Source organism: Catharus ustulatus, chromosome 1, assembly GCF_009819885.2.
Source record: "Catharus ustulatus isolate bCatUst1 chromosome 1, bCatUst1.pri.v2, whole genome shotgun sequence".
NCBI classification, from domain to species: domain Eukaryota; kingdom Metazoa; phylum Chordata; class Aves; order Passeriformes; family Turdidae; genus Catharus; species Catharus ustulatus.
This window is the reverse complement of record NC_046221.1, coordinates 126,221,155-126,630,436: the sequence shown is the minus strand read 5'-3', so window position 1 is coordinate 126,630,436 and position 409,282 is coordinate 126,221,155. Positions and strand designations below refer to the sequence as shown.

Below are 409,282 nucleotides of genomic sequence, written 5' to 3'. Positions count from 1 at the left end.
GAACCCTGATATGAATGGTGGGCTCCTCTGCTTCCTCCTGGCTTTATGTTGGATGAGTGTTCTAGTGGCACTCCCTTCCTTTGCTCAAAATATAAGACTTAAAGTGTCAAATAAGTGGTTCAGGACTCTTCTGTGCCTAAAACTCTGCACATGGAATTCCTTCCCCAGCCTACAGAAAAGGCTTTGCTTCGATGGGAGGACTGGAGGTGTCATCCTCCATGTCTCACTGACCAGACAAGCAAGGCAGGAGTGATTTGTGCAGGTTTATGCACTCTCAAAATTGTTAAGAATTCTTAAGAAAGTGGCAATGTGAAATCTTGTCTAGGAGACTTAACAAAAAGCCTGTGCTGAAGGACTACCGAGGATAGGGAGTGCTGTAATTGATACAGAAGTTTTTATTATCACTAAATGACCACCACAACTGGCAGGAGGTTGTGCATATGAGAGGGCTCACTTGTGTCAGTGGGAATGTGTGTTGCATCCAGGAGGAATAATGGAAGTCCTTTCTGGAACACGTTGATAAACATAGGTAGGTAGTTTGGTATTACGGGGTTGATAGAATTCTCTGTGAAGTATCCTAGATCAGCTGGGATTAACAAGAATTTTGTACATAAAATGTAAGAAAGTTTTTATTTTGTGGCAACTTTAACAGTCTCTTTAAATGCAGCATAGAAATAGAAAAAAATGTTACTTGTACATGTAATTATACTGTGCAGTTACTGTATCCTTGAATGTATTGGTTTGCACTAATTTTTAAATTTTTTTTGTATTTTAAGTTGCTCTGTTCTCATTGTTTTAACAGTAAAAATATTTTTTAGATATTTATTGAATCACCTACTGGTAAACAAAATATTGAGGCCCAGCACTAGGCAGTATCTGAAATAAGTAAGTTCATTTGCATTGTATGTTTATCCATGTAGGCTTTAGCGTAGAATGAAAATCATGCTCTGATTATTGTTTTTTGCTTATTTTAATACCCAATATTGTTGTAATAGAGCAGGCAATTTTTTTTACATATTGCCGGCTGAATCCTTGACTCCTAAATAGGTGCAATTCACTCCTGAACAGAAAATTATCACAGTACTTATGTGTACAAACCATGCTGTAGAGCAGATAGTGGAACTGAACCATTCTTCCAGCTGCCTGCTGTTAGCAGGATAGCATACAAAACATTTAAGCATACAAAATCCTGACCCACAGAAACAAAAATTATGTGCGTGAAGTCTTTATTAGTTTGGTCCCTTTAAAAAATCTCAGAATTTGGTGAAGTAAACTACCTACTAATGAAGAAATTGTTATGACTAGGAACAGCTTTGAAGTACTGTGAAATGCCTGGTTAGCTTCCCATGCAGGTAAACTTTTTTGCTCTGAATGAAGGTTGTATATTTGAATGGTGCCTTTGTAGTGCTCTTGTGTGCATTTTATTTTTCTTGAAAAAAATCTCAGATGTCTTGTACTAAATTATTTGCACCTTTCTATAGTATTTGATGTGTTGCCTGTAAAGGAATATGTGAAGGGTTGTACTTGTGATTGAAGGTACTGGCTGTCTTGCACATTAAAACTGTACATGTAAATTTTGATAATTCTTGTGCAGTAAACCACTATGAAAAGTCAGAGTCCATAAAGGAGAAAGGAGTCCTGCAATTTTATTTGAATAAAGGGAGGGGGAGTCCACTGGAAGCTGTAGTCAAACTGTCTGGATTCTAACAAACTTGCAGCTTGAGATTGGTAGAGACATTAAGACACATCTCAAAGACATTAACACCCGTTTTTCCTAAAGACCCTCACCCATCGAGTTGTTTGTAAAGACATTAGCACCCATCTTTCCTATTATTAACACTATTACACTTACATTCATGCAAACAATGAAAATAAATTTTTGGAGGCTACACTAATGGGCTATGCTAAATTGTTTTCTGCCAGATGCACAGAGCTGTGTATCTGTGGTACTAGCAAATGGATGAAGGGTGTTTTCTGTGTCATTTGTAAGCTGTTAGAGAGTCAAACTGTCACTTTTTTGGGAATTCTAGTCCTTGTCCTGCTGGGCAGCAGCTGACTGCTCAAGAAGTCAAAAGCACCCAGTGTCTTGATGGATTTGGTCTTAAGTTCCCCAACAGTTCATGAAAGCTGAGGCCATTCAGTTCTGGACCGAGTTCACTCCCACTGCAAGCAAGATGATGGATCCGGATTGAGCACTAAAAAAGGGAATTAAACTACCTTGTAGTATTTAACTGCCCTATAGAGTCATCCTCTCCCTTTTGAATAGCGAGCCCCAGCTGTGCTGGGGCTGGGGACAGTGAGGATGACACTTGGCTCTACACACTTCACAGCAGGGTGGGGAGAAATGGATAAGGAGGGAGGTCAAGCTGAGCCACCTGCCAGACCACTGCAGATTTTAGTTTCCTGAAACGAAAATGCACTGATTGCCAGAGCAAACAGATTTCTGTTCTTGCCAGATGAGGGTTAGGAGAGATTAGTGAATCCTAATGTAGTGTACCTGTACCTGGGTCTGTCCAGTGAGCTGAGGTTTTCTTCCCTGAGGATATGCACATTTACTTACAATTTTTGTAGCTGTGCTATCAGCAGCTGCGTGAATGTGCAGCTCCAGACAGCTCCACCAGCTCAGCCAGCAGTGGGATTTTGGACATTTATGCACACAGCTGAGAAGGGGGGAGATGGAGGAAGCTTGTGTGCATGCTGCTTTTTTATGTGGTAGGTTCCCAGAACGACTGCATGGCACAGAAGGACAGGTGCATGAAGGAGGCTGCACTGCAAGTTCAGCAAAAAAAAAAAACCACAACAATTTGTGGCTATATGTAAAGGCTCAGTCCTTGTGCTGGGCAACCCTGGCACCGTGGTACTCCATGCTCCTGCAGCTATTTCTGAGCTGAGGCAGCAGAAAGGACATCCCTGCAGTTCTCAGGGGCTGGGCTGTGTCTTTACACACTGTAATAAATCCATCTCTTCCATTTCTTGGCATCTTTAAATATAGGGCAGAAGTGTTATTTTCCATGACAGTAACTACAGTAATACACTGTGTAATAGGTACCCATGTTTCTCACTCAGTTTGGCTCAAACTGGCTGTGGGGTGATGTCCCTGTCTGGGGTCACATTGTCACTGCATTCATCAAGGCAAAGGATGTGTGTGCACGCTGGCGCTTCTTCCCTTAACCAGGATTAAAAATGGCCCTGCCAAGGGGAGCACCAAGACAAGGCCCTGGGACTAATCAGTCCTGTAAGACACTAGCTGATTTTAAGTGCTCTGCATTAACTCTCCCAGAGTTTTTTAAATGTTAATAGGAAGTGATCTAAATAGAAACCAGAGTATGAGGGCAATCAACTGTTTTGTTGGAGCAGAGGGGTGCAGGGAGAGAGTCTGTGAGGCTAACTCCTGAAATGCTCCTCCTGGGTAAATGACAATGGGGAGACAAAGAAAAAGGTGGTCCCAGAGCTCAGGCTTGCAAGTGTGAGAGAACAAAAGGCCTGGCCACCGACATCTGGTGCCTCTAGCATCCCCTGCATATTCCTGTTTTTCAAACACCTGGTCCCCAGCCCCTGCTGTCCCAGTCTCTGTCCTGCTGCTCTCTCTGGAGAACAGGGAGGTGGTTAACCAATGAAAAGCTGAAAGCAGCAAGGAGCTTAGTGAATTGAAGCTAACGCCACAAACATATATTGTTCAGTGCCAAACTGTCCATTAAACAAGAGAGATCATTCATTAAGAAAGCCATTCCTTGGGTCCTCAGTCTCCTACAGACCTTTGCAGCGAGTGCTGGAGTTTGTTCCACCCCTACAGACACAGTCACTGTCACCTTAATTTCCCTTTTTCTCCTGATGCACACACCTTTGCACATTCTCCCTTCTGTCTCCTTAACACACTTAGTGCAGGGCCTTGGGCACGTGAGGGGTGTGAGGCTCTGTCTTTGCTCTCTTCTCTTGTTCTTTTTCAACCGTAGGTGAAACATGTCCAGGCTTTCAGTCTGTGTTTTTATGGTGCTTGACTCAAGCTTTAAAGAGGCTTAATCTCAACTGGTGAACACCTTTTCTGAAAATCCAGTTCCCTCGGAGGTTCCTGAGGTTGGTCGTTGACAACTGGGGCTATGCAGCAGCACCAGAGGAGAGTCACAGCACCTCTGCCTCTCCTGCAGTGGGTCTGAGTGGCTGTCTTCCTTCTCCATCCCCTGCCAGCCTCTCTGCAGCAGCCTTGCTGAAGGGACTGTCCTGAAACCCCAGCTTATCTCCACTGCAGCAGTGGCAAACCAAACTCAAACTCACAGGATTAATCTTCATCACAGGACTAACCTCTGGCTGACCCAGCAATTTAGTAGTGTAGAGAACACTTTTGAATGCCATAGTGTGAGAATGCCACACAGTCCTGCAAGCTGCAGTAATCAGCCTGCAAAGCAGCAGTGAGAAAATGCAATCCTCCCACTTTGACTGCAGGACTTGAGCAGAGCCAGTAGGAGATACCTTAGCCATGAACAGAAATGCAAGAGCAGAGAAAACATCCACTGGGAATGAAGGAAGGAGAAAGGGATGATTACTTGGATTATACTGGCCAAAAAGTGCAATTCATGGATAATCCCTGAAGTGAAATCAAGCGGTGAGGCCTATGCTTCCCGGAGAGTAAGGGTGAGTCTGAGTGGTGTCAGTGGCATTCCCTCTGGAGCTGCAGAGGTCAGTGCAGTGGTGCTGGGGCTGTGTGAAAAGTCACTCCCCAGAGAAGTTTTGCTCTCCCACAAGTGACCCCAGTGCAGTGGCCAGGGCTGCCTCAGCAGCAGCGCTGAGGGCCAGCTGAGGGATTACCTGTATTGATTCTCTGATAGCTGTCAAGGTGGAGGGAAAGACTACTCTGCCACAAGCTTGGAGCTCTTAGCTGAGAGGGAGCATAAACACCCCATTAAAGGTTTCATTCAATAGCAATCTTTACTGAAGTAAATGGACAAGGCAGCCCCCCTGCTTCCAGTCCCTAATGCAAGAGCCATTATGGAGCAGGAAGGCAGCACACAGCAATGTGTATTTCTGTAGTATCAGTTTCACCAATAGACTCTTTTAATGAAAAGTGGATTTGGTTTTCAATTTTATTTTTTTTTTGTCAGAGAAAACACCCATGAAACAACCCAAGGGGAATCTACTCTTTTTGTTGAGCCTCCCCCCAGAGCTTGAAGTATGGCTGTTTCCTACTGATGTACCCATCAGTAAGCAGAGAGTGGGAACGTGGGCTGGCAGCATCCTGCTCCTGCTGCTCCTGGGGATGGGCAAGACAGGAGCAGAAAGTGCTGGAGATGGCAGCTCTGAAGGATGCTGGAGGGATTGGGGCTTTCCCTTCCATGAACCATGTGCTGGAACAGAGACAGTCCAGCCCCTGGAGAGCAGGATTTTACTCTCCTGGTGTGGCTGGAACTGCCTTCTTGAAAGCTTCTTTCCTTCTGCTGGCAGGGAAAGAAGGGTTCACACCACGACTCTGAAGGGAGAAGAACGGCTCAAACAGGTCCCTGCTGGGCATCTTTGCTCCACACATTGTAACAAGGATGATTCAGAAGTTTACTAGACAAAACCAGTTTTTCTCTCTCAACCTTGGTGGGCCAGTCAAGAGTCGTATGAAACCCTGCATGGATATTATGTATTTATCATAGTAGGCTTCTATTTAACCCATGCCTCTTCTTCTACGTCTTCTTTCTCTTAGTTTCAGAGCTGGAGGGATCGCACACACAGTTAATGTAATAGAAACAAAACAAAATTCAGCATGAAAAAAACGTGCCATCAAAAGGGAAAATTCCTGGATAAGAGACATTTGGTTATTTGTTCAAGCATCTGGGTTCTTTACTCATCCCCCTCCCCAGGCCCTTCCCAAGGGTGTCCTTAGCCTTATGTTTTGGGGATTTGAGAAACGAGAAATGGAAAGGGACTGCTTCAGGTAGACTGATTTTTTGATCTGATCTTTCCATCAAAGAGAGAGTTCAAATGCCAGATTTGCAGGCAGGGAAGTAACCTCAGAGAAAATCAGCCTGATCTTACCTACTCCTGGGGAAGGTCCCCGAATTTAGAGCTTTTAAATTCCTTTTCTATTTCTATGCCGATGTAACACTGCTACAGTGTCAACATAGTTTGTTTCTATATACTGGATTTTTTTAACTAGTTGGAGTAATCAAAACAGTTGTCAAATCTATTTAGCTGGTCTGTCTATCCCAGTTTAGTTGTTGATGGTTTTATAAGTGTAAGACATGAGCAGTAGGGCCTGGCATGACAAAAACATTCTTTCTTTATGACTTTCATTGCTTTTGTCTCCTGGGAGCTGTTTTGGCCAGGATGATGTTATGACCAAAAAAAAGTTCTGTGAGAGAGCTAAAGGAGAACAGTTGTCCTGAATAAGAGAAAATAATTTAATTTTGCAGAAATTTGGAAGAGAAGGAAAATTAAAGTAGTTCTTAGCATTTAAAACCTCTCCTCAAAATCTGTGCAGCTTTTTGGTCTGTGATGCTTTTCTATAACTATATCTGTCTGGTAGATGGATCAATTATTTTTCTAGCAGTGATGAGGAAATAAAAACTATTATAAAACCTTTAAAAATTTTATCCTTGCATTTTCTTCAGTCTATGTCTTTAGGAATCATCCTCCCAGCAGCAAACTTTCATTAGGTTAGAACAGTGGCAAGTTCTCTATAATATATTGTAATGGTCAAAGGTGATACATATTCAGTAGTTTGTTTTTTTCAATCGTTGTCATAGGAGAAGGCCCACTTATTTCCATAGTACTTATGACACGAAGTATTAAACTTGTGTGATAATAATAAATTATACTAGGTGGGTTAAAATCAAAATAAAGTATTCTGGATTATGAGGTTCTGTTTTATGTAACTGTGTGGTTGTACTGATAACCCCCCTTCTACACTGTGTAGACATTTTCCAAGTGTATTCACCATTCTTAACGGAATATTACTGACTTTTTGATTTTATTTGTGTGTACATATGCACACACATAGGTGTATTTGTGTACATATAGGTATGCTCATGCTGTCCATAATGTCTATTAAAAGTCAAGCAATACTGAATATTCAAGTACACTGAATATAGAATTAATAACTACCCTCTCTCAGTTTCATTACTACTGTGGATGGCATTTATGTTGCAAAACGTAGAGATTTTGCTTTTCAAGAAGTTCTGTGACATTCAAACTAGGTGCTCAACGCTATCAACTTTTTTCCAGCCCTGAGATATGGATGAGGAGAAAACTTTCCAGCAACAGCAGATGGCAGTCACTCTTGTCCTGCTGCTGCTGACAGCTGCGGTTCCCTTGGGCCCAGTGGGATAATGCCTCATACCCTTTCCAGTCTTTATGTCACGTTAATATTTGGCATCCCTTGCAGATTTGTTTTTTACATTCGCTAAACCCTTTGGTAATAGAAAGAGCTGATGGTGCCCAGCTGAAGTGATAAGTCCTTTGAAGCAGCTTTGCTGGTAATACCTTTTAGCATCTGCTTTTGTGGAAGCTGCTCTACTATGTTACTATATTGGTATTGATCTGTGCTCTGTAGGTCCGTATTTGTCAAGCTTTCAAAGACATATTATCAAAGATTTCTACATGGGAGAGTAATTAAAGGTCAACCTCATAAATAGTTATAGCACCCAAGGCCAAAGGGGAGTTTTTACAGTCACAGAAGCTCCGGAGAAGTTTAACCTGCCGTAGTTTGAGCATCTCGGTGATGTGGTGGCTGGGGGGGGCACTGTGGTGGGCTCAGCAGGGCACTGATGACAACAGGCTACAGCTCTGCCTCTGCTCAGCCCTTCTGCATGTACAGTCCCACATGGCCCCTTGCCATCTCTTCTTGCTTTTGGGCAGATCCTTTTCTCAGCCAGCACTGAGTGCTGTCCCCTGGGGGCTGTGAGGAAGAGCTTTTACCCCTCTGTTATGGCCAGTCCCATGGGAGGGAGGCACTCAGCACCCCCTGCCCACCTCCCCACCTGCCAGCAGACACGTAAAACTTACTTTCCTTCAGCATCACACTCTCTTTTTGTCTCTTTTTTTCTCTCTTTTTTTTTCTCTTCACTGCTTGTCATCGCTCGCAGGGTATGCAGTAGAAGAAAATTAAGCAATTACACGGTTTAGTGGGTTAATGTATGGCCCCAGAAGGAGGACAAATATTTTACAAATGCAACCCATCTTTCCCTTGATAAACATGACATTTAAAGGTGTCAATGCTCTGGGCAGTCAGCTCAGTTAACTACCTTCAGGGTGGTAAGGAGGTCTTTTAGTACTATTCATCACCTTAAAGACTGTGCTCTTCACACACAGTTTCGTGAGTTTGGATTATTTTACATAAATCTGAAAGAAATTAAGAGGTTCCTTTTTTTCCCCCCCTAAAGAGGTAAAATAGTATTGCAGGTTTTTACCCGTTTCTATTCTCTTAGATGGAAGTATATCAAGAAGTTTATTGGGTTTTTTTATACCCATATCTTTAAAAATTCTATCACAATCAAATATTTAATTTCCCAAAAGAAATAGCATGTGTGTGCAGTCTATTTGTTAATTCATTTTGTATTTTATGCAGTTGGTGGTAAAATATTCAATTAACTTAGAATTGCAAATGAGGATCTGTCAGATATTGTCTTTTGTGACCAGTCATCTAAAACAGGGCAAAACATTTCTGAATCAGCTTGAGGAATTAGAATCTCAGCAGGACTTGACTAGCTGAGGTGTGGGATGAAAACTCACGATTTTTCTAACACTTTCTTTTGTATCAGGAAAACACTAGGCTTTGTTGGACACTGATTTCAAACCTCTAGTGTGCATTTGCAATGCAAGCATCTCCAGATAAAGGATTTTTCTAATACTTAAACATCACGTTCTTTGGAAGCATCAGTTGGGGAGAGAGTGGCATTCTTTTTAATAGGAAATACTGATTTCCTGAACTGCAGTTTGAGAGCAGAAAAGCAGATATCACAGACACACTCAGGACAAATTAATGGTGGGCACATGGTTTTCATATAGATACAGAGGCTTGATGCTCAGCTTCCCCCAGGGTCAGTAGATTGTGTGTCTGTGAGGCAAATTATTGTGTGTGACACAACCTCTGTCCTGCTGATTGATGGGAGAGCATGGTAAAATCAAATTTACCAATGAATGTCACTTCAGAATTAACAAAGCTGATAGGAATGTAGCCAGCAGCAACGTTAATTTCTCTAGGAATGAGTTTCCTTCCCTCCTCCTGGGGGCTTATTGCCTGCACTAATAGGGCCTTGGGTCTTTTCCTGATAGATGCCTGAATGTCAGGCAGCAGATTTTCGGATAATAATGACAATGATTCTGATAATGGCCGGCTCTGTAGCCTAAAGCTGGCAATGGGGAGTGTGAAAGCATCTTGGCCCAGGCAGGCACAGCACTTTCCTCCCTTCCTGCTGGGAGATTATCTCCACCCTCAGGAGTTTAACCTGCTATGAGCAACAACCTTCTTTGACTTGCTGTGCTCTGACACTGGAATTGTCATGTAGGGGTATTTTAAAACGTCCCTATTGATTTCACGACAAAGGCTCCTTTGCAATACAATGAGCCCAGCCCTGCAGCCTCTGGCCCAGCTGGGCTGCTCTAGGCTGCAGCAGTTGTGTGGAGCAGGCTCCGGTCCGGGTTGGTCTCCTCCCAGCTGATTTCTGAGTGCCACTTTCCCCAAGGCTCTGTTACAGCAGCCAGGACAAGGTGGAAGCCTGCAGCAGCAGGAAGTATTGGAGCTGTTTTGCTGACCTGTTACTCAGTGGTTTCTCTGCTGAAAGAGGGCTTTCTCAAGACCACTTAAAGTGGGAGCAGGGCTGATTGTCCCTGACAGAAACTTTGGAAAACTAGAGTAGTTCTATTTTAATGTGTGATGCCAATTCATGCTTTTTTTGTCCTTAGATCTTCATAGGCTTGTGTAAAGACAGATGAGTATAGCAGTTCTTATTTTCTGAATGGGGAAAAGAAAATGAGCCACAGATTATTTACATTATTTTCCCTGCACTGCAGAGACCGATGCCCAAAGTAGAGCCCAAATCCATGTTAATGGACCTCAAAAATAATTACTATACAAAAGGGAGATACATACTTCCCACAGCCAGCTTTGCTTCTCCCATCTTGTCATATCCTCCACGGGACCCTGCACAGCCTGCTGGGCACCAGTGCTTTGTGTGCTCCTCAGCACAGCTTCGTGAGCTCTTCACTGCTTTACGTGCTCCTCACAGCGTGCGGAGGGTGTGTGGGGAAAGAGCAATAAAGAACAATGGCACCAGTGCAAGTGAGCTGCTCGAAACCGCAGTTTTAACCAGCAGATTAACACATTTGTAGCCATTGTTTACTCTTTCTTCACTGACTCCGTCCAAAGCATTAAAAGTGTTCCTCTTGAACATTTTGGTGCGTTAGTGTTTCACAGGTCCTCGTCTTTTTCCTGCTGCAAATACCTTCTTAATCCCATTTATTCCACTTCTTTTGATTTTCCTTGGGCAGAGCGGGCACTTACATGGTTGATGATGCTTTTTGCTGGAACATTGCATATATTCCTCTGTAACCGTGTTCAAAACCCCATAATAATAATTGCTTATCTTATATGCCTCCTTCAAATAGAATTCATCAGTGTAGGGCATCTAATCCCATCTAATGCAGTTGGTGCTCTAGTAGATATTCTGAATATCCCAGTCAGATTGCTTTCAGTTGCATGTCTGCATCTCCTTAATGAAGTTATTTTTTATAGGATTTTAGATATACTTGGAATTTCCTTCTCCCGTATTGCGGAATTTTCTTTTGCACAGACTCTCTCTTGGAGATGAAGCCCTTTTGTTATTTTAAATAGTGAACAAGTTGACACAACTTTGTAGCTACTTAAACTTTCACGATCATAATTAGCACATATATGGGAAAGGAACCAAGACAGACACAATCCTCAGAAAAAAGTCAAATGTATGGATCACTTGATTAAAACTCTACTGTCTGCTGTGTCGATTATGATGCTTAGAATTTGCTCCTTTATTAGCAAGTTCTTAAGAAGAAAAAAACTCAAACCAACACCAAGCCCTAATATTTATGTTGAAATTTTTATTGTCTGTTGCACCTCTTATTTTCCCAATAATATTCAGCCGTTGCTCTGCATATGACCTCACTTTCAAGGCCCTGATGGAGAGATAGTTGAATAACTTCCAGTGCAAAACCACTTTCTTGAGTTAAAAGTGTTTTCTCCACCTCAGCCACAGAAAGCAGAAAATATTAGAAAAATATAGAAAATTAGAAAAATAAAGAAAAATATTCTACCATTCTGTAGAATTTAGCTCCACAAGCAGATGTGTGTGCATGTGTATTTAGAAAGGCATGTTGAGGTTAAGACAATCAAAAAGCCATGATGAGAATGTTATGTATTTTCAGGTTTGCAGTTCACCAGAGCTGCACAAAATATGCAAGTTTTGTGTTACTTGATTTAAAAGCCCAAACTTGCAATAACAGGGTAATAAATCACGTGCCTGAAGTCTGAAGTGAAACCCAAAGTGAAATGAGCCATTGCACTTTCCTTCATGTTTTGCAGTATGCAGGATTTTCTTTGTTAAATAGGTACATTGATAGCTTTTAATAAATGGCTGGATTTATGTGAATTGACAGCACTAAAGGTAATGTGAACATATTAATTTTCAGTCATTTTATATATCTAATTAAGAATAAATTCAAGTATAACAAAACTGTGATACCAGTGCCTTTTAAACTGCTGTAGCCAGAGTTCAGAGTTTTATTAATTTTTATTAGTTTAACTGACTGTTTCAGCTCACGATTTTTTTCTATCAGCAAGTCAAAGAAACTGTCTCTTAATGTGCAGTATTTGTCAGACAGTGAAGGTTTCTTTTGGATGGAAGCACAGCTTTGAGGGTTAAATCTTAGAACTGGTTCTCCATGTCAGGACTTCCCAATATCTGTGAAATTTGCCTTGGAATTTTCAGGGATCAGCACAGAACTAAGAGACCATCATCTCCACATCTGAAAAATGTTATTCTGCTTCTTTTGAAGAAGTATAGTGCTTTGGTATGGCACTTAAGCAATTTTGCTTCCTCTGGTCATGACATCTTTTATCTAAGAAACAGTATGAATACTTCCAAGCTGCAGAGGATCAACTGGTTTCTCTCTGATACAGGAAATCTCAACAGAAAAAAACAAGCTACTTTTCAAAGAATTCTCATGGGGGATCCCAGGAGGAGAGAGCTGGAGCTTTTTGTGGTCTTTTTAAAATTCACTTCATGGTTTTGAGGTTGGGGGTTTTGTTTTGCATTGGTAGTGGGTTTTCTAGACCACAGATGTCCTTGGCCACTCCTCATCAATAAACTGTTACAAAGCCCCTGCTGTACTTTGCCACAATGTCTGTAAGCCAGGGAAAGAAAAAAAAAAAAAAAAAAAAAAAAAAAAATAAAAAAATAAAACAAAAGAAAAAAGGAACCCAAAGAGATGGAAAAAAACATTTCCTCATATGAAGGCTTCTTACCAGAAATTGATTTCTTGATTTTTTAAAATGCCTTTTAACATAAATATACTCCCATTACACCTCAGGTTTCAAAAAGTAAGAACATATATGAGTGACATCTGTAAGTATATCTGCATGGAACATATGTGCCCTTTTCAGTGATTTTATTGAACATATCTCATTCTAAGAAGTGTGACCTTGAGATGTTTTTGTTTCAGTAAACTCAGCCTGGTTAGAAATCTTCCATTAATGTCCTAGAATGAAAGCTATAGCTCAGACTCCTGGGATGAATTTCACTGTCCTTTCTACACTGTAATCCATTTGTTAAAATCTATGCTGAATGAGACAGATCCAACTTGAAATATTTGATTTGTTTTTGGGGTGATACCATGCTCATCAGATCTTTCCTTCTTTCCTTCCTGGTGCAATTTTTTATTAAATCTCATTCCTTATATGTATTTTAGAATAACATTTCTACATACTTGGGAGAAAGAATATAGGGGAAAATAATAAAATACTTTTTCCCTCCTTTCTTTTATAAAAAATCAGATATTTTCCTAGTTTTCTTCACTTTGTTGTGTTCATATTTTTTCTCTCCTAGGCACACCTGAAGAATGAAAAAACATTTTACCAAAACATGGAGCTCCCGCAGCTGATGAACAGATTTAGTCCCTTTAAGCCATGAATGCTTTGGCAGGTAACTAACTACCTGATATGAAAATGCATAATTTGAGGAGAAGCTTTAGTATTATATGTGGCAGATTTGAACCAGCCTGTTGTTGCAGTCCCAAAGACCACAAGGAGAGAATATTCAGCAGCTACTATTGAAACAGGGTGACATGAATTGGAATGGCATATTTGGTTTGTGATAGTAGTATTGTGAAAACAAACGTAATTTTACTGAGTGTCTTCTAAGTAATTACTACAGGTATTACTTAGATTATTGTGCAGTCTAGGGGTGAGAGCAGAGTCAGCTCTGGGCTGTGGTTTGTGCCATGCACACAATGGGTTGCCCTTGAAGCCTTCTCCTGGGCTGTTCCTTCCCCAGAACACCAGATGAACTTACTCCACATGACCCAGGACTTTTCTATCAGACCTGGCAGGTCTGGCTACATTGCTGGGAAATGCATACAAGATCAGATATGCTATTCCTGGTGTCAAGAGCATTTGTCCAAACAATGTTTAGAAAGACCCTCACCCTACTGTCCTTGGGGGCATGGATCCCTGAGGGCATGGGTCCTGTAAGACACTACCTGTCCCCATGTCAGAAGTGAAGGTCACCAGGCTGGTGGGAGTATCTGGACAAAATCAGCATCCCTGCAAATTGGTGTGTGCCCAGAAGGGAAGGAAATTATGAAACAGCTTCTCACTGAGTGACTCTGGGGAGGGAAAGTCAGTCTCTGTGTGCCTCACCAAACCTGTGTTTCCTCTTGCTGTAGCCAATTGTGCTCAGCCTCACAGCATTTGGTGATGTGTGTAAGGGCTTGGCAGCAGGAGCTGATTGTTCTTTCAATGCTGTCTGCCATCAGGATTGCTGTCTGTGTCCTGTGATGGTTATCTGGTTTGCATGTTTATGAATGGGGTGAGGGGCAACTTGAACAACGGGAGAAAAGGTAGTGAAAACAAGGACAGGCAGAAGGTGTCGGCTGCTATCTGAATATTTGTAAAAACAAGGCTAGGTTTTTCAGAGATCTTCCTAGAGCAAGGTAAATGTCAAGGCAGTAATGGAGAGTAGGAAACGAGGAGAGGAGAGGAGAGGAGAGGAGAGGAGAGGAGAGGAGAGGAGAAAGTTTCAGGGAACAGAAGGGATCTGGGGTGGTGGGAATAATTGGGTGAGGTGAATTGGAATCTTGACAGGTGTTGAGCCTTACCTGCTTGAATTTCTTGACTGGCCCTGAGAAACACAAGCCAAAAGTGTCTGGAGCCCTGTGCACTTCTCTATAAGCTGTGAGTGTCAAGAGCCCTGCAGTCACACGGCTTCTCAACACCTCTTGGTGACAGGGAACGATGGATGTTCATTCAGCCTGTGTGACCTGTTCCAGCACGGATGCCTGCAGCAGCAGCCAGCCTCGTGCCTCTGTCCCAGGCAGGTTGTCCCTGGTGCCAAGTGCCCGTGCTGGCTTTGTACGATCAGTTTAGGTGCACTTTCCTTTCTTCACGTGTTTGATTTCGTTTTGAAGACCAAGCAAATCTGCTTAGTGTGGTTTAATGAATGAAAGGATTATTGGAAGCTGCTTAAATGCTTATCTTGACCAGTGAAGTATGCCTGCCCCCATCCTGTGCCAGCCCTGAGAGACCAGCCAGGTTGGGTAGTGCATCCAGCCTGGCAGACCCTCGGGATCTTCTGCTGGCAGTGGCTGGGCATGAGATTCCTCTGCAAAGCTCAGTTGCCAGTAACAAAACTGGCTTGAAATTTTCCTGCTTGGACTCACGTGTTCATTAAACTTAGCAGCTTGGAGGAAGTATTCTTAGAATACTTAGAATTCTAATGGAATTCTACTTGCACCTTAATTGTGCCACAGTATGATACCTCACACCTTCTCTAGCTGTGGAGAACCACCTGCTAGTGAAGCCAGGTTATGTTGCTCACTTCTTTCTTTCCATTCCTAAACTCTGATAGGGTTTATCAGCATGCTGTTCCTTTCTGGCTTGCAGGTGGGAAGCTGGGGCACAGTGAGGCTGTACAGCCTCTTTCGGGCAGGTGCATCTTCCTGACTCCTGGTGTTTAGACATCAAGGCTAAGATTTTGAGCTCCTCATAAGTTTCTGCTAGGGCAATGTGACTCCAAACTCTAACAAATGAGCAGTCTCATATCTCACCTACCAGTTGCTGAGCTCGGCTACAGCTGGATTTCTCCTAATATCCCAAGAGAAGCTAGGAATCATGGATTTGTAGGATGGATTTGGAGGGATGTTAATGCAAGGAAAAATACCAATTCTGCTTCTTCAGTAAGGGCCATCATCAGCAAAGATGAAACCTTCATGACTTGCTTGGCACTCCCAGCGTGATGCTGGACTGAAATCTCACCAGCAGAAGGGTGTGATTGGAGAAGTTGTTAAAAATCAGAGATACATGCAGCATACATATTTTTTTCATGGGATAGAAACTCATGTACAGCTTTGCTTCAATATAACCCTTGCATAATTACTACCCTGGCTTAAGTCAGCACAGACAAATGAAAAATGTGATTTCATACCTTTAGGAAACTATGTCATTATATCCAAAAACTAGTGGCTCATATAAACTTAGGAAATGCAGACATGAAGGGATTTTAAAAATTTCTCTTAAATTCTGCTCTAGACCCTGAGGTGCCATGTATTTATATTTAAAAGTTCAGATAAATAGTAACAGTTCAGGAATGCAAGAGCTTTTGTAGTTTCCTACCGAGCAGCCGGAAAAGTGTCTTTAATTCCTTACCAATCACATGGCCAAATGTGATAAACGCTCACTTTTACCCGTGTTTTGTTTTCCAAACGCTCCACAACTGGATTTGCCTGGAAGCAGCCTCTCTAATGGAAAGGATCCCTAAGAAAGAAATGTCACTCCCCATCAGCGATACTGTACACAAAAGGCTCAGGAGACACTCCTGCACTATGGAGCTGAACAATTGATCCTCGACACAGCACTATTAAGAGTCCTTGATACCCACTACCTCCAAGAAAATGTATCGTACTGAGAATTGAGGTTTGTTGTCAGTGGCCTGTGGAAAGCATAATGGAGGTACTTGTTACTATGGATTGTTTAGAAGGGCAGACATTAATGAGAACAAAAGAGCTGCTTATGTGATCGGAAAATGAAAACCCAGCGAAAACAAGAATAACAAAGGCATTAAATGAGAAGCCCTCGGGTCCTCCTACACATCCTACCTGTGCAGCTCCTCCTTGCAGACATTCTTAGCACAATACAGTGATTCCCAGGTTTGTTATTTAGATGTGTTTAGTCTGGAAATAGTGTGTTTCTATTTGGAGAATAAACGGCGGATAGTTAGCATTCACCATCAATCCTAGGCACCGATTCTTATCCTGAAGGCAAACCAGTTGTGCATTGCTGGGAAATGCACTGCTGTGCACTGCAGTGCTGTGAGCTGTACTTTTCACTATCTTTGCTATCGCCAGGATTATCTACTACTGATGAAAGAATATTAGAGAGGCCTTTTTTCGTCATACGTTTTCCCCTATTTTTTCTTGTGCGCCTTTGCTCTCAAATCTGTGTTATTATTATTATTATTATTATTATTATTATTATTAGTCATAGTTTTTTCCCCACTTTTTCTTGTACTTCTTTGCTCTCAAAACTAATGTTTGGGGGTGTTTTGTTTTGCTTTGTTTTGTTTTGTTTTGTTGTTTGTTTGGTTTTTATTGTCCTGTGTAGAGACAGGAATTGGACTCAGTAATCACTGTGAGTCTCTTCCAACTCAGGATATCCTCTGATTCCATAATTTCCCAACTCCCCCATCCCAGTAGTTGAAGAAAGCTAGACCAAGCCAAATATCATAGACAAGAACAGTACTTTTCATAATAATGGGTAGAGCTACTTTAATGTGAAATCTTTGCTGAACGGACTTTAGGAGACTTTTGGATCCCATTTTCACTGTCAATGCTGTTGCAAGAAAAGAATAATAATTTTTTAAAAAGACACAGCAGCAATAGACTGTGCAAGCTAGGTCTAAAATATATTTGTAATAAAAATATGTGGAATAGTGGCAGTGGTCAATCACTGAGTGGGAAAGTGGCAGCCTGAGAAGTGGAGTTTCTTGACAGCTCACAGCTGCCCCAGCCATGCAAAATTCTCTGCCTGCACGTTCAGATCATCCCAGGGAAGAAAAAAAAGCCTGACATCCTTTTGTCAAGCCTTTGTAAGCATTTAGATCTCCAGCACCAGTGTAGTGACAGCGTTCAGCACAGAGGAGCTGGAAGCCACAGAAATGCCATCCCAGCTCTGTTTCAGCCTCCCATAGTTACACTTCACTGGCTTATTTATCTGCTGTTTTGACGGTGCTGGCAGGTGCTGAGATAATCCTGCAGCACTGAAATATATCCACTGGCACCCTTAAAATACAGTGAAAAGCTCTCCTCACTTCTGGACAGGTTCAGGGAAGGCTGTACAGGAGAGAGCTTGGGTCAGCCATCCTTTCTGGTGCCATCAGCATTTTGTGCAGAAGACTGTAACTCCAACACATTTTCCACAAGAAACAGCTAAATATTTGGAAGAAGGCAGCCCAGCACAGAGGTGCCACCAATAAATTTTATTCCTGATGTGCTTCAGGTAAGATGGGTGGTGAAAAAATTCTTCCCTGGGCAAATACATTCTTGATGGGTAGTTTTAATTTTGCAACCATGAAGAAGTAAAAGAACAGACTGTACATGGCTCTGTGTCTTCAGACAAAATTGCTATCCTTAGTTTGCCCTTCCACAGTTCAGCATCAGTGCATTATTGATTGGAATTAGGAAGTTAATAAGGTTTGGGCTAATTAATCAGATGGGTAGGGACTGGAACTGCACTGCAAGGCTTAATCAAGTCATCAAAGCTCTCAGGCCGTGAAGGAGGTAATTAAAGGAAAAGAATGCCTGTTATATAGTAACAGGAATCTAGGAGAGGACAGAGCAAGATAGAGAAGCTCCATTTTCTTTTGCCCACTTTTCTGATATAAATCAGACCAAATGACCCGGGTACAGTGCTCAGCTTCCTATCAGCAAATTAAGTTGGATGAATTTATAAATCATGTCAGAGAGGAATTTAGTCCAGCTAGTCTAATTGCCAAGAAATCTGTTTGCTTGTGGAAGCTGGGGCTTTTTACAGTAATCAAGGCCTACCTCAAAATCTCTTTCTGCCTGGGACTATTATCCCAAGGTTGCTGGAAGTGGAACGAAGCAACATGGCTTATAAACCCATTTTTACAAAAAAACCCCATAGTCTGTTAAGGCAAAATCGATTATTGTAAAAGCATTATTTTGTGGCCTATTGAGTGCTTACTATAGAAGGCCAAATCTCAAACTTTCTTTACTGAATTGCTTTGCTGAAAGTAATCTGAGGACCAGAAAAAACCTCAGTGGTTTCATAATGAAGCAGGTTTTATAGCCTTTTTGGTTGTATTTTGGAGCTCATGTCACATTAACAATAATTCAGACAAGGGTTTGGGTTTTGTTTTTTTTTTTAAAGACCATAAAAGAAATAACAAATGGCCTAAAAATAGCACATTTATAGTCACTGATAGGTCTAATGTTTTGTGAAATGAAGTAGCAGGTCACTAACATCCAGTGACAATTTGTGTTATTTTACTGGAAATGTAAGAAAAAAAAGTCTGTAACTTGTGTTGCATTTCATTCTCTTTTCAAAACTAAAATACTCACATTTTAAACCTTTATTATAAAAATAAATGAAACAACATTTTGGAGGAAAATTCAGATAAGTATTTAAAGAAACTGATGTTAAAGAATTGAGTGTAATAAAGGAATAGATGAATTCTCATGAGCTGACATTCTCATCCTATGTTCTTACCTGAAGAGACTTTGATTTACAAGTGCCTAGCCAAAAACAAAAACAAACAAAAAACCCACAAAAAAACCCCACAAATCAAACCAAACCAATAACCAAAAACCCCCAAAACACTACAGTAAAACATTTATTGCATAGAAAGATAATGAAGATTAGTGAGCTAGAAACTATGTATAGACTAAGTATGCTTCAATAATGAAGTAATGACCTTAAAATATGTATTTTGGAATAGAACAGTTAAACAAATTCAGCTCTGTTTGTGTAGCTCTCTATATATTCATGTTTAATAACTAGGGCTTGACATGTGGGATTCAGATGTTGCTTTTCTTGTCTATTTTGTTTTCAGCTTTGGAGAGAGATGAAATCAGACTGAATCTGCTTCTGTAGTATGGGATTAAATCCATATGTTTAAATGATACTGATTTATAAATTCAGCCTGCAGTGAGTATTTTGTGTATTAAGAAAAATTGTTCAGGTAATTTTCCCTATGCTTTTAGATGGAACTGAAAGGGAAAAATGCTAGAGCTGTGGTGTATGTGTCACGTGTTGGATTGAAGTTTTGTTTTGATGAGCAGTTAACAGTCAGGAGCATAGGCCTTTAAAATAAAATGAACCTGGTAATGCAAAATCACTGATATTAGGAATAAAATGTTACTGAAACAAAAAAAGGGAAATCCAGTTATCTTTAAAGTCTGTCTATAAAGAGGATACTCCCTTTAAAGACCTCCTTCTGTTCTACACATGTACACTTACATGCATTTCTAATCCTGTTTGCCTTGGAAAACCTCAGTAAGAACCACAGAGTAACAGTGATTTTAAAGAGATGCATAGTGGAAAACATGATTAAAAATGAAGACATCTTTATTTACATTGCTGGCTAACAGTTTGGAGAAAAGGCTGTAAGAAATTTATAAAGTCTATTGGCTAGCATTTTGGTAGAAATATAGGAAATATATATTAATATCTCTTTCATGTGAAATGCTACATCTTTCATGTAGCATCCCTGATAAGCTTCAAATGTATAAAGAAAAGGAAGTAATGCCTATATTTTTATAAGTTCAAACAAATGTGATGTCCAGAAATAATTGATGTTCACATATAAGCAGAACAAGGCCATAAGATAATTTTTGTCTTTCTTGGGAACTAATAAATTAATATTAATACTGGTTCATATCTAAGGTAAAAGAAATTATATCTCTGAATGATCATTAGTGCAAAATATGAAAACAAACATAGAAAACTACTACTTCTGATACTTCTTGAAGTTTCCTGCCACCTGCATTTTAAGGATTTCATGAGGTGAGTTTGCATTCAGCTCTTTTGTTAACACAGTCCTTGAAGGAATATTTCTAGTTTATCAAGTCGGTTTTGGAGCAGCTTTCACTACTGCCCCCCAAAACCCCACCATAGCAATAAATGTGGGCAGCGTTCTTCTTTTTATCGCTTTTTAAAGTTGCTCCTTAACAATTTCATTTTAAATTAAACAGAATAATAAACTTCAGACCACACTTGCTGCAGGGTGCTAATCCCAAGATTTACGTGACTGGCTTTAAATTTAACCAAATTTCACTTCATCAAATTTCACATCACCGAGGGACCATATCTATGTCTCCAGAGCAACAAAGTACCTTGTTTATCAGCTGTAAATGAGCGGCTAATTATCAGCACAGGTTTCCACCAGCACTGGGAAATAAAATGTTGCAATTGCAGGCTGGGTAATCCCTTCGCTGTGTGCCAGCATCCTCCTGGCCTTACAAAACAATAGTTTTGGGAGTTCACACTCAGGATTAATCCATCAGGACTCTGGTGGGTTTGGCTGCATAACCACTCACTTTTCCTGCTTGGATGTCAGGTTCTCGAGGATTTGGCATCTACTGGCTCATCTTTCTGAGTCACTGAACAGCTGGCACCTGGTGCCACCGTGAGTTATATTCGAGACTGCAGTGATACAGAACTGAAAACCTCAACAAACATTAGCAGTCCTGAATAATCCAGTTATTTCACCAGTTGGTGGGTAACCCTAATGTACATAATCTTGACCCAAACAATCTCTCAAGTAAGGGTCTAACTCCACTTTCACGTGCTCATTTGAGGGAAATGTCCAACCCATTTAATGAGAATTTCAGTAGTACAAACACTGGAGGCAGAGTGAAGGTGTTTTGAATTTCAACCTGCATATAGAGAGAGTAATGTCTATATGTTCATTCTGCCTGGTGTGAAGGGTATGTGGCCTAATGCAAAACCATTGCTCAGGGACTTGGAGAAAAGAAAACCAGCGTATGAGGAAACATTCAATTCTGAGAACACCAGCAAGATTTGCATTCACCAGGTTTATAGTGAAGATGACCAATAGGTGTTTGCAGTTTGAATTGATCTAAAGGCATAAAAAGCAAATGCATCAATCACGAGCATGATTGCTATTGTTGGAAATGTGCAGGGTCTATAGGCAGCTGACAGATGAACACAAGCGCTGACACCATCGTGCATCATCAATGCTGAGTTTATCACAGTAACACCAATAATTGCTGCAGTCTTCTGTCTCAGGCAGACAGGGCTCAGTGGTGGGAGCTAGGAGAACAGGAAACTTGGAGCAGTGAGAAGCAGACACACTTGACATCAAGCAGACTTTTAATAGAATCACAGAACAATAGAATCACAGAACGGTTTGAGTTGGAAGGGACCTTTAAAGGTCATCTAGTTCCAACTCCCCTGTAATGAGCAGGGATCATGTTTATAACTCACTGCGAAAGTAGTTTGAGAGTTAGTCTTTCCAAATTCTAGTTATTTCTTTCTTTGTTTCTTTGGAAATACCATGCTTATAGCGTGGAGTTAATGTTTTCTTTCCTGTTCATGCCTAGTTTAATGATGGTATTTGCTTCTTCCTCCCAGTTTCCTTCATAGAGAGAGCTATCATCTAAGTGATTTGTGAAAGACTGTACCCAGTTTTAATGGAGCAGTTGCTAATGAAGTAATAATTTATTGTTTTGGAAAGACTTTTATACTTCTATATGTAAGAAAATAGGTCTGTTGTCTTCAGTATTGATTCATATTTTTAGAATCACTGGACTTCTAAAAGAGAGGAAACAGAAATCTTTCACTGAGTCACTGAGAGTTGGGTAAATAATCCTCTTGTTAAAAGAGGACATAATCCATTTAATCTCTTGTCTGAGATAGGTCGATTACCTAAGCTGATACCAGCTGATATTTCTCTGTAGGTGTTAGTAGCCATAAGAGTTTTATGCTGGGTCCTTGACAAGATGATTTTCACTTAAAGACGTGTAATAGCTCCTCCACTGTCTCTTCAACTGCTTCAAACAACAGAAACAATGACTGCAGTAACAGTGGCTGCTTGAACGACCTCCAGGAAAGAAGCTATTTTTAATTTTAATGTAAGTATTAGCATTACTGTTAGTATAATATTCCAGGGCTGATATGGACTTTGCAGTTTCATGAAGAAACTTCATTTTCTTTAATAAAAAAATGTTCCCCTCTTAAATTCTTGAAAGTTGGAGAATATAATTTTGTTTAAGTATCTGATTGTACTCACATATTACTCCTTGTGCTACTTTACCTTAAGGGAACAATGATAAAGGCTCTTATTCAGTCTTTTTATTCTAAATGCTTTAGACAAAGACACCCTGGTGACTAGAGAGCAACTCCCATCCTGGCTATCTGCTAGGTAAAAGAAGATCTGTATTGCTCAAGCAATGCTATTGTCCATCAGTGAAACAAAGTTCTTTGTGCTCCTAGATGCCCCTGTAAATGTTGCAATGTTGTACCTCACGGGTCATTCTTCCCAACACCAATGCTTCACGTTAAAAGTTTGGGTTCCTATCCCCTAGACTCAGAGTGCAGCTTTAAAGGATCACTTCACTGACTTACAGTAAACTAGGGTTGTGGTAATACCATGGAACTGACTTTCTTGGAGTCAGTATAATGAAAACCTGTCCTTGGCTCACATGCTCCAAGTTAGAAGTTAAAGTTCCACTGCTGTAGGCTGGGCAAGGCATAAAGTCGGTCCTAACCAATTAAGGGATTTACATCTTCATCATTATTATAATGTATTAAAGTTCTGTTTCCTACCAGTCATTATTTGTGTTATGTTGATATCATGTAATAAATTTGCACATTGTCATTATCTCATCTCTAAGAACTGTGTTATTTAACAAAGGTTAACAATAAATCACTTAGAGCTGAGACACTTAAAACAGTTTGAAATACTGTGATTTGTCACAGCGCTCAATTTTGTAAAAGATGGGATGAAAGGACAGATAAGCTAATATGCTCAGCAGGAGCCAGACTTATCGGAGGGATGTTTTGCCATTCATTGTAGTTTGATCAAATAAACAGTAAGAATAGAAGAGAGGAAGGGAAACAGGCCAATAAATAAACAAACAAGATTTAATTTAACTCACCATTTTTGCTTTGGAATGCTATTTGCTACAGATTATTTCAACTGTGTTGAGAAGACCAATCAGTCTGTCTGTAACATTTAGTATTTTGTATAAGTCTTATAGTTAACAAATTTTAAAGTGCCACATGAAGGGCATTCCCTTAGGTTTGAGAATGGTGTGCCAATAACATGTAGTGTAAAATGAGTTATGTCTGGAAGATCCCTTCTCTTGCAGGTTAGTATTGTGTGGCAGAGGATGGACATAGATATCTTTTTCCCCTGTGGGAAAGACTGTAAAGCTGTTGCTAAGGCAGTGCAAGGGAAAAAGAAAGGGAGAAAAAGTGTTTGGATTTTCTTGTGTATAACCTTTTTCCTGTTTTGTATTCAACTGTAATACTAAGTCAGTTTATCCATTAAGGAGCAGTAGGACATTTATAATGTGGTGGTCACTTCTAAAGATAAATCCTTTATGTTTTGGAATTGATGCTTATTAATGTTGGCCTAATTGTGATCCTAAGCTGTCACTCATTTATTATTTATCTTCAAACCCTTTAACCTGCTTCTCTATCCATTTGAAAAAAACAAAACAAGGCCACTCTGGAGGATTTGCTTGCTCTAAAACACATGCAACTTTCCAAGTTGCAGATGGCTTTGAGTGTTAATATCCAGCAGTATCTCCTATTTGTAAGAGAGGTCGGCTTGTATTAAGTGGAAGTTTTGCTGAGCCTCTTGAGGATAGGCAAGCACAAGGTTTGTTACACTGACTGCCTTAAACCCCTTTGTCTTTCCTTCTACAGTATTCCTGCTGCTGCTAAGTCACTGTGCTGGCTTATGGGTGCTTTTCTATTAGTTTTTAAAGCAATTTTTAATTTGCTTAATGTTTAAAAAATCAGGTCAGTTCTCCAGTGTCATGCAGACAATGTGCCTCTGCCACATCAGGTCAGCTAAGGGAGCAATGCAACACTGAGTAGGAACAGGAATGAGTGGAGAAGAGGGGGATATCCTGTATGGTCACATCACTTCCCTTTCAGTGATGTGGAGCCATGAGCGCTTGTGCCAGTTGTTACTGGGTCCCAGTTTAACATTGTTGGGGATTTATTTATTTCATCAGACATAGGAACCCAACAAAGCTGGATTTCAAAGCTAGCACAGAGCACGTTCCATTCACATTGCCAACATTCAGCTATAGTTGTTTGTGAAAATGGCAAAAATGACATTTGGAAGCGAGTTACTAAAAGGTTGCATTTAGGGTACCTTGGGAACTTTATGAACATGTTGCTCAATTACCTTGGGAACTTTAAAAACATGTTGTTCAGTTCTTAGTATCATGGGAAGATGTGCTGCTAAAAGACATCTTTCTTGAAACTCAGAGGCTACAGGAACTGAAACTTTAATTTTGTTGGAACATAGTGCAAAGTGCTGTATTTTCCAGTATTTTCTATTTTCAACAAATTCTGAAGGATTTTGTACATAATTGAAATATATATATATACACACTTATGTTCATATTTTTAGTATCATGATGTACTTTGCTTCTCAAGTTTCCTTTAAACGTCATCTAAAATCCACTTTATGGACAATTTAGAAGGTAGGAAATATTGCCTTTCTGTTTAATTGCAGAAGGATGAGACAGACCCTCCTTGAATCTACACACCTTGGATGAAGAGCTGGCTGGCTCACCAGAGCTGAGTCAGAGGGTAAGTCAGGATGTAAATAACAAAAAATGGTTGGACCCAGTATGGGGAATGAAGCAAATTTCTGAAAATTCACCCACATTGGGCAGAAATACACAGTGGAATCAATTGCTTTTACCTCCTTCTTCTAAATTTGTGGTAGCTTTAGACTTCGCAGGGTTACTTGCTCTTTACAGGTTAGAAAATATCTCTGACACCAAACAGAGGTGATCTTCATGGGGATTTGTCACTTGGCTTTCCAGCTCAGGGGTATCTGTAATAAAGGCTTGATAAAATCCCCAAAAATATCTACTATGGAAAATTACTGAGCCATGTTTCTTCCCAGCCTTCTTTTCCTCAGCGAAGTGAAACCAAGTCTTTTTAAAAGAATAAAAGAAATAAAAATCCAATTTCTTTCCTCACCAAAAAAGAAGCAAATATAGTCAAGAGAGATGTCAAGATGATAAATTAATACACATGAAGTCAACTTAAGGGTTACTTGCTACCAGAAAAAACCCAGTTTTGCCCATTCATTCCTGGTTGTGCTCTGCCTTCTTTGTGCTGGTACTGATGATTCTTAGATTCCCTACAAAAAGACAATTTAGAGAGCAGAAATTTTTGTAGACTTAGTGTTCCATAAACATGGAACCAAGAAAATGTCCCTGATGGAGTAGATAAGAGGGAATTTTGTGGAAAAAGTCTGCTCAGAAGCTACATGAATAGCAATCAGATGTTTGACAAATCTATTTGTATTATGAAATAACACAGTTTGTATCACCCAGCAATCGGCGGTTTATTCACTCAAAGGGGAAAGACCTTGGAGGAGATTGAGGAAAATTTCCTTCCTCTTGCAGTAGCCTAGGGCTAGTGCAAAGCTGGGACGGAGGAAGAATAGGTCTTCAACATCCCAGTCAAGTGTCCTAATCACTGATCTATTCCTTAGTCTGGGCTGCAGATGTCTCTCCAAATTTCTGTGCTGAAGAGTCCTTTCCTGGTGAGAATTTCCTGGAGGGGGGTACATTCCCAGGTGATGACTCCAACTCCACAGATTAGCATGGGCTTTAAGAAACAAAGCAAAACAAGAAATCCAAAAGTTTGGTTAGAAAATTCCTCAGCGGTTGCCAGTTGAGATCTGTGGTTTTTGTGAAGATATTTGACAACTTCTTAAAGGTGGCAGTAATGTCGCTGACCATACAACATCAGCTGGAGAAGCCAGGCAAAAGGAGAGTAATTGGTGCTACGCAGAAATAGCTCAGCCTCAAAACACCTTGACTCTCTTCTCCTGCACATATAAATGGCACAGTAGCAAAACTGTACTGGAAGGAGAGAACCTTGCACCAATCAATTAATCCTTGACCCATTTTCTTCTCTAGGTGGTTCTTTGGGGACTGACAAATAATGGATCCAATATTTAGATGCAATCAACACTGACATTATGGGAGTTAGTTAACTCATTATCCTCTGGCTGTTTGCTCCCCATGGCAAGGGAAAGGATGGTAATTTAGCGTTGTTTTAATTAACTAACATTCTAAGTAGCCACAAGCTTGTGCCTCCAGTTAATGTTTTAAAAATGAAAACAAAACTCAAAGTTGTTTGTAAAGCAAAAAAATTCAAAATTATGCTACTAGCCAAGCAACTAAAATGATGTTGTTTCTCTATTTTTGAGAGCTTGCCTTTGGGAGATTATTTTAATTTCACTATTTTTCCCTCTTGTATGTAATAAAATAATGGAACATTATTTATCCTAATGTAGAAACCATATGAAATGTTTATTACCTGTTCTGAGTAAAATGTGTACACAAGCAATGGCTCAGGAATTACACATGGGTGCAGGTAGGTTTGAGTATAACTGCAAGGAAAACTATTTTCTCACTGGATCTGAAAGCAGAGGAAAGGCTTTTTAGTATCTCTAGGTGCAGGATGAGGGATCTGTGTCTGTATCTGACTGTAGCTGACTGTGCTAGACACCCTGTGCAAACATTCACCTAAACTTTAACCACGGCAAGCTAAGTACCTGCAATGAGTTAATTGTGTATGTCCTTGGTGCAGGTAGTCACTGTGGGCATCCTCTTACACACCTGGCTGACACCCCTTCTTGGAGTGGGAGGAATATCTCTGTGAAGGTGCCTATTCTGTCTCCACTGGCTGTGGAGCAAGTCCAGGTGAGTGGATCAAGCTTAAAGGAAGGCTCATCTGTTGGGTGGCAAAACCAAGGTAATTCCCAGCCTTGTGCAGATGGCATTACTGTGGCTATTGAATAAACCTAGGGCTCTGATTAAGAAAGAGAAACCAGAAGCTTTCTCTGCTGTCTGTCATAATGCAAAGTCTGTGAGCAAATCTTCATTTTCTGTAGATTTTGTCCAGAGAAAGGCTCTTGGTCTATACTCACCTCACTGTTTATTCAAACTGGCAGAGGATTATTGCTCCCTTGAGTCATTATTTTGCGCTTGTGAAAGTACACAAATTACATTGCGTGAATTCTGCTGCTAAAGCTCTGTAACCAGCTGTGGATTTCAACATTGCCCCTTCCTCTTAGAGACCAAAAAGTACTGGCTGGGTGCCTGTCATGACAGAATGGTTGTCCCCTCAGCATATCACTGCACAACCCTAATTACAGATATATTGCTACAATATAGGTGGTAATATAGTAATACAGATATTTTCAGAACAAATTAGGTTAGAGGAACATAAGACATCTTATGCACACAAACACTGTATGACTACAAATAATAAAAATATAAAAAAACATATAAAAAATTTGGGTGGCATTAGACATTGAAAAGTTATCAGGACAGAATGTTTTAAAAAGTTGCTGCCTCCTGAAGGTTTGTAACTTTTAAGACACCCAGCTTCTGCACTACAACAACATAGGACCACATGACTATTCTGACTGTGTATTTGAGCTGAAAACATGGCAATTCTTTCCTGGCCAACATAATATAAACTGTTCCGGGTAGATGTTTTGTCTTTCTGGCCATACCGTCTCTCTGGAGAAACGTGACTTTTTAATTTCAAACATGTCTTCTACCAAAGCCACCCTAGTACTCAACATTTGGCAACATCAGTGGGTGCCATGCCTTAGCAAATATTGTCCTAAAGACACTATCACAGAAATCCTGCCCAAGCTCCTAAGACGTGTGTAACTGCTTTAGTGATTCATTAGCCACTTCCACTTAGAGCTATGGGCTAAATCATTGGGAAATTAAAAAAAGCCTCATTTCAGTGACTTCAATATGTCTGCACAGATTTAAACCAGAGTGTTGCATCCACTGCAGATTAAATATCTCAGTGTTATTTATAAGCACGAATACACTACTGCTTGTAAACGAGTCTTTGCAAACTTTAGTTTTGCATTAAAAACACACTTCGCAGTCCATTCTGCCTTTGAATCATCTGTCAGTGTCTGCCTGCCTTCCCCCCCGGCATTCCTGATCCATTCATTGATAAACAACTCATGGACATCGGGGAAGAGAGATTTATCCCTTGACAAGTACGAGCTCTTTATTTACACTGTCTGCTGATAGGGCTGAGTATCACGTGGAGTGTTTTGATATTTCCATGGCAGAGGAAGTCTCAATACCGATGCTTTACAGTATCAATAAAAAGTTCGGTGCCCTTATGTGCATCAACGATAGATACAATTCATTAGACTGAAACTGGCAAGGAAGCTGAAATCCAATTGAGGTCAGTTCTTTTTATATGTTGTTTCTGTTTAAGGGCTTTAAGACACTGCCAATCACCTCTAATTGCTCTAAACAGTCTGCATTAAGTGTGATTACCCTGTTGAATTCCCACTGTTGTTAGGGTCTTTATTTTAGCGAAAAGTCTAAGCACTTACCAGATCTTACTAACAAAACACTTTAGCTGCAGCCCAATACCTTAACCCTGCTGTGCTATTGTCTGTTTTCAACTACATCCTGTGTCTAACTATGCCATCTTTGATGGATCTATGTAAATAAGGACTGAAAAGCCCCAGTGAAACCTTTTGTTAAGTAAATATGGAAATTCAAATAAGGACACAACAGAAATTATTTCGTCATAAAACTTGTGTACAGCCCAGCTTTATCCGGTATTCTTATATAAATATCAGTGAAACAAATTTTTGGTCGCACAGGCTTTTGCAATCTAGTGCTTCAAAGAAATGGAAGATCTAGCAATAATATTCAAGAACAATAATAATAGTCGAACAATAACACAGAGATACAATTATAATTGACAGGACTGTATTTTAAATATAGAGAAAGGGCGAGTGTATACAGAGATCTTGTTTATTTAAAATTTTTCTTATTAATCAAAAGATGCAAAATCCTGGGGTAGAATGCTGCACTTCACAAGATCTTAATTGATTTTTCCTGATACCCTATTCTCTGGTAAATGTTTGCATTACCATCCTAAAATTTGGAAAAATAAGACAAGCAAGCCTGAGCTTGCACACTTGATCAGGACAAGCACATATAAGACTACAGAAGCTTCAAGTTCATCTACAGCAGTGGTCTAATTTAGGGATCAAGGTTTCCTACCCTGGCTCCCACATTAAGAGAAAAGCTGATTTAAAATCCACTCATGTGAATGCAACAATTTTGGTAGGAGAAATTAGACACAGGTTATAGGTACTCTGTTTTCTTTGTATATGTACTTTCCTTTACTTGCTGTCTAAGGCAGTTTGGGAGGCTCCTGCCTCCTGTGATTTTGGAATTACTCCTCCTGGTGATTTTGTTGACAGCATTGCCCCACAGAGTTGCTGTGGTATGCTATGGTGGGCTCTAACCTGCAACACTGGAAGGAAATAGTGGGAAGTCAAGAGAGGTGAAAAAAGGAGAACCAGAAACTTCTCAAGACCTTTTTGCCCCCAGAGAAAACGGCAATATAACTGCATTCACAGATTCATATAAAAATCGTGCAAATCTTGCCATCCTCTGCCTTCAGAGGCAGAAGTTCCAGTAGGGATGAATGTGAAAAATCTCCAGGACAACACCATGGTTTGTCAAACCCCTGAGCTATAGATAACTGCCTTAGCTTAGACCACTTTTGTGACAAATGAATGAGAACTCAGTGTTGTGTTAGCTTAGACCACTGGTGCAATCAACAGATGGTAAACTCAAGGTTGTCCTGGGTGTTTGGTGGCTCCTGCCGGACTCCATGGATATCAGCACCTGCACTGGCTAGTTCAAAGATAAAGGTCTATCCATGCAGCTGAAGCCACAATTCTGACTGAATCACAGACTTAGAAAGGAAGTGTACTTGAGCTCCTATTTTTTAGTTTCACATTTTCAATGAATGGGTTTGCTTCTTTAGTCACTTATCACAGATTGTGTCTCTCTCATCTAATTTATCTACTATTTATCTACTGCTCATCTCTAATTTAATTCTACCTACTTACAGTAGGTTCTTCCTGCTTCCATTGGACATCACTGGGTATTCACCAGCAGGCCACAAGCTACCTCCAAGCTCTGAGGAGTAGGATTCTGACTCGCCTCATAGCCTTTTTTGCATCAAAATAATTAATGTGGGGTTGAAGCCTTTACCTCACTATCAACAAATCATCTGCCTAATTAATTTTTCAAAAAGTGTACATAGACTAGTTACTAATGCTCCTGATCCAAAACAGAGAGGAGTTTCATTTCACAATAGAAATGTTTCCCTTAAAGGACTTCAGTCCTCTATGCTCATTGAAAAATAACCCCAAAACCCCCCCAAAACAAACAAACAAACAAAAACCCAAAAGCCAGAGAGAAGTAGATGTACTGTGTTGTTTTGGTCTCAAACTCAGCAATGAGTGGCTATAATCTATTTTAAATGTACTATCAGTTAAGACACTCTGGGTCTTATAGTGAGTAGATTAGCACCTCATAAATCAGTATACAGGAACCAGAGCTGGCCAAAAGGTATTGGGAAAACACAATGCTTGAGTGTCCCGTGTCCCAGAGACCTTTCAATGCAAATGGATGAGATAAGTGCACAGGGAGAAAAAGGAAATCATGAGACAGCACAGTTAGCTGCGGGATGACAGCAAACATTGTTAGGTACAGGGCTAGGGGGGAGCAAAGCAGAGGGAAAAATAATGAGGGAGTGAAAGAAAGACGATTAGAACAAAGAGCCAATGAGCTGAATGAGGTAAAAATACGCACACAGCTGAAAACATGCACATCCATATGTCTCTGTATGATTAGTGACCCACGCTTTGGCTGCTTTTGTGATTCCGTCTGTTGCCTGAATCATGCAATATAAGATGCATCGTATTTTCTACTGCTTGTAAAATGGGTGTAGGAGTCCATGAATGCTCTTTTTTACCCTCCTTCCCCCATTAGTCCTTCCTTTGACTTTTTATGTTCCCCACAGGAAGTACCTATCTGTTGGCATTAGGCCACAGCCCTTGTTCAGAAAGTCGTGCCTGCTCACACAGCAGCACTTTGGGAAGTCTGTGTCACACCTTTGCTGCTTCTTCTATTAAGCTATACTGTACAAGAAGTTCTTTGTTAAAAACAGTAAAAATGCACTACTTGAAAGCTTTACGAAGCTAAGACATATTCAGTCTTTCAGTTCTTTCAATGATTACGTTTCTGTAATCACATTTCTAGAAGGACTAGCATAGATACAGTTAGTATCTAAATTTACTTTGTGTTCCTTTATTGCCTGGACATTAAATCTTGCATGAACTCAGATGTCATTCATTTATATGGAATCATATAAATTCCTCATTCTCATTCCTAAAGAATCTGCCCTATCTTGTGCTCAGGCAGTTGTTGGCTACAACAACCCAAATTATCCTTCTATAACTTCTTGTGTTTTATGATTGGAGGTGGCATTGACAAATATTTTGGTTCATGGTTTGAGAATGGACTGCACAGCTTCCCACTTGAGCATGCAGTTAGATCACTAGTATTGAAAAAATGCGAGTCTTTCCTGTCCCTTAGGAGGCAAGTAATATTTTCAGAGTAAAAGCTACTACACAAGGCCTTATTCACATGAGCCTCTTGGGTATTTTTAATACCCTAAGGATTTCTGACCATGGGGGGCAAATGCTCCTTTGAGGTTCTCCTTTTGTGTTGGTGCTCATCAAAAAGAGACGTGCAGGAGACACCCTTTAAAAATTATTTCAGGGCCTGCAGTAATTTGGAGATCAGAGATGACTTTAAAAGCTGATTAGTTCTTCTGAGTGCCCTCATTCTCTCTAAAAGATCGTAAGTGTACAGAATTTTCTTTTGGCACCCCTGACACCTCTTGGCACAACTTTGTGATCTATTGTTCTCATTTTACAGAGAATCTCAGCCCTATGTTAGCACCTGCAGTCATGAAAGAGAAAATAACATTATGTGTTATGATGCTTCTTCCCAGTTTTGCTCTGTTGGTTCTTTGTGATATGGCAGGAACTGAAATAGAAGTTGCAAGCTCTGAGTGATCTGCTTAATAAACACTTAATGTGAATTCATAAGTAGTCTCTGGAGCAATGGACCCGTAAGGAGGAGTAAGAGGTGAGTACACAGTTACGATCTCTTCCACCTGAATTGCAACAATAGGGACTAATTCTAGAAATGAAGTGCAGTTAACTTGCTATTCACACAGTCTTTCAAAACACACCCTGAAGTTACCATGGGCTGAAATGATATAATGGACTATAATCTGCCATGTTCTTAGGTTGTAGTTGTTCAATGTGGCCACTAAAGATTTAAAGTAGCTGTCAACTATAAATTATAGGTATTTATATTCATAGATATATATACATATACATATACATATACATATACATATACATATACATATACATATACATATACATATATACATTTATACGAATCACCAGCTCTCTCTTTCCCTTCTCAGTTCACCCTCAATAAAAAATATCCTCCACAATAGTAGCTACTCAAAAATTAAAAATTAAAGATCCACTACAAATTATGACAACTCAGGTGTAAGGACTGTCCACAAAAGCAGTACTATGGAATGTAATTATTCTCATTAAATTTAGAAAGGATAATTATTTAAGCAAACTTATCTAGTGGAAGATGTCCCTGCCCATGGGTGGGAGATTGGAACTAGATGATCTTTAAGGTCTCTTCCAAACCAAACATTTCTATGATTCTATAATTAACCAAAGGTATGATGCTAGACCTGCAGACTTCTTTGAACCACAAAGTCTGGTTTTCCTTGTATTTTCCCTAAAAGCCAAGAAATCTTACAGATTCCAAACATAAAATATCCAACTCGTTGATCTAAGAGGTTTTGTCTTCCTTCCATGTCTGTATGGAAAAGGTTTGTGCAGCTTAACACGTTTCCAAGGTCATACAGGACTGGGTCCCACTTGGCAGTGGCAGAACACCGAGGAGGATGCACATTCCCCTGTCCTTGATATGCAGGACAACAAAATGCCTCAGTAGCCTCAACACATCTTGGGCTGACTGTTTTGGATATTGCCCAATGTTCAGAATAACATCAGTAACTGTAAGAACTGTTTGACTTACCTGATTGACTTTCTGTGACTGTACCATATGGCAATGGGGCTCCTCGTACCACCAGGCCACTACTGGCAGCACTTTGAACTGGATGATTAACAAAGGTCTTTAGCAGAGATTAAACTGGTTTACAAAGCTGACTTGGAGTTGATATGCATAGTATTACTAGATTTTTCTTTGAAAACGTTTATTTTATACCTAGCATAATAAAGCTTTCTCTGAATTCTATGAGAACTAATGGCTAGACCTTTGGGGGATTTTATCCTGTCTTATTAAAAGCAATAGTTAATGTCTCCCTTGCCTTTTCACAATTTTCAATGATGGCATCAAATGACACACCATTTCAACCAAAATCCTATTTCTTCTGCTTAGATTTCAGCACAAAGGTTTACATGTATCAAGAACAGTGGATATCAAAGGTTTACTCACTTGTTGGTGTTGAAACTATAAAAAAAATTCAACCCTGGCTGAAAACATACTGTGTCATGCTGAAAATGCCAAAGGACACTTCAGACTTTGCTGAGAAACATTATCTATTCAATTAACAGGTCATAAAATGATTTAGATAAAAGACAAGCCTGAAATGTCTTTAGAAATCCAAGAGAGGAAAGCTAGTGCTATCTAATTTCTTGAACTTCAAGGATATAAAAGGTTTAGGAAATGTAAAACATCACTCCCACAGGCTTCTGCATAACACTTTAGGAAACCAGAAACTACAAGCTGAATGGAAGGAGAAGTGCAACATCCTATATGCAGTAAAACAACACATTAATGCAGGAATGCACACTGTCGTTTTCCAGGGGCAATGCATTTAACACTCTTTCCAACTGGGATGACTGAGGAAAGAGAAGGTCAAGCTATCTGACCACAGACATTGGTCAATGACTCTGTGTGATCAGAATTAGCACTTTCCTGGCTCCCACAAACCACTCCACCAGTATCTCTCATAAATACATGTTTTCCAATCTGTGAAATAATTTATTAGCTGACATGGCTATTATGCCATGTTAAACCACCAACTGTACACCTGTATTGAGACACGTGCAAAAAATTAAAAAGAATAGAAAAACCAAGGATTTAACATTCATTGAGTGTATCCAATTAGATTTGAATATTTCATCCTATAATTGCCTAAGTTGCAATATTATCTCAGCTTTTTATTCTTGCCTTTTTTTTGGTCCTGTATGTTTTATAGTATAAATGTCTGCTATCAGTTAACCACTTTGGTTAAAACTACATCCCATACGAAGATGCCAATGATATCTTCCCTCTCTCAGGTGCAAAGAAGTTATCATTTAATCTTTAGCAAGTGCCTCAAGTGTTTACTGCACAGTCTTAGGGAACAATAATGATGTACAGACGAAGGAGTCATATGAGCTCCCTACTGCCACACATTTCATGGCAATAAACTGCAGATAAGGAAGGCCCTATGTGCTCCAGTGAGCCTTGGTCAGGATAATGTTTTTTATGTTATTTGGTTTGAGTGACTCAAAATCATTGAACTATTTGAGGAAAACTAATGATTTTCTGCTTCTAAATTTATGGATAGAAAAATGTATGTGTCTCCAGCCTGAAGAAGAGCAATCAGCAGTGGTAAGGAGTCATTTGCACCATATACAAAATGTTAGCTTTGTCCTTCAGAGTCCTGAAAATACCTACTGAATCACACAAGGCCAAGTTAATATAGCTGGCTAGCTCATTATACATATAAAGGCACAAACCAGTCTCTAAGTAGTAAAAAAGATGGAGTTGAGATATTTTAGGCAAAGTTAGCTTTCATTATTTCAGTAAATTTAATAGAGGTTTATTGCACTAGGAGATAAAAAACACAGTTAAGTAGATTTCAGGTGCTGAATGTCAAGATAAGGAAAGCAAAATGCAAGAAACCAATAAAAATGTGTAAATTGCATCAGTCCAAGGGAAAAAAGACAGTGTATCTAAGGATAGTGAATTTTATAAATAACTCTTAGCTTGCTTTCCAGTGGAGGAGTGATATGGGTTTCCAATCTTCCACATCCAGTACTGCCCAGCTCTCATGCTGGTGCTGCACTGAGTCCATGACTGCTGAGTGAGAGCAGGGCCTTACATGGGCAGGAGCTGCTGGGTGCTGCCTTTCTTCCCTGGGAGGATGGTTTGGCCTCTTTTCTCTCCAGCCACAATGCAGTTATAGAGCAAACTCCATCTTTGAGGCCTTTATGTCTCTCAGTCTATGAGTCTATGAGAACAATCGATCAAGAAGTTGGGACATCACTAGAAGTGAGAGGATTGACAGAAGGAAAGACACTGGATTGTCCTGCTCTTACAAGAAATGGAAGTATAAAATAAATAAGAGAACAACTTGCTAGGTTTACCTAGGGATCATGTTTTTCTTCCCACCAACAGATTGAGCCATCTTATATGTCTCTGTAACAACAGCACAAATTCAGAAAACTGCAGCTCTTGGTACATGGAAAATGATGAAACATGTATATGATGTGTAGGGTTGTCTGTCAGAATGACCAGCAGACCCTTCAACCTTCCACAGCTGTCTCCAGCCCAGGACACAGCACTGCTGCTGCTGACAGCACCATTTCCAGGAGCTCTCTCCTTCTAGGACTGATTGCTCCAGATGTGTTGTCATGAGAATGGTGCCAAGTTCCTATAGAGAGATTTCATGCCCTCCTTACATGTAGGTGGTAAGACAGGCTTTGTTGAGATGACTTTGAGTTTTCTGGTAGTGCAGACCTTGCCAAGGATATGCAATGGTTTCTACTAGTGTGGTCCAAAACTAGCTCACACTGGCTGAGTCCTTCATGCAGGTGCAAAGGCACCAATACAGCAACTTTGCTGTTACCTTTGGAGGCATTTCTGTGAACACTGGAGGGACAGGGGGCAGCTGATCATGGTGGGACCTGACTTCACTCACAGTTTAAACTCTGTAGCATGGCTCCCTGATAAGTACCATGGTCAAGGAAGAGTTTGCTGCCATCAACACTCTCCCAAATTCTGAAGAGCAGCTTTATTGCCTGTGCTGTGACCTCGTGAGAGCACTTGGATTAGCCAAGCTGGTCCTAGTTAGACTCTATGTGTTTGCTGAGATGCTGGGGCAGCTGGTGACACAATAGGCAGCTCTCCTCCATGTAAGCTACTATCCCACAATGACTTCTTTGGTCAGTCTGATGGGATGATAGTGAATATGTTCTTGGTTTTACAGCAGTTGAAAAACCAAGGAGCTATTCACAGAAGCATCTAGGTCAAGCTACGTGTATTTGGACTAAGTAAAATCCCTTTTAATTTTTAAAGGAGAGCTGGATTTCTGTGGTATGTCAGCTGAGCCTTCTTTTTCCTTGGTTATATTAGCAAGTAGAGCTGATGTACTTCATTACTTAGTGCTTATAAAACTCTTGTCAGCTCTTTGAAGCACACAAGGTGCAAATCCCTCAACCCACAGCAGTTAATGGTGTACAGTGTTTCTGCAGGAGTAGGTTACTTGGTTTCTTGTTATTCAGAACAATTAAAGGTCACATTAAAAAATAGAAGAATCTAGGCATGGTGTTTTGCTTATAGTTAGTCAGCAAATAACATTTCTGTGGGAAATTGTGCGAGATTTGACTTTTTGATATGAAAAAATATTAGACAGATGGAAACCAGTAACTTGTTCGGATGATGCTGTCTGTCTGCTCTGCCCTGGGGTAATCTTGATAAAGATCATCTGCGCTGAGTGCTAGATCGAAACCCTGGCACAGTCTGCCAGGAAACTTGCCCCAGATTTGGTAAAAACTGTTTGAATATGAGGTGCTTCCAGAGAAACATTTGGGTGTGAGGTGTGTGCTCATCTGTGCCATTTGTCTGCTTTCCTGACCACTGGCTCCAAAAAGCAAACCTCCCTTTGGCCCTCATTGCAGTGAAACTGCACAGAAATTACTTTACTCACTTCTCTAATCCAGTGAATGGAGATTTTCTGAGCTGCCAAAGTTCAAATGGTGCATTAATAATATCTAAAAGGTTTTGCAAAAACCTTAAAGAGAATCTAACCCCTCCTCCTCCAGTGGTTTTATGTCTCAGAGCCTGTTCCTCAGGGTCAGCAAGGGAGAAATTTGCCCTAAATTTTGGTAGCACCTGCCCTATGAAGACAGACTGAGACAGCTGGGGCTGCTCAGCCTGGAGAAGACTCCAGGGAGACTTCATTGCAACTTCTTCACATCTAAAGGGGCTTATGAGCAAGATGGGGACAGACATTTTAGTAGGGCCTGTTGGAATTGAACAATGGGTAAATGTTTTAAACTGAAAAAGGGCAGATTTTTACTAAATAGAAGGAGGATATTCTTTACAATGAGGGTGGTGAAACATAGGCACGGGTTGCCCCGTGTAACAGTTGTGGGCGTTTTGCACCACTTAATTAGTGGGATGTCTGAGTCTCTTCTGCTTTCACTCAGAGCCGGGATTAAAAAATACACAAAGGAAATGGATTTTCTTGTGTTTGGGCTTTGTTGTTTACTAAACCTTATCGAAAGTACAGAACGTTTAGCAGCACTTCCAGCTACCAGCTAGAAGCAAGCAAATGGAGACAGATCCAGCTGCTACAAAGTCTCTTAAAGCTAAACAGTCCAATAGAGAAATAACACCTATATTATTTGTCCTTTTAACCCAATAACTAACTTCCAATGACCCCCAGGGACCCTCAGTGTGGTCCTAACCATTGAACCAGAAACTACTACCTGAAACCCTCTGAAGAAGAGGGAAGATGAGCACTGAGACACCACCCAAAATCCTCCATCTTGTCCCACACAATATTATAAAAACCTCAAATTTAAAACCCTTCACTATGTTAAAGTACACACTTCTGTTTAACTATACACCTGTGTGTTGGATCCCAAAAACCCAAGGATTTTGAGCTTTCTGTGTTTTCAGATGCTGACCCCCTGGAGAGCACTGCTTTTGACTTGAGGCCTTGGAGACGGCTTCTAAATATGAGTGAGAAGTTAAAATCATGAGTGTGTATTGAAATAGAAGTGTGTCTTTTCACATGGTAAAGGGTTTTAAATTTGAGGATTTTATAGTACAGTAATAGGTGTAGGACAATATGAAGTACAGTAAATTCACGAATACAAGCCGCACTGAATATAAGCCGCATCTCTGGGTGTTGGCAAACATTTCGGTTTTTGTCCATAGATAAGCCGCACCCGAATATAAGCCGCTTTGTCGTTCGCAGCGAGGACCTGCGTGCAATTATTAACAGAACCGCGGGAGGGCGGGGTTTACTGGCTGAGCTAAGGCTGTGCAGGCTCGGCCCGCTAGGGGCCGCTGACGGGGCCAGATGGCCCAGCCCGGTGCTGCCGCTCGGGGCCGGCCGCCGCTGCCCCTGGGCTCGGTCACCCCGGGTCGGTGCTGCCCCGCGGTGGCAGGCAGGGACGGAGCTTCCCCCGCTCCTACGGCAGCGGCGGCGGGCGGGGACGGAGCTTTCCCGCGCCCGTGGCGCCGGCGGCGGGCAGGGACGGAGTTTCCCTGCTCCTGCCGCGGCGGCGGCGGGCGGGGACAAAGCACCCCGTCGGCTCCCCGAGCCGCGGCAATGGCTGCGCGGGGCTCCCGTCGGCTCCCCGGGCCGCAGCAATGGCTGCGCACGCTTCCCCCCCCCTCCTTGGGCCGCAGCAATGGCAGCGCGGGGCTCCCGTCGGCTCCCCGGGCCACAGCAATGGCTTCCGCGGGGCTCCCGTCGGCTCCCCGAGCCGCAGCAATGGCGGCGCCGGCTTCCCCCCCCCCCTCCCCGGGCCACGGCAATGGCGGCGCCGGCTTCCCCCCCCCCTCCCCGGGCCGCAGCAATGGCGGCGCCGGCTTCCCCCCTCCTCCCCGGGCCGCAGCAATGGCGGCGCGCTTCCCCCCCCTCCCCGGGCCACAGCAATGGCGGCGCCGGCTTCCCCCCCCCTCCCCGGGCCGCAGCAATGGCGGCGCCGGCTTCCCCCCCCCTCCCCGGGCCGCAGCAATGGCGGCGCGCGCTTCCCCCCCCCTCCCCGGGCCGCAGCAATGGCGGCGCCGGCTTCCCCCCTCCTCCCCGGGCCGCGGTAGGGGCGGCCCGGGTCCCCCCTCTCCTCCCCGGGCCGCGGCAATGGCGGCGCCGGGCCCCCCCCCCGTCTCTCCCCTGGGCTGTGGCAGAGGAGGAAAGAGAGCTCTCCCGCCTCTCTCCCCGCCCCCCGTGCTGCCTACAGGGAGCCAGGCTCCACCCGCAGTGCAACAAAGTAGCGATTTGTAACAATCGCAAAATGCCGACTTTGCAGCTGCTCGGCTCAGCACTCTGGCAGGCACTTCTGAGGTTGTATTAGCCGCTCCTGATTATTAGCCGCATTTCCGGTTTAGGAGCAAAATCTTAGTCAAATTGGTGCGGCTTGTATTCGTGAAATTACTGTATTTTAGGTGTTGTCTCTTTCTTTGTTCATCTTTCTTCTTCTTCCTTCCTCTGCATGGTTTCAGGTAGTAGTTTCTGGTTGGTCAGTCACTGTCACACTGAGGGTCATGGGAATCTAGTTATTGGGTCAAAAGTATAAATAAGAGAGGTCTTAATTCTCTATTGAACTGTTTTGCTTTAAAAGACCTTGTAGCAGCTGCATCTTTCGCCATTTTTCCTCGCTTCTAGCAGGTGGCTGTCCAGCGCTCTGTACTTTTTGATAAGATTAAATAAATAACCAAGCCCAAACACGAGAAAAACAGTTTCTATCATGTTTTTGTTAATCCTGGCTCTGAGTAAAGGCTGACGAGACTAAGACAATTGCAAGAGAGACCCGTGATTTTAATTTCATTACTCAAATTTGGGAGCCTTCTCCAAGGCCTCAGGTCAAAAGCAGTGTTCTCCAGGGGGTCAGTGCCAGAAAGCGCAGAAAACTCAAAAACCTGGGATCCAACAGCCCTGGAGATGCTCTATGTTCTCATCCCTGGAAACATTTGATGTCAGCTTGGACAGGGGGCTCAGACTAGTTAGTCTTTAGAGGTCGTTTCCAACCATGGCCATTCTAGGCTGCTGCCCTCTGTGATGCTGTGGCTCCCCCTCCCTGGGCATGGCAGGAGCTCCTCGCTCCTCTCCTCGCTCCTCTCCCCGCTCCTCTCTCCTCGCTCCCCGCTCCTCGCTCCTCTCTCCGCTCCTCTCTCCCCTCCTCGCTCCTCTCCTCGCTCCTCTCTCCGCTCCTTTCTCCGCTCCCCTCTCCCCTCCTCTCTCCCCTCCTCTCTCCTCTCTCCTCGCTCCTCTCTCCCCACTCCCCGCTCCCCGCTCCGCTCCAGCGCGGCTCTGGCTCATTGGGTGACACCGCCCTCTGCTGGCCAAAGGCAGGGACGGCTTCTTTGAGCTGAGCTTAAGGCGCTCAGCCCAGCCTCGCCCCGGAGACAAAGAGCGGGGATAGCTCGGCGAGGAGCAGGTACCGAGCCTGCCACGGCCACTCAGGCTGGGAACAGCTCTGGCACAGCAGCAGTGCCGGGACCAGCCGCAACTCCGTGTCCCCCTAGGCAGGAATGCAAGCAAGAGTCGCAAATAACCACAAATTAATATTGCTGCATATAAGGCAGCTGCTGGGAAGTTAAGAGCCAAAAAATCAGCACAGTGACACAAACTGAAAAGGTTTCTTCCTTCCTCTCTCTTCTGCTCTCTCAGTGAATTTTTAAAGGTACTATTCCATTAATAAAAGAAAAAAACCCAAAGAAACCCTTTAACTTTCAATGGAAATGATGCCTTTCGTTTTAGCTCTTGTGTTTTTCAAATTCTCTGCTGCTTGGTACTTAACTCTGAAACTTCATATTAGGTGTTAGTAAGTTCTCTTCACAGGGTAGTTAGAGAAAACAATCCGGTCCCACCTAGAAAATCAAGGACACCCTTACCCAAAAAGCATAAACAACCGCAAAGGGAAAGGGGCAAGCCGGGGGTTGAAACTACATAGCCTGGGGTTGTGGTTGGACAATTAATCCCCATATGTAGATGAACCAAAACTTATAAAAGTCTAAAATTTGTGACTGGGATCCATCTTGGATTTTATTTGGGTGTAGCCCCAGCCAGGCTCTTGCACTGACCAAGGTGTATCCTTTCAATAAATACCTATTTTATTCCTTTTGCTCTGTCTAGTCTCTGTTCCAGGTCAGCCTTTCCAGCATCAGTACAGGTCTTGTACTTGCATAAGAAAAAAGGTCAGAATGCTGCATATTTGCTTTTTTCAATAGAAGGGTCTTTATGAATAAAATTAAATCTTCAGACTTGCATTAAACCTGGGAAAATAGACAGGATCATCTACATTATTAAAATTCCCAAGCTAGTAATTTACACTTGAGGTCAGTTTGTCCCTGTCCATTGCCTTGCCTGTCATCTATTCCTGGACTGCTGAATGCTGAATGCACTTTTCTTTTCCAACACCATCATTACATTTGAAAAGCACAACATGAAGGCTTTTCCTGAAATGCAATGGATCCAAATTCCCCCTAATTTCTTTGGGTTTTAAAAGATTTTATGGGGCAATATTCTATGGAAAGTATTTTCCATTGCATGCTGTAGATCATGCCAGTCTGGATGAATGAAGATTAATTTCTGATTTGTGTCTCACTTTTGGAGTGTATAGCTTAATTCAAATATTTGGCGACAAAAAGGCCAGGTTTTATCCCTACAGCATCAGAGGACAGCTTGGAAACAGAACTCAGGTGCAACGGATGTTTGCTTTGGACTGGAGCCATTCTGCAGTGAGCTGAAGAAGGAAGTCCTCTGCTAGTGAGGGACTAAATCTAGGATTTCTTCCAGTACTGCAGTCAGACTGTGCCAGCAAGATGCTGAAGGAGCTGCTGAGGTTCCTGCTCTCAGAAAGGGCTATTTCCCTGCTGTTACCAAGGCATTTCTCAGCACAAGAGAGGCATGGACATACTGTAGAGAGTCCAGTGAAGGACAGCTAAAGTGATTTAAGGACTGGACCATCTCTCCTGTAAGAAAGAGTGAGACAGCTGGGAGAAGAGAAGGCTCAGGGGATCTCATAAATTTATATAAATACCTGAAGGGAAGAAGCAAAGAAGAGAGAGCCAGGCTGTTTTTATTGGTACCCACTGTAAGATCAGAGGCAATGGGCACACACTGAACCATAAGAGACTCTCTGAACTCAAGGAAACACTTCTTCAGTGTGAGGTTGAGAGAGCACTGGTGCAGGCTGCCCGGAGAGCTCGTGGAATCCCCATCCCTGGAGAAACTTGAAGACCATTTGGAGATGATTCTGAGCAACTTGCTGTAGATGGTTCTGTTTGAGCAGGTGGTTTGGACCAGATTGTTTCCAGAGATCCCTTCCCACTTCAGCTATTCTGTTATTATGTGAGCTTTCTCTCAAAGTCAAAAGGCTTCTGTACATGTAATATCTTGATTCTTCAGAAGTTTCATTTTACCCTGACACCACAGCACATTTGTTGTAACCATACCATTTTGGAGATGGTTGTGAGCCTGGCAGCTCTGTTTGTACTGGTTATGTGGCAATTTATTGTAAAGGGTCTACGGCCTCTAAGTAAGGAACTTAACATACCATACTCTTGGAATGTCCATCTTTAAAAAATAATTAGCTGGCCTGTTTAGTCTAATGTAAAATGGTTTACTTGCAGTTTCGACAAAGTCCCAAAATCTGAGAGTTTCCAAATAACTATTGCTGAATGTGGAATTCATTATCCACAGATGGTCTACTTTCTACACAGGGGAAACAGGGTCACTGCATATATCTATACACTCTTTTTCTTTTTTGGTGAACATTAGGGATCTAATCCTCTCTCTTCCCAGAATCAGTTGAAGATTTTTATCTCTCCAGCTGATCAGCATGGTGTGACTCCAAGGATACCTTTGGTGTATGACTTCAGCAGAAACTTGGGTTGATCCACTGACATAGACAACAAAGGTATATAGGACAGCAGATCCAGATTAAAAAAATGTTCATATTCTTCAAACACTAGAGCAAAATGTAGCTATTATGATTTTGAATTGTTGCTCCAAAATCTCCCTTGATGAGATATTTCAGTATCTTTCCTAAAGAAGATGCTCTTTTTTCTTTTTGGTAAGTCAGGGAAATGAACTCGGAAGCAATTTCTCCAGTAATTATTTCTATTTGCTGTTGTTTATGACATCTTCCCTGCAAATACCATGCTCTGGGGGCAATACAGTAATTTCACGACCATAAGGCGCACCAGACTATAAGGCGCACCCCCCGAGAGTTGGCAAATTTCTCAACTTTGTAGATAATATAAGGCGCACCGGACTATAGGGCGCACCTTTTTTTTGCAGCAAGGATCCGCCTCCAGCACCCCCAGCACGGTTGCTGACCGAGGCCCCGCGGGTCCCCAGGCCCCCCTGCACCCGGCAGCCACGGTGCCGCAGGACCACTCCCCCTCATGGCTCGCACTTCCAGGGTGGCAAATTTCCAAACTTTGTACATTATATAAGGTGCACCGGACTATAAGGCGCACTTCCGGATTCGGGCCAAAATTTTAGTCAAAAGGGTGCACCTTATAGTCGTGAAATTACTGTACTTCCAGGTGAGTTGTATTCAACAAACATTGAAGCATTCCAGGTAACAGAGAGGAAATCTGTCTAAATGGTTTGCTGAGAGCACTGTTACTACTGCATGGAAAGCTGTGAAGGTAACACTTAGCAGCTCACACACCCACATTTCACACTTCTGGACCAGATGCCAAACACTCTAGATCTAATAAATGGAAAATATTATAATAGCTAGCATTGTGTCTGGTACATTTTTGAATGGTGTTAGTGAAAGCACCGTGATTTACACATCTTTCAAGGAAGTCAGTAACTGCAAAGAAACAGTCCAAATTAGATCAGCTGCTGGCTATGTCAACATGTCTTTTCATGTCTTCAGTTTCTTAGTCAAAGCAGGACAAATTGTTCAAGCATTTAGCTGCAGGTACAACTGCAGCTGGGGTAGGAAAGGTACATTTAATGCAGTGCAATCAACTTTCCAATCTTTTTAAAGAGGGTCATCATTGCTACTTACCAGTCAACAGGAAGAGGGGATGAAAGGACATCAGCTCTTTCTAAAACGGAGCAGAAAATTAGCATTGTTCTCTTTCTCCTTTTCTGCTCTGCTCAACATTGCACATTCAAACATGAAGAGGTGTTCATGTTTCTGGAGCACAGCAAAGATTTAAAACAAATGAAATAATGGCACAATAATATAACACACTGATAGAAAAGAGCTGTCAAAATAATTAAAACTTGGTTATAGATGAGAATAATGAAAATCACCTACCAATTAAGTACAGGGAGGGGAAAGTTTTATGGTGAATAAAACATTTTTCCAATTCAGCAGTAAACTATGTATAAACAACAATTATACTGAATAATTTGACCAGTCATATGCAATATATGCATAATGAAAACATAGATGGGTTCTGGATATATTTATGAGCAGGCAAAGAATGAGAATTGTGAGACAGATCTATATATTCAGTTCTGAGACCAGATCGAGTATATAAGCAATCAATACACTGTCAAGAGACATGACTCCTTGGGGCATGTTCAAGAGCTCTTTTCTGACTTGCTGTCTCTGGTCATGAACATAAATCTGCTCTGCTGTAAATCTGGATATCAAGTCCTAGGTGTTTCTGTGTCTGTTCTGCCATGTTGGCATTTGACTGAGACCTACTGTAGAATAACTGTAGAGATGGTTCTGCAGGATATAGCCTTGTTACTTGGAGTGGATTTGCTTGTGCATTCAATCTGAAAAATAAATTCAGACAAAAATCTAGGATATGAGTTCAGATATTTCCTTTTCCTTTCATTCTAAAAAACACATGTTTTAATTCACAAAATCAAGTCAAATGATTTACATTTTTGAGACCATTGATCAAAGGTCTCATTAAAAAAAAGAATTGCATGTTTACAGAGCAACATTTCAGATTATTTTTGTTGAGTCAAAATTTCGTTTAGACCTAATGAAATTAACTTTCTGCCTGTTCCACAACAGAACAAACAAAGCTTTAGCAATTATGTAATCATATGGGTGTGTGTATTCATATTTTCCTCAAGCTTCTCTGGATGATTTTGGCCAGGTAGTAATCTAAGATTTTATGAAGACAAGTGTTTTCTAGGGAAGTCTGAATATAAGACTTTACTCACACAAGGAACCCATAAGTGAAACAACCTAGGGACAGTTGAATATGAGAATTCTCAGCACTCATATTTTTGACATAGAAAGTTTTTCACATATATGATCCAAATTCTAAGAAAATCAGTTTACTAAGAAAAATACACCAAAAAATTTTAACATCAAAATAATAATTTAAATTTTGATATAGGCAAGGGAACTAGTAAATCAGTTGTCCTCAGTGCTCTTTGTGCAAGGTACTGTATTTCAGCGTGGGACTGTCAAAACAATTGCCCTGACACAAAGCTCAGAGGTAAGACTAGATGACCAGAACCATAGGAATAACACCACTGGTGACTGACTCAGTTTTTGGGCTTACCCCAGGGCTGGCAGGAGAAACCAGAGCAAGGCAGAAGTCACTGAAGTATGACTTGTCCAGCTGGGCACTGCTGCTATCTGTGCCTGTGATTCCTTCCATTTTGCAGGTTATGAAGGGAAGGTTCTCATCTTAGTTAGTTCACCTCTTCACTTAAAAGTGAGTAGGAGCATCTAGGTCCTACAATCAGCAGCAGGTAAACATCTCCACAGGCTGTGTCATCCTACCTTGAACAGAGTGCCTAGAGTAACATGAGCTGCCTTCTTCAAATGCCTATTTCTTTCCACTGACTGACAAAGAAGCTCACAAAGCCATCTTAGGCTGCAGCCCTGGTTTATAAATTGATTGAATTAGGTGAGCTAGATCCTCTTGTAGATTGTACAAGAAAGCCAGGGAGTGACTGTGAAGCACAGACCCTTCTAGCAGGGATTGCAAAGCTTGCAGAAAATATAGACAAAAGTTTGATCAATTCCTGTGGCAGGAGAACCAGGTTCCTGACTATAATCCAGCAAACAGTTAACTGTACTTTAAGTTCCTTCATCATTAATATTTCCAGAAGTGGCAAGTGTGGTTATAATGCTATTTTTTAATGGTGATTTAAATGATTCATAGCATTTACAAAGACTTCGTTTTGCCATTGCAGTTATTGACCAGGTATGTCTACCACACTACCCTTTAAAAGATCACAGAGGTTTTTATTTTTAATGAAAACAAGCTTAAAAAATATCCTTTGGAAACATTTCATTTTCCTTAATGCAACCATCTGAAAACACCCAGACTTCCTAAATGCATTAATTTCTGATTTTCTTCTCTTGGCCTCCCTGGATCAGGGTGACACTTGTGCTGCACAGAGTGGTCAGGATTCTCTACCTGTGCAGGACATGCTGAGAAGCATTCCAGCAATGAGACAAGAAATGCCAGTCGAGAGAGAGGTGTTTTTCTGGAAATCCTTCCTACATGGCTTTTGCACATTTGATGCACAGTGAAATAATGCAGGTTACAGTGAATAAAGTACTGTGTTGCCATGTTAGCTTTTTGTTTGTTTGTTTGTTGTTTTTTGTCTCCACAAATGCCAACATAGAGTCACTTATAGAGTGATTTATGAGTATATGTATAAGATCATCCTGCTCTCAGCTTCTCAGGACATGATCCAGTCTGAAGGCTATAATTAAGAGCAGACACTCCCTCTTCTTCTTCCTCTTCACCTCTCTAGAGACTGCAAGAGAGGATCACTGTTGCTTTTTCCATCTGACAAATAATCAAATTTCCTTTCTGTCTGTCACCTGTGAGGCAGACATCCAGAAGAGATTCACACTCTGAGGCACACAAAAAAAGGCAGAGTTCCCTCCATCATTGGAAACAGGGGGCGAGACTCCGCGTGCGTCCCGGGTCAGACACCTGTTACAGCAGAGATTTAGGACAAAATCTGCGGTGTCCTTGCAGGGATTGCAGAAGGATTTTCTTTGCCTGTGTGTTCTCCACACCCCAGCTTGCACAGGGTTGCCCCAGCTCTCAGCAGCATGACTGGGAGCTGCTGTGAGGCAGATGGTGTCCAGATGGATGAGCTGCTGGGCTCATCCCAGCCAGCCTGAGCAGCCAGGCAGCTTGTGTGAGCGAGGGCAGGCACCCGTGCTCAGGGAGGTCATCACGGCATTGATCCTGCACAATGAGCTTTGACATTCACGTAGGGACTGCAGTGCCTGACCTTTAGAACACTTTAATTAAGATCAGTCTAATAGACTGATCCAGAGGTTTAGTTACCGTGACACGACACCACGCAATGCTGGCTATATCACTTCTCACCCTGGTTCAGTGGGTGTGAAACCAGCCCTTGGGTATCCACAGCGCTCTCTGCTCTGGGGGACACAGAACCCTGGCTTAGGTTTGCCTGTCCTAGCTGGGGTGGGACAGACCTCTTATTATGTGTTGGGTGGCTTTTAGAGAGGCTCTCAGCTCCCTCTGTGCTGATGTGGCAGAGGATCACTGTCCTGGGTGGGCCATGTCCAAAGTGGGCAGCATATCCAGGGTGTCCCTGGATGGTGGCATGGAGTCTGGTGGCAGGGCGGGACAGTTTTGTTTGATAAGTGCACAGGAAGCATGTTTTGTTTTCCCTTCCACACGCGCACCAGTGTCTAGAGAGAGCTGAGTGCCACTGCTTCTGCTCAGGTTATTTTGCCCTGTGACATGGGAGGGCAACAGGACCATTAACTGCAGTGGCACCATGGCAGCTTGTCTGAACACTTTCTTTTGTTGACAGCAGCACCCAGCACTCATAGCTCTGGAGCTGAATAAATGTCACGAACCAAAGCGTGTTTCAAAGTAGAGCGCTTGGGAGGAGAATCTGACCCCATTTGCCTTCTCTGCCCTTTGTCTTTCAGGCAGAAAGTACAATGCTGTTGTAAGGATGACGGCAATGCTGTGGTGAAACATTTGAGTCAGAGTATATAGCATTACTACTAATTATTATAAAGATACTGGGCCAGATTCCTTTTTCTTGTAGCACTGCTTGAAGAAAATGATGTCTGCTTCTGCTGGTATGGTGCTCCTTAGTCTGATCCACTCCTTCTAGCTACAATTTCTGAAGTGTTAGTGTTTGCAGTAACTGTTCCTGAGCAGAAGTGGAAATCAGAGGACAGACAAATATTACCAGGTATTAAAGTCTGTTTAACACTGTCACGGTCACTTTTAGTTTAGTGAACATAGCAGACTGGCATTTTACAATATAAATCACTTTTCTCAGGAAAATGGAGTTTCCCTACAGACCACCTCAAGGTGGAGTTCATGAGATTTATTCCAAAAATTTTTATTTTCAGTGGATCATACTGGGAAAGAAATCAGAGACACTCTACTGCTCTGCTGTATTTTCAGTTTTTTTCTTTGAATACATGCATCTACATGTGAAATCTTTCATTACCTTAGAAAACATTGTTATGAGGCACAAAGACTAAAACAGTTTTTTTTTTTTAAATACAGACTTCATTTCTCATGTCTCCTTTGCTATTCATCTTGGATCAGCTAGGTTAGCACTAGAATTAATCAATTAGGCACTGCTATTCTCCTCAAGAGTCTGAGAAACAGCAAACTGACTGGCATTTCATACCATATACCAGGATTTAACAGTCATGAAAAAGTAATGAGCAATGACTTAGCTCATTTACATATAGTATTGAAGAAAACCTATGTAACTGTTCTATTGTTGATGCCACTTTTCAAGCAGATTGTTATCCAGCTGCTCTTTAATGGCAATACCTCTAAGGTGGTGTTGGGAACAGCTTGATTCAGTTTGGATGAGCTGACAGCTGAAATCACAGCCGTAGCCTGAGATGCCTGTTAAAACCTGTCCTCGCTGTGCACGGCTCCCTGCAGCCATTCTCCTTCCAGAAGCTTTTTCCTTCTGCTCCACACCCAGAAGGCTTTGACCCCGTGTGCACACAAGCCTGGGAGGAGGTGGCTGCTCTCAGGTGTCTGCCCTGGCTCTGCCCTGATCTCTCTCCAGGAGGCCAGGGACATGCACAGGGCAGCTCACCCCTGAATTATCTGCTGTGGCTATTTACTGCAGCACAGCGTGAGTCAGCCCCACACCTACAGAAGATACAAGAATATCCAGCAAAGTCCCTTGCTGCACGAAAGTATTGGCTTATTGGAGGCAGACTCCTGCAGTCCTGAAATAGCTCTTCTGCTAATATCCTCCCTCAATTCCCCAGAAGCAGCCAGGGTTATGGATGCCCAACATGATAGATGTCAGATACACATGTTTTTTAATAACTGAATGATAAAATATTCAGTAATCCCTGGGACTGCAGTGCTTCGTCTCTAGCCATGACCTAGCATAATTTTCTGAGCAGCTGCCTTTCAGGGCCTGAGGGCTTAATTTAGAATCCATTGAGATGAGTAGGAATTTTCTGTTAGAACTGGTAATGCTGGATCTGGCCCAAAGGCCTGGATCCTTCACCATCTTATTTGTACAGGTGATCCTTAGGGAGTTTGGCTAGGAGCATTAACTGTGTAACTGTTGTACCATGCTGGCCTCTCCAGCCTTGAACTGATACCTTGGGTTTTAGCTTTTAAATTCTTCAGAATCTCTGCTGCTTAGTGTGTAACTCTGAAACTTCATATTAGGTGTTAGTAAGTTCTCTACACGGGGTAAATTCCCTTCCCAGCTAGAATCAAGGACACCCAGTACCCAAAAAGCATAAACAATGACAAGGGAAGGAGACTCGATATTTCATAGCCTGGGGCTGTGGTTGGATAATTGAACCCAATATGCAAATGAACCAAAACTTATAAAAGTGTAAAGACTTGTGACCAGAATCCATCTTGGATTTGATTTGGATGTAGCCCCAGTCAGGCTCATGCATTGCCCAAGCTGTACCCTTTCAATGATTACCTATTTTATTCCTTTTGCTCTGTCTAGTCTCTGTTCTAGGTCAGCCTTTCCAGGCATCAGAACAAATATGTCCTGAACCTGTTTCCTCCTCATGTGTTACTTGGGAAGGAACTTGCGTCATCTGGGAACTAGGATATTTGTCATCTGGGAACTAGGATAGAAAAGCACAGGTAAAAAGTCTTTCTACAGTTCTAAATGACATTTGATGCCAAATCTGATTTGAGAACAACATCATATCACGCAGGACAGACCTATAAATTTTGGGCTTGTAGCAGATCTATTAATATACCACATTTCAGCCTGCTTTATCCACTATGGTTAGACAACCTGTGTTTTGTGGTAGATGAAACAAGACAGAGCACCACAAAAGGCTGCTTCATGACCTGGTGTAAACATTAGCACTGGCTCTGCTCAAGGCTTGAGGAACAACTTTCACATAAGCGGTAGAATCCTATATTAGCAGTGAGTTAACAATGTAGAGCAGTTGTGTTTTTATAGTGGAGGTTTGTGTTATCTGGCCACAGAGATAAAGGGGATAAAAATGAGCACATTGCAGATAAGTCCCCATGTCCCCCACAAATGCATCTGTGAGCCCCTGGGCCCAGGGCTTGTTAGACAGAAGCACTGGCTGAGTATCTGCAGACATGGAATCGGAGTCTGCATGGGGAAAGCTAAATAAGTAACTGGCAGAGCAGAGATACAAAACAGTAAGCAAGGGAGGCAAACATGGGCCTTGCAGTGCATGAGGTATTGTAAAGCCCATTTCTCAGAGTTTAATCACAGACAGAAAAGAGGGCAGATTTAATCAATCAAACCTGTCTCAGAGCTCCAGGCGGTTCAACTTTACCTGTGTAGCTTGTGGCCGGTGGACTTTGGATCTATTATCAGGACAAACAGTTATGGAGAAAATTCCCAATTTGAAACTTCCCAGTTGTATGTCTTACTTTCAGGTGTGAATTCTTTTCTACTTTGTTCCTCCGTGTCTTTAGAGCAGGTTCAGGGTTATGGAGCCACTGGTTTATTTGTGTCCTTTATTATTACAGCTCAAGTAAGTATTTTCTGGAAGGCATCATCCCTGAGGCTATCACCCACAGAATCAGCCTTGTGAGCTCTTGTAATATACCTGCAGCCAAGCACAAAGAGGATTCACAGCTACCACACACTTTCTGGCTGCTGAAGGAACAGTTAATCTGAGAGAACAGCTTATAGCACCAGCTCTGTTGATTTTCTAGCATCTCTGTGGCATTGGTGAAATGCAATGTCAAAAAAACAATGTATGGCTAACATCCTTAATAGTTACATTAGAGGGGATCTCTTCTTAACTCTTTTTCTTTGTTTCTGGAGATGAACCTGTGGGATTAAACAAGTGCAGCAAGAGGCATGGGTTCAACTTTCAGAATTATGTGTGGCAGAACTGAAGAAAGGTTACAGAGGACAAAACTGGCTGCAGCTGGACTCATCCAGGTGTTTCTGAATGTTATTACTGTGTATTAATAGAGTTTCTCTGTTTACTCAATATTTGGGTACAGATAGTTGAAAGGCCAGATTTATAGCTTAATTGATTGACAGAGCTCCTATAATCTCAGTCGAGTTTGTACCACAAGAGAGTCAAACTCTAAGGAATATATTTGAGGTGTAATTTCGATCACCACCTGCAATCAATACACTAAACCTAATGGAGAGATTGGCACTGCTCTGAGCACAGAGTAAATTCTGCTGTGTCTCTCAGTGACACAGTCATCCCCGAGGGGCAGCAGTCTGACTCAGCCCACATTCTGCTGTTCCTGCCTAGTCCCTGAACCTCTGTTTTGTGGGGGAGGAGCAGCCTCAGGCTGCCCTGCACTGACTGCAGCTGTAATAGGTGCTCAGGAGCAAAGCTGTGCCACACTCTTCTGACTTCCCGCCTGTAATATTCATCAAGTTGTCTCCTCTGGGAGGTTAAATTGGTAGGCAGGGTTTGCTGGATATTTTCCAAAGCAGCAATACCATTTTTTGAATCAAATGAACCTATCTTTGAAGTCAAATATCCGAGTTTATCCTTGAGGTAACTTACATATTGTTCCATACACTCAGTCGCTTTTTGAATATTTTCCTGCATCAGGATGTTTTATTGACAATGGATTTTTAAAATTTGTTTAATTTTTTGTTCTGGATGAAGGGGAAAGTCCCGTATGAATATGATTATATATACCCTTTATGTGAATTCATGAATACTTGCACATGAGTCTTGTAACAGAAAATGTTGGTTAGCCTTATACTGAAGGTTTCAATGTTGATGCTGTCAGTAAAAGTGTGTAACATACCCACATATAGAACAGGATTCAGCCTCAGCAGTGACTGTGGAGGTGCTCAGCTGTGGTAGCCTGCCCAGAGCTTTGCATATACCATGCCACACGGTTGTAATAGAAGGGACTACAATGGCTCCTTTCTATCCAGGCTAATTACTTATAAAAATGGTTCAACCTTCATTTTTGTTTGTGAGGTTTTACAATGGACATAGCTTCTACTCTTTGGCTTGTCATATTTCTGAGACTCAAAGTGGAATGCCACTGAGATGTGAAAGCCCAGTGGATGAATCTCAGGAAAACCTTACGTGTCTTTTGGTATTCTACAGCAAAATAAAGAACTCTGGCTAATGAACTAATTTAAGCACAATGAAGTATCAAGAATACATTCCTAGCACTTAAATTAGAAGTTAAGCATTACTCAGACTGGCTGACTAAGGAGAAAAAATTGCTCAATTTCCATTCCTATTAACACAAAACAAGCTCTGTGACCAGAATAGCAAGAACAGAAGACACATATGAAGCTAGGATGCTCTCCTATCCCCAAAGGACCAGGAGAATTTTCATGCTTTTTTGAACTCATTGTCCTAAGTTAGAAGGAATACATAATAAATTACCAAAATCAAGGAAATGCTGGCTAGGGACCTGTTCACTGTTGTGTCTGTGGCTTGTCAAGGGTGAGAGATTAGTTAGAAATTCATAATCCATTTGATCTCTTTATAACTTGGCATTCAGTTTTGCAACCCAGCCCCTAGCCCAGTACTTTAATAGAATAAGTTTGATTTAGTCTGTTTGTAGAACATCCAGCAATAAGAGTGTTCCCAAAGTTATGTGGCAAGCATTGTAGGAACAGCAAATCAACAGCCGAGCTGGCCTGTCCTAAACTTCCTACCACCTAGCTTGGGGCAGAGAGAGGGACAAAGTGAAAACACTCTTTGTCAGGCTTCTAGGATGACTTGGAGACTGGTGAGGTCAGGTACCCACTGCTGGTAAAATGGAGGGGAACCTTCCCCTGGCAGGTGTCAGAGACAAGCTCTGCAGCAAGCCACCAGCAGCTGGAAGGCAGATGGAGCTGGGAGCATCCACTATTGTGACAACCTGCTTCAGAGCAGTCATAGAAAGGTCCTGGGTGAGGATAGCAGGGAGGGAAGCATCCAGAATATGCTTTTACTACTGATAACCACACAGCCACAGACTAAACAGAGTGGATGGTTTTCAGTTCGTGCCACTCCTTGTCTCTGTTTTGCCCTCAGCTGTGTGCTCTGCATAAGGAGCACAGCTGTTGTGGCACTGTGCAGGGACAATCTGTGTCGGTGTTGTTTGAATGGGGCTGCATTCCAGGTGGAGGTTTTTAATTTCTTTGTTTTGATCTGATCTGGCAGCACGTTCTCCAGGAAGAAAGCATGAATTGTAAGAATTAATTAGCCTTGATTTGAGATGCACAGTGAGTGGTGGTGAAGAAAGGAAAAAGATGTTTATTATTTTGCCTTTTTTTTTCCGCCAGCTGTTCAGATTTGTTTGTGCGTATGTAGACCATCTGACTAAGAAAACAAGTCAAAAGTGGAATCACAATTCCTTTCTAATGCCAAAGTGAGCCAAAGGCATTCTCTGTCATTTTAAACAGACTGGACACAGGCAGAATGGATGACTAATGCCCATAACACAGGCTTAATTTCATTTGATCATTTGTAGTTTCAGCACTTTCCCAAGAGAACTTCACTTATTTATATTTAAAGGTATTTTTTTCGAAATAATCATATCTAAGAAGGCAAAGCATTAAGAAGGAGTAATTTCCTTTTGCTGCTATCTATGACCTTTACTTACTGAAAGAGTCATTGCATGGGGTTAGGTGTAGCAATATGTTAGGGAGGACTCCTGAGATCCCTTTCAACCTGTTTTCTGTTATTTTACACACAGATCATTTTCTTCTAGGCTATTTTCAAAGATACAAGATGTCTTGTTCTGGGCTGTGTGAAGGAAAGGAGACACAGCTGTCAGAGACCAGGAGTTGTCTTTTAATTTAATCTTTCTTGCTCTAATTCACTGAAGTATGTTGTTTATGTTTGCATGGATAGGAGAATAATCTTATTTGTGTTCTGACACTAGAGGGGCTGCCTGCTTCTTAGTAGAGGCATCAGGGTCTCTGTAGCAAACAACTACATTTAAATATAGAGCTACTTTACACCAAAAATAATCGACATAGATGTATTCAAAGCAGGCACAACAGAGGCAGGCAACTTAACTACGCTCAGCCAAAATACTACACAGGAACCACAAAATCTTGATGATTGCATGGCTGGATGTTCTGTAATCAGTTCTGTGATTCTCAGTTTCCCAGCTTATATTGCCTGAGCTTTGGATAATTACAGTAGTCCCTTAATGTATTTTACCCTTGAATTATTGACAAGTGCTTTCAACCTTAAATCCACTTAAATGTAGAATAGATTTCTGAACTGATCATCATGCTGTCTTGTGTGTCTTTTCTACTACCCTTCAGAGACAATATAGTATTTATATTTATTGAATATTTACGTTTTTATATGAAGGAAGTGTCTAAAAAAACCCCTTGGCTATGGACACATGGCAAAGTATCTGAATGAGATTGTTGCCTCATCTCCTACTGAATATCTTTTTCTGCTTATTCTTTTAATCACATTTAAACCCATCTTACCCTTTTCCTCCTTCTAAAATCAAAATCTCTCTTGAGATGGAATTTTGCACATATTTAAAACTCAGCAGGCTTGCAATAATAAGAGGCACAAAAATAAACTTGACACTCTTAATTTAGAGAAAGATCTGACAGCGATACAATCATGACATTTTTCTGGCTGACAAGGGCAGGATGATTCCTCCCACAGTCTCAGGACAGTTGATTTTTCCTAACCCTATACCAATTTTATTCTGGTTTTGATCTGACTTGGAAGTGCTGAAAATTATTCTAAGTACCTATGTTAGGGGTCTATCTGAATCACCTATTGGAAAAATCATTCTCTGGCTTTAGACTATTATGAATTTAAGAATATTTTACTGCTAGATATTTTTAGGTTAAAAATGAGAATAATCTCAGTATTTTTGGTACAATGACCTGTACTGCCCTGCCACTGCAAGAACCCCCCAAATAAGCACAGTGTGCTTGCTCCAGGCTCAGATACTGCCTTAGTTCCAGGCCCCACAGAAAGAACTGCTCCCACCCACAAGCTCTGATCCCTGCTCTCACTCACAACCTTGGAAGATGCACCTTGGCTTATCAAGCAGAGTGTTGAAGTTCCACAGCCACATGTGCTCTTGGGGATGATACTACAGTGCCTAAAACACAGTCTAGATGTTCTGGACTTGCTTAAATGTTCTAGACTTGCCTTCAGTCAGAAGAGGGAAGCAGTCAGAGGTGTGAATGAGCTGAAATTCCACAAGCCCAACCGAGATCCATGGGTGCTTTGCCTGTCCAGCTGTGGATCCCCACTCATGAAGGTCTCCCCATGTGCAAAGAGATCACAAGCACACATCTGGCATCTGCACATCTCATCCACCCATATCTGGCATAAACTGCCCAGGAAATACCTTGCATGTCTCGCTGTTTCCTGGTGTTATGTGTGAATGCATTTGTCAAAGCCCTGTTTTTCAACCTGGTGTTGTCTATTTGACGCTTCAGCAGAAGATGTTTATAGAAGGGCAGAAAATGGTCTTCATAAGAATAATGGTGTTCTGTGTTTTAAATCTCAGAGGAACCTGGATTTAGAACTGGGGTCACCAAATGGGTAAGACTCTTCATGCCCAGAAGGGTACAAGGACACTTGTGAAGTGTACTGGTAATTTCCGTGTCAGCTGAGTTGTTTTCTGGGAATCCTTTGACAAAGGCCTGAGGGCCACTGTGTCTCATGTTTATGCTCATCTGTAAATTGCTTTCCTCACTGTAAATGTGAGATTACATAAACCTCTGCCATTGATGACTGATTACACCTACTTTGGGAATGCTTTTAAGAGGACATCAGGTTTTCCAAAGATACCAATGATGAGTGCTACTTGGAAAGGAAAAGAATATTTCGTTACACCAACCACTGCAGATGATTTCTCTGAGATGTTGACTCCAAATTCACTATTCTGTTTCCTCCCTTCCCTCTCTCCCAAAATTTCCCAAATCATTTGAATTGGTGTGCTGGCAGCAGATACTTTTAAAATATCATTCCATCTATTTCTTTCTTCTCCCTTTCCAAGCAGTGTTAGTATCTGGACTTAGGCCTATGTTCCTTAAATGGATGAAACTCTGCACACTCAGCACAGGCAAAAATGCATTTATAAATGGGTTAATCTCTTTGCCAGCTGAGTTTATTTTCAGGGAGTCTCAGCCCTTTTCCCTCTCCTGGATTTCAATATGTACAGACCCATGTAACGCTGGTGATGTAAATCGGGTCAGCTCTGAGATTAGAGGTGTGGAGGCGAGGCAGAGAGAACATAATCAGTGCCTGCACGCTGCTACAATGCTAATGACATGGTTACAAGGAATGACTCTAATCCCAAATGTCCTGTGTGTTCTGCAAAAACGTGTCAAGCTAACCTGCCAGGATTTGAGATAAATCTGCTGTATTGAACTGTGGCCTTTCCTTTTTTTTTTCCCAGTGGCAGATGTGAGTTAAAAAAACCCCCAATAAACCAAACAAACCAAGAAAACCTAATTCAAATGCAGAGATTTAAAAATAGAAGCTAAACCAGTTTCAGATTTCTGGTTAGATGGCAGATCATCTGGCGAAAAAAATAATAAAAATATAATGGGCAGAATATATTTTAGAAAACAGAAGGAGCTTCATTACAGCAGTGAGTAATGAAAGATAGAGGAAACACATTTATTTTGCATAATATTTCTACAGTATGATCATCATCACTCAGGTTCTGGCCTTAATTGTCTGAAACTATTGTAATTCAGCATATGCAAAACTGTGATCTGGCTAGTTGTGCAGTTCCATGCTGTAATTATTACAAGCATAAATAATTAATATTTGGGGATAGTAATTCTGGTAGAAAGGTCTTTTATTGAATTCTTTCCCAAGGTGATTTGTTATGTAAGTGCACGAATCCCAGATTGGTACTTCTAATTAAATCAGAGATTTCTTCCCAGGTGAGCATGTTAGATAACAGAGACAGCAAGCTGCATGGCCAAACACGCAGGTTGGTGAACTTATTTTTAACCTCTTCATCATACTTGGTCCATCTTTCTTCAACAGATCAGCTACTAATAGCAACTGCTTTTGGGACTTGCTAACGTTTCTGTAGGATTAGTTTGGATCAGATTGTCAGCCAGTTTAGCCCAATTTTATAACACTGATGAAGGATTTGTCTTCAAAATTCTAGAGCCACAGCTACAGACCAGGATTTAATGAAACAGAGTAGACCACACATCACAAGTGACAAGGTCCCTGCAGGTATTTGAAGCTTAGTGGGTAGTATCAGTGTTTGAGTCCTTCTTGCTTTGTCTTTCATTAGGTGCTTTTGGACTTCTGCACTTCAACTGATAGTGTATTTTGGGGTTGTATTAACAATGTTTTACTGATTCAACATCACTGTATAGTGTGAAATTGTATGGATAGTTGTTCTCACGGTTATGGAGTTCACAGTTTAAGATAATATGATTTGAGAAACAACCAGATATTTCACCGTAACAGGTAAATTAAAGAAACAATCTTTCAATGAGAGGTAGGGCAAAATCTGTCTGGGGAGCATAGTGACAAGGTGAGCAGATCAGCATCCTCTTGTTATTTCAGTAGAATTATCAGCAAAGCTTCTAGATAGTTTATTAATTGAAACTGCATTTGACAGTTCAGTTCAATGTAGAAAAAACATTGGTAGAGACCAAATAAAGCAAAGCTTGGCTTTGGTTTAAAAAACAAGTTTAAAAACAAATCACATTTTTGGTAAGATGGACATTTTTGTTAAGATATTTTACTGTGGAATGGACTTTTTAAAATAAAATAAAATAAAATAAAATAAAATAAAATAAAATAAAATAAAATAAAATAAAATAAAAATTGCTACTTGACATTTGCCAATGTCATGTGTCCTCCCATGTGTCTCATTCCCCCCTTCTCTATCAATTTTAAGCCAATTACACAGATCCTGAAAAAGTAAATCAGGTCTAAGAGCTCAGACAGGTTCCAACTCTGATAAGGAGCCATACTTAAGTTAGATAATAAGACTAGTTTATTTTTTGAAATTAGGTTAAATTACTAGTATTTTCTTCTTTACCAGGTATTTTATACTAGAAAATGGTTGTTTATGAGAATATGACCTGTTTTTTTGGGTTTTCTTTGTTTGGTTTTTTTTTGGTTTTGTTTTGTTTTGTTTCGTTTTGTTTTTGTAATCTTTCAGTTCAGCCTTGGGAGTGAAGAGATCTGAGTTTTATCTAAGTTCACAGCAGTGAAATCCTGGGTGAACTAAGAATACATGAGCATTTTTATCACCAAATTATAGAAGCAGCCCACAGTCAAATGTTTTTTGTATCCATAGTTTTTTTTGGTTTTTTGGTAGAAACTGATTTCATAGCTTCCAAAACCCACGAGAAACCTCTAGGTAAGAGATGTTTCCTATTTCTTTTGCCAATAATTATGGTCTGCAAGCTTTCTAAAACTGAATTCCATTTCAAATACTCCTTACCCAAAATCATGTTTCTGAGTTGCATGTGTACTGCAGAACTAAGACCATGCAACTGAAGGCAAACCCTTGTGATGCTCAGGCAGAAGCAATTTAATCAGCTGCTGTATGTCAGCAAACTGGCAGCTACCCTGAGTGCTTGAACACCACGAGAATTTGATTTTCTAGCGATCTTATGCCTGTGCTCAGAAAACCACTTATTTGACTTTAATTTTTTCCCCATTTCCACTAAGGTTCTGCACAGTGGGCAGGGTTTGCAAAGCCTTGTGCACAAGCACATGATTTAATGCAGAATATGGGTATGCAGATGGAGCTAGAGTCCTGAACCAGCAGACCTGTTAAGCACTTCCTAAATTCCCAGAGTATGCTGCAATGCTTCATTGAATAAAGACAAAACTTCTTGTATGCTTAATGGTAAATACTTTTCTGGAGAGGAACCTTATCTATCAACTTATTCCAGGTATTGTTTAATTCTGGAAATTACTGTTCCCTAGAACATCAGTATTACCTGATGCACAGCACATTTTACTTGATCTCTCTGCAAATCCCAACAAGTTTGTGTTCTTACTTGCACATTGGTCACAGATTTAGGTACCTAGGTGTAGCTAACTACACGGGAACAAGCTGTCTGAGCTTTGTTTCACTCAATGGAAACCTAACCAAGGCAGCTGTCAGACTGTGTGCTGCTCTGAGCCTGCATGGGGAGCTCCAAACTCTACTGAGCTCACCTCATGCCCTTTGAGTGTCCTGCCTGATGTCCTGCTGCAGCTTGGGAAGTCATGGGTCTCCTCTGCTATGTGTGCAACATCTGCCACCTTTGTGCAGTGCTCCCAGGTGTCCTGTGACATCTCCAGGGGCACTTGGTATCTACGTTTGAGAAATGAGTCAAAAAGTTTATCTTCAGTGACTAGAGAAGGAATTCTAAACTTAGATAATACATAGATGCTGTGGGTTAGAACCTGATGATCTTTTAGGTCCCTTCCAACACAAATCATTCTGTGATTCTATGCTTTAGACACTAAAACGCCTCAACTTTTTAAAAAGTATTCTCGTGTTATTCATGTAAAACTAATTCAAAAATATTTACATTCTTTAATACTAAAAGCAGAAACAGAGTATTGCTTGAGTTTTAGCACAGCTGATTAAAAATCTGTGCTTTCTTATCACTCACTGAATTGGCAGCACAGCACCAACCGTATGGTCTTTTAGGGAATAGTAAGGGCTCTGTATAGCTAAGAGATACTTGAAATTCTTCTCTGTCTACAGTGCTTTGAAGCTTTCCCTATAAATTCTTGACTGAAACTCTTGGATGCACAGATTTTATTTTTCAGACAAGATAGTGTAGGCAAGATAGGCCAAGTGACTGTAGAAAATTTCTTTTTCTCCCAGGGCTGGCAGTTCTGATCAAAAGAACCCAACATGTGCCCTTCTGCAAAACTAGCAAAAGCTATGAAGTTTCAATACTGATGTGCCACTCGTATTCTGGGTTTTAAGAAAGAGCTGAAGGAGGTTTTTTGCAGGTGAAGAAAAAAAAAAAAAGGTGGGAGAAAAAAGAAAAAAGGGAAGAAAGGTTTTCAAAGCACCTTGCCCCAAGTGTAAGCTTGCCTAAGATAGATCAATCTGTGAAACATTCATACTGTTCTCATAGCCTTTACTGGTTGCAACATCTTATGCTTTTATTTGGATGTGCTAGGATGTTTCAGTAATTTCAGTAATTTCTGTTCCTTTAGAGTCCTGTAGAAAGTGTTTTTCACCTGTTAATCTCCTAGGTATTAAAGCTATGAGGGAATTCAAAGTGTCTCAGTGCTGGGAGTACTTTCTAACATGCGCATTTCTCTTGTGTTTTGAGGTATAAGAAAGGATATGACAGATCTTGCATGTTTATTTCTCTGTATTAAAAAAAAAAGTGCTTATTAACATATTTGTTGTAGCAGATGCAATACTTGGTTACATCATGGTGCCTCTTTGATGATCTGACACAAGCTCTGCTTGACCAATTTAGTTTTGCTCCAAAAGCCAGATTTAGGCCAGCTGGTTTGGCTGAACGAGATAAGGAGAGCACAGAGCTATGCCATCATACTGAAGTGAGGCTTACAGGAATAATTAATCCCTCAGTGGTCTGCACCCACTCCCTTGTGGTGCAGAGACCCCACACTCTAGGAGCTGAATGTCCTTCTGCACACCTAGCAGGTGACTTCTGGCACAGCTGGCAGAACAGTGAGACAGACCTTTCTGGAAGGATGTATGAGGAAGGCAATAGGGATGGACAGGAAGAATGGAGGATGCAAGCAAGCTGGACATAATAATTCTAGTTTTTTACAGATTTCTTTAGGATTTCTAATGAAATAAGAGTAGGAAAATATACAAGGTATGCAAAGCTTTTATTTTCTTTTCTTTTCTTCTTCTCTAATAACTAAACATGAGAAATATATCAACCAAGAAATAACACTGAAGGACACACAAATATGTATAAACTCTTTTAATAATAGGTAGCTAAAGTCTTAAGTCCTCACAGATTTTAGTTTTGTATAAAATTTTGTTGACATTAAGCAAAACTGTTCAGAGCTATGTCAATTCAGAGCTATACAGATATTCTAAGCATTTCCCCATTTTCACAAACTATTTGTGAAAATAGTTTGTTTTATGTATATAAAGTAAAGAACAAAAGATATCTAGAGGTCAACCACTGAATTCTCTCTATATTGCTGAATATAGAGTCTAGTCCATGAACTCAGCATGAATGGCCACATCTAAGACAACTACTGTTGGGTGAGTTGGACCCCATTTACTGCTTTTAAAATCTCCTGGCCTGATAAGGGGAAAATGAACAGACTTTCCATAACATAAAACTGGAACTTATTAGAGATAAAATGCCAATTTTCCTCTATGTTCTTAGATTTTCTGTGTGTTCTACAGCTGCAAAAAGAGTAACTAGCAAATGAGAAAAATACCACACACTGATGTCATGTGAATTATGAGAGCTTCAGCTGATGACTGTCTACTAATAGGCTTTAAAAGAAAGAAAGAAAGGAAAGAAGAAAGGAATGTTTTAAATAATGACCTGGTTCCATATTCTGCCTAAAACTGGGCTGTAAAGGTGTCAATTTAATAAGACAATGGACTTCTTTGCTATGCAGTGTCTGCTCCAATACTATCTCTATCAGTGGAGCTACATCACTGTAATGTATTACCCCATTTTGGTGACAAAACACACGGTATGCCAGTAATATTGCAAAGAGGACCATTCTGAAACTGGCAACTCAACAAGAACAGTACTGGAGGACTTAATATGGAAATCTTCTGCCTTTTAGCATACGCAATTTTAATTTTGCATTTTGAGGTTTTAAAATTCATTAAACTATTCCTTGCCTTATTCATCTGAGTAATTCTTCAGTCTCCTTCCAGCATTCTGTTTCTGATTAATACTTACTAAGTAACAGCAATAATAGAAAAATTTCTATCTTGTCATGTAAAATTTGGCATTTCTAATAACTGTTACTATTTCCACAGCTGAATGTCACATACGGAATATAATCTGAAGCAATGCTAAACTTTTAAAATGTCTTTCTAAAGCATATTGTGCTTGTTTTGCATTTTCATTATGACTGTGACCTACTATGTTTTCTCAATAGTTTATTTTAATAAAGCTGGTATTTCCTTATATGAAGTAAACAATAAAGCCAGTCTTTCCACTGCAGAAAAAAAATCTATGCTGTAGAAATAATTAAATTCATTATTGTCCAATATGCCAATAAGAAGGGCAAACTGGATAATCCAAACATCTGGTTTTGTTCACAAATGCAGTGTAAAGATCCATAAACCTATCCAGGATAAATACAGACTGCTTTATATTTAAAAGTCAAATTGACTACCTACAGAAGAGGATCTCTTTTTTCTTATTAGAATGGTCGGGTTTCAAGGTTCTTAACAATGAGGCTCAGTACATATTTCAGGTGAAACCATGGAAACTGTAGGAGCCATTTTACTCAAAATAGAAATACCACAAATGACCTTGACATTTGGAAGCTGATGCTGCACATTGTTACTTAGATTGTGAACAATGGGCATATTATCATGTCGTCTGCTCTAAAATTGTTATTGGTGTTCCAAGAAGGAGCATTTGAAAGCTGAGGACTCCTCTTTCATGGGTGCTGGGGGTCCCCTGTGTTGGGGAAGCCTTGGTGCAGGTATCTCGGTGTGCAGCTGCAGTTGAGCTCTGGGTGATGGAAGCCCAGAAAAGAGCCTGTGAACTGCTGACCTTTGGCATAACAAAGGGCTCCCTGGACCTGTGGCTCAGCCAGCGAGGGACAACACTCAGAGACACAGCAGGAGTGATGACCTCCAGACTCCTGGGCACTTAGCCTGTACTGGTATAAAAGCATATATTCATTCCCTTGCTCTGTGTCCCTTCTTGGAGGCACCCATTTGGAGCTGTTATTTTGTTATTTCACCACAGTTACATTATTTTAAGGATCAAGAAGTCTGAGACTCTGCTGTAGGAAACCTGGGGTCCAGATGGTGAGCAAACCTGGTCTGACTGTGTGAGTGTGGGATGTGTAGCTATGAAGGAGCCCTAGTCCTAGCTTAGGTGGTGCCAGTGTGGTTCCTGGATGGTCAGACAGGGAAGTTTCCTTAACACATCTTGTATCAGCATCTTTTTATGGAGACTAGGTAGAAAAGTTGGAAATATGTAGGAAGACATGACAAATCGTAAATGATGGAGCTTGAGAGAGCTGCACTCTGAGGAAATAATTTGTACCTGTGGACAGTTTCAATTCTCTCTGAAGGCACAACAGGGAAAACTTCTCCCCTGAGGCAGCTGAGTGTAAATAGCTATGTGTAGAGACAGAATTTTTTTACCTTACAAGTCTAAACAATACTAAACATTTCAAAATATTGCTGAATTTACAGATTTAATCTTCTCAAGGATTGCTGGATGATGTGATTTCTTAGTCTACAACTCCTGCATAACATTCAAACTGTTACCATATTTCAACAATTGAAAATTGCAAACATTATTTTTGATTTTTGCTATCAAGTCATCCTTCTAGGAGCCATATTTCTCTTCCTGTTTGAATGAAATGCTTGTTGCTGAAATGTAACTGCTGACCCAAGGCCAAGGAAGGAATGGGGGCATCAAACATCTCAGAAGAGGACCCTTCCTAACAGGATCCTACAGGAACACATAGATAGAGAGTCAAAGACACTACATAAAGAGGTTTCAGATGCACACCAGTTCTTCATTTCTCAGAAGACATGGGTTAAAGGCATCAATAACCTGGAGAATAGGTGCACGGCAAAGGAAATTTTACCACTGAATTTTGTGGGGCCAAGATTTTATCCTTTGACTTTGGACAACATGTCGCCTCTAGGGTGTAGCTAATGCCTAAAAAAGCCCTTGTGGAATTCACCACTGCCCACATCAAATTCACAGAACACAAACCAACACGAGTGGGAATTGCTGCTTGCACAGTGCAAATGCAAGAGCTAGCACTGGGTACCATATGAGGAGAGAGCATCTTGGATTGCCTTCTCCGGTTATTTTATACAGCTCCATAGAACTCACACCCTTTTTTGCAGTTTTTTTCAGTCCAACTCTTTCCTTTTATTTGTTACTAGTATGAGAGTAGTCTGTGCATGAGTATGGAGGTATACATGCATATATGCATGTAAATAATGATAGTTTTTCTAGTATTCTCTTTCATTTTATGGAGTAATATTTCTCAAGATTTTTGATACCTAAAAAAACCTCCCAAAACTGCCTTTGAAGCTTTACTTATTTTGTCTTGTCCTTATGCTGGAGCAACTATTCCTTTAGGTGATGGATAGTAAGCCCATTTTCTGACATTTCAGATCCAGCAATAATAGCTGCAGGGGCAACCATGACAGACTAAAAACATCAGAGTGAAAATCTGGTTTATGAGCTACATTATAGGCAGAATTTTCTTTAAAACCATTTATGATTAATTTGACATAGCCATTTTGTATGCAAAATATTTCAATTTCATTCACAACAGGTGATGCAGCATATTGAAAGTGAACCCACTTCAGCATTTCTTGTACAAACGCAAGCTCTGTCCTTGTGGCACCAAAGGGTTTCTGAGAACTAGTAAAGACAATTCAAAACTCAGTGTTGCTCCTGCTGACTGTGGCAGCAATAATCCCAGAGATGTCCTAGATGACATCAAGCCTAGCATGAGATCCTTGAGATCACACTCTGCAGTGTGTCGTTGAGCACTGCACAACACCCAGGTCTTAATGGTCCCTACAGACATCTCATAATAACGTAAAAAGTAATGCAAAATGTTTTTTTGCAAGTGAAAAAATTAAAGATCGCCATCTAGGTGAAAGCAGAGCTGTAGTGTCTTGACTTGGCCTCCTGTTCAGACGCAAATTTGGGTCAACAGCCTTCATATACTGCTTGGTCCCTAAGGTTTTTGCAAGTTGTATTATTGTCCACAGATATAACAGAGAAAATAAAATGTATTTAGCATCCAGGCCATATTGCCAGCTGGGGTGAGTGGTGAAAGGGAGCAGATAAAACCTCCTTCCTTCACAGCTTCATGGAAACTGTGTTTGCAGAAGTGTTGAGGTCTGGCAATGCCTCACTACTCCAGATGATATTTCTAATGAAAATCACCCACCCTCCTGCTAGGATTTAACCTGCTACCTGAAGCTATAATTAGAATAGATCTTCCCCAAAACGCAACGACAATAAACATTTTACAAGTGTCTGTGACCCTAAGCTGAAGAACTGCACAGGCTGGTGACTTATGTTAGCATTTAAAGGTAATTATCATTTAAAGAAGCACTGGAACAATCACCTTCCTCTTCTTGACAGCAACAAGATAGCTGGATCATGCAGTGGAATGTGCAGTATGATGCTGAGGGCAGGAAATTCACAGGGGAAACAGTGGGGCTAGCTTGCTTTTCCCTCTTTATGAAGGTATCCTTTCAGTCTAATGCAGGTCCACCTGTCCCTTGTGGGGAGCACTAAAATGTCAGTCCCCGTGGTGTGCACGATCCATCAGATCACGTCACCACATCTCTGCTGTGCTCCTCTCACTTCAGCTCCAGTGAAACAAGGTTCCCCAGTCCCTGCCCAAGCAATGAACACTTGGTTATGTCTGTGTTTATGCTCAGTGACAGCTAAGTGGCTGATCTCAGTCCTATGGGTGGAACAAACCCAAAAATATTTTCCTCAACCACAGGGAATCACTTTCTCCTTTAACTCAGAAGACAATTTGGGCCACACAGATCAGGGCTCAGGACAATAGTAGGGTAGTCTTTAACATGGAATGGGAGGCTGCAATAGTTTAAATTTACTGATGGATTTCATAAATAAGCCTCCCTGACTGCCATGCCTAAAAGCTTTCTTGGGCCAGCACTTCAGAGACTACTACTTGTTGCAATGAGCCCTCAGAGTGCCCACATTAAAAACATGTTTTTGAGGATAAAAGGTGAATAATGCTTCAGCATATGGTTCCTCTTAAAGCATTTCCTTCAGTTCTTTTTTCAGCCTTATAATAATAAACACATAACTTCAGAATAATTTTGCATGCATTCCTCTAAGAGATCTGCTTGTTTTATTTGTATAGGGACCCTAAGGCTATAAAATATGCCTTACTGGGCAAATTATTCTTCCTAAAACCCAACAAAACCCTGCTCTCATATCTGGCCTAATTTGTTTTGAACGTTCGTACCTATTTACCAGCTGCTTTCCTGACTAGCTTTTTGTAAGTCCTTTTACAAATAGTTTGCTACATTCCTTTCTGGTTTTCATATTCTAGGTAGCGAATTTGGTTTAAGAGTAGGGGTGCACAGTAGCCTAAGGGCTTTGAAATAGTTTTACCATTCCACATGTAGAGAGCAGAAGTCTAATGGATTTATTTCAGAGTATAATTCTCCTAATTTCAGCAGTTTTCTCCCTTTTCAGGTCTACTGAAACAGAAAACAGGTAGCTTCTGTACTGACAACTGAAGAATGTTTTTAATTTTCTCAGATTTACTGAATTGATTACATTAAATCACATTTTAGGTGCCAGTGCTTCATGAGAGTCTAGTCTCATCATTCCTTCTTGTTTTACTCTTATTTTGTGCTACCTTTCTCTACATTCATCAGTGTTCAGTTACTTTGTTGCTACTCTCTAATTAAACTTGCTCATGATTTTATTTAAAGATATTGATTCTGAATGGCATGTACTTTACCTGGACAAATGGTCTTCCTCCTTGTGCGAAGACAGAAGTGCTGATTCCAAGTGGCACACTGCTGATTCCCATCCGAGGTGACTTGCTGGGTGACACCTTGGAGCACCAATTTGGACACTGACAGGGGCCAGGAAAATGCCTTTGAAGTGTCTACCTCTACACAGTAGATTTACTTAGAAACTGGCATGAAATTGATTTTTTTCTTGTTCGCTGTTTAATGGTGCAATATAGATTTTGTGGGGTTTTTGGTATTTTGTACTAAACCCCTTACATTTTGAAATTACTGACGTTTGTGCTCAGGCCACACTGGGCCCTGCTAAAAGCCTACCATGTCCTGGTGACTGGCCTTGGGGGATGATGACCCAGGAGTTCCCAGATATAGTTATGTTCCTGTGTACTGGCTTTTGGGGAGGATATTTTTACTCATTGGCATTCTTCCATGTTTCTTCTGTTGTGGCACTGCTATTTTGTGATTATGCCAGTGTGTTTCCCCTGAGAGAAACTAATAATCAGGTGGGGGGAAAAAAACACAGAGAAAATGTTCTATTGTAGTATGGAATGTTGAATTTGCACATGAGCAAATAATTCTAGCAATTATTTCCAACTATTTTGACTTTGTCACTTAACACTTAAAACTAGCACATGTAAAAGCATATAAGTTTAGAGAGAAGAATAATGTTTAAGGTTGGTTAATGTCATAATGCATATATTAGGCAAACATAAGTGCACTGGCTTATAAATAAATACAGAACTCTAGCCAAAAGGCCGCTGAAAGGTGACTTTGGAATAAAGCGGCATTTGCTGAGAAATGAGATCTTTGTGAATGAGAGTGAAGTCTGGTTTTGTCTTTAGTTCATGGCTTTGATCCTGGGTTCAAACAATGCTTTCACAGTTTTGGATGAGTATTTATATCATATTAAAAGTAGGATGTAGTAGAGGGACTGGGAATTTCAGGGAAAAATGTGAACACAAAGAGTGAAATCACATCGAAAGGCACAGTACAACTGCTTTCTTCCACTCCCATGTAAATGGTCTGGGTATCTCATGCCTCCTTAATGCCCGATACTGCTGTGACAGTTGGAAAAAAAGGCTTAAAAACAGAGGTACAGGGGTTAGGAAACAATTACAGGCACCAAAAGTGTCTTTGCATATATTATCTCTCATCTTACTGCCGCTAGGCTACCATGGCCCTGTATACATTCCTAACAAAGTATGTGTTCAATAATCTGGTATGTCTTGCTTGTAAATAACTTGGAAAAAAAGATATCTTTGATGATTAGCTGGTGGATTATCTACCTTTAGATTATCTTGCTTGGGGCTTGTGTGCAGCACTGTGCTGCAGAATGAGCAGTGGCTCAAAGCTGCCCAGAGCCTGTGGTGCTTGAGTGAGGGGTTCCAGCCTGGCTGGCTCCAGAGGAGAGGAAAGGGCTGGCTCTTCTCCAATGGAAGAAGCCCTCACTGCTTTCCTCAGACCTGAGATACTGCCCAGATGAAGGTTCTGTGCTGCCTCTGAAGGCTTCCTGCATCACCCCCCTTACCTCTGCCCCACTAGTCAAATTCCTAGCACAGTCTGACATGTTGCAAGACTGGGAATTAGAACTCTTCCTGCCTCTGCCTCCTATTTAGTTACTTAGCATTTACCAATATGATCTCAAGTTAAGCGTAGGTACAAAAAGAAAATATGTTTTAGCTTATATTCGTGTCTTTTGTGTTTTATATTTTTAAAATTTTATTTTATTCTTTACACTCCTTATGTATAAAGCCTGACACTTATTACACTTCAGTTTATTTTTCAAAGTAAGAGGTTTTCTCTGTGTTTGCATAGGAGACAGACATAAATAACTGAGAGTCAGTCCCACTTTTAAGATGCTTGCCTAGCTTTTTTAGACACACACATTGGGCTTTCGCTTGAGAAGGAAAGTCTAATTTTGAACACAACTGTTAAAATTATCTCAAGCAGATTCACTGAAACTTGCTTCCTGAGGCTCAGCATCTTCTAAAATAAAACAGTAAGCCCTATAAAACCATTGCTATGACTAATATAGGTGGCAAGGGCTTTATCTTGCTGCTAGGCCCTCCAAGGAGAGCCCATGTTATTGGCATGATGCCGGATTCAGCCCTGCAATGAGCAAGGTGTGTCAGAGTCTTCCGTTTGCAGAAGTCCTTAACAGCTGCTGATTCTGACTGGGCCCCACCCTGACATAAACCAGTCATCACCTCTCCATGCCTGATGATCTCTGGATCTGGGATCTGAATGGCCAACTGAATCCTTCATTCCCAGTGCCCTGGTCTCACTGTGTATCGTGGGGCTGCTCCTGGATGGGAGTACATGGCAGAGGCACACTATAAGGGAGAAGAACGACTTCAGTGAGAAAACACAGTCCTTTCTTCTGTGACATGTAGTGTTAAAACTGATGGTTGCACCTCTAAGTTCAACCATTATTTCTAAGATTTTCTCTTTTCTTCTATTCCCTTTCCCCTATCGCTTTGTACCTTCCTGACATTCATGGTTTCTTTATTTCATTCATGAGACTGTAGCTAGTTTTTCTCTGGAGACTGACAAACGTTAATGTGGATATCTCCCAACAGTATCTGACTGCGGTTAAGCTCATTTCTTGTACTAAACGAGCTCTTTAGTAAAGGATCTGCTGTTACAAGTGCTCTCTCTGACATCTGAAATAAAAATAATGAGCTGTTCTCTCCCAGCAGTGAGCTGCCCTTGGGAGTTCATTAGGACACTAGTTTGGTGAGGGTCCCTGAGGAGTGACACTTCTTGTCCTTTTGCTTTATGCTTCCCAACGCTCATGCTCCAGGAGAATCTAAAGTCCTTTAACCTCCTAATGCACATGCTGTTTTGCTTATTCTTTTACTAATATTGTACTGGGAATGAAGAAAAGATGTTGCCCAAAAATGGCAGCAGCGTGAGGGGAAATGGGAAGACAAGTGTGTTGATTTACTGCTTTTGTGACATTTATTGAGTAGAAAACCTGAAGGAAAAGCAGAGCCGTCAACTCATGCCACCCTTCAGCTGAGTTTTTTCCTCTCTTTGTGGCCTGAAACAGATTAGGTTGAGGTACCTTTTGGGCATCACTAGCTTCCTGAACCATCAAGGACATGTAAAGTCTCAAAACTGTCAGCAACTAAAGTGTGACCCTAAAAAGATGGTGCCTTGGTAGCTCTGGTACCCTCTCCTCTGGAACTGATCAGCTCATGAGACCAAGCTGTGAGTTAAGGTCCTGTCCCTCACAGAACAGCAGCTGAGAGCGCTGTGTGAGAGCTCACCACTGCAGCAGGGCAGCCCATGACAGGAGGTTGTCAGCTGGGAACTTAGGAACTCTTAGGATGAAGGGCCTGCCTTTCGCTAGTCTTGACTTTATATTTTTCATTAACACAGATAAATCAAAATAGGATGTCAGCCCATGTCCTTAATCTAGCAAATTGGGAACTATGTTCTTTTGCAGTTCTAGCCATAAAGAGGCTGGTCTGCAATACCAGTTGACTGTTTTGTGCTTGAGAGACATTGTGTATTTTAAATTCACTATGGTAAAACTTTAAAAAGAGAGATTCTGCACAGTAAGTTTTATACACTTGTATTTTATTGTGAATTTGGGTACATAGTTGCACTTTCTGTATACAACCTGTTAAGTGAAGAGAGTGAAGAGAGTAATACAGATTTCCCATTCATCACTTGGTGCTGGATGCGCATACCCAACTGCCAACCCATTATTTAAGTATTCAGACCCAAAAGTAAGCAAGGAAGTCAAACATTTTAGAAACTGTAGTCAGGTGGAATAACTTCCCAAAACAAACATCTTTGCATAGTCCTAAGAGCAAGTTTCTCTTGACAGGCTTGCCACTGCAGAAAGAATAGAAATTGTACCTGATTGCAGGCTGTACTATTTGCAAATGCTGTGAAACTGGGAATGCTGTGCCTTATATTTTCCCATGGGATTGAAGAATGCCTTTGTGCATTTATTATTATTCTGCCATCTCACGAAAGTTATTGTTGGTTTTACACAACAATGGCTAGGAATCCTAGCCATAGAACAAGATCCCAAATCTGATTAAAATCGTGGAATTGTTTAGGTTGGAAAAGACCTTTAAGATGATTGAATCCAACTGTTACTCAGCACTGCCAAGTCCACCATGAAACCATGTTCCAAAGTGCCACATCTACGTGTCTTTTAAATACCTCCAGGAATGGTGACTCCACTACTTCCCTGAGCAGTGTTTTTCAATGCCTCACAACCCTTTTGGTGAAGAATTTTTTCACAATATCCAATCTAAACCTTCCCTGGTGGAACTTGAGGCCATTTTCTCTCATCCTAACACTTGCTACTCGGGAGAAGAGACTGACCCCCACCTGGATACAACCTTCTTTCATGTAGTTGTAGAGAGCGATAAGCTCACACCTCAGCCTCCTTTTCTCCAGGCTGAGCAATCACAACTCTGCTGCTCCTCATGAGACTTGCACTGCAGACCCTTCCCCAGTTCTGTTGCCCTTCCCTGGGCAAACTCCAGCACCTCAATGTCATACTTGCAGTGAGGGCCCAAACCTGAACACAGCACTCCAGGTGAGGCCACGCCAATGCCAAGTACAGGAGGACAATCCCTGCCCTGCTCCTGCTGACCACACTATTGCTGATACAGGCAGGATGCCACTGGTCTTCTTGGCCACCTGGGCACACATCGGCTCATGTTCACCTGCCTGTTAACCAGCACCCCCAGATCCTTTTCTGCCAAGCAGCTTTCCAGCCACTCTTCCCAAAGCCTGTGGTGCTGCATGGGGTTGCTGTGAAGCAAGGACAGAACCCAGCACTGAGGTGCCATACATATGATCTGTTAGACTTAGAGACTACAGTTACTGGTTCATGTGCAAAGGAGTGACTGAAGGGGTACTGCCTACCAGGTGAATTACATATATGTCCTCAGGGATGGATGAGTTAGAAGATGGAGTTGAATTAACAGCTTGTTCTTGTTAAAATGGGTTATCCTCTTTCCTCTATCTCCATGGATCTCTTTTTTCTCCTTCATGGTTTTTTTTCAAGTTCTTGAGCTGCCATCCTTGGTGAAGTGATTCAGCTCATAAAACCTGCACAATGCTTTTTTCCTTGGATTGGTTTTCTGCTGCCTCAGTGAGTTTATTCAGCTTACTGTGCACTGAGGTGAGTGCCAGAGGTGCAGTGAGAGAAGCTGTGGCCATGGGAAGCTGACAGTGGAAGAGGTGGGAGAGAGGAGCTGCAGTGACAACAACTAGCTGTGGGATAATGATATAAAAGAAATTGTTGTAAGGACCTTATATAGCAAGGAAGAATAATTAGGATGAGTTTTTCAAGAATCCTTGAAATTCCAACTGAATCAATGGGGATACTAAAACTACCAGGCCTAGACAAGCACTAAACTTGGGACACCTTCTTTACAGGAACAATGTGATTGAAACCAACCAACCAAAACCAAAAGTATATTGTTTTGTCTGTGTTGAGTTTGAGCACTTGAAGTGTTATGAAAATACTTCTTGATAATAGGTTTATAAAACTTGAAGATGGTATCATTTATATTGTAACTATCTTATTGATCCAGACTATAAATAAGCTAAAAAAAAAAAGGTGAGTCAGTCTTAAATATTTTTTTAAAGGAAGGGAAACAGATCAATGGTAAATCTTCCATCCTGCCAGAAAAGCACTAACTATTCAGAAATGTGTAGGATATGATGCTTCTTTGGTGTATCCCTCGGCATTATTTTGTGGAAAAAAAAGGACAAATACCTCAATAGTTCGCACTCTAACAAGTCACAACAAATAAAATAACTTGCAGGACTATTTAGCCTTATCCTGGTAGTAGGGCTTTAAATACAGTGACTTGAAAGCAAAACAAACCAGTGCAATTCAAGATACTACACAGCCTAAAAAAGGAGATTAGGGGGAAACTCTAAGAGGAGATTACTCCAAACTACTTTTCCCATATTTTGCATATGCTTAGCAGTTTTGGAGATGGTTTGCATTGGAGACAAGACTCTGGACAAAAAGGATCATCAAGTGGTCTATTTTCCGTAAAAAAAAAAAAAAGGAAAAAAAAATCATTCTTTGGTTCGTCTTACTTTTCAGCAGACGATGTAACTGAGGTCCTGTCTTCCGAATATTTCCGCCTTCTACACTAGGCAATGCAACCCCATCCTAAGCATCCTAAACGCCGCCCGGGGCTGCCAACCGCAGCGCTCCGCGGACTTTCACAGCCACGCGCGCCGAGCTGCAGCCGTCAGCAGCTGCACGGGTGCGCAAGGGCACGGACCGGGCAGAGCCCAAGGCGTGCCCCGCCGCCGGGCTCACCGTCCCGCGGCCTCTCCGGCGAGGGGGTAGCCGAGGGCAGGTCGGAGGGCACGCGAGTGCCCGGCGACATCGCCCGACCCGGCGGCTGCGGCGGGCGCGCCTGCGCTGCGGCGCCCGGGGAGGCGGAGGCGGCCGAGGGGGACCCGGCGTTGGGTGACAGGCGGGGCGGGGGCGCAGGGCCCGGGCCGGCCGCCCCCGGCGCCGCACTCTCGGTGAGTAGCCCCGTCGCTTTTCTTGGCAGCGGCCGGGAGGAGAGCCCGGTGCCCCCCGCGGGCTCCGCCGCCCTGCCCGCTGGCCACCCTCTGGGGGCGGGGGAGATCCGCCGCCGGGCGCGGTTGCCCGGGTGCCGTTGCCTCCCCCGCCCACCCCTCGGCGGGGCCGCGGCGAGCAGGAGGCGGCGGGGAGACAAAAGCGGACAAAGGAGGCAAAAGGCGTGTTCCGCTGCCGGGGTAGGGATGTCTGGGCACCGCTCTGCACCCGCCGGTCCCGGGGGTACCCGAGCGAGCTGGGGCGGAGAGGTCGGCCCCGGGGTGCCGGGTCCCGGGGTGCCCGCCGCCGCCGCCGCTGCCCGGCTGCTGCTTTGTTCCCCTTCCCTCCGCCTGCCGCCGCTCTCCGGCCCGCCGAGTTGTAGCGGAGTATTTATTTCAGCGCATTTATTTTTAGGCTGGAAAATAAAAGGCTTGGCACGGCGACCTTTGGCTGTCGCATCCGGCGCCAAATAAAAGGGTCGCGCTCTGGCCGAGGCCGCCCCAGCTCTTATGTAAATCCATGTGCCGTCCCCAAGGACGCGCGGTCCCCGGGGCGCTGCCGTGATCCAGCCCCCGCGGGGACGGAGGCGCTCCCCGGAGCTCAGCGCAGACCGCGGGGTCGGGCGGGCAGAGGCCGGGGCGGCAGGGAGGGACGGGGCAGCTGGGGCCGGCGCCGCTGACCTCCTGTGCTTGCTCTCTGCCCGCAGATCGGCAGCAACCCCCCGGAGCTCCGTCACCGGCGTCGGCGGCGAGGAGAGAGGAGGATGCGGGCGGCGGAGCGGCCGGCGCTGCCCCGCGGCGGGCACGCTCTCCGCGGGGCCCCGGCGGGCGGCTGCTGAGCGCGGCGCCGCGGGCATGCGGCGAAGGGGAGCGGGAGCCGCCGGCAGCGCGGGCGCCCCGGCGGGCGGGCGGCCCCTCGAGCGAGACTGAGGGTGGATGGAGCCACAAAGGAGTTTGGCTGACACGTGCGGCGGGGCGGCCGGCGGCCGCGACTAGGGCCACCCCCCTCCCCTCCCTCCTCCCCTCCTCGCTATGCTGCGCTCTCGCCGGGCCCCTCAGCGCGCTCGACGCACGGCGGCGATGGAGCCGGCCGGGCTCCTCTGAGGCCGCCGCCGGACCCAGCATGGCTTCGGCGGGGACCCCGGAGCAGCGGCTCCCCGGGGCGGAGCGGCCGGCGGCGGCGGGGGGCCGGGCGGAGGCGCCGCGGTGCCGCAGTCTGCCCGCGCTCGGCTCCCCCCTGGCGGCCGGGGGGGGCGGCGGCGGCGGCGGCCCCGCCGCGGGACCGGCTCCCGAGGCCGAGCGGGGCCAGGGCGCCGCCGCCGCCGAGGCTGCCCGGCCCCCCGCCGCCGCCAGCGGCAGCGGGAGCTTCCCCTGGAAGACGGAGGGCGGCCAGCCGGCGGCGCCCGGCCGAGGGGTATCCCTGGGCCCCCCGCTGCTGCTGCCGCCGCCGCCGCCGCCGGCGCTGCTGCTGGCGGGCCCCCCGGGCAGAGCGTGCCTGCGGGCTGTGCTGGCGGACTCGCGCTTCTTCCTGGTGTGCATGTGCTTCCTGACCTTCATCCAGTCCCTCATGGTCTCCGGCTACCTGAGCAGCGTCATCACCACCATCGAGCGGAGATACAGCCTCAAGAGCTCGGAGTCGGGGCTGCTGGTCAGCTGCTTCGACATCGGGAGCCTGGTGGTGGTGGTCTTCATCAGCTACTTCGGGGGTCGCGGGCGGAGGCCGCTCTGGCTGGCCGTAGGGGGGCTTTTCATCGCCCTGGGCGCTGCGCTCTTCTCCTTACCTCACTTCATCTCTCCGCCGTACCAGATCCAGGAGCTGAACTCCTCCGTCACTAACGAGGGCTTGTGCGTGGCCGGCAATATCACTGCCAAAGAGCAGTGGGACACGTCGGCCTGCTTCAAGGACACCGGCGGAAATGACCACTCTCTCTATGTAGCTTTATTCATTTGTGCCCAAATCCTCATTGGCATGGGCTCGACACCCATCTATACCTTGGGACCAACCTACTTAGATGACAATGTCAAGAAAGAAAACGCCTCGCTTTACCTAGGTAAGGCAACTTTACCTGGGTACTTTGAGTGCTGAACCCCAGATCTCTCTGAGGGGCCAGTTACAGGTACTTCTGCCTTAGTTCTGCTGAACTTCTGTGCTAAGTTTTCCTTTTCAAATGACCTTTTGAAGTAACATTGCCATGCTTTCCTGTTTAAAATGTTTTGTAGCATGGTGAACAGTAGTAACAGGTGAAGCTAAGGCAGTGTGCCTGAAAGTAGTTGTACTCACACCCTCTTGCACGGGTAATAGAACAGCAGAGAAAGTTGTCTTCTCTAAAGCTTTTCAGCACTTTGTAGTAGCCGGTGGCTTTTTCAGAAAGCAGTGCTAAAATTTGCCATACCCTTTCAAGTTTCTTTTTGCTGACACAGCAGCTTTAGAATTCTAAATTCTGGTTGCTGTGCCTTTAGCCTAAGGTCTCATTTATTAATGTTAACGTTCAATAAGCACTTTGAGAGATTTTTGCTTTGTTTTACTTCTCCAGCATTCGTTTGAACTAGCAATGAATTTTGACTGTCATTGATGCATCATCTGGCATTTCCGAGTTAAAAACCCATTGATAACCCAGCATATAAAACCTTCGGGATTAAGTTTGGTTAGGGCAGCTCAAGGCTGCACAATGAAATGAGAGTCCAATCTGGCAGGCGTTTTTCAGCAGGTACAGACAAGTCTTCATAAATGTGGGAGGAAAGGGTATCTCAGCTGGGAACTGAACTTCGTTGGAGTTTGATCGTGATAGTTCGTGTAATGCGTAAGGAGATGAGCTGCTCCCTGACTTTGCTTTAGTGCCTTACATGCTTCTGCAAGAAATGAACCTCATGTACTCCTTCAAATTCTTTTCAAATACGGAGAGGCACTTAGGGGGCTGAGAGAGCTGTGAAGGGGTTTTGGATACTCAGATTACCATTTGCAGTTTAATCTTCTCTGGCTTTACAGTGGTGTTAGGAAAATAATTGCATGTAAAACACATATTAATGGAAATTACACGCTTGTGGAGTGTATGTGTGTAACTACTTTACTGAACAAAAGTAGTGATCCGGATCAGTGTTTTTATTCCTTTTGACCTGTTCTTTGGCAGTTTGACTGTTCCCTGAACCGTTTTAAGGCCGTGCACGGTCTGTGTGCAGTGTCTTGAAAAAGCCTGGGGCACTGCAGGTTTTTGGAAGGAGGGGGAGGCATTCGCTGCATTGCTAATCTGCATGATGAAGTATTTGACAGAGTGTTTTTTCCCTCTCTTCTCCCATCTGAGAAAGGTTAAGTGGTATGGAAATTAACATTAACCTAGCATCAACTTTATTGGCAGTATGAAAAACCAAAGCATCTTGTTACTGAGGTTACTAAATTGTAGTTTGGAACTTTGGCAAGTAGGTGATCACACACAGTTCCTCAAAAACGAAAAAAGGAAAGGAACTGGAAATGCTGTAGGTGAGGAATGAAGGGTGAAAGGTAAACGGTGAGAGAGGCGGAAATTTTTCTTCCAACAAAGGGAAAGGCAAGGTCAATGAGGGGAAATCCTCACTGTGCAGGAGAAATGCCTACCACTGATGTGCTTCTAGCACAGGAAATAGTAATGAAGTGACTCAGGTAACTTTAATTGCAACAAAGTTAACAAAGGTAAAAGGCACCAGCAGCTGGGTAGACTCCATGTGACCCTGTGCCCGCCAGGCACTGAAGGCAGCTTTGATCTATACTGGGAGCATCTTTGCAGAGTTGAAGTTCATTTTCAGTGATTCAGGAGAACAAAGATGAGTGCACCCAGCTACAGTGCACATGAAAAATTTATGCCTGTGATTTGACTGTTACCACAGGGAGAATTAAAATGAACTCAAAATATGTTTAAACATTGAATAAAATGTACCAGCACCTCCATTCAGTCTTGAAGCTACTCAGAGCTAGAGGCAATGCTGTCTGCTGTTGGAAATCTTGGTATTAGCTTTTTTAAATAGTGTGGAATTCTGAGGAAACTTTTAACTTGTTCACATTTAAATATTTGCCTCGCTTTAGATACAGGCCAGTGACTTTTTGAGGGACAGGAGTAAAATTCGAGTTTTTGCGGAAGAAAGAAAAAGAGCACTGTTTGGCACATTGATGTGAGCAAACATGTTTTTTGTCGGATCTTCTCAATGGTTTGGAATGTTGCACGTCCTTGAGGAGAGGGATTTTTGGGCAGCAGACAGCCCAGCCAGGTGCAGGGAGGGGATAGAAGTGGCCTGGGCATGGCTCTGCAGGCCTGTAGCACATCCTGTGTTACACAATGCCTGGCTCTCCAGGTGGTGTGATTCTGTTACTGGGGAAAACTATGCAAGTGATGTCAAAATGTAAAATGTATGTCTGTGTGTAGGCATGAGCTAACAAAAAGTCCTGGAGTGGGCTATGGCAGTTGAGGTTTTAAAAAGAGAAGAAAGCCCAGGGAAACAGATCCCAGTCACACAGATACCTGTGTTTGAGTGAGGACAGCTAATTCATAAAAAGAGTATCCTCTAACACAAAATGGAAGTAACATGTTTGTTCATAATCATGCTGGTATTGCATCCTATGTTTTTCTTCCAAAGGAAGATAAATATATATGTGTGCACCTGGTAAAAGGTTCACTGAGCTTCAGAACTGATGAGCTTTTTGACCCTGCAAGTGTGCCCACTAATAGTAGGTCAGTAGAGCCCCCCTCGAGTATCACTAATCCTGATTCTGCAAAAACTCACCTTATGTGGCTGTGGAAGCTATCTTATTTATTTTCCAAGTTAATCCAGCTCAGGGCTCGAGTGGCGATAGCATATCCTCTTAAGTGTAGGCATGCAAGCTCAATGTGGACAGCTGTTTTAACATTCCTGGCTGGAAGTCCTTCTCTCAAAAAACATATTTGATGCTTATACATAGTCTCTTGGCTGCCTATGCTTAAGTCCATCTGTCAGAATGGCACAGTGCCAGTTTACAAGGTGCTATGTCATTTTTAGTAGGACAAAGGTGCCAGGCAGGGATGTGTATTTGGGCTGCCCGCATAGCAGTGTGTGAGCTCTTCTGTGGGATGTTTCTTCCTTGTGAAGCAGTGTCACCTCCGGGTCCTCCCGCCCCTTAAACTTGACAATACTTTGATGCCCTGATGCTAACTTTGAGAAATGTGTGACATCAGGCTTGAAAACAAGTCGTGATTGTAACAGGTGCCTAGGAAATGTAAGAACCGGTTCCCTTAATCACAGATAATCCAAAAGGGAAGTTGCACACTGTGTAAAACTGGGCAGTCTCTAAGTGGTCTTTGTCTTCTCCAAAGTCCCTCCCTTCTGTGCTCAGCTGAACCGTGGCATGTCTGTTGTTCAGCTGCCCTGATGTGTGCAGGTTCTTCTAAGTTTTTATCCAATTAAATTAATTGCAGTTCAATTTGAAGTTGGACTTCCTGAGTCTTGTTTTGAACTTTTGATGGTGCTACTGCTACTTTTCAAATGCTAGCACTTAAAACATTGTGATTTTTCTAAACATTGTGGGGTTTTTTTGTAGGTATCCAACAGTTTGTCTTGAATGTGAGTTTGCCTTGTGATTATATCAGGGTTTTTAAAAGCAGTTCTTTAAAGTTAAGTGTGGCACTTAGAAGTTTTAGTAGCGGTGTTATAGTGCGTGAATAACTTCTAAATGTTTTTCTTCTTTTGCAAGTGGATATTGTTATAAAAAATGAATTTACCCTAAAAATTCACACATAGGGAGGCAGTATTAGGTTTTACAGAAATATTGCATTAATGAAAATATTCTAGCATTCAGGAACGGCTTTTACCAGAACCCTCCCAAAATGACTAATGAACAAATCGGTCTTTGTGCTAAGGATGTTTTATTTCAGTTGCTAGAATACTATAGGCTGGTTAGGATATGAAATGAGTAAAGTGTCTCTGTTTAATTTAATGCAGACTGTCCCTAGTTTTTGGAACAAACTGTAATTACAAAATGCAGAGATAAAGGTTTTATGAGATAATGGCTGAAAAATTGGATAAACCTGTGCAAATGGGCTTGGTACAGATAATGACTGAAAGCCAGGGAGGTAAAGTCATTTCATAACCTGGAAAAAAAGAAATATTTAGACAAGTTTCAAAAATATTTTGGACTCCTGCTTTGTTTTCATGAGGATTGTTTGTGGGTTGCTGTTTCTAGCATTAGGTAAACCATTTCACTGTGACTATTCTGTCTGGAAAACACCTCCTTACCAGTCGGATGTTCTATGTACATCTCATGTCTTCATTACAGGCTTCCCCAAAGTCTTTATATATCTATATATATATATATATGTATGTATGATGATCGCATTTATTGTATTTCTAGTTAAATTTACCCCTCTATCTACATCCCCCTTGAAAGGAGAGGGCAGGAGGGGTAGCTTCACATCAGAAGCCCACCAGCTCTGCCTGCTGGGTCCCAGGGCATAGCCGAGCTGCCAAACAAGCTACATCTCTGTAATGTGCCATTGCTTGGTGCTGGCACAGGAAGCACTAGATTTTTGTGCCACTTTGATCCATTTTGGTCTGGCTGCTTCTGGGATTATGGATGTCCCTGAGACACAGGAACTGGCGCCCACTGAGGGCATCAGGTCCTTTATGTGGGTGCTACAAGGTCATTGAGGTTTTCTGAGACAGTATCAACTTTCTTGCTGAGCAGAAGGGACCATCTGGAAGCAGGGAAACAGCTGACCAGCATTTAATTTTCTTCTCACCATTCAGCATATGACCACTTTTGGTTTACTTTTGGAATATGATTCCTGCTTCCTGATATCCAAAAAAACTAGGTTCCTGCAGGGTTTTTTCAGCATTGATCCCTATAGTTGGTAAACCCTACAGAAAGAGTACATTTATTTTTACCGCATGCCTGTGAGGAGACAGATTTTTTGAATCCAAAATTGTGGCAAAAGGGGGTGTTTACCAGTAATTTTTATTGCTTGCTCTGTTTTCCATGTAAAGGGGAAGCGTGCTGAGCTTATTTCTCAAATACATGATTTTACTTTATCTGAGAGAAGGCCACATCTTGTTTTATGCAGAGGCCAGCACTAAGACTTGAGCCATCAGCAGTGTTTTTGTACAGAGCTGGGGTGCATCAGGCACAGCCGGGCAAGGGAGGGGATTGTCCCCTTCTGCTCTGCACTGGGACGGCCTCACCTTGAACACTATGTGCAGGGTTGGGTACCACAGTATAAAAAAAGACATTTAACTATTAGAGAGCATCCAAAGGAGGGCAGTGAAAATGGTGAAGGGCCTTGATGATAAGCCCTGTAAGGAGCAGCTGAGGTCACTGTGTCTGTTAAGCCTGGAGGAGAGGAGGCAGAGGGGAGACATCATTGCAGTGTGCAACTTTTTTGTGAGGGCCAGAGGAGGGGCAGACACTGATCTCTTCTCTGTGGTGGCCTGTGACAGGACCTGAGGGAATGGCCTAATGTCGTGTCAGGGGAGGTTTAGGTTGGATATTAAAAAGAAAGGCTCTTCACCCAGAAGTTGGGCACTGGAACAGGCTCCCCAGGTCACCACCCTAGCCTGACAGAGTTCAGGAAGTGTTTGGACAGTGCTGTCAGGTACATGGTGTGACTCTTGGGGATGGTCCTGTGCAGGGCTACAGGTTAGACTTGGTGACCCTTGTGGGTCCCTTCCAACCCAGCATATCCCGTGATTCCATGAAATGTGTGTGTGAAACACACACTTATTTTGTTTGCACACTCAGCTGGGCAGCACCAGCAGAAGGCTGAGCTTGCTGTGCTCTTGGCTTGGGGTAGGGAGCATCTTGGGATGCAGGTGAAGTGACTGCATCTCTGTTTGTGCTTATGGACTATACTGCTTTCTCCCACAGATGGTTTAACACTCAAAGGGTGCAGTATTGTGCTTCTCTGGCACTCTGTAGAATCCCTTTTTTTTGTTAAAATGCTGATCAGGCAGCTGGCACAGTTCCTGCACAGTTCCCAATAATTACTTACAGTAGCACTATGCAGTTTTATTGTCCTTTGAGGAAATAGAAAGATAGGTTTTACTTTTCTTCTTCATTTTAGTTTCCTACTCTGTAGGTGGACCAATACATTTTTTATAGTGTAATCCTAGATATCATTTACTTAAGCATTTAGTGAAGCTGGTTTTTTTTGTCTGTTTTTAAGCAGTGTGTACATACAGTGAGTTCAGTGAAGAGTGGGGGGCAGCCTTTGCTCTGAAGTTTTCTGCCTGCAGGATTTAATGTCGTGAGTGATACATTGCTTTACTTGCTCTGCCAGTGTTGTGTCTGTTAGGGATGCTTTCTGCATCTCTCAGTTGTGTCCTTGCCATGAGCTATGGCATTGTTCACAAGCAGCTGTATTGACAAAGAAAGCATCACTTCCAGTAACTGGCAAAATGCACTTTGTCCTCCTGAGGAGCAAGAAGAGACTTAGACACATACTTCCCTGATTGTCTCCTTCTCTTTGTATTAAAGGACAAAAACTGAGTTGGATCCAGGGTTCTGAAACTCACTGAATTCCCAGACCCAGTTGTTTTCCTTGCTTAGCATTTGTCAGAATGGTTAGCATTTTGTTTCTGAGGTTGACAGTGCCCTTTTCACCCTCTTGAGCTTGGGAATAGTGTTTTCTTGGAGAGCGGCTCCCTTCTCTGTAAAGCTCTGCTGCAGGGCTGGTTTGTGCAGACGAGTGTCTCCACCTGCCGTGGTCCTGGAGCAGCTTGGAAACCTAGACATGAAAGTAGCCTTTAAGTAACAGCTTGTTTGTAGCTTTTGCCAGGAACTAAAGGCTTGGGATGTAGTGTCTGATTACCTGGGGGCTGGAAACTTTAGCTGCCTGCTGGATACCCCGACTGTGTTCTAAAGGGTCACTGTAACTGCTCCTGTTGCAGGTGGATTAGAGATGCTTTGTGTTTCATCCATTTCCCATTAACTTTCATTCAGTGGCTGCCTCACCTGGGAGGACTTAATTGCTGTGAAAGTGCTTATGCAGTCAAGAGGAGAGGAGACTGGATTTCTCTGTACTGTCATTCAAAGACACATGGGTTTCTGTATTAGTTGTGCAGAAAATACAGGCAATTTTATAAATAGTCTCAGCCTTCTGTTTGGTCCTGAAGGCCAGCATATAAAAATTCCGATTTTTAAAGTAGATGAATGGAATTTATCCATGGTTTTTAAAAGAATAGAAAACTTAGCTCAGTCATATTAAACTTTCATGCTCTTGTTTTAATCCTATGAAATCTTTTTTACTCTGATAGCACTTTTATAACCCTTGTTTCTTGTGAAGAATGAACTCAGTTTTCCTTTTTGTTGTTTTTACATGCCTTTACTAGTTACTTTGAAAACAGTTGAGAAGCCACCATGCACAAATGGCACATATTTCAGCTGGTTTCCTCTGGCAGTTTTTGCCACTCTTGACTGAAAGGTCAGAGTAAGCACTAGTTCTGTTTTACCTGCTGATGTGTGGGGCAGTGCCACATGGACTCTGAGGGCAGGGCAAGCTGGTCACCTGTCTTCCTGTGAATTGTCACCAGAGCTGTCAGAATTTCAGCTCCCAAGTCCAAGGGTGTCTCTGCAACCCCCTGAGCAGCTACAGGGATGCCGGGACTTACTAGGGCTGTAATCAGAAAACTCTGAACTAGTGCAGTTGGATCAGGGAGCAAACTGTTGGTTTTGTGATTCCTGGTGTCCATGCTTTTATTCAAGCACCTTGATCCTTTTACCTCAACTCAGTTGGACAATCTGGGCACATAGGCTGGAGTGAGCAAACTTGTGACAGCAGATAGCTCTGCAGTGGACATCCAGGCTGATTTCACCCGAGTCAGCCAAATCTATACGTCAACTCCTTCCAAGTGCCCAGAAAAAAATAGGACATTTCCTGTGATGGGAACAAATATATCGGTGCTCCGCAGCATGGAGATGTATGGGCTCTGTCCTGCTCTTCTGCTGAACAGTTTGGGCATCTGTTGTGCTGTCACAAGGCCAGAAATTTAGACACTGCCGGTATTAACGAGAGAGCTAAAGAACTTGGGGCTTTTAACTGCTCTTCTTTTCTGCCACAAGGAATTTGTTCTTACCTGAGAAATCAGAAAGTGCAGACAGAAATTCCAGTGTTATTTTATGCTGCCATTAGACCTGATAATCTAATCAGAAAATATTAACTCTCATGTAAGTAAACAGCTCACTTGGCAGCAAAGACAAATTACACCAGTGAAAAACATCATGCTCTGGTATGAATTACATTTTGTGGTGAGTTTGAGGGAGATGAAATCAGAAAAAAACCCCATGTATATTTTGCTTTGTAATTTGAACAAGCAGGTAGATGAATTGTGTCATGTGAAGTGCTTGCTAAGGAGTGCTGCATGTCCACTAAGTGTATGCTCCTGTGCTGTACATCTTTGATTCTCTTTCCCCATTTTCTTTTCAGCAGCTTGCTTCCTTTTCATTAGCTTGCCAGGATATTTTTTTTAGTGCTTCCACTTCTTTCCTTGCTTATATTGACATTAACACTTTACTTACACTGCAGCATGCACAGTAGGACCTCCATCTGGTGGTTGCCCTCTGCACCTTTTATCTTTGATGTTTACTGGATTAGAATGAAATCCTCGAGAGTGTCTCAGCAGTGATTTTCTTAAAATCCAGCTGCTCTGAAATCAACTACCAGCTCTTCAGTTTTTTGAATTTAGCAAGCTTTTGTAAATTAGTGACACCTTTCCATATTTACCTGTTTCCAGTCAACTTCTTTGAAGTGACAAAAATAAAATCCTGGCAGGTTTCCCCTGTGATTGTACCCTTTCCTTTCTGTATTAATTAAGCTGTCCTCTAGAGTCAAGAGTATTTCAGATAATGCATATATTAGCTGAGTGTATCTTCTGATACCTTGTGATTAGCTATTTTATACTTCAGTTGTAGTTTACTCCAATGTTTGTCCTGGATTTCTTCACAACTGTTGACTTCGGGTGTCATGTAGGCACTGAAAGGTGCTGGTGTGCTTCTGAAGTCAAGTGCTTTCAATCACACCTTGGTTCCTGCTTCTCCTTTTTTCATTCTCTGATTAGATTAAAATCTGAATACCCGACCTCCCCAGAAGTCCTTTCAAGTAATGCATTTTTGTGGATAATCCAGAGTAGACAGGAAAATAATTGTGAGCTCTGCTGTGGTGGCTGCTAACCTGTGATTACTTCACCAGAATGAGTCCAGCAAGCCTCATTTGCATCTACAAATATCTAAAGGAAATACTCTGGAAGATGTTATCTCACATTGCTGTGTGTTAAGCTCTCCCTGTACTTGAAGAGATGCTTGCTGTATCAGCTAAGCTGTTAACTCAGTAGATTTTGCTTTGTAAAACATCTGAAAACACTATCTTTTCCATCAGAGTTCTAAAGGAATCAGCTCATAGGCTCAGAGGTCAAACCCATGTGAAATTCATGAGCAGAATAACCTGTGGATGCTGGTTAGGTGGGAACTGTCAGCTGAAAAAGCCCCAGGAAAAGTGAAGAGGAATTTTAAGTGTCAGCAGTACGGGACTGTCAGTGCCACTTCTGTGTGTTCCAAGGCAGTGAGGGGCAAAGCCAGAATGGACTCTGGTCAGGAGGCAGCTGCCAGGGACAGTACCTGGAGCCCATGAGAAGGGCTGAAGATGCTGCTCTAAGAGTCTGTGCAGTACAGGAAAGTCCCTAACAAGGCTAGGGAGTTTTGTCAATGCAGAGAGCAGAGAAGCTTTGCTTCTGCCGTGCTTCCTCACAAAACAGCATTTTCCACTTTTGCCCAAAGTGCTTCTCCATGCCGTTCACTGGTACCTGCCATTTCAGTAGCTGGAGTCTAAAAAACTAGTAGCAAAATAGTTTTTGATCTTGTGATTTTTTAATCTAAATTTATGATTCATCCCAGTGAGGGAGAAAGAGATTTAATGAGGAGGTAAACCTAGAGTGCAAATAGCTTCAGTAATAATCGTCCTTTAAAAAAAGTAAAAAATTCGTTACATAGTAATACAGTCTGTAATTGTTGTATATATGATGGGCAGTGCATATCAACTTGATTTAATACAGCTGTCTAGTGACAGAAATAGTGAAGGTATCTCTAGTCACAGGAGAAAATAGCACATGAGCTTTTTGAGTCTGCAGTATAGTAGTGCTGATGCACATCCATGTAGGCATTTATCTGGTAAGTTATATGATTGGCCTAAAATAAGAGTTTAAAAAACCTGTTTCTTCTGCTAATAGCATGACCTAGGGAAATAATTGGGATTGTTGGGTTATCTGAAACAAATAACTGTTAGTTTCTTACCACACCTGCATTGTGTTACTGGAGGAATATTAGTCCTGTTACACAGTGGGAGTAAAAAGATTCTGAACTCGGCACTACAGTGTTGTAATAAAATGCCATACTGTAAATAATTTTTCAAAGGTGTAGCTGAGGACTGAATTGATGTTTGAAGGAAGAGCTGTACTCTAAATTATAGGTCCTAAGTAGCTATGGATGTATAGAAGGTCTGTATAGTCCTTGACCTCAGTGACCGAAGAGTCTAATGAAATTGTGCTTATAATGTCAAGGATAGAGCTGGCTGGTGTGAACTTCTTTGACTGCAGAAGCAAAGTAGGCATTAGTATCCATGCATTTACTCCTATCCATGGCTTCTCCAGAACCTCTGGGAGGAGGCAGATGAGCACTTCTCAGAGTGCCTTCTGCATTTAGGAGTACCTCTGTGACTCAGCCTATGGAGAAGTATAAAAAAAGACCTTTCCTCATTAGCTTCTGCTTCTTGTCTTGATGTTTGTTAGCAATTGATTTTTTTGCTTAGATGGAGTCATTTATTGTCCTTACTGAGTTTATGGTTAATTGCACTAGCTTTGGACACTCAGAAGCAAGTAGTACACCGTCAACAAATCGGATGCATATGGCCTTGAAAAGTAAAATAAAGAGTGGTTAAGGCTACTGCCCCCATGCATTTGTGATAATTAAAAGATCACCCTTCCATGAGAAGTGAGGTAAAACTGATGGATTAATATTGGCCAGGCCAGCTAATGAGAAAGAACTTGAAAAGAGCTTTTAAGCCTGGTGAGTCAGAAGCCTTGGGTACATATATGCCTTCTCATCTTCACTAAGGATAAGAGATTCAATTAACCAGAGAAAAACGGAGGAATGTATGAACTATCATAATTTTAAGAGTTCCTGCACTGTCATTAGAGCAGCTCTTTTCTTTAACTAATAATAAATGTTAAGGATTTGGATAAGGTGAAAGAGAGCTGTGTATCGTCAGATAGATCTATAATTAACATCCTTTCATGCTTATTCCCCTCTTCATCCTCCCCTGCATCCCCACACTCCAAATTTAAATCCTACAGAAAGAAGAGCTTACCATGGATCTGATGCAGTGCCATGCTTTTGAGAGAACTCCATGTTTTTATTCTCAGATGTATATTGTGTGTTTATAATTACCTTGAGTGTTATGGAGGAAGGGATCTATCACGTTACAGTTTCAGGATATGTAAGGAACAGCATCTCATGGTTTGCCTAAGTTGGCATACTGAAATCTTTTCCTACCTGCTGGTCCCAGGTGACCCTGTTTTCTAGGAAGAGGAGATGTATCTGGTAGACACAGTGAGAGGACTGATGAGTGGTTGTGGTAGAAGAGTTTAGTAGCATAGGGTTTTTATGTTAGCAGGTAGGCATCCTACACTATGAGCCAGATGGTTTTTGTTTGGATTGTACCTGACCAGAAAAAATGGTGCAGTGTATTAGGAATGTAGTACATTTCCCTTGTCTAGTTTAATAGGATACTCAGATCAATTATTTTGTGGTCTGAGCATTAGGATTTTTCCAAAATACTGTGGGGCTCAGCAACTCTTCTAGTGCTGGATTTGTCCCAGTTTTCATGGCCTTTTTGGAGATATTATAAGAATTAGTAGTATAGCTTTAGAAAAGAAGAGTTAATGCAACCTTTGTGACTGTGTCAGAGAGTTGCTGGATGCTCTTAGAACTGCTGTCTGCTGCTTTTCTATTGAATCAGGATAGAGAGTGTGAGGAGCAACATGGGTTATTTTTATGTGCAGGGAGCTGAAGAATGATACAAGAATTCTGCCCTTAATTTAGTCTGTGTTGCACTCCTGTTGAAGACATTGACTTTTTTGCTTTTTCCCCTTAATTTTCTTGAGTAACAAAATGGTATGGAGCTTAGGGAACTGACAGCTGGTGGTTTTCTGATGTGGAAGATTTGACTTGAAGAATATGTGTGGGTGTGATACAACCCCTTGGTGATGTGCTGTATACTCTTGTTATACATCGTGCCAAAATAGACAGTAATCCTCTTATGTGGGATTGTCAAGTAAGTAATAATAGAGCACAAGTCAGTACCATCAGTTCTGAGATTTTTTTAAAATAAACATAATTGTTATTCATATCTCCTAGAGTCTTTAGTACTATTTAATCTTTGTGTTAAGTAAGTCTTTCTTCTAAGTCCTGCAAATGTTATATTTTGCAATAGTGATGTCAGCTGCTACCAAGACTTTCCTATTCATCTTTCTAATTGATACTCTTGCTTAAAAAGGCCACGGAGATTTTGAGTTTTATAATTCAACTAATTTCCTAATATGAACACTTCTAGTGAAGAAAAATCTGAAGATCATTTTGTCTGCATAAAACATTTCAATTGTCTTACAAGGAACTCTGAAAAGATCTGAAGCAATCAGACTTACTGTCTGCAGGGTATTCATCCCATTTAGAAAACATGAAGCTGGCTGCTCTGCATCAGGGCAGACACGATAAGCTGTGCTGGAGGAGAGAAGCAATTAGCTCGACAGCAAGCACAGTCAGAGCAGAAAGGGAGGTTTGGAGGTGTTTAATTAATACTAATGCTTTTGTGCTTACAAGGACCAGTGTTCTGGTAGGTTACTGCTGCCTTGCTCTTGTGGTTCTCAAACCTGGCATCTAATGAGCATTAGATGTAGTAAAACTTTCCAGAAAAATTAAGAAATTAAAACTAATGACGGCATGTTCCCCCTGAAGGTAATGAGGTATACCTGATACTGAGTGGGAGCAGGGTCTGATCTGTAAAGCTTTTTCATTTTTAAGCAGATAACAAGGCCACTTGGGATTTTTGTACTACATTTGTTTAAATAATCTGAAATAATGGAAAGGCATGTAATTTATTAAACATTTTTCAAGTCACCAAACCGATTAGGGAGAAATAACCCTTTTTTTCCATTGTGAAAACAGTTTTGGGCAGTATTTTTATTAATCTGAGTTTGATGGCAAAACAAGTTTTGATGGAAAAGTGTTTAACCATCAATGTATACTTACTTGCATAGCTTGGCATTTTGAGATGCATTTTGCTATTCAGTTCTCAATTTTTATTAATTTCAACTTCCATTCATTCTTGGGTGGAAAATACAAGTAAAATCCCATTTGGTTGAAGGTCACCTCTCTATGTAACTCTTGCTTCTGTTTTTTTCTAGTACATCATTCAAGACATACCTAGACTCTGGTATGTTGGAGAGGATTACTCTTTCCATTTGCTCCTTGTGAGAATACCAGCTCTGTGGCTTCAGGCTTACGTGTTTTTATATTTATAAATGTTTCCTGATGGGTTTCAGCAGTGTGTGTTAATCAAAGGATGATCTCTATGAGGATTTACTCTTTGTGCAGGAACACCAATGTAATCCAGTTTGAGTTGTAATCTACAAACTTTAGTTTTGGTTAGATATTGCCTGTGTTTAAATATCCCTGTGTCACCTCTTCTGTTAATGGTTATCTGTATAAACAGCTTTATTATTCCATTTTGGGAGCAAACTTCCATAGCACATTGCAGTTAATACAGTGTTTTATCACACTAATTGCCTGTTAGTGCACTTTTTGTGCAATTAAAGTATACTTACTGCAAATTACCGTATCGCCCAAGATTTGCATAACAAGGTAATTAATCTATACTATCTCATGGAATAAATGAAAAGTACTGGATGAGGGTCACAGCCTTTGATAGTGATTTATGTTACAAGAAGAAAGCTGGACAGAAAAGCTTGTATTTTCCCATTTTGATGAATTTTTAAGTGCATAACTTTCTGTCTCCTTAGTCTTCTGGGACTCCTCAGCTGAACGTTGTTACTGCTGAGGTACTAGCATACATGGTACGTAGAATCATGGAATCATTTAGATTGGAGAAGAAAGACCTTTAAGATAATCTAGTCCAACCTTAGCTGAGCATTGCAGTGCTAGTTTAGCATCCACTTGAATTGGATCTGGAGGCTATTTTGAGGGCTGTGCCTTAGGTTTTGTCAGCAGCAGTGTGTTTCTGGGGATGTGCTGTTTGGAGGGGGATCTCTGTGTGCACTTCTCCTTTCCCTGTGCTGTGGGTGCGGGCTGCTGCCTTTCCCTGTCTGCCTTCAGGGGTTTTGTGACTGGTACCAAGCACCTCCAGCTGCTCTGACCTGGCTGCCAGGACCAGGTTCTACCAGGTGTGCAGTTTGTGTCTGCCAGCCTCCATGGGTTGGACTGGGACAGCCAGGGCACCAGGGAGTGCGTGGCTCTTAGAGCCCTGCACACAGAGGGGTGAAATCTCACAGTATCTGAGCTACAGGAGAGGCACCTGCCACAAACATCTGGATTTTTAACAGCTGCCTGAAGCTCTCATTCTTTAGTCAGAGACTTTCTTGAAATGAGAGGTGTTTAGCTGAATGCTAATGTATTTTTAGTCTTCTGGAAGAGAGGCTTTTTCTTTAATATCATATTTGGAATGATGGCTTCCTCATTGCATGTTTTTCAGTGGAATATTTTCTCTAGAAGTTTTCACCCCTCTATTATTGCAACTGTTTGAAACTCCCACACCGTAGCTAACAGTTACATTAGCCATTGATAAGCTTCTTACACACTTGTAAATACAAATTTTCAGGGTTATGTTGTAATGAATTGCAATACATTATTCATAGATGTGGTGCTTGTGTAGAATAGAAGCCAAATATAAAAGCCATTTGGTCTTACACAGTATTAAGTATTGAAAATGAATGATAAAGTGATGAATGAAGAAAATGTAACAGGGATTGGTTACCCCTGGTCATAGAAATGCTCCCTTTCTTTCCTTTGCAGTAGGGGTTTATCTCCCTGCATTTTGAACAGATGAACAGACATCTCCCTAGGATTCTGCCAAACTCACCTTGTTCTCCCTTACCTCAAACATTTAATTTTCTTTCCTTAAAACCAGGAGAAATTATATTCATGCTGAAGTGTTTGTAATCTGCTTTTGGATACTGCAATGATGAATCTGATCTAAAAAATAAAAATAGCGTAGAATAACCTTTGAGATTAAGTGCTGTTCTTTCACTGAGTAGCACATAGGGAGATGGATGTTACAATCCAATAAGGTTTTTTATTCTGATTCCAGATACATTATTCTTAAAATGAAAGGTCAAATAATTTTCATTTAGAAATGAATAGAATAGGAAGACAGAATAATGCTATTTTTTAGAAGTGGCAGCAAATGGAAGTAGGGGATCCTGCAGAAATGTTAGCTGAAAAAGCAGTGTGAAGCCACAAGACAGGATAACACCATTCACCAGTGCTAATGGGAACCAGTGTTGAACCCCACCAGTGGGGAAGGGCTTGTTTCCAAGCCTGGCTTTTCTTTCCCCTCATAAATAAAGCTGATGAGTCTCTGCAGAGGTCAGTACTTCCACTGTCACAGGGCTGCCTGTGCATGTGCTTTTAGCTTGGTTTTATTTTATTTATTATAAATGCAGGAGGGGGAATAGCTCCATTCTTTAAGACTTGATGGTTTTACTTTCCTTTACATCTTGCCTGGCCACAGATACCTGAAGTGGTGTTATTTGACTGATGACATCCTTGGCCTGTGGCAGAGGAGGTCCTCTGGGAAGCCGTACAGTGGTGCCATACCAGTGGAAGACTTTGGAAAGGAAATTAAACAATCCAGTCAATAGTAATAGCTAAAATATTTTAAAATTGTTGCACGTGCTTTTTTTTCCTAGAATAAAATCTATAGAAATGAAAACTGCCTATTTTTTTCTTTTCTTTTGTGTGAAATAAAGTAGCAACAGTAAGCATAGCAGATAAAAGGTATGACTCAGGTGAGCTTGCTGAAAAGCTAGGTGCTAAATAGTTCCACTGGTCAGTGCTGGTATTGTCCATCTAAGAGTCTTCAGGATATTCGTGAAATGGGGCAATAAAGGAGGAGAAGGCTATTTTCTAATTTTGTTTCTTCCTGTGACAGTCTGAAGACATTTCATTGATTCCTGTGGGGTTTTTTTCCTGTATCACATCAATGTAAAGGATAACATGGTGTGATCCAAGCTTTTTCTTTTCTTTTTGCAGTAATTTCACGATTATAAGCCGCACCATTTTGACTAAAATTTTGGTCCGAACCCAGAATTGCAGCTTATAATCAGGTGCAGCTTATATATGGACAAAGAACAAAAAGTTGCTGTTTTAGTTTGGAGGACAGGTGTCTGCTGAGAAAGGCAGGAGCTTCTCTTTGAAGTGGAGAATATAAACCCCCTCCCTCCAAATTATTATAATTTTGAAATCAAGGGGCTTTCAAGCAAAGATATGGGAATTAGGAATAACAGTTCTTTACTAGGGAAATTAAAATAGAAATACAGTACTACAAAGAAACAAACTCCAAACCCTGACAAAGTCAGAGTACAACCTGACACCCTGTCAAGGCAGGGTGTTGGTAGCAGTCCCATTAAATGGTGGCTGCATCCTCCTGCAGTGACAGATGTGATTCAGTTGGAGCAGTGCTCCTGTACAAGGTGCAGTTTCCTTCCGGAGGGCCAGTGGTGATGTGGAGAAATCCAGTTTCCCTCTGGAATCCAGTGGAAAAAGGGGCTCCCTTAATGTCCCAAAACCTCTGTTTTTATTTTGGAAAGAAATGTTGGGCTCTTCCCCCTGGCTGGAGCAACTTCCAATGGGATGCAGTAATTTTATCAGTCACACAGTGGGACTCAATGGGCCATTAGCAGAAGTGACTCGCTGGAGGAAGGATGGGTTGTGAAAAGATAAAGAACAATGCCCCGCCTGGTTTCAATGGATGGCCCATTAGCAGAATATCTGCCGTGGAGATCAGGATCACTGCCCCCACCCTCAACAGATGGTGATAGAATAGGTACCTTTTATCACACTCTGTATTGTAACCCAAGACAGTTGCTGACACCCAGACCGTGTGCGGCTTATAATTGTGAAAGTTTTTTTAGTGAATCTTCTGAGTCAATTCTATAATTGAAACATTACATATCTTCTCTGATTTTATGGAAACAAACAGAATTACTGTGTCAAAATACTTTCTCTATGGACATTTGCAAAGGAATGGAAGTATTCACAAAAAATGGCTAGGAAAGGCAGTGCCCATCAGCTGTGTGCTAAATATCCTGAAGAGAAAAGCCTGGGGCAGTGCCTCTGAATTGTTCTTCCACTGGAAAAGGAGATGCATGCTGTTAGAGTTACTGACACAGTTTCACAGGTATGAAACTGAGAACTAACATTTTAGTTTGGTTATTCAGCTGTGTTAGCTAGGAACAAGTGTCTGATTCTGCTGCTGCATCTCTGCTGGTGTTGTCACTGCACTGTTTTGATCTTTCAGTTGCTAATCTTTCCCCAACAGTTTTTAGTGTTTGAAAATCGTAATGCCATGTTACTATCATTTGTCTGTTCTGAATGAAACATTTGCCTGAGTGGTTTATTTTATGAGTTAGCAGATGGTGATTTAAATGCGCTTGAACCAGCAAGAGCCTTGATTCTGTAAGCATGCCTCTGTCTCAGAAGATCTCCACAAAGCACTGATAGAGTGATGAGCAAAGTAGCTACGGTGTTAGGGAGCACAAATGGAGCAGCCATGATATGTTTGAGAAGGGGTTACACAGTTTTGGGGGTTAGAATTGGCCTCTAGGCAAGGACATGTTACTCCAGTGTAACATGCAGTGACCTTAGGCATGCATCAGGTGAGCTGCTTGGTGGAAAAGGAAATTACTGTGAGAGACCTCAAAGCTGAATTTACTGTGCCATGTTTTCAGTGGTTTGAGTCCTGTGTTCTGTGTGCGAGTGTCACCATGATATACTTCATAAAAGCAGCTGAAGAACTTCACCTGTGTAAGAGCTTACAGGAGCTGAAGGTCTGTGTTTCTCAGAAGTGCTGCAAAGACCCTTTTTAAACCTGTTTTGTTTTGTCTGAGCCATTTGTGGTCAGAATATAGTGTCAGCACTGATGCAGAGGTAGACTTGTAACCTTGGAATGTTTTTTAAAATATATTAGAGACTTGCAGATTGGATTAGGGATAATTGTGTCAGACACAATTATCTGTGTAATGATATAAACATATGGATCTAAGCATGTTCTGTTAGCATATATAAATAATTTATACAACAGTTTTAGTTCAAGGGAATGTGATAGAGAGATTTTTTGTTCTTGAGGCAATGTTTTAGTGTAGATTGCTTTTATTTGCAGAGTTTGTTAGAAGCAAGCGTTATTTAAACAGTGATTGAAAATTTAAGAGCCTTCTTGTTAGTGTTGCATTTGATTCTTTTAACATTCAGATTGTGTCTCTTGTACAATGACAACCAGTCATTTTGCAAGAGACAAACAAAAGCTTGCTCTGCACCTTCAGATGTATGTGTTTAATAAATATTTGCGAGTGCTCTGTTGAAATTCTGTATACACTGTCATAAATAAATCTCATGACAATACAGTTTCTTAAAATTATCTCGACAGTAGATAACAGTTGAAGTTAGATGTAACATGCAGTATAGAGATGTAGTACGTGCTCTGTAGGGGAGTACTAGGTGTTGCAGTTTTTAGTGATGGACAGTTTTATTATTTGTCTATGAGCTGTGAGCTTCCACTTGTTATGCTGGCAAATTCATCAGTATGAATTTGAACATGCAGTTAAGGATCCAGCAGTGTGTGAAGACATGTCTCTTCTGTCATATGTTGTAGAAAACTCCCAGCTAATGGAAAGATGCCAGATCAATTTTCATTAGACTTGGAAAAGCTCTGACAGCAGCAGAGACCACTGGTAACACTTGCAACCATGGTTATTCCAAGCAACTCTAGTATTGTTCCTTGAGGACTTCCCTGTCAATCTCTCTCTCTCTCTGTCATAATAATTTAATAACTGAGGTTAAAATTTCCCAAGGAGACTTAAGGAAGTCAAGGGACCTGCCTTTCAGTGAATTTCAGTGGGATTTACGGCTCAAACTAAATTTTCTTTGCAAACATAAGATTAGAGTTTCAACAAATTGCTTTTTTTGTGGTAAATTGATTGAAAGCTGTGATAGTTTGCAGATTGTGTACATAAGTGTAATCTTCCAATTGAGTCTTCCTACTGTAAATAACTGAAAACATGTTCCCTATGAGAATGGATGCAAACAGACAAAGGCACTAGAAAGAAAAGGTCACTGAGTTGCTTGAGTGAGCAAAATCTACACCAGGAAATACATTTGATTTTCATTGGTACTTTATATGTTATTTCCTGAGCTTGCCTTAGCAGTGTTTATGTGTCCAGTACCAGCTCCAGGTCAGTTTTTCTGGGCTGTCCTTGCTCTTTGGTGCTCTCAGAGGCACTGTGGCAGAGAGGGATGCCCAGGGGTGGCTCAGGACAGCCTCGAGGTTCCTTGGCTGCTGCAGCCAGTACCGAGGCCACCACCCGTGCTGGAACTATCTCTGCTGAATGCTCAGCTGGTACATCTGTGAAATGGCAAAGTGCACAGGGCAGCTCTGCCCCTTCCTCAGCAGGGTAAGGCCTTTGGAGATGTCTCCAGGCAGCATAGCCAGGAAGGAAAGGTGAAGAGGCTTCTTGTCTTTTGGCATCCTTCTTTGCAAAGGATGAGGTCTGCAGAATCTACTGTGTTACAGACAAAAAGAGAATTGGTGGGATAATTTCATGCTTTATTGGGCCAGAAAGGACTGTTATGTTCATTTACTCTGACATCTGTGTTCAATCAGATTTCATTACAGTGTTATCCCTATCCAAAGCTCTATTTATATAAAACCATATAGCTTAAAACAAAGTTAGAGAGAATCTGCCATGTCCCTAGGAATATAATAGAGGCAACTATTTTGTTAAAAAAGTTACTGCCATGAAAGTGTGTCTAAAGTTGGTGGAAAGTCAATTTTACATCACCTCTAGCCACCACATTTTTCAGGTCTGTGAAAGCATCTTTTGCTATTGAAGAATAAAAATATTCCTAATAATCTGTTAATCTTAGTAGTAGAGAAACAAAGCTGTCATGTCTAATTCTACTCACAAAAGAAAGAAAAAACCAGAATGAACAATCATTTTTTTTTTTAAATTGCAGACTAAATGAAAGGGTATTGGTGATTTTCTCTTAAAACGTGTCAGCTGAATAATTAAATTACCTAATTAGTGAAAGTAACATTAGCTGATTACAAATTTTTCAGATTTTATAAGTAAGCCTTATATGGTATTTTGAAATAATCTTGGAAAGATTCCTGTAATATAAATAGTTTTCTCTTGGAAATGCCAACACTGCAAGTTAGTAATACTTCTGTATTTTATTAACATTTTAACATATCTTATTGGAACTGGGAATGAGCTGCAAATGGAGCTGTAAATCACAGTGACAATTTATATCTTAAAATGAAAGACATATGTAGCTATAATATTATAATTTGCAATAGGAGAAGCTATTGTTAGGGTGATTTTGAAGTTAAACATGGTGTTTAAACTATGTCTTTTAATAACACTGATAAAAATGTTGTGATGGTCTTGCTCTGACAATTAAATCTTGATTATAGGAATATAGTGGTTTAGGGTTAGTTGTGTAGAGAAAATTATTTGGTTTTGATCATGTTGAAATATTTAACTTTGAATTATTTTGATCTTTATGGTGGACTACAGATTAGCATTTAAAAATAATTTTTTTTGCTTGACACATAGATGATATCAAAGCAAACTATGTAAAATACATTACTTATAATGTCAAACTAAAATATTTTCACAATTTTAATTTTATTATTGGCATTGCGTGTCAATATCTACCACTCTTTAAGAGGCATACGTTTATTTCTTTCAGGAATGACTAAAATGGTCTAAGGAAATATATTTATAGAATCATATTTATTTATAGAATCAGTTTGTTACTAACAAATGGTGTCTGTGGTGATTTTCTGTACTAAACAAAAATCTAAATTAATTTCCTGCCTTTCAGTTTCTTACAAAACTGTATTCACCTCTTTTTTTCCATGATACTCTGTGACGTCAATTTAATTTTTTCTGATTTTTCTGGAATATTTCTAACGATTAGTGTCCCTTTATTAGATTTGGAGGATGTTTTCAGGGATCTGCAGCAGCAGCTCGGTGCTTCTGTATCCTATTTCATGGGGCTGTGTCAGGAGCGTCAGGGTCATTTGAGAACAATTTGTGTCTCCATGGTGGGGCACCCATTAGCTCCTTAACCATGGGGAAGGAAGGATTTGCTGAGGCACTGCTTGATGACATTTTTCCATAGCTGGGATGAAGAGATTCAGTTTGGTGCTACAGCAAGAAACTCTTCTGTCCCCGAGCAGAACATGGAGTTGAATGAGCTTTCATGCCTTTCTTATGATCCCTCTGTGGAAAACAGAACCCAAAGCTCAAGTTTTCTTTCCAGAATCAAACATTTCTCCATAATTTCAGCTTCATGAAAGTGCCCAAACAATGTTGTTCCTATGAAAATAAAGGCCATATTTTGAAGCTTTGGAGGTTTTCGTAAAATAGTGATGTCCTTTAGCTAAAATAAACTCTCTCCTCTGTTTATAACTCTTACACATGGATGGAATTGTTTTTCAGACTCTTTGACCTGCAATAATATTTTCAATATTGTTTCAAATATGACTATACAACTCTTCATTTCACTTTGCCAGTTGTTGTTTAATATATTTTTTAGTTGAAGCTATTGCAGCTTTCAGCCTTTCTGAATGTAGAAAAATAATTTTTTTAGCAATACAATAGATGTTAAAACTCAAAGGTCATCTGCAAATTACTGGAATAATAGGCTTTTGCTTACAGGCAGATTTTCAGTCAGATATGAGTAATGAAGTGTAATTACTGTTGTTTCGGTTGAAAGATGAAAATGTAAGTGCAATTTACAAAGAAAATAAGGAGAAATGCTGTCTGGCTTGCCCTTCTTTGCAGTCTATTAACGAGAGGTAGTGAAGGGAAAAATGATCTCCAACATTTTCAATAATTAACCTATGCCTCCTAGGCAGAAACCAATTTTTGGAAGGAAATTAATTCTGAGGGAATATGATTGAAGTAATTTCCCCCTTCTTTGTTCTGTTGTCTTGCTGGTGGGACAAAGCAAAAATGAATATATATATACATACGTACATATATATGTGCACTTACTATCAGCACCTAGCCTTCCCTTTTAGTAGATATTTAGTCTATTTCCACTCCTTCCTCACATTTTCTTTCGTAGGCACAAAGGACCTGACTTTGAATAATGATGAAGTATAAAAGAATGCATGTCAAACCTTCCTCTGAAAAACAGGTATTTGTGTGCCGTTAGCTGCTTTGTGACAATGAAACTCCACATCCGTAGATTTGGTATTTAGTGTATATAGATTTTGCTAAGGAATTGGTGCTTATTCCTGGTTCTTCTGATGGTTCATGATGGCATACTCTTAACATCTGGTTCAGTGCCTGATAAATTTCACAGGGCTCTTCTGTGCTTTTCCTCTGGGAGTGGATGCATTCTCCCAACTCAGAGAAATGAAAGGACCTGAGTAATATATTCCTGTTGCCTTGTGATCCTAGACTACCTGAAAGTGATGTCAAACAAAAATAAATCGTGATACAAAAATTCTGAAATGGTCTTCTGGGCTGTGTTCTACTGGTCATGTAGCTATGGACCTTTACAGCTGTGATTTAAAAATTGATCTCTTTTTTTAGTTCCATTTTCTTATTTGGGATCTACCTGTTGAGATCTGCTTGAAGGCTAACTTTGAGCTTTCACAGTTTGATATTTCTCTGTTGTGATAGCCTGAAGAAAATGTGAGTGAACAACCCTGCCCACTCTAGTGTATTTAGAAGTAATACTAACGATATGAACAACAGTTTTAAGAAGTTGAGATCAACAGAGTCTATAAGCACATGCCTGGGGATAATTCCCAATGAAAACTAAATGTATATATGTAGCCTCAACTACCAAACCATTAAAAAACCCCAAAACCAAACAATTAAAAGGCAGAGATGAGATATTCCAATTTGACATGACCTTGTGGAAAGAATGCCAAGGATTCAAGAGGCTGCTTCAGTATCTTAAGGACAGCCAACAGCTTCAACGTCCTTTTAGTAGGAACACCACTGAGTATTAGTGCAGAAGTGCCAAATCTTGCCTGCTCCAAGGGAGGAGTCATACTGGCTTCAAGAATACTCTTAATGTGAATGTTAAATTCTCTGCTGTGGATTTAGCTCCCAGTGTTTGAATTAATGGGAAATAATACAGTGAAATTATCTAATCAGTTATTAGTTAAAGGTTTTAAAAAGAATTTGGAGTAGTAACTTGCCTATGTTTTAGTTAATAATAATTATATTGAGTAGATAATTTTCTGTATGGAAATGGACACTACTTCTATGACATTTCATTGTTTTGTTCTTTTGAGTAATCAGAACTTTGGGATGCTGACAGATCAGGAATTCAAGGAGGCACTCAGCAGGTGTTAATACAAATGGTCAACGTCCGTCTAGTTGCCTTACTATTCAGAAAAGAAAACATTTTTAAGAAACAAGTTCTTTTGAAAACTCACAGGTTGGGAATTCATGTCTAGTCAACTACTTGGGATATGTTACCTTGTGTTTATAGTGCAACATATCAACATAAATTTAAAAAACTTGAAGAAGTGAAGCATTTCTGAGAGCTGATTTCCAGAAAGTAACAGCCAAGAGCAGAGCTGCCTTCTGTTGCATCTCCTCGGACATTGGGTCTTTTCAGCATAAGTAGTGTGTACATCTGACTGAGACCTAAATTTCAATAGCAGTACTTTCCATATCAAAATTTCCTATGTATGGAAAAAAAAATTGGGAGTTTTAAGAAAGATCACTGTTATCCCTGCATTTAAGCAGTTGTTGGCACTTCAATTTAAAAAAAAGTCCCGAACATCTGTTTAGGTTACCAGTGCCTTTGACTTAATGGAAATAATATCAGAACATCTTTGTTTTCAGTTTAGGTTCTGATCGTGCAAGTATAGATGTGTTTATCTTTGGTCATGCAAACAATTTACATCAATGGGGACTATCCATATGCTTAAAGTTAGTTGTATGTGCTTTTGGAATACCAACATCTCCAGAAGATTCTTGTGTTACCATTGGTTTAAGAACGTAAAAAACTGATAAAACCCGATTTGCTTAATTATCTGATCTAAGAATTTCTTTGTGCATGGTGTCTAATTCAGTTACCCACACTGATTGGAAATTACACTCAGAAATTGCAGCCATTTTCACGAATCTTTTTCAACAAATGCATCTTTTTCATATTTACTTGCTAACCGCAAGTCGTTCTTGGTAATATTATCGGCAAATGTTTATTTATAGGTGAATATAAAGAGAGAAAAGACAGATTTTGATGAAAACCCCTAAGTAGTATTTGTGTGTTCCAAGCAAAGCAGTTGTCTCTAAAGAATAGGACAGTCTCCAGTTGCACCTGGGTTTTCTACTTCCACAGTTCTCAGGCTTTAGGATTAAAGAAATAAAGATTCTCATTTTAAGCACTGGAAAAGTTTTCCTTGGGGGCAGTAATTTCTTTAGCCAAGTATCTGTAAAGCTGAAGTACCACGGTACAAGTGTAAGCTTTTCTTTGGTTTTTTCAGTGTTTTTATAGTTTGGATTGGTTGCACACACCTGGTAGTGTAACCAAAAGACAAGTACTGAGTCTGTGAAATTTTGAAAGTTGAATTGCTTTTGTAGGCACTGTGACTCTACAGCATAGCAGAGACTTGGAGTAGCATTGCAGTGACAATGTATACAAGAAATACAGTTTGGGACAGACAGCTTATTTTAGCTTGTTTTCTTTGGGCTTGCTTTCCTGGGTTTTTATGGATATAGTAGAATTGGATCAAGTGAAAATGATTATAATGTTACAGCATGACCACAAATGGTGACTGCAAAGCATGAAACAGTGTGGTTGTTTAAATCAGGGAATGATACCTGTTTTAATACAAATTATATCTTAATTATAAAGCTGTAAGAGAAAAGTAAAAATCTGACGCTTTTAATCTGGTGTTGGCAAGTCACTTAAATAAAATTGAAATGTATTTTATTTAATTGAACTTCCAGCGTTTTTTAATGGAGTGGTCAGCTGGGCCATTCATTTTCTTTTCCATAGGCATGTAAAATTATGCTTTAATTATGTTTCTCTATAAATTTGTCTTCTAAGTCTGTGGAATCTGCTTGTTAAAATAGTGACAAACTTATTCTGTACAAAGATCAAGAGAGGCTACTGAGGTAGTTTTGTTGCTCTGTTTATTGTTTTGAGTGGAACACTGGATCTGAGAGACTATTAAAGTCATGTAACGCTAATATGTTTTGAAAGGAAGTGATTTAAAGATGTGAACTGGACATTATTATCTGAACTGCAGTAATGCTCAAAGCATTGTTTGGGAGCAAATAACCACATTAAAGGAAAAATCCTAAAGCATGTATAGGTATGTTTGGTTGTGCGTTTGTGATGAAAAGAAGGAAGTGAACCGATTTCCTGACTTAAAAGCTTTTGAGAAGTCTGCCTGGCTTCTGCTCCCAACTCAGTTCTGTGTCCTCAGGCTCAAAAGAGTGGTTAAACCTTGTGTTTTTTGGGGTAGCTTCTGTGTGGTGAAATTAGACAGAATGAGGTAAATACGCCTTTATGAATGGGAGCAATGTTTCTTTGAAAGCTCCTTTATGCTTGATCCTTGCTATCCCATCACAGTGCTGTGGCTTGAAAGGAACAGGGGAGAGCTGGGACCTGTTCCCCTTTGAAACCTCAGCCAGTCAGCTTTGCTCTGTGTAGAAATCAGAACCTGTTCTATACCCTAGAGAAATAACTCTAGTTATTTATTATGAGTAGTACTGCTCATTCTCCAGTGACAGCACAGTGCAGCTTTCCAAGGAAATGTCTGCTGGTGGCTCTAGAAAGGATGCCATGGTACAAATCCCAGGTGGTAACTCTGCAACTGGTTTTTTTTAACCTATAGCCTTTAAATTTCTTGACACATAAATATTCAAGATTAGGTAAAGTTCATCTTGCATTTCTGTTAAACTCAGTTCTCAGGTTGTAAATAAGTAATCTGTAAACACAGCGCTTTCCTTGCAAAACATGAATGTTTTCTTTCTGGTGTTGTTTTTATTCTTCTTTGTGGTTATTCTTTCATGAGAGTTGTTCAGCCTGTAAAACACTGAATTATTGCTTCAATTAAGTAAATTACACTTCTGGACTTACTACTCTACTTCATGACTATAGGAGATTAATTTTGTATCTCTGTTTTCCAATCAACACCCTCATGCGAATGACATTTAAGATTTTGGAGTAAAAACTAGAAATCTACAGATACAAAAGGATTATAATTCTACAGCACTAAAAAGTACTCTGCAAAATCTATTAAAATTGTTCTACTATTCTGACAAGAGCAAATATTCATATACATACTTGTATACATATATAAAACATACCTTCAGAATGCACCCTGTGGCTTTTGCAGGATTTTGCAAATTCTAAACTTCATTGAAAATAGAATAAAGGTCAAATTCTGCTTGTCTTACACATGTATGAAATGAACAGTTGAACTATGGTGATGTGCTGCCAAGATTTGGACAATGGGGTCTTTCAGAAATGTTCCTCCTCCTCCTGCGATAAATTGTGTGGTGACATGTGTGTGTACACAGAGGAGATGACAGGGACTGAGCAATATATGCCTTTGTTTTTACTTTTTAAACCAAAGAGTGTTTTTAGAGCCCAGAAACCAACCTGTTGTAGCTCACTAATGTGTAGTTTCTGTTCATCTAGGCACAATATGTGACTTGTGATTTTAATTGGTACTAGCATGGCTTATATAAAGAGGCACAGTCAGACATACTCAGTGAGGCAGTGAAGCTCCTCCAGTACAAAGCTTTAAGGAATTAAAATTGCTATGGCTAGATATCTTGGGTGAAAATGGGCACTTAACTAACTCTCTCCGAACCAGGATATTTTTACTTATCTATGTTGTGTGTCAGAGGTAGAGCTATGGTCTGAAAGACCAGGTTTAGGAGGGCTGGGAAAGGCTACCCCTCATCACTGAAGAAAAAAGTACACCAAGAGGAGGAGATATGTTTGGTAATGGAAACTCTTAACCACAACACTAAGATCTTCTGGGAAGAGGGAAGACTTTAAAGAATCCACAAGGTCTTTGGTCTTTGAAATTGCATTGTTTAAAGGCTGTGTAATTTTAGTAAACCAGCTCGTTCTTTCCTCTGAAGACTTGGGATCCTACACGACAGCAGCAGCAGCAAGCTACAACAGACCTCTGGGGAAAAAGCTTTTGTCAAGTCCAGTCTGATCTCGTTGTGTTGACTGTCATGAGTTGTTCTCAGGCGGCTCTTAAGTCACCCTGAGATCAGCTCAGTTGGTTAGAGCATAGTACTGTTAATGCCAAGGTCATGGATTTGATCCCTGTGCAGGCCATTCGCTTTGGAATGTGGGTGGGAATATTCAGAATATTCTGTGGTTCTGTGAAGTTGGGTAGCAGTGGGTGACCTGCAGAAGTGCTTTCCTAGAGAGACCAGTGTTCCCACGGAATTGTAATATGACTTGTCAGCATTGAGTGAATATGTGTGGCTAATACTCAGAGGGGTACAATCCTACAATTCCACTGCAACCCAGTCAGAAGAGATTCAGATTGATGTTGTAGCCCATGTGTCTATGCAGTATAAACAGTAGTTTCCTCCTTTTATCTGTTGAGGATAATTTATGGTTTGGAGTAGAACTTCTAACTCATGGAATGTACGTCACCTCTGTTCTATCATCGGGAAGGACAAATTACTGCTATTTTGCAACACAGCTTTTTGTGACTTAGGAATAGTAAGGCAACTTGTAAATCTAAGCACCAGTCAAGCTTATGGCTATGAGGTTGTAAGACAAATGCTGGATTTCCTTAAGTGCAATTAAAAAAATTATACTGGGTACTGTGTGCCCTGCCTCAGCATCACAGTACTGCAGCATGCCTCCTGGTAGGGGGAGAAATGTTTGTTACTTCCATTGAAAGGTCTTGGCTGTCATATCTGTGCAATTCTCTAGATCAAGATCCCACATCATGGCCTGAAGAGGGAGGACCAGAAAGAGTTAGCTGAAATCCCTGGCAGAAGGCTGAAAGGAAGGTGCTTATACATCACCTACATGTTTTTGAACCTTTTTCATCCAAAAACTGGAGACCTTCTAGTGTTTCAAGTGGAACAGAAACCTGTTCTCTGTAAGATTTTTTTATTTGTGAAGCAGGTACAATTTTGATGACACCCTTATTGAATCTCTTTCCAGTTCAGTTTTCTTTCTATATCATCCAGTAATCCTGGTGGCCTACTTGGGAATCAAAACGTCTTTATTCTTGAATATAGCTGTGAGGGCTGTGACCAGAATTTTAAGGGTCCAGGACTCTTGAGTAGCCTGCCGGGGTGTCTTATGGAGCTGGTTTGCCCTTCACTTCCACAGCAAAGTTTGAAAGTTTGGGGCAGATTCTTTCAGGTACCTAATTTTGAAACACTGAAATGTTATGCTTGCCATGCTCTATGTGTAGTTCCATTTATAAGTCTAAATTAGTTTCTTGCACTAATTGTCCAGTTTCTGATAGTGACCATTATAAGATGCTGAAAAAGATGCTGCAATGTATCTTAAAATGGCTATTTTAAGAACTTACCTGCTGACACTGCCTCCTGCCATTGATCAGGAGCATGGAGGCTTTGTGTTTTCTGAAAGACTCAGAAAGTGACATTTTACCTGTAAGTTATATTAAATGCATCTTGAAACCTGAGCAGCATATAGTAATTTTGAAATACTCCTGAAATTGTTGACAGGATTTGTTCTTCTAAAGGAGAACAGTGTACAGTGTTACTTTTATCTTTATTGTGCAATGTTTCTGCTTGCAAGGAAAACCCTCTGAAGTTTCCAGGTGTACAAAATACACTTTTTGGGTAGTGTTTTGAAACCTAAGCAGTTGCTGCTTTCAGTGGTGGAACTAAAGCTGAATTAATGCAGTATAAGTTTTTTTTCTGAATACTGAAGTGAATGGATTAGGTCAGTCTTTTACTCCCTTTGTGTTTCCTCTCTAAAGATTTTAGAGATCTGGGTTTGCTGTAGTTGTCTGAATCAATTTTCCAAGCAAACATTTGTAGAACAAAACTTATTATTGGTTGTGGAAGTGTGAAAATAGTTTTCTGTTTGTTGTTTTTTATCTTTCTCATGACATGAATTTTGCAAATAACAGTTACTATGGGTTTTATCTAACAACTTGCTGCTAAGGAGCAGAGTTTCAATGTCTGATGGAGCATTTTAGGCATACAGAGAATTGTTTACAATCAATTCAGTAGGGGACATGGCTGGAATAAATTTAAATAGTGAACACAGTTCTGAAAACCATTATATGAAAAGGACTTCAGCAAAATCTATTTATTCCAAATTGCAGTTTCATAAAAACCAAAAATGTATTTACAAAAAAATGACTTAAAAGTGATAAAACTGTGTAATCAATTTGTGGTCTGGCAGCATTTTTTAGTATAGGCAGTTTTACCTTTTGTGGTAGCTTCTGTATTTTTTTTTTTTTTCTGCAGTAAGGCTCTCTTTTTACTTGTGAGAATGCTCTTTTTCTTCATTCTCTTATTTCAAGATGGAAACGTGCAAGTTATTTTGGTTTAATCAGGCAGATTTAATGATTTTGTTTTGCTTATTTTATCTGTGAAGTATAATTTGCAGTAACAGGTAAAATGGAAACCCTAGCTGTAACCACTCAGTTATGCTTCTTCAGTTTCTGCAGTCTAGGATTCAGCAAGTCTGATTGAGGATAGGACCAAAAAGGGTGGAGTCTGCATACTCCTGTTGTGGACAGAGACTAGTCCAGTAACCATCTGGACCTAGAGGGAGAATTACAGAGAATTAGATAATCAGTTCTTTCATGTGCTGCTAGAGGATCTACAGCAGCTGAGCAAGTGTTACTATGCTGGAGCCTGGATTTTAGTGGTACAAACACTGACAGCAGACACCAGCCCTTCCACCCCTTTGCCTTTTATAGTTACAGGCAGACTGTATGAGAAGCAGGGCAAAAACCTCTTAAAAAGAGTGGGTACTGCAGGATATGTCAAGGAAGGAAAGAGATATTGTAGAGGAATGGAAGAGAGTGGAATAAAACAGCATTTCAGTTGGAAGGGATCTACAGTGATCATCTCATCCAACTGCCTGACTGCTTCAGGGCTGATTAGAAACTAAAATCTGTTACTAGGGGCATTGTCCAAATGCCTCTTAAATACACTGATAAGTCTGGCACCTCCCTAGGAAACCTTCACAAGTGTTTGACCTCCCTCTCCATAAAGAAATGCGTCCTAAGATCCAAAGTAAACCTTCCCTGGTAAAGCTTTGAACTATTGCTATGTGTCCTGTCACTGGATACCAGAGAGAAAAGATCCAGTGAGTAAAGATCCTCTCCTCAGGAAGCTGTAGAGCAATGAGGTTACTCCTCAGCCTCCTATTCTCTGAACTAGAGAAGCCTCAAGTTCTTCACTGCTCTTCACAGATAATTTCTTCCAGCCCTCTCACCAGCTTTGTTGCACTTATCTGGACCCATTCAAGGACCTTCATGTCCTTAAACTGTGCCCAGAACTGCACACAGTGCTCCAGGTGAGGCTGCACCAGTTCTGAACGCAGTGGAATAATCACCTTTCTTGAGCAGTTGGTGATTCTGTGTTTGATGCACCCAGGATGGGGTTTGCCCTGTTGGCTTCCAGGACACGCTGCCAGTTCTTGCTGTGCCTGCTGCAAACCAGCACCCCCAGATCTCTTTCTGCAGAGAGGCTCTCCAACCACTCCTCCCCCAGTTTATACTTGTGCCTGATTAGTCCAGCTGCAGAATCTGGTGTTTGGACTTGTTAAACTTCATGCCATTGATCACTGTCCAGTGCTCCAGTTTGTGTAGATCCCTCTGCAAAGCCTCTTGTCCCTCCGAAGAGTCTGCAGCACCTCCCAGTTTGGGATCCTCAGCAAATGTGCTGATGAGGGATTCAACTCCTGCAGGTTGTTGGTAAATGTATTGAACAGAACTGGCCCTAGAACTGACCCCTGGGGAACACCACTGGTGACCAGTTGTCCCCTTTGAGCTCTGCCGTTGAACCAGTCCTTTACCCAGCACAGCCTGCAGCCACTTATCCCACAGCTGGACAAGTTGTCCTGAAGGATGCTGTGAGGGACAGTATCAAAAGCATTACTAAAATGCAGAAAAACCGCATTCATCACCTTTTCTTCATTCGCTGGGTGTGTGACCTTACCATAGAAGGATAACAAGTTAGTTAAATAGGACTTTCCTTTTTGAACCTGTGTTCTGTCAATCTCTGAAATAGGAATATTTGATTTCTTAAAATGCACCATTCTTTTATACATAGTATTAGACTGATGGTAACTAAATTAGAATGTTATATTTTGCTCTTTGATTACAATTTTTATTCTTTGCTTTTCTGCTTTTTTGTTTCCCTACCATTAGTTAGACTTCTAAAAAATTTATATGTTAAATAATTTTGATTTGATTTAAGGGAAGTGTTACTAAATAGGAAAAATTTTATGCAAGTCAAGTATGCTTTCCATCCAGAATACCAAAATAATGTATACTTGCATAATTTGACTGAAAATGTGCAGAAGGCAGTAATCTTCTTACTAATATGTGACTTAGCCAGAAGTCACTGCCTTGGTTACAAAAACGGTCCCTAAATCCCTAAAAGTTTTAGGGTGCAGAACTTCTTTTTTAGAGATGCATCATTTACTTTGTGATTTCACGTGCAAATAATGAAACATTAATTTTATTGATGTATGACTCTGATCTTTTATGTCCTCAGCCATCATGTACGTAATGGGAGCACTTGGACCTGCAGCTGGATACTTATTAGGAGGACTTCTTATTGGTTTCTATGTTGATCCTAGGACAGCTGTGTATATTGACCAGAGTGATCCCCGATTCATTGGAAACTGGTAAGGATCAAGCATTTTTCAAAACTATTCTCTCAGTTGCTGGTAGGGAATTAAGACAGGTTGGAAGATTTTATCCCTTGAGGACTTGTTTAAGGTTGTAGAAGGAGGCCGAGAAAGATGATGTTTCTGTTGATTACTACACTCTAGCCTCTGACAGAGAGGAAAAGTTTGCCCCAGTAGCAGTGCATGGAAAGCCCTGTACGTTTCAGCACTGTCCCTGAGCACACTGGGCACTGACAGGCAGTGCTCATCATAGGAATGGCAGGGCAGTGTTGCAGGAGGCCATGGACAATCTCTGCTGCCCAGAACCGACCCCTTCCTACTGGAAACCAGATTAATCTCTTCTTTGGTTTACCAGAGGCAGCATGAAACACTGAACTCTGCTGCCCAGATGAGAAACATTAAACTTCACTGATCCTATTCCAGGTGAAGGAGATAGGATGGGGTCAGAACATGCCCTTTCCAGTCTTTGTTTCTCAGGGTGGTGGCTTGTGTTTAGGCAGCAGATGCTGTAAACCATCATATTATTCTCCAGTAAGGAGTAGGCTTCCAGCAGCACGGAGATGTAGCAGCTCTAATTGTTAGCTGATGTCTTTAGGCAGCCTTTGAGATGTGGCATCCTTGGAAATGTTTCTTTGAGGAAGCATGTCTTGAGGCTTTAACTGTCTTTTCTCTAATAAATTGTAAATCTGCCTTGAAGTTTTCATGCAATCCCAGAAAAAAACTGAAGTTCATTATCCTGGGAAGAGACCTCTGCTTTGTAGGTGTAAGGTGCAGTGCCAGTTTTCATGCCCAGGGTTAGTTTGTCACTGCAGCATTGCAATCAGTCTGTATCTGTTTTTGTTTATTCTGCAGTGATCTTTCCTGACAGTTTGATATGAAAAATTCTCTCTTTGGAGTCTTCCTAAATCTTTAAAGATTTCGTCCTGCTTTATTGGTCTAACTTAGTCCAAGAGCACTGCTGCAGTGTTTTGTCAGATTTTCTGCAAGAGAAAGGCAAAGCTGAGTGCTGAGTGCAGCCTTAGGGTTAACAACTCCCTGCTCTGATTTATCTACTGACTTACCTCACTGAAAAGTTCTGTGAGTATGCAGCAATGTCAAAACTTGGATGATTTTAGTATAAAGTATTTGGAATCAAAGCAAAATATTATACATTCTTTGTAAAATTCTTACACTTCATGTATTTTTAATAACATGTCAGGACTGGTAATCAGCATCTGATCAGTACTTCTTGACAGAAATTACAAACAGGCCTATAAATATATTTGTTAATTGAAATCCGTGGGGCTGTATGAATGGGGGATAAACTTTTGATTTTATCTATAACACAATCACTGATATAACTGAGTTTTAACTCAATCAACTTCAGCAAAAGTAAAATAGCCAAAGCAACAAAGTCAGTAAAAATCATTCAAAGTTTTCTTTTTTTATCTTGTTGATTAAATCTGTAGGGTCTGGCTTTCCTTTGAAGGGTATTCCAGGTCTTTTTATTTCTCTTTCATTTTTGACTATGTCAGTTCTTTCTCTCAAATTTCTGAGGAGTATCAATTCCTATCAGGTCTCTGACAATTTGTTGCACAAGTTGTGGTGGCCTCATAAGAGTTTAGTGGCCTTCATAGCATTTGTCTCATTCTCTTTTCTCTTTCAAAAGCTATGTTTACCCATTAAAAAAAAGCAAGACTCCCGTGGTGTGAGGGTTAAACCTTTGTCCCCTGCTGCTCCCTAACTGCCTGGTTGCAGAGTTCTGGAAGTGTACATTTCATTCCATTGAAATGTATTTTCTGGGGCTGTGACATTTTCTCCTTGCAGGGAAGTGCTGTGTAGTCAAGTTTATTTTTATTTATGCAATCTAACAATTTGAAATGTAAGAGTAGCCCAACACTTACTTCAGCTGACACACTTTAAAAGTGTGGTTCAATTGAGATAATTTAATGGGAAGTCATATATGAGATTTCTGAGTCTTGTTCCCTTTGAAGTGAATTAGTGTCTTTGATTCCTATCTTTTCTTTATTATAGCTATAAGGTTCCTAATGTAGCTTATTGTGGGACCCAATTTAACAGTTTCCATTGTTAGGGAGGCAGTGCTTACAGACAAGATAGTAAGTATAGCAACTATGATATATGGCTAAAATAAAAGCAGTATAGTCTAGTTTTTTCCTTAAGCTGTTCCTTTCTAGGAGGTATATTGCAGGACATGTAATTTGGTTTATCTCTCATGCAACATGGTAAAGTAAAATGGTTATTTTTCAGTGTTATTTCTGATCTGATTATTCCTTGAGTTTCGGGATTAGGATTTCTACTCCTAGGTTTTGCACACCTGGGGTTTTTATAGGTGCTCTGGGCTAAATTACAAGCCAGCTGTCTATGCCAGCCCATCAAATGTTTGAAACTGTTTTTTATTCAAATGTGGTAACTGTGGGGATATGTGTTGGAAATCATTCATCATGTTGTTGTCTTTGAAAACTGTTAATATGCTGTATAGGGACCTCATTAGTTGTGGAGTAGCCCTTGGCATTCTGTCAGGTGCTTTGAATCAAATTTCTTTTGCTGACACTTTTCTGAGTGTTTTCCTAGTTCAGAGTCTGTTTAATATTTGGGTCTTCCTATATAGTCTTTCATCAACATTCCACACAAGAAGTTTAAAGGAATTCCTTCTGCATTGTCTGGTCCTTCCTTAGCTTTAATTGCTTTATTTGAGGTCCTAGGGCTTGTGCGGATGCCTTTGAGGTATTCTTCTGCATATTTTCTTTGACTTTAGAAGACAGAAAATCAAGGGCTTTTAAAATTAATATAGCTCCTATTCCGACCTCTCAATTTCCCACTGTAGGTGTCCTTATTATTTTTGATACCATCTTTTGTCTGTTTTCCAATTGTTTGATATTTCTCCAGGAAGTTGTGAAGTATAGATGGTAATAATTGCATCCAGTGCTGCATTTGTGACATCTCCAACATTTGGTATGCTGTCATAACGGTCCCTTTGGATTTGAATTTCATCTTGTGCTACATTATAGGCCCTGTCTCCTTTGCTGTTTCCTCCTGAGTGGGTGGTTGCAGATTTCTGTGTATTATTGCCACAGATTGTTTCTTTGATCACTGCCTTTGCAGCTTCTGTCTTTGAGATCCTGAAAGGGATGTTGCTACATTTTTATACAGTCTAGGGATTTATTCTGTCTGACAGTGCTGACTAATCCTCCTAAAAGTCTGCTTTCTAATCCATGTATGTTATCAGCTAAAATGAATGAATAGAGGATTTTCTGTTTACATAATATCAAAATTAGTCAAAACTTTCAGTCACTTATATTTGCCTTGCAAAAGCTTCCTGTAAGCTTCTAATAAAAATAGTGTTACACATGTCTGTTTATTTGTTGTTTGACTGTATATATTTACCATACAAAGTATTGCATATGAATACAAATATGAGGCCAAATGCTTTTTCTTTCTTGTGCAAGTAATCCTGTCTACTCAGAATTTAAAATGTTTTTAAAATTGAACAAATATATAATTAATAGTGTAAAGGTAGTACAAAAATATGTAAAAATTGTTCTTGTGTTGGGTTTGATGGCAGGGTTTTGGTAGCAGGAGGGCTGCAGGGGTGGCTTCTGTGAGAAGCTGCTGAAAGCTTCACCTCTGCCTGAGTGAGTCAATGTCAGCTGGCTCCAAGAGGAGGCTGGCCAAGGTTGAGACCATCAGTGGTGGTGGTAGCACCTTTGGGTTAACATATTTATGAAGCAGGCAACAGAAAGAAATTTTCAACACCAGCAGCAGTCAGAGTGGAATAAGTGTGCAGTAGAAACAGCTTTGCAGACCCCAATGTCATTGAAGGAGGAGGAGGAGGCAGAGGTGCTCCAGGTGCCGAGCAGAGATTCCCCTGCAGCTAGTGGGAACCTTTCATTACATTTTCTCTCCCCTGTCCTGACAGGGGAGAGATGGGAAGTGATAAGAATGGCTTTGGTGGGCACCGGGCATCCAGTCAGGGTCAATGTACCGTGATTCTGGAAATTTGATTTGAAATGAAAAACCTGTCATTGTTGTGCTTGAATATTACAGTAATGTGATTGACTTCACTGGAACTTCCAAATACTGGCATAGATTTGTGTAGTGGGTTGGCTTTGGCTGACTGCTGGGTGCCCACCAAGCTGCTGTCTCACTCCCCTTCCTCAGCAGAACAATGAGAAAATACCATGGAAAGATCATAGATCAAGAGAAGGACAGGGAAGCCCTCTAACTAATTATTATCATAGGCCAAGCAGACTTGACTTAGGGAAATTAATTTATCACCAATTAATAACAGAGTAGGATAAAAATAATTAAAAAGAAACCTACAATCACCTCCTGCTCACTCTTTCCTTCTCTCAAAGCCCAACTTCACTCCTGAATCTTCTTCATCCTGCACTGGAGTGATGCAATGGTCTGTGGAAAGGGGGTTGTGATCAGTTTGTATCACCTTTTCTCTGTTGCTCCTTATCTGCTTCAGACATTCTTTTATTAGCTGGTCCAGCACAGGTCCTTTCCATGGGGTGCAGTCCTCCAGGAACAGAGGGTTCCAGCATGCAGCATCCCCCATGGGTGACATGTCCTGCATCAAAACCTGCTCCTGTGGGAGCTCTTCTCCACAGACCACAATTCCTGCTTGAACCTGCTCCAGCGTGGGTGGGTTCCCCACAGTCTGGAGCGGAATACCATAGTCTTGTCTTGGGACTGGAGGTGAATGTCTGCACTTGGAGCCCCTTCTCCCCTTCTCTCACCTTGGGTCTGCAGGGCTGTTTTTTTTGTATTTTCTCACTCCCTTCACACAGTTGCTGTGCAGTGTTTTTTCCCCTGTCGTAAATAAGTGAACACCAAGGTGCCATAAGCATTCTGATAAGCTTAGCACTGGGTAGTAGTGGATCTGTCTGAAAACTGGCTGGAGCTGTCTCTGTCCAGCAAGGACAGCTCATGATGCCTTCTCACAGAAGCACCCCTGCAGTCCCCACCATGCTACCAAAACCTTGCCATGTAAACCTGGTACAGTGAGATGAGTCTGTAGTGAAAACTGCACTTCCAGTATGTATGAAGAACTTTGTGGGTGGATTCTGAGGTTGTCCTTCTTTATGGAACCAGCTATGTGAGGTTATGTTTCCCTTAGTCTCTCACTGTTAGAACTCAGAGGAGAAATGATGTTATCTGACACTCTGCTATCAGTATTCTGACTACTGATTCGGGTTAACTACAGAACTTTCTAGTGCAACCCTTTTGCCCATCTGTGGTGCTGTAGTGAAGTCCATGAAACTTTTTGGCTGCAGGGAAGACAACTGTATGCAGCTGAAGAGCTCTGTTCTGTATCCCACACATTGTTCCTTCTGTATGTCCCAGGCCATTCCCTTAGAGCCAAGGGATCATTTCAGGGTTGTTTTTACATCTCATATTTAAAAGACAGAGAGAAGAAGAAATTTTTGAGAAGGATATATCAGGTTGCAGTCACAGAACAGAGTTTTAGGCATAAACCTTGATATGAATGTAGCACATTTGTTGTTTACATTCAGGCTTTGGAAACTCTTCAGTTGTGAAGGGAGGAGAATTGGACAGTGAGAGGTAAGCAGAACTGATTTAGCCCTGATGTATCTATCAGGACATTTTTTTTTCTTGTGACATGGAGAGCTTTTTCTGTGCTGTCCAGAGAAATACTATATTGCTTTACTGGGAATTGTCTGTGAAAGGCTAAGTCAAAGTGAATATCTAATTCTCAGCACTTGGTATTGAAAAATTGCCAAAACTGAAAATCTGGGATAACTTTAAGCTGACCATATTTAGTAAAATTTGGTGGGTTCTGGATAAATACCTTTCAGTAAATAAGCCAACAGAAACATCTTCTGATAAAGGAATTTTGTGCAGTGAAGGTTCTCCCCCACTCCAATTCTTTACTCTTAGTCTCTAGTTTTTAGTATTTTCCAAATGTGTCTTTCCAACCAGTGCAGCCTCTAACAGTAACTTAGATTTTTTTGTTTCTTGTAATGTGTTTGGTTTCTTTCCATTCCTGTTTTCCTGACATTAGGTGGAGTGGATTTCTCCTTTGTGCCATTGCTATGCTCCTTGTGATATTTCCCATGTTTACCTTTCCGAAAAAGCTCCCTCCTCGACATAAAAAAAAGAAAAAGAAGATGAATTCTGATGATGTTTCAAGTGATGATGATGTGATGAAAGAGAAAACAAGTAGCAAAACAGAAACAGACAGTTCAGTTTCTGCCTCTATGGGATTTGGAGAGAATGTGAAAGGTAAAGTTTGTTTTTATTTTAGAAATGCTTTAGATTTTGTGTGCAGGGTCATCCAGGATTGTATGAGTGTAATTGAAGGCGGTTTTGACGTCCTATATTGCTATTACATTTTGCTGTTGAGACTTTAATAGATGCTCATGCTCTAAAATGGCTAGGTGCAACAATGATTGAAAGACATTATTTTTCTTGAATGGTCGATGTTTGTGTACCTGTAACAAACATGTAGGCTATTTCCTATAGTTCCAGGACCCCACTACATGTATTTGTGCATCTTAGAGTTTGTAACTGTCACACTTGCTTTGTAGGCTGAACTTACTTCATGGAGTAAAGTGCTTTTCTACAGTGTAAGTGAAACAAGTAGAAGGAATTCTGGTACGTGGGTTCAATTACATTCATGCATTTGGGTAGGTTCATAGGGAAAGATTATTTGTTTCATATTACTTTCCTGTCTGTACTGCAAATTATTTTCTGAAGGCTAAGACAAATAAAACCTGTGCTAATTTCGAAAAGTGAAGAGATCAAAAGATTGACAAGTAGAAGAGATTTTTATTTTTATTCAAGGGGTAACCATTACTGTAAAATCTAACAGTAAGTAATAATCATTGACAAATTGCCTGGGGAAGAAGGCAGTGTTGCTACAAATTGATTAATGTGAAGCATATAGAATTTAAATTGACAAGACAGACTTGACAGAATCGTAAAATTGAGTACTATAGGGCAAGAGTGAATGTGCCTCAATGCCATTGTGTTGTTAGTGCTGTCATGTTGTCCTTGGATTCTAAGATGCAAATGCTGCTTGTGCCATTTCATTGTAACCTGATACATGCAGTGGGACTGGAAGAAACCATAAAATATCTGTTGTACCATCAAACATAAATTGAACTCAAAACTTTTAAGTGTTTGTTGAAATAGGCATTAGTGTTACTTTTTACTTGGGTATCAGGCCAGGCTATAATGATTGGCATACCTTTTAATGAAACATTTATGATCACTCTTTAGCCTAAGTAGACAAGGCTTAGCAAAACCAGCTGTTTTTAGACTAAACCCAGTGCAATTTTAAATTATGTTTGCACACCTACATATTGATTTACATTTACACTGGTTTTCTCAGGGTACCTAAAGTTACTGTTAATTTCTGCAGAAGTAAAGAAAAAAGAGGAAAGCAGAACTTTCTTGGTGTAATTTTTATTAGCTTACAAATCAGCTTCTTAAGGTACAAGGCAAGCAAAGTGAACCTCAAATACCAGTTCTTTCAGCCACGTTCCCACTTTGTTGGCAAAGTGGTTGAAAATGTGATGGAGAAGCAAGAAAAGTGTGTTCCTTCCTCCTTTGAAGACTATTCTCCATATTTGTGAGCCCCAATACATAATATTTTCTCCTCAATACGTACAATTAGTTGTGGGTTTTGTTTGCCTTCAAACCTACTGGCTTCTGATTAGTGGCAGTAGTTCAGGGTTTCTCCTGTCAGTATTTTCTCAGTAACACAGGGGATTGGGAGAGTCTAGTCTTTGCTGGACTCCTTCCCAATGATTGAAGGCAGTGTCACAGCAGTGGGACTGCTTCACCCTTAGGTGTGCCTGGTGAAGATACAGGTATGCAGATGAGCTGTGTTTGGGTGAGTTTGCTGATGCTGGTTCTCTGTTCTGGTGCATAATTTCACCTTCCAGGCCATGTTGTCCCTACAGACACAGCAGAAAAAGACAGGTATTTGCTTGGGAGAATGTTTTCTAGGACTTTCTTTTTTACAGAACTAAAAACTTCTAAATGTCTAATTTTGGCATGCGTTTCTTTGGTATGTATCTGTCTAGATGTATAACATACATTCTATTAAATTCTATATTAATATGTTAATGGAGTTACCAAAGTAGAGCTTTTACTATACAAAACTTTTAATTTTCTCTGGAGGAGAAACTTCACCAGTGAAACAAAATATGCCAAAAAGATAGCAAGCTAGTTGATAAGCAGAAAAAAGTATTTTGCTATAAGCTGATAATAGCTTTCCCATTTGGTGTCAGTTACCCTAGCAAAGAAGGCCTGCAGCAGGAATGCACTATCATTTAATTATTTTTCCAGTTTAAGTGGGCTTTATGGAATAAGCTCATGCCTCAAGCGTCTCAGCTGAGGTAATTTTGTTTATAATGGGGAGGAAAAAAGGATCATATGTGTCTAAGTCATTTAGCATTGCTTCTTCTGAGATGCAGTGAACATTTTATGCTTTCCATTGACTTTGAGAGCTTCATCTTTTTATAGCACTGTGGGCAGGAACTCCACTTAGGCAGTAGCCAGGAGACTGTTGATTTAGTAGGTCATATCTTCTGTTCTATACTGATAAATATCAATGACATCATAGTCTGCCATGACACATGTTAGTGTCATCAAATCTCTGAAATCTATGCAGCTTTGCTAAGGAAAATAGCTGTTTTCTTCTTCCAATATGATGTCATCTTACCTGGAAAGCCTGGCAAAATTATTTTTGTCTTGTTGTAACTTGTCCTGATTTCCTAATTAACTCTCTAAGTGAATGAAAAGTTGTTAAAAAGTCATGAGAGTCTTTTTTTTCTGCACTGACTGCCAGTACAAGCTGAAGAAGTAAAATAAAACTGGCTCCATCCAGAAGTAGCCTCAAACTTCAGTGACCTGAGCCTTATTTTGGCACATGGTAGAGCTGAAATCAGATAAAAAGACAGGTACAATTTTGCTTTTTCACATGTTTCGAGTTGCAAAGGCTTGGAATTCAGTTTTCTCTTACTTCTGTTTCAAGTAGAAAATGTGAGTTGAAGAATGCTTCTGAATCAGGTATCAAAAGCATTTAAATAAAAGAGTAAGTAGGTCACAGGAGGAATAAAATTGGATGGAGTTTATTGGGAAAAATAGAGGTAGTGTAGATTACATGAACTAGAGGAGATTTATAATGAAGAAACCATGGTTCAATCCCATACATGCATATACTACACGAATCTGAGCAGACAAAACTACTGTATTCATTTATTACCTAGATACCCTTAGGGTTTTGTACCATGGAAATTGTATCTGCAGTCCTTTTCACTTACCACTATAATGAAACTTACTGTGCAATTGAATAAAGGAGCAGTGTAAAGAAAGCAAATGTATATATTACTTAAAATAGACTTATCTAACCTGAATTACATAATTAATCTAATTAATGACGTATTTTGTAGCCTTTGGGGTTTTTTTAGTTTTGTCCCTATGTACATCCCTTTCTTAAAGGTAAAATATTCCTGTCTGCCTTTTCACATCTACCAGCTGTCGTATGCCTTTCTCAGTGAGTTCCTGTGAGGGACTGAGACAGGATAATAATGATTGTCAGGGCATCAGCAGAGATGAAAGAAACTCCTGAGGGGCTCGTGGCTGCAGGATAAGCCCGCTGAAGTGCTTTGCCAAGGAGTTTCTGTGCTACCTGAAGATCAGTTGACAGGGATCACAAGAGGAGGAGGAGAGAGGGGCTGTGTGTGGGGCACTTGCTTTGCTCTGTGAATGTCAGAGGGTTCAGCAGACCTTGGGCTGGAGATCCTGCAGTGCCACTGACCTTGAGCACTTCCCTCTTGTCCTTTCTTAGGCTGTCCTGAAGAGCTCAAAATAGAAAAGACTGACATAGCTCCGTGCAGTGAAGAGCAGTCCTAGCTGTGGAGCCTTGAGGACCTGCTCTAAATCAAATTAAAATATGTAATATTCATATTAAACTGGTTCTAAGCCCCTCCTCTCTTGATGGGACGTTAGGGGCTGTTCAGTGATCCAGCCACCAGCTGGGTGTTTAAGGCCTGTCCTGAGAGTTGAATGAGGTTTAAATGATGTGTACTCACATAACAAAATGACAAAATACTATTCTAGAGATTAATAATTAGTTGCAAGCAGGATATTTTTGATGTAGTTGAGTGTTGCTTTGCTAGTTTCCATAAATTCCAAATACTGACAAAGATCATGAAAGGAAGAAAATTGCCAGTAGACTAGCAAACCACTCCAGCAAGGCAGGTTTCAATTTACTCTTAGTTATGTACTAGGTTATTGGGGAAAAAAATTAGAAAGAAAATGAGATGTTAAAATTTGAGTTACTACACAGAAATATAAACATGTTTGTAGCCATGCTAAAAGATGGTTTTAGTTTTAGGAGTGTAATTGATACAGGTTTATTAGTTTAGATGACAGAATGAGGGAAATTGCAAGTTCTGTAGGTTTGTTTCTGATGCACATTTGCAAAAACCTGCAATGACTTTTGAAGATGTCTTTCCTGAAGATCAAACCTAATAGGTTTAATAATGGCCTTGAAATCAAAACAGGCTTATGGCTAGCCGTACAAAAGTAGTATGACATAGAAATGTTTTAAAAGCATGAATGATTATGTGGTGTAAAATATCCTTAAAGTTTTTAGCATTCACTACAGTTACTGTGGTTGAAAGATGAGTTACTTAATAGTACTTTTTTTATTTTAAATTCAAGTGTAGTACAGATACTGTCAGACAGAGTTTGATTGTGACCATGGGAGGAAATCAGGGAAAGTCTAATTCTGAATGTTTATATTTCCAAGTTTCTTACTATATAGCAACTTTCTCTTGTATGCTAGACAATTGCTGTTTATAAACCATGAAGATCAACTCTTAAGTGCTCCAGGTGGTGTGTATTAGTGCTGCATGCAGAAATGAAACTCTATTTCATGCCAGAATTTGCAGTAATCAGCAAAGCTGTTCTCTGAAGAGCCCTTCACATGGGTGTAAGAGAGCTTGTGCTTATTCCAAGATACTAAGTTTTATCTACTTAACAGTAGAAATCCCATTTCAAAATGCTAATTAGTTTTGAAATGAATAATGACCTTTAGCCTTAGTGCTCAGATGAGATGTAAGTAGGAGTCAACAGAAGCACAGCTCTACATACAAACACCAGAGCAAAATGTTCATTAGCTCTGCAGTTTTTTGACAAATTATTTCTTCAGTTGACTGAAAATTCCGAAGCAGACATTTTCCTGTAGCTCAGTTTTACCAGGAAGGGCAAACTTTACCAGGTATTATGATGTCTGGACCAGACTCTTTAAAATAATTGATTTAGCAATATCCTTGAGTTCAGTTCTTGGCCAAGAACTACCAATTCATTTCTACAAAGAACACTCAGTTCATCATCCTAATAAAATTATCTTTCTCTTTGTAATGACACCTTATTTTCTTCAACATTTTCAACCCAGGTGAGCAGCTGCCACTAAAGAGCTCAGTTTCCAGCAGGACCAATCCTTCTTTTTGCTTCCTGACTCCTTTCTCACAGCAGCATCAGCATGGTCATAACTCCTTGCTCCTGTTGCTTCTATTGCAAACAACATCACCTTTTTTAAAAAAAAAGTTGTAGGTGCTAAAAAGCATTAAGATCCAAATATATGAGTGGTTCTTAATATGATTTATTCATTAGTTATTTGCACCAGATTTTGTATTTAGCATTTAACATGTTTTTTTCATAGATGTAGCAGGGGAGCATTTGACTACATTAAAATTATAAACCCAGTACTCATAATGAATTCAGTATAAATTTTGACAACTGGCATAAGCTAAGACTAGATGCAGTCAGACAATTTAAGTGCTAATTTGCAGCTTGACAAGTTTTGACATGACAAGTGAAATTCTGTTTGCTTTTATATAGATAACCTACTGGAGTCAGTGGAGAAAGCGAGACAGATTTTTGTCTTGGCAACTATTAACATCAATATAATTCTTACTCAGTTGTTCTTGCTCAACATATATTTCAAATGGATGCTCTTGTTGAATTCAACTGGCTTTGATTCAAGCACTACTCCATTTCTGTACCAAGTGAAAAGCAAGTGAAAAAATCTAAACTGTAGTAGGTTAGATATAACACTTAAAAAATTGATCTTGGGTAAAAAAAGCCCCAAGGAAAAGAAGCCTTGTTTAAAATCACAGCATCTAATCCGAAAAAATTCAAGTGCTGGATAAATTTGACATCTCTGCAGGACTTAATTAAAAGTATGTAAGTGTTTAATTTAACTATAGTGCTGAATTTAACGGGGGTTTGATATTTGATTTGAGAATAATTGTAACATCTATGAATACTTTCTCAGTTTAAGTTAATGACATACTCTCATTTTTAATTGATTGCTTTATCCCTTCTGAGAATATTGAGTTGTATGTAATGTATGTTGAGATTCCTTGATATCATTGATGTAATCTTGTCATTATGCTTTGTCTGCATCATTGTAAGTGCTTTTAATTCCAGTAGAAAAATGTTTAACTAAAAATATTTTGCTTCCCCTTTCAAGTTAGGTTATTATTACCCCTGCTTTCCAAGCATGGCCCTTGAAGCAGAGTAACAGGGGGAGTATAGGATCTTTTTTCCTCCTATGGAGTGCAAAACTCAGTACTGTCAGTTCAGCAAAGTGATATGTGTTATCTCACAGAAAATCTCAAAATAAGATACCATGATAATTCCAAAATCCCTACATTTTATTGCTGTTTTTCTTTCTGTTAAGGTTTTCCTGTCTGTTCTGTGTTATTTTAACACACACCTCAGTTGTGTTTGTGCCAAGTGAGACCATGGCCCTGAGCGCGGCAGTGAGGTGGGGTCAGAGCAGGGAGCAAGGGCTGCAATCCCAAGTATGCTCTTTCCCTTCTATCTAGCAAATGTACCAGCTGCTAGCAAGCCATTATTGCCAGTCTGTCTCAAAGAAAATCAATTGGTTCTGTTTCAGTTTGCTTTTGTTTCTCACTCATTGTTTATAACATTCGTTTGTCATTTTTGTCATTTTATAGAGCTTCCAAGAGCAGCTGTCAGGATCTTAAGCAACATGACATTCCTTTTTGTGAGTTTGTCATACACAGCTGAGAGTGCCATTGTCACAGCTTTTATTACCTTCATTCCCAAGTTCATCGAGTCACAGTTTGGCATCCCAGCTTCCAATGCCAGCATCTACACTGGTAAGGCATTGCCACGTAGTGTTACCTTGCAAGGTTGGCTTTGGCTAATGAAATGAGTCAATTAGGAATGAACCAAAAATGTGTTTGTTCAAACAGGTGACTGGATCCAGCTCTCTGCATTTGCTTAGATATTCAGACTAATTTTTGATGTTTGTTGTATGTATTTAGTAAAATGTGAACCCATGTATATTGTTAAAGGGCTGGATTTTCTTTTTTTCTGCATAGACCTGGGCAGATGTTTTGCTTATTTGTTGATGGTTTTGCAAGGGGGAAGAAACCAACAAAAGCAAGCTAGAAAAACCATAGATGTGACTGCAATTTATGTGCTTCAAATGGTCTCTTAAAACTGTTCTTATTGTCTGTGAATTATGCTTCCTCTTTGATCTTTTATCTTTTTTTCCCCTCAGTGAATAGTTGATCTGTCCCATCCTTGAGTTATCTCTCTCCTCCAGTGTGGTGGTTTTCTCCTTATTTACTTATTTACATTGAGAACCATCTAGTCTAGTCAGAACTCCCCAAATTCTCTCCTACCTGTCATTTCAGGAGACCCCTATCGTGCATGTGTGGCACCTTCCCTGCTATGCCAATGCACAACCATGTCCAACTTTCAACAGAGCTACAGACCACAAATTTTTAAGCTTCACACTGCTCTGTGATAGAGGGAGATGAGAACTTGGCTACTAAAAGAGGCCAAAATATTGTGCAGAATTGGGGCCTGTGTCACATAGATGAGTTTCCTTCTCTTCTAGCTGCATCGAAGGCATTTCTCTTTATAATAATCTTTTAAAATTCTTTATAGTGCTTCTCATATAGAATAACTGCTAATTGCTAGGCAGGTTAGTTCTTTGTTCCCTCATACTTCCAGACACTGTGCCATAGGAGTAATGGAGTGGAGTGAATTGTGGGGACACAGGTGAAGTATGGAGTAAAGCTGCCCAGGGTCATCTGTCAAAAAAGGATAAAAAGTAGCAGAAGGAAGAAGGAAGGTACACAGAACTCACTTTCTAAGAACTTGTCACTTGCAGTGGCTGGAAGAAATGCAAATTTCTAGAGTGGGGAGGGGAAAAATCAGAGAAGCACCATGTGGTGCTTTCTATTTGAGAGTTTCTGGGATGAGATTTTCTTCAGGGCATGAAATCCCTGTGTAATCTGCATATAAGGAGGAAACATTGACTCAGGGGCTCTGATGCTCTCTGAAGCTTAGGGAAACTACAGACACAGGAGTTTAACTGTAATGAGTCTTGATGGGTTGGCTACACCATAACTTACTTCATTCTCAAGATAAACTAGAAGCATTCTTGCCAGAAAAAGTACTCAACAACCAGTACATTAAAAGAGGTAAAACTAGTGTAACCTTGCCCAAAGTGTGATGCTATTAACATCTGTTGTTTCCCCTGTAATAAATTACTTGATAAAGACTATTATAATTAACCAAACATATCAGGCTGGCTGGATGTGCAACAAATACAAGTGAGTGCTGCTTCTACAATCCCAGCTTTTAAATTCAGCATTGAAATCAACGGTTATTAATTTTATAGATAATTTTTTGTAGGGAGGTTGGGGAAGGGAAACTTGGAAATTCTGTATTAGATTGCTACGGACTAATAAAGTCAAAGACATGCCAAGTTCACAAATTTTCTGGTTAGTAAAAGGAGAATTTACATATTATTTACATTACACATTTATGCTTAATACGCACATTGCCAGCTGAGTACATATGCTTCCCAAATCTCTTCATGTAAAGATTTCACTGGCAATTTTATTGTCTTCTAAGCAGCAATTAATTAAGGCTTAATTTCTTTCAATTTTAAAGCAACACTGGTGTTTATCATCATCGAAAAACACTATGTGACAAATTTCATGTTTTGAATTTGTGCAGCTTCTACATTTAATTTCTGCTCTTGGAAGAAGGACTGGTTTTTATTCTGTGAAGACTTACTGTTTAGAATCTTCCTCATGAAATGACATTTTATTCTATAATGTGGTGGCAGGATAATTAAGGTGCCAGCTGTTTTCCCCTCTATTGTTGCTTTCACAGTCTCAACATTTTGATAAATATAATGTCCCTTTCACCTTTAGACATATTAGCAGAGAATAAGTATGCTTTGCAGTAGTCCTAAAGGTATTTGTAAGTGATAGCCTTACTGGCTTCTTTAAGAGGCAGCATCTCTAACAATTTGGATCATCAAGTGTAGCTTCTCTGTAGATGCAGCTGCCACAAGTAGTTCAAATTCCATGTTTATGTGGAATGCATCTTTATTGGCAAAGCCTTTAATTGAAGACCTCCTCACATGTCAGTGAGAAACAAAAGATGGGAAGAAAAGTACAAGACATTTGCTGACTTTGCTACCACCTCAGGACCTAACAAGTGGGGACAACCTGGTGCTATGTTGCTGAACCTTAAAACTGCAGCAGCAGAGCAACAGAGGTTTCATAGGCACATCTTTCTGTCTTAAACTTACCCTAATTCTATTATCTTAATATTTTAAATTGTGTTTGATTGGTTTACACTCTACTTATCTCTGGAGACATGAAATGCTGAGGTAGGAATTGTGGAATCATAGACTCAAGGTTGGAAAAGACCTCCAAGATCATCAAGTCCTACCTTTGACCAGACACCCCCATGTCAATAAACTGTAGCACCAAGTGCCACTCTTAGTCATTTCTTGAGCACCTCCAGGGATGGTGACTCCATCACCTCCCTGGGCAGCCTGTTCCAGTGGTTAAACACCCTTTCAGTGAAGAAGTTCATTCTAGTGTCCAGTCTGAACCTCCCCTGGCTCAGCCTGAGGCCATTTCCTCTTCTCCTGATGCTAGTTGCCTGGGAAGGTGCTATTCAGCTTGAGTAAGGTATACAGAAGGCAGAATTTTCAGCCAGGCTTGGGTGTGCAGTCCCAGGTGGGCAGGGCTCTGAGGTCCTACTTGATGTTAGTGCTTGTGCTTCACTGGAATTAATCGTGAGAATGGGAGGAGGAAGATTTGTGTCCAAATCTGGATTTCTTCAAATTTTCAGTGGTTAAACTGTAGCCCTTCTCCCCATTCTAAAATAAATACAAAACAATGTTTCTGCTTCTAAGTACAATAGTTCTCTTATAGTGCTTTGGCTGCTGCTAATATGATAAGGAGCCTTTTATAAATTCTTTGACAGCACTCCAGAGGTTTGAAAAGTCTGACTCAGTTTGCTAGCAGAGAATCAGACAATGGAGATCTTATTGCAGCATTTGCAGTCATCTAATTACGGAATTAAACCAATATTTATGTTTGATGCCATTTCTGTAGGTCCTGTTTTAATGTTGTTCAAACTTCTTCCTGGCAGGTGTGATTATTGTCCCAAGTGCTGGTGTTGGTATTGTCCTAGGTGGCTACATTATAAAAAAGCTGAAACTTGGTGCAAGAGAGTCTGCAAAGTTGGCTATGATCTGCAGTGGTGTATCTCTGCTGTGCTTTTCAACACTCTTTATTGTTGGATGTGAAAGCATTAATCTAGGGGGAATAAATATACCTTACACAACTGGGTAAGTATCTTGGATGATTATCTCTGGCAAAAGCAGCTTTTTTCAATAAGCCTGATCTAGAAACGTAAAAAATGTTGATAGTATTGTGATATAAAGACATGCTGTTAGTGTGTGGCCCTTGTTTTTTACGTCTGGTTTATACTGCAGTTTATGCAGTAACTCACCTTTTTGAGGAGTGAGAAAATGCTTTAGAACGGCCTTCAGTGATGCAGAAAAATAAGAATAGTGTCCTCTGTTGATTACTTACAATTTACTTAGTGTTTCAAAATGTTTTCTGCTCATAAAAATTGTGGAAAAAACTAAGTGGATTATGAAGGTTATTTCTGAATGGGTTTCTTAATTATCACCTTAATAGTATTTTAGGTCTACATTCCTTATTTGAGAGGAATCACTTGGGCATGTGCTACTGACATTAGTGATGTGCACTGTTTCTGAACCCCTTTCTAGTTGTGTGAATGCCCTCCAGGGCTTGCTTGATCATCATCAAGACAGGAGCTAGACCATATTCCCTAAAGTTTTATAGAGAGTGAAGAGGACTACAATGAGGAAGAAGGTGTGGATGTAGGAAGGACTTGGGAGTGAGGAATTTAGGCTGTGGCATTAAGAAATTCATGGAAGGGCATAAAAAAAGAAAAAGGGTATTTGGAGGGAAGGCAGTGTGGTAAAGCTTGAGACATTTTCACTGGAAAGGGATTCCATAGAAGCCTGATCACAGGCTTTTATTTTCTTTCTTACTTTGTACATGAGTTTTCCTCAAAATTGCCTTCTTCATGTAGGAACGGAGTAAGTGTTTGGAGAGTGTGAACCTATCTTAAGCAATGTTTTTTCCCTTTGCTTTTACATCTGAGGCGTGTCTACCTTTTAATTATGACCAGGTGCTGGGTATCAGATTCATTTGTATATTTGCTTTTGGGGCTCAGCTCAGAACTCCTAATATTTTGAATAGAATGTAGGGTGTGGAGCAGAAAAAGAGAGGATGAAATGGAGAAGAAATACAGTCGGGCAGAGGGATAGCAAGTGAAAAACAAAGAGGTAAAATGGGAAGCAAGGGAGGAAGAAAATAGGCACTGTTTACCCAGAGAATGTTTTGCATTGCTTGTTGCTGGGTGTTACTACACTGCTGTCAAACCTTAGTGCTAAAGCAAAGAAAAGCAGCAGCTGAAAGCCAAGAGCTGATGTGATGATGTTACTTCTTTGTATTCCTAAGACCTAGAGTTAAAGCTTACTGCTTAGGGGCTGTCAGTAGAAGGACGTAGCATGGTGGTATATCCTTGTTTGAGCTTAGTGTGTGGAAGAAGGAGAGGAGAGGGAATGCTTTGATTGTCCACCTGCTGTTAATGCTTGTGAAAGCCTGTGGGTGTAGATGAAGAAATGAAAATTAATAGGAATGAAAACATAAATTTCAGATAGGAATTAGTTGGTCTGTGTGGCAAGTCAGAATGTCACTGCCTGACTAATGAGAAGCCTGTACCTTTCTGTTTGGAGAAGAAGTCCCATTTGGTTTAAATCTATTTCTAAACTGAAGACAAGGTGTACTATTGTCATGTAACTCATAGACTTCATGCTGGAATTGTAAGAGTATCTGAATTTTTTTTAGTAAGTTGTTAAGTAATAACATTTGCATTAAATACATAGCATCAATTGAAATAGGCATCAATTCACTGCTGTTGTTCAAGTCTGCAGTAGCATTACTTCCTTACCACCTTCATCTAATTGTTCTTATTGAGAAAAGAGGTGAGAAATAGTAATGGCAAAATTTTAGCAACTGTTGATATATATAAACACTTTTAAATCAGTATAAAAGTCATATTAACTGTAATATCATCAGAAATTGAGAATTACCAGCATGGTAAGTTACAAAGCATGGTTCAGCTAGATTTTTTTAACACAGAGATGAAGTCCACATTTATTATCAAAATGACAGTAAAAAGGCAGCACTACGCATAAATTAATCTTGTATATCTGACATGAGAAGCATTCTCTTAATCCTCATGATCAATCATTTGATAGCTTCAAATCGCTTACTTAGTAGGCAACTCTGTAACTCAGCCATCAAAGAATGTTGTTGGCCATGGAATAAAAAAAAGCATGCTTTCATTTTGAGTTTAATAAAACACATACTTCATTCACTTCTTGGACTGTAGCACAGCATAGGGATGTCAAAGCCAGTTCAATGGGCAAGATTGGATAGGGAAAGCAGTAGAGCTGCCTGATTTAGGATAAAAGTATTGCATGATGCTCTACCCTAATATGGCAATGCCAGGTCTGATATCTCACCTACCTGCACTGGCAGCAACCCAGAGAACTCAGATACATTGGCCAGTGTAAACATACCCCACAGGATAATTTCTGGACAAGTATGTTCATTTCTACTGTTTGTTTTTTATACATTTAAACAAAGTTTTTTTTTTTTTTTTTTTTTGGTGGCTGAGCCATAAACCATTACAAAGGAGAGGGATGATCTAGGTTTCATAGAAGTAGAAGTGTGTGCATACCAGTACTCAGAAAAGTAGGTAGTGACATTTCATAATTCAGTATGTTTCATAACTCAGTATTTTTCTAACTGTACCAGCTGCAAGGAATTGGATGGGACCTGGAGGCATGCAGAGATTAGAATATATTAGAAAGGATTTTCTGCTGTTTTATGTTGGGCACGAGCAGTTTTGCTGTTGTTGGCGTGTCATCAGCATTTCTGTTCTCAGGAAGATCAAGGGCACCTCTGTATTACATATCTCAGCATTTTAGAACCTATTGTTCCGTGCCCCAGCCTTGTTCTGAGAGCATGTTTGATATTTGAATTGCAGTGTAAGGAGCCTTACGTCAAACCACAACATGGCATCCCTTCTCTTGCACTATAACAGCATCCAGGTAGGAAGTCCTGAATGAGTGAATGGTCTGGACAAGTCCAGATGGCTTTTAAATATTTCTAAGGAGGGAAGCTCCACAGCCTCTCTGGGCAACCTGTGTCACCACCCAGTCACTTTCACAGTGAAAATGAATACTGTTTCCTGGTGGTTGTAGGGAGCCTCCTGTGTTTCAGTGTGTGCCCATTGCCTCTGTTCCTGGCACTGGGCACCACTGAAAAGAGCCTGGCTCTGTCTTCTTTGCATCATCCCTTCACATATTTATAGGCATTGATGAAATCCCCCTTTTCCAGGCTGAACAGTCTCAGCTCTCTCAGCTTTTCCTCAGAAGAGAGATGCTCCAGTCCTTTCATCATCTTTTTCACTGGTCTCTCTCTGGTATATCCATGTCTCTCTTTTACTGAGGAGCCCAGAACTGAACCCAGCATGGCAGGTGTGGCCTCAGTAGTACTGAACAGAAGGGAAATAGCAGAGATCAGCTGCTTTGATTTTTTTTCAGAGCTATCTCTTGCATATATTGTCATATAAGGCAGCTAAACAGCCCTCCATGGTGAGCTTACTCATAGTGACAGATTCCTGGATTAGTTCAGTTCCACCTCTCACATTTCTGATATGTTATGAATCAACACAGAGTCTTTTTAATTGCTTTGTGTTGTTTTGGTGCAATTAAAGTTTAGTTAAAGCATGCAGTTGACTTACCTGAGGTATTTCACATAAAATATGTTTATATTCTTCCACTTGTATCACCAGTTTGAGTTTCTGTTATTCTTGTATCTATTTCAGTTCAATCAACCAGTAATTTCCCTTAACTTGAAAGCAGTGACTAATTGGATCAGAACAATAACAACAAAGAAGGAATCCAGCTAACACAAAGTGAGAGGGTCCCTTGTTTGACAGCTACACAAAAATTGCATCATTGCTGCAACACCAGCTGCTTGCCAACAAGGAGACTGCAGATCTCTGCCATCCAGAATGTCCTTCAATACCAAACCAAAAACACTGCTATCAAATTGAGATAATCCTTTTTATCATATAGCCCCCTATTAAGATTACAGAAACTATGTGGTGCGGTTGCCTCCCTCCCTTGGTATTTCCTCGGTCCTGTAGGTTACTACAGTGATATCAGTAAAACTATGTGCAAAATCAATTATTTGTTTAGATGTTACCAAAATATAGTTTGGTTTCCTTTTTTTTTAAACTGCATTTCATTAAAATTGTAAACTTGTAGGTTTTCCCCAGTATATGTTCATTGACTGCCAGTACAGTGATGTTTTAGTCCAAGCCCGAGTATGTGAAATAACAGGTCACAGCTCAAAAAATTTCAGGCAATAAATCTCATTTTATATTTTCCTTTTTCTCACTTTACTCTTATACCACAAACCTTCCCTGAAGTAATAGTTGAAGAGAAAAACATAATTTAGAAAAACTGTTAGAAACTAAAGTCCTTTATATTGTTAGTCACATCTAATAAAGGTCTTCTCTTTATCAGCTTTACTAGCATTGTGTCATGGAGACATGGAACAGTCTCCCTGAGAAGTGAACAAATGCAGTCTATCAGATGGGGTTCTGGGTTTTGTCCCAGCACATGTTTAGTGAACTTGCAGTTGAATCTTATTAATGGAAAGAGCAGTATCATTGTTTGTAATTGAAAGAGTAGTTCAGGAAGTGCTGTCATTTGGGGCTGGTTACTGTTTGTGTGCTCATGCCTGACTGGTGTCCTTGGAGCTCAGGTGCAGCAGTGTTGCAAGTTGGCAGTAACTCTGCTGAAACAAGCAGAGCAGCTCTTTCTCAGACATCCCATGTTTCTACGTCAGCTGCTGCATTGAAACTGGACTGCTTTTCCCACAGATCAACTCCTGGGCAGGACGTACTAGCTTTGGTGAAATTTCCCTAAGAACCTGCCCTTGATGGCTGATGCAGGTAAATCTGTGATGTGCTGTGCTGTAATTCAGGGATAAATGTTTTGTTTTCCTTTGTGGAAAGTAGGCACCCTTCCAGTGCCAGAAGGCAGGATTAGTAGAGTCCTTTGGTTCAACTTACTTCCAGAAAAATGCATACCTTCAAGAAAAAATGATTCCTTCCTGAAAGAAGTGTTGAAGAAATCTGTTGTAGTATGTGCTGTACGGTTGATCCCATATGATCAAAATGGGGTTACACAGGCACATGTTAGTAGAGATTTCACATCCCCAGCATCTGAAACTCCTTCATCCTTCGTTTGTTTCCCACCACTGGAAGAGGAGTGAACAGTGAGTGAAGGGTGAAGAGATAATGAAGATGAAAGCATGAGCGTCTTAAAAGTGTCTAACGAACTTTTGGAAATGCAGTTAGTAGATGATTTTGTGTATTACATGTTCTTGAAAGGATGAAAAAACCCAAACCTCTCTGTGTGCAAAGTATTTGCTCTAAGCAGCAAAAAGAAATTCCCCAAATAAGCCTGACAGTGTTATGCTGAGGACAAAAGGTGGTGAAAGCTGGAGAGAAGAGCTTGCAGTAACTTGTTATTAATTTGAGCATATTTGCTTTGTGTATCTGTAAACTTAAGTCATCTTCCAGGACAAACAAAAAAATGCCCCTGAGATTACATTACAGAGTGGTCTCAGTTCAGTTTCCAATTTCATGCTTCTCATTTCTTGCATGCCTGATTTCATTCACTTTTTTTTTAAGCTGATTGCCTAACCTCTGCGTCATGGTAATGTTCAGCAGTGCAGCTGAAGGGAGTTGGCCATGTAAATAGAGCGAGACAGGGAATGGGTTCTCCTGCCTGTGGAACAAGTCTACCCATCTGTTCCTGAGAAGGGTTTTAGGTGGTGGAGAGATAAAAGATCAGAAGAATTTGTGCTGCAGGGTGAGAGAGGTTGGAGAGTGGAACCTGAGCTGTGCCTTTACCGGCAGTCTGGGCTGTCCCTGGACCTGGTCCTGTGCAGTGTGGCAAAGCCCTGTAGTCAACAGGAACACGGTACAAGGGTCTCCCAGACAGGTTGTGGAGTCTCTCCTTACACTGAGTGTTCAGGTATCTGGGACATCCAGCTCAGCAGGCTGACCAGGATTTCGTAAAACTCCAAAAATGCTGCCTCTTCTGTTGGTGTGAAAAGCTTTTGTCACTGTGCTGTGGAGATTTGTACGTTCTGAAGAATGTTTTGATGATTTGGGATTTTTTTTCCACTTGGAGAAAAATTTATGTTGAGAGATTACTAGAAAAGCCTGCCCGTTGCTATATGATGTGTTGCTGCATACTGCTGATTGAAATCCAGCAGGGTATAATATGACAAATTTCAGCTGATAGATGAGAAGGTGACAGAACCACTACCAGTCCTGGATATTTAACTTCCTGCTCAAGCTGAAACTTGTTTCTAAAAGTGCACCTTGTTTGTTTATGGAGCAGAAACAAAACACTCAGATGCTTTGGTTAGCATCCAACTAAACCATAAAGTGTAAAATAGTTCCAAGAGCTAAATTTGTGAATCTGATTTGTGTGATCAGTAGACAGTCAATAAATATTTGAACTACTTAGTAATATTTAATTGTCTTTAAAAGTGCACAGCTGGGAACACAAGCATTTCAGCAAAAGCAAATAGTGGTGTAATAAATACAAGAAAATTGTCAAGTGGAATGCTCTGAGCAGCAGTCATGCTGCTGAGTGTCACTAACGACAGCAGGTGAGGTGACACACAGCATGGGTGACGGTCACTGTGTGCGAAATGGCTCCTGAGCCAAGCCTTTGGTCTAGTCAGGGGTAGAAGATGGGAGCAGAAGAACATTCCTTGTGATCCCTGGGGTAGCTGGGATGCACTAAGTCTGCTGCTAGTTGTTTGTCTTCAGACAGACATGAAACCACCAGCAACCCTTGTGAGGCTCTGCAGCCATGGCAGTCTGTGTGCGTGTGTACAGTATCTTGAGGATGCAGCCACAAACCCAATCCAGATTCCGTTCAGCTCCTGCCTGGCTGAGGAGGTGCTGAAATTCCCTGGATATCTATTGATCGGCTCAGAGCAGAGGTACTTGAGGTAGTTTTAAACAGCAGTGGCCATTGAGCGGTACTGAGAGCAGGACAAACAAGACAGAACACTTAATTCAGCATTACACTGTAGTGCTCGGTGTGGAGTGGTTGTGCATTCCAGTATAATTCTCAGACATTAATCATCCTCAGTATAATCATCAGACAGTTCTCAAGGACTACTGAAGTGAAGTAAGCTTGTTTGCATTTTGGCCAGAGCTCTCAAAGACCGAATATAGATCTGTGTGGTTTTAAAGAGCCGTGTAGGTGCAGGTGTTTAAGCTGCCTTGACTCAAGGATGGGAAAGAAGCATTTGAAATATGTCCAAATCCATAAGGGATTTGGGCTTTGGATACATTTTGGGTAATGGTCTAGGGAATCAGAGTGGTGATTGATTTACAGACATTTAGTAAAAGCACAGCAGTCTTCCAGATCTAGAGAACTTCCTGTAGATACTACATATTTGTATAAGTAATTGTTGAAACAAAGCATTGTTTTCTGAACAGCTGTTGGTATGTGGGAAAAGGTGCCTATTAGTTCACATTAGTTCACAGAATCCTTACATCTTTTCATTGAGTCTTTCATTAGTAATCAACAAGAAATTACTGCATTTTAAAATAGACATATAAAATAGCGGTGTCTTACTTTATAGAGGAAAAAAAAATAACCCAGGGTTAAAATATACCTATTACCTAGCCAAATATTATATAAATTTTAAACTCTGGTATTATTTCTTTTATTGTGTTTTTAGTTGACGGCAAGGATGATGACTTGGGTGTTCATCTTTATTGTTTAAGTCATATACATAACCTAGAGTTAACGCAGTGTTTGTCTAATAATCACCTCTCAGTTCCAGAGTTAATGAGTAGGATGTTTGCTCTGTCTGTACAGGAGAATGTGGATATCTGTGTGTGCTCTACTAGCATGTTCTTTTTCCTTTCTTCAGTCCCACTCTTGCCATGGCCCACAGGAATCTGACTGGAAGCTGTAATGTTAACTGTGGATGTAAGATTCATGAGTACGAGCCTGTCTGTGGATCAGATGGAATAACGTATTTTAACCCTTGCCTAGCTGGCTGCATCAATAGTGGAAACCACAGCACGGGGGTAAGTGCTTCACCCACCATCCACACACAACCCCTGAGTAGCCCCTTGGGACCAGTGCAGATTGAAGACTTCTCTGTTCCTGGCTCAAGCATGCCTACTCTGAGCTTCAGAGAAGTTCTCTGCAGGTGACTCATGCATCTCTGAGCCTTTCCATGATTTAAAAGACTGGCAATGCTGTTACTGCATGGTCCCAACCCACTTCCTTTAGTTATGTACCAATTTGAGGCACAGGTTCATTTGTACTTAGTGAATTCCCCAGCTGAGTGAGTGCAAAGGCCATGGGATTGTGGGGGCTGGTGTTTCCTATACAGACCCCAAAGATCTGCATGCCTGCTGTTCCTGCGGGGCTTGGAGAGGGTACCTTGAGTCAGTGTCATATAACTCAGCTTTCTGCCAACATAGGCAGCCATGTCAAACTGTTTTTTCTTCAAGCTCAGTCTTACATTTTGGAGCAGTTTGGGTTTTTTTGTAACTCTTTGAATTGAAAGAAGAATTTGACTCCTTCAGGTAGCTGGAAGTGTTTTAAACTCGTGTTTAAATTTAATCAGGATTTGTTTCAAGTCACTGGTGTTTGTGTCAGCCTCATAATTTTGGATAAGTAGCTCTTGAACCTGCACTGGTGCACTGATAGGTCTGTGGTTTGCCTGGCTAGGTAAAGACTGCCCATGTATTCTGCTCTTGTAAAACAGTTTGCTGTCCCATGATCTTTTTCTAAACCTCTTCCAGGCTAAATGAAGGTTGTCATCAAGCTCAAGTAACCAGAACTGAAAAGATGTTAATAATCCACTTTCTTTCTTGGAAATACATTACTTTTTACAACCCAGAGTTCTAGTCATGCTGAACTTGAGAAGGACATCCTGCTGGTAAAACCAAACCATGGAAATTTGGCAGTTTCCAGGACTGGGCACAAGAAGACAGTTGAAAAGTAGAATCTGACTTAAGTATCAACAGAGTGTTATGGTCATATTAGTTTCCTTAAAAAATGAACTCTGAAATTCTTCTGTTACAGATCTGTCCTTTAAAAAAAGATAATTAAGAAAGACAAAAAGTAATGTAAACATTGATTTTCTTAGGGCTTGAGTGTGCTTCTTGAAGACTTACTTAGAAAGTATCAGTTGCCTGTGAGCCAGCCTGTGGAGCAGGAGGATATTAGGTCCAACACTGTGTTTTCTTAGGTCACCTGAATGGTCTGAAAAAGCGTGTTCATACATAGATGCCACTGAGAACAGATTCATTTTCCTTAATTTTTTTTTCCCTCTTTAGATTATCTTGCTGGTTTCTAGAGAAAATTGTTTTGACCAATTGGAAAATCCTGCAGTGTGAGCCTGTGGTTAAATTTCAGTGTCTATATAATCTAATTTGTGCTTTGCTGGATTGAGACAGACTTGATCTTTGTTGCATTTCACCTGATACTGAACTGGCACAATTAATTTATTTAGTAGGGAAATACTCTGAGAGTGTGTGCTCTTCACTACGGATTTTGAAACATGCTATTACATCTTATGATTTAAGAAAAGATGCTTCATGGCCTGAAGTTTTAACTCAGTAGCTAATGATGAATAGAATAGGACTGACATTGCTTGGAAAAGGCTTTTTTTAAAATTAAATAATCCTTTTTTATGGTACTTTTAAAAATGACAAATATAAGTTAGTACTGCTGTGTAACACACAAAATGTTGCTAACATATAATATTTGGATTTAAGTTTATAATACAGAGTGTTTTCAAAATTAACCATTTAAAAGTTTGAAGTACGAGGAAAGGATACCAGTATACAGTTCATACCTGTTTTATATATATATATATATATATTTATACATATATCTATTCCTATAGTCTTAAGTATTTCTGACATGCTATGTTTGTCTCATTAAATAAACAGACTTAGCTTTGCTAGTGATGAACCAAGACCGTGTAGTAAAGAGGTCGAATTTCTGTAGGATTCCTATTTGGCATTTGCATTTGGAAGCAATAAGGAATTTAGGTTGAGGTACTGGTAGAAAGAAATCAGGTACTCATGTGATGTTAGAGTGGAGTGCTGCCTTGAGAAACCAGAATCAGTCTTAGGCTTTGTTTCTAAGCAATGTTGGGCAAGTCACTTAAACAGAACTCCCCACTGGTCATCAGTGTTGTATTCTTCATGTTCTGGATGATGAACATGAGCAACAACCAGAAGTACCACTTGTGGATGGACTGCCTAAATCCGTATTTGAAGGCATGAAAAGTTACATTTAGAATATATTTAGTTTGGTATAGTTCTGAAAAAAAGGTTTCCAGTTGTCTCAAATTAATCACCCATGTTTGTGAAATCTTTGATCCATTTCAGTTACTTTACTACAAAATGGAGATAACATCAATACTTGTTAACTGTTTTGAAGATAAATGACTCCTTTTTGAAAGAGTTAAGCTATAATAGTGAGTGTTACAGAAAATCCAAATGAAATATGGGTCCTTCCATCTTTGTAGTGGAATATTCTTAGTCTGAGGGAAAAAATACCTGATGCTCACATTTTGAAAATGGGAGGTAAAATACTAGATAAAGATATACAATATTAAGACGTTCAGCTAAATCCCATGGGGAAAAAAGTGCAAGGCCTCATGATGGCATGAATGCATATAAAGGTATACATTAAAATTGACAAACAGTCATGATTTGGATGTGTCTTGATGTCTAAGTGCTTATATTCACTATCTTAAGATGATTTTATAACTTCTCTGCCTGTGTGGCCAAAGGTTTGATGAATGAAAAAATTGAAACAGAAAGCTCCTTCCTGTAACATCACATATGGCCAGTTTGTTCTGTAGCACTGGAATATTCTGATCTGCTGCACACCTTTGCCATGCATTAAATGAAAACAGAAGTAGCATAATGTGAAAGAAGGCTATTTCTGTTCTAACTCTTCCTCCCCATGTTCAATTTACAGTCCCATTTGCCTGTGAAATGCTACTTCTTAATTCAGTCTGTTTTTCTTAATTTCATTCTCTTTGTCCATTCAGGAAACTCTCAGTGAGTCCTCCAGTCTCACTGTTTTAGTCTCTGCTTTCCCTTTATTCTCTGGTTTTGCTTCTGCCCAGATCTATGCCCACATCCAGGTGGAAGGTGCTGACCTTCAAGGATGAAGTGCAGCTAGTTGCTCTTTGGCCAGATCTGGGTAGCCTTCCATTAACATGGCAGAAGACACTGCCTGAATATGAAAGTCAGCAGCTTGCTGAATTTCAGAATATGGCATTGTCATTGAGGAACGTTTCCTCACATATTTTGTAGTACTATAGAAACAGTCTTTTTATCCAGCCTCCATGTCAGAAGGGATTGAATTATTTTGTCAATATTTCCCAAATATATTTCAGATTTTTTTAAAACTCAGACTAAATAAAGCAATGGAAAGGCAGTGTCATCACAGGGAGTTCTGCCAGTTTTAAAATTACTTTTTACTTGTGCTTGAGGTAATGATGCTCAAGGCACAAGATCCTCAGGAGAGGACTGTCGTACAATGTCTGTTTGCAATGCCTTTCTTACCTGTATTTTTCACATGGAAATGTTCTTTTTTGCTCTGCCAGGTCAGAAATTACACAGAATGTGCCTGTGTGCAGAGTCGCCAGGTGATCACTCCGCCGACAGTGGGCCAGCGCAGCCAGCTGCGACTGGTGATTGTCAAAACCTACCTGAATGAGAACGGCTACGCTGTGTCTGGGAAGTGTGATCGAACCTGCAACACGCTCATCCCATTCCTCATCTTTCTCTTCATTGTAACCCTTATAACAGCATGTGCCCAGCCATCAGCAGTCATAGTGACACTCAGGTGAGAGCTCAGTTATGTTTTCTAAGTACTTTGGCCATGCCTGCTATCACCAGTGCCTGTCAAGCTTGTGTATCCTTGAAAAGTGAACAGAATCCTTGTGTAACCTTAAAAAGTGAAAAGGCTGACAAAGGGTAGGGTGAAATCTGTTTGTATTTAGAATATGTAATATGATAATCCACTTTAGGAAACATGAAGTGTGCAGTAAATTCCAGGTGCCATATAGAGAAAACAAGCAAAACATCATGGAAGAAAATTATTACCTCCTGAAAAAATTTCAACCTTCTTGAAGCAATGGCTTGGATTTTCAAATGTGAATGAAAAAAGATAGTATTGAAAATTATCCTTTTCTCATTCTTTAAACTGCTCATTCCTGCTACATGACTGGTTTTGAGTCTTCCTTTTTTATCTTCACAAGAATTTTGAACTTGTGCTGTAGTAGTGGTGTTATTGCCACTACTTCAAGGAGAGAGAACAACACAGCCTTTGTAGGAAAAAGGCAATGGCATTTATTTGTCAATTTGGAAAAAAAAAAAAAAAATTTTTGGCTTTTCCCATCTCTACCATCTAGTTTGATAAACATAATCATTCCCTGTAACATCTTCGTCCATTTAAAACATAGTTCCTGTAAGTGAAGTTCTGCTGATTTTTAAAGAAAAGTGAGCTGAAAAAATGCAGTATGGTCTACTGCTAAAATACATTTGTGTTTGTTTAATCTATTTTGCTGCTGTTTGAAGAGAAGGAGGAATTAGAGGAAAATTATATAATTATTTACTAGAATTTGCAAAGCATATCGATAAGTGTTGGTTCTACTGGTAATAGGAGGACAAAGAATGGTTTAAGGATGTCTGTTTGGTTTGGGATCTGAAGCTGAAGAACTCAGAGTTGAAGAAGTAAGTTCTTTTCAGATGAAGATGAGTTGGAAGATAAAAAAAGGAACAAAATAGTTCATCTGGAAGGGACCTTCAATGAAGAAAGAGCCATAGAATCTGAAGGAGTTTGAAGGGACATTAAAAGCTACCTAGTTCCAACATGCTGTCACAGACAGGAACACCTTTCTTAGACCAGATTGCCCAGAAATCCATCCAGCCTGACCTTGAACTCTTCCAGGGATGCAGCATCCACCACTTTTCTTGGCAATCTGTTCCAGTGCTTCACTGCACTCACAGTGAAGAATTTTCTCCTAATACCTAATCAAACCTACTGTCTTTCAGTTTGAAGCCATTGCTCCTTGTCATGTCACTGGTAAATAGTCTCTCTAATCATCCAGTCCAACTGCCTGACCACTGCAGGACTGAGCAGAAATGAAAATGTGTTAGTAAGGGCATTGTCCAAACACTGACAGGCATGAGGCATTAATCACCTCTCTAGAAAGCCTCTTTGTAGTGGCTTCCCAGTGTTTGAGGTACTCTTCAGGAGCACACCTAGAATGATCCAGATTGCAAATGGGCATCCTGTCCATGAGACCAGGTTAGAGCTGGTCTGAAGTAAATTCCTGCAAATGCTTGAAATGCTTGTGGTGTTTATGTCAGGTCTCAGCACTAGCTGTTTAGCTGCATTAATTGCTGACATAGTAATTAATGCAGCTTTTTTTACACAAAACCTTTTGTCCTGGTTTTGTGTAAAATCTGTCTTCAAATTGAACTTCTTTTTACACCAGTCTTGTGCCTTTTATTTCAGTGAGAATGGTCTTTCCAATCAAGTAGGACTTCCTTCTGGTAGTGCTGTCTTTAGAGCTTCACTCTGATCTTCTGGGACAAACGTAGGCCCCTCTTTGTAATAGGTCATGGAACTTTGGAAAACATGAGGCAGGTCAGGACTTAGCTTTGGTGTCCTTAGACTCAGTTGTGAGCACAACTGAGAAACCCTCTGGCAGGAATCTTTGTCTCACCTCCTCCAAGGACAAGCACTCTCTTGCTGTCATTTTCTCAGCTTAAGTGCTGAGGTTTATGCAGGAGCCTGCTGCTGACACAGGGAGGACTGTGCTGTGTCACACTGAGGAATTTTGTCTTCCAGTTTGCTTTTCAGAAAATCCACAGAACGCATGTGAGGGTCACTGTTGGAACATCAAATCCAGGCACTCAGGGCTGGGCACATCAGAATTGCAGCTGCTCAGCCTTCCCTCAACTATTGTGTGCACAGCACCATTATAATTTAGAGACTTCTGACTTTATTCCTCCTGTCTCTGGATTTCCCACATGTAAAATAATAGTAATAAAAAAATCCACATTGCCTTTGCATGGCAATTAGCCGAAGCAAATGAAGATCAATACTGCAGTGCACTTCACAATAGTGAGGTGCATAAGGGACATCTCCAACAGGATTTTGAAATGCTCAGTACAAATAATGGGGGCCCACACACATGGACAGTGACACCTGCTGTCCCAAACCACATACTGTGCTTTGTGCATTGATCCAAGTGCATGTGGCCCAAGTTGGTTCTCCAATTTTTAGTTTCTTGCCTTCAAAACTGGATTTCACAGCATGACACCCTTGAATGCAGACTTTTTGTGTGCTTTTATGGTGTATTTCAATGTCATTAGAAGCTGTCTCTCTTAAGACCTTTAGATTAAGAATTATTTTAAAATCAGTAGATAATCTGTGGTTTACTAAAATTGTAGTAAAAATTGCAGTGTGGAATTTTATTACTTTGTATTTAGTCTTTGTAAGCTTGACATTTTTCCTTTGGAACCACTGGAAGGACTCTTGTATTCCTTGAAGAGGTATTTAAAGAGACTGTTTGTAGTGATATTTTTCCTAAAGTAACTCCAAAGTGTTTATACTACACAAAGATTTGTTAAATTCAGAAACTGAGTCCAGCCTTCAACAATTTAGTTACCTATTAATTCTAATTTGCCTCAAAAATATTAAGAAAACTAAATTAAGACCTATGAAATAAAAGAAAGCTATCATGAGAAACCATAAACATTTTGTGTGGATTCTCTAAATTTCCTTCATGTGTTTGGATCAAATTCTTCAGGTCTTACACAGGTAAAGAAAGGTCAAAAGGCAGACTGAGATTTTTGATTAAACACGTCCATGAGGGGCTGGCTGTTTTTCTAGCAGAAGGAGTTAACAATAGGAGAAGCTAAAGAGAAGAATTTTAGACAAAGATTTTCTGTAGCTGAGAAGAAAACCACGAGGTAGAGCCAGAACATACCAGGATGATTGTTGGTTATGGCTGTTTCTTCACTGGAATTTTCTGTTCACCTGCTAGGTCTGTGGAAGATGGGGAGCGGCCCTTTGCACTAGGAATGCAGTTTGTTTTATTAAGAACTCTTGGTAAGTCTCACAGTAGATCAGCATTTCCATAAAGGCCATGTTCAGCTTAAATGCACCATAAAAGTATTAAAATTCCATAAATCTACAAATAATTGCTTGACTAAGGTATCAGGAACCTAAAATTAGTAACTTCTGAAAAGATTGCATCTGAAAATGTGGTTAATTTACTTTTTTTGGTAATGGATGTTCTAGAACAACATTATTTCACAGAAAGATAATTTTTACAGTTTTAAATTGTATTTAAAAATTAATAGTTACTAAATATTATTTTATAAGGATTTTTAAGCTTTCAAAAAGAGAATTGTGTTGCTTTCAGCAATAGCAACAGTTTTTCTAATTTTTAAAATAAGCATTTGTTACTTAATGTCTTAATGTCTTTCTTCAGGTATTATTTAATACTTTCAAGTGTTTCAAAGCAAAAATGGATAGATGTTAAAAGTCTTTATTTTTCAAAGCATTCTCTTTCAAACTCTTGAATTTCTAAAATCCTGCCCATAAAGAACACTCCCCAGGTGTTCAGCTGCTATGTAATAGATGACTAGAGCAAGCAAGGTCTATTCTGAGACGTTAAGAGAAGCCCATAAAACTGCATCTTCAAATTTTATTTGGGGAAGGATGTTTCAATCTCATCTTAAAGATGTTGTACTTCTGGAGAAAGCAGGAGCTTCATTGCACTGGCTGCATTTTTAGCTGCCTTAGAAGTTAAAGTCTGTTTCTTGGGAAGATCTGTTCAAAAGGAAATCGATAATCCTAATGGTCTTACCTCTCACATCTGTCTTCAAACACATTTTGTGATCTTCCATGCTTTTTCACCTTAATCTAAAAACAACACCTTTCCCAGCTCATAGACAAAGGATGTTCCACAGGTAATGCTATGGAGATCATGTGTTTTACCTTCTATCTTCCTGAGAGCAAAATTGGATTTTTTTTTGTGGGGGGTCACATAGCTCAAGAAGAGCTGTCTGGGGACAGCAGATTGAAGTACCTGTTGTAAGGTGCTGCTGCATTGGCTATTTTGATTTCTCTCTCATTTGTGGTAGTTTCATGTGTAAATAGTATTGGTGGGAAGACTGACTGGCCAGTTTTCCATGTTTTACATTTCATATGAGAACAGCAGTGTAGAAATCTCAAAAACGTTCAACCTAAACTCTTTGGCTGGGGCATACAGTTTCTGTAGAAGTTTTCTACAATATACTAACGTGTATTATTTCTCTTGCTATTTTTGTTTCAGCTTACATTCCCACTCCAATTTATTTTGGGGCTGTTATTGACACCACATGCATGCTTTGGCAACAGGATTGTGGTGTACAAGGATCTTGTTGGGAATACGATGTCACCTCGTTTCGTTTTGTCTACTTTGGATTGGCAGCTGCTCTCAAGTTTGTGGGATTCTTTTTTATTTTCCTGGCCTGGTATTCTATAAAGTGTAAAGAAGAACAACTGCAGAGACAGAGTTGGAGGGCTTCGCCGGTGAACACTGTGAGTGAGATGGTTGGACAAGCTGGACCCCAACAAAACTATGCACGGACTAGATCCTGCCCTACCTTCAGTTCCCAAGGAGACATCAGTGTGGCACAAGGAATGAGCTGCTTAGCACAGACCTACCCCGGCCCTTTTTCAGAAGCAATAAATTCCTCAAATGAAAATGCATTGGAAGAAGTTGTTGAGATATAGACCCCTGGCTTGGTAATGTAATATTTAGTTTTGTTGGTTGACTTAGTTACGGCGCCTTGTAAAACACCTGTGCCTTCTATTTTTAATCTAAATGTAACACGTGATAAAACCAACAAAGCTTGATGCGAACAACCATAATATGTTCCTGAGGGCTGGATACCTCAAACCAACCCGAGTTCTTATTTCTCCCCTCCCGACGATGGAGTTTTAAAAATTGTGTTTGTAATTATTTCAGATGTGTCCATTAAATGTCCATGCTCTGATCTAATATCATTGTAAAGTTGAGGTGTTACGAACAGCAGAAGTCAGTGGAAGAGTGACAAAAGCTCATATTGTTGATGTCTCACAAAAATGCTTTACTGTATTGTCAACTTCATATCTGCAAATTGTATTTTTAAGAGATGGGTAATTACTGTGAGTTCTGCTACAAAGCACAACTGAACTTATTTAAACTATGCAACTTATTTGGATAATTGTATGTGCAGCAAATTAAGTTTAAAGCTTGCTTTTAAAGACATTACTGCAACTGAATTTGAAAGGGGCTATTTTCAGGCGTAATCATTAAATTAAAAAATAACATAAGGTTTAAAGTACTGTTAATAACATGTCAAGCCATACAAGACTTATGCATCAGGTAACGTTTGCAAATGTTGAGTTGTAACATTTTTATCCTGTCAAAATGTGCATTAATTTTCACTTGATGGGATGTAGTCTTTCTTCACAAAGTATATAGGATACTGTAATGCTTGAAGTAAAAAACTTCAGTATTGGTTTATAGTAACATTAAGGAATCACACACATGTAGGAATCACACACACATACCAGAGCAGATACGTGCATATTTCTGCAATGTTGTTTGGGTGGCTGTTACTAGAACCAAGTCCATACTTTCCTGAAGAAGAAAACAGCTGGTTATAGCTTGATAGGAAGTTTGGCTGTTCTTCAGAACTGCATACCAGTCTAGTTCAGCTTCAGTGAGAAAGTCCTGAGGGAGAGCTAATGGCCTCTGGTGTCTGGGACCTGGTGGGTCCCTGGCAGCCAGTGGCAGCAGAGTTCAGGCTGCAGGAGAGAGCAGAGCAGCCTGCCCACCGTGGTACCAGCTGCAAGGCTCTCCCTGCACTCCTGGCGCTGCTGAGGCTCTGAGCACCTGGCACCAGGACAGCTGGGAGGGGAGGGCTGGTGACACCCAGCACTGGGCAGCCTGGTGGGACAGGCCTGGAGGTCTTGCTTGTGTGGTTTGTCCCACAGATGTCTGCCTGTCCTTTTCGCAGCTTCGCTGAAAGCTCCTGTGAAGGCAAAGGGTGAGTTTGTCTCTCTATTGGCCCTCTGGGTGAAGAGCTAAGAATAGAAATTATTGGCAAGTGTGGACTCACAGGACGTGACGTGGCCTTTGTTTATTCAAAATTACTGTAGTGTGTTCTCTCCCTGGGAGATGCTGAGACTTTCTAATCAAATGTGCTTGGCATTTCATTTCTTGCTCTGGAGGCTTTGTAGTGCCATGCTCATGAGGTACTAATGATGTCTCAAAGGGCAGAAAATTACGTCAGTTGGACACTGGAAGTCAAGGCTGTATTGTGCCCTGCAGGGGAAGTCTTAGAAGTGTAAGAAATTAAAAAACAGTCTTTTAAGAGGACTCAGTGATAGTCTGATTTGGATTTTGCAGAGTAGAGAACTTGTGTGCAAATAAACAGGAAAGAGCAGAGCTTCTACATATTTTTGAACAGAGTTATTCCTGCTTTGATTTTTCACTTTAGAACATGTATATTGATCAAAAACTCGATGGAACCAAGTCCTTGGAAATAAAGGCAGTACTCTCCTTGGTGTCCATTGAGTTGTCCTGGGAAGAGTAGATTTCACTCTCTGCCTTTGCCAACTGCCTTTTGTCATCACCTGGATCCTCTTGACCAGCACATGGGACTACCCATGGGACTGCTTATTTCAGAGTGTCTCAGTCCATTTATGTAGTTTGTAACAATTCTTACTCTTACTGTCTGAAAACTCCGATTCTGCTACCCCAAACATGGAGGAATATTGTTTTGATCTCTTCCTGCTATTCTGTCCATATTAACAGCTTTTTTTGGGTTAAGGCTGAGAATGTCTTTTCTTTTTATGAAGCCACTAGATACAACATGTCCTCAGTCAGCACACACTTTCTGAGATAACTGGGTTCTACACTTCTTGTCCTGAGAAATAAATTTCCTTGGCTCAAAGGTGTTTTATATATATAGATATATATAAAATAGGAGATCAGAATAGATGGTAAAAATGTTTCCTTTTCCTTTAGTCTCAAATGCTTGTTGCACAAAGAATTTTCTACCATGGCAAAAGTTGGCAAAGTAGTAGGACAAAGTGTAATTGCAGCCCAGCACTCATCCATTTTTATCACTTCCCCATTTTAATCATCACAGGGAGAAGTGAAGAGTGACAATCTTTTCAAATACCTCAGAAACAGAGCATTTAGGGAATTGTAAAAGACTGAAGATTAATCATCTTACCAACCTCTTATATTTCATGCCTTGTGTGCTTCTGTTCCATACAAAAACCAAGGGAGAGAAGATTAGGATTGTCAGGAACTAATGACACCACTGATGCCAAAGAATGAGAGTGATAAAAATGGCACTTCTGCAACTGCTGGTGTTTCTGAGCTTTCAAGGGATTTCAGAGCTTGTTTCAATGGAGACCCATCTATTTTTTAGGATATCCTGACCCTTCGACTCAAAAGAACATTCATATTTCCTAAATGGTTGAAAAAGTGGAATGTAGAAAGACAGATATTAACTTCAGAAATACTGAAAAAGCCTTCTTTATATACTTTCAATTTTAATTTTTAATTAGAAATTAAATTTTAATTTTTCTTTGAGAATTATATGCAAAACAAAATGTAGTTCCTTACTTTTCAAACAGATTTTTTCCTGGTTTAGGGTATAGATAATTTTGGCAATATGAATAAATTTCTATAAAATCAATTAAGTCAGTGTCCTCTGAAAGAAAGAAAACCCAGACTCTGGCTGGGTTTTGGTTGCTTCCTGAAGGAGGGTTTCTCATGAGTAATCTATAATAGTCTAAACTAAGCCAATAAAGGTATGCAGGTGGAATACATTCACCTCCTAGAAATGTCAGTTCCAGCATTGTTACTGACTAGTATATGGGCTGCTGCACAAACACTGTGCTCTGAGGCTGTCATTGCTGGAGGAAGCAGAATCTCCAGACATTGAGTGCACCCCTAGCAGTGGTCATGGTCAACACATGGGGCTAAACCAACTTCACAAGAACTAAAAAAGAACTTTACCTGTCATCTGGAGATGGGGCCCATGCTTTCTTCCTGCTGTGAGACCCTCTCACTATAGAACATAAAATTCCAGTAAGCTGTAATTTTTGCCACCTTCCCTTTCTGTCCCTGAGCACAGAAGGTTTGGTAGCAGTGAATACAAGAAGAGGTGAAGCAGATCCTGCTCATCCACAGGCTGCTGTTGGTAGCAAACCCAATTGCAGCTTACCAGCCAGTGATAACATGGAGCAGCATCTGGTGGTGGTCAAAGTGCCACCATGCCCTCATAGGGACAGACTAACTCCCCCTTCCACCACTTAGTCCTGATTTAGAGTGGTGAACATGAGAAGCAGCCCAAATACCTGGACTTGAGTGAACAGGCGAATTGTCCCTGCTTAGCCTCCCATTCACCCTTGTTTCCTCAGAAAGGAGAAAACTTCAGAATGGATGCAGCCATGGCCTTGGGTTCTTGTGAATGCAGCACCCTCAGGAGATAATTTGTAGATCTTTGCAGGGCTGGAATAATCTGGAGAGTGGGACTCTCCATGTATCCAGTTTTAGTCAAAAGCCCTCTGGTTTTGGTCCCCTTCTTTCCCTTGAACATACTGGATAAAATATGGTATAATTTGAAACCAATGACATTTTACAGCCTGTCAGTACAGTGTGAGAAGCTGCAAAAAAACTTGGAATATTATGGTGCAATTTTTATTTATTTGGAAACTTTCAGTTCTTCGGTCAGCCTGTATATCTTTAAAAGTGCATTTAGTAACATGCAGTTCTTCAGAACTTATTGATATGTAAGTGGAGTCACAAATCTACTAGGTATTAGAAATGTGCGTTTGAAAGGTCCTAAATTACAAACACTTGAATATAGTGCTTTCAAAAAATGGGACTTTTTAATATTGCTTATTTGTAGTATTAGCTATTCATTCAATATGGTTCTCATCCAGCAGAACACTTAAATATGTGGGTAAATTTATGTGTTTAAGTAATGCACTTGAAAATAATGCGCATATGTAAGAATGGCACTAAATCCTGTCTGCATTAAAAAAGAAATTTCTTTATCCAAAGAATATTTCTATGATGAGCTCGTCCCCCATGGATTCAGGGATATTTGTAACCAGAATAGCACAAACTAGCACTTGAGTTCTCTCCTGTGGCATTCAGGTGTGGCTACTTACATATCCAGCAATGGAGGAAGGCTGTAATTTTCAAATAGAATTAAAAATCAAAATATTTTGTGGGAATGATCTTAAATTCATCCTCGCTCTTCCTACCATTCATTTATTTTACTAATTTCTATCTGACAACATGTGTTGTTCTATCTGAAATAAAGGCATCCTTCTGACCTTAGAGCCAATGAAATTACTCAGGTAAAGCTGTAGACTCAAACTGTGCCCTTCCACAGAATAATTCAGATGACAAGTTGTCAGTATCCCGCACAAAAGGAGCAGAACACTGCCTGCTCAGTGGAACTTCAGACAGCATGTCTGGGACAGAGGGAGCACCCTCTGTACTGTTCTTGCAGGTTCTCCCCCAAAATGCCTGAATAATTGCTGCCTTACTGCACTTGCCTGTGCATGTGATACCACAGCTCTTCATGGTGTTATAGTGACATAAAACTGATGATAAATAGGTCCAAAGTGTCTTACTGCTATTTTGGAGCCAGATTCTTGGCCTCACCAGTCCAATGTTGAGGCTGAAGAACCTTGTGTTGGAAGTTAACAAGCTGGTGCTTTGGAAGTGTGTGTGAACTAGGGAATATCAAGCTTGTTTAGCTTTTATACTCTATTCACTATTACTGCTCTTTTTGGAGGTGGAAGACAAAAGACTTCCTAAACAGGTTTATCTTCTGTTTTTTCAATAATGTGTCTTACAATGGCTTAGGAGATGCCATGCTGCATGCTTAAGAATCTGGCTTCCCCCAGCTGAAGTCATCCAGCTGTAGTTGCTTTCCAGGGGCTTAAAACACCTGGTAACAGAGATTTACTAGGACTGCAACCTGCATAGTTATTGCTTTGGACAGAGTGTTTGCTACTTATAGATAAAACCTGCAATCAACACATTTCAGGTTCTTCATGTACTGGGCTTGATTCTTTGAATGTTTTCATCACTTCAGAGTGCTTAGGAAATGGGCAGTCAACATCATGGTGGTAGATTTATTCTTTGGTAGGGAATTAAGGCTTTCTTCTTTTTTCTTTTCTTGTTTCTTCTTTTTCTTTTTTTTACTTCTTTTTTTTCTGTTTTTTCTTCTTTTTTTCCCCTTGTTTGACAAATAGCAATGCAAAAAGATTGGATGTAGACAGTGTCACAGAGTAGAGATGTGGAGCCTTCAGTGTGAGGACAGAGTATGGGCAGTGTTCTCCTTTACACTGAATATCACTAATACATGTTACTTTATGGCCAAAGGTTTGAAAGCCGACCTGATCCTCAGGAAGGAAATTTTTCCTTTATTTTCCTCATAATTTATCGTGTAAATTAAGGAGTAAAGTTAACACTACCCATGTCCCATGGCCATATCTGTTACATTAAACTGCAGTTAATAACTACAGTTAATAATTTTAGCAGTCACCCCTCCAGTCCTTCAGTTCAGCTGTTTTTTTATTAATACAGCCTCTTAAACACAGATGTAGCACTGCGATTTCAAAGTAGCTCCAAAGTTTTCTTGACTTCAAGTGTTACAGAATAGATGCTTATTTATCCAGGTTCCATTCTACTCTTCTGATTATTGCATTATCCATTGTGTGTATTATATTTTTTATTTTTTCAATCTCAAACCAGTTGTCACAATGTTATTCTGTAACAGTGTATGTTCATTATATAGAATAGGTGAAAAGCTGTGGAATTAATGAAGGGCTACAAAAAGCATCCAAGATGTTGTTCACCTTGGGGAAGGGTGAGACAGCTTGATAATCTCTGGACAAAAGATTAAACAACACTGTGGTGCTAATAGGGACTGAAATATTTTATGATGTATTCACTATGACTTAAATGACATATTCAAGGCATGTCAAAGATGCAACTGCATGTGTTTCTGTTCCAAAAGTCTGGACTGCTCTGACAAAGACAGTGTTTGTAGTTCCTGGTGGGCCAATTCCTGCCTAGCTCTTCTGTGGGAAAGTAATTTCAGGAGTCTGTGTAGGATTTGGTCCAGCACTATTAGGTAAAGTAAAAGCTACACAGGCCACAGAAGTCTCGTGTAGAATGTATTCAGCCTGCTGCAGCATGTTATTTAGATGCTTTGCTTAAGCAGGGGCTAAAAATAAATTCTGTAGTAATGATAAGAAACACTGGGCTACATTCTGGAACCACTTAACCAAGCAATATTAGCAAGCATTTGAATTAAAATGAGGATTGAGATCTGAAATATGAATGTTTTTTCATGGAACACTAGAAAGAGGGGGTAGAATAAAAGCAAATTCTATCTCTTGGAAAGGAAAAAGACCAAATCTGGTTGACTTTAAAGTGAGTATGATTTACAAAAGGGGGGTTTTGTTTTAAAATCTGGAAGACAAAATTTCCATTTCGAATTCTGAACCATAATTTTTTTGTGTTATTGTGCCTGGGCTGCTCATGCAGGGCAGATGTCTGTATTCTAAATAGCACTGAAAGCACTAATAGCACTAACCACACTTCTGACTGACAGGCCAGAAGTTCTGCCTCTGTAGCAAACTCCATATTTGAAAACTTGGAGGGAAATTTCCAAACAAAACAAAAAAAAGTACAAAATTATCCAAAGCTGAGTTTCAGCAAAAAAAAGAAGAAAATTTTATGTCAGTGAGATCCACATTGAGTGGAGGCTTTCCTGAAAGAAGACTTGCTCTTTTCACCAGCTGAGCACATGGGAGTTTGGCCCTTGGCTGCAGTGCATACCTCTCTCTACCAAATGATTTGTGCAGAACAGCAACAGTCTGAGTAGTATTGTAGGAGCATGGAGTGGGCACACTGCCTGTAACTTTAGTTTTAAAAAAAACTCATTATTAAGCAAATGTGTAGAGTATTAAGGAAATTTGTAGAGTATGTCTGATGGTATGACTGTGTGGGTGCTGTGCTGTGGTAAAAAGAGAATAATCGGTTTATGCTGGGTATTTTCGCATACTTTAGACTCCTGTATGGTTTTTTTAAAATTTATATTTATTTCTCAGCAGAGCTTAGAGTAATTTTAAAGTTACATAACCCATGATTTAATGAAACCTACTGTCAGCATCTGGTGTAAACACGTGTTTACAAAACAAACTCTTGAATACTTGATACTTGGAAATAAAAAATAGCATATCATGTGTGTCGATTGGGTCCAGATCCTCTCTGATTTCAAAGTAAGACTTACATGTTTTCATTTCCAATGCATTTAACCACACAAAAAAGCATCTTTCAGGTCCCCCTGCACGCCACCAGTGTCCGAGACCAGAGCTGTTAAACCAAGGAAGGTGGCTGAAATTGGATTTGTATCACATCTTGGGTTGAAGACTGAAGAGATGCAGCGCTCGGCAGTGCTGGAAGCCCGGGGAGCGATGCAGGCTCAAGGAGAGGCGCTTGTGGCGTAGCTCTGCACTGACACCTGCTGCCTGAGCGGCTGTGGGCACACTCCTGCACTCCCAGGCAGGTCAGGCTGTGACTGCCTCCCCTCAGCTGTGACACAGCATTTCTGAAATTACTGTCTGGCTTCTACCCTATTTACTGCACATCGCTTCTCACTGAAAAATTACGTCAAAGCGCACAAACAGGACTGGCTTTTGCTGAAACTAAAGGAAGAAGTTTTTTACAACATCACACATACCTAGGCACCCACTGCTGCTCACAACTCAAGTCTAGTCCTGGGCAGACCTTCCTTGGATAAGGTTATTGCACCTCTTGGCTTCTCAGCCCTGACTGTTTTACACAGACCCTCTCTGGCTGCTTGTGTGACTTCAGTGTAGACAGCTGCAGGCATTTCAAGGGATTTTGGCTGGGAGAGTGGTCTATGCTCAGACCTGCACTCTAAAATACCTTCCCTCAACTGTCACCAAAAACTACAGATGGCTGAAATCCAGAACAATGCTCTGATCCAAATGTATGTTTGTTTGTTTGTTTGCTTGTTTGTTTTTGCAAAGCTGCTAGTGTGCATTTACCTCAGTAATAACAGGATTCACCTACTGGTACAGCTCTAAGTCATGTCCCTGCCCATGGTGGGGGTTGGAACCAGATGATTTTTAAGGCCACTTCTGACCCAAGCCATTCTGTGGTTCTATGTTTAGTTCTGGAACTGAAGTATTACATATCTTTGCTCTTCTGCAATGCTCTCAGTTGCTAGGCTGTCTCAGAAGGTGTCTCACACTGTCCAAGGATGTTAGGGCAATAATGGCTGCCTTATCTTAAATTCCAGATGAATCTTTTAACATAACACTTCTACCTCCCAAAGATGTGCAAGTTTTAAAGTTCTTCCTGTGCATCTCCAGGGCCCTTCAGAATAGAACTATGTACTGCCTTTCAGAATAGGCACATCTCTACTGCTCTGTAGTCACACAAAGCCACAAAGGTCATCCTCTTGGCTGCCCCCCATGTGGGGAGCACTTGCCAGATTTAGGCACTTGCTTCATTCCTGAGCTTGCAACTGCCTCTGAAAGCTTCCTGACAGTCACACCATGGACTGCTTATGGCCTTGACTGCCTCAGCTAAGGGACAAGAAGTACTGAGCAGAAAGAAATACAAAACAAATTGGGACAGCAACACACTGCTTAGGCTTGGGGATAAGACAGATTTTGGCCTCTTTAACTTGATTTAGTTTTATATTTGGTGCATGTTTCCAGGAGAGCAAAGACCAGAGCTCATTGCTGTCTCTACCTCTTGCCTACAGAATGAGTGTCCCTTATACTTTCTTTCCTCTACCCTCCTGTAAGAGACCTGTAGAAAAGGCTCCCACCTCGTTTAGAATGTAGGGCACTGTTTAGCTGATAGTTTAGATGACTGAGTACTGTCCTGGAAGAAGGAAGGTAGACAGCTTCCATTTCCTGAATGAGTACTTTAAGCTCTCAGGTTAAGGAGGAAGGACAAGTGGGGTGAATCGATGGACCACACTGTTGCACCATTCCCTTCTCTATCTCTGCCCCAGTATTAAGAGAGAAAGCACCTTGCTTGGTTCTTTCAAAGAACTGCACTTTCAAAGAAAGCAGGGCACATTGTTGGTGCTGGATAATTCCCTGCACAAAGAGACAAGAGGTTTTTGTGGGGGACCTTGCTTTAATTTGCCTTTGTCCTTCAAGTCCTCCCAAACTCGCTGGCTCAGCAGCTCCATGCCCTGCTTTGGGATACATCCCGTGCTTGCTAGAGTGCTTTCAGGGCAGGCTTCTCTCAGGGCTCTATCAGACATTGCAGGGACTGCTTTTTGAACACTTGGATTCATCCACTTTCCTGATGCCCACAAACATCACCTGTAACTTCACGTCTGCAGGAGCATCAGAGTCCCAGGACTATGTAAAAGAAAGAAAAGTTCAAGAAGCACAGGTTGAGAGGTTGAGTTTAGGTATGAAAGTAGTCTTATTCACAGGCCAATGGAACAAACATAGAGGTCATGTAGGAGAGAGTTTACCTCGAAAGCTAAATGCATTGTCATGCTGACTCCTGTACAAGGAGACACAAGCCCTGACTAGGGATCTGGTTCACTCTGGTAAGCACTACATGTCTGGTCTGCAGTGCTTGGCTGTCACAGGGAGAGCTGTGCAGGGAGGAGAGAAAGCAGCAACGCAAGACATGGCTCCATGAAACATTGCATTACTTCTGGGAACTGCTGGCTGTGCATGGAGTTCAAGGAAGAAAGAACCGGATGAATTTGGAATTTAAAAAAATTAAAATCACAGCATGTCTTTAAAAAAATATACATTACTCACATCTCCAGGAATAATTTATCCTAACAGAATGTTGTGTGTTATTTTGTTAACTGTTGCTTTTAATGTGGATGGATTCTTAAAACTGAAACTGTTAACATGTTTTTGAAGTAAGACTTATTCAGGAGGAAAACTAGATCATGTGGACTTCTGTGAAGCAGGTAAAGTAAAACACTTTTTATTTCAAGAAATATTGCTTCTAGACTTTCCCGAAGCCAGAATTGTACTATAAAAGTATCACAGAAATATTATACAAGATTTAAAAACACAGTTTTATATCCTAGTAACTTAAAACCTATGTACAAATAGCATCATTCATGACCATAAATATGTTTTTCTATCAATCAGCCCATGACACATACATCAGATAAAGAACTAGTAATTTTAACATATTTACAGAGTCCATCAAGAAGACTGCTTCTTAAAATTATTAAAATCCTACTAAAAGAATCTCCTTTTTAAAAAGTTTCAACTTAAAATACAATGTAATGAATGTAAGTTTAACCTGCAGTGCTTGCAATAGCCAAAAAAATATTCACTACACTAAATAACATGTGACAGGTAGGAAACATACCCGTGAGTTGGACACTGTGGAATTACATCTGTTTGAGATAATTCTCTTTTGTTGCTGTTGTAATAATTATTTAGAAATTTATACAAAAAGCAAAGGAAAATATTAAGTTTTGAGTAATACAGGTTTTCAAAGTAATTTTTGTATTATACTTAATACAATTTAATGTTTGGTAAAGTTCAAGAAAAAATTTAGAATACAACAACGAAAATTATTACTAAACTACTATTTTTTACCCTCGTGTGCCTTTTGTGTCTGAAATAATGGAAACCTAACATGATTTTATCATTCCCTTTAATGCCTGTTCAAAACAAAAAGAAAGAATTTAAGACTCAAAATGATAATGCTTTCAAGATATTGCTCAGAATAATGAAAATCATGTGGGGTGACAAAAACACTTATGTACTAATGTAAACCTTTCTACCAGTATCAGAAAAAAAAAATGGTCAGAAAAATTAATGCAAATTTAATACTGACAATACCAACATATAGAGAAACCAATTTAAACAAATCCTTCTACAGTTAACAATCATTAGCCATACCTTTCTGAGAGTAAATTTAATAAAGCAATAAAAACATGCAATATTTTTTTGCTAAAATAATATTTGAAGATTTTGTTTCCACAGTCCATGGTGTTTACCTCTTTCAGGTCAGTCTGTTTATTGGTTTCACAATTTCATGAGAGAATGAGCAAAATAAGAACCTCTAAGGTATTAGATGCATAAATGGTATGGCATACAGATTTTAAAAGTGCATTTTACTTGAAAGCATGGCATTAAGAATTGCCAGTGGTTAAAATAATTGATGAAAAAGACATTATGCAGGCATATTGGGTGAACTGAAGCACTCAGTCATGGTGGGATCATTTAGAAATAGAGAAGGTGACTTGGACATCCTTTTCGAAGAAATAACTTTTAGCTTTCAGAGAATGTGCTACTGCATTTGAAAGTTAACACTGTTTCTTTTAATGGAAAACTGGAAATCTTGCTTCCCAGTGTGGAGAATTACAGAGAGAGCATGTTCATGTGTATAAAAAAAAAATGCACAGAGACAAATACTGAACAGGGCTCAATTTAGCTGCAAAACTTATCTACAATAAACATGGAATGTCAGTTGTCTTGATTACCTTTATTAGTTTGCTAATAAGAAAAAGGAGAACTTATTTAATGATTTATAACTTGATCTAATCCAAGGAGAGTGGAGCTGAGGCACTGCCTTCTGCATTTAGGATTTGTGAACTTTCTCCTGCAGGACTCTGTTTGGTTTTTTGAAAGAAAGTTCCTTCTTGCTGGGTACTGACAGGTGAATCCCTAATGGATATATTTACAGTCTGATGAACAAAGGGTTCATCAGACCTCATGGGAAGATACATTTGATCTTCAAATATGTCTTCCACAGTGTCACTATCCTGATGAGTGTCTTTTTGAGGAATGCTGATGGGCTGTAGCATGAAGCTATGCCGGGACTCCAACTCTATCAAACCGTTTCCACTGAAATCCATATCAAAACGGTCCGAGTCTTTTTCCTCCATCCATTTTTCAGCTGGATGACTGTTTCTCCAGTGTGCGTCGTTCAAACTACTTTTCTCAGGAATATCATTGTTTAATTCAAGTTTCCTCTCCTGGCTTAAATTCACCGTGCTCAAAGCAAGGGCTGCAAAGTCTGTTGGCACAATAAGCTGCAACTCTTCCGCAGTCAGGCCGCTGGACTCCTCAGCAGAAGGCATTTCCACCAAGGTGAACGGCGTGGATGATTCGTCCCCGTTACTTCGACCAGTGTTATCCTTGTCTGGTTTATTTTGCTGGTAGTAACTGTTCAGCAGTGCAAACATTCTATCTACATCCTTCAAGTAATTAGTCCAGTCAGCCAGACTAAGTCTAAAGTTGTGTCTGTATTCATATACACTTTCATTCACACTGTACAAGTCTTCCAGTCCTTGCCAGTCAATGTCGCCAGTGAAACTGGGCAGCTTAGCCTTCCCATCCATCCCATAATTGTCCTCTGTTGAAAGAAAGAATAAAACCTACTGGTGAACACGATAAAAGGTGCAAGCAAAGCTTCCATCTGTGTTTCTACTTCAACTGGCATGAAAGCACCACTGTTCATGAAGCAGGTAGCTCCAAGTGTAAGACCCTCCACCTCTTCTGTCACCAGATGGATGTTCTGGCCTTGGATATGTTCTCAGCCCCTGCTAAACACACAGCAAGAGCTCCCTGTCTCCTGCTACATCCCTGGGCTGAGGCAAAAAAGAACAAAGTCTGGTCTAAAGGGGCTTTGTGATGGCATTCAGAGATAAGTCCTTCCTTTGATACTTCAAGGCAGGAAAAATGTTTCAGTGCACAAATAATCCATTTGCTTTTCTTGAGCACTCCAGCAAAGTATGCAATAACCAAACAATGGTTAAGTATAAAAGAGGGGACTACCTCTGAAAGACACTGGTGACCTGAATTTCAATGCCCACATGAATTTTCTGGATAGCTTAAAAAATATGGTCTACAAACTAACCAGACATTTTATTTAGTAAATGGTAGCCAAAGGGGGTTTTAATTTATTTTATAAACATTCATTTTCATTTACATGGAGCAATTAGGGGAAATGAAAGCTGTAAAAAATTTGTATGAATTAATTTATAGGACTGCACCACTTTGTAAAATTGTGTTATAATACGCACAAGAGAATCTTTTAAGATTTTGTTTTTCAAAAAAAGCTTTCAAAGACAATATCTAGCAGCCTTTTCAAATAATAGGTCTGAATAAAGGGCATAGACATGAGTCTATAAGTGACGACAGAGCTGCATTTTTTTATTGATCACAGCTAGAAAATGTAAAGATACAAAAGAAACCCATTTCCAAAATATCTTAAAAATTCACTACAGTTACTGTAGAGACTCAGATTATCACCTGTGATGTGAAGATTTTATACTGAAAAGTAACACTGAACAGCTCTATTTTATTTAATTCACTGGGCAGACTGAATTCACTGGAAAGATTTTATCAACAAGGTGGTGTACAAGGAAAGATGAATCAAGCAATGCAAATATTTGTCAGGGGAAGTGACAATTTTGCCCTTACAAATGGTATTGCGGGCAATCTTTAGTAATTAACTCACTGATAATGATTTATTCTCTTCATGAAAATTGTATAGGCAGGTAGGCTAGTAGCAATTACTTTAGAAGTTCAAGTGGCTACAGTCCAACCATGTGAACTGAGCTCAAATCCACATCTAGGTTGAGCCCTGCATCCCCACAGATGGTTCTTGGCATCTCCATTAATTTGTTTGTATTTTAAGTTACCCATTCTCATTATTCAAGTAGAACAGAAGATACAACTTCCATCTATTATAGATTACATTCTTTGCTTCTTACTAACTTGGGATTTCACAGTAAAAGAATCTCTCCAATATTTAGTCCATCATATGGAAAGTCAGAAAAATACCATTATGGTCAGAAAAAAACCCTTGAGATTTTCTTGCAATATGGGGCCTTATTTTGCTGCTACCAAAAGCAGACCCTTTCATTATTTGAAAACACCCGAATCTTTGCTCCCAATTGGAAATATTTTGCAACATAAAATTTAAGTATTTTATTTTTTTTAATATCAAATTCTAGAATTATATATTTTTTGCAAACATTTGAAAATCTTCCCGATGCAGGAAGAAACAAAAGCTTTTTGGATTTGGTAGAACAGCTATGACAGAGCATCTTCTTTCTTTCCTGAAGCAGACAAGAGAAATGAAATCATGGCATGGCCACATGAGAGCCATCTTTGAAAGTGGATAATCTGTTTCCTGAAACAAAAGATAATTAAATACCACAGAGATTTTGAGAAAGATTTACTTTTCTGGTGCTTAGATGCTTAGAGGCATAAAGGTCCCTAGAAAACATCAGGCAGGGGGCTGCTTTTGCAAGGAATTTAGTCACTAAATCCTCTAAAATATATTTTTCTGTTATTATTTCTGTTGGTAGGGTATTTTTTTGTTTTTTTTTTTTTTTTCCTTTGCCAAGTCAGAGCCTCTATAGGAAAACAAATTATTGTAGGGACAGTCAAGTGGGTTGGTATGTTATGGCTGGAACTGAAACAGAAGTGTTTGACTGGTAACAGGTTTGGGGACAGACCAGGGGTTGGAGGGCAGAGCAGGAGCCATAAAAGAGCCTCTGCTGGCCATCCCCAATAAAGGAGCCTCTGCTGGCCATCCCCAGCAGGGGGACAGAGGTTTGAGCTGGGTGACAGGCTGGGCAGTGGACAAGTCTGGAGACCAGTGAAGAGGAGCAGGGTTTCTGAGGGGGCTCAGCAGCAGGGCAATGGGGCTGTGCTGCACAGGAGTAAGATCAGCAAGGGGTTTGCAGTGTTCCTACAGAACAGCTGAAAGTCTGAGTCAGAGCTACACACTCCTTCACTCTGGATCTATATTTTGCTCTCTAAATGTGGCACTGTTTCTGCAGTCTCAGAGGAGTTTCACAGCTGGGAAGGCACTGGGAATTGTTCCACGGTCTTTGTGTCACACAGAGGAAAATAGCTTGTTTGAAGACAGAGATAACTTGTATCCATTCATGTTAAACAAACAGGAACCAAAAGTCTTAAGGGCCTAGAGCTATTTTGGTTGACTGAGCAAATTACTTCACAGTTTAATACTACAACTTGCAGTAAGCATGAAAAGTTTCCCACTGAAATTAAAGCGAACAGAGGGAAGAGGAGAGGAAAGAAGAGGCTTTTCCCCTGTAAGAAATTTTGTTACAAATAAGTATGAAATGGGAAAGTGCAGATGAGTTGCATTTGAGAAACAGCATGGCAGTGGTTTCCTTGACCAACATTCTGGAATTTCTCAGCTATGACATAGATCCAAAAGAGAAAAAAATTGTTGCTAGGTGTTCAAAGCAAAACTTACTAATGCTTTTTTGTTGTTGTTGTTTGATTGTTTGTTTGTTCATTTTCAGATCAAGCTTTAGGTAAGATTTACTCTCCATTACTCTGCCATCTGTGCCTGCTTTATCTCAAAGCTAATAAGAGATTTGACTATATCTCCTTTTGAGACTAAAGACAGGCGGGTAAAATCATATCCTTGGTGGCTTTGAAAAACTTCAGACAAGTAGGAGAGGAGAGAGCAATGTGCAGTTCACACATCCTGTTATCAACCACCTAGTCAGAGCCACGTCACAGGACAGGAGTCACACCAGTTCTTCTCTGCTGAAGCTCTCTCTCCCTTTGTGCAAAGCAAACAGCATTATACTGGCTATTTCCACATGGACCTGTTGTCCTTCACTGCAATACAGGCAGTGCTTTACTAACTCAGGGAATTTTGAACTGGAAACAGGTCTGAGTGGAGATCTGAAGGAAACCTAAGGAGCAGTTCAGATGGCTTTCCATTTGTTATTCCATTTGTTCTCTGCAGGCAGCAATCCTCTAGTAGATCATTGTAATGATTCCTGATAAATGGGGTTTGGGTTTTTTTTTGGTTGGTTTTGTTTTGTTTAAGAAAAGAAAAACATTCCACCAAGATGGGGCTTGAACCAAAATGTTGAACCCAGGCATCTCTGTAAATCGAGAAACTGGGTGTCTGGAATGTTGGAATGCACAGTACAATATTGTTTGTGTTATATTATACTTGCTATTCATCACAGTAGCAAAATGTTTATTGTATGTTCCTTGGTATCAGAAGTTAAAATGTTTTTGTTGCTAAACAGTGTAGGAAGACATAATTTAAAGATTAATCCTGTGTGCTCTACTATTTCATATAATCCTACAATTCAAAAATGGCATTTCTCTTAGATCTGTAGTTAAAATGAGGAATGCTTATTTACAAGGACTCCTTCTAATGAAAGACTTAAAAGCATAATTACAGGGATTACTTTCTATCATTGTAGCAACCAGTTCCCACCAGGCTGTAATGAGCAATGCAAACAGTGGGATACAAACCAAATGAAAGCTTATAATTTTCCTAGATCCCCAAACTACTCAGTTGACAAAATACAAAATTGGCTGCAAAAGAAAATTTAGCTGATTAAATTGGAGATCTATACATTGACATACCTTAGCTAAATTGTTCTCTGACTGCTGGAAACTAATGACAAGGTTCTTTTCTGAAGACTCTGTGAAAAAGGTTTTATGTAGACTTGTATACCCCTTGGACTCCCTTGTTAAGTTTTCAAGTAAACAATGTATATCAGCAGCTACTCCTCCAAAGTGTATAGAGATGAAAATGTATAAAACTGATAAACTGTGAAAAGGAGTCCAGTCTAAATATGACACTCCACAGATGTTAATCTGTTTTTCACTCTGAGAATAAGGACTGCTCAATGAAAAGCAATGAAGTACTGTTAAGACCTGCAGTTTTTTCAGTCTCTTCAGGTTTTTGCTTTATGTTTGTCTGGTTTCTCCACCAGGAGGGCTCTGCATGATAATGTAGGTACAATAAGGATACTTTTAAACAGAAAAATATACCTTCAAGGAGCTGTCAGTCATGTATTTCTCAGGTTCAAGTCTTAGGTTTAAAAAACCCCACCTGGTACTTTTCCTCAGTTCAAATAATACAACCTTTTTAGGAAATTTAATTTCATGCTTGTCTGATCTGGTCTCAGCCCAAAGGAGCTTCATCTTTTTGCCACATTTAAATTGAACACTCTCCTGCTGGCTTCTGAGCACAGGCCGCTCATATTGAGCACTGCTTTTGCTTAAAGCAGTGTCTGCCAACATTTCCAAAAGCTAGTGGGAAGATTTTGCTTTGCTTCCATAGGTCTGACTAGGTTCTTTGTACCTCAGAAAGCCTTTTAAGCATACCTAGTTTACATTTAAAAAGCAGCTGTGAAGACTTACTAAATAAAACCAGAAAAACACCTCCAACCCATCCAAAATCAACACGATAACATGAGAGCAACCAAAAAGAGGTGATTCTTTCTGTGTAATTTTCCTTGGGCAAACATCTAAGGAGTACAGGCATGAAATATGAGCTGCATGAAGTCTTGCTATGACAATGAGCTACGTTAAATGCAGAATGGTAGATCTAAAGAACAATGGCCAAGTTCAGTGTAGGGTAGTTAGAAAATGCATGCATCAAAAGCTATGGCTGTGTGCAACATGGCAGGATACAGACATTAGTTGAAATGGACTGGAGTCATGCAATTATTTGGAAAGAAGCTGCTGAGGAGAATAAAAAAGTGTGGATACCTGTGTGGATCATAGCTTCCTCCATCTTTATTTCCTGATATAGGAAAATACAAGAGTAACTTTTGTTAGTGTTTAGAACTTGTAAAACCATTCAAAATGTAGTTTTCCATGCACAGCATCTAATTCCTAAAAAGAAATGTACTGTGTTAAATAAAGACAGAGCTGCAGTCCAACAAAGATTTCCTGGAAGTTTTACATAAAAGAACTGAAAACCCACAGGTTTTCAAAAATAATGAAATCCCCAAACAATTAGATATTGTAAAAAAGAGAAACATTTGTAGATGTAGAAAGAGATACAAAGAGGTATCACCACAAATTATGTAGAATGGAGCATTCCTGTGAAAAAATAATAAATCACAATGTTCAATCAACCAAAGTTAAGTGAAAAAAATTCTAGAGACTTGAAGTAAAAATACCAGCTTTATTTTACTCAGAGACTCTTGTAAAGAAATTTTGCTTTCTTCAAAAATGAAGGAGACTACTGGCGATTAGAAGTTTGCGATGTTAAGTCTCAGTTGTGGTAAGGAACCTGAAGTTGTTCACATAGGCAGACAGCATTTGAAATAAACACAGGATTTAATGCCTCACCTGATACTGGGAGGCAAAAACTAATGAGATAAACCCTGCAAGAGAGAAAAGAGTTATGGCTGTGAAGAGCTGCATGTGGCTGTCATTGATTAGCTCCAATAACGAGATCCCTTCTGCAGCATCTCTGTAAATGATGGGTTTTGCCATCAATATCTGTCAAGAATAATCTGTGCAGACTTGCAAAGAAGCCTCCTGGTCATGCAGATGTGCAGGATTGGTGTGTATGGATAATTCCAAATTGTTCAAGGCAACATTTAGGAGAGTGACACTTCATGGATACAACCAGAACTTAAGTAGATGAAAACAATGTTAAAATGGAAATAAACACGACTATTTCTCTAGTACCTGTTTCAAGTCCCTTTGGCCTTGGATTGCACTGCTTGTAACCTTGACAGCTTCGCAGTTCCATAAGCTGGATGTGTAACTGATTCAAAATGCCTCTTTCCACTGTGTGAACTGTGTTGGTCAGCTGAGAAGGAGAGGAACCAAGGGAAATGATACTTGTTAGCAAAAATTAAGGAAACCCTGCAGAAGTCTGGTGAACAACCTTCTGTAACAGGGAAAGGGGTTTACCTGATAGGGATCAGTGTTCATATCAAAATACTCCAAGAAGCCAGTGGCAAACTCACAAAACAGAAAATTGTGGGTGTCATTGACTGTTCGCAAACACCAGTAAGTGTTGTTATTGGAGCTTGTGCAAGCACAGAAAGAGCCCACTGTAATTAAACAAACAAGTTATTAGTTTTCTGTCAAAAGTAATATGCTTGTTTCTTCTACTAGTACTTTTAATCACAGTTACAAAATACTGGCATGGCCTTAGGTTTTTATTTAGGTTTATTTAGATTGGGGTACTGTGACTAGCTGTGAACAGTGTCAATGTTTTGAACAGACTTAATAAAAATTGTAATGGTATTAAAACACATTAACTCTTATTTAAATTGTAAACTGTGTCAAAAGGAAATTTTTTCACCCCATGACTGTTGCTGGAGCATTGCCAGAATGCACAGCAACATGAGAACTCTTTTCACAATTTTTTGTTACTCTGCAGTTAAAAAGAAATTAACCAATTTAATTGTTGTCTTTAAAACAAAAATCGTATGACTATTTTAGGAACATTTAAAAATGTAAAGTACATATTAGAAGAAGCCCTAGTACAATCAGAACAGATTATCACTAGGAGACAATTTCTTTCTCCAAATAAAAAGTTGTTCTTAGCAAATTTTCAGCTTGGAGTCAAGTATGTTGTAACTTAATCATCACCCCATCTTGACATTTCTGAAAATAAAGTTTTCAATCGCTTTTCTTTCTCCACCATCACAACTGAGAAAAATACTGTTTGTTATTGCTGAATACTGAGAAATGTTTAAGTATGTCTCAATAGATGGTAATCTATATACCCTGAAGTTCAAGAGACTTAAAATATCCTTTACTTCTTATGTTTTGTTTGTATACACAAGTGCTACGCAGTTGTGATTTTGAAAATATTTTGGCATATAAAAAGTTGAATAATGGGAAGAATTCACAATGGATACCATCTCCATTTTGTTCACAGTAAGTTGTTTATTATATACTTTGAAATAAAAATGTTAATGTTAAAGTAGACCTTTTATGCGCTGAAGTTTTTGACAGCATTAAAGGTCAGGATAATGCTGTGATTGCATGAAGTGGAAAACCAGCAATACAGCAGAGGATAACCTAGGTCACATCTGCATTTTGACACAGGACTCACAGTTCCAGAACGGCGCTGTTTGCCAGTGGTTGTTGTCGTGGGTGAAACACGTCAGCCCAGGCAGGCTGCACTCATCTCCCTTCTTCTGGCGCCTTTTCCCCTTCCGCTCCTTCTTCCTTCTCCGGTTCTCCTTGAACAGCTGCAGTTTGCCATCCACCTCCTGGGCTGCTTCTCTGCTCAGAGAGGGAGTTGGCTAAGAACAGTCTCTGTTTGGTTAACAACAGCACTAGCAGTTTTTTAAACCTTTCTGGATTTTATAAAGGTGGAAGGATGAGAACAGGACCTCCTAGCTCAGCTTCCCCAGCTGTTAAGATAAAGTGTTCCCTTCAGCAAGCATGAGAAAGGATGGCTGCTATATTTAGGTTTTACTACTTAAAAAAAAATATTGATCAGTTTCTGATAATACTATATTAATCCTTTTTCTATCAATAGGTTGAAGAAATATTATCCATAAACTTTCACAAGTTGGTCCAAAGCTACTGAACGTTTCTTGTGATCACTTGCTACATGTGACCTTTCTTCCCCCCACCTCTCTCCACAAAAAATGGAACAAAACTCAAACCAAAAAAACTCCCCAAGTCCCCAAAACTATATTTTTTTTCACCAAAAAGTCAACTGTGAGAATGAGAGGTTAATAACAGCCTTACTTGAAGGGATGAAGATGGCTCTTCAGTTTGTCTTGGGCCTTTACACCCTTCTCTTTGTTGTAATAGCTGCAGGGAAAATTTTTAGGAATTATTAAGTCATGAAACTATTTTCAACACAACACCAAAACAGAAATATACTATCAATGACATTTTCTTAAGGAACTATACAGACTTAAATTTTGCACATAATTTAAGAAAGTTGTATCTGTGTGATCCTATGCTAGCTTATAGCAGAACTACAGCTGGATACAATTATATTAGTAGAATACAAACATATTTAATCTTAGAATGTTAAAATTTATCTTCTTGTGGTTCACAGTATCTTCTACTCATGTCTAATTAAAATAGGAGTCTACAATGGTTATAAGTATCACTCAAGCTTTGTTTTTTTGTTTTCAATGCCAAAATCCTTGGAAAATGTATAAGCCTTAGAAATCAGAGTAGCATTCAGTATTTAGTGCCACCTCTCTTACCTCTGTTTACTACAATCACATTCATCTGGTTTTCTTCTTTTTAGGTGTCCTCTAACTTCCCTCAAATTCTTAATTTTGTCTTGGAGAGCTTCGATCTGCAGAGAATATTTCTGAGTCAGAATTATTCTTTGAAAAGGTATCAGTGTAAAGATTTCACTGAGAATTTAAAATACCTCTTACCTCCTTATCAATGTAAGCCTTGTGATCCTTCCAGGCTCTGGCAGACTGGTACAGCTCCCTCTCACAGTGAATAGTTTCATTTGGAAGAATGAAACATCTGTAGATGTGAGTTCAAGAAATAGGAAAATGAAGGTCACCCAGTCACCCAGCCATTTTTTCTCTTTCTCCCAACATTCCTAATCAATCATATTTAATATTCTGTTAGTAAATAATAAAAAAAAAACCTCTACAAGGTCTCTCTGTTGACTTGATAGTAACAATTTTATCTGTTTTCTCTGGAAAACTCATCATCCATGACAGATGATCTGTGCCTGCTAAGCAAAAAATGCAATGCATTCTTAATCAGAAATGAAATTGAAACTGAAGTAAAAATCTGTTCAGAATTTAAAGCCTCTTGTTAGCCAAATGTGCCATTGTTTATTTAATCACCAGCTGCTGAGAAATACACTCTTCTTGCCACATGAATGTGGCTCATCTTCTCAGCATGCAAAACACTCAAGAAGAGAGCACAGTCAGAAGGCAATACAATCAATAAAGACCAGGTAGAACCAGTTAGAGGAAGGAGTTCAAACATGTGGTTAAGCAAAAAGCACCTGAGTTACAAACCAGTGCAATGGCAAAACAGTCACAACTGTGTTTGAAAAAACAGCTTTACCAAGAGAAAAAAAAGCACAAGAAAAACTGAGGCAGTGGACTGAGATATAAAATCCAGCAGAGTGCAGGCTGGGCTTTCAAAGTCACCATGCTGACAAACAGAAATTCCTTAATTAGAGAAATCTAATTTTATAGACAGAACTTTCCTTGGGTTCTCCTTCATCAGAACACTTCTTTTAATTTTTGAAAATAACAGAAAAAAGATGTAGATGCTTATCTCTTCCAATGTTATCCTATTCTGTTTTTGTCTTCACTCAAAGAATTCTGAAAGCAATACTGTTCTGTAAAGGTCAAAACACTTTATGGAGAAATAATATTTTTTCTGGAAAACTATTTAAAGATTTAATAATTCCATGGTTGAAAATTATCAGTGTAAGAAAGGATTTCTTTTCCTATTCAAAACTAACCTTTGTGTTTTCCTAAAGGAAAAAAAAAAAGAAAAGAAAAAAAAAAGAAGATATAAACTCTATTTACATTTTACATATAATAAAAGAGATTAAACAAATATATATTTTTGTGCCTACACATTCCTGGATTTTCAAATATATAATATTAACTCTTTAACATTAAAAATTATTCTAAGATGTTTGCCTTTTCGTTCAGATGTATTGTGTCTAATTATTTTAGCTAGTGCTAATGGCTGCAAACAACTAAGCATTAAGAAACATGATGTGTCTGATCTAATCTCATGTAGAGCAGGACTTCAGTCATCTCAGATTTAGGCCTCTATGCTGAACTGGTAATCTAGACTTTAAACAGCAGAAGCATCAGCTTAACAGGGTGATCAATCCATCATAAGATTCATATTTTGATACAAGGGATGAATTTCCCTCTGAAGATGCCTACTCCTTCCTAGAAATAAAACCTAAACTAGAGGCCTCAATTTAAAATACACTAAAATATGTACTAAATATATACTACTAAAGACATACTAAAATACACATACTAAATGTAAATTATTCCACTTTCTAAAAAACACAACTCAGGTTGTACAACTTATGTATCTAAACTCTTGTGATTTCAGTTTCAAGTTCCTAAATATAGTACAGAGGGAGAAAGAGTACAGTTAGAAAATGAAGATTTAATTTTCATTTTTAAAACAAAAATACCATATAGGGAAAGCAATCATACTTGTGTGTCACTCTGACAGAGCTGGGTTGACCTATAGCATCAGTGCCATCAGCGACCATTGTGTCACGAGGAGCACGAGCAGTTTCCTCTCCTTCCTCCTCATTCTCAGCATTGTGGCGTTTGGTGATACTCCTGGTCTTTAGCACCTGCAGCTCTTCTTCTTCCAGATTTATGTCATATATCTCACCTTCAAATTCCACAGACAGGGAACGGGTTTGGCGGGTGTGAACAAATCGAGGCTTGTATTCTGAAGCAGAAGAAACATTCACAGTCAAATGTATACATAACACATACATATATATGTATATATGTATATATGTATGTACATCCATGCCATGAACACAAAACATATTCCAAAGAGAAGAACTCTGTTCAATAAAACCAGTTGATTTTTTCTGTGACTTTACAGAAACTTATTTAATTTTTTTTTATACATTGTGGCCCAAATTACCATAAGTAGCATGAAATTTTGATTTCTTTGAGGTTTGCATTTCATGTTAGTCTGACCTTATGCCACAGTTAGCATGTATATCTTCAAATACAAAACAGTATCTCAGAAATCAGATATCTAGAAAGAGACACCAAAAAAAAGATCAGAGAACACAGGATTAGAAACCACTTTAGAAAATGAAACCATTCAGTACTGTGAAACAAGGTCACCACCTGTAAATTGGCATGTGATATATTCAATGTATACTTTAGAATAAAAAAATAATTTTTATAAGGTTAGCACCTTTTCCTTTTTAAAGGTAAGAATTTAGAGGGTAAGAATTCATCAGATATCAGTCTCTGTATGTATCTTTATGTATATGTGTACATACAGTTTGACATACGTGTCGCTTGTATTTATGTGTGGAAGTCATAGACCACCAAAAAGTTCCTGTATTGCAGAGCTACAGTGAGATTTATTTTGTCACTTCTACCCTTGAAAGCTCTGAGCTTAGTAGGGTTACATCTCTTTTAGTTACTGTGTAGGAGTAAGATTAACTAAGACAATTGACTCTTTTGAGTGGTCTTTAATTTCATGTACAAGAGAACCTCTGTTTGGTCTCAGTCTGAAAGACTTTTCTTACACTTTTTACTTCTTTTGCTAAATGTGCTTGACCAAACCAAGCTGATAAAACTGACAGTCAATACCACACCAAAGGATATTCTGTCTAGCAAAGCCACACACAGAGAGTTCTAGACATACAAAATTAAGCTTGTAAAAAGTCAGTTGTAGAGCATTTCCATTTGTTGCATCTATGCGGAGCACATCCATGTCACCTAACAATAATTTATCCAGCAGAAAACAACAGCTGTAAGAAAGTACTGCCTTTGGCAGGCAGCATCAGTTCTAGTGAAGTTTTTATGCTGGTGTCTTTGAGAGATTCAGGCTGAACCTTTCCTGCAAGAATCTTTTAAAGGAGAGCATAGTGACCCTCATTGAACTGTCCTAAACCTTTTCAGCAATCACCTGCTGTCAGGTGCCTCAGTCAAGTCAGTGAGGACATTCACCTTCATGAACAGAGAAACTGGTTTCAAAGCACCTTTCTGGTCTGTAACCATATTACTCTTTAGTAAAATTACATAGAAAGATTCATAGGGTCAGATGGAACAATTTCTTGCATTTAAAAGCCTCTGATGATACTGCTTAGTTAACAAGTGGCAGAAAGGGTGCAATATATAAGCATCTTGTGCATGTGCCAACTGAAGACAAGCCTGAATTAGTAACTCCCTTAAAAATATTTCATCATTATGAGTCTCTGTCTGCTCTACTCAGAGGAGTGTTAAGGCTGATTTGGAGGAGGCAGAGAAGGGAAGAGGTGTAAGAATGTTGTCAAAAATTAAAGCATAACAAAGCAACTTTTCCTGATGCCTGCTTCAGATGTTTTTCATCCTTTTCCTATTTTCTCTCCCCAAGTAACTTGCTCTAGTCACAATCCTCCTTTAGCCCTTGCTGGTGACTTGGCAGCAGCTCTTTCCAAGGTACACAGAACATATCTCCCTACAAAAATATCACTTGAGGGAACATTCCCCAGTTTGAAAATCACCCTGGCAGTAAGCTTTTCAGCAGAGCTCTGCCTGTACACACTGTGAGGTTCCTCAGATCATGCTAAACAAATGGAAGAAATTAGATCAAGACAGCATTTAGGCCAAACAATGAGACAACTTAAGACAGACAATATTGTGGTTGAATGTACAAAGAATACCAGGGATTCTTGTTCACATCCACAGTGCAGGGGGCTTTAAATCAGGAAATATTTTGAATTATGCTGACATTATTTTCTTAGTTCATAGACATCTGTGCAGCACCTTCTAACTTTTGTGTTTCTCATACAACTTCACTAACATCTTTCTTTGAAGATCCATCTTTATTTCATTCCCTGTCTTGTACTCTAGTTAGAGAGCAGGAGAACACAGCCTACTCCTCAACAAATTCTAAAATCTGCTTCTGTTGCTACAGCTACAGAAATTCAGTTGCATTGCCGGGCAGAAAGCAGAAAAATTGCGCTCCATTAAAAATAATAGCTTCTTCAAATGGGCTTCTTTTGTAGAAGTCATTGGCAGAAACAAACCGGAGTGCTAGAATCCTAAAACCCTCTTGTAGGATCCCTTCAGCCCACGCTCCACTAGAGGACACTGTGATCCCACTCGTGTCCCTGCGGGCACGGAGGCAGGCAGGGAGAAGGGAAGGAGAGCAGTGTTCAGGTCCCCGAGCATCCCCGCAGCACCGCGGGGAGCAGATGTGTGCGGGCATCACCGAACAGCCGCTGAATTCAGCATTAACTTGCAATAAAACACTTGCAAGTGGCCACCTTGGCGAGTACGGGAATCCCCGCGGAGGCCACCGGGCTGCCGTGTCCGAGAGGTGGCACCAGAGCATCACCGCCACAGCACCGCAGCCCAGAGGCTGCTCCGCGCCGCGGTCCAGAGGATAAATATCTCTGTTACGCTGCTGCTAGAATCACAGAAGGGTTTGCGATGGAAAGGACCTGAAGGAATGCCTAGTTCCCTGCCATGGCAAGGAAACACTTGCCACTAGAACAGGTTGCTCAAAGCTCCACCTAACCTGGCCTTGAACTCATCCAGGGTTGGGGCATCCACAACTTCTCTGCACAACCCTCACTGTACTGAATTTCTTCCTAACATCTGACCCAAACCCACTCTGTCTAAGTTTAAAGCAATTTCCCTTTGTCCTATCACGAAATGCCCTTGTAAAAAATCCCTCTCCAGCTTTAGGCCCACTTCAGGTACTTGTTACAGAGGTAGTCATGTAGAGCCTGACTGCCAATTACAGACGTCTTCATTAGACACGAAGGTGAAAGCAAGAACATACTGGTTGGAAAATGCTCTGCTGGCCATTTCCCCCCTGCTCTCTGCCTCAGAGTCCAAGAGATCAAGTGACACTTACTTTGCACATTGGGGTTTCTCAGGAACTGTCTTTGACTTTTCCTTTGGGCCCTGCTGTTGCGGTAATTGGTGTCTCCGCAGCTGCAGTCCTTGTCTTTGCCGCCGTATCCCCGGGAGTGCAGGCTGCGCGCTCTCTTCCTGATGGCCAGGATGTCGCTCGGCACCTTGCACTTGTGAATTCGAAGTTTGCCAGAAGCATCCTCTGTGCACTGCCACTTCTGCGAGAGAGAGACACGATAATGATTTCCCAGCAGCCTTCCAAACCCTGCTGCTTTCAGGTCGACAGTAAAAGGAGACAGGTAAACTTCTTTTAAAATTTAAGCAGTCCCTTGAATAACAAACTGAGAAGGGAAATATTTTAGGGCACAAATTCAGTCACGTTCTTCACAACAGTTTTCTCACTCCAGGGAAACACAAACTTGAATGAAATCACTTCAAATCTGCATTAAAAAAATACAACCAGACAAAAACCACCCCCAAAACCATACACCTATACCTATACCTATACCTATACCTATACCGATACCCATACATACATACATATATATATATATAAAAAAATAAAAAGAGTATCCAGACTACACACATCCCTGAAAAGAGCAAGTAAAAAGTCTTAATTTACTGAGTCAAGGACTACTGTCAGGGCAGTTTTCACCAACTCTTTGTTTTCTTTGAAAAAAAAAAAAAAAATTTTTCTTTATTCTGTGACTTGGGTTTTCTAGAATGATTCAGGGAAAAATGAAAAAAAAAATCCCCAATCCAAGGATGAGGAAGAATTGGTTTAGTTGTAGAGTTTTTTGGAAAGAAAAGGACAAATTGTGGATGGGATTTAGAGAAAAATACATAAAGCATTCCCTGCAGCCAGCAGGTGCAAGCAAGGGGAAGAACCTCAGGGACAGTAAACAAGAAATTATCTTGGATAAACTCCTTTGGATTTGTAAGTCATGAGATTTGTATGAGACTTGGGAGAAAAAGCTCTGGAAGGAGTACCTGTGAAAAGCATTGTATGTGTGCTGAATATCAGAGCAAGTGTGGGAGAATGAAAGGAAACAGATTTTTTTTCCAGTTTGTCTGCACAATATCTGTCTGACTTAATTATCAACATCACTGAACCAGATGGAAGATTCCAGGTGGATTTTTCCAGTGGATCCCATCACCTTCACATTTCAAATTAAAAAGCAACTGGGACTTTAATTTCCTTTCCATATCACACTGTCTTAAAAAACCCCTAAATGTTATTAAAAAAAAAGAGTAGGTGCTGAGAGATCAGAGCTCCTTTGCCCGTACCCAAAGCTTGCCCTACATGGCACTCACAATACACTACATAAAACAAGAAGTCTGTGAAGATTTTAAGTCAGTGGTAGTCTGAATAACAACAGACAGAACTAGAAATAGCTATGTTTATTCATAATTTTAATACAACCATGAACAACTATTACTCAGTGACTTTTGTTCACTTTTGCATCTTAAGTCACAATGATCAGAGTTTATATACAATGCACTACACTTGGCTGGATATTGCAAAGAGCAGAACTCAGTAATGCTATTGGTAACTGGAACCTTTTATCAGGAGTTTCAGTAATTTCTCTGTAATGTGTCCTTTTCTTGGTTCCCACAACTGAATAGCAGAAGTAGCTTTCTCCTGCCTCATTAATAATAACAAGACAGATGGATGCTGGTCCTAATGGAGTTGTCAACTTAATTTTTGAAATGAACACGAATATCAGAGCATACACATTTCGGTAAGTTCCATTAACTAATGGCTGCTCTGGATTGTTTTGGGGATGCTGTCATGCTGACTTGAAGAATGGAGAAAGGAAACTGAGCCTCAGGTAGATTTTCTGGCCTGATAACCTGAAGAATGAGCTGATGTGGGTCTGAACCACAGCACCATGAGTGCACTCTCTGGCCTGACATGTGGGCTGAATTAAAGATGGGTTCCATGCTGAGATACTCCTGTGGATTGGTATGACTCTGGTCTCAGAACAGTGAGCCATGTGTAACAGGACATTAATTTGAGCAAGCCTAACAGCTGGCAGAGAAATTACACTTGTGCCCAGACTTTCAGTGTAAAGGTACATTCACAAGTGACAATGTAACTTTCTGCAAGAAAAGTTGTCCAAGAGCTGTAAAGCTTTGCAGATTTTATTCTGCAGTAGCATGTGCTCTCCTCCTTCCGCAGCAAGCGGTGATTGTTACAGGATAAGAGCTGACTGCACCACTGTATTTCCTGTGTTTATTGGGTACGTGTTACAGTTATAAACATATGGCACTAGTTCTTAGGGAGTCTCAAAAGCAGCATTTTAAAGTAGAATCAGTATTCTCTTTGTCTAGGATTAATCATAGCAAGAAGTTGTAGGAGTGGCTTCAATAACCTTTCAGATCATTTTTAACAGTATTATGACTAACACTGAAACAAGACGCTCTGTGTCTAGTACAAGCCAGTAATAGTTCCCTATTTAAAACAGGGATTAAATGTGATTCATTTCCTCTTTTATTTTTCTTTTTTTAAATTTTACTTTAAAAAGTGTCATTATAAAGATGCTTTAGAGTTCTAAGATGGAATTTTCAGTCTAACTTTCCTGAATCCCTGCCCATGCCAGCATAATCAGGCACTGAGTATGTCTTATGCAGTTAAATTGTAATGCTCCTTCTGCTCATCTTTAGATCTATAAAATACATTAATGTACATAAAAGATTCTGACTGAATGCACTGCCCCTTCCCCTGTTTTCTATTTTCTTTCCCACTTTGAATACCAAACTATTTTTCGAAGTTCAGGACCATAAATTTTGGTTTCTGGATTGCCATTTCTCTATCACTTAAATAACCCCATTAGCATTTACAAAAACTAAATATGTCTTCATTAAATTTTAATTTGTATATGTTTTCTTATTTTCCCCACATTTACCTTCTTTCTTACAGTGATATTTCACAAGACACCTAAGACAATCTAACAATTCACTGTTGCCATAGGAATATCCTTGCTTCTGGCTGCATGCTGATTTAGGGACCTCTCCACTGAGTTATTCTCACCTCAGTAGGAGGAAAGAGTTCTAACTCAGAATTAAAAACTCTAAACTAATAGTAGAGAAAAAACCAAGCCCCTGACATTTGGCTGCAGCAAGCTGTTTTATTGTTTCAGTCATGTTGTGAAACTTCATCTGTGTCAGCCTTTTCCTTGTCATTGACTCATCTTTTCGTTCTTTCATCTCATTTCATCACCTACCCTCCAGCAACTAGTTCTCTCTCACCTCAGCTCTCCACCTTCTGTTCACATTCCTCCTCGATTTAGGTTCAGAGGGAAAGCAAAGGTGAAAAATGATATTTAATGCTTCCAACACCAGTGGAGCCCTGAAACCCCACACCTGAAAGCTGATGGAACTTACTCCACTGGGAGGGGTTTTCTGGTTTACAGCCACCTTGAACCAAGCAGGACTTGTTCTGCACATGCACTTGGAGCCTGGCTGTGCGTGCGCTGGCTGCCAGCTCTTCCCAGTGCCCTTCCCTGCCCCCTTTAGCAAATTGTAAAGGAGTTTAGGAGAGGTAAAAGCGTAAAAGGATTGGCAACTAAGGACTTTGGGTTTGCCTTGTTTTAAAGAAGCAGGCTGAGGGGCAATGTCATTGCTCTTCACAGCTCTCTGAGGAGGGAAAGCAGAGAGGGCAATGTGGATCCAACGATAGGCCATGTAGGAATGGTTCAAAGTTGTGTCAAGGGAGGTTCAGATTGGACATTAGGTTGCATTTCTTTACCAAGAGAGTGGTCAAACACTGTTCAGACTTCCTGGAGATGGGATTGTTGCCCCAAGCCTGTCAGTGTTCAAAAGGCATTTGAATAGTACTGTTAACAACATGCCATGGAAGTGGCCAGTTGGATCTTTGCAGGTCCCTTCCAACAGAAATAGCTCTAGCCTATCCTATTGTGCTGATTTGGGCTGAGGTAGAGTTAATTTTCTTCACAGTGGCTGGTATGGGGCTGTTTTGGGTTTGTGCTGAACACAGGATTGATAATACAGAGACTTTTTTTGTTATTGCTGAGCAGTGCTAACACAGAGTCAAGCCCTCTTCTGCTTTTTCTTCTGCCGTGTTGGTGAGGGACTGGGTGTGGCTGGGGGATTGGGAGGAGACAGAGCTGGAAAAGGCAACTCCAAGTGACCAAAGGGATATTCTAGACCATAGGATATCATAGTCAGTATGTAAAGTGGGAAGAAGAAGGAGGAAGAAGGGAACATTTGGAGTCATGATCTTTGTCTTCCCAAGTCATTGTTTCATGTCGTGGAGCTCTGCTCTCCCAGACATGGCTGAAAAACTGCCTGTCCCTGGGAAGGGATGAATGCATTCCCTCTTGCTTTCCTTTCCCTATCAAACTTTATCTCAACCCATCAGTTTTCCAGTTTCTACCCTTCTGATTCTCTCTTTGATCCCACTGGTGGGGGAGAGAGTGAGTGGCTGTGTGAGCTCAGATGCTGCCTGGGGTTAAACCACTGCTCCTCTCCTCTCCCTCTCCTCTCCTCTCCCTCTCCTCTCCCTCTCCTCTCCCTCTCCTCTCCTCTCCTCTCCTCTCCTCTCCTCTCCTCTCCTCTCCTCTCCTCTCCTCTCCTCTCCTCTCCTCTCCTCTCCTCTCCTCTCCTCTCCTCTCCTCTCCTCTCCTCTCCTCTCCTCTCCTCTCCTCTCCTCTCCTCTCCTCTCCTCTCCTCTCCTCTCCTCTCCTCTCCTCTCCTCTCCTCTCCTCTCCTCTCCTCTCCTCTCCTCTCCTCTCCTCTCCTCTCCTCTCCTCTCCTCTCCTCTCCTCTCCTCTCCTCTCCTCTCCTCTCCTCTCCTCTCCTCTCCTCTCCTCTCCTCTCCTCTCCTCTCCTCTCCTCTCCTCTCCTCTCCTCTCCTCTCCTCTCCTCTCCTCTCCTCTCCTTCAGAAGTCTGTCTGCTTTAATCTCTGCCAAACCCGAAGTTTAAACATGTAACTACCTGTGCCTGTTCCTCAGTGTTGAGGCAAGCACTGCAACGGTGCTGCAGCAGGAGCTTTTCCTTGGATAATGGCATCAGCATGATGCACTTTCTTCTGGGGATAGAAGTTTGTGCTCATAAACACATTTCAAAGATGAAGGATAGAACATGGGCTGGTTAAAAGGAATGGTTTGTACTTGGTGGCTTTGCTTTGCCTTGCTGCTGGCATGGCTCCAGTTGTCACTTGCAGCTACATAAGGAAGGCAACACCAATTGACTTCATAACTAGCTGGGGTCTCAATTTCCTGGTATTAATCAGTTATGCCACAGCCTTAAAATTGAGTCTATTTCATTACTGATTATAATGAAGGCATAAAACTATACATTCAGAAGGAATCACTGTGACATGCTCCACTGTAAATAGCTACTGAGTCAGGACTTCCAAGCAACTTTCTGCAGTTAATAGACTGTGACAGATTTGAGACAGTTGCTGCACCCTTATATAGAGAGGATATGAATTAGACAAGTCAGGAAAAGTGTCCCAACAGTAGGCAAGCTAAAACTTTCTATGAAATGTAAACACCTAGTATTTGCAGTAGACATGTCAGTGTTAAATACCTTGTCAGATTTTATCACAAAGTTACGAAACCCCAAAAAACATGCAACTGGAAATATAACATAGCAGCAATATTTTTACAGGTGCTTTTTCATTTTTGTAATGTATGACTGACTTTGAGTATTATTGCTCAGAATGTTAAGATAAGGCCTGAAAAATGAAGACTTCATGAATTCAAACCTGTCCTCAACATCCCATTTCCCTTTTTTCCTGTTTTGCGAGGTATACTCTAAATTTGAAAACAGTTTAGATGGAAATACCATCACAAGGCTGAATGTGTGTGTACTGTTTTCCTTCATTAGCAGTAACCAGATCTGAGGGAGTGCCAGGGGACTTGATGTGATAATGCTGGAAAAGGAGTCTGGTTCAGGGCTGTGCTACTGCAATCAGAGCTGTCTTGCTTTTGCTTTCTCTGGGCCATTAGAAGAGGCCATGCCACACAACATATTGAAAAGTGCCCTGTAATTAGTTGTCTATGGTAAACAGTACTGAGTAGCAGCAGCTCATTTCTGCTGAACTGGACCTGAATACTGAGAAATGTTTGCTGGCTGAGGTCATGTCCTCTATGCATTCCCATAGAGCTGAACTGGTCCCTGGTCCTGACCAAGGCTCCTAAATGCCCCTGGAAATACTAATCTGTGTTGTTTCATCTCAGCAGTACTTCAACATTGCACATGACTGCAGCTGTTTAACAGGGATGGTTTGCCAGGTGCACTCAGGGAATTTGGAATTGCTGCATTTTTGTGGAAAAAAAAATCTCCTCCTCCATTTTAGAACTGAGTTGATACTGCCTGTAATGGCAGATCCCAAGTTTTGTACCACTCTCATAACTGAACCACTTTCTATTGGATCATACTCCAGAGTCTGACAACATGAATATATTCAAGGGCAGTTATTTATATACAGCCTTAGGCCCTGAGAAGTGTTCCTGAAAAATGCAGTGGTCAGTGGTTCAACAGATAGAGAAGAAGTTTGTCCCATAAGAACTGATGTAATATGGGCAGAAATGTATGACAGGCTTTAGAAATGCTTTCGGATAAATGCACAGGGACAGAACTGGAGGGAAAAAAGAGAAATTAGGGAATTAATCACTGGATAACAGAAATAACAATACAAATCTGGCCATTTTGAGCTACTTCACAAGCTTATGAAAAGAAAGAAAGAGAAAATTGCCTGGGAATTTTACAGACTACAAAATTTGCATTCTTGCTGTATAGACAAGATTGATTTTAAGTGTCATGGTTATAGCAGTTCTCCAGCTATAAAAAATGCATGAACTGCATAGTCAGCTCTAGAAATGCAGGCACCTAGGTCAAGACAGCAAATATTTCACCTGCATAGCATTCTCTACCAAATCTATTAACTTGCCTGTAGTTACAGCTCAACATCAGGAGACTTCTGTTGTTATCCAATAAACATCCACTCTCAGGTGCAAACAAATAGGAGCCAATGAAAAGGATATATTTAATCCTTTAGCTATAACTAGTAATACCAATAATAATATGTTACTATTGTCTCATATACATTTAACTTCAGAGGATTTAGCTTATACTCTATTTCACTGGACACTTTAAAATGGAAACTTTGCAAAAAGAGAACCTCAAAGGAGTACTACAGAAAGCATTAAAAACAATTCTTGCATAAATTATGTTGTCGGTCTAGACATTTTTGGCATATGGAATTACTTTAAAAAAGGTTTAAAAAATATACTTTGTTAAAAAAGGTGCCACTCTAGCAAAAAGGTCTTTCTGTTAGAGAACACCAGTAAGACGTTAGTGAAAATGTTGAACACAGTTGTGCATTGAAAGAGATGAAACCAGTGATCTTCCTGGAATATCTCTGGATTTTATCCAGAATAGACTTCATACGTCCAATTAAGCATTGCTTGAATTTGAAGAATTGTCAAATCTGGGAAGAGCTGCTCTCTGTTTGATAAAAACTTAAATATTTAGGCTGAAATGTGAACTATTTAGGCTGAAATATGAAATACCATCCCTTGAAAGATTATTTTTAGAGATAAAGGAACTTATCTTCATATTTGGTTTCAACTCATAAACAGAGTGGTATTTTAACTAGAGGTATCATAATTTCTGGCAATTCCTAGGAATTCTTGAGCAACTAAGTTGCAGGCATGTTTCTGTCAGCTATGAGCGATGACTCTGTAGGGTCTAAAGTGAGGAATAGCTACAAGGGCTGCTCACAAAAGCACTGAAGTATGCACTTAGTTTTAAGCACATAGCTGGTCCCAAACACCTGCTTCCAGTTAAGCCTGTGCACAGATGCTCCACTGAAATATTACTAAGAGAAGATGGTATCAGTGGGGAGATGGCAAAGAAGAGATAGCTTTGAATCAATGCTCTGGTGAAACAGGTTGATCACCAGGTGATTTTTGACTCTTGCAAATATCAGGAGATTGTTCTGGAATCTGGAGAATCCATGAGTGATGTTAATGTGGCATAACATAATTTTAGTTGGGTTTTAGTGGGTGCTCAGGGTCTGGCTGTCAGTGGCTGGCCAGCCATCTGACACTTCTGGGCAGCTCTTACCAGTGTATGTGTTTTTATTCAAACTCTGCAGCTGGTCATAAAGTTGACCTATACAAATGTATGGTCTGTGATATTTATTTTATGAGAACATAGATACTCGAGCCAAACCAGACTACACCTAATAAGCCCTATTCTAATTTCCTTTACAATATTATCTGTGAGCTGATTGATGGCAAAGATTCTTTCACTATGACAGATAGACGTGCTTTCGACTGAATGCTGATATGATAATTTGATAAATATGAATATCAGTAATAAAATGGAATTCTTATGCTAGGTTTTTAGAGAGTGAAGAATATGTGAGACATAAGAGTACAGGCTACAAAACATGGTTTCTGGATCAGAGCCAGAAGAATCTTGCACATTCACCACAAAGCTGATGTTTGGATTCAGCAACATGTCTCCAGTGACTACCCGTAAAGCCTGAGATCACTGTAAAATGCACTGAGACCTAATCTAACTAAAATCTCACTGCACAGTCTTCAGGCATTTTCTCCGAATGAAACATTATTTCCTCAGGGTAGTGTTGGGATACAGTTCCCCAGGAGGAAACACAATATTATCCATTTCTAAAGCTGAGAGGCATGAAAAGAGAGCACTGGGAAGGTGCAGCTATAGCATTATACCTGTCCAGCACAGTGTGAGTTCATGTGTGTGCATGTCACACCAGCATGGGCAGCACAATGCATTTTTCTGTTCTGCCCACTGCCAGTGCTCAGTGGAGCTGGCAGAAGGCCATGGATCTTTACAAGTTTCAGACCTTTGCTGTTCACAAACTGGCAGGTAGTGTCGAGCAGATGGTAGGAGATGTATGCCCATAAAATAAACAGACCCATGTCTGGGTTTCGCTGCTGAGTCATCCGATCTAAGAGCTGAAATTTTGAACACAGTGCTTCACAGTCCTCATTTTGGGAGGGTGGTTCTTTTTTTTTTTTTTTTACCCTATTGGGAAAATTTAAAAAAAAGATTGGGGTTTTGTAATTTTTCTAAGAGGACAAAAATGCATTTTTGGCTATGGATTTGATACTGATTATAAATAATGGATTGAGCAGTACACTGGAGACATCCAGCCTATCAGTCACCAGACCTCATAAGGTAACTGTGATCTGGGAAAGAGTGTTAGGTCCCAGAAGTCAAAATTATGCCTTAGGAAAATTCCTATGACTCAGACTGGAGAGAAAAAGAATAAATACTTATGAATTAACTCAACTCCTTAATTACAACTCCTTAATTTAGGTAAGGGAAGAGAGAAAGAAAAAGTATAAATGAAAACACAGTTAACAAGGTTTTATTTGATATTTGCTAAGTATCCAGAAGAATTTCATGAGTGAGAAGATGGAATGAGTTCAAGAAAAATAACCTGCTGGAGGATTTAAGAGCAGCTTGCTTCTAAACCTCCTGAACTAACATATATTCTTGTCTCAGGTTATTCCAGTGGAAAGCTGAGAAGAGATTTGTGTCATGATAAGGTTGTATTAATCCAGAGAAACATTTGTTCACATGTTATTTTTTCTGCTCTGTTGGAAAATTAACAAAGCTTTATTACAAGTTGACACCAACTGTTTCTCATTTTAAAACAAAAGCTGGGTTATGCTGCAGATGAATGCTGCAGATGAATGCTGCAGATAAATCAATATTTCTGTACAGTGTAGCTTATTACTGAGAGGGTAAATATATATCAACAAAATATAAAAATACACTGCAAGCCATTTAAGTGTTAAAACCCATCAGCATCCACTGCTAAACCAACTGGGCTCAATCAGGTGACCTCAGTAAGTTACACCATGTAAACTGGTGACAAATTTGGCATATGAACTATGGAAGAAACCTCCTGTTCCCATCATAATTTCTTGAGCATTCTCTCATGTGGAGATGTGGAGGGACTGCAAAGGAAATGTCTACCCTTGTCCAAACCCCAAAGCTGAGCAGGACCCCATCAGCTCCTGCTCCCTTTGCCAGGGGAGTGAGCCTGGCTGTGCTTTGGGTGAGCACAGATCAACAGCTGAGGGAAGGCAAGAGCTGAAATCTGGTCTACATCCAAATATGACATGGGCAGGTGACCCATAACTCACTTACAAGTTCATAAAATTAACAGCACTTCCCAAGTTATGAAGTTGAGGAGGAAGAAGAAAACATGAAATCCTCAAGGCCAGGTACTAAGCAAGCAAAACATTAAGAGCATATACTGGAAGGAACATCTGGAGGTCATTTAGTTCATCCTCCTTTTCAAAGCAGCAACATTGTTAGGTTTGGAAGTATCCTGGGGTGGACTTTCCACAGCCTCTTTGGGCTCCAGTTCTTAATTATATTTATGGTAACATTTTTTTCCATGCATCTATTTAGAATTTCTCGTGCTGCAACTTGTCTCTTACTGATAGTGTTCCCTGGAAAGGCTGACCTGGAACAGAGACTAACCAGAGCAAAAGGAATAAAATAGGTATTTATTGAAAGGATACACCTTGGGCAGTGCAAGAGCCTGGCTGGGGCCATACCCAAATAAAATCCAAGATGGATCCTGGTCACGAGTCTTTACACTTTTATAAGTTTTGGTTCATCTACATATTGGGGCCAATTATCCAACCACAGCCCCAGTCTATGAAGTCTCAGCCCCCTGGTTGCCCCCTTTCCCTTCCATGTTGTTTATGCTTTTTGGGTACTAGTTGTCCTTGATTGTCTAGCTAGAAAGGGATTGTTTTGTCTAACTACCTTGTGGAGAGAACTAACACCTAACATGAAATCTCAGAGTTACACACTAAGCAGCAGAGATTCTGAAAAATATAAAAGGTAAAACCCAAGGCATCAATAGTCCTTTTGGTGTGCACCTCCAAGACATACCTGGGTCTGTCTTTTCTCTAATTAGCCACTAACCAGTGGCTAATTAAAGGAATCAATTAGTTTCTTCCTTTCCTTCTGTTCCCCTGGCTAAACAAACCTCTGCCCCTTCTCAGTACTTCCACCCCATCTCTGGGGTCCTCCCCTGGACTTGCTCCAGCTCACCAAAGCCCCGCTGCTCGTGGAGATCCCAGCTGTGATGCAGCATTCCAGGTGCAGCCCACAGGCCCCAGGGAGAGGTGAGTACTCACTTCCCATGACCTGCTAGCAGCACTCTGGCTGATGCAGCTCAGCAGGAGCGCTCCTCTCCTGGGCATGGGCTGGCTGCTCACCCGTGTCAGTGGTGGCGGGACATAACTCGGGGGTGAGCACACCCAATGCACATCTCAGTTCTGAGATGTTCTCAAGGAGATGGGTGAATGCTTGGGAACTGCCCTGCCATAAAGGGTATTATGAAAAAACAGCAAGGGGACAGTGATCTACAATGTGATCTACAATGAAAATGATGCAGTCTGCAGTCTAAAAAAAAAAAAAACCAGGGAAAGTATTTTATATTTATATTTTACAGATGGTTTAGTATTTTCTCTTCACAGCCCCCCCCCACCATTTTTTAGGTTTATCTGTTTTCAGATACATGTTGGATATTAAAAAAATAAGAAATTTGAAACTTCTAATTTAAAAATTATTATGCTAGGTTCCCTCATTTTCCTTTCTTTTAAAGAGAAAATAAGCTGAAGCAAGCATTATCCTGAGTACCACATCCTGGGAGATTTTGGAACTAGCGGATCTCAGGATCACACCTCATTTTAATACAAGAAAAAAAATAATTTCTTTTTCAGCTTCCTTGTGGTCTCCTTTTCAAATAAACTACATATTGACTAGAGTAAATTTAAATTAAGAGCAAGTTTTTAATGGTGTATTAATTCCCCAAATGCTTATTCTTAGTTTCAGACACTTAGAAGCAGCTTCCCACAGACCAGTAATTTCACTATTTTAGAATCTGTCAGCAATCACTCATTCTGTGAAAGTAATTTTAATTTAACTGATGTTAGCTGTGACTGATTAGAGTAAATGTAGGAAGTATTATAAACCACCATAATTTAAATGAAGATTTTATTTCTATATATGCACCTATGTAATTGAAATCAAATATACAAATCTCAAAAGACAAAACAAAGTTAATTCATGCACAGCAATATTTTCTCTTTTCTAAGAGGTGCATAGGAAAATGACTAGAGCAAGTCTGCTGCAGGAACCTCATATTAAACTATGATGGCTCAGAAGTTCACATTGAAACGAACCACATTTGGACTAAAGTACTTTCATTTGACCTACCAACCTTTTTTTTTTTTTTTTTTTTTTTTTTTACTTCTCAGCATGGAAAAAATCCCGCAGACACTTATTTCGCATTGCAATGCCTCACTAAAGTTCATGTCAATCCAGTGTTGGTCTTTAAATTCACACCTTACCTATTCTATGCTGGCTTTCCTGCGAGCACCCCAGGTAGTCACAGGGAGAGAAACTGGCCTTGTTTCCCAGGGCATGAGGGTGAATGGAGTGGGAGCAATGGGTCTGTGCTCCAAAGGCTGAACAGCCCACAGGATGCTCCATCCCTCATGATGCTCTGCCTAACAGAAATTTTCCATAGGCACATTTAACTTCAGCATCCCTGCAGGAAGCCTCCAGGATGTCAGAATTATCAGGGACAGCCTTGATCTGTTTTTTTTTACAGAAAATAATGTGTACACACCAATGGCTGTGTCTGAAAATTGGTCTTAAAGAGGTCAGTTCAGCCTTGTCCTTCATCCAGTTGTGAGGGAAGGCTGCTGGGCTCTGTGCAGCTAAAATATCTTCAGCATTGAAAGGATCTCGATGAGAGTTTGTAAGTGGGAGACCCTCTACCAAACACTACTGATCTTGTAGTCTCCTTGCTGACTGAAGCCTTCTTCCCTTTGATCAAGCAGGATTCCCCAGTGTGGGATGTCTACTGCCCTGGGCTGAGAACAGGGCTGTGAGCAGGGTTTCCTGTCAGGACGCTTCACCTTTTCTATTCATATGTGGAAAAGTAGTTATTCCAAACCTGGACTTTGGCATAGGAAGTAATAAATATAAGAAATAACTGCAAAGAAAAGGTTTTGTTACTATAAAATGAAACAGCATCTAACAATCTAAATTACTTCACTGATCTGTTTTAGCTTTTATAAAGCATTCAAATTTTCAAATTCAATCTCTCTTTACAACGGCAGTGCTCGAACTCCTGAAAACTTTGCGCTTGGGCGAGACCGCGATATTGCGTACATCCCTAAAAAAGGAGCGTGTGTGAGGCGAGAGCTGTGGCAGGGAGAGGACCCACCAAGGATGTGACAGCCAAGACACGAGTGCAGTGCGAGGTGCGATGCCCAGGAATCCTGTGCCTGCAGTGCCCAGGGGAAGGGGGCACGGAGCGTTTCTGAGCTCAGCGCACACAGAGCGGGCTTTGTGGCCTCCCCAAACACCCTCCGAGACCTCAGCGCCAGCCCCACGCCGCCGGCAGCGCTCTCCGCAAACATCTGAGGGGAAAGCGCCAGCGCCTGCCTGGCAGAAATCACCTCACACTTGACGGGCTACAAGGAGGGCAGGGCAGGCACAAGACACTGCCTGGCCCCCAGCGTGTGCCCCAGCTGGGGGAGTGTCAGTGAGAAGGCACACTGCTCGCTTACACATCTCCCCATCATCATGTTACCATAGGTATAGCGTTAATTCAGCATGGATTGAGGAGAGCCTGGAGTCAGAACCACTTTTCTTAATTTAGCTCTCTTCCTGTGAGTGCACTGCAGAGATGCAGGTGCAAGCATAGTAGTCAGGGGTGCAGTAATTTCTGGTTTTATGAGCAGGCAAATAGAACTTTGTATCAGAGTCAGGCGTTACACTGAAATCGTCAAGAAGAAAAAGTAATGCCTGTGTATGGGTATCACCGCCTGAATCCTTACAGCAACCTGAAACAGGGAGCGTTTCTGGCAAGGGGACCTTTCTATTGAAAGTGTTTCAAAAAATGATAAAGGATGATGATTACTAAGTGCGCTGTTCAGTTGTGCATCCCAGCAAATAAAAACCTGTATAACCTTAGGACTAACCAGGTTGCTTTGGTAATTTTGAACTAGCCCATTTGGTACAAGCTTTCACTGCTCAAAAAGATTGTCTCCCCTATTAACAATTACCACCGAACTATCTTGCATATTTATCAAGGCATGATCAGAGAAAAAGTAGTCATTTCTTGTTATCTTTGAGCACAGGAGTTTTACAATAAACTCTGTACTAAGACAGCAAACAAAGGACCAGGTCTTCAACACCTTAAGTTGGACCACTGCTTAGAGGAATTTGTCTGGTTTTCTTTTGCTCTGAAGATATTAACAACAGTGATCTTTTAGTTACCTTCCAAAAGCCATATTCTTCAAATTCTTTTGACCCAGAGTGTAAAATGCATATTTCCCTGTGACACCTAGAAAACTGCAGTTACTTGTGGCTTACCTGTCCTGGTTGTTCACAGGCTGTCTGGTATCTTGCTTGTTGGCATAATTCTTTTACTCTCTCATACTTGGGTAGTTGATTAGACTGCTGAGTGTTTTTGTTGGGTTCCTCCTTCTTGCGTAGAAATTTGCTTATTAAAAAAATAAAGTGGAATGTTTTAGATACACAGTTCTAAGCCCTAAGGATGATTGTAACTTGAACAATGTAGCTGCTTGAAGATTTAATGTCTTCTCAGGGGAAAAAAATCCCCACATTTCTGTAACTGACTCTTGATGTAGGGCACACACTGAAAAAAAGGCTCAGGTGACCAACTGAAAATTGCCAGAAGATAAGTGCTGCTAAAATATTTCTAACTGGTGCAGTTCAGCATCATTCATACATAAATATAGGTTCTTTCACGAAGCAAAACCCTTTGAAGCAATACTTTCTTGGCTGGAAAACACAGCTGAAGACAAAACAGGACTTTCATACTCAGCACAAGCTTGGCTGTATCTTACATATTATGGTGTGTCTTTTATGCACTGCTCTGTAATAGATCAGACAAGGTTTTCATAATCTCTAAAGTTATAAAGCACCAAAAGGAAATTGCTGTAAAATTTTTACCCAGAGAAAATTTTCAGGGCAACAACTGGCAAGGTAAGAGGACATAAGGAGTTATCAGCAAAGAGAGGAGCGGTTATAGTTGTGAATCTCAATTACACATAAGTCTTAGCTCAAACAAAAATGAAGAATGCTTCTAATACGTGATGGAAAATACAAAATCAGATGATAAGAGGATTCTACACAGCTGGATTTGAAACAGAGATTTTGGAAAAAAAAATTCAGATAATGACAAAACTGGGCAAAAGCACAATGTTAGGGAAAGAGGCTAAGAGAATCACCAGAAATGCATGCTTTCAAATTTCTTCAGAGAAAGGGATTTAGGAGCACAGTAGATTGCAAAGGCAGTGGTGGGAAAATAGGAAAAAAGTCATGCCTGTCAGTTTGCTTGCAAAATTTACTGCTTCTTTGATCATAGAAAGGAAGAGGAGGGAGCAGAAAGGAAAGTGTGTAAAAGGGAGTGCTCCCAGCAGGCAGGCTCTCCCAAAACTCTCTCACCCCTAATAATTACCCTCTTTCCACCAGAAATGTGTCACGCCAAATTTTGGTCTTCTTGTTTGTTCGAAACCTGAAAGTAAAATAATAACATTTACTGCTGGCACTGAAGTATACCACTGAAAGTGTTAACAAATTATTTTTCCAAAAAAACCCTCTCCACTTATATAAATGTGCAATTTTATAGATCTACTACTTAAGAGACTCTTGAAATGGGAAAGCTGTGGTTGTTGCCATGACACAGCTCATTTTCACAGAATCTGTTTTTCCATACAGCTGTTGATTTACTAAGGTGTTTGCTTCTGAACTGGCTAAAAAGGGATCTTGGGACCCACCTGTTTCCTGGTCTCTCCAAGTCCAGAAGCTTTAGGACAGATTTGCCATCCATATCTGGAGGTGTGTCAAGGCCTGCTATATCCAGAATTGTTGGAGCAAGATCAATATTCAGAACTATCTGAGGCACTCTGCAAATCAACAGGAAAGGTCATAGTTGCCATGTGTTCAATGTGTAAGTCTTCACATTCTCTTGGAAATAGAATGATAATTAATGCTTATCAGGGCTTTGAAGATGTAAAGCTCTACAGAAATGCTAAGTTTAGAAAACCCTCTTTGAAGTCTACAGCTCAGGACGATAGGCCAGTACTGCAGACTGACATCACAAAGAAAAAGTTAAGCACAATAAAACAAGGAGGTGCAGCAGCAACACTGCTCTTATCTCATTGACAATGAGGGCATGATGCTAAACGACAGAGTGAGCAGTAAAGATGAGCGCATTGTTTTTACAAGCAAAACCCAAGTCTAACCCTACAGGACTATGCATTACACAGTTTTCTCATCTGCATTATAACTTATTCATAATATGCAAAGTGCAAAAACTGCCTCTTTATGAGACTCATTGCTCTGCAATAATAGGGCATCCTTTATGAAATGAAACTAGACAGAGTGATAATTACATGCTCTTAGAAACATTTTACATTAGGCTCAACAGCTGTGCTAGAGACATAAGGGAACGTACACTGATCCCGGCTCCACACTTGGACCACGAATAAAGAAGGGAACTCGAATATCAAAGTCATATGGCATTGACTTCCCCTTGACCAGTCCGAACTGCCCAATATGGTATCCATGGTCAGCAGTGTAAATAATGTAGGTATTCTCCAGTTCTCCCATCTCTGCAAGCATTTGGTGTAACTGCAACCCAGCACAGAAAGAACTCCGAGTTAAGTGCAGCAAAACATGTTTTGTGCAGAATCATGTGTAACCATCATGTATAACCCTTAAATATGCAGGACCAAACATGGCATCAATGACATTGTTGACACAGATTCTGGGGATTGGCATTTGTACATCTTGCCTTCTCCGTGCTGGGAAAAAATCAACATACCAGTTCAATTTCACACTTGACAGAGGGGACAATTAAACAGCTCCAGAAAATTAGAATAGAAAAAGTATGGTAATGATGGGGTAGTTGCCTTAGTATGTCCAAAATTCTTTGTGTACTCAAAGAGAGCTTGTGAAAAAGGTCTGCTACAGCTTTAGGGGAAAAGGTACTCAGATTTGATTTACTGTGCTAGTCTACAACTTTCTCATTCTTTACAGTTGTGGGCTTGGGAAAAAGCTGTAAATTTTTATTAAAGTTTGAAGAAATCTCTCTAGGGGAAGATCTTTGGTCATGGTGCTTGATTCTGGAACAAAAAGTCATACAAAGTAAACCTAATAGTTCATGTATCATGTTACCTATAATTAGCAGTACACTGCATTGCCTAACTTCTGCAAACACTTGTAGACTGACACCTGAGTTGCTGTGATTTGCCAGTTCCCAGATTTCAACTGAAGGACAAACTGTGAAGAGAGTGAGTGAAATAAATGAACAGAAGTTGTCATGTGCGCACCTGTGTCTATCCATGTGTACACACAGGTGATGCATCTTCTGTTAATACCAGGCTTTATGCTAGGCCCAGTGACTTCACCCTTTAAAAAAGCACACTATTTTTTTGACCCAGCAATTGAAAGAAGAAAGCCAGGAGCTTGGCCTCATGTTGCAGAGAACCAGAATTCAATTCCACTGAGAAAAAGCAGAGTAATTCCTCACAGTGCAATTACTTTCCTCACAATGTGGTCGGTGAAGGTAAAGAAAGAATTAATTAATTTAATTTTTGTTACTGACTGGTATGATTGTATTCAGAGCAGTTTCCTGCACTCACTCTTTCCATAGAGTCGTCAACTGACATCAGGGTCTGAAGTCTTTTGCGCTGCAAGACGTTGGTAAACTCCATGTGGATCGGCAGCATGGGCCCCGTGTACTGCATAATCCAGTGCTTATCCATGTTTGGTGCATAGTTATAGCTGGGAGTGCTGCAGGAAAAGAACAGATCTGAAAAGTTGTGCAGCGTGACGGACATCAGAGAGAGGTGGGAACTCCTCCAATACAGAAAACAGCCAACAAAAAGTTAAATCACAAATTCCATGTGCTATCTGACAAATATCAACAAACATCACTTCATTGGCTTCCAAGATTCATTGGATCATGCATCACCTCCTCAAAATATTTTAACCACTTGCTTTCCAAGCTTTCCTTCAGACTAAAAGACAAGTTCCATGTTAATATTTGGGATTTGCCAAAATCTATTTCTCTAACAAACCTGTAATCATTAAAAGGCTTATCTGAATGATGCATTCCATATAGATAAGAAAAATTAAGGAAGTCAGAGATCAAAATTTACTGCTTACTTAATATTAAGGTATATTGCCATGATAGTTCCAGAAGAGAAATTACCTTTAAATAGAAGCCAAAGAAAGGTATTTTCCAGTGGGATAAAGAAATTTAGTAGTCAGTAAAAGAACACCATCAATGTTATAGTAGGTTCTACACTAAATACTGTTAAGGTGTTATTTTCAATGTGACTGCAAAGCACAGTGCATTGCAAACATAAAATGAACCATGACAACAAAATTTAGCTAACACTGCTATTGATACTAGTACCAAGAAGAAGTATGGCACAGAGTCCTATCTAAAGCAAAGAATGATGCTTTAGGAGTTTGCACAAACATCAGAAGAAATATTTAAGAGCAGTGTTCTATCCACAGCCAATGTATTTTTGAAAGATATCCTGTAAGAAACAAGAATATTTTCCCAGAGATATCACCTTGGGAGAAAATGTGTGGCAAAAAAATGTGTCAAGTAAATTTTTTCTACAGAGAAACATGTTACAAGAGCTCTCCATCAGTCTTGTTTTTATGTCTAGCATACATGACAACTACAAGGTGAAAAGAAACCAAGCAAAATCCACGTCCCATGATGGTTTCACCTACATATGAGCAGTTTCCTTCTCTAAAAAGAAGGAATCTAGGCTTTGTCATTTTCATTAGTTTCTTTGGGTTTTATTTTCCTCCTGTTTCTACTACACTGCAATCCATGGTACATGAATAGCAGCATTATATTTGAAAATGAAACATAGAGAGAAAGTGAAAAAAACACTGTTGGGTGATTAATTTGATTTGTTTTATTCTCTTTTCAGCTTACAATGAAAATGCAATTCAGTATTAATTTACTGTTTAGGTACTGAAAATTATAATGTGTATTAACAAAAGGCACGTTTTTCCTACTGAAATATGTATGTGTAGTTGTTTTTTCTTAAAACGAACAACATCAGAATACTGCATAACTTAGAGTCATATCTTTGACCAGTCCTTCACTTAGGTTTCATTTTTCTTTACGTGGCTGTATGTGATCCCAGAATGGTGGAAGCAGTTGATTTTTATATCAGATACCATATGTATAACCTTTAACTGCATGCTCTGAGGACAAAAATCAGCTGAAAGGATGATGTAGGTAACTGATAGTCAACTTCAATAAATTAGTGGAGTCCACATTTTAACTGGAGAGCATTATTTGAGAATTGAGGCAGAATTTGAGAAGTATGCCTTTAATACACAGAGCAAGTTTTGATTAACCTACTTAATCATTAGTCTCAAGGGAAAAGAGAAGCGGTGCAACAGTATCACAGGACTTTGATAGAGATTAAGAAGTGTGAAGAGGTTAGCTCCCTACTGAGCAAAGACAAGCATAAACTAGAATTCCTTTTCTGTTGAAAAATCTTTTATTTCATGTTGAAAAGCCAAAGTTTTTGTAGTTTCCCATGGCTGAAGTCTGATTTTAAAATGAATACTGTCATAATATTAATAAGATTTGTCCCACAGCACAACCCTCTGTGTCACTGGCTAGCCAGCAGTCCTAGCAGAGGGAGACCCTTGAAGAAGCAAGTCTTAGGAGTTTTGTCACCTACCACTTATCAGACAGAAAAGAAGGATACTTTCAGTGCAAATTTTTCTCTGTTTCCTTGGAAGTTTGTCAGACAAGACGTTTTCCCATGAAGGAGCTCATTTTTGATTAATCAGCATTTCCTAGTAAAACCCTGGGTTTTTTTTGAGAGGGGTCCTGAGTGCCCCAGCCCCAGAGGGATGAGGTGGCTGTGAGCTGTGCTCAGCCAGCAGCGTGGTGACAGCCTGCTGCTGTGCCAGGAAGGAGAGCCAGCTGCTGAGGCAGGATCAGGTCTTATGTTCCCAGGCTATTGTGAGCAGCCTCCTCCACATAATGGATAGTTTTAAAAAGCAGCACTCAAGGGTTTAGCAGGGCAGTTAAAACCTTTCACAGACACTTTCCAAATGCATTTTGAATTTTCTGGGTGAGAAATGCAGCAGGCAGAGAGGGAGCAGAATTTTCCCCCCGGACAGTTCATGGAACAGGAACCTTCTGTGAAATATCCAGTGTCACTGGCTGATGGATAAATGTGAAACACGGGTCCATAATGTCAGAGCAAGAGTACTAAGGAGGAGACAGAAAGGAATTCCAAACCCCTGCAGCATGTATATGTTCTCTGTGTACTCTTGTTTGTCGGGCCTTTCAGAAATCCACTAGAATGTCACTGGTTGCCAGGCACAAGATCTGACACTGCCCTCAAACCTATCCAGCTTTTTTTTTTTTTTTTTTTTTTTTTGGTATAAATACAACCAACCAACCAACCACTGCAGATGTAAATCTTAGGGAGAATATTGCTGACTTCTAAAACGTTTACATGACATTTCCAGACCTCTTCCTGATCAGTGAAAACTTTTTATCATAAAATCTTTTCTTGAAGCTGCTGGAGATATCAATTAAATGTTCAGCTGTTATAAGTCCTTGAAAGTCCATTATGGCATGGTCTGTCACTGTTTCTATTCTCCCATTTTTGGGAACAATTTGCTCTGTATTGACAAGTACTGCTGTGAAGTAACACTGACATCTACATTTCCTTGATTCCTCTTTGCACTGGAAGTTTGAAGTGGAAGATGTGTGCGATGTCTTCCATGGCTCCTCTGAGTCATGGAATCCATCTTGTGTTGAGTACATTTGTTGATCCACCATCAGCAGACAGTGCCAGGCAGCCCATTGTTCTCAGGTTGTCCATGGGCTCCAAGTCTGGCAAGTTGCTACTGTAGTACTCGTCATTCTTGTAAAATATACTAACTTGGGCAAATTAGATTGCTCTGTTGCTCTCTTTTATTTGTCCAACACATGCTGTGATGAACTTAATACACAGAGATCACTTGGCACTCCCTAACAGATCTGTTCTAGCACTAGAAGACACCAGATTAACAAAATTTTGAATTGATACTCTCAGTTAAACTAACAAAAAAATTCCATGTACTTAATAGTAACAAATGCTGAGCATAGTCACTTTCCTATAAACTTGTACTCATAATGAGAACATTTCACCCTGAGATTTTGTAATCAGCCACCTATGTGAATATGTTTACTGAGAAATTTACAGTGATAATCAAATGATCTATAGACTATGGAAGGAATAAATATTTGTAAGCACTAGTGCATTTTAAAAGAAAGATTCACCGCAAAATCTATAATTTATTTATCTGTAAACATCAGTTCATGTAGATACTAATGTTGAGAGAAAAGGAGTAGCATTAGCAGAAACTGCTGTAATCAAAAGGCCACAGTAACTCTTTATGACAACATATTTACTATAATAATATATTTAAATTTGAACTTCAAAATTAAGAATGCATCTTATTTGGCTCTTAAGGTACCACAAATAAATTAGGCAAGAAACAATAAAAATACCCAACAACCCAAAATATGCATGCTTGTGCATGAGGATCTATTAAAATGGGGTCCCCAAACAAACAATTTAGAAATGAATTTCACTGGCTTCTACTAGTAACTGAACAGAATTGTCATATTCAATGAAATAAATGGAATACAACCTTTTTGCAAATCATTATTACAAAAATGTATTTTACAGTTAAGAAAGGATTGGGAGAGTACAGCATGTTTTAAGAGCTTCAGGAATTTAGTACAACTTTAAATTAACATTTGCTTTCTAAAAATTTAATCTAAATATATGCATGTCTCTAACAGATGGGATAATGTGGAGAGAAACAAGTATGTTTCCAAACATTTGTTCAATTGCTCATAGTAAAAATCTGTGTTTGCCCCTATTTACAACCTCCTAATTCTCTCCTGTTTCTACTCAACAAAAGAAATTATGTTCACAGAAATACTGCCTAAAAATATTGGGTTTGAATAATTCCATAAAGTTCTCATGGGGTTTTATCCCAAAAGTATTTGGCTAATCTTCTGTTTGGATTGGGAGTCCTCCAGTTAGTGAAAATAATACAGTACTTAGATGCCCCAAGAACATTTTCATTTCATAAAAATAAAAGTCAACAACATTTAAAAATAATACCTCCGGTAAAACTGATTGAGAAAAATGAATAGTTTCTGTACAGAATTAGCACCTCTATTATTCTTTGAAATATGATTAGCAAACATGGCTTAAGTGGTCATGTTTCTTCAAGTGAAAATAAACAAAGGAAGCAAATTCTTTGTTTCCAGGGAAAGTAGACTTCCAGGTCTAGACACTCTTCTTGGAAAGCAGGAAGCCCAGGTTCTGGGCAAAACTAAAAGTAAAAAAAAAAAGCCCACAACCAGTGGTCACGGTCAGTATTAATGTGAAGTTGTTACCACTCTGGGTCTGCTTTTGCTGCCTTTTAAAAGGGGACTCATTTAAACCCAGTGATATTTATAGATCTGGGTATATAGGGTATAAAAGTTTCACTCCTGAAGTTCAACACAACTGCTATATTTTAGAATAAAGAAGTGAAATGGTTGTTGCCTGTTAATTATTAAACCTTTTTCATTTAGGAAACATTATTTGTTGTTGCTACAGAAGTTAGTTGTGCAATCAGTATATTACTTACATTTCTATTTCACACCATTTCTTCTCATTTAAAATCACGCTCACATTGACAGGTGTGATGATTTTGATCATTTATCTCTAAGTCAGGAGTCCAAGCAGGCTTTGGGCAGTAGAGACACTCCACACTGACCTGTCGAGATTCATTACTGATGCCAATGCATGATCCCGCTCTAATGGCCCCGTGTCCACGTTACAAGAAGCACCATTGTTACTGGCAGATGTTTGAGACTTGGCCTCAGTGATTCCAGAGGCAGCCACCTCACACACCAAACTCACACTGAAGGTTGGTCTGGGGTTCCAGAGCTGCAACCTTTCTTTGAATGCTTTACTACTGCAGGCACTCTGCTACCAACACACCTGGTATATCATCACCTTTCATATCATCTTTAAACTTCTATAATATAAAATGTAACTTCTGCCTTTCATATCACCAACTTTTCTTAGCTTGTGAAGGTTTCTGATCTATTCCAAGATAGATCAGATTCCATTTTTATCTGATCCTCCTAATGTTTCTAGCTTGGCAATGGGACTGCTTCCAGGTAGTCATAAAATCTGGCTGTGAGTCCTCCTGCCAGCCCAAGTATTTTAACTCTGCACAGCCAGCAGTGTTTCAGATTTCCATTTTTTACATTCTTCAGTAAACCTGCCTCCTGCAGATTTTTGCTTCTAATGTTTGTTTACTTCACAGCTTATAAACAGCTTAGGTCTGAATCACAGTTCCCCTAAGACTGGTTCACACTGGAAGGTAAAGTGCCAGAGGCCCTGAGCATAACAGATAATTCAGGCTTTCATCAGAGCATCCTTTGAGTCAGAGTCTTCCTGCTCAGCTGTCTGATGAAACAAGATTGTCCTGTAACATAACTTCATATTTAACAACAACGTTTCCAAAGGTCTAACAACCCTGCTCCCTAACAGATGATGTTCATTACCGCAGCAAAAATCTATGTATTGCTTTCATCTAGCACCTCCTCTCTAGTCCCATTTTCTTCCACAGAAATAATGTCTGGGGATAGTTGGAGCACATGCATTAGTATGATTTATTTTCAGAAAATATATCACGCATTATGGTGATAGTAGCCAGGATAAACCTTCAGAAATTTTTTTAGATGTCAGAAATTGGACATAGTTTATGGAGAGGAGAAGTGGGAGAATGGGAGGATGGGAGAATGGATGCTTAAAAAAATAAAGAGTCTGCTGTTTCCAGTATGATATAGTTTGTGTTTCATTTTAAACTGGAGTTAATAAGAATTAACAGGAATCACTTAAGAAGTAAACATCATTACTGTTCCTGTCTTTGTAAGACTTTCCATGCCACTCCAGAGCCTGTTTGTGCTGAGGAGGGCAGGACTGCAACATAATGATGGTACGTAATTCTTCATTTATTTTTGTCTTTGATGTATTTTTCATAAATCTTAAGGACTCTGCTGCTGCATTAATTTGATTTTATTCTTGCCATGTTGATAAGCAAGGAAATGAGACCAATAGACGCCCACACTTGAGGGCAGAGCTCTCCCTGAACTGGAGTATTTCCTGCCATAGCCACTCCCTTCTTTATATGTGCCAGTGGAAAATTCTTCTAAACAAACTTTTGGGTTGTTTTTCTGATGTTGGCTTTGTTTTGTTTTGTTTTGTTTTAATTTATAGAGGTAGTATTTCAATCTTTAGCAGGCCCTTTACCACCAAACAGACATGTAATTTAAGGGTCTGCTTCAGCTACTGTTCTTTTAAACAAAACTTCTCACATGTGGTTGACAGGCTATCTTAATCCTTGGTTTGTAGGTATAACCTTCCATCTCAGTTTGTTAAGCCAGCAAGCAGCTTTTGACCTGGCTTCCCTTCTTTGTTGGAGGTAGGCGTTACAGTAACATGATACAGCAACTACATTTTTAAAAACAAAATCCAAGGTCAGATGGCTGTCACCCAAGGTCAGAACGAAAGAGATTCAAATGCTGCTTGACCACCAAGGAAGAAAACCTAAGGGTTAAATGTTCAAATTACACAAACCTTGGCAGGAGGGATTTTATTGTTCTTGTTCTGTTTTCATAGGGAGCACCAAATATTTCTGTGAGAACTGAACTTCTCCTATCTTTTAGAGCACGTTGCTTATATTTTTGATAGAGAAATCAGTTGGAATCTTCAGCCACCCAAACCTAAATTAGCAGTTTATCTTCAATTTGTCTCATTTTTGAGTCTGCAGACTGAACTTTAACACATGCAGTCAGTCAGTGCAACAAGAAACACAAAACAAGCCAGCAAGGATCTCTTGAGGTCATTGAAGAAAAAACTCTTTGCAAGAAGCTTGCCAAGAAATCAACACCACCAGAAGAAAAGAAGAAGCACAGCTAAGTGCTGCCACAAATAGCCTAGCAGAGCGACGTATATAGACCCCAGGAGCCCCCATAAATAAAAATTAATTTTAACTAGGATTTTGCTTAATCTTTGCAGGTAACATGTAACCTGTATATAAGGTGGGGAGGCAGTTAAAAATTTGGAGACTAACTAAAGCTTTTTGTTCTACCAGCACAAGCTAGAAAACAAGCAGGCTGGAAACACAGTAGAAAGCAGTAGAAAGTGTCAAGAGCATGATAAACCAAAGCAAGTTTCTACAAGCACTTGCCAGAAGACAGGGAGCAAGGACCCTAAATGAGTTGCTTTGGCCTGGGGAGAGAAAGGGTGAGATAGAATGATTCAGTGCTTTTCTTCCAGACACAGTCCCCACAGCTAAGCGGAAGCAGTTTGGATCCTGCCCTCCTGGATGATGGATGGTCCCCCAGCAGCAGGATGGCTTGCCTGAGGCCAGGCAGTCTGTGCCACTAAATGGGAGGCAATCTGTTGAATGGGGTGAGAACAAATAGATATAACTCTCTTGCAATGAAAAGAGGTAATTGAAAGGAGACATGGGAGAAATCCATTCAGTTTGATATAGTGACTATTCACTATTCTTCACAGAATGGGAAGTAAGGGACACAGGTGGCATAACCAAGCCCCAGGTTTAGAAGGAAAGAAAAAGTAGCCCTTTGTCCCCAGTTCATGGAGTGACACCGTAGAACTTGTTGCCACGGGATGGTGGGGCTGCCACCAGAGTTCAAAAAGACATCAAACCAATGCAGAGAGAATAGGGCACACTGACATGGATGCTTCACCTAAACTGGTGATTTTCAAAAGATAGAAAAATGTGAAAATTATTTGTGGTTTTACTTTCCCCGTCACTCCACTGTCGTTCCCTGCTACTTTCTGCTGGAGCACATAATTCAGGCTGATAATGTTCTTTCATACAACCCAATATAACAGGTTTCATGCATTCATGTCTACCTTATTTACCAACTAAAATCCCAACTTCATTATTTCCCTGTATAAGTAGAAACTACTCCAAATATCTAAATAACTACAAAACACTGCTGGTTGGTTTGCATTACTTACAAACTCTGATCTCAGGAATTCTGGATCATGGAGGATGTAAGATTTTAAGGTCGGGGAAACTGGCAAACCTAGAAAGTAGCAGCCAGTAAGAAGATGCATAACAACAAAAATATAACCATGTGCCGTGAACAACAAATTTCTTTCTGGCCCCAACTAGTGATCAGTTTATGCTTGCAGTTTATGCAGTAACTACTAGAGTAACTACAGTAACTAATTCTAGAAATTTTAAAGTATTTGATGTAAGTCAAAAAACCATCCTAGTATGTGAACTACTGCAGAGTGTCCAAAATTCAATTTTTCAACCATGGAGCTTTCCCATTGTCTAATGAAATTGAATTATCCTCATTTTGAGAGAAAAATAAATGCACAGTCCAGTTGAAATACTTTATTAAGATTCTTTTGGGTTTTTTTTGTTGCTGCTGTTCTGTTGTTTTTTAAAGATGTGCAAAGACATTGTTTCAGAACAACTGGTCTACAAACCCACGGGAGTCACAAGTGCAATGGAAATCTTCCATAGGTTCTCACTATAATGAAGAGGACATAGAATATGCAAGGTAGGAAGCAAGATGAGGAATCTTCAGATGTGGACTATTCACAGATTTTTACCTGAAGTTGTTTTTCCTTCTAGTAACAAAATGAAGAGTTGGGGTTTTTTTTGTTATAACTTAATCACCAGAAAAGATTAGGCATGTTATTTAAAAGTGCAGTCTGATAGGCTATTTTGGGAATCTGCCAGTATCTAGTCTATAAACAAATCTGGTGTGCTCAAAAGCTTTAAAAGGGAATTTTTACTCTCAATGCATTCAGTCAGTTAGAGCCCAGGAAGCGCATATCTTAGAGGGAAAAGAAGGAAGTAATATCTTTCCAACAGATCCTGACCTGTGTCTACATATTTTCAGGGTATTGTAAGAAGCTGCCCTTACAAAGCCAAATACTGACCTTTTAATCTCCCACAACTTCCCAGGAGGAAAAGAGCTTCTCTCTGCTTTAATAATGGTCAGAGCTGTCACTCTCCCCCGCAAAAGGAACAAGCACAGCAAAAGAAACAAGCAAACATTCTCTGGTTCCATGAGTGCCTTATATTTGAATTCCCTGTTCCTGCGATGTGTCCATAAACAAATCCCTGGCAGAAGCAGATACAAGGAGTGGGTCTGGCAGTGTGGGATTTTGACTTACATGTGCTGTGAAGCGTTGGGGTAGAGCTCTGAGAACTGCGGTGCAGAGTCCTCGGGGCCATGGGGTGCAGCGTGGCTGATGACCATCATTATGGGCCTATGGGGATATATCCTCTTAGACATTCTGAAGTAATTAATGCTCTCATTAGTGATTAGGTCTGTGAAGTAGTCCTGGAACATACGATTAACACAAAGCAAAAGTTACAAAGTGCATGATTAATTAGATCACATACTATCATGTTATTATGTTATTTTTCAAGTCCTCATTAAAGCTCAGACCAGGAAGTAAAAACATACCATCAAAGAGATGTATGATTCGAGGGAGCACAGGGAGACTGAGCAGTAATTACTTTCTTAAGCAGGCAATGCCACATAAAATGAGATAGTATTTTGCAAATTAGATACAACAGAAAGTATTAAGAAAATTTAATTACCAGATTTGGTAATATAATGCTAAGTAACATTCAAAATGACAGGCTGTACTGACAAAGATGTGTTTCTTAAATTTCATTGATAAAAGACTTCACAAGGTAATGGCTCCCAAATAACATTGAATCTTAATCTGGTTTTATGTTTACGTAAACCGTTGTTGCACACTCTTTGTTCAGACCATACTTTTGCATATGTACAAAGTGGAAGATAGCTACAACAGGCAACAGATTGCAAAAAATCTTAATCAAAGAAATTGCAAATGAGAATGCAGGGAGCAGTTGAATTCCTGAGGGCTCTGTTCCTTTAATTGTGCAACTTTAAGCAGCGCAGCTGCTGAGATTAAGGTTGTGACTTGCTAATAAACTGGCTTAACCCACAGCTAAGGTGGCAAATGGAAGCCTACAAGGAAAAGGGAGGAAATGGGACTAAGAAAAAAGATGAAAACTTAAATTAAACCACCTGCCACCTTGGAGTATTCACTGTTGGCCTGGAGGTCTAGCTGGAGCTTCATTGAGAAAGTGCTGAGACAATGTTTGTAATTTCAAGCACTTCCAGGCATGACTAATCTTATGTTGTGCATTCGAGACCCCGAACAGCTGCAAAAGCAGAGCCTGAGGGACAAGGTCTGTGTCGCATGTCAGTGCTAGGACAAGCCAGCCAGCTGTGACCTCCTCGCTCACCTGCCCCTGTCCCCTGCCCCTTTCTGCAGCACAGCAACATGCACAGTAGCCCTGGCTGATACAAGCCCTGCAAGCATGTGGATAAGATAGTGAGGGATGCTTTAGTTTCCAAAGTGGATAATGGGTGTGAGACACCAGGGCTGTGATAATTTCTGGGTTTGTGGCCTGTTTGAGTGAAATGCCTGTATGACTGCTCTCCCAAAGCATCTCCCTGTTTCCCTGTTTATTCTAGCTACATACGCAGGGTGTGTAAGGAATGTATAACTAACCAGTATTCTATATTTTATTTTTTTTCACTCTGTACAAATATGTAATCAGTATAATGTAATTTCTGTGGATGGGAAAATCAGAAACAGGCGTCACTAGCTTCCAATAAAAACTCATTACATGGGTCAGAAACCACAGCTGCAACATCTGTATCATCTTCCTTAAGCTACAATTTGAGGAAATTCCAGATTGCTTTCTGCAGGCTGGACTGTCTGAGATCTGCCTTTCTAAGCCTTTCCAAGAAACTTCATGGCAGTGGGCAGGTCACCTTGGCATACTTTCCACACTTTGTCAAGAGCACAAACAAGCTCTGAACTTTTCCAACGGCCGTGTTCTTGCCCTTATCTACCCTCGTACTCATATCCGGAGTCTGAGACCACAGGCATACAGCCTTTCTTTGGTGTGCACTCTATAATAAAAAACAACATTAACCAAGGCTCTTCTGTGGGTAAAAACTGACAACACTCAGCAAACTTTAAAGTGCAGCAGCTCAAGAGGCACAATTCTTTTGGGGGAAGGCCTTTATTTACTGTTTGCTTCTGCCACCAAAACATCACATTCTGTCAGGGAGAGGGAGGAAGGGAGGGGAGGAGGGAGGGAGGAATCACCAGGCTCCCCTGAAGAGCCTTGGGAACATTTTTCTGTGGAGTAATTAATATTCTCAGGTGGCAATTGATCTGCAATGCTCTGGAGAGAAAATAACATCTCAATTTCGTCGCTTGTAGTTGGTTAATTAATTAATTATCTGAAAGTTATTTTTATATGGATTAATCATGTGGAATTTATGTGTCTGGAAAATACCTTTGCATAATCAAATCCGTGCTTCTCTTTGTTACCATTGCGAGAAATGGTGTAATTATAGAAGCGAGAGTTCTTCACTAATCCAACCCACTCTCTCCACCCAGGAGGGATGTAGCTGCCATTGTATTCATTGAGGTATTTCCCAAAAAAAGCTGTGAAGCAAAAAAAAAAAAGAACACACACACGCATGAGGCTTTGCAATCCAAGTCTTTTAGTCTGAGTCAAAAGAACGTATGAATGAAGAGAAAATGTGTTAGAATGAGTCAGAGTCGCTTTACCAAAAATCTTCTTTTTATAGCTTAGAGGGTTTTGGAAATAAAATAAGTTATTTCCAGAGTTTTATGACAGTTGAAAGCCTTCGTGACTCTATGTTTTATTCTTAATCTTTTGGAACCTAGTGTTCATGTGAAATATTTTCAGGGCTTCTTTTAGAAAGAGTATGTTCTTCTTGGTTTCCACTTGAATATGAAATAAAAACTCAATGCCCAAAGGAAACATCTGAGAAACACCTTGTGCTTTTAAGCAAGTCCTGTGATGTTTCAGAGCTTGGCTTCTGACTTTTTGAAAGTTCATGATTGCTATCCTGGCTACACTTGCTGGTTTGATAAAAGGTCTGGGAAGTACAGATCTCCATCCCATTAGGACATGTTCAGGTAGACCAAGAAGGGATTCCCACCCTGCTTTGCTTCCACATCATCTCTAAGGCAAAACTTACAAAGAGACAAAGGCTTGGAGGTCAAAATCCTCTACCTGGCCTGCCAAACTCCATGTTTGTTTTCCTATTAGCCCAAGGTTACAAGTCAGAACCCACTCAGACAGAGTCAGAACCCAGCCTTTGCCAGAGGTTTATAGGTGCTCCTACAATTCCTGAAGGGGAAAAAAAAGCAGTCTCACAATGCAGTGGCTCCCAGCTATCTGGGAGTTGTGGATTGCCTATTGCAAAGATACACAGACACCAAAAGCCAGCCAGCTGCCCTTGGAAGGGATCATTAATGCAGACATGGACCCTAGCAAATGCTTCTAGGGAGAGAGAGGTATGAGAGATCTCTAGCTGCTTGTGTATGGTCTGTGACCTGGATAGAATTGTCAGTTTGGATGGATCCATCCTGCTTCTCCACTGCCTGGGAACTGCAGTAACAGAACATCTGATTAGGTCTGCAATGTGAGCTTTTTGGGATTTAGTATCTCCAGTTCAGTCCCAGCAAGCTACTGGGGTGTCTCAGTATCTTCTCTGCTTCCTTTTTAATTTTCTTGAGGTTTAGAAGCCACTGGAAGGTGACCTGTGCCAACAGTTCTGCTGCCTGTGTCCCCAGCTGTCTGCACACAGGGTATTCCTGGTGCTCACAAAATCAGATACCGCTGAGGAGGAGGGAATGACAGAGACCTCTCCCTTTCCAGGGACAGAGCTCTTCTGGGTGATAGCTGTGTCCCTCCCTCACTCCTACAGTGCCCAGCCTCTGTCCTTGCTGCCAGCCCCAGCTCAGCAGTCAGGCTTGTCTGCAAAGAGCTGCTGCCAAGAGATGCTGTCCCTCAGCTGGGCAGAGGGACATACCTTGAATCCCTGTACTTGTTTCCTATTAGGAAATGAAATCACATTGGAAAACCTCACATCTAACCTAGACACATTTAATCTAACCAAAAAAAGCACATTTGTGGAAGGGCTTAAATAATTTAGATCTGATTGATGTGGGCATGGTGAACTTTTGGGAAAACTGGTGGAAAAATCAAAATGTTCATAATTAAGAGTTGTCTGAGGCAACATAAATATGATGCAATTCAATCAGGGAACTGCCAAATGCCAAATGTAACCAGAGATTACAGTAATATATAATGTTACTGTCCTATACCACGTGGAATGTGACATATAAACAAGTCCCACAGACACTAGACCAGGCTTCCAGCTCTTCTTCCCGCAGCCACCAAGAAAGCAATTCAACCTGTCTGCTTTTTTATCCTGAGGCCTACCAGAAATGAAGAGCTGTGGGGTGAAGAGGGTGACAGTGGGCAGGGAATACATGCCCAGCACTGTTGTCTCCTGCAATGGAAACCATGCCTCTCATAAAGCAGCCAAACTGGTTTAAACTCTCAGTCAGATGTCATGGGAAAGCATATGGGTAAAGGCTGAAATACTGTGAGAAGGGAAGCCAAGGAAAGAGGAGAAGGGGAAGTCAAGTCAGAGAGAGACAACAGTGAAGAAAAGTATGGGAGAGTGATGTAACTGAGAGAGAGGAAGCATTGTAGAGCCAAGCAAAACCCAGGACAGTCTGTGGTTACAGGGGAAATCTGAGGTCAGCCCTTCCGAGTGCCATCCCAGGTCTACCAGCAGCTGCTGTGTGATTTTGGGGAACCTCTCTGTGCTGTGCTTATCAGTAAAGGGTTCTACTGCCAACCGGTCTCTCACAAACATCAGAGGCTTTCAAATTGTGAAACTGAAGTTACAACAATTTATCATATGGGATGGCTTGATTGCCTCATCTATTATAAGATTGACTCACTCAGAGACCTGGCCTCTGCTATTTACAGTCTTGCCAAACTTTAATCATTAGTGGTGATAGTTTCCATGCTATCTGACTCAGGCTGTATTTTGCTCTATGGAATCTTTTAGCCAAACATTTCAGTAATTTCCAAGAAAAAGACTAGGGAAAAAGAAATGGGTTCACCCATTTAAAAATAATTGTCAAACTTTTCTCTGAGAAGGTCTAGTGTCTGTGGGTTTTGATACAGGGCCTTTTTAAATAACAGAGGTGGCTATGAAAATCTGTCTCAAAATGACCAAGCTCAGAAAAACTATAGCACCCAGATGATTACTCCACCTTCTTACTTTAACATCACAACAGCACAATGGAGTGTTCCGTTATGGATTTGAGCATGTTCCCAGAATTTAATTTTTGGCATTAAACCAAAAAGCCAACAACTTCTCTCATTCCTTCTTACTGTCTCTTTGGTATTCATTACCTGAGAGAAAGCCACCAGCATAAAATGAAATGACCTGTGGGATAAGGATGAGAATAGATAAACTGAATCTGGAAAAGAAAGGATGGCTTGGAGCTGGGGAGGGTCAATTCATCTTGGAATTTCCTTGCTTTAGATTACTTAATTTTCTAACTTCAATAATGCTTTGTTAGGCACCTTTTGGCCCATCGAACCCCACATTTCAGTGCATGTTATGAGACTTCGGATTGACAGCCTGAACCATTCACCTTTGTGTTGGCAATGATTTAGTATGTTATCATAAAAATAATCTCAGTGCTGTCAAGTTGTAAGCAGCTCCATGAGTGACAGTTTGCAGAAATAGATGTTTGCCCCTGTTGCTGTGTAAAGCAGTTCCCATGTCAAATGTGCAGCAAAGCCCTGAATACTAGAAGAAACAGTGGCTATGATAGGATCATATCTGCCAAAAGGCTTTAACCAAAATGGTTTATTGGTCATAAGCTCAAGAGGATATGAGTAATTAGACAGATGAAGGGAAAGCCATTTTCATTACTGAAATGCAAGTGTTCAGTCCTTGCACCATGTGGTCTTTTGAGTACTACTGCGAATAGGACAGCAGTTAGTGTCTGGCCCTTCACTCTGAATGAAGACAAGTGCTAGAGTAAAAGAAAAGCACAGGAATGTTCATGGGACCAAATAACAATCAGCAAGTAATCATCATGGATGCCCTAATTTTTTTTGTTTAACCAGAGAATTGCTAACAAGAAAAGCACTATGGAATATGTCACAGAACTGCCCAGGAACTGACACTGTGATGTGCAGATGTCTTTGCTGGGTCTTCACATGGTTGACTTGTAGAGTCAACCCCCATCTTTAACTCAGCTATAGCCCAACGCTTGCTGAATTGCCCAAGTCCGAGAACCAACTGGGAAACCTCAGCTTCAGAAGCTTCTTGTACTCAGTAGTTTGGGTTTAGGACAGGTTTAGGAAGCCATTTCTGCTTGTAATTAGTAAAATGGAGATTATGACTCAGTGGGTAAAAGCCTCATTAAAAAGTAATGCCATTTCAAGGGACATCTTTTCATTATCATGTGTAATGGCCCCCATAGGGATAACAGGAAAGATAAATGCTTACTTTTGCATTTTAATAAGACAATTTTTATCTGCATTCTGGCAGTTTTGCTAACTGTTCCCAGGGCAAATTGTTATTTTCTAATCACACGTAGTGTAGCTTAGAATATCAGAATAATTGTATTCTCTATTAGCATCTTCAATTATGTTTATGCAAACAACAACACATGGCATAGTGAACAGTTTTACAGATATCTGTGTCTCTGGAGGGGCTGCAGAATATACATGTCTGGTACCTGACACGAACAGATGCCTTAAGACAGGGCTGTGTTTTCCCTTTCACAATTAGCTAATGATTTCTGTACTGGACTGAGATATCCAGGGGGTTGCACAGGGTGCAAGACAAATATAATTTGATCCAGGGGATCTCTAGTACTTACAGCTGAGTGTGATTAAAATTCTCGTAATTCCCAGGACTTCTTTTCCCAGCACTTTTTACAAGCAATTATGACTAATGTTTACAGTATTACACAATAGAGTTAGTCCTCTAACTCCTGTCAGCATTACTGCACAGGTGAACATCAACTAGTGAGATATCCTGCACTTCCATGGATCAAAGGACATATATTACATTCTACGTCCTTTCTATTTGTTGAGGCTTATGGGAACGTTTCCAAGTTAAAATAAACGCAAACCTTTAAAAAGCCACACTGCAGAAAGGTTTAGTCACCGTGACCCAGACAAGAGCTTTAAGTAGACAGCCCACTTCCTTTAGCAAAGTCAGGAAACCATTTACAGGAGTTGCAAGGCACTGTTTACATGACATTTCAGGACTCAAATGCAGTGATTCTATGCTTCTGTGGACAGAGCTCAGCACAACTTCAGTTTCTGAATCATTCCAGTGAATTCCTCCTTGCTTTCTTCCCATTATGCAAGCCATAGATTCAAACCATAAAAGTTCGATTTTCCCCTTCTGCTGAAAAATTGCAGAGGATTAGCGTATCACATCACTGAAGTGCAGAAAGCCAGCTCAGTATGCCAGCACCGCCTAGGAAATGAAATAACCATTGTCCCAAAAAGTACAGGGAGGAAACTGAGGCACCAAGAGGTTAATGTTCAGCTAGACCTAAGTCATGCAGGAAGCCTGTGGCATTGCCAAGAATATAATTCAGATTTCACGGTTCCCAGTCTTGTAACTTAAACGTGGTAGAAAACCTCAGGTTTTCTACTTTTTCTCCAGCTTTGTGGGTCTTTCCCAGTTGCTGCCAGGTTTACCCTCGCAACCAAGAAGATCATTAAGGATTTTATAAGTCAGCAGTTGCAAAAGGCATTAGCCTATAACTTGATATAGCAATTGTTAGCCTGGGTGATGTCTTTAACAAAGCCTGTATTATGGGCCAAGCTGGTAGCACTTTCCAATATTGATGTTGTCTGACACTTCTCATTATAAGATCCTGTTTTCAGCTGCTTATAACTCCCTTATTCTTGGACTTAAATTTTCCACACTGGATGCCTGCCTCAGGCTGAATTTTTTGAAACTTTTTAGCCCAAACAGTAGCCATCTTTGAGAACCGCAGTAATGGAAAAGGAATTAGGCTAAACATCTGAAAAAAATTATGTGAGATTTCACTTGATAGCACTTACATGCTCTGCATCAAGAGCAGGAACTCTGTGAAAGGCATGATGGAGTCTCTGTCAAGGAGGCACCTATTAGAATCCTTTGAATAAAACCCTGCAATTGGCATGTGCTGGAGATCTGGACACCTCAGGACATTTATTCCCTGTCCACCTGTGAGTGGTGTCAGTAGGTGGGAGAAAGTTGATTGAAGTGTAGAGGGCAGGAGGTAACCTGATAAGGACAAGCAGTCTGGGAAATGCCAGGAAATCCAGCAAAGGAGGTGAGGGGAGAGAAGAAGCACTGGGAGCTTGGGGGACCAGGACTGGAAATGTCAAACAAGAAATGGGGCAATGAGTGCAGAAAGGAGAAAGAAGCTGATTGACAAGAGGGTAGGAGAAGCAATTTGCTGGTCAGGCTGGAAAAGGAGATCGTTAATGGCAAGCAGTGAGAACAGGATGTGTCTGTCAAGAACTGGCTGGACCTGAGAGAGAAGGGAGGGAGAGAGGGAGAGAGGGAGGGAGGGAATGACTTGAGGACAGACAAGCAGAGGGACAAGGCTCAGAGCAGAGGCCAAGGTGATGGATGTCTTACAGGGCCAGAAAACTGAGGAGTGGACACTGTACTGCCTAATGGGGTGAGGCGGAGAGAGTCAGAAGTGCTTTTGGTCAAAGTGAAGGACCCAATAATGTCTGAAAGGACTCCTGAGTCTCACTGGCTCCTGCCTTTCATAAGACATCTGAAAACCTATAGCAGTGTGCCCAGCCCCACATCAGTGATAAAACTCCACTTTGCTTAGTTTCCCAGTGGAATGTGGCAGATGGGATATGAGACCCCTCATCCTTGCTGATGTGGATGCCAGCACTGTGTCTTTTGGTGGAACTAGTCTATCTTGTCACACCGAGGAAATTTCACCCTCTGAAATGTGGTATGTTGTTATGTAGTCAAAGACTATAATTTGGCCATGTGAACAAGAGATGAAATTGTTGCATAGACAATATTCTACCCAGATTTTCCTAAATTAAGTGTTTGAATACATAAACTTGCTGAAAGTCTTTTAGTGTATGGTTTTCTGCCTGTTATTTAATAGCATAGAATTCGGCTTTAAGCATAAGTAGGCAGATATACTGTGGTTTCTGATGAGGTCCTGGACAGAAACCAAAAAAGTTTCACTTCACATGATACCATAGAACTAGAAAATCCTGCATGTTATCCTTTTGGCCTTTTTCCTCTTCTGCATTTCAGTTTCTGCAGACTAGGTGCATACATTCAGCATATTTCACTTTCATTTATACATTTTTTCATAGACAGAAAGCGCAAATTATTCTGAAAAGTGAGACATATTTTTAATTATTTAAAATGTTTATGGATTAAATTATGTTTGATGTTTCCCAGAATATTTCATACCAATTAAGAAAGAACCTGAAAAATCAGAGTTCTCTCTGTCTTTATTTTCACTTTAGAAATAATCTGAAACCCAGGACTTATTCTCTGATCACTCATTCCCACCCCTGTATCGTATTGTGCCACCCTCTCTGATTTGAAAGGATGCATGAGGCAGGATACAAATTAGGTCACTGAAGTGATGCAGATTAAAAATAGCAAGTGCTGGCAGTGATTCGTTCTGCAAAGCTGTGAGGAGGAAACACACTGGCTTTGCCTCCAGAGGAAACTTATTGTCTGCCCACACCTTCAGGAGGCATAGCTTTTGCTCTCTTTATGAAAGATTAACATCTTTTTTTCCTTTCTGTGTGTCAGAAGGGAATGGTTCACAGTTTAAATACTCCTTAACTTTCAGCTTCCTGTCATCTCAGTGCTTTATTAGTTGTTTGTTCATTACACCAAGAAATGTACCCATAAGTGACAGACATCACTGGACACACTGACATGTGCTGTTGAACACATTAGCCAGTTGTCAACCAAGTGACCATTTCTGTTCATCACTGCACAGAAGTCTGTGTCAAAACATGCCAAATAGGGGCATCTTAGTGTCACTTCTTGAGTCTGGAGTTCTACAAATGAAGTCATTTAGGAATTAACATTTGAGCTGCTTGACTCTGCATGTTCCCATTTTTGTCCCACAAATGACATCAGAACACTTGCATGCATGAATCTTGAATGTTATTCTAATCAGTTGATACATCTGAGCAAGAAATAAAATTGTGGGAAATACATCTTCCCAAAGACAGTTTCAAAAAGCACAAGCAAATAATTGCCTGATTCGGTGCCCCCTGTTCTTTCAGGTGGAATTCCATGAAGGGAGAGCTGGTGCTGTGTTTGGCATGGTGCTGTGAGACTGTCAGCAGCTGCTGAGCCAAGGCAGAGTCCTGCTCTCTCCTGAACAGTAACCCTGGCTGTGAAGGGCTAAGAGGAGAGAGGATTAGAGAGTGGTAATTCCACAAAGTAACATTAAGCAGAGAGGGTTTAGAGTGCGTCAGTGTGTTAAGTCAGGGTAAGGCTTTTAAACTTGTACTTCTTTTCATGTTTGTGAAGGCATGACACTGCAGCTGGTAAAAATGTAAAATTCTGCAGTACGCAAAGTATGATCCACTACTTGAAAATAAAATATTTATTTTATTTATATCTTCTGAATGTTGGCTGTTCTCATGTGATGGTCTGTCTTCTAAAATACCAAGATTATACTTGGCTGCAGCTCAATTATTAAGATGTAGCACAATCCCCCTTTCCTACTAATGAAACCAAGGTTGCACTTCTGGGGTTTCCCTTTGTGTTTGTGTAGGTGAATGACAAAGAGAACCAGTAACAGCAAAGGGCACATCTGAGAGGCAAGACTATGTGCCAGAGGACTGTGACAGAGCAGTAGAAGATAAAAAAATTATGAGGCTGAAAGAACAGCAAATGACCAGCCAATACTTTAGAAAGCACAAAACAAAATCTCTAACTCCTGCAGCTAAGAAATTTATGAATTAGATTCTAAATCTGCATAGCTGAAAGAATATCTACTGACATTAAAAACTATGAGATGAAAGAGGACTTCTCAAGGTTTTCTCACAATTTCCAAAAAATTTGAAAGTGAGGGACCCTTTTTCTTCTTTAGTGTGACTGCCTGGATCCTATGTAATTAAAACAAATGTCATCACTGAAACTCTCCAGAGCTGCTTTGTTTTCTCTTTCTACTTCTTTACTGTGTGCCTTCCCTGATATGTCCTACAAATTCAAATTTAGTATTACCAGTTTTGTGGACAATCAAGAAGCTGTTGGTTCATTGCTGCATTAACATACAGCTCGTGAATAAGGGAAACTGTAAACATTGAAACATCCTTAATAGTTTTGGAAAATTATAATTAGAAGCAAAAGTGATTTTGGTTTGGCAGTGTTATTTCTGAATACTGTCTGCCCTTAAAGTGCCCAGTATTGTTTCTGAATGCTGCCTGCCCTGCTAGTGTCCAGCACTTATGATTTAGCACTGACATACAATCTTCCATGAAATGCAGCGTTGCCCTTAGGTCACATCAGAGTAGAAGAATGAAATAGAAAAAGGGAAGAAAAAAACCATTCTGTCCTTTGCCAGGTTTCCCCAGTGGGCTCTAATTATAACCGCAGTTTATTAGAGCACGTTTCAGACCTCACTTTAAAGGGCCTGCTGTGCATGTGTGGAGTCCTCGTGGCTTCAGCAGAGCTCCCCTCATAACAGCCTGCCCACATGTGATCAGCTGCAATAGACAGGGCTCAGTAAAGGCTGCTGCAGGTTTAGACAATGGAAGCTTTATAGATATTTGGAGTGAACAGAGGTGAGGACATTATAGAAACACTCTCCCACACCTTTAATTCTGTTGACATATATTAATTTGATCTATGCAAAAAATGCATAATTTCCCATTATTACAGAGTACCAGATTGGAGGTATTTTACATTGTCTCATTCAGACTGGAGCTCCATGGTCAGGTGCCTTATCAGGACTGTCACCAAATTGGTGACTGGCCTGAGTCATTCACTTCTCTTTCTGTGTCTCAGTTTCCCATTGAGGAGGTTACTGATTTACTGTCAAAACACGTAGAAATGCAGAAGGTAAGTATCTATAACGTTGAAACCTCTCTCCACAGTTTCCTCAATTTCACTCCCAATTATTCTTGACTCCCAGGTATTTTTCAGTCATTATAATTTTACTAAACTTTCTAGTTATGAAGTGTAGATTATTATTTGGGTAGCAGACTTTTGGTGACTTTTTAATAAGGCAACACTACCCTTGAAAAATGTATTATAAAATCTGCTGTTAATTAGGCTACCACCTCAGAAATAATTGTGGCTTAATTAAAAGGTAGGCTCATCTTACAAGAAGTACAAAGATAAATCTTTGCAGCCACAGTATTGTAGGATTGCACAATGCACCTCAGTCAGAATTAGAGATTCAGGCAGGTATTTCCATTTGTTTCCATTTTCTTCTACTCTTTTCTGCCCTTTGTTAAAACTCACCTATCCCGACAGTTTTAGGACTGCTGTTCTCTCTGCTAGCCTTTGAAAAAGTACTTTTTTCCTGTTCCTTTCCTTTTGACCTCTTTTTCCTTTCTATGTAATAGGGTCAAGTCTGCATTTAGTAAGCATCTCTACATGTCTTCATAACACAATGCAGTGCAGAAGATATGCTCAAAGCAGTGTTTACCCTCAGAGGGGCAGAAGGGGCTGGGGACAGAGCTGTTCAGTTTATCTGTGAAGCATTTAGTTGTGCAAAGCATAAATGACAAACCAATAGATACTAGTTTTTAAGAACACTAAAGCCAGATCCCACATGAAGCAGCCACATATCAAGCAGAAAGGATTTCTGAGATGTAAGGCATGAGATAAAGCTTGTCTTTTAGGTCAACTTCAGCACCTTTGCTGACAGTGATGGTCAATTCACTCTTCCTTCCTTTTCTCCTCCAAAGCCTTGATGCTGACCCCTACTCAGGTTTAGCAGTGCTGTACTCAGATGGCAACTTCACTGAGACCAGCTTAATAGAGACTGAAGCACTCTTCAGCTCATGTGACAGAGACAACACTTTTTTCCTAACAAAAAAGTGAAAGATTTGTCAGGTTTTGTTTTTAACACAGGAAACAGAAGTTCTCCAGAAGTAGAGATGCAGAGTGACAGAAGAGTGAACTGTGCATGTGGTGAAGAAAAGATAGCACAGAGGCAGATAAACTTGAGGCATTGGATGCAGCAGCTTTAAGAGATTTAGGACTAGCAGACAGCATGGAGACATTTGCCAGCTCTGTGTTTTGAAAGCAATCCCTTCTTGTGCCTAAGCTGCCGATAGAAACAAGCCTTTTTGCTGCCAGTTACATTGTAAGGAAGGCAGCTGGCAGCAGATCTGTGCCTCCTTGCTCTGTAAAGGGGACTCTTTGTAGCTGAATGACACTTCTGGACAAATTGCACTCTGATGACCTCGCAAACTCCGGTACCTTGAGAAGGGGAAGTCAGGCTGGAGCCTAACGTGTCTACAGATTCAATCTTTGGGGATAGGTGATGCAGAAATGAATCGAGTTTCACATCAAGCTGAAGCACGGACGAGAGGAATAAGAAGAGTTCTTTGTAGACAGGAAAGGGATCTCCTGACTACGGAAAACCACCAGGAATTTACAAGAAAATGATCAAAACTTATTGGTGCACAGTAGAACAATCCTTCTTAAAGGCATGTTTCTATTCCTTTTCAGAAAATGCAAATGAAATATCACCTCATGGCAAAGTTTAAATTGTACCATTCACCTTGTTTTGCTCCCATGACAGTCCCTCCACTCCTGTGAGGTCTTTGGCACCAGTTCCCAGCCTGGCCCTGACATCTTCTTCCATAACTGCTAGCAGTTGTCCACAAGCAGGACGTAATACTGACCATAATCACGTCTGGAGCTGCCAGTCCAGACCCACAATGCCACTAAAATGCACCTCATTCACGGGAGGTGTAACTGCCCAACAGCTCATTTCCCACCTGGGACATGCAAATGGGAAAATATGCTGCTTCACTACCAGTGGTTTCTTTACCTGGGTGTTACTGCAGATGTGGACCAGCAGGCAGTTCTACCCTCCCTCTCCATAATATTCAACCTCTGCCCTGTACAGCCAGTTTGGGACAACAGTTGCTCCTGTTGTGTTTTAACCCCAGCCAGCAACTAAATACCACTAAATGCTTTCTCACTCCCCACTCCCTGCCACAGTGGGATGAGGAGGAGAATAGCAAAAAAGGTAAAAATCCATGGATTGAGATAAGAACAATTTAAATGAAATATAATAATAGTAATAATAATAATAGTAATAATAATAATAATAATAATAATAATAATAATAATAATAATAAGCAGAGACAACAAAAAGAGAGAGAGAAATAAACCCCACAAAAAACTCCCAAATCCCCAAGTATTGCACAGTAGAACAATTCACCACTCATTTACCAATATCCAACCAGTTTCCAAGCACCACCCACTGGCCAGATTTCCCCCAGTTTACCATGATGCCCCATGTAGGGAGTACCCATTGGCTGGTTCAGATCAGCTGTCTCAGCTGTGTCCCCTCCCAAATTCTTGTGCCCCTCCAGCCTTCTTGAGGCCAGGGAATGAGACACTGAAAAGTTCTGACTTAGTATATGCACTACTCAGGAACAACAAAAACCTTTTTTATGTTATCAAGATTATTCTCATGTTAAAACTCTACATTGCAGCATCTACTAGGAAGGAAATGGACTCTACCACAGCCAAGAACAGTTTCATTTCAGGCAGTGATTTAAGAGCAATTGCTGCATATGTCATCTTGGCTTTAAATGAAGAGCTTTGCTTTGTCTCTTACCTGTTCTGTACCCAGTGTTATTGAGATACACAGCGAAGGTACGAGGCTCGTGAGTAGCCTGCCACGAGGGAGAAGAGCAGTTTTCATTGTTGGTGTAAATGTTGTGGTTGTGCACATACTTCCCAGTCAGCATGGAGGAACGAGAAGGGCAGCACATCGGGGTAGTTACAAAGGCATTGATGAAAGAGGCCCCTCCATTCTCCATAATCCTCCTGGTTTTATTCATCACTTGCAAGGACCCTGCAATAAGAGGTGCTGATCATCACTGTGCTGGAAAAGACACTTTGAATATATTGTCTGTTATTATGCTATGAAAAGTAAAGTATCAGTGATTAGCTTGCCTCTGAACATCAGTGTGCTTCACTCTGTAGCTTTGGTAGTTTTAGGAGAAAAGATCACATTTTATTATACCAACAAAAAGATTTTTAAAGATTCCAGAAAGACAGAATTTTTTTTTTCCCTCAGACTTCAAAACAAAGTTAAAATATGGACTAATCTAGAAGTAGTGTCAAAGCTGTATCAAATTTATAGGTCAATAGTTCTTCAAATGCAGCTGTAGAAAAGCAGTATGCTACACACAGTGAATTACTTGTCAATATGCCAGTAAAATATGTAAAATGCTGAGATTACCAATGAAAATGTTAATACTCTTTCCATTTTATCAGATGACAGAAGAAAGAGAAAAATAAAGGAAGGGAGTAAAGGAGGGAGTAAGAGACAGAGGAAGGAAGGAAGGAGAGAATTCAGTAGCAATTTTTCTAAAGGAAAGTTTCTGTGGACGCAAGATCAGCATGTCTGGTTCTGATACTAAATCACTGTGGTCAAAATCAGTTTGGGGAGCTAAAAATGTATGCAAAAAAATTGGCAAAATGCAGCACCTTTCTCAAGAAATTCCATTAATATTCTTTAAAGAATAAAGACATTTTTTGAGTTCTTCAAAGCATCTTCATGAACTGCAAGGTGAGAGAGGCAGGGCTTGCAGATTTCTGGTTGCAGAAAGGCTGAGCAGCCCTGGATAGAGTCTGTCAGTATTTTCTGACAGCTGTCAAAGTTTGTTCTTTATGTTATCCAACAGAGCAGAGATTGAAGGGTGGGGGTGAACAGTGGATATGTCAGTATGTGCCCAGGAAACCAGTTTGTGAGTTGTAGTACTTGTACAATGGTGGTGGTAAAAAAAGGTTTCTGGAATTTTATTTTCCTTTTTTTTTCCTTTGGTTTTTTGCACAGTTGACTGTCCTTTACCTTTAGATCTGTTGCTTCCTCTGATACAACAAGAATTTTTCTTGATGGTTTTGTTTCTGTTGCTTGAAAGTCAAATTTTAAAAAGTTCTAAAGCAATTGCAAACCTACCTGTAAAACCATAAAACTCTCAAGGAGACTTGACTTTATGTCTTAGCAGTAAAATCGTACAAATTATCTTACTGGTTGAAGTTAAGCATGCTCTGGTGTGGTTTTAGGCTAATGAGTCAGTGCTGACTATGAAGTCTTTTGTGTAAAAAAAATTGTTGAAAGAAGGGAAGAGGCAGTAGGGTCTTCAGCATTTCATTTAAAATGCCAGGGTCTTTGTCCTTAAGGATACATTAATACTGTGTATGAAAGTTGCCATCACTTTGGACTCTTTGTCTTTCATAGCCCTTATTTTCTAAATGGAGAACATCTGCATTTGTGCTTTCCTGAGCCCCACGTGCTTAGGGATATAGAAAAGTAGAAGAGTAACTGAGAGGTCCCTGAACACAAAAGGTCTCCATTTGCATGAGTAGGAGCATTTCACTGAATTGTTAAGCAAAAGACAAATGAGAGATCATCCTTGTTCTACATGCCTTTATCTTGGACCCCAGGCTGACATTTCAGTTTTTGTTTTGTTTTCAGCAGAGCTCTCCCATTTCTGAAAAGTCACAGTTTATTCCTGAGAAGTCAGCTGTAAAGTGCTTTGAGGTGCTCTGATAGAAAGTGGGCTATTCAGGTACCCTAATGCACAGTAACTGCAGCAGAGCTGATCCGCACTTTCCTGCCTCCATGTATAATAAATGAATAGCTGTTAGAGGCCTTCCTCATTCCTCCAGCTGGTCAGCCCTCTGCTCTTGCAAACCTACTGTTTATGACTAAGTTTCCCCTCCAGGTATGCACTTACTGACACTGATAATAGATTAAGCCTCTCTGGAAATTCTGGAACAGGCACTTCAAAGCAGGTGAGACTTCCTCATTAGGAAAACAAAACACAAGCAGGAGATAAAACTTGCTGATATAAGTTATAATCCTTTGCTGTCTGTGGCTCTCCTCACAGCTTGTGTTTTTTGCCATCTGGCCCACAGTCTCCAGGGCACGTGTACTCAGGCACTGTCTGTCAGCAGGACACTCCTGCTCTATGTGAACGATTGGGGAGCACCTGAGGGGAACCAGATAACTCCCACACAGAAGTTAGTGAGTTTTGTCAGACGAGAAATTCAGTGTCACTTCTCAGTCTGTTCTCATACCCCAAGAAATACGTTTGGCAACATCAAGTCTGTAAAGTTGCCATGGATTTTCATCGCGGGTGGGCATCTCTGCAAAGGAATATCTAGGAGCCACTCTGTCTTTATACATGTATGCAAGGCCCCAGGAAGGTAATGGACTTTTTCAGATCCCAGCACATATCCCCATTTTTTTGGCTTATGTTTTTTAGTGCTTTAGTTTTAGGGAAGATGGAAAGCACACCAGGCAAATTATGCCTGATGTGATGTATCTAGATGATGTTGTGATCTCTTTACCCAGTGCTCTATTCAGTAACTGGTTTATATAGATTTCACTGGGTGGTGCATTAGGCTGTAAAAAAGGGTCAAAAACACTGGAACTACCAACATGCTCATTAGTTTTTACTCCCTTCTGACATTATGCAAGATATTTTTTACAGTGAGGACTGTAAGAGTGATTAGGGTATCATATTTTGAGGTACTGATGTGTGCAAATAGTAGAGAATTGGGAAGAGGGGAAGAGACCAAAAAGCAAGCAAAATGTTGGACTGAAGAGGATATGGGTCTGACCACAGTGGGAGCTGGGGCCACTGCCCTGAAGAGCCGCAGCACATTGTCTGCAGGAGGGGAAAAGTGCTGGGTTCTGTGAGTTTTGATCCCAAGTATTTGCTGAGTTCCTTCTAGAGCTGAGGGCCAGGCTGCTTCACACAGCTTAAGTGGCAATCTGCCAGCTGATCTAGAATACCCTTGCTCCTCACATAGATAGAAAGTGGCTGGAGTTGTGGGGCAATTTGTTATTTTTATCTACTAACAAGAGTGAGACAGCAACTCTTCTGAATTTCTTTGCACTCAATGCAAAACTCAAGGGGATGGTGCAGATCAATAGGAAGATGCGCATACTCCTATGGCTTGAGCACTAACTAAACACAAACTCCCTGCCCCTTGCAAATTTTATATTCGATGACTCCTCTATATATCAGCTGCACTCAGATGAATATTTTGGTTCAATGCTTATATAAGCTCTGGAGACAAATCTTCCTGATTCTATAATGCAACTTATATGCTTTTATGTTAAAGCATTCATTTAGAATAGCTTTTAGAAATACTCGTGCTGGGAATACAATATCAAATAATCCATATTGAGCTACTTTCAGTCCTGTGATTTTTGGATACCAATGCCTAAGTTTTATTCTGCTTGTGGCAGAAAGTGTTACTTCCCATTGACCTTTGAGAAATTTAAGACTTTTCTCAGGGATCAATGAAGAGCAAGAGGAAAATTCACACACGGAAAACAGTTTGGCTTTATTTTTCAAATAAGCAGAATGATTTATTAGCAGAAGTGCGAATAATGCAGTACCGTAAATCTTGGGGCTGAATCCTGTTTCCTGTGAAATGATCTATGAAAAGGAGAAACCTGTGTGTTCATTCAAGGCACTGGGAATGCATACACACCCAGACTATTGCTCAGCTGCCTGCTAATAGGAGCCAGAGTGCCCTGTGAGCATTCAGAGCAGCTTTCAAAGAGCTCCACAGTATGAACAAAGTGACTCGCCACATCCTTCCTCCTTTTTCACCACTCGCAAACCTTCTCGCAAGACTGAAGACAGCAAGTTGGTAACACTGTGCTCAGAGATGTGTGTCTGCTGACCTACCTTCCCCAGTGCCCTGGAGAGAGTAAGTTCTTTCAGACCACAAAAAGGTAGACTTGACTTGACCCTTTTAACAAAATTTTTCAGAACGACTCTATCAAAAAGAAATGCACTCCCATTATAAGAGCTGTATTTTAGACCAAAAATAGAGCTGGGAACAGCTATTCATTATGCAGCATGGCCAAACAGAGCATAGGTTGGAAACAGTGAAAAATAAAAAAAAGATAAGAATCACTTAGATCTAAAAGCGTATGTTTGGAACTCTGCTGCATAAAAACAGCAACCCTCAGTCACGAAATATAGTTTATTAATTATCTTCTCAGAACCCTGCAAGACTATGAAATTATTATTGCATCATGGCAAATACAAAAATGCTTGCAACCAAAGAACTGCTTTTAGATAAAGACCACATTTTGTCTACAATCTTCTGTCTGAAAGTATGTGGGTTTAAAGCAAATTAAGTTCTCTGGAATGAAGCATTTTCATTTTTCAATGTCATATGGCATTTTGTCTAGAAATTCACTATACTTCTATTAAAATATGTCTCTCATAAAAAAAAAAAAGAAACCAAACTTAGACGGTAAGATTTCTTTTCAACTTAATTTGCCATTTTTTCACCTTTTTGATCTCACAACCCAAAATATTTGCTTGGGGGTAACCTAAAATGATCCTCTCTCTCTCCTTGATTTTTCATTATGGGCAGTGAACCAAAAAATCAGTTATATGCATAACTACCATTAATATCTTTCTAACTTACTTAATGGAAAACATTCAAAGACCTCCTGGAACATCATCTAAGTGTTTTAACTTTTTCCACCCTAAGAAAAGTATGTGAAAATCACTTCTGACTGGTATGTGCTCAGATATTTAGTATACTTGTGAAAGAAAAACTACCATGCTTTTATACATACAGCATAGTTTTTAAAGCAGATGGATTTTAAACACTTCAATAATTCATACAAATATTAAGATCACTAAATCCTGTAATTAGATGAGTTTGTCTATGTGGATAAGCATGACAGATGACATACATCCCTGTGACAAATATGTGGAGACAGAGACACCTGTACAGTACTGAGGGAAATGCTGGCCTCATAAGGCTCAAATTTTTAAATGCTACAAAAAGTCTTAGAGTGAGAAAAGGCTTTTGATGCAAGGTTTTTACACGTATGTCCTTGCATGCCTTATTAAATTATTTTGTTGTGCTGAGGAAGCCTCCCACGGTAGATTTTGATAAGCATATATTTCCCAAAGTCTATAATTAAATGTGATGAATGCTATTAAATAATATTTGTTAACTCTTTTTCCAAACTTGTCCCACATTCTGACATTATTCCAGGACTAGCAAGTTCTCTGAATTTACAGTTCTTTTTGCTTGGCATAAACTACTGAAAGACACACGACAAAATGTAGTAGCAAACAACAATTATTTCTCACCTAGCTCCACATCCTGATCATCTGTGAGTACAAGGATGATATTTGGTCTGATATTTTTTCGCTCCTGCTGCACACGTCCTCTGAACCTTGGGGACTTGATGGTGGAACAGTGACTTGTTAGCATTTCAGTACTGAGCACTGCCAACATGAGTGCAAACCAAGAAGGCTTCATAGTAGTTCCAGTATTTCAATGCAAAGACTGATCCAGAAGTTCCTGAACTCTAGTTTTCAAGACCTGTAGGGAGGAAAAGAGATTTTGTTCAAGCAATAAATAAATTTTCAGTCATACATTGAAAGGATGACTCTCAGGGAAGTCAAGCCTGACACATACCATTTAACATGATTATAAGCCATATTGTTGAATGAGAGCTCTATTCTGTCATTTTCTAAGAATAAACTCGGTCATTCTGCAATTATGCTCTCTCGAATAATTTTTGCTTGAAGTCATGCCTGCATTTTGTATAGACATGACTTCTGGTAAATTCCTCACAGTACTCCTTCTCCTACACCCCACGCTTCTTTTTATGCAGCTTGTTTCCTTACATTCCTACCTGGGTGCAGTAAAAAATTGCTGGGATGCAGACGTGTTCAGAACATCTGTAGGAGGAGCCCTGTGAGAAGGAGAAAGCAGAAAGCTTGTCAGACAGAGACCTCAGTACTGTGGTTGTGCTTCAAAGTCTCCAGAACTGTTTGTTACAGCTTCTTTTCTCTGTCCTGAAAGAAAAGAGTAGAAAAAAATTGGTTCCCCTACTTAATTTAATATCATATCTATGCAGGGGTTGGATGGCACCTTGACTGTGAGAGACATGTATCTCACATCATCAAACACAGGTGCTTTTCCAATATTTGTAGTCAGATTTATAGTGAGATTCTGAGAACAAGCATAAATTCCAGTATGTGATGCCTGGCAAGCACTAACAGTGTTTTAGGTTAACTCACCTGCGTGAGAGACTAAACCCTTAGAAAGCAGAGGGGAGAGCATGGCAGTTATTTGCAATCTGCATGGGATCACTGTGTGAAAAGTCATCTTCCCACTGACAAGAAAGCTCATATTAAATGACAGTCCATATGATCTTACCCAGCATTGTGAAAGAGCACAACCATCCCTCAATCAATCAGCGACAGAGCTGAGTGCCTCATCCATAATGTACAGTACCTCTGCCACAGCCTCGTCCTTGATACTCCGCTTCCAGACTTGTCTCAGTGCCTTATCAGAACCCTCTCTCCGTGCCTGTCAGTCAAACAGCCTTGCTTTTGTAAGACCTGCTGCAAGCACAGAGGCTTGGCTTTGCTGCAGCACATTTAAACCTGTGACTGAAAATGACTGATTGGTCTGGAGAGGAAGGGGTAGCCACTTACACTTTGACATTTTTGGCATTACTGACTGAAGCTCTGCAAAACCCGTCTGCAACACAAGGGAAGGGAGGGAATATCTGGGGGCAAAAAGGAAGGGGGTGGGAAAGAAACCACAGAGTCATGCCTGTTCCCTCCAGGGTATTGACCTGCCACATACATTTCTTCTGGTTTTATTCTAGGACTGTGGATAAAAGCACGGCGATATTGGTCAATTAAAAAAAAAAACCCTCACAAAGCTACCCAAGCCCAAGTGCAATCAAGAAGTTTGCCCAAGGGGAAGGCTGCATGGGAACTGGGGTGCTCCTTATATAATTAGACCAGAGCATAAATCATGAGATCTGTGCACCCACACCTGAGACTTCAGACATGCAACGTGAGCCACAAATAGATTAATAAACAGAAATAATGACAGCAGCACAGAAGACAAAAGGGCCCCCCAATCATTCACCTAAAAATGCCTTAATAGGGAGATGCTCTAAATTTCAGGGGAAGAAGCCACATCAGAGGGAGGGGATGGGAATTGGTGCTGGACTGCTAGAAAAAGGATCGTGTTCTTGTTTCCACATACACCTTTTATTTTAAGCTTCGCAAGCTAAACAGTTTCATGCTCCTCACTCTGGCAGGCTGTAATTACACCAGAAGAGTGTGAACATCTTTAAAAGGAAAATCCAAGTGTCTGTGGCAGAGAAATCTTGTCTTTCATTGTCTCTGCACCAACCAACACTCCGGCGTTCTGCCAGTATTACAGCACTGCAAAGTCCATACAGGGGATTGCCATTGAACAGCAAATGCTATTTCGGTGATTACACAACATTCAGGTAAGTAACTGGAAGTCTGTAATTAGTCTGGAAGGACTTTTAAAAACAGTTCCATTTCCACTTATATGTTCTTAAGTCTCATGAAAGCTGACAAGGGCCCCAAAGACCAGGGTAACCAGAGAAGTCAGTTTTCTTCTGTCAGACACCAGCTACATGCTCTTGGTGCAAAAGCAGAAATATGTCTCTAGATGTCTGATCTTTAAATGGCGAAACTTTGACTCACATCACGAAGCACGAAAGGCTATATGAAGTGAGACTCAATGTTTAGTTTCTTACCTCAGTTGTACAGCAAACTTTTTCAGACAATGTTGACCCAGAAAGTGCAGTCATCCTGACTGCACTGAGCAAACATTGGCACCAACATGTTTGAATAACCCCCCATCACACGAAACTGCAAGTTCCTGACAATTACACCTCAGTGCTAATAAAATTTACACTAATCCAAATGGACATTAACAAGTATCCTTAATTTCAACCTGTCTGGTCTATATTAGCTGGTTTATGAAAAATCCCTTTCCTCTAGCATGTTTGAGGCACCTTAGGCAGGTCTTTGTTAGAAATAAGAGTACGAAAGTTTCTTCCCCACTCTAACTTTTTTCTCCTTGATGGACAAAGGAAATTGTCAGGACATATCTATAGACATAAAATTAATTATACAAGTTTCATTGAATGGTTCTTATACAAGGGCACAGAAATGCCATGTTTTGTTGCTCATATTTCAGTTTTTTATACGGTAAATCTTTATTAAAAGGTGATCTTCAACAACTTTTCCTTTTACAGCTTGTTTCCCAGTCCTAGAAAGAAATGGAGTAAAGAAAACTTTCAAAACACAGGCTTGATAGGGAAGATAAGGTTGCAATGTTTGTGTTGGATACTGGCTGGTAGCATATAAGTGCCCCTGCAGATACTGCAATTTGTCTTGAGAAACAGACAAAAATAGGAGAAATTCTAAAAAAGATCTTTTCAAAGTTACATGGGGAAGCAAACTGTATTTTTTTTTTGTTTAGGATATCAAGATGGTACTACAAAATGCTTTTTTCCTAGCCAAATAAACAAGTGCTGATCTAACTTCTATATGGGAATTCTAGAGTATATTTTTCTTATAGAAGATACCTATGGCAACCAAATTGTAGTTAGTAAATAAATGAAACCAAAAAAATCCAAAGAAAATAATTTTTCCCCCACAGGAGTGGAAATGCATAGTTTGCAGTCATCTTTCAATGAATAAAATCTGAAAACTTGGATCTTTAGTTGTTTCTATGCAGCTAGTATTGTAACACGCAGTTCAGGGACTTATGGGTGTGGAGAATTAATTACCCATGAAACTTGAATTACACTGGCAGAGCACTGCAAAGAAAGGCCACAGTGCCACTTTGTGTGGTGTGGCATAAAAAACTACAAGGACTTTAGGTCTCTTAAGAGAGTATCTTTCAGTGACTTAGAAGTAAAGTAAAAGGCAGAACAGTATCTTTTGAAAGTCTGTAGATCTGTTATTCATTTTGATCCAGAACTGTTCAAGATTTTTCATGGCATTGACTGAAAGTGCTTAGTTTGGAACACAATAAAAGACAGCCAATATTCAAAAAGGAGCATTTGCCACTTTGTTCTCATGTCCACATTGTCACTCGATTCACTTAAAACATTATTTTGTGTTTAGCCAATAAAAATCTGTCCAGAGCACTTTGTTTATGAGAAGAACACTGAGTATGCACATGAATATGCCATAAGAAGTTTTAAAGATATATGAACTTATTAATATTTAATATGCTACAAATGTGGCTTCCACATATCGTTGCACAGGGAATCTGGCTTACATGAACACATTTCCTGTTTGCAAACCTGACATCAAATGTGGGGATAGTGAGTAATGATACTGGACATGTGTCCACCTCCAGTACCATGTGCTGTGCAATGCCCCACATCAGTAATTTATGACCAAAGGGTAACAAAGGGCAAACAACTTTGTCTTCTCTGCATTAGTGTTTTCTTTTGAGCATGAACATTAAGGCATTATATTATTCAAAGTCATAGGTTGAGGCCCACTGTCCTAGTGGCCTTTCCTTTGAAAAAAAATTGATTCAGACAACAAAGCCAACAGTGGTAATAATAGCAATATTGGTAATAATGTGGACTGTAATTGTGGATCTTAAGACTCTCAGGATCATTAGGGTTGGAAGGGAACTCTGGAGATCACCTAGTCCAAACCTCCTGCCATGGTAGCACAGCCCTCAGGTGCATCAGTCACTACCCCCAGTTTTGTATCATCAGCAAACATGAGAGTGAGAATTCTGGCTTCTGTTCTCCACATATTAGTAATAAGTATGTCCAGTGACATATTTGTCCCTGCCATATTTGTGACATATGTTCCTGCCCAGTGACCAGGTTCTTAAATCAATAAATTTCTAATGCAGCACCTATTTGTGCTGTGTTCCTCTTTACTATCCAGTATCCTACAGATTTCACCTCTGTAGTTAGATTTCCCTGCCTCCATAAATTGGCACAGTCGTACGTAATTAAGATATAATCCACAAACAAACATCTTGAAACTTAGGACATTTTTAAAATGCTTTGACCAGTGCAAGAAATTTGCACAAAAATACATCAAATGCATGGAAAAGAAGCAGAAGGCCTTGACATTGCAAGTGTTCAGTTGCGTAGTTTTCCTTCTGCAAAGGATAATCTTGGATAACTTTTTCTTACAGGCTTCTCTGATAAATAAATGGATAAAACAAAGGAACGAATTTTTGGATATCAATCACCACAAGAAAATGTGCTTTCTTTCTTCACCTCAAATAGAAGAGCATCTTCCTATGTATTTTACCTCTGACCTGCCAATTGACAGTTTTGGTTTTAATGAGCTTTTTTTACAGGAATATGATCCCAGTGTTCTCTGTTTCCTTATAACCAGACTTTCAATAAGAAAAAGAGAAAGGCAAAGGACAACTAGAAAAACTCTCTTAATTCAGTGATGGGACTCTGCTATTATCGTGTTTTATAATTTCCAATATGACCTTGGAGATTGGTCACATTGCTGGGCACCTGTTCAGCATAATTTCAAAAATCTACCAGTCTGCCTGTAGTTCCAGAAATCACTGTCAGTGGCATCATGTAAACTGGAGATGGCTTCATCCATCCATGACCCTACAAATGTCAAATTCAGGGTTTACACCTACCATTATAAGTTGTATGCTTTAAATTGAGATGTGTCCACCTGACATTGCTGCTGAATTTGAGAACATTTTGCATACATGGAAACTCCAGAGTCAAAGAAGGTGAAAGGGGTTTTCTGGGCCACACAAATACAGCTTCTGTGAATCTTGGTTGTTTGTCTCAAAGGATGGACCTCTTGAAGTCTCATGTGGTCTATGCTGTGAATCATAACATGAGACTCAACAAAATTACCAACTTCATAAGATTAGTAATTGCATGAAGATTGTGCAGACAGATTGAAACTACATAATAAAAGGTCAGGGAAGCGAGATGTTCATCTGCACCCAGCAACCTAGTAGTTCAGAGGTCTTAAATCTCGCCTTAAATCATATTGCCTTGATGACTAGAGGGTTGTAACACCCTACCACAACAATAACAACTCTCACTTTCACTAATACAGTGAAGCACTTCAGTGGAAAAAGCTGTTGACAGATGACTGTTTTAAGTTTAGCAATGTGAAAGCTCTTCTCACATCTTACTCTTCTATCTCGTATTTAAAGGCAAACACTGCAATCTCAGACTACCAGGCACGACCGCGTAAATCTGCAGGTCAGTTTCCTGTGGGAATATTGAGCCTGCAGCCATGGGAAACACATTTACAGTACAGCAGAAGTCAGGAAAAAGCAAGATTTACCATTTCTTCTTAAAGGTTAATCCCCTAATCTAGGTTGTAAAGCACAGGATTTACAGTGAACACAAAGAATGTAGTTCCTATCTGTGTCTAATCTAATCATTATCTATTGGATTTCCAACACACTTAACTAATCAATCAGATATCGCCTCCCCTTTCAAATGTAATATGTGTATTCTAATGATGGATCCTCAATGCCTCAGGCTAGGTTAATTTAAAGTAACTATAATTTAAAGTAATTGCAGGTAGGGAGAATTATAACCTTATATTACGTTTTTACATTGTAATTTTGCAAACAGTTACCAACAGGAAAGGAAAAAGCTTGCAGTGACTTGAAAGTGTAATGCAGCCTTGCTAACCCACTTTTATAACTTTGTACAGGTTAAGGGATATTCTTAGTAGGTAGAAGTTTCCAACACTTCATCTGTTAAGGTGAAACAACAAACTCCAATAACATTTTAAAAATATACAAGTGTAGGAGAAATGATCTGCCTTTGAGAAAAGAAAAACGTGCATTTCATTTTAATGCTGCTAATATAGCTGAAAAATGCATTAAAGAAAATTAAAATGAATGTTTTTATATTACAAACCTGTGGAAGTTTCAAAACAAAATTCCCACATATTTTTCTGTAAGAAGAATGCCCATTGTTAGGTTACAAACTTCTAATAATATACAGTTATCTACATTTATTTCTCACCATCTGATTTACTTTGTTTTAGAATTTCATATTTCAACACAGCCAAGGAGTGCACTTGTCATACAAAAGAGCCTGGTATAATTGAGCCAGATGACGTGCCCCACAAGTAAAATCAGCCATTCATGAAAGCTGGTCACCAGAGGCCATTTCAAACAATGCACATTTCAAAGTAATCTAAAGTAATCCCTTTTTTCTACTGATTTGGTTTCCAGGCAGTCTTAAGCACATGTGTGCAGCAAACAGGAGGCTTATTAAAACCTCATGTTATATTGGAGGCTATAATGCCATTGCCTTGTGATTGAATTCCATGTCTGTTAGTCTTCAAAGAGAGGGAAAAAAATAAATTAAATTTATATGCTTATTACACATGAGTGTCATGATACGTGCAGTTTATTAGCACTTGCTAAATAATTAAGACTGAGAGAGATAATTAGATGTGCACTAGGCTCCAAGCAGGCTTCTGATATCAGATTTTTTTTATCTTTAAAGGAAATGGCTTTCCAGCTAGAAGGTAATATAATTACTAAAAGACTCCAATTATTTTTCAGATATAAAGACTAAATTCTGTGTATGAGGGAATCTCAGGTAATTTTAAAACTCCATTTTATACCCACATATTTTTACCATAAATAGCATAATGCTCCACTTGCTCACTTCAGCATTACGGGGCATTATGAAAATACACTACACAAACACACACTGGCAGTTCAGTGGTTCAGTAAGTAGTCTTGCATTGGGAGATCATATCACAGAGGTGAACAACAGCAACACAGTTTGCATACTTTTTAAAATTCCTGTTTAAGTTCACTGGCTTTAGAAACCATCCAAGACCAGAGATTTAAAAATTTCCTCTCTAGATATGTTTCCTTCTCCTCAAATGTCTGTTGTCACAGGGAGGAGTTAGGGTAGGTGGTGCTGACTTGGGGGTGGGTGGTCTTGAGTGGAAGCTGAGCCTAAGCCCTGGCTGCTCTGGCCACTCTCCTTGACTGCCCAGGGGAAGCAGCAGCAGCTCATGGGGACCAGAGGACTTATGTAAGGACTGAAGGGGGAGGAATTGCCTGTACGAATCTACACAAGTGTATGTATGTAAACAGGGAACATCACCTCTATTTCTAGGAGAGGAACTCAAATATATTTTTAGTTGTATTGTCAGAGGATGGACTACTCAGAAACATCATAGGACTTTAGATAGGTGCCATCCCCTGGATAGCACCAGTTTTAAGTGCTTTTGGAAAACTTCCTCTATTATACTATAGTGCAGAAAGTAAATTTCTTTTTAGTGCCAGCACTTTGTGTGCTTACATACAGTGAACATCCTCTTGTGCACCTAGGTCCACTGCAGATTGCATGTGGTGTCTGTTAATTTTTTCTTTCACTTTCAGGTCTGGACTCCTAGCCTAATATTTTTTTTTAATATATAATCCCATTATATTCTAATGAGTTTTACTTTCAATAAATTCAAACTGAATTTAATAGGACTACTGAGATATGCACCAATGCCTCTGGTCCTGAGTTCTGTTTTTAAAGCAAGATCTCTCCTACTATGCTACTTCTTTTTGTCAAGCAGTTTTTCCAGTCCTGGCACAGTATAAATTCTTCCTTCACTGATATGCATGTAAAAGCTCCTTGACAGGCCAAGAAATGTGTTTTCAAATAAACTCCTCCCTGAGAAACCTGTAGTATAGAGAAACCAGCCTACTATTAATAGTAAACAGACAGACCAAACAAAACAATCTGTTACCAAAAAACCAAACATGCTTCATATCCTTTTCCATAAAGACTAGTCATTGACTTAAGGCACTTAAGGCACCCTGCCATCAACCTTGCTTTTAATCTGCTTTGTGACCAGGAAGCTCTTGGAGCTCCCCAATCTCCATTTTCTGGTGGCACACAAGGTAGAACCCCAGCTATCAAGAGCATGGAGGACTATTGTCTGCTATCACAGTAATCCTCCCAGTCCTCTCTCCTCCCCTCACCTTGCTGTCCTACACCTAAGTGTGCTCAGGGAGATTTGCAGAGTGACCTGTGACAGACCCACCATGGCAAAACTCAGAAAGTCATCTACCCATTGTCGTGTCCTATCAGGTGGAAATGGTTTAGTATAGGAATGGCAGCAAATACGAGCCAGGGAGTACAGCTGATGGATTTTACTGCCAAATCAGGTGTCTAAAGCTTACTTAACCTCTGATATATGTTCTGCTCTGCAAATGAAATAAGTCTCTTGTATTCAACAGGACTGCTCAGCTCTTTAAAACAACTTCCTGCAGGCTCTTCATTCCTGGTGCAACAATATTCTAAGATCTTTGGTATCTTTATTTCAGGAAACATCTAATGGTACATGAAGAAAGGCCAAAATGTACAAAGCATCAGAATACTGGCTTTCATCTGAAGACTCGTGTCAAAAAAAGCCTGAAATTAGAGTCACATTTGCCTGTTCAAGGACAGAATATATCATATACAGCTTATTTGTCTGAGGAATACCAATTATTCCAGGCTGAATACTGAAAATCCATTCTCAAAGGGCTATTTGAAAACAATCTTCAGTCTGAGATCTAAAAGACTCAAGAATGACTTGCTGAAATTATTCTGTGAACAACTTTATCTCAGAAAACATTTTGAAGGGATAGCACATATAAATGCACCTTCATTTTCCTAGTGAAAATGCCTGGGGAAACATTTTCTTCATCTTTCAAGTACACATACAGGTATTTCAATTTCACAGTACTGGCTTCTGTAGATGAGAGAAAGTTTTAAAGCATGGAAGATGAAGCTGAATATATTGAGGCAAACATTTTTTTGTTTCCAATGCACTTTTTATTAAGCAAAGTTTCTATTTAGCAATGACGAGACATGATTTTATACCATCTTTATTTTTTATAAATATAGATAACTGTATATCTTTGTATATCGTTAATTGTAAGCCTTCTCATGAGCCAAGATTCTACTGAGGAGCTCAGCACATGCTGAATTATTTTTTCTAGGAGTGGTGGAGCAGGCAGTCAATTTTATGCCACAACACTGGACTGTGCATTATGCACAGAAAAGGGAAAATGGGAATGAAATTGGTGATCATTAGGCAGAAGCTTCTGAATAATGCAACATGGATCAGGAACATCAAGGACTAGGATGTATAGAAAGTCAATTCCAGAAAATTCAGATGAGTTAGAAAGGCAAAGAAGAGGACCATAGCATTTTTCTTCATTTTGTGTAGGAAGGAATTTGAGAGGTACCTCATTTTACAGTGATTATTGTGGGGGAAACCATCAAAGTTTTCTTTACTGCATGGTTGGGGCTTTTTCCCTAAATGTAGATAAACTGTTCTTATATGAAAGGTGTCTCATAAACTGTGTCAATGACCCAGTTCAGGAATGTTTAGACCAATAGAGAATCCGCTCCTCTGTCCTCAGCAGGCTCAGCTGTGAGGTCAGACCGGGCTGCTCAGGGCTTTACCAAGCCAGGTTTGAAGACCCCAAGGGTAACCACTGCCCAAATGCTCTGGGGCCCCATTCCGTTTCTTAACCCTTCTGACGGTGAAATTTAGTTTTTTTATAGCCAGTCTGAACATCTTATATTTCAAGTTATGTCCATTGCCTTCTTGCCTTGTCCTCCTGCCATGTGTGACTGTCAAGAATGAGGCTCTGTCTTATCAGTGACCTCTCTCTAGCTGGACCCCCAAAGCTTCTCTTTGCTCCAGGCTGAACAGCCCTTCTCCTCTAACTTCACACAGGACAAGAACTCCAGCCCCCAAGCATCTTGATGGCCATCTGCCAAACGCACTCCAGTTTATTGATGTTTTTCCCGTATTGGCAACCTAGAGCTGGACATACTATTTAAGACAATCCTAGAATTTAGTTTATAGCAGCATCAAGGAGCAACATCTGTGTCTCTCATTGCCCACAAGTCTGAGATCCTTTCTATTGGTTTTCTGTTCCACCTTTTCATCGCTGTGCACAGTTTAGAAGAAATTACTGATATTTGTCTCCCAACTTAAAATTCTTAAATGCTAAAGGCTAAATTCTGTTTCTTAGTCAAAGGAACTAGCCAAAAATTCAGTTTTTATCCTTATCCTTTGAAATGGAGAAAAGTCTTCCAATTATTTCAGTGGTCATTTCTTCACAGAAATGAAAGCTGATTAAAGTAATATTTTGGGTTTTTTTTTCTCCTCTTAATGAAAAAGTTAAAGCAGTTGGGACTTGGAAAGAAGTACAACTTTATGTAGGAGAAAAGAGAGATTTGAAATACCCAGGCCCCATGTAAATGCAAAGAGCACGGTTGGAATGAAACAAATGATCTCACTGGTTTCTGATGAGCTGGGTGGTGTAAATGTTTCACACTAACCACACTGCACGCTCATAATACAGGAGCTAATTCATCTGCCATGAATACATTCCTGTATATGTTGTCCTTTAAAATAAACAAGCAAAAATGAGTAATTTATTGAGTTAAACGAATAGTTTTCCAGAGGGACCCCTTGTGTCCCATATGACTGATTTTGAAGTCTAAATGAAAGCAGCTTAAATGCAACATCGTCTGTCTCACTATGTGAAACAGTTACTGCTTTAAAATATGGAATTTCAATTTTTAACACTGTCAACAAGTTCCAATTGTTCCTTAAAATATCACTTGGACTGCTTATTCATTTCTTGGAAGACTGCAACACTCTAAACACAGGGCTGCAGATGGTGAATCATGACAGTTTTCCGAAGTCTCTATTGCATTGCATTTTCAAAATATGCTTATTTCTAGACTTAATTCAAGGAATTTAGATGGAAAATTTATAACTACAATAAAGCAGTTTTATAGGAAAATGTCTTAGAAAAGAAGTCAAATCATAACCAGCAGCTCTGCATGCATTAAATTTTACAAATCCTTTTAAATTTCAATATCTTAAAATTTATTTTAAAATGTATTATTCTTGAGACATCATTATGATCTGTTAGCTACACAATGATTAATGTCTTTCCCAGAGTTTTTCTACTCTAGAAATGAAGCTATTAACTTGCATTTGTTCTCATAGAATCTTCCCAAAAGTACAGGTTACTCACAGAGGCATGCTCTGATCATAAGGTCTTACTAGTAGATGGTCTGAGACCGAGACAGGTTTCTTAGATTGATACAGACTCCAAACAACTTCCTTCCAAAATTGAAGGTGCTTTCCATGGCTTAGAGTGAAGAGCAAACAACAGAGGTTTCAGAAGAAGTTTACAAGAAGACCATGGGACAATCCCTGCTATTTTCTGCACAAACATTTTCCTTTGTGGCAGAAGAATTCAGAACTGAATATCAACACAGAAAAATTTCCAGAGTGAAATTACTCTGTAATTTGTGTATAGTGTCCTGATGCATATCTGGAGACAGCAATTTGCACATAAAGAAAAACATTAACACTGTTTGGGAAAACCACTCGCTGTGGTGGTGGTGGTATGCAGAGAGGCACCACAAAAAACTTCACCATCACAGAAAGGAGGATACCCTGATAATACAGCATCTTCATATGTTTGTTCTTTTATTCAAGTTTATAATGTGTTTTTATAAAGTTCATGTCTCTCCTTAGCACCTCCTTAAAAATCAAGGTGGTTTTCAACAGCTGACACACCCTAAATTTTCTCCCAACCTTGAGGATGTGGGTGACAGCACTCACAGAGCATAACCCACACTCGATCCCCTGCTTGGGTTACCTCACCTTCTTGTTTTTCCATTTTCTTGAAAGCTCCTAGAAACTTGTATTTTCCCCCGCCTGGTATAATGTGGTCAGAATATGGACATGTTTAAATTTGGTCAAAAATATACCAAACATTTCTTCATGAAGAAGGAGAAAGAATCTGAAATGAAAAATGCATTGTGCTAAAGTATCATATGGCACCAGCTTATGTTTCCATTATCTCCTACATTTAAAAAGCTCTCTTGACCTCTGTCAGAGGCATTTATGTTAACATTGCAATGATTTGTTAAACTCTTGCACATTTCCTCGCTTGATTTTCTTTACCAAAACTAGGCCTTTTTTACAATACTGAGTTACATATTCCACTTTTCACAGGGTAGAGCTGGGAAAGAGATACGACAAAATGTCTGAGCATTGGCATCTGTTTCCTACACCTGCTAATGTAATTTTTATGTATCTGCAAATGGAATCCTCCTGTGTTTCCAGTAACACCTATGAGCACATTTGTGATGCCCTGCGGGCCATGGGCAGGAGCAGCCGGGCAGGATCTGATCGCCTGTCCCATCCTAGCCCACCGCCAGCAGCAGGGATGGGGATGGCACAGCGGCAGCCCCAGCTCCATGGGGATGGGCACAGGCACGGGCCATGCTGGGAAATGCCTGGGGGCAGCCCAGGGGGCTGAAATGGATCTGTACTCTGGGCAGAAGTGGGGAGCTCTGGAGGGCTGAAATGGGGTCCTGGGCCATAGGCAGGGAGGTGAAGGCGCTGCAGGGTGGGCAGGAGCAGGCCATGGCTGTGACACACAGGATCAGTTGGGAGTGGCTGAACAAGGATTTATCCAGCTGAATGAGAATCACAACCATTGTCTGTAACTTCAGGAAAGTTGCTCTAAAAGTTAGAGTGGGCAACTACATTCCACCAGGAAATTGTGACAGGTAAAACTATAGAACTAGCTAGCGTGTGTACAGCGGTGTAAACAACAACAACCAAGACCTGTGATGCAGTAGAATGTCACAAATCACCTTTACCAGCATGGTAAAGAGAACCCCTTTTATTATAAATTACCCTATCTTACCTTATGGTTTAACATTCAGTTCAGCAACTATGCAAAATTCATATCCATTGTTTACAGTCAAATGATAGAGGTTTTTAGCTTACAGGTGAGGACACAGTGGGAAGGCAATTTTAGGAAGCAAATAGCCATAACCAAATAGCAAAGAGCTATTGCTAATACATTTTCTTTTAGCGTGAAATTGCTTAAAACCAAGACAGCTGATTGACTAGTGTGAATCAGATGAATCTCCTAGACTGCATGATGAATGTCACAAGTTAGCATCTAATACCTGCCTAAGGCTTGAAAAACTACTCCTCATGCCATCTGTTATGGAAAATTCCTGTTGAATAGGACTTTTGGACAAATTTTTAATCTGTCATTCTCTGTTTGCAAATGATATATGGAATATAACACTTCCAGTATATTTTTGTGTTTTCATACTAATGTCTTTCATGTAAGTTCCTTGATTCACCATGCAGAGAATTAGTTAATTGATTATCACTGGTATCAATGCAATAGCAGTGAAACTAAAGCAAAGAAGGATCAGCTTGACTACTCTGACTCCAGACTAAGGTTTTTGCTTACTCCCAAGTGTGAGACTCAGATGGAAAACCTTTGCTATTCAATCTGAAAATAAATTTCAATACAATTTCACGCCATGGAAAGAAAATAACCAAAAATTTCTGGAAGACTTTTGTTTCCATTTCAATGTGAAATGAAAAAAAGTCTGAATCTTTGAAAGCTAAACTGTCATCCTCTGGCCACCTCTACCCTTAATGAAAGATTTAATGCAGATCATGCATCCCTATAGTATTGAATTACAAGAGTCATAAGTACAAGGCCTGCTTTAAAACCCAATGGTATTATGACTGAAGATGTTACTCCAGACAGACTTTCCAAAGCCAACACCATTTATTTTGGCTGATGACATGTCAAATTAGACTGGACCGTAAACTTGGATCCTTGATGATCATTCAGGTGAGACTCCTTGACCATGTATTCCTGAACTCCCATTCATCAACTTTGCATTTGAGCTAATACTGTCGTACACTTAATTCATCTCTTTACTTGTAAAATGATCACCCACTACTCAGAAATTATTAAGATAAATTATAAGCTGAAAATACCATATTTGAGTCAACGTTTGAAGTAAAAGCATTATTTCACTTACTGCTCTTACTGTCGTAATGTGAGACAGACTGTGTGTCCTGGCTTCTTCTGGGATAGAGTCAGTTTTCTTCCTAGTAGCTGCTATCATGTTATGTCTTGGGATTAGTACCAGAACAACGCTGAGAGCACATTGCATGTTTTCAGTTGCTTCTAAGTAATGTTCATTCTAAGTCAAGGGCTTTTCAGCTTCTCATCCTGAAGACAGTGAGAAGGCTGAGGGGGCACAAGAAGGGAGGGGACACAGTCTGACCAGCTGACCCCAGCTGACCCAAGGGATATTCCATAACATGTGGCATCATGCTCAGTATATAAACTGGGGGGAAAGCTGGCTGGAAGCGGCTTCTTGGGAGCTGGCTGGATATTGGTCATCAAGTGGTGAGCAACTGCATTCTCCATCACTTGTTTTGTGCATTCTAATTCTATTAGTATGACTGTTAGTAGTATTATTATCCTTCTTTTCAGACTCATTATCTCTCTTTATCTCAAACCACAGGTTTTCCCATTTTACTGTTCTTGTTCTCTCCCTTATTCTGATGGGTGGGAGTGAGCGAGGAGCTCCATGGGGCTTAGGAACATTTCTTCAGTAATGTAAGGTGTGCATGACCTTAGGGATAAGGGTAAGCAAGGGACCTTGGAAAGATTTCCTGATGTTTACCTACCTACTAATACAAAAATTTCAGACTAGTTTATTTTGTAATCTTCAGCTGTTTTATGGCTATCTGCCGTTTATAAATATGCAGTCAGCAGACCCTCTACATTTAAATCCTCAACACTCTCTTTGAAGACAAATTGAATTTAAATTGTATGATCTATAGGGCATTCAGACTTCAATAATGACAATAACAGTGAGGACTAAAATATGCTTGCTGGTGTGTTGTGGGCTATCTTGGTAGCTGCATCATGTTAAATAAGCATGTCACCTGTTGCAGAACATCCTGAACAACTGTAAGTTAGCACAGTTATGCCAGATGAATTTGCTGATCCCATAGCCAGGTTATTGGTATTACTTAGCTATTTTCTTCACAGGTTCCTGCCTCAAAGAAAAGTCCTCACAACAGGTTTGTACCTTGAGGAGAAACACTGGCGTTTGAACAGTGGTCATCATCTGTTGGGTATTTTTGGTTCATTACTGGCCCAGGCACAGGTAAGATGTCCTCTTCCATTCCACCATTGTGTTTGAGTCTATCTGTTAGATATCAGCTCATGTCTGAACCTAACTTTCCTCAAGCACCTTTCCTCTGCCCTGGAGCAGGAAAGGAACTAAAATGACTATCAGCATAGAGACAGGGTTCCTTACTAGAAAGAAGCAGTAGCTCACATGAGAAGAACCAGGAATGGCTTTATAGTGAAAATGTTCATTAGGCATAATTTTTCCAAGTCTTATCGGTACATGTAATACACCAAAAGTTCAGTAAAAGGAAATTTTGTGATCAAGTAATCAAAGTTTTCTCTGCTTCCACAGCCAACTATTACTGATGTTGTCATCTGTGCTGACAGTGTAGTGTCTCCCTCACAGTTTGGAAATTATTCTGTCTTGAACTAACCAGTGGTTATGATTCTTATTGTTTTTCTTATTGTTTTTATTAACCAGCCTTCTAGAAAATGACATTGACAGCTGAAGATGGGATACATGCATTAGTTAACATGCAGCCTTCTTTATTTACAAAGGTTTCCTCAATTCTGCAATTTTCCTCGGATGCTAGGTGGTTATGCATTCAGTGAATAATTCCTGCCTTTTCCATTCCTCCAAGAAAATCACATAACCTGAGCACATCAAAGCCATTGTTGATAAGGAATTAGCAAGGGATCACCCTGTGGAGGGTCTCTCAGTCTATGAATACTACTAATAAGGTAATAAGTATGAGAGTTTCCTCAATATGTAATTGCTTACTCTTCATCTCAGCAGGTTTTTCTTTACCTAATCATCAGCAAAATAACCCATGTAAATCACAGAATAGTCTAGTTGTTTGATCAGTCCCTTTCTTTGTGTTAGCCCTTTGATATTTAACCTCCCATTCCAGCCAGCCTTACAAGGATGTTTTCCAGAGAAACAGTATGTCTCATTTGATGCTATATGAATCATTTGGGGAGAAGGTGCATGTTGCTAGGCTGGCAGTAAGTGTATGCATGTGAAAGCAGGGCCAGTTGTGAGTCACAATGAGTTTCTTCTGCAACAGACCAAGAGCCCTTCATCTTTATTGACCTAGAGAGCAGGTCAGATATGATGGCTGCTATAACAAAGACATTTTTTCAATGCAAAAATGCCTCTGCAGTCACACCACCTAATCAGTCTGAAAATCTCAATTTTATTTGTCTTTAAAATACTTCAAGATAACAGCACAATATGACTGACATGCTAGAGGAAAGGCTAATACTCAATCTTTTCCAAGCCATGACAGACATGCAAATTAAATCTTACTGGAGATTGTAAGCCTTTTGGCAAACTCTAAGTAACTTTTCACCTACTAACTAAAGCAACAGTTAGCTCCAGAAGAAAGGAACTTCACCAGATAAATAAAGCACTTTGTCTCTATCGCAAAAAAACCCCCAAAACGTCAAAACCACAAAAACAACCAAAAACACCCCTGAACAAAACACCAAATAAAAACCCAAGAAAACCCCCAAACAACTAGAAAATATTGTTGTGGTAAGCAATAAATTTATAGTGTCTCTTTTTACTCCATAAACTTTTTTTTTTCTCACCTAGCTTGTGAGAGAGCAAGCAAACTGCATGATAATTATAACACATTTCCCTGTTTTTTCTATGATCAAGCCCATGACAGTGAATTGTGTGCAAGTGGATGCTGAAAAGTAGTAACTTGGATTCAGGTAAAGGATAAAAACTGTCATGTGAACCATGACAAAAGAACGATAATACTTTCACCATTTTCCTATCCTAGGGCACTTTGTCCAGCCTTACCTGAAGAATAAAACTTCTAAGGTAATTGGAAAATTATTACCCTGACACTTATGTATATGTTACATCGGAGGCAAAAACTTAAGACTTCCAAAAATTAAAAATTAATTTTATATGACAATTTCAAAAGAAGAAAGATCTAAGATAATTAATGGACTTTTCAACAACAAAACACACTCATACCCACAGAGATACATGACACTGTAAAACTACTCAGAGATTAAGGTTTGTAAGTTGTGTGGCAAATATTATAGGGATCTTAGTTTCTATCCTGTTTCATGGGATGAAAAGGAGCGTTTAACTGCTTGGCTCCTGCTGTTTTTGAATGAAAATCCAATGCTTCATTAATATTTATCCCTTTTTCTTCTAACCCTACTATACATGCTCTCTTTTGGGAGTTTCAGGAAAACCAGCAATTATCACATCAAAGGTCATCAGTCCACCAGGGAAACTTCAATCCTTAACTGGTGGAGAATTGCTGCAGCTTTTGCAAACATCTCAGATCAGGCGAGCAAGTGTTTTCCCTCCTCCCTTCCCTCCTGTGACTCTTGTTGGTTTTATTTAATCAGCTTAGAAGACCTCCTTAGTTTTCCTGTGATGCCATACACTATCCTAGACATCAAAAAGATTTTTATACTGCCGTTATATTTATACAGAAGGAATAAAAGAATGACAATGATGATTTAACTGCGCTGCACAAGACGTCCAGTCTGACACAGTCTGAAAGACTCCGCTTAGATTTCCCAAAATGCATTTTTGTTAAGGTCTGTTCTGAAATTATTTGCAACGCTTTTGCTTACTTAATAGCAGTAGTAACATTAAAGAAAGAAGGTAGTCCATCTGGATGAAAAATGACAGAGATGTTCAATTTACTGCACAGCAGAAATCAGAAGAACTGCTGAGAAATGAAGACTCTATTCCTGCCAACAGCAAGTGTTAAATAAAAAGGATGTCAGTCAAATGCCCAAGATAAATCAAGAAACTGTTTTCAAAATAACATTCTTTTAAAAAATAATAAATTCTGTGTTCTTGTTGCTTATCTTTTGGCTTCCTAGCCTCTAAGATTGTGCATTTTGAAAATATTTTTGGCAATCCTAGGTACTGAAATATATTTATTTCTTTCTTCCAAAAGAGAGATTTCAAAGTTTTCCTAGGATCATATGATGCCAAAAAATGAGATATCTGATAAAGGAGAATGAGCTGGCAGTGCTAAAAATGTGCTCTCTTCAGGACTGAGGAAGACAGATCTGATGACACACAATGGGAAGGACACCACATTAATCTGTGTTTTCAGCCTCACTGAAGAATGGATGACCAGACATCATTAATTCTGAGTATTACTTTTTTGGACTCTCGTATGTTTGCACAATGAATTGATTTAGGTATGTAGGAGCTTTGATGTTTATCAAGACGTGGCATTACTGTCATGTAGCCTGGTAGCTTGGGCAACTTACCTCCACTAAAACAAGGTATCATTCAGTGCTTTAAAAAATGATAAAAATAAATTTTAAAAAAATCAACAAAACTATCAGGGAATACTGCTCCACTTTGTTTGAAGCATCATTTCTTTCTGACTTCTGTCTCTGTCTCTGATTCTTTGTACAAATCCTGTGGTCAAGTTGCTCTAAGTCTTTTCTACTTTATATGTGAAGCAGTGCAGGGAATTTACTTTCAATATTGTCAAGCAAATCTGAAAAAAAATGTATCCAACTTATATTTTTAGTGTAATTAGTCAGTTGGTTTAAGTTAAAAATTTAATCCATGTTCCTCAGTGACTCCTTTAATGACAGAGAATTAGAGAGAACACTCCCATGTACCAAACCCAACCAACCGTATGGTTCTGAAGCATGGTTTTCACTTTGAGTGTATTAAATGTTTTAACTCCATGTTTCTTTACAGTAAAAGCTAATATCTCATCTAAGAGAGTGTGAAGCCACATGAGAAGCCACAGAACCACATAAGTCTGAAATTTCAGCCCTTCTTATCAAGGCATGAGCTGGTATGTATCTCCTGCATGAGGGAGTTCCCTCTTCATGGAACTCTTTTGGGGAGGATCCTTGAGGTCCTTGTGCTCATTTTGGTAGGGCAGAAGGGGAAAAGTGGGAAACAGGCAGAAGAATTGTTTCTTCTCCCAGACAAAAGAAAGCTGCTGTCCTACTGTGTGCTTGCAGGGCTGGGAATAATGTTTTACATCACATAATTGCCTTAAGTTCCTTGGACACCTTGCTACTGCAGGCTCTCCTCTACAATTAATGTACAGTAATTTCACGATTATAAGCTGCACTGAGTATAAGCCGCACTTCCAGGTGCCAGCAACTTTTCATTCTTTGTCCATACATAAGCCACACCTGATTATAAGCTGCATGTTACAATACAGAGTGTGATAAAAGGTATCTATTCTATCACCATCAGTTGAGGGTGAGAGCAGTGATCCTTACCTAGACGGCAGATATTCTGCTAATGGACCATCCACTGATACCAGGCAGGGCATTGTTCTTTATCTTTTCACAACCCATCCTTCCTCCAGCGAGTCATTTTCTGCTAATGGCCCATTGAGTCCCACTGTGTGACTGATAAAATTACTGCATCCCATTGGAAGTTGCTCCAGCCAGGGCAAAGAGCCCAGCATTTCTTACCAAGATAAAACAGAGGTTTTGGGGCACTAAGGGAGCCCCTTTCTCCACTGGACTCCAGAGGAAAACCGGATTTGTCCACATCACCACTGGACCTCTGGAGGGAAACTGCACCTTCTACAGGAGCACTGCTCCAACTGAATCACATCTGTCACTGCAGGAGGATGCAACCACCATTTAATGGGACTGCTACCAACACCCTGCCTGATGGGGTGTCAGGTTGTTCTCTGACTTTGTCAGGGTTTGGAGTTTGTTTCTTTGTAGTACTGTATTTCTATTTTAATTTCCCTAGAAAAGAACTGTTATTCCTAATTCCTATATCTTTGCCTGAAAGCCCCTTGATTCAAAATTATAATAATTCGGAGGGAGGGGGTTAACATTCTTCATTTCAAAGAGAAGCTCCTGCCTTTCTCAGCAGACACCTGTCCTTCCAAACTAAAACAGCAACTTTTCGTTCTTTGTCCATATATAAGCCGCACCTGATTATAAGCCGCACTCTGGGTTCAGACCAAAATTTTAGTCAAAATGGTGCAGCTTATAATCGTGAAATTACTGTACCTAAGGTGAAGGTGTTTGTACTGTACTTTCATGTTACTGCACCTAGTCCTTGGATATTTAAGGGTTCAGTGCAATTGGCACAAAGTAAACTCAAGAATTAGCTAGGAGCATTTTGTGCATATAAAATGGACTTTGTTAAAAAGTGACATGAAATGTTAAACATTTGGTTGGTTCAAATGTCTAAAGTGACTAAACATTTGAACTTGGCTTCAGAACATGAATATTTTCACAGCAAAATATAGTGTGCTGAGGAATTTTGCCTGTGGCTATGGTATGAATGAACTAAATCATCCCATAAAAAAGACACATTTCTTCAATCTTCCACTAAGAGTGTAAAATAAAGTAGTAGGTATAGTATAGCAAACAAGCTTTTATTTTAGCAGTGAAATTTTATTGTTTTGTTTTATGATTAGTACCTTTGGCCACACTGGTATTATCAGCTTCTTAATTCCTAGTTACTGCTCTGTTTTTAGCTCTGCTAACTTCAGCACAATTCAGACAGATTTTACAAAGAGAATAGAAAGAAGCTGCAGAAGTAGCTGATTTTCCCTCCAGTGGACTGCAAGTTCACTCAGGTGAGCTGAAAGGATCTTTCTAGGTAGGAAACCATTGGATAGAGACAAGGGACACACCAAGGGTCTGTCAAGAAAATGCTAAATATGCTGAACTGCCCTTAAATTAGATTCTTAAAGTTGAAAATGACAGCTGAAACCACAAAGGCCTTTTAAAAAGTTTCCGCTATTGAAACAGCAACACTATTCCTCTTGGATAAAAACCCACTATGGATATAAAAAGCCTTGTCCCATCAAAGCTCCGCTGCACTGCACCATGTGTAGCTATGAGTTGTTAGAAACACACAGAAGCTCTGAAGCTGCTGCAGAACATTCAGCTCCAGGAGAGTTACAGGACGGAAAGGATGTGCTAACAAAAGCAGCTCTAGATGCTGTGATAAGCACTGAATTTCATCTACAAAGAAATGGTTCTGAGCATTATACCAAACAGGTTATCTGTTTTCCTGAATTACAGTTCTGTAACAGGGACAACTTGAAGATAGATTAGTTTGCTAATTACATACATACACTTAAAACTTCTGAAGCTTTAAGGAAAGATGTGTTTTCACGAGAGTCTTTCTTTTTCCAACAGGCTGAGGAAATTCAATTGAAGAATACAGTATCTGGATTACATCACTGTAAGGGCAAATGGACAAAGTACGTTTGGTTTTGCATTTTAATTAAGTTATAGAGTGTCTATATACTACTACAATCACAGTGAAATAAAAGCTTCATGTGAAATACAAGTATTTTTACTTGTTGGCCTCAGGTACTGCATATTGCAAGACTGCTGCTTGTCTAGACACAAGGCCATGACTAACTGATGATTAATTAGCTTTACTTATACTCTCATCAAATTCATTACTTTCCTAAGTAATTTCTTAAATGACTTAGCTCATGTAGGCAAACTTGGGCAATTATTGACATAGTTCAAATTATTAAACACTTGTAGCAGAAAGGCTCAAAGAAATACAATCAAACTGAAGTCTTACCAAATGTGAAGTTTTCCCTGGGGTCACAGGCAACAGATTTTTCTGGCTCCACAGAGCTTTCAGAATCTGTTCCACATGGTGTGCCTTTGGTCCTTGTTTTGATAAGGGAAGATTGAGGGACTTGCCCAGGCAATTAGCAAGGCATGGTTGGAACTACCTGTATTTATGGCAGTTCCCAATGCATTTAACAGACTATACTGACAGTAATTCCCTTCTCAGTTTAAGCAGTGTCTTAATTCTGCCACTGCTTACATTAAATGCTAGGAAGTTTGGCTCAAAATCTTGACTACAGTTATGATCTAGAAATACTTTCTGTATCTGATTGTTACCATCTGGGTCAACAGCTTTGTATTTTGTCAAGTATCAATCACAAGTGGACCAGACTGTACTCCAGTGAAAAACAAAACCATCCCAATATAACTCTTATACACCTTTCAAAATGTGAGGCTCAATTAATTAATATATTTAGAAAGTTCTGGACGATAAGTTGCTATAGAAATTAAAAATATTTGCAGCCCATAAAAATGTTTTCTTCAGCACAATTAAGATATTTTTCTGGTTGCATTTTTTCTAGCTATGTCTCTGTCTTGTCCATGTATCTTAGTTTTCCATTGTCTAACAGAATTTTTGAGGTTTCTAGTGTCATTTATACACAAGCTGACACTATAGTTTTAGAATTTCTGCTGCTTGAAATAGGGCCTTTGAAGGGAAAAGTAAAAATACAGAAATTAACATAAAGTCATAAAGAATCCTATTGAATGATCCAAAAATTTATTGTTCAGAATTCTCTGCTCTTGACAAAATAAAATCAAAGGCCTCTAGGAATTACTTTATTGGAAGTGTCTCCATCAGATATGGGAACATCATGCTTTAACTGAGCAACTGTCACAGCCACCATAAACCGCTATGACTTTACTAAGTCTGAGGCTAAGTTTTCAAGTTTACTCTAGAACACATGTGTCTCACTATCATATTAAGGAACTATATATGAATGAATGTTAAAAGTTTGGAGAAACTGAAAAATTAGTGCTGGAGTCTATTTCATACCACAGGCTTTCAAGAGTGGTCCAGGTCAGAGTGTCAGCCCAGGTTTGATGCAATGAAGTCTCCTGATGTGAAGCACATTTCAAAGATGAAGAGACATCTTTAAAATGGATTACTTGTTGGCAACCTAAAAACATCTATCCTATTAAAACTAAATAAGCACTAAAGTTCCCACAATCTATAGCTATCTAGAATTGACTTTTCTGATTGAGTACAAGTCCATGCAACAACATCTCCTGTCACTTAAAAAAGACATGTTAGTTGAAATTAAAAAATAAAATATTTTAAAAAATTAAAAAAAAAATTAAAACAGGACCAAACTGTCTGAAATCTTGTAGCAGTGTGGCTCTTCTAATAAATTGCAAAACTCCTTTTCTAGAAAAATGGACCATGGTTCAGAAGCAATTGCTTCACTCCCTCCACCCTTTGTCACCTGTCAGATGGATTGCTACCAAAGCCAGCTCCACTGTGGGTTTGGCAGAACAGCATTGAGCCAAAATTAATAAACCCCAGCTGTATACAGGTAGACTCCACCAGTCTCTGTGTTTCCCAGGGAGCTGGCTTACTATGGAGCCAGATAAGATTTATATGGGCTAATTATCTCCAGTTCTGTGTAACTCGAAAGCAGCTGATTATAGAGTTGAGATGCTCCTGGAAAGACTTTAGAAACATTCATGCAGCTCTCTGCTTCAGCTGGTATTTGTGGCATGAATAATCTCCAACACATGGATAATTAAGTGCTGACTGTATCCTGCTTCTGAATGGGTGCACAACCAACATACCTAGTGAGGTAGTGCTGAGACTGAAAAATTTAAGAGCTCTGAGCTGAAAAGAAATTCAAATCCTTCTTTATTTCTTGGCTGTCAGCAACTTGTTTTGCACAGAAAAACAAAACTGAATCTTGTTATTTAAAGAAAGGTCAGAGTCAGATTCACCTTCATGCATGGGATCAAGCATGAAAATCTATGAATCACTTCAAGTCTGTTTTGACCACTTGTCAGTGCTCTATAGGTCTTGGGCTGAATCTCTATCATGATGGGAACATGGCCCTGAGGCCTCCATCATACTTTGTACTAAATAACTTCTGAGTGCTCTTACTTTATGGTACTAATCATTATTTGGAATTGTTCAAACTCTACAGGACTAGCTCTCTAACTTCTGGTTTTAATATTTTCATTGGAAATGAGTAAGTGTAATTGACTTATGTAATGCTTAATGGGAGTTAGCATTACTAAATGCTTACTGACCACCCTGAATATCTTAAATATGAAAAAAATAATCTAGAGTTACTTGCCTCATGAATACAGCATATGTATCCCTCCTGCGACAGGTAAATAATTGTAAGCTAACCATACACTGGATTTTGATTCCACAGAATAGGAATTTATTCCTGTAAAAATCACAACAGTTTTAATTTAATCATTGTTCTACTTCACACATACATCTGCATCTGTTTAAACGATTTCACAGGATAGGATTCACCTCTGGACCACAGACATCAAGATTAAATTCTCAAAATGTTGCTAGGTGTTTAAGCTTTTACAACATTCAGAGCACAATCTAGCCTGTACAGTTAGGAGAACCTGGAAATTATTTCACTGTCCAGGTCCAAACTCCACTGGCTGCATTGACTCAAATGCTATTTCCTATAATGGGAGTCCAGATATTCACATCCTAGCACCTATGTAAAGGTGTCTTGATCCAACCCAGTAGATGAGGTAATTGATGTCATTTTTTTGAGCCACTGCCTTACCCTTTTTACAGAAAAGATATTGAAAAGCACAAATTTGAAAGTTTTAGGACATAATCAACCTACTGTACATATGTGAATTGAAATCTCCCAGGTGATGCTCCTTCAAATTGTATCCAAAGGCACAATTATTGCACAAGTGCAAAAGTAAGTGAAAAAGAGGAAGAAGATTAAGTAGTCACACTGGGGACAGTTTCATAGATTTTCATGATTTCCCAGCTTGTGTCTGGGGAAGCAGTGACTGCCACTACAAAAGAAGGCTAGAAGTTGCATCTCCTTACAGGTGCACACACACATACATGCTTTATGTTCCTTTCTTATGCATGCAATTAAAACTTAGTACCCTTATTTTCTCATGAGGGGAGAAAAAACATATTAATATTTTGCAATCTGCTGTTCAGATGAAAAATACAAGCTTCTATTCAGAAGCAAAAATTGTAACCCTGAATTTTGTCAATACAAGCAAATAAAATGCTGTTGCCTTTGGAAGAGTGACAGTGACATAAGACTACGCTTGCAGTACAGAACTTTTCCTTATGTTTTAGAGAAGCTGTGCCGAGAACTAAATGCTACTGTGAGGGAAAGCATGGCCAGTTTTGTCCTCTAATAGTTTTTTACTTTCTCCTGAAGCTTAATACATCAACATACTTGATGGTGGTCAGTTCCCCTTTTTCTGCTCAGCTGTACAAAGCAGGCTCAGGGAGATGTCCATGTCTTTTCATTTTTGCTATTAAAAGCTCGAGGGCAAACTATATTGCATTTTTGGGTTGTATTTAGTCTCATATTTTTTCTACTTATATTTCTCTTTACACCTTCTGCAACTTTCTACAGAGATAAAAATGCAACTAGAAAGAGAATAGAAAGGAAAAGACTCAGAGAAGAGTTTAAAGTTATGGAAACTTGATTAAGAAAAAAATGTGACTAAAGGAAAGGGAGAAAGGAGGCAGTGAAACAAATGGCACAGATGTGAGAAAGGCATGTCCATGTAGAAGTTTGTGCTGATTAAGCTAGTCAGGTTCAGTTAAATCCTTGTACAGGCACTTCTAGGAGCTGTGACACATCTACAAACAAATTAACAATCTCTGTCAGTACTTGGGTCACTATAGCATGAACCAATGTGCTTTTCAGCAAGTATGCAACAAATCACATCAGCGCCCTTTCAGAGGAACTTAGGGGCTTAACTTCACAAGAGCAATTAAAATAATCCATACCTATCATGCTGCACAGCTTAAGATACCTCAGGTTCTTTGGAGAACTAATGCTGGGCTTCTGGGTCTGCTCAGTTGTCACCCTGTCTGTGTTGCATTAATTGCCTGAGATCCTGCCTTTTAGCTAAAGCTGTTTGGGAGATGCAAAACAGGCCTAATTCTCCAAAGGACTCCAATTTATGAGACACACATTGTTCATGGAAAATTCATGGGATGCTGGGGATCCATCAGAAACTGGAAGTCTCGATTTCAAGGGTTCCTCTTCATGATGACATCTGGAGCTGCAGCTCCAGTCCCAGGAGTTCCCCAGTCACCAGGCAATGGTGACAAGAGATTAAATATACTTCTTCTAGGAAAGCTGGTCCAGGCAAGATCCATATGCTGGAGAGCAGGTGGAAGGGGGGTGGAGGGGGGCTTAGTTCTGCACGTTAGATGACTTGATGTGGTGATGGGCTGCTACCGTTCTTGAGACATTTCTGCTTCTTATCAAAGCAAATTTAGGATAAGCTAGAAAGAGCCTAAGAACAAGCATTGAGACTGAGGACATGACTTCAGGCTCCAAGCATCTGTTTCTCAGAGAAAACTGACTGCATCTGTGTTTGTGCAAGAGACAACTATCTGTAGTATCCATCCCCTTGTCATCCACTATAAGCTGTTATCGCTTCCCCTTGCTCAGATCTCACACTGGGAGGAAGAAAACCTACTCTACAGATTGTAGGTGTCAGATAATACTTAGCAAATTCTGTTCCCAGACCATTCTAACCTAAACTCCCTTTATTGCCTTTTGCCTTAGAGAATAAAACTTTTCTCAAAGCACTCTTCATCACTCCAATGCACAGGAGAAGTCATGTGTACTCTGTGACTGTTTGGGAAGTTTCAGGCTCCCATCTGAGTGGCTTAATGTATTTTCTGATTACCTGTTAGAGATGACTCACAACATTGTGTAAATCTTGGTATTGTTACACTACTTATTTTGTCACTCAACAACCCAGGAAGGAGCCAGGAAAGCAGCACTTCAGCTCTGCTCCTGAGTTTCAGCTGTTCAACCAGGCTTCCTTCCTTAAGACTGGTGCTTGCATAGTTCCACAAAAACTGTTGTTTTTAACAACTGTAAGTCTAGTTTGAGCTACCATGTCTAAACATATTTTTAAAAAGATGTTCTTAGGGTTAAATATATAAATGATTCTTTCTTTTTCTGATCAAGAAGAAATTTTCTACCTATGTAAAAATTGTTTGCTATTTAGCTAAGGGCATAGACATTCCTTTGGGAGGTCTGAACTAAATGAAGTTATAGATTTCAGAGCTGGAGGTTTAATAATTCCTTCAGCTGTATGCTCAAAGGCACAGGGCCCTCTTGGGCAGAGGCTACACTTTGCCAAATTCATTGAATGAAAGCTAAAAAGACCCTGATCCACTCAAACACAGAAACAACTTGTCATTACTTGCACTGTCAATACCTGAAAACATGTGACCTTTGCTGCTGGCAAAGTAACATCTTATAGCCCAGAGGGACATCAAATGAGCTTAACACAGAGTCACTTTGACACTAACATTAATCTAGGGCTTGTGGACTTAGGAGAATCACAAATTTTCTTTTATAGCTTGAAGCAGGTCAAACATCTCCCTTTACTGAAACAGTTTTTGAGTTTTTTCTGCAGTTTTAACAGCACTTATTATTCTGCTGCTTATTAACCCCTTGTTTAGTTTGTTAGCATCCATAAAATTACACATCACAGAAATGGCTGCATTTCAATGATTGGTGAAATGATCCCTCTTGTTGTCTTCATATAGTGAAGTAACAGTGCGACATGGAAATGTTTTACTTTATTTATATTTACAGAAAGGACCTGTCTACAAAACAAAACAAAACAAAAAAAACACAAAACAAACAAACAAACAAACAAACAAAACAAACCACCAAAACTCCGACAGTGAAACATTAGAGCCAGAAATCTCTTATGCTGTTCTTTAGACCAAAAGTGCACCCATTTCAAGTTTGCATTTTAAAACTGATCAATAGACCTATTTTGCCACTATTCAATATACTGAATTCACATAAACTATTATCCTACACAGGAAATTCAACTTGCAAAGTGATGCTTTCTTATTCAGCAATATTTGCTTAGTAAATGGTAAATTTAGAACTAATGCAAGAGCAAAATCAGAAGAGAAGTCCTCCAAAGATAGATGTCTCGTTCAGGTGTTACAATGGTGATAATCTAATGAGCAACTCTGAGGACATCTAAACTTTGGAGGCAGAGAACTTTTTCTACAGAAATATGTCTAATGTAGCCTATCTACCTTTAGTAATAGTGATTTCTAAGACAGAAGTTATGTTTGTAAACTTGCTTACAGAAGCTGTATAGCTCTAACAGGGTCATTGTAACCACCATGAACCACAAAAGACATGGAACCTTTATGATACTGGTCATATGACAGAATTGCACATTAATGAAAATCCCCACAGATTTTTCAGAAGTCAGTAGAGCAGTAGAGCTGTTCTACCTTTGATGTGTTCCTGGAATGAGACAGATCCCCTCATCTCTCTCTTTTTTCCACCATTTTTTCCACCTATAAGTATCGCTGTATTGCCTATTCTAGTTAATATCCTTTGAGTTAATAGTTAGATCTTTGCTAATGCTGTATTTCAGCATCATGATTCACCTTAACCTCTTTTTATTTTAATCCCAGTCTATGTTGTGTATGGGATACAATATTCAGATTGGAAGAGGAGTCTCAACAGAGACTTTTCTCAACAGTCCCAGCAGAAAAATGCCATGCTTCTGAGAATCAGACTATGCGTTCTGAAGTTGGAACAGTAGCAGTTGGTACAGGATAGAGAAAAATAAAAATCATTACTTTCACCCCAAAATATTCTAAAATGCATATCTTCTCTTAAATGGTTAAAAATTCGTCATTATCCTGATGAGTACTTAGAGGCATAAAATACACCCACTTTGTTCTGAACATGACAGAATATAATCCTTCTGGAATTTTAAGTGTAGCCTAAGCATTAGGCTGCGCAAACATAGTTCACCACTTCCACAGCATCATGGTTGTGGGGATATTTATGAATTTACCTAAATCACAACTGAAATTCAAAGTCTAAGTTTTCAAAGCAAAACTGATTTTTTTTCTTGTCTTACGGAATTCTGTATTATTTCAATAGTTAGGCAGAGTTTTAAATATTCAAGAACAGACAATGTACAAGGTAGTTTAATTTGGTACCATTTAAGCTATGAAGTGGGGAAGGCCTGCTACCTAGAAGAAAGATGTGTGTATAAGAATCTAAAAATGCTGGGAAAGAATGTTTTCATTTCAGTTACAATTACTGTGTCATCATATCTTTATTTGCTTTCAATTTTTTGCATGGTTGAACATTGCCACTCAGTCTTGTCTCTGGTCTTTATAAATATAAATTTAATGGCTATAAAGACCCGTTTTGTTAATCAGTGTTTATATTTTATTGCCTTAGTCATCTTAACTTACATCTCACAGGATTTCAAAATCCCATAGAATGTCTGATCACTGAGGGGTCTGAGAACGCCTTCAGTGGGAACTGTCATGGCCTGCAGCTTCCAGGATCAGTTCCTGGAGATAAATATGCTCCCTGTGTGATACAGGCTGCTGAGCCATGAAGCCTGGGATTTCTCTGTGGCATTTATGAGCATCCCACTACTGTATTACTCAAGCACTTCACAATCTCAAATGTATCTGTCCTGTGAGGTAGTGAAGCAATGTTTTCCTGTGGCATTGGATGCAGCACTGCCACAGAGGAAGTCTTGCCCAGAGCAAGAAGGTGGGACTAGATTCCTCTAAATACCAGCTTATCCACTGACTAGGGCACTGGTTTTCTCACTGCAATGTAGCACCAAAGAAGTTGAGAAGTTGATATTTTACTCATACACCTCTCTCCTCTGTATACCCTCCTATATATTAGGGACCACAAAGCTGGCTGGAAACCCATGAATTTTTCCTCCATATGAGGAATAAAGTGTGAAACATGGTTAAATTCTTCCCTAGAAGTAATCTGTTCTTTAGGTGAGAGACTACGCTTCACTTGTACCTGATCTGGTTGCATGTCAAGACACAAACCTACTCCTACTACATGTGACACAAATAACCCATTTTCTTCTTCCTTCTGGGGACAGATTGAGGATACAGTATGGAAAATTATTACAACTTGAGGCAAAAATAAGAAATGTTGTCTTTATATCTGTATGTCTTTAATATTTGTAAAACTGCAAGGCAACAACAAATGCTAGAAAGTTTTACCATTAGTGTTTCTTGGCCCTGAGTCAGCAAGCTGCTTCATTGCTATGTCAATAGCACATATACTTATATAAACACATGTCCAAATACTTTTCTCACTGCAAGTAGATTTAAGCAGTTGCAGATACGTAATTTTTTCTGGATGTCCAAAAAAGCCCTCTGTGAAGAAATGTCAGGCTTACCCATGTGCCTCACTCAAAAAGCATTTACAGTTAAAATATTACTTTGTCTCACCACTTACATGACATTAGGCAGTTCTGCCTGTTTGCAAGGTTTTGCTTTAACAGTTTTCTTTTGTCATTTTGGTCCTAATATGTAAAGTCACAAAAGAGTTTCCTTTCTAGTATTGTCTTCTTCCCTTCCCAGACTATATAATGTGATCTAGTTCCCATGTGAACCTCATGAACATCAACAAGGCCAAGTCCAAGGTCCTGCATGTGGATCAAGCACAAATATGGACTGGACAGAGAAAGGATTGAGAGCAGCCCTGAGGTAAAGACTTGGTGTGTTGGTTGACAAGCAGCTCAGCAAAACCTAGCAATGTGCACTTAGAACCCAGAAAGCCAAGTGCACCCTGGGCTACATGAAAAAGAGAGTGGCCAGCATGTTGAGGGAGGTGATTTCACCCATCTACTCCACTCTCATGAGACTGCACTTGGAGTGCCACATCCAGCTCTTAGGGTTCTCAAGACAAGAAGGACATGCAGCTGTTGAAGCACATCCACAGATGGGCCATTAAGATGATGAGAGGGTTGGAGCACCTCTCCTCTGAAGACAGGCTGAGACAGGTGAGGTTGTTCAACTTGGAGAAGAAAATGCTTCAGGGAGACCTTAGGACAGCCTTTCAGTACTGAAGAGCAGGTGGGGGATATTTCATAAGGACATCTAGGGATAGGACAAGAAGGAGTGGCTTTAAAAGGCAAAAGGATCAATTTAGATTAGATATTAGGAAGAAATGCTTCTCTATGAGGGTGGTAAGGCACTGGAACAGGTCACCCAGAGCAGCTGTGGATGCCCTATTTCTGGGAGACTTCAAGGCCAGCTTGGATGGGGCAGTGAGCAGCCTGGTCTAGTGGAAGGTGCCCCTGCCCGGGGTGGGGATTTGGATCTAGGTGATCATTAAGGTGTCTTCCAACCCAAGCCATTCTATGACTATGATTTTATATTAATTAAAATCCAAATTATTTTATAGGGCTGCTTTGAATTTTTGCGAGAAAAACATTGAGCTACTTCTGGATCAAGTTACAAGAAGTGTACGGCTGAAAAAATGACAGTTTTTCTTATATGTTCATTTGATGGGAAATATTTGGGAGGGGGTAGAGGAAATAGTGACACATACAATTCTTCTTGAAAATCAACCTTAAAAACATTTCATACATGAAATATTAGAAGTATTTTTATCAGACTATGCATGTCTTATTTTGGTGCCCCTGCATGGTTATATTTCTCCAGTAAGTAATGACTGATACTGGACAGGAAGGAAATGACTTAGCTCTTACTGGGAAAAAAACCCACCACCTAAATATAGGAAAAGATTCATAAATACTTCCAGAGACTGGCAATTTGACAGCTTGATCTTGAAATCCTAAGAGTAAACTTAGACAAAAGTCCCTGCCTTTATTTTGGTGCAGGTTGGAAAGGAAGCAATTTGGATCTGTTTTACTCTTGCCCGTGCCTCTTGTCCCGAGCGCACTCGGAGCGCACTGCCCACCAAACTGCTGACCGCCTGTTCCTCATTAAGGCATGCCGTGCACAGAAACATGCCAGCAAGAGAACCAATGAAGCAACACAATCAGCAGCTGAGAACCCCTTCCCACTAAGTAGCAGGAGGAAACGAAGGAGAAAAACCTCATCCTTTCTCTTTGCAGCTCTACTGGTGTGAACTAATTTAATAGGGATGAGCAGCCACAAAGGCAAACAAGTTAAGTGACATGTGGTAGGTTACAGATATACTAAAAATGAAGCCAAGAATCTTCATTTTCACAGCTTCTAAAGGGAAAACTCCAAGATCACAGACTTTCTACTGTATTGACAGTCTGTAAAAAACTCCCTCTGGATCTTAATCAACAGTGCATATAGAGAAACATGGGAAAGGCTTAGGTGTGAGAGTGTGTTGGGAAAGAAAACCGAATGGAAAACGCTCTTGTTTACCAGGTCAGATCAGAAATGTGATGTAGACAAGAAAGTCACAAAATGGAGAGGAAAAGAAGGGGCAAATTTGTGTATTTTTCTAATATCTCATTTTATCAGCCATAACTACTGTAGTTAGAAATCATTTACTCTAATGCATTTAGGGGGACCCCCCCCTTATCTTTCAGCAAATAATTCCCTTTTACATAATCCACTCTTCCTAACTGAAAAACTTGACAACATGAGAGGAAAAGGAATCAGTTTTGTTGGCAAAAGTGGAATATGTTACTCAGAGAACTAAAGTAACTGATGGTAGAGATCACACAGGGGGTATGCAGAAAGCGACTACTAGCTTATTGTCACACTTGTTGTCAGATAATTTTTCTGTGGGTGCATATCTGCACTTGTATAGTCATGCAATACAGAGATGCACTTCTGTGTTAGAGGACTTTTCCTAAAGAACCTCCCTATTTTTCATAGGTATTTCCTTGTGACCTTTCGGCAGGAGAGAAAGAAAAGGCTTCGAACAAGGAGATGAAGACACTTGACAAGATTCTGGCTAGAGGAAAGCTATTACAGATTCAGCACAACTTGGCTGCATCCTGTGTAGACAAATAATAACAATGAAGTGTCACAGCACAGAAAAAGGAACCCTACAAAAAGACTGCAGCTCTGCTGTACACCTGCAAGCAGGGCTCTCAGCAATACCTTGCTCAGTGTGCACACAGTAAAATGACGGGTGATGCGGTGAACTGCAAGAAAATGTTACATGCTCTAATGCTCTGTGCGTCTGTTCCTCAGCTTCCCAGCCTCTCCTAGCAAACTACTCTTTGGGATTTTTCTGCATTATTCTGTGAGACCTATCTGACCATCTACCCAGGTTTCTGTTGGATACACCACTGGTCAGCCCTGTACTCTGGACCTCATGCAGACTCACTCTCTGAGGTCCTGTAACATGCAAGCCTCTCCATTATCATGCTCATTTCACATGGACTGAAATGGGTTTTTCAAGCTCTTTCACTTCCCAAAAATAAACTGGGAACTCTCTCTCTCTCTGTATATATATATTTGGAACTGGGACTGGGATACATGTTTGGGCAGTAATGAAACTACATTTCTAAAAAATCTGACCCCCAGGGTTCAGTTGAATTCAGCTTAACAGAAGTTGGCTCCTGGAATGTCAGTGGATAATGTGCCAGGAAAGTCTTTGCACCGAGAGTGTCATTAATAGATTACACACATAAGAGACATGATTTTTAAGTTTAAGGTCAAAAAGTTGACTTCTCATTTTTCTTGGAACTTTCCAACTATTTTATCCATGGTGCAAGTGATAACACTTTATTTCATAATAAATATTCTAAAGGCATTCCTAATAAAGACAAGTATGAAATACATTTATGTATATTCATAGCTATACATTCATTATATGAGACACTCTGATCCTAAATCTGCAAAGAAAAGGTATGGTTATAAACTTTTCTTGTAAAATCTCTCTAGAGCGGCAGATGATGTAGTCAATGAAGAGTGAACCGCTGAAGTTTCACATTAGATAAACAATGTTCAAACTTAAAAAAAACCCCAAACCTTTGGATCTGCAAAAATTGCTTGGAATTCTTCCAATATAACATCCTTCTTAAGATTGTTTGGGTTCCCTGCCTTTGGTAGACTGGGAACATGACCGAGATTATCACTTGTCATTTCATTGAGTAGGACTGAAAGGTATGGCAAATAATAATCTGATCCATTCTGTTCATCAAAATCAAGAGCACTCATCTATATCCATAACTACCACTTCTGTGGAAACCTATGGCATGCATTTTCTTGGCCTTATTCCGGCTAACCTCTTCAAGAGCAACTTAGGAAAATTATAGATAGACCTATAGATAAATGTAGTAAAAATTTAGATACAGCTAGGAAGAAAATTAAGATGAAAATTAAGTTAATTACTGTATCACTGGTATAGGACAGCCTGGATATTCTGATATGCTGCATGCAAGAAAATATCTGCTTTATATGGGACCATTATGCAGCCACACATCTGGAAGGAAAATAAAGCAGATTGAATAATCTTATGTTAATTCTAGTAATTATAAAACATTATCTGAAGATCTGGAAATTTAGATATTTTGTAATTAAAATAAACTATGAGCTAACATGTCAGAGAGTAACTGGTTCCAAGAAAATTCCATACAAAGACTTGCATGTGAAATAAACTTGATGTATACCAGCTGTCTTTCACTGCTAGCAATGTCTTAATTTCAAGTCCAAATTTACCTCTGCCACACATATACCTGCTATTAAATCACATGCATTTGCAAATTGTTTAACCAGAAATACTTTATGTAAATGAGGTGACAGAAAATAATATAGCTGAGGGAAAAAATGAATCGCAGAGCATTTCAAACTTCCTGCTCTGTGTTCTGTCATGTGGCTTTATATTTTTATTTGTCAAGATGAGATGTATGATTTGATACTCAGTCTATTGCCGTAATTCCCACATCACGAGATCACCACACAACTTGCTATGAGTTCCACCTAGAAGTCAGCCAGACCTTGAAAGCACATAACTACCACAGATATTTTGGAATTGCTTTGGCAGAGTCACATAAGCCAGCTTGCATAATGCTTTTTCTTTACCATGACCAGCTGCATACAGTGGGATTAGGTTCAAGTTTTCATAATCGTCATGTTCACATAAACAAGGGAAAATTCCAAACCATTATTTTTGCTTAATGTATGTCTTTCCCTGAAGGAAAACTGCACTTTTATCTTGACATAATGAAGCCTATTAAATATTCCTTTTTGTAAACTCCAGACAGGCATACATTTTATCACAGGATATTATTCAATAACCACAAAACATAGAATTCCTGGATGTCTTAAAAAATAGAAAGTTAATGGTAGCAAACCTTGGATTGAAAAGTTATCTGTGTAATCATTTACTGGGTTACTAAAATGTGAAGTGTCCTTGGGTTAGTCTTGAGCCTTTAAAGTTTGGCAGAATAGAACCTCCAGAAGATTTACTACAGCTTAATTATTGACCTGACATAATACGTAAACTATGTAGCACAAGCTGATGGCTCATTTGGTTTAATTAATTACTGAATAGACATATTATTTTTGTACCTTTGAAAATTTCCTGAAGTTAATGTGCCTTGGTTAATTATCATAGCATTGGATAGAAGTCTGAATGTCTTGTTCAGTGAATTTATTATGGGCAAAACCTGCAAAAAAGGGAGAACACATTAATACTTATAACTACTAGGAATCACACGGTTGTAACACAAGCTCTGTTCATACTGGGCATAGAAATTTTTTGCAAAATTTAACTTATTAATTTCTATTTACTTCACTGAATCACTGCACAACCAAGTTTATCCACATATAATTACCTTGCTTGCAAGTTAGCATGTTGCTATAGTTAAAATAGTTGAAACTTAGAGCCTTAATATACCCAGATTCTAAGGAACAGTTCAAATATCTAGCTGTCCATCACTAAGTTCCATAACTTGTCAGGATACTTTCTGAGAATATTTGTAGTATTTAAATTGAAATTCCTGTCCTGGAGATACTTTTCTTAGTTTTAATAATTGTTCATTTGTCCTTTAGTAAAATGAGATAATGTTGAAATAGTATATAAATTATATGATATAAATATTATATAAACAAACTGTTCCATTTTGTCTTTAGGCATCTGAAAGGTAGCTACCACTATCTGCTTTATTAATCTGAATTCCTTGCTCATCTTCTTCCTTTGATAAAAACCAACTGCTTAATATCTACTTTTTCCACTTCTGAACCGAGCTACTATTAGGATTCTAGATTACATAGGTGACTTCAGTCAGGAGAAGGTTTCCCTGACACAAAAAAAGTTTTACTTCATTTATTTTCATGAACACAGGAAATATTTTGTTGATGTGAGCCATAGTTTCAGCCTCAGCTAGGCACAAGTTTCTGACAGAAGAGACACCACCTTCCCCCACCGTCCTGGCAGCGAGTCTCCCTGCATGTGTCAGCACAAACGCTCCTGGGGCTGAGGGGAGCCAGGTGAAAGAACTGATCTGGCCAAGTACTAACCATGCCAGCCAAAATCATTACAGCAAACCAGCAAACAAGATTATTTTTCAGATGGGTCAGCTCTTTCACTTGGCTTCCTGTGCTGTCAAACCAGCTCCAGTGCTCTCACAAGAAAGGAGGAGAATCGGGGGTCACCACACCAGAAGCCCTCACCTTGAACACGTGGGCACTGAAACCACCAGACACTGCTTTCCTGCCTAAAAATCAGCCCATCAATTAAAAGGGCCTCTCTCTAGACTTTCTCTTCCCTATCTACTCCTCTTCTCCAGGATCTCTCTCCATCTGGTGCACCACCCTTCTGGGAAGAACAGCTTACCCCTGGCTGCCCAGTGCTTGTGCACTCTTGAGCAGCTCAGAGGGCTGAGTTTGGCTTTGGAACAGTCATTCTTTACTGTTTCTTACAGCTGTTTGTAAGGGCAGTGGCAGACAAGTCTCTCTCTTTTGAGGTTGGTGAGTGCAGTTAGATGCTGCATTTGAGAACTTCTGAAAGGTCAAACTGAACCTTATTAGGAAAGCTCTGGTGACCTGCACAGACACCAGCAATGCGAACAATGAACACAGATGGGGAGCATTATTTCAGTCACAGCTGGGTACCTGGGACCAAAAAAAAAAATCCCAGGAAAACTGGGGCATTTATAGCTTCCAGGGAATGCAGTGGGCAGAAAAAAAGAAAGAATGAATTCTCCAATAAATCCAAACTGGAGATAGTATAAATCAAAATTGAGGAAACTGAAATACATACATGCCTAATATACTGCTAAAAAATGAAATGTAACCTTTTCTTCCATAATGCAGAACAGGTTAATACAGTGGCATAAACAGTGGACTCATTGTCTCAGTTAATTGGAAAGGATTGTGAATTTTAAATCATCTGTGTTTAGGCAGCCAAGATTGCGAAGGTCTGAATAAGTTTAAATCAAAAGCTGCCAGTATTTGGGAACTTAACAAATTACCTCATAGTTATTAGTATGCCACAAATAAGTACCTGCAGTATTATGGTCCTCTAAATCTTACCTTTTTCTTATGCAAGAAAGAAATATTATCATTATTTTTCCGCTCTCAGGTCAGTCTTTTTCTTTTCTGTAATAAATAAACCAATAGAAAATTATAACAATTTCTAAGCAATAAACTTCATAACATTTTGAAAGAAAAAAATCCCAAACAAATCACTTTACCTATATATTACTCCTAGGAGTAAATCCCAGCACCGTAAGAAAAGCATTGCATACAGGAATGTTTTTTTGAGCTGTCCCATGGGCTTCACGGGGACCATTGTCTCAAGTTTCAGCAGGGAGCAGTTACAGCAAAGTACATTGGTACTGCAATTTTCTTCATTTATAAACAATTTTTTCTTATTTAATTATTTTATTGAGAAGATTATGCAAGCAGTATACAGTATCTACAGAAAGCAATAGCTCTCTAAAGCTGCTTCTGCAGGTGCAAAGCAGAAATCCAGCAAGACTTATTTAGATTCCAGACAGTAAGTTCAGTTAAGCCTGCTTCCTAATAAATCAAAATACAAACTAATGTGCTGTTAGTTTTTCAGTTTGGTAGTGTCTTTGAAAACCAGCTCTTCTGCAATTTCACCATGAAAATTTAAGCTCAGAATCTACATTGAACACTCTAAATGTTTAAAAAACAACTAGAGAAGTGACAGTTAATGTTATTATTGTATTACATAATACGTAGCCTTGGATCTCTACTTGAAAGATTAGTTTGTTCAGCTTCTACTAATGTATTATTTTTGTTGTTTAGTTTCCAATTTTTTAGCTGGGCAGTAATTGCTAGAATAATCAGACTGAAGGGTTTCTTTGACATTGTCACTAGCTACTATTGAACATTTTTGCTCACCATTAATGTCCTAGAAAGCTATGGGCAACTAATGAAGACTTGTCTTTTTCTCTGGATACCCTCAGCACTCTTGGGCATGTATACTGCTTGGGCCAAGAGGTTAGGAATAAAAAAAAGTCACAGTCAATGAGCCTCAACACAGCTTGTCTGTCCCAATGGCCACACAAGCTCTCCTTTGACCACATCAGAGGAGCCAGCAATGCTCTGCCAACCTTCTGAGTGCCATAACTCTTAGGTGACCAGCACTAGGGATGGGTGAGTGCACCGGCACCCTTCCCACAGGAGCTGGTTCAATGAGCACAAGTGTTAGAGCAATTTCTTTTCCCACAGCAAAAGCTGTGATATAATGAAAGGCCAAGAAGTCAAAAAAGACATGTTTTTTCCACTTACTGTGTTAGCTAGACCAAGCCTCATGATGTCAAGAAATATCAGCCATCAGCTACACTACAAGGGGATGTGAAGGAAGGATAGGAATGCAAATACCACAAGATGATGAACCATATTATTCCTTCAGTTTTAAAACATTAATGAGGTCTTACTCTTTTCTGTTAGTGTTGCTTGTTGTAACTGCATGGAGGGGTGGCTATGATGCATAAGGACAGATTTTTAGCCTTACTAATGTGAGTGCAAATCCCACAGAAAGGGTGTCTGCGTAGAAGTACCAAAGGATTAATTTTGGCCCTTAAATTGCTATTAAAAGGCGTATTTTTTCCCCTATTATTGTTGTTGTTATGGGAAACAAATTGGGCAAAGAATTTTTTGGAAGGAAAGGGCTTTCTAATGGCCAAGAATGTAATAGCAAAGAAAATAAAACAAATTATTAAGATGAAACTAAGCTAATGAAGAAAACAATGGTTAGAACAGCAAATTAAACAGAGGAAAGATGCCTGAAAAACCATCCTGACATCATTCGTGTTCATAGTCAGTAAGCTGACTGCATGTGGACAAGAAAATATCTTTTCTGAGTTTGTAAAAAATATCTCCCTCTTTCACTGAGGGAGATAGATGATATTTATATATTATATATATATTTTTTGCTCCTTACTTGCGGAAGGACATAATAAGAAAAAAATCAATAATCACCTAATTGCACCATCTGGGGTGAAACACAGACTTCAGGAATCTTTTTATCTATACATACAAAAGAGTAACAATGTCAGATGATGAGCTAGAGTGATGATGAAATAAGCCCTTGAATGACATATAGAGGAAGAGTCAAACAGCACTGGAATCAACAGGATCTTTCCATTTACCTAAGTAGGCGCTGAACAAGTCCATACAGAGCAGAAAAATACATATGGACATGGTAACTACTGTTGTCAAAGTTTCCAGACCCCTGTTTTCCATATTCACAAGCATATGAAAATACAATGCTTTCCTGTAGGTGTACAAAAGAGTTCATTGCGACATAACTTTTGAGAGGTGGTTATACCACAATTTTATTCTATGGGAAAAAGATTACTTTTTTGCTTTAAATACTCCTGTGTTTAAAGAAATTGCATTAGAATTTTAATTTTTCTTTTATTTCTTCTATTCCTCAGGTTTCTGTGCAGCGTTTACTACCAAAATTCCTGATACAAATTCTCAATACAGCCAGGAACCTTGTAACAACACACTTCCAAACTGTGGTACAGATGGAAACTTAACAGAATCCCATGATGAGACAGGCTTACAGCACACTGTAATACATAAAATTATTATTTATTGTTTCTGCCTTTGAGCAGCAGGAGTTTAGATATTGCCAGATGGCATATTGTTTGGGAATTTGGGTGAATGTAAATGCATGTGTGACACTGAGAGAAATCTTCCCTGTATAACATAGATAACCCATAAAACATAGGAGAGGTTACTGCGTGCAGAACTTTTTCCATACCTGGGACATATTGGTGATAAAAAGTTTACCACATCATTCCAGAAGTGGTTACACTGTCACAAAGCCTCCAAGGAAGTCCTGGGGAACTGCAGGGAGTGTTGTGTGTGTTTCACTTCATCTCAGACAGACCCAAATTTACACAAATTTACACAGTTTCAGGCCAGAAGGGAGGTCTTTCAGAAAACAGGAAAATAGCAGACCTACATCTTCCTACCGACTCAGCTCGAGACATGTTCATTACATGTCCTTATGCAACAGCCTCCCATTTCACTCAGAAACAGCTTTATTCCAGAGGACAACTCTGATTTCTCCGTGCATTTCCATATGTATAAATATTCTGTACATAAGTTAGAAGAGTAAGATGATTGCAGATGTAACTCACTGAAAACAGAATGACCTGGAAAATATTTTGGTGGTGGACTTCACAATTGCCAATTAATGGACAGCAGAATCCAAATCTAGTTACCCAATACTCTTTTTTTTTTTTTTTTGCTGGACCATCTACAAGAATGATTGCAGAGCAGCCTGAGGAGCCACAATTTATGCAAGCATTGAATTTTCTCCTGGCTTTGTCTTTCTCATTGACTTCAGTAGGCAGTAGGAGGTATTTCTGGATAAGTATATAACCTAATATTTCTCAGAACTGCACTCCATTATTGACATATAAGGGACCTTCAGTGTGCAGAGAGCTCTCCCACTGCCTGGCACTGTTATCAGGCCATCTAGCCTTGCTCATAGCAGATTGAGAAGATAGAGTAATAAAAAGGCACCAAACGTCAGCAACTTATGAACCTCACTGACTTCAGCTCTCATTCAGCAGTATTGCCATCACAATGGAAACATCTATTGTTTAAAAAAAGGATCAGCCTATGAAGATCAATAAAATATCTATTTCTGTATGCAAAACAGTACAGTTATGAATGATCTCATATGCTTTTAAATATTTACAACTCAGTGGGATTATCTCAGTAGACTAATTTATAAGCATTTTTGATCACTTACTGCTGAAGATGACTTGCTACCAAAATATTGAATATAGAAGGAGCAATTCAGCATCAGTCATTAAATGATGCCTAATGCCCATTTCTGGGTGAGAAGGTACAGAAGAAAACTACTTGCTGTCACCTTTTGTAAGAGTAAATACTGCTTTTAGCCATCATGAGCAAGCCACTTAAATTAAATAAAATCAAGCTACATAGTTTTTTTTTCTCCTGAAACAACCAACTTCAATTATTTAATTTTTCATTATTTTAGTGGATGCAACTATAAATTGTGGTAGCAGTTGAATGCTGGAAGAACATTCCTGCCTGATGCAGGAATCTGTTTTGCAACACTGTGAAAAAATGCTGGCTACAGATTCAGGTTTGCTTCCCATTGCTTTGGTAGCTAGCTAGTGACAAAACTAGAAGCAACTCTTTACTTCCAAACAAAAAAGGGGAAAATTCTGCTTTCTAACAATAAATGTAGAAAAAAACCCCAAAAGTATGAACACTTAGAGCATTAAAGTAAAAATACAACACAGCCAACATAGTAGGCAATAGAAATATAATAAACACTCTAAAATAATAGAAAAATATTAAGTTCAAGGTAACTTTATTATTTTATATATAACTTGTGATTTCTCTTCCTTGGCATAACCAGAGGGGTTACGGCATTGGTGGATAAGGGAAGAGCAACCGACGTCATCTGCCTGAATTTGTGCAAAATGTTTGACAATGTCTCCTTGTCTACAACCTGGAAATGTGTGGATTTGATAGATTGAAAACTTGTCAGATAAAGAATTGTCTGGGTGGCCACACTCAAAGGGCTGGGGTCAGTGGCTCAATGTCCAAATGAGGAGCAGTGGAAAGTGGTGCCCCTTGGAGGTCTGTATTGAGACTGGCACAGTTTAACATCTTTGTTGGTGACAAGGACAGTGGGATCAAGCAAGTTTGCCTAAGACACCAAGCTGTGTGGAGCAGTTGACACCCTGGAGGTGGGGATGCCACCCAGTGGGACTGTGACAAGCTTGAGAGGTGGGTCCATGCAAAACTCATGGAGTTCAACAAGGCCAAGTACAGAGGGCTGCATCTCGATTGAGGCAATCCTGGGCACAAGCACAAGCTGAATTGAGTGCTGCCCTGGGTAGAAGAAATTGGGGATGTTGGTTGGCAAGAAGCTCAACATGATCCAGCAACGTGTGCCTGAAGCCCAGAAAGCTGATTGTGTCCTGGGTTGCATTAAAAGAAATGTGTCCAGCAGGTCCAGAGAGGTGATTCTTCCCCTCTACTCCACTCTCATGAGACCCCACGTGGAGTGTTCCACTGAGCTCTGGGACCCACAACACAAAAAGGATGTTGAACTGCTGGAACACACCCAGAGAAGGGCCACCAACATTAGAGGTCTGGAGCACCTCTTCTCTGAAGACAGGCTGGGGGAGTTTGGACTGTTCAGCCTGGGGAGGAGAAGGTTCTGAAAGGACCTTAGAGAAGCATTTCAGTGTCTAAAAGGTGCCTACAAAAAGCTGGGAAGGGACATTTTACAAGGGTATGTAAGGGCAGGACAAGGAGTAATGGCTGAAAGAAGGTAGATTTAGACTAGGTTTTAGAAAGAAATTCTATAGTGTGAGGGTGGTAAAGCCCTGGCACAGGTTGCCCAGAGAAGTTGTGGATGTTCCATCCCTGAAAATGTTCAGTGTCAGGTTGGCTGGGCCTTGGGCAACCTGGTCTTGTGGAAGGTGTCCCTGCCCATGGTAGAGAGTTTGGAACTAGATGATCTATAAGGGCCCTCCTAACCCAAACCATTCTATGATTCTATGTGTCTATGATTGGTTTTATTTGGCAAGTGTACTAATAGAACTAAAGGCTTTGAGGATGTTCCTGTTATCATCATTCCAATAGCACCAATAACTGAGGAAAGGTGCAAAAAATAAAAAAATATATATCATCTTAGAAACACCAGAAAGGCAACAGGATCTCCTTGACATAGATTTCTATACAACCATTATAATTTTTCAGGGTGTAAAGCTTTGCCATGTTTCTAGTATGTAATTGTGAGGGCAGAAAACTATTACTTTGCATTTGAAAGGATGTCTATCTTAGTTTAGGTATTTGGAAGACCTGGCAGCAACAAAATAGACTTAAACTGTTAACTGATACTCAAAATACATGAAGGGGGAGGTGAAACAGGAAATTTCTTAGATGTGACTTGATGAGGGTTAATGAGCCCTCAATTACGTGTGTACTTCTTGGCTGATAAAATATGAACATATTCCTCTGCCTTATTGCTCTGGCAGATTTTTCAGCAGCAAAATACAACTTTTTGTTTAGCAAGAAACACAACCTACTGACAAGGTTGTTTCAGACAGAAAAATACTTAAAATAACAAAGTCAGTGTAATTTGAAACTTGACCACTCCTTTTCACCTTCTCAACATAAAGAACAATGTCACTACAATCAATGAATCAAAAAGCAAGATGACCTTAATTAAAAAATTTAAGGAGCAATTGTGGAAAGTGAAACATGAAGAGGAAGGAAAGAAGCGTACTTGCTGGAAATTTGCCTCTCTTATTTACAAAATGCACAAGTTTAGTAGAAAAAGACAGAAAAGAAAATAAATGTAAGTAATAAATCTTTTGCGTTAGCTTGTTAATGTCTGTGCTTTTAAAAATTTTTATTAGCTTTTTCTTTTCTTTTTTTTTTTTTTTTCAAGAAATGTGGAACCATTCCATGGACACTACTGAGCTCTGCCTTCTGTTAAGGGTTGCAGCACCATTGAAGTTTGAAATAATTTAAGCAGTTCTGCTGTGCTTTCAATTCCCCCCACCTTCTTTTTTTTTTCTTTCAGTGGATTGAAATGTGACCAAATAGCAGCATGACTGTGAATGGAAAAGATAATTCTCACACGACATTCTTCTCAGTGCTTTGGGGAAAATGCACACATACAAACACATTTGCTGATGTCTGATTCAAGATGTGAAAAAGCATTTTTTTCTGAAATTGAAAACACACTTTAAAACTCTCCTATGATTTGTTTTGTTTAGGCTAATTATGACTTCTGCTTTATGTTGCCACAATAGACACTAAACATTTGCAATATATTTACTGAGATTAAAAGGATTATGGGATGAATTTATATCTATTATCCCATTAGCCTTAAGCAACACTGCTTTAGTAATCAGTGGGAGTATATTTTTATAAGTAAAAAAGGTGACTTATCAGTGTAACCAGGCATTTTGCATTCTCAATACATTACATAATAAAGAGTGCTATCAAATTTTGCTCTTCAGAAAAAAATACTCTTTTGTTGAAAACTTAAGTTGCTATATTGACAGAGTTGGATTAAAGGTGGAAGCAAAAACCTCATGGATTGGCTGGGAAGTATAGTTTGTACTACCTCTCTCATGTCTGTGCAATTTGTTCATTTTTATATCTTTATAATGAACTTAAAAATGGGAAATTTCTGAAGCAAAGTATGTCCAAAAGAGGGAAAGCAACGTTAAATGTTCCAGTGCTAGAGATACAGGGATTTACTTCTGTTGTGCCTCCCACGCATGTGCACACAGAAAAAACATTCACTTTCCTTATTAAAACATGATGGTGGAACTAGTTCTTACTAAGACCATTTTTTCCACATTCTAGTCACAAAATCTAAATTAGATTAGAGTCAAGCTTCAGCCACATTGTCTCCTCTTCCAAGGAGTAGGTTTTTTTAACATCTATGTATCTTTTGATTTTCTGTAGCGAGATGCAGGACTGTGAAAACTCTTAGCTGTAAAAACTATTTTAGATCTTCAAAATTCATGTGTACTTTTTTCATGCAGTTTTTCTATTGTATACTGTTAATTTTTCCTGAAGTCTCCAGCTAGAAAATTTGTATCAGCTTTTTTTTTCTTAATATCATAACAAATATTAATTCACCAGTGAAACTCAAGGTCCTGATGTATAATTGTGGAAATTTATATGATATTAAATGAATAAATTAGTTCTTCCAACTCTTCCATTTTCTCTATTCCTATCTCTGGACAAGTTTATTAACCCTCTAACAGAGTCAGCAGAAAAGGAGGTCTGTCCCAAGGGGAGAGCTCCCCAGTGCTTCTTGTTCATAGTTTGGCATATAAACTAATTTTAAAATACTTCAGTGTGCATCAAGATGCAGAGTAGCTGAGGAGATGCCATGGAACACATTCATCTTTGTTCAACATGGGACTTCTATTTTCCAGGAAATTAAAGGAGCAAGAGCTGGGAGGACAGATTCTGAAATCTGCCTGAGGCATCAGAGATCAAGGATCAGTGCAGAATAAAGATCTGTGTTGAGCTCCAAGCCACGAGTGAGGAGTCTAAAACAGTATTTGAGTATTTGAGTAGACTAACAAGCTGGTGAGAAGAACACTTTTGCCTTGTCAGAACTTGTGTGTCTAAATTATCCTGCTCAGGAATAGACAGCTTACTCTCTTCAGGAAGTTATAGGAGGAGCTCAACCCTTGTATGGTCAAAGCTCTTGTGGTGCAAAGAACACTGCTAAAGAAATTAGAAACAACCTTCGGATGAGAGTGGTGACATGCACCTCTTCTGCAGGAGTACCTGTAGCAGATGCCTGTGGGGCTTCAGTCACATTTATTTGAGGAATGCTGAGCCAGTTTCAATACATCTGCACAAGTGAGTTTGCACCAGTGCAAAACGTCAATAAATACCACTGTAGACAAGCTGTGAGCTTCAGAGACATTTACAGATTTGCAGTAATGACTGTTATTACATCATGGTTTCCTATGACCAGTTACAAAGGGATAGATAGTGGAAAAGGTGGGATAAAAACTGAATAAGACCATGCTTGCTAGCAACTCAATTCAGCAAAAAGGTCAAAAAGAGCAGGACAGTAACTAGGTTTTAAGAAGTAAATGTTGCTCAAGTTTAAGTTGAGTCTTTTTAATGCTAAACCTTATAAACAAGTCTCATAAATAAGTATTCCCCTTTGCCGCAACCCTATACAGAACTATGGAATTTCCTTTCACTTTCTTCACACTGTGAAACTCTGACAAAGATGCCTCAGATGTGGACTGGGCTTCAGAAAACATGTACTCCACTGTAGATATTCAAGAATTGGATGAATGGTGCAGGTGGTCACATCACTTGCATAATGGATGAGTCAACAGTTGATCTTCTCTTACACAGCAAACAAAGTTCTTAATAAGAAAGTGGTTCAGGTATTTTGTCTTCTACCTGTAACAGGAGAAATTGAAATTGTGTTTCTAGAGGTTAGTAGTGTTCCTACTTAAATGCCTGGCATTGAATGAATTGAATGTTCAGTGCTATTCACAAAGTAGCTAAGTTCAAAAAGCAGGAGGCTTTTTAAGGGGGCAGGTATAAGCAAACTCAGGTCTAAAATTACACCAAATATTCTATAAACTAGCGTGGCTTTGGACTTTGTATGTTTTAAGCGGATAAATTTCAGCTGTGTTGGTTAACTCTGTATCTGGCTGCAAACAGAATTTTAAAATCAATTCGTAGGGACAATACATGCATCAATAGGATATGCATATTGGAGTAAAATTAGATTTTTATAACTGTCAGTTCTAAAGTTATAGAGACATATAAGAAGCACCACTATGGAAAATTGGCAATAGATTATGGGAAGAAGTTCCAGCCACGTGAAGATGAGGGAAGGAAGCATTGATGTAAAGCAGTGAGATATTCAGGTGAAATAATACCACTAATATCAATGATAATAAGTGTTCCAGACTGTGGGGTACCATTGTTTGAAACTGATATATTTTTTAGACTCCAAATGTTCATTTAAAGTCTTACCAAACTTCTGTAGAAGACAATAAAAAATCCATATTGAAAATAAAGCCTAAACTGAAAGTAAAAATCTTGCATAGTTTTAGTTTGTATGTTTTAGGTAGTAGTCCTCAACACTGTTCAGTTGGACTGCAGAGCAAACCACTGAATTTGAGATACTCTTTGAAGGAGATCTTAAAGTTGTCTAATGTGGCCAGAGCTGGCCAGAAACAGGAAGAACACCTTCCCATGTGAATGTGTTTTGGAGAAATAGCTCTGCAGTTCACTGTGACTGGAAGATCTATTTAAAGGTGAGCTAAGAACTACATATATCACAAAGTATAAGTTGGAATGAATTGCTTTAGTATATGCCTTTTATAAACATTCAGTTTACTCAAAGACACAGAAGTCAGGAAAATCAAGAATAAAATTTAATTTAAGGTAAGAAGATGGAAACAAGTTATGGGCAAGTGTTCAAGCAAGATAAGCAACAGTCATTAAGTTAGAGAATGACACTGAGTTGGAGATAGCAATGAATCTCCTCAAGAAAGGACTGATAGAAGGACCTAGAACACACTGGAACAATGCGCATCAGGATCCTAATGGAACTCAGCAAGGACAGACATGAGGTCCCTTTGCTCAGAGCTCATTAAATGGCACCTATGCTCAATTTTTTGGCCTACAGTACAAAACCAGCTGTGATGAACTGGAGCAAGATCAGTAGAGGGCTATAAAGATGTTTCAGGGATGGAGCATTTGTCATGCTGTGAGAACCTGGGGTTGTTCCTCCTGGAGTCTAGCTGGACATGGGGCGGCTTCAGAGCAGCTGCCCAGTGCCTGTGATTAGGTTATAGAGAGAGCCAGGCTGTCAGGAGTCAGCAGTGCATGGCAGGAATACAAGAGATAACGGGCATAGGCTTAAACAAAAGAAAGTCAGGCTGGATATAAATCAAAGCAAGCTTCTTCCCTGAGACAAAGTCAAATAGCAGAACAAGTTGCCCGAGACTCTATGCACTCAATATCTTCTGGCGATTTTCAAGATCCAGGTGGATACAGTCCTGAGCACCTGGATCTAATCTCACAGCTTAATTTTAGCACTACCTGAGACCTCCCAAAGTCCTTTCCAACTTGAACCTTCCAGTGTTCATTCTGCATGTATATTAAATGTTTAATGTATTTGTGAAGGGCCTGGTTGAGAGAGTCTTCACAGGAAAGGTTGACTTTCTTTATTCTTGACATAGGAATAAATAATTGACTTGACTGTCCCCATTCAGAATATTTATGGATGAACTAGTGCTAATCATACAATTGTGGTTTGGGAGGGCAAAACCTACACTGAAAACTAAACCAAAATGGAATTTTAGCGTGAATACTGGCTGGTTCTTTCCCTGCACTAAACAGTCAGGTCTTGCTCTATCATTGCACATTATTGTGTGTCTCATAACAAAGCTCTGTGCAACAAAATTTGATGTGGCATAACAAAAGGAGACATCCCAAACTTACAAATTCTACAATGGTTACTACTGAGACTGAGAGCAGGAGAGAGCTCCAGACCTAGCTCTTCTCCTCTCAAGAGTGTGGTACCTGAAGAACATGACTGTCTTTCCATCAAAAGCAGCAGTGTCCTGAGGACACAGGTTCTGCTGTCTCTGAAACTTTGTTACAGGATGATTGAGAAAGTCTTTTGAAGTGAGTACACCAAGCACTGAGACCCCCTAACGAGCCAAGAGCATTCTGTCTCACTCTGTGTGTGGCAGTAGGCACAAAAGATGGCCAGACAGAAATGGAAAACATAGCAATATTTCTAGATTTTTGCAGAAGCAATGCACTCAATAAATTGCAAATGTAACAATTCTGTTCATTTGTTCTTAATGACAATAACGAAGATGCTTGGAAGGGACCCATTAACCAAACAGATTTTTTCCCAACATTTGTTAATCTCTAGCAAGAGAACTGACAAAATCATCACTAGCAAAATAGAGTTGGAGACATGAAAGAAGAAGGCTTGACACTTCATCATCAATGCCACAAGCTATTAATTTCTGTCTGAAAATCCAGTTTAACAATTTTGATTCAGGAAAGAAGAATGGCCATAACAAGGAAAGTAAACATGAGCTGTGGAAAGTCTTTCTGGTTAAGCTGGAAAGACTGCAGCCAAGATATTTCCTACTTAACCTGCATCAAGGAAAAGGTCAAAAAAGGCCAATGTGTTTAAGTAGGGCACAGGATGGAACAGGACAAAACTTCCTATGAAAAAGATTAAGTTCACATTCTTTTGGTCTTCATTAAAACTATTCCACATCACTCCACATTTTCATTTAAAGCCGTTTCCTGACAGCATTGAACACAAGATCTCAAAGTATCTTTTTATCAAAAGATAAAAAGTGTAAATGGAAAATTATTTGTGTACTGTACAGAAAACAGGGAAAAGTATGAAGGATGCATAAGAAACAGAAAAGAGAAATAATACCTTTAGCCTTAACAAATTATATAATCGGTGGTATGCGAGGTAATTATCCACCCTGTACTTCCATGTACTGTAAGCTGAACAGTTACCAAGGCATATGTGGTTTTACCAAAGTGGATTTTTTTTTATATTAAGTTTCTAAGGAAGAAAGAATTTTCTTCAAGCACTGCAAAAGAGATGGAAATTAATGTCCACAGGAATGCAATTTCCAAACTGCTTAGAAAACAAAATAGCTCTGCTTTGACACTCTCACCTCCCTGTGTCCATTACAGCAACTATAGTTACTGGACAATAGAATGTAATACATGGCAAATGCCACACTCAGGATTTCTCCTGGAAAAACAGATAAGTATACCTTTGAGCAGACTGATATGTGAATGGATCACCAGATATGTACAACAAGCACACAGAAATGCTACTGAGAGAGAAAAGGAATATATATTTTCTTTCCTTCCTCTGCTTATCAAACCTGGTCTGCCTTCCCTGGGGATATCTATCAGTCATGATTCAGGCTTCTACTCTGTCTATTTTAGAAGTTCCCTAGTCTCTAATATATGAGGTCTCTCTTGCCCTATAGTGTCAGCATGGCACTTTCTTGCCCACCTCTGTTTTCATCCTTCATTGTTCACTGTCATTGCTCTTATTAACTGTATTTGTTGGCAATTCATGATGAAGTAGGGCAAAAAGTTTCTTCAGACAGTGAGAGTGGCCCACACAGAGCTTTGAAGATAAGGACTGAGACATGGACTCCTCGTTTTCATACAAGATGTGACTCAGCAAGGTGTCTGGAAGAGATGGGTGAGGCATTCTAGGAGACCTGCTCTGCCTCCCTGTGTTAGGCTCTCATCCAAAATAACTGCAACACTTTTTTTTAGAGATGAGTTGTTTGACAGTTGGGTATGACTTCAAAAACCCAGACTCATAAATACATGCATTACTGAGATCAATTCTGGACTCAAAAGCCCAGCATATTTTTCTACTGTAGGCAGGGCAACATAGCAGCTCAGGCAGTTACTGGTGGCTGGAGACTAAAACAAACCATTGAATAATTCAAACGACTACCAGATTCAGCATTCTGGTGCTCCACATGTCTGTGTCTCTCTTTCACTGTCATGGTAGCACTAATGTCATGGTTCAGGCTTCAGTGCTGAGCTGTGATACTGCAGCAAATCCAGAATGGTTGGATTACTGCTGTTGTCTGAATGGTCTGTGACTGAAGGGCAAATATTCTTGTGGGAAACGAGAATTTGCTCTGCACTGTATGTTGCCCTGGGGCTCCTGAGGTGTGTGCATGAATAATCTCCAGCAGAGGAGTGAAGCAGACAGGTCACAGCAGCAGCATCACTCATCTGAACTTGAGCTGCTGATGTCCATATTGATGACCCCATTACACTGTACACAGTATGTAGGAAACAGGTTTATTCAAAGCAGCCTTGAACCCCAGCACCCAAAAGCAGTGTGATAGGTATATGAATATGATTGCAGAACTCTCTGAACACAAATTGAAGCTCCTCAGCAAGTGATTTTCTCCAATAACCCTCTGGATTTCTTAACAGCAATTAAGGATTCTTACATCACATATAAAAGGAGAAATACATAAAGTACACATGATATCCCCACACTATAAATGCTTTGCAGCTACCAGAAAGAGCAGTGAATTCTCCACCCTTACATACAAGTTATACAGGGCCCTCAAAACACACAATATCAAGATACAGTTGCACAATGTCACTTGTCCAAAACAGCACATACATCAGTTCTACTTGGCCATGTCCCTGTTTTATCTGGCTTTTGCAGACCACTTTGCATGTTGGCAACTGTTATCCTCTCTAAAGGTTTCATAGGATTTGATAGATGTCCTCTTTGTGCTACAAATATCCATGGTACCACGACCAAAACAAACAGCTGTAACACAGACCTGTTTCTTGAGACGTGGTTATATTGCATCTCAAACCCTTCACAAGTTGAAGATGTGCAAAACTGTGCAAAATTTGTGGAGAGGTAATGTTTGCAGAGCAATTTATTGAAAGACAAAACTGGATGTGAGCTGCAAAGGATGGAAAAAATCTGAAAAAACTGTGTACCTCTTTCAATATGTCTCTGAAGCTGCACATCTTCCTATGTTGAACTGCTGGTTTTTTTGAGGACTCTGGTGATCCCTGACAATGCATACCTCAAAGTCTCCTCATTTTACCCTTCCTCACTTCAGAGGATCTCTGCTTTAGAGGAATTCTCCATACCAAGCAGAAAGAAAACAAAGCCCAAATTCAGTGGCCTTTTTCACTTAAGATTTGAGTTGCAGAGCAGTAGAGCACAGGAAGCCTTCCTCTGTAAGCCTATCTATTGGCAATGGAGTGAAGTTTACAGTGTTATAAAAAATACCTCCTACTGATATAAAGATAAAGAAACTACTGCAATTCTGACAGATATTTGTGTTCACCTCAAAACATTTTAATTGGTCTAACTGTGGTAGTTGTCTCCCCAAATCCTACCACCTCCTGCTGGCCAAGCAGGTAGTGTCACAGTCTCAGTTCATAAATTGGTCCTAGATGTATAATAGATAACAACAAGGTAATTCACATGTGTTTTACTAAAGACACATTCGAGATTTCAGATGTTATACCTAAAATAAAATAGCAGGGAATGACACCAAAAGAACCTTTGCTCAATATTCCTAAAAGGTTGGATTAATACAGAATTCTTTATTGTCACAAAGTTACCAAAACCCAAATATTAGTCTAAAATCTATGATTCCTAGCATTTTTGCAGTCCTTAGGGGGAAAAAAAGGGATAAATAAAAGGCATCCTGTGCTGGTAATTTACAGGATGTTCAGTTTATTATTGCACTACTGTTCTCTAATTTGTGACTGGCATGCCCCTAGGCAGTGAAGTCTCAAAAGATTTAGCACAGATAGATCCAGAAACATGGGTCCTGAATCTTTTACTTTTTTCTCTTTCTTCAGTTCTTTGTTCAACATCGTATTTCCCTAAGATCATCCATTATGATTTTACTCCACTGTGATTTTACTGCTTGTAGGAACCACTACCACCATCTCTGATTCCCCTAAACTTTATCTACCCCACAAGCCTTTGGAACATTCTATGAGTAACAACACTGGGTGATTTTAGAAGTGTTTTTCTATAACCTATATAATTTACATTCACTTATTATTTTTTTTTGTCCAGCATAACCCAGCAATAGAACAGGTGACAATTTGGAGGAGTGCAATGTTCCATTTCTACAGTCAGTACCAAAATTACATTTAATCTATGTCCAAGTGAATCATATCTCCAGTGTTCAAATTAAATGTTTCATGTACTCTTCTGCGGAAAGTATAGGAGACACATTAAAGAGCTGTGTAGGAACACATTAAAGAGCTGTGTAGGAATTACATCACAGCTGTTCAAATACAGTGTTTATCCATGACATTGCTCATCTGTGGGCTAACCAAGAAACTCAAGATGATATCAAGTTCTTCCAGGTTAAGCTCCTTAGCAATCTTTGCAAAGCAAGCAAGTGAGCTTCATCCCTACATATGGAAAGAGGCAGGTGCCTTTGAAGATTTACGAAAGGAAATCCTGCTTTCCTAACTGCAGTGCCTGGAGGTCTTCAGGGGGACTCTTCATTGATCAGAAAGGGAACATGCCTTTAGGTAGCTGCTGTATAAGTATTTAAGACCCAAGGGGCAGCTTGGCTATGCAGGCTGGATCCCACCCTCAGAATCTCATTCATGCTTTTAAAGCAGTAGCTGAGGAGGCATTTCTATTTCTTTCTTCTTTTATCTCCACTTAGTAGCTTCTCTCCAAAGCCTATTTGTTGGGTTAGAAATGGTAAGGGACGACTTTCCATATTCTGAGTGACACTGCAGCTATTATCTAAATAAAAAGGGATAGGTTTTCATTAAAAGTGCACATTTAGCCTTGTGCTCGTGGTGACACTGGCACAGCCACACACATCTGTTATCCCACTTCTACTGTGGACACACACAGTGCCTCAGTGTGTGGGTTGAGGAGGTGTCAGCAGCGAGTTGAGTATCTTACAGCTCGCAGTGCCCTAAAGGGTTGGCCATGTTTTCCGCTCCTCACCCCAAACCACCAGCTCCAACCACCTTCATTGCTCCGTGTGGACCCTCTGTCCACTTGCTGAGATGAACCACCTCAGCAGGCAGGCAGCCAACAGGGCTTCCCACTGCTCTGATGAGTTCATTCAGCTCTCCAGGAGGTGAGCCAAGAGCCAAACCTGGCACCAGAAGGAGATGGGAGCACACTGCTGGAGGCAGAGGATGGGAGGATCAAGGATGGGTTTCTCCAGGGCAGCAAGCTATTCTGCTGTCTGAGAGGAGACAAGAAACCTCATCCTCTGCTGCAATAAAACCTCTTTAACAAAATGGGGGTTATCAGATGACCGATCAGAAATTTCAGGGGGAACTGATTACAGTAAACCTCAGGAAAAAAGTTGGGTTGTTTTAATTGCCAGGCACAACATGCACAAACCCACCTTGTTCACACAGCCTGCATACATTTACATAGGGAGATTTGGGATTTCTGTTAGTTTCCTTCATGTTTTTGGAGCTGCATGCAAGCCAGCTGTCTCAGCAACCAGGAGGATTAGGTTTAAAAAACCAGAAACCAGAGATCTGAACTTCTCACGTTATATCTTGACTCTTACACTTGAAGCTTTACAAAGAAGGCTAAATATCTTCAGACTACTGATAAAAGTCAGGAGAGTTGGCAGTTTTGCAGACATTTACAGGCTTGGCAACACATTTTTCTGTTTTTAAGTGAAAACAGACAAAACAGTGCACATGGTAGAATAACGAACATCTTGGCACAGTGCAATTACAATACTGGAACACACCACTATTCAGTTTTAATAGATGCTTTTGAGAAAAACAATCCCCTATGTTCAGCTCCCTGTTACATTTATTCTCCAGAACTCCAGTGCCAAAAGCTTCCCCATCTTCTCTGTGGGCTTTCCAAACAGAGTTCACCTCCCGTGAAGCACCACAAAAATACAGCTGCTGTCAGGCAGCTCCTTTCCTTGCTAAGATGGGTTAGACTCACATCATAGAGAAATGGCAGCATGCAGTGCCATAATTGCATTCAAACCAGGAGAGGATTTTTTTTAGAATATAACATGACTGACTTCCTAGTCTTTTGTTTCTATGAAGAAATTCCACGAAGCATTCTGTGGATAACCTAGCACTGATCTACAGCCTGGATTTCTATAGCACAGTACCGCATCTAGAAATCTTCCAGCAATATAGTATTCCAGTATATATTAAGCAATACTACCAAATTTGCAGATATAAATACTATAATGCAACTTCATATTTAATTGTAAGTTAATTTTTTGCTACTAAAGAAATAATTTTAAAAAAAGGAAATAATGATAAAATCTTGGGTGTAAAGGTCAACTATTACAAAAAATATTTCAGTGTAACCAAACCACCAGTGATGGTTATGACTGGGAAGGTTCAGGGCTCCAGGATTCATAGAACACAAGCAGTAACAAAGGATTACCAACCTTTTCAGCAGATTCTGAAAGTGGGAACTAAAGTTCTGGGAAAATCACTGACACTAAATCTGCTGTATGCATAAACCATAAGACGAAATGAGTATTAGTTTTCTCAGAAAATAAAATTCTTAAGACACCTAAAATTAAAATTGAATTGCTCTCACCAGTTAACAACCTTTGAGTATGAACAAGCAATGCTGAACAAAGATCTTGCAGGGGGTCTCAGAAGCAGTCTCCTGACATAACTGAAATATGCTAAAATAATTCAGCTAAAAAGAGTCTGGTTTAGCTATTAATTTATTAATTACTGTGCTGCATTCTGAGGTGACACTACTTAGAGCCTTGAGCCTTTCCACTTTACAGCATCCTCTCCAAGCACATGACAGCATTGAACTTGCCCTTCTTGGTAAGAGTAACAGTGGAATTACTGCACTATGATCATATGGAAATGATGAATTAGCATGGAGCAAGGAAAGTGAAAGACAAAAAAAATCCAAGGGGGGCAAGAGAGCTGCTGATCCAGCTGGAAAGGCAGAGTGATGACTTAAGGCTTGTTGAAGGGATGAGCAGGATGACTTGCTGCCACGACTAAGGCACAGCACAGGGGACTGTACCCACTCCCTGACTGCTGTAACTGCCCAGGGACAAGGTCTACAGGTAACTGCAGTGCAGGGACAGCCACAAATCAGTGGATTATTCACTATCTACATACAGCCTCCCTACTTCATCTGTATCCCACTTAATGCAGTTCTACCTGTGATGGAGGTGTTAGGAAATTGCAGTGTGAGGAAGGTGATTGTGTCTCAGTCACAATCTCTCTCGTGAGCTGTGCTATTCAGTGCCTTCTGATTTAATATCCTCGAAATCTCCAAAGATGGCAGTTAAAATTTAAACAGGCATTCTGAAAAGACACTCTTGATCCCATTATCAGTGTCGTGGATGGGATTACAATGGGGGTGGTAATGGTGGAAATGTTTTAGGAGAGATCTAGTATCAACAGCAGGAGTGGCCACTAATTGGATTCTTTCTGTGTCACCGCAGAGTTGTCACGGGACCCTCGTTCTCTGTTGAACACTGCAGCTCTCAAGGCGCTCAGAAAGGAGCTTTCTCAATTGTTATCACATCAGTCTGCCTTCCCACTCAAACACAAATCCCCCAAAGCTCTTTCTAAAGCTAAGGAAATCATGGAACCCATGACTTCCATGACATCTGCAACAAGTGTCCTGCCTCATCAGTGTGAGAATGGGCCCTGACATTACACAAGGCTCAGACTCCTGATCCTGCATGAACATTTGGTCATATATATATATATATATATATATATATATATATATATATATATGTAAGTAAAATATCAAGTGAAGAATGTAAGTTAAACAAAGCTAGATAAAAAACCTGCAAACTGTCAAAATAGTCTGCAATGAAGTGTTTCTATCCAGAACAGAATTTGCAAATACTTCAAAATATTTTTTTCCATAGCTGTCTAGCATCCATTGAGTGTGGGTTTTATAATGGTTTGCGCATTTAGGAACACTGTCCCTAACATTACAACATTTTAAATAAACTGTTTTTATCAGTTCCTGACTGGAGTAAGAGTAGTTACTAATAATTTTCACACTGTTACTTGCAATCTCTAGGATCCTTCTGGATTTCTACATGTAATTTTTTTCCTAATGACCTCTAATTAAGCTTACTTCTTGTAGGTGCATTTGCGTGCCATTTGGAAATTCACCAAGGGATTTTTTTCAATGTAAATTACACCAATCATAATTAATTTTTTTCCTCTGAAACAGAGACAAAAATCAATGAAAGGCCAAGGAGACATGCCAAGAAGCAGAAACTGAAGTTGCATATTGTGACGTAACAAGCTCACCCACCTCGATTATAAAGTGCTAAGAAGAGGAAGCCCCTGACAAGCAATAAACTGACACATAATTAAGACAATTCAAGGCAGAACACATTCTGCCTGGAAAATGTTTTCTTGTACTCTACCTAACTGCTCAGAGCAGTGAGAGGAAAAAAAAAAAAAGCAGGGTGACACTTTGAAAACTCTATGAAGACAATAAGTATCCCACCTAATCTTCACTAGCTGGGGGAAAAAGAAACACACCAGCTTTTGTGCAGTGCAGGTTGCCTCACATCACAAACAGAGTTGATAGTACAGACATGCCTGGTATGTTCAGCATTCCATATCAAGCAAAGATGAATTAGCCGCAACAAAAATGTTTTACAGCTTTCATGCAGCAGTTTATGGATTTTTTTGTACCTCTGGAATTTTTTACCTTGAGCATATCATGGAACTTGTACTGTCTCAGATCTTTTCCTAAGATTATTTTTATCTCACTGTGAGGAACATCTTTGTGAGCTCTGAACACTTTTACAGCTGCTAGGATGCTAATGGGAACTTCATGTGTGTACCCAGCACAAGTGCTCTCAGGAAAAAAAAAATCCAATGTCAAAGGAAGGTATGTAGAAGTCACCATAAATATGTCTTTGAATGTTTACCATCTGGAACAGTAGATTACATTTTGACAAGAAGCTGGACTGCCCTGTGGGCATTGTCTTTTAAACAGCCCCATCATTATAAAGGAAGGAAAAACATGATTTGCTGTTCCTAGTTTCTCAGCAAGATTTTCTGGCAGTGCTAGAGAAACTAGTTTGGTTTTTTCCCCCTAGTAAAACAATAACAAGTTGGGCATGCGTAATTAGCTGTGCACTTTCTTTAAAAAGAAGGGTTTCTTGTAGATCATCTGATCTGTGATTCAATGATACCCACAAAGAGGGATAGGTTTCAGCTAGGCAGTGACAGCAGCAGGCTCTGCAGCTCACAGTGCTGCACCTTTAGCTTTGCTGGAAGTGTGGACCTCTGCTGAAGCTGGCATATTGAGCTTCTCACAGGACACACTGGGAGAAAGAGGAGAAATCCAATATACAAGACTTTAACATAGAGCTATAATGAGGTTTTCCTTTGGTTTTGTTTTTCATTTTAAGCTCGTAAAAGTTTCCATCACTTTTTACAATGAGAAAGTGTAGACTGAGAGAAAAAACCAAAATGGTCAAATTTATTCACATAAATCTTGGTCTGGTTGTGCAGTGATTTTTGAGATTTAGCTAATTCTCTGTTTCAGATTGCTGTGGATGACTTCTGAGGACACATTCATACTAAAGAGTGCGTTTGAAAACACAAGCTGAGAACAACCTGTAAAGGGGCCAAATAGTCTGTTCAAGTAAAAAAAACTTAACAAAAAAGTTGGTTTGAGGTAAAAAAATATGTGCAACATGAAGCATGGGTTTATGGGCATCGTTACACAGTTGAATACCAAAATCACAAAGCACCAGCTATAAATGCCCTTGCTCAGCCTACTAAACAGATCTTATTTCAGAGCACATTATATACAGTATTATATATAGAATATCTCACCTGTGAGTGGTGAGGACAGTGTTAGATTTCTTTCACAAGTAGGAGGCCAGTAATTCATAAGCAGAAGAGGTATGTGACAGTTACTGTGAAGATCTGTTATGGTGCAAAAGAAGCAAATATTTTGTTACTCTGCACAGGAAAACAGCGTGTATATATACAACAAATTTTTAACTAAACAACCCCAAACCAAATAAAAGGAAAAATAATCCATCCTCTAATTTCTCCATGTATATTTTAGTATAAAACAATGAAAACATGTTTTCTGATAAGCTAACATACTGTAATTAGTGATAACATTTCTGAATTAGTTAATTTGCTGGGCTTCCCACGCTTCAGACATCAATGAACTTAATAGCGGAATTAAATGAAAATGATAGTGGAGTACTTCCATAACTAATTTCTAATTATATTTCTGCCCCTCTTCCTTCCTAACATAAATTTTTTGCCTACTTCTAATTAACACTTCAGATCGCTAGTTTAGAATCTATAAATATAGCGAGTCTTTAATGATCCATTATAGTGATGCTACTTAGTTTTCAATGACTTGTAAAACTTTCACAAACAGATCTGCAAATGAATTACATCCATCTGCTCTGCTGCAGCTGCAAGAGCAGCATTACATTGTACCCTGCCTTTCTCTACTTTCCTGATTTTCTCTTAACTTTATGCCCGTGTGTGAGCCAAACCATCTCGATGCCGATTATCAGGAGCCCAAGCAGGTCTGTACAAAGGAGTCTTCAAACTTTACAGGCACCTCAAACGCACTTTCAAAGCGGTCTGCTCCCAGCTGAGCCTCAGACAGGCTGCACGCTGTTGAAGCATCCTGCTCAAAACCTAGGAAGGACTGCGGCGGCTCCTTGTGCCTGCCGAGCCCGCCTTCTCCGCGGCTGTGCCGGATCGCAGCGCAGCGCAGCGGGCTCAGCACGCCCCGTGCCCGGCCGGCGCTGCCCGCTCCGCTCCGGGCACCGCACACGTGTGCGCCCAGCCAGAGCCGCGCCCGGGGGGCAGCGCCGGGACACGCTGCTCCGGGGGAGATTTTCCAATCCACACCTCCGAAAGCGTGACCTTAGCGGCGTTAAGAGTGTTAGCTCTATGAGACAGCCGAGCATCAGGCTGTGCTCGCTGTTATCTGTCAGCCGTACAATAGCAGCATTGATAAGGCAGCAGCAACTGGCTTTGACAAGTGTGCTGTGCTAGCATTCCTCTGAAAACCGTGAAGGAAAAAAAAGGAGAGAGAGAGAGAGAGGGAGAGAGAGAGAGAGAGAGAGAGAGAGAGGCATGAGGTGCCTTTTACTTTACCTGAACAAAGTGTGCTGGTTTATTTTTCCCTCTGAGCTGCTGGAAACGATCCTTCCCCTTTCTCCCCCAGAGCTAGGTATTTCTTCTTTTGCTTGCAGCTCACACTTGGGGAAGACCACACAGCTCCAGCAAGGCTGCCTCTCTCCCCTAATCCCCACTCGAGTGTGATGACACACACTAACCCCAACCATCTGTTGAAACACGTCCTCAAGCACTCAGCACAGTGGTGTGTCAAGACGGGCTGCCCAATCCAATCGCTGGGGTTGGGTGGCTCTTAAGGAGCTGGAGGCAGAGACAAGGGCAGAAACTATAAGGCTGAGAACTCTTTAGCAAAGTAACCTGAGATTTTGAGAAAGGGCTGCTATTGAAATAAAGAGCAGAAGGGGGAGGTACTCGCGGGAAGGTAGAGGGAGTGGATTAGTCTGGTGGCCAGTTGTGTAACTTCTCACAACTCCTTGTATTCCCAAGGGACCACTGGTATACCCCTTCGCAGTGGGATGTACAGAAGCACAAGAGCAACAGTGATTTTTTTTTTTTTTATGGCGGGTCTATTAAGGGCAATCTCCTCCGAGAGACGCTTTTCTAAAAGAGATTAAAGATGCAGCTTGAAATCCTGATAAAGTGCTACTGCGGGAGTCGTTTGCACGGTGATGTGACATCTGCATCCCGAAATCCCAGCTCCTTACCGTGCCGCGCTTAGCCCGCGGCTGCTTCCAGCCTTCCTGGGAGAACGGCGGAGGGAGGCTGGAGGAAAACCGGGGTGGGGGGCGAGGCGGGGAGAAGCGGGGATATCCGAAGAGCAAATATTTCTGCTCGTGCTCGCAGACATCTGCGGGTCCTTGCCCCGAGCCCGCGCCCCCCGGGACGCTCGGCGGCCGCCGCTGCTCCCCGGCGCGCCCGGCGGCTCGGTGGCCCAGCGGCACACGCTGCTCGCCCGCCCGCGGCGCTGCTGTGACAGCTCCGGCCCCGCTCGGTGCCCCTCGCCCCCGGCTGCCGCCCCTCGGCCCCAGCAGCCTGTTGCTTCCCCCCTTCCCACCCGCTTCCGCCGCGTCCCGCGGGATGCAGCCGCAGTTTGGGGAGCGCTGCCCTGCCCTGCCCTGCCCTTGGGGACCCGCCACCCCCCGGTCGGGGCTGGGGGCTCCGGGCTGTGCCGCGGCAAGTCTGGACTGTGTCCAGTCTGTACCTCAGTTTCCCTCTGCCACAAAGCAAATATTGTCACACCTTCCTTCCCTCTCAGGGATACTGCCAGGAAAAATCCACTAATTTACAGAAGATGTCCGGGAAGGATAGATAAGGGACACAGAAAAGCTGCTAAGCGCCAAAGAAACAGTTCTTTCCTTTCCCCTCCCTGTAATAGGATAGCGTGGAAGAGAGATTTAAAATCTCAAGGGTTTTTACCTCATTACCAAGTGCCTGACTTGACACTTGCATTAAATCTACATTTCACATTATGACAGATGTTGTGTTTTCTTTGAACTGAAAGGGAAGGACGTTGTTTTGGCATTTAAAGTTACTCTGAAAGTGTTAACATCCAACTTGAAGAAAGGTTTGCAATTGTGAAAAGACACACTCTGCCCAGCTATATGAAAGCCATATGAGAGTCTTGAAATGTTGATTTGGCTTACTCGTTCTTTAATACCTTACACAAGGCTGTTTCTGAAAGACTAGTGGCAAAGTGAATACTTAATAAAATGTGAGACTCAAGAGCTGGGGTCTGAGCCCAGATAGCTGTTAGCAAAGCTGACCTGGAAAAGAAAGGAAAAGGAAGAAACTGTAGTCACAACCCTATTTGCGTAAATTCTTCCCCAAAGTGATGATACAGTGTCTGTTTCAGCCTATTACTCTGAAACTGCTATCACAGATGTTTGGTATCCACTAAAACACTACTCCCTAATCTGCTAATTCAAGATAAATAAACAGCTGAATAATATTTTCAACAGTAATATGTGGTGAAGTAGAGATGCAACTACTGTCCCTGGGGTATTGTAAGATTCTTAATGTTGCCAATTATATCTTCAGGGCAAGGGGTTGGTTTGATTTTGTTTCATTCTAGCAGACTGTGGTCTGTAAACAGGCTGGATAACCTTACATACTCAAAAAGCCTCAGAGACTTTATTGAGCTCATTTGCATTTTCTTTAGCTGTACTTCTTACCAGTATTGTATAGTAACTGCATTAAAAATCTACAGTGATCAAAGATGTGGAATATCAAAGAGGCCCTCAAATTGTGCTGCATCATCCTGTGTACTGACTCATTTTCTAAAATGAAGTTTACTTCACAGATGCTTCATTATTTTATTGGTCAGATGAGAAGCAAATTCAGCAGGGTTCAGCCTCTAACCAACATGAATGACAGTTATGTGCATACAATTATGTTGTGATGTGTATGTGCTTACCCAATGTTGTGTATTATATTTGAGTATAAATATACATAAGCAAGTTGCTGATCATTTGTGTGACGCACAGGCCCAGATCTGTTGGGTTTTTATGCCTACGTAAGTCAGGGATGCCTCTATTGATACCTGTCAAGTCACAGTACTGTAAAATAGATATGTTTAAAAGGTACCCTAATTTAGTGTTTTGTGTACAGAGACACACATACCCCCACATTTCTCTTCAAAGACTCTGCAATGATTCGAAATACAAATTTTTGTCTCTATAACCAATGCTAGCAATAGCCCTCAAACATCACGCATGATCATGTTTTCACTTAAAAGCTACTGCTGATGTTGCGGGACAATTTAACTGCTCCTTGTGTGACTAGAGCCAGATTTAGTTTGCTGTGACAGCTTATAACAGACTTTTCCACCACTTCTCCTCCTTGCACACTGCCATCTGCAAAGAGTTTAGGTTTTAAAGGTTGAAATGAAAGCTGCACTGGAAGAGCCATACCCGAAATGCTGTTAAAATTATGCATCATAAAACAGGTTCTCAAGTTGACTGTCAAACCCTTGAACTCTTGCTAAGGTCAGGCTGTCCCCAGTCACATAAGACTTGGAACAAAGTGAATAATGCTTCATGCAAATAACTCAAGACAATCCTAATATGCAAGATTAATTGTGGGTAATTGTGATATTGAGAAATAGTCACTCCTGTTTTTGTTCCCACAGATAACATGTCCCTCACATAGTAGTTCCAATTGGTTTCCATGGTAGCCAGCAGCATCTTTAAGCCAGGGTACTGAGGTTCACTCTGTTGCTTATACTTTAACTCACCAGCTTTCCTCCTGCACAGACGGCTTTGGCAGTTTTGTGTGTCAGTGTGAACATATGCACATAATCACACACGTGCACCTCTGCTCAAGAACCTTGTGTAATTCTCAACTCTGGCATTTTCAATTCTCAAAAGTAGTTAAAGGAGATTTTTCATGATTCCTGTAGCAACCTCAGTCTATCTCTCCTGCCAGTATGAATGGAAGATGACTTTTTATTTCCTTGAATCATTTTATGTCTACCCCGGATTCAATTATTTTTGAAGAGTTTATATAGGAACAGAAGAGGTTCTAGAACATGACTGTACATCCAAAGATAAGTTTACTGTTAAATTCTAGCTTGAAATGTACTCGTGCTCCTGTTGAGTTTCACTGACATTTGTCGATAATGAGATATAATAAAAAATTCCTTGAAATCCTGTAGTGCAAAGAAAAGCTAAATAATTAAAACCAATGTTTCTTTCTAAAGATTCCAGTAAACAGCGGGTTCCACAAAGCACAGGAAGATATGCTTCTTCATGTGGAGCACAGTGAAGCCTTGGAACCACTAGCTGCAGGATGCAGTCAGGATAAAAATGACGTGTATTCAAGTGTTTGGACAAATTCATGGAGAAAAAAAATTATTCACAGCAACTGAATACAAATAAATGGCTTTTGCTACAGGGAATTCCTGAATCGTCTGGAGTATATCCTGGACAAATATTCTGTGCTTGTCCTATTCTTACACTTTACTCCAATCATCCACTATTTTCCACTACTGGAGGGTGCCAAGCCTAGTATACCCATGACTTAGTGTGGCACAGCTGCTCATTCTCTCTTAAAGAATTTGACCATTGGCAGTTTGGGGCTCTCATGGTGGGTAGCATAAGAGAGATGAATTCCTTTTAAGAACTTCAGCCAAGATTTTTAGAGGTTGGATCATAAATCCATGTTCAGGAATCTTAGTAAAAAAGGTCTGATCAAAAGTATTGAGTACACAGCAGCTGCTAGTGAAGCCAGCAGTTCATTTCCTTGTTTTCCATATGTGGGCATTCCAAAGTCAGACATAGGTTCATGTAAAATTTGTGAGTTAAATCCCAAACTACATTCTGTGCAAAACTCTACTGAACTGTTTCTTAACCTGGAGTCACATAAATTCCAAAAATACATGGTCTTTTAGAAGTGTTTCCTCCATGCAGAAAGCCCGGTTCTGTGCAAGACTCAGGCATCCCTTCAGCACAGTCATCCAAATTGCTTCAGTGGGTTCTCAGAACTCATCTACCAAACTTGGAGACCTTTGAGTGGCATAAGTAAAGATCAAAAACCTGGCCAGAGGAAGAAGAAATAAATAACTTTTAGGATATGCAACCATTCACCTGTTGGGTAGCTTTCTTCTCACTGCCCCTACTCAAACCCTGCTCAAACCCATTCCCCTGGAAAAGAATATTCTAACGATTATTCTGTGTAAAAACACAATAGGGTTAATGCACAAAAAATATTGAGGATTTTGGTGAGTTACATACAGCACACACGAAAATGCAGAATTGTGTATCCTAGAAGTGTGGATGTTAATCCAGGTATCCCAGAACAATTTCCATATTTTCTGGGGAAATGTGCATGGGCCTATGCGTGTACTCTCTAAGTGTGATACCATACATGTGCTAGCTACAAAAAGACTGCTTTAGAAATGCATTAAGGGCACAGTTCCAGAATCAGGATTACCTGCCTGTGCATAGCTCTTGTGGAATGGCAGGGCCTAGACTTCAATTTTTTAAGGAAGCTCTTCTGCCCTGCTCCATCTTCCCTGCAATGGAATCAGATGGTATGGAAGTTATACCCAGCTACAATTTGTCTTAGGACTGCAATACTAAAAATAGTTCCCCTGAGGGGTAACCAGAACAGAGGATAGAGTGCAGGTGAGACAGACAAAAGATCATAATTGACTCAATTCATCACAGGGCTTTACAATTTGTCAGATTGTTGTCATCACTATAACTTGCCTCCAGAAGAAGATAAATGGTTGAAATAATTGTCAGTCTCAAATATGTGTTTCTTCACTTACACCCCCCTTCAAAACACTGTTTCTTTTTGGTTACCATTTCTTCTCAGGTATCTCCCTCATTAGTGGTTGCCAAACAAGGTCACTGCAATAAAAAGGCACGTGTCTTACCCTAGCAGAAGAGATGATTAGATTTGTCATAGCTAAACTTTTTTTTAGTATCCCAGAATTAAATAAAGAAGACCAAAAAAACTCAACAAATGAAAACCCAGTATATTTGTCATGTCATTGTTAGGGAAAAAGAAAACAAAGCCAGCAAAAGTTTTTCCTAGCTAGAGCCTAATATGACGATTTAATGCACCAAGAAGCTGTGGTTCTTCCCTTCTCAGCTGCCAGCTGGCCAAGAGTTTCAACTCCAGCACAGTAAACAAGCGATCACTGAGTCTGGGAAGAGCTCAACACACCAGACAGCTGGAAAATAGGGGCGAATATAGGCAGGAAAATCAGCAGATTTAACCAGTCTGCACAAGGTAGGTGTTCCTGTTCTCAGTGGTAGGGAACACACCAAGGAGAGAGTATATATGGAGTCTATAAGGCTTTAAAAGTGTGAGAACTCAGAGAGCAATGTGCTCTCAGAACTTGTGCTGACTTCACATCTTTGGACAGAGTTCAATTTCATTACTGAAAAAATTTGAGGTAAACCATCCAATACTTAACAAAAACTGAAAAAATGCCAAAAATTTAGAAGCCAGAACGTCTCATAGCTTTTAATGTTAATTATTAGTAAAGCAATGACCAGTGGTCATCTTTAAGTCCCTCCCTCTTACATAATTATAATCTTTGCTCCTAATCAAAACTTTCAGCCTGAAAAAATTGCAGTAACAAAGAATGAAGGTTTTTGTGGACTACACCTTAAACTCACCAAAATCAGGAAAAGTTTAATTACAAAGGTTTAATAATACTCTTCCCCCTTTGAGCATGCTTCTAATATTGCACATAATCAAGGTACCACTAAAAAAACCAACTATGTTCATGATGTTCTGTACAGAGCGTGGGAATGCACATAGTTTAACATACAGATTCATTTTTTTCCTAGAGAGCCAAGGAAGCAACAGCCCCTGTAGCCCTTTTATTTTTGTAACAACTAAGTATCAGCAAATCCCATAACAATTTAGGAAAACATTTCATTTAACCCTTTTGTGATCTCATCTCTGACACAATGATGAGAATATTTGGGAGCAGAAGGAGCAGACACCAGCTATACCTCTGTGTACAGAAATTTTTGTATAGTAGGAGGGACCTTTCAGTTTCCCTTCTGTTCTCACTGTGAAAAGAGGCCAACATGCTCAGCTTGCCTTACATATAATTAAATTTAGAGTTACACCTGCTAAGTCAATTAACCTCAAAGAAATTGGCATCTCATGTAAGGACATACAAATAAACAGGTAGGGTAATGCAGTTGTAATAGCTGGCAGACTCATTCAAGGCCCTCTTGATTATAACCCCTAAGGTAAGCATGTACTAAAGTCATAATGGAGTTTTGTGCCACCAAAACAATGCTAAAGCAGTATTTATTGCATGGAGAATACATTTGCTGGAGTCAAGTTTTCTTAGAATGGTCTTGTGTGTAGCTGTTACCTTCTCCTGTCCATGGGAGTGACTTAAATGCCAATACCCGTCCCTAAAAATCTACGTGTAGGCATGCATAGGTGATGTCAATTAGTAGAATTAAATATATATATATATATGTAACACATATATATTTACATGTGTGTATAATTCTATATCTAAATTCTTGTTACTGGGCCTAAATTAGGGATATCATAGATTGAAAGCAAAAAAAAAAAAAAAACCATAATAAAACAGTATATTTACAAACATGACCTGTAGATAACAACTCAAATTATCTAAGGGAAAAAAAAACGAAAAAGAAGGAAAAAGAAGGAAAGTTACCATACGTATCCCACCACTTGCCATTCTTTTTGTAGGCGAAAAAATGCCATAAGTTCCTCACTCTACTGCCAAAACCTCTAATTCACCTCCTGAAAACATCTATGCCTCACATCCCGTGTCAGCAAAAAACCAAAAAAATCATTGTAGAGAAAACTGCGGAAGTGAGGACAGAGAAAAAACTGAAATGTAATATTGAGAAAGGCTAAGAGAGAAGAGCTATTGCAGAGTGGTGAGTTGCTGGAAGACATTATGATTACTTTGCAGATCAGAATAATCATTCAAGATATATAAAAATCCCAGTAGTAGGTGTAGATTCTGTATTGGTGTTGCTGAGGGTGTTCAGTGCTAATGGAAAGAGAGTTCTCATTTCTTTCCAGGCAGAGCTAGTCTGGGCAGAGTGAGTGGTAACATCCATGGGTCCCAATGCACAGCAGGTTGTTCAACTGTATTGACTAGTTGTAATTGTGTTCTCCAAAGGATAGGCAAAGTTCAGTATTGTAGCAGTGGCAGAAGGATTTGGGGAGGAAGGAAGGAAAAAGGCACAGTGCTTTGTAGAACAAGAAGGTATTAGTGAAATTTCAGAAAGCAAAGGAGGCTGAGGGCATTCAAGCTGATTGGCAGGGAGTCAAAAGGTCTTCAAAGAAAGAGTGAAGGTTTGGGGGGGATAGGAAAAGGTCCAAGGGGAACATCCATCCTTGATCCACCTCAAGGAGGATTTTACAAAAGTCAGAATTTGAAAAGAACCAACATTGGGCTGCAGAGCCTGCTGGATGCGGCATTTCTGAAAGGCTGTGGGTCACAAGAGAGATTCCTGACCCTTTTGCTGGTCTGTTCCTCGCTGTACTTTCCCCTCAACTGTGGCACAGGAGGATCTTGTTCTTCATCCTCATGGCTTCCCCTTTTCTCTCTCAGTACCACCACTCTCCTCCACTGCCCTTTAGCACAGCAGCCACATTCCCTCTCTCTCCTTAGACAGTCCCATGGCACTTCCCAGACTGTGAGCACTAAAGGGCAAGGCACACAGGGGAGAGGAAAGGGTCAGGTCTGAAAGAGACAGAATAGAATTCTGGCTGGAAAAGCATTTTCTGCTTCTGATGCCACCATGGACCTGAGCACCCCTTCAGGGCTCCTCTGTCTCTCCCTGTCCATGCAAAACCTTCTACAGCAGCAAAGGAAAACTCCCAACAGATAGTCTCATCTGCTGTCCTTAGGTTGACACTTACCCAAAATCTCCTGTCATGGCAAATGTAATTATTATTTACTCTCAGTGGTAATTTAGGGCACTGAATCTTTTCCAAGCTTATGTCAGTAAAATTGAATTTTAGAGGGACTGGAGCAGGAAGTTGTACTATTTGCCTGGCTGGTTTGCTTTGTTTTTATTTGAATTCCATATTCGGTTGAAAGGAGGGATAAATATTTTTCCTCTTCATTCTGGTATCGATGAGTGGGAAGGTAGAACCTGGTTGGTTAGACTAATGTAAAAGGCAGAGCTGTTCTTTCTTCTGTACTGTCCTAAGGGATTCAGAATATTTTTTATAGTTGGCTCATTCTCTACCTCAGGCTGTACACATAGTTCTAAAAAAAGGACAGAAATGCCATTTTGCAACTAGTTTCGAAACTTGTTTTTAATCTGCACTTTAATAAATCCAAGGCCTTTCTAACATTTTCTTCAAACTGCATGCTATCAGGCAGTCACTAAAAAATCAGAATTTGCAAAAGAACTGTAATAAGGGCAGTTGTTTGATGTACAGTCCAACAATTGGCTCCACAGAGGTGGTGAGGAGCTATACTCCATCTGCAGGTGATGCAGCTTCCAAGGACAGGTTCAAATCCAGCAAAAACCTTTGGAAGGAACAATCCATCCTTTTCCCTCACTCTTCTCACACGGTTCTTGTTCTTGCTGACTCCTTTGTGCATACATTAGGTGACCACTTTGGTGTTTTTTTGAGTGGCTAAATTCTACTCAGGTTTAATCAGACCACAAAGCTATGAAAATGCTAGTGCTGACACAAGAAAAGGACCAGAATCATTGATCCAAGGGAGAGAAAAAATAAAATTAATCTTCCTTCAGAGACAATCTCATCTTAAATGGGCTCAAGTTGATCTTAAAATCAAATTTTAGAACTCACACAAACTCAAGATGAGTCAAACTGGAGAGACTTTACAATGGCCACCTACTCTGGGATGGTACTAGTGACAGAAAGTGCTCTACTAATGTGCAGCTGTGTCCTTCTACAGGATATGAGACCTGTCCCTGAGACGCTGAATTATCTTGAGAGGCAATCTTCAGATAACAAGCATTATTTTTAGATTTTAGCCCAGATGCTATTTAAACCAGTCTCATCCACAACAAAAAACCTTCAGTGGAGTTGAGCTGGATTTCCTCATAATGATAGACTTTGACTGAGGTTAGAGTCTCTGCCATGCTTGTTGGAGACACGAGGAGGCTGACCTTTCCTGACAGGAAGATAGCCTGACACAGGAACTCCATAAATAACCTTTGCTTTTGCTGGAGGTGTATTCTGCCAAAGAGTGCCCTTTTGGGGACATCTTCTTTGGTTTTCAAGAAGGCTAAGGCAGTATTTTCCAGATAAATGAATATAGAGGTTTTTAAACCCACTTGTAAGGGTTTTTAAACCTGATTACACCCACTGTGTGCTTTCATGACTTTGCTTCATAGGTGGTAAAGTGGTCTACCTGAACTTACTCAGAAGAAAAAGGAACTATATTTTATGTATACCTAAATATATACATGTACATATACACACACCATGGTTTATTACATTTAAGATTTTTCCTATTAGTTGAGAGTCCCTGAGCAAAATAAAAAGGCATTTAACCTGTAGTTTTTCCAGAGGCAGCTGACAGCCTGACTTAGCTGTGTGCTTTTACAGCCTCTCCCTGCAGTGGGACCAAGCAGACAGATCATTTCACTGAAATAAATCATGCTTACCCTTCTACAAAAATTTCTTTCACACAAACCAATCCACAGCCCGTTTTAAGACATCAGTGCCTGAATTATAAGTAGCAGTGTGATGGCTGATCAATAACTGTGTCACAGAACTAATAAATAAAGATATGCCAACAAATGACTAATTGCAGATCTCAATCCCTGCCTGTCTTGTGCTGATGTGAAATCCCCCCAAGTGAAAGTGGTGGAATTCACTGCCTAGTTTAGAAGCTATTTTGAGCTAGAGATCTGATCTGCTCTCTTGTGATCTTAGGAAAAACATAAGTATTTTATCACTGAGTGACAGTAAGCATTGGCATATCATCAGGCTTTTCTTAAAACCTCTTCACTTGTGATGAGTTACTCATTAAAATAAAAATTGGTCATTTTTATTGGGACAGCATAGTTTCCTGCAATTTTTTTTCCCATTCAACTGTTATTCCCAAAATTAGCACAACGTAAGGCAGCCTGTGTTAACTCTTTCTTATGCTAAACAGCCCTTGTTAGTTTAACAGAACAAAAGCTTTGATTGTAAGTGCAAATATGTGTGAGAATCTAGAGTCAAAGCACATTGGTGGCTTTTTTTTTTACTGAATGACTTGCTTTGGTGCAAGTTTCCAAATAAAGATTTAATTGCACCCACTTGCATCAATTACAATATCAAAGCACACAAGTTATAAAAACAGAAGGTGCGGACACAATGGCTATTTCAGAGTCTGTTTTGAAAACAGATTAGACAGAGTTATAATGATCATTTCTTCAAAAGAATTTAGAGATTATCATAAACAGAACGGACTGTGGATTTTAATTGAAAACTCACTTCAAATTCTTTGTATCCCTCTACCCCAGCCTGGTTTCCTTCACAGCTTTTAACAGAATAGTTAATAAGTGGGTTTAACAGGGGGGATTTGAAACCCGGAGATAAATACAGTTGCAGTACCCAGTTCTTAATATTGCAGTGCCTGTGGTACCTTTGGGTGATCTCATTTCCTGCACTTACACTTTGACGTAATCACACTTAGCACCTGTACTACAACTCAGCAATTCATTCCAGAAACCCAGACACTCTTTGTGGGCCCCTTGGATTTGAGAACAGCTACCTGTGCCTTCCCAAAGAGAAATCTCACTCATATATCCTTGAAAACTTTTTGTGATTCTGAAATTTCAGTTTCTCTTTCCAGAGAGTAAAAAAAAATGCAAAAAGAAGAGAGTACCTTTTTATATTTTGAATATTAGTAGTCTCAAAGACATTTGTTCAGATCATGACAATTCCCTGGAAGGTGTTCTTGATAAACATTGTTTATGCACATACAGTGCATATTAAAAGGCAGTGGCATCAGTGATGCTCTTGAGAAACAGGACAACATTTCAGCCACCTAGCAAAACTAGAAGGGTTTAACTAGTAAAGCTTAATGGTTGTTAGATCAAGGTATGAACACACCTAAGTTCTTCTAAATATTGATTGTTACAAAGTCAGGAATATATTGAAAAATATAGAAAGAGCTGATATACTGATTGAAAGTGCTCCCTTATGAACATGATGTGTTAATTACGTCACATCATTTGTTCTTATGCAAAGATTGTATTTTCTGAGGTGCTTGATTTCCACAAGCAGAATGACATTGTAGACCTCCCAGGAGAGGCCCTCCATGTATCACATTTTCTGAAGACTCTTCCACTGGAGATGAATTTGGATCATTATGGCAAAGCAAGAGTCACTGCAGAGAGTGCCTCTTATCCCGAATTAAGCCTCACCCCTTGTCCGTAGGGTGAGATCTGGACCACTCTGAGTCTTGCTAAACACAGATTTGGTTTCCCAACTGTCCCCAGCCCCATGCCAGGGCACACCACTGCTTTCTGTCACAGGCCTTTCAGCTGGTTAGAAACTCTGTGTTGGCCTGGAGCCACACTTCTAGGGCACCCCACTTTTATAAATCCAGAAGACATTCTCTGTACCCATATAGTATTCCTACTGAGTCTGCTTATGCAAAAAATCTGTCCCGATGTTTTAAGAGACTGAACAAACCTTTTGGAAAAATTGTTGCCTCCTAAAGTTACTTGACTTCTTGATCTTCTTAAACTTAGAGCTGATTTTTATCCATGGTTTCTGTCATTGCAAATTTCTCTGAGGGGATTAAGCATTTAAATCGCACTGACATAAAAAATATTCAGTGATATGTCCATTGCATGACTGATAATAAAAATTGAAATATTCTAAAAATATCAGCTAATTTAAAGTATCAAGGACACCTTCAAGGATACTGAAGGATTAGTAATCACAGCCAAAGACAGCCAGGTGGCCAATTCAAACACATTACAAAACCCTTCTGAAAAGTAAAAAGGCACTGTGGTTTTACATCAGATTGTATTTCCATGCAGTTCTGTCACTGTCTTTTTTTATAAAACAAGCAGTCTCAGAAACAACTTTAGCAATCACCTACACCTCACACAAGTACAAGTGCAGGCCTGACAGGAGCTGGGATGGACGTGCTCCCTACGGTCCCTGTGGAGCTGCTTGGCATCCTCTGGCAGGCAGAGATGCTGCCCTGGCACATGGCAGCAGCTGGCGTGGGATGAGTGTGGGGACACCTCACACAGCCAAGCTACTGTGGGAAAGACAGGCAGAAAAACCTCTCAAGTGCATAGGGTTGGAACAGCAACATTTTGTTCATGGTAGACTTATCCCTAGTGACTTGACTTTCAGGCAAAAAAATGTGTCTCCCTATATAAACCAAATTCACCTACTGTCACAAAGAGGAAGCAAGCAGGGTACCCCAGATAACAAGAGCCATGATGACATCTAGCAATTTCTCCTGACTTTGGTGCATGACAAGGAAGCTAAATAGGTGTCAGAAGTTGGGTGGTGTGAAGATTGGGGTGCCTGACATGCTGGAGTGTCCCCCTCAGGGTTCATGAGCATGGGCCAGGCAAGCACCTCACATCTAATGTTGCCACTGAGGTCACGACTTCTAATAATTTCCCTTCACTTCCATACTCTCCCCAAAGCATCTCATATTGCTTCCTGGATTTCAGATGCAATGCTTTATCTTTGAAAAAATAAACAAACAGTGGGAGAAGGATACACTGTTTTAGAGATAAGGTGATTTAGTGTCTTGGAAACCTTTAAACAAAATAGCAGATATTCTACCAAATTGCCTATTGGTTTTATTTACTTGGTATTCTGGGGCTGAGAGGTTTCAAAGTCAAATGACTGTAATGAGCCTTTAAAATCCATATTTGGGTAGATAAACAGATAGTGCTGAGCACTGCTGTTGTCTCCATCTTGTAAATGATAAGTAAATGCCTTCCACTTGAGCAGCCACTCACTCAGGTAAACAAGTCAGTGGCTCTGGTGAATATAAATACAAAGTTGGAATGAGAGTTAGCTCTGGGAAAACCCTGGCATAGAACAGTCACACACTTTCTGCCTTTGCATTTTCAAAATGAGCAGTGGAAACAGTGGCATGTGCCATCCTCCTGCCCTGTAATGTTTGATTTTGCCTTTAAAATACAGAAATAACGAAGCTTAAAGGAAAAGTATCTAAATTAATAAAGGCTATTGGCAGAAGAGGGAGAACATTTTTGGGCTCCAAATTGAATAGAAATGAGCACAGAGACACTTTTCTAACCAAACTGTGCAGCTAACCTCAAAGACTGTGAGGTACTAACTACGCTTTAAAAATGCATTGTAGAGGTTTTCTCATGTTACACATTTAGGGACAAGCCCAGCAGGACAACACTGGTGTGCAGCCAGGAGACCATTCTGAAATCACACCAGAACTACACAGCAGAATTAGCATCACAGTCTCTGGGGAACAGCTCCCTTTTGGTCAAAGTATTTTACAGATAGGTTGCCAGGAACTGAAATCCAGTGGAAACAGCAGTTCCCAAACTAGGACTCACCCTCTCTCTGGGAAAGAAGGGGGGTATGAGAGATACTGGCAGGGCTGCAAACTGAGATGAGCAGCTGTAATCCTGAATGCTGGATGCTGAATGAGTTGGGGAGGAAAGGGGAGAGAAGGGTCATGAATGGTGGAACTCACTTGGGAGAGGGGCACAGGAAAAATAGTTTGGGAAATGCTGCAGCAGAAGCCTTTCTTTTCCCAAATCCCTCCTTTTCCATTGTTGCTTCCTTGAACAAAAGCAGCCCATGCAAAGACAAGGGCTTAAAACTAAAAGGCCTGACACATATTTCCTTGTCTCAGTATCAAATATCTCCTGCGATATTTACAATTCTTATACCATAAATAGAAATGCTTGAACACAGAGCTCATTTCCTGGTTTCTCAGAAAATGACATCCTCTTCCTTCTTGCCAGTTTCCCACATCTCTCCGTGCTTAATGCTGGTGGCCTGCCTTTCCCCACCATTGTACTGGTTCTCTTTTCCAGCAGCCACAGCCTCACATTCGGTAACCTTTGCCCTTCCATTTGATCAGAGCCAAAATGCCACCTTTAGAAAACTAACGTACCAGAGAAAATGGAAATATGAAGCTGGGCAATCCGCCATGCTGTTGTCTTACCCTGTTTCCACTGAGGTTTTTTTTCTGGAATACACCTGTTGATTTTAAATTAATGAAAGGTTTTCTAAATAAACTGGAGCATCTGAAGACTCAGGAGCTCTTTAGGAGCAGAGCCCTTTTTAAAACTGAACCTCTATCAATGTGTTAAGTTTGAGGCAGAGCAATTATTTACTGAAAAAGAATTGTACTTTACCTGCAGGCCTCTTTGAAGTCTTCTTGTCATTACTAGAAATTTCACTGAATTATCTTCCATCTCCCAAATCAGCTTTCTGCTGACACAAGAGAGCTTCACCTTCTTTTTGATCCTACAAGTGAAGCCATGTGGAAATGATTGAGAGTGACGTCACAAGTTCAGCATTATGATTTAAATTTAGGATCGAGCAGGAGGAGGGGAAAAAAATTACACGCATCCATGATTACTGTGTTTGGGTCATTCAGATGCAGGCTTAAAAAAATAAGGTCTTGTCTCAGTGAATATGGAATGTACCATGGAATCTTTTAATAGGTATCTATATCTATCTATATATCTATATCTATAATCTATATCTATATCTATATCTATATCTATATCTATATCTATATCTATATCTATATCTATATCTATATCTATATCTATATCTATATCTATATCTATAATCTATCTATCTATCTATCTATCTATCTATCTATCTATCTATCTATCTATCTATCTATCTATATCTATATATAGAGATATGTCTCAAAAACTTTGGCTTCTTCCACAGTCTTTCATTGTTTATGTGACTTTTTGATTGCTGTTGTAAGTACTAGAGGTAATAGTATTTTGGTAATGCTGTATGTAAATAAGTTTTAGACCTTTCAAAAGGAGCATATGTTCCCATAAGTTCCAGGCCCCTTTTATCCTCACAAATTGAAAAACTCGAAACTACTGAGTTTGAAACACTCACTCACAATTATTACTAATTAATGTAAAATTCAGGTAAGTGGAAGGTGGTCTTTTCAGAACAAGCATTTATACACAGAAAAAGTTGATAATTAAATCAAGGATCAGAGAAAACAGTCTGAAGGGACAAACTTAAGGAAGTCTGTACGTTTAGCTCAGTACATCTAAGAGGGGACTGGCCAACTTTGAATCAGGAGGCCATCAGGAAGAAAGATTCTCAGTTCCCCAGCAGAACTAGAAGCAGTACTAGAGGCTGCTGCTGGGGGTGAAATGGTAAGGTGATACATTCATGTTTTCTGAGCTGAAGTAGTGCTCCCTGAAACTCACTACCACAAAAATACCATCTCCACATGTCATGAAGAATACAAGTGGCCTCTTTTAGGAGACTTGTATTAGTCAGTTGATTTTGCTTTATTCTCTGATTTTTAATGCATTCACAAAATCACAGAATCATTAAGGCTGGAAAAGACATCGAAGACCACAGAGTTCAGATCAAAGGAAGCTGGGAAAAATGTAATCCATGGGATTGTTTGTACACTTGTAATTGTAGTAACTTGGAGAGGTAGTGGGAATATAGTTATTCTATTCTATTCTATTCTATTCTATTCTATTCTATTCTATTCTATTCTATTCTATTCTATTCTATTCTATTCTATTCTATTCTATTCATTATGTTACATTACTTTCAAGCAAGATAATAGATACATGTGTTTTCTTAAATAGAAGTCAGTATCTTTTGCCACCAATGAATAATGTTAATTTCTAATATTTGATTCAACAGTAAGCTCATACTAAAAGTATACAAATATTTCTCTGTATGGCAATACCTACATTTAGATACAGTCACTGACTTGCAGTATTCATTGAATCTCCCTTCTACCACACACACACACACCATCAGCAGAAAAATGAATGAGACAAAAATGTTCAGCCTCAAGACTCATTTCATTGTTTAAGCTTTTCCTTGCTCCTCCAGGGATATTCATGTCAATGTCTTAATAAGGCAAAGACAGCCATCTCCATGCTTGAAAACACGTGCTCAAACTCAGGAAACAGTGCAAAAGTGGGGTAGGACTCATGTGTTTTCTCAGTAAAGAAGAGTGGTAGTTCCTTATTTTGCATCATGAACATCAGTCCACAGTTAACTTTGGCAAGCAATGATACAGACACTAACCAAAAAAACCAAACATATAACAAACTAATTAAGTGGCTTTGGAAGTACCTGTTGTAATAATTCATAGCTGATATTGTTGCTAACATGCAAAAGTTTCCTCATAGTTCACTACTGCAGAGCACAAGGTGATTTACAGTTAGGATACTGATTAATCCATCTTGCTAAAAATGTTTACTGCCTTCCCAAGTAGTCCTTTAACTTGAACATTAAAGAACTTAAAGAAAGATGTACTCTTCATGAAAACAATGTTTCCAAATGGAATAATTTGAGAAAAGTTATACAATAAGCACAAGTTTCAAAAAAATAAAGATATTTTATATTATATATCACATTATCTATTGTATATGAACAGTAACATTGCTATTTGTATTAGTGTCACTATCTAGTCAATATAAAAGATGGCATGCAAATTTTTTTTTGCCCCTTTCCAGGCACCTCTTTGTACCTTTAGTTAGAGAGATGAGAACCTGCTAATCTTCAGGGCCAGAAGCTGGCCATAGGATGAGGTCCCTTCTCAATCTGTGCTAAGCAAATGGAAATATTTTCCTTGCTGGGATTGCAGTCCCTTTTCAGTGGGAATTTCCATATGGCGTCAGCCTAAAGCAGAGCATGTACTACATGCAGTTGCTTCTGCACAATGAGATGTTCTCTGGAACTCTAAGTCCAGGGCTATCTTTGCTCTGCTTTTACATCACCATGATGGCACTCAGACTTCCTTCTTTGCCACCAGTTTTCTCCCAAATCTATACTGATTTCCTTAAGCTTACAAGACCATATGCATTTGATGGACCCACCCCCTTGTATAACCCACCTGTCCCTGGCTGTAGCTTTGAATCTAACTGCTGTAGAAATTTAATTTGAGCCATGTATTTTCTAGGACAGAACGTCCATACTTTAAAGGCATCCAGTGAAAATGAAGTCTTGGAACTTAGAAATTTACTTCAATGAGGATTTTGCCTGGGTATGCACAGCAGAACTGAGCTATTAACTGCTGATAAAGGACTAGCTCTTTGAAATATGGTTTTTACTTTGATGGTTTTTTAAGGAGAAAGTTAAAAGAATTTAAAAGAGCATTTAAATTCAATGATCAAATATTCTAGGCACTTAGAAGTTCTCAAATTAAGGTGTCACTTAATAAGGCATGGGTCACATACAAATTTAAGGATATAGTTAGGGAGAATTCTGAAGAAAATTTTGAAGTTTCCCAGATTATCATAATTCTGGTTGAAGTCATTTGTCTGAGATTTTGTGTGGTTTCAACAGTTTTCACACCAGCTATCTGGTTTTATGCACATATTTAAAAACAAACAAAAGGAATATTGAAAAACAGACAAAACCTTGATGCTCCCCAGAAACAGTCTATGGCAGACCTGGACTCCCTGCCTCTTAAATGAAATTCAGTAGGGTATCATGCTGTTTGTACAGCAGCTACTAAGGGATGAAGAAGATAAATCTACAATAGCTATTTATTTCTCAGTCAGCAGTGGGACATTCACAGCTATTGCACTTTTAAAATCGCTTTTCTATTTCTAATCTATCCCAGTGTCCTTTGACTTTCATCAATCTCATTTACCTTGTCTGTTTTGCATGTTTATCTCTGCCTCATTCAATATCTTCCCATATTAGTTATGCAGTATTCTGCATTAATTAGGTTGTTTCTTCCTCCTTAGTCTGGATTGTGGCAGACAACATGTTAAATTAATGCACAATCTTTTTTCAAGTCTAGTAAATATCAAGTAATATCAGGGGAGATCTGTACCTCCCTTGCAGCTCTGGGAAGGTACACAATCGACCCAGCTGACATATCAGAGCTGGATGTGGAAGGAACACATTCAGTGCACTGGAATTTTTTGCAGTTCTGCAATTTTCAAATAATAACTCAGCCAGTTGCGGATAAATTTTCAAGAGGATGTAGAGGAATAAAATACTTTTATTCCTTGTTGCCAAGTGTAGTGTCTTATTGGGAATATTACTTTATATAAATAATTAAATATTGAAGCCAAAGCAAAATTGGTTTTTTAGATCCAGTTGGTCTAAAATGGATCTAAATGGTCACTTACATTTCTCTAGTCTGCTGCTCATATCCCTGTTTCAAGTTGCACAGCATGGCAATTTTTAAGCTGGTATAGTAGATTTCAGGTAAATGATGTAACCAGCAGGCTTTTCTCACATTTCCATGAAAACAATTCCAGGAGACCATTTGTTTGTTCTAATGTCAACCAAGGAAATTTTCATTTCTTGGCCATATGTAGCCTTGAAAAGTGTACCTTCTATAAATACAACAAGTACAGGCTAATATTAGCAGGAGCAGATTGAAATAATTCTTCTCATCTTAACAGAAGATTCAAACAGTCTTTACTCTTAAATATCTGAAGATCTAAATTTAAATCCTTGCCTCTCAAACACTCGTGTATGTGGGTCTTTAATCTGCTCCCACTGAGCGCTTTTGCCCCTCCTCTTTTCTACTGCTGCACATAATAAGCTTCAAGTTCTTTATAAAGGGTCAGTATGCCATTTCATAAGACAAGAAAATGGTATACTATGGCCATCTGTGTTTGTTCCATGATAAACAGGAGGGTTTTAACGAAGATTTTTGTAACTCAAACGAAATTCTCAGCTGAAAATACAATTAATCTCCTGATGCTGGTGACATATAAAATAACAGAGGATGACCAGTCTCTATTCTCTTTTGGACACATATAAGTGCCGTCTGTGATTCTCTGCTAGCTGCTTTCCTACTGCTGTAGGGAAATCAAGAGCAATGGTCACCTAAAAAGTGACTGCACTATGTGTGGTGTCACCATCCCTGCGCACTTTGGGGACAGGCTGAGCTCTTACAGCCTGGGTGTGTCAGATGTTGTCAAGCATGGAAAGAAGTAGGCTGTTGCAAGGAGAACCTTACAGTCCTGCTTATCTTGTTTGAAGTGAGTCTCTCTAAACATTGGGAAAGGGAGAAGGAGATGAAGGGAGCGGGAGAAAATGAATTGTATACCTCCAATATCAGTTTTACCATTCTTTTAATAAAAAGATATTAAAGTACAAGGCACTCGATTTGACAATTTTTATATCACACATTCTTTGGGAAAAACACTGCAAGACCTACAAGTTTTTGGGAATAATGTAGCCTTATCTGGAGAAAACTTGGTCTGTTTATGCTGTGTTTTGTAACCAACCACTAATTCCCTAAATTAGTTTCCAGTTAACTCTCTCTTTGTGTAAGTATGTAATGGGCTGCTGAGTCAAATATTTTACTGACTTCAATTTGTGCTAAGTATGCTAGTCAAATGCTGTGGTGATGTGCATTAAATGAGTTGCAAAGGAGTGATTGAGTTATGCAGTCTCCCCAATGGACCGCTAATAAAAAACTTTATACCTTATGAACCATCATAACTCTGTATATGCCACATGAAATAAGGTATTAAAATGTTTTAGAGAGCTTTAAAAATTTTATTGGTGCTTTTTTGGTATTGCTCCACCTATAAAGCTGGACTTCCTTAATTAGTGAGGACCTATGCTCAGGGGGAAAAAACGTGTCTGGGAAATACTGGACCCTTTAAATTTTAAGTAATCCAGCTACAGTTAGTTTTGCTACCATACAGTTAGTGAAGTATTATTGGACCAAGTGGCCATCCATCCTGGGCAGAGCATTCATACAGGTTAGTCAGTACATTCATTCGGGGTTTCTGATTTAATTTCAAAGTGAATTAAGTTCTTAGTTTAGAGGAATTATTTGACTCTTCCCAGGATTTTGCTGCTCAATAAAAGATCACTGCATACAGGAGTGCCATTAGCTATTCTATGCATCACAACAGGAGCCACTCAAAGTGATGCTAGCTGCCAATGGATGGGTCAGCAATGTTCTTGTCAGAAAATGTTTCTCACAGAAAGAAGCAGTTGGACGTTCCAAAGAATTTAAAACTTACAGAGGAGCATGTTAATCCCATGTCCCAAAAAAATCAGACATATTTTTTGCAAATGCTGCTTCCCTGATTCTGGTAGTTTGGTTGCTGGACATATGCTTGAGCAGAGCCCTGGAGCCCTGCTCACTCCTGAATGAGGCCTGGAGCCATAGATGTCTGTGAGGATCTGAAGTTTAACCCTTTCTTGCTGCTGAACCTTTGTGCTTTGTCAAGTATCCACTAGAATGCATAGATTTCTTAAGGTGTACCAAGACTTAATTATGCAATTATGCTTACCTTTATGCACAAAATTTATGACCCTGAAAGACATAAGAGAGTTTCTGCTTTACAAGTCCAGGACTGGAGTGAGGAGTGGGCAAACAGCAGTGCCAGCCCCTGCTGACAGGGAGGAGCTGACTGGGGTCAGGCTCTTGAACAACTGGGAAGTTTTAGCTTAGAACCACCTCCCATGGCAATACCCTCCCTCCATAGGAGCACTGCTGTAGAAGCTTCTCTTGCCTCTGACCTCAAAGCTCCATCTCACCTTAATGTTAACAATCCTGTAAATGGTGTTCAACCACCATGCATTTAAATAAATGTATCTATTTCTTTTCTTTGCTGAATCAGCGAGCTACCATGGTCTCAGTAACAGCTGCTCAGACTCCTCTTTCCTTCTGCCTCCAAGTTGTTTTCTTTGGCTAAACCAGAAAGGCAAAATCAGGGGAATGGGAAAAGGTACAGAGCACTCCTAATGCTTTCCTAAAGCTTTAAATTGTGTTTAATGTCAGTTGCAGAGAGCAAGAGACGACTTCTCACGGCTGTGTCTGCACCAGCCCCTTTCAGGGCTGAGACGTTCCAGAAACGCTGAAGTGTCACTCAGGTTTCCCAACACTATGCCATCTGAAAGGCATCCAGAGAAATGTTGAGGATGTTCTCTTGCTTTGGATACTACTGCAGTGCAAACTACCTCCAGGAAAAGCTGCTAGGACAGCAGGAGCAGGACTCTAAACAGGCCTGTCAGAGGCTACACCTGCACTACAGCTGGCGGCTGCTGCAGAATACCAAATAAGTTTAATATTGCTGCTAAGAGGGGGATGGTGCTTGCTGCAGCAGTGAGACACCGGGACCTGGTCTATTTGACTGCTGCATGCAGTACTTCACTGTTATCACTACAGAAGACCAGCTCCAGCTCTAATATAGGGACATACCTCTGACTGCAACATGGTCAGTAATTGGATGTCAGGACTTGAAGTTTAGCAAAAGTCTTTTGCTGTCTGAATATCTCTGAATATCTCTGTAGGAAAAGCAAACCCAGGAAGTTTTCTGTGGACATTATACTGATGGTATAAGAACAGAAGTAAAGCATTTTTAGTAGCCACTAAAAATACTAACATGTATTTTTAAGATTTGTTGACTAGGCAATAAGGATGTCAATCCCTCAGTCCATGACTTTGCACTTATCCAATACACAGTAGTGGAACATACATGTGATTTGAACATCTGCATCACACCTGTGCAGGGTAGCTGGACACCGACATTTTTCTGTATGCAGTTCATAAGTTTTCCCTTGAAGCCTCTTCCAGAGACTATCTTTAAGTCAGATGTGAAAAGGAGAATATGGTCTCTTCAACAAGAGTTTAGGAATGGCTTCCTTAGTCCATAGCATTAGCAAGAAACAACACATCATACAGTTCTTTAAAACAGAAATATCCCACACTCAAATAAACACCCATATCCTCTTTGCAGGATAAGCCAAAATTTTCTTTTTCTTTGTCCAAGATCCAAATTACTCATCTTTTTTTTTTCTGGGGAAAAAGAAATGTTATAATTAAAGTGTAAGTTCCCAACACAGTGGCAGATTTCCTAAGAGGCCCCTTTTTCAGGCCACTGAAGCTGGGCAGAGCATCATGTGGTGGACCTGCCCTGCCTCCAGCACACATTGCTGCTGTAGTTTCAAGCGCTAAGCTGGCATCACTTCCTGAATGTTCTCTTCTGCTCTGCTCCTTTTGCTGTCTGGCCCTCTGCCTCTTTCCATTTTCCTCTCTCACCTTCCTCCCACACTTGCCTTGTGGCAGAGTCTGTTATCTGAGAGATTTAACTCACCAAAACCAGGAGAGAAATGCCCATGTTTTTGCTGTCCTTCTTGTCAGCCTGGGAAACAGAGCTGTCTCAGCCAAAATGCCACCAAATTGAAGCGATGGGGAAATGTGGCAGAGACGAGGCAAGGAAGGAGATTTGTGAAATGGAAGCAGAGCCTTCTCCCTTAGTCGTGTTAAGAAATGTTGAGCCTTACTTCCTTCAGGTCTGTCAGCATCAGAAGCAGCAGTGAGGATGGAATCATGTCCTCACTGGATTTTACACACCTTCTGCTCCAATCCTTTAACCATGACAAGGTCTCAGTTTCAACAAGGAGCTGCTAACTGAAGATACACTCTACATCTCTTTTCAGTGTTCCCTCTAGAGTTATTCATATTTCACAGTGGCTCCATGGAGTAATAATAGTATCTAGATAAAACACCATAGATTTTTAAGTGCACACCTGAGAGCACTTATGTTACTCTTTGCTCCTAAGTTTTCTCAACATGCCAAACCTTTCTAGCTGCTTTTCTTTCAGCAGCCAGCACCACAGGCAGCTAACAGAGCCATAGGCATGACAAGGCATGTGAAGGCATGACCAGGCATGTGATGAACTTACCATCACCTTCCATTTTTAACTCTGCAAATTCAGAATGCCCCCCATCATTGTTGGATATAATTTGGAAAGTCAGTGCCCAGTTAACTTAAGTGACTAATCACATCTGTGTGAAGGCAGAAAATCTAAGTCAGTGTCACCTAAAATCCCAATTATGTATTTAACTGTACAAATACAGACAGCAAAAATGTAGATGCCAGATTACACAGCATCTATTAATACATTCCAAGCCTAAACCAGAGTTGCCCGTGTTCTTGCAAATTTTAAAATAAGAATGATTGTCCTTTTTGTTATTTTCTTTGAGAGCTGCAAGATACTTCAAGGGGAAAAAAAAAAAAAGTAGTGAGCTAACTTAAATAATTTTATTCCAGCAAAAATGCACCACATATGGCCATAGATACTTACAGATACTTGGGAGAAAGCCCCAAAGGGAGAAAAATTAATTTAGAAATCTTTTGTAATGAGATTTGTTAGAGAGGTGTAAAATGACTTCCACTTAACAACTCCCTATAAAAATATGATGGGTTAAAGTTTGATAGTTGGTTGAAAAGTGACTTCAGTGCTTTTCAGGTAGCCTTGCAGTCCATAAAATTCATAAATGTTTAGGCACCCCAGTATCTCCAGATATCCTCTGATTCTGGCTAAAGGACCCATTTCATGCAAGATTGCCCTTCTTACATTGCACAAGCTTACTGCCTTTCTGCAGCTCAGAGTTCCGGTTTCCAAGGCCTTTGGATATTTGGAGATCCTGTTGACATCTTTGGCTCTTCAGCACTGCCTGTCACCACATCTTTCTCCCATTGTGGAGCTGTCAGAATGGCTCTGACCCTCTGTCAAATTACGCAGAGGGACCACAGGCTAAGTGGGTAGCACTGACAGATATGCATTGATGTTGATCTCACTGGCAAAGTTAAGAACTATTTTTAACTTTTCATTATTAATATCCACAAACCAGCAAGAAGTGAACTGGAAAGTGAATAACCTTCTTCAGTAACATTAAGGGGTTATACTCCCTAAGATGCTTTCTTTTTTTGAAATGTGAATGCATACATTTGAATGACTTAGTTCATAATACCCCATATGTGAGCTCAAAGTTGAGAGCATCAGTAAAACCATCGTCCATTAAAAGTGTCTAAGTGCTTTCTTGCATTCTTTTGGCATCTGTCCTGCAGTAAAGTACCTTACCTTGAAGTAATCTCCCTTTTACTCGTGGGGATCACCACTCTGACTGGGAGGATGGAGTACTCGGGGGAGTGAAAGCAGTACCAAAGCCTAAGGCCAGCTTAAACATATTTGTATATTTGCATATTTAAACAGAGAAAGGAATGGAAAGCATTCCCCCACCCCCGCCTTTTCAGTGGCTGTCATTTTGAGCATGGGTAGAGGTAGGATGAGGTTAAAAGTTCAAGAAAGAGAGAGAACACAGAACAACATCCTATGCATTCATTGGAACTATGACAAGGGGCTTAAAACTCTTCCCACGTATTGCCACATACAGTACTCACCGCAAGCAGTCCCCTAAACTGTCTGGCTGTGGCTACAGCTCAATTCTGAGCCAGCAATGGGGTAGGACAGTGCTGAACCCAGGCAGGCTACTGTGCTTCCAGCACGCTTTTCTGGATGGATGAGACCTGGCATTCCCAATTAGGGCACTTGCACAAAGCGCTGGCCAGGCCGTGGCATTGCCATGCAGCCCAGCTCTGCGGCGCAGGCTCCTGCTGCCAGCTCCAAAGTAAGGACCTTGTCCTGCCCTGGATTTGGGTGCAAAACTCACGGGGGGATTTATACTTATTTTCTGTACACGCTCAGGGAAATGTACACGGGGGTTTCTGTACAGCACCATATGGGAAGAATGCGGAAGGACGGCTGGTTTCTCCAGGCTGGTGAGGAGCTGCCATCAGAAAGCAACATTTCAAATGGAAGGAGTGAGTAACAGCGTCCCAGCCACAGCAAGCAGTGTCCCAGCAAGCAGGGAGATGCCTGCCTGCACAGCCAGCAGGTATTTGAGAAGGCTGGTAGTGGAAAAGGGATCTGCTTTTACTTTGCTTGTGATAGTCTCATCCTCTATTCTGATACAGACAGAGTAGATTTAATAACGCTCATAAAAAATAACAAGTGATTTCATGCAGCAAATTTTGTTTGTGACTAAATGACACTGAATCACAGGATTAGACAATTAGTTATCCCCAGTTTTGCTAGCCTTGATTTTCTGAGGTTAGAAATAATAGAATTAGCATCCATTGGGAGCAATGGAGGACACAGCGTACATTCTGTATATTCCTGAGTTTCTACATTCCCACGTCCAGCAGCACAAACAATAACCCCAGAACCCCTGCCTTTTATTTCTTTTTAATCTGCTTGTGAGGAAATAATTTTTGATTTCAGCTACTGTCAGAGATTTGTATAGTATCATAATTCACTGGATTAATCTAATCCTTATCTCAAAACTTTGCATGGAAGTATATAGCTGCTGCCACTCAAAGCCTTTTTGCAGCTATCAAGAAAACTGCTCTGGGCTCATGAATATCACCAGTTTTGTGGATCACTCTAAGAAGCCTCATATTCTAGAGAATTCTGTTAAAAATAATTTGATCACTTTCATTCACAGTTTCCCACCTGCAAACTCCTAGATTTTACTGCGCACTTTATCTCTTACTCGGCTCCATGATGTCTTTACCAGGTAAAGAATCTGCCAGAATTTTTAAAAAAATCAATAATATTGAGGTTTTTGTTCATTGATAAGAGATCTGCTGTACTGAAATAAAAGCAGCAAGCTTCTAACAGGTGCTATCAAAATTGTTCCTGCAAGCAAAGATCTAACTCATATGATATTCTGTCATCATCTGGCATTCCATCCTAACTGATTTTTAATGCTATATTGATCTCAACTTCCATAATTGGCCTCTTCAAATAGTTCACTTTCTTCTTCACAGAGAAAGGGGAATTCAGGTTTTGTTTCTTTCAGCCTATTTTACTATCTGGTACATACTGCCATGGAATTTAATTCTCTGTAATTTTAACCCCACAAACAAAACCCAGTCCAGAATCTACATTTCTGGAGTCGGAATAAAATATAGTCAACTTGCATTTGATCTGGGAATCCTTATGTAAACCAAGATTTCTTACTTGAGAAAATAAATAATAAGTGAAGAAACTGAAAGGCTTTAATTTTCATATCTTTAAAAAGCAATGGTTTGATTACTTCATACAAAGGATGTCACTCCCCATAATATCTCAGCTGGAAAAAAAAAAGATGAAGTATTTCCAATTAAAAAAAAGAAAAAAGGGAAAGAAAAAAGAAAAAAGAGATGCTTGCAGGCTTTTGTGACTATCTTTCTGAACAGTTGTATTCTAACCTATAAAAATCAGCAGCCACAGATGCAGCAGCTAAGTTAACAAAGACGTATGGTGCTCTGTGACCCTCATCATCCCTGTGCATCTGAAAACAGGACTCAGAACTATAAGGTTACTGCGAATGTGGAAAATGGCAGGCAGTCAGCTCTTTCACCAGACTTAGCAAAATTGTAAGAATAAACAAAAAGAAAAGTGAAAACATATAACCAGTACTTTGCACATGGATGGGGGAGAGAGGAGAATTTCAGGTCATCTAACAGCTAATGTAAACTACAGGGTGGATTCCTTCCAGAACCAAGCTTGTGATTACATTAATCAGACACACTAGAGCTAATGCTATACATTACACTTCCAGGATTTCAATAGCGGGTTAGAGCTACAAAGGAGTGAAACAGTCCCCGATATTGGGCACACCATTAATAGAAATAAAGAACAGGAAAATAATTGCTGAAACAGCCAGTCGGCTGAGCACCAGGGAAATAGTGAGTGAGCAATTATCAGTTCGTAATCGATGTGACCATTACCCTCTTCTCTTTTACAGCACATCTTTTGCACCTGGCACTTCAGGCAAACAGCAGCTGAAAGAGAACTCTGTAACATGTCCATAATAGACTGCTCCCCTGCCTTCAGGAGCAAGTGGCCATTTCAATGGCTGCAGATGTTTGTGCAAGAATGGACACTGCTCCACCATTCTCTGGTAATGCCAGAGTCCTTGTAGTCAACAGCTTGAGCTCTTTAATTCATGATACAGTCTTTTTGCTAAAAGGTCTCAAGGAAACACTGATAGCTTCTGCTTCAGATGTTCTCTGCAGACTGTGTAAGGGATGTGTTGGTTTAGAAGGTCACATTGATGTCCTATATTTACTTAGAGTAAAGGCCTTCATTGTATTTTTCTGATTCTGTCTGCCTGAATGGATTGCAGGTTAGCTATGCAGCTTGCTGAATTCTGAACACAGAAAAAAACCCCAAGTATGCTATAACTGGTTCTCATTAAACTGTTAAATGGAATACTAAAAGGTAGCTTAAAATCAGGTGCGTTTAATAAAGTTATATTTGAATTGGCACACGCATGGGTCCCATGTGTTTTTCAGTTTGCTAGTGTTGCAAGTTTATCATGTCTATTACCTATGCTTAAATGTTACTTCTCTCCAATAAAAACAGGCATCATTTACAATTTCTCTCAAACATTGCTAAGTCCATGACCCAATTCATTAGCTAACTGTTTGAGGCAGCCTAACACACCCATTGAATTAGCCAAGTCTTGGAAAGTGATTTATGCCTTTAGATTAGATATGGGTTTGGAAGATTAAATAAAACCACATAGGGGCATGAAGGGGAGATTTTCTGTAGAAGATACATTTTTAGAGCATTCATTCACCACAGTTCACTTTCCTTCTTAAACCTGCAGAGGTTCCAGAAAATAAATCACAGGGAGGAGTTTCATCAGAGCAATTATATAAAAATTCCACAATGAAGAATGCTGCATGATGGGATCTGTAGTGAGAAAGAGTGTTTTTGTGTTTGTTCACAAAAATTCCTTTGGGAGAGAGGCAGCACAGACACCTCTGTGGCAAGCAGACCTGGGAGTCTCCCAAGGACTCCCTGCCCAGTCCAGGAGGGCAGCTGGAACCCATCCAGGTCTGGCCTCTTCCTATTCTCCGGATGTGCTGTTATGAGTCAGGCATGGGCATGTCCTAACTCTGACACAGATCCCAAAACAGATCAGTATTCCAGCAAGGCTGTGTAACACTCATTCATAACCACACAGCCTCGCACATAATTAGCTGTCCCCACAATTCTGGAGACATTGCAGTCCTCAGATGTGACATCTCTTGAAGCAGGAATTTTACAAATTTGCCTCATGCTGCCCTTCACATTCACAGTCAGAGAAACCACTGCTTGAATCTGGGACCTCACCACACCTCCACAGGACTCTGTTTGGTTGCTTACATGGAAACACAACAGTAGGAAACTATTTTATGTAATTTAACAGTGAGAAAGAGAGGAAAGGAGCCAGCATTGTGGGATCATCCAGCACTCAGGACCACCATCAGGTTGTGCCTAGAATAACCTTCAGCCACCTCTGCTTTACAGAAGCACTAGCACGCAATAAGTTTCTACCTTTCTTTATTCAGGAAGGAAATGAAGCTGAAATAATTTATTACTAAAAAAAGTTATTAGAAAATTTATAAGTATTACATTTACTATAAAAAAGAATGTGGATTTTAATAAATTATCATGCCCATGGTAAGATAAATTTATACTTGCAAAGGCTTCAACAGATGTTTTTCATTGTAATGGCTGAGATCCAGAATCTTTGTACATTCTTATTTTCTTTCCTCAAACTGCAATAAGACCAGAGGTCACTCCAAATTCTTTTTGTATGTGTCTGTGTGTTTTTTTGTGTAAAGAAAGTGGACATATGTAAAAAAAAAAAAAAAAAAGATTCCCTCTAAATAGGAAAATAAATCAGAAATACCACAAACCCGGACAAACTCAGATTTTCTGAGTGATGCAGACATTTGGAAATAAAAGCCAGCTGAAACAGTAATTTAGAAAACATCGCAACTTCTTTTGAAGTGAGATTTCTCAATGAGGAAAGCAACTTCTTTGGCTCAATGAAGGTGCAGTGGCACCACAAAGCTCATGCCTTTCCCAAATACTTTGGAAACCCATACAAACTCATCCAAACCAAAAAGGAAAAAATAAAACAAGATATTTGACTCACAAACTAGCCACTAAATGTCAACTGGTTACAGAACGCTCCACCTGCCAAGGCTGAAATCTAGGACAAAGATCCCAGAGGGGTCACAATCCTGCAATTCCTACTCAAACCAAAGGCCTGTCAGCTCTAACACTTCTCTTAAAAAGAGAGAAAATACATATATTATGCAATCAGATTAGAGTAGAATATTTTTTATGAAAACAAGATTTTGTAGAAGGTGCCAGGCTGCTAGTCCCAGAAAATAGAAGGCAACTATAGCCGAGGCAGAAGTAGGACTTGCTTGTTCATCAACCTGCTGTGACCTGAGGCCAGGACAAAGAGCTCAGTCTCCCTGCCTGCTTAAATCCTGGGCTCAGGAGCTTTCATAGCCAGCAAGGGTGCTAATTAGAGTCAACTGTGGTGTTGACACACATGTACTAGGGACCAGGAGGAGAACAACCTCATTTTTACAACAGCATCACACAGAAAGAGGTTTTGGGTGGTTTATTTAATGACTCGATTAGAATTTGAGCCGGTAATTTACAAGGGATGGGTGTTGTATCCACTGCCAGTCTCCTAAGCTTTGTATAGGATCAAATTTATATAACAAACCAGACTCAGCAGTGTCATCAATGAGGGTATGAATTTTGTGCCAAGTGTAAATGAGTAATAAAGTGGTTACCAAGTGGTATGTCTGTACACTGATTTGGCATTCCCTGTGTGTGCAGAAGCAATTTGGTATGCTATGGGGACAAAATTCAGTCCTGGCATAAATCAATGGGACTCACATCTATTGAACACCAGAACTGAAATAGGACTCAAAGGCATTTTAGACAGGATAGGAATTAGTGATGGGGGGGAAATGTGAAGGGCATATGGATGTGAAACAGCACAGAAGTGGAAAACAGTAGGAAGGAAGCAAGGAGACAGGAGTGCAGAAGGTGAATAGGACTTTCTCTATTTGTTGCTCCTTTTCTTCAATTGGAACTAGAATATATATGTATTTTCCTCTGCCTCCAAACTGTATGATAAATTGAGGAACTGCTTGGAAACACTTAAAAGCCTTTTAGTGATCAGTCACACATGATGAGTAACAATCATTCAGGTCAGCCCTAAACGAGATCCAGAGACTTTTGTGGAATTTCCATCTGCTTAACACAAAGACCTACACGGGAATTTGGCCACCAAGTATTCCTGAACCCGCAGTGTTATACTAGAGGTGAACTGAGCCCAACACATAGAGGTTTCCAGACATAGTTTTCCACAGCAAGCAGATCCCCAACTGATAAAAGCACAGTGGCACACACACTGAGACACATGGAATAAAGGATAATGCAAACCTGGGTGGAAACAGTGGACCACTGAGATGTCAGACTGGTAGCTGAAGGCAGGCATGGTTTTACCAGGTGGCTAAGATGGTCCAATCTGGCTCATTTTTCCAGGCACATACACCAGGCTGTGCGTCCCTGCCACCCCCCAGTATAAAGTGAAGCATTCCCAGCAGTGTTTACTATTGCACTGCGCAGGCCTAGAGCAGACCAGCAAACAATGGTGTATGGTATTGCCTAACAGGTTCCAGATTTTCCAAATAGTTTGTAAGTGGGCATGAGGGAGCAATGCAGAAGTTCTGAAAATTGTCACCATACATTTCAGACATTTATAAGCTCTCAGGTGTTGATCACAGTGGTTTATTTATATACTACATGAACAGTGTTAAGGCCCTTGGCACTAGCAGGGAACAGAAAGCAGATTTTTTGTTATTTACTGGATTGTTTTGTTTCAGACTTGCTACTGGTTTGAGGCAGCAGGTTTCCATATTTTAGTAAAATCTTACCTCACTTTTGAACAAACTTCTGCTATGCAAACCTCTACAGACATTACAGGCGTGGCACTTGTCTCATCATTATGTATAAATGCATTTGGATTATCAAAATACTCTATGATACAATTTCTGAGGCTTCCCAGAGTAGGAAACAGTACAATTCAGAATAAGATATGAGTATGTTAAATCTCTACTGTCAGCAAGCTGTACAATTTCACTGCACTTTTTTTTGTGCATATCACCTGCCTTTTGTTACTAAACTCAGTAGCATCTCATTTACTGTATTCAAATCACATTTAAATTAAGTATCACAGTATCTGATCACAGTATTTTGTACACAGCATACTGAAAGGATAATGCTTATAATTGATGTGGTAAGCCTAAATTTCTTGCAATTATTCACCTGTTTGATCAATATCCACCCACATACTGTCACTCCTTGTTGGAAATTTTATCCACATACAGTTTGAGAAAAACATTTAAACCCACAAAATAATGACATGTTTTATCCCAGTGCAAAAGCTCTTTTCTTATGCATTACCGCAGCAATTTGTGGAATAAATTAAAATTGTAGAATAAATTAAAATTGTAGAATAAATTAAAATCCCACCAAAACACTGGCTGCTGAGATTTATGAATATTTCTTCTGTGGCAACAGGTAAAAATTGATAACCAAAAATGAAATGATGATAAGTACTTTCCATTGATATATGGACCCATAAGAATTCTTTTAGATCCTCTGAGAACAGAGAAGATGGAAAATCCAGGGGCAGTTCATCTTTCTTGTGGACTACACTTAGCAGAATAAGGCTGATGAGATTGCCTTTGATTAAACTCAGGACATATAGAAGCCAGTTCCAAATATAATATCCTCCATCTGGGTTAAATGATGTGTTATCTAACCACCTGCCTGAATTAGAGACATCTAGGTTAGAACATGCACTACAGTAATCACAAATTTTTAGCTCCTTAGTCTAGGGTAAGGCTCATGCCTGAGCACTCAGTAAAGCATGTGCATTGTCAGAGCTGGGGTAGGAATTCTTGCAGAGATGCCTATACATTCTTGCACGCTCCATACATTCTTGGCCTTTCTTAGGAGTCATAGTGATACACAGAACCAGAAGAAATTGGGATGAAAAATCCTGCAGGATCCTTCCTACCTAGTTCAGTTCTGCACATTTCAAGTTCTGTGCAAGAGTGGACATGACACACCTGCCAGTCTCACAGGTGGTATTAAAGTTCAGTCATAATGGATAGGAATAAGGGGATAAGAAGAAATGGATTGGCACAGAATTACGTTAATCCCGTGGCACTTGTGCATTTCATTCAAGATGGAAGCTTGGCAGCTGTGTAAATTAGCTTTTGAAAATAAAAGAATTTGGTGATCAGCCTTGAATCTACTGTCCTTAAGCAAACAGATTTACTTACCAGAGACACACTATCATTTGTTAGAGAACGTCATAAAAAGGTGAGAATTCAATATTTTAAAGCCCATGCACAGCATTTTAATAAAATATTCTGCCAATCATGCACCCCTTTAGACCAGACTACATTTACTCAAGGCTAATGGTTTATTTTCCTTTACCAAAAAATGTCTGCATTACAAGTGTCTTCAGAAGTGAGGTCCTGGGTCATCACGTTAATTATCTGCACCCAAATCACTGAATGTCTTAATGTGCACACTGTCTCTACAATCAGAAATATTTTTCTCCTCCTCACCTTATTCCAACTGTAGGTTTTTTCAGAAGTTGACTGCTCAAATTTACACTGAGCCTGTTCAAACCTGGCAGAGAGCAGTGAAAGTTTGTTAGAGTTAGATCAGCTTCAGAACACACAAAGTTATGCCACTGGCAACTAGGGCCCACCAGGGAAGACAGCCCAAGAGTGAAAATGATGGAAATCCTTCTCTTGCTAGCATCTCACACAGTATCCTTGTGAAGGCCACAGGTCAGAGGAGATGCAGTGTCCCAGTTTTCCATTACCACAGTGGGACATAGTTTGTCAAAGTCTCCCAGGGATCCCTGACTTTGTTTCCCAGGAGCAATCAGCAGCATGTTCTGAGAAAATCTTATCTGCTCCTGGCTATACAGCATCCAGTTGAGGAACAGATGGTATGATCCTTTTCCTTTAGGAAAATGGACGTAGAAGGGCTGAGGCAAATTAGACCATCCAGATCTATTTACCTGATGAGAAATGAAGCCCTGAGCTGGCATCAGCCTTTTTTGAGGTGGCATGGGCAGGAGCAGATGTGAAGATGAGTTACTGAGATGATGAGATCAAAAGGCACCAAGTCCTGGATTGTACATCTCCATTGCAGCAGCTGGTGTGACACTGGCCAGCTGTCTAGCTGAAACTGTCACCTTCTTGAGGTTTAACCATCAAAGCTGGAAGCTAGGTAAGACTGGGTGAAGCTGGCAGAAAACAGAGAAATCTGCTGTTAGAGTACCTTTCCAGGGATTATCCACTAACAGGGTTTTGTTAATCTTTTTTGGATTCTTGCCTGTAGCCACAGCAACACCGTTTTATCCTGTGACCAGGGAAAATACTGTTCACTCTTTGTTAGTGAGGGTCTAGGCAACAGCTTTTATGAGTTGATTATTTCAGTTGCTACTGTTGACCAGTCACTGAAAAAGTTCCAGTGAATAAAGAAGTAACATCCTTGCTGAGGTGTTCCTAAATTTATCTTCAGGCACTCTGAAGTGCCTGTGCAAGGGATATTCAGATATCCTGGCAGAACTGGTCCTTAGCATGGCTGTAGGTGTTTGTTAGAGAGAGAGGCTCTTCAGGTGCTTCCCATCTCTTCATCCTGGTGGAGCACAGTGGTACATGGGGGTACATCAGACCTTGGAGGCTGCATGACAGCTCTTTCAGAACTGAATATCTGCTTAGGGCATTGCCTTAGCAAAGCTCCTGCCTGTCCATGAACCACTGTGTGCATCTGGGCTTGGGACTATAGTTTTGTCATAAGCACTTTGCTTTTCCATTCATATGGATTTAGCTGTGCCCATGAGAAGGGTGGCTGGGGTGCCAGACTGAATCAGGCCGTGTCCACTTTGCTCAGAACCTTCACTTTTCTGCCTGCCCAGCAGAGTAAATGGGAAAGGTAAATGCAAGGGCAGAGACAGGTTTCTCCCAAACAGTCTCATCCCCTCTTCACTCTATGGGAAACTACAACAGTAAAAAAAAAAAAAAAAAAAGAAAAAAAAAAAAAAAGAGAGAAAAGAAAAAAGGAGTAAAAAAGAGAAAAAAAGCAGTTGTCCTCTCCCCACAGCAGGAATCACAGTGTGAACAGCCACTGAGTGACAAAGTGAGAGTAGGAGGTTGGGCTTCACTGTCTTTATTCCTCAGTGCATGGGGCTCACAAAAAAGGCCATATGCCCTGATCCTAGGCATCTTTAGTCTTTTAAGCAGTCTTCAGCATGCAAGTAGCTCTATTAAGCAGTATTAATTATTACAGCATATGGCTGTAAAGATAAAAATGAGAAACATCTTATCAGGCCTTTAATTAAAATAGCTATACAGCTAACAACTTATTCAGTGTTTGCAGACAGTAAAAAAAGATGAATTAATAGTCTTTTTGGTGGGTGAGTAATTTGAAAGGCACTCCTGATTTCTGCACAAGCACTCATTCTTCATAGAGATTGAAACAAGAAAGAAGATTTAGAATAATACCTGTCAAACTATGAGGTTATCTGTGAATTGTTCATTTTGACCATTCACTATCAATGACATGCAATTTGTCCCATTAAATATTTCTACTACCTCAATGGGTGAGATAGTTTTATACAAGAAAAACAGCTGAAGAAGGCTAGGACAGGTTTGTGAATGCCACCAAGTGAACTGCTATTCAACAAAAGAAATGAGACAGATTCTGCTCCTATTTCTCTTGTATTTCTAAGGGACTATTCAAAGCAAGATTGATCAAGTTGTCAGTTACAAATGACATCAAACAAAAACCTGTGTGGCTTATTGATGAGTTTATTTGCAGTGCTGTATTTTCTTTTTCAGCTCTTGCTGAAATCCAAAGCATATTGAATTGCTTGACATAATGAGACTGATTCTTTATCTGCCATATTTTGGTACTGAGCAGTTTTATATATTAATTTACAAATGAAGCTCAAAGGTATAGCTCATTTCTCATTTTTCCTCCTTGAAGATGGTAGAGGTTTATATACTTCTTAGAACTCAGTTATACCACTGAGCAACAGAAGTGTCTAATGAGAGTTCTCAAATTTTTATTAAAACTTTGGCTCGAGAAACAAATCCTTGGTTTAGGAAAGCAATTTTACTCCATATATACATTTGGACACAGGCAGTTCACTCGAAAGCCAATTTTTAAAAATATTAATCTCATTAGTAAAAATAAAGCAAACTATTGCTTCTTATCCTTACACATTAAGAAAAAGGCTCACTCCAATACAAGAAGACAGAGACCTGAGCATTTCAGTAAAAGCAAACAATAAAAACCCCCAATTCCTATTTTGAAATGTGCCTCAAATTTTGGAAAGAAAATACAGCTGGGCCCTCTTCAGTCTAGTCTGTTAACTAACCTTATCAGGTTGAAATCCAGCCCTTTCCTATAAGCACCAGGCTTTTGTAGTGTTTTCTCGACCCACAGTCAGCCGCCCAGCTCACTAAGTGCTTGCATATGCATAAACAGAACAAGGCATCCTTCCCCCGGCTGCCCCCTGAAAGCCTCAATGCTGGAGTAAAGGGGAACCTTTTAAGCAGGGTTTTAATTAGCACCCATTGTTCCCTGGCTGGCAGGACAGGCAGAATGGCCCAGTGGTTTGAAAACGGCTATCACAGTGGGAATCTAACTTTGCAATTGAATCAATCTGCAAACTCCACGGGACTTGTACACTGAAAATGAAAAAAAGAAAAAGAGGGAGTCGACCAGGGCGTTAATTATAGTGGTGTATTCATACTGCTGCATTTAAGGGCCTGTGAGCATTTCTCTCATATATTTTTAAAAGGAAAATAGAATCATATAAATCCACTAGAGAATGAGACCTGGTCATACAAGTCTAAACATAAAAGAGAAATTCAGCATTAAGTCTACCACTTGCTCTTTAACTTCTAGCATCTGTACTACAGATGGTTATTTCTGTAGATGTCTGAAATGGCTAACTGGGAAAAAGGGATTTTGGGAGGAAGATATTCTTTGGCTTTAGTAGGCTTGGTATATAATAAGCAGGGGTTTAGCTTTAACAGAAATTCCTCCATTTTCAGTAGAGAGGTGCATGTGTGATGATGCATGACATGATGCAGCTGTTTCAAGAAAACCAGACTGCAATCATTGACTTGAATACCCCAGAGAAGAACTTGTACAGGAGGCTATCTTTCCAAAACTGAACAGGTAAAACCTGACTGATTTTTCTGTTGTTCTGCACCAGCCCAGGCAGGGCTCAGTCCCAGTCATGCTGACTGTCTTGTGATAGGCAGATAATTCACCTCATCATATCAGCTAGTTATTCCTGCAGAGGGCTTCTCCCTACCTTCTCAGGGGCAAACAAAAGTATATCTTTGATTCTTATTTAAAAAAAAAAAAGATGGAAACCAAACAAGACCAGTCAAAGCAAACTATACCCAAGCTCATTTATCAGTTCCATCTCTTCGACAGATATATGGAGACTGCAAAGATTTCTGTCTAAATAGAACATAGAAGGAAATGACATGAAATAAAATCTCACCTTGTTATAGTTATGCTTTTAAAAGATTCATTCCATGCATTTGTTTAATTTCTTGATATCCTTGAGGAACACTAGGTCCTCTCTTCCATGTGAGAGTTTGCACCATGAACAGTACTGTTTTCAGGACAACAATAACAACTCAGAGACAAGAGGACACTTCAAGCAAAAACCTGTCAGTTAAACTTTGGACTGAATAAAATGATTTTTTAAATAAAAAAAATAATTTGGAATAAATCAAGATTGTTCAAAAATCAGATTTATATTAATTTCTGCTGTCAGTTCTATGAGGAATTGTGCCTACCTTCAGTGCCAAAAACAACGAATAAGGTTTTCTTACTAGCACAAGTTTTCTTACTGAAGTCAGCTGAGGTTCCTTGACATCAAGATGAGGGAGCAGTGAAAATGCCTGCTCTGAAGAACAGATATATTTATGGACCCTTTTCAGCTGCCTAGAATTTGATCTGAATCAAAACATGGATGTAGCCAGGAGCAATGTGGGAGCTACACGCAAAGCAAACCTCCTGCTGATTTGAAGAACAATCTTTTAATTGCATGTTAAATACATCTTAAAAGTTCACAAGAGCTGGCAAGGACAACTTTCAGAACTTGAGAAGTATTGAAAGCAAAATTTTCTAAGTAAAGGCAAATAGAAAAGGTAAAATCAGCTATTTTTTCCATTCCTCTCTTTTCATTCAACGCACAGGATTGGCAGAGTTCAAATAATGAGCAGCTACACAATATTTGTGCCCAGAGGCCTTATTTACTATACACAATTCATATCCTGCTCTGAAGACAGAGTTATTAAATTTCCCATGAACATTTTCATGACTCTACTCACAATATTGTATCTAAGGGTTTTGTGAACAAAATGAATTTATTTTTACAGCGTATTTCTGAGGACAGGGACATGTTTCTGCAACAGGAAAGTGTTATCATCCTTTCATTAAGGGGAAACTTTAGGTCAAAAGGCCAAAAGGATTCTGGCCATATAATTTAAAGAAGTGGGACCTGATATTTTTGAGAATCCTTCAAATTAGGAAGAGCTTTATCTATTTGAAGAATGAGTTACTTTGTTTACTGTACCTCCAAGAGGGAGTACTTTTTTCTCTATAAATCTGCCCACATCCCTCCAGGAAGGCATGCCAAAGATAAGTGACCATCTATAATTTTTGTCTTTATTTACTGGTCTTAAATTAATCTTAAAGCAATTCAAAATTTAACAAGATTTATTTCCCCTTCTTGCCGTTAGTTCTTGCCCTTGAACTGAGAAGTCCCACAAACATCGGCGTTTTTGTTAAATAATTTTGATTGTGTCTCAGAAAAGGTGTAGGTTCTCTGTGTAGTGCAGATAATGTCCTGTGGGATAACAGTAGAATCAAGACCATCTGGATGCCTTTACACTTAGGCAATTATCTTACAAGCTCCTGCAGAGTCAAGGAAGAGAGGTAAATTGCCTCCAAAGTGAAATTCTGAACACCTCAGTGGAGTGGAAGGCTGGTGTCAGTCAGTGTGACTTCCCCTGGATGCCCCTATGAGCCCACTGAGTTGGAGGAGTTTAGGGATGTGTACCCAAAGTGCCAGTGGCACTTGAGAAAAAGAAATTTTGCAGGCAAGTTGCCTTCTGGCACCATTCTTTGCTTAGCTTTACAACATTATAGTCTTCCAAGCTGGTATTTAAAATAGAGACTACTTTGGGATTTACTTCCCTTCTGTTCTCCCAACAAAACCTGTGCTGGACATCCCCAGAGCTGGAAGATTTAGTGCCATCACAGTAAGCACTGATACTTGTGGCGAGGAAAACTGCTTTCTGCTGTGGGATCTGCACCAGCCAGAGCACATCCAGCATGGGCAGCTCTGTTGTGGTATGCAAGAGCTGTGTCCTGCCTGCAGACAAACAGGACTCAGAGGCACTGAGAAAGGTGTGATGAGGCGCACACAGATCTCCCTCTATTCCGTCATCTTATTTGCCCTGCATTCTGTGCAGGCCCAGTTGCCTTAGGTCCAAATCTCCTGTCCACCCCAATTGCTCTTGCAGTATTATTTTCCAGCCAATTTCTTTCCCTCTCTAATTCCTCTTGCTATCTCTCTCTAGTATTCCCATTGCTGTTCAGCTGAACAAGCCTTTTTTTTTTCATTCATTCGAATACAACACCTTCTTTTTCCATGTTGCTGGGACCTGGCAGGAAATCCTTAAGGACATGGTTAAATGGATTTGATAGCCTAAATAGTCCCAGTCTATTTCAATTACATACCCAACTCAAGTGCAAGAATATTCTTTGTAAAGAGAGTTACCAAAAGCTTAAAAAGTTTCAAATGAGAGTTTTCAAACTACATTTTAAAAAGGCTTAAAAATTGGCCAGATTTGGACAAGAGAATATCAGAGCCCTCTTTTGACACAAGGTTGGCCTGAGTCACTTCACTTTGTGTCAGAAACGTTGTTTTGTATTTATGCAGGATGGGATTCTTTCATATCAGCAACTGAGGAGTACTTACCTCAGACTACCCTATATGAGAACAACATTGTTTTGGCAAGCTAGAGAACTTTTAGCTGAAGAACATCCCATCTCTAATGTTTGATGGCTGAGACATTGTTTCAGAATATGGGACATACATGTTTAAATCTTCTGAAGGAGGAGAAAATTGATTTCAGTGTTCTAGCTCTGGAAGAAAGACCTAATTGGTAGGCTCTCTGGGGAAAAACAAAAAAGGGAAGGTACCAACCTTTCTTAACTTGCTTAAAATTCCCCTTCATTGGCTTTTCCCAATTAAATGCTAGTCTAAAATGCTAGTAGAAAAAAAAAAAATATATATTTGGGTTACCTGCAGTCCAAATCCCAGAGGTATTTTATATCCTTTTTCCTCTCTTCCAAGATAATTTGAATGTTGGGGGTACCTATGATTTTCCACAGAAGGCGAGACCTAGATGTAAACCTGGTTCATTTAGGGCAAAAAAGTTTTTGACAACAATTCAAATGAACCTGATTTGGAAAATGGATTCTAACTCTATTCTTTGAGAACCTTAAGAAAGAAGGAGTGGAGAAAGTTTTAATAAAAGCGAATATTTCATTCACAAAATAATTGTTGAAAACCTATTTTCCATAGGAAAACAGAATCAATGGAAAGTGTTTGACCAATCCTAATAACTACCCTAGTAAAATACACTTTAACATTGAATTTGAGTTGTCCTGCCTTAAACACAGATGCAGCACCTTTCCTTCCATCTTATATTTAAAATTTTTCTAACACATTGTCTGAAAGTAAAGAAGAAAATAAAATAAAATAAAATAAAATAAAATAAAATAAAATAAAATAAAATAAAATAAAATAAAATAATACCCCTATATTTCCTTTGGGAGAAAAAATGCTAAGGAATTTTTCAGTTTTAGGTCTCTTTTACTAGCAACACATGGCTTTAAAAGTCAAGGTCACATTTAGCTAGTTGTCATGGTGAATGAAAACACATGGGAAATTGGGCATATAGCATTTAGTTTGACTTTCTGGGAGAAGTAACATACAAGAAACCCTGTCATGAAGAGTCTGTGTTTAGCCAACCCCTGGTACCTTTAACAGTCATCTTTTTGGCACTCGTGTTTAAACACAGTAATGAACCTTTTCCTCTCCTCATCTGTAAATAAATACCACCAATGTGTCCCTTAAGAAAATCATTAACAAATTTTATAAATGCCTGACCAGTCAATAGAAAGATTTTCATTTCAATTGCCCATGGAAAGAAGCATAACTCTTTTTGCAAAATATTCAGAACAAGTTCTGGTTGTGCATTGCAACTGTTTTCAAGATACATATTTAGTAAGACATAACTTACTCAGTGTTAAATATTTTTTTTTTAAATAATAATAATTTATGTATCTGAGAGTTCATAATGAATGTTTTCTCCAAAGAAGAAGTTGAAATTAGCTAAAACAAAAATAGAGAAAAATGCAATTTCCAGAAAAAAAAATCTTTCTTCTTTTTAAGTACCTTGAAAGGATACCTGAGAAAAGCTTTCTTAGGAAAGCATCTGAACTAGTGCAGATTAGGTTCCCCTAGAGGAGCTCTTCTGGTAACTGCCTGCTCTAGGTATTAAATTAAAAAGCTGACCTGGGGAGCACAGGGGTAGCTTTATGAGGAAAGGGCAGTGATAGGCATCAGCTGAGGAAAGACCAATATACAGTTGCTGTTGGTGTATTCTCTAGAGACTAAAAACCATTTGAAGACATCGTAAATTGGAAAGTGAGACAGTTAGAATTTTTGCTGGTAAAGTCAAGAAACAGAGCACTTGCTGAAAAAAAGACAGCAGAGTGCAATTTTTACAGAGTGGTACAGCAGTTCACAATAAAACCCTTCTCCTTGAGGGACCATGGCAGGCTTGAGAGATGGTCCTGTGAGAGCCTCCTGAAGTTTAACAAGGTCAGGTGCAAGGTGCTGCTTATGAGTTGGGGCAGTCCCCAGCACAAATGCAGGGAGGATGGAGAATGGACTGAGTACAGCCCAACGGAGAAAGGATAGGGCATCCACAGCTTCCCTGGGCAACCTCTTCCAGTGCTTTACCACCCCCACAGAAGGGATTTTCTTCCTATTATCCGATCTAAACCTGCCCTCTTCAGCTTAAAGCCCTTCCCCCTTGTACTATTGCTACATGCCCTTGTGAAAAGTCCATCTCTAACCTACTTGTGGGATCCCTTTAGGTACAGCAAGGTGCTCTAGGCTTTCTAGGGTTCAATGTCTTTCAGTCTTTCGTTAGACTGAGCAACCCCATCTCTCTCAGCCTGTCAATTCCCTCATTTTGCCCCTGCCCTCAGGAAGGAGAATGTCCCAGCTCTGTGACAACAGCTCCTTTAAACTTTGCAGTTGGTTTGTCCTCTGCTTCTTAAAAATCTATTCAAGGGATAACCTGGCACTATATTTATGCAGGACCATGGTAGGTATAAAGGGACTTTGCTTACTCGGAGTACTTATTAAAACTACAGAAGTCAATAGTTCTTGATGGAGTAAATCAGGGAATGAAGAGAAAAAGTGGAATGCAAAAACAAACACCAAGCTGCAGTTTATGATTGAGAAAATATATTTTCTAATGCAGGCTCACAATTCTGTATCTAGCTCAGTATTTGAATATAGAAGTGATGAACCCCACATTTTTCCTGGTTGCAAGGAGTGCCACAGCTGACCCATGGTGGTGCAAGAGAAATAACAAAGCTGGTGGTCATGAATTCCCTAAGCATGCAGAGAGACAGAGCAAAGAATGAGAAAGTATAAATGATAACATCTAGTGACCCCAGAGCACCCGAAATGGACAAAAAAAAATAAGAAAAGAATGAGAACAAGGATTTGTAACAGCTGTGGCAAATTCCTTATTAATGTGTGCAGACAGCTTCACGTGTAGCAGTGACTCTGGAGCAGTGCTTTCTGACAGCTCGTGCCAGAGCCATTTTGTAATGTTGAAAGGCTAATTAGTCAAGAGGAGGGAGAAGGGAGCCAAACAGACTATTGTAATAATTCCAATTAGTCTTGCAATACTTTCTATCATGCACTGTTCATAAACAACAAAGAAAGAAACTTCGTCACATTGTCCTATGCTGTATGATCACTCAGAGAGAAACTCTTATCAGATGTGCAAGCACAAAACAGAGTCCTGTGGCTGCTGCTGGAAAGAACTAAAAATGCCTTTTGGTTTGGGCCTACTGGATATAGCAAGGGTCAGTTTCATGACATGGCTGACTAATACAGGCATAGGTACCATAGATAATTAGCTTGTTCTGTAGTACTGAAAGTGTCAAAAATCCTTTACACTGAGGCAAACATAACAGTTAATTTCTTCTAAACCGTAAAAGTCCTGTCTCTTTCCATATTTTTAATGTCCTTAAACAAGGACAGAGCAGAGACAGAGAAATCATTACAACTCTGCCCGTGAGGTGTTCAGGCAAGGGCCCAGATTCTCCAAGGACAATGTGCTTCAGGTGTTTAAGTGTGACAAGAGGACATAACCCCGATATTAATTGCACCTCCAAAGTCACTACTTCTTCCAGCAGCTGCAGAAGGAGATAGTTAAGCTTCATTAGCTAAATCCCAGCTCTACTTTGGATGCTAATAAAGGATGTGGTGTAGCTGTCAGACAGTAATTTTTCCTCCTTGGAATCAATACAGCATAAATTGCCCAAACACTGGGGCTCTGGTCTGAGGGGAAAGTCTTCATAGGTGAAGCGTGAGATCAGTGCACAGTTTTTCATCATTCATCCCAGCAATATTATTCCTACATGGTACTTTCAACCATGTAAATCATAAGCAGAGAAAGGCATCTTCATTATGAGAAAAAAAGACAACCATTAAGAGAAAAAAAAGTAAGAGAATTTTTGTTGAAAATTGAGATATGATGAAGAGTTTGTGCATCAGACAAGAACTTGAGGATAACATGAGCAATGAACAGAGAGCATGGGCTAGGGAACACATTTCATGGAGGCACAAGGACTGCTGGGGACCAGGATGCAGATGCAGGAGCAGTTGTACTGGAAATAAATATACATGGGTAAAGAAATCAAAATATGTAACTTTCTTGTTCCCAAAACTTATTAATAAAAAATATTCACTGAATGAGTATGTTTCTGGTCACGTTAGCATGAAATCTAAATCAAATTACTGTTTCAATTAATAACTTGCAAATTCAAAGCATTTCAGACAAAATCTGCACATAACACCAACATGAGCGTATGTTAATGAAGACAGAGCACATATACATCATAGTGGTGTCAACTGTTGGATAAGACAATGTTTTCAAAAGGCAAAATTGCTGTGAGTTTTGGCTACTGCAGATTTATAAAGCTAGGGCATATGTTAAAATGGCATTCTGATATCAAGTTGTAGTATCTTGAAAAGCAATCTTTCTGAAATAATTTAGTGTCAAAGTAGGTGAGCAATAAAACATAAGTGCTCACTATGAGGCTGTGACAAAAGGGCTAATATAATCCATGGATATATAAATGTAGGAAAAATGAGTGACATCTTCATTTTTCTCTATAGCAAAGAAGAATTCATTCAAAAGGAAGATATATTGGGAAAAAATTGAACTTTTAAAAGTAGAACCAAAGACATATTCAAAAGCCATAGAAAATACCTACTGGGAGAGACTTAAATACTTCAACAGATTAAGTCCATTAAAAATAAAACTGAGAGACACTTGACTACAGCACAGTTATAAGAAGAAAATAGAGGGTATTCAGGGTACTTCAGCAGTCAAGAGGGTATAATAAAGGTTAAATGCTAAAGCTGGCCATGTTAGATAAGAAATTATGTATTCAGCTTTTCATACAAAAGGAGTGATCACCCTTTGAAACAACAGAAATTTTGAAACTTTTGCTGTTTGAAATCCTCATGTTTTTCAGACAAATATGATTTTCCTGTGTATGTGTGTTATGGACTAAGTCTAGAACAAGGAAAAGAGAAATGCCATTTTCGCAGGTAAATCAACACACAGTAGGTACACTTAGTCAAAGCTGAAAAACTGTGGAAAGCAGCCCTTCAATTTTAGATGTTTTCCCTATTTTTAAAACTTAATGAAGGTAGATTTGACCCAAAGCTATAGGGCTTCTGTCAAGTTGAATTGCTTCTTTTGTTTCATGTACTGCTTTACCAACATGTTTTGTCTAGCTCTATTCAGCTCAGAGGTAATGCTGTGAGATTTAGTGTCTTTGATTTACAGGTCTGATGAGACAATCAAATGATCTTGCCAAATTTAAAGTCTATAAATCTATCAATTTATTCTTATTAACAAAGGAACTTTGCAAGCTGATGTTTATCTACTGAAGTTTAATAACTTCTTCTTTTCCTAATAATCAATGAGTACATTCTCTCATATATTTCACTTCATTAAAAAGCCATTCTCTTTATCTGCTTATCTGAACTGCTGGAAGAGCACATCCATTCATGCATAAACTATTCAATGAATTTGAAAATAAAGCTTTATGTTTAGATTAGCGTCCCACAGTCTGATTTTGATGATTCCCTGCCTTCCTCATAAGTGATATGAACTTTAATACTGGGTAGTGTGGGCTAGTCTTTTAATGACACCGCATCTTTTGAAGCAAAAATAGTTTGACAAAAGTGTCACCAGACTTGTGGGTACCCTGGCAGCAAGTACTGAAGCTTCTCATGAGAAATTTTCTTACAAACCTGAAAAGCAACAGGAAGAATTTGAAAGCTGGGAAATGCAACACTAAGTACTTGGCAAAGTTCTCTTTTTATACTTAAATTCTGCTCTTCAAGATACCCCTCTGTGAGACAATGCAGGCGTCAGACTTCACTGTCTGTATTGGAAAACTGGGTTGCCTAATCTGTATAGGCAGAAGGCATAGCAGAGTTGAGGAGTTTCTATGGAGATGGGAATTGGTGAGGAAGTGCATTTTGTCCTGATTCATCCTGTCTTCCTGATTTTATAAGGGACCATTATAGCCATTTATCTCTCTCTGAAAAAAATTATGAAGCCTTTGGAAGCAATAGTGAAAGCAAGGTTTAAGTTTCACCTCAGATGAGGATGTCTGGTTTATTTTCACCAGGTCCAGCATTTCAAAATATACTTCACAACAGGATTTGGTTCTTAGACCTGACAGTGTCTGCTAAATATATTTAAGCTTGTAGGGTGGTTTTGACACTCAATAAGAGGTAACAGAAAATAAGATGCATTTTTCAAGTTACAGTAATGTCATTAACACTAACCATGCTATCAAACAATTGTACCCTACTCAAACTCCCTGCAGAGCAAGTCTGTTGAACACAACTTATTTTTTATAAGTATGTGTAGATGCCAGAAATGTCTGTGTTACTAACTAGGGAACGCAAACATGCAAATTAGAGATTCTTTGCATCTGTATACCTGAGGGATGGCTGGAAAGTTTGAGCCAGATTTCTCTAGTTTCAGAATATGTAGGATTACTCAAACTCTTATTTCCCTGTCTCCTGTGCATCTCCCAGGGAAGTTTTTTTTAGGAACTGAAATTTATAACTGGAAAAGGAAATTGTTTGCAGGAAGAGAGATCTACAAAGCTGGATTTTCTTTTGAAAGCCATTTGTTTGGCTGCTGTTACTGTGCATGGGTTTGAGGCTGTTTCCTTATCAACACATGTATCTTTTGAGAGACTGAAGAACTGGGGAGAGGAGTTAAAACATACCTTGATGGAGTCATCAAAGAGAAATATATGTCTGGCTTCAATTTAGCTCAGTTCAGGGACATAATATATGTGGTGGACATAATATATGTGGTGGGTGACGCTCATTTTCAAGGGCTTGTAAAGAAATATGTTTCCCAATTTGTATTCTTATGTAAAAGTTTTTCCCTTCGAATCTGTGAAGACCAGATGTTTTCTCAGGCTTTTCAAGCTGGAGAGGCTGAAAGGAGCCTTTTGCCTTCCTCCCCCACGCTGTCCCTCAGCAGAGTGGGATGTGGAGCTGATCCTGTGCTCCTGCCGGAGAGCACTAGCACTGCCCCGCACCCCACGGGCTCCTTTATTGGCCCTCCCAGCCCCGCCAGCACGCTCGATACGCTTCTGAATCTAAGCCTCATTTATTTAATAAAACAGGCTTTCCAGGAGAAAAATGTCAAAGTCCCAGTGGGAAGGAGGGAGGTGAAGGGAGGAAGCCCACAGAATTGCAAATTCTGGTCCACCTCTCTGAAAACTCACACCAGAGCTCAGGGAAGGTAAAGGGCCACCTCATAAAACAAGTTCCTCAAAAACTGAAGAGAGCAAGGGTTAAGAATTTCTGTAAAGCCATGTAAATCTTGGGGACAGGAAAACATGTGTGTATATATAGATGCATATCTCACAATGGCAGATAACCTGATCACAGTAGTTTTTTCTGAGTTTATTCTTGACATGCTCATCCCCTTTGTTTTTAAACTTTTGCAGTATAGTTTCATTTCCAATAGAAGCAGGATTGTAAAATAAGTTTAGATAATACAGAATAATCCATATATATTTAAAGGAATAGAATTTCATAGATATTTTAGTGTGCAGAAACAATAAAATTGTGGAACATTCAGCTCATATTAATAGCAACTAATACTTCATTACTGTTTCCAGTAAAACAGATCCCTTTTTAATATAAAGAAATTATTTTATACTGAGGCATTTTCAAAAGAAGAAGAAACAAAGATTATGGCAAATTATTTTAGTTTGCAGATTCAGAAGACACTATTTGAAATGTAATATTCTGTGTGTTTTTTAACAAACATAATAAATAACTTATTATTTACTTACAAAAACGTTTTTTCTTTTGGCCCTCTTTACTTCAGATTTTTACAATTACATGAAAATATTTTGAAGTTTTTCTAAATTAGATTGCTACCTTCCCCTTCTTTTTAGTTAATCAAAGATACTTCAACTGTGGTAGACATACAGTGGCTTTTTTGGCATATCCCTTCTCTCTTCTTCCCCTCTCTTCACAAGCCAATTCCTCAGCTTACTTGCCAGAACAATTCAGGAACCACATTCTCCTTGGGCAATGTGTATCACCTCAGCATTTTGTGGTTATACACATTTTACAGACTAAAAGATGCCAGGTAAGCCACCACTAGTTTTTTGTTTGTTTGCTTGTTTCTTGGAAACAGGGCTGGCAGGCCTAAACTCATTAAAAGTTATACAAAAATCAGCAGGTCAGCAGGGGAAGAAAAAGCATGCAGGAAAATCTGGCCTCTAGCAGAGACAGACTACAGCATTTTAATATTTTCCAACACAGATATTCCCAGTAATATCACAGGACCTTTAAAGAAAACAAAGTGGCACTGTAGTGTTCAAACATTGCTTTTGCAACCTACACACCTCACATTAACAGAAGCTCTAGTTTCCTACAGCTTTGGGGCAGCACAGTCCCCAGTCAGAGACAGAAGATGGGGACAGAAGGTAGGGGAGAGGAAATCCAGAACAGGGTAAAAGATGGGTATTGCAGATGACAGAACTGCATGATGGTGCCTAGTAATCGTGACATTAAATACAGTAATTTCACGAATACAAGCCGCACCATTTTGACCAAAATTTTGCTCCCATACTGGAAATGCAGCTAATATTCAGGTGCGGCCAATATGTGAATAATTTTCTGACATTTTCAACCCTGGGAGTGCAAACCAAGTCAGTGCAAACTGCGAAGTCAAGCTCCTGCCAGTACCTGCATTTACGCGGTTGTTACAAATTGTTACTCTGTTGCGCGGCGGGTGGAGCTGCTCTGTGCAGGCAGCACAGGGGCTCGGGAAGGTGGGGCAGCTCCCTCCTGCTGGCCCCGCGGCTCGGGGGGCTCCCGTCCCCGCATGCCGCTGCCGCAGTAGCAGGCAGGCTACATCCCTGGCTCCCATGGCCACCACGGGTGCCGGCGGGCTCTGTGCCCCCCCACCACCACGGGGCAGCGCTGGGCCGGGGTGACCGAGCCCAGCGGTGGCGGCGGCCGGCCTCGAGCATCCCCGCCGAGCGGCAGCGCCGAGCTGGGCCACCCAGCCCTGTCAGCAGCCCCAAGCCCTCATGGCCCGAGCCAAGCCAGTAAACCCCGCCCTGCCACAATTCTGTTACTATTTGGTAACTTTGTTGCACGTGGGTTCTCGCTGCGAACACAGAACGGCTTATACTCGGGTGCGGCTTATTTATGGACAAAAACCAAAATGTTTGCCAACACCCAGCGATGCGGCTTATACTCAGTGCGGCTTGTATTCGTGAATTTACTGTAATACCATACCATTTTAGAATGATTTTACTTATGATAATAGGTTTCATCATACAGATGCATACACATTGCTGTCTTCTAGTTTTCATATGAAATTATGAAAAAAAAGTCTAATATTGCATCTTGATGCAGCAGCCAAAACATATGTCACTAATCCAAATCTGTAATCAAATTGAAGGAGCTAGAAGGCATAAAATTAATTGTAACTTCCTCTAATTTCTTCAGGATGTGACACCAGAAAAGCCAAAGCAATAACAATTCTTCTAGTCTACATGCAGGAACAATCAATGGAAAAAAATTAAACCAGTCTGATTAAAGATGTATGACACGTGAAAACATCCTGCAAATAAGGCAAAGTCTGCTATGCATGACTGAGAGCAGTAAAACTGACACATCTCAACTCTACATGTAAATATTTGTAACAAGAGCTAAATGTCATCAGGCTCTGCTTTTCTGATAAGGTGTCAGTTTTAGAAGACAGAGCAGCTCATCCTTTCATGATGAGCAAACTGTTGAGGCAGCTGCTGTCCTTTATGCCTTATTTGTCTCCGCCAGACTAAAAAAGTGTTTGTAAAAAAGTGAAATGTTTTGTCTTCTTGCAAACACCAGAAAGAAGGGAAGGTAAAAGGAGAAGCTGTAGCTCAAGACGTGGCAGAGGTTGGTTTCTGGGTCTCAGTGAGGTGTTTCTGCTACTCTTGAGCAAGGGGAATGCCCTCTGGGTTTTTCTTCCATGAAGGTATCGGGGAAACCCAGCTAGGGAAATGCACAGCACAACAATGTTCCCAGAGTTATGCCCAGCTTTCCATTTCCCTTTTTATTGTCTCTTTTTTTCTGTCTCTTCTTTAACAGCTTCTCCATCCATCTGTCTTTTCTTGTTTCTCCCTTCTTTTCTGGGTTCTCACCCTTCCTCACCTTTCCACTGGTGTATTCTCCTCACAATCTTTCATTCCTTCACTGCCCCTCCAAATATACCATCTTTCTGTTGCCTTCACTTTGCATTAAGCCTCTACTCTGACACACCTCTTGTCTGTGTAGTTGGCAAGCTCTTCAGGAGAAAACCACTGGGTCCTCTGAGACCATGTTTTCATGACAGGTAACAGTAGATCTGTGGTCAGTGAGGTTTTGAACCTGAGGAGGTCGCACGACTGAGCTTTGGGAGCACCTGATCTGGGGTTTATGCTGACTCTGCCAGTACTGAGAAAACAGGCTGCAGTTGGTTTGGTACCACAGTGGATGGCTGGGGAAAGCATTATTTCATAAAGCATCAGCATTTTGGCTTCTCTGGCTCTGGTGCTTTTGATCCAGTAGTGGGAACCCTGAAGCAGGATTTATTGTGTTCTTGAATAACAGCCCAAAATTGTGGGGCACATAGCAAGATGAAGTTTACCTCAGCTTGCTCCTCAGGCACTTTTGGAAGAAGCATTATTTTATTACTAATGGTAATAGTAGTAATAATATTAATAATTGCTCTGTTCTTTAAGCCAACAGCCATTCAGCTGGTGCCTAAATTGTTGAAAATAACCTGGAAACATAATCAACTCAAACCACACTCTCTGCTTCCTGCAGGGGAAGCCTCTAGCATGGTGCTAGAGATGGTGAAGAAGTTTCTGTTCCTGAGCTGCTTTTATATACCAAGCCCTCTGGAGGAGAGCAGGGCCACTCTCTCACATGGAAATCAGCCAGGCCACATATTTGTCCCAACATGCTCGGAAATTGCCAGGAAAATGAAGGTGAAAGATTGTTCCCTGTGTCTGGAACTGCTTGACTACCCTGAAATCTGTTGATCAAAATTTCACCATCATTTCCCTGCAATAAATACCAAAAGCCTATAAAAGGCTGCAAACATTGCGTAACTGGAAAAAAAAAATTGAGCTAAGAGCCCTACAAGATTAGCTGGAATGATGCTGTGCTTGGAAATGGAGCTTCTGACTGGGTGGTAGAGTATCCTGTGGTTTCAGCCTGCTGGGATTCAATACCTGTTTGAACACAGAGATAACCACATAGCGTACTGCTTTCAGCACATCTCCTTTCCTCTAGACTCCCATACCTCTGCCAGGGTCACCCAACAGAGCTGTACCATCTGTGCCCTGTGGAGTCCGCAGTGTATCTGTGGCTGCCAAGCACACAGTCCTAGTAGCAATCTGCAGCTGGCCTGTGATAAGCAATGATGTTGGCTAAGAGACCTTGACAAGGGGACAGTGTCTCCTTTTTACTTTCAGACTACAGATCTGCATGGGGGGAGGAAAAAGAACACAACCAAAAAAGAAAAGAAAATAAATTCTGGAAACAAAAATGGGTAGCCCTAATTCTCCGAGTATAATCTGCTGTAGTATCAAAGATATCACATGGTATTGAAGGCATATGAACTTAACTGTGCCCAGCATGCAAAAATCAGACCTTTCCTATGACTGAGATATGAGTTGCTTAACCACAAGCCCCAGAATCTGTGACAGTTCAAGCACAGTCAGTTTTTATATGTCTGAGCTCTTGGACAGCTGGATCTTGGCTGGGTTGCACTGTGGTTAAAATTAATTGCAGTCCTTTGTCATATTACCTTTGCTGAGGGTTAACACCCTCCTCTGAGGCTGAAACAGAGGACCTGAGAGAAGGAGCCGTGGCATAGCTCAGAACCACAACAAATTCTAACTAACCATGAGCTTTTTCTAGCATATACCTGCATCTGGATTGTGGTACAAAGTACAATGGGATTTAATAACTGCCATTAAATTGGCAGCCAGCCCTGCTCCTAGAGAGGGTTCATATATTTAAGAACTATGCAAATTATGCAGTATGCATGTGACCAAATTCTTTGTAGAGGAAAATCCCTGGGACTGTGTTAAATTAAATAGGATTATGGCTTTCACTAATCTGTATCCAGTGTGACCATACAAGGGTATTAGTTTGATAATATTTAAGGACTTAGCTCTACGGCAGCAGCAATCAGCTGTCTAAGCTCAGCGCCTGTGTTGTCAGTGAAAATCTCAACTATTAAAGAGATTGTTATTTACATTGCCCGAATTAAACATGTGACACTCACCAGCTGGCAAATTTAGCACAACCAAGTTATGCACAGGTCAAGCCATTTTTTCCTTCTGGAATAAGTAGAAAGAGCAAATGGTGTGATGTGACTCCTGTGAGCAGTACTGCTCAGCCCTGCTCTTCTGAAGGTGTGGGCAGTGCTCCCATCAGCTCAGTGGGAGTGGAGACACACCAGTGTGATACTATCAAAAACCTCACCCTTTCACCCCAAGTCTTTTCCCTGAGTGGCACAGATGGATTTTTAGAGTATTTAGAAATATACATGGTATCTGACCTGGAAGCTGTCCTGTCAACTCAGTATTTGTTTACCAGGAATTACAATGCTCATCTGTCTCCAGTCACTGAAATCAGAAGTAATTGTGGTATACCCTGACAAACACTGTCATTGTAATTGTTCTCTCCAAAGAAAGCAAACAGATAACTCTCTTCAAGCCCATTTCTGCACAAACACACACACGTGTGTATAAATACATATGTACACATGCTTAACTGGAAAATATTAAGAGCCTTCTCAAACGTAAATCCTAGCAATGAAATTTGAAAAAGAAGCAGAGCAGGAAAAGGAAGTAAGCCACAGCTCAGTTTAAAAGCCATTCAAATTTTCCCACTGATTTCAGTGAAACAAAGATTTTCATTACCTGTATTTAAAGTAATATTATTTCAGTAAATGGATGACATAATCAGACCATTTTTCTATCTTTTACCATTTTTTATTGTGCTAAAGCTATAAAAAGTCTAAAATTACACCTTCGATTATCTTTTATTCATGGCGTTTTTACCAAAAATAGAATAAAACTGATAAGAAATCACTCTTACTCCAAGAATGGGTTACACAAAAACATCACCTTTTCCATTGTGATTGTGTTCTTAAGGTATTCAAATCTGCATGTTTTTAACAGGAGAGAAAAATATTTTTAAATATTTCCATTACTTCTACAGCCAGCACAGCTAAAATGAAACAATATGTTTAGCATCTTCTCACATGTCTTTTGTTTTCACTCTACCTGAAGGTCACATTTCTAAAAGAGACATCTGTATAAAGCCTATTGAGGATAACTGTGATTTTAGTGTGGGCTGCAGAATGATCACTCATGAAAATACAGAGTACAAGATGTAGTGGGTTGATTCTTTACTCCCAGATAAGGCTTGCAGGACTGCCAGGACAAAATATCCTTTGTGTTTAAATGGAATAGCCATGCAGCAAAGGTCAGTCAGGGACACAAGCACAGAAGAAGTCCAGAGCACCCTTCCAGTCCATCTTATTGGGTCCATCCTTTGCATAGCCCTATCAAGACAGATCTAATCTGTCCCATCATTCTAAAATTCTCATGCAGCTGGCTATGTTACACTAACAGGAAAGATACTATGCCCAAAGTAGCCTTGCTCAGTTGGGCACAACAGGTGACTTCTGCAATGTTAGCATGCTGTCTGATCACCTCACTGTCATTATCACCTCACTTCCAACTGCACATGCAGCTCATACAGCAAATATAGATATGCTCCATCCAGTTACTCTGCACATGGTTCATAGATTTACAGTGAACTCTCTATGATTAAAATCCGGCTTCTCCATTTTGTTATTTGACTCATTTTTATTCTTATCTTATAATGAGTTGATTGGTTTGCTATGGGATTGAGTGACCCAGATGAAACAGCTAGGAAATATCTGAATATACCTCAGCTAATTTTTCTTCTGGCTTAGTTAACCAGGCAGGATTTTAAACAAAAGGGGTAAAAGAAATACGAACGTGAGTTGGAGTTGTACCAAATTTCCTTAGACAGTCTTTCCTAAAATCATCAGGAACGCTGCTTATGCTTCCTTAAGCTTTCAGTATGCTTTCCAGATGGATATTTTGAGATCCCAGCTCTATAAGCAAAACCATCCAGCTGCAATAAATGTGTGTCTGGACAGGTTCTTCATCGTACCCTGGAGCCACCTGAACTTATGGCAACTCCCAAGGATTCATACAGCTATGCCAATGCTGGGGCTCTTCTCCAGAAGTCACACAAGATGTGTCTGCTCCTGTTTTATTTCTCGTTTTAAAACTCAGAGAAAAGTCTGGCATAGACAACACAGATCTAAGTTAGAAATATTTTATTATCACATTGACAACAACAGTGTCAAATGGCTAGATGCTAAACTACATTTATTTAAAATAATACTCAACAAGCTATTTGGAGAACTCTGAAGTTTGCATCACTATATTTTTCAATGCTATGAGGCATTTTATAAAGGTCTCATCCTGACTTGAGTCACAAGAGTATTTGACTTATAAGCAAATTACTATATCATTGAAATGGCACAATGATAATGTCAGTGAGAGCAGTTTCCAGAGCTGTGTACTGTAGGTGTGAAAAAGGGCTTTGGACAGGATCATCTCTCCTGTTGAGGAGGGATTCCTAGATACTGGAAAGTCTTCATGTTGGAGTCACCTCAGTGGTGCCAAGCATGACAGTGGATCTCAATGCAACCAAATACCACAGAGACAGAATATTTTATTGTGCCAATATTTATTAAATTCCCTGAATTAGAGATTTTGAATAACTCCAATTGGTGTTGTGCATTGAGGTATATTCTCTAGTAATTACTTTATCTGGGAAAAGACAGCATTTGTTTTGCTAAGACAAGTAGAAAATCCTCTGCCTGAGAACCAAAATGGAAACAGAACAACTTATTTACATTAGAAAAATTTTACCTATCAATTAATTTGCAGTACTGTCTCTTACTTGAACAGGAACAGACAGAGGTTATGACTCTATGCCTCCCCATAATTGTTTTTGTACATCAAGTATGTTGCCAAGAAACATCTTTGTGTTTTGGCTTAATGTTTTTATCTTTAGGAGATTTTTCAAATACCAAGAATACAAACAAACAAACAAACAAACAAAAAAAAAACCCAAAAACAAACAAACAAAAAAAAGAGCTTCAAACATACCTGTGTTCTCACTTTCAATGTCTCAAAGCAAATCCTAAAGATATGGGAGCAGCTCATAACTAATTTTGAACATGGAAAAATTGACATTCAGTAGTTTGCACATGTACAGTTAAACTGCAAGAATAGTCTCTGCAGTGATTTCAGTCTGGGCCAGCTTGAATTCTCCTGGCAGTTTTTGGGCAGAGTCTGGAAGCTGGCGCAGTACAGACATAGGCAGTTTGCAGGTGGTCATTGTTCAGAAAATAAAGTAATTGGGTAGATGTGGAATGCTCCATGCCAGGCTCTTCAATGCCAGAGAGCATTTGTTGGCACTTTTAAATTTACTAGAGTGAATATAAGCCATGTGTTCCCTTTTCTCATTGTCGAAAGAATAGAATGAGGAAAATTAAAAACAACTGCCAATATATCAATTTATCCTGAGTTTTAAGGTGCAAGGGAAAAACAGGCTGCTAATCATATTGTTATAGACGCAGCTTAAAGGCCAAATTCATCCTTGTTCTAAATTCACTGACCTTTATTTCTATTTCAGATCAATAATAATAAAATATTGGCAAGTAACATGAAATAAGTTCCTCACAACCTTTGAGCAATGATTTGTCATCCAAAAAGTTAGGCTAGAATTGAAGTGGTTTGATAGGAATGAATCCTCTTAAGATGAATAGATATGTCAGGGTCCACCTCTAACAGGGTAATATAGTTGTTTACTTCATTTGTAAAAAGGCTACCATAATTTTTCCTGGTGAAAATTAATTCTCAAGACATTAAAAAAATCAATTACCTAGCACAAAGCTTTCTTCCTAATGATGTTAGGTACAGAAAATTCAATCTGGATCTTGAAATTATGGTCGGAGCTTCTTCTAGATTTATGCATGTACCACTTAAAGGTTTTGTGAGTAACCATTTGCTCAGTCCCACTGAAAATGATGGCACAAAAGAGAATCTGCCTCTGTAAGCACCACTTGGGTGTGAAAAAGAAAACAGAGCCCACTTTTCAATCATACTATTCCTTCCCCACTGCCACATCTATCTTTCACATTACCAGCTGTAACTCCACAGAACAATAATAACCTCTCTGTTAAAAAGCCATTTATAAATCACCATTTTTCTGATTTAAACAACACTTTTTTTTTGCATAAGAGTGTTATTCTAGCTATGGATTCCCAGCTGTATGAAGACAGTTTCATACCCAAGTTGAATGTCATGTATTACTTATAGAACTTGCTAAATATGCAAAAGACCAAAACTGACTAGCACTGATTTATGGGTACAATATTTCTCATACAAAATTACACAAAGAAACCACAGAATGTCACATTTTATTTAAACGTAATTAATTTGCAATGTGACTTTGGCTTTTTGGATGTGTACATATGAAGCAATTCTTCACAGGAATTCTATCAGAGTGTAAACTAAAAGGACTTCAAATGTTGTCAGGTGCAAGTCATTGTAACTCATTTTACCTTAAGCATGAAGCTTGATTTCACTGAAATGTCTCCACTGGTAGGACCTCTCTAAACCACAGTGCTGACCTCTCCCCCAGTGAAACTAAACAAAATACCCCATATTCCAGTGTGAACATGATTCAAGCAGTCATCTGGACCTAAGGACACACTATCAAACCAACACAACAGGAAATGTGAAAAATTATCAGAGATCGTAGTGGTATTTGTGAAACAATAAATTCTTCTTAGACAGTGTTTATAAACATACATTGTTGATCTGAATACTTCAACAGTGACTTAACATTTACAGACCAGAGATATAAATATTAACTCATCTTTATGCCCAAAGCACATCTTTTACCTGTTGCGTTTTACTGGATGAATCTCTTGTCACTCCTGTGCTCTCAAAAGACTAAAAATTTAGAAGTATGTGGGATAATAATGAGAGTGATTAAACACAGAAGTAAAATATGGGATTTTTAGACAAACTTCTTAGGAATTTTGAAATTTAGTGGGGGGGAAAGGATAGACTTAACTAAAAACAAAACCACTGCCTGAAACCCAAAGCAATTATCAGAAACACGTAACACTAAATCTCTGTACCGGAAGATTGCAATAACTCTACTAAAAAGTCAACTTAAATCCACTGTTAAAAGAGTCTTAGTTGAGACTAAGAGGAATAAAAATGCAGCACCATTACATTATCAGATTCTATTAGAATAGTTAATTGCTCACATTTACCGTGATTTCATAATCTCCCATTATGGCAGCTGCAGGGAGGAGACAGAGCAGAGGACATGTGAAGTCTTGGCACTGAAATAACAGAATCTGTGTTAAAGGCTTATTAAGACTATTTAATCCGTTTCCCTGCTGATTATGGATTGTCCTCCATTGTACACTTCCTAGTGTTTTGTCTAACCTAGTTTTAAATATCTCAAGCAATGGGAATGTCTTCAGTTCCCTTAGGAGATTACTTCAAGGCTAATGGATTTCACTGGCAAAGATGCCTTTTGATCTCCTGCCTACATTTGCCCTTACTTTATTCCTTTTGATTAAGAAAGTTTCTTTCCTTCTCTTTTTTTTTTTTTTTTTTTTTGGTGTGTGTGACAGATATGAGATACCCCATGAATATTAGAAATTCCACTCCCTTCCCCATTTTTTCAGTGATAGGCATTTTTTGAGTGAGGGATCTAGATGATTTCTCATCCAGATAAAGCCAGTAGCAAGCTGCCAGCAGTGCTAACAGTCAGTATAGTCATACTTCTTTGGCTGCTGCTGTGCCACTAGAAGTGGTTTCCATATGCAGCCCTCAGCCAGCTACTTGTCACCACCCTCTTCCTAGAGGTTATGCACACCCTCCCACTCCTGATTTTCTGGCTGAACTATTGCTAGAATTGCTGCTTAAAATGAGCCTACTTACTTAAAGCCTGTTTAAACTGTGAATTATTGTTTACCCATCTCTTTCTGGCTGACATGGGCTAGACAATCCTCCCAGCTCCATCTCATCTAGCTCAGGGGAGAGATGGTAACCCCCAGCAAGGCAGTGGCGATCTTTGATGCAGCAGAAAGGAAAATGCCAATGCAAGCATTCACATTTGCCTCCCTGCTCCTGGTGGAAACTGGGAACGACCAGTGATGAGACAATTAGAGATTGCAAGGAGACAGTTGCATCTTTTCCAGACTGAAGGTGCCTACCTGAGCTTTGCACAAAAGTCATTCTGGTTTGTGTTGCATAAGCAACTTGCTTCTTCACCTACTTTGATAAGATTGCTTACAGTAAAATTACTTTATTTTGAAAAAAATTTTGCATTTTTTTTTTCACTACAGATGCTGACCATAACTCTGAAAAGAGGACACACACAGAGTTGGGTGGTGCAGTGCCAGGTACCATGGCTGTGCATGCTGTTCTTCCAGCTTAGCTTGAGTGAGGATGGGAGACCCACACTAAAGCCAAACAGAAGATTCAGTCTGTCACTGGAAGTATTATGTTTCTGTAGAACACTCAAACTGTGTTGAGTTATTTTTATATTTTATAAATACTCTAGATGCCATCATGAGACACCTCAGTGATAGAAATCACTAAGAATTAGGAAGCAGAGCATTTTTAATAAATGTAACAACACACTGTCCCTGTCGCTGAAATAAGAATTTCTGTCTGCAAAGTATAACCATTAAGAGAAATTTGAGTATTTAGGACTCTTTAATGCTTTGCAAATGGCTGAGGATGGGGTGATAAATGCATTTTTTCCCCCGGCCTGTTCCAAATTATAATGTTTTGCCAACATAGCTATGTCAGTTGCCGGTGTGAAAAATTCACGTCCCCAGCAGATATTGCTATGTTTGCAGAACTCCTGGTGTGGACATAACTTTGCCAGAAGGAGAGAGCTTATATTGGCTCAACTTACATCACTTAGGGAGGTGGTGTAACTATGCCAGAAAAACTCCTTCTGTCAGTTTGAACAGTATGTGCTGCGGGGTGCTCTGCCAGCGACAGCAATGGCAGAGCTGTGGGGTAGACAACACCATGATCCTTGTCGCCCCATACATTCACTTTTAATTAGCAGATTAATCAACATGCCACATTTGAGAAAAGCATCTCATCAAAGACTGCTGCATTTATTGACATCCTCAGTCTGCCTGTCTGCTAATATATCAGAACTGCTACTTTGATGCCTGTCTTGAAACAAGAAACCATGTGCTACTCAAATGTGTACTCTTGGAAACCAGACAGCTTAAATTATGACCTCCCTAGGTGTGTTGGCACCTTTTTTTGCAGTCATATAATTTTATGTTTTCTTGTTTCCCTTCTTGGCATCTGCTGGCCTCCAGATCTGTATTTTGGAAGTGTAGTTCATCCATCCAATCCATCCAATCTCTCCTGACTCTGTCAAAGATCTTTTTGATCTCTGTCAAAGATATTTTTGATTTATTCTGATATAAGATTAATTGAAATAATATTTTTTAAATAAAAGAGAAAATAATTGTTGCATTAAATACTCTGAAGTGTCTTTAATATGTCCTTGGTGTACTTTTCTCCAAAATATCACATCATCTTCATTCACATGACTCTGAATGCTACACATGCCTGAAATGTATATAGATAGATACTGATTGCAGCAGTTGGTTTCAGTATCAGCTGGTTCCTTCCTCTAGCTAGAGCGTGCCTGGCAGTTCTTTCCGGTGCTGTGTGACCTCTGTGTTTATGTCTAATATCCTGTCTCCATTTACCAGAGAGCTGTAATATCATGCACACTTGGTAACATTTATGAAATGCATACAAGCAATAAAAGTATTGCTTAGGGAAGCAATAGTAAGGAAAATATTTCCATGGGAGTGTTCATTTGAACTAGGTCTGCCTTCCATACTTAGTTGCTTCAGCTTTACTTTTTATAACTGTGACAGAATGACTTGCAATAATTCAATCTGAGGAGAAATACATGCCTCTCTAGAAAATGGGGTGGTACCTGGTATTTAGGAAAATAGAGAAGATGTCTATCATTGTTACTATTATTACTATTATTACTATTATTACTGTCCAGCATGTTTCTGGATGTCACCTTAAAAGCAGGAGAGCTTATATCTGCAATGGCACCTAGAACAAGAACCAGGAAAATTCCCAACAGTTCATAATACAAGTGGTTTTGGGCCAGCAGCTCTTCCACTTGCTCATTTCTTTTTAGCTGCAGTGTCATCTACACTGTACCACTGATTGTGTTTATTGAAGAAAATATAAAGGAGAACATCACAACCTCAAAGCATCACTGAATTTCATTGTATCTTATCAATGTACATACCAGTAGGTTAGGAATTAGAACAAGTGGAACAGAATTTATTTGGAAGAAGGAAAATGCGATGATAAATGACCCTCACAGTTCTGACATTTGCTTGGAAAACAAACAAAAGCAGTGCCACATTAAATACATATGGCATGTGTAAATATGTAAAACTAGCAGACGCATTCAGAACAAACAAAAATGTTATATTTGTGATCAGGTATCTGGAAAAGTTTTAGATTAAGACTTTTTTTTCCCATTTTCTAAATCACTCTGAATAGTACCCTTAAACCGGTATGATCATATGCATTTAAATAATAATTAATTTCAAAATAAATTGCACAAAGGCTATGGTAAAATTAATGAAGAAGGCCCCTCTAGGCTATAATTAATGCCAAAATAGACCCACACTGAAAGTAAATTGGAACAAAATTTCCAGTTGCACTCTGTGTGAACATCAGTGAAAGGAGGCTATGGTTTCTTTAAATCATGTAGAGAAGTAAGATGACTATCATGCTATTTTTTTACAGTGATTTCATTTCCTGAGAGTACAGTTTACTTTAAAAGTTTGCTAATAACTTAATTAACTAACAAGCTTAGACTCTGAGGCTCTTACTCCTGCCAGTCTCTGCTTCACACAGATATGGCTGTATTAAATTGGCTTTGTCACAGAACTGTTCTCTCTTCCTCCATCTTCATGGTGTGACACAAACTTAATTTACAGGCAAACTTGAATAGGTCCTTTAAAACTTGATGATGGGATATGTCTCTCTATGCCTCAATTATGCAAAAAGCTATGAAAGGAGCTTAAGGAAGAAGAAATATTTTAGCCTAAAGAAAGGCTTCTAATACACAAAATGAAGCAAAAATTAAAACTCTTTTACACACAGAAGATGTGGCAGTGCAGGCAGGCCACCATCTTACTGATGTATTCTCACTGAGCAGGACTGTTACATTTCAGAGCACGAGGATATTTGGAAAGAATAGCTGGGATCAGCCAATTTGTTAACCTCTCTGCTAATACTGCAGGCTGTGGTGGTGTTTGTAATGTGGGCACCTGTTCAAAAAAGAGCGGAACAGAGGCAACTCCCTTTACACAAACTTTTCCATTTTGTGAACCACATCTTAAATGAGACCACATCCCTCCCATACAGACTGAGGGCCACCTCCCATAACCAGCTAATATTCCTGTAACAGCTACAATAACTGAGTTTATGAACTCAGTGGAGAAGTAAAAAGAAAAAAAAATAATAATAAAAAAATAAACAGACTGGAATGAAAGGCTTTAATTTCTTTTCATTTTATTTTCTGTCTGGAAGTGAGACAGCCACAGCTCTCTCCTGCTGACAGGTGTCCTCTCTTTGACATCTGTCAGACTGGGAGGTGCTTTGTGCACCATCAATAACCACTGTCTGCAGAAGACAAGGACATGGTGTGATGACAGCTGAGCTAGATGTCACCTGAGTGAGACATCTAACTGCAGCATCTGTCCTAGGGGAAACCACCTCCAGAACCAGAGACAGAGGGAAAAAGTCTTACTTGAATTTATCTGTTGTCTCCATCCACCGCCAAGGAACTCAGCCATTCACCTTAGCTTTTCTCACCTCCTGCATTTGGCACAACTCAAGGGCCTAAAATATGGTCAGCTTTACCTATCAGCTAGTACCGAGATCCATGTGCCATAGGGAAAATACAGTGAATCATAAAAAATGCCTTGCAAAAGCCAAAGATGCTCTGGGAACTGTCCCAAGGTGAACTTGCTGTGGGGACTGAACTTGCTGCAGCTCCAGGAATTCCCGCTCCAACACGCAAACAACATGTGATTTACTGTATCTGTTGCAGTTCTAAGTTTAAAATGTTTACTGCACTCCTGATGCTTTATCCACTCTGAAACAAAAATATTTTCCAACAGAGTGTTGAGCTGTGGCTAACTTCATAAAATGTCTGTTGGTGACTTACTGGGAAATGAACAAATAAACAAACCAAAAAAAAACCCCAACCCCAAACCATTACAACACAAAAAGACAAAAACAACAAACCACCAGAAACATTTAATTTCCTCCACAATGAAGATGAATTCCTCTGAGTCTTTAAAAGTCCCTCAGCGCTCACTGTCCTTCCCAAACCCTCTCTCGTCTCCACAACATGTCATTTGTAGCTCATTTTCAATTGGGCAATTAATAAAGCCATGCTAACCTAACTGGGGTTTTTTTTTATTATTATTTGCTTGTTTGTGGGGTTTTCTGGTGTGTTTTACCCGGGAAATTCCTTAGGAGCGGTTTAACAGCTTCCCTCTGCGCGGGGCTCGCAAACGCCGCGCCCGGGCGGCTGCGGCAGAGGGACGCGGTCCGGGGGCGGCGGGGAGGATGAGGAAGGACCGCAGGATGAGGAAGGACGGGCGGACTCACCTGGCGGGGGCTATGGGGAGGATGAGGAAGGGCCGGGCGGACTCACCTGGCGGGAGGCGGAGGCTGGGGCCGGGCAGGAGCGGAGCAGGAGCCCGGCGAGGCGGCGGAGCGGGCGGGCCGAGCGCTCCCGCCGCGGTGCCCGGAGCGCCGCGCCCGGCTCGCCCTGCCCCGCTCCCGCGGCGCCGCCAAGGTCACGCCGCAGCCCGGCTCACCGCTCAGGCACCGCGCTCACCTTGCCGCTGCCCTGCACGTATGTGTCAGCTTGCCTAGAATGTTTCAGATCTTGGGTTAGTCTCAGGGAAATTTTGGATTATTGAAACAGGTTTGGTTTATAGAGCTGTTTTGTCCTGATGCCTTCAGAGAAAATCACTTGGGAAAATCCCTTGGTAAAGTACAAGTTCTACCATTGTATAATGAATCACTTAGAAAACATTACTATGGCTGATATTTTTGGGGACGATTTTATAGAAAAGACAAAGTTATTCTCCAGCTTCAGGAGAGAGAGCCCTAATCTAAACCAAATCTAACTCTAAGCCAAGTTACTTCTGTGAGGTTATACCAGTGATGAGGAATGACATTTTACTAAGGAGCTCAGTGTACAATGGCATTATAGAAGCCAGAAACGTTTAACAAGTTTTTTTTTTATGGTTGATTTTCTTTTATAAATAGCTTATATAGCTTTTCCAATTGCAAATCTCCACCAGCCTTGACATTTTATTTCAGCCATCGGAAGACTATTCATTAAAAGAACCACAGCTGCTCTGCAGGCACACACAACTCATTATTTATAATTAATATCCTTCTATATGCAGACATAAAAAAAAAATCTTTTCTCTTTGTCCTGGTGTTTATGGCAGTGATGTGTCAGACTTCCAGTAAATTTGAAACCTGAGGAGTTTGTTTTTGGAGTCTCCAGTGGAGATCAAAGTTTCAATAGTCACTCTCTCACTGAAAACTTTTGCCTGTATCAGGCTTATTAGGAGAGTTGTTACTATAAATACTGAGCAATATCTCTTTTATGAAGGTTGGACTGTTATAGCAGCAAAATAAATTATTGCTGCACAAAAGTAAGACAGAAAAATTTCCCTGAGTTTGGGACCAATATACTTCAGCAAACACTGGCTGTAAGACAAAGAAATAGTCTCCTTCTCTAGCTCCCACAGACATGGTTTTCCTCTGATGCCTTGGGAGGGAAGCTGAGCTACAGCTACTTCCTGACTTGCAGGGCTATGGAGGGATCATTGTCCTTCAGCAAGCTAAACCTTCTGAAATACACTTATTCACATACACAACCCACACATAACTCAGCACAGTATTTGTGCATGACGTTGTCTTGATTCTGACACCCTTGCGTGGCCAGAACCTGATTTTCCATCTATGCCAGTCTAACACTGCTGTACTTCAGTGAGGCTCTTAATTTTGGGCAGCGCATACAGAAAAAGACTAGAGATATTCACAATATGAACAATAGACATATTTACAGCAAGAACAGTCATCCCCATTGTGAATGTGTAATCACAGAAATGCTTTGTAAAAACTTCATTGTGGATAGAAAGGGACCCATTTGAAAGGATCCAAGTCACTCTTAGACTTTCTAATCTTTCCTGCTTCATCAAAGTAGTTCTAAACCTTCTTCACTTTGTAAAGCTAAAAACATCTTTTGAAAAGCCTTTCAGACATATTTATATGATTTTTCTAGTAAACAAAAGATAATGCTGATTAAAGCACAATAAATTATCATCCATATGTGCAAAGCATCTGTCCTTGGTCTGTGAAAGTCTTTCATTCTGAAGATGTAAATACTTTCATCATAAGTTTTTCTGTGGATGTTTTTGGCTAGAAGTTAATCAGATAATTGTGACAGTATTATATGAAGTTTGACCTGTTCCAAAAACACTCCGGAGGACATCCCACACTGTTGGGTGAAAATAGCTTATATGACTTCTTTTTTACCACCTTAGCATTGACAGACTGATGATGAATAACAGTAACTCTCCAATTCCACTTTGGCTCACATGTGCAAGGACCCTTGCTGACATGCCTGTCTCCCAACCAACGCACCTGCTCTAGTACAGTCCTGTGAGCTTCATCAAATGCTTCTCTGTATCATAACAGGTCATCCAGCGACTCTGAAACACATCTCTGCTGTTGGCAGAGGGCCACATTGCTTTGGAAACCCTCTCTCTTCTCTCAACCCTGGAAAAAATGTGCTCAAAAGAAATAGAAGTACTGAGAGATGAAGAGTTTTCCATTCTCATTGCAAAATATTCTGAGTCCATGCACTCTATTTAAAGCAGTGTAAAATATCCCCAAATCAACGTCCCCAGCAGTTGACTCTTCTTGGATTTCAGTTATGTCACTGGAGCCAATAGGGCTGGGCAGAAGGAGGAGCTGAGGAATAACTGAATGAAACAGACCCTCCTGGTTGGAAAGATGCAAAATATCTTGACACACTTTGTCCTCTGCTCCTAGTCAAGGACACATACAGTTCTCTACTGCTGACAGCCTTCCTTCCCATAAATCTTGTGGTTTTATTTTTCAGTACCAGCCTGGCCATCTTCTCACACTCACGCTGTCACATAATGCTATGGAACTGCTGGATTGATGTGGTGCTAAGAGCGCCTGTAAGCAAGGTTATCAAATAAAAAGTGCCGCTCGGTTATTTTTCAGCAGGCTTTTATTTTCTTTTCCTCAGACTTACTAGTCAAAAATGTATTATTTCTAAATTTACTTCAATGCTGTTGCCAATCTGCTGAATATGACAGACCGCATTGTGTATGGACACAAACTTAAGACAGGGTTTTACAATCCCTGCTTATTCCATTTGTAGAAGACATGGGAAATATATGACAGTCTCTCCTGCCTCATGATTAAGGGGATGCTCTTCATTTGCCTTTCTCTACCTAGCTGCCATAAAATAGGTTATGAGATTAAAATGAGTTTTAGTTAATTCTAACTTTTAACTGTAATTATGGAACATTTGATAGGGGAAAAGGCTAGTGGAAATACTGAATCTGTTTTATCTAAGTGGGTTTAGGCTATTTAGCCATAGCACAATGAAACACAAAATTCTTTATAAGAATGAAGCAGAACTCGAAATATGTTTGGTGTTGGGTGAGGTTACACTAATTTAGGATGGGAAAATAGTATGTTACTTCATTGTAATGCACTTCTGGGTCCATTTTGCACATTACAGGTATGTCACAGCAGAATTTATAAACAAGATTAACTGCTTTTATAGCTTCACCTTGTCATTCTTTCACAGAAATACCATCTAGTAGAAATCAATTACAGATGGCTGAATTTCCAGACTTTGTAACAGGACGCTTTTCATTATTATGCTGGCAAAGTTATCGGAATGACAAGAAGATGCAGTAAGAAAAAAAAGCAGTGCACAGACACCTGGATAGATGTGTGTGTATATGTTTGCATTATGCATGTGTGCACGTGTAGGAATCTGTACATTGCTACTGCACCTTCTCTGGCCTTGGAGCTTCCCTTCAGCTGTCTTTAAAAAGCCAGCAGTTAGCAGTAACTATCTCTTTGCCTGTTGCTTGCTGCTTAAAAATATTTTCCTTTGATTTCTTTTGCTAGTTCTCTCTACCTGTCAAGCAAATGTAAGTTTTAGCTTTATTTAAGTGGTTTTCTTGATGTGGCCCGTATGAAGGCCTGAGGATTTTTGTGTTCTTCTATCTGATCCTGTTTCTTCTGTCAGAAACTCTCCCGTGCCCTCTCCTATGCCATTACTGAAGCTTGAATGCTCTTCCCTTTAAGATCCTTGCACTAAATCTTTACCTGTCCTGAAATGCTGCTACAAACAAATTTGCCACGATGACAAATTACCATAAGCATTTTGAGTTCACCTCTTTTGGGGTTTTCTTTATGCTTTTTTAAGTCTAAATGATTTTCCTCCTTTTTCCTGGCTATAGGATATGGTTATACACCACCAGATCCAGTTGATATTTTACCTCATACCTGCCTGGGAACGTGTTTAGTCTATTGGTGACATCTTTGCTCAAAACATTTAGAGATGCCTTTTTGGTTCAATTTAGAATACAATCAAATATCAAAATTTTGCACTGAGGATAAGAAGCTGGTCAGTTCTGCTGGCCATTATATAAATATTTTCTTTTTTATGCTAGAACTTTCAATATTTTAGAATAACTGTAGTTTGAAGAAAATGCATATGGATAACTAGCAGTTATACCAAGGAAATAACCATGTAGAATTACATTCTGCTTTACCTTTATGATACTTCTCATCTCTAAAGCATATGCTTGATTTATGTCTTAAAGAAATGAATATCCAAAATTAAAGGACAATGTACTGTTTTGTGATCTTTGAATACCTTGTTACTTTACAATGACCAGGCAACTTTCCATTTGTAGTTTTGCAAAGAGGTTCCTGGCTGACCCAAAAGTTATGTGTTTTATCTTTGTTGGTCTCTATGAGCTTAGCCAGGTAAAGTAGTGCAGCTTGAGTTACTTCATCCATAAGCCTCCTTTTGAAGTCTTGCCAACTGCCTCTTTTTGTTTTGAATGATTTGGCAGACATCGGGGAAAAAATAAAATCTTGGCTATGCCTTGAAATATGTCCACTTTTACTTTGCTGCCCTGTCCCTGTCCCTCGTGTTGGAGGAAATTGCTAGCTGAACTCATAAACTTGCTGTGCTGAGATGTTCTGGGAGGTACTGAGTTAGCATTGTTGGCTGGATCCGTGAGACAACTATGTAAAAAAAAAAGCTGCTTAGCATTTTAGAAAAACTCAGACTCAGTCATGGATTGTGTACTGTGATTATGTCTAATTTCTGTGATTGAATTTCTTTTGTAGATCACGTACAATCTTAACAAACAGGAACATATTAAAGCCTGATGGTAGCTGCATTTGTTTTAAATTGCTCATGAGCAGCATGCGAGAAGACTGAAATAGGAGATATGGATATGGAAATCTTATAGGAATTGCAGACCATATTCATCCCATTTGGAAATGCCATTCTCCAGCAGCTATCTCCTGACTACATCCCTGCTGAGCAGAGTGCCAGAAGGGGTAGGAAAGTAGAAGCAGAAATGACTGTACAAACCTCCCCGGTGATATTTGTGATGGAGAAAAGCAAAACACCAGTGTCACCTATCAAACACTGATGATGCTATGGCAGAAATAAATTACAAAAGGAAAGTTACATTTCATACCCTAAGATTAGTTTTTATCATGGTATCTTCTGCCCAAAGGTAGACTGTGCATGGAAAGGGAGACAGCAGATGCTGTTGGATTCAAAAGAAAAATGGCAAAATATTCAACAAAAGTGTAAGCAAGCAACAAAATCAGCACACAGATTTGTAAATAAGTATGTGAGCAAGTTGGGATTATTTTGCTTTATTTTACAAGCAAGAACTCAGGCACAAAATTTAGTCCTAGTTTAAATTTCCAATTCCCTAATTCTCTATTAATAAAAGTACCTGATAAGAGGCTGCAGAAAACATTCCAAATTAAGAGTGATTGAAACTGTCTGTGACTTCTTTATTTAGGAAGGAGAGAAATAGGAGAGACTCAGTTGGAGAGAATAATAAATGGCTAAATGAAGGCAGATAGAGCCAAGAGAGTTCCCATTTCCAGGGAAGAAGAGGCCATTCTTGGAAAGTAAAATAAAACCCCTATGCAGTAAAAAAATTACACTTCTACAAGTTAAATTGACAAGTCAAATTGACAATGGCTAAAACTTGTCACTACAAGGTGCCATTAAGCTAAAAACCTTGGGAGAATTCAAAAGAGAAATAGAGATGAAAGACTTCCTAAATAAAATGCAGAAGAATGAGAAGAAAACAAACCTACCCACTAGGAAAAAAACCCACAACTTCTGCTTGGAAGCAGACACCACATTTAAGCCTAATGTCAATAGGAAGAAATTTTTCCTAAAATTATGTTATTTGGTACTAACTATCTACCACAAGGTCCTCTGCTTCAGACAGCATTTGACATTAGCTATAGTTAGAAACAAGTGTTTTGCTCAATGGACCACTGCATAATCTTGCTTGTGTTGCACCTCACAGGAAGATGAATTAGATTTTATAACTCAAAAAATACTTCTGATTTTTTTCCCCCCTGGAAATTACTCAGCACATCTTTCATTTGTGTTGGGAAAGGGATGGACAAATACATGATATGGGAACAGGTTTTTTTGATGGCTATTTTGGCCAGCTGTTATTTCGTCTCAATGAGCCTCCTATCTTTTATGTGTGCTTGTCCTCTTTACAGTATTTCTATTGCTCACAGGCAACTTCTTTGCTCTTATCTGTCTCCTTCTTTATTCTTTGTCCTTCCTAATCAGAGCTTGAAACTATAATTTCTGGCATGCTTCAGTCTAAAGGATTAATATTTTACTGAACATTGCTTGACCTGTAATTCAGACATTATTTTAAAACCAGTAAGTATATTTTTCTCTTCTTGGTTACCCAAATCAGCTGCAGTGGGAAACTATTCATACAAGATAAGAGTGTCAACAGCTTATCAAATAAAATAAATTAAATGTCTCACTAATGAGTAGGGGGGATGAAATGGTTTTAGGTATTGTTTTTTGTCCAGAGAACTACAAATGTATTGGCTATCCATAAACCACCAGGAAAAAAAAAAGTGTTGTTCCTCTCCCTTCTTGTTTAGGCAGCAAATAACATGGAATGAAATAAAACAAAAGGGAGGAGCTGCTCCCTACTGTGTATAGGGAGTTTTGTGTGTGTGTGTAACTCTATGAGCTGCACAGAGCTAAGGAAGCACAAGCTGATTACAAATAAATAAAATTCCTCCCAAAAAGTACCCATAGGAAGCAACTTCAAATGAAATGCAGACTTTGAGTCCCTGTTTATTATTTGTGCTCTGTGACTGCACAATAATAAGGACCTCTCTTTAGCTTAATGAATACTAAGTTTTATGTTTATCTTCTGAAAATCAGTCAGAAATTTTTTGGTAAAGTTAAACATTTTCAAACAGAATGGAAAATATGAGATAACCGTGTTTTGCAGTCATATTGCTCTAATAAACCTAAAGTAAGGTTTCTTTCAGCTGATCACTAGGTGTGAGAGTGAAGAGCCAAGAAAGTGAAGTTCAGAAAGTGTTCCAGTCAGGGGACAAAATCTCAGATACTTATGAAGACATATCATTTCCTGTTTCTCATACATAGTTACCTAATAAATCCTTGTCTCTCACTGCATAACAGCACTTTGTGTAACTGCATTCCGCTTGATATGTGTGTCACAGCAATAAAAGAGTATGAGCAATATACTCTGCAAGAGAAAACCTTTTTGATTGACTTACAAAAAGTACAGATAGCTCAACAATTTACCATTCAGACAATAAGCTCCTCTCACAGAATTTATTTCTTTTCAGTTTGCTTTCTGTGTGCTGGCAAACACACATAATCAGCAAAATATAAAAAAGTGAAGGATTTATAAAAGCACAGTTTAAACTTTTCTGAAATGCCTTCTTCATTATCCCATGAAATCTGGAGCTATTAAACTCTGGAACTGTGAGTTGGCCACAGGATGATGTTTGTGATGGTTGTGAAAACACCTTCCCTTTGGGGGAAATGTTAATTAACATATCTACTGTTTAGAAAGAAATGAATTACCACGTCTTTTCTGTTTTCCCCCCTGGCTTCAGCTATTAGTTATGACTGGGAAGAAAAGCACAAAGTGTTGTTAGGTCTTGTAAAGCAAAGAAACCACTCCCACTCCCCTCCCCACCCCCTCCCCCCAAAAAAAAAACCCCAAAACACCAAACCAAAAACCCATCCAGAAAGAAAAGCACACAAGAAAAAGAAGTGACATTTATCAAGATCCGTCTCTCCAAGGAAACCTCCAAAATGTATCTAATAAATCACCCAGTCTTTTCAAATACCACTTTTATGTTCATGAAAGTGACTGCCATCTAGCAGGACAGTGTTCTCAAGCATCCTTTTATCTGCATTGAAAAATGTGAAAATGTCCAAATGTCCAAGATATGATGCTTGGAAGTTAAAGCACCAACATCCAAGTGTTATTTTGGGTAGTGTACACTGTATGTTTTGGAGAAGACTTGGAGAAATAAAAGAAAAATTCCATTAGCAAGAGAGCTATATATTTGATTGGATAACACATCATGGTGGAATTCTGCAATGTTGGAACACCAGATCCACGTCTGTCGTCTTCGAGATATAAAATACAAAAAGACAGCTAGGAGTCATTCATTGCTTTAAGAATTGTAGTTTTTATCCCTAAGTTTTCTGGAAGGGGTGAAGGCTGAAGAAGAACAAGATATTGTTTGCTAACTAAAATGCAATAAAATAAATTGAGATTAAAAACAACAACAAACAACAACAAAAGAATGCCAAAACAAAGCACCAAAGAGAGGACTGGGAAGGACTCTGTTTTAAGCTGCAGATGAATGTTTCCTAGGCAGATGGATAGGTGTTAGAATTAGACACCACTGGAATTCAAGTAGAAATGAATTTTATGGGGTTTTTAGCTTGTATCACCACATAACCTCACAATGATAAAAAAATGAGTAGTTGGTTAGGCTGTGCTGCTTTAGTATCAGTCTTAGTGAAGTTGGATTGTAAAAGTAATACAAGGAATTGAAATAATTTTTTAACAGTTGCTTTGTAAATGCATAGAAAAATGTCAGTTCTCAAGGAACTTATTTTATGTGATACGTGTCAAGAACATTACTTAAAGAGAAATACTATGAGGAAGGAAAGTCTTGGATTTTAACAAAGAAGGGACAGTTGAGGACAACCTACCTGTGGTTTTCTACAAATTGTGCTTTTTGTCATTTGTAATCTAGTAGCATCTGCAAATCTCAGATCACTCATGATTCCCATATTTCCCCTGGCACACCTTAAATGTTCCCATCTTTTTAAGTGGAGCTTTAGGAGTCATTCAGTGCTAATCTCTCTAGAAAATGTTTAAGTGTTTAAGGTTAGTGATGGATGACTTTGGAGAAAGAGCTCATTTCTCCAGGGTAACTGGTGAACACAGTAATACAATCTAAATGTCTGAAACATCCTCATCATAAATGGCTCTATTGGAGAGTAAAATATGGAAAATTACTGCAATGGCAGCATAAGCCTTTTACATTTAATAACTTGATCATTATTTTGAATAACTACTCATAATTTTTTTTCTGGAAGTGTCAGCAACTTTTTTTTTCTACCAATATGTTTTTCTTTAGATTTAATAGAGGAAATAAGTTCATTTGAAATTTCCCCAGTGTACAAAAACAATTTGCAAAGCACTTACACTGTTCAAAGTAAAAAATTAAATGATCAGAGGCATGCTTTCAAGAAACAACTGAATCTTAGGCTTTTATTACCTAAAAGTTTCTATTTCTCATACTTTTCTTAAATTCAATATAATACTTATGAAATGTGCAAACTTGAGAGGCTTAGGGACTGAAATTTTGCATTATCTAAGGAATGGGGACAGTGCAGTGCAAGACTCCACACACAGTTTCATGGAAGTGTTTGAAAGCTGACCCAAAGGCTGCTAATACAGACTGCCTCTGTGTGCTTTTGGAAGGGAACATCTCTGTTTGAAAAGGAACCTTGCACTAAACCCCAGACATTTTAGGAGTTTGGCAAAGGACCTTTTGTAAAGATATTTATTTGCAGTGATGAAGAGGTATCACAATGTCAGTGTCTTTTGAGATTCACAAATTGCAGTCTGGCATCTTACACCAAGTTGTGATGTTCCTTTCTGACACCTGCCTACCTTTTATTGTTAAGCAAAATAGAGTAAAAAACCTCACATAATCTGATACATATTATCTTTCCAATTATGAATAGGTACAACTGCAGCATCTTGTTATAACTGTAAGTTATCTAGGACCCCTTTGTAAAGATTAACTTATTCTTTCAAACTGTGATCATTTGGGATAATGAATTTCTGGTCTCAACGACTTATTTTGTGCTGATTCAGAAAAGATTCCTAGCAGAACTGGGCCAAAATCTTTGCCAAAATTATTTTGTTACTATATTCTTTTCAAGAATTAAAAAATAGCTCAACGTGAATTGCTGTATTGCATTGTCCCAGTATATCTCTGTAGTGATTAGTTTAATCACTGAATCCAATCTCACAGGTTTTGTTGTAATTTCTATTTTTTTTCCCCAGTTGTTAAGAATTGACTACCTTTCTTTTAGACATTTCCTTCAGTTGCAATTTTTAATCTCAATACTTGAATCAGAAACAAAACATTCTGTTTTTGTCAGGAAGAAGGTACTCTTAACCAGAACAGAGACACAAAATTACACCTTTTAAATAGCAGTGAGACAACAACCAAGACTAGCAATATCAAAACAAGAATAATCATCTTTTCCAGTTAAACTAGATGTAATTATTTCCTGTAACTGTCAGTGACTCTGGTGTGAGTAGTCATAAATCAGTGATTAAGAAATTTTAATTCTCAATATTGGACTGTATACCCTGGGATTTCCTCACAGTGGCTCTGTACCAAAGCCAGCTTGAAACTCTTAGGACACAACTTGATTGTCCAGGATGTTTCCTTGAAAAATGCAGGATACCCTCCAGAAACTGGTTCTTACCCAGAGCCAGAGAAAACATCTGAGAAAAATTAGTGCATCAGAGACATCCCCACTGGATAAATCATATTTGGTAACTTCACAAAAAGGAAATTTTTAGTGTTATCTTCAATAGTAGGATTTGGATGTCATGAAGTAATCTGAGATATAGTGAATTAATTAGAGTTAATTATCTTCTCTTCTACAGTAAATAGTACTGCATCTACTTTCAGATTTTGTGGTAAGTGGCCTACAGTAATTTTAAGGAGCAATAAGCTCACAAAATGAATATGTTAGATGTTTTACTGGTATCTGTGGCATCTCAAAAGTTATTGTACCTGCATAACACTTCGTCATATAATAAATGAAACTTTTAAGAATGTTGACCATACTGTGATTGTGAACATGAAAATATTGCTAACACAAGACATTTAGACTTTTTTAGATTTCTTAAATCTTAGATTCAAGTCTCTCCGAATGCCACATGTTGATTTGGTTTTTGCACTGTTTCAATTTGATAGGTTAGTAGACTGCATAGTAAGATTATGTTTTAGAGTCTGATCCTAAGCCAGCGAATTTAATGAATTAATCCTTTTTGTTTAACCTAGGTTTAGGTTGGACCCTCACATTTAGTAATAAACAATACAAACAAAGTCTTCGTCTTGCTAGAAGGCTTGCTGCCTTCTTTTCTCCATGTTCCTCATGAAAAATTTAATCCCCATATCTCTTCTCACTCACTTTAATCTATGAGTAGGGGTAATTGAAATTCATGTGGAAAAAGGACATTTTGACATTTTACAATTCCTAATGCTGCCAACACAATTAAACTAATCTTAGGAGATACAAAAATATGGGTTTACTAGATCATGGTAGGCTCATGGGGACCTGACACTGGGAAGACATGAGTACACAGCAGGAAGTACACATGGGCCAGTAAGGGAAAGCCAGGACTGCTGTGAGGAGAGAGTGGTGATGTGAGAGGCACAGGCAGCTGAAAAATCATTGGAGTAAAGACAGTGGAGAAGACTTGCGTCTGAAACATCCTAATACCCTCAACCCCCTTCTCTGTTATCTGGGTCTCAGAGCTGCCAATGGGGACTGTCAGAATCAAGGCAAATTTCTGAATTTCCCTTCAGGACATCCTGAACCTCCAGTCCTGAAAATTTATTTAATTAAAACAGCAGCACAATTTTTCACCTTATATCCTGTGCAAATGAACTTCTGACTTCCAGAACTTTCCTTTCATTATGTAAAGGTATTTTTCAAGTGTCTTACTCAACTGGGTGGACACCTCTCATTGTATTGCTTTGTTGACTGTAGATAAATTTATGTATGCTCTGCAAATGTGCCTTTTCCTGGTAAACATAATTGTGGTGCTAACTTGCACTGCCTCTGCATAGGTGTAAGCCTGAGTATGTAACTCTGTACAACATGACTTCTGAAATGCCATCATAAAACATAAATGAATGCAGTGAATGTGACTCACTAGCTCATCTCAAAAGAAAATACGTAAAAAATAGATTACTGCAACTGGGCATAAGATCCTGAAAATACTGGACACAAATCAAATATCTTTAGTTTTTCTGACTTCAAAGGAATGTATTTGGAAAAGGAAGTAAACAAAGTTTCTCTTGGATACACTGAATTCTCATGTCAAGATGACTTGAGAAAATGTGTGCTTATTTTTCTTACTAGATCTTGTGTTCTGCTTGTATAGGAAAAACATTTCGATCCAACAAAAAGCACTTCACCCAAAGATTGATCCCCACTTTGTATTCTCATGTTTGAAAACTGGCCAGTGTAAAGGGCAGTTTGTGTAGCCCAATAGGAATAAAAGAAGAGAGACACCCATGATACCAGTAGGTCCATTTAATCTCTATTCATTGTGGCAAGGATCGATCAGATGCAACTGGAATGGCCCCTTGAAGCTTGTGCCAAGTTGTCAAAGTGGTTAGCAATCCCCTCTATGGAAAAAAATAAAGTGAAATAAAATAAAATAAAACCTTTTATGTCCTCTGATCCTCTAGAGTGGTGTCCATTATAGCATTGAAAATCATCCATTTCTTTAGTACCTGCCTGAGTAATACCAACAAAGATGTCGTCTCATGTGAACACTTCCACATATTTGAATTCAATATTTTCATTTAAGAGTTCCTGCTGGAGTAGAACAGCCAACACATACTAACATAAATATAAATATAAACAAATTAAGAAAATCAGGGATGATGAAATGGCTACCAGTTAGATATGAGGTCTCCTTGAAAAAAAGAACAGATACTATGCCCAGAGGACACTGTATTGTGTTTTTCTGCTACACATGGTGTGTGTATTCTTTACAGCTATCCCATGCCTGCATGAAATTTGGTCACAGTTCTCTCACTGTTAAACTATCACAAAATGCTTTGCAAGAAAGCCAGAAAAAATGAACTGTGGTTCCTGTAACAACTGAGAGTAACAGAGCAACTGTTACATGACCTCATTAGCAGGTTATGCACAACCTTAGCCATTACAATATGTTTCAGTAAGAGAGGGAATGTTGGGAGAGACACTGGACTTCATCCATAAACTTTTAGCAAATGTGCAGTACAAACTCCCAGTTTATTCCCTGCTGTCAGCCAGCAAGGATAAGCATAAGAGATTATAACTTCAATCCATATGCTGATGACTGTTCCCATAACACAGACCATTACTCCCTGTGAATATGCACAGGAAACATCTTCACTCAAAAAAGCTACAGGAAGTTTTAATTAAATTTTCTAAAATTTGTTTTAAACTGTCTGCAAACAATGGCAAGCAGCTGGTTTGCATTTTTTTTTTTTAATTTGTATCACATTATTTAACAAAAATGTTGATGAGATCAAGTTTTGGGACAGTCTACTATGAGTTATTCTCAGTTTGGATTTAAGGACAATATATATTTATATCCCCCTTTTATATACTTGTGAATAATAGGATTCCATGATGAGTTACAAAAGTCCTAAATGTCATTTAGTGGTGTCATTAATAAATTACCACATTATTAAAAAACTCCCACACATTTTCCTGTGTCTGCCCTGCTAGCTGCATCTGTATGCAGCTGGTTGGATGAACCATTAGCTAAGCCACTTACCAGGGAGGCAGATTCATCACCCAGCCCTAAATTACAGACATCCCTTTGACAGATGAGAGACAATAAACTACAATTTGGAAAGCAATACAATGGCATTTAAGAGTGAACACAGACCAGGCGCAATGCGATTAAAAATGATGACGGGTAACACATTGATACAGCATTTTAGGACTTAGAAATTAAATTGTTTGAACTGACAAGAAGCTGGTAGTGTTGTAGGTTCTGGTCTCGTTGGCAGAGAGCCCACTTTGCCCAGACAGTCACCAGCTGCCCACTTTGAGCATGCAAAGGGTTTCTCTAAGATCAACAGCTCTAAAGCGTGATGGAGGAAGAGAAGATGTGTCACTCCAGCCAAATAAGGGGGAAATGACAATGACTGTCTGAGCAGAAGCAACTTTTGGGGTAAGATCACTGCCCATCTCATTGCTCTTATCTAAAGTCAAGTAGCAGTTTCTTTCACGAGCTGGGGAAGGATCAGTGTGTATGAACATGAGTTAGTTGTTCATTAGGAGCCATTTAGTGTAATTACAGAAAGCAAGTGCAGCCAAAGGTGTACAAGAAGGACATCAATGTGAGAGGGTTAATAAACTTTGCACAATGAGATGTTGGATCTCCTTTCTTCCAGATGTAGACAACAAATTAGCAATCTGTTACAGCTTCTGTGGGGGCACAGTTTGGGGGCTGTCTTGTTAAGCTGCCCCTTCCCACATTAGCCATATCAGTTTGTCCTTTCTCAACCTTTCCACTAGTTTCTAGTTCTATGCCATAAAAAACAATTTCAGTCTTCAGGTTTGAAGGAGATGTTGTATATTCTGCTGATGTAAAAAATTTATCTGGATTTATTGTACTCCTGGGGCAATGCTATTGATGGGTATTTGCTGAGAACTGCTACTTTATGATTATAGCTGTTTAAAAAATTGTCAAGGATGACTAAAGTTTGGAAAGAAAGACAGTATGAAAACAGTTCAATAATTAAAGAGCAAGTATTTTTTTCTTGGAAGTATTTCACTTCTGCCTTTGAATACAACTGGCCATGGATTTATGTTGACTCTGTGAATTCCCTACAAATATGGCCCTCCAGACTCCATAGTGATCGGAAATTAAGGCAACTCATAATGTTTAATTTTTCTCTTTTATTTCATTTTTAGACTTAACTCTTAAAACTGGGAAATATGTACACTTATCTTAAAATTGTTTTGTTTTATTTTATTAGTGAACTGGAATACATCTCCTAAAATATTACTTTTTAAATAAGCTAAGACAAAAAAGTACAGAGTAGTAAAATATAACCAAATTATCCAGAATGTCAAAAACTCTCCTCTATGACTAGAGGAAATAACTCTGCCCATTTAGCTCTTCTCTGAGGAGAAATCTGAGTAAATAAATGGCCTTTGTAACATGACCAAAAGTCAACAACACTCAAGCTCTCTCCCAAACCCACCAGTGTTTGTGCCTAGGAGGGCATCGTTAGGGCAATTACTTGATTAAACAGCCAGTCCATTTTGTTTATTTGTTACGCTCCTCAAAGAAGAGCAGTTCACTCTCCCAGGAGCATTTGTGTAACCAGTAAATAGAAGCAGGTTAATTACATGCCTTAAAATCACAGGGCAGAAAATGCTATCCCTTTGTCTTCTGCTCACCCACAAGCAGGAGCACAGCTGGAGAGAGACAAGACATGTCTTGCCTGCCTGGTTGTAGCCTTGCACATCTCTGAAGGTGCACAGCTCTCCTGAGGATGCAGCTCTTTTTTCACAGAGTGGTAGACAGATTTGCACTATATGAATATTATAAGATAGGTACGACATTTATTTATGTCAGTTAGTTATTACTGCTTTTGAGAGATGGTATTAAGAAGTGTTCACTGTATCTCAAAACATCTGCCACTCTTACTGGTATTTACACACCTTTTCTTTCTCCTTTCTTCAGATCAATTTGTCTTTAAGGAAGATTTTCTTTCATTTTAGGTCATTTCGTTAATACATTTTCATTTTTGAAAATCCCTCATAATTTAAACCAAATCTCTGGCAATCAACATCCGGCACAAATACTTTCACTAGGGGGTTTGGAGTTTTTCAGGATCGTGTTACCAGTCTTTGGCTTTGTCAATATCAGTCTTAAAGTGGAGCCTTGAAGAAGCCAGAAACATGGCATATTTCCAACTCTGCTTGCCTCCAGTATATGCAGACAACTCCCAGGCAGCAGTTACAGTGATTGAAGAAATCCTTGCAGGCAGCCTGCAGATGGAGGTGTGCCTGACAGCATCCAAGGTGCCTAACACTGAGCTCACAGCACGTCAGCAGTACATGAACCTCCAACTGTGCCCAAGAGGTGGTGTCTCATCTTGTCAGGGAAGCAATACCTGGAGCCATGTTTCCATGTTCACTATCTGGACATCTCTCAAAACGCAATATAAAAATATATACTGTGGCTTGCAGATTTTTTCTGTCTTTTTTTTCTCATCTCTCTTATTGTCAGCTTCCTCCTCTCTTACATATCTAAAACATCTGCCAGAAAAGGTCTCTGCCCAATTACTTTTCTCTCCTGAGAATACTGAGAATATGACTTCAGATTTTAACAGGAGTATCACTTCTTACATATTACTGAAATGAGGATAGGTGCCTCTTCTAGGTCTGATTTCAACCGAAGCAATATTACAGCACCATTATATACATATACATATACATATACATATACATATACATATACATATACATATACATATACATATACATATACATAGTCTAAAGTCCTAGAAAAAATGAAGTTTTTATTCCTTCATTTTCCCATGGTCTTACATTACAGTAATCAGTATCAAAACTGTTAATAGATATTGGGATCAAAATATTGGTAGTTCCCCAAAATTACATATCACAAAGTTTAAAGGGATATTATTAGTCTAAATCCATAAATCACTGAAATTTTTGGAAGAAAAGCAGACTTCTAAAACAATTTTATATACAGCTGTGATGTATTTCACTGTTCAAAGTTTTCAGAGATATAAAGAAGGAAATGCATAATTCCTTTCTCTAGTATAGACACAAGAACCTCTTCTCCAAGTAAGACTAGAGTCCTTCCAGGAGATTCACTGCTAATCTGTTCATTAGAGATGCGTGCAATGCTGGAGTGATTTATAGATTTATAGGGTGCCTCAGCACCCTCACAGAGAAACATTTCTTCCCAATACTGAACCCAAACCTACCCTTTTTCAGTTTAAAGCCATCAGCTCTTGCCCTATCACTTACATGCCCCTGTAGAAAGTCACTCTCCAGCTCTGTTGCAACCCCTTTATGTACCAGAAGGTGCCATAAAATCTCCTCAGACCTTTGTCTTCTCCAGGCTGAACAGCCTCTGCTCCCTCAGCCTGCCTTCGTAGGAGAGGTGCTCCAGCCCTGTGAGCAGCTTCATGACCCTTCTCTGGACTCGCTCCAGCATGTCCATGTTTTCCTGTGCTGAGGACCCCAGATATGGATGCACTACTCCAAGTGGGATACCACAACAGTAGAGTAGAAGACAGGGAGGATCATCTCTTTGGACCTGCTGGTCTTGGTTCTGTGTAAAGGTAATGTTTTAATGTATATCACACAGTCTCACCATGTTCCTTGCCTGTGCTAAGTAAATCTGATTCTTCTGTCTAACTTTTCCTGTATAGAGTGAGGGATTTGTGTACAATATATTTAGACCTCATCCACGTGTTTTAGCTGTGGAAGTTCTTCCTAAACAGGGCTCATACAGGAGACAACACAGTGTTTAACTTTCTTAGCTAACCTGAGTACAAGATAAGGAAGGAAGCAGAGCTGACACAGGAGCATGGCTTCATTTAGATAAATGCTCCCTAACCCAGTGTACTGACTACATTCAGGGGGCTGGAATTTTGCTTTTGGTAAACTTAGAAACTTTGAGGAGAGAATTAGCTGTGCACATTCTGCTTACATTTCGCTACTTTGCTGTGAACTCAAAATCCTTTAGATTAATTTATATTTTTTCAGTCATACTTTTTCTTTCCTTCTTTTCTTGTTAGGCATTTGTTCATATTTCATTAGTGGTGAGTCTAATGTCCTTTTATCCCAATATTTCTTCACAGTTGCAGTACTTTGACTCAAATAAAAATATTTTCTCTGTTATTACACTTGGGATTTCAGTGATTTGATTCATTAATTGTTCAACATAACTATAAAAGTGATATTATCATATGATATAAAATCTTTACTGATTGCAATAAATCATGATGAAAGTGAGTCTATTCGAGTGGAACCATAAGCAAATTGGCAAAGACAATTGAAAAGAAAGACAATGAAAAGAAAGACAATGCTCAAGATAAAAAGCAGGGCAAAAAACCTGAGTAGAGAGGAAACCAAAATGAATTACAAGTTTTAAAACAACAAAAGGTACTGTGAACTGACAGACCAACAGCTCTGCAGAACAGCACCAAATAGTTGTAAAATTTCATCACATCATACCCGGTCATTCAGATGCTTTGGTCAAAAAGGAGAAAAATCTCATGGAATACCTTATGTTAAAAAAAGGGGGGAAAACAGAAAGACATGGTTGATCTTTAATTGAAGAACAAGGATGAATTAAGTCATTAAATTAAAAGCTTCTGGGTCTAACGAAACAGGTATGTTCCCATTCAAGTTGTTGACCCTCAATTGCAATGCAACTATTTTCCCCAAGAATAATAGCCTTTGAGCCAGACAAGAGATCTTCAAATCCAATGCAAGACAGTGAAATAAACTCCTACAGGAGCTAGAAGGCATCATTTCTTTGACCTAGCTCTATTTGACACAAGCACTTTGCTGCATATGACAAAGTAAAACCTACCAGAGAAAAATGCTTTACTTCATGAGCAATTTCGGCTTTGGGGAGAGAATAAGAAGATAAAAACCTCATCTGACAGGTTCCACTCATGTCTCCCAGAGTATTACAGGCAGGCACTGAGAAACAATGCTAATGAAAGGGCAATTGTAACCCATACAAAGAAAATCTCTCTGAGGTGTTAGCATGCATCCAAGCAGCTGATTATCCATCCCTTCAAGATGGAGTTATCGCGTCAAGAGCTTGAAATAATCAAGTCTTGCCATTTTACTGTCTTTAAGAGAAGGTGAAAACCAACAGTGTGGAATAAATTTTCTTGAGTGTCATGACATGGCATATATATGGGAGTGTTGACTTTCTGGAGGGCAGAAAGGCTCTGCAGATAGCTCTGCACAAACTGCATTGATGGACCAAGACCAGGGCCAATTTTATGAGGTTCAGTAAGATGAAGTGCTGAATCCTGGACTTAGGTCACAACCACACCATGCCCTGCTACAGATTTGGGGTAGAGTGGCTGGAAAGTGGAAGGTGGTTGACCACTAGGAAAAGAGCTGGGGTGCTGGTTGACAGCAGCTGAACATGAGCCAGTGTGTGCCCAGGTGGCCAAGAAGGCCAGTGGCATCCTGGCTTGGATTAGCAATAGCGTGGCCAGCAGGAGCAGGGCAGGGATTGTCCCCCTGCACTCAGCACTGGTGAGGCTGCACCTTGAATGCTGTGCTCAGTTCTGTGTCCTTCACTGCAAGGACATCGAAGTGCTGGATGTTTAAGGGCAGCAGAGCTGGGGAAGGGTCTGGAGCACAATTCTCATGATGAGCATCTGAGGGAGCTGATGTTGTTCAGTCTGGGGAAAAGGACTCAGGAGAGACCTGAAAGCAGGCTGTAGCAAGGCGGGCATTGGTGTCTCCCCAAGGTAACAACCAATAAGTGAAGAGGAAAGGGCCTCAAATTGCACCAGAGGAAGTTTAGATTAGATATTAGGAAAAAATTCTTCACAGAAAGGGTTTTCAAGCATTGGAACTGGCTGTGCAGGGAAGTGGGTGAGTCACCATCCCTGGAGGAGCTTAGATGTGGAACTTAAGGATATGGTTTAGTGGTGGATTTGTCAGTGCTACAGCACCTGTTATACTTGATGATATTAAAGGTCTTTTCAATCTAAATGATCTATGATTCTAAAACCTGCTCACTCACCTCTCCCTTTCTGTCCTTTTTGACTGAACATGGTTACTCTTTGGATAATGCTTTTCTGTATTTTAGTGTATCTATCAAACAGGTCTCTCGGATGAAGTAGCTGCTTTTATTTAGTCTAAAGACTGTTTCCCATACAGAAGTTTGCCTTGAAGATGTTTTGGAGTTGTTCAGCTTCCTGGCGGTCATGCTTCTGAAACATTCCCTATGTTTAGCAGTAAAAACTAAACTCTACTTGACTGTGCCTGCCTTTAGTGCTACAACACTGTGTAAAAAAGTGTTGGTAAATCTCCCTGCTCCTTTAAAATCTCTGGTGTTTAGGAGAGTTCTATAAAAGAGGTGGGAACAGACGTACCCTCACTCTGCTGGCTAGCAAATCATACATTCAGCATTTCCTTTTCTACAACTCTGACATCTGAGACTGTGTGTTTACTGTGGAAATTCTGGCTTTTCTCAGCTGGACAGTGCTAAAAGGCACTTTAAAGGGATGAGACCAAGGTGACAGAAAAGGAGTTAACTCGTGGGCTCAGTTTCTGCAGTATTCTCTGTTGCTGTTGGGCTCAGTGCTGCAGGTCATGTTTGCATTGCAGCATTACAAGCATTCCTGACTCTGCCTTTTTTCCTTCCCATTCAGTACACCAGTATTAATGACCATCCTGTTATCCCTTGACATCTTCATGGAAATATTTCTTGTCTTTCTTGTGGACAATAAAGTCTTTAAACACAGAAAAACCCCTCCATCTGTGAATGGTCTTTGACATTTGCAAACACTGCAGTAAGTAATGTTAAGTACTTTTCAATCTCCATGTTTTCCTTATTACTCCAGAACACATCTCTCTCTGGTTTTACTTCACTTGAAACTGAAGAAAGCTTTTTTTAATGTAGTGCTGGCCATGGGTTCCTTTTGGAGACATGTACTGCAGTTATGATATACACACATAAAATAAACAGGCTCCAGAAGTAGAGAGAAATCATGCAAAGTGACATTTATAAAACTGTGAGAATGGCCCTCTAACAGTGAGCAAGTTGTGCATTTAGGGTTTTCAAAATAGAAAAAGAAGAGTCATATGATCCAAAATCTTTTGTAAAATCACATTTTTTTCAGATTAAGCAATTATGTATTCTAAGTGTGACAACTCTTGGCACTAACAGATAAAAAGAGTGAAAAGAACCTCACACATAAGTTATGTATGTTATCTTTCTCATGTCTCTTGTAGTGTTTGTTATGTAGTTGGAAACAGTCAAATGGGAAAACTGTCTCTTACCCCTACACCCCTACAATTCCGATTAGATAGAATTGTGAAATTGTGTGAAACTCTGCCGTGTGAAAACTGTCTGGATTGTACTTTTTTCCTGTAACTCTTGCAGAAAGCATTTTTCAGGCAAAACTCTTTGCTCTTATAGAATTAGATACACGGGTGGGTGGACAACAAATACATATACACTCAGTACTAGCCATTAACAAATTTAGGCATGGATGTTAATTGCATTTCCATAGTGAGAAAAAATAATGTCAAAGAGCACTAAAAAATTAATTTTTAAAGATTCGTGCTACTTTAAAATCCTAATTGCTGACTGTCTTCTAAATATCTTCTTTGAAAAAAAACAGTTTTGGGAATAAGGCAACGGCTGTAAAACTGACTGAAATTAAAGTTTTGGCAACAGTTGCTACTAAGCCTTTAGTAGTCTGTGGAAAACTTCAAAAATATGAAATTAATTTTATCCAAACATTTTTTAGGAAAACTTTATACGTGTTCTGGATTTTCTTTACCCTCATCACTGATTTCTAAGGAATATGTGTGCAAAATTAAACAAATCTGCTTCTTCTCTTGCTTTAGCTATTTCCTGGTGCTGCATTGGCTCTGTTTCATGATGAGCTGTTGATATTGCAAAATCTGGCTTGTGGTGCACAAAATAATTCACTTAAAGAAGTTAAATGATTCAAATATCCCAATACTCAGCAAAGTGGAGGAAAATAAGAGACCTGTTTAAAATAACTTGCTGAAGTTTCAGAAAGTTGGTACTTGCTAGAGTTCCCTGAACTTATTTTTCTGAGTTATTGAGAAGAATTGGTAACACTTCAGCTTTAAGAAAACAATCTTTTTATTTCTTCAATCTTTAGAAGTCTTTCAGTTTTTGATGTAGTTGTAAAAGGCAACTATTTTAAAAGTAAGTGTTTTTGCTTTTCTTAATTATCTTTTGCTAGGAATGTGGTCTCAATAGGAATGGGAGGGTACTTTTCACATCATTGGGAGTTGTAATGCACCAACAAAGATGGCCCTGGAAAAACAAGGTGTTCTCCTTGGAAGTTCTATCTGGTAGCATTATAAAATCCCAAGTCTTAGAATTCATTCTAATATAGACAAAATTAAAACCAAATCCATGTAAATATCTCTGTTTAGATGTTTGGATGAAAATGCTGTCATGATAATGGACAGAGTTGGTATGTTGAAAGTTTGCTTGAAAAAGATATTATGGTGTCCTGTGTTTCACACCATCCATAAGGACAGACAGATTGCCAATGAAAGCAAGGAAAATTACTATCTTCATCTAAACAAATGGAAGAAAACTCTTCTATTTGAAAAAGATGAATGAATTTTGATTTAGAGATGGCACAAGGACACAGTGTAGAACAAAAAACATCCACAGTGATGTTCCTTCTGGCTACCGAGCATCAACTAACCTGAGTTATCTATTTTCCCTTTGAAGGAAAATTGCTTCATTGGCTAGTTAGGAAAATAATAATTTTTATCCTATGATATACACATTATTTAGTTATAGTATGTGTACAATTAATGATTCATTTCTAGGAACTGAAACATGCAATTCCTTATTTTTGCTTTCCAAAATGGTTTTGGATTTCTGTATAAGTAAAATATTGCAGTATTTTGGATTCAATTGAGTTGGAGTGTCCAAGCGACACTGTGTAAATATATTTTTTTCACCTAGTGAGAGAAAATATGAGAGCTAAAGCTTGGTAAAATTTGAGTTGGACAGTTTGACTCTGTGGTCCTTGTGAATCCTTTCCTACTCAGCATATTCTATGATTCTATTATTCCAGCTCCTTTCAAAATAAAATACTCTCAAAATTGGGCTGCATAGAACTTGATGAGTCAATTCCTTCTTATTGGACAATACTTGGACAATGACTTTCATCTGATTGGAATGCAGACGTGTGCACAGCTGCACAAAAGGAGCAGGGCCACAACTACCTTGGTTACTATTACTGTAATTCTAAAGAACTCCACAGCACCATAATCTAGCAAAAGCCTTTTACACCATCATTGATCAATAATCTGCATGGTCATTTACTTAACATAAATATTGTACTCACCATCTTGTGGAGGAAATGTATGTGTACAGTCTGATAGTGAATAAAAGTGGAACTAAGGAGAAGACACCATTACCTCAGGACTGCAGCTGTCCTTATTGTTGCGATGTCCATGTTTCTTAGATCTAAAGTTAGTTTTTGCACCTCAGGCTCAAACGAATGAATTATTTAGTCTACTTAAAATTAAATATGACTACTTAAAAATATCAACAGTATAAATTTTACATATATTGTTTTTCTCAGATTATTTATATCATAATGACATTTATTCTTCAGCATGAATTGTATGCCAACTCTAAAAGGAAATTTCTATTTGATACTTTTCATCTCTAGGATAAATCATTGTGTCTGTCCATGACATTTATGCTGTACCTTAATTATAGATAGGGTGATATTTAGAATGACAGAACACAATGTATACCCAAAACCACTTGTGTTTAAAATGATCAAGATGTTTGAAATAGTTACATCATCTCTAAAATTGTGAAAAATACTCTGAGGAAAATTAAATCCAGAAAAAAAAGAATTTTATTCTTAATTTTCTGCTCATTCATTTATAATCAAATAATCTGTTGGTTTGGAACCCTAGTGAGAAAAAAACCAAACAAACCCTTAGTAGCCTCTTTTGTAATTTACCAGTAGAGATGCTGTATCACTAAACTTCTGATTAGATAGGCAAGTCCATTGGAAATGCTGTCACTTTGTGTGAGAGAGCTGGGGTCTTGTTCCAAAGCAAAAAATGACATCAGTTTAGCACTGAGATAGCTAGAATTGGCAGTAGATAGATCCACACTAAAGAATAACCCAAGAGGATTGTCACAAGAAGTGACAGAGGAGACATCAAAGGCTAATTAATTCTAACCTCAACTGCTGAACAACAAGATTATGCAGGGAATATGCTACAGGAAGGACATCATTTGTGTGACAGAAACAGGCCCACAAAGAATATAACTATTTGCATTTCATAAGGCAAATATATATAGCTAAAAATATATATGTACACATATATATGTAGTCTGCTTTCCTCCATGCCCTTCTGTATGATTATCTAACTGAATTTAAGAGATTCTTGTTTTTTTTAAATTCACAGTAAGAGAAGAAAGCAATGCAAGAACAAGCAGTAATCACACAGGTAGGTCACTCCCATGGCTGTCCCTGCGACTATGCAGCCACCAACTGAATCTCATGGCTGTGAGAGCTGATGGACCAGCACTGTTTTTCTCTCTGCACCAGAAGGCACAGCTCATGTAAATTTAATGTGACTGCGAGTGAAAACAGGGAACAAAGTTTTGAACAGACCTTGATGCAGCAGTATGTGGAACTGAGGTAACAGTGAGGCTTTTTGAGGCAAACACTAAGCCTCCCAAAAGGAAGCTGTGAGATGACCGTGTGGTGAGAAAGCAGAAGGCAGTGTCAGGTGACAAATATGCACATTTGAGTTGCTGTTTGCTCTGCTTTGAGGAATAGAAATACAAAGCCTTCTAGTTTAAAACCAAGCACTGTCTTGAAAAGGTAGCTCTGTGTGATTGTGAACAATTACTGATCTTCAAGTTTCCCAGAAAGTAACCTCAAAAGAGTATAGACTCACTTGGCAGAAGACTTCATGAGAACCACACACCAGAGACACAGACTTCATCCCACTCTGCCACCAAGATGCTGAAATTCTTTCAGATAAACTTAGTTGGTGATTGAAAGACAACTTTTGACAATTTACTTGGGGATGACTTTGGAATGGAACGAAAAGTCAAATGCTTCCCTCAATGTTTACGGCAATATGTATTGGAATAACAATTCTCTGCACTGTAGGGAGACTGAAGGTGTTGTCTGAAATGCAAACAAGGTAGTTGGATAGAAAAAGTTGCATCATTCCCACCTTTTCTTTCTACTTCCCCATCTTTCAGCAACAAAGGAAAACGTATCTCTTCGTGTCTCTGGTCAGAAAAATCCACAGGAGCTATAAAATGCCTGAAGTTTAGTCATCTCCTCAAGGAAGCTCCTTTGTGAAACAATACATGGCTTAGAGGTGCTGTGAAATTAGATCCTGGTCACGAAGAAGGATAAGATTGTGCACTGCAACACCTCCTTATGAAGATGAGAGAAATCCCAGAAGACTGTGAACCAGCCTGTAAGATGGAAAGTTGGAATTATGCATGTACAACGAGATAAAGAGGATGTCAGAGAAGTAAAGAACGGCCTCAGTTTGATCTATCTTGTGGGACTACTCTGCCTTTGGTAAAAGCAGTGATATCCTCAGAGCTTGTCTTTGTGCTCTGTTCCTCATAGGACCTTTACAAGCAAAGTCTGGTCACACAGCCATGTGGCTGCGGACAGGTCAGGGCCAGTCTGCTGCAGCCTCTTGCAGTCACCCTGGATGAGAAAGTCATAAAAAAAATTGTGGCGGTATACTTTGGTTTGCCTTTACACATCATTTACTTGCCAGAGAGATTTTGGAAGATTTAAGAATGAATGAGGGGAAAACCTGTGCCCTTTAATTTATGCTTCTTCATGTGTTCTTAATCCTTCTTTTTGGGGTTAAGATTTAGTCAGTATAAGACATTGCATGTGCATTTAATGAAGTGTGGTTTTCACCAACTGACAGTGTCTCTGAATTTGGCCCCAGATATGACACCTGTTTTACACTTGATCTCCCCAGTATTTACTTCATTCTGAAAAGTAATTTACCACACGAATAGCTCCATTTCTTAGTGTCAGGTAACATGATAACCTGCTTAGTTAATTAAGTAAAAAAACTAAATAAAGATTTCAGATTGGAAAAGTTCCATTTTGCCCTTAACAAAGTAATATCAAAATACCAAATAACATTGTGAAGATAGATAATTCTAGGATTATTACGCTATAATTTTTGTTTGAAAAACACCAGTCTGCTCAGAAAGCTCAGAAACAAAATAATATACCATTTTAGGGAAATGGAAAAACACTGTTTAGTTTCACACAGAATGTAAAAGTACTTCTCAGCTATGTGTATTTTTACTTATCCACTACTATCAGTATAAACCTATGTACTATTTAAAGATGTTTTGATGGAGCTTTTTTTTTAAAGTCAGAACAATTTAAGCAATAGAACAATTTAGGTTTGAGAAATGCCATACTATGATGCATTCTGTGAATGAAGAACAATTTTACTACTCAGAGGTAACATATTGGGTGTATTACATAAATGAATGTGGTCTAGAAATATGATTGTCAACAGAAGCAGATTTTAAAATAGTTCTCAATTTTAAGTACTTTATCTCAAAATATATTCAGAGATATATGTCATCCTCCTGTGTTGCCTGAATTGTACATCAGTTGTTTTTTCACTTGTAAGTCTGAATAACAACCAATAGTACTTGTTTGTTTAAAGGAAAACAACCACAGAGAGTACAGATGAATATACAATATCTGTATTTTGTATTTTCATTCAACCTGTCAAGGAGGAAATGAATGAAAGCCACAATGGGTAAAGTTTACTGAAGTGTGAAGAGATTTAAATAAATTGTTAAACAGCCAGTACCTGAAATTAAGTTCTCAAAATCCTTTTCCATTTAGTCATATCATAAAAGGTTGAACTTTTGTATTACATTGTACTTTTATTTCTTTATTCAGTCTTCTAGGACATATTACATAATGAAGACATTCTGAATGAACTATGTTCATTCTGATTTTGCTGAAATGCAATTATAAGAAAAGCCCTCATCTAAATACAGGGTATTTTTTCTCTAAAACCCATAAAGTAACGGCATTCCTCAGCCAATTACGGACATTAAAAATCCTTTTCCTGTGCTACTATCTGCCAAAATAGAGTTGAATGTGATTTCCTCCAAAATGGCAAAAGTTTTAACTTTAAAAAACCATTAAAAATAGTTTAAAAAATTACTTGTCATATTTGACCTTCCAAAATAAGTACTTAATCAGCTTTTCAAAATATATGTTTGTTCTTAGTGATCCCAAATTGCATTTCAAAATTCAATACTAGAAGCCAGCTGCACTTTTCCACATAAATCCCAATGATCTTGTCTATTTTCATGCTACATATTAAGGAAAAAGAGAAGGCATATTTATCTTTCCATTACAGTGTGCAGCAAACCAAATGAGCTTTTAACTTGTTGAAAGAACAATTTTTTCAGATGCATAGAAAATGACAGAATCAGTAAAAAGCAGGCTACCAGAGGGGGTCAAAAGAATCATTTTGCTGTGGTTTTGTACCCAACAACATGCGTTTTTTTGTTCGAGAGCTTTCTTTTCCCCTTTTCCTAGAGAATGTAGTGCAGACCACAGGAAATGAAAAAATATTCATTAAGCTGCCTCCAACATCAACTAGATCTTTCCAAGGAAGATATAAATCCCCATATTCACTGAGGGAGGAGGAGAAAGGTAATACTTTTTTATCCCCAGGGCAAAGTACAAAAACAATGAGAGAAGAGTCCTTCTTAAGCTATTCTTGATGCAGTGAAATCATGCAGTGATCCCAAAACTGAGTTTTGGAACTCTCGTGCCAGGATTGCCAGGACATTTAGTTCTACCTAAATTTTACTCAAAACTGAGTATATTGGCAAAGAGTTACAAGTTCAGGAACAAATGTCAGGGATGCACCGTGAATCCAGACACAACCCTGTGCCCAATTTCCTCTCTGATAAGCTAGGATATTTCTGGCTCCAAGTAGGAATTCTAGTTCTTTCTGCAAGAGGCTGGAATCCTGTCCATTTGAAGACAAAGCAATGTGCTGTGAGGTACTTCAGACAGTTGTTTTGCCCAGAAAGAATGATTTGGAGCTAAAGTGAATGGCAAAACCATACAGAGGCATTGAGAACTTGTATTCAATTGCTGAATCAAGCAATATAACTTGCATGTTATAACTACATATCCTTATTTAGGTAGGCTGTTGCTTAATAAGAATTTGCCTGGGCAGACAAGGGAAGAGGAACTTCACCTAGCCTGGAGTGTTCACTGCAGAAAGATGAAGAATAGGTGAAGCAAAGCTCTGCCTTAGGACTTGCATGTTCTTCCAGAGCTCTCTGACTCATCTGTGCATTTTTAATAGCAAAGTGACCAGGGTTAAGAATTTGTATAATGCTATATTCATTGCTTGCTTGCCAAATTATGTTTGAAAATGTTTAAGCCAGAGGCCAGAGTTCCTAGACTGGGATGGAAATCAGAGGAAAATATCTGAGCCACTGCAAGACCTAAGAAATTTGAGGTGTAGGTCTGGGCATTCTGGAGTCTCAAGGGAAAATTTGAAAAGTACTGCTCCGTTTACTACCCTACAGACCTCATCACTGAAAAAAGGGTGGCAGAATCCTTGCTAAAAAAAAAAAATAGTAAATTGGTAGGTTGTCACGGAATCATAGAATAGAATGGTCTAGGTTGTAAGAGACCTTAAAGATCATCTAGTTCCAATTCCCCTGCCTAGGAAAGGGGCACCTTCCACTAGACCAGGTGGCTCAAAGCCCCATCCAACCTGGCCATATACACTTAGAGAAAAATACATCCACAACTTTTCTAGACAACTTATTCCAGTACATCACCACCTTGACAGTAAAGAATTTTTTTCCTAATATCAAATCTAAATCTACTCTCTTTTTGGTTTGAATCCATTCACTCTCGTCCTGGCACTACATGCTCTTGTAAAAAGCCTCTCTCCATTTTTCTTGTAGACCCCTACAAGTACTTGAAGGCCACAATTAGGTCACCCTGAAGCCTTCTATTTTGCAGGCTGAACAATCCCAATTCTCTCTGCTTTTCCCCATGGGAGAGGAGCTCCACTTCTCTGATCTACAGAAGAAAACATTGTGTTTGGAAACAGGACCTGTGCAGCTGCATGCAGGGGTGATTTGGGAGTACTCAGTCTCCTTCACAGAGGTCTGCTGCAGATACATCATTTAGCTCTTAATTTTCTTCTACAGCAGATCTGCATTGCAGGGCCCTGTGCTTCAGGCAAGAGCAGGATTGCAGGCTCTCTGCTCAGAGACATTTAGTCCCAGCTGGAATGGGCAGAGCAGTACCATTCAAAGGCAGCATACAGCCTGCCAGGGACCATTTTTATCTTTCCACCACACTGAGTGACACTTATTTGGGTCCAAGTCAAGGACTCATATGCAGGTCCCAAAACCTACAGTGTGCACTGATTCATCCCAACTCTCCTAATTGTAACCATTCCAGACCAATGATCCCACAACGTGTTCTCCCAGCTATTGGCATGCATGGTTTTGTCATTTGTAACTGCTAAATTCTTTGCATAAATATTAAAACGCAGTAGTGTAACAAGACATCAAAGTCATACGTGATTCACTAAATCATTTTCTTACGAAGTGCTTTATAAATGATGCATTAATTCTGTCAGGATGCAGCCCTGCAGCGTGGCTCATTAAGTCTGGCAGTTGCCTACTTTTCTTTTGATCTTCTGCACGGGAAAAGGAAATAAAAGTCATTTTTATCTCCTCAAGAGCATTGCCTACCACCTGCCCTGAAAAAGAACAAACGACATTTTCCGTTTGAAGAGGACTTTTTTCCCTATCAGCTGAGAACTTCTCTCACCTGAGTTTACATGAAGTATATTTTTAAATTTACAGTCTTTTGGTATTACTCTTTCTCTAAATCAAGCTGCACTCTGAGCTATAATGGTGACCTGTAGACCTGAAGAACACTTAAAATTATCCCAAACAGGTAGCAGGGGTATTTTTCCAAAAGACTACAGTCTGGTTAATGTAAAACTCAGTTTCTACTTGACAAGTCTTTCACAGCAGGTGAGGACCTGAACCATCTGATTAGAGATGCAGTCTGCACTCTTGACAAGAAGGGCAAGCACTGGTAAGAGGATATGAATTAAATGCATTTAGCTACATTTTACATAATAGGTCAGTTGTAAATGCTTTTGTACAGGAACTATTAAAAGGTCATATGCATTTTAATTTCAAAGTGCTTTCACTTCAAACTTGGTCAACTGAGTTTGCTGTGTAAAACATGCTATGTCTCTAGAAACAGTTCTATTTTTCAGCGCTGCCCCTTGATAAGGGCTGAACAAGAAGAGGTGCAAATGACAGCAGCTGAAACCTGGAAGCAGCTCTGGTTGGTGAGCCCAGCCAAGTGAAGCGTTCCTCTGCGGATGGCCAGTGGATGCAGGTGTCAGAAATGCATCAGCTTCTCCAAACGCCTCCCCAGTGGGCTAGTTTGGTTTCATACAACTGTCTCCACACTGCCTCATCAAATCCTCCTTCCAAGGGATAGATCAAACACCAAGACTAGGAAGATGACAGCCAGTTTTCTAAGCTTCTCTCTGTTGTGAGGGTGGGTGTACTGCCCGCCAGTTTAAGGGGGGTTCCTCTCTCAGCCACAGTGAGCAATGTGACATCATGTTTGACTGGACTGAGGTGGGGGTTGGTATGCTGCATGCTACGCTGCTTTAATGAACACATCTGGGATGTTGACATCAGGAGATAGGTCAAATGTCAGATTTTAGGCTTCCAAAACTGTAAAAGAAAGCTTGTTGACAAAATGAGATTGTATAAAAAAAAAAAAAAAGAGAGAAGCCACACTGGAAACAAATTGCTTGGCAATGAACACAAACAACTATGCCTAGAATAGTCCGAGCAGAGCCAACACTAGATGTGAATTCTCAAAATGTTATGTATAATTATCATACTATACTATAGGTTAGTTTTTTTGTTGTTTCTTTTTTTTTTTTTTTTTTTTAATAGTGTGACAGGACAAAGTGTAAGTTTTAAACCAAGGTAGGTTTAGGTTAGATATTAGGAAGAAATTATTTACTGTAAGGGTGATGAGGTACTAGAACTTGTTGCCCAGAAAAGCTGTGAATGGCCCATCCCTGGAAATGTTCAAAACCAGGTTGGATGGGGATTGGAGCAACCTGGTGTAGTGGAAGATGTCCCTGCCCATGGCAGTGTGTTGGAGCTAGATGACTTTAATGTCTCTTACAACCAGTCTGTTTTATGATTATAAATACTCATACAGGGGTATGAAAATAGTGATATTATTGATAAACATCAGTCTAAACTACATAATTTTCATGCTAAAAGTCATGTTTTCAGTACTACTAATGTTGTTCTCAAATTTCCACAAGATTTTAATTCTCATATTTGCCTTTAACTTTTTGCATTATTTCTCATGCATAAGTGCAACCTTTTTTATAGCAACAGAAAAAAATATATATTAATCTATATGAAGGGCCACCTTCAGTAAAGCAGACCAAAGAAATCTATCCCAGTGTTTTCAAAAATCTGCAGCATGTTGAAGAAACTTTAGAATCAGAAATATTAGGTATTAGTCATGTTGCAAATTACACTTGTGTCAGTTTGGACTCCAGATTCATTACAGAATACTCAATTAGTCACAATTGCTGAATTTCAGCTACAGACAGCTGTAGATTATAGAGAATGAATATTTAACATATAATTATCTAATTAAGATGTCAGCAAATAGTAGGCTTAAATAATTCAATTAGCTATTTAAAAATGTGATCTTGAACAGTAGTGTTTTAACAAAAAATTTGAAGGACTTATTTTTAATATTGTTTCAGCTTACTGGCTACTTTTTGTGCTACATGCCTGGAACAGTGGGTGATGAAGATTTGATTTTTTAAAAATTGTACCACTATATATTAGTTCCATTGACTAACCAATAAAGAGAAATCTGATACTTACATTTTTTTGGAAAATGGTAGCTCCTTTCTTCCTGTTTTATTTTTTAGAAGCTGTTTATATCTCACACCAGCTCTAATTTTGGGTCTTTTAAACAGATGTTGTCTACATTGTCTAACCTATACTGTGATGAAAAGAGGAGAATATTTTTTTACAGCTGTAACACAATCATTATGTGAAGAATAACCTTGCCTAAGAAGTAAAGCCTCTGGGGCATATATGCAGCTACAGCACCCAAATATGGCTCCAGCACAGTCATCCCTGGTGTCCGATACGTTCACAGTGGAATGTGCTGCCTTACTTCATCCACTGCTCACACCACAAGTATTTTCCACCAAGGACAGCTACAGATGTTCCTTTGTAGATGAAGTGAGATACTGTGTAGAGCACAGTGAATGACTTTCTCTTTGTAGAACACCAGCTGAGGCAATAAAAAAAAATATTTATTTTTTCTGCAGCTTAATAGACAAATACATTCATTATTGCAAGTCATCAGGTAGGCTCTGCAATCACAGAATTTTTATTAAATTTATACAGCACCATTAATATGGGAAAGACAAACATGAATTATAAAATACAATCTCAGGAGTAATTTATATTTGCCTGTTAAAAAAAACCCTAAACTTTTGTAAAATGAAAGCTAAATGGGATCAGAATCATCTCTCAGTGTAGCTGAATGTTTTGGTTTTTTTTCCCCCAGGGTTAGGAAAACACTTTTTTCCTGTCATGAAAAAGACAAATCACAATCAGTCTGTCACATATAATTTGACAATTTGCAATGCTCTAACAGCAGGGGACCAAAGCACATATTTCAGACATTGCTACTGATAGAAGTGTTTTACAGTAGCTCCCAATTTCTACGCTGGATAAATATCCTGGTTAAAGTCAGTTGTACAACAGATAGCCATGAAGGATTGGTACACTGGAACCAAAGGAGTTGCCTGATTAGTTTTGGTCTTCAAGTTGATAACTTTTTAAATATGCATGAGAAATCAAGTACTATGCTCCAAGGATCAAGCAAACTAACAGGTGTACATCTTGGCACCTACAAATGCTATGACTAAAAAAGGGAACTTTTCTGCTTTAATTACAAGTTATGGCTTTAAGTCAATGGGTAGCAATTTGTGTCTGGTATTTGGACAAAAAAATAAGTAAGTAAAACTTGCATCTTCCTCTGAAATTTCTCAAAGGAACTTAAAAAATCTCCACTTCTTGGAGATAATGGCCATCTTCAAAGTCGACACTGTCAAATCATATTGATGCTACATTTATTGGACCTATCGGGTAAGACGTCATAAATAAACACACTGAGTCACAATTTTGTATTGCTTGATATACAGAAAAAATTAAAATAAAAAGGAGATAAAGAAGATCAAAACTCTTCTTGCTTACGTAATGTCAAAAAACCCTAAAACAAAACCAAACTAAACCTGAGTGCATCATAAATCCTATAGCTTGAAAATACTGAGAAAATAGTTAAAATATTGACATTAAAGAGGGTAAGGCAAAGGTACAGCCAACTTTCTCCTTGCTAATTTATTTTGTGGCTTTATTCTGAAAACCATGGCATGGGATTTCACACTGATTATCTCCCCACAATTTCCACATAAATTATGTTCAGCTCGCAAGTAAACTGATCATTTTTTTCTCTTCCTACAAAGCACTGGAAGCACAGCCTACCCTCTAAAATGCAAGCCAAGTCTGCTGTTTCTTGTGAATAATCACCAGTTAAAGGCTCAGCCTGCTCTGTCACACGTATTCACCAGCACTGCATGAGAGATGCTGACTGGAACAATTCTATTTGCAATGAAATAGGAGGACGAATCAAATCTCCTTCATTTCCTTCCAATTAGCTGCAGTGCAGCTCTCTCCTAACTTGCTTTTGTGGGATAGAAAATCAAGAGTTAGAACTGTTTCTGATGGGGGAGGAAGCAGCTGAGACCAGTGAGCATGTTTGTAAAGGATTTTTTTTTTAATTATAGCATATTGGAGATAGGACAAATTCTTAGTTGGTCATTGCTCCAAACCCTGTTGAAATGCCCAGCAATATTCTCTTGACCAATTCCCAAATTTATCAAAATTATTTTGAATATAGACTGTGTCAGGTCAAAACAAAACTCCACCCTGCACAGCTGATGCTGGCAGTAGCAAAGGCTGGAAAAGTGTAAGATCAGGTCAAGCTTTAACAATGCTTCTCCAGGATACTGGCTTACCTCCAGCAGCAGACAGCTCAGAGATTTTCTGAGCCAGGTCTGGCAGCCTCCTGAGGGAAGGAGTAATACATCTTGATTGCAAGCTACTGGCAAACAAACTTCCCTCATTTCTGTGCAGAATCTGTCCCATTCTAGCTTCATCTAATATCTTTTTCAGGATTTTTTTTTTTTTAAACTGGTAGAAGCAGTAGGCAATTCCTACATACCCACTTTCTGTATATTCCACACACATCTATGATATTCTTCCTTATTAATATCTGAAGGGTCCTATCCTAATTTATTGTGTCTTGCATGGATGGATGCCTTTCCAAATCCCTGGGCATCCTTCCCCAAATATTTATTTGTTGCTACATTGCCCTTCTTGACATGGGGAATGGGAAACAGGATGGCACACCAGTGTCCAAAATGTGTGCACATCAGAGATTTGTGGTGAGTTATTAAAAAAACTCTCCAAGTTGTCTGTTCCTTGTCATCATAAGGTGTCAGCCTGACTGAAACCTCTTGGCTCTTCTGACCATATAGAATTGGTTGGGTTTGGGGTGTTATTATAAGCCAGAATTCTAATTCTTAGACCCTGGAATACTGTTATGACTTCAGAAATGAGAATTTTATCAGAAAATAACTGGGATTGCAGCCTTCAACCTTTGGAAGGCTTGGTTGAAAACAAAATAGATCTTTTTTAGGGGAAAAAGAAGGGAAAAAAGAAAAGTAAAAGTTATTACAATTTTTTTGTTAAGTCAAAACGTTTATGATTAGCCAGTTTTTGAATAAATATAGTACTGATGGGTGAATAGTGGATTCTATTTTCCAGGCAGTACATAAGTCATAATACACACATAATCACATATTATTTTCTTTAATACATTTACCAAGTTCTATCTTGAAACCACAGGGATGCTTTTAACACTCATTGATAATATAAGAAATGTTCTAGATGATTAAGAGTTTTTCAGCCTACATAAATTACCAGCCATTTTACTCTCCCCTCAGCTTAATACCAGCTGCATCCTTCAGTTCTCTTAGCTTTTCCCTCCTTACTGATAGAGAAAAATATGCTTTCTCATCAGTCATTCCCCTGCACTAAAAACAAGCCAGCTTTTCTGCCTGACTCTTCAATATTTTGGTCTGCTAAGAGTTTTCTGCTGCTCCCATTCCAGCTTGAATTAATCTATAGAGAGAAAAGCAGAATAGTGCACAGATATGTTAGACTGCTCTTCTGAAATTCCCCTTATTTTAAAAGGCCTCTGATAATGGCATAACTATGACAAATCTCCTATAAATATTTCTCAAGCTCTCACATAAGATTACAACTATTTTATTAAATTTTCTAGCTTCAGAATACTTCATGATACAGGCACATTTTCATCTCATGATCAATTAGTTCTCCAAGATTAATCAGCTTTTCATGTGTCTCAGTAATTTCATTTTACAATTTAATTCAACAGTACTCAGTTTTTCACTATTTACTGTTACATGCATTACATGAGTGGAATTTTTGTGTACTCAGAATTATTCAGCCTCTCATAAAATATTCCTGCCCTTCTCTTTATTAACAACACTTTCTCTCTTTGTTAATAAAAATCATTGCATACTCCTACTTTTTTGTGTCAAGGTCACTAGTGGAACCACTCAATTTTTGAATAAAAATATTTTGATTCAGAAAAATTCTGGCAATTTTAAAATTAATTTAATTGTCTCTATTGTAACTAAATATATTCTTTACATGATGTCACATGAAATTATTTACTGGATTTTTAAGAAATTAGACTGATTTTTATCTCCCTGTCTTTGAAAAAACAGTCATCTATTGCTTTGGTAAAATGCAAGTTGAGTAAATCTATGCTGCATTTCATTTTCATTCATCTTTACATTTTTGGAGTATTCTAAAGTCTTGTATACATAACTAACATACTATGTAGTCATGTATGCCATTATTTATTTTCTATTTTGTAAATGCATATCCTATGCTGACTGTTTTCCAGTTGTACCTTTCCTGATTCAAGAGATTTATTTAAAAGCTCTGCTGCTGGATCTGCAACGTCAAGTGTGAGTTCTTGCAGTACTGCAGGGAGATTATCTAGTCCCCCAACATGAGTACATTAGTTTGCTTGACTCATGGTTTCCACCTCCATTTCCTTTTCCACATTCCCACTGCTATCCTGCTTCTGTTTCATATTCAGCATCACTATTCTTTTTGAAAACTGATCAAAAGCTCTTAGAAACATAGCTAGTCACCCACACTTGTCCCACTGGAATCAAAAAGTTCAGAATTTTATAACCACAAGCAAAAACCTATTAAAAATTATTTTAAGGATTTCTGTGCCAAATACTGCTTCCTAGTGTCTGATAGGTGAAGGCTTGCAATCTAGAAAAGAAAAAAAATTCCAAAGCTGTTTTATGCCACAGGGAAACAGCAGGAAAAAACAAAACCTCTGACAACCCCAAAGGACCCCTCAACGGGAAAGAATGTAGTTTTCCAGAGTGCTGTTGAATTCCATGAGATTTTTAATATTATTAAGGAATGACCTTGCCCCATGCAACATGCTCAAAGTATGGCAAGCTTCTGAATCTATAAAAGCAGGTCATTAACTACTGCTGCTTTCATTTTTTCTCACTCCCTTATAAAGCAAGAGGATAACATCTTGATTCCTGCTGCAGAGCAAGGAAAACTCTGAAGTCTTGGACTAATAAAAAACCATAAACAATATGCAATAAACATATTCAAGAGAAATAAATATTTTCTTATTTTATTTTTTTAGAAGACTTTTTAAAATCTCTGTCGTAGGCACAATGTAAAACAAAGCCCTTAAGTTCTGGTTTTTTCTTTATGTATGTGCTGAAGACTCAGACCTAATTACAGGAACCTGAAAACAGTCCATATTACATATTAATGTGCCTTTCTATCAACAGAATACCTTCATAAAATATTTGTACTGTCCAAATTTGTCTCAGATAAGCCCTTATCCTGTGAAAAGTTTCAGGACCTTGACTATGGGAGAAGTGCTGTCTTCTGTAGAGAGAGAATAAAACTCTTCGTGTCTCTTTTAGTTCTTAATAATGAAAACTGGATTTAGGCAGAGGAATGAACTAACCCTAAGATTCTATAAAAGATCTGTCTGATAATATTTTGCCACTTTCTATTTTTTTAGATTGGCACGGACTTCTTAATTGAGGGATTACAGTAATTTCACGAATACAAGCCGCAGCAATTTGACAAAAATTTTGGTGGAAACCCGGAAGTACGGCTAATAGTCGGGTGTGGCTAATATATTAATAATTTTCTGACATTTACAACCCCAGACGTGCCAGCCAGAGTGCCGAGCCAAGCACCGGCCAGTAAAAGCCGGCATTTCGCAATTGTTACAGTGTTACCGTGTTGCCCTGGCTCCCTGCAGGCAGCACGGGGGGTGGAGAGAGAGGTGGGAGAGCTCTCTTCTTCCCTCCTCTGCCACGGCCCAGGGGAGGTGGGGGGGGGGGGGGGGGGGGCGGGGGGCGCCGCCATTGCCGCGGCCCGGGGAGCCGACGGGGGGGGGCGCCGCCATTGCCGCGGCCCCGGGAGCCGACGGGGGGGGACGCCGCCATTGCCGCGGCCCGGGGAGGACGCGGGGGGGGGCGCCGCCATTGCCGTGGCTCCGGGAGCCGACGGGAGCCCTGCGCAGCCATTGCCGCGGCTCGGGGAGGAGGCGGGGTGCTTTGTCTGCACCCGCCGCCGGCGCCACGGGCGCGGGAAAACTCCGTCCCCGCCCGCCGCCGCTGCCGTAGGAGCGGGGGAAGCTCCGTCCCTGCCTGCCACCGCGGGGCAGCGCCGACCCGGGGTGACCGAGCCCAGGGGCAGCGGCGCCCGGCCCCGAGCGGCAGCACCGGGCTTGGCCACCTGGCCCCGTCAGTGGCCCCTAGCGGGCCGAGCCTGCACAGCCTTAGCTCAACCAGTAAACCCCGCCCTCCCGCGTTTCTGTTACTAATTGCACGCGGGTCCTCGCTGCGAACGACAAAGCGGCTTATATTCGTGTGCGGCTTATCTATGGACAAAAACCGAAATATTTGCCAACACCCAGAGATGCGGCTTATACTCAGTGCAACTTGTATTCGTGAATTTACTGTATTTAAGACACTTTGCATTTAAATCTTCAATAATAATTATTTTTTGCTATTTGCCCATATTGTTTTTCCAAATTCCTCCAACTCTGTATTAGATAACTTCACAATACTTTACTCATCCTGTCGTGACTTTTACTTGTATTTACAAGAAGCTGTCATTCTCTAAGAATTAATTCTGACACCAGCTGAACACATTGTTAAAGTCTGAGGGAACTGTGAGTGGAAAACATGTCAGAAAAAAAACTCCTTGTGAACAAAGAGGAAAGTAAAAAAAAAAACCCACAAAATTTTTAAGTATTTTTATCCATGTAGTATACTTGGAGTTTTTCTTACACCTTTGGTATTTGGTCTCACTCCCTGCTCTTGGTGTTCACAACATCAACTTCATCACGGAATTAAGCTGATATTTTCTCACTCGTGTCAGGAGCACTTGATGCTGGCATGTATGGCAACACATGGGAGGAAAGGCTTGTTTTAACAACCACATTGACTTTTCAGCCCCTCTTACCACAGCCATCAAATTCCAATTTATTCTTCCAGGGGCCCTCATCATTGCACAGTCCAGTGAGGACAAAAAGAAAAATAATTTGGTCACTTAAGAGTGAGAAAGCCTATACTCCCAAAACAAAACCAGTCAGACAGCTATCTCAAAATTTACAGGCCCTGTTGACTGACTCTTTACATCTTCCCTGACTTCAGTCTTCCCAGTGCCACCAACCTGCACTTTTTCTGGGGGCTTTTCAACAGTTCAGTGACAGAATCATGTGAATACAAATAAATGAGAGGTCAAACAACACACTTTTTCTTTTTTTAATCAAGATTATTTTGTCCACAGATCAAAAACTGATGGGAAGTACTATTTCAGACCAGCCCATAAGAAAACAAGAGGAAGATAAGAGCAATAAAAGCTCATTCTCACAGTCCCTCCCTTCTAAAAGGTTGCCACTCTGCTTAACCTACATATTTTTTCTACTGAAAAAAGTACAAAAATAAAGAAATTGTTAGGAAACCAATATTATTAATTCAAATACTGAAAGGTTGTTAAGTCAAACAGTTGACATGCCATGCTTTACAGGTATCTTGGCTCAAAGGTGCCTAGTCAATCTCTGTAAAGATTTTTGAAGAGCATAGAAGTGTAAATGAAACAACAACTTTTGTAAACAACTGTGGTAATGAGAGACACAAAGTCAGTCTTTTAAAGGCTTGTTTCTGACATGGTATTTTCCTACCCAGCCCGGACACTCAGGTAAATTCATTCCCAACATTTTTTTCTTCATGAACAAACTTTCTCTTCAATTTCCTTTTATCTCTTTTGCTTTTTATAAGTGGGAGAAAAATCCATTAGATTTTAATTTTTTTCTGACACTGAATATTATTAACTAACAGTACATAGATTTTGTTTTATTTTGCTAATTGTAACAAATGCATGGTAGAAAAGTGCATTTAGAAGTGCATACTGTTCATGTTTTAACAGAAAAAAAATGGAATTCAGATTTAGTTTTAAGTGTTCTTAATCTACAGTCTTGTCACTATCTCCAAGGCCTTTGCCAATTTAGGAGATTTGAAAATCATATGTGTTAGAAGACCTAAGTGCAAAATATTCCTAAGAAAGAAATTGCAACTCTTATTTATCTTAATAAATTCCAAATTTTGTCAAAGTACCCCATCCCTTAACTTTACTTTCACTTAAAAAAAATATTAACTTCCACCACCCACTGATCAAGAAAAAAGTCAGGCTTTTGAAGCTGGAAGCAGTTGACATCTTATAACTTAGTGGCTTCTATGATGTATGTTTTCTTTCTATGATGAAAATGCACCTTTTAAAAACATTTAAAACATATGCATGATAAACTGGTGAGCTACAATCTCCCAAACACATATTTTTACTTTCATATCATCCTGTCCCACATTAAGCAATTATGGAAAAGAACACTGACTACACCACAGATGTTTCCTAATTAAGTGGATCAAGGGAAACACAGCTGCTAATGACTTTTTTTCAAATGTGTGTGCTATTCATAGTCTGCTGTGCAATATACAGATAGTAGAGTGTTAGTGAATCTAAATTCAATTACCTTAAGAAATAATTTATTAAAAATGACTTGAAATTTTACTGTTTCAGATCTGTAATTTAGCATTGACTACATATGTGACTTTAAGTATCAGCTCCTGAGGTTCACTTCTGTGTTCCTTCTCCACTGTTTTGCAATTTTACTAATCAATGTCTAATGTTTTGGGGCTTTTTTTAAAACTCTCTCTTTCTCATTCTTTTGGTTGCAGTATCCTACCTGCTACTATGTAAAGGTGTTTCAATATGACAGTAGTTGTTCACTTGAGCCATTCAGGTAAGTATTACAGTCTTTTGGTTGATTTTAGTATTGTCTACACTCATTTTTTTTACAATATTTGCTAAAGTTTCATATAAAATTTCTTCTGATAAATTCAGACATCTTCCTGATCCAAATAATAAAGGTAGGGGTGAATTTGAGTCTGGACCGGGGTGTACTTTGAAACAGATGTCCCAGTTTTCCCCATATGTCATAGCTGAACCATCTTAGAGCATGCATTTTGGATACTTTTGCATTAAATTGAGCTAGAAGATCAGGAGTCATTTGTTCCAACTACAAATGACCACTCAATAGATATGACCAGGCTAACATTAGCAAAAAATGAATAGTCAAATCTTACACAGTGGTATCTTTAGCCCCTCAGCCTCACTGCATTCTGTTAACCCACTCGTCTGAGTAACCCTCCCTGCCTGCCAGTGTAAAGGTCAACAATGTCACTCAACAAATGCTTGGATGGAGTTGTCTGTCATTCTAGTACCACCTTCTGGTTCTGGATAAACATTTGTGGTAAATGTCACATAAAGAAAGTGCTATTCTTTGAATGACATTGTAGGAAAACTCTGGAATGGCTCAGGTGATCCATTTAATAAGTGAAATAGAGAAAACCACAGCTGGGATTTTGAAAACTTTATCTGATGAGGCATACAGATGAAAGGCAGATGAATGAGAGATGCAAAGAGAGAATCTAAGGGAAGCAGTATGTTTCCGCAGGAAGAATGAAAGGAGTCCTACTGAATGAGCAGACTATTCTAAATGTGACCTGGGATGCCTTTGAGGACAATGGAGGATGGACATGTCACAGAAGAACAGTAATGTACAGTAATTTCATGACTATAAGGCACACCCTTTTGACTAAAATTTTGATCGAAACCCAGAAGTGCGCCTTATAATCCAGTGAGCCTTATATATTGACAAAGTTGGGAAATTTTCCAACCCAGAAGTGCCAGCTACAAGCTGAGTCACGAGGGGGAGATGGCCCCGTGGCAGTGCTGAGCCACAAGGGGGAATGGCCCCACGGCAGCACTGAACCACACCAGCCGGTGCCAGGGGCGGGCGGGAGTGCCGGGGCCCGTGGGATGGGGAGGGCACCTGGGGCTGCATTTAAAGGCTACACCAATATGTGAAAAATTGAGCACCTGCAAAAAAAATAGTGCATCTTATAGTCCGGTGCGCCTCATATATGGACAAAATTCGGAAATTTGCCAGTACCCGGAAGTGCGCTTTATAATCCGGTGCGCCTTATAGTCGTGAAATTACTGTACTTAAATTCTGAAGGCTTACCTTCTTCAGATACAGATAAAGTCATTAGAAAGGTCCCCCACTAATTAATTAGACCTGAGCCAAACATTGTTTTTCGTTCTAGCATGTAAAGGGCTCACTCACAATTTGTGGTAGAGATTTAATCAGTTAGGAGTTGGCATTCCAGCCCTGCTAAATTCCCTTGAGTTTAGGCAGTTGGTTCCAATGTACCCATAAACTTCAGCCATGATGGCTGTATCTAAATAAGAAAATGACACAGTCTCAGAGTGCTGATAGGCTAAATGACTATATGCCTAGAGGGATAACTGATAATCTTTTTACCTGCATCATCTTTTACCAACCAAAATATTCCCCAAACAGAGTTTGGGAATACGCACAGTCCTAGAAGTATTGTCAGCTGGCATTGGTCCACTCCTTACCAGAGTGTCATTATACAGCATGCTCATGTCCAGATTATGCCAATGATCCAGGCTGGGAAAAGGGACCCTGCAAGCATTTAATTTCCCAATATAGATTAGCTGCTGAATTGAAGAATGAGCTTTAAACTTTTTCTGGCTCAGTGTAATGAAGTGTCCCCAGAGGGATAGGGCATAGGAATTAACCCTTCCAATTTTTAAGTACTACTATTTCAATTGGAGAACAAATAAAAGATAATATCTTCATGAACACATGCTAGTGTAACTAAAAGCTGGACATGATTTCACTGACAGTTTATACAGAAGTTAAGCAATTTTTTTCTAGAAAGAAATTCTTATGATTAGAGGTTTTAAAACCCAAGACAGCAGTTTTATTCAGAATAATGCTATTTGTTACCAGTGTAATGAACTTAAAATCTGCAACAAAAGCAATGATCCACTCACAGTGGATGAGTTTGACTCAATTTTGACTCACTCAAAAATGTTTCCATATTTTAAAGGACTTTCAATATATTTATAATCAGAGGTATGGTGAATGCTGCTTCTCTGTAAGTATTCTATCTTTTATCATCTAGGATATTGTGCTTTCAGACTTGTAGTGATAAATGATATCAAAGAAAATAATTTGAAATTTATCAGGAGTTGTGAATTATTAATGCTCATAAAATAGCAAAGATAAAAAACCAAACCCAAAACACATTCTTATCAACATATCCACATGAATGAACAGACAGCTACGAAAATAAAGTATCTGGACTGGCATGGCACAAACTCCATTCCTTTAAAATTTTAATTCAAAATTAAATGTTATCTTTAAGAATCCAGTTTAGAAAATTTATATCCCCATAAATCTGTTACAATGAAAAAAATCCAAAAGATTTGTGGATACATAAAAATGATACACTGATAGATAAGTTCCTGCTCCAAAAACTTTATTGTTCAGCTGAAACTGGACTCAGCAAACAAACAAGATAAAAAATGAGGTATATAATACACTAGAGGAAAACAAGTCTAACAGGAAAAGGTGAGCTTTGCAAAGGAGACTGGAGCTAAAAAGCTCTGGAGGTTATAGAGAAGTACTAAATGTTCTTAAAAATGTAGGAGAGTAGTGCAAAGAAACAGGACCATGCATTCAGGAATGTCAGAAGGGAGTTCATGGACACCTCAGAGTTCTGGGTTATCTCTTATTTTAGTTCTTGGAAACAAAAAAAAGGACTCAGATTAATGCTGAAAGAATCATCTGTTCACAGTCTGCTGAGTGTCCTTCAGTGTTCAACAATGAGTTGAACAAGGAATTCTTAGGAACTCACAGCTCAGTGCTGGAGTGTAGCTTGATTTGTCTTTCCGTAATCATGGATTCTCCATACCCAGTGGAATTGGATGTCTAGTGCATCAGATCCATTAATTCTGTAAATACATCATTTTAAGGTAAAATGATATATTTCTTGAAGCTGTTGATGGATGTTAGAATATCTTCATAAAAGGAAAACAGATTTTCAAAGTTATGCTTAACATCAAGGATCTTCAGTGGCAAGTATAATTTCTCCAGAGGTCTCTGAGGCTGGCTAACAAGACTCTGCCATATCTTTTTTAGGTGTTGGGTGTATATACTCTGATCAAAAGAAGCAACAATTATGCTGGGTTTAAGCCATTAGAAGTTGAGGCCAATGAGGCACACATAGTGAATCTCTGATGGACTGAATGCAAAAAGATAACACTACACATGATCTTCCTTTGTTGAAATTGAAGCAGTATTGATTCTGTTAAAAACTCCACAACAGATAATAGTAAAAATAGACCCTTATTCTAGTGCATTCCTAAGTTTGATGACTGCTACACACTTTTTATGAGGAATAATCTCGTACTGCTGTGTTGTAGAAATCTCTAATGCCTTTATCTTCTGCTTAGAATATTCTTTCTGATGCTCCAGGATCAAACACTTAATGAGTCTTTCAGTATTATCTATTCATTGTAAGTGGTAGAGCAAAAGTTTCGTGGAAAAGAGTCTATTTGATCTAATACATATATTTTTATATACATTATGAATTCCATATTTTGCCTTTTGATGTAAATTCCCATATGTGGTCCTTATGGAGCCCTTTCTAACTATTTCATTATGGTGCTAAATCATTCCTAATCAACAGATAGGGATTATGATTTCAGAAACATGATTTAGGCATTTCAGAATGCATGGAAGAAAAACATTAAAACCAAACAACTGTTTCTTTTCATGCACAATTAATTAAAAAATATTCTCTAAAAAAGACATGATTAACATTTAACAAATGAGGGGGAGGAAAATGTAGATTTTGAAGCAATTTAGAATTTCAGCTCTCCTTTTCACTGCTGCAAATTGGATGATCAGATGCCTTGTTAGTACAGAACTGAAAGTAACTAGCTTTGTATTACATGCCTTAAAGAAGCCTGGTAGAAGAGATCTGTTCAAACACGGTTTGAAAATTACAGTTACACTAACTTTGGATATTGTATTTTTTTCCCTAATGAAAATTATTATTTAAACACAAACACATTAAAATATTATTATTGTTTCCAAGGGTTCATTTCTGCTCCTACATACAGGTAATTTTATAATAGTGGTTTGAAATACACTTTCAAGTACTTGCCTATAAAGTGTTCTTTTCCTTTAGCTAAGAATTGGACTGATTCCTCTACCAATTAATTATAATTTAATTCTTCAGCCTATTCCAGTTTTTATGTGATAACAATTATTGTATCTCTGAATGATACAAGGTAACACAGGATATATTTTTTTCTTCTTCCTTATAATCGTTAGAAATTAAACTTTGCATTTTTGCTATGGATATCAACTTTATTAGGGGTCCAATGTGTCTTGTGAAAATGCTGCACTGAAGAACCGATGATATTTTGCATTTGTGTTCTCTGACAGTCCTGTGAGGACAATAGGGTAAACCTTTGTCATGGTTTAGGAATGGTACATCGCAGTTTAGTGCCCCACTCTGAGACTCACCCAAACCAGGGCTCACTTGCTCCTGCCCCACACCTTCCCTTCCCACTCCAGGGTTGGAGTTGAGAATTGGAGGCACAAAAAGGTGAAAATCATGGGTTGAGATAAGAAACGATTTACTGGAATTAGCAATAAGATAAGAAAATCAACAGTAACAGCAACAAGACAACAAAAAGTATACAGAGATAACTATTCACCTTTAAAAGTGCTCACTATAGAGCCCCACCCAGCTGGACCACAGACATATTTTCCCAACTGGAAAAGAGACAACTTTTCTTCTGGGAAGTGAGAGAGAGTCCTTTTTCCCTGCCCCCTGGCAATGATGGAAGACTGTATTGAATGGCAATAGGGTCTTAGCTACTTGGTCCACTAGGACAACCTTCCTGCCAACAATTTATCAGGAGCTCTTCAGCACACTGTATGTCCTTAAAGCTTTTGTGTTTGATGGAATGTAAGAAGAGTGGCAATGGTACTTCAACCATTTAATTATAAAGTAAAATTTAGAGTAAGAATACCTTTTTCTCTCTATTTTTTTTAAAAAAAGAAGTTCAGCTGGTTTAACATGCAGCATTCCTTCTTAGAAAATGCATGGATTGCATTCAGATGTTTGTGAGTGATTGCTTCACCCACAAAGAGGGACTTCAGTAACATTTTGGAAACACTGATAACGTTAGAAAACAACATGCTTTTCACTAACCGTGGAGTCTGTACAGGAATGTTTGGTTAAGGTACTTTTAGAGAGTGCATATCTAATAAAAGATAATTGCTATGATTTCATCCTGGGATGATGGTTCATCAGCAAGTCTAAGGCTGAGAAAAAGGATTCTTACACATAGTGTGTGGAAAGCAACACTTCTGGTGATTCAAACATTCAAGAAGTAGAAGTGTGTCCAAATTCATCTTCCCAAGGAGGATGTGCTCCTACAGAAAGGGTTTTGTGGGGAACAACTTTGCAATAATTTCATTCTTTCCATTAACATCACCTAAATCATATCAAAGTTACCTTCACCCATATGGTTTTTTATTCAGGTATTGATCCCAAACAAGCATTAGAGCATCTGAGAGTCTGCTCTGTTTACATTGAACCTGTATGTGCTGAACAGGCAAATAATTTTTGAATGTTGTTGATGCTTTATTCCACAGTGATTTTCTATAATTATGAGTTCCACAAATACAATTTCAAATAAATCTTGAACAAAGAAAAGAGAGGATTATTTGGCTGATCAGTCTTTGAGGATATAAATAGAATCCTGTGAAACTGAGTTCTGTTTGGTCTGAATGACCAAGGCCATGTCCTGTGAGCATGCTGATCTTCCCCATACACTCAGACTGACTGAAGGCTGCAAAGCTAATATGATACAAGTCATGTTAGTCTAGCACTGGGAATAGGAGTATGAACATGACAAATCTTACAGAATTGACAGTCTCTTTAGTTTCCTGCACTTGAATAAATACTGAATGAGTGCTTCATGCCTCTGTGCCAGTAAGGTCTGGAAAGTGTCCAATCTGTTTCAGGCTCTAGACTTTGAACAGATTGTTTCTGGTCCCTTGTCTTAATCTTTCAGACTGTATTTCACTTGCCTTGACTCCTGGAATTATCATTCTTGACTGGATGTCTTTTTGTTTCCTATGAGGCAAGAATTTTATTTCTAGGAAAAACCTGAATTCCTGTCTAGACCCTTAAGGCCATGAGGTATGCTTCATATTGGACAATTATAATAGGAATTTTTAGAATTTTTGAGGAAAATTATTTTAGAATTATAGTGATTTTTAATGGTCAAGTATAGAAGTGTCACACATCCTCCAATGGACACTCTTTCAAGCTATGATCATCTTGTGTCTTGTGAGTAATTAGGTCCAATCTACCTGTCAAGGTCAAAAGGCATTGCTGTCTTTATTTTCTGTAATATTTCTGATTACCTGTCATGTTTGGGGCATGAGAAAATCCAGCAAAATGAGAGCAGATAAGAGTTTGGTAAATTTTTGTGTGAACCACTGATTAGCTTCACATATTAGTCAGATAAACTTCACTTAGTTTAACTGCTCTCTCTGAAAACTTGGCTTCTAAACAGCAGTTTAAATGTCCCTGCATCACAGTTCCCAGTTCTGTGGCAGTGGAGTTAGATATAGAGGAGATCCTTCTGTGACAAAACTTTGGGCTTTGCTCTTGTGCATCAGCTATTCTAGTATTCACAGCTCTAGAAAATCACACTAAAAACCAAAGCCGTTGAACACACATAGTATACCCCACTTATCACCAATTCAATTTTTTAATAGAGGTTCTTCAGATATTAGGGAGAAGCTCCTTTTTATTCCAGCTACTAATAGACTTGTCAGTGAGTGTTGAATGTTAAAGTTTTAATCAGGATGCAGCATCATTGGAGAACCTGGAGATGACACATTGTGGTTACTGGAGTGCTCTCATCAGGCCTCTGATGATGCCTTGAGAGGCTACCTAGAACAGAGGCTGGACAGTGTTAAAGGAATAAAGTGAGTATTTATTAAAAAGCCTTCAGAGCACACACCTTGGGCAGTACAAGAACCTGGCCATTGCTCCACCCAAGATGGACCACTGGTCACGAGTTTTCACTTTTATATTTTGGTCTATTAACATATTGGGATTAATTGTCCAATTACAGATTCAGGTAATGAAGTCCCATCCCCCCAGATTGCTCTCCTCCATTCGCTTTTTACACTTTTTGGGCCTGAAGCTCCAAAGTGTCCTTGGCTGAAAAAGGATTGTTTTTTCTAACTAAACTGTGAAGTGAACTTGCTAACACTTCATATGAAGTTCAAGTACATACTAATGCAGTAGAGAATCTGGAAAATATGAAAGCTAAAACTTCAGACATCACTGAGGCTTCAAACGTAACTCTACAAATTTCTGTCTTTGAGAAGTGTGTTAGCATATTCTCCTTTAACTTGAAAATTTTCTCTATGGTTATGTCCAATATTATTACTCATTCCTAAAGACAGAAGAGTTACATTTGCTATTAGAAGGAAATTATTTCTGAGGGAAGAAAACTAATTTTCATTTTCAAGTATAAGGAATGCTATCTGTAACAATCATGATGGTGAAGGGAATTATGTCTACAAGAGCCTGAGGCTGCAACATGACCTAAGTTCCACAAGGTCCAAGCTAATGCGGTTTTTTTGTTTTAAGTAGAAATCCTTTATTTCACTGTGAACTACATAACTGAGCAGAAAAATATTGAAATAATTCTAAAAATCCTGCAAATCAGTTACCAATTGCACTGCCAAAATAAACAGACATGTTTAACTACGCAGTAGACAACTCCATAGCAAATGAGACTGTCCAGAAACCTCCTGCAAATCTGTTGAAGTTGTATTCAGCACAGGGGTCCAGCATGAAAAAACAAATGTCCACATTAATTACAGTAAATTCACGAATACAAGCCGCACTGACTATAAGCCGCATCTCTGGGTCTTGGCAAATATTTCGGTTTTTGTCCATAGATAAGCCGCACACGAATATAAGCCGCTCTGTCGTTCGCAGCGAGGACCCGCGTGCAATTATTAACAGAACGGCGGGAGGGCGGGGTTTACTGGCTGAGCTAAGGCTGTGCAGGCTCGGCCCGCTAGGGGCCGCTGACGGGGCCAGGTGGGCCAGCCCGGTGCTGCAGCTCGGGGCCGACCGCCGCTGCCCCTGGGCTCGGTCACCCCGGGTCGGCGCTGCCCTGCGGTGGCAGGCAGGGACGGAGCTTCCCCCGCTCCTACGGCAGCGGCGGCGGGCGGGAACGGAGCTTTCCCGCGCCCGTGGCGCCGGCGGCGGGCAGGGACGGAGTTTCCCCGCTCCTGCCGCGGCGGCGGCGGGCGGGGACAAAGCACCCCGTCGGCTCCCCGAGCCGCGGCAATGGCTTGCGCGGGGCTCCCGTCGGCTCCCCGAGCCGCGGCAATGGCGGCGCGCGCTTCCCCCCCCTCCCTGGGCCGCAGCAATGGCGGCGCCGGCTTCCCCCCCCCCTCCCCGGGCCGCAGCAATGGCGGCGCGGGCTTCCCCCCCCTCCCCGGGCCGCGGTAGGGGCGGCCCGGGTCCCACCTCTCCTCCCCGGGCCGCGGTAGGGGCGGCCCGGGTCCCCCCTCTCCTCCCCGGGCCGCGGTAGGGGCGGCCCGGGTTCCCCCTCTCCTCCCCGGGCCGCGGTAGGGCCGGCCCGGGTCCCCCCTCTCCTCCCCGGGCTGCGGCAATGGCGGCGCCGGGCCCCCCCCCCCCCCGTCTCTCCCCTGGGCTGTGGCAGAGGAGGAAAGAGAGCTCTCCCGCCTCTCTCCCCGCCCCCCGTGCTGCCTACACGGAGCCAGGCTCCACCCGCGGTGCAACAAAGTAGCGATTTGTAACAATCGCAAAATGCCGACTTTGCAGCTGCTCGGCTCAGCACTCTGGCAGGCACTTCTGAGGTTGTATTAGCCGCTCCTGATTATTAGCCGCATTTCCGGTTTAGGAGCAAAATCTTAGTCAAATTGGTGCGGCTTGTATTCGTGAAATTACTGTACTTCTTTCAGCTCCAGTAATTGGAACAATTGGAGTACTGGATGATTGATGATTCTTCTATTAGCCATAAAAGCCTTCTAGAAATTATCTATTTACTTTAAATCAAGTACTTAGTTTTCACCTGATCCAAAGGCACAGAGTATTTGATATATGGTTGCTTTCATAGTGCAGCAATTTTGCAGCACTAACAATTTGATCTGGAAATGTTGTTAAATTCTGATTATCCATGACAGTAAATAAATTTTAGTTTCTTGATCCATACCAGTTTTTATTTATTGACGTTTTCACTTTAAAAATTCCCATGCAGTTTTATAGCAAAATGAAGTAAATAATGCAATTGATATTCCAATGGTATTTCAAATTATTCTAGAATTATTGAACTTAGTAGACCTGATTTATTAATTTCTTTGAGAACTTTATAAACCCTTAAAAATAAACAATTTTAAAAGTTTATTTCATTTTATGGAGAACAAGACATTTTTTTCTTCCCCAAATCTTAATTTAGGGATATTTTGGTCATTTTATAAGAGGCAATGAGGCAGGAAGCAAGATGACATGAAAAGAACAATTACAGGCTTTATGGTAGCTTTTAAAAATTAAATTAACGAATAAATGTCAGAGTTTTTACTTTGTAGTTTGATTTTAGCCTTACAAGAGCTGCACTTAGGCTTGAAAATCAAATTAGATAATTTTTCTAGTTGCCATAATAATGTTATCTATAGTCTTCACAGAGAGTTATGCATTTTTTTAGATGTATTCTTCAAAACCTGATTGACAACTAATGAAGAAGACCAAAATAGAACAAAATAACTGAGTGAATTACACTCTATGTTAACTAGCAGTCATTCAACTTTCATATTAATAAGTTGGATACAGAATCCTATACATTGATGCATGTATGCATTCTCACACATAATTATATATACATACACACAGACTTCTGAAATTATTTCTGTTTGCTGGTTAGTTTTTTTTCTTCTGAATTTTTACAGTAGATTTGGGCACTGTTGAGATCTCATTCAAATGCAAGTGTGATGTTCTCCTGTTACTGTGCAGCTTTCCCCATCCTACTCTTACAAATGTGAGCATCAGAAGTTAATTCACCAATTCTACATTAATGTCTATAGAGGACTGAACAAATAAGACTCCATTAGTTAGCAGGAAGTTGTCTGGCAATGTATGATGTTTTACAGTTTTCACCTAAATGAAAATATAGCATGTATGAAAAATTGATGTAGATTTGAGACATTCCTTGTAGAATTCTGGTCACGTAAACCAAGGATTGGACTATGTTCATGAGTATACATGCAATTCTTAGGTGACAGTTTAAATATGAATAAGTTTAAGCCAACAAACTGAAACATTCTTTATTTTACCTTTTTCTCAATGTTTAGTGCAGGAACACAACTGAATGCAGGTTGTGCTTGCCAAATGGAAGAGAGGTTTCCAGCATTTTGCCTCACACCCCAGAGGTGTGTATAGCCCAGGCTCTATATAGCCACAACCTGTTTTTCTTACCATTTACCCACTGGCTGTGTAAAACTTTACCAGGTTCTTTTTTGTATTTAACGCTTTAACAAAACACAGAAATTATGGAACATTTCAGATTTTGATACACAATGCCTGGCATTCTTCAAGCAAGTGGCTGTATATCTAAACAAAAGGGGCTGTTCTAATCTTAAGAGAGGTAGATGAGGTTGGAGAAGAGGATGCAGCAGTTCTGGGCTAGAGCAAAGACAGAATGATGACAAATAATGAGACTTCCTACTAATTCCTTCTGGTCTGAATTACAACTAGAACATGAAGTGGTGTGCCAAAGCTGACAGGTCCTGAAACCCACCAGCAAGGGAAAACAACGTGGGGATGTTTTCATCATTTTATAAGAGGCAATGAGGCAGGAAGTAAGATGACAGGAAAAGCAAGGAAGAAAGCTGGCTAACCAACATAGTGCTACCAGTTGCACTTGACCATTTCAGAAAAAGACAAAGCAGAAGAAACAATAAGAATGATGGGATATGTTTTCCAGGAAAGAGCTTTTTTATCTCTTTGAAAAACTGAGGGTTTTATCATGGTTAAAAGGAGGATTGTGACAGGACCTGTCAGGTTAATACAGTTTCCATGGTAAACAAATAGAGGAATGAGTCTTTCCAAATCCATCTATAAGAATGTTGTCTTCCCAGCAATTTTCAAACAGCGCAAAGTTAAATCTTCTTTTGTTTCTGAAGCAGAATTGAGGCCTGTCATTAGTTTTTGTGCCACATGAATCTTACACCAACCATCCTGAAAATATCACAAAAAATACAAAGAACTGCTCTTGAAGTGATTACTCCATTTAATGTATGGACACAGTTCATTAACTGTTTATTATAATATAAATGAGCTCTTATCACTTCTAATACTTCGGCTGCTTGCTGACAAGGGAAAAGAACATAATTTCATTTTTTATTCTTTCATATACAGTCTGAAAGAGCACTTACTTTGTTCTGTCAGCCATGAGCAAAGGGTCAGGTCCTATCCTTCCCCTGGCTGAACTTCCCTCCTCCTCCTTGCTGGGCTATAAAACGCACACTAGAAAATCCTACCTATTGCTATAACAGTACAGTAAGAGACAATACAGAGAAAAGTAGAAAAGTTACAACAGATACCTTGAAGCTTAACTGAAAAAAAGAAAAAACCCTCAGTGTATCATGAGACTCAAAACAATATCCAGAGGGGATGAAGTCTGCCATGTGTTTCACCTATGTGGAGTTTATTACAGAGTTGGAGATTACATTTGTTGTCTTGGAACAGAACAAGTATTGATTTATCTGGGACGAATTGCATTTTAGCTCTCTCCAATTTATTCTAAAAAGTAATCTGGGCCCTTCAGTTGTTCTGAAGTGATGTAGGTTATTCCAGAGGGCAATTCATTTTGTCCTAAAGGTTCTAAAATAAGAAGGATATTGTTCTGTACAGAGGGAGTCTAAATGCTAAATACACCTTAAAGTTTAAAAAATCTTGTGGAACCATCCCTGATATTTAACAGCTTAATCCTTTTTTTTCTTTCTTGTTTTTTTACATAAATAGAAGAAAAATAAGAAAATAAAAATAAGAAAATAAACCATAATTACCAGGACAGATACTTATAGAGTTGTTATGAAATGCTTATAGATTTGATGCTAGACTAAGTGTGGATAAACCACACAGTAATGTTTTGTTCTACAATGCACATTTCACTTTACATGAAAGAGACATTTGAAGAATAGAATGACTGTTTTTATCCAGATATTTCATTTACCACTCTGACGTATTTAATCTCGGTAAATTATACTCCATCCCAAGTAACAACCAGACCCCATGTCCTCCCAGGTATTTCTCTGCAAAGCTCAACCCAGTACACCCACTGCTCTATTCTACTCCAATAATTAGGTGGCAAGCCAGACAGGAAGCTGTTATCCAACTCTTCCTCCAGTCCTGTAATAACAAAAACAGTTCTCTTGGCCAGAGTCTCCATCAACATGCTTTTCTTGTCACTTTTGCTTCTGGTTTTTATATCATCTCAAATGGAAGGTTTTGGTGGTGTGGTAGGTAACTAACCCAAAATGCTTATTCAAAACATTCACCTTGTTGTGTGAGTCCCTGTGGTCTTGATTCAGAAGTCCCTGAGCTACTTATTCCCTCTAACACTCCTAGATGGCATACACTCAAAGCTCAGTACAGTAATTTCTCGATTACAAGCCGCACCATTTTGACTAAAATTTTGGTCCGAACCCAGAATTGCAGCTTATAATCAGGTGCGGCTTATATATGGACAAAGAACGAAAAGTTGCTGTTTTAGTTTGGAGGACAGGTGTCTGCTGAGAAAGGCAGGAGCTTCTCTTTGAAATGGAAAATGTAAACCCCCTCCCTTCTAATTATTATAATTTTGAAATCAAGAGGCTTTCAGGCAAAGATATGGGAATTAGGAATAACAGTTCTTTTCTAGGGAAATTAAAATAGAAATACAGTACTACAAAGAAACAAACTCCAAACCCTGACAAAGTCAGAGTACAACCTGACACCCCATCAGGCAGGGTGTTGGTAGCAGTCCCATTAAATGGTAGCTGCATCCTCCTGCAGTGACAGATGTGATTCAGTTGAAGCAGCGCTCCTGTAGAAGGTGCAGTTTCCCTCCGGAGGTCCAGTGGTGATGTGGAGAAATCCGGTTTTCCTCTGGAGTCCAGTGGAGAAAGGGGCTCCCTTAGTATCCCAAAACCTCTGTTTTTATCTTGGTAAGAAATGTTGGGCTCTTCCCCCTGGCTGGAGCAACTCCCAATGGGATGAAGTAATTTTATCTGTCCCACAGTGGGACTCAATGGCCATTAGCAGAAAATGACTCGCTGGAGGAAGGATGGGTTGTGAAAAGATAAAGAACAATGCCCTGCCTGGTTTCAATGGATAACCCATTAGCAGAATATCTCCTGCGGAGATAAGGATCACTGCCCCCACCCTCAACAGATGGTGACCTTTTATCACACTCTGTATTGTAACTCAAGACAGTTGCCGACACCCGGACATGCGGCTTATAATCAGGTGTGGCTTATATATGGACAAAGAACGAAAAATTGCTGACACTCGGAATTGTGGCTTATAATCAGGTGCAGCTTATAATTGTGAAATTACTGTAATTCAGTCTTCAGACAAAAAAATCTCAAGGTGGAGTAATCTCAAATGCTTGTTTTCATTCACTCTTATAAGGGAAAGGAAATTTTCTCATAAGAAGAGCAAATTGTCACAAATCACTCAAATGTAGGACCCACATGGACTTGAAAACCTGGGCAGAGAGCTTGGTGTGTTTCAGGTGAATTGTCTTCTCTAACACACATTTCCCTTTATCCTGGCCATCTTTCTTTCCTTTTCCTAAACTCCTATCTTAAACCTGTTGTACTCTTAAACCTGTTGTACTCTCAAGCCTGTTGTGCTCTCCTACCCAAAACTGGGCTCATGTGTGAGAGATCTAATCAATTAACTCTGAGCCCTCTTTGTGCTGAAGACAAGAGTTACGTACAGTAATAGATGCTATTATATCTATACATTTTCTCTCTGGAACTTTCAGGCCCCACCAGAAGCTGTACTAAGCTTATTAGGAGCACACACCACAGTCTTGTGTAAACTTGCGCATCCTATGGGCTCCCTGTCTGGAATGAGGAAGATGTCCTCATGGGCTGTGGGACTGCCTCGTGTGCTCTTTCACTTTGAAAATTACAATTGACTATATCTACCTATAACACATCCTAAGTATTTAATATGGAATACTATGAAAAAATATTTTGAAGTCATCTGAAAGGATTTCCTTTTCAAGTAATCTTCAAAAAATTAAAAACACAATCCTTTATGCCATCTGTCCTCAGCTATTTTTTATCACAAATGTAGTATAAAGTTTACTCAAAAGTTTCTTGAGAGTATACCTGTCACTGGGAGAAAAAATTATTTGTAGGGTACGTGAAAGAAGAGAATGTGTTCTTGACATTCCTCTGAACAAGGACATAAACTGAAACATATCTAATCATTTTTATCTGATGTTACATTCACTGGAGGAGTGGACTGAGGAAGATTTTCTTGTGTACAAGATCCAGTTCCACAAACTCACATTTCCCAGTGTCCTAGTGGGGGATGACACCAACAATGACCTCGGGACGAACATGTTCTAAAGGGCAGTTGCAACAGGGCTTCAGCTTCCAGGAAAGACACCAGGCACAGGGTTTGTCACAGAGCAGAGAGAGGCTCCTCCAACTGCACACAGGAGAAGCTGGAGCTCCTCCTCCACAGACAAGATTGCTGTGGGCCCCATGCCAGATATGTTTCAGACAGTAAATAATATGTATAATTGGTGAATACACATGACTTTCTCAATTCCAGCAGTTAGGCAGCTGATAAAAGAAATATTTTTATTGTTCTGTTTAATTAGCAGTGGAGTTCTGGTTCCAAAAATTCTGCTGGGGAAAGGAAAGTCCAGAAAACTGAAGGGTTACTTAACAGCCTTATAAGAAACAGACCATCTAGCTGTCACAAAAGAGGACTTATTAGAGACATATTTCAAATCCTTCCTATAGAGTATTTTACTGTATGACAATTTTTCTTTCTTTACTTCATTCCTCTTCACACTTTTTTATGTCATACCTTTAATACGTTTTTTTCCATTATTTTGGCAACTGGACATCATCGTTCAGTAAGCAAGCTTCTAAAAGTTTTTCAGAATCATCCAAGTTCAGATTAAATTGACCATCTCAAGAAAACAAAGTTTTATAAATTATTTTGCTCACTTGAATCAACAATGCATGACTGAAAACAAGAGCATTTATATTTAAAACTTGGCACTTTAATTCCAAAAACTAAAGTTGGATCTTCTGCACATTCTGTGTTAAAATTTTTCTAAATATAACCATAACACTTCACTGGAGCATGACACTTTCCCATTTTTTTTTAGTAGTGCCATACAACCTTGTTATTTGAGCCGGTGTTCTATACATGCATGTAAAGTGGACTGTGATCATGATAGGTTTGGAAATTTGACATAAGAAGAAATGGTTAGTTATCCAAATTTCTCATTTCTCTGTATCTCATCTGATTATTTCTCATAAGTGTATTCTGTCTCTTGTTGAAGACCACACGTGAAAAATGTCATTCTCAATATTTTTGTTTCACAAAACTGATATACAGAAGGGTTTGGGCTTTCAAAATCGAGTCTGAATGTGGATTATAGCTATAACCATGGAATTGCTACCACAGCATCATAAAACAGTATAAAAGACTGTCAAACTTTCAGCACTTGAGAAGAAAGCCTTATTTTAAAAATCTTTCCATATGTTAATCAGATGTTCACACTACTTTGCTTTATTTTGATGTTAAATCTACCCAGAGACAGATATTATTATATTCAACCACCATCAAGTGGCATCAGCTTTCTGGAGAAAATTGAAAGGATACAAATGTGTCTTTATCATGTATGTGCTAAAAGGAGCTTTGCTTTGTTAAACTGGCTTGGAACAATTATATTGCTAAGTGAGAGCCACATAAAGAAAGATGCATATGTGCAAAAAATAATGAGAACAAAACTAAAACTAGTTCAAGGACCTCCAGAGTTTTTTTCCAAATCTTAAAGGATGTCATCTACTGGAAATTTTCTCAGGCAAATAGCTAAGGAAGAGCAAATCACTGATTAAGAACTTATTTATGAGGGAAGAGAGCCAAAGGAAAGTAATAGAGATCAAAATAAAATAAAGAATAGTAAAACAATTCCATTTGTCCTAAGACACTTCAAATTTCATATATATTTTTCTGGAAGTTCACCTCTCTGCATTTAAGAACATTTGAAAGTGAAAATCAGTGACCGTACACACAATTAAACAATAAAATTAAACAATCATTGTGATTCCTGTGTAGCACAGGTTATTTAAGATCCTTTGGTTAGTCATTCAATTATCAGAAACCAGATTATAGCACATTTTTTCTTATAATCCTGATACTGCTTCAGACATGAAGTATTTCCATGAGAAGTATCTCACACTAGAATTCTCTGTTGAAACTGCCCACCAGTTTAAGCTTGTTTTTTTAATAGCTCCTATCTCTTGGCTCTTTAATTCAAAATGAACTTTATAAGGGGCATTTAGTCAAGGCCTACAGACAGACATCTTGTACACTTTCAAAAACCATAAAGCAGCAAAATTTTATTCAGGCCAATAGCATAGTCTTCAAGCAGAATAAGATACTCCTAGGCATGGACAAAACAAGAAACACTTGTATCATTACCTCATCATCCTCTCCTGACTGCTTTTGAGCAATAGATGGGTAGAATCCTCTCAGTGTCCTTTTGCTGGGCTCAATTTCTCCACAACATGGAGCTTCTCTCATCTTGGCTTTCTCTCTAACTTCTCTGAAGTTGGTGGAGTCCCTTTGATTTATAATTAGAAGTGCTTTTCTTCTTCTTTCTGACTCTAAAGTCCTTTTATGTGTGACTAACTTGGTCAATATGTTTGTTAAGTGCTTTACTTTCCCATTGAGAAAAATGTAATTGGGACAAAACCTACCCCTCTGGAGTCAAACTACAGAAAAAAAAATATTAGCTCCTTAAGGTACTTCTGTATTTGATATGGGCTCTGTGTACACATATCTACTAACATAATTCCATTATAATTATACAGACATGGCGAACACTCCTCATCTAATTTTATAACACAAGGAGTTTGGGGAGACAGCACAGCAGCCTCTGTAGTAGCCATTAAAGATGCCTCAGTCTCAACTACTGTTCAAAAGCTGTGGGTTTTGCAGGCTGAAGCATCATGTGCTACAAATCTGAAGCCACTGTTGTAGTCTTTGTCCATTGATTGAATCAGAAACAGATAACATTATTCCATGCTCTCCCTGATCTAATATTACCTGCTTAAAATAGTAGTTAATGTTGTAGTTTTTTCTAATTTTCCTTGCAGTTGTCAGACAGGGGTCATGCCACAGAGGAGGACTTGGTAAAGGAGTGGAAGATAACACTGAGCAGAGCACTGCTTTCTAAGGAAGTGAGTATCATGAACTTAAGGACTAGAGATGGCTTAACTGAGAACAAAACCAATTTATTTCAAAATCATGGAGCAGGGTTTCTTCAAGTATCACTAGGAATGAAATATCTGATCTGGGGAAAGGGATGTATGCTCTCTTGGACCTGAAAAGTCTTGGAAGTTTTGTAGGCAAGTTCAAGGGGCAGAATTAGCTTAACTGACTTGCTGGTAATTTCCCTTTCTAAAGTCTGGCTGGACTACCACCATGCTCCAGCTATATCCAGCTGTCAGAGCAGCTCTTTGTGGCTATTGGGGGACATCAGTGTGAAATTAATCGTGAAATGAAAACGAAAAACTGAACATTCTCTGGCAGTTTGTCCAGTCCAAATCAAGGAGCAGGCATTAAAGAGGTTGCTATAAACAGTAAGAATACCGCACCCTAGACTATTTGCTTGCACTTTGAACCAGAGCATTACAGAGCAAATGCATGACTTGCGTTGTAGCTTCATGTTGTCTCTAGGAAACCTTTCATAAGGTTAATGGATACAGCTGTCAACCTTTGAGATGAACTGATCATCTGAGTTTAGCAGGAAAGCTGCAGTTATTGTATTCAGCTGGGTCAATACTTTTAGAATAGTTCAGGCATCTAATTCCCACATCAGTTTTGCTGGACAGTAACACAAGCAGAAAGCGAAAAAAAGCTTCTGGGGCTAATGCGCAGATTTGCACTGTGATACGGCTAAAACCACAAAGAAATGTGGGTTCCAAACCCCAGCACATCAGGGACGAACTAGGAGAGAAGCCCTGTGCTGTGCTGAAGTTAGTATTTTTCTCTTATGAAGTATGAACTACAAACTCATGTTCTGAATGCAAGTATATTTATTGTAAGTAATAACACCAACACCACAAGTAATAACAGCAACATCTTGAGTGAATCTTGGCCGTTACGAATTCATTTTTCTCTAAAGTTATCAGCTCTCGCTCTCTCTGGCAAGAAAAATCCACTTGCAGAAAATGTACTTAATTATAAAGCGATATTTATGTAGCATGAGAATACTTTTTAAAAAATAATTTCAGCTGGTTTAACATGCAATATTCCTTATTAGAAAAGCTCTCTTCACAAATAGAAATGTGGACCAAGCAGGTTTATTTCACAGGTTTTAACAGTTGTGATTTTTACTAAAAGCATGATTTTTAATTGTGATGATGCTCTTAACAGAGGACAAATTTCAGTTCCCTGTACTCATAATGATTAGGAATACCACTAGGAATGGAAAACCCAGGAAAATTTGCCTCATAACTATCCCCATCCTCAAGACACATAATGATATCTGTTTCTAAATCTAAATCTCTTTGTAAATCTCAGTTCTGGCTTTAGGGCTTGTTTCTTAGGCATTCTTTTTGGTTTGCAGAATTTCTGATCTTTATCAGCATTCAACACTTCTGAGTAAAAGGCATTTCTGTTGAATGGCCCATGTACCTCCACAGCTGTTTGCAACCTGACAAGTAGAAATATGGAATGTTCTTTCTTTTCTCTCCATTGTGTGTTAAATGATGAAAGGAGGAAGACGGCTCATTGCCAATAAAGATGCAATTGAATACACAAATCACCTTGTCCCACAAATCAGGGAAAGCCAATAAAACCCCAAGGATCGTAATTTAAATCCAACTAATTCAGTTTTCATTTATGAACTAGCAATGATGTTCTTGAAAGCTCAGTTCAGAATGAAATATTATTCAGTTATGGTAGATGTGAGACAATTAAGAAGCAGAGGGACAACAGGGAGGGGAAATACCATCCACTGGGCTGAACCAGGGTGGCAAAGAGAGTAGTGAGAACTGCAGTAGGGGAAATGGCAGCTAAATTATGCTGAGATGTGCAATTTAACTTCCAAACCCTCTCTCTAACACCTTTTTATTATTCTGTTCAGTTTTCCAAATAAAATAGGATTGTGCAGTTAGAAACTTCTTATCTGATCAGATAAATCTACTGACGAAGTAACCATAAACTGAGCAAATTGACAGCTGCTATTGTGGTTGCTGGAACTTGTGAGCTATTTCCTCTTGTGAGGCAATGTACTTTCATGGCATATAAACTAAAATTACACAAACACAACAGAAGCTGATTTGAAGTTAACTATTACAATAGATGTTCAAAGTTCTGAGAAAAGGTGATAGCACGATTTTTCTTTAAATACCTATTTGTATTTTGTTCATCAATAATATCACTATGGATTTATCTGTAAGAATTAGGGATAATTACTGGGATTGCACAATCATTTAAATCCACTCTCAAGAATAGTTGATTTTGTCAGTTACTGAACTGGAGGAGCTCATCCTGCTAAAGCAATCCTACCATGTACTTAAAAGGAAACACTGACATAACATCTAAAACTTCCTTGCATCTTCCCAGTCTTAGACTTCTCTTGGTACTCTTCTTTTCTTTTTTGATTTCTGTATTTTCATTTTTTCCCTTTTTTTTCCCCCTCCTTCAGCATACAAAATCTAAAGATATTCTTCCCTAAATCTAGCAACAGATGAGGACAGCTGCAGATAAAGTAACTTGCTGAAACATCAGCTGCAGCCAGCGGTTCCAGCTTGTTGGAACGCCACCATCTATATGCTTGAGAGACTTTCTGGAACCATACAGCACTATGGATGACTGCTAGGGGAGTCATAACATAAGACATGCAGATGTTCCTACTTACTCCACCCAGTCACAGTTTACTTAATACACTGAACTATCTTAGCTTCTGAAGGAAACAAGAAATGATAAGCATTAAAATGCCACAGGCTATTAGTTCATGGCATGTATTTCTCCCTTGGACCAAAAATCCTGATACCATAAGAGCCAAAGAACAACTGAAGTCTTACTTCAGTGCAACATCTCAATGAAAGGATACACCTGGGACTTCCTGTCTCTCAGATATCTGTTTACATCAGAGCAGAGTTAAAAAAAAAAAGAAAAACAGAGCAGCAGTGAATCATTAGTAAAGTCTTTGCTAAAGTTGCAAGAGGTCTGAGAGGCTGATGGAAAATTTTACTGATTATAAAAGAAGTCCACTTTTTTTTTTTTTAATCTCTCCCTGCACATTTGAACTATAATGTATAGATAGGGTGAAACGTGTAATAGATGCATAAGGATGCTAGGTTTTAAGTATTAAAATAGGAATGCTGAAACCCTCTTTCCCTCTCTCCGTCACTGTGAATGCTTCTGTTCCCAGAGTCACAGCCTGGAAAAGAATAGATAGGAGACAAACAAGGAAAATATGGAAAAAATTATCTCCTGTGTGCTTTTTATTCAGGACATAGGGTTTGAAGGCACAACAGAGAAAATTCCATGTTATGAGGGAGGTCTGGAAAGCCTGGGTCTGTGTGAAGTTTTCCTTTTTGTAGTGCCCCAAATTAGATGATGAACAAAGCTCTTGAGCCAGCTGTTCCCAGCCTCAGCAAAAGTGGATGGAATGTAAAGCTGTTCAGTTCCACCAGTTTCCTCAACCTGCAAATGCATATTGGTTTACAGGAAGAAAGAAAATTATTTCAACATCATATCAGTAAAAGGCCCAAAATCTTTCTTTCTTATGCATCTTATCTTTGCTATATATCTTGGGAAGACTCATGCTATGAGAAACACAGTAGTACACAAGTAAAACCCAAAGGGGATATCCAAAAGAGATCTCATTTTAGCACAAGACTGTTCCACTCACCTCCATTTATTAAAATACATCTATTTATCTCTCAACCATTCCTTACTTCAGATGAATATTAGTTCTAAGAGCTAGGGAATAAAAATCACAAGCATCTGAAATGCCAGAAATAAAGTGTCAAGAGTCAAAGCTTGAACATATCTAATCCAATTCATACATCATCTACCCTAACTTCATGAGCACCACACTGAGACCTTGAAGTAAAGCTCAGAGTGACAGACGCCACCATGGCATCCTAAAAGTATTCCGTGGCTGGAGTGTGTTCTCTCCAGTGTCTCTGCCATGGTCACTGAAAGCTGCTCAGGCAGCACTCTCAAGAGCTCTCTAGTTTTTCCTGCCTTTCTAAAAGAGACCAGGGAGATTTATTCTCCCCCTCCCTTTTTCACACAGTAGAAGAGTGGTAATTAGAAAGCTGAAGTGCAATATCCTCCTGTCATGCAGGCAGGCAAACCCCTATTTCCCAGGAAGCTCTTTAACCACAACACTATAAACATCAGGCTATAAACAATGCACCAGGGTGGGGTGGGAGGGAAGAAGTTCCCACTTTGAAGATAACTCCTTGTGAAGGCATCAGATCTACATTCATCATGCCAGAGGGGAGTGTGACTGTGAGCAGACCTGGAGGGTGGCAGGGTCTCACACTTCGAGAGAAAACTCTGTATATCAGGTTAGAGCTTCATGTTATAAAAAAGGGAGAGAAATTCCAGATACCTTTCAGTAGAGTTTGATCCTTTTGTAAAGCAGTTATTAATACTTACACTTTGCATAAGAGGGATATCACGATATCCAGAAGGATATCAGATATCAAGTGTCTACAAGTACCTCTTTACATCCTGGAGGCACACAAAAGGGCAAGGTTCCAGACAAATGCAGCTAGCCTTAGAAGGCTATGTACACTTATATATTTATATATATATACATATGTATATATATATATATATGTATATAAATATATATATAAAAGTACAGTAAATTCACGAATACAAGCCGCACTGATTATAAGCCGCATCTCTGGGTCTTGGCAAATATTTCGGTTTTTTTCCATAGATAAGCCGCACCCGAATATAAGCCGCTTTGTCGTTCGCAGCGAGGACCCGCGTGCAATTAGTAACAGAACTGTGGGAGGGCGGCGTTTACTGGCTGAGCTAAGGCTGTGCAGGCTCGGCCCGCTAGGGGCCGCTGACGGGGCCAGGTGGGCCAGCCCGGTGCTGCCGCTCGGGGCCAGCCGCCGCTGCCCCTGGGCTCGGTCACCCTGGGTCGGCGCTGCCCCGCGGTGGCAGGCAGGGACGGAGCTTCCCCTGCTCCTACGGCAGCGGCGGCGGGCGGGGACGGAGCTTTCCCGTGCCCGTGGCACCGGCGGCGGGCAGGGACGGAGTTTCCCCGCTCCTGCCGCGGCGGCGGCGGGCGGGGACAAAGCACCCTGTCGGCTCCCCGAGCCACGGCAATGGCTGCGCGGGGCTCCCGTCGGCTCCCCGGGCCACAGCAATGGCGGCACGCGCTTCCCCCCCCTCCCCGGGCCACAGCAATGGTTTGCGCGGAGCTCCTGTCGGCTCCCCGGGCCGCAGCAATGGCGGCGCGGGCTTCCCCCCCCCTCCCCGGGCCGCGGTAGGGGCGGTCCGGGTCGCCCCTCTCCTCCCCGGGCCGCAGCAGGGGCGGCCCGGGTCTCCCCCCTCCTCCCCGGGCCACGGCAATGGCGGCGCGGGCTTCCCCCCACCTCCCCGGGCCGCGGTAGGGGCGGCCCGCGTCCCCCCTCTCCTCCCCGGGCCGCGGCAATGGCGGCGCCGGGCCCCCTCCGTCTCTCCCCTGGGCTAGCAGAGGAGGGAAGAAGAGAGCTCTCCCGCCTCTCTCCCCGCCCCCCGTGCTGCCTGCAGGGAGCCAGGCTCCACCCGCGGTGCAACAGAGTAGCGATTTGTAACAATCGCAAAATGCCGACTTTGCAGCTGCTTGGCTCAGCACTCTGGCAGGCACTTCTGAGGTTGTATTAGCCGCTCCTGATTATTAGCCGCATTTCCGGTTTAGGAGCAAAATCTTAGTCAAATTGGTGCGGCTTGTATTCGTGAAATTACTGTATATATATACAGAAGTATATATACTTCTGGCATGCTGGATCCCTCATCTTTGTACCAAATCCACCTCCTGCATGAAATGTAGCCCAATGTTTGCTGTGAACATGAGGTCAGGTGTCCATAAACAGACCTGTTATAAACTGCTGAATAGATTCACGGCCAGAAAATTAGATGTCTCACTGTCCTCCATATTGCAACATTACGGAGATTCAATCAGACACTTTTTAACTGTCCTGTAATTGGAGGATTTTTAGAAGAATTTGGGAATGTTAGCAATCAAGACATCTGCCATTGCAAAACTAAAAATATAAAATTGTCTGTGTTCTTCTGTAAAAAGTAATTTTTTCTTGAGTTTGCTCCCACCAAATAATGGACATCATGCCATTCACTTCAAAGTGTGATCAGGGCTTAGATCTTTAATAGAAACTGGATCAATTGTTTTACTTCCAAATGGACCACGGGAGACTTGGTTAAAACAGACTGGATTTAATCAAAATGTTTACATTGACAAGCTTGTTTACAGGCCCACAGGATCACCTGTGCAACCTCACACATTTGGAGAAGGCGAAGACATGAAAATCTAAACAGAAATAAAAGCTATCATATTTTAAATTATCTCTCTTGATAAATCAAAAACTTAAGACTAAAATAACAAACCCAAAACCAAAACAAAACTAGGAAGCCTGAACTAACAGTTTAGTTGCACGCAATAGCCAATTGAGGTCAATAGAAAACTTCCAGGATGATTTGCATTATTAGAATAAATGCTGAACCTTTTTAAATTGACACAACATGGGCAGTAAGTTCAGAAGTTGTGGAGATTTTTGTGGAGATTGACCCTAGCACAAGTGCATGGATGAGAATGGATAGAGTGCTGCTGACAGCCTTCGCAGCACAAATGCCAGCACACTTGGCTGGCCAGTGTTCCCTCATGACCTATGGTTACCAGATGTGCAATAGTTGTCTCATGATAACCTTCTATCTCTGCTTTTCAAACTCGAAGGATAAGTTTGTTTTGAAGAGGTAGTTGGCAGTATAGGAAACAGACAGGTTTCTCTTTCAGGATCAGATAACCACATGCAGATGTGTCTACCAAGTGCCTTATCCCTTTCATAAAAATGATATCTTATTCATCCCTAGCACAGGAATCTCTCCATATTTTTCCTCCACTGCCATCTATAATGGTATTTATCCCTCTCTAACCCTTTCAGTCAGCACCCTAAGTCACTCCCATTACAAATTGGGGATGGAGTAAAAATAATTCCTAGGCAAAGGTCCTTGTTTCATGGAGGGACAACTGTCCCTTAACTTTCTTTCCAATCAGTGTGTAAATGCCTCACATGTACTGCCTTAGTATTCCATGAAGCCAGCTGTTGGGACAGGCCTGAATCTAAGGGCATGTTTGCTAACAATGTACCAAAATCTAAAAGTCTTGAGTTTCTCTTTTTGCCTTAACACTTTTGGACTTCACCACAGAGGTGGCCTCAGTCAATAATGGCAACCAGATGGCCTTCCCCTTTCACAGGTCTCTTTCTGGGTTACACATTTTCAGGAAAGTCTCCATAAAAGTGGCTGAAAAGACTATTCATAAAAGCTCTCTGATATATAATACCTAGTCCATAGATGCAAGTACTGCACACTGCAACACTCAGAAGGATCTGATCTAACAAAATTCACATCATTTGCAAGATTTGCTCATGGCCTCAAACTTTCCTTGGTAGGTCTATACTTCTTTTCTTGTGGTTTGGAATCAAAGACATCCGGCTATGGTCATTCTTTTCATCTTCTCATCTGGATAGTTTTTACAGTTCAGGACAAAGTGATAGTTAATATTCTACATTTCTGTTCTGTGAATACACAAGTGCCTGAGGATCTCTCTTCTACATTTTTCCCCCCATTCCATGAACATCATTTGTACCTGCATGTCCAGTGATGACTCTCTTTTTCCACAGCCAGAACACAAAGATATTACAAACACATAACTGAAAACATTGGAAAAAGCTTTCTGGGCAAAGATGTAATTTTTGTAAATGAAACTTAAGAAGTGTTTTTCCCTTCCCCTACTGATTAGTGTTTTTCTCTTGAGGCCTTCTGGCTTTGGGGCTTCTATTTGGTGTCAGCATTCTGGCTTCTGAAAGAACTGAATGGTTTCCGATCCTCAATCAGGAAAAAACAAACCCAAATGTCAGTCTTACACTTATTAAAACAATAAAAGCAATGATAATGCAGAAATAGTGTTTACAGATTGCTTGCCATATTACATTACCAACCTTAAACATAAGCCTTTAATGAAGGAATGCCACATTAATAGGGCACCAGGAACCACTGAAGGATAAAAATGATGCAAGAACTCCTGACATGGTAAATCCTTCCTTTAGAAAAGCAGATGGTTTTCCCCAGTAGCTTAAATCTTGCCACTGTTCCCTTCACAACCCATCAGAGGTCCCATAATAAGTATGTACAATTTGCCACACAGCCACAGAAGTGGAGAGACTGTGAAAGCTGAAGGGGGGATTCAGTCTGTTGGTTGGGTTGAGTAGATGTCATGAAAACCACACACAAAGGCTGTGGTTTCCCATGCCATAATTGATTTCTTCTATGAACAGCAAATTAGGGAATACTCAAAAGGAGAAGAAATTCTCAAGATCCTCCTGAGACGTGTGAATTGGTCTAATACATAATTATTAATTATGCCTTAGAAGCTTTATTAAGAGAAATTTATTAGGAATAGCCAAAAGTTACAGAGACGTCACAACAGAGACTTTGAATAAATATCTGTGAAGCCAAATAACATTGAAAGGAACAAAATGACAAAGTCAAGGCTAAACACCAGAGTAAAGAAGGTTAATATCCCCATAATTTAGAAACGAAAACTATGTCCAACTAGAAGAATTAGGTCTAAAACAATATCAATGGAAAAATTATAAAGGAAGAAAAGCATGGACAACAGTAACAGAACTTTACATTTCGTTCTCCTATGACAGTGAGTTTTTGTTTTCTAAGAGATTTGAAGGTGCCTTGAAAATAGGCAAAAGTATAATATGAAAGAAATATATAATTTGCATTACTGTTTATTCTATAATGAAACTTTCATATGATGCAAAAAAAAATCAGGTTAGTTCAAAGTTATCCTGATTGAAAGTACTGCAAGAGGAGTTAACAATATTAGACATTAAATAACAGATGAAAATCTGGGTCAATGAGTAGAACCAGACTTAATTGTATATACAAAATGATGGGTTGTAAATTTGCTGTGACCATTTGACAGGTATTCATCTACCCACAGCTGTTGGATTATTGTATAAATAATATCTATTGCATAGTGAGGTTCAGTCAAAAAGGCAAACAAATCAGGACAAATGTACTATTGAGGGATTAAGGAACAAAGCATCGAACATCTTCAGTGCACACTCTTCTGAAAAGCCTGTGCAATTCTGGTTGCCCTTTATCAAAAAAGACACAATAAAAGGTAGAAGTGCAACAAAAATGTTCAATGGTAGTAAACGGTTTCTGTATGAAGGAGAACTTTTCTCTTTGGAAAAGAAAAAGCTAGCAGGGGATACAACTTAAGGTCATAGGAAAAGTCTGTTTGGAAAAGACCTCAGAAGGACTCTAGTCCAACCACCTATTTTTTAACAGGGTGACCTCTGGTGTTTATCCAATTGGATCTGAAAAACCTCCAAAGATGTTAACTGCCCCTCTCTGGGCAACCTCTTACACTTCTCCACTGCCCTCATGGTGTAAAAGCTTTTCTTTATAACTTATCTAACAATTTCTTGTTTCAACATATGTCCATCGTCTTCTTGTCCTCACATTGTGAAAAGCCTGAGTTTTCTCAGTGACCTCTTAGGTATTGGAAGGTTTTTCAGATTCTACATGAAATCTTCTCTGCCATCTTGGGTCAGTATAATTGTGATATTTATGGGAAATGCAGATAATTATCACTTTTTTTTCGTAATATGAAAGGCAGCAAACAAAAGTTTTGAACATAGATTTTATTTTAAAAATAATATTTTTTTTTTCCCCTGAAAAATATATAGTTGTAGATGATGTATAAGTGGGCAATTTGAGACTTTGCAGAATTAATTGTCACATGATTTTGTCTCCTAGAAATAGGTTTCTGAACCCACAACTTCTGAAGAAAGTCTACAGGAACTTTAAACATGTCTATGTAATTCCATGACACAATTATTTTGGGAAGCAACTTGTTCAGACTATTAGAATCTGGGAATGTTTGCAAGAAGAAGCACCACCCTAAACTTTCCCACTTCTTGTATACTTTTCTGTATTATCTGCTATTTGTTGTTGTTAAGAAGAGTGGTGATCTAATGCTTGGCGCAGGTCTCATGACACTCTATGACTTTAGTCACAGACACAGAAATCTTAGCATAGGCTCATGGGCCCGGCTCTGCTCCACACTGCCTCCCTGTCCATGCCTGTTGGTTGTTTAGTCTTCTTTCTACTGCAGCAGCTTCTGGCTACTGCTGGATTTTCTCTCAAATATACACCCTTGACCAGCTTAATGGGAATATGGTAAACAACAACAGCTTGACTGTGTAAATAGAGAAATGAATGTTTAAAGAACATCACTGCATCGGATCAACCACAATGAAAATGCAGGAGCAAGCAGGAAATAAACTGATTTTATGGGCTTTTGTTACCATTATGTATGCAGAGAAATACTCAAATATGCAAAGAGACAGAATGCTCTCTGAAAGGCATTATATTTCCATATATAATTTCATTTATCCTTTTGTCCTATGGCTACCCACAGGAGCTTTGTGAAACAGAGATCTGTTTCCATTCATGCTTCAGTGTTGTCTGCAGACAGCAGTGGAGTTACACTTCACGTCAGGCAATCTTCAAAAGGCTTGGAGGTTCAAAGTTTGTATGGGCTTATCTGAATTTCTCAGGTCTGCAAATCTCATGGTATCAGCCTCCAGTGTGGTACTTGAAGCATTTCCTGGTAAAATCCCAGATGGAAACAGAGGCATAATTTGACTTCAGAGAGCCCAGGCCAAGATATGCATTCAAGCTCCTGATAGATTTAAGAGGGGGCTGAAGACACAGCGCATGCTGGCAGAACATGCACAGATCCTTTTGTGTATGCCAGATATGCATAGATTTTATGGTTCTTCATGAGGACCCCACAGGAAAAACACAAAGTCAATTTCCATACATCAAAAAAAGAGGCATTTTGTAGGGTTTTTTAAAAATTATTCTAATTCACTCTACAGTTCAACAGTTTCCATAGATAATATTTGCAATATTGCTCCTTTTTTTTTCCCCCGAGAAAAGTCAACAGTCAAATCAAGTCAACAGTTAAATCTCATAAAAATGAATGAACTTTATCTGCCTCATGAATGACCAGTCTTCTGGTCTTTCCTTATGTTGTGAGCTGCATTTTGCAATGACATCTATGTTTTCTCTCTAACTATTTATGTGACTGACATGTCATTGCTTTAGCTTCTGGATACTGCTCAAGAGCACTGTAAATTTTCAGGAAAGTAAAACCAATTGGGGTGACTATTTTTTCAAACACAATCGTTCCAATACTGACAGCCCTGTAATTGAATATACCTGTTTTAATAGTGTTTCAAAGTTTTGTTTTTGCTGAATAGCAACATAGAAAGTGCAACTTACTAGTTCATGTAATTCCTGACTTTTAAGTTTTATAATTTTAGCTTGAATAAATAACTCCCTGTAGCAGCAAAGAAGACCATCTATATAGGAACTATTGCTAACTGAAAATTAATTGCAATGTATCATCTAACATGCCATCTCCTCTAAGTGGATCTGGTGTTATAAATGACACATAAAATACGGATGAAGCAAGTTTCAAACTGCATGATCTTTCCCTTTCCTTCAGATTTTGGATGTGGGGGAACCACACTAGAGGAAAGTCTTGACCAGAAAGATTTGGCTCGTTCAACAACAGAATGTGTCTATCAGTGTCCGTGGTTCCCACGACATAGTTCTGCACGTCCCTCACATCACCTTAACTATGTTAGACAATATGTTACAGATATTACTGGGATTAAAATAATGCTGCTCCAATGTAGATAAAACAGAGAGTTTTCTACTTAATATCAATTTCTCCTAGTGTTTTTCTGTAGATACTGTTCTGTTGTCACCAATAATCGCTTCAGTTGAAACTGCCATGTGTGCAACAGGAATTGCTCCCTAGTATCATTTTTCTGCTCACTTACTGGACATATAGTGACAAAATATTAATTACTGATGCCATAAGAACATTTCTGTAGTGGTTAGGTGAAGAGGTAATTTCTCTGAAATAAGGGAGCAGTATTTGAGTGTATGGAGAAACCCAAACTTTTGAAATACTTAGTTACAAGCTAAGAAAAAACAGAATTTTTCAAGTAGACATGCCTGTGCCAGCCTATTTCAAAAAACTCAGTATGATCAGTGTGCTCTTCATACTTCCAAAAGTATGGCTTTTAGTTCCAGAAATTTTTTTGAGTCATCTTATACTAGGACTTCTTACCAGCAAATAACTACAGAAAGCACAGCAGATTCAGTCAGTACACATTTAATCTTAAACTCAGGAACCACAGCACAGAATGCATTCATTTAGTTCATTTTCCAGAGATATACATAACATGTAGTTCATCTGAATCTCGGTGAAACATGATTTTGAGAGTTTGCCAGCTTCAGAATGTTCCTGGGAATATTTATCACTGGTGTTCTCCATTTCCTTTCTTGATCCTCTCCTTGAAAGTCAGCCAAGTAAATGTGGATAAATATATCTGATAGTTTCCAAAATGTCTCAGCAACTAATCAGAAATAACTGGACCAGCTCTTGCAGAAATAAAACTGAATATCTGCCTCTTAATGTGTGGTTCTTAAATGTAGGACCTTATCTTTAATAAACAGGCCAAGTTTTGTAGTTCATTTTGAGTTCTTTTACTGGGCTTTATAAATATACATGAAATTAAGAAGATCTGTATTAGTTGCAATTTTTTTTCTCCCATGTTAAATATTAATATCCTTATTCCATACAGGAAAGTCAATTTTTAATATATAAATTTCTACTTTGTACAATCTTAGGATGCCTTTCATTCTGAAGAGTAATGGAAATCGTAGGAAAAATACTGAACAAAACCCTCTAGTTCATGTTTAATGCCTTAATAAATTCCAGATTTTGACTATGCAGATGATGAGGCAGAAAAAAATCCTTTATTTTCATTTAAAAATACATTAAAAATCCAAATCCAGGTTGCATTCTGTTTTTCACTTTGACTATCGTCATTCATACAAATGAGCCTTTCTGGCAAGGACTTGAAATATAGATATATTCTTGTGAGATACACTGGTTTTCCTGGGAAGTAAAGTGTTTCATTTCTCCATTAAACAGTTACAACAGTGTTGGAGACACCAGCAGTCAGAGTGCTTCTACCCTCATAACCACCAAGAACAGGAAAGAATTAAAAGATGTTTTCTGAAGCTGTTGCCTGAATATTAAGCTGCTACAGGACAGTTCTTTCTGATTTTTTCAAAGTGAATGCCATGCACCAAGGATTTCTTTGCTTAAAATCACTGACATAATATTAAAATGTTGCTACCTTAGAGTCCTCTCTCTATCATGATCACAACTTCAGTGCTTTTCATCACCAGTTAAAGACACATACTCACCACAAGTGTTTCTTCAGGATCCTCCCCTGGTAGCACTTGTTCTCCAAAGAAGAGAGAGAAAGGAATTGTTGGTTTTGTGTCCCCCCTGAAAAAAGGATTTCTGAATGAAC

The 409,282-nt window shown here is 39.8% G+C and overlaps 2 protein-coding genes and 1 long non-coding RNA gene across 12 annotated transcripts; 2 read left to right on the top strand and 1 right to left on the bottom strand.

Annotated features, from left to right (window-relative positions):
* Positions 1 to 75,121: 75,121 nt before the first annotated feature.
* Positions 75,122 to 147,187, top strand: SLCO5A1 (solute carrier organic anion transporter family member 5A1). Its single transcript, XM_033061200.1, has 9 exons — positions 75,122 to 76,049; positions 108,019 to 108,151; positions 114,183 to 114,403; positions 121,165 to 121,329; positions 124,646 to 124,844; positions 132,649 to 132,808; positions 136,366 to 136,607; positions 139,822 to 139,886; positions 141,118 to 147,187. Exons 1-9 carry the CDS (start codon positions 75,122 to 75,124, stop codon positions 141,558 to 141,560), a joined length of 2,556 nt encoding a protein of 851 aa, XP_032917091.1. The 3' UTR covers positions 141,561 to 147,187.
* Positions 147,188 to 151,850: 4,663 nt separating this feature from the next.
* Positions 151,851 to 337,890, bottom strand: SULF1 (sulfatase 1). Of its 10 annotated transcripts, none has more exons than XM_033080115.1 (24): positions 337,830 to 337,890; positions 290,428 to 290,539; positions 274,325 to 274,417; positions 253,454 to 253,519; positions 251,489 to 251,586; positions 216,260 to 216,319; positions 215,709 to 215,943; positions 210,173 to 210,412; positions 197,781 to 197,932; positions 195,602 to 195,771; positions 185,954 to 186,104; positions 184,765 to 184,940; positions 184,085 to 184,213; positions 183,766 to 183,822; positions 182,655 to 182,784; positions 168,216 to 168,432; positions 164,822 to 165,068; positions 163,037 to 163,133; positions 162,857 to 162,951; positions 162,384 to 162,449; positions 161,737 to 161,909; positions 160,581 to 160,723; positions 160,353 to 160,476; positions 151,851 to 154,260 (listed from the first exon to the last, which is right to left on the bottom strand). In XM_033080115.1, exons 7-24 carry the CDS (start codon positions 215,878 to 215,880, stop codon positions 153,443 to 153,445), a joined length of 3,357 nt encoding a protein of 1,118 aa, XP_032936006.1. In that variant the 5' UTR covers positions 215,881 to 215,943; positions 216,260 to 216,319; positions 251,489 to 251,586; positions 253,454 to 253,519; positions 274,325 to 274,417; positions 290,428 to 290,539; positions 337,830 to 337,890; the 3' UTR covers positions 151,851 to 153,442. The 10 variants fall into 10 exon arrangements, with proteins under 10 accessions (XP_032936006.1, XP_032936014.1, XP_032936040.1 ...); XM_033080123.1 differs by lacking the exon at positions 337,830 to 337,890 and adding an exon at positions 300,427 to 300,510; XM_033080184.2 differs by lacking the exons at positions 290,428 to 290,539; positions 337,830 to 337,890 and adding exons at positions 159,420 to 159,453; positions 275,624 to 275,964 and having other exon boundaries at positions 153,723 to 154,260.
* LOC122149461 lies at positions 300,576 to 303,339 on the top strand. Its single transcript, XR_006163123.1, has 4 exons — positions 300,576 to 300,653; positions 300,731 to 300,920; positions 301,530 to 301,601; positions 302,817 to 303,339. It is a non-coding gene; the product is annotated as an uncharacterized LOC122149461 (long non-coding RNA).
* Positions 337,891 to 409,282: the final 71,392 nt, after the last annotated feature.

Excerpts from the sequence above, each read along its gene's own strand:
- SLCO5A1 (XM_033061200.1), top strand. The coding sequence starts at position 75,122 with ATGGCTTCGGCGGGGACCCCGGAGCAGCGGCTCCCCGGGGCGGAGCGG. Across the intron at positions 121,330-124,645 it reads CAATGCCAGCATCTACACTG|GTGTGATTATTGTCCCAAGT; the intron begins GTAAGGCATTGC and ends TCTTCCTGGCAG. Across the intron at positions 136,608-139,821 it reads GCAGTCATAGTGACACTCAG|GTCTGTGGAAGATGGGGAGC; the intron begins GTGAGAGCTCAG and ends TTCACCTGCTAG.
- SULF1 (XM_033080115.1), bottom strand. The coding sequence starts at position 215,880 with ATGAAGCCTTCTTGGTTTGCACTCATGTTGGCAGTGCTCAGTACTGAA. Across the intron at positions 168,433-182,654 it reads CCTGTGAACAACCAGGACAG|AAGTGGCAGTGCACAGAGGA; the intron begins GTAAGCCACAAG and ends TCTCTCTCGCAG. Across the intron at positions 160,477-160,580 it reads TGAACACTGATCCCTATCAG|CTGACCAACACAGTTCACAC; the intron begins GTAAACCCCTTT and ends TCTCCTTCTCAG.